The sequence below is a fragment of the Natrix helvetica genome (assembly GCF_964273705.1).
Source record: "Natrix helvetica genome assembly, chromosome: 7".
Classification (NCBI taxonomy): domain Eukaryota; kingdom Metazoa; phylum Chordata; class Lepidosauria; order Squamata; family Natricidae; genus Natrix; species Natrix helvetica.
The window spans coordinates 24281026-24834407 of record NC_138558.1 but is presented as its reverse complement, the minus strand read 5'-3'; the positions used below and the strand labels follow the sequence as shown (position 1 = coordinate 24834407).

Genomic DNA, 553382 nt, shown 5'->3' with positions numbered 1-553382 from the left:
AGGGGATTCAATGAGCGAAAGGGCGAGGAACGCAACAGAGCTGTCAGTCTCTGGTAGCGCTAGGACATGTGTCTCGCTTCTCCCCCCCCCACCTCTCCCCCCTCACTAAAGGGACGGCAGGAGAGGGAACCAGCCAGGCTGCCTTTATCATTGGGGCGAGGTGGGCGGTGTTGGGCTGCGATGCGCACCTCTTTCCAGCTTCATCGCATTCCTCGCCCTTTCGCCCATTGAATCCCCTTGTAAAAAAAATCTCATTAGTTCAACTCGCGAGGTTTTCCTACAAGGGGATTCAATGGGCGAAAGGGCAAGGAACGTGACGAAGCTGGAAAGATAAGAGGTGTACCTCACAGCCCAACACCGCCCACCTCGCCCCAATGATAAAGGCAGCCTGGCTGGTTCCCTCTCCTGCCGTCCCTTTAGTGAGGTGGGAGAGGTGGGGGGGAGAAGCGAGTCGCATGTCCTAGCGCTACCAGAGACTGACAGCTCTGTTGCGTTCCTCGCCCTTTCGCTCATTGAATCCCCTTGTTAAAAAAACCTCGCGAGTTGAACTAATGAGATTTTGGAAGACTCTCTGTCCGGCAGCCAGCCCACCATAGAGAGCACTCCTAGAGCGGCCGATGCTGAAAGACTCAGCCCCGAGTTTTGAAGTTGCGCGGAGCGGGGCGGCGGTGGCCAGCAGCAGCCAGCGGCGGTGGCCTGGGAGAGCTGCGCAAGGGCTTGGTGAGGCTGCAGACGGAACAGGCGCTCGTGCAACCCACTTCTCCAGCCGGGCAGAGCTCCATGCACTGACCTAGGGGGTATCCCGAATGTGCCAAGCCGCAGGAGCTGGGGGGCGGGCAGAGCGCCACATGGCTTGGCACCTTAGGGATTACCCCCTAGGTCAGTGAATGGCGCTCTTCCCGGCTGGAGAGGGGATTTGCCGGGCGGCTGCTCGTGAGCATGGTTACTTCATGGCTGCTTCGCCGCTGAGGCTGTGCCCGGCTCTTCGGGAGCCAGTTCACAAGGGAGCAGCCGCCCGGCAGCCCCAAAACAATAAGCCCTCCCTGATAATAAACCCAAGGGCATATTTCGTGGGGCAAAAGAAAATAAGCCCCTGGCGTATTTTCGGGGAAACACGGTAGTCAACTGGTAGCTCAGTTCAACAAATATTAAGTACTTGATTTAACTATACAACAACAGTTCCTATACAATTTGAAATACTGTTTTGTTGTTTGTGCCATTGAGTTGGTCTTGACTCTTGGAAGCTGCCTGGTCCTTGCAATTTCGTTAAGATTTCAGAAATGATTTGCCATTCCCTCTTCATGATACACTATACTAAATTGGAAATGATAGAATTATTTGAAACATCTTCCTAAGTAGACATATTACTATATATAAAAGTAGAGTTTAAGCCTGTTAAAATCTCTAATACTTAAAAGCTTTTTTCAATATGGATTATTCCCAGAAGAGTTCTAGTGACTTATAAAATTGTACATTTATGGCTTTAAAACCTTGCTGACTTTTTAGAAAAATCTAGTCTATTTTTTATGTATTCTCTTTGTATATTCAAATAAAAAATGAAGTATGCAACAAGCAATAAGCTTGTCATTAGTTTTGTTTTCTATTAAGATCCACTAACTATGCATGTTAGTGATAAAACAATATTACAAATATAAATAAATACACCGTAGAACCATTTCTCCAGCCACGCGAGCTGTCGCCTGTTGTTCTTCTGGGTTCCGGTGCACCAGCCAGCTGATTTTCACATGCGCTGGAGTGCTGGAAACTGGAAGAGCAGATGCCCGGTGCGTATGCGCACGCTGGGAAAATGATCTTCCAGTTTCCGGCGCACGCATCCAGCTGCTCTTTAATTGCCTTTAGCCTGCGTGTGCCTTTCCATTGCCCGATCTGTAATTGCCTTTAGCCTGAGTGTGCCTTTCCATTGCCCGATCTAACACTGGCGACGAAGGTGGGATTGGAAGGCAACTAGGCGAACCAAAAAGAGCGTAGCAATCCAGCAAGTACATCCAGCCAAGCTCAGCGTGGCTTCGAGCAGCCATTTTTGAGCGGCAAACTCAAAACACCCTCAGAACATAAAATGGCCGTGCACGCCCAACTGACTCCGTATGACCTAGTCACCGAGCACTGGGACTTGCATATGCTGATGTTCTACTGCTTCCTCGAAGCCAACAACCTCATGGGCCTTTCTGAAGGCCGCAAGAAGAACATGTTCCTCGGTTACTGTGGACAGGAAGTGTTCAAAACTGCCAAAGACCTCTCTGAACCAACGCCGCTATAATCGGTCGCTTGGTCCGTGCTCCAGCAGACGCTGTGGACCCACTACAGTCCCAAGCCGTCTAAGCACATCCACCAGCACGAATTTAATATTAGCAACCAGAAGGAAGGCAAATCGATCAACGAATAAGTTGCGGCGCTACGAAAGGCCACAGCATACTGTGAGTTCCGAGACCTAGATGAACTTATTCTTGACCGCATCATATGCGGTGTGTGGGACATTAACTTACAGAGGAGGTTACTTGCCAAATCTAACCTCACTCTACAAATTGCTTTGGATGAAGCCAGGGCATCAGAACCGGCCGTCAAGTCTACAGAGACCCTGCAGCACCAAAGCACTCCACAAGACGCGCAAAAGAGCACATGCGTACATCGCAAGGCTGCAGAGGCCGAGAGCTCAGAAGGCGAAGAAGATGACCGTTGCTGCATTCACAGTAGCCACACCAAGCTGGCGCGCAAATTCGAACAGTGTTTCCCGCCTTGTGCAAGCTGCGGAGGAGACCATGCCAGATCGTCTTGCCAGCGCTGCGAGCGAAAGGGGCACATTACCAAGGTTTGCAGAAGCGAGCACCCCACAACGTCCTGGCAGCTAGGTAGCCGACCTAACCGCCAGCAGAGGCCCAACCAAGGGGCATGGCAGAAGCCACCACAGTGCTCAGAGGGTGACACCAGAGCCACCTACCACACCTCCCTATAAAAGGGCTGCTGTCAGACTCAACCTTCGCTGGATTGTTCTTACTTGTTGTGTTATAATAAAGAGCTGTTGTTGCCTTTAGCCTGAGTGTGCCTTTCCATTACTCGACCTAACATGATGTATATACATTTCTAAGGCAGCTGAATGTAATTGAACCACAAATGCAAAAAGACAAGCCAAACAGAAAACAAAAAGAAGCTTGACAGGTTTAAGGCATTTCTTCTTTCAGCAGTGGATGTGCTAATAACTACAAAGTTAATAGATATACAATGCTGAAGGCATTGTTGTGATCAGCAAAAGGTTCAGACAACTTCAAGAGAGATAAAACATTAGGAAAGAGCATTCATTTAAGAAACCTTTGTAGGGGAAGGGAAGATGCTCAGGCTTCGACTGAGGGGAGGTATCCGACAGCTGTCCAAAAGAACTACAGGCATATATTGGAGATGAGTGAGTCACTGCTGAAGGGAATGGAATTGGCAATCTGCAAACAAGACATGATACTAAGGAAAGTGTGTTCTTTCCCAGGTGCAAAGATGCAGGATGTGACAAAGAGATTGACCTCACTCATCAAACCCAAAATGTAATAATGTGGATAATCCACCACACAATGAATTCGTTCAATATATGGTGCTTAATGGAACTATGTCTACATGAAGGAAGGTATACAGTGGGATAGTTAAAGGTTCTGTCTTCAGCCCAGTTCTATCTTCGGCTGCACCAATGGAAGTATAATGTTAACATCATGGAAAGTTATTGTCTCTCTTAGTGCTGGTCAAGGGATATCATATCTGGTTTTGTTCTACACAACAAGGTGCTGAGAAAATGGGAAGAATGTAAAGAAGAGCAATAAGGATGATTAGGGCATGGAGGATGAATTCTATGAAGGATAGTAAAAGAACCACCTAAAGAAGAGAAAGCTAAAGAGAAACATGACACAGTCTTTCATTGGTAGTAGTCATCCGGAAGAAGGTGCAAATTTATTCTTTATAGTGCCTGAAGGTAGGACAAGAACTCCTATGTTGAAACTTAAATGAGATGCAAATTCAAAATAAGGAGTCATTTCCTGAGCACTATTAAGTAGTGAAATGTTTGGAGTTGTTAGTGCTCCATCACTGATGATTATTTTTTTTAAAGGCATGGTCTAAGGACATGTCCAAACAAGAAGTGATATCAAGGCAGTGAAAGGATTGGGAACCAAATCTTACAAGGAAAGGTGAAAAGACCTAGGCTCAGAAGACTGAAAGGGAACATGATGGCTGCCTTCACTGGCAGTCACATTGTAGAGCCGTGATGGCGAACCTATGGCGTGTGTGTCAGAGGTGGCACACAGAGCCCTCTCTGCAGGCACACCAGCCATTGCCCCGGCCCAACTCCACCGTGCATGCGCGCATGCTTCCCACCAGACAGCTGGTCTTCAGGTCTCTGCCACGCATTCGCAAGGGGTGGGGTGCGTGTGGGGGATACACATGTGCATGTGCAGGGGCTGATGCACATGCAGGGGGCACTCGCATTGCATTTTGGGGGCTTGCACAGTGCCCCCACGCCCCGTTTTGGTTTCCGGGTTGGTGTAGGCGGCTTTCCAGTCCCAAAATGGGGCACGGGGGAGCACTCACATTGCATTTTGGGGCCTCGTGCAGTGCCCCTGCAACCCGTTTTGGCTTCCAGGTTGGTGCAGGTTGGCCTAATCCAGGCCCAAAATGGAGCACAGGAGGGGACAGCAAGAGAATCAGTGCAGGGGATTGGCCTTGATCACCTGTTTGGTTCCTTCCATCTTCTATGATTCAATAATTCCTGCTTAGTTAGGGAATTGGTTCAAAAGACTTCAGAGATTCTTCCTGACCCTACCATGTTATGAAATAAGCACAGAACTAGCCAGATACACCAGTTGAATACTCAGTTTATTATTTCAAAAGATACCATTCCCTTTAATAAAATATGGTAACCATTCACAAATAGAAATATTTCATGAAAACAAAGTCCATGTATATTTTGTCATGGTGTGCTATAGTAGAACGTGAAATTATGTGTAGTTCCAGATAAACGATGTTTGACCATTTTGCTCTCTCCCCACCCATTATCTGTTCTTTAGTAATGATAAAACTTTTTTATTTCTTCCATTCAACCATGTTCGATTCTTGGATACTGCCTGGACAAGTTCCTGCAGTTTTCTTGACAAGATTTTTCATTCATACGACTGAGATAAAGTGACTGGCCCAAGGGCAAAGGTGGGTTGCTCCCGGTTAGGCCCGGTTCAGCAAAACCGGTAGTGGAATTCAGGCCTGGGTCGCAGAACCGGCAGCAACCCAGGCCTGCCACGGCCCTGAACCGGTTCCCTCGCCACTGCTAGGCCGCCGCCATTTTGGATTTTAGTGTCTGCATGTGTGCAGTTCACTGTAAATTGTCCTGCACATGCACGAAGAACAATTTACATTGAATAGTGGACACGCACCTGACGCACCTGAACTAGAAGGATGACCTTGGGCAGGGGGGGGTTGCGAACCGGTAGTAAAACCGGAAGCAACCCTCCCCTGCCCAAGGTCACCCTTCTAGTTCCACCTCAGGCACAAAGTCAGCTCGGGGACCCTGGGCTAGTCAGCCCTAGGAACCAGGCAGTGACAAATCACTTCAGAAAAACCTTGTCAAGAAAACTGCAGGGACTTTTCTGAGCCGTTTCAGAAAATTTGATATAATTGAATGGGGGGGGGGGAACTGACAGTAATAGGAAGGGATGGAAAAGTGGGGGGGGAGAAAAAAAAGCTAGCTGGAATCAATACTTTTGAACTGTTTTTGGAATTATAACTCCCAGAAATTCTAATCAACATGGCCAGAAGTTATCTAATTACACTTATCTATACAAGCCAGGTGATCTCAGCTCACCTGAACGTTTATGGATCAGTGTGTCAGGTGACCCCATGAGATTCAACAGGCCAACCGTGAGAAAGCATCACCTTTTAAAATTTAGCAAGCTAAGGAAAATGCAATTGAAAAGGAATAAAGCTTTTTAAAATGTGTGTTTTTTTTAAAAAAAATACCCTTCTCCAAATACCTTCCCTCCACTTTATGGTACAGGACCTCCTTTATCCACCAAAGGGGGGGGGAAAGTAGAGGGAGTTATTGACACAAGTGCAATGCTCCCTCAAGTGGAGATTGCAGGAGTTCCTTGTTAGTGTATGGTAGTTTTTTAAAAAAATGTTTGCAGCACACTCATGACTAGTAAATTGCATTAAAATGCTGTCTAAGCTTTTCACCAGCCATGCCTCACACTTCATCAACACATCTGATGCAATTTGCCAGTCAGGAAAGATGGTACATACTAAAATTTTGCCTTCAAGTGAAGGAGTGCTATGCCCAAAATTTCATTGAACAGAACAGAACAGAATAACAGATTTGGGACTTCAGAGATCTTCTAGTCCAACCCCCTGCTCAGGCAGGAAACCCTATGCCATGTCAGACAAGTGGTTGTCCAATCTCTTCTTAAAAACATCCAGGGTTGGAGCATTCACAACTTCTGGAGGCATGTAGTTCTACTGATCAATTTTTCTGTCAAGAAATTTCTCCTTAGTTTTAGGTTGCTTCTCTCCTTGATTAGTTCCCATCCATTACTTCCATTGAATCTATTGGGGACAGAGCAGAGGTGGGTTCCTGCCAGTTCTAACCTCTTCTATGGAAGAGGTTCCACAAATCTACACTGCCGTTTGGAATCGGTTCCAGCTCCCTCCCCCCCACCCATCCGCACATCATCAAGTTGAAGAGTGAGAGGAGGAATTCTGGGAGTTGAAGTCCACAAGTCTTAAAGCTGTCAAGTTTAAACACCTCTGGGTTTTTTTTCCCTAAAGGGTTAGGGGTGCAAGAGTCTTGTAACTTGACAGCTTTAAGACTTGCACACTTCAATGCCAGAGTTCTTGAGCCAACATGAGTAGAGGAGGAATTCTGGGAGTTGAAGTCCACAAGTTTTAAAGCTGTCAAGTTTGAACACCTCTGGGGTTTTTTTTTTTCCTAAAGGGTTAGGGGTACAAGGGTCTTGTAACTTGACAGCTTTAAGACTTGCGTGCTTCAAATGCCAGAGTTTCTGAGCCAACATTTTGGTTGCTAAGCAAGAGCGTTGTTAAGTGAGTTTCACCACATTTTACAAGTTGGCCACGCCCACTCAGTCACATGGCTGGCAAGCCACTCCCACCAGGTCACATGGTCAACAAGATACTCCCACCCGGTCACATGGCCGGCAAGCCACCCCCACAAAGCCGGCCACACCTACAGAAGAGGTTCTAAAAAAATTTGAAACCCACCACTGGGACAGAGGGTCTTCACGCAAGGGATCACCTGGCAGGAAGGGAGGCTTTGTAATGTGATTATAATAATATAATATGCTGTCCCTTCAAGTCAGTTTAGATTGTAAATTAAATTTAGAAAGCTTTGACTGCCAAAGAAAATTGCTTCTGTCTCTTTAAGTGAAGGATCAGATGAAATAATACATCTAAAGATGAGGCCCTGGGGGTCCGAGGAAGGGTCATAGGACCTAGGTGTGTGTATAATGGACATGAGCGTGAGGAGTATGAATTCTGAAAACTATTTACTCTTGTCTTCATTTCTTTGCCTATACAATTAAACGGATTTTATCCTTTTTGCTTTTCTACTGTAATAGGGGATTTTCAATACAGGCTTGCTAACAGTTGCCAATACTTGATAGTATTGAGGGTCCTGCTGTAGGAAGAGGGTAATGGTGGGATTCAATTTTTTTTACTACCTGTTCTGTGGGCATGGCTTGGTGGACGTGGCATCAGTGGTGGGTTGCTCGCAGTTTGGCCCAGTTCAGCTGAACCGGTAGTAACAGCGGTGGGAGGCCCTGCCCACCTACCAGAGTGCGCCCGCGCGTGAGCCTGAACCTGTAGTAAAAATATTTGCAACCCACCACTGCATGGCATGGCTTGGTGGGCGTGGCTTGGTGGGCGTGGCAGGGGAAGGATACTGCAAAATCCCCATTTCCTCCCAATCAGCTGGGACTCGGGAAGCAGAGAATATATCGGGGCCGGGGCCAGTGAGAGGTCCAGAGCTGGTCAGAACCTGCTGAATACCACCTCTGGAAGAGAAGGTACGCAGGGTCCATGAAGCAAGGCAGAAGTAAACACCTTTCCTGTCAGAAACCACTTAGCCAGGATGTTGGATGCTAATATCTTGCTTACAAGTAAACCCAAAACCGCATAGCTAGAACTGGAAACAAGCTTTGCACGATACCTGTGACCTGAGGTAGGCAACAGGTGGTGTGACATTTAGCTATTTTGCATAGCCAGCTTAAAAGTTCTGGAGGGCTGTAATCCAGGTAATCAATCAATATTATATGTTATGCATGCATTATTAGGGGGAGGAGGGCAAAGGGGTGTATGTAATTCACTTTTGACTATAAAAATTGCTGTGAAACTGTAATCAGGGCCTTGGCAGCTTTCAAAGCCAGGGTCCTTATATCTTGGTACCAAAAAGAAAATTATATTCTTGTTTCACATCTTGTGTTTGGTGATCAATTGGCTTCGACACTAAGCTAAGGCCCAGTTTTGGAGACAACATAAGGCCCTTGGAGGACAAACAATCGATACAAATTCAAAGTAAACCATTCCAAACTCGATTGCAGAAAATACCGACTTCAGCAACTGAGCGGTCAACGCCTGGAATGCTCTACCTTTACACTTTCTAACCCTCACAGCTTCAACCTTAAACTGTCTACCATGGACCTCACCCCATTCCTAAGAAGGGGTAAAAGGGGTATGCATAAGCGCATCAGCATGCCTACCGTCCTTGTCCTACTGTCCCCATTTACTTGTATTCCTTTCCGTCGTTCATGCCCATGTTTATGTTTATACCTGCTGTCTTGTACATGCTTATTTATTTATTTAGTTTGTCACCCATGTACAAGATAACAGGAATAGGAATAAACATGAATAAGAACACAGGAAATGGGGACAAATAAATGGGGACAGTAAGATGGGGACGTTAGGCATGCTGGTGTGCTTATGCCTGCCCTTACTGAGCTCTTAGGCATGGGGTGAGGTCAACAATAGGCAGTTTAAGGTTAAAGTTATGGGGGTTTGAGTATGTAACAACAGTCAGGTAGTGCATTCCAGGCCTTAACCACTCTGTTGCTGAAGCCATATTTTCTGCAATCAAGTTTGGAGCGGTTTACCTTGAGTTTGTATCTATTGTGTGCTCGTGTGTTATTGCGGTTGAAGCTGAAGTAGTATGACGTTGTAGCACATACTTTTGGGTACAAACTGTTATAATTTTGTGTTTGTTTGACAAACTAATAAATGCAAACAGGTGAGGATAAAAAAAAAACCTGTGCCAAACCACGGCTCGGAGCGCCCGCTCGGCCCGACTCTTTGCGCCACGACTTCTTCCTTGCTTTTCCAAAACATTGGCAACGCTCCTCCCCCCCCCCATTTCCCCCCACCCTTCCGCCCAGGCGTCCGTGGGGTTGGGGGCGGCGCCACCTGGCTGTGTTGCGGAAGCAGGTACCGAAAGCTTTTTGCGGCATGGTGGACATTTTCCGGCCACGGCTGACTACAGGTGTGAGGATTCCGAGGGACCGCTACCCGCGTGGGCGAGGAGAAGCTACCGGGGCGCCGCGCCCGTAATGACCTGCCCGTTAGCATTTGGAGAGATCCAGCCTCCGCGTCTCCCGGGACTTTTCGAACGCTGCTGTGGCCAAAGTTCCAGGACCCACGGCTTTCATGCGTGGGCGTTCTAGAACTCCGGCCCGCGGGCGTTCGGCGATGCCAGTAAGGCGAGCGATCTTGTTGCCGCTGCTCGTGACCGGGGCCTTCCTCGCCGCGCTGCTGGAGCCGAGCCGGTGCCAGGAGCCTGAAACTCCGGATTGGAAGATGACATTGAAGACTATCAGAAACGGCGTTCATAAGATCGACACGTACATAAATGCCGCTCTGGATCTCCTGGGAGGAGAAGATGGACTCTGTCACTATAAATGCAGCGATGGTAATAATCATACTATATTAGAAGAAATGTATGTATGTTCGACTATTTGTTATAAAGCGTGTTTAATGAAGTTTATTTTTTCCCCTATTCAAAGGTATGTTAAGTGAATGTCATAAAAAATAAATAACCAAAACACTTGAATTGCTTTTGCTAAAGTCAGGAAAATCTCAGATTCCCAGCCAGCATCGTAACAGGAAAAAACAGGTTATAAATATTATATAGTTATTCAAATCAGACAATGTCTTTAGGTTGCAGATGACAGATGTAAACATTAATGACGATAAAATGGAGATAGAACAGCATATTCCTATATTTGACTGTTGTAGAAATAGTCGTAGTAAATTTAGTGGAACTTAATTCCAGGTAAATGGTTCTAGGATTGAAGTCTCCTATTTGTATTTTCAAGGGATGCCTAAACTATTTGTTTAAAATACTAGCAATAACATTATTTTGGCTCCTTACTGCATACAATATAGCTATTGTTATAGCTTATCATGATCTTAAGCATATTCAGTTCATGTTATTGTGTGAAAATGTGAAGGATTATATTGCAGAGGAGATTTCTGCTCTGCACAAAGGATTAGAAAATTTGGAAATGGATGTGAAACATAATCCCTCCTCCTTTCAACAGTATTTAAAAGGTTAGGTTAACTCATTGAAACCCAGTTTCCACATATTTATTGCTTTAATTCTTTGAATTTACTGTGGTTTCACAACCTTAATCTTATGCCTAGGGGAGGTTTGGCAAGTGGATAGAGATAAATCTCTACATAGTAAGGCTAAAGTAAATTAATGGGACTTTATAATATGCCCAGATTGAATAGATATTAAAAAACAACAATATCCAATGACTGGCATTTTAATTTCATAATGGGTATCCAATATAGCACTTCAAACACTTAACAGAAGATAACTCCAAAAACAGTAGTGATTCATTTGGTCACAATTTGGGAATTGTATTGTAGTTTTATATTCATTCATTTGGTAAATTCATTCAGTTCAAGGAGCATGATTACTGAATAGACATATATAGTACTGTGAGATTAAGTTGTTTAGCGTATCATTTTTGCATAATTAATTATACAATTATTATCTTGTTAAATTCAGACACTCAAGACAATAGAAAAGTGGTATGGATACGGAACCAGGGACTTTAGTTCAAATCCAGGCTCTGTGGAAATTCAGGGAATAATAATAATAATAATAATAATAATAATAATAATAATAATAATAATAATAATAATAATAATAATAATAATAATAATAATAATAATAATTAATGCTTCTAGACCGCCCCCTCTCCCGCAAGGGACTCGGGGCGGTGTACAGTTCATACAAAATATAACAGGATACAATAAAATTAAAATAAATATGTACAGTTGACAATTGACATGGAGGAGGTTAAAATGTAGTTAAAAGAACTGTACAAAGCAGATATAAAATAAATTCAAACCCCTAAAAACAAATACAGTAAATTAAAAAACCCCTAAAATAACCAGATATAATACATTTGCCAGGGGGGACAGTTGAATTATGCCAGGCCTGCCAGTCGGAACAGGTGGGTCTTCAGTTTTTGCCGGAAGGAGCGGAGGTCAGAAGTAGTTCTAATGTCGGGGGGGAGGTCATTCCAGAGGGTTGGGCCCATCACAGAAAAGGCCCTACTCCTCGGTGTCGCCCACTGGCATTGCCTAGTGGACGGCACCAGGAGAAGTCCCTCCCTGTGTGAGCGTATTGGCCGCAGGGATGTATGTGGGAATGACCTGGTAGCTGTATTTCATCTCATCCCAAGTACTTCACCAGGTTATTGTTAAGAAGAAAAGCTTGGAGGAGAAAGTACTATGTACAATACCTTAAGTACCTGAAAGTTGTGATGTATAACTAATGAATAAATGTTCATATATCTATAACAATAGATTAATAATTTATTAACTTTGTCTTGAATCAGTCAAGAAGCAGAAGCATTTTACATATTCTAATGTAAGCACTTAATGTTTTACAGGATACAAACCTTTACCTCGCTATGGCTATAAACCTTCACCACCCAACGGATGTGGTTCTCCACTTTTTGGAGTTCATGTAAGTTGCTAACAGATATGCACAGAATACTCCATGTATGAACTGATCCTTTCACAGAACCCGTGGACTTGGTCCAGACACATTTTGGATGTTTGGGCCTGTGCACAGGACAAAATGAATTTGTTTTTTTGTTTTTTTAGGTAGAAGTGGCAGTTGGGGGTACAGGAAAAGTCAAATGTACTAGCAATAGCACTTAGACTTATGTACCACTTTACAGTGCTTTACAGCCTTCTCTAAGTGGTTTACAGAGTCAGCATATTACCCCCAACAATCTCCTCATTTTACTCACCTCAGAAGGATGGAAGGTTGCATCAACCTTGAACCTGGTGAGATTTGAACTGCCAAATTGCAGGCAGTCAGCAGAAGTAGCTGGTAGTACTGCACTCTAACCACTGCACCACTATGGCTCACCAGCAGCTGAAGTGAGGGAAGGAAGGCAATGGGAATATTTGGGGTGGCTGAGGAAATGGGATATGCCATTCTGGGATTTCAGCAATGGCAGAGCGGGAGGAAAAGAACTGGGAAGATGGAGAATGGATGAGTGATGAGATGTGCTGTTATGTGCAGAACAAGAGAGAAGGGCGAAAGTGTATCACCCTTGTCCTACACATCCTGTCCAGAGCCAGAATAATCAAAGCTTCCTGAGTTTTGGTTCTACTGAACTGTGGCTTACCCAGAGTGGTTCAGTAGAATATGTGGAATATAATTGTTTTTGCATGTTCCATTTTGTGCACCCCATCAGTGCCTCATTAAAGACTGGCTCCTGAATGTACATTTTGAAGAAAGCAGTAGTGCTAAAACAACGTTAAATCTTAATAAGTGTATAGAGAGTAGGTTGTTTTTTTTTGGCATCCAAGCATTTCATTTCTGCAGTGTTTAAAAAACTACCATCGTTCCCCAAAAATAAAACATCCTTCTGAGATGAGTAAAGTGAGGAGATTGTTAGAGGTAATATGCTGACTCTGTAAACCACTTAGAGAGGGCTGTAAAGCACTGTAAAGTCTTATTTTCTTTTGAGCCCCGAAATAAGCACTTGGCATTATTTTTGGGGTGGTCTTATTATTTTTGAGGTGCAGGAGGCGGCGAGCGTGGTCACCTCATGGCTGCTGCTGTGTTGCAATATTTTGGGGGAGGGCTTATTTCAGCGCATGCACTCCAAAGCCTGATTGGGCTTATCTGGGAGGTCTTGTTTTGGGGGAAACAGGGTAATGATCAGCCTCTTACTGTCAATTTTCACAACTCGAGAACAGACAGATTCTCTTTGTATGACTCATTTATCCAAGGTTTTCTGAGCACACCAAATCATAAATGATGAATCATGTTATCTCCTAGTCTCATATTTCTTGGTGTCTTGTGAAAATATTCTTTATCTACCATGGCATATTAAATTTCTTTAAGCTCTGAATAGGCTCTTTTCTACTTTTGATAATAAAAGAGTTGGAGCATGAGAGGATAACTTATAGGGATAATACATAAATCAAGGAGGTATAATATAGTAAGTGAACGTAATTCTGTTACAGTACAATTTATGGGGGCTCATTCAGTGAAAGTTTAAAAGACCAATTTGATGTGGGGTGGGTTTTATTCTTGAGTGGCCTTTGGACTAGATAACATTATGTAAACTATTTCATAATGTATCATTTGTATTCTATCACTTTCATAATGACTTTGCATCATCTGCATAATTGTATCTTTACAGCTAGAAATGATATAAATTCAATGAAAATTTTAACTTTATGTATGAAGTCCATTGCTAAATCAGACTTTCATTGTTCTGTAGTATAGTTGCTCTGATAAATCTATTAAGATTTCATCCAACTTTGATTTTCACTTCTTATTCACTTGGTTTTGTTACTAATTTTTTTAATGGCTCTCACAGCTAAGAAATCTATTATCAATATTTGGTATCAGATTGCAAAATATCGATGATATAATTTCCTGCTAATGGAAGAGATCAAAGAAATTGGGTGGAAAGGTTTAAATCAAGTTGGTGCATTTTAATCTGCCATCCCTTTTCCTATCTCTTCAAATCAGCACAAAAGCCTGAAAAACCTACCAGTTGTTTGACTCATTGCACTATTGTCACTTCCTTGTAGTTCCAACTTTCAAAAAGTACAGTTAAAAAGTCTTCCTTATCATATTGCCCTCTTCTCCTTACTTATTTTTTGGAAGAGGTTTTCTTATTCTTTGATCAATGCATTGCAGCCAGGGGTGAATTGCTACCATTTCGGATGGTTCGCTCGAACCAGTAGTAAAAAAATACTACCAGTTCGCCTGAACCAGTATTTCTGACAATCAGCTGTGACACACGATTTATATTAGCTAGAAAGTAGGATTTCCTGCTTTCTAGCTAATCTAAATCGCGTGGCACAGCAGATCCCCCCACCCGCTGTTCTACTTACCTTTGCAGGAGTGCTTGGTAGCAGGCTCTGCTCACCCGCCCGAATGGCATCACGTCCATTTTTGATGCTCTGCGCATGCGCGGAAGGTCTTGGGCATGCGCGGAGGTAACATTTAATTTAATTTAATTTAATTTAATTAGCACTTCTAGACCGCCCCCTCTCCCAAAAGGGACTCGGGGCGGTGTACAGTCCATATCAAAAACATCATAAATAAAATTTAAACAATTAAAATTATTAAATGGATAAATACATAAATAAGAGGAGGATAAAAATAGACAGAACTGTAATTGCTAAATGAATAATTTAAAATATACAAAATTTAAAACCCCAGTGTCCTATAAAATTAAGTCCCCTAAAAAACCAGTAGGAAATATATATGCCAGGAGGTAGACGTTAAAAATTATGCCAGGCCAGGCAGTAGGAACAGGTGTGTCTTCAGTTTCTGCCGGAAGGAGCGGAAGTCAGTGGTGGTTCTAATGTCGGGGGGGGGAGGTCATTCCAGAGGGTTGGGCCCATCACAGAGAAGGCCCTACTCCTTAGTGTCGCCTGTTGGCATTGCCTAGTGGACGGCACCAGGAGAAGCCCCTCCCTGTGAGAGCGAATTGGCCGCAGGGATGTGTGTGGGAGGATGCGATCCCGCAGGTAACTAGGCCCTATGCCATTTGCAAAACGTTAGTGAAGATAAGTTGATTTCACCCCTGATTGCATTCCTATCACCATTCATCCATTCTTGGAGCTCCTTCAGAAGAGATAATTTCTTAATTTCATGGGTTTGAAGCATTTAACTCTCAAGATGCTAATCACAAGAACTTGTTTTTCAGTTTGACATTGGCATTCCTTCAATGACAAAATGTTGCAATCAACATGACAGATGTTACGACACCTGTGGGAGCAAAAAATATGATTGTGATGAGCAGTTTCAATATTGCCTTTCAAAGATCTGCAGAGATGTGCAGAAGACATTAGGAATACCTGAGTCTGTGCAAGGTAAGCCACTCTTGAGAAATATGATGTGATAGAGATTTATCAAGATTATATAAACTGAGCCCAACTAAACAGAAATTTAAACCAGAAGATCTGGTTAATGTGATTGCATTATCTACCACTTGGTTCTTCTACATGTTCAAATGGATAGGTACTTATTTTTGTCCAGTTGTTTAAAGGAAACCATGTTTGAATAATGTATCAGACTCACCCCTTAAGTTTTAATTAAAACTCTTCAGATTAAACCAAGCATCCACTTAGTTTTCAGGTTTAAATTAAATTACTTGTAGGATAAGTTAATTGCTTCTCTAATTTTTTTTCTTTACTTCCTTGAAATGTGGATTTAAAACATGTTTTGCAAGGAAGAGGATGGGGATTTAAGACTAAATATTAAGGAGAGAATAAAATGTCCAAGTTTTGCTAGTTAAAAAAATCATTGTATAGCTTCATAAACATTTGTGATTATAATTTATTTATATTGGAGTAATTATATACTTACAGTTTTGCATACAAATATCCATTATTATTGTGATTAATATTTAACAGTTTTGATTTGTTGATTAATATAGAACTGTTTCAGGAGGAAATCAGGGAATTTGGCTATTTGCATCGCTTTTCAAATTGCATATCTATACTGTTTGAATTATTAATTTCTCCTATCTTAGCTATCTGGATGAAATCTACCAAGAAAGCAGTAATAGGAGATGATACTGCATTTTTGTTTTTATATTAAAGTAATATAGAAGACATTGTACCTTATTTAGCTGCTCCAAAATAATTCCCCAAATCATACCAATAAAATAATAAGATATATATCTTATTTCCGTTTTTGTGAAAAATGGGACGCACGGGGCGGGGTTTCAACAGGCCAGAAATGGCTGTATTCAGTGTATAAGACGCACCAACATTTCCACCATCTTTTAGGGGAGGAAAAAGTGTGTCTTATAATCCGAAAAATACGGTAATTGTAATTTGAATCATCTATTGCCCAAAGCTATAATTGTACTATGCTTTATTTATCTTTTCTCCTCAAGCAGGTAATGACAGCTTTTCTTTATTGTACTATTAAAGATATTTCCCTGTCTTACAGCTTGTGAATCTACAGTACAACTAGTGTTTGATACAGTCATACATCTCGGATGCAAGCCATATCTTGACAGTCAGAGAGCTGCATGTGTATGCCAGTATGAAGTCAACAGAGACCTGTAACAAGATTTTTCTGAAGTGATAGAGCCCTTTATTGTTACAAAGCTGTCCTAAGGATACAGTAAGCATGCAAATGGACTCACCAGAAGACATGAATATGTATATTTTTATGTAGCACTTGTTTCGCCAGCTATGTATGCATTCTTAAACTATAAGGGTCTAGGGCACCTCTTTTAGAGATGAAAAGGATATTTTGGCAACTGCCTTAGGTAGATAGTATTGTCAATGAATGCTGCTCTAAACTGAAGGAAGTGAATCATGAAGTAGGTCAATCCTTGGGGTCACAATGAATCAATGTCTCTTTTGGTTGATTTGTCTTGTAGAAGAAAAGTACCCAAAAAGGCAAAAACCAAATATTTGAAAGACTTTAAAAAATATGACTGACAACATTCAGTTATTTGTTATTTGTGTGATGTATATAATATTTGTCCCTACCACAAAATAGCTGTTTTACAGCTGTCCAAGGGTATTGTAATTCTGTGAAAACAATATATAGATTGTTAACTATTTAAAAAATGTCCATTGAAGAGAAATATCCTATCATGAATTGAAAAACTAGAAAATGTTTGATACAAAGATCTTTGTCCTTTATTGTGAATACTGTTTAAATATTACATCCCTTTTATTCTAGAATATCTCAAAATTTAATTTTAAGCTAATTTATCATTCTTTCCTATGGTTATGAATCGCTTTAACTATGCAAGGATTCTTTATGGGTTGCCATAATCTCATTATTTTTTTACATCAAAGTTTTATATAGTTCTCATTCCCAGCGTTTCTATAAATAATCTCTACTGAAGCAAATTCTGCCTCAATATAAAAACTGCTGAATTACTTCATATTACTTGAAAAGTGGTATTTGATGCAATTTCATCTAGTGCCTTTATTAATGAAATGGACATTTAAAAAGTGAATAGGTATGAAATAACATTATCTGTTTAGAAAGGGAAAAATTAAACATGCTAAATTGAATATATGTCATGTATTTTTTTCATCAACAAAATTTTAGAAAACAACGGCTAGAAGAACAACTTGCAGGATTCACTTTTATTTTATTATCTTCCACCATTTTGTATTTGTTAGCCTTTGCATCCAGTTTCTTGATAACTACCTAAGATTTTATGAGAGAAGTTTGACAATTCCTTTGTACTGTGCTAGAAATCTAGCCTGCTATTACTTTATCTCACGGATATTTATATACAAGAAGAAAGGATTGGAAGTTGTTCTCCATTGATTAGGCACATTGCAAGTTTGCTTACATTATATACCGTATATTGCTTACGTTATATACCAGTAGAGTCATTAAAGCATGTAACTCAGGGTTCTATGAATCCAAAGCAATGGCTTGCTTATGTAAAGTAAGTTACTCCGGTAAAACAATATAAGATGGCAGTGTATAATAGTGAAAATCTAAAGTTGATCTTAAGTGAACATTCTGGCAACTATGAACTACCGTGTTTCCCCGAAAATATGACCTACTCAGAAAGTAGCTTGATTTTTACATGTGCACCCAATATAAGCCCTACCCCCAAAATAAGCCCTAATTAAGAACCCACCTACTCCAGGGTGCACAGATAAAAATTAAGATGGGGGTGGGGGGTGGAGCTGCCCTACTACTTAACTTCAGATAGTTGCAGCCACCTCGGCACATTTCATCTGGCAAGGCTTTCCTGAAGGCCTCTGAAGCCAATAACAGAGCTTCGGATCAGAGCCATGTTATTGGCTACAGAGGCCTTCAGGAAGGCCTTGCCGGCAGAAGCCTTGCTCGCCTTGCTCAACGAAGAAGTTCCTGAAGGACTCTGGTAACGAAAAAGATGCCGGGGGGGGATACATGCAAGTGAGGTGAGACAACATCCTCCCTCCCCGAAAATAAGACCTGGTGCCTTTTTCGGTGGCAAAAAAAATATAAGACTGGGAAACACGGTACTTGTCAGGGCTTATCCAGATCACACATTTTTTTAAAATTCTTCTCTTTCTTTTTTGTTCTGCTATAGTTGGAGCAAAAAGCTAGTGAAGTAGTGCATATGAAATACCCTAAGATGTATTTAAAAATAAAAAGACATTCATTTGAAAGGCATACTTAATTGAAACATGCATTAGCCTTTATGAGATAAGAATAAGGAATAACTGCAGTCGACCATTTTTCTTAGTATTTTTTCCTTAGTACTATACATGTGTGTTTTTAAATTGTATTTATGTATTTGGGAAATATAAAGGCTCGCCTAATCAGTCATGACTGTGGGTTGCTTGCAAAATGCATAGTGAGGGAATTAAAAGCAAAGAAGATTTTTTTGTTAAATTAAAAGTCCAGCAAACGTGAAATAGCCACTCAAAAGATTATTTTCACTTTCAGGTGGAAATTTGCATATTCAATAGTAATAGTTCAGTGGTTATTTAAAATATGTGACTGCCCTTGAAAGCTATTTGTAGCTTTTTTTGATTATAATAAAAATAACAAAATGTACAAATAATTACTTTTATCGCTCAGTTTTATCCTATTTTTCTCCTTTAGTTTCATAGCAAACTCTATAAAATTGTTCAGTCGAGAAGATCCTTAATGGCAAAGTTCTAGCCAAGCAGGAATTGATTCACATTCTTAAATCTTTATTAAACCTGATTCATAAAGTACTTACAGTATATTAATCAATACAGAATGCTTTATACAGGTAGTCCTCGACTTGCAACAGTTCATTTAGTGATCGTTCAAAGTTGCAACAGCACTGAAAAAAGTGGCATGACTATTTTTCACTCTTACGATCTTTGCAGCATCCCAATGACCATGTGATCAAAATTCAAATGCTTGGCACTTGGTTCCCACTTATTGTCATTGCTGTGTCCCAAGGTCCTGGGTCACCTATTGACAAGCGAAGCCAATGGGGGAGCCAGATTCACTTAACCACCGGGTTACTAACTTATCAGCTGCAGTGATTCACTTAACAACTGTGGCAAGAAAAATTAACAAACAGAAATTTTGGGCTCAATTGTGGTCGTAAGTTAAGGATTACCTGTATTGCATAAAAACTGTCCTGCTCTAAAAAAAACAACTACATGTCACATTCATAAAGATATAGGACTGGGCTCCATAATATGGGACCATCCTATCTGATGGATCACCTGTTCCCAGTTACCATCCCGTTAGATATGATAGAGAAGGCATACTGCGGGTACATCAGTGAAGAACATAACATTTCAGACTGGAAGGCAGGAGACATGCCTTCTCTACTATGGTGCTTGCTTTATTGAACATTCTTTCTCCCCCTCCCCTTTCTCGAAATTAGATTAGGTCCATGCCTTTAATATTCTGGAAGACCCTCAAAACTTGGTTATGTAATCAGATCTGGGTCTCCTAGAGAACTAGAAGTATGTTTGGAAGGGTTCAGTGGTGGGATTCAAATTTTTTTACAACCGGTTCTGTAGGCGTGGCTTTGTGGGCGTGGCAGAGGAAGGATACTGCAAAATCCCCATTCCCTCCCCACCTCACTAACCTGCTTTCCAGCTCCGTTCTCCTGTTCAGGGCAACAAAAGAAGATCAGCTGGGAGGCAGGGAGGCAGCAGTGGGGGCGGGGGGCAGACTATTTGCCGGTTCTCTGAACTACTCAAAATTTCCGCTACCGTTTCTCCAGAACTTGTCAGAACTGGCTGAATACCACCTCTGGAAGAGTCCATTGCTGAGGTGACTATTCATATTCTCTCTCTTTGCCTAGAACAGTGGTTCTCAACCTGTGAGTCGGGACCCTTTTGGGGGTCGAATGACCCTTTCACAGGTGTCGCCTAAGACCATCGGAAAACACATATATTTGGGAAAAATACGGAAAACATAAAATAATTTTATGGTTGGGGGGGTCACCACAACATGACAAACTGTATTAAAGGGTCGCAGCATTAGGAAGGTTGAGACCCACTGGCCTAGAGTTTGTTTATGTTTTTATAATATTTTAATGTGGATTTTTACATTATTATAACTATTCTTCAACCAATTCTTGTGTGCCTCCCAGAGTCCTTTTTTTAGTGAGATGGGAGGCTATACAAATTTGATTAATAAATAAATGCAACAAATGTTAAGAAGAGAAGTCAGATACAGTATCTGTCTTAATATCATATAGTTACATACCTAAATAGAATGTTATCATTATTCTTTTCATATTTCAAGTAAAAAAATTACATGTGTCTTCAGAATAATATCTGTTTATTAGTTACTGGGTGAAATTTAATATTCATTTGACTTTTGGGGAGTGTAAGTTACAGAGCATGGTGTTCATGATCCAGTAGCTTGAAAGCTTCCTGACTCAGCACATTTCTATAAAGCCTCTGGAGCTTGGGGAGGGTGAAAAAAATGGTTTTTAAAAACAGTGATCTCAGCTGGCCAGCGTGCGCATGCGCGCTGGCCAGCTGACAGCGCAGCACCTCGCGTGCCCTGACAAATGGCTCCCCGTGCCACGCGTGCCATAGGTTTGCCATCACTGCCCTAGAGTCTGAACAGCTTTTTGGCTTGCAACCAACTTTCCTTGTAACATGACTCAAAGCCAGGAATTTATATGGATTATCTTGTGTAGGTCCAAAGTACAGTACAAATAATCTGAAGCACAAATTAAAAGAAAAAGAGGAAAAGAAGAGTAAAGGAAACTGTTATGTATTATAGTTTTCCCTCTGGTCCGTTCCACCAGAGGGCGCTGTGCTCGATGCTGATTGGTTCCCGGTCTGATAGCCTGGCATATATAAAGGCTGTCAGAGCAGGGCACAGCTGTTGCCTGTTAGCTAAGTGCGCGCAATGACAGCCACGCTGGCAACCTTTGTTATTCAATAAAGCTGTTAGCTGCTTTTGAAGTCCTGGCTCGCCTCTATCTGTCACCCGAGTTCTACCAAGCTAGAACATTGGCGACGAAGGTGGGATACACAGAAGAGGAGCCCAGGCAGAGCTGTTGAAAGTCACTAAGCTGAGCTAAGTCACAGAGCTGAATTTTTCCCTCAGGGGAAATCACTCGTGGTGATTGAGTCACTGATTGAAACGGGCTGCAGATTATCCCCCACAGGAAGAAGATTCACCTCAGAATGGCTTCGATGAACACTCTGGCTGTGTTTAATGGGGCCACGGAGACTTGGGACTCTTTTATCTCCCGATTTGAATGTTTTTTAGAAGCCAACGACTATACTGATTTAACTGAATAACGGAAAAAGTCGTGCTTCCTAAATTTATGTGGAACTGAAATGTTCAATTTGGCAGGAAATTTAGTGGCCCCTCACTCGGTTCATACAGTGTCCTGGGATGAGCTAATGGAAAAATTAAGAAGCCATTACGCTCCCACTCCATCTCGCACAACGAGGAGATTTGCCTTCTACAGGCGTTTTCAACGTGAGGGAGAGTCTATAAATGACTACGTGGCTGCCTTAAGGGCTGCGGCTCTCCACTGTAAGTTTAAGGATTTGGATGAGGCACTGACAGACCAAATTATGTGTTTGTGGGGGGGGTTAGAGACCTCCGCATCCAGCGTCGCCTGTTAGCCTAACCTGAGCTGGACTTGCAGATGGCTCTGGATGAAGCTCGGGCAGTGGAGCTGTCAAATAAATCCACTGGCGAGATTCAGGATTTCTCTAAGCTCCCTACACCCGATAAACACTCAGAGGTTCATCATGAAGACATTTTCGACAACGACGGAGCCGATGGGAACGATGACATCCATCGTTTGAAAACGGAGCAAGCCAGAGGTCGGCAGGGTAAGAGTATTCCCCAAATTAACTGCCCCGGGTGTGCAGGTAGGCATGATAGAGCGGAGTGCCGTTTTAAAAACGCTACCTGCCTCCGCTGTGGGAAAAGAGGTCATTTGGCTAGAGTCTGCAGGGCTGCAGCCCCTTGAGCAAGCGCGTTTGAAGGCAGCTCGCAAAATAGTAGCCAAAATATTAAAAAACCTTTCAGATCAGAGAAGCCTCAGAATTACAGGAAAAAGGATTCCTGTTTCTCAGTGCAAGATGACAGGGAGGAAGCTGAAGTGGACATGATTGTCCATAGCCCACGGGGTAAGATTTTCCTGACAGTGAGACTGGAAGGCAGCCCCTGTAAAATAGAGATTGACACGGGGTCAGCCGTCTCCATTGTTTCTTGGGCCACCATCAAACGACTGGTGCCCTCTATTTGTAAAGCCAGCCTTAAGCCCTGTCAGTTGAGGTTAAGGGATTTCCAAGGGAAATCCATCCCAGTCCCGGGAAAATACAATTGTCAGGTCTCCTTTAAGCAGTACTGTAAGCAGCTGCCTCTCATAGTGGTCAATTGGCCACGGCCGAGCTTGCTGGGCTTGGAATGGTTTGAAGCCCTTGGATTAGCCATTACTGGCATAAATCAGATCCAGAGCAATCCTCATCTGGATATGCTCATCAAGGAGTTCCCTGATGTATTCGGTGAGGGTCTGGGGAAGTACACTGGTACCCCCATTTCATTTAATTTAGACCCCCAGGTTCCTCCACGACGGCTGAAGCCGCGTAGAGTGCCTTTCGCATTAAAACCAAAGGTAGATGCGGAGATAGATAAGTTGCTGGCCCAAGGGGTATTAGAGCCCATAGACCCGTGATGGCGAACCTATGGCACGCGTGCCACAAGTGGCACGCGGAGCCATTTCTCAGGGCACGCGAGGTGCTGCCCTGTCAGCTGGCCAGCGCGCATGCGCGTGCTGGCCACCTGAGTTCACCTTTTTAAAAGCTATTTTTTGCCTTCCCCAGGCTCCAGAGGCTTCATAGGAGCCTGGGGAGGGCGAAAAGAGCCTCCCCGCCCCCCCCCCGGGAGGCTTCAGGGACCGTCCGGAGGCTTCCCTGAAGCCTTCGGAGCGCTTAAAACGACCCTCCGAGCAACCCGGAAGTCACTTCCGGTTTGCTCGGAGGGTGGTTTTAAGCACTCCGAAGGCTTCAGGGAAGCCTCTGGACAGTCCCTGAAGCCTCCGGAGGGCCTCCGGGGGGTCGGGGGAGGCTCTTTTCGCCCTCCCCAGGCTCCTATAAAGCCTCTGGAGCAGGGGGGGCAAAAAAAAACATGTAAAAATGGGGGGGGTCGCGCGTTTTACGTGCATGCACACTGGGGGGGCGCGTTGCATTATGGGTGCAGCACGCCCGCACTCGACCCCCCTGCGCTCCCCCCACTTGTGGCACGCGAGCCAAAAAAGGTTCGCCATCACTGCCATAGACCATGCTAAGTGGGAGACCCCAATAGTCATCCCAGTTAAGGGGGACGGGTCTGTGAGAATCTGTGGGGACTTTAAGTGTACCCTCAATCGCGCCCTGCAGCAGAGCGCGTACCCCGTGCCCGTGGTGCAGCACCTGCTGCATTCTTTGGGCCAGGGCACCATTTTTGCGAAATTAGACCTTGCCCAAGCTTATCAGTAGTTGCCTGTGGATGAGGCAACTGCTGAAGCCCTAACAATTGTCACGCATAGAGGGGCATTTAAGTGCAACCGACTCCAATTTGGAGTCAGTGTGGCACCGGGGCTCTTCCAAAATTTGATGGAAAGGCTATTGCAGGGCATACCAGGCGTCATGCCATATTTTGACGACGTCCTGGTCTCTGCCCGTTCCCTGACCAACCTCCTGGCCCGTTTACGCACCGTGCTTCGTCGTTTCCGAAGCGTAGGGTTAAAGCTAAAAACCACAAAATGCAGAATTGCAGTGCCCCAAGTAGAATTTCTGGGTTTCCTAATTGACGGCAAAGGAATTCATCCAGCCCCAGAAAAGGTGATGGCCATTAAACAGGCTCCCACACCAACATCAAAAGCCGAATTGCAAGCTTTTCTTGGACTTTTAAATTTTTATAACATCTTTCTGCCGCACAAAGCGTCCGTTGTGGAGCCTCTCCACAGGTTACTTGACCGCTCAGCCAAATGGATCTGGGGCAAAAGGGAAGCCTCTGCTTTTGAGACTGTTAAGAAATTGCTAACCTCTGACAGAGTCCTCCACCAATTCAACGAGGCACTTCCTGTAGTCTTAACTTGCGACGCCTCTCCCTACGGAGTCGGGGCTGTTTTGAGCCACCGGCTGCCCTCTGGTAGGGAGGCCCCCGTTGCTTTCTTTTCCCGCACGTTGTCCTCTCCCGAGAGGAACTATAACCAGCTTGATCGGGAAGCGTTGGCTATAGTGGCTGGGGTGAAGTGTTTTCATGCCTATCTTTATGGCCGCCACTTCCACATAGTGACTGACCACAAGCCCCTGCTGGGAATCATCGCTGGGGATAGGCAGACTCCCCAGATTCTTTCCCCAAGGTTTACTCGATGGACTGTGTTCCTGGCTGCGTACAACTACACCTTGCTCCACCAGCCAGGAAAGCACATTTGCCACGCCGACGCCTTAAGCTGATGTCCCCTGCCCATCACGCTGACCGACCCTGCTCCTGCTGCCGAGGTCCTGCTCACCGACAAGATGAACCTGCCGATCACAGCAGCTGATGTGGCCGCTCACACGCATCGGGACAAGCTCCTCTCCACGGTGCTGAACTGGACTATGCAAGAATGGCCACCTAAGCCAGTGGGCACTGAGTGGCAACCTTTCTCCACGCGACAACACGAACTCTCTGCACTTCAAGGCTGCCTACTGTGGGGCAGCCGAGTTGTCATCCCCGCGTCCTTAAGAGAAGCGGTGCTCACCACCCTCCACGATGGCCACCCAGGCATAGTTCGAATGAAGTCACTGGGCCGGAGCTATGCTTGGTGGCTGGGAATGGACCAGGACATTGTGCGATGGGTCTCTGGCTGCTCACGATGCCAGGAGTCCTGTCCAGCAGGGCCCAGAGCGCCCATCCAGAACTGGGAGCAACCAAAGGCTCCATGGTCCAGAATACATATGGACGTGGCTGGCCCAGTGAAGGGCCAAATTTTTACTGTTATTGTAGATGCATATTCAAAATGGGTTGATATTGCATTATTGTCTTCCACTACTGCTAATGCTATTGTAAAAGTGTTAAGAGGGTTGTTTGCCACCCATGGGATACCTGATCTTGTCATCTCTAACAATGGGCCCCAATTCACATCAGCCGTCCTGAGCTCATTCTTCACTCAGCTAGGGGTCCGACACGCATTTGTTGCCCCCTTCAACCCCGCGGCCAATGGTCTGGCAGAACGCGCGGTGAGGACGGCTAAGGATGCCTTAGCTAGGTTTGGCCCCCAAAACTGGCAGGAGGACATTGACAAGTTCCTCCTATGGCAGCATGCCACTCCATGCTCCACCACAAACAAGAGCCCGGCGGATCTATTAATGGGATGGCGTATCAGGACCACCTTAGACCGGCTGCACCCTGATTATGCCCCAGGGCGTCCCTTAGACTCCCACAGCACGCTCAAGGGTTTTGATGTTAGCGCTGCTGTATATGCCAGGAACTACGCAGGCCACCCCCTTTGGGTTCCAGGGGTAGTCAAACAGATCACGGGCCCCTGCTCATACGTAGTAGAGCTGGAGGATGGCCGGGTGTGGAAACGGTATTTGAACCAACTGAGAAGCCGGCAAGAAACTGCAACAGACGCAAGCCATAGGCAGGGCCTACCCCTGCAAACAGCAGACTACGAGGAGCCTAGGCCCCGGTCTACCTCCCCTGCTCGATCAACAAGTGGTAATAACTTAAACCCAAGGTCCTTACCTGTTCTTCCCCAAGAGTCTCCAGCGATGTCAAGGAGGGAGGAGGAAAGGTCTGGGCCCAGAAGGTCAGTAGTTCCAGAGGCTGGGGCAGAAGTTCTCCCCAGAAGGTCCAGGCGCTTTCGGCACCGCCCAAGGTACTTAAATGACTACGCATGCGCGTTCTAAGTGTGAAGGAGTGTTATGTATTATAGTTTTCCCTCTGGTCCATTCCACCAGAGGGTGCTGTGCTCGATGCTGATTGGTTCCCGGTCTGACAGCCCGGCATATATAAAGGCTGTCAGAGCAGGGCACAGCTGTTGCCTGTTAGCTAAGTGCGCGCAATGACAGCCACGCTGGCAACCTTTGTTATTCAATAAAGCTGTTAGCTGCTTTTGAAGTCCTGGCTCGCCTCTATCTGTCACCTGAGTTCTACCAAGCTAGAACAGAAACTTTCTTTAACTTGTTTTAAAAAGTAATTTAAAGAGGAAAGAATTTCAACTGAAATAATCTAGAAGGAGAGTGCACTTGCAATTCTATGTTCAAATCCTGTGCTATTTTATTTTTATTATTTAATGAGGCTTCTTATATGAATTAATAAAATGCATCGCTCTTATCATAAAGATTTCATTATGCAATATATAGGAATGGACTATGAGACATATATAAAATGGGCATAAAGTAGAACACAGATATATTGTATGGAAGCTGTTGCAGTTTAGGTAATGAATGTATATTTCTAGTTACTCAACGTGACATTCTTCGATGAATCTTGTATGTTATGGCCAGAAAAATAACCATTTTGAGAGGTATTCTGCATGCACTCATAGAATTCAACAAAATCATCAATAATTTACAGGTAGATTAAACTTTAATGCAAGGAAGTAACCCCTTCCTATCTTAGAATTACAACATTTTAATATTTAACTTACAAAATATGTTGAAAACTAAAGTATTTATGTAAGATTGGTGTGGTCGAGTACCTGTGCAAAATAAAGGTGTAAAACATTTCATGGACAGGGTGTGGAATAATAGAAATGCGCATACTCTAAAAGTCACAGGCAAGAGCCTTAAAATGAAGTATTTCCATAAACTGTGAAAGAGTTTAAATGTGTGTCATTTAAATGGGCAAACCACGATTTGTCAAGCTCAGGTTGGATTTGCCAAACATGATGAGTTAATATATGATTGTCTTATTAATGATTCAGCATGTTGGGTTAATGAAGCCTGTTAGATTTTTTATTTTATTTAGTGTATTGTGCAAATGTAGGCAGTTCACTTAATTTGATTAAATGGGTCTTCATGTTACAAAAACAGCCTCATAATTGCATTTCTTAATGAACCTCAGTTTTCACTGATGCTATTTATTATCTGATGAGTACAATGTAAAATTAACTGCAAATATTGATCAGAGCCAAATAGGTTTAGTATTAAAACCTATTTCAGATTAGACTAGAAACTGGGAAACTATGAGTTCTAGACCTACCTTAGGCACAAAGCCAGATGGCTGATCTTGAGCCAGTCACTTTCTCATAAATTTCATATGTATAAAGCAGGATGTCAAACTCAAGGCACATGGGCTGGATCCGGCCCTTGGGGTGCTTAGATCTGGCCTGCGGGGCCACCCTTGAAACAACGAAACGCCAGCCTTTGGTGCCTCTGCCAGCGAAAACAAGCTCCCAAATCTCCATTTTTGGCTGGAATGGCATCCTGCAACCCTTTGCGCCAGTGAAAACGGAGCTCAATTACTATGTAAAAATAAAAAGTTGATGTTTGATGTGAATGCCTTATTCTATTTCACCAAAGGGAATCAGAAATCAATGCCTTTTCTTTCCTCCACTTTTCCCTTCCCCATTTCCCCCAATTATTTACTTTACTGTATTTTCCTTGTTTGTGATAAGATTCTGTGGATGGTTTTCAAATTTTAAAATTGAAAGAAAAAATTAAAATTGAATCTGCTGTGTAGTGGAAACTTCGCGGGTAAAAATCAGCAGTATTTTCAGAGGAAAGGAAAAACAAAAGAAGCATAGAAGCTGTAAAAACAGCTGCCAGAGGAATTGGCTAGCCAGGGAAAGGTAACTGAATGGGATAGCAGGAAAGGCAAATTGAATTGAAAAACAGGAAATAACCTATTGTTATAAGGAGCCATAAATTATCCCCAGAACCGAAAACTGAGCACGCCTAATAGTTAATATTAACTGACACACCGTATATAGATTATCTCCTAATTTTAACAAGGCCTTCAGCGTGTCTTGGCTCATTATTGGTAGGAAGCAAGCTTGCCTCCTGTCACAAAGGAAAATAGCCAAAGCACATAACCTGCTTACCTTATCAACTAATAAAATTGTTATCTATGTATAAAACGAAAGTACTTTTACAGCCCGAATTAGATCAATACGCCTAAATATTGGAAACCAGCTCAAGATTACAGAAATGGGTCGTAAATCCTAAATGAGTCTTTACTGATTAGCCCCTTTTTGGCCTTATCAAAGTGCAAAGTTCCGGAAACAAATTGATAAAAGCAATATAAAATGGAATTTGATAAAATACAATTTAAAATAAAATTGGAATAAAGCACAAGTCTAAAATGGAATTGGAATAGAATAGAATACAATAATTTAAGATGTAGATAAAATATGATAAAATCATATTTCGGTGTCACTCCTGCAATCTACCCCAACCAGTCCCATGCAAATCCTGAATGGATTTGTGAAAATCCTTCACTTTGCCAGCTTTAAAACCACAAGGAGGTACTTATGGAAAGCCAGCTAGCTCTTTGGGGACCTTGAGTCGGTGTCCTCAGACGGATAACTTTCTCCCTTCAGGCTATCCCAGCCTCCTTTGCTTCTTTATTATAGGAAGCGGCAAGGCGTGTTTATTACTCTCCGCAAACCTCCGGCTTCGCTGAGTTTCTCCCACTCCTCCCAGACCAAGCAGAGGGCCGGGCCTGTCCTTGGAGGACTGAAACCAGCGCTCAGCCCGGCCAGCCGTGATAAGAGCAAGCGAGAGTTGAGAAGGAGGCGCCCTGTGGGAATGAGAGGTAAGGCTTACATAAAGACATGCGTAGAAATTACCATGATCTCAGTGGCTGTTTATCTTGGAAACCTACAATCTCACCTAATTAGCAGAACCAAATGCAGGAATAAAGGAAAGGTGATGCACAGCCATTATCTATTAGCTCATTAATTCACCAGAGCAAAGGCATGAGGTAACCTTGGCCTGAATAGTATTCTTGATTCTCTAGGGAAAATTTGGGGGAGTGAACCTGTTATTGCAATGTGTTGTTGCTCTGTGCTTTGCTTGTAAAAACTTTATAAAAGCCAAATAAACTCTGCGAGAGGCAGACGGATATTTTGGACATAAACTGCGTGATGGATTTCTGAAACCTACAGTGCCCCTTTCGCAAGCGTAGACTCAGGGGGGTTTTAACAAAATGTTTTTTATCTGTTTTAGGGGGCTCCAGGGTGGGTGGGAGGGTGAATCAGGCCAGGAGGGGGACCAGTGCCAGGCGAAAAGGTGAGGTCAGGAGGGGAGTGAGCGGAGTGGGGGGGGAAGGGAGAATGATATTCCAATAGAGGGTTGTCCTATTCCAACGGTCGTGGGGAGGGGTGGGTGCAAGGATGGAAGAAAATCTCGTAGTCGGTTGGGAGACCGTGGCTGTTGGACACGCCCGGTCGCTTGTACCAACCCCCGCAGTCTAGGTGGCCAGGACCTACAGAGCCAGGGCCTGAGACTGATGCTTTGCAATGCAAGGTCCGTTGTCAACAAGGCCCCCCTCATTAATGAGTTGATCTCGGAGGGGGAGCTGGACCTTGCAGGGATAACGGAGACCTGGTTGGGCCACGAGGGTGGTTTACCCCTCGTGGAAATGTGCCCACCGGGCTACCATGCATTTCATCAGCCGCGGGCCCTGGGTAAGGGTGGTGGGGTGGCGGTAATTATATGGGAGAGTCTGGAACCGAGGGAGTTCACTGTGCCACAGATATCCGGGTGTGAGTCCCTTGGCGTGAAATGGGGCCCAGGGAGGCAGTTGGGCTTGCTGATTGTATACTTGGCTCCTCGCTATGCATCAGCGGCCCTGCCTGAGCTCCCCGAGCTGATCGCAGAGATGGCGGTTGAGACCCCCAAACTTCTGGTTATGGGGGATTTCAATCTGCCGTCGACGGGTGAAGCATCCGAGGTGGCTCGGGAGTTCATGGCTTCCATGACAGCCATGGACCTGACCCAATTAATTCAGGGCCCCACACACGAGGGTGGCCACACGCTGGACCTTGTTTTTGTCTCTGGACAGTGGACGAGTGATCTGGGAATAGGGGATTTGGTTATTACACCCCTGTCATGGTCAGATCACTCATCTCTCCGGCTCGACTTCCCTGGTGCTACCCCCCGCCGCGGGGAGGCGGAACCAGATTGTCCTAGATGGTTCCGCCCCAGGCGCCTGATGGAACCGGATAAGTTCCAGACGGAGCTTGGGCCACTTCCTGTAGCCCTGACCCGCTCCCGGACGGAGGACCTAGTGGCCGCATGGAATAGGGTGGCTGCCGGGGCCTTGGACCGGGTTGCGCCTTTGCGGCCTCTCCTGCGGCAACGAACCACCCTGGCTCCTTGGTTTACCGAGGAGCTAAGGGTGATGAAACGCCACAAGAGACGCCTAGAGAGCAGGTGGAGGTCCTCACGCTCCGAATCTGACCGAACACAGGTAAGAGCCTATTTACGGACCTACCTTGTGGCACTAAGAGCGGCCAAACATAGACATTGTGCCGCCCCTTATTGCGTCCGCAGACAACCGCACTGCCGCCCTGTTTCGGGTGACCCGCTCCCTCCTATCACAGAGGCTGCGGGAAGCCCCTTTGCAGGGTAGAGCAGAGGAGTTTGGGGAATATCTGCAGGACAAAATCGCTCGGATCCGGAGTGGATGGGCCCCCTTCAGTGGACCAGGGGAGACGTCAGAAGCAAATCTTGAGGGACCACGCTGGGAGGAGTTTGACTCTGTTGCCCCCGAGGATTTAGACAGGTTATGTGGGCGACTGCGAGCCACCACATGTTTATTAGACCCGTGTCCCTCCTGGCTTGTACTGGCATCCTGGGAGGTTACACGAGGCTGGCTCCTGGGTCTAGTGAACGCTTCACTGGGTGAGGGGTCCTTACCGGCCGCCTTGAAGGAGGCGGTGGTGAGGCCCTTACTCAAGAAGCCTTCCCTGGACCCGGTGGAGCTAGCTAATTATCGTCCCGTCTCCAACCTTCCCTTCTTAGCGAAGGTTGTAGAGAGTGTGGTGGCACAACAGTTCCCACATCACCTGGAGGAAACCGACCATCTAGACCTGCGCCAGTCCGGCTTCCGGCCCGGTCACAGCACAGAGATGGCCTTGGTCGCGTTGGTGGATGATCTCTGGAGGGCCAGAGATAGGGGTTGTTCCTCTATCCTGGTCCTATTAGATCTATCAGCGGCTTTTGATACCATTGACCATGGTATCCTATTGCGCCGGCTGGAGGGGGTGGGAGTAGGGGGCACCGTCTTGCGGTGGTTCTGCTCCTACCTCTCCGACCGGATGCAATGTGTGTTGGCAGGGGAGCAGAGGTCGACCCTGAGGCCGCTCACTTGTGGGGTGCCGCAGGGGTCGGTCCTCTCGCCCCTCCTGTTCAACACATATGTGAAGCCGCTAGGTGAGATCATCCATGGTTTTGGGGTCGGATACCACCTGTACACTGATGATACGCAGCTGTACATCACCCCAAACCACCCCAACGAGGCCATCAAAATGATGTCCCGGTGCTTGGAAGCCGTTCGGGTCTGGATGGGGGACAACAGACTCAGGCTCAACCCCTCCAAGACGGAGTGGCTGTTGATGGATGACCATGTGGCAGCCGTGGCGAGGGGGGCGTTCCACCAGGTCCGCCTGGTGCGCCAATTGCGCCCCCTATTGGACCGGGATGCCCTACGCACAGTCACTCATGCGCTGGTGACGTCTCGTCTGGACTACTGCAATGCTCTCTACATGGGGCTCCCCTTGAGATGCACCCGAAGACTACAGCTAGTTCAGAATGCGGCCGCGCGGGCTATCATGGGGAGTACCAGGTACTCCCACATAACACCTCTCTTGCGCGAGCTGCACTGGCTGCCTGTGGTTTTTCGGGTGCGTTTCAAGGTGTTGATTACCATCTTTAAAGCACTCCATGGCACAGGACCTAGTTACCTGCGGGATTGCATTTTACCTCATACATCCCTGCGACCAATTCGCTCCCACAGGAAGGGACTCCTCCGGGTGCCGTCCACTAAGTAATGCCAACGGGCGGCGCCCAGGAGTAGAGCCTTCTCTGTGATGGGCCCAACCCTCTGGAATGACCTCCCCCCGATATCAGAACCACTACCGACCTCCGCTCCTTCCGACAGAAACTCAAGACCCACCTGTTCCAATTAGCTGGCCTAGCCGATTTATAGTCCCATTTTAACCTCCTGGCAAACATTCTATTCTGGGGTAGTTTTTTAGGGGTAGTTTTTAATGTATCTTTAATTTTAATTATTACTGTTCAGTCTATATGTTACCTCCTCCATCTACATCTATATCTATATTTATCTATATTTATGTATTTATATTGTTGTTTTAATATGACTGTACACCGCCCCGAGTCCCTTCTGGGAGAGGGCGCGGTTTATAAATTAAATAAAAGTAAAGTAAAGTAAAGTAAATTATCTCCTAATTTTAACAAGGCCTTCAGCATGTCTTGGCTCATTATTGGTAGGAAGCAAGCTTGCCTCCTGTCACAAAGGAAAATAGCCAAAGCACATAACCTGCTTACCTTATAAACTAATAAAATCGTTATCTATGTATAAAAAGAAAGTACTTTTACAGCCCGTATTAGATCAGTACGCCTAAATATTGGAAACCAGCTCAAGATTACAGAAATGGGTCATAAATCCTAAATGAGTCTTTACTGATTAGCCCTTTTTGGCCTTATCAAAGTGCAAAGTTCTGGAAACAAATTGATAAAAGCAATATAAAATGGAATTTGATAAAATACAATTTAAAATAAAATTGGAATAAAATACAGTCTAAAATGGAATTGGAATAAAATACAATCTAAAATAGAATTGGAATGAAACACAAGTCTAAAATGAAATTGGAATAGAATAGAATACAATAATTTAAGATGTAGATAAAATATGATAAAATCATATTTCGGTGTCACCCTTGCAATCTACCCCAACCAGTCCCATGCAAATCCTGAATGGATTTGTGAAAACCCTTCACTTTGCCAGCTTTAAAAGCACAAGGAGGTTCTTATGGAAAGTCTGCTAGCTCTTTGGGGACCTTGAGTCGATGTCCTCAGACGGATCACTTTCTCCCTTCAGGCTATCCCAGCCTCCTTTGCTTCTTTATTATAGGAAGCGGCAAGGCGTGTTTATTACTCTCCGCAAACCTCCTGCCTCGTTGAGTTTCTCCTACTCCTCCCAGACTAAAGCAGAGGGCCGGGCCTGTCCTTGGAGAACTGAAACCAGCGCTCAGCCCGGCCAGCCCTGATAAGAGCAAGCAGGAAGAGTTGAGGAGGAGGAGGCGCCCCTTTCGCAGGGGAGGAGAAGAGGGCGGGCGGAGGCGGGCGGCTGTCTTCCATTTAGGCAACTGGAGGAGTTGGGGGAGGACTGTGGGTGATAACACCGTCGGGAGACGGTCTGGAGGCAGTGCGGGAGCCGAAGCGCAGCCATGGCACACGCTAAGAAGCTGAAAAGTGGCAACAAGTCCTCAGGTAGGCGCAGAAAAGGGCTGCAGCAGCCGCTCCGAGCGAAACGAATTTTGAACCGAAGGGGCTGGAGGCTTCGGCGGCAGGAAGGCTCATCTGCGGCTTGATCTTGGTAGAGCTTAGGGGCCACTCTCGCTCCGGCTGAGCACCCTAAAACGGCTTGCCGGCGGCGACAGACGGGTTCTCCCAGCCACGCGTGGGTGGATGCCTTCGGTTGAAACGGCGCCCCAGGCCAAAAAGCTGGGTAGACGGAGCCCGACCCAAGGCATCTCAACACGCGGCTTTCCTTTCAGGGAAGCAATAAGGGCACGCAAGGTTTGCATTCACACAGCACGCTTAACCTGGCGACTGAGCCACTCCGTGGCACAAGTCCTTGAACCCTTCGTGGTCTGAGCTGGGTTTGCTCAGGGTGCCACGCAACCCCCGAACCGAAATTGAAAGGAATGAAGTGCAGGTCAGGCAAGGGCAGCTGCTAGGTCCTTACTCCAACTTGGTGGAAAGAGTTGTACGAAGACAGACAGACAGACAGACAGCCACGGAGTAAGTACTTTACGAGAGATCGGGATGAAGGGAGCCTTAGTTCCAAAGCGCCTCCCGTAGCTGGTGTACAGCTGAAATGCAGGGAGAAAAAACAACCCAGCCCCTGGGGACCGGCGTTCTCCATCTTTGCTTGGAATAAAAGATCCAGTTTTGTGATTTCAAGCGCACCCGCAGGCAGCTTTTTGGTTCTGCTCTTCTTTGTCTCCTCCGGCTTCTGGTCGCTGAAGGTGCGCGGCTCCGACTGGCTTGCTGTCCGCGGGCTGCTTTTATGGCAGGCCACCTTTCCTTTGTTCTCGCTCCTCTTCCTGCCTTTCCTTTGTTCCGCCTCATTAACTTACTTGGAGCGTGGCTGCCGCGTCGCAGCGCTTACTACTCGAGCGTACAGTAGCTGCGTGCCTTGTACTATAACTTGTCACTCCCGAGGACAGGCAGCGGAGTATTTGAGAATGGAGGCTTGGTCGGAAGAGATCCCCCTCCCTCCCCATTTTAAATCCGAAATTAAATGCTATAATTTGATTGCAGTGCCAACTCAAATCATCTCAATGCTAAGAGGAAGGAATTGCCTTTTTAAACAGGAGCAAATCAACTGTTGGCACTAGAAAAGCATTCATTCATTACCCCATATTGACAATAACACTTGTCTAACAAGTGCAAAATCTATCATTATATTTCTGCTTGTACATTGTCCAAGCAGAATATTGGTCTAGATCAGGCAACCTGTAGCCCACACATTTAATTATATATTTTATACGGCCCAAGATGATTCCTTTTTCTCTCAGGCAAACCAAAAGGTTGGAGAGCCATGCTCTAGAACTGGGGTGTCCAAACTTGGGAACTTTAAGACTTGTGGACTTCAACTCCCAGAATTCCCCAGCCAGCCATGCTGGCTGGGGATGCTGGCTGGGGAATTCTGGGAGTTGAAGTCCACAAGTCTTAAAGTTCTCAAGTTTGGACACCCCTGCTCTAGAATTATGAAATGGGTGGATATTGTACCACAATCTAGACTCTCGATTGTGGTACAGTATCCACCCATTTCATAATATAAAACACATTGAGTGTTATCAGGGCACCTTGAAATTTTGTCTCTCCCTCTCTGAACTTCTGAGTCAGTATAGCAGTTCTAATTCATCCTGCTGTAACACAGTTCTCTTTTCCTGGGAATAGGGAGGGATATTTCCCAAAATGCTACATAGAAAACACAAACACACCTCTCTTTCCTATCTGCTGAGTAGGGAGCAAATTCCTCTTGAGTCAAGTGACAGAAAAAGTATCAAAGCTGTCAAAGAGGCCACCTTAATGTACTTAGTGATGAATTCATACTCCTATCCACTTTCTAGGATTCAGTAAATCAGCCCCCTTTTCCTGCCAATAAACTGGCTAATGAGGCATCAGTCACACAGTTGCTTGCTGTGTTCTCTCCTAAAGCCAGCAGGAAATTACACTGCCCTAAATCATGCTGTAGTCTCCATAATGCACTTCTACTGTTCTCAAGAAACAGGGCTGGGTTACTGTTGCGGCCCAGTAGGAGCCGTTGGAGCTGCCACCAGACTCCGACAGCGAGAGTCCCTATGAGTCAGCTCTGGAGGATGTGGAAGACCCTGGACAGGGTTCCGACTCTGAGCAGGACGCAGAGAGGCTGGTTGGCCACCAGGAGGCACCTGAGCCTTGGGCCAGTGGGGAGGAGACAAGGGAATGTGCTCCTGATGTCATGCCTTGGAGCAGTGGGGAGGAAACGGAATGGTTTCTAGATGCTCGGCAACGGAGAGCTGATAGACGTAGAAACCAGCTACGCACTTACAAGAGATGATTGGATGCAGGTGATCGTAATCAGGCTCCTCTCAAGGCTATTTAAGGTTTAAGATTGCTGCCCAAAGTGTTATCTGGATCTTGGCAGATTGGATTGCTGCCAAAGTGTTCGCTGTACCTGGATTGCTACCAATTTGTTATCTGGACCTTGGCAGGCTGGATTGCTGTCAAGGTTGAAACTGTATGTAATAAAACATCTTGCAGAAACTTTGTTTCGGAGTGACTTGGTATACGAGAGGGGGGGGGGGAGGGTCAGAACAGGTTACTATCCAAACAACTTTCACATGCAAATTCTAAGGTTGTGGTTTTCTTGGCCGAAATTCCAGTCCCACCCAACATCCACCATGAGACAAATTTATTATGTTAGCATTCTGGTAACTATGCACTGTCATGTTTTATTTTCTGTCATTATATGTTGTATAGTTTATATGTAAGTGTGTTAAATACCTGTGTGTTTATATATCTATATGTACATACATATATCTATAAGTATGTATGTATATATGTATGTGTGTATGTATGTGTGTATGTGTATGTATGTATGTATGTATGTATGTGTATATATATATACACACACACACACACACACACATAATGTATATATGTACATAAAGCATGTATGTATGTATAACACAACTATACAACAAGTAATCTGCTCAGAATTGAAACCCTTATTGTTTATCTCATACTTTTCTGATGCAATCTGAGTTGTTTTTTCTAATGTTATGTTCAATTTTGGATGAAAAGGTCAAATACAGGTAATCCTCGACAGTTGTTAAGTGAATCAGTGCAATTACTCAGTTAGTAACATGGTTGTTAAATGAATTTGACTTCCCCATAAACTTTGATTGTCAGAAGGTCACATGATCCTGGGACACTGCAACTATCATAAGTATGAGTCAGTTGCCAAGTATCTGAATTTTTACCATATGACCATAGGGATCCTGCAATGGTCGTAAGTGTGAGAAGAGCAGTCTTAAATCACTTTTTTAGCGCTATTATAACTTTGAACTGTCACTAAATGAACTGTTGTAAGTCGAGGACTACCTGTAACTTATGCTTGTAATAACATCTTAAATTGTAATTAATATTGACAGAATATTTATTTCTCCTTATTTCCAATGCATTACGTTACACAAACAATAGACTATCAATAGTTACATAATATTGCATAAATATCATTGTATCTGAACAATACACAGTAATGTTTCAAGATTTGTAATAATACATTTACAACCATATAATATTTAGAATAAATGTACAATTTATATTACAATCATACACTTAGCCCTCGGCTTTATGACCAGTCAGTATAGATTTACTATAACTTTCTAGTTCTGATTTGAAATGCCATGATTCATGTTCATAATTAAGAATGCACGTGTAAGAATGTACAAAAGCAGCAATGCTGTTCTTTTTTGCTTGTCAATCTTCATAAGAACATTGAGAAGACTGAAAAACCTTTGGAGAAAAAGCTTTAAGTGATTAACTTGTGTTGCTGATTAACTCGTGTTGCTGATTATATTGTAATGTATTGCAATATGCCTCAGTTATGAAATACATTTGGTATATTGCTGTAAATATTGAGTCCTGCCTTTTTTTCTTTTGCAATTGAGTTTGAACATGGTTTATAAGAGAGATGCTCATTGTATTGTTTTCTACTGTAGAAATCCATGTGGACAGCAAGAACATACTGCAATGCAAAGGTAAGATACCCAGCATTTTTTTTAAAAAATATAATTGACAATTAAAACTTTCTAAATTGCAAAATAATAGAAAAAAAAGCAAAAGATTGAAACCAGCCCAAAATTATGACGAATGTTTATGTTTACATGGCACGGTCATGGTGATCCTCTGAATTCAGTAACTGTTGCGGCCCAATAGCACACAAAAATTAGCATCTGGAAAGATTCGTTCACCACTGATGTTTTGGATTGTCACAGATACTCACAAATGAGACTTCCTAAGCTGAAATTTCTCTCTGAAATTTCTGCTTTTAATTTATTTTCTCCTTAAAGTAGGGATTTCAAACTCGATTTCATTGAGGGCTGCATCAAAGTTGTGTTTGACCTCGGGGGCGGGGTTGTCGGGGCGGGGCCTGGCCAGCTATACATCACTTGTGCTGGGCTCCTGTGGCAGCTCAAGTGCTCTGCCAGTGAAAACGGGCTCCCAATCTCCGTTTTCGGCTGCGATGGTCTCCTGCAACCTCCTGTACAGCGGGCCGGTCCTTTGCTGTTTCCAGGGTGGCGACGCGGGTCAGATCTAAGTTTGTGTCCTTATTTTTTTGATCATTTACATTTTTTATTTTATGGATTTCCTAAAATAAGTTTCCCTAAGAAAAAATGCATTTTCAATGAAAACATACCGTTTCCCTGAAAATAATGGAAGACCTCCCCGGATAATAAGCCCAATTGGGCTTTTGAGCGCATGTGCTAAAATAAGCTCTCCCCCTAAAAAATAAGCCCTCCCTGAAAATATTGCAACATAGCAGCAGCCATGAGGTGACCACGCTCACCGCCTCCCGCACCTCAAAAATAATAAGACCTCCCTGAAAATAAGCCAAGTGCTTATTTCAGGGGTCAAAAGAAAATAAGACCCCGTCTTATTTTCAGAAAAACATGGGTATTTAAAGTATATTTTAAAAATAGAGTTAACAAGTAAATGTATTACCTACACTTGCACATTTTTTATCATGTGGAAGTTAAATTATTTTGATTTATTTATGATTGAATTGTTTTCTATTTACAGATGAACAGCACAACGTCACTGAAAAAGACGCCCTTGGTGAAAGGTAATCTTTTCTGAGTCAGAGTTTGCAGTGTTTTTTGTCTTACAACCATCATAATTATTTGTGGATCTTGTATGGCTCTTCTCCAAGAAGCTTACAATGAAAATAACCATTTTAGCTAATCTAGATAGATAATTGATTTTGTAACCAAATCAGATTCCTTTTAAAATTACAGCTATCCATCGAAGTTTCACTTCCCCCCCCATTGGATACAAGTATTTTGATTTTTGAGTGCTTGAAATTGATTTGCTAATGCATGACCTTCTTTTTCAAATGCAACTTCCAAAGTGAGACTTTATAAAAACTTTGAAATCAAATCTTGCTTCAAATCAGATGTCTGAAGCCAAACAGAAAAGGTGTTTTACCTGTATTCTTAATTTCTTTTCCGTTTCCTTCACGTGTGCTTTGTTCTTGAATTATTCCTAAATTTATTTGAAAAAAAAAATAATCATAACCAGAAATTTCCGAGTTAAATTGTACACTTGGCACTAGCTTGTTGATTGAAAAAAAATGTGTCACCTTAAGGCTATGGTTCTTGCAGTGTTATTTACATATTAAATACAACTGAAGAATAGTGATAAATACCAGTGAGCAATAAACAAGTCAGAGAAAATAGAATTTGTACATTATTCAATAAAGATAATAATAAAAAACCATGTAAATCTTCAGAGTAAGAAAACTGTCTGTAATTCATTGCCAAATAAGGACAGGGAAAGAGTCAATATGAGGTACTGGTTAAGGTATTGGACCAAGATCATAGAGACTAATATTCAAATCCATCCTTAACCATCTTAAATTTGATGGATACCTTTGGGCCACAGACTCAATGAATGAATGTGGATAGAATACAAAACTGAATGCCTTTATGAAAGTGTATTTAAATTATTTGAACACATAAAGAGAATGAACCAAAATCAAATCACTAAACAAATACATGAAGGAAATCATAAAAAGTCTAAGAAAACCATGGTTGCATGGAGTTACGATCCTAAAAAGAGGCAATTGGCAAAGTTAAAGAGCAAAAGGCTACATGTGAAACAAAGTAAGAATATGGTAGAAAGAAGCATAGTTTCCAAGGACAGAAAGGTATGAAAAGGTATAATGAATTGTGTGGATATGATGTAGTTTTAGCTGTAGTACTTTTCGTTTTCTTTAATTTCTTTGGCTTAATATTCCATTTGCCTTTTTATACTCTGTATAATGCTGCTTATCCTAAATGGGAATAATATGATTGGTAGGTAGGTAGACAGGTACCAAAAATGTACCTATAATGGTAAAGGATATCCTTCTTGTAATCAAATTAAATTATATAAGATATGCACTAATTGTACAGTTCTTTGACTCCTAACCCTTGACTTGCTTAAACATACAGATGTGTTTATATGAACGAGAAAGACCTAAGTTTATAAAACTGGGCTACCTTTTTTTTTTTTTGCAGGATCAGCCAGCTCTTTGATCCATCTGTGGAATACAAAATGAAACACAAGAGAAGAGGACTTGCTTTGGTCTTCAATCATGAGAGGTTTTTCTGGCACTTAATGTTACCAGACAGACGTGGTACTTATGCTGACCGAGATAATCTGAACCGCAGGTAAAGAAATCATTATTGTTTGGTGTATTTTCTTTTACACTGAAGAAGACCAATCCAATAACTTTTCAAAAACGGCTTCCATTTTTAAAGAAATTGTGTGTGTGAAGGGAGAAAATATTCCATGTGTGCTGAGGTAGCGCAGACTTTCAGTTCTTTATGATATAGGTAAAGAATTTTGCAATTTTTATAACAGGAATGGCTTTGACATCAATCAGGATAGTTGTTCTTTGGCTGATTTGCAACAGATTTCTGATTCTCGGTTATTCAATAAATTAAGTCCCATCCCTTTAATTACCAGCAAAATAACTTCTGTTGCTTCAATTAATATACTTACTGAAATAAATGGCAATCCTAAACTGAAGTTGACATTTTCCATCACAAAGCAAGATCAGACAGAAAACCCTCATCTGTAGATAGTCCTCGATTTACAACCATTCATTTAGTGACCATTTGAAGTTACAACAGCACTGAAAAAAGTTACATGACAATTTTTCACATTTAGGAGCATTGTCGCATCCCCATGGTCATGTGATCAAAATTTTGATGTTTGGCATATTTATGACAGTTGAATTGTTCCCGCGGCCACCTGTTGCGACCTTCTGACAAACAAAGTCAGTAGGGAAGCCAGACTCACTTAACAACCGTCTTACTAACTTAACAGTGCAGCAATTCATTTAACAACTGTGACAAGAAAGTTCATAAAACTTGGGGCAAAACGTGCTTAATGACTATTTTGCTTAGCCATGAAAATTTTGGGCTCGATATTGGTTGTAAATTGAGAACTATTTGTATTCTTTACTACAATTTTTCTCAAATTTGTTAACATTAAAATGTGTGAATTTCAACACTCAGAATTCCCCCGATACCAGATTGGCTGGGGAATTCTGGAAGTTGAAATCCAGATTTTAAAGTTAGCACCATTTAAAAAATACTATTTTAGTATATCCTCTTTCATTCATACACTGTTTGGGAGAAAGTTCTCAGGAAAATGGTCCCCAGAATGGAACAACTTTGAGCTCAGGTCAGTTCTGGTACTCAGGATGGTTAGAGTTTGTTTCAGACTTTACATCTGCAGAATCAACCCTATGTTCGCATGTCTGGCACAACCCAGCTGTGGGTTTTTTTTTAACTTGGACTCTATTGTTCATGGCTATATATCTCTCTATAAAAACAGCTGTGTGTGTGTGTGTGTATGTTCCAGCATAACTCTGGAATGCCTCGAGCAATTTCAACCAAAATTGGTACACAGATGACTTACCCTCTGGAGAAAAACACTGGGGCTTAGACACCCCTAATACCCCTCAGGATGTGTACTCTGTTAAGATACAGACTGTTGTGCCATACTGGCTTCTACTGTACAGTGCAGTGGAATTGCCATGGTAACGACTTCACAGTACTCCACAAGGGGGCTCCCTCTGGTAAGGAGGAAAATCCAACATTAGAAATTACATTTGGTCCCGACATTTCCCCCCAATAAATAAGTACCTGGACAATGCCCGGTTATCAGCTAATCTTAAATAGATTAAAAATGGCCTATGGAACACACCCAACTTCTCTTTCTGTGACTTCACATTCTAAAGATAATGGAGCAATGGAGGAGAAATGAAGCAGAAACCGTATGTCTTTATGATAAAGAATGGCTTTTGCAATGTAGGATTACTAGAAAATGTTGAAGGAATCTCAAACATACCTCTGATTTACAGTATTATAGGCTGATGCTAAATATCTATATGAATGCTATTTATTTTATTAGAACAGTGTGAATAGTTGTGCAATTTCATTATAAATCAGGACATGAGCACAGGTTGTGTGAAATATCACGTCTTTAAATATTCCTGGTCAATGTTTCAGAAGCTCACTTGCTGAGATATTAAGCGGGTGAATAAGGCAATGAAAGACACAACTTGTAGAATTCTTTTCACAAAATATTATTCTAATCCTAACTGTACTAACTATGTCAAGAAGTACAGATTTTAAAAGTTAGGTTTTTTTTAAAGGTTACAGATAGAATATTACTGATATTAAGTATTGTATCTTCTTAATATAGTTGTGTGTTTTAGTTGCATTTATATTTTAATTTGAAACCCAATCTGATTCTGTGGACTGAAAAGGTAGATTCTTCTTTTTTCTGGACTACTACTAGTGTAAGAATGTGGAAAGTGATGTTTCGGTAAATTTCTAAAGCTGACTGGTTAGATAATGTTGCATCCTCTCAGAGATCTAAATATTAATTTGTGAGTTATTAAGAATATATTAATATGATCCTAGAGTGAAATATTGTTCTTTTTAAAATAGCTTGACTGAACTTGGATTTGAAGTGAGATGTTTTGATGACCTTAAAGCAGAAGAAGTATTGGAAAACATTTATAATGGTAGGTAAAGCAAGTTTATTTGCTGTAGATGCTTGGCTAGTAGTTATATTTTATTGGTAAAATTTTTAATATTAATGTTCCTAGTGAAGAAAATAATTCTCGTTAAGATTTAATTTATTGAACTGTGGGAGAGCCAACCAGATAGAAAGATCTGCCTACTTGCTATGTTTTTTTTTCTTCCCAGACCTGGTCTGTTAAAGCTATTCACATTCCTCTGATCATGTTTGTTATTAACTATTTTTTTTTAACAAATTTTTTTATTGGTTTTACAAAAAATTTCAGGAAAGGGGATAGTGGATAAGGTTACAAATTTTGACAGCTACATTATGCAGGAAATGGCACTCCCCCCAATTCTCATAACTTTCACTTATTAATACATTAAGTAATTACTACTTAGCAATATTTTGACAGCATATTTTTACCTTATATCTTCAAGTAATTTCAATCTATTTTATATCAAACAGAAAAAAATCTCTGTATTAGCAATTGCATTATTTTTCTAATTCACTTTTGTGATCTAAGTTTTCTCGGTGTTGCCTCTTCTCCCCCCACCAGCAAGGCTCCGGCACCTCCCGTGTCCTGTGTATCCCGTGTGGTATCATCAGTTTTATCTAGGAGCACTTTATTTTTTTCCATGAAGGCCTCAGCCTCCATAGTTGTGTTAATTCTAACTCTAGTGTCCTCCCAGAATATCAGCATACCTTCTGGCAGAAGCCACCGAAACCAAACCCCTTTCTGGTATAATTTCTTCGCTAAAAGCGAATATTTTTTTCTTTTATCTCTAACTTTCTTTGGGATTTGTTTCAGGATGACTATCTCTCTATCCTTGTATTTTAACACTTGCCCCCTTTGTGCACTCAGAATCTCATCTCTTGTAGTCTTTCTAAGAAATTTAATGTGAACCTCCCTTGGAACATTATGTGTTCTAGCATAAGCTGAATTGACTCTATAGACCAGGTCAATATCCCATCTCAGCTGTTGTCTGTCTTTTTTAATATATTCAGCCAATAACTTTGTCATAATTTCCCTCAAATCTTCATCATCAGCCTCAATTACATTTTGAAATCTAAGGAAAAAAGACATCCTTTCAAACTCCATTTTTATCTGATGGTTCTCAAGTTCTTGATTTCCTCTCTGGACCCCCCTCACCTTCCCCCTCATCTCAGTCATCCCCTCCTCCAAAACTTCCAGTCTTTGCATATTTTGAGCCGTTCGGTTTTGACTTTCTCTGAGCTGTTTGTTCATTTCTTTTAGTTGATTCTTCAATTCCTCCTGCCCCTTTAAGATCTTTTGGAGCATCTGTTGGGTTAGGTCCTCCTCCGGGGGCTTTGGCTGAAGCAGAGATGTTAGTGTCTGTTGCCCGCTGGGGCTGGACGTTGAAGATGCTGGGGCAGAACCAGCAAAGCCTGGTTTCCCAGGTGGTGGTCTTTTCGGTGCCATTTTGGTAAAGAGAGCTCAGAGATGTCTGTGTCAATACAGTAAGAAGGCAACTGTAAAAGTGGATAGCCAAGAGAGATCACGAGGCAGGCAGTCCAGGCAAATAAAGACCTTTTCTATAGTTCAAATCCAGGCAATAAAATCCATTGTTCCAAGTCCAGAGTATAGTATATCAAGAGATATCTCTGAGTGTTACGGAGACAAAGACAAAATGCCAGCAGTTTCTGTGGGTGGAGTCAAGTTTCAGAGTACATGAGGACAGCGGAGGTGTGCCATCTTGCCTTGCCAGCACCGGGATCAGAAGGCAACAAACCAAAAGTTTTCAAAGTTTTCAAAAAAGTCAGATCATCGCCTCATTTTCACAATTGCAGCAGAGTATTCATCTGCTGCTTGCTATGAGTGTGATTTCATTCCAGAGCTCCTGGTGCCTAGGGCAATGCAGGGAGCCCCCCCGCGGTCGCTGCTGACGCAGAGGACCCCCAGCTAGCCGCCCCCTCAGCAGGGACCCCTACGAGGCACCCTGTGCCCCCCCAATCAGGGGGAGCCCACCAAGAGCGCGTGGGGCTAGTGAAGCACACCCGACGCATCCTACAACCGGAACCGGAACCATGTTTGTTATTAACTATTGAATTACCTTATTTTTCAGAGTGTAAGTCGCACCTTTTTCCCTCAAAAGAGTGTGAAAATCTGGGTACATCTTATACACAGAATACAGCATTTTTGGCTTCTGAAACCCTGCCCCCTTTGCAAAAACGGCCGTGCATAGCCTTTAGGAGGCTTCCAGAGTACTCTGGGGGCTGGGGAGGGCAACAAATAGTGAAAACCAGCCATTTTTTGCTTGCTTTTGGGGCCCCCACCCCTCAGGAGCACTCTATAAGCCTCCTGAAGGCTATGCATTCCCGTTTTGACAAAAAGGGCCCATTTTCGAGAGGTCTGCAGTGTGCAAAAACTTTTTTTTTTAATTTGCCTTTTCAAAATCTTGGTGCATCTTATACTCCGAAAAATACAGTATATGTTTATGCTGATAAGTCAGTGTTGACATTTTAAGTTTTTATAAAAACTATTTTATTTTTACATTGTGATTTTTTCATTTTTAAAACTAAAAATTAACAAACAATTTTATAGCTAATTTAGTTTAGAGGTAGATATGCAAAATTCACCAGTTGAGAAACAGAATGTTCTGGAAAATTCGAGAGCATTCTGTTGGTCTTCCAAATCATCTTGAATCTTCTCCAGATTATGCTATTCCAATAATTCAGTGGTTTATGGAAGTAAATTATGTTTAAACTGGAAATAATTTAAACTGTTTCAGTCACATTGCAATCGAAATAGGCCTGTTTCGCTTGGAATGACATGACTGGATCACTCTAGATCACCACCAGTTCAGAGAATTTACTTCGGGAAACTGGCCCGGAACAAGGTGGTTAGGGGGAAAATCAGCATATTTGTTTTCTGAAAGGTTTCATTTCCCATTTTCACATCTCTAATTTTTAGAAAATAAGGTGGGAGAACTGGATTGGTTTGATTTATGTCGAAAGCTAGCTAAAGGAATTTCTCACTGCTTTAATAGCCACCAATATAAAAATAACTTCTCTGTGTAGATAAATTGCATCGTTATTTTTGTAGTGTCCAAAGAGCAGCATGAAGATGCCGATTGCTTTATGTGCATTTTCCTGAGCCATGGAGAAGATAACCATATTTACGCTTATGATGCTAAAATACAGATGCAGGACCTGACCAATATGTTCAGAGGTGATAAATGCCGTAGCCTGATAGGAAAGCCAAAAATATTCATAATTCAGGTGAGATGGGTTCATAATATAGGATTAAAGTCAATCATCTTGAAAGAGAGAAATTAAGACTGCCATATATTAAAAGCATCACTTTAAAATGCAAACATAAAGTGTAACATTTGGTGCATTTAGTCAAAGCATGATATACTTCCATATATTTACACCTATATAACCTAAGGAACTTCCCTAAGGATTTACCATCAGTGTGCAAAAATTTGTGTCTATAACTGGCAATTTGTAGTGGGGAAAATGGTGGGTGGCAGAAGTGCCAGAATCACCTTAAATTTTGTTTGTGTTACACAAGGGTCCTTGTGTAAGACTTCACCTTAAAAAAAGAAAATCCAGTATCTATAGCAGGGCATAAAGGCATTATATATTCAATCATTTAAGTGAACTTTTCTGTATCTGCAATGGAGGGTTGATATTTCAGATGTGATTCCAGATGCGGGATTTCATTTCTAGCAGTTCTTTTATCTCCAATTTTAGGCATGCAGAGGAGATAAACATGATGATCCGGTCTTTCCTAAGGATGCGGTGGATAGCGTTACAGACCGCTCACTTGTCAATGAAACCGAAGTTGACGCTGCTGCAGTTTATTCTTTACCTGCTAGTGCTGATTTCCTCATGTGTTATTCTGTGGCAGAAGGTAAAAAAAAAAAATGTTATCCTAGATCAGGGCTGTCAAATTCAGCGGCCCATGGGCCGGATGCGTCACGTGCTGGCCACGCCCACCCTTTTAGGAAAAGGGAAAAGTCGCGATACGTCACATAATGTGATGACACGCGTTTCACACCCGTCCTAGAAGAAAAAAATGTTTATCCTCAAGCAACTAATAGTTTCTTAAAGAAAAGCTGTTTTGATGTATTATTTATTGGTTATTCATGCTATATGTTGAATAGCTACTGACAATCAAGTCCTTTTGTATTTTAAAAAAAGCTAATATGAATAAATCTCCCTAAAACTAATCAGTAAATAAAAAATGGCATAGAAATTGAATCTGCAAGAAGTGGTAGCGCACTTACCATTCTGTAAATCACAACTGGAACTTCTTTCCCATCAGGGTGGTGTCAGCTTTCCATATAATACAATACAATACAATACAATACAATAGTAGAGTTGGAAGGGACCTTGGAGGTCTTCTAGTCCAACCCCCTGCCTAGGCAGGAAACCCTATACCGTTTCAGACAAATAGCTATCCAACATCTTCTTAAAAACTTCCAGTGTTGGGGCATTCACAACTTCTGGAGACAAGCTGTTCCACTGATTAATTATTCTCACTGTCAGGAAATTTCTCCTCATTTCTAAGTTGCTTCTCTCCTTGATTAGTTTCCACCCATTGCTTCTTGTTCTACCCTCAGGTGCTTTGGAGAATAGTTTGACTCCCTCTTCTTTGTGGCAACCTCTGAGATATTGGAATAATGCTATCATGTCTCCCCTAGTCCTTCTTTCTCTTAAGCTAAACATACCCAGTTCCTGCAACCGTTCTTCATATGTTTTAGTCTCCAGTCCCCTAATCATCTTTGTTGCTCTTCTCTGCACTCTTTCTAGAGTCTCCACATCTTTTTTACATCGTGGCGACCAGAACTGAATGCAGTATTCCAAGTGTGGCCTTACCAAGGCATTATAAAGTGGTATTAACACTTCACGTGATCTTGATTCTATCCCTCTGTTGATGCAGCCTAGAACTGTGTTGGCTTTTTTGGCAGCTGCTGCACACTGCTGGCTCATATTTAAATGGTTGTCCACTAGGACTCCAAGATCCCTTTCACAGTTACTACTACTGAGTAAGGTATCACCTATACTGTACCTGTGCATTCCGTTTTTGTTGCCTAAATGTAGAACCTTACTCTTTTCACCATTGAATTTCATTTTATTAGATAGTGCCCAATGTTCAAGTTTGTCAAGATCCTTCTGTATCTTAAGCCTATCTTCTGGAGTGTTGGCTATTCCTGCCAGCTTGGTATCATCTGCAAATTTGATGAGTTCCCCATTTATTCCCTCATCCAAATCATTGATGAAGATGTTGAAGAGTACTGGGCCTAAAACAGAGCCTTGGGGTACTCCACTGCATACTTCCCTCCATGTAGATGCAGTTCCATTGAGAACTACACGTTGAGTGCGGTTGGTCAGCCAGTTACCAATCCATCTGGTGGTGATGCTGTCTAACCCACATTCTTCTACTTTATCTAGTAGTAGGTTATGGTCTACCTTATCAAAAGCCTTACTGAAATCCAAGTAAACTATATCAACGGCATTCCTCTGGTCCACTAATTTTGTCACATTATCAAAGAATGCAATAAGATTAGTCTGGCATGATCTGTTTTTGACAAATCCATGTTGGCTTTTGGCTATTACTTTGTTTGCTTCTAGGTGTTCGCAAATTCGTTGCTTGATTATTTTTTCCAGAATCTTTCCTGGTATTGAGGTTAGGCTGATAGGTCTGTAGTTTCCTGGATCTAATTTTTTCCCTTTTTTGAAGATGGGAACCACATCAGCTCTTTTCCAGTCCTCTGGTAGTTCCCCGGTGTTCCAGGATCTCTGAAAGATATAATTCAGTGGTTCTGAGATCTCGTCTGCTAGTTCCTTCAGAACTCTGGGGTGTAATCCATCCGGTCCTGGTGATTTGAACTCGTCTAGGGTAGACAGGTGCTCACTTACCATTTTCTTCCCTATTTCAATTTGTGTTCCTAATTTTGTGGTGCTGCTTTTGATAGGTTGGACTGTTTTATCCCTTTGTGTAAAGACAGATGCAAAACATGAGTTAAATAGTTCTGCTTTCTCCCTGTTGCTTGTCACCTTCTTGCCACTTTCTCCTAGCAATGGACCAATTGTTTCCTTAACTTTTTTCTTGTTTTTAACATGTTGGAAGAAGCTTTTTTTGTTAATTTTTACTTTTGTGGCAAGCCTTTCTTCATTGTGAGCCTTAGCTTTCCTCACTTCATCTTTACAGGCTCGGGCTATTTGCTGATATTCTGCCTTAGTTATGTCCCCCTCCTTCCACTTTTTATACTTACTTTTTTTGTCTTTCAGTTTGTCAGATAGTTGTTTATGCAGCCATGCTGGTTTCTTTTGGGAGCTGTTGTTTTTCTTCTTCATTGGTATTGTGTTAGACTGGGCTTTCTAATCTCATTTTTCAAAATTTCCCAAGCTTCTTGAGTTGTTTTCCCCTCGAGGATTCTCATCCATGGAATTTTTCCCAAGCTCTCTCTAAGTTTATTGAAATTAGCTTTCTTAAAGTCCAAGACTCTAGTTTGACTTTGTTCTACTACTTGTGTTTGGATAATGTTGAATTCCAATATTGCATGGTCACTTGCCCCCAGGGTTCCTATGGCTTCAACACCTTCTATCATTTCCTCTCTGTTAGTGAGAATTAAGTCCAGTATGGCTGACCCCCTTGTTTCCTTCTCTACTTTTTGGAAAACAAAGTTGTCTGCTAGGTTTGTTAGGAACCTGTTGGATCTTCCACTTGGTGCAGAGTTTGTTTCCCAGTTGATGTCAGGGTAGTTAAAATCTCCCATTACTATTGTGGTGTGCTTCCTACATACCTTAGTTAGCTGACTAGCAAAAAGTTCATCTTCTTCCTCTGCTTGGTTGGGTGGCCTGTAGTATAGACCTATGGCAATGTCATTTCCCCCACAACCTTTAATATTGACCCAAATGCATTCAAGATAGTTCTCATTATTGTTGTGCTCTATTTCTGTAGAGACGTAGTTATTTCTTATATATAGTGCAACTCCACCTCCTCTTTTATTTGGTCTATTTCTTTTAAATAATTTAAATCCTTCTAGCTGTATGTTCCATTTGTCAGTTTCATCCCACCAAGTTTCTGTAATGGCAATAATATCATATCTGCCCTCTTTTACTTGAATTTCTAATTCTCCCTGTTTATTCCTCATACTCTGTGCATTGGTATATAGACATTTGAGTCCATTTTGATTGACCTTGTGTTTACTGTCTACATAACCTGTATTATTCCTGACTGCCCCTATTTTCTTGCCACTTGTGTGATTCATGCACATGGTATGACAATCACTATTACATGCTTGGTTTTTCCATCACAGCAGAGCAAATATTAACTATCCTTGTCTACATAGCAAACTAAATACCTACAAGACATAAATCTTTATAGGGATTTATTTTTATTAAATATGCCCGCCTGTTCTACCTAGACACAACTCTAGGGGGCAAACAACCAAATAATGTAATATAGCTGTAATGTAAGGTTTCCAGGCAATGCAAAAAGCCAGCTTCCTAATACTTCCTTGTTGCAGATGCTTGCAATGAGTGTAAGTAATGTGATTATTTGGCCCATACTCTCTTTATGAATGCAACTTTGATGATAATATTTAAATGACAAATTCATGAATGACTTATACCAGTTAGGATCGCACATCAAAATAGGCTAAAATGGTGTTATTAATTTGTAGATTGGCACGCCCAAATGAATCCAGCTATAGTAAGGATTCTTCAACTCCGAGTCTTTTTTAACTTCACTTTAGAGAATGCCATTGGGAACACTTTTTCTTATGGCCGTTTATCAGCTTCCCTGTTCAGTGTGACAAAGGCCACCATGAAAACAATTGGACTTCACTAGATACAGTATTTATTAGTAAAATAGAGCAGAACTGGGTCAGCTAGTACTACTTATATAAACATAGTTAACAAAAGGGGAACGTTAGATGTTTGGGACAGGTAAAAAAAATCCTCAAATTATTTTTGCCAAGCAAAAATACTAGAAATGTAACAAAAATGTCAAGGCTACTGGCACATTGAAAAAAGCTTTAAAAATTACAAACTTTTCCCCAACATTTTTTTTTTGGTTACTTAGTACATACAGATTGAAAACTAAAGCTAATTTCTTGACACAGTAATGTAATTCTTTCTCCCCCCCCTTTCCAATAGGTTTCTATTCCCACCGGGAGACTGTATATGGTTCTTGGTATATTCAAGATCTGTGTGAGATGATACAAAAGCATGGTGCTTCCCTGGAATTCACAGAATTACTGATGCTTGTTAACAGGAAGGTATCACATCGCAGTGTAGATATATGCAAAGATATTAATGCTATAGGGAAAAAGCAGATCCCTTGCTTTGCTTCAATGTTAACTAAAAAACTGTACTTTTACCCCAAATCATAGTAGCATGGTGGAGTAATTATTATTTTTGGCTACATAGGTGGTGGGAAGCGGTGGTGTGCTTTGCAGGAATCAAAGCCAAAATAATACAGTACTGTTAAAATAGATCAATTGCATTAAACTCAATGAGAGTTGATTCTGAATAGACATATAGAATTGTACTGATAATTTAAAATGTGTGTTTAATTAGTATATAGTGTTATTAGTAATTAGTGTTATTACTTAACACTTAAACTCAGATCTTCAGGAAATGGTGAATTAAAATCATTAGATGAGCAGATCTATGCAATAAAAATCACAGACAACAATCCGAATTCTAAATGGCAAACAGAAATACAAATTCTGCATTAAAAATTGAAAAAACTGTGAAGTGTAACAACTCAGTCAGAAATACTTTTTATACAGCCTTTGAAATAGTTAGCTATTCTGCTATGCTCAGGGAGTTTTAAAAATCGGCTCAGGTTTGACATTGGGATAATAAAGGAACAGTTAATCAAAATGTAGCTGTCTTTAGGTTTTACATTTCATAATGGATGTTATAATGGATATTTTGTACTAATGGCTAAATTTTTATACTTTTGTTTCAACATAGATAGTAATTGTCTTGTGAGAATCATTTTCTTAATCTGTTTGTACTGCGTAAATGTTCTCCGCCCACTTTAACATTTTGGAAAAATGAATTATGCCACCAATATGATATTGTGATTCTTTCAGTTTCAGCAGCTCCTGCTAACTTGTGGATTACTGCAACTTAACTGAAACATTTACATTATTTTCCATGCAAACCAGATTTATTTTGTTATTTGAGAAAGGTTAATTTGTGCCTGTGAAACCTGTTTTCATAAATCTTTCAGGTGCTATGTATGCTACATATGTAATTACAGCATTGAGATATTTTGTGCAAGTGTGAAAGGAACATTTTTTAAATATCCTAAACTAAACAGAATACTCAGAAGACATCCAAAACTACTATCTGTTTTTATTTAGCTCATTATGAAAATTACATTCAAATATAAGAATCCCAGAATAAAACCATCCTTTAAAAACATTGTTTTGTTTTATTGAGAACGGATTGGCCATCCAAGATTAAGATGATTATTCTTTCTAAACTGGAATATTGGGGAGAAATGATATATACAAAAAGTATGATTTGTTTTTTTTTGGTAAAGTCTTGTACATTCAGCTTTAATATAGTGGTTCAAAATGTCCAGGTTTTTGTTTTAGGGAACTCAACAGGCTGAAACTTAAAATTAATGTTTGTCACTAATTTCTTGCACTGGAAGCTGTAATTGTAAAGGATTCCTCAGTCGTTTCAAGGATTCTTCCACCTGATAGTGTTAAAGGAAAAAAAATGTGATGAGTTTAATTAGTTGTAAATAGTTTTCATCAAATTCTACATTACTCAGTTATGTATTTTGTTAACCAAGGCACCTTAATAACCTGAATTTAGATCTTAAATGTAATTCAATTACACTTAATTTTAAAATTAGGAAACTAATTTAGCTAGCAGATAGCAAGACACTCTGAAATAAACTTTTCTATACATTTTATTTTGTATCTATGTATGCATAGATACTTAGCCAGAATACATATCCAATGAACTATTCTTCACTAAAGGAGAAACATCGGAAAGAATTAACTGAATTGTAATCAATTGCAAATGCTGAATTGGGTTTACAATATGCAATATTAGTTACACATGATTATAGACTACCTCTGCAGGATCTAGACCATAATTTTGCAGTGTGTTTCAAAATATTTTAAAAAGTGAATAAAAGGTAACAAAGAAAATGATTATACAAAAGTGTATACATTGAATGAATGTGCTGAGGAAGCAAGAGAACCTGTTCATTTGTAATCATTTTGCATTAAATGTACAGTTGTTTGCCAGGTCCTGGCACAGAGTAAATGTGCTATGTGGCATGGGATAGCATTTTCTCTGCCTGAAAAGGGTACCTTGACTGCAGTTATTAGCAGCTGAATTAGTCTGTGCAAGACAGACTTAATTAACACTTTGGCTAGATTACCATTTCTGGGCTTAGTGACTGATTTTTGTGAACAGATGTTGTAACTGGATCGTCTCCAAGCCATCCTTCATCAACTGGAAGATCTCAGTAAATTGGCAGGTTCATCTTACAATCTACTAAAGCTAACCTATTCGCTTTTGCAGGCAGCAAAGCAGATAATTTATAAGATTTCAAATTTTCATCCCTAATACACTAATTGCAGCTGCTATAACAGATAGATCTAGAAGGATTCCCACAACCTAGCAAGATTCCTTTCCTTTCTTCTGGAGGACTGGGAACATGCATTTAAAAACTTACTTTTCAGAAGATGCTTTCTGTATACAAGAAAAGGGAATAAAACTGCCAGTAGCAGTTGCAAATAATTGACTTTCAAAACATACTGAAGCTCAGGTAGACAGACCAATCTATGCAATTAATTACCTCTTCCAGGTCCTCTTTTAACTTGTTATACAGAATCATATTGAAGTTCTGGCTTTTAGCTTTCCGGTGAAAATAGTGAAGGAATTGCCTGTCTCGAGCATCTGGGTAAATATAATCCTTAAAATGACAAGTAAAAAAAAAACACAAGAAAAAATTAATTCAATATGATTTCCTGTATGGTTGACTATTGATAAACCATACAGGAAATTTCCCCGGCTCACACATAGAAGTGTGCAGAATACAAAATCTCTTTCAAACTCAGTCCTGGATTTAAAATGAAACATGTGAGGCGTTAGGTGGATCTGTATATTTCATTAAACCAGGTTTTAATCATGATACGTAATAAACAAAATTCTAATTGCGTTCAAGAAGGCTATAAACTTGGTTACACAAAGTGTTTTGTAACAAATGTTATTTTGTGGGCTTCCACTTCAACTATATCTCAAATACTAATACCTCAAAATTTTAGAAAGGGTTTCTTAGGATATACTAAGGATTGATTTGCATGATCGGGTTTCTGTAGAAATAACCCTCATTTCCAATTAACGTATCTTGAATAATACTAGAAAACGTTGTTTTCAAGATATGGCAATATGTAATGGCAATGTGTGAAGGACCTTGGGAGACAGAACGAAGAGAAGCTGCCTAGGGAATGGTCAGATAAGAGAGAGCAGAGCCCTCAACTCTATAATATGCATTACAAGAGGCTCAGAAGATGCCCTCCCTAGTTTATTAGGTTGTAAAGGAGCCAGGAAATTTTACTTGCAGGTTTGCAAGGTTCTATTAATATTGCTTTATAATGTAGAATTAATTTACCTGGTTTTGTTTCCTCTCTGATCTACGTGGTAAGGCTGACACAGCCAGTGGTGGGATCCTACTAGTTTAACAACCAGTTCGGTGATCGCACGCTTCACGCATGCACTTGGCATGCGCTGCGCACACAGTTTTAGATAGGTGCTACATTATAATAAACAGCAGGTGATTTTTCAGGCTTGCAGAATCTGAAGCATTGGTGTCTTTACTGATCAACTGAACTCTGAACAATTTGCAGAACTTTTGAAACAAATACCCTACAACTGCTTTCAAAGGAAAAGTTAAGGATACTTAGCATAACACTTCAAAGCCTTGTGCATTTATGTTTCAAATTTCAAGCAGTCGCAACCGATTTTTGTTTGTATGTATCACTTTAAGAAGATCCTTACCTGCTTAGTAAGTACAAAGTATGCATAGAATGCCATGGCACTTCCGTAAGTGATAAAGTAAGTAACAGGTTCCATAATGTCCCAGGAATAGACCCACCAGGTGAGCCAAGCCAGGGCTCCACCCTGAGTAGACATTAAGGCTAAACCAATCCAAAGAAGGCGAGAAGTCTTTCCATCAATATCTGCTGCAATTCTAGCCTTCATCTAGGAACAAAAAAAAGCTACGTTACATTCCACAGTGTTCAATTATGCTCCTCTCAAATGATGTATTTAGAACTTCTGTATTCAAACTGAAGGTCAGTGTTCCAAATATCATCCAGAATTAAATCAGAATTCAAGGCTTAGCTTTCATCAAAGTTCCAACTTAATAAGATAGACATGTTGGTACAAACTGTGGAAACCCGAATCTGAAAGCTTCCTGGGTTTCCACCCAGTTGAAAGTTCAAAACCTTCCCTCACACCCACAAGTCCATCACATGGTCCAACCCTCCTCTACCATGCTGGCATTTCCACCCATCTAGTTACGGTCAGGTGCAGCGGTGCGGTAACAAAAGAGAACCTTGGGCTTCTAGAAAGGAATGTTTTATTATGACAACACCACATTCTATTTAGAACTTCTGTATTCAAACTGATACTCCGAACTGGAATTTGAAGTTCATCCAAATACATTCTAATGGTTTCTTAAGCATAAAGCTTCACATATAAATTCAATTCTAATACCAATAGCAACTACTTTCAAGGAAGACACTTCAGAACATGACCTGTGATGCAACTTTGTTTTTTCTAGATACTCTTGGATAGACATCCGAGCACTGTTTTAGAATAATGCTATTCTCTGTAGACCTCAATTAGAAAAATGCAGCTATTAGTTAAGATAGATAACTGTTGTTATTTTTTTTTAATTGTGGGCACACTGGCACACATTAAAAATGAAACACTGTTGCGAGAAACAGAGAAAGCGAAACTTAAAACACCAAGGCGACGTGGCACAGTGAGAACTGCTAGGGAGGGGTTGTTTGCACAGGCTGTTTGGCTTTGTCCCTCTGTAACTGTGGAAGAAAAGGAGAATTTTCTTTTTTGTTGGAGCGGAACTGGAACAGCCAAACTGGACTAAAACTGATATATAAGAAGAAATAGTGGATTTTAAATTGTAACGAACTAAGATATAAATTTGAAGGGGGAAAACTACAAATCGTTAATTGGGAATTATGGAACATTGGGAACTGGAAGGAATATGTGAGATGAGAAATATGTGGGAATCATTAAAGCTGAAAAGACAGAAAAACTATTAGTAGGGAAAACAAACAAAACATATAAATAATCATGGGGCTTGGTAGTATAACAGGAAAAATGGAAAAGGAAGAGCATGTCCTAACAAAGAAAGGAAAGGGGAGTAAGAAAGAAAGGAAGAAAGAAAGAAAGGGAAACAATCAGAAAGATATAGAGAAGAAAGAAGAAAGGAAACACACCACAGGGAAAAAGCATAATAAAAAAGGGAAACGGTGAAGAGACAAAACAAAAGTTTGATGAGGGCACATCTATGCTATGATGGCATAGCAAAAAGGGATAAAGATTTGGAAGGGAGGATACAGAAAGGGTAAGAAGAAAAAGAAGAAGTTTAGAGACTGGGATAAAAGGCTCACTAGAAAGAAGTGGAAAGGATAAGGAAATAAAGAGTTGATAGGAGAGAGGAAGAAGGGAATTATATATATATATAGATAACAGTAATGATATTTACAGGAAATAAGTGTAGTTAACAGAACTGGTAGGTTTTTTCCTCTTAAGTGGAGAAGATATGTTAGACGCAGGGATTGTTATTTTAGATAACAGTTAAAAAATTAGCAAATAAGGTTGTAATAAATAAAGATGGCAATAAAAAGATAACCAAATACAAATTAACATATTTGAGATGGTTGGTATTTATGTGTAGAATATAAGGGAGAGGTACATTACCTGTTCTATTTTATGCAGTGACTGAATTGAATTGAATAATAGGTATGACGCAGTAAAGATTTCAACCAAAAGAAAATTAAATGCAGCCTGATACATTTGCTATATTGCATGTTATGCAGTAACAGAGGAATAAGAAATGACTATTTGGTTATAGATAAGTAATAAGTATGTAATATTCACAGGAGCAAGTGTGATTAATTGAACAGGTAGACCTTCCCACCCCCTTTCTTCTCTTTTTAAGTGGAGAAGAATTTTGAGATGTTAACTGAATGATAATTGAATATAAATTAATAGATCAGGGAAGATTGGTAGAATTTATTAAAATGCAACGGAGATGTACATTATTTCAATCAAAAAGGAAATTAAAGGCAATCTGATACATTTGCTATACTACATGATATGCAGTAACAGAAATAAAAAATGATTATTTGGGTATAGATAAATAATATGTATATAATTTAATACAATGTTATCATATAAGGATGCTTATAGGAATTTTTTTTAACTTTTTTATTAAGTATAAATATTAAATAAGGAAATATTGGAAAAATGGAGATAGAATAGAAAATATGCCCAAGGAGAATAATTAACTGAAGCACTAATGAGAGAGTTAACAATTCGGGGTGCTTAATATAACTATGTAAAATTAGAACAAGTTTAGCGGGAAACTTGAATCCGCCTCACACTTTGTGCAAAAATAGGCTTTTTATTGGGGGGGGGGGGAGATCAAATAATGGAATTTTGAAATACGTACACCACTAAAAAGAGGATGTAGGTAAAATTATAAATATGAAAGATGTTTATTGGAATGTAATTATCAATACCAGCAAATATTAAATGAAGTGTGCTCAGATGCTGGAATACACCATGCAAATTAATTGGAGTGAGTGGAAAGGAGAAAGGTAGAGGCAAGAAGGAAGAGAGGAGATAGGAGAGAGGGAAATAGAAGGGAGAGGAGAAGTAGAAGAGAAAGAAGGAGTGGAAAGAGGAGAGAGGAGAAGGAGAGAGGAAGGGGAAGTAGAGAAGAGAGGGATGGTAGAGGGAAGAAAGGAGGTAGGGAGGAGGAGAGAGGAAGAGAAGATAGGATGGCGGTGAAATAGGGTACAATATAATGTATTGAAAGCAGAAGAGCAAATGATAGTTGTTCTGGGTCGAGGGAATGATATAATAATGGACAATACAAAATAATTTCTGTTCAGATGTAATGGTATACTTGCGGTTATATGTATGAAATTAAAATAAAATAAACAACTTTTTTTTTAAAAAAAATGAAATTCTGTTGCCTGCTCTCTAATGAAAGTATATGTCTACCCATGCTCCTACACAACACATGCACATGCTATGCTACATACATACATACTGTCCGTTAATCACTGTCCATTTTAAATACATATTGGAAAGAGGAAGCTTGAGAACAAGGTTGAGACGAGAGCAGAGGTGGCGCAGTGGTTAGAGTGCAGTATTGCAGGCTACTTCAGCTGACTGCTAGCTGTAGTTCGGCTGTTCAAATCTCACTGGCTCACAGCCTTCCACCCTTCCGAGGTGGGTAAAATGAGGACCCAGATTGTTGCGGGCAATATGGTGACTCTGTAAACTGCTTAGAGAGGATTGTAAAAGCACGATGAAGCGGTATATAAGTCTAAGTGCTTGCTAGAAAGAACAAAACTGACTGAATCTAGATGTTCTGCTTTGGATACCACGAAACCTCCTCCCAGAAGAGAACAAGGAAAACAGGTTGTGAAGAGGATGTGTAGCATCCTAGACAATACTATGGACCCTGCTCAAGCATCGCTTATATGCTATGTCCCAATTAGAAGGAAGTGAACTACCAATAATCAACATTCAGATTTAGGTTTTCATGAAACAGGACAGGCTCAAGATTTAACTTGCTGGTTTATCAATTTCCACAGGACTGAATTTATTAAGAATTTTCCAAACCTCTTCTAAAGGGAGCAGTTTTTCCTTCAGAAGTTCCATTTTTTGCATTAGCTCTTTCTCTTTTCTTGTCTGGTGCTCCTCTAAGTGAAGGGCTACAAATAACTTATGGACTGTTGACTTGATGTCATCTATCTCTGTGGCATGCTCTTTGCTCATTTTATCTGAAAGAAGAGTGAAGCTTGTGTCATTACAATTACTATAAGCATCCATACACTCAGAAAATGTGCAGGGAACTTTCTCTCTGCATATCCTACACAATTTCTCTTTCAAGTGAGGTCCCAGTAAATAAAGTGGAATTAATTTCTGAGTAGATTCTTAGCTTTCACTGGATTTTAATTTTAAATAGTCTGATAACCATTAAAGCTTCCATTTACGGATGGTCATGAAGTTATGTACCTTTCAGTGGTGGATGTACACTATATTCTGCATTATTGACAATGAGTTTAAAATCATTCATTAGCAGAACTTCCATCGACACCGCATTTGAAATCCTGCTGCCATCTGCAGGAGAGAAAAGGCATTTCAGTCAAAGTAATAAAAGGCTACATAGATTTGTTTTAAATTATCTTACCGTGCTCATTGGAGTCAGTGCTGTAAGCTAGCGGTACCCAATCTTTCCAGCTTCATGGCCTGGCAGTGGTGGCAGTGGGTGGGAGACTATGGTTTTGGCCTCACGCGCCCCCCACTTGCGCAACTGGAAGTTTGCACACTCATCTGTCACTTGTGCAACCTGGTTCCCAATGGTCTGCGGATCGGTACCAGACTGTGGACCAGGGTTTGGGGATCCCCGCTCTTAAGTAATCTTCCCTATGGCATTGTTTACTGGATTAATTGGCTTTTATGCCAGCCATATGAAATCCATAATATGAAATTAATGAAATCCATAATATGATGGATTTCACTAATGGCGCCTTTCTTCCAAGACCAATAGACTTTCTGATAGTATATACATATGCATTGGCTTCACAGAATAAGAGGAATGAGTTCAACTTTAGGTCCTTTATGCTATCACCCATATTGGTTTCTCTGCTCCAGGCTACTGAAGGAAAACCCAACTTTTTCCTTGTGGTATAATTAAGAAGAATTATTTATGCGGTTTGAGTAAAACTTGGGACTTTCAACTTCTAAGCCAACTTGAAAGTTGGCGTATTCTAATCAACTGTTAATGTTCTTTTAAAATGCTATTTAATTTAGGTGTTTAATATTGCTTCTATGAAGGAATCTCATCAGTCTGTTCTCACCAATTCCTTGCGGCTACCACAGTTAAAAGAGTTATGAAACTGAAGCCGAAGGAAAATGTGCCCAACTGTATTGCACATCCATGTTGGAAAGATTACCTTGAGTGGATGTTACAGAACAGAAAATTGGTTAAGGGGAGGAAGCCCAACAATTGAGGGTTTTTTTCCAGACAATCTTGAAGGATAAGAAAGTAATATTTGGAAAAGCAAAGAAAAACAATTGTGTGCAGAATTATTTTATGCATTCAGATCTTTCTTGCCAACCAGTGTCATAAGAGGAATCTTGAAAATGGATATAGACACTGAACTTTACGCAACATTTTAAATATAGGAAACTTAAATAGACTAATTGTCCAGTTTTTTTTTATTTTTTAGTTTCTCGGTGCAAGTGACCGTCTATTAGGAGTCTTTTCCTGACCACTTGCCATTTAATCTTTTAATTGGCGATATCTAGCATTGCATAAGAGACACATGCAAAATAATTCATGAGTAGGCATAATATCTAAAAAGCTTGGGATAAAAGTCCCTCACTTGACATGTCGTGTATTGATGATATCCCATTCGCATAAAACTTGAATCTTCCTCCAATGGGCCTCTGGTCTGCTGCCTAGAACTGCTTTCATGTAGAGAATGCAGCATGTGATGTCTGTAATCCAAGAACCATCAGAGTGAGACTACAGAGGAAGTTGTATTCCACTGTGACGCAAGTGGTACAGTCGTGGGTGCTCCAATCCCCATCATTCAAATGATGTGAGCTAATGAATCAACCCAGCGTGGTTCAGGTGAGTCAGTGATTCTGCTTCTACCCAAGCAGATAATCTTAGAGGTCTTGCCTTTCATTAGTTATATGTGAGTAATGGGTGCCAGTGATATGGAAGGTGAGATAAGAGGCTAGCCTTCTAATACAAGTTAGGGGATTGCATCAAGGGAAGCCCTTCTTTGAAGAAGATAAATTGCTCTATAAAATCCAAGCATGCACAAGGCTTATCAACATGCCACCTACCCTGGAGAACACTTTCTTGTTCAGGTTGATGAACACTTTCTTGTTCAATGCAGATGGAACAAGATGGGCAAGAGAGATAATATGGGGAAATCCCAACAAGTTTAGTTAGCCTAAATATCAGCTGCTTAAAATAGGAGATCCGCATTCTCATTTTCTTCTGGCTATTATTACATTCATGTAGAAAGCACCTACCAAGGCGCTTCCAGCTCCTTTCATGAATATTTCAGAGTTTATCATCTAGAATTCTCTCTACCAAGAAACTGCAATTGGTAATGATGTTCTGCTTCACTCTGGACAATACAGGATAGCAAGCACAAAGGTTTGCTTGCCACCAATTGGTTTCAGTGCACAAATGTCAATGTGAAGTTGGTCTGCCAAATATCTACTATCTTCAGAATCTAAGTTCTTCTGGAGTTTTTTCAAGGACTTTTCTAAAGAGAGAGAATCCGATTTAGCATAGCCTTTTTTTCTGCTCAAAAAGATGTTTTGCAGAGAAAAAGTGCAGTTATGTTTTCAGCCATGTGTCCCTAGATCCAGCTATCCAAAAGACACACATTTAATGGTTTTGGATGATTAACTAATGACTAACTGCTATTCAAGTAGCCAGTAAGTAGGTGGATTGAGTCTATGGAGGAGCTAAACAACTGAAGAACCTTGAACAGCCTGCAGTACAGAAGTCTGCCTACACTGGAATTTGTCTTTTGATCTTGGACAAGCCACACTAGTGTGTTCTTAGGGACAAAACATCTCTGCTTCATTTGAAGTATAAACAAATGGAAGAGAGTTATTTTGGTTTTTTTGCTTGCAACTTTTTGCACGCTTCCATAAAATATGCACTCTGCTACAGAGTTAGATTTGCATCCCTAAAAATTAAATATAAGTGCCCTGCTTTTATTTAGTGATCGCTTGAAGTTACAACAATGCTGTGAAAGTGACTTACGACTGGTCCTCACATTTATGACTTTGGTAGCGTCTCAAAGTCATATGATTGTGAACTGAGTGCTTAGTAACCTGTTCACATTTATGATGGTTACAGTGTCCTGGGGTTACACGATTGTTGTTTGCCATCCTTACAGGCAGGAAGCAAAACCAATGGGGAAGGAATCAGAGAAGGTCGAAAGTTATGGTCATGTGATGTCTTATTTAATGATTGCACCATTTAACAAATTTTCCTATCCCAGTTGTGATTGTAAGTTGAAGACTACCAGTATTGATTTGAAAATTGCCTGTTCTCTTTACCTATCTGTACCTGCAAATGTGCAAATGTTATGAGCATTTTCTGCCTGGAAATTTGGGCTCAAGTTAGGAACTTGAAGACTGAAGTCGTAGACCTGTTTTTAGCTAATCTCTACTCTACCCACTGTACAGTGGATGAAACTTGAGTGAACCTATTTGAAAAAGAGATAAAAACTAAATATGCAGGGTCCTAAATTTTTTATCTTTGTTTTGACAGCAAGCATCTGTCTCATTTAATCACAAAAGAAAAATGAAACAAAGTTAAATAAATAATAACTGCATACAAATTGTTTAAGTTCTTCAGGATAAATTGCTAATATTCTTATTTAATATATTTTCCTGCCTAACAACTGTTCTGGAACAAACACTATAATAAGTGGTCTATTATTATATCTATAACATACAAAGTTAAGAAGTTAAATTTCATCCAACATTAACTGCACACGTTTCTGAGTGAGGTTTTTTTGCCACTTGTAGATTTCCTTCCACTGTCTTATTCAGAGCTCCCATTTATTTCATGCACTCCCTTTTTTCTCCTAGTGGTGAGTCAGTGAAAGGGTGAAAAATGGAAAGAAAGTGAAGAAAAAGCTAGCAACAGTGAGGGTTGAAGCAGATATATTTTAGTGGGTGCCCTGCCAGGATGTAACCTTGGGAGATTTCAAACATTCATAGTCTCCTAGATTTTGCAATACCTGGGAAAAGTTGGAACAGCCTTGATTTTCAAAGTGATATCAGCCTTAGTACCTGTTGTGAAGACTTCTACCTTTTCAATTGCATTATCTTCTCTCTTTATGTCCTTTAAGAAGGTGCCCACAGTTGTTAGCATTGGTTTGACAGTAAACTGGCAACGTTCTTTTCTTGACGGCAATGTAAGGGTTATCACAGGCAGACCATATTTATAATGAACACTTACTTCTGCAAAGATAAAAAAGAAAGGAAAAGATTTAGGCATATGTATATGGGTGGGGCATACACTAGCTTACATATAAACACTCACTGTATAATCAGGTATTTTTAAAAAAAAGCTAGTCAAGAGTTGAAGTATATTTTAGGGAAATTATTTCTTGGTGCCATTGATAAATTATCTATGAGCTGTTCAGTGAAGAGAAACATTCAATAATTTAAAGACTCAAACTGAGCTCAGCTCCAGCTGACTCTATGATGCCTCACGTAGGTTTCTTGGCAACAATATGGAAATATTTTGCTAGTACTTTTTTCCACAGTAATTTTTCAACTTCCTCGTCTATCATACTGTCTGGTAGTCTTCCATCCAAGTACTAAACAAATCTAATTTTTAGCTTGACTTTCTTCTGGCTAATGACGTGGGTGCAAGTAATGGTATCATTCTGGAAGCATATAGATGTAAATAGATCTAATTTCCAAGGATATGGAATGTGAACATTCAAGCTATAGTAGTGCTTGCAGGAAAGAGATGCCTTTGAATAGAGAGGAAATTGAATTTTACCCTAGCTAGAGTTTGTCGGAGTTAGGCCTTCATGCTAGGGTATAATGCAGTGATGGGTTCTGGATCCTGTCGCAACCGGTATGCTGTGACGGGACCGGGCGTTCACCACCGGCACATGCTCTGCAAACACATGCGCACCCACCACCCTGTTCAGTGGAGGTCGGGCAGGCGCCATACTCTGCGTGTGTGTGCACAAATGGCCTGGTTAGCTCAAATAGAGGTAAGAAATGAGGGCAGGTGGGTGGGCCCTCCAAAGCACCATTCTGGTACAGTGGGTCAGCTGCGTACCGCCCGGAACCCAGCACTGGTATAATGGACTCTAAACAGACCTATGATTTAATGGAGGCAGAACTGCCAGACATTAAACTATTAGTCTCAAGGCAGCATTAATTTTTTCCCCTGCAAGCTTCCACATCTCCAATTACAGCACCATAAACTATTCATTTTAATCAAGAGATATTCATACCTGTGGTATAAAAAGGTATAAGCCTCTCATGAAAGATGAGGGGGGGCACAAGAATGTTATTCCAGAAAGCAGTGAATATTTCAGAGCCAACATAAACTCTGCAGGATTCAAACTGCCTAAAATAAAATAGGAATATGTGGGGATACGCACCTTAAAATTGGTACTATTGGAATATTGGATATGAAGATAGCAATTAGTTAGAAACCATACCATCAGATGGCACTAGAGTGCTATAGAGGGCTCTTCTGTGGTGCCTCAAATTTCCAGTTCGTCTCACCCACAGCATCTGGCAAAGAAGATTGATTCAGATAAAATTGTGTTCAACCAACTACCTTCCCAATTATTTGGTTTTCTCCCATGGAATCGCCTCTGTGGTTCAGAAGACCAGATATCTTTGGAGGATTCCCATTTTATAGCTAGGTTTCATTAGCAGGAGTGTCAAACTGGCAGCCTGCGAGCCGGATGCGTCACAAGAAGGCCACGCCCACCCCAGTTCCATGAAGGGAAAAAATGTCATGATACGCCACGTGACGGCAACCTGACGCTGCAAGTTTGACACCCATGCATTAAAAAATGGTGGTTATTGTGTTATTGTTGTAATCAGCCATGCTACAAATCTCGTGAAAGCCAAACCTCTGGTGCCACCTTAACCCATTAAATTACAAAGATTCCTGAAAAGTAAAATAAAAGAAAGCATTCTAGGAAGTGATGTGCAAAATCTGACATTAAATTAATACAGGCAATTTTTTTCAGATCTTATTTAGCAATAAAGTGCAATGTGTATATGTATGTATGTATGTATGTATGTATGTATGTATGTATGATGTATATATGTATGTATATATATATACACACACACACACACACATATATATATATATGTATATATATTAATTTTCAAAACAGACACAACACAAAGAATCCTCCTTCTTTACATACTGTCAAAAGTGTATCAGTTGGTTACAAAAGACTCTCGTGCAACTCTTCCAAAGTCATCAACCATAATTCATATTAACTCAAGTATTTTAACTCAGATATATTTATACATATTACCATCATCATACCTCCATTTTCATTTGACTATAATTGTTTAAATGTTTTTCATCATAAAATATACCAAGATTTAAAACATAACCACATACTGGCATTTCATTTGGTATTTCTAATATGCTCCAATAACACTGAATCCTTATGGCCTATTCTGGCTAAACATCCGTAATATTTAGTAACAAAAATTTCTAATCCTCCTTTTCAAATCACTGTTTACAATTTACATCCACTTTCCTTATGTTATACCCCTGCATATATATACGTTGTAATCATTATCCCTCCTTTATTTGACTGTATCCTTTATCATAACATTTCCCCCCTAATAATCAAAACTTAACTAAATTTAACTTAGTTCTTTTTTATTAACCTTTATATATAACCAAAAAATTCTAATCTTCCTTTCATAGGTACTATTCATATCCAATTATTACTTATCATAGCAATACATATGTATACATTATTATCATTATCAATTATTTATTTAACTATATCTATTGTCACTAAATCTCACTAAGTTTAACTAGTTTTAGATTATACACTTTCATCTATCTACCTGTTATCTTTCCAGTAGCAAAACAATCTCATGTCTTCTGCCATTTGTGGTATCAGTCCTCTAATCATCTCCTTAATCAAATTTGTATGGACTCCTCTTTGCAACTCATTGCTTATTAAGTCTCTCATGTAATGTCGATGCCCTTCTTCTGTTTCCTTGATCAGCTTATCTTTAATTGACAGTGGTGTTTTCAATGATGTTGCTAATAAAATTTCTCTCTTTAAATCCATAAATTCTTTTATTTTTTCTTCTTCTGTATCTTGCCATCTGGGGTAGAGTTCCCCTCCATTTAATTCCTCTTTCCGTATTCCACTCTTTCCATTTCCAGACACAAACCAATCACCATAGATATCAGCGGCTTTAATTTCTTTGTGGTCATTTTTCTCTTCAGTTTTTAGTACTTTAACCTCCACTTTTTTCACTTGATAAACAACTCCAACTTCTTCATCATATTTTACTGTTAGATGCTCTAGATTTTCCAACTTCTCCGTCCTCTCAAATGTGTTTGATAATTTCTGAATTTCTAACAATATATTTTGCAAACTTAACGTTTCTTTCTGCTGTTGAGATTGTGCCATTATCTCCAGCTGACAAACACTGCTGCTCTGGCTTGAAAGGTTTTTACAAGATTAAGCATAAATTCACAATAAGGTCTTATTTTCACTTTTCTCTGGTTAAATATATACTTCAAAGGAACATCTGTATACTTTTCTTCTTATCACTCTATAGACAAAACAGTGAGACCTTGAAGTGTCAAGCCAGAATAATCAGTGAGGAAAGTGTTTTGTTTCCAATACACAAACCTCCAGTCTCCGAGTAGCAGTGTCGTCTTTTCCTCTGTTGTTACAATTTTCTTTGTTGCTTTTTGTATCTTTTTTATTCCAAGTTAAGCTTGCATAAATTCCATTCATGAAAATAGCATTTAAAAAGTAAGATAACCCACTGTCCAAAACCATTCAAAGCTTAATTCCGCCGCTTATTTCTTCTGTTCTCAAATTTAAATTAACTTTAAGTTTTTTATAGGCAGTCTCTTTTAAAACAGTAAAAATTCCTCACCAACTGAAAACACTTTTTCTTTCCGTATCCTTCCGTTTCAGAGCCACCCCGATTTCATCAGCCTAGGAGCTGTGCTTTTGTTGCCAGCTAGAAGAACTTCTCCTGGATTAATCAGGGACTTTGCGATGTCCCTGAGATCAGCAGGACATATTCTTCCTGTTCACCATTTCTGCGGGACGGTTTAGATCCGTTTGGACCACCCAGCGGCAAAAGTATCGACGGCGATCTCAGAGCATTGAGATCACACATAGTCTCATCACAACATTGGCTCCTCCTTCAGATTTTTCTCCATTATTCTAAACTGTCAAATTAGATACAGATAATCTTCACTTAACAACAGTTCAAACTTATAGCAGACCTGCCGAGCTATTTACAACCCAGTTCTGAAGTTCCAAAGACTGTATCTCCTGCAGTCATGTGACTGGGGACTTGACAACTGACTCATACTTATGGCCATGGTCAATTGATTGCAATTTTCAGCATTTTTGATGGTTCTGACATTTCCTTCCAGTTTCTGGAAAAAAGCTCCATTGAAGAAAACAGGTTTGTTTAACAACCACACCGTAAAGTGTAAACCACAACCACCAAATAAAAGGTAAAATCAGGTGTGGTCATGTGGTGATTTGTTTAATGACAGCCACGACTTACGACCATAATTCCAGGCTCAATTACTGTCTTAAGTCTAGGACAACCTGTATAGCAAATTTTAGGCATCACAAATATATATATGTCAAGACCTATGAAAAAATTACTTTTCAAGTTGGGTCATTATAACTGTATTGGATTTCCGGGCCAATGCTCAAAAGGCCAATGAGTGTTGTAGACCAACCCCTCTTGAGTACTAAGGTAGGAAAGATTGCTGCATGCTTGGAATATTCAAATTAATCCGGTAAAAATCTGAAATAAGCTTCTGGAAAACAATTGTACTAGAACAGAACCCCCATATTCACAGATAATTACAGTAATTTTTTTTCCAGAAAATTGCTTTGGAAGGAACTCATTTGGGTGTAAGAAGTCAAATGACTTGAATGCTCCTAAGCAATTTTTCTTCTCATTGAATGCATATTCACAGCATCATAGGTTGGAAAGAATCTCGAAGGTCATCTAGCTCAACTCTCTGCTCAGTGAAAGAATAGAGTGCCTCTGATAGATGACCTCTTCTATCTGTAAAACAAAAAGGCCCTGAAGGATCTATTGTATGAGTCTGAGGAGAAGGACAACAACAGGAGACTGCATAATGAAAGGACGAAGTTCAACATAATTTGAAATTGAAAATTACTACAGAGGTTGTTTTTTTTTAACAGCTAAACTCTCCACAGCAATATAAACTAAGCACCTTTTTCTGATAGATATTCTTAATAGAAACAAACCAGGAGCCTGGCAGTACATTTAACAACTATTTTTTATGAAGTATAAATTCTCAAGGATTGCAATTCATTTCATCTTGACACACACTTATGGCTTTTAATATTTTTTTTTAATCAGAAAAGGTACTACCAGACTCCTGATTTTTTCCCACCATAGACTAACAAGCCTTTTCTCCTACAATGTTTTTAGTGGAAACTCAGTGTCTGCTTTTTGAGTCAATAGCCAATTTCCTAGGTTTATAGTATCTTGGTGTCAAATTCTAATATAGGGTTTTTTCATTTTATGTTCAGGTTTTAGCATCTTTTCAAGTAATAACCCATTTTTCTAATTAAGGAATGTAGTAATAAATTCATTTGCTTTATGTAATTCCCATTTGTTTTATACAATTAACCAGAGATATAGTGCCTACAATGGTTGAGATTATTTACTGCTTGTGAATTGTGCATAAACATACACATCACAATTCAACATTTGAATCTGATTTATAATCTGCAGTCTCAAAGAAAAAGCATAGCATTTCCAAGGTCTTATTTTCTTTTGACCCCCGAAATAAGTGCTTGGCCTTATTTTCGGAGAGGTCTTATTAGTTTTGATATGCAGGAAGCCACTTAACTGTGGCCTGCGGCCCGTGGATCAGTTTATCCAGAAAGGGTTGGAAGTTCTGTCTCTGTTCCTGGCACATTCTTGCCAGACTAGCGTCGCTGGGCCTGCTGCTTTTTGCAGGCGCAGTAAGAGAAGGGGCGCAGTAGCTAGGGTTTGCGGGAATGGCCTCTACAAGGCCATTCCGCATGGATGACAGATGCATGTGGGGTGCATGGTGCATGTTTCCCCCTCCCCCCAGGAAATGGTGGGGACCGGCTGCACATGTGTTTAAATATTTTAGGGGAGGGCTTATTTTCAGGAGTGGGCTTATTTTAGCGCATGCGCTCAAAAGCCCGATTGGGCTTTTTATCCGGGGAGATCTTATTTTCGGGGAAACAGGGTTAAAATATTACTTCGAATGCCAGCATAGAATCCAAAGAAGAAACTGTATATTATCAATGTAGGTAGTACCACCTCAACTACAGTTAATGGAAAATGCTATTTGGAATACAGGAGACCTGCAGCTGTGTAGAAGATTGGAATAATCACAGCCATTTCGCCACAGGTAACATGCTACATGCTATAACTCAACATAATAACTGTTATCTGCCATTGTTTTTTCAACAGTTTCCACTAACAAAAAATAGTAATAATGTAGAAGAAACAGTGGTGGATTTACTGTGTTGCGTTATCACATGTGGATTGCCTTTGGCAAGTTGTCCTGCAGCGAGTTGGCCACAACAAGATGATTGTGGTGAAATGGCCATTGTAGGTTGGCTGCCAGGAGATGGCCCCGGTGAGATAGCCATAGTGAGTTGGCCCTGGCAAGATGGCTGTGGCGAATTGTCCTAGATCCCTCTTTCTTTGTATACAAAGGCAGGCAGGTGCAAGATTGGGAAAAGGTTGATGAGAATGACCGTTGGCTTACCTGAATGATTGTTCTCTAGGTGCTGTGGGAGTGTCCAAGCATGGGTTAACCTCAGCTTGCTGCCCAAGGACCGAGTTCAAAGTTTGTGTAGCCATGTCTCCTGCTCCCTTTAGAGGCTGAGTTTAAAAAACGAAGGTATGAGACCCAGAAGGATGCTGTACGGAGAAATATCTATGCCATGGAGGTGATATGTCACGCACCCGCAGATGACCCCAGGGCGGGGTTGGAAATTCCCGCAGCATCTAGAGAACAACCATTCAGATAAGCCAACGGTCATTCTCCTAGGCGCTTCAGACACACTATTGCTGGCCATGGTCCACTCCCAGCCTTAACACAATCTGGTTGAAGACTGAGAGAAGATGATAGATGGCTCCCCTAAATCAGTCAATGTCCTGAGGAACTGGGGCCAGCCAGGGAACAAACAGCTCTCACAAGATTTGGCGCCAAATTGGTGACTCCCAGAGCGCCTGCAGATCCGTGCTATTTTAAACCAGGGAATGGCCTGGTCAGTGGCCAAACTCCCTGCAGCCACTTGAAAACAGTCTTCCTGGGGAGGGGGGGACCTGCCTGGAGACCCAGAGCGAGCTCCCAATGTTAAAACCCCTCTCAGCAGTGATCTGCTGTGGAATCAGGCCGCGGCTCTTCTAACGGCTGAGGAATAAAGCGCACCATTTTTTCCTTTTAAAATGGCTCCCGCGAACTTTGGTGCGGCACCGGGGATCTGTCGGCAATCTGGAGAGCTCAGTAGAGTCTCCGGGGCTAGAAACAATCCTCTGACAGTTTTTCAGGGTTCCCTATCTTCCTATCTGCCCCCAGAGCTTGCCAGCAGCCGCTGCCAAGCCTCCAGTGGTGCCTCAACCGCGGTGGTCGCAGAAGGCAGCTACGCTCTAAGCTGCCTGTTCCGCGCGTCAAGAAGCTGAGAGAACGAAGTTGTACTTGCAGGAACAAAAACAACAAAGACTAAGGCTTCCTAATCTACACTACTAATACAAAAATAATAAAGAGGCTACACTATGCTAGTTTGGAGAGTCCAACTTGCTGTCCAAGAACTGGAGCTCCCCAACTGCGTCCTTTTAGGGCAACTGAAATTTTTTAAACTGGGACTCTTACGGGAGCAGGAGACGTAGCTACACAAACTTTGAACTCAGTCCTTGGGCAGCAAGCTGAGGTTAACCCATGCTTGGACACTCCAAGCAGCACCTAGGAGAAGGGAAGAACTGGGCAGAGATGGGAAGAAAAATGGGAAGATCTGTTTATGGATTACAAAAAAAGTTACATTTACCAGGTAATCAGTCTCTCCTAATCACAGCTAATCTTCAAAGCAATCTTCAGAGGTACCCCACTTTTTGCAGCAGCGAGATTTCCACTCCTTTGTACCTCTTGAAAATCCTTTGTTTTTAACAGCTACTATTCTTACCTACAAATTAAATCTCTCAATTCTCTGGTAATTATAGCAGATCATAATCCCAGACCCAAGGTCTGCTTATCCCCTATAGAGTTGAGGATGGAGATTTAAACAAAATTGGCTGGATTATATGCTTGGAGTGAATTAGACCTCCAATTTCATTGTAGTTGTCTATGCTGCACAGGAAGAGTTTTACTTCTAATCACAAAGAGCCACTGTTGGTGGATAAACCTCTAATTAAATAAACATTTTGCAAAAAAAGCATGGCAAGTTTGCTGGGTAAGCAACTCTCTCTCACTCAACCTTAATTCTACACCAAACATCTAAAGTTGATTGATTTAACCCCACTATATTTCATTTGGTCCATGCTCTGCAACCAATAACTAGCATTCTACATTTCGTGTTGAGATTATTAGCACAAGCCTTTTATGACTTAGGAAATGAAAACAACCATTACTACTTAATTAAATTTTTACAGCCACTGACTTACCTTCAGTATTGCAAATTCAATACCTTGTAAAAACCAACCACTTGATCTTGCAGGAACAGCACAAATACAAGATTATATCAACAATAAATTTATCAGCAGAATAAAAAGGCAAGCATAATGCCGGGGTAAAGGTTCCTACAAATATTTGGATAATATGATTTAATTATAACAGAACTGTGACTTCAATGCTACCTTTTAGTGGTTCGTTGCCCCCTACTTTACTGATTCACTGGGATACACTTATACCCAAATTTGATTTTGAACATAAAAATTGGAATTGTCTCCCAGGGGGGAAAAGGATGAATATTGCATGAATATTGTAATAATGGGAGATGAACATCTTTGCACTAAATATCAGCCCCCCTCAGAGATTTATTATTAATTAAACATATTTTTATGGCTGTCCAACTGAGGGGAGCAGTGGCCTAGAGATGGAGCTCTTGCCTCACAATCAGGCCGTAAATTCAATCTTAGGTGGTGGCAGATATTTTCTTTTTCTGGGCATAATTGTTCGCTGCAAACTCCCTGTAGGCACCAGGAAGGACATCCAATCAATAATACTCAAGCTTCGTTCAATCACCCTGACGCAAGGAATTACAGGGTTGTTTTAAAAAAAAAGAAAAAAAAAGGCTGCTCAATTCATATATAGTGACTCTGGGAGGTTTACAAAATTAAAGAGAACACAAGAACGTAGATCACTTCCAACTGCTGAGGCTCCTAACCATAAAAAAACTAAAAATAACATATGCAAACCTGAGCTAGTCGAAAATGTAATTTTAAGAAACAAACTAATGCCTATATCTGAAGCCTCCTTTAAAATCAGCATTCGACCAAAACATCTGTTCAGTGCTCCAGCCTTTGAAACAGTGCAGATGACTACTAGGTGCCTTATTTTAATAAGGAATCCAATTAATATAACAATGAAAGATACAGAAAGAACCACATCTGTGCACCACTTGCCCTATTTCAAATGCATGTTCTTGGCTGACAAATACAAGTCTGCCCTAACATAGAGATCGTGCAATTATATGTATCAGGAGTTACTTATAAAATGCATAGAATAGCTAGAATGATGAAGCTGCAGCTCAATACTTGTTTCAATAAAATTTATTAGTCACAAAAGGGAGGCCTCCTGTTTTTTTTCCCATTATACCTGAAATGTCAAGCATATATAGAGGTATTTTTCACAGCATGAAACTCTTTGCATTGATATGCTTTGGATAGTATGGGTGCCAACATATTATTATCCAAATCTGAGGAGGGACACTTCTGCTGATGAACGTTGTTCATCAGTGCTTTGAGTAGATCAAAATACAAGCTTCTTCTCTTGTCTGGATTGACTTGTTGAAGTCTGTAATTGGTGCTATATTGTATTTCTGCAAATTGAAACAATCGTGTTACTTTCTACCCCTTGAAGTTTCATAGAAAATGGATTTAACATTTTTTTAAATATTTTTTTTATTTTCAAACACTAACACACAAAACATATAACATGAAGACCTCTTCAACCGCATATATGTTGTGCCCACTCCCTCTCTCAGCTCTTCCCTCCACCTGCCTGTGACCATTGCCATGTCCACTGTCCCCAGTCCTGGAGTTTAGCGCAGCAGCACCATGCACTCCCCCCTCACTCATATACCCCACCACTCTACCCACTTGCTCACCGCACCCACTGAGTTCTGCCCACTCGTGCTCTTGCCCACCCACCCAGCTCTCTCTCTGGCCGCCCGTGGTGAGTTGCCCTCAGAATGAGCTGGCTGTGTTGAGTTGTTCTGCGGCAATCCTGCATCAAATTGGTGGCGACGATCTGACGGTGGTGAGTTTTCCCATTGCCCTCTCTGAGATTTCTTCTTTCCCCTTCTGTTAATGGCCAGCATGTAGAATATTTGCCCCTTTTCACATAATGCTTTGCTGTGCTTCTAAACGTCTTTTACCTGTGGACCATCCACTCTCTTTGAAGGAACACCACCTAATTTTACTCAGCTGCTAGTTGCAGAGCTTCCAAAACACACCTCTCTCCCTGTCTCCTCTCACATCTGTTTCAAGGTTGCAGCTTCATTAGCAAATCTGTTGTGCTGACTCAGGGGAACAGGCTCACATGCAAGGGGAAGAATGCAGCACAGGTGCCTGCATTTTTCTAAGCAGCTGCTCTTCTACATTTGCTATTTCTTTAAGCTAAGAAAGTCCCATGTATCCAGTTTAGAGAGATTCTTTTGGAATCCTTCATTAACATTTCTGTTTTAATTTTCATAAATAATTACATACTCTTAAGCAGACATGATTGTACCACCCTGCTCACCCCCTCATTTCATTTCACTTATGAACAAATTAAAAAGAGCAGTGCAATTAAACCATCACCCCACTTAACCTGGCTATAATGTTAACCATGTTTCATTATTAAGTAAAAGGTTACTAAGTGATTTGATTTCACATGTAATTACATAGCTTCCAAAAAAAGGGCTAGCAATTTAAAAAAGCAATGCAATAGGCTGGTTAGCTTTCAAAAGTCAGCACTGTCAATGCACATACATAAAAAGTTATCTTAATAACTCAAACTATCAACAGCACTGAAAAATGGTTTTGTCAATTTTCATTTATCATCTGACTTCAATTTTTAAGACTAACTGCTGTAAACAGGTGCCTGTCCTCGTCCTCATCCTCTTAATAAGAAAAAAAAAGAATCTTTAGCTTCTAGTTAAATGAAACTGGCAAGGAATCTAATAACAAAATTAAATCCTGATGTCATTTACACTCTCTCTTAGATTTCTAATAGCATTTATCCGCACTAAAGGACCCAGCTGTACAGAACCATGCTGTGGACAGATTCCATGGGCTGCACTACACAAAAAGATCGAATCAAAAGATATATGTGTTTTATCACTAGCCACTTTCCTACACACAGCAACTGCCAGTCCCTGAATGCTTGGAATAAATACGAATGGAATAAGCAGCAAAATTTGGCAAAAGGCGCAAAAGGTAGATTAGCTTTCCAAGTGGGTGTCAAAGACAATAACACCTGCTCTTTCTGCCTGCATGCACACCAGAAACCAGAAGACCAGGGCGCTGGTGCGCATACACACGCTGGAAATCGGAAGATCATCTTCCGGGCACACTCATGTGCACTGGGTGGCTGATTTTTCGGTTTCTGGCACGCATGCACACGCATGCCCGTTTTGGCACTCAGGGCCAAAAAGGTTCACCCTAGAATATAAACATAGAGCACTACTATATATACTGATATACATATCATTTAAATCCAGAATACGCTGAGATGAAACATATCAAACTGCACATATTTCTTACAAAAATGCATAGCACATTATAGACAGTTTTTCACATTCTGGAAACGTGGAATGGCCACTTACGGCACAGACTGAAAAATATGTTTGCCATTATTTAGAAATAAGCAGAATAAGCCATCGCAATTTGGTAGTATGCTGAAAAATATTAAGAGCCCTGGACAGGTAGCTACAGGTAAAAACAGCTTATTTGCTTGCAAGACAGTAAAGACAATGTTTCTCTCTTCTCTTTCTTATTTAAAATAGCAAAGAACCTAAAGTGATTTATATACATTTCTAAGGCAGCTGAATGTAATTGAACCACAAATGCAAAAAGACAAGCCAAACAGAAAACAAAAAGAAGCTTGACAGGATTAAGGCATTTCTTTCAGCAGTGGATGCGCTAATAACTACAAAGTTAATAGATATACAATGCTGGAGGCGTTGCTGTGATCAGCAAAAGGTTCAGACAACTTCAAGAGAGATAAAACATTAGGAAAGAGCATTCATTTAAGAAACCTTTGTAGGGGAAGGGAAGGGATGAGATGCTCAGGCTTTGACTGAGGGGAGGTATTAGACAGCTGTCCAAAAGAACTACAGGCATATACTGGAGATGAGTGAGTCACTGCTGAAGGGAATGGAATTGGCAATCTGCAAACAAGACATGATACCAAGGAAAGTGTGTTCTTTCCCAGATGGAAAAATGTAGGATGTGAAAAAGAGATTGACCTCACTCATCAAACCTAAAATGTAATAATGTGGATAATCCACCATACAATGAATTTGTTCAATATATGGTACTTAATGGAACTATGTCTACATGAAGGAAGGTGTACAGTGGCATAGTAAAGGGTTCTATCTTCAGCCCAGTTCTATCTTCGGCTGCACCAATGGAAGTATAATGTTAACATCATGGAAAGCTATTGTCTCTCTAAGTACTGGTCAAGGGATATATCTACACAACAAGGTGCTGAGAAAATGGGAAGAGTGTAAAGAAGAGCAATAAGGATGATTAGGGCATGGAGGATGAATTCTATGAAGGATAGTAAAAGAAGAACCTAAAGAAGAGAAAGCTAAAGAGAAACTTGACACAGCCTTTCATTGCTAGTAGTCATCAGGAAGAAGGTGCAAATTTATTCTTTATAGTGCCTGAAGGTCGGACCAGAACTATCTTGAAATGTAAATGAGATCCAAGTGAGTGTCAAAGATAATAACAAACAGCTGAAAATCACTTGAGGATTTCTGCTTCCACAAGCCATATTCAGATTCCCAGGGTGACACATACTAGCAGATGAAAAATGACTTTTCTGTTTTGTTCAAAATGAATGAGAGAAGGTTGCTGAATGCATGCACCACAGCAAACATAAATTAGCAGGCAATAAATAAAAGAATACTAAAACTAACCTGTGTATGAAGAAAGAAATATCGCATTTCACAACACAATAAATAAATATTTAATTCTGTAAATAGGTTTTCAACGGTTCATGGTTGAAATACACAATTTCAATATGGCTAAGACGCTGAGCTTGTCGATCAAGAAGGTCGGCAGTTCGGCGGTTCGAATTCCTAGTGCCATGGAAAGGAGTGAGCTCCCGTTACTTGTCCCAGCTTCTGCCAATCTAGCAGTTCAAAAGCATGTAAAAATGCAAGTAGAAAAATAGGGACCATCTTTGGTGGGAAGGTCACAGAGTTCTGTGTGCCTTTGGTGTTTAAATCATGCCGACCACATGACCAAGGAGACATCTTTGGACAGCACTGGCTCTTTGTCTTTGAAACAGAAATGAGCACCACCCCCTAGTCAGGAGGGGAACCTTTACCTTTAGACAGTGCTCATATTTATCAAATAAAGTTCTGTGTGATCCTCTCTTCTGAATACAGCTCAACAGCTATAAAGAGTAACTGTAAATGCACTTTAGATTCTCAACAGATGAAGAACAAGATCTGAATTTGCTAAGTTACTAAATTGGGGTGCACAATTTTGGTGACCAAATGCTACACTCAATCTTTATAGCTCACAATAGCTTCCTCTGAAATAGCTGTTCATCATCAACAACACTAGACATAACCTGGAGTCATTAAGAGATGGTGGTAGAAGACAACATAGCTTGATACCACCTTCTAGCAGACATAAGGAAGGGTAAGCAAACATCTCAAATTCAAAACAACCATTTCAAATACCAAACATCTACTACAAATATGAAATGAGTTGACTCCATCATCTGGGATATAATGATTGACCCAAGGTAATCCAAAACTGTGGCCTTTTTAGCTCCAGTCTGTACTAGGCATTTCAGTACATCAGCTTCTCAGTATAATATGCATCTGTCTTTACACAAAGGGATAAAACAGTCCAACCTATCAAAAGCAGCACCACAAAATTAGGAACACAAATTGAAATAGGGAAGAAAATGGTAAGTGAGCACCTGTCTACCCTAGATGAGTTCAAATCACCAGGACCGGATGGATTACACCCCAGAGTTCTGAAGGAACTAGCAGACGAGATCTCAGAACCACTGAATTATATCTTTCAGAGATCCTGGAACACCGGGGAACTACCAGAGGACTGGAAAAGAGCTGATGTGGTTCCCATCTTCAAAAAAGGGAAAAAATTAGATCCAGGAAACTACAGACCTATCAGCCTAACCTCAATACCAGGAAAGATTCTGGAAAAAATAATCAAGCAACGAATTTGCGAACACCTAGAAGCAAACAAAGTAATAGCCAAAAGCCAACATGGATTTGTCAAAAACAGATCATGCCAGACTAATCTTATTGCATTCTTTGATAATGTGACAAAATTAGTGGACCAGAGGAATGCCGTTGATATAGTTTACTTGGACTTCAGTAAGGCTTTTGATAAGGTAGACCATAACCTACTACTAGATAAAGTAGAAGAATGTGGGTTAGACAGCATCACCACCAGATGGATTGGTAACTGGCTGACCAACCGCACTCAACGTGTAGTTCTCAATGGAACTGCATCTACATGGAGGGAAGTATGCAGTGGAGTACCCCAAGGCTCTGTTTTAGGCCCAGTACTCTTCAACATCTTCATCAATGATTTGGATGAGGGAATAAATGGGGAACTCATCAAATTTGCAGATGATACCAAGCTGGCAGGAATAGCCAACACTCCAGAAGATAGGCTTAAGATACAGAAGGATCTTGACAAACTTGAACATTGGGCACTATCTAATAAAATGAAATTCAATGGTGAAAAGAGTAAGGTTCTACATTTAGGCAACAAAAACGGAATGCACAGGTACAGTATAGGTGATACCATACTCAGTAGTAGTAACTGTGAAAGGGATCTTGGAGTCCTAGTGGACAACCATTTAAATATGAGCCAGCAGTGTGCAGCAGCTGCCAAAAAAGCCAACACAGTTCTAGGCTGCATCAACAGAGGGATAGAATCAAGATCACGTGAAGTGTTAATACCACTTTATAATGCCTTGGTAAGGCCACACTTGGAATACTGCATTCAGTTCTGGTCGCCACGATGTAAAAAAGATGTGGAGACTCTAGAAAGAGTGCAGAGAAGAGCAACAAAGATGATTAGGGGACTGGAGACTAAAACATATGAAGAACGGTTGCAGGAACTGGGTATGTTTAGCTTAAGAGAAAGAAGGACTAGGGGAGACATGATAGCATTATTCCAATATCTCAGGGGCTGCCACAAAGAAGAGGGAGTCAAACTATTCTCCAAAGCACCTGAGGGTAGAACAAGAAGCAATGGGTGGAAACTAATCAAGGAGAGAAGCAATTTAGAACTGAGGAGGAATTTCCTGACAGTGAGAACAATTAATCAGTGGAACAGCTTGCCTCCAGAAGTTGTGAATGCCCCAACACTGGAAGTCTTTAAGAAGATGTTGGATAGCTATTTGTCTGAAACGGTATAGGGTTTCCTGCCTAGGCAGGGGGTTGGACTAGAAGACCTCCAAGGTCCCTTCCAACTCTACTATTGTATTGTATTATTGTATAATATTAATTGTACTACACTTAATTTTTAGTGTTTCTAATAGGGCCTTTTAAATAAGTTTTCCCATCCTGCATTGAGCACAAATTGCCCAAAATAATTAGAATGGAATGGGAGGGGAGGGGAAGAGAAGGGAAGAGAATAGCAAAGACCTTCACTATGATTCTGCAGCAGGAATTTGAAGGAAGGTTGGCTGCCATGTGAGAATGTGTGGATTATGTGGATTATGCAGTCCGCCTCAAAGAGCCAAAAATGTAAAGCCGAACAGTCCTCTATCAAATAAATAAAAGTAAGCAATATGAAGTAAGTTTCATGGGTTTTTTTTCTGATCTTAGTTACAAAAATTCTTATTGTTTGAACTTTTAAAAAATCCTTATGGAAATCCATATGGATTTTGATGCAAATTTCTCCTACAAGTATATTTTTAAAACACATTTAGAAGAATTTGGTATGTTGCTTTCATTGATATACAGGTAATCCTCAACTTACAACAATTCATTTAGTGACTATTTGAAGTTACAACAGCACTGAAAACAGTGACTTATGACCGTTTTCACACTTACAACCATTGCAGCATCACTATGGTCATGTGATCAAAATTCAGATGTTTGGCAACTGACTCATATTTTAATGGTTGCATGGGTCATATGATCCTTTTGAGACCTTTTGACCAGTGAAGTCAATGAGGAAGCCAGATTCACAATTGCAGTGATTCACTTACCAATGGTGGCATGAAAGATATATTGGACAAAATTCACTCAATAACGATCTTGCTTAGCAACATAAATTTGGAACTCAATTATGGTTGTGACTCTATGTATATTTTATGCAGAGTTGTCCTTCTAACACACCTCTTTTTGTATGCATCCTTTACTCAAATGGGGCACAAACAAATTTCCAGTTTGTATTAAAATGGTAAGGAAATTAAAATATTCCTAATTTTACACTTGTATTCTACCAGTCTTCCCTCAAACATTTTCAAAGAACTATACTTATATGATGAGTTGATGTTCTTGCTGTATACTGAGATGGATAAAAGATGCAACAAGCATGTTGTATATTGATCTATTAAAACATGAGTTAATAGATGGTAGTTGAGAGCTACAGACAAAACAATCCAAATTAATTAAATAACTCAAAGAGCTATGCTTATTTAAACTGTGGCTTGGCTAAATAATAAGTAAACCAATCATTGTTGATTATTACGGCAATTGAAAACAAGGGCTAATGAGGAGACAAAATTATATGGCTGCTCCCTCCCAACATTTTGCAGTATTATTACTTTTTCTGCCAACTCTTGTTTCTGCTCCACTTAAAAGCATTGCAATAGAGCTTGCAGAAGAAAACACAGAATCAGCACTTGGTGTCTTAAGGACAACAAAAGACCAGCATGACCCATTTCCTTCACATTTCCACAAGGGACACCTGCAAGCAACTCTGTTCAGTGCAACCATTCTTAAAATCATACCTGTGCTACTTGCATGGAATATTTATAGAGAAACTATTAGAGAAACAAATAATGGTCTAATTTTATTCTAAAAAATGTCTACTGGTAGTCCTCATTTAAGGACCACTCTTTCAGTAATTGTTCAAAGTTACGATGACACCAAAGGATGAGACTTATGACTGATTCTCAAAGGTCCAACTGTTGGAACCTTTTCAGTCACATGATCATAATTCAGGCACTTGGTAACCAGCTTGCACTTACAACATTTGCAATGGTCATGTAATCATCATTTCTAACCTTCCTTACCACCTCCTCCCAAGCAAAATCAATGGGGAAGGTTGCAAGTTGCTCCCCTAAGTTGCTCCTGTTGCTTTTCTTCCTGAAGACCCTGCTAAGAGGAATTTGGATTCCCAGGGATTTGTACTCAGTAGTGTGTGCCCACCCACAGAATCCCCACACCTGTCTCCGGTGTGCCCCTTCACATATCTACTTGCAATCACGTGGCACCACGGGCTACACTCTGCAGCAGTCACCTACTCACTAGCCTGCTTGTAAAATTCTCTGGATTTACAACTTCCTGCTGGTTTTGCAATTGACTATTTGTTTAATATTTCCTATCGCTAAACCGCCCATCTCCCTCAGAAAAGGGCAGTGCTTTGCTTGTGGGAAGCTGAAAAGACCTCACAAGTCATGTGAGTTCCTTGCTTAATAAGCCACAATTCTTGCTTAATAGCCCAGTTCTATCTTCGGCTGCACCAATGGAAGTATAATGTTAACATCATGGAAAGCTATTGTCTCTCTAAGTACTGGTCAAGGGATATATCTACACAACAAGGTGCTGAGAAAATGGGAAGAGTGTAAAGAAGAGCAATAAGGATGATTAGGGCATGGAGGATGAATTCTATGAAGGATAGTAAAAGAAGAACCTAAAGAAGAGAAAGCTAAAGAGAAACTTGACACAGCCTTTCATTGCTAGTAGTCATCAGGAAGAAGGTGCAAATTTATTCTTTATAGTGCCTGAAGGTCGGACCAGAACTATCTTGAAATGTAAATGAGATCCAAGTGAGTGTCAAAGATAATAACAAACAGCTGAAAATCACTTGAGGATTTCTGCTTCCACAAGCCATATTCAGATTCCCAGGGTGACACATACTAGCAGATGAAAAATGACTTTTCTGTTTTGTTCAAAATGAATGAGAGAAGGTTGCTGAATGCATGCACCACAGCAAACATAAATTAGCAGGCAATAAATAAAAGAATACTAAAACTAACCTGTGTATGAAGAAAGAAATATCGCATTTCACAACACAATAAATAAATATTTAATTCTGTAAATAGGTTTTCAACGGTTCATGGTTGAAATACACAATTTCAATATGGCTAAGACGCTGAGCTTGTCGATCAAGAAGGTCGGCAGTTCGGCGGTTCGAATTCCTAGTGCCATGGAAAGGAGTGAGCTCCCGTTACTTGTCCCAGCTTCTGCCAATCTAGCAGTTCAAAAGCATGTAAAAATGCAAGTAGAAAAATAGGGACCATCTTTGGTGGGAAGGTCACAGAGTTCTGTGTGCCTTTGGTGTTTAAATCATGCCGACCACATGACCAAGGAGACATCTTTGGACAGCACTGGCTCTTTGTCTTTGAAACAGAAATGAGCACCACCCCCTAGTCAGGAGGGGAACCTTTACCTTTAGACAGTGCTCATATTTATCAAATAAAGTTCTGTGTGATCCTCTCTTCTGAATACAGCTCAACAGCTATAAAGAGTAACTGTAAATGCACTTTAGATTCTCAACAGATGAAGAACAAGATCTGAATTTGCTAAGTTACTAAATTGGGGTGCACAATTTTGGTGACCAAATGCTACACTCAATCTTTATAGCTCACAATAGCTTCCTCTGAAATAGCTGTTCATCATCAACAACACTAGACATAACCTGGAGTCATTAAGAGATGGTGGTAGAAGACAACATAGCTTGATACCACCTTCTAGCAGACATAAGGAAGGGTAAGCAAACATCTCAAATTCAAAACAACCATTTCAAATACCAAACATCTACTACAAATATGAAATGAGTTGACTCCATCATCTGGGATATAATGATTGACCCAAGGTAATCCAAAACTGTGGCCTTTTTAGCTCCAGTCTGTACTAGGCATTTCAGTACATCAGCTTCTCAGTATAATATGCATCTGTCTTTACACAAAGGGATAAAACAGTCCAACCTATCAAAAGCAGCACCACAAAATTAGGAACACAAATTGAAATAGGGAAGAAAATGGTAAGTGAGCACCTGTCTACCCTAGATGAGTTCAAATCACCAGGACCGGATGGATTACACCCCAGAGTTCTGAAGGAACTAGCAGACGAGATCTCAGAACCACTGAATTATATCTTTCAGAGATCCTGGAACACCGGGGAACTACCAGAGGACTGGAAAAGAGCTGATGTGGTTCCCATCTTCAAAAAAGGGAAAAAATTAGATCCAGGAAACTACAGACCTATCAGCCTAACCTCAATACCAGGAAAGATTCTGGAAAAAATAATCAAGCAACGAATTTGCGAACACCTAGAAGCAAACAAAGTAATAGCCAAAAGCCAACATGGATTTGTCAAAAACAGATCATGCCAGACTAATCTTATTGCATTCTTTGATAATGTGACAAAATTAGTGGACCAGAGGAATGCCGTTGATATAGTTTACTTGGACTTCAGTAAGGCTTTTGATAAGGTAGACCATAACCTACTACTAGATAAAGTAGAAGAATGTGGGTTAGACAGCATCACCACCAGATGGATTGGTAACTGGCTGACCAACCGCACTCAACGTGTAGTTCTCAATGGAACTGCATCTACATGGAGGGAAGTATGCAGTGGAGTACCCCAAGGCTCTGTTTTAGGCCCAGTACTCTTCAACATCTTCATCAATGATTTGGATGAGGGAATAAATGGGGAACTCATCAAATTTGCAGATGATACCAAGCTGGCAGGAATAGCCAACACTCCAGAAGATAGGCTTAAGATACAGAAGGATCTTGACAAACTTGAACATTGGGCACTATCTAATAAAATGAAATTCAATGGTGAAAAGAGTAAGGTTCTACATTTAGGCAACAAAAACGGAATGCACAGGTACAGTATAGGTGATACCATACTCAGTAGTAGTAACTGTGAAAGGGATCTTGGAGTCCTAGTGGACAACCATTTAAATATGAGCCAGCAGTGTGCAGCAGCTGCCAAAAAAGCCAACACAGTTCTAGGCTGCATCAACAGAGGGATAGAATCAAGATCACGTGAAGTGTTAATACCACTTTATAATGCCTTGGTAAGGCCACACTTGGAATACTGCATTCAGTTCTGGTCGCCACGATGTAAAAAAGATGTGGAGACTCTAGAAAGAGTGCAGAGAAGAGCAACAAAGATGATTAGGGGACTGGAGACTAAAACATATGAAGAACGGTTGCAGGAACTGGGTATGTTTAGCTTAAGAGAAAGAAGGACTAGGGGAGACATGATAGCATTATTCCAATATCTCAGGGGCTGCCACAAAGAAGAGGGAGTCAAACTATTCTCCAAAGCACCTGAGGGTAGAACAAGAAGCAATGGGTGGAAACTAATCAAGGAGAGAAGCAATTTAGAACTGAGGAGGAATTTCCTGACAGTGAGAACAATTAATCAGTGGAACAGCTTGCCTCCAGAAGTTGTGAATGCCCCAACACTGGAAGTCTTTAAGAAGATGTTGGATAGCTATTTGTCTGAAACGGTATAGGGTTTCCTGCCTAGGCAGGGGGTTGGACTAGAAGACCTCCAAGGTCCCTTCCAACTCTACTATTGTATTGTATTATTGTATAATATTAATTGTACTACACTTAATTTTTAGTGTTTCTAATAGGGCCTTTTAAATAAGTTTTCCCATCCTGCATTGAGCACAAATTGCCCAAAATAATTAGAATGGAATGGGAGGGGAGGGGAAGAGAAGGGAAGAGAATAGCAAAGACCTTCACTATGATTCTGCAGCAGGAATTTGAAGGAAGGTTGGCTGCCATGTGAGAATGTGTGGATTATGTGGATTATGCAGTCCGCCTCAAAGAGCCAAAAATGTAAAGCCGAACAGTCCTCTATCAAATAAATAAAAGTAAGCAATATGAAGTAAGTTTCATGGGTTTTTTTTCTGATCTTAGTTACAAAAATTCTTATTGTTTGAACTTTTAAAAAATCCTTATGGAAATCCATATGGATTTTGATGCAAATTTCTCCTACAAGTATATTTTTAAAACACATTTAGAAGAATTTGGTATGTTGCTTTCATTGATATACAGGTAATCCTCAACTTACAACAATTCATTTAGTGACTATTTGAAGTTACAACAGCACTGAAAACAGTGACTTATGACCGTTTTCACACTTACAACCATTGCAGCATCACTATGGTCATGTGATCAAAATTCAGATGTTTGGCAACTGACTCATATTTTAATGGTTGCATGGGTCATATGATCCTTTTGAGACCTTTTGACCAGTGAAGTCAATGAGGAAGCCAGATTCACAATTGCAGTGATTCACTTACCAATGGTGGCATGAAAGATATATTGGACAAAATTCACTCAATAACGATCTTGCTTAGCAACATAAATTTGGAACTCAATTATGGTTGTGACTCTATGTATATTTTATGCAGAGTTGTCCTTCTAACACACCTCTTTTTGTATGCATCCTTTACTCAAATGGGGCACAAACAAATTTCCAGTTTGTATTAAAATGGTAAGGAAATTAAAATATTCCTAATTTTACACTTGTATTCTACCAGTCTTCCCTCAAACATTTTCAAAGAACTATACTTATATGATGAGTTGATGTTCTTGCTGTATACTGAGATGGATAAAAGATGCAACAAGCATGTTGTATATTGATCTATTAAAACATGAGTTAATAGATGGTAGTTGAGAGCTACAGACAAAACAATCCAAATTAATTAAATAACTCAAAGAGCTATGCTTATTTAAACTGTGGCTTGGCTAAATAATAAGTAAACCAATCATTGTTGATTATTACGGCAATTGAAAACAAGGGCTAATGAGGAGACAAAATTATATGGCTGCTCCCTCCCAACATTTTGCAGTATTATTACTTTTTCTGCCAACTCTTGTTTCTGCTCCACTTAAAAGCATTGCAATAGAGCTTGCAGAAGAAAACACAGAATCAGCACTTGGTGTCTTAAGGACAACAAAAGACCAGCATGACCCATTTCCTTCACATTTCCACAAGGGACACCTGCAAGCAACTCTGTTCAGTGCAACCATTCTTAAAATCATACCTGTGCTACTTGCATGGAATATTTATAGAGAAACTATTAGAGAAACAAATAATGGTCTAATTTTATTCTAAAAAATGTCTACTGGTAGTCCTCACTTAAGGACCACTCTTTCAGTAATTGTTCAAAGTTACGATGACACCAAAGGATGAGACTTATGACTGATTCTCAAAGGTCCAACTGTTGGAACCTTTTCAGTCACATGATCATAATTCAGGCACTTGGTAACCAGCTTGCACTTACAACATTTGCAATGGTCATGTAATCATCATTTCTAACCTTCCTTACCACCTCCTCCCAAGCAAAATCAATGGGGAAGGTTGCAAGTTGCTCCCCTAAGTTGCTCCTGTTGCTTTTCTTCCTGAAGACCCTGCTAAGAGGAATTTGGATTCCCAGGGATTTGTACTCAGTAGTGTGTGCCCACCCACAGAATCCCCACACCTGTCTCCGGTGTGCCCCTTCACATATCTACTTGCAATCACGTGGCACCACGGGCTACACTCTGCAGCAGTCACCTACTCACTAGCCTGCTTGTAAAATTCTCTGGATTTACAACTTCCTGCTGGTTTTGCAATTGACTATTTGTTTAATATTTCCTATCGCTAAACCGCCCATCTCCCTCAGAAAAGGGCAGTGCTTTGCTTGTGGGAAGCTGAAAAGACCTCACAAGTCATGTGAGTTCCTTGCTTAATAAGCCACAATTCTTGCTTAATAGCATCAATGGGACTGCCACCACTAAGTGATGTGGTCAAGTGTCATTTCACTTTATGACTGCACTGCTTAGCAACAGAAATTCCAGTCACATTTACTGTCGTTAAGCATAGATTGCCTATATTATGCATATCTGTATCGATGCCCATATTTAAGTTACGAGGAAGAGTCTGAATTTAAGTACTACCAGTCCATGCCAGGTACATAAATCTGATTAAGTGGAATTTAAAAGCCATAAAAAGACCAGACAGAGAAGCGTTCCTCATGAAATAAGTATAATTTAGGCTTGAAAATTTAGAATTACCAGTATGTGGTTTTTTTTTAAGAGCACAGCCAAGCTAGCTCACAGATGCAATCAACTGCCACCACTAAATTATCTTTGTTTGCATACTTTCCTTATAAACAACTATCTGTATCTGTCAGTTTGACAATGTTTTGGCAGTACAAAGACTAATTCAACTCATTCAGTACATACTTTCTTTTCAGTTTTCAGAACAATTGCTTTATGAATTATTCCAGAATGTTCCTATCAATCAAAGTCAGTCAGTCTATTCCGTATTTGGTATCATTAGTTCATTCTAAACTTTAGTTTTCTTCATATCAATTCTATATTTCTGTCTGTTACTTTTCCTTTGTATCTCATCCTCTTTCTATTTAATGTGCTATTTTTTTTCATTTTTAGCAACTCTCTAAGCTTTTTGTGTAATCAAATGGTTTTCGTTTTTTCTGCTGCTCTCCATTTTTTCAAACTATTGTTACTGTTTACAATTATAGTACCTCTTTGTTTAGGAACTTTTACCTATCTTGAGTTATTCTTGTCATGGGATCCTACTTACCACTGTCGTGATTAAAATTTTAATAATTAAAATATACTTTTTTGAAAAACCAGATAAATGTTTGGATATTGTACGCTGTTTTAACTGTACACCACTCTAGCTTTGTGACTTTCTGCCAGTATTTCTGGTCGTTATGTCCTCTCTACTGATAAAATCAAGAACAACTAATCTATTTGAGGTCTTCCCTACCGTCTGAAAGAGGATGCTGCCAGGAAGTCAGGCATTTCCTGGAAGGACTGGGCTTGGCAGAATCTATTCCCCAAGAGTCATTAGGAGAAAAAGTTGTCCATCATTATTAGTATCTGCCTCCTTCAATCAGATGCATGACTGATGCTAGCCAAATGTTAAAATGTATGATTCAATATAATAAAAATATATATAAATATGAAAAATAATCCAAGACATTCTATATAGTTTCACCAGTTTTGCATTTTGGAATGATTCAGTAATAACTTTAGTTAATACCTGTGAATTTATCTCCCACTGATTTCATTTATTAATTCATATCAACGGAGTTAAATTTATCAGTGGAGCTGGAAAGTCTTTGCATATAGTTCTTTCCAGTCAGCAGTTGAAGTCAACTCAGCTTTTCCGCTTAAGAATACTTAAGAATTTTATTTTACTTTTTTTTTAAAGGATATGCTGGGATCCATTCAGATGTCTAATGATAGTTCTCCCATTAGCCAACCCCCCCTTCAAATTCTAAAAACAGGAACTTAAATAGAAATGGTGATGTCACAAGTATTGATTCATCATTCCATTCTTTCTTAAAGAATTTTTTATTTTTAAAAAATCCTATCAAGCAGTGGATTTATATGGGACATACCACCTAAAACGAACATGTGCATTTCTCCTGTTAGGCAAAATCTCAACAAAAAATCTTAGATTTGCCCGCATTCAACATGATTTCTAAGTTTATGCCTACTATATAATAATCTCTCAAATACATGGCATAGCTCATGTGGATAAAGATCTATAAAACAATTATTGTCCTTTTTCAGACAGAGGATGAAACTTCTATCTCAATCTGTAGGGCATGACAATCTTCTTGCATGTCTCCCTATTAGGTTTCAGCAGATATTTTGCTGTATAATTTCATGACTCTAAGTTGAGTGGCTGTTGATTATATAGCTCCATCTCTGCATTGGGAATTGCTGGCTCTTGATGTATTTCTCAAACTCCCTTTTACTAGAAATAATTCAGAATCAAGTAATTTTGGATGGGATGGCTGGATGTAGAGATGAAGCAGAAATCAGGATCCAAGTCCAGCCCAACCCAACCAAAAAGTTGGAAAAAACTTGATACTAACTTAGAGGGAACCATTTTAGATAATATTTATGATATTTATTTCATCCAACATGCTTGACTAACTTATTCTTAGAGAAGTACAAGTGGAGGTATTTATCAAAAAAAGACTGTCTTTATTTAGGCCAATAATATAGCTATAATCACATAACTGTCCTTAAATTCCAGGGAGCACTAAATCTGGGCATGCTTTAATGCCCTCCCTACAGCAATTCTTGACAGCAGTTTCCAAAAACTTCCATCTATATGCTGCTAAAATTCTCCTATACCCTTCAATTGAGCAAAATGGTGCATCATAGGGCAACAATTTTTGAACCAAGGTATCTCAAATGGACTAATGTACAGAATGTGTTCTAAATAAGGAACCCTTTACTCCCAGGAGATTAACACTTGAAAATGTTGTCGCTACTTCAGCAATCAACTACGGTCAAGTGATTATTACAACACTCCCTGCCAACTTCCCATAGGGAAATTCAGTGCGGAAACCAGTAGGAAGTTGAAAGTCACTCCTGTTCCTACTGCTTTTTTGCCTATGATCATTCTATTTTTCTGTTTAGGTAAGTGGCTGTTGCTGGGTTGGGGAGAAAGCAAGGGTATGTTGAGAAATGCAGAAGGAGCCACGGTGGTGCAGTGGTAAGAGTGCAAGCTACTTCTGCTGATCACTGGCTGCCAGCAATTTGGCAGTTCAAATCTCATCAGGCTCAAGGTTGACTCAGCCTTCCATCCTTCCGAGGTCGGTAAAATGAGGACACAGATTGTTGGAGGCAAAATGCTGACTCTGTAAACCACTTAGAGAGGACTCTAAAGCTCTATGAAGTGGTATATAAGTCTAAGTGCTATTGCTAATGAGTCAATAGACAGTATATTTGATACAATAAAGAAATCACATCACCTGGTTATCTTGATTTCAGTCAAATGAAAAAGCCAACCCCTTTGAAATTTCTAATCACAAATAATTCCATGAAACCCTTTATTTATAAGATATTTATATGCACAACCAATAAAAAAGCAAATGCTTCTACAACAAATAAAAATGTTCTTCAATACAACAAACTTAAACTTGCATAAAAGATAATTGTTTTGTTTTGCGGGCCAACAAAGTGTTTTAGAAATTATTAAAAGAAGTCTGTTCACTACTAATTAAGGAAGGAGACAGCTATTGTATTTAACTGCAGAATTATTTAATTCTTGTACTCAATTGTCCCATTTTCATGTTCAGCTCAGTGTTTCCTCAGGAGATCCACAATAAGCAGGGCCTGATTATAATCTGGCCCTATTTTAATTCTCTCACTGCAATTCTGAACATTTACTGCTTGATTCATAGCTTGACTAACAGAAAAGCAAGATTTTCTGAAATATGAACCAGAGCAGGCAATTCTAGCCCCTGGTCATAAACACATTCCTGTCTTTGTTTTCAGTTCTTCTGACAAGCTCCACAGGGGAAAAGGGAAGATTATTCAATGCATGACCAAATACCACATGACCTAATGCCAAATATTATGACTAACAGGACTGTAAGGCACTGCATGAGACACCAGTATTTTCAACTGACATACATATTGTGCAATGTTTGCAGGCTTTTTGCATTATTTGAAAATATCTGAAGTGACATCGGAAATGATATATTACATTTTACCATTCTTGGCAATGTACAGTTAAGAGATACCATAAAGCAATAATTCAACACACACAGATCTGTTATTACTAACTGAACATCACCCTCCTTAGATTTACCACTGCTCATTCTTCACAGTGAGCATCTATACAATGAATAATTATGCTGCAAACTTTTCAATATACGGAAAACTATTTTCAAGTCATGAGTTTCATATTTATAATATTGCTTCATTGGACATACTGTACCTTCCTAATCCTCTGTGCTAGTATGTCATAGGTTTTGTCTGAAATGTCCTTCCCTTCTGATAAAAATGTATAATATCTACTGAGAAGCTTTACCGTGTTTCCCCGAAAATAAGATAGGGTCTTATTTTCTTTTGACCCCTGAAATAAGCACTTGGGCTTATTTTCAGGGAGGTCTTATTATTTTTGAGGTGCAGGAGACGGCGAGCATGGTCACCTCATGGCTTCTGCTGTGTTGCAATATTTTCAGGGAGGCTTATTTTCGGGGAAGGGCTTATTATCCAGGGAGATCTTATTTTCGGGGAAACAGGATATTACCATGAATTTACCTTTGTTCTTTCTTTGCCTATGTTTAGTTCTGAGAAGAGGGAAATTTTCTCCATTATCAATCTGCAGTGGGGATTATGGCTATAGGACTGGGTCAGGTATTGTTAAAGTACCAAATATATATATTTATGATAAAATCATTTACATAGTTTTCCGTTGATCCCTCTTAGCTGCTCCTTTCTCTTTAAAATCTCTCCTCCAGGTCATTCCATTCCTGGAATGCAGTAGGAATAAGTATCAAATATCTGATATTACCAAAGACAAAACAAGCCTTGATTCTGTATAGATGATAGTTGTTCTCTTTGCATGATACCTCTATCCAAATTTAGAAAGGATTACTTTTTACTGTTGGACGTTCCTTGGTCTCTCAGCCCAACCAAGCACATTTAAAATCTATTTAGTTGTTAGCTGTGACTGAGTTAGCAGTCACAAAATAATAGCAAAAACCTGGGAATTTGTACTTGGAACATTTCAACATGCAGATAAATGCTACTTTCTCCATGTCACACTCTCCCACATTATCTGTCTCAATTTAGGAGTATTAAAGAAGACAATTACTTCCTTAATTTTGATGAAGTCTCCAGTCTGCTTTTGTAAGAACCCATCAGAAAAGTAAGGAGGCTGTTAATAGAACTATTTCAAATATTACGGATCATTATGTTATGAAACAATCACTTGTTGGTACACTTTGCTGTATGTTCTGAAGAGAAGAATGAAAAATAAACAAATCAATACAAATCCCAGCTATTCTAAAACTTATATATATAAAACTCTTAAGCAATAAAAATGAGGAAATATTAAACATTAAAAGCCCACTAAAATAAAAAGTTAAGTAAATTCTAATAGAATAACAACAATAGGTTTCATTATTGAAGATCCATAATATCATCACAGAAGAAACCAACTCCAGAAATGTTTCTGGTATTGATTAATTTAAAACAGATGATATAAGAGAAATATTCCTTCCAAACCATTTGCTATCTCAAAAAATATGTCCAGCATATTTAACTGAGCATAAAAATAAACAGGAACCCAACTAAACTGAGTTAAGATAAAACTCATACAATGTGCCTAAGAATATCCTTTTGCCTTTTGATATTATGTTGGTTTTTAATGGACTTCCAAATTAAATGGACCATTGACAGACCAATCTAAAATCAATGTGCATCTAAAGAGAATATTTCCAATCCTTGTTGATTTGAATTCTGTCATGCTTTAGATACAGTGTGGAAGAAGTGTCTTGGAACAAAGAACCCATCTACAATCCACTAAAGCAGTTGCATGACTGCTACAGTGAGGCTTCCATGAAAGTCACTGAATCTTGGGAAAAAGCGCAACTGCTTTAATGAGCCAGAAAGAGATGCTAAATTCATAGCAGCATATTGCATAGCCTCTTTTCTCAATCAAATCTAAATCTGGGACAGCTGTCTGGGCAAACCCAGTCAAATGAAAAACCTAGATATATTTTTTTCATTATGCCATAGAATTAGGGCACTGCAGCAAATCCATCTCCGTTTTAATACTGCACTTGCATTGTTCCACTTTTGCATAGAACTGAAGCTTGAGGTAGCCTCAAAATGCTCTGTAATGCAGCTACTCCAAGTCAGTTGTTGTAAGGTTTTGTTCATAGCATATAAGCAGTCCAGTAGCAGCACCTGCAATCATTATATCATTATGCTGAGAAAAATTAAGAAGTGTTATTCCTTCTTGGAAACAATAAATATTACTGAAAAAAGATATTTTATGGCAACATAAATATTTGGAAAACAATAAAAAAATTTCAGAGTGGAAAATGCCCATCCCAAATTGTTACTAGCCAGAACTTTCAACAGGAATATTTATTATTGGTATTGAATAATAAGAGAGTCGGTTTTGTCTAGTGCGTAAGGTGCTGACTTAGACATGAGAAGACGATGAGTTCTAGTCCTGCCTAAGGCATGAAAGCCAACTGGATGACATTAGGTCAGCCATTCTGTCTCAGCCCAACCTACTTCATAGGGCTGTTGTGAGGAAAATAGGAGGAGGAAGGAGTATTAGCATATTCACTGTCTTGAGTTACTTATAAAGTAATAAAGGTGTGATTAAAATCTAATAATAAAATAAATATTTATTTGGTTGGCAACAAACACATGGTTTTTATTTTTATATCATTTTGCTTTTGTAAATTATTTTCAAATGGTGGGCTTCTGCAGTTAATTCCAAGAAAAGTTGAGATGGTTATAATGCTATATAACTAAAGTTACAAATAAGCAAATATTTTTCATTTGAAAGTAGCAGCATTCCTCCCTTCCAGCCAAACACGGTGATGGCAGCATGCCACTTTCAATTCCATTATGCTGAAGAGAGAAAAAAAAGCAAAAGATGGATAAATTGTGTTGTTAGAAGTGCTGAAGGAGGCAAATCTCTTGTAACTGAAATAAGATGATCTGATAGCTTTCTTCAAATGCTGAAATATCCTGGAAAAAGGGGATAATTCTGTATGTTAACACACAAATGTGTTTAATTTGCTTTGAGGTGTTTTTATATATATCAACATCTGGCATTTAACATGCTCAGCATGTATATGAATCAGATGAAAAGTATAATATATGCATCACTGATGGAAGTGAAAGCCTCCATTACTTTTTGTGAAAAGAACAGGGCAAACCTGAAGTCACAACAATTGTGAAACCAGATGACAAATATCTATTTTTATCCCACACTTAACCCATCCTTTTACTCCACTGCAGGTGAAAATGGTTCAAATGTCACTTCTACCAGCAAGACATTAGGGAAAATGAATTGTTCATTGACAGATCTACCAAACCAAGAAACGTTGTACATTAAGTCAAACTACTTTGTGACTGGGTAATTATGAGTAACAAGATCTGTCACCTGTGAAAATGTGTTAAGACAATCTGAGCACTTCCAAGCAATTAAAATGTTGTTTTTAAAGGAGAGTGGGTAATGAAGCATATAGTTGATTTCATGCCTTGATTAGATATGCCTTTCTATTTACTAAAAAAATAAAATCTATTAGAAAATGAACTCAGTCGGGTAACAGCAAATTAATAAGATACTAACTACTGTATTTTTTGGAGTATAAGACACACCTTTTTTCCTCAAAAAAGAGGCTGAAAATCTGGGTGAGTCTTATACATCGAATACAGCATTTTTTGCCTCCTGCCCCTTCACAAAAATGGCTGTGCATATCCTTATGGAGGCTTTCAGAGAGCTTCTGGGGGCTGGGGAGGGCAGAAATGAGTGAAAAATGGGCCGTTTTTTGCCTCCCAGAAAGCTCTCTATAAGTCTCCATAAGGCTATGCATGCAATTTTTTTGACAAAAAAGGGCCCGTTTTCGTCTCCCCCCCCAGGAGCACTCTGCAAGCCCCCCAAGGCTATTCATGCCTTTTATTTGAAAAAAAAAGCGGGCCCATTTTTGCGAAGTTTGCAGAGTGCAAAAACTTTTTTTTTCCTTTCGGAAAGCTCTTTAGTTAGAGTGATTGGTGAGAATTACATTGATCAAGTGCTGTGCCAGCAGAAACAAGTCTTAGGTGCTGCAGGTTGTCAGTGATTTCCTTCTCCAGCACATGGATAAATACACCTGGAAACATCTACCTCCCTACCTACCTACTCTCTCTCTCTCCCTATCTACCTACTGTATTTCTCTCTCTCTCTATTGCTCTGCCTACTCACTCTCTCCCCCTACCTACCTACTGTATTTCTCTCCCCCCCCCCCCGGTCTCGTCCTCTACCTACCTACTTTTTAAAAATCTGCCTCTTCAAAACATTGGTGCGTCTTATACTCCAAAAAATATGGTATATAGGCATACAATAATGGGCTTAGCAAATAGTAGTCACATAAAGGACTGTGTAAAGCAGCCAGCAATATCCTAAGATGTGATCATGATACTGTACAATTATATGTACATTAGACACTTTTGAGAAATGGAAAAAACTACACTACTATACACCAGGGCGTGAGAAGATGCCACCTGAAGGGAAATACCAGGCTTTGTTTTCCAAATGCATTATTATCCAGCATTAGGAAGCTGGGAAAATAAAATGTCAGTTGGCACGTTGGCAGGAGTAATTTTTCCTCTCCCCCTCTTTCAAGCCTCATGAATGGCAAAGCAAAACCTCAAAATACAAGTAGCTCTTGACTTACAACAGTTCATTTAGTAGCTGTTCAAAGTCAGTGTTGTGTCCGAACCATGGCAACTGCGAGGTGTCAATCACCACCAGCGGGTGCCAGGATTGGCTAGAATGCGCAGGTGTTGTCAGCAGGAGCTGGCGTCGTTCTAATTGGTTGCCGGTTTGACAGCTTCACTATAAATAGCTGTCAAACCAGAGTTCTTTGTTCTGTTCTGACCAGTGAGTTGTTGTTAACTAATAAAGTTGCTGTTCTTGAATAGATTGCCTCAGTTTGATCTTCCTTCAGCTGAGTATTTAAAACTGGTGTCGAGGAGTAGAGGAAGTCTCCAAGCACTGTTATTCAGTCTAAAGATTAGCCTCCTGATACAAAATGTCTGCTATTCCCATTTTTTCTCCGCTCACAAGGAGTCATGGGAAGCCTTTTTAGAGCGGTTTGAATGTTTTTTGCTTGCCCACAATTTCACTAAGGTGACAGAAGATAGAAAGAGAGGATTTTTCCTCAGTGCCTGTGGACCCGAAATGTTCAGTATGGCCAGGGCACTATCGGCTCCAATGCCTGTGAATATCGTCCCTTGGGACATCCTAATGACTAAATTAAAAAACCATTACTCCCCTGCACCATCTAAAATAGCTCGCAGACATGCTTTCAGGCAATGTACGCAACGCGAAGATGAGTCTGTTTGCCAATATATGGCTGCACTTCGTCAGGAGGCAATTCATTGCGATTTCAAAGAATTGGATGAAGCCCTTTTAGAACAATTTGTTTGCGGGGTTAGAGATGTTAGATTATAGCGCTGGCTCTTGGCTACGCCAGAGTTGACACTACAAGCCACTGTTGATGAGGCTGGAGCCGCCGAAATGGCTGAAAAGTCTACCACCCAGATTCAGACTAGAATTAATGGCGCTAGTCCTCAATTTGCTTCTCCCTCAGTCACCCAACAAAAAGGGCAGGAGAATGAGGACTGAGACGACTATGAGCAAATTGACCATGTCAACTCGAAGTTTTACCTCAAGACTGAGCTGCCAAAATGCAAGGCGATGGCTGCCTGAGTTGCGGAGGCAAACACTTCAGTTCTACTTGCCGTTTTAAACAGGCTGTTTGCAGGCGTTGTGGTCACATAGCTGCTGTTTGCTGTGCAAAATTGTCAGATCAGACTCGCCAGGGCGACCGGGTCCTACACCCCCTATTTTATCTCCAAGAATGCTGAGATGGTCTGAATTTTTGGCTGCATATTCCTAATCGGAGTCCTGCTTAGCTTTTGATGGGCAGGAAACTCCGGATCACACTTGACAGGCTTCATCCACAATACAATAGCATCTCTACGCCACCTGGGGCTTACCAGACAAGGGAATTCAAAAGGGGTGACAGGGTTTCTGCACATAATTTCGGGGGGGCAACAAAAGTGGTTACCAGCCGCCGTAATTGAAGTAACAGGGCCCTGTTCTTAGAGTCCTTCTGGACGACGGGCGGCAATGGTGGCGTCATGTTGATCATCTGCGCCGCCGCGAGGCCCCGAGGGAGCAGCTTACTGATGTGCTCCAACCCAACAACGAAAGACTGTACATTGCCTGCCGGCCTAGCCAAGCTACAACACATGTTCCCAGCACACCTCCAACTACTGATCCGCCACTGGTCAACTTACCTGTGGAACCACGACCATCTTCCAGGGAGGAGTCATCACAGCTACCTGATGAACGTCATGTTCCGGAAGGCAAAGAATTGCCAGCTCCTCCTCCGCAGGCACCGACACAAGGACTGCATTGTTCTGAACGAATCTGGCTACGGCCGGCCTACCTATCTGACTACGCCTGTGCAATCTTGGGGGAAAGAGGTGTTGTGTCTGAACCATGGCACCCACGAGGTGTCAATCATCACCAGTGGGTGCCAGGATTGGCTAGAACGCGCAGGTGTTGTCAGCAGGAGCTGGCGTCGTTCTAATTGGTTGCCGGTTTGACAGCTTCACTATAAATAGCTGTCAAACTGGAGTTCTTTGTTCTATTCTGACTAGTGAGTTGTTGTTAACTAATAAAGTTACTGTTCCTGAATAGATCGCCTCAGTTTGATCTTCCTTCAGCTGAGTACTTAAAAGTCAGCAATGAAAAAAATGGCTCATGGGCATTTTTCACACTTACGACTGTTGCAGCATTTCCATGGTCATGCGATCAAAATTCAGATGCTTGGCAATTGACTCATATTTATGATGGTTGCAGTGCCCCGGGGGTCATGTGATTTACCTTTTGCAACCTTCTGACAAAGTCAATGGGGAAGCTAGATTCACTTACTTAACAATGGTGTTACTAACTTAATAACTGCAGTCATTCACTCAACAATGGTGGTAAGGAAGTTTATAAAATGGGGCACAACTCATTTAACAACTGTGTCACTTAGCAACAGAAATTTTGGCCTCAATTTTGACCATAAGTTAAGGAATACCAAGCTAATAGCTTTTACAAGAGGTCTAGAATGCAAAACATTTGTTTCTGCACACTACCAAAACTTTGATTCTGAACCTTTAACTAGATAAAATGGTTCACCATGGGGCAAAACATCTTGAACCAAGGTACTTCAAATGAGCTACCTTACAGAATGCATCCAAAATCTGGGATCCATGATTACCATGGGACTTAAATTTGACAAATTTTATAAAATATTTTATAACATTAAAATCACCACAAAGCGGTTTATGGCGTAATACAGAATACCTTAAAACATTTCCTGAACATTTCCTAAAGTTCAAACTAATCTATTTTCAACAGACAGCGTCCCTGAATAATCACAGGTTTTCCAGTAAAGGTGGCATATTAAAAATTCAGTCATTGTTAAAGGCATTGAGGAATCTAGTAAGGAAATACCAATGAAAGGCTAACCCAAAGAGCCACAAGTTGACTAGTGGACATTTAAATAGCAAGAAAAGAACTTAGTCCACATTTTCTTATAGCCTTTCTTCCTATTGTTTGTTAATGTAACAGACTATAGAGATTCTTAATGTAACATTGTCCTGATGTAAGTTTTAATTAGCATTTAGATGGTTACATTCAATGATATTTTTTTCCTGTTGAAAGCTTGGCACTATTAAGGGAGCTACTGTAGAAGAAAAGGGAGTTCTGTTCAGATACCAAATTATCATTTCCTTTCTTGGGCACATATGGATTTCACAGAAGTACTGAAATGTACCTAATTACTTCCATAATAAGCCCAGGCCATAGCATAACACTAGAATACAAATTGAACACTCTTCGAATGGTGTGGGAGTATGAATGGATTTTCAGAAAAATTGCAGACTACAGGAAGCATTTTGCACTTCAGTTTGAGATACAAACAATACAGACTCATCTCCAACACATCCTGCGCCTGTCTTCAACTGTGAAGAGACACAGGATAGAAAACATCCTGTAGCCAAGAAGGCCCCATGCCCATGTTCAACACTCAGTTGACCCCGAAGGTACAGATAAACCTTCAAGTGGCATCAAAGACTCTCTAAAAGAATGCAAATGATCAGCTATCTGCAAGGAATACAAATACTCCCATTCCCCACCAATCAATCAGACCTAAAGAAGCTTCATGGCTGAGAAGCAATACGTCTTCAAGGAAAAAAACAAGAACATCCAGTTGCCAAAGGACCTTTGAGATGGTCATGACCTGGAAGACTAAGAATCTCCATAGACTAGAGTACAAAATGGCCTAGTCCGTGCACAATACATGGTTTGTTTATCCATCACCTGGATAAACCAGCATGTCAAGTCACAAGCCACAATCCGCAAACATAAAGACCGGGTTAATATATGAGCATCTAATCCCGCTTTATTAACTGGTTCTGGATGGCTAGGATCACAGAAGGTTAGTTGGAATATGCAAGTATAACTTCACTCTGTTTTAAACTAGTTTCTGAACTGATGCAGTAACATCCCAATAACCATTAAGATTATTTTTAATACATAAGCATAATGTACCAGATGCCCTAAACAGATTTTGTTATGACCACTATTCTAATATTACAAGAATCAGGAACAGACATGAACTATAATAGAAGCTTCTTACAAATTACTTTAAAAGGCTCACTTGCAGTTAAACCAATGTTAACTCATTAAATAAGACATTTTAAAGATGATTAACCAACAATAACGTTTGGTATTTCTACCTTTAATTGCCATATAGATGGTAAAAGTATAAGGGAAAAAATGAACATTATCTCAGACTGTAACCTACTATGGGTTTGATCCATGCAATCTTTTCTACCAGAAGCAGCAGCAAAATAGACCCATTTTATGAACAGATTTGGGATAGAAATCTGGTAGAGAATTTGCAGTTGGGTGCAGAGATGGGTTGCTGTCGGTTCGGCTGAACCGGTAGTGGAATTCGGGCCTGGGTCACAGTGACTTAGGCTTGATACGCCCCCAAACTGGTTCCCTCACCGCCAATGTCGCTGCCATGTTGGATTTTAGAGCCTGTGCGTGCGCAGTTCACTGTAAATTGTCCATTGAACAGTGTATGCACACGCAGAGCACAGGTTGCAAACTGGTAGTAAAACCGGCAACTCACCCCTGGTTGGGTGGGGTTATTATACTGATATACATGACATAGTCAAAATAAACATGCCTGCAAATTTGCATCTGGTTTCATAGTATGCACCCAATACACCATGGAACAAATTCCTTCCCTTGTTAGGCTTGATCAAGTATAAATGCCATTAAATTATTAACCCAAGAATTTGATAACATGGTTTGAAGTCGGATACCTTGGATTGAGGTACCTTCAATTAACCTTCAAAAAGAGAAATAGAACAGGAAAGGGAATTTCTCCATGAATCTAAGAGGTAACTGGCCTCCAGTTTTTTTAATCAGTAAAGAAGCTTTACATTTTATGTCAATAAAATATTACCACAGCAGTTATGGAACAAAAACAAACGGAAATAATGTGGGATTCTTGTTAATGTGGTACACAATCCAGTGGGTTTATATAGATGTATTAATCTCTATATCAGTTTACATAATTCTGAGCTGTTTCGATCTCTGAAGTTAAAGAGAATACAGTACTGTGCAAGAATTATTTAACCCATATCTTGTTTCCACTAAAATGTGAAAAGGATTAAGAAAAGGCTATTATGTCAAAATATTGATTCTGAGCTCAACTGCACTTATAAAAATCGTTCAGAACTAAAGATAAAATTTCTGCCATTTTTGCATTGCATTTAATATAATATACCTTTGCTTCCTAATTTAACACTTTTTTCTTCTGAAATATCTTTTAGGCAACACTGCCTTCATCATCATAAAGCAAAGTTTTCAAACATGTTGTGGTAAGTCCCCATAAATCAATTTGTTTGAATATACTCCTTCAGTTTTCTTTCTTATAACAAGAGTCTAGAAGGGGAGGAACCAGCTTCAACTCAACCCTGGCATCTTTCTCTATTTTTCCATTTATAACATCTGTCTTACTTTTCAAAACTTCCATTTTGTCACTGCTTTAAGTCTACTGTCAGTTGCTGTATAGATTCTTCAATTTTCTTAACTTTTTCTTCTATGTATTTTTTTTATTCTTGCAACTCTATCTTCCATTTCCTTTTTAACCATTGCAGTCATCTTTTTGTAAAATTCTTTAAACATTTTCTGTATTTATCTGGTGAAATGTCCTTATTTGTATTGTTCTAGTGAGCCACTACATACCCCTTCTTCTAATTTAGCAGCTTTTCTTGTGATTACCATTGTGAGATGAAAGTATGTCAATTATTTTTGAAAAAGTAAAAGGCAGGTTTCTCTTTGTCTTTCTGGGTTTAAAAAAAACACTTTTCTATATATTTAACTCTTTAGTCCAACAGTTTAGCTCACATCCTTTCCTTGTTTTGTAAAATTCAGCAATTCTTTACTATTCTTAATAGTAGAAAATCAGCATTCCCACAAAGGTCTGTTTTGCTAGTCTATTTACTATGGCTAATGTCAAAGGCCCTTTCTAGTTTTTTTAAAAAAAATCAGTCCCCTTTATACATTTCTTGAATCACAATCTTGTTAAGCCTTTTGCGTTTAAATTAAAAACCTTTAAAATGGTCCTTTCCCCGCCCATCTTAAATTAAAAAAATGTACTCACTAAAAGTCTTTGATCTTCACTGCCATTTAAAATATCCCTTTCAAGTTATAAAGTAATTAAATCCTAAAGTGTTTAAGAAAGTAAAGCTTTTGTCCCTCAAATGTCCATTAAGGCTGCATAGCAGTTAATGATCTTTTGGCTCCCATGCTGATCAACTCATGATCAAACCAGAAGAGACTCAATTCTTGTAGTCTCCTTGTGAGGAGTAGCTCTCCCAGAGTGCAAATGGGCAATCCCAACAATCTCTCCTTGACCGATTCTCAGGCCCAATCCCAGAGACAAGACAGTGAGATACAATAGAGTCCAATTCTTTATTTGCTTACACCAAAAAGAATCTTCCCAAACTAAAGCTATCACTTTCTTAGCTACTAGATATATCTGAAAGATTCAAGTTATTCTGAACCTCTTCCCTTTCCTTTCCATCCAGCTCAGAATCGTTCAGCCTCTTTAATTCTGGTCTCTTTCTAGCAAAAAGATGGGTAACTCTTCTCCTCTGCTGCTGCAGATGTATATTCCATAACACCAATGATTCCACTGCAGGATGTCCCCACACGCAGAGCTGCTCACAGGGAATATAACCTGCCATCAGTCCTTACCCGGAAGACAAAATGAGCAGCAGTTGTGAAAACTGTTCAATGTGCTTTGCTATCTGATCATTGGGAATTGAGTTTGATTCTGAAAGGAAAATTCGACACACCTTGTTTGGTATTGTTAGAAACATTTTCATTTAATCCTTATTTAAACGTGGCAAAGAATATTTACAAATTACCAAAACCTGCTTAACTGCATTTCCCTTCAAACTGAAGCAAGAGTATTAATAAACAGAAGAGGTGATATGTAATAACCTACTAAGTAGAAAAGAAAAATTAAAGGAATTTCACAAAATAGTAGCATATATACATTTTCATAATTCCAAGAAAGGAATTCAGTTGCCTCTTCATAAATCTAATTATCTAAGTTTTACAGATTTATGCTTATATTGGTTCCAGAATGCTTGAAGCTGTAGTATTCTTGTAAATGTAATGTTCTAAATACACTTGTACACACACTTAGTTTCAAAAGCAACATGAAAATGCATGTTTATATAAGTATTTGTGAAAAAAATGTTTAAAAAAACCCAGGTCTGATGGCTTATTTCCAATTCAGTATCTGCATACTGAATCCTAGCAAAATTTGAAAAAGTGATGCTAAATATGCATCAGACTAGAACAGTATATTGTTGACGTTATTATAAGAAGTATTTCAGAAGTTTTTCCATAGCCCAACAGGGTATCTTTATTTTTATAGGGTTTTTGAAGCTGTTGTGGATATTTGCTAGTGATTTAAGAATTTACAACGACAAGTTTATGTTTCAATAAAAAATAAGCATAATTTTTTCACACGTTGCACATATTATATCGGCACAATATAACCAATATAAAATGCCTGGATGCAGCCCAACTTACTGTAAAAAAAATCTATTTTACAAGACAATAGTCATCTCAGTATCAACTCTCAAAACAACTTTAGCTTGAACATTGGGCACTATCTAATAAAATGAAATTCAATGTGAAAAGAGTAAGGTTCTACATTTAGGCAAGAAAAACGAAATGCACAGGTACAGTATAGGTGGTACCTTCTTCAATAGTAGTAACTGTGAGAGGGATCTTGGAGTCCTAGTGGACAACCACTTAAATATGAGCCAGCCGTGTGCAGCAGCTGCCAAAAAAGTCAACACGGTTCTAGGCTACATAAACAGAGGGATAGAATCAAGATCACGTGAAGTGTTAATACCACTTTATAATGTCTTGGTAAGGCCACACTTGGAATACTGCATTCAGTTTTGGTCGCCACGATGTAGAAAAGATGTTGAGACTCTAGAAAGAGTGCAGAGAAGAGCAACAAATATGATTAGGGGACTGGAGACTAAAACATATGAAGAACGGTTGCAGGAACTAGGTATGTCTAGTTTAATGAAAAGAAGGATTAGGGGAGACATGATAGCAGTATTCCAATATCTCAGGGGTTGAGACAAAGAAGAGGGAGTCAAACTATTCTCCAAGGCACCTGAGGGTAGAACAAGAAGCAATGGGTGGAAACTAATCAAGGAGAGAAGCAACTTAGAACTGAGGAGAAATTTCATGACAGTTAGAACAATTAATCAGTGGAACAGCTTGCCTCCAGAAGTTGTGAATGCCCCAACACTGGGAGTTTTTAAGAAGATGTTGGATAGCCATTTGTCTGAAACGGTATAGGGTTTCCTGCCTAGACAGGGGGTTGGACTAGAAGACCTCCAAGGTCCCTTCCAACTCTGCTATTGTATTGTATTGTTTCATATTCCTTTTACTTCCGTTCCTAGTTGCTATACATATGGGGGGAGGGGGAACTATGGGACAATAAGGCTGGTGGGAATCAAGGCCATCTCAACAAGAGCTCATAACAGCTGGAGGGAGTAGCTGACCAGCCTGCCATCCACCTGCTTGGCTAACATGACCAATGACACTAGTAGGGTGCGTGATATCTATTCTTTTTATTATAGCAAAATGTGGGAAATATTTAGAGTTGGTTTCACATTTGAACGTGCCAATATAATGTACCCAATAAAATGGATCTTTGAGAAAAGCCACAGCCTCAGAATCCTGAAATGATTGGGCCATTACTCACAACCTTGAGAAAACCCAGTCTCTGTGGTTTTATAGATGACCAAGTTGAGCTCAAGGGAGGAGTCAAATGCACTAACCATGAGCCCACAAGAGATCTAAGTCCAGTCCATCTTGAATGCCTTCTACTCTTCTCAATCGCCAATTTCCTTTGGCTGTCAGTAGTTCAGATTCTTTCCATCAAATATTACATGAGCTCACATAAGAATATAATAGTAATTTTGGGGATCTGTCAATAGAAGTGCTATATTATTGATCACTGACCTATAAGCATTAACTCAGGAACGAGCAGAAATTAATTATCAGAATTATCTGCTGTAGACTATCATGCATGCATATCATTTAACTGAGATAACAAATAACTTCCCTTCCTAAATACTTTCTATAACAGGGGTCTCCAACCCCTGGACTGCAGCCCAGTATTGGACCATGGCCTGTTTGGAAGCAGGCCATGCAAGTGGCAGGTGAGCGTGTGTGCAGCTCCATCTGAATATGCAGCGGGTGAGCACAAACCTCTATTTGTGAGAGTGGCAGATGTGCGTGTCCGCTGCTCACGCAAATGGAACCACGCTCACGCAGAATCATTCCTTCCCTCTCCTGGCAGTCTAGAAAGCAGGAAAGGTTGGGGACTGCTGATATAAAAGACAATGATAACTGGAAAATCTGATTTATGTGCAAAAGTGCTTTGACTCCCATTTAGTTGTCCCAAATAGTTTTTTTTTCAAGAGACAGCTTCTTCAGCTCTCTGGAGCTTCTTGGATGAGAAGTGAAATGTCTTCAAAGAAAAACCAGAAAGTCCAGTTGCCTCTTGAAAAAGCACCTTTGGGACAACTATGACCTGGATGACTGAGAATCTATATATATATTTAGTTCTGATATTCAAAACAAATTCTCACAGATTTTCCATCTCAAACTGGGAGGAAATTCTGTTATTTTCAGCAATTGTAGTCAAAGGGAATTTAAAGGGTTACAAAAAAGTAGGCCTGGAGCCTTGGGACTGCAAGATGCTCATCCCAGGAATAAAACTGTAAGCAAATATGACCATCGTATGGCTTGCCCTTCCAATTCTACTCTTGACTAATGAACTACTCAATACTAAGAGAAAATCAAGTAGAAACCTACAGATAATAAACTGTTATGACAGGTTCCACCTTGTGTTACATAATGCTGCATCCCAAAAATGCTGGATATATAAAATCTTGGATTAATGTTAACAAGATTAACCTTTTTAACATTAGCTAAAAGCCTGCTGTAATAGCAAGGAGACTCACCAGGAACCTCACATGTAAGATCTTATTTAGAGGATTCATTTTCATGCATAATTGTTTATATTTCAAAAGTGGTTGATATAGTGGATAGATATTTTGAGCCAAAAAGGTTCAAAGATTATTTTCACGCCTATGTTCCCCAAACAATTCAATAACCTCTGCCAAATACATTTGTTCCTAAAATGTCTAGAGGCTCAGAGAGAATTCCTATTAGACTGTATGAAGATTTTAGCAAAATGTATCTATAAAATTGTTGACGGGGAAACTTCTGTTGGTCAGTTTGGAATCATTGGGTTTCAAAAGCACGTAACATTATGATGGAAAAATGTATTAATTTGAATAGTGGTTCATTGGTACCCTTAATATTGCAGCATCTTTTTCTAAATTTCCTTTTTTCTTTTGATCATAATGTTCTTCAGCTGAAGTGATTAGTCCCTTCAAGTAACTGTCATAGAATTTCTAAGTGTTCTGGAGCCTAATTAATGAGGAGATCCTTCAAAAATAGGCAGAGCTTCAGATTAAAATGTTAGTCAAATATAATACATTCTATATTTCTTCGTTATTCAGTCTGTTGCAAAAGGATTGCAATTGTAAGTACATTAATAGAAAGAAGTTGGGCTAAAATTATGAATTATTTTAGTTTTAGCAGAAAGCAGACTACAGTCTAAAACAGGGGTCCTCAAACAATGGCCTGTGGGCTGGCTATGGCCCGCTGAAGCCATTAATCTGGCTCCTGTGGGACAAGGCTGCCCCACCCACATTGCCCTACCTACCCACTGGCCCGCACCCACCTTCTGGAGGCTGAGGCCAAAAACGGGATGCACGGAGGTCTCGGGAGGCCAAATGTGCCTGTTTTGGGGTGGCAGAGTGGTTCTGGAGGCCAAGGATGCCAAAATGGGCCCTTTTTTGGCCTCCCCAGCCTCCAGAGAGAAAGAGGGAGGGACACACACACGCAATACCTAAGACAGCCACATCCCTTCACTAACCTGCTTTCCACCCCCAGGAGCATAACAAATTAAAGTTTAATTTGTGTGTATTGCTTAAGGGACTGCTACATTGGCCACACCCACTCAGTCACATGACCACCTAGCCATGCCCCTCCCAGCCTGTCTGGCCCCCTCAACAGTCTGAGGGACCGTGAATTGGCCCCCTATTTAAAAAGTTTGAGGACCCCTGGTCTAAAACTACAGTTTCTAAGCACCGAAGAAAACAATACGGGCTGGCGTACATACGTATCCATTTTTAATCAGCAATGAAGAAAATCTTCTAGGGCTTAGCTCTGTACAACACACCAACCACCAGTTAACAAACCATGGTTTATTGAATTAATCTAGTTTTCTGAGTTTACCACCCACACCAGCTGAATTCACAACAGCCTAGATTAAACAACGCCTGCCTATGTTGCAATTCAGAGCAGTGGGAGAATAAAGCTGAGCTCTTCATTATTTTCATGAGCTATGCCAACTAAAGCGCATCATCCCTTGGGCACCATTGAGGCTGTCGTTATTTCCCCCTAGCTCAACACAAGACGGTTTGAATTATTTTAAAAATGGACTACAAACCACGAGCGAAGCCATGATTGAAGGCTCTCTAAACAGGATGTTTTTTCTGATCAGATTCTGTGGAAAATGTACCAGTAGACGCGTCTTGTGTTTGAATGCCAGCGGATCAACTTTTTTTTTTTAAAAAGGAAAACTTTGAACAGGGACTCTGTTTTTCCTGAACATCCATCAGCGAAAGAACCCAAAATGTTTGCAAGGAGAGAGAAGCCGCCGCCAAGGGGCCGTTCCTCCTCCTCCTCCCTTCGCGCCAAGAGGACCCGCCGGGCTTCTCCTCCCGGGAGAAACCAGGGTTGCATTCGCCAAATCTTGGGGGGAGGACGGGGGGACTGGAGCGGAGAAAGCGAAAGGAGGCTCATTTTACCCCACATCGTCCCTCCCCAAGCCAAACTCCAACTTTCGCCTCCTTCTCGCCCAGCGTCTCCAGAAGGGCGGCTGAAGTTCCAGGCTTTCCTTGAAGCGACGCCAGAAGAAGTTAACGCCGCCTGCCAGCTTCCCCTCCCTCGTCCAACTCTCGCCTTGCCCGGCGGGGAAGCGTTCCAATCCAAAAACTCTTCCCTAAGGCCTGAAAACCCCAAAGGGAAGGAGAGCAACGAAGTCCGCCGCCGCCGCTCTCGAGAGGGCGAGTTTCTTAAGCCTCACCTGCAACCGGACCCTTGGGAGGAGAAGGCAGCCGCCCGGACTTCGCCCTCCCTCGGCAAAAGGAGGGCCCGGAAGCATCGGAATCCGAGGCGGCGCTCGCCATCTCCCACGGCAGCTTCGGAGCAACCGGTGAGCCGCCGCAGAGAGCATCTCTCGCCTTTTCTCCCTTCGTCTAGCTAGGCTGCTAAAGAGGGAAGAGGCATCGGGGCGCGAGCGCGCACCCGCGGAGAAGGCGATGCGAGCTCGGGCGCGAGACTCTGCCGGCGCGAGCTCGGCTCTCCCGGAACGTCGCCGCCGCCAAAGACAAGGGGGCGGGCTTTTAAAGGAAAGGGCGTGGTTTCCTCGCGTTGGACTCCATATCGGCGAAAGGCACGCACCGGGCGGGGCTGAAGGAAAGTGGGGGGGGGGGGAGAGAAAGTGTGTGTGTGTGTGTGTGTGTGTGTGTGTGTCCCGTTTCGAAGCGGAGGTTGTAACTCAGTGGTTGCCAACCTTTTTTTTTGGCCATGTCCCACCTAAGCATGACTAAAATCCTGATCTCCCCTCCCCCCCAACATATAATTCTTACTTTACTCAAAAAGTGAACTCCACTCATGCGGAGGAAGCCTAAAAGGCCATTAATTCGGTTTAAACAAGGTTCCAATTGCCCCCATTAAAAATCAAATCCCCCCCCACCCCCAGGGGCATGGGCCCCACGTTGGGAACCGCTGTTCGAACTTCTTCCTGCTTCTCCCACCTTCCGAAGGCAGCCTTTTTGTCTTTTGGAAAAGGCTTTTGTTAAACTGGGTTTGTTGAAAATCGCAAGGCGTGACGCGAGAGACGTGACAAAACGTGTCTGGCTGTCCCCGTCAAGTAACCCGGCGGTCACCCCGAAAAGTTTAAAAAAAAGATTTGTCGATTTAGCTGTAAGGGGGAAATTTTTTTTTTTCGAAAAAAGGAATTGCCTTGATTAGAACCACGAAGCAAAGTTAACGAAGCGCGCGCTTTTCTGCTCCTCAAAGCGGCAGAAAGGCTTCGCTTTCTAACGATCTCCCCATTCGGCTGCCTCAGGGCAGACTTTGTGAACAACTGACTCAAATAGTGAATAATAGTCAGATCCGGCGGCTGCCAACAGTTATACATTCAGGGCGGTACAATATTAAGAGGAAGCCTGCAGCAGCCTCTGTAGGTTAGCATATTAACTGGCAGGAAATTAAAAGAAAAATGGCACGCCCATTATATTTACAATCTTGCAACAGGAAATAAATACGGATGTCTCGAGTTTAAAAGTGCTAGTTATCGAGCCCTAAACCAGTGGTCAACAACTGGTGGTTCGTGGAGCACTAGCGGTCCCTGAGAAAATTTTGGTGATCTGCAGAAAAACGGGCCTGGAGAACCAAGTTAATTGATTGTTGTTGCTAGGAGGATGGGGATTACTGTTTTTTTAGTCTTTTATATTGGGTTTTTTATTGGTTGTAAGCCAATAAGTTGGTCATAAAAATCTTCTAAATAAATAAATTCTGCCACTTGGGCTTGGAGGAGAGAAGCTGGGCCATGGTTCTCTAAACTTTTGATGTGGTGATTCACTCAAGATGGGAAAACTGACAGAAGAGCTGCATCCTCCTTTTACTCCACCAGTGTTTGGGGTTTTTTTTGTAATTTTTTTATTGGTTTTAAAATATTTATGGGGAAAAGGTAATAGGGTACATAGAAAATTTTGGTAGCTCCCATGTTAGTAGTAGAAATCCCCCCCAAATATCACGCTTCTACAATTTTAAAAATAACATATAAAGGATAGCATAAACAGAATTCTTACTTTATATCAGCCATGTGTTCAATCATCTTTCTTTGTCACTTTCTAGTATATCAACAATTACAATAATATTTCAGATACATTTATTTTTGTGACCTGAGCCTTTTCGATATTGCTCCCTCCTCCCTGTCCCCAGGTGGAGTCATAATCCCCATATCTTGTACATTGCTGCCTTTTTCCCCACCTCCGCTATCTTCGTTCTCTGGGAGAGAAAAATGTTTTTTAATAAAGGCACTCTACCAGTGTTTTTCAGCATGGGTGGCTGAAGAGGTTAGGAAGAGGGAAAAAGTGGCAGAGAATGCCATGCAATTCCAGGGCATTAAATGCCATTAAAATGGCTGTGTAGGATTCGAGAATTGGCACCAAAGCAGCCATGCCTCTCAAATTGCAGTACAGACAAAATGCCTACTCAGCAATGTTGCTGTTTAAAAGGATTCTTTAATAATCAGAGTGAAATAACGGTTGGGGATATTGAAGTTGGTCTGGAGGAATCTCCAGTTTAAATTCATATTCAGCCACGGAAGCTTCCAGTGACTTTGGACCCTCCGGAGTCAAGAGAAATGATCTCCCCAGACAGATCTGGCATGCATTTTGGGGATCTTCTTGGACTCAGAGTTCCTGCTGGAAGAATGGGTGGCAGAGAAGTCTTTAAACAAATGCATCTTATGTGCCAATGAGAGTTATCTGACGGGATCTTTAAAGTATGCCTTCTCCTTAAGAAGAAACCTCCCTCTTGATATTCAGTCTCCCAGAATGCTGCAAAGACTTGGTTATTCTTCCACATATTGGGCTAAGACAGTGATGGCTAACCTTTTTCTAAAGGTGTGCCAAAACTGTGTGCGCGCGCTATCAGGCATATACCCATCTCCGCAAGCAACCCCCACCTGCACATGCACAAGTGACCTGCCCACCGTGCATGTGTGAGCGAACCCCGCACGGTGAAGAGGAATTTTCGGCCTCTGGAGGCTTTCCTGAAGCCTGGGGAGGGCAAAAAAGGTGTAGGCTAGCCTCCTGGAAGGGTGAAAATCAGCTAGCTGGTGCACGCATGCGCACCTGAGCTGAGGGCTGCAGTGCTGCCTCCACGTGCCACCTGTGGCATACGTGCTATAGGTTTGCTATCACGGGGATAAGATAAGGGTTGAACTGGGATGACATTTGGTCTCATGGGGGAGGAGGGAGAATGCCATGCATGTTTTTAGCCATATTTTTATGGATTGTTGTGAGGTAGGCAGTCATATAAACTTTAAAATTAAATAAATAAATGCTGGAAAAGTTACACTGGAAATAGGAGTATCTTTAAAAAAAAACAATTACAGGTACTCCTCAACTGACCATTTGAAGTTACAACAGCACTGAAAAAAGTGATTTATGGCTGTTTTTTACACACACGATTGTTACAGAATCCCAATGTGATGATCAAAATTCAGATGGTTGGCAACCGGCATATATTTATGAAGGTTGCGGTGTCCCAGGATCCTGAGATCCCTTTTGGTGATCTTCCGACAAGCAAAGTCAGTGGGGAAGCCAGACACTTAACGAGCATGTTATGAACTTAATGATGGCAATGACTCATTCTACAGCCTTGTGGAAAGGTCATAAATATGAGGCAACACTCACTTTACAACTGTCTTACTTAGCAATGAAAATTTAGGGCTGAATTGTGGTTGTAATTGAGGATCTATCCTGTAGCTTTTCAGAGAGACCAGTTATATGTTAAAAAGATGCCTTTGAGGTTCCAAATTATAGCAATAGGAGAACCTACACCAAGCTGAAATATCTTCCCCTGGACTTTCTCATTACAACGTACTATAAAGGTATAAATGGCTACATTAAGAAGCATGTAATGTCACGTAGTTCTTGAGCTTTTGAGTTGGAAATTTGAGAAGGTAATCTCACAGAATGGAACTTGTCCGTCCACAAAGTAGCTATCTGATGCAAACACTGTCCAGACTGTATCCAAGCATTTCTTTCAGCTCCATATCTACTTTATCTTTCCTGAGTAACTGCTCTACAGTTGCACATCATTTTGATTTATAAAGGAAGCTTTCAAAACGTAATGGAAATAAAAAAATGATGCTGGAGAATAGAGATATACTTTAGAGCATGCCAGCTTCCCAAATGCAGAAAAGTAATGGGCGCCTTGCTCTCCAGGACGCTGGCAATTGAAGCATCAAGATTTAATAAACTAGCAATCTGTTTCCATAGTAACTGGTATTAAATGGGAACATTTCAACCTATGTGTGAAGAGGTTTAACACATTCCCCTAAACAGAGACCTTTGATGCCTATCTACATCACTGACTAATATTGGCTATTATACAGAGATTATACTTTAAATCAGATAATATATGTAACTATTTGAAAATGTAAAATATTTCATCTATTAATATAATCTATATATTAATACGGCATCCTCCCGTATTATTGAACTGAGCCCCCACATTCTTTATATTTTCATAAAACCTCTAGAAATCATGGAAAGCATTTTTCGCTTCATAAGACACACTCCCATTTTTGGCCTCTGCACACTCCGTTTTCGGCCTCTGCATGCCCCCACGACAGAGGCCAAAAATGGGATGCGTGGCGGCTGAAAACAGGGTGTGTAGAGGCCAAAAATGGCCGAAGTGTGGAGGCTGGCAGGTGAGGGGGGGGTAGGCTTTGGCAATATTCGCTCCATAAGACACGCAGACATTTCCACCCACTTTTGGAGACAAAAAAGTATGTCTTGTGGAGCGAAAAATACAGTGTATATGTGTGTGTATGTGTATGTGTGTGTGTGTGTGTATATATATATAAAACACAGACACACACACACACCGTATTTTTTGCTCCATAAGACATATAAGACATATAAATAGGTTAAACCAAAATCAGGCTCCATAGAAATTTATTATATAAAATACTTTAAATATTGAACTGGTTGCAATTTTTTTTCTAAACTATTCTTTGTTTGGCGCATTTCTTTTGAACATTTCTAAGTTCGACAATTTTCTCTAAGCAAACAAAACAAAAACATTTTGTGTTTGACCTCTGGGAACTGACTTGATACATCTTGTATAATTCTTCTCTTCCAAATAATTTGCTTTGAATATACAAACTAAATTTAGGCAAGTCACTTTAACTCAGTTTCAACATATATTCTTTCCCAACTAATATACACAATTTGGGAAATGTTCTAAATATGTACATAAAATGCTATAAATAGTGCTATTATGTGTGCAATACATTATTTTGTACAATTCTATATCTAAAAATGATCAAAATAAAAGTCCCATGCCTAGTACAATTATAGATTCAGCAGGCACTATGCATTCTTAAACCTATTTTATATCCACAAGTCCTAGACATTTTTTAAAGCACCCTTTACACTCAGAACATAGTAGTAATGTAAGTAATTTCTCAAACTTCAGACTCTGACTTTAAACAAATCTGTTTAGGTACTGTCACATTTGCATGCAGTTTTCCATTTGGGAATTAATTCTCTAGGATTCACCATCAACCAATCAGTGTAAAGGGATTGTCCACATACTGTTCCAGGGCATTTATATGCCAATATATGCTGAGTCCTACTTGCAACAAAATAGAAACTTGCCAATGATTTGATAATACAAATGAAATCTGTACATTTTGGGGGATGGGTGCGCTCAAACTATTTTTCCTGACATTTTGAGTAGTATCAATGATCATACACAGGTAATTCTCAATTTACAACAGTTCATTTATTCACTGTTAGAATGCACTGAAAAATGTGACTTATGACTGTTTTTCAGTTACGACCTTTGCAGTATCCACATGATCATGTGATCAACATTCAGATGGTTGGCAACTGTTTCATACTTATGACCACTGCTGTGTCCCAAGATCATATGATCACCTTTTGCAACCTTTTGATAAGCAAAATCAATGGGAAAACCAGATTTACTTAACCACCAGATTACTAACTTAATGTCTCACTTAACAACACAAATTTTGGGCTCAATTGTGGTTGTAAGTCAAGGACTATCTGTACATTTTGGGCAATAGCCTAAAAAAAGATATATTAACAGAACTTCCAAAACAGCTAACTATATAATGTATGAAGGACATCACCCCACCCCCATACACAAATTTTAAATATTCTATTGAACTAGTGTGTGATAATTGTACTGTATTTTCAGCCACTCTGATCAATTCACATTCTAAGATGCATCCACTGGATTCACTTGTCATCAATTATGTTTATCTACATGAAACATCTCAGATCAAAATGTAGATACATATAGTCTATAGTCTGCCTTCCAATAATCAAACATACCCACAAAATTCCAAATATGTGTACTAACTCCAAAAAGATTATGGAGATAGTTTGGTGTTATATTTTTGGCTGGAATTATTAACTGAACAACACATCAGAGGAACAGAATCGCACCTAGGGTTCCACTCATTATTATATATCTATGTTCTCAATCCGCTAGAATCTGCACTAGTTAGAACTGGACCAGGAAAACCAAAAGATAGATTACCCATTTAATTATACAACACGTTGCTGACTTTGGGTCAGGCATTTTCGACTTAAAACATGCATACTTCACATTCTTGGAAAAAGACAACAATAAATAAGCGGCATTTAAGATTCTCTTTAATATGCAAGCCTAACCCTTCTACTTGTCTCAATACAGAGAATAAAGTCAGTAGCTCAGATCAGCCTGAATATCTATACTTGTATCTCCATTTTGAGACTTGCAAAAGCTTCACACATGGATACGTACTTTTCAAACACACACAAAAAAAGAGATTTTACCATTAACATACAGTTATTACTAGAAACTCCTTTACTTCTAAATAAGCACATGTAATGTGATAATGACAGCCCTCCATTTTGCCAGCCATACATCAGTAAAACCAATACATTTGGATTTAAGCAAAATTTTCAACCTTCTTTCAATGAGCGTAAACTAGCTTGAGCTTAATTAACTTCAGCTAAGAATTCTTTCAAATACTGCTTATGTAATTTCTATAAATACACAAAACCTATTCAGTTAACAAGCTAAAAAGCCCCTGCTTTCCTGCCCTATGTGAATGCATTCACTGCATGCCACTACAAAGCATAAAACCTCACCACCTCAGTCACAATGATTCAGAGGCAATAGAACTGATGACTCTTATGGCAGCTAGCAGGATAAACTACCTTCCTGGCTCATCTATGCATTGATTCACATTTACAATTTTAGCAGAAAATACCGTGCTAGCATGAAGATTATACATACGAAATGATCTGAACAGTCAACATGCTTATTATCAATACTAAATTCAAATCAAGCAGGAATCCATCAAGTGCAGAACCTTTAAAAAAAAAGGTTAACTTTCAAAATTGTGTTTAAGGCAGTGGCTATGTCCACATACACACATGAAATTAGCCCATAACTAACCATTAACCATAAATCAACCATACAGGTTGGGTTTGCAGTCTACTGGGCAACCAGATTTTAGTCCATGATATGCTTCAAAATGGAAACCAAAGAGTTGATATTCACTCATCATTCTCCATTTTCATCAACCTGTGGAGTATTTTATTCAAATATTTAGTTTAGCACAGCGGTCCCTAACCTTTCCAACTTGGCAACCCAGCCCAGGACGGAGGGGGGGTGTATGAGTGGCAGGCGCACACGCACACAACTGCAAATATACAAACAGTGGCTGTGTGCGCCCTCCACTCGTGCAAATGGAGCTTTGCACATGAGCAGAGGATGCTTGCACTCATGCATGAAGCTCCACTCACGCAAGTGGAGGGTGCTTGTGCTCGTATATGAAATACCATTCACATGAGTGGAGGGCATTTGCGCGCAAAGCTCCATTCACACAAATGCAGCTTCACACACACCCTCCATTTGTGCAATGGAGCTTCATGGGCACATGTGTGCCCATTTCTCCCACTGCTGGGTTTTGAACAGGCTGCAACCCAGTAGAGGGCCAGGGCCCATGGGTTGGGGACCCCTAGTTTAGCAGTTATGGAGAAAGTTAAAAACATTGACTTGAGATACTTACAAAACTATCACAAACTTTTCATCTTTTTTGCATAACTCCCTAAGAACCAGTAAAAGTGGTAAAAGAAATTGCATAAGCAGAATTGAGACAAAAAGTCTGTAGAATTAAATGAGGAGCTACTATTGAATTCAATGGAGCATTTTTTTTCCTGAGTAGAATATGGTGTAAGATATAGGACTGCACCATAAATAAAACTAAAACATTCTATCATTTTTCTCTTTTTTTAATGTTTAATCACAAGGCATTGACCGACCTTTATTTGCAAAAACTCTTACAATTTATGATGCTGAATTTCAGCTAGTAACTGTATATAGCACTTACCTGAACTCACCCATCTTTATGGTTTTGGTTATACTGAACTATACGGAAGGATTACAAGTGCTAAATATTTTCCATCTAAGAGGCAGCAAATACCTTACCCAAAGCAAAATACTGCTCAAGTGTACTTTTCATGACAATTTTTATATATAAAATATAGAAGAATAAAACTTTAAGAATTGTTTTACAGGTTGATCTACCATACATCATGGCTTTGGATATTTCTGAATATTAAGTACTAAGTTCCACAAGAATTTTTTTTCAAAAAATAATTGTTAAAATCACACTTAATGCATCTGACACATTTATGGTTCCATATAACATACATTTTCAGTCAATATGTTTACCAAAATATTTGAGGCATTATATCTCTTCAAAACATGAATTATTTAAGTTTAAAGTATTAGGTGAATGCTTCTTATTCTGATGCAACATACTTTGATACCAAAAATATGCCACAAATAGAAGCAGTTGATTTTTTTTTCTGAGAAATCCTTTGGCATGCTTTAGTAAAAGTTACTGAAAATGTAGTATCCCGATTGCGTATTCATAAAACCAAAACTGAAAAGTAATTGAACAACTTTGTTGCATAAGCATATTGTTACAAGTAGAAACATACTAGGACATAGATATTTCTCAGAATATATTAGTGCTTGTTAGCTGTTTTTTTAAAAAAAGAAGTCATTTTAAAAATAAAATTTCATTCTATAGCTGTACTTGTGTTTAAGAAATAAAATGCAAATGTGCAATCAATAGCCCTATTTAGACTTTATGCGCACAAAAGTTTTAACTTTAAAAAAGAAAAGAAAAATGCAGGCAAATATTTGGATCACCTGCTGAAGAAACATCCATTTTAAAATTCAATTGGTTTTTCTTTAACATCCTATGGTGATGGGATGACAAAACAGAGAATCAAGGATCCTAAAATGTTGCAAAAATACCTAAAGTAATCTAAGGCTAAAAGACACTAGCTGCCACTAGTTAGTGTCACAAGCCAATATATCTCTAATCAAAATCCCAACCTGAATTCAATATTCGCACTAGCCTCTTTTCAAGAGGCCTATAAAGTAATAAACCTTTAATACAGCAAGACATCTGGTATTGGTGTTTAAAATGCAGTAATCACATAGAGATAAAAACACATGATCAAGCAAATACTTTTAATTAGCTGATCATAAATAAATCCACATAAGGGACCAATTAAATGAGTTACAAAGTTGCATTTTTCCTATGTGGATTCAGATCTGTTTTAATATGTGCTAGCCAACTCTTATTGTTTAACCGAGATAAGTGGTTTGTAACTGACCTATCAGCACCACGGCCATCAAGCAATTCATACCCCTTTAAAAAAAATTTTTTTTTTTACAAATGTTAACACTTCTGTACATTATACATATTTCTACAATTTTGTAAGTTGTATTAAAATTGTATATATTCTTCACAGAGAAAATGGTTAAGCTTTCAAAAGTGAATTATCTCTTTTACAAACTGATATAAACAACATGGAGCACTGCCTTTTGCCATCTCTGCTGGAGATCATCGGGAAAGGCTGTTAAATGTTGAGATGCTGAGAAAGAGACTCTCTGGTTTTAGATTTCATTAATAAATACTATTCCACACTGCCACATATGACCACCAGCTTGAAATAAGGAGAAACACCATAGTGTTGCACTACTGGAAATGCATATAAAACTAACTGAAAACATACTACTACTATTGTGTCATGTCCATCGTTTTTATAACAAAGCAGAATTGTAAAATTCATCTGGCAATGTGTATTTTGTCCTTTCACAACTGAACGTCTTTGTATATGGATACTAAAGAATCTATGCTTGGTTTTAATCACTTCCAGTGTGGTTCGCTGACAAGGTGACATTTGGATTAAAAAAGTCCATACAGGGATTTTTTTCCTCCTTCTGTTTGTTTCCTCTCACTTACAAATTTGTTGTTGAATGTGAAGCAAAAATTCATAGTAAGAAAATGCAGCCTCTGTCTTGTCTTCAATTAATTGCTGAAGAAAGTCTGTCTTCACTGGGCTTTCATCCCTGAAACATGGAGGAAAAAAAATAAAAATTATCTGCAGGAGTCGATAATTGATAGAAATCAGTTGGGTAAATATTCTGAAACATCCCAGTGCCATTTCAGTCATGCCCACCAACACTTCTCAATTCCTCCCTACTGTTCTCAAGCCCTCATAACAGATGCCTTTCAAATGTACCAACTCAGGAAATATTTGGCCAATAAGCTAATTGATAAACATGCCAAGTCATTACAGATTTAAACAGGGACAGCATTCCTGAATACATTCTTTAAAAAAACCTATTCAAAGGACAGTTTGCCAGAAAACTCCTATTTCATATAAGTGATGTTGCCTTTTGTATGCCATATATGAATACTTACTTAATAACTTGAAGTACTGGGTTTAAAGATTTACTATCCTTCAGCCAAGTTATAAAGGACCTGGTTCGCTCTGAAGAAACATTATCTAATTCTGGAAGCTGTGTCTAGAAAAATACAATGTGATAAAATTAAACACTTATAATATGCTGTTGTATTAGATATTCAAGACAGCATCACATTTTTATTACACTTTCAGAATGTTGTGATAAAAATATAATTTATATTTATTATTTTCATCTTATTTAAATGCTGTCTTTTTATAAACAAAGTTCTGAAAGAACTGTCTATATCATAAATAAGAAAATAAATTATGAAGAGGGGAATCAAAACCAGGCAAGCTCTAATAAGAACTGAGAACTACTTCATTTTCATGCCTGTATGATTCATCTATAGCCTCATCTTGGGAAGTATTAGCTGGATTTAAAATAGGTTCTTACCAGTTTTTGAGGTACTGACAAATAATTTGGATAGCCAAGCACATCTTTAATGAAGTTATTATCACAACTTCTTCCAAGCCAAATGTAGAGGATCTAGAATGTGTTAGAAACAAAGTAATTAAAATATACATTTTTCTTTGATAACATATGAAATCATCAAGATTTTATTGGGATAAAATAATGCTTAAATGTGATTTAAAGACATAATACTATGAGGAGACAAGCACAGGAAACTGCTGTATCAAACAGATGAAACATAATGTTTTAAATGGGCAACTCACCAAGCCACAATCCATAAGAAAAGCTCCTTCCCGTGTCAATTTCTCAGCAGACAATCGCTGAAGAGGGGGCTGGGGTACAACTTTGTCGTTGACGTGTATTGCACCCTAAAATAGGATAATGCAATTAAACTCACAATATAATTCAGTCCCATTGTAATAATTCAGTACTGGGGCAATGAGTGCTCATCCAACGCCCCCCCCCCCCCCAAAGCACAAAATGTTACTTTTTAACCCATGCTGAGCTTTTGTATGGTTGATATTTTTTGTTTTGTGTTTTGCATTGACCAACCTCAGAATACGTTTTAGCTTTGTTTGGCCAATTTCCCACAGGATGAAAGGCTAGTAGCAACAAATGTTTACTTACTTTTGGGGCCCTCAAATAAACAAAAAAAGAAAAAGAGGTAACTTGTTTTGTTTTGTTTGTAACCAATGGTTTGAGTTGTGGTACAAAACACACTAAGTGTCAATGCAAGTCTTTCAAGACTAGGTGAAAAATTACCTAGTTTATTAGTGATACAGTGGAACACAAGAGGTGTATGCAGCTGTCCAAGATGCTCCTAGAATAGGAAGTAGGAAGACCACCTCTATTTAACAGAGATAACAATTATACATTATATATACCCGTATACACGCACACATGCAAATATACCTCATCAGTAAGCTTGTCTATCCTATATAAACCGGGGTAGATTATCTTCATCAAATGAACCAGAGGCTGACTTTTTATTTGGCACATAGCATATATGCGATCATCCAGACGTGTACTTGTACCTGTTCTAAAAGCTTTCTGTAAAAAAAATGAGAAAAGAAAAATATTTGCCTTTTATTGTAGATAGGCTAAGAACATCTAAATGAATAACTACCTGGCAGAAAATTTTTCCACTTAATGGAATATATATATCACAAAAATTTAAATATCTCTTAGCTACTATTATAAAACAGTGTAAACACTGGTTACAAGTACAATATTGATGAGTAGCAATAGTATTTTTATATTTCTTTAGAGATTATGAAAGCTAAGCAAATTGATGCATGTTATTCGTTCTACGTTACAATAAAGCCCACTAAAATTACAAAGATACGGTATTCAACCTATTCATCTGTATAAGTCATCACATTTCTGTAATCAAAACAGATTTTAACATTTACTTTTTTTGAATTGCTGTTTATCAGAGGTTATACCTGTTTAAAAAGAGCCAAAATATACAGTGGGAACAGCCTGAGAGAATATGGAGCAATCAAAGCAGATTGTTGGAGGTTTGATGCTGTTGACATATATGCAGACAGCGAATCTACGACTGCATTGGCTAAAGCATCTCTAGCATCTGACAAACTTGATGAAACAGATCGATCCACAGCTGTAGAAAATGAAGTAGTAGCAAATAATTGTGAAGGAACCATAAAGAGGCAATGAAAGTATACCAATACAATGCATTACTATTCTGCTAGCACATTTTCATTTTTCTAGATAGCTTTGAAGATATTAAACATGCAGTTGATCCAGAATACACTGAACAAGACTAAATTATATTGCGTTAAAGGAAACACACCTCATATCTCATAATTGTCTAAAACTCTTTTAGAGAGAAGATAAAGGACATCTACAATTGATAAATTGTAATTTATTTTTTATCTTAGTAGCTATAAAATAAAATTTGAAGCTATAAGCTCTATATCAACTGAGTATGTTGCCATTAATAATCAGTATGTTGTACTCACGGGATCTGTTTTCTGCATGCATTTATAGTAACAGTGTTATTTACCACACACATCCAAGGTGATAACCATTAATAGCTACTAACTGCAAACTAAATATTAATAGTTATTTTATAATTTAAAGCAGTGGCATTTATTTATTTGTATAATCTATAGCTGCCCACATCAACAAATTTCCATCCCCAGGAATCCCTCTGGAATCCCTGGGTGGTGGAATAAGTTGTACGCACGACTAAGGAATGAAATGAGTTCTATAACTATGCTGGATGTTTACGTCATTTATACTAAATGTTTATCCCATGGCAGGGCAGAAGAAGGGTGCCTTCCCATTGCCTACCCATCTAAATGTATGTATTTTACACTGCAAAAAAAATGTGATATTTGAACATTTATTTGCAACTTACCCATATTAGCTAGGAGGCATATAATTGCCTGTACATCTGCTCCAGCATAAACATCCATCAAGGAAGTCACTACAGGCAAACATAGTGTATGCACCCTAATTCTCCGTTCACCTGTATTAGGATCCAATCACACAGTGATGAATATGCAGTGTTTATTTTTGATCCAATTTTTTAAATATACATTTACTAGTCACATAAAGGCAACATGCCAGCTACTTCAAATCAAAGGGAACATTTTTTCTATGCCATCAGCCTTTAGTTTTGTCTTTTTCTATAGAAAAGATATTAGAAACAATTATGATGCTTCTCTAAGATTACCTTTGCTGGAAGTATACAAAAGTGCTGTTTGAAAACAAACTAGTGATGTATCTGTGAGATTTTCTTCAATGGACATCTGCACTGCAAATCCCGCATCAGGATTTACGTTTGCAAGTGACAACAAATCAGTAGATCGCACAAAAAAGTTACCATGAAAAGTATGAATCGAAAGCCCTAGAAGAAAAAAAGCAAAGTTTCAGTTAATATTCCAGTAACAAAGACTGATGATAAATACACCTACTAGCCTTGGTATATTAACGGAGTTTAATGGTGCTTTCTCTCTCTAGAAAGTATACTGCAGGCTACAACAGCCACATTTGAAGACAGAATATGTACTGGTGGTAGAAAACATTTGGGCCACTTAACACATTTGTTTCCTCTGGCCCTCCCCCCCAACCCACCCCAGGCATGAGAGAAAATAATCTACAAGTTACAGAGACTTGGAACAACAGTGGGGAAAATGGTGCAAAACAGTAAGTGTGGGATTCATCCCCACCCCCAAAAAAATCTCCCTGCAAACTTCATAAACTTTTGCCTTGATTCAAACAACTAAAAATGAAGAAACGTGCTACTTGAAAAAAATAGATAAAATAATGCATGTATTATTTTAAGTCTGAGAAAAATACTATCCCAAATAGTTCATTTAGTAGAAAAACCATCATAATCAAGACAAGGATGCACCAATCTTCATAAGACTTCTTTTGCAGAAGTGATGGAATAACTCTAAACTCTCACAAAAGCATTTGGTTCCAGGTTATGGAATTTATTTGTCTGAGTGACTCCGATTCATTTTTTTAATACACACTCTGAATGATATTTGCATATTCAAACTACCCATTTCCCCCCCAAAATAAGACCGGGTCTTACATTAATTATTCCAAAAGACATTTTAGGGCTTGTTTTCCAGTTAGGCCTTATTTTTTTTGGAAATATGGCATGAAATGCATCTGTCCGGCTGATAATCTCAACTGGGGCTTATTTATGGGGTGGGCTTATATTATGAGCATCCTGAAAAATCATGCTAGGGCTTATTTTTCCAGTTGGGTCTTATTTTTGGGGAAAGACGGTAAATTTATTTCAAAATCCAGATGATACCTTTTGTACATCTTATTCGCATTACAGCTTCAAATCCAATCTTTCGTGTAAAGTATCTTTTAAGATCCTTTTGCAGTTTTTCTGTTTGAACAGGGTTGTGGATATGATGGAAAGATGGATAATAATAGACGCATCCAGCAGAATATTTGGAAATGCAAGCTTTAGGGGAGGATGAAAAAATGGTTAATATCCAGTCAATACAGGCAGGACATATTCTTATTTTTAAAACAAATATTCATCATCTGGAAAATGGAAAATAATAATTTTTAAATATTTATAGGAAGCGCTCCAGCATCTGATGCTGCTCTTAACACTGCAAGCCTTTATCCGAATCAACCCTGGTGATCAATGGAGTGACAGATGTTGCAGCCAGTTCGCCCTCACATCCAGGCTTTAACTGAAGAAAGCCAGGTGAAGATTTTTGATTCAACATATGAAACCACAGATAAGAACTTTTGCAAGGAACAAAATGTATATCAATGGGTCCCATTTTTGTACCATCTCTTAGAGATTTCATAATGCATTTTCCCTGCATAATGCAAATCTGAATTATTGCCATACACATTAGATACCAGCCGTGTGCAGTCTTTGGATCTAAGTGAGGAAGCTGTTCCAAAACTGGAATGGGCTGATTTTATCTACTGCAGGTCCTGAAAGAACCCCAGTTCCAAAGAAAGTTAATCTTTTAAGACACCACTGCGCCAGGTATATAAAGCATGCTCAGTCCAGATCCAAAGTAATCCTTTAATCAATACCTGCTTAACCTGATAGTTGTATCTACATAAAGGAACAATTGTAAAGTACAGTAACAGCTTCGTTTTCTATGTTAGGTGTTTTTCTTCATTCCAATTATTTATGATACTCACTCATACACTGCCTTTTTTCCTAGGAACCCAAAATAGTTTACACAGTAGGGCTTCCTTTATGCATTTCACAACAAGTTTGCAGAATTATTGTATGAGACATATCAGGCATGTGAGACAATCTACCGACACAGTAATCATATAGAAAAAAAACTAATTTAAAAATGAGACAGCATCCCTTTACAGTATTTCAAATGTTTGTGTGAAGTATTAACCACCTTCTTTCAATGCAAACATCTGAGCAAACACGTTTTGGAACTTTATAATTTTTTTTTACAAATTAACACTGAGGGTTCCTCAAAGCGGTAAACTATGAAGTAATGCAAGTTAATAATCCTTACCGAGAGAAGCCAAATCAGAATACTGTGAACTTAAAAGGAACAAATCCACAGCAGTCTGCTGTCCTGAACAATCAAGTGCCAATTTTTTATAAAAATCTGTTGCAGGTCCAAGATGTTGAACAACCTAATGCAACAAAAAAAGTAAGATCATTGATGCAATAGAAAAAAAATTGTTTGTCTAAGCTGTCTGCAAATTAAATGCACTGTTAACAACTGATCATTATGAATATATTTATTAAATTTTAAGGCATGCAACAGCTGAAGCTACATATAAATCTACAGTAATATAACATTATATATAAATAAAATATAACTTGTTATATTTCCTGATTAAAAATTTTACTTTCATCTTTTAATAACTAGAACTTATTAGCGAGATGAGTCCTTCACCGAGTAAATTTCTTTGCGCTTAGGTCTAGCAAAGCAACAATGGAAATTCTTACTAAGGGCTTATTCTTCCCCTGTAATTATCCCAGGTATTAAATACATTACTTATATTACATGATAGTTATTTTAAAAATAAGCTGAAAATTAATAGTTTAGATATTCAACCTACAGCAACAATTGAAGAAGGGAAGATATAGAAACATAAATTATTGTTTTGCTCTCTTATCTGTATTTCTCAAGTTCATATTGCCGCTTATCTCACAGAAAGCGACTATGAGAGGCGAATAATGAAACCTACAATTAAAATATATTACAAAGCCAACTAAAAATAATAAACATGGATAAAACAAGGCTACAAGAAGGGAGAGATTGCATATAATGCAGCTAACAGGTGGACTATTAGCAGGCATCCCTAAACTTGCTGAAAAAAAAATAAGTTTCAAGGGTTTTCCAGATGGCTATAAAGATCAGGGATAACTTCACATTGGGAGGAATTATGTTCCAGAGAGCACGTGTCATGGCAGAAAACAGTCAAATGGAACTCTATGGCAGATGGGACCGACAACATGCCTTTCCATGCCTTTCCTGATGGGATGGGTAGATGCAATCGGGAAGAGGCATTCCCTCAGATAACCTGGCCCATGCCATAAAAAAAGTTTTAAACGTCAAAAGCAGCACTTTGAACTAGACCTGGAAGGAAGCTGGTAACCAGTACAGGAAGTGTAGCATGTGTCCTTCCAGAGGCATTCTTAAATCATCTCTACAGCTGCAGTTTTGCACCAGCTGACTCTTCCCAATGCTCTTCATGGGTAGTCCATATAAAGCGCTTTGCAAAGAAACCAATAGAATTTTCCAGTTCTATATTGAAACCATTCATATACTTTCTGAAAACTTACTTCACCTTCAAAAACCTATGAACACTACGTAACAGCTTCCTCCATGACTTTTTTAAATCTGTTCAAAAGATGTGATTAAATAAATGATGTTATCAGTTTAGACTGGGCTGTATTCCACTAAAATAAGAAGGCAGGGACCACGTTCATAGATTCCAGTGTTTCATCACACATCACATACAGTTTGAACACTCAACATTTGGCTCATTAGAATGAATATGGAGATTCTTAGAATAGAATAGAATAGAATAGAATAACAGAGTTGGAAGGGACCTTTGAGATCTTCTAGTCCAATCCCTGCTTAGGCAGGAAATCCAACATCACCTCAGACAGAATGAGCCTGCCAGCTAATGTTTCTACCAAGCATTTCCAGCCTGTCTAATTAATTCCTTATCTGAAACAAATACCTTGGTGCTTGATCTTTGATTAGGATCTTCCCGAGAGTGTAGGTATCCTGTGCCCACAGAAGGTAACTGTGTTTGAAACACAGATACACGTCCACCAGTTGGAGACATCAGTTTAAAGGCAGCTTGAAGAGCTGGGCCTAATGCACTGTGTGTTTCCCTTGTGTAGGTAAACATATTTGGTAGCGCATTCAGCAAGTCTTGAATTAGCTGGAAAATAAAATGAGCAAGAACGCTGAAATCTTAGCAATACTTTTAAAATTCAATACAAGTCTACATTTCTAAAAAGTCCATTTTCAGCGATGAATCTGATTTTTCTAAATTAAATCCAAGATTCCCAAGAGCATAACACAAACTCAAATGCACACACACGGCCCTGTGGTGCCCCCTCCAGGGTACACTGACCTATCTGTTTAAATTTCATCTGTGCTACACCAGCAACTCTTCCCTTTTCTCTTGCAGCAAAATTATTTTAAATCAAGTTCTGAATTTAGTGTACATCTTGTTTTATTTGATCAAATCTCTTCTGATTCTCTAAACTATACAGAATCATAGAAAACAAAGGAAAAGTGTATATTCTAAGATGAAGATTATAACATGGTTGGAAAGATGCAGTCCTTTTAAGATACCACCTTAGTATCAACACTATATGCTAAATTAATGTAATCAAAAGCAAAGAAGCTACCATGAATATTTTTAGTTTAATAATTATTGTTGTAAATGCTATTGTATTTCTCTTACCTCTTTACTTTCATGTAGATTGACAAGTAGACTATCAGGCATAGGCAGGAAAATATCTATGGAAAAGACATGTTTCACCTTTGATTTCTTACGTTAATATAATATAATTTTAAAAGTATAGTAAAATAGCAAAAATGGTCAGATGCAAATGTAATGCACTTCTGCAACTGAATTACATTTCTCAATGTGCAAAAGAGAACAAATATGTTAATCCTAAACTATCCTAGTCTGTCTTGACCGTTTTTCAAATTAAGTTGCAAACATGAATTGGGAAAAGAAAACACCACTCAATTCCAGTATGATCAAACTAGTATAACTGAAGTAACATTTCCCCCCATAGTTGTAATATTCTGTAACCTTAAAGTGAGCTAACTCATACTGAATTCTGTGTTGCTTTTTCTAACTTTTATTCTTCCAACTGTTCAAATAATCTTACCGTCAATTTCTGAAACAATGAGCATCTGAGGCTGTGATAATCCTTCCTGCAAATTGTAGAACTGAACAGTGCTATCAAATGTTATGAAGCCAATTTTTGTTCTTGTATCTCCAGGCAACCTTTAGTATGAAAATAAAACAAAAGCAAGTATGTTCCTGCAGTACAGAGGTATATTCTAGAGGTTATAACGCTAGTAAATGATTATTGATTTATCTTAGAAAAGAATATGCTCCTAATGAACTATCTAGCACCTTATTAACTATTTTCTGTCATGGACCCAGAATTTATGAATGAAACCTGAACATAGTTGGTTCATAGTTGGTTCTCTCCCCTACCCCCCACCGCTTCTGCTTATTTGGCAATTAGAAAACTAGCTATGTCAAATTGCAGCTAATTGTGGTGGGGTGAAATATGGAAAAAGAAAAGGAGAAGTTTAAGCCTAGTTTTTCATTAAACTTTGGACTGAGCATGCTGCTAAAGAGAGGGGCTGTTTTCTATAGCACAGTCTGACCAAGAGGTCGTTTCACAACCACTGTTCCCTCTAAGGTGCGCGGCTGCGCGGCCGCACAGGTGGCAACAAAACACCGTGCAGCAGTTTCCAACTGCCGCGCAGTGTTTTGTACTGTCACAGGCGCCGGAGGCTGGGGAGGTCCTTTGCAGACGGCTAGAACTGGCCGCCCGCAAAGGACCTCCCCGGACTTGTTTTGGTGAGCGCGGGATAAACCCTCAAAGCCCCTGCCGCTACTGGAATATCTGCTGCCGCCTCGTCCTCCTCTAACAGCACCACATTTGCTGCCCGACGCTGCAGCAGATTTCGTGACAGTGAAAGGTGAAGCCGCCAAAGCTCCCGCTGGCGCCCCCGCCCATGGCAGCGGCGCCTCCCCCTCTGTTTGGAGCACCTGAGCTGAGCCCCACGTTCTGCCCCCCCTCCTCTGCTGTGCTTTTGAGGAGCCATGAGGCCGCGGGAGCCAGTAGGAAGGCGGCGGAGGGCAGCAGGGGAAAAAAAAGCCTCATGGCTTCTCAAAAGCACGGCGGAGGAGAGGGGGGCAGCAGAGGTAATGCGGTGCCAAGCTCAGGTGCTCCGAGTGGAGGGGGATGCGCCGCCGCCACGGGCGGGGGCACCAGCAGGAGCTTTGGCGGCTTCACTCTAAATGTGGTGGTGGAGGAGGAGGAGGCAGCTCTTATTCTGGCAGGGGCTCGTCGTCGGCATCTTCAGCGGCAGCCCTGCCCCCTGTGAAAAAAACCGAAGATGGAGCAGATCCACGCAGATGACATCGCCGCAACGTGACTGGAGGAGGAATTCTGGGAGTTGAAGTCCACAAGTCTTCAAGCTGTCAGGTTTGAGGACCCTGGGTTTTTTTTTTCCTAAAGGGTTAGGGATGCAAGGATCTTGTAACTTGACAGCTTTAAGACTTGCGTGCTTCAAATGCCAGAGTTTCTGACCCAACATTTTGGTTGCTAAGCAGGAGCGTTGCTAAGTGATACTATATAACACTTTTAATTAAGCGGGTACCTTGAATAAACATAACTTTTGAGTTTCAAATAATACTGATTTTGTTGTTGTCTTAGGTGACACCTGTGAAAAAAATTCAGGCATAAAAATGTGCCGCTCAAACACTATACTTTTCTGCTCACGCTGAAAAAAAATTAGAGGGAACATTGTTCACAACTACATGGAAGTCACATTATCATTAGCAATGGCAATAGCACTTGAACTTATATACCGCTTCTTAGTGCTTTACAGCTCTCCCTAAGCAATTTACAGAGTCAGCATATTGCCCCCAACAATCTGGGTCTTCATTTTACTGACCTCCGTAAGATGGAAGGCTGAGTCAACCTTGAGCTGGTCAGAACCGAACTCCTGGCAGTGACCAATGAGTTACCCTGCAATACTGCATTCTAATCACTGCAACACCGTGACTTTTTAGACACTTCAGTGTTGTTAGACATTTCATTTCAAGTGGAAAAAAACCACAAGTTCCATCCAATCTTCCTTATGCTTTAAAAAGTAAGTACTGTTGTGTCCAATAAATACAGAAAGTTCTTACTTGTCTAAGTTTTCCATCAAAGACTGACACACAACTTCTAAGTATCCAGCTTCTATTGCATTATGGGACACATCAAACACAAATAAATATACTGCAGGTTGCGGAGGACGAAGCTGTAAGATAAGATTGATTTTTACTAATGTGCTTATTACATCAGTTCTAGCCTAAACAGGTTTGCCATTTATGTAACCCCACCCCACCCCCCATTTTTACACATATAAAGGTAAAGGTTCCCCTCGCACATATGTGCTAGTTGTTCCCGACTCTAGGGGTCAGTGCTCATCTCCGGCTCATCTTCAAAGCTGAAGAGCCAGCGCTGTGCGAAGATGTCTCTGTGGTCATGTGGCCGGCATGACTAAACACCAAAGGCACATGGAACGCTATTACCTTCCCACCAAAGGTGGTTCCTATTTTTCTACTTGCATATTTTACAAGCTTTCAAACTGCCAGTTTGGCAGAAGCTGGGACAATAATGGGAGCTCATTCCGTTACAGGGTGCTAGGGATTTGAACTGCCGATCTTTCTGATCGACAAGCTCAGTGTCTTAGCCGCTGAGCCACCGTGTCCCTATATCTGGACCTATAAAATATAAACTTACCATGTAGTCTGAAGAAGCAATGAACTCCACGGTAGAATTTTGGACCTCTGGACGCTTATGAGGCTCTCCATATGATCTTGTTAGAGGATTGTACATAAATTCTTCAGGAACTAAATAATACAATAAATGTATTGCATTTAAGTCATTTAAATAAGTTAAACAATGAAGAAATCAGCATAATAAAACCAAATAGAAAAATCAGCACCTACAATTATTTCAATTAGCAATACAACAATGTGTATCTCAAAAAACATAGATGTTACGATACCTAGAAAAAGATTCTTTGATACTGAATTCAGAAAGTTGGAACTCTGGAGGTACTGGGCATATTGGAGAAGGATCAATACTTACCATCATTAACTCTGTAGCACAGATTACATTTCCATCTCCTTTGGTCAATAAAAGACACAAAAGGATTGATGTAGGTTCTGCATGATCTACACCTCACAATGGTGCTTGATGTTATCACAGGCAATTGCTAAAAAAGCAACACAATTCTAGAATTAATCTGAGAGAAATTGTTTTCACAACTCTTTTATCCTAAACTGCCAGCAGCAAATGTTAAATTGACTGTGCACTGTTCAGAGATTAAGTACTAGAAACAACTATTCTTCTATAGTAAGGTAACAAGTAGCAAGCTGGAGAGCCCAGCCACAGAAGGCAATACTACACAAGCAACACTGTGAATTAATTTTTCAAGGTTTACCGAAAACCACTGAATTCAAGTAAATGCATTTAAATCGGTAAATGTCAATATTATCTTGAAAATATTTTACCCGTTTTCAGTGGTATATTTTTGTTTAGAATATCTGACCCATTAACAGCCCACACAATTTACAGCTTCCATCACTTAAAAGCTATTACTGTACTACACAAAATGTATATACTTCTATAATATATAAACCAAAATACATAATCACCTTATTTAAATTTATCTAACAAAAAACTTGTGGCAATAATACAATAATGCAATACAATAGTAGAGTTGGAAGGGACCTTGGAGGTTGTCTTACCGTTAGATCTCTGAAAGGATGTAGAAGCAACCCCAAGGGAAGTTTTGCTTTGTTTAAAAGTGCCTGAGTCTGAGGAATATTTGTCAAAGTGCATCGAAATGAGCTACAGAAAAATCACAAACACATGTCAATTATTTTGAACAATAGTACTGATTGTTTTATAGAAAAAAAAATCTTAAATGTTCAAGAGCCACATTACAGAGCTTGCCAAAAATCCTAGACAGGCCAGAATCTTGTATGTTCATTGCTCTTGTGGCCTGGAAACTCCAGAGACATTGAACATATTGGAGAAGGCCTACTGAGATTAAACTGGCAATTTATTAGGAGAGCAAATGTTTTAAAATACAAAAATAAATTATGACATACACAAGAAATGTGGAATAGAAAGCTATATATCTTCTCTTGCCCAATCGGTGACTTCAGGCTTTAAGGAAAGTCAAATATGTCTATCCAAAGCTGGGCAGAGGGTACTCTGGCCATAGCATCCAATTGCTGCTTGAGAAGGGGCCGAATGTCCAGAACGACCAAGTTAGAACTACTGCCTTCATTCACGAGAGGATGGCTGTATAAGAATGTGGGAACAATCTTAGGGAAAGAGGGGGAGATGCTTCCTAGAAAACAATCAGACAAGAGAGGAAGGTGCCCCCAGTAGCTTAATGGTTAGAGAAAAAAAAACTTAGAAAGGACAGCCCCCCCCCCCCCCCCCCCCGGGAGGCCGCCAAGTGTTCAAGCAGTTACAGGTGGCAGTGGGCAGTTTTGTACTTTCATCCAATCAAAATATAAGCACAACCAAAATATATGTATTAAATTCTTCTTTGCTCAGATTTATGTATCTTTAAAATTAAACCCAGTAACAGATTGGACCTGATAAGGTAAGTATTGATATCAATATTTGACTGAGAAATAGATAACAATGAGAATTGTTTTTCCCGTTTCCCTTCACATGTAATAGCGTCATATTTGACTTCACTATTTGTCATTCTATAGCAGCGGTCCCCAACCCTTATGGCTGGTAGGGGAGAAGGGAACCAGCCCGCTGCTCACTTAAGTCAAGCTACGCATGTGTGCCAGATCACCGTTCGCACAAGTCAAGCTGTGTGCGCCAGCCAGCTGACAATACAGCCCAGTTCTGAACAGGCCACGGCCCAGTAGTGGGCTGCGGCCCGAGGGTTGCGGACCCCTGTTCTACAAGATTCAGAATAAAATGTGGAAAGACTAAAAAGAAGTATTCTTAATTCCCTTTAGTCAAATGTTTTTAGAATAGCTTTCAAAGTGACTTCTATCAGTGGCAAACACGGAAAACCATGACAAAGTGAAAATGACACCACTTGTGCAGTGATATTATTATGCAAATACTACCCTTCTGGAGTTGTGTCCTGACATCCAATGCAACCTGTGGTATTTGATTATATAGTCATACAAATGTCATCCTTTGCCTCCCTGCAAATTTCTCTTGTTGAAAAATGGAACCAGGCACATCCTAAGACCAATTTTTCAGAGAAATTAAAACTGCAAGCATTCAAAAATTGTCATGTTATACCTACTCTGGGCTGCAGTTCAATTTTTTCAGATCAGAGTTCAGATTAGGCAAAGGAGGTGAAACTGGAGCAATAGGTAGAATATTTCTTTCTTGAATAAGATTCAAGGGTCTCAGACTTTCTGGCTGCTGTATCCCAAGTCCTCCCAAACTGGCTGATAGTTGATTCATGGTGGGATATACCTGAAAAAAGACATTTTAAAAAAGTATTAAAAGAAACATTCAACCCTTTTCCTCACATCAATAATATTTTCCAGAACTTTAACTCCTATTTCTATGCCACAGTACTTAATTTGCCATCCTGGTATGGGTTGGATTCAGAAGACCACTTTAAGTGGAAGCTCATTTCCCTCTTCCCTGTCTCCTTTAAGGCAAAATGCCCTCTTCATAACAGCTGTTCATCATCTGCTAAAATAAAAACTGAGAGGGAGCAAAAGCAATCCTGTATTCAAAAGTCAGAAGGATAAACATTTTCTCCCATCCCTGCCCAATTTTCAAATCAAAATGAAAACCTAGTGGTAATAGTGGTGGTAGTGGGATTATGAGACGACTACGGTAGAGAAGGTCAGCTACCTACCATTTACCAACTTCCACAGGCATCTCTCCCTCAGCCTACAAGTCATTTTTCCCTACCTCCTTTCAAACTCATACACATGTAAATTAGATGTACACAGATCTACTGACAAGCATTTTCATCTTCGCAATCCGTATACATTTGTGTTTTTAATATTTAGAGGAATTTGACATCTCCTACCCTTTCTTAGATCACCTAAAACACAACTTGAAAAAAATGCTTTATATTAACAAATTATAAACTTGCCTATCTTGTGGATAATTAAATATTACAGAATATAACAAAACATGCAATATGAATTTAAGGCTGCTGCAGATGGAATTGTGCCTTATATTTTTTGCTCCCCAAAGCATTTGATTCCAAGACATTTTCAATGGGTCTCCTAAGCTTAAAGTGCAGTATTTAAGAGAAATGTGACAAAAATATTTTATATGCAATATAGATGTTCTATATGAATTGCAATAAAGTTTATCTGAAGTACTTAAGCATATAATTTTCATTTAACCAAAAGAGAAGAATTAAGTGTATTCTCAATTCAGACACCATATACAAGATACCTCTGACAAAAGACAATGAAGTCTTTAAACTGAAGTCTAATGTGCAGTTTAGGCTCATTAAGGATCCAAATTATCTTATTCATTAGCTCCCACTAACTTTCCCCCATAAAACAGCAGAGCTAGAAAACAAGTGGAGCCATTCTATCAATTTTGTTGAAAAATCAACTCCTCCCCATTTTTAAGTGTTCAATTGTCCATTATAAAAATGACCAAATCCCTTTAAGAAATAACTCGTGTTCATCTCTTCCATTCTTACACAGTCCTTTTAGATTGTAAATTGGTGGATTAGGACTGCTTCATTTTTTAATTGATCCTACGTTAATCAGTGAACCATTTAAGTGAGCCGTGGTGGCACAGTGGTTAGAATGCAGTACTGCAGGCTACTTCGCTGCCTGCAATTTTGCAGTTCAAATCTCACCAGGCTCAAGGTTGACTCAGCCTTCCATCCTTTTGAGGTCTGTAAAATGAGGACCCAGATTATTGGGGCAATATGTTGACTCTGTAAAACCGCTTAGAGAGGGTTGTAAAGCGGTATATAAGTCTTATTGCTATTAAGGGAAAGAGTTCTAAGAAAAGTAATTAGAGGGGACTACTGTTAAACATGATTATGCTGAGCACTTCAAACTAACTATCCAGCTAAAGATACAGTAATAAACATTCTTACAAATCACAGTCAGGCTTCTAAGAAAACCAAACCATTTTTTTCCTATATGAGATGATAAAGGAAATGTAGAAGCAGGTAACTTCTGAATTTTCTAGTTTCAGTTAAGATTTTCTTTGCTATAAACATTTTAAATCTTCCCTTTTGCTAGGGAAACAAAATCATGTATTTATGTACTCATTTACTTCTTTAAATTTATAAATTAAATTATAGCTAGCTGCTTCAGTAGATGTTGGGAAGATTACGATGTCCAAATAAACATGTAAGACTTTAAAACATAAAGCATACATTTAATATGAATAAACTTTTTCTTTAACCGAACTATAGAAAGTAATTTTCTAATCCAAAGCATTCACATTCTAAGTCTAGTCATGCATAATGAAACATTCTTTCTTATTCAATTTATTTGACCCAAGTTTCATCATGGATATAAGGTTTTCAGGATTCCTAACCTGTGGATACTGCGAAAATCCAGAATTATATCCAGAGTTATTTGGTTGCATGGCAGGAGATGGCAAAGATGATGTCACATTCTGGTATCCTGGCTGAAGAGGAGGATACCCACAACCAAATGACTTGGAGACTTTAGACATCTGAGGAACAGAGGAAATAGGAGGTGGACTACTTGCTGCAGAACATGTTTCTAGACAGGGAAAAAAAGGTTAAAATTTCTTTCTTATAAAACACAAGCATCAAAATACACTGAGCCAAATATAGAAGCATAATACATTTATTATTAGCAAAGCTGTAGACTTACACATGCTATATACCATTTAATGAAAATTTTTTTTTTAAAAAAAATGAATTTGATTAAAAATCAATGAAACAAATGATGTACATCTTTTTTTCCAAATGCACACATTTGAAACAATAATTTTAACACATTTTAAATGTTTTCAAGCCAAAGAATTGAACAAATTCTTTTTTATATTTAATGGATGTTGACTTTACAAAACTACCTTTTTATCTTTAAAGGAAAAGGTAAAAGGTTCCTCTCGCACATACATGCTAGTCGTTCCCGACTCTAGGGGGCGGTGCTCAGCTCCGGTTCTAAGCCGAAGAGCCAGCGCTGTCCGAAGACTCTGTGGTTATGTGGCCAGCATGACTTAACGCCAAAGGCTCACAGAATGCTGTTACCTTTTCACCAAGGTGGTCCCTATTTTTGTACTTGCATTTTAATGTGCTAGGTTGGCAGAAGCTAGGGCAAGTAACAGGAGCTCACTCCGTTATGCGGCGCAAGGGAGTCAAACCTCCGAACTGCTGATTTTTCTGATTGACAGTTTCAGCGTCTTACCCACTGAGCCACCGCGTCCTTTTACTTACTTAACTTTATATTTACTCTTCATTTACTCTTCATTTAATTGTAGTCTTAAAACAAAGATATCTTAAGCTGCATGGGATAAAAGTAAGGGTATAACTGGAATATAACATTAGATTTGAGGGTTTTTTTGGCAATATAATAAATAAGCATCGACATCGGCCATTAAAGAGATACCCCCCCCCTCTCTTGTACGCGTAGCTGATAAGCAGAGAGTGAGAAAATTAGGAAATATGACTCTATTTCTGATGCCTGTTCATCTGCCATGACAAAGTTACATAAATATCTTATGCCTAGAGCTAGTATCATTATACTTACGTGACAAAGTCTTTATGACATGCTTAGTTCCTTCAAGAATTTGCTCTTTCGTGGAGGCTTCTATTTATACAACTTGGCAAAGCTTTTTTTGCTACAGTCTTCTTCTAGGCAGTTTTTAACTTCCTAGTTTAGCTTACAGCCCTAGACCTTCTTAGTGATCTTCCACCCAAATATTAACAAACTTTATTCCGAATTAATTTTTTGAGTCTCGGAAAGGTTGGTCAGATACAGCTATGTGGCTGGCTTTATTACTGTAAGTTGATTTTTTAAAAAGCGGTATTGATGCTATTAATTATTAAACAGAAGACAATTCACCTGGATAGCCATCACCTTCGAGGGTGTCATAATTGTTGAGAACAGGAGATGCACTGCTAGTAGTGGAAGAGCTGTCAATAGCTAGAGAGAAAATACAGACATTCAACTGATAATAAGTGCATGCTAATAGATGCATAATACTATCTGCTACAAAAACTGTAAAGATCTTACCGGGAATTGCAATCTATGGGTAATTTCACAAGTTACTAGAAAACCTACTTGTAAAGAACAGCTGAAGTCAACTGAACAAGTACATTAGCATCTATTCAAATACCCTAAAAAGGTAACATGGGAAAAAGCCAATTAAAAAAGCAATAATCTGAAAAGTTAGCCATGTTTATTCTTGTTTGTAAGTTTTAAGATAGTATCTATATATTATGTCTCTCCATTCAGAAACTTCTGAGTTAGAGAATTACTTGCAAAAATGAACAAGGGCAATAAAACCTATTATGCTTTGGAAGCACTTGAAAATGCATAACTATGAGAAAAACGATAATCAAGGACTTTTTTCAAAGGATTTCCTTAGTGCAGAAGAAATAAGTTCTTACGTCCTTATTCATATTCAAATAACCTTTTATGAAGAGACATTTCATGGTCATAATCATGAAATACAAACACAAACATTCTTTGATATTAAGTAACTATAAACCAAAGACACAATGGTGTTAATCCATGCAGGAGTTCTCTTGCAATAAATGTGCAGCAAACAACGCACACACAGAGGGGCTCCAAAATTTTCTTTCACCCAATGAAATGTTTTTCTGTTGAAGGAAAAAATTGGGCAGAGGAGGGGGGGGGGCTTATGACTATTGCAAACCATACTGTGCCCTTTGCCGAGTGTTGTTAAAAGTGCAAAAGATGAGGGATGATTATGTTCAAAACATTAATCTGAACTGTTCATGTTCTTCCAGCCATTAGGTCCACAAAACATGCAGAGAAAATTGGACACAAACACATGCCTGAAGAGGTTGGTAGGCTGTATACCTCAAAAGATTATGCTAAAAATCACCATTTACAGGTGTTACTTGACTAATTATGACAGAAGCATTCAACTCAAAGGGTGCTTTCTTATAAAGACTTACCAGGAAGTAAGTCCTATTGAACTCAAATGACCTTTACTACTTCCTAGAAATTTACAAAGATTCCAGTGTCAATGTCCAATGTATAACAATTGTTTATTATACTGGGATATTACACATCTGCTGTGTAGAAGGTGAGGCAATACTACCTGCCATTTGCCAGATGGGTTTCAGGAAAAAGATAAAACTGAAAACCAAATTAAAAATTAGGTTTCAGTATCAACATTCCATTATTTATATCACTTTTGTATTTCAGAAGATTCCCAAAATTAAAAAAAAAAAATCTCCAATACATTTCTAGTACTGTAGAAAAATTCTCACACTGCATTGAATTCTCCAACTTTGCAAGCGAATGGATAAAATGTTTGAGGTAGGACAATTTTATAGCTGTCCCACCTCAATTATGAATACATTTTCTAATTCATTTGTGCTTTTAATTCAGTCTTTCAATAATCAGAATAATAGAAGATGGAACACTATCCCATTACTATACCAATTTTTAAGAAATATGGTGACCAAAGCAGCTGGAACAGAAATTTCACAGTAATCTTTTGGATTTGTAAATAACTTGACTCTCTTAGCATCTACTATGTACATGGGATTGAGTATATTAAACAAGCTGGTCAGTAAATAATATAGATTTTTAATTCTTTTAAATAGATTGTGGAAATTAATTGCACTGTATAACTTTGTAAAAGTGTCCCTACATATTAGCATCTGGCATGGGTGATTCACAGCATTTTATATGTCATAAAACAAGGAAACTGACAGTGCCGAAACTTTTACATTCTATTATGAAAAAGAATAAACCTGTGTGTAAGTGAAAACAGAACAATTTTAGCTTGAGAACTGCACTTAAATTTTGAAATCTTTAGGATATTATTGAAAGCACATTTTTACATGCTAAGTTAGCAATATTGCCATACGTATTGGGGCAATCTATACAAAACATTTACACATAGGTGTACATGATTTAATAATACTCTTCCTTTTTAAAAAAAAAAGTTTGTTTTAATTTTTCTTTACTTTTTTTTTTAAAAAGCTTGTTTTCTTATTTTAAATTATGTTAAATTACACTTTTTAAAGATAAAGCTTTAGTCAATCATCTTTTGATTTCAAGCATCTTCCAAGTTCATTTTTCTCAGATGCTTGCCTAAATTTATTAAAACTGAAATAATCTACACATGATAGGCACTGTCTCCCTTTCAGGAAAGGCAGAATGTAATGTATTGGCAATGGTTAACAATTTATCACATTGCAATGTTTGCTTTGGCAGTAAGATGGAAAGTCTGTTTCCATAATGGGAAAGCAAGGTGTATGTAGTATTTACAGTGATGCTAAAGAAAGAAAGAAAGGATATTTTTTAAAAACACCTCCAAACTACACATATTATATCAAATACTGTAAACCTATTTCTAATAAAGGAGATGCTCATTTTTATAGCCACTTATATTGCAGTAAGCTCCTTTCAATTACATGTGACTAACCTCTATCTAAACATGTAAAATAATTCAATAATGAAACCCTGGCTTCTTTTGTACAAATCTTTTCAACTCTTAAATGAATATTATTTAGGCTCCAAAATGATAGTTTGTTTGAATTACTTGCACTGAAGAAATGGAATAATGCCATCAAAAGTGAAAAGTTAGAAATACTGGTGCAAAGCTAAAGCAGACCTGCTTCCTCATCCTCATCCTCCTCTTCCTCATCATCTGAACTTGATGACAAGGGAGTTGCTGAAGAGCTAGCTTGGTTATTAACATATCCACCATACTGCATGCCTGTAAAAGTGGAAAGCACAAATACCAGAGTCAAACACACAGGAAAGGCAAGAAATTGAAAGCACGAATAAAAGCATTGAAGTAACACCAATCCAAGCACAACAAAGGACACTAACATGAAGAGCAACCTAGTTAACCCCGAAGAAGTTCTCTTTATAGAAGTTAACCACCAGTTCTGGATGCTGTGGTGTTAGTAACAGGCAGAGAAACTTAGTAGTAGAACAGAACACTATTTACCCATCATTAGAGATTTTAAGAAGTCAAAATTGTTTCTTAATTATCGAGTTACATTGAGAAATCATTGCTCTTGATGTAGAAGTATCGAACAGTGTTTCTCATCCTTGACAATTTTTAAGATATGTAGACGTCAACTCCCAGCATTGAATACTGGCTGGGAAATTCTGGGGGTTGAAGTCCACAGAACTTAAAAGTTGCCAACGTTGAGAAACACTGATCTAACCCACCACCAGTTCTACAATTTTTATTGTTTCTGGTTTATGTTGAATAGTACAGTGACTTTTAAACTATACTGTGCTTTGTTTTATGACTGAAAACCATTGGGAAGTAATAATATATAAATGAAAGGAATAACAAATAATAAAAGATTAGCCAGCAATGTCAATCCATCACTCTTGGCACAGAGAACAGGATATTTTTTTCAAGTCCAATTATCCATTGTCTTGGAAGTACCAAAGCCCATCTAGATAGTAAAAGACTTTTTACAAGAGATCCTAGGTAATCCTTAACATCAAAATCTATTCCACAGCTTCTGAAGACTGAGGTTTCTTCTCACTTTCCTTCATTCCCCCATCCCCACCCCAAAATGATACTTTAAATGGTGATTTTATTTTACATTTATATTTATTTACAAAGAAAAGTAAAGCACTTCAGCAAAGCTTCAGAGGTGATTTCTTGATCAAGATAACTGAGAAAGTCTTCTTTGAAAAATTCTTAAAGAATTTAGATGGATAGCCATGGATCACTGAACAGATCTGAATAAGCCTTAAAGTTACATCAACTCAATAAATTCCAGTTAAGAGCAAAAGAATCTGTATCAGGCTGATAACAAAAGTTTGGGGTACAATATGAGGTGACATGGAAAAACCTGTATATAACTGGCCTTAGAGAGGACCCTGGGCTATAATTTGCAAGCAACAACTTATAGCAATTGACAGTTTGGGAAACAAACAATAATATTAATTCATGCACATCTGTGCATGAAAGTGGAAGCTAGCAAGGAACAGCCTGAAGAGCAAGCCTGAGAATTTAAGAAAACAAACAAACAAAACCCAAGAATACACCAAAATCTGTTTCAGGAAGTATTTTAAATTATTTTTTCCTAATTGGAAATCAGTAGTAATCAACTATTAGATAGAACACTTTGATATAATAAAAAATTATTTTTAATTGATTATTTTTAAATGTGATTATTTTTAAATCCTTGTATTTTCCTTAATCTCTCATTTTGTGCCCTCATTTTCACATAACATTACATTGGAAATTTACAACTTTCATTATATAGAAACAATCATTTACTGTAAATTCAAACTATGATGTAGGAAAGGAGAGAAAATGGGGTTGTCAGCAATGGAAATGAAAATTATTTTGATAAATCTTCTAATTATAGCAACTAGAATGCATAAAGTGTACCTGACTTTTTATGAAAGAAGGCTCCACTTATACATTTAAAACAGATATATGTTTTGAAACATGTTTCAAGATATGACTAACATTCAAATTATTTTTTTCCAAATACCCTTGGCTATTAGTTACCAGCCATTTGTAGCGAAAAATTTAGGCAAAATGTAACCCCTGAGACATCATGCTAATAATAAAAGTAAATACTGTCAATTTCATGGTTCTCCCACTTGTAACATGTGGCTGTGAAATGTAGACCATAAAAAAGCTAAATAAAATTGTTGAGAATAACTTGGACCAGAACAACAAATCATTCAATACTCCATGATACAAACTCAGACTGCTCAATGGAAACTCAATGAAATAAGATTTAAATATTTTAGATATGTAAAGAAATGGCAAATATAAATGAAAAATCCCTAATGTACAGAAATCATTTGAAAGCAATAATAAGAAGTCATTAGAAAATAAGTTGACAAATGGATGACACAAGTCAAAGCTTACAAGACTTTAAAAAATATGTCATCAAGAGACAATCTTGGCAAGCAGTTCATCTAATCTCAGAGTCAGATGTGACCGGATAACTGAACAATTGAGAATTTTAATTAACTTACAATAGCTATTACTAAAGTTATTTATTTGTTAAGTGTAATACCAACATCTAGGCCAGGGGTGGCGAACAAGTTCGACAAAAAGAGCCAAAATTTTAAACTGTGAGAGTCAGAGAGCCACACCACGCAGTGACCTGCCAAAACAGACAAACACTCACACAAAAGCATATAATTTTAACAATAATATATTAAACACATAATATAACATGCTCAGTCAGGTGTTTTTTGTTATAAATTTTTATAAACCCATTAGAGCTGCTGTATAACTTTTAAATCCATAAATAAGTGGAATCTCTGTCCACCTAACAACCTACAAGATTACTTGATGACCACAACCAGGAATGCCACACTTGCAGTCATTAAACAAAGCAGTCACATATCTCGCTTAATGACTGCTTTGCTCAGTGATGAGATTGTGATTGTAAATCGAGTACAACCTATACATGGGTAAAGCCTGGTCCTAATATTATCTTCCTTTAACCTAATATATGTATTATAATATATATATGAGTTTGGATTATCTTTGACATCTATTACAATTACAGGCTGTGAGAAAAACACTCATAGAATTTTGGGAAATATACTAACCATGGAAATTCAATTAAATGTTTTCTCCTATTTAAAACTCTGCTGCTCCTGAACCCAGAGCTTCAATATGCAACCATTATTATTAATTTGAGCAATCATTAGAACCTCACGGAATCCTGCAGCAACTGTGCTAGACTTTTTTTTTTTCTTAAAAGAGTTTTGTACAAACACATTTTCCCCCTTTTCACCCCCCCTCCACACAATATAAATCTCATACAAATGCTATACCCCCCCAACCCCCCCCGCAAAAATTCACATTCAAATATTATACCAAACATTTTGCCCCCTCCCCTCCCCCCATCTTAAAATAGATTACTCATAACCCCTCTCCTCCCAGCAAACACTATATAAATTTCTCTTAGATTAATAATAACACACTGATCCCATTTTCTAAGCTAATTTAACATCTATAACTCTTAATATAAATTTCTCCTAGCCTAACAATGTTTCAATAGTCCCTGTGCTAGACTTTGAAGCATTATTTTTTTGGGCGCAGCAGAGGGCGCTGTTGAGCTAAACCCGGAAGTACGAGCTGGTGGAGCGGAGGCAAGCGTCGTCGACCGTACTTCCGGGTTTAGCGCGCGATCCGAGCCACAGTATACTAAATAATGGTAAGAGGCAAAGAGCCTCATTTATTTTGGCCGCGAGCCGCATGCGGCTTGCGAGCCGCGTGTTCGCCACCCCTGATCTAGGCCATCTAATCATTGAAGTGCAGAATCGTTTATATGAAAAAAATTCAGATACCGGATCGATGGATGCCTTCAGATTATGTAAAGTGCAAAACCTATTCAGGATTGTCCATTGCTGAGGTGGTAGTTCAAAGCTTGGCTCCTTTTTGTGGGGTCATTTATATGTCTACCTATGTCTGGGCATTCAGCGACCCATTTGGCTTTCCATTGGGAATAGAACTTAAAATTGTTGGGCATATTATTAAACATATTACTAAAGTATAAACAATCAGATAACAATCAGAATGATTCTCATCATACAACTTCCTTCCACGTTTCTTCAATATACTGTACACCTTAAAACCAAAACAAAAAACTGAAATATGGAAGTTCTGCCCTTCTGTGAGGCTAGTGGCACTTTTGCAAAAACAAAAGCTAAAATGATATGCCTGTTATGTTTCAACAGGATCTAAACTCAGAATAGCTATGTATGTTTTACCCATGAAAAGTAAAAGCCACTTGGGTCGCAAAAATTTGGACAATCACAAGAAAGCAGCAAGAGATGCAGGAAAACTAATCCTGTGCTTACTATTTATTGGCTTCTGCATCTGGAGGCCTGATGTAGTAGCCTCAACCCAACCCTCTCTTCCTGGCATCTGTCTCTGAAGTCCTCTCAAACAAATGCACAGAACACAGTGATGAATGAATAACAAAGTCAAAAATTCTAAATCAAGTAACCAAACTAACGTAACTTATTAGCATAGAATCTTGGAGTGAAAAAAAGACAATAGATGGATGAGTTTATTGAGTCTTAAGTCTGCGTATAAACTCAGGACATGTTCTTTTTCTCCCACCAATTGAGGAACTTTGGGTTCCTTTGGAGGTGTTACTCACTACACATATACAAAGGCTTCCTGACTCTTCCTGATTTGTGGATGTTCTGAGGCATTAGATGTTGAGATATGTAAACCTTAATTAGTCAGTGATCTCTTCATCTCTCCACATTTTAACAGAAATCTTGCAGCACTGGTTCATAAGAGTTTCGGTTGCCAACTGGATGTAAGCTCCAGTCCAGCACTGAATCTAATGGCCCCCACAGCAATTTCTTTCTCTCTAAGATTTTGTCCAATGACATATTAATTCTCTCTGTGCTATGCAGTCCTTGAAATCCTCTTGTTTTACTTCCAAATTCAAACATTGTATACCACTTCTTGCCAAAGCTAAACAGCAATAGGGACATGACTGATCTCATCTGTTACTATGGCCAAAACAGGAGAATTAAAAACAAACAATGGCAACAAGAACAAAAGACATTTTCCAACTACAGCAATTAAAGGAGAGTAAAATATTCAGAACACTCAACAGATATTGGCTTCCACTTGAAATAAAACCAACCCATCTGGGTTGATCTGGGTCCAAAAACAGACATTTTGGGTTTGAGCGTGGGCCACCTGAAAACTTCTGTACTGCCTTGCCCAGAACATTTTGTACATACATGAAAATAAATTTAATTTTTGTAATTTAATCTGCTTTTATACTTACAATTGTCAAAGGTTTGTATGTTTTATCTTGGTCTAAACTGCTCAAAGTCACTTTAAACTGTGAGATGGGCAGCAAATAAATTTGATAAATAAATGTGTACATCCTCCTAAAAATATATCATGCATTATGACAATATTTAAACAAAAGATCACCATTGGGATAACTTGATTCTGACTCTATAACTTGCAATTCTGAGAAGACAAATGCTGTCAGGCATTAATTGCAGGCTCTTATATGTTAATTAAATAGGTAGTATTTATTAATTAAATTTATATGCTGCCCGTCTCACTGTCCCAAGTGATTCTGGGCAGCTTACAATAGAATAAGTTACATACATTATATATGCATTATAAAACATGGACTATATTTAAATTAGAACTAAAGCCTTACAAATATTAAAATTACAGGCCTATACACTGTTTTCAGGATTACCCATACCAACCAATAGCTGTTTTATTAAAATATAATTTGGAGCACATATTTTTTTTTCTTTTAAGCCAATTTATATACCTTCATGAGGAAAGGAATCTGATGACTGTGTAAGACAAGATGAAGTGATGGGCTTTCCTGTCTTCTCTACAATAGATGTTTTAACTGAAGAAGCTGCAGCTGAAGCCACTCCTTGGTTAGGTTTTACTGACTGGATATTCTGATTTACATAATGTGGTGACCCTGAAAAATCAAACATGGGGAGTATACATTAGAAGGGATGGATTACTTATGCTAATTTACAAATAATTTTCAAAGTGACAGCAATTGGACATTTAAAAACAGATAAAGAATGAAATTTTTGAAAATGGCAGGAACAGAAGCATGCAGATAACAGATTCAAAGGTTTGTAATAAAATTAGGGTCATTTACAATACGCCTATTAATATAGTTTGATAAGTTTGTCTAAGTCTTAAATGATACAAGAAAAGCAAGCAAAGATGACAAATCCCATATTTACAATGTAATTTTTATTCTCATGAAAGAGAAGATTGAGGAACCTTCGTCTTAATGACTGAACCTACTGATTACACCCAGTGTCTAATTCTTGATGCCTGTTATATCACAATAGATCAGGGCTGTCAAACTCCTGGCCCATGGCCTGGCCACGCCCACATCATTTAGCAAAGGGGGGGAGAAAGTCACAATACATCACATGATGCCGCCATGACATTGCAAGTTTCACACCCCTGCAATAAATGAATATAATAAAAAATGAAGAATTTTTCAAAGAGTTGAAAAATGTGTGTGGGACTTCTATGAATCTTTTTATTACTAATTTGCTTCATTACACATATTTGCTTTCTATTCAGGTAGTCCTTGATTTACAAACGTGAGAGTTCAAAGTTACAATTGAGGTGGGAAAAATGACTTATGACCATTTTTCACACTTATGACCATTGCAACATCACTTCAGTCAAGTGATCAAAATTGAGTCGCTTGGCAACTGACTCATGTATGACAGTTGCAGGTTCCCAGGGTCATGTGATCACATTTTGCAACTTTCTGTTAAGTAAAGTCAATGAAGAAGCCAGATACACTAACTGTGTTAGTAACTTAACAACTGCAAGGTCATAAAATGGGACAAAACTGACTTAACAATATCTCATTTGCAATAGACATTTTGGGCTCAATTGTCAACTTTACTCAGTACTACCTACACATTTATTTGTTTACAGACACCCAAACACTGAATGGATGTTTGGAATCAAACTTGAAAAACAAATTAGCCTATTGAGGATCGTTAATATCAGCAAGAAAATGAATAATCAGCTTCCAGTTTTAAAAAAAAGCAATAAAATGAAAGTAGTCTGAGAATAATGCACAAATCAGCATTGCCTGCTATAGGTAACATATTGCTTATTAAAATCCTGTAAATAATTTTTATTATTTTAAAGATTTGGGTGATTTAAATAGAGCAAACAATCTTGCACATAAGACAATAATTTATTTTAATAGCACCAAGTTACTTGGTTTATATTATAGTTCAGAAAGAAAAAGCAACCTGGAGAGAGGAAAAAATATTGAAAATATGAAGCATTTTTGTAAAAACATTTAGCTTCCTTAGCTTGCACACATTATGTACAACAGTCAATTTATTTTAAGCATATTTGTATTTTATGTCACATATAATTTCTCTGTGCAATACCTGTACTCATTGTGTTGTTTGCTTCAGGAAGAGCTCCTGTAAAGCTGCCATGATTCCCCTGAGCCAACTGGAGCTCTGGAGCACTCCATGATGCAGAAGTGTAGCCCAAAGGAACTCTGGGTTGTCCTATAGGTGGGGCACTAGTTTGATTACAATAAGCACCTGCTGCATTCAAATGGCCATGTGCCATCACAGGCTGGGTACTAGGCATCTGCCCATATGGATTGTCAGTGGACATGGGAGGATATACAATATTAGGGTATGCAGCACTAGACACAGGAGGCATGGGATAATGGCTAGAGGAAGCAACAAATCCCTGAGATGGAACAGAAGAGCTGGCAGAATACAAGACGGAATTGTTGTAGGGACCAGTAAATGAAGAATATGACTGTGAAATGCTGGTATGCAACTGGGATGCAGGAGGTACTGTTCCTTGGAAAAGTCCTGGTGGTTCTGCATTATGAGGTGCTCTATTGTACAAGTGTTGTGATCCCTGTGAATTTAACATCTTCGGTGTCACAGACGAGACATTAGCATTTTGTGCTGGTACAGAACATTGGGGAGAATAGTAATCTGCACCATAATAGTTTTCCAGCTGTGAAGGAATCGCTTTACTGGGCACTTGTGAGAAGTTTCCTGAGGGAGCTTTATAGTTTTGAGGATGTGATCCATATCCAGGGGAGAACTGCATCAGATTACGTGATAGTCCTGAAAGAGAGATTACAGCAATTAAAAGCGCTTACACTTTAAATGAAGAGTATGAACTCAAACATTAGTAGGACATATAAAAAAAGGTGGGAAGCCACAAATTAAGTTTCAGGATGTTTTTGCTGGAGAAAGTCTATCAATATAACCACTAAGAGCTGACACTAATTTGGTGACATATAATCACTCAATCAGTATAGAGAATGAATAATTTTGAAGAAACCTGCACAATGATAATTCAGTGCAGCCACTGAACCAGTTCATGTAAAAAATGTATAGCAGAAATGAGTGGAAAATATCATCTATATAATTTTACAATTACAGAAGACAGTACAAGCTCACTTAATATATTTCACTTCTTTTCAATGGGAACGAGATATTTACACGATATATATCACAAAAACCAAAATTTAAAGATGCTAACAAGAAATATTTAAACTATAACAAATACAGGCAACTCGTGTTTCAGCCTAAGATTGAGTCTTATCCGATATACTGTGTTTTAGGTTCATAGACACACAGACATAGATATATAGATATAAGACATGATGATATTTCAATTTACTTTGAGGTAAATTTGAGGTCCGTGCTGCATCTTTCCTAATGTTCTAGATCTCAGGGATAATCCATTCTCTCGGGGCTTCAGTCCAGTTCAATGTCCCTGTACTTACCCGAGGGAAACAAGTCAGTCGGCCACGATCAAAATTTTTGTTGAGCAGCCTATTCGTTTCTCCTAATGATGTATCCGACCCGTCTTGCCCCGCTTGTCCGCTCTTCCTTGCCGGGCCACAGTGTTTATTTACAGCTCTTCTTCCCAACACCACTTGCTGGAGTCGGCGACGATAATGGTTGAGGCCCGTACGGGACTTCCTTATATGCCCTTTTGGCCGACCAGAAGGAAACCACTACCTCTTAATCGTGACCCCGGAAGTTCCGCCTCAGAAAGCCAATGGGCAGCGCCTATTGGTCTAAAATGTCTCCCAGATTGCGCTGCGAATAGGTGGTTTTGCCGGGACTTCCTCTCCACCCAAAGATAAACAGTCCCGTGGCTGGTAGAAAAAATATTTATAGTGGTGAGCGCGAAATTGGAGTAATGTTAGTGTTTTCATAATAGTTGGTTTAATATTGGTTTATTGAATAAGTTATGGATGGATGACAGATAAAAGCCAGAGTTTAGAAACGGAAATGGCTGGGTTAATTAATATATCGTTGCTAAGCTGTAGCTTAACTACAACATAATGTGAAAGCAATGGTTTCTTTGTGTTGTGCTTGGCTCCTGGGGCTGATTATTGTATGGGTATGTAGTTTTCTTGGCAATATTATAGAAGCAATTCACTGCTGCCTTCTAAGGTTGTGCGCGCGCGCGAGGTTATGTGTTTTACATGTATAACTTACGGCGAGGATATTGGCTAACGATCTTCTACACTAGGCTAGTCAGGTCTGATTTTGAGCCAAGGTTGCTAGATGCTGCTACCTAAGAGATCCTGGTATTTTGAATAAACAACAATTGGTTGAGTTCACACAGCATGCTAAGTCATAATGTACTTTGTTTGCTTAGTATGATTGATAAAGACAGTGTTTTTGGTTACCTAGCTATGCTGATATTCAATTACAATACCAACAATCGTTTTTAAAATTTCAGTTTTGAGTCAAATCAGAAAAAAAACTTTATTGGACAAAGATATTCTATACGAACAAAGAAGGGACAAATAGGTTTGTATTTTTTAATCACAGAATGGACATGTCTTCTTAGATGTGTTATATATGCTTTACATATGTGCTAAACATGTTTAAAGATCAAAAAGGGTCTTCCTCATTTTGGCATCTGTGAGGTACTGAGATTGTCTTTTAATAATTGTATGTGTGTGTGTGTGTGTATTTTCATAGATTTTCACGGGTGTAGGTATGCTGGTCTTGTTGTATTCAGGTCTTTTCCCATGTAAGACAATCTAGACTACAGGGCATTGATTGTCTTTTATTTTGTCCAGTGAATACCATCATTAGAATTACTATTTCTATTTGTGTTTGATTACACTTTCAGAAGTATCTTTCAAAAATTATTTGAAGCAGATAATTCTAGAAGAAAATATCAATTAGTTAAATAAATTAAAAGTTATTTAATAATTGCTCAATATAACAAAAGTTAAGTATTCCAGACAAACTACATTGGATTATTTTGTGCAGATCTGTCTGTCTTTCTGTCTGTCTGTCTGCATAAATATTTGAATTTAGTGACAAATCCCCTCTAAATTAGTAAATACTAAAAATAATGAAAAGATAAGTAATTTCCAACCCCTTTTTATTTCAGTTACAACATTTATTAACATAGCTCTAAAAACTATATAATATAAAATATAAACATTTAATCCCCCCACCCTCTCTCTCTGTATTCTTGTTTAAATTTAGAGAAGCTTCTGTACATACTCTTAGTTTCATCATTGCTGCGTATTTTTCAAGTTCCCAATCAAATATTGTCACTATATTTTTTTTTCAGTGTTGTTCAATGCAACTTGACTCCCTGTGAAATCAAATATTAGATCTTATGTTTTTGTTAAACTATTCTGGCTGAAATACACTATTGTAGTATTAAAGAATTTAAAGTACAGCAGGCAAAATAAATTCAGCAATTCAAACAAAAATGGAACATTCTTTAAAAGAGTATTAAAGTATTATTTTTAAATCCTTTTAAAGGGAGCTTTAGACTTTTAATGGAATGTTTCATTTGAAACATTTTAAGCTCTTATTTTGCAATGCAATGTTACCCTGAAATACTTACAAGACCCTAAATGCACGAAAGTACAATTGTAGCAGCTGCTTTCTTTGTTAATGTTGGCCTGTGGATTTGAGTGGCTTGGCATGGCTGCTGCTGAGTGAGTAAAAGGAGAATAACACCCCCCTCTATTCTGGCCTTCAAGGGCAGCTGCTCTATTAAGAGGCTTGATGAGCTGTCCCGGCTGCTAGCCATGGCTGGTGTGGGGAGATTTTATGACAGGTGTCCCATATAACAAAGTTCACAGGTGTTAGGTACTCAAGTAGAGAGGGGCATCCACCTTTTAAGTTACTGTAGAATATACTGTTAGTATAACAAAAAATTGGACAAAGAGGAGTGAAGAGAAGTGGAGATAAAAGACAGCAATTGGAGTAAACAGAATAGCTGGAAAGAGAGAAGTTGGACCAAGAATTGAAGCATGCTGAACATTTGTTGGTTTCTGATTAGAGTGAAAAGAACAGTCCAGAATGACTTACTTGGAAGAAGGGAAGTAAAGACATAGTGGCATGAAAGCTCCACACAAGTCTCAAGGATGGATTTGGTTGACTGCAGGTGTCAACTACATCAAAGATCCTGGAGGGAGCAGAGGGTATCAGCTGTCAATAGAGAAGCCTTAGTTCCTGGGGTGGGTGCGGACGACAACTCAGCAGAAGACCCTGAGAGAGATTCATCCTTCAATGGAGAAATGATAAATGTTTTGGCTGTGAGGAGAATATTCAAGCAACACTGAACACCCTATGTAAAGTCCAGTCCTTTTTTTTTAAGACAACACACATCAAGCCAGAAACTAGAGGGAGATATAAAGAAAGGAGGAAGCAGAAAAAAGAGAGGTAAAAGTCACTGGGAAGGAGACCTAGAAGGAAATCTAACATCAGAATTGTGTGGCTTAGCCCTGCTGTAAATATGTCATACAAATAACTAGTAGAAACAATAATATCCAGTATCATGTGTTACTGTGTCCATTTCCACCTTTGCAATAAATATACCACCAGCAATTTTTTTAAAAAATTCCCCTCTCATACTATGACATTCAGGTAGAGCACAGTTTAATCAAATGCAGACAGGCTGCTTTCCAAGGCAGCTCATAAAATATTGGTATTTCATGGCAATTATTAGACATGACGAAGTCAGACTAGGCAATTTTTAGACTAGGCAAGCAGGTACATTTTGAATCAGGTCTACTTCAGGTATCAGCATGGTGCTCAAGAAACAACTTATATCTAAATACTAGTAAGACAGAGGAGATGGTGCTAGATTTCCGGAAGCACAGAGAGGAGCGAGCCCCACTGTATATCGAGGGGGGCTGTGTGGAGAGGGTTTCCTCTTTTAAATTCTTGGGAGTGCTTATGAGTCAAGATCTCACCTGGAAAAATAACATGTCTCTGGTGGTTGGAAAGGCCCAACAGAGACTTCATTTCCTAAGAGTCCTGCAAAAAAATCAGATGAAACAACGGCTGATGACCTCTTTCAATCGGTCCACCATAGAAAGTGTCCTCACATATTGCATTACAGTATGGTATGCTGGTTTAACAGCTGCGGACAGGAAGGCACTACAAAGAGTGAGCAATTCGGCACAAGAAACCATTGGTTGCCCCTGACACCACTGGATGACATCGCCAGATCTTGCTGCTTTAGCAGAGTAAGGAAGATACTCAGAGATGATTGACACCATGGTCAGTGTCTCTTTGCACTTCTATCATCGGGCAGAAGACATCAAAGTATAGCCAGCCGAACAAATAGGTTTAAAGATAGTTTCTATCCTTGGGCTGTCAGACTTAAATACAACCACAATCACTCCATGCACACGCTAGTTTTTTTTCCTTTCTTTTTTCGTTTCTGCTATAATTTTGCACGAGTGAGGTTAAAACCAATTTCGTTGTGTTTAAGTACAATGACAATAAAGATTATACTTATACTTTTTGAATAGTCCTCAAGGACAAGCGCCACGTAGAGCCAACTACAGCAGTTACAAGATGAGAAAAACATAAGTGACCATCAATAAAGTCTCACATTTTAGAAACCGCTGCAATGGCACACTAGCCAAAGTTGGACAAAGGATAACATGGCATGACTTCTAATGTAGCAGAAGCTATACATTCAGGGAAAATCTTTGTGCCACACACTTTCTGTAGTATAGCTCCATTTCGAGTTGGAGTCTTGTTAGGAATAAACCTGAACGTGTTTCTTCCCATTTACTTCCTGAAAGCTTTCAGGGACCAGGTCAGGATTACTTCATTATCTTCTTCATATATATAAAAGATATATCTTCATGTATGTATGTATGTATATCTTTGTGGGTATATATGTGTAAATGTCTATTCTGGGCCAAAGAAGATAATGAAGTAATCCTGGTACCTGAAAGCTTTCAGGAAATAAATGGGAAGAAACAAGTTCAGGTTTATTCCTAACATATATATGTCAATCTCAAAATACTTGAAATGCTATAAGTCACGGGTATCAAACTCATCACGTAACGATGTCATGTGATGTATCGCAATGTTTTTTGCCTTCACGGAGCTGGGATGGGCATGGCCTGTGCATGACAACCCTGATATAGTGACCAAAGTGACAGCAGCACTGAAAAAAGTGACTTACGGTCCTCTCACGACCATCACAGTATCCCCATGTCAGGTTATCAAAATTCAGGTGCTTGGTAACCAGCATATTTTTACAACATGGCAGATCCTGGTTGCCATTTGTGGTCTTCCCAGCCATCATACAATGTTAATGGAGAAAGCTGGATTCACTTATCTGTGGCAATAAAGGTCATAAAATTGCATACAATTCACCTAACTGCCTTGCTTAGAAAAGGAAATTCTGCTCCTAATTGCTATAACTCAAGGACTGTATCGCTAGTATTCAGGAATCATCACCATGATAATTTTACAGTACTCCAATTACCCCCAAAAAGAAGTTGGGTGTTAAACTTGTTAGTTGCGAAGTCGTGTCCGACTCATTGCGACCCCATGGGCAACATTCCTCCAGGCCTTCCTGTTCTCTTCTGTCCCACATAGAGCAGCGTTGCAAACTGGCGGCCCGCAAGCCGGATGCATCATGCACAGGCCACACCCACCCTGGCTCCGCAAAGGCAAAAAATGTCGCAATATACATAGAGTGACATAGAGGAAATGTCGCAATATACATAGAGTGACATAGAGGATCCACTTTCATGTATGGTCCCCCCCCCACTGAATTTTGTCAAAGTCACGGCTAAATATTTTCTCAGTGTTGCAAATTTTTGAGAACTTGAGGAATGCTATTGTCTTTGCACACAGAAGCTCCAATTCTATTCTTAGTATAGCCAAGTAAGGGTGATATCCCTGTCTGGAATTCTAAAGTACCATCATTGATCAGGTCTGGTAATCTGAGTTAATGGAACCAGGGTGGATTTGATCTAATGAATCACTAGTAAAAAGTCTTGATTTAAATCGACTTGATTTAAATCATAATTTTAAAAGAGCAACTGTCATTTCTGTCCTGCAGCGGCTCCTCCTTTCACCCGCTGTTGACTCACCGACAGTCCCATGCACTTTAATGGGACGGCTGCTGATGCGGCAGTGACTCAATAAGGTGAGGGGCTTGGCAGGCAGCAGGTGAGTGGATGCCCATTAACAGGCTGCCATGATGGGTCGGAAATGACAGGTGCTCTTTAATATTACATTTATAATATGCTTAGAAGGTTTCACTTTCATTTTTACTGCTTGCCCTTTCTCCTCACACTTAGAGCCTGGTGGGACAGATGCATTTCTCTTCAAACAATCATATTGTACCTAGATTTGCAAAATAACGGGATAAAGGAATATTCCTGAACTTTGTTTTATGATTTATCTCGTGGTTACTGTGAATGCATCAACACAGTGCATGTTACCTCAGCTTGCAGCACTTGGATTCATTGAATGAGTTTACCAAAAATGTAAATATTGCAGAATCTACAGCCTTGTGCAAATAACTAAGCTCCATTTCATGCTGAATAAACTAAATTATTGATGTATCTTAAATAGAAAACTATTTTGGATAGCTTTTTACTCAAAAAGCATTTATTAAAATAAATTAGATAAAAATTTAAAAAATCTATTGAAATAAAAAATATCTGACTATTTTTTTAAAAAAAAAATCACCTATTTTTATCCACCCTGAATGGAACAAAAGCCTGACTGTGAGATAAAAATCTCTTTATTTGTAACTTTTTATGTTCTGTTCCCAAAAATTTATGTACTAGTCGAAAATACAGTTTTAAATAAAGACGCTGAGAATATATGAGAAATCAGTCTTAATTTTCAATCTGCAAGGTAGCCTAAAAATTATGTCCACTAGGAGATGCTGGTGTACATCAAGAAGGCAAGCATATGTCTGGAGAAAACAGTTCCATAGTACAATATTAAAGAGAAAGAAATGCAAAGGAGCATGGAGTGAGTACGGGTAGCCCTTGACTTATGACCACAATTGAGCCCAAAATTTATGTTGTTAAGTGAAACATTTGTTAATTGAGTTTTGCCCCGTTTTATGACATTTCTTGCCACAGTAGTTAAGTCAGGGGTGTCCAAACTTGGGAACTTTAAGACTTGTGGACTTCAACTCCCAGAATTCCCCAGCCAGACATGCTGGCTGGGGAATTCTGGGAGTTGAAGTCCACAAGTCTTAAAGTTCCCAGGTTTGGATACCCCTGAGTTAAGTGAATCATTGCAGCTGATAAGTTAGTAACCTGGTTGTTAAGTGAATCTGGCTTCCCCATTGACTTTGAAGGTCGCAAAAGGAGATCACATGACCCTGGGACCTTACAACGATCGTAAGTATGAACCAAGATCTCCAAGCATCTTAACTTTGATCCCATGATCATGGGGGATGCTGCAAAGGTCGTAACTGTGAAAAACGGTCATAAGTCATTTTTTTCAGTGCCATTGTAACTTTGAATGGTCATTAAGCAGACTGTTCTAAGTCGAGGACTACTTGTAGTTGAATTTTTATTCAGTTTAAAAAAAACATGTTTCATTATACAAATAATGCTGAAAAAATGTGATTGCTGTATTTCCTTGGAAAATAATAATAAATAATACATGATAGCCATTATCACTATATAGAAGTAAATGCCATTAAGCATACAAGCCTCCAACACAGATAGATTTCCACAGTAAACAGGATATAAGGGACACTTTTGGGGAGCCTAGACATTCTGCTTAGCTAACTGATATATCTCTGATCTTTCCCACCCATATTAAATCCTATTTGTAATTATCACAGATAACAGAAACTCCAAGAAAGATACCATAGATAGATCTCAATTGAGAGAGTGAATGAATCCCCATAAATGGTTACATTATTTGAACTTGCATTATTTGAAGTGATAAAAAGGTAAAGGCTCCCCTCGCACATATGTGCTTGTCGTTCCCAACTCTAGGGGGCAATGCCCATCTCTGTTTCAAAGCCAAAGATGTCTCCGTGGTCATGTGGCTGGCATAACTAAATGCTGAAGGTACACGGAATGCTGTTACCTTCCCACCAAAGGTGGTTCCTATTTTTCTACTTGCATTTTTACATGCTTTTGAACTGCTAGTTTGGCAGAAGCTGGGACAAGTAACGGGAGCTCACTCCGTTAGGCGGCACTAGGGATTCGAACTGCCGACTTTTCTGATCGACAAGCTCAACATCTTAGCCACTGAGCCATCGCGTCCCAATATTTGAAGTGATACTTCTATGGAAAACGTAATTGTTCCAGCTTGAAAGAAATAAGCAATGGAAAAAAATAAGCATAATGTTTAGTATGCATATTAATGAAATATTTCAATACATATTTTTATGGTTAACATAATCATAGTGTGGTTATAAAAAGCAAAATAACAATTATTGTATGTTTAGGCAGTTTATTCACACATTCCAACATCATCTCCTATTGTAGCATTGCTATGAGCATATTTATATTGTTCAATGACATCACATTTTTGTTCTAATGTAATCTTCTTCTTTTTTACTTATACTATTTTCTCTGGTGAAATCTTCTTTCTCTCCATTTTGCATACACAAAGATTAGCAGTGTCTAAAACCGTAGTCATACCTGTGCACGCATAAGAGTCAATTGTGCATATACTAGCTTCGGATTTATTAAATTTTTGATCACAAGCACAACCAAGCATCAATTTACAATTCATATTAACTTGAGTATTGCAGTATTCAAACTTGCACTAACCCAGCCTAGTTGCGTTGAAATTTAAGCATGGAAAGAATTGAATTTTGTTTCATGGTTAATATGTTCAGTTTCGTTCTTTAACATAAATGGTATTAATAAAACGGATTTTCAAAACTGTTAGAGAGGTGGATAGTAGAATATTTACATGATTCCACTTTGTTTTGAAGATATCTGCAAGGAGACTGATAGAACTACCAGTTATATTGCAGAGAGTAGAAAGAAACTGCATGAAGTTATGTGTACAGTGCGCTTAACATTTAAGGCAGTCCGTCTTTATAACTGCCTGGTAAAATGCAATCTGAAAATAAGAAAAGCAGTTTATGCAGCCCTGTAAAAATACGGGTGAATGCAGATCCTTTTCTTTGGTTTTCCTTCGTTTTCGCGGGCAATTCCTGTCTGCTCATCCATCACAAAGTAGAGACAGATGCAGTTTGCTAGGAGAGCTGCTCTGGAAAGCTTTGAAAGGAAATATATTTAAGAAGGGATTAGAAGAAGGAAATGAAGGAGGCTTGGCATGTGAGGAGCTCTGATGAAGTATTTCAGTTAGATCCATAAATGACTAGACAGCATACAGAACAGCTTCATCAAAGGAGTTATCAGATACTTGATCTGCAAGTGTCAAACTTGGAAAGTCCCATTGCTGGTTGTCGGTGACATGCGGATACAGTGGCGCAGACATCTGAAGGAGACTTCCAGATCCCTACACTTTCTGGAAGTGCAAAACAGAGATTGCATTTACCTTGAAAGGAACACATTATTTATTTAGGAGGTTTACTGTATATGGTCACCCAATTAACTCAAGGTGATTGTGGGTTGTCGGCAACAGCATTCAGACAATGGGTTCTATATCAGCCTGGGATCCCCAGACCTGCTCACAAAACCATGTCTTCAGAACCTTTTGAAAGAGTATGGGAGCCAGCCTTACCTTTGCAAGGATGATGTCCCCACAGGGAAGAAACCACCACAGAAAAGGTCCTTGTACTTGGTCCCACTAGAGGGTCAAACTTGCGGCATCATGTGACATTGGGACTTCCCCCCCCTTCGCTAAACCAGGCATGGGCGTGGTCAGTGCATGATGCATCCGGTCCACGGGCCACCAGTTTCACACTAGATCCCTGATGGGGGAGGGACCATGTTTTCATGCTCAGAGAGCCCCGCCATCACTTTCCTGTTCCTCTCAATAACCTTGCAAATCACAAGAAATTACCAGTGATTTGGAAGACCTTAGACAATCAGACAATTAGCATTATTTCAAGGAAATTAATGAGGCCAATGTGAGCCTGTTACATTTAAAAATCTCTAGCAAGACTTTAGGGAAGCTGCAGTAAAGAACTGCCAAGCTATCAAACAAGAACAGGTTGGGTGGGTACACTTGGTGGGAACATGGCAAAGTTCAATTTAAACACTATACATCAAAAACAAGTCTGTATCCCATAGAATCTAAATGTAGACTTTTTACCAGGCTTCTCAAGCAGAAATGCTGAACCATTATGGAGCTAAAGGGGCCATCAAACCTATTGGATTAATGAGCATACTGTTGTGGCTCACCAGCGGCCAGTGGAGCTGGCAGCAGATTCGGACAGTGAGGAGGTTGGGGAGGAACATGGGCCAGTCCTGGAGTCTGGGAAGACTTTGATGAGGGCTCTGTGTCGGAGGCAGAGAGGGGGCCAGAGCTGTATGCCAGTTAGCAGCTGCCTTCAGAGTCAGACATCAATGAGGCAGATGAACAGCTGGAGCCTGTTCCCAGTGTGTGCATGCGCAGAGTTGCCAGACAAAGGGAGCAGCCAAAGAACAGGTATTAACTTGGGAGTAAGGCCACAGGTTGATGATGAATGGCCTCTCCCAGAGGAATTAAAAGAGGAGTGAAAGGAGAGTAGAGTTTGCAGGAGACAATTAGTTCACTTAATTGGTTTGTGACTTTTCAAGACTGCTTGCCAAGTTTTGCAGATATCGGGCTGTCAGCTCTCCAAATCCGATAAGGTCTGTGATTGTAAATTCTTCCTTGAAAGACTGCTGGATGTGAATGAGCAGAATTCACAGTAAATTAATAAAAGGGATTTTTGTCGGGACAAGGAGTTTGCTCCATGCTTTTGGGAAGCCTAGGTCAGAACACATACTTTGAATTTTCACAGCATTTCATGAGTCTTCACATAAAATAGTTTCCAAAGTGATGATAAGGTATCACAAGCAACCTATTAATCAAAATACAAATTAATACTATTGCTTCCTGTAAGTTCCTTCCCTTAGGAGTGTTCCTATTGCTGTGCTTGTGGACACAATGCAACTTCTAATCTTACAACAATGACAATTTTAATTTCGAAGTAAATGGAAGAGGTTCAGATGAATGCCAAGGGCATTCTTGAAAATAAAAACTGCAATTGAAACGGGGGCAGCTTCCCATTTATTTATTTTTATGATTAAACACAACACTGCCCTATACTAATATGACCTCAGCTCTTTTCTCTTTCCCCTTCTGCCAATAGTATCCTGCAGGCATATACTAATATTGCAAATTGACACTGTGCTGAGAATGCTACACATGCAGAAATAGAATATGTTACAGCAACTTTTTTTTCCTTACCAAAGCAAAACAATGGTCCTAAATCCACAGAGCAAACCAGCTTTGAAATAGGACTGTGCTACTGAAAAAGGATTTTAAACACATTTAAAGCTAAAGGTTCCCCTTGCACATATGTGATAGTCATTCCCAACTCTAGGGGGCAGTGCTCATCTCCGTTTCAAAGCCGAAGAGCCAACGCTGTCTGAAGACATCTCTGCGGTCATGTGGTCAGCATGATTAAATGCCAAAGGCACACGGAACGCTGTTACCTTCCCACCAAAGTGGTTCCTATTTTTCTACTTGCATTTTTATGCGCTTTTGAATTGCTAGGTTGGCAGAATGTTGGGACAAGTATCTAGAGCTCCTTCTGTTACACGGTGCTAGGGCTTCAAACCATCAAACTGCAAACCTTTCTAATTGACAAACTCCGCATCTCAGCCACTGAGCTATCGCGTCCCACTTAAGCATATTTACTTAAACACATTTACTCAAGCATAAGTTTGCAGCTTCCAAGACACTTCTTAGAAGTCTTTTCACAGACTTTTACAAGGTAAATTTGAGAAATAAATATCTGTCCATGCTTCATATAATATAATGTGTCCAGGAGCCAGAATTTTATCCAAGCTCTGTCATGTATTTTTGCATGTTAAGTAATCCTAAGGAATTATAGTATGTCACGTTTTCTCTTTCAGAAAAAAAAGCAGGCATGCCTATAAAACATTAAATTGGTGACCTTCCAGAAGGCAGATAAATAATTATCTTTTTGCTAAATAATGCTATGTGCTATAAAGTATTATTACCCTAGTAAAATCAGCAGATGTTCTAAAAATATTGAAGGGCTTTCTTGTGTTTGTCTTCTTTTTCTTTAGCCAGTTCTTCTGGTGGACAAATAATTGCACCGATGTCAGTTGGCTAGCACATTTGGAGCTCACTTATAGCACAAATCAGATGAGAACTAAAATTCTTAATGACACAAACCTATTCTACAGTAATGAAAGAAACACTGCAATTTCTGCATTCTCCTGTTCACATGGTGCAAGTGCATCATCCAGAATTAGTAATAAATACGCAGTTCAGCATACACATAGATTTCAGACATGGAGAAGACTCACTATTCATTAAATCTTTTCCTTTCCTTTCTTTCCCTTCCTTCCATCTCCTCCATTTTTGAGACAAAGATCAGATAATGATGTTTTTTTAATCTTCTAATAGTTGATAACCCGACATTGCCCGGGTAATTTATTTATAGGGGACAAATGTTCAGACCAAACATAATTTCTAATGTTGGATTAGAGCCCCCTTGTGGAGTACTGTGAAGCCATTACCATGGCAACTCCACTGTGCTGTACAGTAGCATCCATTTTACAGCAGTATAGTAGAAGCCACTGAAAGGCACAACAGGCTGCATCTTAACAGAACACACACCCTGAGGGATGTTAGGGGTGTCTTACCTCCACAGTATTTGTTTCCAGAGAGTAAGTCATCTGTGTACCAAGTTTGGTTGAAATTGCTCAAGGCGTTCCAGAGTTATGCTGGAACATACACACACACCCAGCCATTTTAATATATATACATATATATTTCATCATTTCTTTCATCACTGTAGTTTGTATTCAATGTCTGGGCTTGTAAACTATACTCTGGTTCGCAATTTATTCCTAAATATTGGGTACCTATATATATATAGGTACCCAATATTTAGGAATAAATTGCGAACCAGAGTATAGTTTACAAGCCCAGACATTGAATACAAACTACAGTGATGAAAGAAATGATGAAATGTGTTTGCAACATCAGAACACAAGTCCCAACCTTTCAGATTTACATTCCAATGCCTAACACAAATATGTAAGTCATATGTTTTGCATCACCGTGTTGTTGCAGATTTAAACATTTCCTGTGCCTATAGTATTTAGAACCCAACAGAACAGACTCTTTATTGTGGTCAATGACCAGTTCACAAAACACTTGAATACATATTTGGTGTCCCTCCCCAAAGATGTATTTTAGGGAGCCCTCCTGTCCCCTGTAGACCTATAGTCCTAAATCTGGCATGGTTTAGTGCATTTCTATCAGTGGGATTTTAGAGAGGAAATACAAAGAGATTCTGTTCAAATCCAGACTCTGCCATTGCATGAAGAATTCATAGAAACCATCAAACATGTTTTACTGTACTATGCATTTTGTGCTGACACTTGCTGGGAGCTGTTAATTCTATATCTAATTAAATTTCCCAGTCACTCTGATCACTTCCATTTAAATATATTATTGTCAGATTCAAACGACTAATTTCTTTTAAGGTGGCCAAATTCTGTCGCTTATATAAGATGTGCAGCTATCTGTTAAATCTGTTCACCTAACTCAGGGGTCAGAAATCTGTGGCTCTGGAGCTGCATGTGGCTTTTTTATCCCTCTGCTGCGGCTCCTTGTCACCAGCCGGCACCACAATTTTGAGAGGAGCTTCCGGTTTTTTGGGAGGGGGAAGCAGGGCATGCCAGGAGGACACTCTATAGCAAGGGGCGGGTTTTCCGGTCAGTTTCACAATTGATGGGGCTTTAGGTTAGGACAGGTAGAGGAAAAAGGATGCCGTGTTAGGAGGAGACTCTATGGTGAGGAAACCGGACTTCTGGTCGGCTCCAGAATTGAACGGGGGGCTTCCAGTTAGGACCTTTGTGGCTCTTTGAGTGTTTAAAGTTGCCAATCCCTGACCTAACTAATCAAAATTCATTGTATGTATCCCAGGGGTTTTATAGACTGGTCATGGATGGCAATAAAAAATTATGTACCTATAGCTTTCCACAAGGGAGACAACTGAAAACATGTGCATGATGAAATAACTATGGTATGATGCAATGTTGTGATCCTAAATGGTGAGGGAAGCAATAAATTGTAGCATTGGAGGGATGCTATCATTCTACACATCATTTTTACATCATTGTGGTTTTCTGCAAATGTCACTGTTAGGATCTCGGGGCAACTCAAAACACTGTGGGTTGTAAACCATCCTTTATTACATTGAACCTTGTATAAGTCAGTCAATAGCTTATTCAAACAAATTTTAGTACAGAGTAGAAATCTATTTTCTGTGCAGTGATATTGACTTGAATAAGTCAACAACGAGTACACATTTAATAGAGAGGTATTGTACTGACTTTCATACAACATTTTTAAAAAGGTTATTAAAGATAATGTAAGGTCTGAATGCCTGACATATACTGTAAATATTGTTATTTAGTAAACTCGCTTTTAACTTCATTTGTTTCTTCTGTACAAAACAAAAACATTCAAAAATCAATTAAAAAGTAAGCAATTACTTGCATTTATATTTTTTTAAAAAAAACTAATTCTAAATTTATGGTTTTCCTCACTAAAAGCCACTTCCAGAATAAACTTTGTTCCCTAGCTGAAGACATTAATGGTGCATTACAAAAGATGTACAAAATGAGGCTTTTAATGGAAACACAATGAAACCCGTGTACCATTAGTGCTGCAATTGCTGTATTTTATAGAAAATGTCCTACTGCCTAAGTGAACTATTTACTATGTCATGTAGAAGGAATCTCTACTTTTGTATTCCCATCCCCAACTTGAAAAGAAATCAACAGGCTGACAGAGTAAGAAAGAGCAAGAGTAAGAATTGTTAGCAAACTGAATGCTTTATTATGATTTGTGATTGGAAATTATAGAAGAATATTTAGCATGCATTTTCAAGTAGCAATCATATGGTAAAACAAGCCCTTTTTTCTGAGTAAAAAAAGATGATGCCATAACTACATTCATAAAATGGAACAGATGTTCCCATCAGAGTTGCAAAGAAGGGGCTAGCAACCAAATCATCTTCCGTTTTAAAAATATGTGGCAAATTACAGTATGTGACACAAATGAAATCTAACAAGGTGGACCCAAGTATAGGTCACTTGTGCAGAGCACACCAATCAGATAGTTCCAGACAGACCAGGTGCATAATTTGGGAGTTCTTCTGGACTCGCAACTCCTGCTTGAGGAGCAGGTGGCAGTTGTGGTCAGGAGGGCCCTTGCACAACTTGTGCATGGATTATGCCCTTTCCTGGACCAACAAGCTCTTCTCATAGTCACCCACACCCTACTTACCTCTCGCCAGTGGTGCGTTCTGGATCCCATTGCAACCGGCACCTGCGACGGGGCCGGGTGTCCGCCTCGGGCATGCACGCTGTGCACACATTCACACCCACTGCCCTGTGACACTCCAGCTGCTCACCGGAGGTCACGCAGGTGCCCTACACTGTGCCCATGTGCGCAAATGGCCCAGTTGGCTTAAATACAGGTAAGGAACGCGGGCAGGTGAGTTGGCCCTCCAAAACTCTGTTCCGGTATGATGGCCGCTGCTCCCAGCTGCCACCGGTATGCCTGTACCGGGGCATACCTCCCGGAACCCACCACTGCCTCTCTCCCTGCGTTATACTTGGAACTGCTCTTGAAAAGTATCCCAAACCATCAGTTGGTTCAAAATGCAGGGGCCCACATGGTTTTGTGCCAGTCTAGATTAGCATACATTACTTGTCTTGCAGGAGCTCCATTGGTTGCCAATTTGCTTAGGGATGCATTCAAAGTTCTGTTGTCATCTTTAAAGCCAACATGGCTCGGCCCCAGATTATTTGAAGGACCATCTTTTCCCAATTATATACACGTGACCTGACACACCAGGACAGGAAGGCAGACTTTGTTATGAACCTTCTCTATTAAGAAGGTCCAGGAAGAAGAGCCTTCCCCATAATGGCTCCCTCCCTGTGGAACCTCATCCCCATAGAGATACCATTGGCTCAGGGGTGGGTTCGAGCAGAGACTACTGCCAGTTCGCTCAGGGACGGGCCACATGCGTGCACGCTTTGTGCACTTGATGCATGCTGTGGGCGCATGCATAATACAACTAAAATTCCTCTCTGCATGTGCAGAAGCAAAAAACAAGATGGCGGCACCCATGGCACCACCGGGAGAACCAGTTCAGGGACGTTACAGGCCTGGGTCACTGCTGGTTCCAGCGACCCAGGCTGCCAAGGCTGCCAAGCTACTACCAGTTTGGCCAAACCAATCCGAACCAGTAGGAACCCACCTCTGCATTGGCCCCTACTTTATATTCTTTGAAAAGGCCCTTAAGACATGGTTTTGCAATGGACTGGGTGATATGGAGCCCACCAGGTGGTTTGTTTGATTGTTGTTACCAGGAAGGTGTGGGTTTGTTGGATTTTGTATTTGGCAGTTGTATTTCTGTAACACACCTGGAGTCAGTCACTGTGAGTGAATTGGAGGGCTATATAAACTTAACAGCATTCATCTTGGTCAGTGGCTGGGAGCAGAGGTTTTGTCTTCTGAACTTTCGGAGTCATGTTGGAGCCCATGCTCAGGGAACTTCTCTCGCACCAGAATGTGTGCTTTGGGCTATATGTAGTATTTGGCTGACCCAGATTGGATCTCAACGTCATTCTGGGACATGTATATTTCCCTTCATTTGCATATACATTTAATGCAAATAGTACATAGATGTGATTTGGCTGCTATCATCTTCAAGCATTCTAAGAAATATCTGGGATTCACACATTGATTTTTTTTTAAACATCACTTTGCACTGTTTATTCTGACCCTTCTGTCCTGTGAGACACAAGAATATATGGAAGTGCATGTCATGCCCATTCACTCAAATGCTGGTATACTGTAGTGCTTCACACAGTCACAAACCCTGCTTTATCAGCATCCATGGTTGCGTCCAGCCATTCCACTTTTGTCCATAAATACTTGGCATAACTTGGGAAAAGAAGTAATACAGGCAGTCCTCACTTACTGACTGCAATTGGAAATATAGTAAACAAACAATTATCTTGCTTTGTTAAATTTTAATGGGAACTAAAAGAAATAGATCCAGCCTTAATCCAACATATACCCTACAGAATAAAACTATTGTCTTAAAGCAATGGTCAGCAAAGGAATGGTAATATTTATAATTCTCCAGGACAACCAGAGAATGCCTTACAGCAAATAAAGGCAACACACACACAAAAAGATTAGGTATCTTGATAGTGAGGTCTCTGTATTTATGGAAAATCTATACACAAAAAAGGTGGCAGAGAATTAGATGCAGACAAGAGACATATTGATATCAAACTCAATTTCATTGAGGGCCGCATCAGGGTTGTGTTTGACCTCTGGGGGCCAGGGTGAGTGTGGCCAGCTTGACATCACTTGTGTCAGGGGTACCTATGGTGGCCCAAGTGCTCTGCCAGCAAAAACGGGCTCCCGAGCTCCGTTTTCAGCTATGACAGCCTCCTGCAACACTGTCAGCAAAACCGGAGCTCAGGAGATATGCACGAAGCCCTTCCGAGCTCCGTTTTCTCTGGCAGAGGCACCGGGGGGCCAGTCCTTCGCTGTTTCCAGGGCATCTCCGCAGGCCAGATCTAAGCACGCCATGGGTCCGATCCGGCCCCCAGGCCTTGAGTTTTGACACCCCTGGAATATAGTATCACTATCTGCTAATTGTGAAACAGCAGGTTTCTGGTATTCTATTAGTATATTTGTAAATAAAAAAAAACACATGGCATCTCACACCCATAATGGCCTTTGTTCTAAGACGGCTTACACAATACAGTTTCCAGAATGTTTCCTTTAAATGGAAACCAAGCTAGTGCACTTCTGCCTTTGGAATTGATCCTGATTTACAAAAGTAACATTTATATGTGCTATAAGAGTTATTGATATAATATTTCAAAGGTTTCGAATATTTCAGGAAAATCATTTATTATTAAGCTATTCTGCAAGCTCAGTTAAATCTTTTCATTTTTAAAAAAATACATCTGAATAAAATAAGTTATTAAATCTTAGCCTCAAAATCAAGGCGCTATTGATATTCAACATTATTCATAACATCTTTATTATCTCTGTTGGTTGCATTTCTGTGGAGTCTTTGGTGCTGGCTGAGTGTGATGGTTTGAAATGCAGATTTTCATTACTAGCTAGGTAACACTAGGTAGCACTACCCCAAACAGATCCTGTGCATAATCTGGGGGTTCTCCTGGATTCACGGCTCCTGCTCAAAGAGGAGGTGGTGGTTGTGGCCAGGAGGGCCTTTGCGCAACTGCGGGTTGTGTGCCAATTACGCCCTTTCCTGGACCAACAATCCCTACTCATAGTCACTTATGCCTTAGTCATTTCCTGTCTTGACTATTGCAACACACTCTACATGGGGCTGCGCTTGAAGAGTATCTGGAAGCTCCAGTTGGTGCAAAATGCAGCAGCCCGCATGATTTTGTGCAGACCCAGGAGTGCACATATATCACCTCTCCAGTGGGAGCTGCATTGGCTGCGGATTTGCTTTCTGGTGCAATTCAAGGTTCTGATTGTCACCTTTAAAGCCCTTCATGGCTTGGGACCAGGTAATCTGAGGAACCGTCTCTTGCTGGTCACATCTATCCAACCCATAAGAGTTGGGAGGCAGGGAATGCTATGGGTCCCATCCCCTAGAGAGATACACCTGGTGAGACGCAGAAGAAGGGCCTTCTCCGTGGTGGCTCCCTCTCTCTGGAACATCATTCCCCCAGAGATTAGAATGGCCCCACTCTAACACTCTTTCGAAGGTGCTGAAGACCTGGTTCGCCAGCGGGCCTGGGGAATCCAGAGCAGGATGGATCCCAGTAAATGGCTCATGTGATCTGCTGTCACTGGGACAGGAGGTGGGGGGTGGGGTGATTTTTATTATATTATATTAATTTACTTGATTCTTTTTTTTTTATTAGCTTTATTGTTTTAAATGAGGTTTTATGTTCTGTAAGCCATCTTGAGTTGCCATGTGTGAATAGGCGGTGACATAAATTCAGTAAATGAATACATAAACAAACAAACAAACAAACATCTTCTGTGCTAGTGAGTGTAGAGTTTGTTCCTTTATATACAGCAACTTGTCCAGCTAGTGCTGGCAGGAATGTGGGTACTGTAGTTCTGCTTGGTTGTTTGTCTGGTGTTAAACTCTGCTTATCTGGGTATTGCTGCTGGAGAGAATGCCTTCCGTCTTTTGTTTGTTTGTTTGTTTGTTTGTTTTCTTCTTAGATTTTTAAATTGTCTCTTGAATGGACTTTCAATTATATTTCTAGCCTTGCTACTTCGACATTTCACTTTGAAATGTCTACAATTACAGTTCTAGCCTTGGTTTCTAATGTGAATATAGCTCGTTCCTACAGATCATTAAAAAAAAAATTCTGTCGTTTGCTAAGTGCTTAGTAAATACCCCGTTTCTCTATTTCTGAGTTATTGTCAATATTTTCATTTAATCAAATTTCATTCTGGTGCTCAAATAGTAGGGTCTTTGTATTCTGCCACAAATCTATTCAGAGGGTAGTGGAAATAATTACTGGTGAAGGTGATGCTTCAGTCACAGCCTAATCTTGTGTCATGAATTCCATAGTAATTTTTCAGGAAAGTACAGAAACAAAAACTGTTAACATGCATGGATCGTGCAATGTATGCCTGAATGTCTGCCTTCGCTAATGTTTTAGAGTTTGCTTTTCAAAGTTGTCCAGAAAGTAAACCCAACAATAGCATCTCTGTATCCTTTCTAATCTGTTTTCCTTCCATCTAGCTAAAGAGAAACAGAAGCTATATAGAAGGGATTACTGCATGCCCGGGCACTGAATCATCATGTGATTAGAGAATCTCTCCCCTTTTCTTTATCAGACGGCAAGGAACACATATTAAGTTTTTAAAAGAGAAAACAAATTCATGAGCATTGTGCCATAGGATCTTCTACGATGATCGTGAATCTTGACACCAGAAATTGTTTCTCCACTTCATTCTTTCATTTCTTTTGCATGCAACAGAAAGCTTGTGCTGGTGTTGTGTCATTTCTAGGCCAGTCCAGCCAGTGCATACACACCCTCCTTTATCAATGCAGGCATCATTAGGAACAATTGCTTATTGTTAAGTAAAGTGTTGATGCTTCACTTTTTATCCCCTAGAATTCTTCTCTTAGTCCCTACAATTAAGATGTTCCCTCAGGGATCTTTGCTGTATATCTGTGTTAATGAACGCAGTTGGTGTCAGTGCTTATATGTTCAGAAAATATTTCTAACTCCTGTTCAGAATATACTTCTAACAGGCAGACAACCTACAGTTCACTTGTCCTCTCATACTTTGGAGAACTTCAGTTCCCTCTCCCCTAAATATACCCTTGGCCAATAGTGCAATTGCCACAACTTCCACCTCGTGATTCATTTGATGATGTCCCACATCACTTTTATAGAGGGTGTAGAGTGATTAATGTAAGTGTGAAATCCTTTTTAATATCCTTTCTTGAAAACCTTAATAGGCGTAGGGTTTCCACACTGAATTTTCTGTAATTCAAACTGAGTTGTAACTTTGTTATAGCGAGTATGTAATAAATAATGGATTTTACTGGGACTGACAATCTGAGCAAGACAGATTTTATGCTTTAGAAGCTAGACACCTCCTTTTTTGGTTGAAAAGCTTTACAAAGGCATATTGGAGCTTTTAAACTTGGTAGATTAGATTACATTTCTTTAACCCCAAACACACTTTTTTTTTGGCTGCTGATGCCAGAATTAGAAATGAATGCAATTTAGCTGTTCTGCTGCGAATTTAGGGTGAAAAAAAGTTATACATGATAACAAAATTCCATGGTACATGGACCTCTCTGCTGTTAGGCCGGGATCTCAGGGTACTTATTTATTTTAAGCAGAACACTTCAGTCTCCAAACAGAAAGAAAGCAGAGAGTTTTCTTAATGAAGCTGTTAGTTTACTGACCCCAAAGGTGCATATTTTCACTCCTATTCTTGGCAAATCATAAGCTGAAGGGGAAACGAGTCTTGGTATTCACAGGCCAAGCGACATTCATACTTACATTCGTGGCGTGCACATGACTTAATAAGGATCTGGAAATCTCTTCTGAGATTCAGGGGAGAAACCACATGCATGCATATTCTCAAGATCTTGAAAACCTATCCATTGTCAGGCACTTAGCTCAGAAGGGTTGGTGCAGATGTTATTTCTTATGTGTCAATCCGGAGCATGTGTCAGCGCATTGAAGATGAAAGAAGGTGCTGTGTGAAAAGGAAAGCCTTAGGAAGTGGAAGTTGCTGACTGTCTCTCAAGAGACGGTCCATGACTAGTTTGTGTGGGGAAAGGAACAGAACAAATTTATCCTAGCTCTTAGACGTGTCAAGCAAAGGTTAGGGCAAAGACAGGTACCCATTCAGATGCCCTCCACAGAACTCCCACAACTCCTCATCAGTCTTCTGGCATGCTGATGGCATATCCAATTTTCGGCTCCTTCTCAATATGCTTAAGTATGTTGTTCTGATTATGATTGAGATCCTGGATGGGGAAGCTTAAACTTTTCTCTCAACTTGTTTGTGTGGAAGATCATACATAGGTGTTTTGGGTAGACGCAGAGATGAAAGAAAGAAAAAAACCAATTAACATAAAAGAATTTTTATAGTTTTATTAGATTATATTATAATATACAAAGATAATTCAAAAGCAAATATTAGGGAAATTAGGGAAGGAAAGGGGGAAGTGAATAGTGGGAGAAGGAAAGGGAAAAAGAAAAAAAAAGGCATTGACTTCTGACTCCTTTAATAAGGCATTAAGATCTACGTTAAACTTTTTACTTTTTCATAATAATAGAAACTAGCCATTTCTGTAATAATAAATCTGTCTAATCGGTAAAACCCAAGATCAAAGTTTCATCTTTTCCCACCTCAAGCAGAAAGTCCAGAAGTGGTTTCCAGTCAGGAGGGGGGGGGGAACATATAAGAATTAAAAGAAAAACATGGCATACCTGAGAAAGAAATGTGTGGATGTTTTTCCTAAGCAAGATGTAAAAAGTGGGAGGACTTCTCAAACAGAATACAAGAATTTCAGCTTGGATTAAGACTTAGAATAGAGCTAAATCAAGGTGGAGAGGGCAGCTGAGTAGTATGCATTTTATATGTCATGCAGTTTATCCCTCGATTATCTCAGCATTATGACTGGCAAGTACTGCTGTGGTCAAGATATGTGCTGAATCAGGTGCCGCAGACACAAAAAGGCAGTTGCATCTGCTAATATTCTTGCTTCTGTTTGATGATTTATGGTGATGTTTCTCATCAAGGTTTTCTCTTTGATTCAGAGAACACAAATGGCTGGATAATCTCCAGTTTGTTTAAAAAAAACAACCACCCCACCATCCTCTAATGTTTTGCCTGACCACCTTCTCAGAATTAATGGGAGGCCGCCAGTGTCTTTCCACAGCTGTTGTCTTGTTTACAAATTGTAACACAGAAGGACATTCCCATTGTCGGACATATGGAGCATATACAGTATGTTAGGCTAACATTCTGCAATGCATTGTTACAACTTAATTTTATGACCATACCTTTTAAGTCCCTTTTCAGACAAGAGAGACAGGTGTGTCATGGATTCTACTTGGTGACAAGTTTCCCAATTCATCCACATTCTTAAAACCACAAAGCAAAGGAGCAGCTGGTGGTTCGTGAGCCTCTGGGATTCTACTGGAATTTTTTTACATCAGAAAGAATGAGCTAGTCTGCACCATCTGTGGCCACCACCAGACACGGTTCTGTAGAGATGGGACTTGTGTTTGATCTTGTCAGGTGGACCATCTATAAACTAGCGCTCTGGCTTAACTCTAGTCTCTGGGTCTGGTGGAGGGGGGGAAATGGGGAGGTATTGAATAATCCCAGCTCCTGTTAAGATCAAAGCCATTCGAAAACGATAACTAAGTTTGAAGATAGAGGCCTCATTACTTACCATGAAAAATATAATGTGAAAAGAGAAGCAGATCACAGACTATTATACTACACAGATAAAGTCCTTTTATGACTGCAGTTTTATCACAATTGCTTTCCATGTAAAATGTATACTGCTTTATTTGAGGAAGAAAAAGAATGTAAAGGGCAGGAATTGATGGGAGAACAATGGGTGTCTTCTAAAATAGATGAATAAGGACCCAAAGATGTAAGATGGTCCAAAACAGGCCTGGTGTCCAGATTTTGCAGCAAGTATATAATATGTGCGTGTGTGTGCGTGTGTGTTCGTGTGTGTATGTATATGTATATATATAATTTTTTACTCTATCTCTCACAACGCTAGACTTCATGATCATCCTTTGAAAATAAATGTGTTGTATTCAGCGATGATAAATGGACATACCAATCGACATAGTTTACAGTTAAAACTGCAATTTGCTGCCCTTATTTGTGACAATGGCTACCAGTTTGGACAGTTCTAAATGAGGACTGGGGAATTTCATGGAGACAAATGGCTGATTAGAGTTGATGGAATCTTTATTGCCTCCTGAATTATAGGAAACTTAACTTAAATACCAACTGCTAGGGAGCAACTATGGAAGAAGGTTTCGATCTTCTACCAATATTGGTGAAATTCCAAATGGATATGTTTGGCTAGTCCTTCAACTTTGAATAGATCCAGTAGAGCTGTTTTTAAGTTTTTACATTTTCTTATTTATACTCTAATTTAAACGTCATGATAGAGAATCTGGTAGTTCTTAAATAGTCTGATTTCATTATAAACTAGCTGGATACCTGCGCTTCACAGTGAAACTATGTGATCGGGCAAAGTAGAAGAAATCCGGTTCACTCTGGTTCAATTCATTGGCTCAGTGGTGGTTGGTGATTGAAACACATAAGAGAATATCACTCTTGCTGCCTTGACTCCGGAAACATTTCCATAGGTGGACGGCATAGACATTTTGGTGAGGTACCGACATTTAGTACTGTAAGGAACCCCAGACCGCTCCTGAGTGAAGGAGTGGAACGTCTGCCAGTTTGAACTGAGGTAACGGAATGTGAGGCAACTGGCAGTTGGAACAGAGTTCTTTTCAGGTGGGGAGGGGGAGTAGCGTCAGAACTAGCATAAGGCAACTGGCAATTGGAACAGATATGGTGATCATTTTGAAAAATCCTTTCTTAGCAAGCACCTAGAAGCCAAGAGGAATATACGTGCCAAATTTCAAGTTTGTAGGCTTTACAGTTCTGAAGATTTCATGATGAGTGAGTGGTATTTGCAGTGGTGGACACCTACCAGTTTGGACCGGTTTGGCCGAACCAGTAGTGGTTTGGCAGCCTGGATCGCTGGAACCAGCATGGACCCAGGCCTGCCACGCTCCCGAGCTGGTTTTCCGGGCCGCCAAACCGCCGAACTGCCAACCTTTCTGGTTGACAAGCTCAGTGTCTTAGCCACTGACCAATCGCGTCCCTATTTGAGATACATTAGTTCAAACATTGTTGCTCTATGATGTACTGTTTTGCTCAGATAAAGGTTACACAAAGAGAAACAGGAGAGGTTTAGTATTATGTAGATAATACTTGGTTTGCTGAGGAATCAGAGTATTGAAGGCACAAAAATAAGGATGGGAGGCTGACAGCAAGAGACACAGACTTTAAATTACAGCTAGCAATATAAATTGTTGACACTAAGTATTCTATAATGTCACACAACCAGTGATATGAAAATGTTTGTAAGAAAATACAATGTATTTCTGTAAATCCAATGATTCCTGTCTATCAATAGAAATAATAGGTTATGGAAGGATATACTTTTTATATTGTTCAGATGCATGGATATAGCTGCATGGATGCATACAGTATATACAAAAAGTGCTTCCATTAGGAAGAAAAATCAAACTTTGCTTAACTTCAGCAAGGATGAATTGCCATTTTTAAATCTTGGAATCATATATGTGACTCTGGCATTCAAATCTGGCTATAGAAGGGCAAAATATTTACCAGTGCTCTAGGTGCTATTATACATTTTCCACTCAATTATTGGCTGATTGGCCTGGGAGGAGATGGGATTACCTATGGAGAAATAATATTTCTTTTATCTCCTCTCCAAATGATTCCAATCAAGATCCCAGTCCCCACTTTGCATTCACCTGCCAGGTTAATCGAAGACCCCCCAAGGCCCCATGCAACTCTGTTATTCTATTCGTGGTTTAAGCCATGATTTACTGAAGTCTAACAACATGGCCCAAAGATTCAGTAGCATCAGAGCTCACAACAAATTGAACCAATTGCATTTTGAATGTTGAATAATTTAACCTGATTACCTCATTATTTTCCTTGGCTCTGCCAAGTTTCCTGCTGCTGAGTAACCACATAAACATACAAAGAACTAACATTTGCAAGGAACCCTTGAGTTATGATCCTAAAACATGTTTAGAAACAGACCAAGCTCTTCCAGCAAAATTACCCAGCTACAATAAATGACCATGAAATAAAAAATACTCTTCAACATGAAAAACCCTTCGGTGTTATACATGGAGATAGATGATAGATGGTAAGTGATAGGTGATGGATAGATGGATAGATGGATAGATGGATAGATGGATAGATGGATAGATGGATAGATGGATAGATGGATAGATGGATAGATGGATAGATGGATAGATGGATAGATGGATAGATGGATGATATTCAAGTGAGAGGGAAAGTAATATCAGGATGGCAATTGAAATACTACTATTTAAAATAATACTTTATTGACATACTGTAGGCATTCTTGCCATCTTCTAATGATTAATTTAATCATAAGCCAACACAATATTTTTACTGTATGGAATTACAGGAAGGGTGTTTCTCCCCCCATGGCAGAGTAAGCCCATTGATGCACAATTTCAATCCATCTGTGGTAATTTAGCAAGGGATTTTTTATATCTAACCCGCTGTTTAGATACAATGAATCTAAATAATTGGGTGTGTGTGTGTGTTAATCTTCCAATGTTTACGTGTTAACAAGTTCCCACCTGAACATAAAAGGTGTTGGATATGAAAAGAAACAATACAAATACTCTGGATGAAAAGCACTGTTTTCTATTCAGTGACAGGAAACAAGGTTGAATAATCACTCCATCTCATTTCCAGGGAGTAGAGGCTGACAAAAGAATCATTTACTCTAGATTAGGGGTATCAAACTGGCGGCCCACAGGCCGGATGCATCACATGCAGGCCAACCCACCCCAGCTCCACGAAGGGGAAAAACGTCACAAAATGTCATGTGATGGCACAACGTGATGCCACGAGTTTGACAACCTCGTCCTAGATAGACAATGAGATAGAAGGAGTTAGAGGGAGAGTCCACTTTGCTGTCTACTGTCTCTCTCTCTCTCTCTCTCTCTCTCTCTCTCTCTCTCTCTCTCTCTCTCTCTCTCTCTCTCATTCATTCATTCAATATCTCAGGGGCTGCCACAAAGAAGAGGGAGTCAAGCTATTCTCCAAGGCACCTGAGGGCAGGACAAGAAGTAACGAGTGGAAACTAATCAAGGAGAGAAGCAACTTAGAACTAAGGAGAAATTTCCTGACAGTTAATCAGTGGAACAACTTGTCTCCAGAAGTTGTGAATGCTCCAACACTGGAAGTTTTTAAGAAGGGATTGGACAACCATTTGTCGGAAGTGGTGTACGGTTTCCTGCCTAAGCAGGGGGTTGGACTACAAGACCTCTGATGTCCCTTCCAACTCTGTTATTCCATTCATTTTCTATAACCACCAATCCGTCAGTGAATCTGTACAGCTTACAATTTTTTAAAAATATTACAATTAAAAATACTAAAACATTTTAAAGGGATAAATAAAACTATAAAAATTGATGCATGGTTTCTGTCCAAGCATTCCATCTTCTTGTCCATGTGCCTCCTCACTGGATTGTGTAATTAACACATTCTGTTGCAGCAGTTGTCTGCTTTGGAGTGGCATGCTGACTACCAACCAAGTAACTCCACCGAGGGCTGTCTTAAAGGTAGAAGAATTTTTGAACATGTGTAGATGGGGACCCAGAGGAATTTTTAACTTCCATCTGGAAAACGGAATAGGTGTGGAATAGAAAATGACCTGGGAGTGAACACTGAAATAGTAATTGGCAGGGGAATAAATACGAGAGAATTGTAGAAGCAGAAAGGGTTAGCAGGCAGTAGACTTCCTTCCTATCAGTTTGCAGCCTAACTGGGAAAATTAAGGTGGCAGTAATAGTGATCTCTCCAGCACAAATATTTTGCTTTTCAGTGCTGGTAAAATATTAATTCTAGATGAAAATTCTGACTTGAAAGTTCTGACATGCTTGACAGAAGTGGGGGGGAATTCACCCCTGCCAGCGCTACAGGCGATGACTTGGGGTGGTGGGAGATGGAATGGCTGTCATCTCTAGTGATGCTCTCTCTCATTGTCCAGATGCTTCACACGGCAGCGTGCCAATATTCAGCGCATGCTGTTGTATTTGGGACACTATTCCTGTAATATCCACCATGCTGCATAGTAATCTTCCTCCCTGAGCTAGCCAAAATCATCTCAGGTGTTAGATTACTTAGATTCCTTGTTTTCTCGGTGTTCATGCTGGGATTTTTCCATCAAGAGTGGCTCTGGATTTGGGGCTTCCCATTATGGCCATAGGCCTGTCACAACTAGCATCTGTCTCCATGGATAGGATAGAAAACATGTTTTATTTGGTTTTCTGTTCAGGTGGGTAATAGTCTCACTGTGTTGACTCAAGGCAAGTCACAGAAGCAACACAGTCAGAGAACAGTTGTAACTCCCCTTTATTGCTCCAACTCCCCCCCCCCAACATCCCCAAGTTTACTGCAAATCCTGGAGCAAAGCTCTCACATGCACCTCTGACAGCCTCTGGCTGAAAGTATTCCAGGAAGCAAAGTTAGCAAAGCAGCAACCAAGGCAAGAAGTCCAGCGAGGTAGGCAACTGGGCAAGGCACAGGAGACAAAGCACACCAAAATCCAGACATCGGTAATGGCATGCAAGGCTCCAAGGATTCAGCATTTGTTCCCAAACAAACGCCCCTTCCAACAGCGCCTCTTTAAATCTCATTTCCCTAGGTGAGCTTTGTGAAGAGGGGCTCTCCTCCTGAGTTGTCAGGTTGTCCTGCACTGATCCAGCCTCCTCTCCATTCTTTGTGCTTGCATTTCAGGGGGTAATTGCTTGTTGCCAGAGCTCTGTTGCTCCTCTGCTCCACTATCTGCCCTGTTTTTCCCCCTTGCCTGGTCCTTCTGCGTCCCCTCTCCCTTGCTGATGATCCTTCCCAGGGACGAGGGACCTAGGACTGCCTCATCCTGCCCCTCCAGTCATTCCTCTGTTGGCCCTAGCTCTGTCTCCTCCTCCTCCTCCTCCTCCTCCTCCTCCTCCTCCTCCTCCTCCTCCTCCTCCTCCTCCTCCTCCTCCTCCTCCTCCTCCTCCTCCTCCAACTCAGGCTCTGACGGGGCCATGACACTCACAATGAAAGAAACCTCTGTCATGGCAGATCACTCCCTGGTTAGTTTTAGATCACTATAAACTTTTTCAGAGTTTGAGAACAGGCTAAAATGATCTGAGTCATCTGATAGATCTAGATTGTTTCTTGAGTGCATTCAGCTAATTTTCCAGTTTGCTGGAGATACATGGCTTCCAGTGGCCACTATTGTTCCTAAATGTCTCTTTTCCTTTTAAAACAAATAGATCATTCCCTCGATTATTTTTTAGAGTTCAGAGCATCAAAGCCCATGGAATGTGAATTAGAACAGATGTGAAGAAAATCTGGGACATATGACATCTATTATTGAGTAAAACTCACTGCAACCAAGGCGGAAAAATAAGCCTGCTTCTCTGTGTCCAGTGAATCTGTATAAAACTGGCTGGTGCTACATCTTTGCATTGCCCTTTAAATAAAAACGATAATAAATATGTTGGCGTTATTATTCCACACTTCTGTTTTGATGAGTACTCAAGGCAGCTATGACAATGATAGAATGCACGCAGTTAAAAACCAATTAGAACTATCAATAAAGTAAGCATTAAAATTACTTAACAATAAAACGTGCCTTTATAGATTTTCCGAAAGCAGAAACGGTGGGGGGCAGGCTCAGCTTTCAAGGGAGTTACGTAGTTTTTGCAGTGAGTCATTCCATTGCTCTGAGGGTTGATGGAATTCCTGGGGCAATGTAGTCAACAGAGAAGATGCTAAGCTTGGTCATTGCTCTAGGTACTTAGGTACTGGAGGCATCTCCAGTTGCTTACCCTCAGCCCTACAGAATCTAATTAGTAGTGTGGAGTAAGGCATTCTTTTGAATTGAGTCAGAGTAATTCCACAGATGCAAATTACACATAGTTATTTGGAAATGAGCCACCACTAAACATGGATTGGATCTCCATGTACAATAGAATTCCACACATCACTTTTGCATGGGTCATGGTTCATTTTTTTAAAAAAGCCATATAAAGTGCTCTGTCTGCAAAGAATGTTTAATGCAGTAGAGCATAGACAACAAATTGTTTCCACTCGTAGTCTAAGTGGTGTAGTTCATTCTGTTGCCGCCAGCAGCTCATTTAGCTCCATGCAACACCTGTTCCTTCTAGCTTCAGAGACCACAGCATGTGACTAGTTTCCAGCTGTTATAGGACAATAACGGAAGAGACCAATTGCCTTCCTACCCTGCTTTTGGGCTTTTCAACAGTATCTAGCAACCCCTGTGGGATAAAAGATGCTGATTTAGATCAATTATTAGTCTAAACCAGCAGGACACATTACTTTATTTATGAAATCTCTAACTCACTGTTCATTGACTAAAATCATGCTAAAGGAGTTACAACGCATTAAAACAATTTGCAGTAAAATGGTATTATGCATCAGAAAATCATAAAGAAAATATAATCTCAGCAAGAAAATTAACAACAAAATGCAGACCCAGGCCTGCCATGCCTCCAAACCGGTTCTCTGGTTAGGGCAGCATGTGTTTCCCCCCCCCCTTTAAAGGTTCTGCGCATGTGCAGATCTATTTTTGGGCAACTGCGCATACGTGCAGAGCACACGTCTGGCACACATGCAAAATTGCGCATGTATCGAAGTGGCAGTAATGCCGGCAGCAACCCACCTCTGCCCTCGCACATGTGTGCTAATAGTTCCCAACTCTAGGAGGCGGTGCTCATCTCTGTTTGAAAGCCGAAGAGCCAGTGCTGTCTGAAGACGTCTCCGTGGTCATGTGGCCAGCATGACTAAATGGCGAAGGTGCACGGAACGCTGCTACCTTCCCACCAAAGGGGATTCCTATTTTTCTACTTGCATTTTTACATGCTTTCAAACTGCTAGGTTGGCAAAAGCTGGGACAAGTAATGGGAGCTCACTCCATTACGCGGTGCTAGGGATTCGAACCACCAAACTGCCGACTTTTCTGATCGACAAGCTCAGTATCTTAGCCACTGAGCCACCACATCCCTTTTTTTGTACATACATAGTACAAAACATTAAAAACAATTAAAAAGCGTAAAATATAATCAACAGGCGATTACAGTCATTGAAGGACGGTACAGCCATTTTATTACTTAATGTCTCTTCCCCGGTATTAGTAGGACCATTTTTTTTAAAACAAAAGGTGTAGCAAAATCCTTGCAACTATCATTCCCAAGTATCTCAGTCAAAACAATCCAATCACAAGAGGTGTAGCAGCATCTGGTCACGGGTTCTCCACTCTTGCAATACAGAAAAGTATGGGGTAGCAGTTCTGAACAGACCTTCTAATCGTGTAGGAGAGACAGCTGCAGATGTTGCAGATCTGCTTAATCTAATTGGATATATTTAGCACCATGTCAGGAACAAGCAGCACATATGCAGAATCAGGCCCCTTTTGCACATGGAAATAATGCAAAGCTAGAGAGAAAAGGGGTTTTATTATAAACCCAAGTAGAACAATAGGGACCCAAAAGAAAAGAAATTCTGCACTGAATACTAATTATAGTTATGCGGCAGTTTTCTGCAAAACCAACAAAGGGACTGAAACACTTGGAATCCAAACCAAAACAGTGCACATGTAATGTGTCAAACTGGATTTTTACAATGCCATAATAAAGAGTTGGGAGGGCTCATCTTTCTATTTTATGCACAGGTATCAAACTCAATTTCATTGAGGGCTGTGTTTGATCTTGGGGGGACAGAGTGGGGGTGGCCAGCGTGGGTATGGTCAGCTTGACATCACCTGTGGTGGACCAAGCACTCTGCCAGAGAAAAGGGGCTCCCAAGCTCGGTTTTTGGCTGCAACGGTCTCCTGCAACCCTCTGCCAGCAAAAATGGAGCTCAGGAGGGCCACACACGGGAGCTCAGGAGGGCTGTTTTCACTGGCAGAGGCACCATGGGGACCAGTCTGTCATTCTTTCCAGGGCAGCCCCGTGGGTCAGATCTAAGCAACTTGTGGGCCAGATCTGGCCCCCAGACCTTCAGTTTGACTCCCCTTATTTTATGCATGTATACATTGGTGATTTCCAAACTCCTCTCTGGCTCTGAGGAAGTGAATAGAAAATGCTTCATCAAATGGCCTTATGTGCAATATTATAAAAAAATAGGATGAAGACCTTTGGGCCTCATCTTATAATGACTGGAAGAAATGGTCCTTATGGAGTCCATATGGTCCTTCATCGCTTCCAAATGTAAACAGTTTTATCATGGCCCTGTGAATAATTTCTTCCTACTAGATCTGTTCAAATACTACCTTCTCTTCTAGACTTTTCTCTTTTGCTCCTTAAAAGCAGCAGCTGTGATTAATACAGCCAACAAGTTGATGAAAAAATAAAATTCTGAAGCCACAATGTTGCTTGGTAACACCGACAGTCTCCTGGAGACTGTGAGGGCATCACATCTCATAAACATCTGGATGCTTTACAGTTGGCCTGAGGATGAAGAGTGGTGAACATGGATAATTCCTCTACAGCAGCTTTACTCTGTATGCTCTGAACACAGCAGCATCTAGTATCTATTGTAAATCCACCGGAATTGTTCCATGAATGATGCTATTCATCCCTGTTTCAATAGCAGGAATTATTTGAACAATAACAGAACAGAAAAAAGTTAAGAAAAACATCTAAGAAGTTTCAGATCAATAACTCAAATCAACACTTAATTCAAGAAGTGAAAACTAGAATCCCCAACATGGAGGGGATGGGAATATGGTACAGCATGCCTGCAATCATCTTCCTTTCTATATATAAGGTTCCTGGCCTGACTTTTTACACTGAATTATTTTAATTAAAAATGAGAAGCTGCCATGCTCAAAAACAAAAGCTCAATCTTTCAACATTAATCCTTATTTCAAGAATATCTTTGGCACTCAAATAGATCCCAAATGTTATTTGGAAGTGAGTCCACCTACCCTGAAAAAGAACAACTATAAGCACTAGTAAAATGGCTTCATGTGTTGGGGAAAAATATCTTGATGGGTTGAGTAGGGTAAATATTTCACAATTGATGCTTCATAATCTAATGGCAGTCACTTTCTGATAGGCAAGCATGCTGGACAGTTGTCCCAAAAGTGCTTTTTCTAGAGGCAACTGGATCTTCTGGAAAGTCCAGAAAGTCCAGTTGCCTCTTGAAAAAGCACCTTTGGGACAACCATGACCTGGATGACTGAGAATCTCCATAGACATGCTGGACAGTTGCTAAACAATTCAGTGCTTGGCAAATTTCTAATTAACCCCTAATGGGAACTTAAGGACAACAGGAAGTGTTTGTCTATGGAGATTCTCAGTCATTCTAGATCATGGTTGTCTCAAAGGTGTTTCTTCAAAAGGCAATTTGACTTTTTTTGTTTTGGCTTGAAAACATTTCACTTCTCATCCAGGAAGCTTCTTCAGTTCAGAACTTGGATGAGAAGCTAAACATCTTCAAGCAAAAACAACGTAAGTTCAGTTGCCTTTTGAAAAGGCACCTTTGGCACATGAAATGGTTGTTGACTTTGCAGCCTATTTGGCTAGGCTTCCCAAGGCATCTGCTGGACCACTGCAGAACACAACTTGCTACGTTAGCTGGATCTACAAATCTAATTATGTTCCTAGATGGATTAATGGATAGACTTATTTACATTGAGATTCAATCAAATGGAGAAGAATTAATTTGTGCCAGTAATTTTTATTTTAGTATATTATGGAAATTAGAAACATCCCACTCGCTGTTCATTCTAGGATAACTTTGTCATATCTTGTAAAAATACAGAAAAAATATCTATAATTGGAAAACACAAAATAATTGAAAATACATTGTTTAGCCAAGTGCTCTTCTTTATGCAATGTTAAAATAGTTAATTTTGGCTCAATTTTAATCATGAGAATAGGTTGCGTTATTTACAATCAATAAAATCTGGGGAAACAGATCTCTATCAAAATTTGGACTGAATTCGTTAAAGGTTTATCCTCAAGATGAAAACAAGCCAGCATTCCAGGTTGAAATAGACTGAGTCTAGAGCAAGATTCTTTTGTCTTAGATATATCTTTACAAATGCTAACCATCTTGAATTACATCTCAACCATGTTGATGATATTCTAACCTGCTTTTCAGTTGGTTCTTTCCAACTCAGAATAAACTTTTAATTCAAACTGTACAGCTAGGATGAATTCTAATATAATTATCTTTCATACCTTTATTTGATAAAAGACATTTGTGTAATTAACAGCTTTCATGGAATTAAGCATCTGCAAGGGCATAAGAAAAGTCAAAATGGCAGCTGTAATCTTGTGGTTAAAGCCCCGTGCAGTTTTTACATATATCACATTGCCACGCATATGAACAGGGCAGGGTTTCAAGCACACTAACATGGCTATTATCTTGACTTTTTAAACTCTTCTGTGTAGATGTCCCTGCATGGAACAGCTCCCCAGATACCATCACATTATTATATATTGATATCCATTTCCTGCTCTGCATTTTTAAATACACATTTTGTTTTCCAAACTTTTAGTTCTGTTCTCTCCAGTCCAATGACTTTCAAATATCATGGTCCTACATGACCTCCTGTCATACTGGTAATCACAGACATCAATATGTTGACCTCCTCCACAATTTTTGTTATCATATTCAATTATTCAGCTTCAAAAAAAATGAAGTTTCAGTGAATAGTTCCTGAAGTTGAGGCACTTCATGTGGGAAAAATGATAAAACAACTGTACAACTTTACAAAAGTTAGTCAAACAAGATTTTGTGGCTTTAGTACTTCAACAGTAGATATAGATCCTGAATTATCATCCATATCATCATCATTTAATCTAAATATGCATGTTCACAAACGGGCAACACTTTCCCCATTATGATGGCTTTTTAAAAGGATGCAAAGTAGTATATGATCTTTATTTTCTCAGTCAGGCAAAACCGATACAATGTACTGACAGGACAGTCATAATAATTCAGTAATTAACATTATTAATTCTTCTTCACTATGAAACATATTCAAATAACCTGATGTACTTTCTCATTCATAACTTAGTCAAAGCAAGAAAATGACCACAGCTGATCATTGCTGGTAGAGAAAAAGAACAATAAATCAGAGGTGTCAAACTCGTGTCGTCACGGCGGCGTCCTGTGACATATCGGGACTTTCCCCCTCTTTGCTAAACTGGGCATGGTTGTGTCCAGCATCTGGCCCATGGGCCAAGAGTTTGATAGCCCTGCAATAAATAGAAGAATTAAGAGCATAATTTATAACAGAGTTATATACCATATAAAGAACTATGAATTGTGAATAGACTATCTTGGAGTATTAATGAATTCAAAACTCAAATAATGTAAGATTTTTTAAAAAGTCCTTTTAGAAGGTAAGCTTTCAGAGTTAATTTAGGTGTGTAAGATTAGTAGTTTGATTTGATGTGTACACTATTTTTTAAAAATTTTTTACAGTAAATGTTAGTAATTTTTTATTATTTGATTCAACTTGTTGGTAGGTTTGCTTTTAGAGACATACTGACATACTGCTTCATCTGGGGCATTTGTAAACATTAGATGAGGACAAGCAGTTATAAATATAGCACATCTTCTGTACATTATTATAACCCTCATTGTTGTTTTGCTCCTTCATTACCAGGCAGCTTCCTTTGACGCCCATGGACAACATCTGAGCGAATGTCACAGGATTTTACCATCTTTTCTGTGCTTCCAATACTTATATAAGACTGCGAAAGGTTACCCGTTGGCCTCTGGTAAATATCATCACTTGTACTGAATATAACCAATTTTATATCACTATTTCAGGAAGAGATGAGGATGGTATGAAAATCTTGGCCAAGTATTTGAAAACTGTGTGGAGCTAGAAAGGTTAAAGAAAATCAGATTAAATCCAGATGGAAAGACTGTTTGCCAGTGATAAATTTGATTCTATTTCACTTTCAGAGTTAGCTTTTTTTGAAGACACACTCTCCCCATATGGAGTACTATAATCTGGGGATCTTCTTTGATCCTCTGCTTGGACAGTAGGTAGAAGCTGGGACCAGGTAGCATGTGTGACACATGTCCTTGATGTTGTGTGGTTAGGCTGTTACATTGTGTTCAACTTGGGTCTGCCTTTGAAAGCATCTGGAAGGCTTCAATCAGTTGGCCGTCTAACCAGAAGTAGTAGATTTAGCCATTTAACACATAGGCTTCAGTTGCAGCATTGATTCATGCTTTTTTGCTGGCTCAACTTCAGAATGCTTTTTAAAAAAGCTTTACGATTTGGCTCCTGGATACCTATTGAACTATTCTTCTTGACAAGATATGCCTTGCTTCGTGTGCTCCAATGGAGGCAGACCTAGAGGCTGTATTTGACAAGTGTTAACAGAGAATAATGCTGTGCAAGAATTGTACTTGACAAGAATGCCACTAACAGTGTCATTGTGTGAGGAAGGGCATCTTTGAATTGGGGGTTGCAATGTATATAGAAACAGGGCATATTTTAATCTGCTAAGTGAGAATTCTACAATAGAGACTTTAGAATAGAATAATAATAGAATAACAGAGTTGGAAGGAACCTTGTAGGTCATCTAGTCCAACCCCCTGCTCAAGCAGGAGACCCTATACCAGGGGTGTCACACTCACGTGGTTATAACAGCATCATGTGATGTATTGGGACTTTCCCCCACTTCGCTAAATCGGGCAGGGGTGGGGCCAGCACATGACACATCCAGTCCATGAACCACGAGTTTGACACCCCTGTCCTATACCATTTCTGACAGATAGCTGTCCAGTCTCTTCTTCAAAGCTTCAGTGATGAAGCACCCACAACTTCTGAAGGCAAGCTGTTCCATTGATTGATTGTTCTCAATGTCAGAAAATTTCTCTTTATTTCTAGATTGAATCTCTCCTTGGTCAGTTTTCATCCATTATTCCTTGTCTGGCCTTCAGGTGCTTTGGACAATAGATTGACCTTCCCTCGTCTCTGTGACAGCCCCTCAAATATAGGAAACTTTCATATAGTTTATTGTAATAAGACTGCAGCAAATAAAATCTGAAATTTTCTGAGATCCTAAACCAAAGATTAATTGGCTTATGCTTAAACAGAGCTCTGAAAGATATTTTACTGAAGGTCCTAATGTCATTTAAGTCAAGGATATGGGGATATGGAGACATGTCGACATGCTTTTTTTGTAGCTGTTCTCCTGGTGTGGGACACTCTGAATCTCATCACATTTCACAGATTCTTCTACTCTGGGTGTTTGGGAACTAATGGCATCTATGATGCCTGTTAAATAGATAGTTGGGTATTATATGGGATATCACATAATTATGATTATGTGCCTTCAAGTCATTTTCAATTCCTAGTGACCCATATAGATAGGATATTGTTTACTCCTAATTTTATTGCTTGTATTTTCTTCCTCTTTGTAAACTGCTTTCAGTCTTATGGAAAAGGGAGTACATAAAATCATTATTAAACAACTAGCAACATTTGCAAGATGAAAGCCAACATTGGAGAATCTAGATAGCAGCTACCAGTGGGAGCTCACAGTCACAATAAGAAGACCAAGTTTTAGATGGTTTCTTTTTCTGGGCTATGAAAAAAAAATAGGGAAGCCAAAGAAAATTTTGGAAGTTGCTTTCCTAGACACAGGAGTGTACTGAACTCTCAATAAACTGGAGGCACAACCAACCCTGAATTAACAATCTTAAGTTAATGACTATTGGCATCAGCAATTGTGACTCCCCTTTTGTCATCTTGATGTTGCCCTTCACACCTAGTTGTCTGATAATTATCTATTACCTAGCAATAATGTGTTTGGAAGTTCATACAGATGCTTTCCTCCAGGACGAAGAATAAGTGATTGAAAAAATACACCAAAGACAGGCTCTTGAAGAGATGTCTCCTAATTCACAGCAGCTGTGCATCTGATCTCTCTTTTGTGTTAAAGGGAAAAAATTATAATGGGGCAGGAATTGCAAGGTCAGCTACCCCAGCACTCTGCAAAGATGCCAGAAACTAATCATGCGCTGCCAAAAAGGTTTTCTACCTCTGTACGTTGTAAATCTGACATAGGAAAGTAGTATACACATTTGGGAGGCAAGGGATTGTCTTTTATGTCTCTCATTTAAAATGCTCCTCTGAATTGAGGATCAAATAATGGGACCAAAGCAGGCTCCAGAGTTAAATTAGTTCTGTCAAGCGATGACATCTGAGAAGCGGTCTTGCCATAAAGGGGCCAATTTTTCAGCCGGTTTAGGAATGAGCACGATTTGCAAGGTAGTAAAATTGTCTGGATTACACTGTGTAAGCCCGGATTTACATTGAATAAAGTTAGTTGGAGCAAAGGAGTTCGCCACATTCAAAAGAGCATGTTTCTCTTTAAATTGTATTAACTTAATTACAAATAGCAGTGTCATCAGATTGACTCTATGATTGTAAGCAGAACCTTTTTAAGATCCCAAGAGGTAGAGGAGAAAAGCTTCCACTTTTCTCTCTCTCCTTGAATCCTATGCCAATACGTATATGTTTTTTCGTCATTTCTTTTCTCCACTGAAAAGAGTGAAGGAGGGATGTCCACAGGGTGTGGTCAAAAATGTTAAGATGGTGTTGGAAGAAATATCCACCTGGTTCAGTTCCAAGCCGGGAGAAAGACACTGGAAACATGGAGGCTGGTTGGAAAGATGAAGCAGAACACTGGTGGGTTGCAGGCGGTATGCCTCGGCGTACCGAAGCCTGCCTGGAGCACCCAGTACCGTTCTGATATGGTGCTCCGGAGGGGTCACCCACTTGAGCTCCTTACCTGTCCTTTAAGCCTTTGGTGCTTATGCACACACGCATGATGCGTACAGCGCCTGCGCGATGCTCCGCCAAGCAGCTGGAGCATTGCGGAGGCTTGCGGAAGCATCACAGGCAAATACGACGCATGCACGCACCGCACGCATGTGCATGCATGCCGCACGCATCCATGTGGATAATGCCAGGGCCGTTCCAACCATATCAGTTGGAACGGAATCCAGAACCCACCTTCTCTTGAACTTCCTATTCCTGTGCAAGAACATGTATTCTATTGACTGTTGTAGGGGAGTCATAGCTGGCTCTGTAGATTGTCTGAGCCAAGCTTGGTTTAAGCTTAGTCTGCTGACACAATGAAGGGGCTTGTTGGGCAATTCCTATTGTGGCTGAGGGCTAATCCTACCTTTGTTCAGACCTTGATGCAGGGAATTTGCTTGTGAATAGAACTACCCAGGTCTAAAGAATCTCTTTATCTCCTAAGTGCTGACATCTGCTGAGGGCCATCAAGAAAGGTGGGGACTGCTTTCTGGCTCCAAGAGCATGTTCCTCAATTTCTTATCCAGGGAAATATAATATTCTGCCTTTTTAATACTTCTCAGAATATTTCATTCTTCTAGGACAGGGGTGGGTGCTAACTTCCTAACTTCATGGTGCCATTGAAATTTGTCCATTAAGGTACTGGAATAAAAACTGGCAAACCACGAGTTCAGGAGCCAGAAAGGTGACTTTGGGTCAGTCACACTTTCACATCCCAACCAGTGGTGGGATTGAAATTTTTTTACTACCAGTTCTGTGGGCGTGGCTTGGTGGGCATGTCGGGGGAAGGATACTGTAAAATCTCCATTCCCATCCCACTCCAGGCCAAGGATACTAGAAAATTCCCATTCCCCCCCCCCAATCAGCTGAGACTCAGGAGGCAGAGAATAGATGGGGTGGGACCAGTCAGAGGTGGTATTTGCTGGTTCTACAAACTACTCAAAATTTCCACTATCAGTTCTCCAGAACTGGTCAGAACCTGCTGAATACCACCTCTGATCCCAACCCACTGCATGGGATTGTTGTGAGAAACCCATTAAAGTAGGCAGAAGCCTTATGTATGCTGCCTGGAGTTGTACAAAACATTACGACAGGATATAACTGATATATTCATCTCAGGTGATATAAATGTACTTAGATATAAACAAGCAATTGGAGCATCCAGTATCTTTGGAAACTAAATATTTCTTAATCACTTCCAGTCAATGCTATTTCACAGGTTACATATTAACAAAAATATTCAATCACATCTTTAACCTCCACCCCCACACAGATTGTTTCCCATCATAAAGACTGAATATTTATACATTTTTTCAACTGCTTGAAATCTTAAAAGATCCTAGGTAGTAGAAAGAGAGGAACAGAAATGAGACACTGCAGCAATGAAGCCATAGAAATATAGGACTATAAAAATTATATTAAATATTTTATTAACAATTAGAAAAACACCCCCGGTGCCTATGTTTCCTACCAATTAGGACTAAAAGGTTTCCAAAACAGCCATTTTCTGGAAAGTGATAAGAACACAGAGAAAGAGAGGAAGAGAGAGGAAGAGAAAGAGACCTTGCCTTGGGCAAAAGCTATTCCTTGGGGGGAACCCCCATAGACCAGGGGTGTCAAACTCAAGGCGGCATCACGTGACATATTGGGATTTCCCCTGACCCTTGCTAAAATGGGGTGGGTGTGGCCAGCGTGTGACGCACAGGCCGGCCGGGAGTTTGACAGCCCTGCCATAGAGAATGCTTTTTTTTCAACCCCTCTCCTTCTGTATTTCTCAGTATGTAGGAACCATCATCAGGTGTTCTTTAATTATTCAGACTGTAAGGGCAGAATCTGGCTTGGATAGGCAGCCCCACAGATGTTCAACATCCACTTTGTAGCCTCGCCTCCTAATTAAGACTTACAAAGCAAACCTTCTACTATTTTAGCTCCCACTGATCTATCGTTCTCCAAATCTGTTGGATTTCAAGTCCCTTCACCTCCACGATAAGGTTATTGCACTACTATCAGAAGGGCATCGGATTGAATCAGAGGCATTTGATCCTTAATTCTGGGTTTTTACAAAGTGTTCAGTTAAAGAACCTTTTCTGCATTTTATTAAGTTAAAAGTTATTTCTGACATATGTTCCTTCATTTGGTTTTTATGGAAGTTGTTATTGGATTTTAATTCTGTTAAGGATGTGGTATATTTTGCTGTATTTAATTGTATGCTGCCCAGAATGAGATGGGCAGTTTCTAAATTTCATATGTAAATAACGAAAAATAAATAAAAATTCGCAATCTGGTTGTGTTACTAGTGTTTTTTTTTTACAGGAAACCAGAGCCATCTGCAAGCGGGAGTAGAGTTTCAAATGTGATGTGCATTTGATCTACTTTTGTACCTTTGTTGTGATGTTGGAGGAATGTATGAAAAGAGTGAAACTTGCTTTATCACCATGCAACATTGCTTTCTCATTTTGATGAAAATCTCTGAATTCCTTTTTAGTAAAAATATGAAAGTACAGGTAGCCCTCGGTTTCCAACAGTTCAGTTAGTGATGTTCAAAGTTACAACCGCACTGAAAAAAGTGACTTATGACTGTTTTTCACACACTGTGACCTTTGTAACATCCCTAGGATCATGTGATCAAAATTCAGACACTTGGCAGCTGGTTCATACTTATGACCGTTGCTGTGTCCTGGGGTCATGCGATCACCTATTGCAACCTCTGACAAGCAAAATCAGTGGGGAAGCCAGATTCACTTAACTCAGGGGTGTCCAAACTTGACAACTTTAAGACTTGTGGACTTCAACTCCCAGAATTCCCCAGCTGGCTGGGGAATTCTGGGAGTTGAAGTCCACAAGTCTTAAAGTTGCCAAGTTTGGACACCCCTGACTTAACTAACTTAATCAACTGCAAAGGTTCATTTAACAACTGTAGCAAGAAAGATCCTACAATGGGGCAAAACTCACTAAACAAATGTCTCACTTAGCAACATAAATTCTGGGCTCAATTGTGGTCGTAAGTTTAGGACTACCTGTATATCGTGTTTTTAAAATCAGTAGTTCTAAACAGTGACCATACAACATTACCTGTCTTCCCAGTATGCTTTTGGGAAAGCCAATTTGTTTTTCAATTAACATATACATGGACTTATTCCTACAATATGTTACACATTTTAACTGTATCAGGAAAGAAGCCAATAAAATAGAATGGGAGTTAATCGTTTCCCCTTTCCTTGTGGAAGCAATCAGTTTTTCTCCAAAGATTTTTTTTTTAATGAAGTGATTGTGTGTGGTATCTTTTCAGCTCTCTCAGCTCTCTAGTGAGTTTATTAAAAGGAAGTAAAAGAGCTTCTTTTTTTTAAAAAAAAAAGCAGAATGTGTACAACAGCAAATCAACTGCAACAAATATTCCATTCCTGTTCCCCCTGTCTATGGTTCATTGGAGCTAAAAAGGAAACATAAGGGGCACAGATCCACAAAACTGGATTTCTATGTGGTAGGTTGCTATTTCACAGATGTGGAGTTTTATGGATTAAGGTGCAATTAACTCTAACAGATGGATTCACATTTCAGTTCCTTAGCAGTTTTCTACCAGTGTAAATAAAAAGTTAAGAGAAAGAAAATAAAATCCATGTTTTTTTTTGTCCAATTGACACTTTAAGGGACTTTTTGTCTCTTACATTTGGAAATCAGCGCATTTTAATATTCTAAAATTCAGTGGGTATGTCAGTTTAACAGATAAGATCAATGCCCATTCTGTACATTTGACTGGGATAAATGGAAAAGAAGGCCAACTTCATTCAGTCTATCCATGGCTTTCATAGCACATTGCGTTACATGAAGCAGAAGTATTATGTTATTGTCCTAGCAAATCTCCTTTGTCTATGCAACCTTCTATCAAAGTGCTTATTAAGATAGCAATAATGATACATTAATCCCTCAGATATTTTCGTCCTATTTTGTAGTAGAAAATTGAATCATAGCCAACATGCAAAAAAAAAAATACTTTCTATTACTGAACGTAAGAAAAAAACAAACAAACTCTCTAACGGCAAGTTGAAAAATCAGTTAACCACAGAGTCTGTCGTCTACACCTACACTGGATATATTCAAGCATGTTTTAAATAGCTATGGCTTGGGAATGCTTTACTTTAAGTTATTTCAATCAATAAGGGGTTGACATCTAAGTCTATGATTCCATAATTTTCTGTCCATTCTCCTAGATACTTTGGATAAATGTACAGTGCATTTCTGCAATGTGATTTACTTGCTGTTGTCTGGCAGTATTAAGATTTAATATTGGAAGTGATCTCAGTTTCTGGGCATTGCAATTTTTATTGTTTTCTCAATATTTTGGGAAGTACAAGTAGCACATTCAGCAAAAAATGAAATAATATAAAGTTTATTTCTGAAAGGCTATTTCTATTATTTTACAATGATTAATCAATTAATCTCTTCACAAACAAGACATAGCAAAATCTATACTCCAGATTTAATTATTCTAAGCAGTCCCGAAATGAGGGCAGTTTGTATGTGAGTGGCAGGTTGCTTTATGGATGCTAAAATTTGATACAGATGAGAAAAGAGAGGGAGGTAGGTAGGTAAATAGCCACAAAGATAAATGGTGAAAATACAAAATCATCTAAATCAGGGGTGTCAAACTCAAGGCCTGGGGGCCAAAACTGGCCTGCGGGGTGCTTAGATCTGGGCTGCCCTGGAAACAGAGAAGGACCGGCCCGCAGGCCCTCTGCCAGGAAAAATGGAGCTCAGGAGGGCCCTCCCGAGCTCCGTTTCCACTGGCAGAGGGTTGCAGGAAACCATCGCAGCCAAAAACGGAGCCTGGGGGGGCCACTTTCACTCTTAGAGTACTCTGGCCATCACAGGCGCCCCTGACATGACTGATGTCGAGCTGGCCACACCCACCCCGGCCCCCTGAAGTCAGACACAGACCTGATGCAGCCCTCAATGAAATTGAGTTTGACACCCCTGATCTAAATGATGCTCTTTAAAAAAAAAAAAGCTCATTCCTCAATGTGTATGTACTGGAAATAAGACAGGATTCATTAATGGAACTTTTTGCAACTTAATAACAAAAAAAAAACTCCCACCCATGTGTGTATAGAAATGTGTGTATAGAAAAGCTAGTTAACAAGCAAGATAAATCTCCTATAACTGATTCCATTTTTCCGCAGCAACTGAAATCCACAGAGGAACACAACATTTCTTATCATATACAAGTCAAATCTAGTATCCACAAGACCAACTCGAATTTCATTCTAAGCATATGGCCAGATATTCCAGGGGGTAAACTTCCTAAAAAATTAGTTCCAGAAGAGATTCTCAAAATCACATAGTACGATGAAACCTTGGCAGGGAAGCCTTTAAGTGTTGCCAGAGGCAAGAGCTCAGGCTTATAGGCAAATTTGACCCCTTGTTGGTCAGTGAATAATACTATTCTTGTACCTTCTCTTCAGTAAGTTTTTAACATTGGTAAAACTCTGCAGATCTAAGATCTGACTACATCACCAGTAACTTCTGTTTTCTTGCACTAACAACCACAGATCAGCTGGGTAACTGCTTTCAGATGATCATGGGAAGCCATTGCAAAGGACTGGGCTTTCTGCAGCAATCCCAAATGTCATTTCTCTGAACATTTGCAGATGCGTGCAAAAGCTAAGGGCTGCATATGGCAGCAGTTATAGATGATTGGAGAGCATCAGGCGGGTCATGAACATGCAAAAGAATTCCAAAAGCTACCCACTGGGCACATGAGCAGAACTTTCAATCAGCTAGGGTTAAGAATCCAAATGTTCTGGAACCATAAAGAATAAGGCAGCGCCATCTTGTAACTTGAGTTATACGTAGCCTACAGTCGCCAATTCACGTGGCACTTTAGTAAGGAAAGAAGTCAAATCCTTGTGCTAAAGGACTGAAATGCTGCTTAGCAAGGACTGTTCTTCTGTTGCAGAAATTTATATTTTATTAATTTGACCAGTGAGTTTTCATGCTTGATTAGGGCGAGGGTGCATGACTTCAGGAAGCAAAGGCCTACCCTTGATCTTTGAGAGGCATAGCAAAAGCTATTCCAAAATGTGGTTTAAAGATAATAACAAAAACAGATTTTCTTGCCCTCTCAAAGGGGGGCACTCATCAACAAGGTACGGTTCTTAGATGCCATGAGATGACAGTATTGAAAAGAAGGAATCAGGAGTATGTCCTCCTTATGGTAATGTGTTGGGGCAGTTAGATGTTCTTGGGACAAGACAGTCCTGCGAGCAACCTGATCCTATGTCATGGGTGACTTAAAGGTGATAACCAGCACAGTTGGAAGCCTATTGGGAGCCAGAGTAATGAGTGACAACTGCCTGCATCATTGCATTCTTGGCCAACGGAAGCTTCTGGATGGTCTTCAAGGATAGTCCTATGGAAAAAGCGTGTTGCAGTAGTCCAATTGGAAAGTGATTGAAGCATGAGTGACTATGAGCAAGGCCTCTCAGTTCAGGGGGGGCATAACTGGTGTCCAAGCCATAGTTATACAAAGACCCCCAGGTCAGAGGTGGGTTGCTCCTGGTTTGGCCCAGATTAGTCGAACTGGTAGTAGCGGCGGCGGGATGCTCTGCCCACCCACCCGGAGGCTTCTGCGCATGCACAGGAGTGTCACGCTTACGAGCGAGCACTCACATAAGCACCCCCAAACCTGTGGTAAAAAAATCGGCAACCCACCACGGCCCCAGGTGCAACCACTGACTGTTCTTCAAGAGAGGGCTAAGTCCAGCAGAACACACACACACACACACACACACACACACACACACACAAACACCACAATTGTGCACCACGTCTGAAAAGAGCAATGCTAAAAGAGAGATGTAAGGACACATTGGTACTTAAAGGTACCTGTTAGTGAATTCTGAAGCAGCATTCAAAATACTGAAATTCCTTTGCACTTTTGAGAATAGAGAGCATTCTGCCTAATAAAGAGGGGGCATGTTACATGACTTAGACTGAGCCAAGTAATATATGTGTCAGAATAATGATGTTGTTTGCTGAATTAATTTTACATCAGGGTTTTTCTTCATTCATAAGTATGGATGGAAAGCAGTGGTGGGTTCTGGATCCCGTCGCAACCGGTAAAGTGCAATGGGACCCGGCATCCCCCACATGCAAGCGTGCGCGCGCATGTGTTCTTACCTCCATGACTCCTCTGTGACGCCTCCGTGACCCTTCAGCTGTTTGGCGGAGCGTCACACAGGCGCCGTACACTCCGTGCACATGCACAGAAGAGTCAAAGAGCTGAAATCTAGGTAAGGAGTTCGGGCGGGCGGGCCCTCCGGAACACCGTACTGGAACGGTACCCGGTGCTCCTGGCAGGCACCGGTATGCCCGTACGGGGGCATACCACATGCAACCCACCACTGATGGAAAGCCAATTTGCTGAACTACTTAAGATAGCAGGTTAGAAACTGGAACACTGTGAGTTCTAATGCTGTCTTAGGCCAGTCACTTTGTCTCAGCCCTAGAAAGCAGGCAATGGCAAACCACTTCTGAGAAACCTTGCCAAAAATCTGCAGGGACTTTGTCATGGAAGAAAACAAATAACACAAATGGTTAATTTCTGGGATTTTACAATTAAAGTTGGAACATATTACCATTTTCTCTGTCTTTTTTTCTTTTTGAACAATATATTGCTTTTTTAAAAAAAAACAAAAAACAGTTGCTTAGTCCCATCATTGTAAACTGGTTGCTAGGGCAGCATTTTACGCAGATGGCATGCATTTATGTTTTGTACTTAAGCTTTAAGAGAAAGCAAAAGTTCTATCTTGCAACCATCAGCTAGGAATGATTTCTTTTCATACAGCATTTGCATTTTAAAGAGCCAAGGCAGAGGAAAAGGTATTGGCAAACAAATATATTAGTAAGTATATATTATAGCTGATTATAAAGGGATTTTTCTTTGAGCCTTTCTGTTAGTGTTGACTCCTGAAAACAGCCTGGACTGGTCCCTGTAGTTTTCTTGGCCAGGTGTTTTGGAAATGGTTTGCCATTGGCTTCTTCCTAAGGCTGAGAGAATGACTGGCCCAAGGTCATATACTTTTCTTTGTGCCTAAGACAGGACTAAAACTCATGGTCTCCTGGCTTCTAGCATGGTGCTTTCATTCCTGGACTGAACTGGCTCTATATGCAGCTACAGGTAGTCCCCAACTTACAGCTGTTCACTTAGTAACCGTTCAAAGTTACATGGGCAATGAAAAAAGGGTTTTATGACCATTTATTCTTGAAAAAAAGAATGACTTGGTTAAGACAAATATTCTTAAGAAGTCTTCTATTAAGCAATCCCAAAGTTCTACTTAGACAAGATCAGCTAGAGATCACATACACATCAAAGGCTCTATGCAAACCGTCAGTTAAGACTTTGATCCAAGCCATGTATTCCCTGTGATGCTCTGTGGAAGCCAAAGTTGGACTTTGAAGAAGTAAGACAAGAAGAGAACTGGTGCTTTTAAATTTTGGTGTTGGGAGAAAACTCCTGAGAACCCCACGGACTGCCAAGAAAACAACAATGGGATCACTGAGCAAATCTATCCAGAGTTTTCATTTGAGGCACACACAAAAAAATAACAGGCTCAAATTATCCTACTTTGGATACTTTATATGAAATCAAACTCTCTAGAGTAGACAATAATGCTGGGAAAGGTGGCTGGAAGTTGGACAGATTCAGTTATAGTAGCCATGGGTGCACTGTTAGAATTGCTGAAAGATCATGTTGGAGGAAATCAATGTCAATGATGTCTTGTGGCACCTAATCATCATGATCAAGAACAGTTTGTCCTCTTCTTACTTTGTTGCCTGGAGCTGAATAAAGCCAGTGTCAAATTGAGACGCAATGGATAGTTCTTCCACTATGGTCTTTGTCCAATCCCCCACTTGTTGTGGTCCTACTGATGATGTAAATCAGTCCTACTGATGATGTAAATCAGGGGTTGCCACAAATACATCCCTACGACCCATCCGCTCGCACAGAGAGGGACTTCTCCAGGTGCCGTCTACCAGACAGTGCCATGGGGCGGCGCCTAGGAGCAGAGCCTTCTCTGTGGCGGGCCCAGCCCTGTGGAATGACCTCCCCCCCGGATATTAGGACTACTACTGACCTCCGCTCCTTCCGTGTCAAGCTCAAGACCCACCTTTTCCAAATAGCTGGCCTGGCTCGACCATAACTTAGTAACGCTCCTGATGGGTTTTTTAATTTGGTAATTTTATTAGGGGATTTTAAATTGTATTTTTAACTGTCTTTCACTTAAGTCCATCCTCCTCCATGCACATATGTATATGTCTCTGTTTTTTGTATATATGTTTGTCTTATGTGTATTTTTTATCTGTTTGATTGTACGCCGCCCCGAGTCCTTCGGGAGAGGGTTGCGGCTAATCAAATAAAATTATTATTATTATTATTAAAGAAGAGGGAGTCAAACTGTTCTCCAAGGCACCTGAGGGTAGAACAAGAAGCAATGAGTGGAAACTAATCAATGAGAGAAGCAACTTAGAACTAAGGAGAAATTTCCTGACAGAACAATTAATCAGTGGAACAACTTGCCTTCAGAAGTTGTGAATGTTCCAACACTGGAAGTTTTTAAGAAGATGCTGGATAACCATTTGTCTGAAGTGGTGTAGGGTTTCCTGCCTAGGCAGAACCAGAAGACCTCCAAGGTTCCTTCCAACTGTTATTCTATTCTATATTTGCTTATTTATGTATCATATTTATATGGCAACCTATCTCACAAAAATGTGACTGTTTTTGATTTCCAACAAGCTGTCATTAAATAGAAGTCGGCTTTCAAATTAAAAAAGAGATGGTCATTCCCAATTCAAATTCTACCACACACAATTAGAATAGTTCTTAGATGAGAAATCTCCAGGGAATGTTCAGGCTGGATGTTTAAGAGTCAACTCAAAGGAGATTTTGTATATTTTTTTATGCATAAGGCATGCATAAATCTTGCTCAACATTTTTTCCCCTCCAAAAGCAGAATCAGGAGCCAAGGAAAGATGTGTTATTTTTAACCTTACAGGTTAATTTATTTGTCTACAGAAGCACTTCCACATTGTTCTTGCACACTTTTTTTTGAAAACAAATTGTTATAAATAAGCAAAATTGGTATTATCATGCCACAAATAGAAGTCTGTTAGAAACTTCTATTTTGGTGCTTATCCTCTCCTTTCCTGTCAAAATGATGTTAACCTGTTATATTTTGTTTCTCTTTACAGTCTTGCTGTAATAAATCTAGTTGCTGACTTACCAGATGCTGTCAACAAGAATAGCTGCAATGTGCCCAGGGTAGACAAATGGATATTGCAGTGTTAGCTGCAGTATTTAACCCCAGTGTCAAAAGATATTACAAATACTGGGTCATTATAGCTGAACTGTGGTGACCGCCAAATGTCTTTATAATGATGCATAGAGGAATTCCCACACTCCAGAATTCAGGAGTGGAGACTGCATGTATATAACCTCTGGAGGGCTCCATGAGCTACAACGGTGGTGGAATGTGGATCCTGAACATTCTTTTAGATGACATCTGATCTCCATCAATTGTCTATGAAACATAATATACTCTGAGTCCTCTGCTGGTTATAGGATGGCAAATGTCTATTTTAGCCCTTACCGTATCTTGATACATTTGCTGTCTGCCCAGTTCTCTGTATCTTGTGTATTCCTACGCTTTATAGGTATTACTACCCATGTTCCCCTGAAAATAACACAAGGTCTTATTTTCTTTTGAACCCTGAAATAAGCGCTTGGCCTTATTTTTGGCGAGGTCTTATTATTTTTGAGGTGCAAGAGGCGGAGAGCATGGTCACCTCATGGCTGCTGCTGTATTGCAATATTTTAGAGGAAGGCTTATTTCGGGGGAAGGGCTTATTTGAGTGCATATGCTCAAAAGCCCAATTGGGCTTATTATCTGGCGAGGTCTTATTTTCAGGGAAACAGGGTATAGATTATACATTATGATGGATTTCAACAAAGGCTCTCAGTTTTGAGACTACATTGTGGCTCTCAACATAAAATGACTGGTAGGAAGATATACGTTTTTATAAAGTGTGGATTTTCCAGAATGATATCTCTCTAATGCCATCTCCAAAATTCTCTCTGCAATCTTTCCTTACCATTTATCTTGCCTGATGCTTATGGGGCTGGTGGGCCAATTTGCAAAGATAGCACTGGAATATTGTTGCCTATCATTTCTACTTTCTAATCTGCTTTATAAGGATTATTTGGGACCCAAAGGCATCCTTAAAAAAGGATAAAGCTGGAGCATATTAGCTTGTTTTTCATGTAAAAAGTGAGGTGGGACAAGATATATAATTGTACTCTACACATGATTTATTAATTTTAATACACTATCATTTTCTTGCCCTTGTTAACAATGATTTCATAGTAGCTGGCTATAATCATCTTATTTAGCATCCCACATTTTTTCCCCAGGCATTACGTGATCACATCAACTCTATGAACAGGTGAATCAGTTTGATTTTGCAGAGTTTGCTAAGCACACGTATGATAAAATAGCACATTTGCCATCCGACTATGCTACACAGTACTGAGTGGGGAAGTAAGCTGCCTGTGGGGATTATTGTTAATGAATAAATAAATCACATTCCATCCCCATAGTTCCATATCAGGAAGAATTCTAATTTGGATCAGGATCAGCTACTGCAATATTTCAGTAGACAATTGCTGATATAAACACTCCTTCCTGCTCTCCTTTCATTTTAGCCGTTTAAAACACTGCTTTGATTAACCAAAAGATAATGTGTGGCTTGTTGAAATGGTACAATTTTTTTGTTTATTCCCCAAATTTGTACCCAGGCAGTTTTATCAAAGCCACCCTGCAGTGGTTAAAACTGGGGATGTGAAAAGGAAAGCAGAAAACACTTTAATTCTATCCCCCCTCTTTCTGTTTCAAACATATTTAGGAAATATCTTGCCCTTATTGTAATATTATATTTCATAACCCAATTCTCTCCACTGGGTTTACCAATAGCAATAGCACTTTGACTTATATACTGCTTTACAGCCCTAAGCAGTTTACAGAGTCAGTCTATGCCCCCAACAATCTGGGTCCTCTTCAGTAGTGGGGTTCTGTGGGCATGGCTTGTTGGGTGCGGCAGGGGAAGATTTCTGCAAAATCCCCATTCCTTCCCGATCAGCTGGGACTCGGGAGGCAAAGAATAGATGGGGGCGTGGCCAGTCAGAGGTGGTATTTACTGGTTCTCCAAACTACTCAAAATTTCCACTACCGGTTCTCCAGAACTGGCCAGAACCTGCTGAATACCACCTCTGGTCCTCATTTTACCAACCTTGGAAAGATGGAATCTTAAAAGTCAACCTTGAGCCTGGTGAGATTTGAACTGCCACATTGCAGGCACCTGGCAATCAGCAGAAGTAGCCTACAGTACTGCACTCTAACCACTGCACCACTGTGGCTAAAAGCTGCAGCAATGGCATTTTCTGTGGCAAAGATCAAATAGCAGGGCTGTCCGCAGAGAAACAAGGTCAGGAAAGTCAAGGTGGCAATCACAGCCATGTGATTAATGCGCAAAAAAGTGAGGTTTTGATCACGTGGTTGTGATCATACAGTATGTTGATCTTTTGGATCCTGCCCTGTGATATTTATGTATGTGACCTTTATCTTCAGACTTTGTCTGTCTAACTCCAGCTTCTCAAAGGTTCATGAAGAGAAGGTTGAGGGAACAAAGACCATATAAAATGCTCCAAAAAATTAGAAAAGCAGCAAGATAAAAATGGAATACTCATATTCAGTTTTTTGGCATACCTGAGAAAGGAATGCAGGTGTAGTTTCTCACTTACTGACCACTTGTTCTGTCCCCACTACACATTAGTCAGTGTGCAGCTTGACATGCAGCTAAACCAACCTATCCAATAAAACAGACCATGTGCATAGATCTGAATGCTTCATTCCTCCCAATGCAAATTTCCTGTCACATGGTAGACAAGACGTATCTGGGACATTATAGATCAGCAGCATAGGTGTCAGAGCAATAGTCCTTTAGTCCTGTCTTCTGATCTATTCCTACTGGAACCATTACAAGTTACCGAAGACCAACCCTTCTAAATAGTCCAGAAGGGATCATGGTTGGTGGCATCAAAAACCACCCAGAGATCCAAGGGAAGTAGCAGGAACACACGCACTTCAAGGATAGATCACCTACTAAATTACAGTAGGTAATCCCAATACCATCTTCATACATATATGTAAGAATATATGCATATGCATATACATACTCTTGTCCTATATATATCCTATATCCATAAGGTAAAGGTTCCCCTCGCACATATGTGCTAGTCGTTCCCCACTCTAGGGGTCAGTACTCATCTCCGTTTCAAAGCCAAAGAGCCAGCACTGTCCGAAGACGTCTCCGTGGTCATGTGGCCAACATGACTAAACGGCGAAGCCGCACGCAATACTGTTACCTTCCCACCAAAGGTGGTTCCTTTTTTTCTACTTGCATTTTACATGCTTTCGAACTGCTAGGTTGGCAGAAGCTGGGACAAGTAACGGGAGCTCACTTGGTTATGTGGCACTAAGGATTCGAACTGCCGAACTGCGGACCTTCCTGATCAACAAGCTCAGCGTCTTAGCCACTGAGTCCCTATCTTCATACAGATACATATGTGTATATACTCTGTGTGTGTGTGTGTGTGTGTGTGTGTGTATACACACACACACATACATATGTATATAAACAATATATATATTTATATATATATATATATATATATATATATATATATATATATATATATATATATATATATATATATATATATATATATATATATATATATATATCCTATATCCCTATCCCTATCCCTATCCCTATCCATCTATCCATCTATCCATCCATCTACCATCCATCCATCCATCATCTGTCTGTCTGTCTGTCTGTCTGTCTGTCTATCTATCTATCTATCTATCTATGCTGGTTTTGTTGTATTCGGGTCTTTTCCCGTGTAAGGTTGAGATTGTCTTTGCAACGTTTCGGCAGGATCTCACCTGCCATCTTCAAGCGTGGGCTCAAAATGTCTGTCTATCTATCTATCTATCTATCTATCTATCTATCTATCATCTATCTATCTATCTATCTATCTATCTATCATCTATCATCTATCTATCTATCTATCATCTATCTATCTATCTATCTATCTATCATCTATCATCTATCATCTATCATCTATCATCTATCATCTATCTATCTATCATCTATCTATCTATCTATCTATCATCTATCTATCTATCTATCTATCTATCTATCTATCATCTATCTATCTATCTATCTATCTATCTATCTATCTATCTCTAACTCTACATCATCTACCTACCATCTATCCATTATCTACCATCTATCTACTATCTATCCCTATCCCCATCCTTATCATCTATATTTTACTCCTCTTAAATATAAGTCCCTGCCTCCTTTAAGCCTGCAGGAACGCATCCCTTATTCAAGGAGAATTTCGGGGTCTCTCTTTACCAAGGAAATTCCAGCCTGGTCTGTTTAATCCTCCACGAAGGGCAAAGGCTGAGAAAGAAGAGGCAAGCGGCAAGCGCTCTCTCTCCGCACACCCCTGTCTCCAACCACCCGGACTTCTACCGAGCCAAACTACGCGACTGCAGCTCAGCCCGCCTTGCGTGCAATAGGATGGGTTTTCCGTGTCAGAGGGCTCCAAAAAACGCCGACTGACAGGAATCACCACGGGGGAAGTTATGAACGGGTCAAGGTGATGTGCAAAGACTGCCGCTGAGCTCAGTGGGACAAAGCCACGGAGGGGCAATCCAGGAGTTGGTCTTCTAAGGGACAACCGTCTTTTCCGCTGTCCTAAATCTGGTCGCGATACGAAGTCTCTCTCGCCCCGCCGTTGGAGTCCCGTTGCGCCAGGACGGCCCTCTTTCCTTCTTCCCCTGGGGTCCTCCTGGCCGGGCTAAGGAGACCTGACCCCTCCCCTCTCCCTCCGCAGTCCCCTCTTTCTCATAGTCACAGGCGGCTCGATCCCGCGGAGTCCAGGCAGGAGAGGAGCGTGGCGCAGCGGCGGATCGGCGCGGGTGGGTGGGCGCTTGGGTGGGCAGGGAGAGACTGGCTGGCCACCGCTTTGCATAAATTATGCTAAAAAGCCGAATCTCCAGCCTTCCCGGGTCAGGAGCGCGGGGAGGGGGACGACGACGACGACCCGCCCCCTCGGGTCTAGGTGAATAAATTATGCTAATAAGACTCCCGAGGTTCTGGCAGGCGCTCGGAGGCGGCGTGCGCGGCGGCGTTCAGCCCAGAGAACCAAGCGGGAGGCTCCGGAGACGCTCCTGCTGCTGCTTCTTGCCTGACAGCCGCTACTAGAGGCGCCTACGCAGACAGGCAGGCAAGGGGGCTGCAAACGGACTCCGGCGCAGGAGGTGGTGGACGCCTCTGCGCTCGCCCGCTCTCGACTCGGATTAAGGGGGTTTGATGCTGAAGTAAGTCCGAAGTTGTCCGGCTTCGCAGAGCGGCAGGAAAGCGCCAAGGAAAACCCGAGGGGAGCCGGAGAAGCAACAAGTCCGTCGGCGCCGTCGGGGAAAAGAGCCTGGAAAGCAGCACCTGACGAGGTTGCCAGGCGCCTCTGGGTCGGCAGATGCCATAAAAGGCAGCGGCTGGCGGAGGGGGAAGGCTGCCCTGCTTCTCGAGGGGCTTCCCGCGAGCCTCTTTTGGATGGCAGTTTGAGGGCTACCTTGGAAACCCAGGAAACCTGTCCTGCGCGCCGCTTTTCTTGGCATCGAAAGTGCCCTTTTCTCGGTTTTTGGAGGGACGCCTTTGAATTTTTGTCCCGTTCTTGTGGTTCCTGGTTTTTTTGTTTTTGGCGTGTGCGTGGCGGGGATCTTCGGGCAAAGCAACCGTCCACTGAGAAGGAGGAGGAGGAGGAAGAGGGATTTCCCTGCTGCTTCTTCCAGCCAAGCATGGTGGGGAAAAGAAACCCTGATGCCAAGGGGGAAGCCGGCTGTTTTGCCGGACAGGGCTTCTGCTCCCTCAGGTCTGCTCCGCCCTTCAACTCGCTGCTGGCTGCCTTCCTTCTCTCGGTGGGATCCATAGCCTCGTGTGTCTATCTGGGGATGAAGACCAACGACCTTCAGGCCAGGGTTTTTGCCATTGAGGCAGCGCAAGGGGACATGGGCGCTGCTGCTGCAGTCGCCGGTTCCTACCGGTCGCTGCCCAGCTATTCTTTGGATCAGCTGAATTCCCTGATGCAGGAGAAAGTGGAGCAACTTCTGGCTCAGGTGAGGCGGCCCTGAAAGTGGAGGGTGGGATTGGCTGTCCTAAGGACAAGAGGCTGTTAGCCAGCCAGTCAGCTGAGAGATACTTGTCCATTATGTGAAATGGATTGGTGGTCGTCTAGGTCAGTGTTTCTCAACCTTGGCGACTTTAAGTCCTGTGGACTTCAACTCCCAGAATCCCCCAGCCAGCATAGCTGGCTGGGGGATTCAGGGAGTTGAAGTCCACAGGGCTTAAAGTCGCCAAGGTTGAGAAACACTGGTCTAGGTCCCCTCTAGGAAAATAACAGGCAACCAGACATCAGTGAGCTCTAGCTTAGCTAGTGGTGAGGGATGATGGAAGTTGCAGCTCAGCAACATCTGTTAACTCCTGCCTTGGTCTTTAACCAAAGGCAACGTGTCAGACAGAGAGATGGTGTGCATCTTGGTGGTGGTGGGAGCTGGTATGATGGGGGGAAGTAGAAGAGCAAAATGCTTTTGTTAGGAATTGTCTGATTGAAGAAATAAGGCGGCAGTTAAATGTATTCACTTTGTAATAGTATGTGCTGCATTTACTTCTCCCCTTTTCTGCACCAGGACAGTATGTATAATACCCCAGTATCTTCCAATGTATGGATCCGGTGGCTCAGTGGCTAAGACGCTGAGCTTGTCGATCAGAAAGGTTGCCAGCTCGGTGGTTCGAATCCCTAGTGCCACGTTATGGAATGAGCTCCCGTTACTTGTCCCAGCTTCTGCAATTCGAAAGCATGTAAAAATGCAAGTAGAAAAATAGGGACCACCTTTGGTAATAGCGTTCTGTGCACCTTCGCCTTTTAGTCATGCCGGCCACATGACCACGGAGACATCCTCGGACAGCGCTGGCTCTTCGGTTTTGTAACGGAGATGAGCACCGCCCCCTAGAGTCAGGAACAACTAGCACATATGTGCAAAGGGAGCCTTGCCTTTACCTTTATCTTCCTTATGTGGCATTCAGTATTAAGTGAGAAAACCATGGCTGTCCCCATGTGACCCACTGATGTCACGGCTAACTGAAGATTGAAACCTGTGTTTTCCAAATCCTAGTTCAGCCCTCTAACCACTACCCTAAAATGATTTTATCTATATTAACTAATTTGAGGACAATGTAAGTTAGAATGCATTTTAATCTTTTTTTAAAATGCCAGAACAGGTTCTTCTCTCTGTTAGCATTCTTCTTTTGTAGAATAGCAGTTATAACAAAGAGTATCCTATGCTCATATGGACTTTTTCTTAAGATATCATTACCATCTACCACCCCCAGTCCCACAAAAATTTAGAAGAAAAAGAGGGCCATGAATCTATAAACAAGCATGCTGCCCGGAGTCTGGTCATGGGAATTGTGCTCTGTTGTATAAACTAAATAAACAAGTGGTAGCTATCAGTTGCCCCAACAAAATCCTTTAAAACAAGGGTTATCATAGTGTTCAGTGGACTGCTATGAACTAGAGGCAATATGGGGCATTTGTTGCATTCCAGGAATAGCTTGAAAAAAGAGGCAGCGGTAACATTAGCAGGGCTCTATGTTACATGTACAAAATGACATTCTTCCAACTGCATTTTGTTTTCTTATGATGTGTAGGAGATGACCAGGCTGACCCCTCCCTAGAGCTCATCTCTTACATGAGGGTTACTTGGTTAGCATTATGGCTGACGAGAGTGTCACACAGGCATGTGTTTGTAAAGTAGATATTTAAGTTTTGATGGGCAGCCAGGATCAGTCCAGGAGATTGCTTGGGAGCAGCAATTAGAATTCAACTGGCAGGAGCAATTTCTATAAATGTGGAAGCAGTTGACCTGCATATACAAAATATTCATTGCTTTTGATCTCTAATTTTCAGATATTTGCCAAAACAAAATCCTCTGAAAGATAAGCAATTGTTTTCATACATAAGAGACAGCACAAGGGGACATGGGTGCTGCTTTTTTTTTTTTTTGAGTTTATGTCTGATATTTAAATCAGGGACAGCAATAGGTGTGACTCCAGAAGTTGTTAAACTCTATTGCTCATCATATCCTCTGTCAGGATAGCCAATCATTACAGATGAGAGAGTGGGACTTTAAGAACATCTGGAAATATATCCTAGTTTCACTTCTGATTTAAGCTGTGGTTATGATTACAGTGAGCAAGTGATCAATTGATTAACATACAGAAACTAGAAATAATGAAAATTAAATGGGCTAATAAATATCAGTTCATTGTACATTTACTCCTTATAAATACTGTAGGATAGATTTGACACTAGTTCTCTCATTCTGCTTTTGCTGCAAAGGAATGTTTTTCAGATGTTCTTTTTCTTCCCTGTAGAAGACCTATGAACATATGGCAAAAATCAGAACCATAAGAGAAGCTTCTTCAGAATGCAACTGCCCACCAGGTAAATGAGAAGAGCATCCAAAAATAATTCTAAAACAATTTGACACTGCTTTCATGTAGTATGTATAGATGCATATTCAATATTGCCAGATATTGAACAATGTGTTCTCACTGTTCCTTTGATTATTCTATTGGTGAAACACTCAGGAATAAAATACTGTACAGACAAGTTAACATAATCGAAATATTAGGGTAAATATTCATTATGCTAGGTAATTTCTTACCTCCTGCTCCATTCCTGAAAAGGAAGTCCCTTTATTTCAGTGAGTTATTTCTGGATGGGCATGGATAAGATTGCACAATAATTGTTAAAGAGTATCATAAACAAAATACAGCAAAACAAATCTTATTGCCTGTAATGTGTGGTAAGGCCTTGAACATGTATGATCTTAATCTGTTCAATGTGAATTTAAACTTTCTTGTTTAAAGCGCAATACATTTTATAGGACTCATTCCCTAGGAAATCCTGTTGAAGGTTACAATCAGTCATTTTAATACTTATTTACCAGAGAGGAAGCCCTATGGAATTCAATGATTTCTTTTTTAGTAGAAATATATCTGATTCTACTGTGTGACTACAATCCCTTGGGTTTCTGTCTGTCATAAGCCAATGAGATGTTTTTAACATAGAAAATGATATAAAAATGACTTAAATAAATAATGAATAATTGAACCCAGTGGGATGCACTTTTAAGTAAATAAGCATTAGATGAAGGTTATAAAGCTAAAATCCTTTTCATATTTATTTAGCAATAAATCATATTGAATTAGGGCTTGCTTTAAGTAGATAAATGTTCAAAGGCTCATGCTGTTTTATTCATCTATTTTAAAGCATTTAGAAGCTTATTTCCAAATAAATGTATTTAAGAATGTTCAGTGAATGAACGCATAGTAAATGAAGCATTCCAGAAATGTTTGTGTTTCAGAGGTAGATTCACATACTCTGTTACTACACAGTAGAAGTCATTATCTGTGACTTGCCTTATTGAGAAAAGGGAGAAAGTCAAGTGTACAAGTTAAAGCTAAACAAAACTTTGTTAATTGTTAATTGTTAATAATTGTTTTTCAATTTGCACTGTAGAATACGTGCATTTGTGTTTCATTTGCATACTATGCGCGTGCGTATTTTTGAAATAGCAATTTTTAAATGTTTGAGTCTGTAAAAATTAGATCAGTAATGGTGGGAATGTATTACTTCCCTTTTTTAAAAAAAAGTTGCAGTACAGTACTACTTATGTGCATATATTTTTAACTATCTTCAGAAATTAGAATCTAAATACTGCTAATTTTGTTGGGTTTCTTGAAGTTAGAGTGGCAAATAGGCTATTACAGTTATTTATTTATGGTGTACTCTGTGCCAGGATGATGCCCACACAAAAAAGTGGATCCTATGAACTATTTCACCATCAAGACTTAAAGAGAAGAATTGACCATTTCAGGAATATATTAGGAATAAATTGGTAGTTAGGTCATTAAAGCAGCTTATATTTCATTCACACAAACATTATGAAATAAGTCTAAGCTTCTGCATGTATATAGCTTCTTTGCTGCAGATAAGGATATGTAAGGATATTGGAATTAGAGACAGAAAGTGTGCCTGGGATCAGAGCAGTGTTTTTTACTCTTGAAAATTCTAGCTGAGGAGTTTTGGGAAGTGAGGTCCATTACAGCTTACAGTTGCCAAGATTGAGAAACATTGGCGGAGAGCATGTCCAATCTACCATTATTGTATGATGGTCCATGGAGGAATGTGAAGGTTCTTTGGGGAATAAAATAACCTGAAAACCATTTCACTTATTACTCCAGTAATCAATTATCTGTATCTGGAAACACGTTTGCAGCTTGTAGAAGTTCCTCATACCATGACTGCTGAAAATTGATAGTAATTTAGGTGGAAAATACCTGAAAACTACAGATTTATGATAAAATAGCACAAATCAAGAAAAATCTCCCAAACCCAGCCTTGCCCATGTGTAATGTGTCTCCTTCCACTTTGTAGTTCTTAGCCCTTCCCCCAAGAAATGTTAATTATCCTGTTTAGAAACCAAAAGGGGCATATTGTAGAGAGCAACTCATTTGTTTTTGAGCATATTGTCAAAAGAAAAGACCCGAACACAACAAAACCAGCATATGTATGTATGTATGTATGTATGTATGTATGTATGTATGTATGTGTATATATATATATATATATATATATATATATATGTGTGTGTGTGTGTGTGTGTGTGTGTGTGTGTGTGTGTGTGTGTGTGTGTGTGTGTGTGTGTGTTCAAATGTATGTGTTATTTATAAAAAGAAACATAGTGGTTCAGTGACTAAGACACTGAACTTGTTGATCAGAAGGGTTGGCAGTTCGGCGGTTTGAATCCCTAGCGCCGTGTAATGGCGTGAATTCCCGTTACTCATCCCAGCTTCTGCCAACCTAGCAGTTTGAAAGCACATAAAAATGCAAGTAGAAAAATAGGGACCACCTTTGGTGGGAAGGTAACAGCGTTCTGTGTGCCTTTAGAGTTTAGTCATGCCGGCCACGTGACCACGGAGACGTCTTTGGACAGCGCTGGCTCTTTGGCTTTGAAATGGAGATGAGCACCCTCTAGAGTTGGGAACGACTAGCACATATGTGCGAGGGGAACCTTTACATTTACCTAAAATATCTTGAAATATATCCAAACATATTAATCACATAAATTTTATTGTGATATGTAGTGCCCAATTTGAACTTTGAAAGGTAGTAATATTTAACTAAAATTATGCTAAGGTACTAATATACCTTAGCATAATTTAGCAACATTTAGCAATATTAATATACCATAGTTATTAATATCAAGTAAAAATGCTAAATAAAATATGTTTGATAATTATGCTAATCCTACAGATCAAAAATAAATAGTAAAGAGGGTGATTCTTTTTATTGGCTCAATTAATTTTCAAAATGCTGGTAAGTGTAAAATTTGAATATATGTTTTTCAATTGCCGAGCCTTTATTCTGAATTGTTTTTCAGATATAGATATTGGAATACAAGCAAGCAAATGTTTAGTTGCAGATAATATTATGCTAGTATAAGAATCTTTAAATCATAATAAAAAAACAGGTGTGGTGTTTTAATTTAATTTTGCATGCTCTGAAAAATGAAAAAAAAAGTTAAGTATTTTTATTATTTCTATACCATATAAGGGATGTTCTGATTGGGCTGTAGATGCATATTATTGTGTATATACAGTAATGTATGTTCTGGATGAAGTGAATTTAATTAGAATACCCTGCTTCCTTTATAAATCCTATGATCTCATATGTGGAGCTGATATATGGCATGATGAACAGCTTGATCCTTGCAAACCTGTTCTACTTTTATTTTAATATAATTTCAATGTTTATCCTTTTTTTCATCTCTACCCAGAACCCAGCCTCTGAGTTAAACAAACAAGTGATCAGTAATAAGACTAATATTAAAGTACCATTCTCCTCCTTAAATTGACACTATCCCACCACAGCTTCAAGACACGTAAAATTCATAATACTTTGCTACCTGTTATTTTGGACTGAAGTGTGATCAAAGGTTCTTCTTTTTACTTCCTTCTGAGATACGTTGATATCATGCCCCTTTCCTGCTGGTCACTAGCTAGCTTCTTCCTCAACATTTTCTTCATTGGTACTTTGTTTCTTAAGTTCCTTTCATACCTGTCACCTTGACTCCCTCTTTTGATACCAAGTTTTCTCTAGGCTTTTGATCAAGAAAGGAGAACAGGCCACAGAATTTCCGAAAGTAAGAGAAGAGAGGTTTTATTAATTTAATTCTGCTTTACAGTGGTCTGAAATGACCAAAGTTCCATGATTTTATCTGAGGAAGATGAGGAGCCTTTTTGACAATACATTGAAACACACGTCTAACTTTAAATGCTGCAGGTTATTGTTCTCTATGCAGTGTCCAGAAAATAACCAGGATACTGAACTGGGCTTTGTTTATTTATTGGTAGTTTCTGTATATATTTGTCAAAATCAGTCACTCTCTCTTCCCACTTGAAATACAATAACAATCAATCTGAGTTTTAGTTCTTCTGTAAGATTTAAACAAACATGGGTGGGTCTGTCTCTGTGTTTTCTGGGACTATTTTTGCTATGATGTTGTATGCCAGTGTTCCTTTCCTTTCCTTTATTTTAATGGGGTGTTATCTAAGTAGGGCAGGGGTGTCCAAACTTAGGAACTTTAAGACTTGTGGACTTCAACTCCCAGAATTCCCCAGCCAGACATGCTGGCTGGGGAATTCTGGGAGTTGATGTCCACAAGTCTTAAAGTTCTCAAGTTTGGACACCCCTGAAGTAGGGTATGAGAGGGAGGGCAGAGAAATCTACTTGGTCTTGGAGCAGTGATTTCCAAATGTTGACAGATTACCCAGAATTCGATAAAAGTGGTTTTTTTGGGGTAGTCCAGGGATGAGTTCCTGCCAGCTCTAAACCTCTTCTATAGAAGAGGTTCCACAAATCTCCTGTGCCATTTAGAACCGGTTCCAGCTCCCTCCCCCTGCCCGTCCGCACCACGCTTGCCCCACCCGCTGCTCACTGATTGGCTGGCTCACAAATCACCCCGCCCACCTCTAAGAGTCCTATCTAAACCATAAAGACTTAAAACTGTCAAGTTTGAACATCCCTGGTTTTTTTTTTCTAAAGGGTTAGGGGTGCAAGGGTCTTGTAACTTGACAGCTTTAAGACTTGCGTGCTTCAAATGCCAGCGTTTCTGAGCCAACGTTTTGGTTGCTAAGTAAGAGCATTGTTAAGTGAATTTCACCATATTTTACAAGTTGGCTATGCCCACCCAGTCACATGACTGCCAAGCCACTCCCACTCGGTCACATGGCTGGCAAGCCACTCCCATTCAGTCACATGGCTGGCAAGCCACTCCTACAAATCAGGCCACACCTACAGAAGAGGTTCTAAAAAATTTTGAAGCCCACCACTGGGTTAGTCACACACAAACCCATTACTCATTACCAGAGGTGGTATTCAGCAGGTTCTGACCAGTTCTGGAGAACCAGTAGCAGAAATTTTGAGTAGTTCAGAGAACCGGTAAATACCACCTCTGACTGGCCCACCCCCATCTATTCTCTGTCTCCCTAGTCCCATCTGATCAGGAGGAAATGGGGATTTTGCAATACCCTTCCCCTGGAGTGAGAAGGGAATGAAGATTTTACAGTATCTTTCCTCTGCCATACCCACCAAGCCACACCCACCATGCCATGCCCACAGAATCTGTAGTACAATTTTTTGAATCCCACTACTGCCCATTACCCAATCACAACAGAGACAATAAATTGACTTAAAGTGATTTATCGGGATTGGATAAAAAGGACTTTCTATTAAGTAGTTTTGAGTAATGAGAGAAAAAGTGTGAGAAACACTGCCCTAGAGAATCCAAGCTAGACTTCTACAATTGGACCCACCTAATTTTTCCTCAAAAACCCTTATCTGTGGTTGTTTTAACCACATTTCACATAATGAATTGCACACACACAAACTATTAGAAATTGTTGTGTTAGCTGAAGAATAGCAATAGCACTTAGACTTATATACCGCTTTACTGTGCTTTACAGCCTTCTCTAAGTGGTTTACAGAGTCAGTATATTGCCCCCAACAATCTGGGTCCTCATTTTATCCATCTCGGAAGGATGGAAGGGTGAGTCAACCTTGAGCCTGGTGAGATTTGAACTGCCAAATTGCAGGCAGCTGGCAGTCAGCAGACGTAGTCTGCAGTACTGTATTTTAACCACTGCGCCACCACGGCTCAGAATGGATGGATATCCATTTAATTTAGAGGTGGGAGAGTCAAACTCAGACAGAGCCTCTTCATTATATGTGTTTTTGGGTCACCACAAGCATTCCATATCTTGTGACAAATACCTGAGCATCCTTTGCTGTATTTATTTGGGGAATTTGATGCTGTTTGAAATTTTCTGTTAACACTATTTTTGAAAAACGTACTTACAGAGACTGGTTAGTTAAATTTATCTGAACACAACTTTGATTCAAATTCAGTAGCCAAGGAAAATGTTCAGGTAAATAGAAATAGAACTGTAGGAACTCTGTATGTGATGGAGATCTGTTGCCTATTTGATGAATACTGTAATGTGCGGATTGTTTAATTTTATTTTATGCCTTCACTGTGGTTGTATACTTTAAAATTACATCTACTTTAGATTTATTTAAATAGAGTTTCCTGTAGCATTTTACTCTTGTCTTTTATAGAAGTATTCTGTAGTTCGCTATCATGTAATTTCTAACTTTCTGCTACTTTGCTATTTGATAGGGATTTCCCCCAGTATATTCTGTTTGAGAATAACAGTCTTTTTATATTGTAAGTCTACTTCAAGCTCTGGAAATGCCTGATAAAATATAATCATTGACTCATGGTGTTCCAAGATAGGGAAAATCCGTGGCTAGATAACTTTACTGTTTTTATTTTTTAAAAAATAAGACTTGAATCCAGGACTACAACAGAATTGTATCTTTCTGGCTTGCTTGTTGTTATCCATGTGAATCTTTTTATTAGCCTGAGTAAATAGTTTGTTCAGCCAAGATTACATATTTTGTTTCCATGACATACAAGGGAAAGCAATATTAAGATTACTTCTGTTTTGAACTAAAATTACATGAAGAAAGAAGTCAGTTGAAAAAAAAATACATAATCTTTGAATCCTTTGAATAGTTGCCTGAGTGTAAATACCAGATGCATTGCAACTGATTCATATTTATGACGGTTGCAGTAACCCAGGATCATATCATCCCCTTTTTCAGGGTTTTGACAAGCAAAGTCAATGGGAAAGCCAGATTCACTTAGCAACCATCTTATTAACTTAACAACTGCAGTGATTCACTTACCAACTGTGACAAGAAAGGTCACACAATGGGACAAAATTCACTTAACAATTATGCAATAGAGATTTTTTAAATTGTGGTTGTAAGTCAATGACTATCTTTATATGATTGTGTTGATGATAAGTATATCGTCTTTGTTACTTGCTAACTTACATTTGGGGAATTTCTGATAGTACTGTACATTATATTATTAAAGTGCTGTGGTGTTCACAGTGCAAATTGTGACTGTTGGTAATTTATGTATTTGGATTGTTGCTGTTGTCCTCCCCCCACCCACCCACCCCGGTAAGATTATTAGTACAAATCAGAGGTGGTATTCAGCAGGTTCTAACCAGTTCTGGAGAATCAGTAGTGGAAATTTTGAATAGTTCAGAGAACCGGTAAATACCACCCCTGACTGGCTCTGCCTCCCAAGTTTCAGCTGATCGGGAGGGAATGGGGATTTTGCAGTAACCTTCCCCTGCCACGCTCACCAAGCCACGCCCACCAAGCCATGCCCACAGAACCGGTAGTAAAAAAATTTGATATAAATGTAATCATGTTGGTTCTAATAGATGTTATAGAATTAAGAGTTATCATTGGACTTCATATTTAGAGGTGTTCCTAGGGTTGCAACTGTTAGCTTTTAGGCAAGCCCCCTTATTCCAAGGTGAGATTTATAGTAAATTTGTACATGATTGCAACACACATACTGAATCCATAACTATTCCAATCCAAGCAGAAGCTGTCAGGGAAACGTCTTTCTTTCTGATATGTAGATGTTAAGTACAGAATCTTTAGATTTAAAGAAGGAAAAAAATTCTCAGTTTGCTCATAATTTAGGAAGATACTACTTGAATTAAGATTATGGGTCATAATCTTATATTCTACATATATTTTCTAAGCAGGAAACCCCACTGACAAAAATGAAAGCAGGATTAGGTCTTAATGCCACAATTTGATGCATTATCATTTTACTAGCATTTACTCTGTACAAAATTTACTTAGGATCATATACTGAGCCTTAGATGAATTCATATTTTTTTAAAAAATAGAAACGTAATTTAAGGTAGAGTAATATCACAAATGTGAAAACACGTACTAGTTAATACCAGTGTACTAATCTTGCCGAAGTCAAGGCCTTGGACTCAACTCTCTCTTTTAAATGAAATTATTACATTCTAAGAACTAACAGTAACAGGGGGCCTTAGAGTTCATCTAGTCCAACACCCTGCTCACGCAGGAGACCTGTACTAGGGATTTGAACCACCGAACTACCGACCTTTCTGATTGACAAGCTCAGTGTCTTAGCCCTGAGTTCACCTACTCAACTATTTCTGATGGTACTGAACCTATTAACTGAACACTTCCCGATTTCTATTCAAACAGTTATGCAAATAGCTCATCTTGCATTTAATGAAATAATTATTCCTTTATATGGTCCAGAAGGCTGGGGCAGAAAATGTGCAGACTTCCAGGAGGAACTTTATGGTTTCTTGAGGTTTACAGACAATTTCAGAAGAAGATTTAAACCCTCAAATACAGAGTGAGTCATCCTGCAGCAAGTACTGAAGCTTATTATGTGACCACATAGTAGCTTTACAGACAGCTTTTCTAGACTGTCAAGAGTGGAATGTTATACAGTTATTCAAAGTTTCTGTAACTTTTTCTAAAATATTCATTTTAGAATTAAGGATAATATATTAAGTTCTTTAGAATGCTGGTGTTCAAAAAGCGATTTGTATAACCACTATAGCATTTTTAAAAACTTGTCATAAACTTTAATAAAATTCTATATTTACAATAGTTTCTGATTTTGGGACTAAAAAGAAAAGTGACAACACATGTATATTCATTTGTAGAATGCCATTCATAGAGAATGAAAGAGGAAATGAACAGGGTTGTAAATATAGAATAAAAGATGGAAAGGGATGTGTGTGTTAAAGGTAACTGGAGCGCTAGCGTTTAAGGTCCAATATGTTTTGATTCCAAACATCCTAAATCATGGTTTATTTTTACCATGGCTTTTTAAACAAGCCATCCTGGCCTGATTCATATTACACTAATATTACATGTATTTCAATTACAGTACAATTAACTCATTGTAAATTTTGCAATAGTTGGATTCATTAATTCCTCTAAGCATAAGCCTAACCAATCAGATAAAATATATTGGTCCTTTAAGGCCTTTATGGCGCAGGGGCTTGGGTATCTCCCAGACAGTGTGTTCCAAGTAAACATTTGGTGAAATTATAATACAATACAATACAATAGTAGAGTTGGAAGGGACCTTGGAAGTCTTCTAGTCCAACCCCCTGCCTAGGCAGGAAACCCTATATTGTTTCAGACAAATGGCTATCCAACATCTTCTTAAAGACTTCCAGTGTTGGGGCATTCACAACTTCTGGAGGCAAGCTGTTCCACTGAGAAGAAGGGTTTTCTGTGAATTTCAATTTCTAGAAAATGTCATCTTCAGCGATCCTGGAGGCAACTCTGCCTGATACCCTTATTTGGTGTAGCTGGTAATATGGTGAAGGCTCCTGCTCATTTTTAATGATATAATCGTTAACCCAGTGGTAACATTGCAGACTATATAAGCCACTCAGAGTAGATCTGATTTGAATAGGACAAAGTAAATAAAAATAAATCAATGCATGGCTTAGCATGGAGTAGAAACTCAGCCATGAAATATACCAGTAAGTGGCGGAAAGGGATCATGGAAGGGGAAAAAATCATAAATATCAATAGCACTTACCAGTAGACTTATATACCACTTGGTAGTGCTTTTACAGCCCTCTCTAAGCGGTTTACAGAGTCAGCATACTGCCCCCAACAATCTGGGTCCTCATTTTACCCACCTTGGAAGGATGGAAGGCTGAGTCAACCTTCAGCTGGTGAGATTTGAACTGCCGAACTGCAGCTAGCAATCAGCTGAAGTAGCCTGCAGTGCTGCACTCTAACCAAATGCATTATGCTTGATAGCGAGGTTGTAGTAGTAAGGGTAAGTTGCCATCAATAGTTTGGGAAAATAATTATTGCAAGCTTTATATATTGAAACTGAATCCTGGATTGATTTCTGGATAATACCTGATTTGCTGCCTGGATGGTTGCTTCATAAACTGATGTGAAGTGATGTCAATTAAAAATGGAAGCATCCTGGGTGGAAATCATATGCTTCTCTGAATTGGTTAAAAGGAAGTCTGGTTAGTGGACTCAGCTCTGGCAGCCCTTTTTAAATGTATACACAAAACAGACTGTGTTTCCAGAGTAGGACTTAGCTATTATTGTCCCTGTTCGCAGGAAGGGAGGGAGACTAACCCAACCAAACAGAAACCGCATGCTACCCTTATTAACTTAAAGCCAGCCTTTGACATAATCCTAACAGATAGAGTGAGGTATAAACTCAGCCTTTCAATCTTTTTTTTTTATTATTTTTTTAACAAATTTTTTTATTGGTTTTTCAACATTTATAGGGAAAAGGGTAAATGGACAGGTATACAAATTATGGCAGTTGCAAAGTGTGACAGGCGCCCCTCTCTCCATACTCATAGTATACATTTATATATAATGCATTGGTATATAATTAATTACAATCAGCATATTAGTTCTATTACTAAATTCAATCAGATTAGACATTACAGTATAAAATCCAGATATAATTCCATTATCACTTTCGGTCAGTTTATAATAATATGATTTTCTTGTTTATTTTTGTGATCTGAGTCTTCTTGCTATTGCCCCATCTCCCTCCACTGGCAGAGCTCTGGCCCCTCCCGTGTCCTGCGTGTCCGCTGTAGTGTCTCGTGTTTTTTCTAGGAGTGTTCTGTTTTTTTCCATAAAGGCCTGCGCCTCTATGGGTGAATTGATTCTAATTCTTGTCTCCTCCCAGAATATCAGCATACCTTCAGGCATCAACCATCTAAACCACACCCCTTTCTGGTATAATTTATTCGCTAATTGCGAATAATTCTTCCTTTTTTCTCTAATCTTCTTAGGGATCTGCTTCAGAATGGTTATCTCCATATCATGGTATGTCAATGCTTGCCCCCTTTGTACACCCAGAATTTCATCTCTTGTGCTTTTTCTAAGAAATTTAATGTGAACCTCCCTGGGTACATTGTGAGTTCTAGCATAAGCTGAGTTCACTCTATAAACCAGGTCTATATCCCACCCCATCTGTTGTTTTTCTTTGTGTGCATAGTCAGCCAGGATGTTTATCATGATGTCCCTTATGTTTTCCCCATCTTCTTCTATAACATTTTGAAATCTAAGGTAATAGGACATTCTCTCAAATTCTATTTTCATCTGTTGGATGTCAAGATCTTTGTTCCCTTTCTGCACAGCTTCTACCCCCCTCTCACCTCCTCCACCCTCCCTTCCACAAGATTCAGTCTTTGTGAGTTCTTATATATTTGGGCTTGATTTTCTTTAATTTCAGCTTTTCAATCTTGATAGAAGATCTACTTCTGCAAATCGGAATATTTTATACCAAAAACATACTGTCTAATAAAATAAAAATGTAAAAAGACCATGGGAAACTTGGAAGACTGTATATAAAAATAATACTAAACACAAAACAGGTATGGAATATACTTGGGAGGAACTGAAGAGGCTGCAGGAATGATAAATTATATAGAAAAGTGAGCTAAATGAGCAGTGGAAGACGAAACTGTTACAAAAGAAAACAGCAGTAGTTAAATGAGGAAAGGAAAGAGATGGTCAGGAAACTTGAAGATTACGAGCTAAAGGAATGGAGTGGAGCTAGCAGATATTTTTGGAGATGTACAAAACCTGCAGATTTGGGATACTGTTTTGGGTACAGGTGTACTTCATGCTTCCTTCCACAGATGAGCTTTATGGGGATGCTGACTTCATTTTCCAGCAGGACGTGGCACCTGCCTACACTGCCAAAAGCACCAAAACCTGGTTCAATGACCATGGGATTACTGTCCTTGATTGGCCAGCAAACTCGCCTGATCTGAGCCCCATAGTGAATCTATGGGGCATTGCCAAGAGAAAGATGAGAGACATAAGCCCGAACAATGCAGAAGAGCTGAAGGCCACTATTGAAGCATCCTGGTCTTCCATAACACCTCAGCAGTGCCACAGGCTGATAGCTTCCATGCCATGCCGCATTGAGTCAGTAATTGCTGCAAAAGGGGCCTAAACCAAGTACTGAGTACATATGCATGATTATACTTTTCAGAGATCCGATATCGTTCTATGTACAATCCTTGTTTTATTGATTGCATGTAATATTCTAATTTTCTGAGATTGTGGATTTGGGGTTTTCATGAACTGTAAGCCATAATCATCACAATTATGACAAATCATGGCTTGAACTATCTTGCTTTGCATGTAATGAGTCTATCTCATATATTAGTTTTACCCTTTAAGTTGCATTACTAAAATAAATGAACTTTTGCACAATATTCTAATTTTTCGAGTTTCGCCTGTAGTATGAGAAGTGGTGTGGCATGGTGTGAGGACCAAATGCAGTTTCTGGAGCACTCTAGGATGTTCACCTTCTGAATCAGTGAATTATTCCTAGAGGTTTATAAAGCTTAGAAAAAGAAGTAGTGGGTCTTATTAATTGGAGAAGATCAAGGTGGCATAATGTTCAGTTGAGGGAAAAAAAGCACAAGAGAAGGAAGAGAAATCCAAATAAAAAGGAACAAAGTCGACAAAACTTTCTAAATTCCTCCAAAGGCATTATGCCTTTAAGTACCACAACATTCATTTAATTGTTAAGTGATTAGGCAGGTTAGGGCACAGTATTTAACAGGAACAGATAAAGGGATATAATGTTGACAATTCAGTTCTATAGCAAGCTATTTCTAATTTCTCGTGTTTCATCAAGATTGCTTCCTAAGGCATTAATATTAAGAAAACAAAATCAATTTCAGGGATTAAAAGAGTCTAGAAATTGATATCAGCAGGATTTTGTATATCATGACTAAAGCCAGATAGAGATGCTGCAAAAGAGATGAATTAGGAGTTGACAGTATAATGAATGGAATGGGACGTTGCCACCTTGTTAGTAAGCAGAGCTGTTTCATTACTATTTCCCTGTTGTTATCTATTAAGGCATAATACTTTAAAAAATTGTGAGGGTTTTAGTCTGCCAGTATTTAAATACTTTATTAGTGCAGATGTCTGTTGATGTACAGCAGAGTAGTCTATAGCTAATGTTAATTTAAGGATACTGATTCTTTTATTCACAGTAGGAATACATTTATTTTATTGGTTAAGATAAAATCTTTTGCCATGTGTGAGAGGTAATCTTCGAAGAGCCTTAAAAGAAGATTTACTTGGAAGTTCCAGTTTTAATTTTTAACTCTGGTTCATCGTTGTCATTTACAGGGAATAATGATGGAAGTTGTTTGACTTGAATGGTTACAGTTCTGTAAAACTATCTATTTAAAATAGTATTTTCTATTTTTATCAGTCTCATACGACAAGAAACTTAATTTCTGATATCAGAAAATGTATAAACAGTTAAACAGTAGTGTATATGCTTGAAATTCATTTGTTGTTAATATTTTAAATCAGAATTACACGTCAGGTATAGTCTGCTAGAAATATATTTTTAAAATTGGTATAATATGAAAGATATTTTAATGTGTATTTGCTTGATCATTCAAAGTCCAGTTTTCAAAAATTGGATTTAGAAACTGAGTTCACATAATACGATAAGCCATAATGTAGTTTTCTATTTTGTTATAATGTGCTGTGTAAACAGAGCTGTAACTTTTAAATTCTCCCCTCTCTCAAATGAATAAAATGTGCTACTGGTTTTAAGTAATTTAAGCAGTTCAGAGCACTAATGGATGTCTTAACTTTTTCAAGACCATAGAACATCTGGGACTATTTTTTTTAATGAAGACAATAAACAGAGTATTGAAACAATATATATTTCATTAACAGACTTCCCCGTTCCTCCTTACTTTAATATATCAGTTGTAAATCTTAATGAGATTTGTGAGCTTGCTTCTGATGGCATATTTCAACGATGTCTGGAGTGAAATTTTTCTTGGTTATAGTGATGGTTGAAAAACCACTTTCTCAAAAATTTGCTGAAAGAAAAGACAACAGGACTTTTAGCGCCTTTTTATTTAAAAGCTTATACTCTATGAACTTTCATCCAGAAGACTTCTAGGAGTACCTCCTCCTCCTCACCCCCTCTGAATTGTTTCATGGTGACATCTGAAACAACCTTTCCCCTTCATTCATGTTTTATTTGGCTTGTGAAATTGAATAGATCCCAAACCCACAAAGAGGCTTCTCTTGAATCTTGGAACCAGCTGAATTGGATTCAAGCTAACAATGAAATAAATGGCATTGGAAACTTTTTGTTTGCTGCAGGGTGGATTTGATTTAAATCCAGTCGATTTAAATCACTAGTAAAAAGGCTTGATTTAAATCATAATTTTGAAAGAGCAACTGCCATCTCTGTCCTGCAACGGCTCCTCCTCTGACCCGCTGTTGACTCACCGACAGTCCCATTCACTTTAATGGGACAGCAGGTGACGTGACACAACAAGGTGAGGAATGTGGCAGGCAGCAGGTGAATGGATGCCCATTAACAGGCGCCGCCATGATGGATTTGAAATGACAGGTGCTCTTTAATATTATATTTATTAGCTGCTTTGAAGGTTTCACTTTCATTTTTACTGCTCGCCCTTCCTCCCCACACTTAGAGCCTGGTGGGACAGATGCATTTCTCTTCAAACAATCATAAAGTTTGTAGTGTACCTAGATTTGCAAAACAACGGGATAAAGGAATATTCCTGAACTTTGTTTTATGATTTATCGCATGGTTACTGTGAAATTGTGTGAATACATCAATTCAGTGCATGTTATTTCAGCTTGCAGAGCTTGGATTCATTGAATGAGTTTATCCAAAACGTAAATATTGCAGAATCTACTGCCTCATGCAACATAATTAAGCTCCATTTCATGCTGAGTAAACTAAATTATTAATGTATCTTAAATTGAAAACTATCTTTAGATAGATTTTAATTCCAAAAGCATTTTATCAAAATAAATTTGCTAAACATAAGAAAAAATCCGATTTAAATTTTAAAAATCCTTTTTTTTAATTTTAATTTTTAAAAATCAATGGAGTTTGCTGACACAACTTGTCAGTTATACCGTTTATCTGATTTTTATTAACATAAAAGGGGAGATGCAATAACTGATAATACTGTGATGCAATTCAGATATGTTAAATGATAACTTTCAAAAATCATGTTATCCATGCTGCTTGGGAAATCAGGTAACTCTAATACATTTGGAAAATGTTATATTGGATAACTGCCTATAGGCCAAATGTGTTTGAACCAGTATCAATTTTACTGCATTTTAGGATTGTTTTCCTACATATTCCTCAATGCAAATTGTTATGTTTGAACAAACAGTTAATGGATGTTTGAAAATTCAAAATAACGCAGAGAGCCAAAGTGCTAACATGATTGAAATGTTGGACTTTAGACATCAGAGTTTAAAGGCTGTTTGGTAATGAACCTTATTGGAAAACATCAGGCCAGTCATTGTACCCCTACCTGACTAACTAAAAATTAAATTTGTTCTGTGTATTGTACATAGAAAGTCTTACATAAAGTCATCCAACTGATGAATGCACATGTCACTTCACAAAGTTATAAAGTGGTTATTAGCTTTAATTTTCCACAATAAACAAATCCAGACATGATGGTTCATAAAAAACATAACTAAATATATGTCTTGATCCTAGTCAATTTTGATTTGTTTAGTAAGCCATGGATAGTAAACCATGGACAAAAAAATCCAGCCTTTTCATGATTCAATATGATGTATGAACTAAACCAATGTGAAAATTAAATTTTTCATAAGTCTGTTAGTATAGTTTACACACAAGCAAGGTTTCCTTAAAAAAACACTATGTGAAATGTTACTTCTAGAACAAAATTTCCAACAGTGATAGTTTTCAAGGGAAATGTTAATATGCATTTAGAAACAATTAAAGACCACTGATAGATCACCTGGATAAGTTGCTCTAAAGCCTTACTGGGCCCCAGTAGGAGTTCCCCTTGAAATGCAAATATGAACTTCAGAGAGATGGTTTATGTGCTGGCTATGCTAGGCTGAGAATGACTTAAGCACCTCCTCCAACCTCTGCAATTCCAAGGCTGATTTGGTTTCCCTTCAGCTGTCAATTAAATGCACAAAAAATATTCATCAACTGCATTTGTAAAATTAATGTCATTTCTAGCTTTGCACTGACTGGCAAATATACAACTAGAATATGCTGTGAAAACATCAAGCATACACCCTTTTTTCCTTCATATTAAATGAAATGGTTTTGATGATGCTCTGAATGTATAGTGCATATTAAGAGACAATTTGTGTCTTAGTGCCTACAGTATATAGCTACTGACTGGCTATCCCAGAAGGACATTAGGGTGGCTAGGGATTATTTACTATTTTGGGGACAGGGACAAAGTCACTACAAGTGTATTCTGGGAAAACCTGCTGTGGTACTCATCCATTTGTTGTGTCATCTGATTAATGGATCTCAACCTATCATACTTTAAGCTGCATCTGGAGAAACCCAGTCCTGATATTAGAGGATATGGTCAGGTGGCATCAGTGATGGGTTCCGGATCCCATTGCAACTGGTACGGTGCAACGGGGCCTTACGTCCACCACATGAACTTACTGCCCGTGATGCTCCGTGATGCCTCTGTGACGCTCCAGCTGCTTGGCGGAGCGTCGCGCAGGTGCTGTACTATCCGTGCGCGGAAGCCCCGAAAACCTCAAATACCGGTAAGGAGTGCGTGCGCGTGGGTGGGCCCTCCGGAGCACTGTACCGGAAGGGTACCTGGTGCTCCCGGCAGGGACCGTTAAGCCTGTACTGGAGCGTGCCAGTCATAACCCACCACTGGGTGGCATCAGATAATAGATTTGTAGAATGATACTGTTTATCTGCCTCCAACCTCCATTTCTGTTTATATTATAAAACCAAACAATTAAAATAGCAGTATTAGTTTCATTTTTTAAATATTTTGATGAATATTATGTTCAGAGGCATGCCTTATAACTATATATCTACAGGGGCTCAGAAACAGATACAAAATAAGGTAAATTAAAAATATGTATTTATGCTTTTTATATAAGCATTTAATGCTTGTATACACAGACACACAGACACATACATACACAATACATACACATGTCTCTATGTGTTTGGGTGTTAGTCCATAGAATATGAGAGAACAAAATAATTGTATGTTGCTACATTCTTACAAACCGTAACTGCCCAGTCATAGTGTTGCAGGAATCTTTCCATTTTTTAAAATTATCTTGCTGAATCTTTTAAAAAGTAAAATTCCTAATTAGGTCTTTGGAGCAGTGTAAGTGTTTTGCAACTCAGGCACTTTTAAGTAAGGAAGGAGATATATTTAATATTAAAGAGTTTACAGAGGGCTGAGCCTACAACCTAATTGCTTTGTTGCTTCCTAACTATTTCATCACTTGTTGCAGTCTCTGTTTCCTCATATTTTGGTTGGAGGCAGTAAGTAAGGTGCATCTGTGAGCCTGCCTTTTCTCTAGTGTGAAAAATTGTGGGACCTCCATTTTAATAGCTAATTTTTCACTTGAGAATATTTGGAATATTGACATTAATATACAAGATCATATTAACTCATTATACATTAGCAAATTCTTAGGTATATAAATTAATATGGACGGTGCAGCTTAATATTCAGAATAAAATCATTAATTAGTACAGATGATCAGGACTATGTAAGTTTTGTGCTTTGTTTTGCACTGCTTAGTACAATCCATGTTTACACAAGTAACATTGAGTAACTTAGGAGCAAGAGACTGTGTCCTACATTCTATTGACAGGTCCATTGACTTTGTCATGGGATATACATACCCTGCTTTTCTTGAATCCACTGGTATGGGGTAACGTTCTCTGTTTCCACTTAATCCTCACATATCAGCATGACTTTCTTCCACCCCTTCCTAATTTATAACATTTGCAAGTTGTAGCTTTAATAACTCATGCACAGTCCTTCTCCTCTTTTTTGTTGCCAGATTTAGAGTATACATTGAACATCCAGTTAAATTTTGAATGCCTTGAATTTAAGTTACTAAAAGGCAAAATGATGTTTGGAATTGCTCCTAAGATTTGGAATAAGTAAGTCCAGTGAATGTCATAGAACCGTGATGGTACACCTATGGCATGTGTGCCACAAGTGCCGCATGTATGCGCCAGCCAGCTGATTTTATGTCCTTCTGGAGGGCCAGGGAAGGCTGTTTTCACCCTCCCCAGTCTTCAGGAAAGCTCGCATGCGTAGGTGGGAGGAGAGATTGAGTGGCACGCATGTGTGATAGCACGCGAACGTGCAAATTTGGCATGCCGTAAGAAGAGGTTCGCCATCACTGTCATAGAATGTTGCTAATTACATTTTGTTGTGGTTAAAAGGCAGGGGTGGGCTCCTGCCAGTTCTAACCTCTTCTATAGAAGAGGTTCCACAAATCTACAGTGCCATTTAGAACCAGTTCCAGCTCCCTCCCCCCGCCCGTCCGCACATCATCAAGATGCAGAGCGAGAGGAGGAATTCTGAAGTCCACAAGTCTTAAAGCTGTCAAGTTTTAACACCCCTGGGGTTTTTTCTAAAGGGTTAACGGTGCAAGGGCCTTGTAACTTGACAGCTTTAAGACTTGCACACTTCAATGTCAGAGTTCCTGAGCCAACATGACTGGAGGAGGAATTCTGGGAGTTGAAGTCCACAAGTCTTAAAAATGTCAAGTTTGAACACCTCTGGGGTTTTTTTCCCTAAAGGGTTAGGGGTGCAAGAGTCTTGTAACTTGACAGCTTTAAGACTTGCACAATTCAATGCCAGAGTTCTTGAGCCATCATGAGTAGAGGAGGAATTCTGGGAGTTGAAGTCCACAAATTTTAAAGCTGTCAAGTTTGAACACCCCTGGGTTTTTTTTCTAAAGGGTTAGGAGCGCAAAGGTCTTGTAACTTGACAGCTTTAAGACTTGCATGCTTTAAATACCAGAGTTTCTGAGCCAACATTTTGGTTGCTAAGCAAGAGCGTCGTTAAGTGTGTTTCATCACATTTTACAAGTTGGCCATGTCCACCCAGTCACATGGCTGGCAAGCCACTACAACAAAGCTGTGAGTTTAGTAGCTGGAGCAGTAAAGTATACAACAGGCCAGAATACGCAGTTATGGTTGTCCCAAAAGGTGCTTTTCCCAAGAGGCCACTGTACTTTCTTGTTTGCCTTTGAAGATGTTTCGCTTCTAATCCAAGAAGCTTCTTCAGCTTTGATGCTCCAGTGGGTGGTCAGAATCAAAATGTAAATATTGACCTGTGGGGGGGGGGGGGGGTTCTGTAAAACTTCAATGTTAAGGTTTCTGTCTTCCTTAATGTGTCCTGCACAGTCAGTGGCGGGTTGCCAATTTTTTTACTACCAGTTCGCGCATGCTAGCATGCGGGGTGGGTGGGTGGAGCCTCCTGCCACTGCTACTACTGGTTTGCTCGATTTGGGCTGAACCGGGAGCAACCCACTTCTGTGCAAACTCCACAAAGTCCCGACTATTTTACTTAACATCTTCCTACATACATTTGATGTATCTGTCCACAGAGTTGATATATTTGGTGAACATTTGCAATTCTTGTGTTTTGATCTTGACCCAAGTATTATCCACATACCAGTACCAATGGGTGGGTGGAATTCCTGTGAAGGAGTTTAGTGCTTTGGTTTCTACCTCTTCCATGTAGAGATTGGCCACCATGGGGGACACAGGTGAACCTATGGCACAGCTGTGTTCTTGTCTGTAGACAAAAAATGTTGTATTTAAAATAGATAGTGGTCAGGCAGAGGGCCAGCATGGCACATATGTGGTCAGAGTTTAAGAAGCTTCTTGGTTGAAAAGTGAAATGTCTTCAACCCCCCCCCCCCCAAAGGAAGTCCAGTTGCCTTTTGAGAAAAGCACCTTTGGGACAGACATGACCTGGATGACTAAGAATCATATTGCAAAAAATTACCTCATGATTTATTTATTTATTTATTTTATTGAACTTATTAGTCGCCCCCTCTCCCCACAGGGACTCGGGGCGACGTACAGAGCAATAATCAAAATAGCACCATATATCGTGCAGAGGAGGTAAAAATAAGTCCATAAATAAGCATACTTACAAAATTTAAAACCCCCAAAATATTAAACTCTAAAAACTTTAAAAAACAAAATTTCCCATTATAAAATGACCTGGGGTGGCAAGATTGTAACGTTATGCCAGGCCGGCTTGACAAAACAGGTAGGTCTTCAGCTTCATACGGAAGGAGCGAAGGTCGGTTGTTGTCCGGATGTCTGGGGGGAGGTCATTCCAAAGGGTAGGGCCCACCACAGAGAAGGCCCAACTCCTGGGCACCGCCCTCTGGCACTCTCTAGAGGACGGCACCCGGAGTAGCCCCTCTCTGTGTGAGCGAATGGGTCGCAGGGATGTATGGGGCAGGACGCGATCCCGCAGGTAACTGGGCCCTGTGCCATGGAGCGCTTTGAAGATGGTAACCAGTACCTTGAAGAGCACCCGGTAGGCCACAGGAAGCCAGTGCAGCTCGCGCAGGATAGGTGTTATATGGGAGAATCTCGATCTCCCCATAATAACCCGCGCGGCTGCATTCTGGACCAACTGCAGTCTCCGGGCGCACCTCAAGGGGAGCCCCATGTAGAGAGCGTTACAGTAGTCCAGGCGGGACGTCACCAGCGCGTGAGTGACTGTGCGCAAGGCCTCCCGGTCCAAAAGGGGCCGCAACTGGCGCACCAGGCGAACCTGGTGGAACGCCCCCCTTGCCACGGCCGCCACGTGATCTTCTAAGGTCAGCCGATCGTCAAGGAGGACGCCCAAGTTGCGCGCCCCTTCCACCGGGGCTAATTGCTCATCCCCGATGGTCAGCGATGGAATATGCTGATTGAATCGGGAAGCCGGGAACCACAGCCACTCTGTCTTGGAGGGGTTGAGCCTGAGCCTGTTGTCATCCATCCAGACCCGTACGGCTTCCAGACACCGGGCCATCACTTCGACAGCCTCGTTGGGGTGGTTTGGGGTGGAAATGTACAACTGAGTATCATCAGCGTACAGATGGTAACTCACCCCAAAACCACGGATGATCTCGCCCAGCGGCTTCATATATATGTTGAACAGGAGAGGCGAGAGGATCGACCCCTGTGGGACCCCACAAATAAGGGGCCTTGCGGTCGACCTCTGCTCCCCCGTCAACACACATTGCGTCCGGCCAGAGAGGTAGGAGCGGAACCACCGTAGCACGGTGCCTCCAACCCCCAACCCCTCCAGCCGGCGCAATAGGATACCATGGTCGATGGTATGATGTTCTTGTGGTTCTGATTACCTTGTGTTCTTTCTTTCTGGATGATGACAAAGGCCACTGTAAATTCGAAAGTGCCAGGGTTCCGATGGATGCCCTAATTAAATCATGAGAAAGATTTTATAGATAGATTTAGATATAGATACAGATACAGATACAGATAGACAGACAGACAGATGATAGATATAGAAGACAACTTTGTTAGTGTCCTTAACACTTTTGGACAGCTGTCCTCAACATATGTTTTTCCTAATTTTAATCTAACATATAAATAAATTGTCAACATTTTTTTAACCATAATCCTATCCACAATATTTTCCTAGTGAGGTTAACCCAAAGCTGCTTTTTCAGGAGGCAATAGACTTTCTTGTTTTTTCTTCTGAAGATGAGCAGTTGCCTCTTGAAAAGGAGTTTTCGGACAACAATGAGCTAGATGACTGAGAATCTCCGTAGATTAGTCGGATTAAATTTATTCTTGAAAGAAAAAAAAACACTTTCTCTTATAAGTAGAGCTCAGTCACAGAAAAAATAGGGCCAAAACTGATTGTTGGTATAAAATGCACAGCTTAGCAAAAATTAAAATATTGAAATTTCTATCTACTCGATTAGGTTGCAATCATTTTTACTATCTTAAAGAATCTGGCATATTCCTAACAATTTCATGTGAAATGTAAAATATTCAATTGTATTAAATAATCAATAACAAAATTAATAATATTAAATAATAATAAAGAACATATTTCTATGAATTTAAGTTCCCCGGCTGAAAATAGTAAACTTACAAAATATCCAGGCTCCATTTGCTATACATGTTACATGTAATGCCTGTTTTTGTATTGCATTCCATGACTTGCTATTTTCACAGATAATCCAATATGCCAATTACCATCTCATCTCTGAACTTGATAAAGACTCTTCTCATTATTAGTATTCAGCATTCTATTATGGGTAATGTAAAAAAGGGAACTACATTTTCTATCCTGTCATCTTCTCTCCTCCTTTCTCTGTTTTTTTCTGGTAATAGATTTACATTTACTGAAAAAGATTATTTTGGGAAGGGAGAGTTGGAAATAGTCATCTGAAGAATTTGATGATTTTGAAAATGTATCTTATTTTCATCTTTCTATCCAAATCCTACATAAATCAGAATATTCTAAGCTCCTCTGCCTATCTTTTCTAAAGCATTACAAATGCTTCTAATATGCAAATTACCCATATCTTCCAAACAGCACAGTCTCTCATGTCAGGCGCAGACATAACATACTAGGCTGCCTGCCACTGATCATACTGAGAATTCAAGTGGATAGCCTATTCTGTTTAACCTAATGAAGTACTATAAATAGCTCTTGGACTGTGAATAATGGCCCATTGATTGTCAGTATCTTTGGGAAAATACATGTTAGTCTTAAAGAGCATTTCTTTTTAACTAAAGCCAGATTTCTCTTCCCCACCTCCGAAACAATGTTCTTTCTTGCTTGTGGAGTATCTAACTATATCCTTTCTCACTCCACACAGTGTTCTTTATAGGATGGTGAATTTAGGATTTACAATGAAGGTTATTACTACCAGTTCTGTGAGCATGGCTTGGTGGGCGTGGCAGGGGAAGGGTACTGTAAAATCTCCATTCCCACCCCACTCCAGGGGAAGGTTACTACAATCCCCATTTCCTCCCGATCAGCTGGGACTCAGGAGGCAGAGAATAGATGGGGGTGGGGCCAGTCAGAGGTGATATTTACTGGTTCTCCGAACTACTCAAACTTTCCGCCACCAGTTTCTCCAGAACTGGTCAGAACCTGTTGAATACCACCTCTGGCATAAATACTAACTTATTTGTTAGAGCTATGATGGGTCACCTCGTTTGTAAACCTTATGAAGCTCCTTATGAAGTGCTTTATTTGGCATGGAGACTTCAATTCAAACTCTGGTAAGATATTATGGCATTCACTGAGAAAGAGCTTGAGCTTGGCCAAGAGGCTTTTTATATGCAGAAGTACACTGGCGATAATACTTGAAACCTAACAATATGGATTTGGAGGTTTGTGCATGACAGGATTATACATTTTTTATATGCATAACAATAGGAGTTCTGATTTTGTTGCTTTTTTATAGTAAGGTTAGCAGTTTACTTTTTATGTAATTAAATTAAGAAAACATTAACTTACTATCAGTTAAGTATAAATATAAAGAGAGAGAGTTGACGAGAGAGAGAAATATATAAATGTACCTTTTTAAACAATAAAGATAATTTCTTGAAATGCAGTAAAAAGAACTATGATAAGAACTGAATTATCATTATTATATTTTGCAGTGCTGTAATTCATTATTTAAACTGTGCCAGAAAATAATCGGAAGGAATAATTGGATTTTTTTTAAATCAGAAACATTTACTATGTTTGTATTCTGGAAACATAAACCTATAGCCACCATAACCTAGCAATGTCAAAAAATTAGTAACTATCCACAGAAATTGGAGAGGTTTTTTCCCCCTTTTGGTTATAGAGTTTAAATACAATTATTTTATAAGTTCATTCCCACACAACCACTTTTCTGTTCAGCAATTTACAATGTTTTAAAAGTAAAAACTGGTTCTTCATGTCTTGTGAAATAAAATCAGCTTGAAGTTATTTTTGATTTAATAACAATAAATTTACTTTCCAACATTTCTTAAGATGACTTGAAAATAATAAAAAACATTAATATAAACAACCAAAAGAGAGAAATACAGTAGCAATAACAAAACAGAGGAAGTAGAACATATGAATTAAAATAAATAGTTTATGAAAAGAAAGGGTAGTCTGTTGACTTCAAAATAGGCAGGAGTAGTCAAGATATTTCTATCAAGAACATCAGTTTGAGGAGACTCTCTCATTTCATCTTGATTGGCAGAGGGGTTCCTGTATATTGGTATCCCCTAAAGATATTGTAGTATAAAAATATTATGGAGAGATGCAATAGTTCTGACAATTTCCCAAAGTATCAATTAATTTATTATATAATAATTAATTATTGAAAAAATCTAAAAAAGGAAGCAAGGTGTTACATTTCTTTTTCACCTTCTTACAACTCCTTGTTTGTCATATTCGTAAACATAGCAAGAGAGGGGGAGAGCACTAGTTATAATTTAATTCGTTAATTTTTCAATTCATTGCACATCTCTGAACATTGCTAATTTAAAGCTCATAAAGAGGAATAGTGAATCCTGGTGGATATCGGGTGATTAGTTTACCAAGGAAGTTATTAGCTTCTTTGGTAACCTTTTCAAACATTTTTAACTCCATAATGTAGTAATTACTTTTAACCTGGTAGAAATAAATTAGCAAAGTGTGTTTGCTTTTGAGTCATCAGTTTATTAATAAAATAAATTGCCAGGATACATGCATGGGCAGAAACATTCATTTCTGAATTTAAGAATGAACACATCTTAATAGGAATATAATAAAAATATGATTCAAAAATATAGTGCTTTATTTTTATTTATTTATTTATTAAATTTGATGCTGCCCATCTCACTCTACAAAGCAACTCTGGGCAGTTTACGATTAAAATCCTGACAGAAATGGTTGAAATACTTTTGAAGATGCTTCATTTGGTTTCTTTTTGAAAAATACCAAAATAGCATCGAGATAATCATATTTAAATTGTGCTGTCAGTTTTTGAGGTAGAGATAATTAAGGGAAGGTAGAATACTTAGTAAGGGTGGAGACCTTGAGTATAGGCAAGAACTGTTATATAAGCAAAAAAGGTAAAACATTATGTTAGTCCTGGGTGAAAGTTAGTCTTTGGAAGACTTGTAATAAACTGGGATATAAGAGGGAAGGCATGTAAAGCACAGTCTTGCAAGATTCTATACGTACAGCAGTGGTGGTTCCGGATCCCATCGCAACTGGTACGCTGCAACGGGGCCCGGTGTCCAACCACGTGAACGCGAGCAGCATGCGCACAGCGCGTGCATGTGTACTTACCGCCTGCAACGCTGCAGCTGCTCAGTGGAGTGTTGCGCAGGCACCATACACTCCGTGCACATGCACGAAAGCCCTGATCGACTCAAATAGCAGTAAGGAGAGCGGGCGTGCGGGTGGGCCCTCCGGAGCACCGTACCGGAACAGTACCTGGTGCTCCCAGCAGGCACCGGTTCGCCCGTTCCGGGGCAGACCGGTCGTATCCCACCACTGATGTACAGCCTATATTAACTAAGATTAGGTCTTTCCTGATTTTGTCTACCCTGAAGGGCAAAAGGTTCATAGTGTAATCTTGCATTTGCCTATGTTGGAGGTGAAATAGGATACATATTTGTTTTTAAAATCCCATCTAAATAGCCTCCTGTGTTCAACTATGTTATACATAGTTCTCCAGTTTTCTAAGTTCTCCAGACGGAACTGCAAGGATTATATTGTTCTCTGATGTATGGATATATGTTTCTCTGCCTAAAAAAATCTTAATAATGTATTGTATTCTTCTGATATTCTCTTGATAATGTACTACAGTAGAATTGATCAGACTATTATCTTATCATTTTATTCACTGTCCAAGTATAGAAGCTAGAAGAGAGCAATCTTGGACTTAATCCCTTATTTCAATATGATCATTTTTCACTTCTGCCTTCCCCTTTACAGTTACGAAAATCATATGGCGTCTAATAACAATACGTTTTTAATTTTCATTACTGCACTTTCTTCAATTCTGTCTAATTGTTCCAGTATTTGAGGGGCTGCCACAAAGAAGAGGAGGCGGTCAACCTGTTTTCCAAAGCACCAGAAGGCAAGAAAAGAAACGATGGATGGAAACTTAATCAAGGAGAGAAGCAACCTAGAACTAAGGAGAAATTTCCTGACAAAGAACAATTAATCAGTGGAATGGTTTGCCTCCAGAAGTTGTGAATGCCCCCAAACTGGAAGTCTTTAAGGAGAGACTGGGCAGCCATTTGTCCAAAATGGTGTAGGGCAGTGAGGACGAACCTTTTCGGCACCAAGTGCGGAAAAGGGAGCACGTGCATGTGTATGCGACACCAGGTGCGGAAAAGGGAGCTCTTTGCACACTATGTGCATGCGTTATATGTACACCCGCTCATCTGGGCCACGACCAGGAAGAGGACTGCCCGGGGGGAAAGTGCCTGCTGGAAAATGATTTTTTGGTTTCAGGCACTCTCACATGCGCGCTGGCCAGCAAGTCTTCCAGTTACTGGCGTGCATGCACACTTGCTGATCGGTTGGCTGGCGTGCATGCTCATGCTGGAAAACGGAAGACCAGCTCTTCCGGTTTCGGGCACTGCCACACGCACAAAGGCCAGCTAACTGTCACGTGCGCATTTGTGCCAGAAATCTGGAAGAGGAACGGGCAATGCCACACATGCCAGGTGACATGGCTCCACAGGTGCGTAGGTTTGTCATCGCGGTATAGAGTGTCCTGCTAGAAGTCCTCCAACGTCCTTTCCAACTCAGTTATTCTGTGTTCTCAGGATGAGAACTTGAAGCCTCAAAGAAATGTGTGGCCTTTGATACCTTTTTCTGTGCCTCTGTTGATCTCTCATTCCTTTTTTGCCAAAAAGTGGTGGCATTGTTTCCTATCTTTCAGACCGAAGACGTACCAAAATCGTGCTGGAAGTGATTCAGGAAAAGAGAAAATCCGGCCATTCTTCTTAAGGGATATGGCCCTGTCATTTGCAGCCTCTGAAATGTTATGGTTGGTCCTCAGCCATCAAAATATGGCCTATTTTTGTATCAGCACAATAATATGCAATACATTGGAAAACATTCTTTGATTTATTATCTTTGGTGTCTGCCAGTGCAAAGGGACTACATAGCAAACCTATTCTAGTTTAGTATATCATTTAGGGAGAGGATTGCATTGGAAAAACTTTTGATGAGGGCAGATGTTTATGTTTCTCTCTTATTATCAAACCTCATTTAAATGTAAACCACTAAGACATATTATGTGCAAAACCTATTTTCTTCTTCTTTTTTATTGTCTCATTTATAGCTTTAAAAGGCCTTTCCATTTTTTTCCTCTCAGACAATTATTTTCTCATACCAATGTGAAAACAGTTTCTTCCCTCCCTGAAGCCTCATTTATGGAGTGAATGGTGCATGAATTATATGTTGTTTATTGCTGATGTTCAGCAAGATTCTATTTTCCATAAGTAAATTATCAGATCAAACAGATCTGCCCTTCCTTCTCCCATTAGTCATCTTAAATGTCTCATAAATAGGAATGTACATAAATTTACATTAACTTAAATAATATAAATATATATTTGTCTTGGAGTGCAAGAACAAGCAAAAATTGAAGTGTGAATAGCATGTTTCCCTTTGTATTAAATCTTTGTAATTTCTAGCAGATGACAGCATTCAACAAATAGTCTGCTTATGTTTTATTGTGGAAATGGGCACCCATAGGCTGTGTTCCAAGGTTGGAAAAGTCTTAATCTTGATTAAATCACAAATGACTAGGATTACACATTAAACTTAAATCATGGCATTGTGTCTGAATATGCACATTATTCCAGGATACAAGTAAGGAAGCCCCACCATAACTTAGTTATATTTGTGCAACTAACCATAGTTTTTACTTTTCTTCATCCAAGGAATATTATATAATCACACAATTATTAAGATGTTTTAATGCTGGGTACTCAATTGCTTTTTATTAGAAGTGCTTTGATTGCCAAGTGTCAGACAATGGCCAAGTGCCAGGCAATTGATCCTTAGAGGATCCAGAGATAATAAACCACCAGTATATAAGGAGTTTTTAAACTTTTAACTTTAGCATAGAGATTTAAACAGAAACACACAAGCATAACATACCAAGCAAATGATAACAAATCTCCCTTCAGCTATTGAGAGCCCCAGTGGAGAGACAACAAAACAGCCCACTCACCCAACACCAGGTCTATGTTGAAACTTCACAGTATCAGGATTTTTTATCCCTATCTTGCACGAGACCATATGATTGTTATACAAGTAATCCTTCAGTTACGACCACAATTGAACTCAAAATTTATGTTGCTAAGTAAAACATTTGTTAAATGAGTTTGCCCCATTTTGTGACTTTTCTTGCCAGAATTGTTAAATGAATCATTGCATTTGTTAAATTAGTCACACGGTTGTTAAGTGAATCTGGATTGCCCATTGACTTTGCTTGTCAGAAGGTTGCAAAAGCTGATCACATGATCCAGGGACACTGCAACTGTCATAAATATGAACCAATTGCCAAGTATCTGAATTTGCTTGTCAGAAGATTGCAAAAGCTGATCACATGATCCAGGGACATTGCAACTGTCATAAATATGAACCAATTGCCAAGTATCTGAATTTGGATCATGTGACTATGGGGATGCTGCAAGGGTTGTGTGAAAAACAGTCATAAGTCACATTTTTCAGTGCCATTGTAACTTTGAACGGTCCTTAAATGAACTGTTGTAAGTTGAGGACTACTTGTATCTGGTTCCTAAATGTTATGCCCTTGTTTACATGACACAATTGCCTGACTTTAATTAGATTGTTTCCAGTGGTGGGATTCAAAATATTTTACTACCGGTTCTGTGGGCGCGGCTTTGTGGGAATGGCTTTGTGCGTGTGGCAGGGGCAGGATACTGCAAAATCTCCATTCCCTCCCCACTCCTAGGGGAAGGTTACTGCAAAATTCCTATTCACTTCCCACCCCAGTAACCTGCTTTCCAGCTCTGTTCTCCTGTTCAGGGCAACAAAAGAAGATCGACTGGGAGGCAGGGAGGCAGTGCGGGTGGGGCCAGCCAATTTGCCAGTTTTCTGAACTACTCAAAATTTCCACTACTGGTTCTCCAGAACCTGTCAGAACCTCTGATCATATCCCTGTTCATCATACAAATTGACAGGACTTGCGGTGCAAACTATGAGTCTGATCACTGTATAAAAAAATAGGTGCTAACTGAAGTAACTTTGGGGTCTCCCCTAATTTATTACAGCAGTATTAAGATTTCTTTCTTGGCAGGGGTAAGAAAAAGAAATATAGACACCATTATAACTTAAACTGAACTCTAAACTTTAAAAATCTTCTTAATATGAAGGAGAAATTCACTACACTCTCAAAATTCAGTGTTTTTCTACATTGCCATCACAGTGCTACTAAGAAAAAAAATCTTTAATCCAATGGGAACATTAGATCTATTGCTCTAATGATAGTGATAAAGCTACTAGTGGTTATTCTTCATGATAGCTTTACAAGATACCTAGAATCAGAGGAATTGTGCTTTTGAAAGTCAGTTGTTGATGAATAGTTGAAAATGACTTTATAAATATTAGAATATTGAACTGGCAATACATTCAGTTGGCTACTATAGAAAACTTGAAGAATGTTCAGAAGCTATTGTTATTTTGTAATGTGCCAGAATCTGATGGTGCTTGACTTTATAATCCTGTGTTTAAATTTAAATTTAAATTACTAGATTACTTAGATTGAGATCATCATGTAGATTCCTTTTTCCAAATGACACTTGCTTGTCTACTGCCATCATTCGAGAATTTTATCATATATAAATATATATAACCAAGGATCCCTCATTGTGAAATGCATTGTGTTGTACATGATAATTACGCAACTAGGCATTTCATCGTAAACAATAAAATGTTTCCCTTCCTTGAAAAATTAGATCAAACAGTTTTGACTATAAAAATGGGGCTATAATATACCAAGATTATCTCCAGAATACTGTGAATTTCAAAACATGGTGCTTTCTACATTTTAAAGAATTTTATGTTTTAATGATTAGTATTGTTAACACATAGATTTTTTTCCCCTGAATTTAAGTTTTTTTAATTTTACATACCTTCTGCTAGGACCTAAGGATCCGAAGAATGTGTATGCCTGTTGTAGAAAATTGAATTGTATATATTAATATAAATAAAAGTTGTAAACCTTTTCTGTACATTTTTTTAAAAAAATCATTCTTTTTATTTTTTCCAATTCCTTTAAAAACATAATTAACATTTAAACAGACTTTTCTTTGGCTTCATTAAACATACCTTTTGGCCTTTCTCCCCCATGGTGATGAGAAGCTATAACTGCTCTGCGGTGTGTGAAAGGTTTTTATGGTGATTAATGAAGGAAAACAGAAATATTCTCTCTCTCTCCATATTTGAGAGAGAATATTTGAATACACACATGCAAACCTACACACACACGCACGCGCACACACACACACATACTGCACAGCTCCAGTGACTAGATAAAACACATGAAAGTTTAAATTAAATGTTTCCAGCTTCTGGCAAAAAAACCTAGGAAAATGTCTTATCAGAAAGAGATGTAGCACATGCTGTTTCTACTGGGATTAGGCTCAGAGGTGGGTTCCTACCAGTTCAGCCAAGTAAATAGTAACTCGGCTAGACACATACCCGAACCGGTTCTATCCTCGGGGCCGCCATCTTGATTTTCTGTTCTGTAGATGAGTAGAACAATCTTCATTGAAAAAATGTAATTCTTTTTCATTTTCTAATGTGCGCATGCGCAGACCTTTTTAGGTGCAAATGCGTATACGTGTGGAGTGCGCGTCTGGCTTGTGCGCAAGCGAATAGAGCATGTGTTTATGGGCAAAAAAATTTGCACAACGAACTGGTAGTAATGCCAGCAGGAACCCAACCTTGGTTAGGATTACATATCCCTAAAATTTATTAATTCATTGAATAAACTAAAATTGCTTGACTATGTGCAATGGTCTAAGTCAGATAGTTGACATACTGTGGTGTGCTGTGACAATACAAGGGCTTTGGTGTACATGTACTTGCTCATCTCTCTTGAAGTGTTGAAGCAATTTTGGGTGTGTCCATTGGAAAGTTGGCAGACACCAAATCCTTTGAATGTTTCACCCAGCTGACTGGCTGCCTATGTGTGTGCATGAAAAACTGTTAGCTAATCAAATTGAAGTTTTGTCTTGTGTCGCTCGGCAAGTCTTACAAAAGGTGTGGCTGCTTCACTGCTTTACTCAAACTAACTTAGTTCTTGCAACAACTCTTTACTTTAACATTGCATAGCTATAAGGTCTATGTAGCTTTGGTTTAATGTGTTGTGTGAATCCAGTCCAATGAAGTAATTAACCATAATTAAACCAGAAAATTAACTAAGCATGGTTAAATAAGACTTAGTGCAAAGTGTGAATTCTGTTATTAACAATCCAAAGAAATCACAATGTATTGAAATCTTGATTTAGGATTCTACTTGGTAGCTATCTCATGCAACAGTCAAAATCTGACTTTGCCTCAAAATAATGGAAAAGTTCATTGCTTTTGCAAATTAATCTGTGTGATTTATGTGAACTTTAAATAAATTACATATTTGGATTTAACAGATATATATCCTCTACTTCCATGTATCTGTTAAATTTATGTTTTACAGTACAGCTTACTGCATTATGTTTTTATTCTATTTATTTTCAATTAATGAACTGAACCTGGCAATTGGATTCTCCCTTCAATTGTAGAGCTTAATTGTGTTTAAAAGGAATGGAAAAACCATCCCAGCTAAAGTAACCTTCCTGTATATATATAATTCTAGGTATGGCATGTTTATTCAAATTTATCACTTGTTCCCGTACCATTGTAGGAGTCTTCAATTAGGTTATATTGGCAGCATTCATTTTTATCTTTTAATTTTGGAAGCATAGTTTACTACACAAAGAACATCCCTAGTGAAATTGCCAAAGTTTATTTTCATTTCAAGTAGATCTGGCTAAGATCAGTATTGTTTAATGTATTTAATATTTTCCAAAACACAGATAAATTGTGTTGTAAAAATGATCAGACATTGATCTGATAAACATTTTCCTTTCAAACAATTTTTAAAATAAATGCTGTTTATTACATATAATATTATTACTGTGCAGATTACATTAATTTATTTATAATATCAAGTGACTTGATTATCATTTATGCTGAATATAATTACAGTTTTTGAGGTGCTATATTTAAAATTCATTTTATATATTCACTCTGTAAAAGCAACATATGAGAAATTTATTCCAGTGATTTGAAATAACTTAAAATAAATAACTACAAGTAAACTTGGAAGAAATATGTTATCTTCTTTCTTGTATCATATATATAACACAGTGTTCCACAAATTTGGGACTTTGTAGGCAATATTTACATAAATAAGATATCAAATATAGCAATGCAACTGTGACCAATGATTAATTCTGAACTAGGTCTGAAAGTTATACTAAGAGAAATGGCTTGTAACGTTAGCCAAATCCTATTAACCCTATACATCCAGATCTCTAAATCCTACGATCCTTATATATGTTGACTTTGCTGCTCCATCTATAACCTAGTTGGGCTGAAACCAAGTATAGCCCCCTGATTCATTTGAAATATTTAAGGTATAGCAGATATACCTCAATTAGCCGGCCTGGCTCAACCATAGTTCCATTTTAATCCTCCTGGCAATTTTTAAACCTGTAATTTTATATTGGGGTATTTTAATTTTTAACCGTATTATTACTATTTCTATGTAATGTAACGATTGTTGTGTGATTTTTTACCTCCTCCGTGTAATGTTTAATTGTAATGTTTAATTGTATAATATGTGCTTTTTTATTTATTGTACGCCGTCCCGAGTCCCTTCGTGGAGAGGGAGCGGCTAACAAATCTAATAAATCTAAATCTAAATCTAATATATTCTTATCAGTTGTCTATCATCCATTAAAATCTCCAAATTTTAGTGTGTCCAGTCACATATCCATTTAAATACACCAAGCTGGTGAGTTCACAACCAGCTTATTTTAACATTATTTTCTGGACAGATAAGCACACTGACAAATGATCAAGGGGCTTCAGCCCTCCACAATTTTAGTTTGCCAACAGTATTTCTGAATCCTGTATGGGCTTGTTATTTGGAGATTGAACATGACCTGGTACCCCCTTAAGTGTTTGTGCTAGTTGAATGGAATTAAATTTAGATTAAATGTTTATCACAGGGCTGAATGTTTCTTTCTTCTTGTATACTCCCTTCACCTCTAAATGGGAGGAATTGAGAGGGTTAAAATCTTTATCTATTCCAGATTTCAAAATTGCTTGGCATAAAACTGGAAAAGTAGCCAGGTTATCATTTTGCATGTTATATCAGACATTATTGACCCTGCCATTTCTGTGTTATAATCTTGATTCATACTTTGATGGTTTCACAAAGTATGGTTATTGTTACCGAAAGAATACATGACTAGAGTGGTAACTATTAGAGAGGGTTGCAATTGAAAGTCTGCCTGACAATTAAAAAAAAAGATTCTATTAACAATAAATTAAAATAAACCATTAAAAAAATGTCTATACACAATAAATAAAATATTCTTTAAAAAGAACCTTAAATAGCATAAAAGAAAAAAAAGCCCCGGGTCACTAACCAGCAGGTAGAATCAGCAGCTCTCTGATGCGATGGATGCAGCAGGGAGCAGGCAGGCGACGAGGCAGCAGGTAAGCTGGGCTGAAGGGACAAGGGAGAACCAGGTCAGCTAGGCCCGCCTTGCTGATTGGGTCCTCCCTTCGCTTTCGCGAGGGGGTGGCAGTGGTGGCAGCGGGAGGCTAGTGTAAGCCTTCAGGCCTTCCCTCGTGAAAGCCGCGGGCTGGCATATGCCGCGTGGCCAACAGGGGCACGGCAGCGAGCTGGCGTACACTAGCCGCAAGCTGCATACACTTAGTTGCTTACCTGAGGGAAGCAGCAAGCTGCTGGAAGGCGAAGCAAAGCGAAGGGAGGACCCAATCAGCAAGCGCGATGTGACAGCTACTTGGAAATGAGAAAGACTCTTTTCAAAAGAGAAAGACTATTTTCAAAAGAATAATGTTGGCCATTGGTGCCGCGCTTTTAAACGGGTGTTAGAGGCGGGTGGGTTGACTCCAGCCCTCTCACTGATTGGCTGGATTCCAGCCAATCTGTGAGCGGCAGGCTGGGCTAGTTTAGTGCGGACGGGTGAGGGAGCGAGCAAGCTGCAATGGAACGGGCAGGGTGAGCAAGTGACAGGGCCGGGGCAGGCATTCCGGAACTTGCTTCTGGGTCCACCAGTGGAACCTCTTCTAAGCGGTATGGTAGATTTGACGAACCTCTTCTACTGAACCGGTTAGAACTGGCAGGAACCCACCCCTGTTTTAACTTCATGTATATAAAAAACTTACTCTTATCACTAATGAACCCATACAAACAACTATACTTGATGCTCACATTTATATAATTGTTTTACATATGAGCATCTCCCATTTTGTGGGAAATGGACGGTTCAAAAATTTGAATTATTGTAAAAAAATGTTGGCAATTTTTCTGAGCTTTGATGTAAGAACTGTATACTGCACCTCTCAATTCTTCCTGGAGCCTTAGGTAATAGAGGTATCAAAATATACAGTAATAACATAAAAGGTATGGAACATTCTCAACAGTATCATATGGGCAAGTATGTCTAAGTATGATATATTTTGGAATGTACTGTTGAAGAGGCTGCTGCAAATTCATTAAAATATGCTCTTCTCTGGATAATTACAGTATGAAGATATAGTGCCTTGCTGCCATAAAGGTCTCCTTAGAGCCATTAGCCTTATTTTGATGAGGTGCCATACTCCTATTAAACTGAAGGCCAGCATTCCTTATGTGCCAATTAAGCATTTTGTCAATACCTAAAGTCTTTTATAGACACACAGTATAATGTTATATGTGCTTAAATCTTCATTTTGATTCTTGGTGCTATTACAGTTGTCTGTATGGTTATAATATGGTTATAATATACATTTATCAACCATTTTTAAGTTCATTGGTTGACTCTCTTATGTTTCTTTGATACGAGAAAGTTTGCTTGATATGTGACTCTCTTCTGATTCTACGATGGTCTAGTTCAGTGGTTCTCAACCTGTGGGTCGCGATCCCTTTGGGGGTCAAATGACCCTTTCACAGGGGTCGCCTAAGACCAGCGGAAAACATAATGGTCTTTCTAGGGCCTAGAGGATTAAGTAGACCTCATGAGGAATAGGCACGTACTGAACACACAAATGCGGTTGGCAACATGGAAGGAGCCGCATGGCTTTTAGGAACCCGGCGCTGTTCCTGCGGGTTTAATCTTTTTACAACTCCCACTGTCTTTTCCCCGAGGCACTGAGGACAAATTAGCCACAGGAGCTAAATCGAGAATAGAAAGCCCAGCACCTTAAGCTGGGAGAAAGGAGCAGGGAGCGAGAGAGAGGGAGGGAGGGAGGGAGGGAGGGAGGAGAGACTCGCCGCGATCTCTCCGGCAGCTGCTAGGTGTAATAAGTGAGTTAGAAACTCCCACCGGATTTCAAGCTCTCTTTGCTCATGAAGTTTTCTCAGCAGCGCTTTCACACAAACAAAAACCAACCGGGGTCCCTTGTTAATTCTCCCCCCAGTTAGCCCTTTCAAAAACATGGGCTGGCCAATACCTGTGAAACCTTATTAGGAAATGCATGTTGGAGTTTTGAGCCCAGGTGGGAAGTCGGGTTTTGTATAGGTGGCCCGGGGTGGGGGTGGGGGCAGGCAGCCACCGCCTCCGGAGTGGACCGCTTGCAGTTTTGACAACAAACGCTGGTGACCTGCCGCCAGCCAGAGGGGAAGAGTCAGCCTCCTGGAGGCAGGAACTGATGGGCTGGCTGTGCCGAGAGGGGAGGGCGACCAGTGTGATGGCCTGGGGATGGGGAAAGAGAAGGAAGAAAACAGCCACAGTTGCTGCGATAAACAACCCTCTGCAGTTATACAGCTGTCAGGGGTGGTCGCTTTAGACGTTGGAGATTCCAGAGTCCATGGGGACACAGGTTCCCTGGGCTAATCAGTTTTTATCCCAAAGGTGCTTTTTCTGGAGGCAACTGGACTTTGTTTTTCCTTTGAAGACGTTTGGCTTCTCATCCAAGAAGCTTCTTCAGCTCTGACAGGACAGTGAGGAATGGAAGGATATATATTCCTTGGAGACTGGAATGCTTCCATTCCCCACTATCCTGTCAGAGCTGAAGAAGCTTCTTGGATGAGAAGTTATGAAGTAGCAATGAAAAATTTATGGTTGGGGGTCACCACAACATGATGAACTGTATTAAAGGGTCGCAGCATTGGGAAGGTTGAGAATCACTGGTCTAGTTACATAAGAAAAGGTGACTGCTCTAGTCATAGAAATAAATTTGGATTCATATAATATTATATATTAATGATAGCTTCAGTAATTAATCATAGTTTCAAACTACCTTTGGCATTTATGAAATTGCAGAACATACATTGCTTATGCAACAGTAGATGACTAATGTTTGGTATCTCTTTGAGATTATCTTGTCATCAACAGTTATATACAAATTCTTCATACTTAGCTTTATAATCAGGGTTATGGTTATTTTAAATCAGACTAAAAGTATTTGTCTAAAACTCTAGGATATTGGAGTGATTAATTTTCATAAATATATCAGTGTAAAATAAAGTCATTCAACAATAGTTTAGGTTTGAAGTTCTGATTTTCCAGCTGAAAATGAAAATGTCACTAGTTCCTTTTGAAATTACTGAATTGTAGGCTTCTCCATCTCAGCAACATTGTTAAAATTGAATATGTCAAAAATGTCAAACTATGAACATGATGCATGGGTACATGCCTTAGTTTTATTACACTTTTTAAAATCCTTTTGCAAATGATCAGAAAACTTTAAATTATGATGAATTAACTGCACATGTTTACATTCTATAATTTATTTGCTTTGAATGTCCATGTATCTCATATATTAGACCTTGGGAGTTGCATTAAAATATTATTTACTTTTCACTGCAGAACATTTTGGATAAAATTGTGAATCTGCAAAAGAAAAAACCTTATATACTTAGGCAACAATTATATATGTACCTACTTGTAGGGCAGAAATCACATTTAGCCTCAGTAGAATTTATATAAGATTGACTTCCCAAATTGAAGTAAAAAATGCCTTTTGTGTACAAAGCATATAACCTATTTCATTTAAATGCACTGGAGATAGCACAATGGTTTCAGAATTAATTCTCTTAGTTCACAAATTCACAAATTACAGTCTAATGACATACAAAGCCATATTGTTGTTTGTCTTCCAAATCTGGGAATTTTATCGCTTTGTGTTTGGTGAGATGCTGTTAATCACAATCTAAAATTATTGTGGCTGTTTGCACACTCAATACATTCCCCAAATTGTATTTGGCACTTTTGTTTACCTATTGTGCCCTTCCCAAGGACCTGGGGAATGTTGTTTAAGGCTGTTAAAGGTACTGTTGCAAGATATACATTCTCACAAACAAAGCTTATTTTTGCAATTGACAGATGTTGATTTTCTCAGTGCTGTTGATGTTCTAGCAGTACTCTAGCTTTTTTGGGATTACACCCAAAGTGCCTATTATTATTGACATTATTTTTGCTTTACTTTTTATTATATGGTTAGTTGCACAGTCATCCAGATGTTTAGACTGGATTTGACTTTTTGTCCACGTATCAAGTCCTTCCCAAGAGGTTAGGTTTTTGAACCATGGTTTAGTATGTCATACATACAAATGGTTAGCTCTAACTAAGCAGCAATTATTTTCTGAATATAAAATGTGGTACAAGAGAGCCAGTGTGGTATAATGGTTAAGGCATCAGGCTAGAAACCAGGAGGCCATGAGTTCTATGCCCACTTTAGGCACAAAGCCATGTGGGCAACCTGGCACTAGTCCATTTCAACCTTAGGAAGAAGAGGGCAATGGCAAACTACTTCTGAAAAACTATGCCAAGAAACATCTATTCTATGTAATTGTTAGGAATGAAAAACTTATTAAATGGGTATGGAACAAAAAAACCCAAAATAGGGATATTGCTAAATTGTATAAGACACATTTTTATGGATTTTTAATTTTTTTTCCTTTTATCAGAAACAGTTGGTGGACTTTTTCAGTGTAATTATTTCAAAGGTGTAAAATGGCACACTTGGTATCAAGTGTCACAGGAAAAGTCAATTATGCCAGAAAGGAACCAACTTCAGTCTGAAATTTAAAAAGACAAGCTATAAATCAAGTGGCCAAAATTGATTCCTTTGTACTGTATGATGAATATATCCCCAAGGTTAATATGAGCTTACTGAATGGAAAAATGAATGTTTTTCTTTCTAGTGTATATTCTCTTTATGAAAGTATAATTTTCTGCTGGTAACAGAGTTTACAATGGAAGTGTCTTTAAATAAGAGATAATAAAATCATCTGACTTTTAGGATGGGCAAATTATAAAGCTCGCTTTCCAAGATATCTGAGGGATACATTAATATTACTCTGAGATATGCATATTTTAATATTATGTATTGGATTATAAAATATTTCATTTTAGGGTTAAGTAGGAATCTTTCTGGACAAGGCTTTTTGGTTCAAAAATATTGTTTTTGTACATATGACAAAAATTAAACCTTGTTTGTTCTGAGACCTGGCTTTTAATAGATATATTTATATTTTTTAACAGCAATTTAAAGTATATTTTCAACATGTGGTTGAAACAGAAAAGTACTTAACCTGATTTGTTGACAGTTGAGAGATATAAAGATGTAGAATATAAATTAAGGGGTAGACTGTATTAGAACAAAGCAGGGGTGAAATCAACTTACCTTCCCTACCGGTTCGCAAATGTTATAACCTTCCACGCATGCACAGAGCAGGGGTGAGTTTCAACCGGTACGGACCGGTACAGCTGTACCAGATGGTGAAATTTAGCGTGCCTTCCCGTACCTGTTGGTCAGGAGGCCCCGTATTGGAACGCTCCCACTTCTCGTTCACTCTTTCACTCGCCCCGCCCATCCCCACCATATTGCCAAAAAGTTATCAGAAGAAGAACCAGAAGAAGAAAGAACTGGTGAGTGGCTGGGGTGTGGGGGAGAGGATGTTGGGGAAAAGGGAAGAGGCAGAGGAACTGCTAGAAGAGTGTGTGCGTGTGCACAAGCTGTGAGTTTTAAAAATGTCTGAGTGAATCCAGGAAGAGGGAAGAGGCAGAGGGCTGGAAGTGTGTTTGTAAGGTGGTCAATAATGTTGAAGACAGGCAAGGACAGCCATATTTCCTCTGTAAGTAGCTGTTTTATTGTTTTGTGTACTTATTTTATTATTATTTAAGTAGTAAGTGCACAAAATAATAAATTTCCTTTTTTTATATCTACTTTTTGTAAGTCATTCTTTGGGGCAAAGAATTCAGTGACATCGACCTCACCACTCCCACCCAGTCACATGACTGCCAAGCTACTCCCACCTGGTCAAATAACTGCCAAGTTACTCCCACCTTGTCACATAACTGCCAAGCTACTCCTACCTGGTCACATAACTGCCAAGCCACTCCCACTCAGTCACATGACTGCCAAGCAACTCCCACCCAATCACATGATCACCAAGCCACTCCCACCCAGTCACATGACCACCAAGCCACTCCCACAAAACAGGCCACACCTACATAATAGGTTCTAAATTTTTTTGAAACCCACCACTGGCACAGAGCGTCAAAAATGGGATTTGATAATGTCGGGGGCGGGGGGCACAGTGCCATGCTGCCAGCACTACCAATTTGCTCGAACTGGATAGAACCGATTGAATTTCACCCCTGGAACAAAGGAATATGAGCAACTATTTAAATCTGTTGCTTTTTCCTCAGGACCTAGTGCTTTCTTATGCAATTGCAACTTGATTTTATAAAAAGACACAGCTGCTTTAAAATGTTATAGGCAGGCATTACATTTCTATTCCTAAGAACTCCACAGCATATTTTGGAATCAAATACGAAATACCGCACAGTCCTAGTACATATAACTAAACCCTGAATACTATGCAGTGTTTTGCCAAGCTGATTTTATGTTGGTCCATTGGACAAATATGACCAGAGAGTCTTCATTAAACCAATAATTCCTTCTTGTTATATTTCAGTTCCATTAAATTCATGAGCTGTGCTGAGTGGTTATCACCTCTCAGTCCAAATGATATAGGCCATGCAATTCTATATGCTTAATTCCATTTCAGACTTGATTGAGATTCAAGCTGTATTCAATATTGTATTAAGCCACAAAAACACTTTCTATATTTTTTCCCTCAGCATCTTAAATGATCTCATATATCATAGTTTGTAAATCACAGTTTATGGTTTAATCATTTTAGTGAATCAGCTTTTGTAGTTTTTCTACAATTAGAACTGAGTTGTACTGAAGCCACTACTGACTCACCGCCTATGTCCAATAAAGATTTTTATTTGTGAATATAATTCTTTTCATTTTCTTTCTTTCCTCATGTGTAATTTTTTTAAAATTTTCTTATCTCTTCCATCAGTAATTTTTTTCTTATTGCATGAATCAATTGTTTTTTTTTAATTGTTCTTCAGTTAAATTTTCAGTAACACCATTAAACTGATTTTGCTCTGGTTTGAGTCTAACAAGGTCCTTCTCCCATCATCCTTAGTGCCTGGTCATTGATCGATTTACCCATTTATGTTGTTGTGAGTTTCTCAGCATTCAGCTCTTGAGTCACTCACTGCAGACTCAGTCCTGTGTCATCTACACAGCCCTTTGAGGGCTAAAATGATGGGAAGTCAGAAATGGAAATGTATTTACATCAGAGGTGGCTTTCTGCTGGTTCAGCCCAGATCAGGCGAACCGGTAGTGGTGGCGCTGGAAGGCTCTGCGCCCCCCTCTATGTGCAAACCAGTAGTAAAAAAATGGAAGCCCACCATTGATTCACACATATATGCTTTAGGCGGAGAACCCTTTATAAGAGTTTTATCTATTTATCAAATGTATACAGCCGCTAAGCTACCCAAGGAGGTCTTGGTGGTAAATAGAAATAAAAAATATACTGCACAGATCCATTAAAAAGAAACTGGATCAAGTCAGCCACATCATTTGAATGTATCAATTCAAAGTTCCATTCAAATTCATACTCCTGTGTCACAGGAAATAGCAGGTCTTTGGGGCTTGTCAGAATGGCAACATGGCTGGGACTGTCCACATCTAAGGAACAAGATGGTTCTACAGACAGACTGTAACAGAGAGGCCATGCTTCCTAGGATCCATCAATGGAGCTGAATAGGCAGAAACCATTGAAAATAGGAGGTCCTGCAACTAACCTGGCTCTGTCCAGGTAGAGCTTTAGGCAACCAGTACCTTCAATTGCACCCAGAAGCCCCTTGGAAGCCATTTCAGCTCATGTAGCAGGAATGTTACATGGGTGTATTGTGGACATGCTATTCATGCCACTATATTCTGGATCAGCTGAAGCTTTTGAATGTCCTTCAGAGCCCCATGTATAATGTATTATAATAATCAATTGGGGCATTTATTTTATCTATCATCTACCTACCTATCCACCCACTCACCCATCCATCCATTATATTTTTATATTGCCCATCTCCCCTCTTAAGGGGTCTTTGTCCAGCAAAACCTTTAGGTTGCATAACAATGCTGGCAGGGAGAGCTTTACGTCATCCAGAATTAATTATGGAAAATCACTATATAAATGGGACCATAAAGTCCATAGCCACTCAGTCTCGTCACAGTTGAACCAAAACCAGTTCTTCCCCATCAACACCTACACAATATCCAGGCACTGAGAAAACATCCCAATGGCATCACTTGGAAGGCCAAGGCAGAGGTATATAACTGACCATCATCAACATACAAATGATACTTAATCCATTTAACTGATTATCTCACTTAGCAGTTTCAAGTAGGTGTTAAATAGAAGTGGGGGAAAATTTAAGCCCCATGGCACTCCATAAACAGAACCCCTTCTGGACCCTACCTAGAGGGAAGGTGGAGAAATATTGAAGAATCATGGCCTCTACTTCAATATATTTAGCTGGTACAGAAATTGATTATGACGGGGTGGGTTCCAGCAGTCATTACTGCCGGTTTGCTCGTGGGTGCTTTGTGGGCGGGCGCATGCACAGATCAATAAAAATAGCTTTGCACATGTGCAGAAGCAAAAAACAAGATGGTGGCGCCTATGGCACCACCGGGAGAAATGATTTGGGGTGTGGCAGGCCTGGGTTGCTGCTGGTTCCAGTAACCCAGGCCACCAAACTACTACCGGTTCAACTGAACCGGTCTGAACTGGTAGGAACCCACCACTGATTATGGCTGATGATTTTGAAAGTCATTGAAGTATTAAGAATGACCAGGAGTTTATACTAACCCTTTTCCAGACTGCCAGAAGTCATTCAAAAGTGCTATCAATGTTAGCTCCATACTGTAACTTAGCTTGAAACCTGACTGAAATAGGTCCAGATCATAAGATCTGATCACTCTTGCAATGGAAACCCTCTTCCTGCCCCTCAACTAGCTGTGTAGTAGACTGGGCTGCTTTTCAGTGAGAAGAATAAGTGTACTTTTTCATAGTTCAGATTCTTCAACAGTCAGGTTTTGCTAATGTATGGTGATCAAGAGTTGGTGCTTTATCAAAAATAGCATCAGATAGAATATGGATGAAATCATACTATCAATACTGTTTGTCTTGCAGTCTAAAGATTGATTTGACTGTCTTTGGGAAGGACTTGAAAGGTAGGCAAAATGACCAAGATTTGGATGACTGTGCAACCAGCCATAATACACAAATTTATGGCTAGGTGAATTTTTGAGCTTATAACTTATTTAGCTGTTACAACTTGCGAATGCTGTATATTCATCTATACCCGGTGAAGGAATTGGGATTTTTCCCCTCTCAATGTTGAATTATAGCACTCTTTCAAATTTCTGGCAAATGGCTTAATGATTTCAACAGCTGCAGGATGCTGTGAAATCAGAGCAAAGCTGAAGAGGTATGATAGCAGACAGAAGAGATCTAAGAAAATCCTATCTCTGAAAGAAATATGGCTGTAAATAGGATGCTATTTTCCCCCCCATTACATTACTGCAAAGCTCTTTTGAGCAAATGATCTGATATTCTAAGGGAATAGATGATAAGCATAAACTGCTATTCATTCACACATTTAGACTTACCTGTGGATGTTTTTTTCCTCTTTATATTAATAAAAAGCCTGAAGGCAAGATAGCTCTAGCGTCCATTGATATAAATTGCTTCTATGAATGCTTCAGAGGCTTAGTTCACTTACAAGATCAACTTGAATCAATGCAATTATTCCTATTTCTTATATTTAAAGGATCATCATTTACCTTATTCACTAATTCCAGTCGCTTATCTACTTTGCCAGCTTGTGTCTTAAAAGGCACATTTCATGGAACACCTGTTGTTTTAAATATATCACAATGAAATGTATTTTTAACATTGCATAAGTGATTTTGATCAGGGTGAAGAAGACCAAAGCCAAATTGTAAAATTATAACTCACACTTTTATGGTGCTTGCACAGCATTGAATTCTTCTTGTAGCTACATAATCATCACAAGCACACACAGATATACGTTTAATTAAAGGAAATCCAGGGCTGCATAACCGATGAAATATGGAACTTTTTGCCTAACATATAATTTATCTTATTATGAGCTACTCTAAGTGCTGTTTATAAAGACTTTTATTTCAGTCTATTTTTCCTCTTTTTGATGTATAATTTTAATGTATGTCAGCCTACATATTTATAATTACCTTTTAATGCATAGACAAGAATTGCCTTTATCATTACAATAAATCCATTGACACACTAGACAATAGCTAAAGCTCCCCCCACTCTTTCTTCCTACTGGATGTTGGATAAAAAGAAAATCATGAAAGAAAGATTGCAAAAGCCTAGCAATATGACCTTTTCCGTTTCTCAGGACCTTTTCAGTTAGTTTTAAAAAACAACTATGGTTCCCTTTACTGTATGAGCACAAAATTTAGTTGAGCTATGACTTATTCTAAAACATCTGTCATAACGTAGGCCATATTTCGTGCATTATGCCGAGCTAGGCTGCAATTTAATAAGAATAACTATTTATATAGGAACCTGAACAGTCACTGATTATTGAGTGTCACTGATTTGTGTGTTTTCTTCTGCAATACAACTAAATCTTTTCAATACAGAGAAGTCAAAACAAACAGACCATGAAATTTAAAGAATTTTCTAACATATTCTAAAAGTACCTAGTAAAATCTAATTTCATTCCTTCAGTCATTTTAACTCTAGACTTTGCTTCTACATAGTATATACACCATGCATGAACCTCACTGAGCTTTTTTGCTGATACTGGACCAAACATATAAAATTACCATTACAAAGCTGAATGTGAAATAGAAATATGCACATGTATGCTGTATGAAGTAGCAGATTATTTCTTTTTCTGGAAATAATGTTTGTGGAAGCCTGGTTCAATATTTAAACTCTAATATTAAAGGGCAGTTAAAGCACTCTTCGTATGCTCACGCTCTAAATATATGTGGAGAGCAAACATGGTGTAAAGCTAAGGAAACACAGGGGACTTTCTCAGCTGTTTTGGAAGTTGTTTGGAGGAGCAGCCTTGGGAAAAACATGGAAATCTAGTGCAAAAAAACCCCACCCATTTTATGGAGAAGCTTGATTATGTCATAGTAATAGAATGTGGAGTAGATGGGAACAAAGGAAAAGAAGGAAGAAGAAAAACAGATTTATATTTATATTTCTGAACTGGGTCTTTTTGTTTAATTTCTGCCATGAAAATTTAAGAAATCAAGGAAATCAAAAAGCAAGATGACATGTTATAAAAGTAAAGTAATTAATTAATTATGATTCAGGTAGTGGGCAGACAGTATTAAAACTGGGGCAATTAAAAATAAATTTTCAACACAGATTTTGAAAGAAATTTCCAAAGTAGGAGGAAATCATGGTTTTCACTGATTCTGTTGTATCAACAAATTAAATCATTTGCAGTGCTGCAAATATGAATTATACTCCAATTAATGTCTTTAGGAATGCTAAAGGGATGGCAATTTAAGAGTAGAGTAAAAGTAAAAATAAGCTGTATAACTGCATAGTTCTTTTAGCAAAAAATTCCACTTCTGTAGAAGAATGGCAGAATCTGGGGCTGAAGTAAAAAGGGAAAACAGACTAGAATCCCTATGTAACCATGGGAAAACTAAGTGCCCTTAAATCTTATCTAATTCTAAGAAGGTGCTGACCATTAATTGAGAAGATTCCTGTGAATAGGCTTCTAGCAACAAATAATTTAATTGAATCTTCATGTGTAGACCAGGTCTGACAACTTCATGGCAATCATGGATATCATTCTAGCAGAGGGAGAATAATTTGGACTGATTTAGGATTCAGGGACCATGCTTGATGTTTTCAAAGGCAAAGCCCCATGCAAGAAAAGAATTTATTTATAGGAATAGAGAAAAAGGATTTTGTATTATGTTATGCCTTGTGATCTCTCTGGACTACTGCAATGCCCTCTACATGAAGCCTTTGGAAACTTCAGATGATGCAGAATGTGGCTGCATGGGTAGTGTTGGATATTCAACACATGTAGCACCATTGCTTTGTGAGCTGCATTGGTTGCTTGTGTGTTTCTGGATGCAATTCAAGGGGCTGGTTGTCATCTTAAAGGCTTTCATGGCATGGAGCTGAATTACCTTAGGGTTACCTTCTCCCAGCTGTTTCTCTCTGTCCATTCAATGGCCAATGGTCCTGTCAACCAAGGAATAGAAATCAAATAAATCAGCTAAAGAAATAAGATAAAATAAATGTAAAATGGATGAATTATCAATCTTTATCTACATACTGTATCTTACACCCAAGATATTTATTGCTTGAGAGATAATTTTCAACCTTTTGAAGTGTATCTGAAAAAGGTAAAGAATCTGTGCAAATAATGCTGGATGTGTATTGTATGTGTATAGTATGGTGGTAGGTTATTTATGTTCATTGTGTTTGGAATCAAAGTATCAAATATTTGTCCCAGACTGTGTGTGGTGCAAAAGCTTAATCTATATAACTAAGTCATGTATTAGTTAGTACCACTGTCTTCATAGGACACCTGTTGTATCAAGTTAAGCTATGTTGATGCTTTCTTGGCTACCACCACCATTTGAGCATTTTAGTACAAATAGAGTAACTGGGTGTGTGTGTGTGTGTGGAGAGAGGGTGTTTCACTCTGGTGGGTTTAAATTTATTTTACTACTGGTTTGCTTGTGCACGTGCATGTGCAAAAGCATCCGGGAGGGTGGGAGGAGCCTCCCACCGCCTTCATTACTGGTTCGCCCGATCCGGAGCAAACCGGCAGAAACTCACCTCTGGTTCCACTGTTTTTAATGTTGTAAGCTATCCCCTTGTGTTGAGGTAAACATCAAATAAATGAATGAATGAATGAATGAACGAACAAACAAATAAATACAAAGTACTCATTTTTAATTCAAAAATGAAAATCTATGCAAGACTTGGCCTTTTCCTTTGCTCTTTTGCTACCATCAACTTTACTAGGATAGCCAAATTAAGTAAAAGATACTTAATGTTCTAAAAGCATTTATACAGAAAAGTATGGATTACCTATGATGTGCCAAAACAAATATATTGTTATATGTCTGAAGATAATTTTAAGCATCACGAATAAATCATACGCTGTAAATTCTACAGTCTTTAAATGATTAATCTCATCATACTATATTCAAGTTTGTATCAGAGTCATGTTGTCATTCTGTTTCAGAAGTCTTAAGTCATATGACAAAACTTTAACATAGTTTATTTATCAAGTACTGAGAAGGGTTTGAAACAATAGTGCTTTAGTTTTCTTGTCAATGAAAATAGCTATTGGAAAGTTGCAATTATTTTAAAATCCATTTTTTTGTGGCAAAGTAGAAATAATCACACATCACAGAAGCAATTATGTTTGATGCAGGATGGACAAATTAGGCACCTGATTTTCTCCCTAGTTGATATTTGTTCAGTAGAATCAATGTGATAGATCATCAAATATTTGCCAACTGCAGAAAACCTAATTGCTGAAACTGTGATAGAATCAATATAGGTATGTCTTCATATAGTACAACTGTACCTTAAGATCTGTCGATGAAGATCAGGGAAAATTTCTCAACATTTGTGCTTATGTTGAAGTTTCCACTTGACCATGTGTTGATTTGGTATCGCCACTTTCTCTGTGGCTTTCTCTATTTTACAAGATTATTATGGGAAGAACATAATTAGTAGAATATATCCTGCCACCATGTATGCAACTGCAAATTCATGGATAAAATATATAATATAAATGCAATCATAATAAATTTGCAATAATGCATAGTTATATAACTAAAATGGTCATCTGTTATCAGTCTCATCTCTTGCAAAGGATTATTATGGAATTGTATAGCCACATGCATTTGTAGGATACCTATAATGTAATGAAGTATAAAGGTAGAAGGTTAGAATGATGGCCATTATGCTTTGTTTTTAGGTTTCCCAGAGATGTCAGGCTGATCCTTGATTCATAGATGGTACTCGGCTAACTGTGTCTTTTTGTATGACCTAAAACAGGGGTGTAAAACTTGATTTCATTGAGGGCCACATCAGGGTTATGTTTGACCTTGGGGGTGATGGTATGGCCAGGATGGGCGTGACCAGCTTGATGTCACTCATGTCAGGGGCATCTGTGGTGGCCCAAGTGCTCTGCCAGCGAGAACGGGCAGCTGTTTCAGCTGTGATGGCATCTTGCAACCCTCTGCCAGTGAAAATGGAGCTCAGGAGGGCCACCCACAGCCCTCCCAAGCTCCGTTTTTGCTGGCAGAGGCCCTGCGGGCCGGTCCCTCACTGTTTCCAGGGCAGCCTGACAGGCCAGATCTAAGCACCCCACGGACCGGATCTGGGCCTTGAGTTTGACACCCCCGACCTAAAAGGATTTTTCTTAGGGTTCTACAGGCTTCAACCTAACTTCATGAAAAATATTTACTTAAAAATAAAGATTGCCTGAGTTTTGAATGAAAATAAATTGACAATATACACGAATAATTACATGGTTTCATGAACTAAAATGAAAGCCTGGCACCTCAGTTATATAACTATAGAATTTTTTTTAAAAAAAATACCAGGTAGAATTGAGTGAATATGAAATATAGTGCAATTTTCATAATAAAATGGGAAGAAATAACAATACCTGTATTATGTTGAAAAGAAGGACTAGGGGAGGCATGATAGCAGTCTTCCGATATCTCAGGGGTTGCCACAAGGAAGAAGGAGTCAAGCTATTCCCCAAAGCACCTGAGGATAGGACAAGAAGCAATGGGTGGAAACTAATCAAGGAGAGAAGCAACTTAGAACTGAGGAGAAATTTCCTGACAGTTAGAACAATTAATCAGTGGAACAGCTTGCCTCCAGAAGTTGTGAAAGCCCCAACACTGGAAGTCTTTAAGAAGATGTTGGATAGCTATTTGTCTGAAACGGTATAGGGTTTCCTGCCTAGGCAGGGGGTTGGACTAGAAGACCTCCAAGGTCCCTTCCAACTCTGTTATTCTATTCTATTCTATTCTATTCTATTCTATTCTATTCTATTCTATTCTATTCGTATTTTTTCCAAACAGAATGAATATTTAATTTTTATGGAATGCTGTTGACATAAAAAGATATAGAACCTTATCTCTCTTATATTAAGTTTAATGACTCTTAGAACAAAGCTGTGATGTTAGAATCACAGCCAGATGACTCAAGTATCTTCTCTAATTCTACCTACTGTATAGTGGACTTCCTCTTTCTCAGAAAAGTAATTAGCACTTTCTTAAAACACTTTGAAATCTTAGAAGGAAAGACATGATGGATATCACTGAACATGCTTGAACTTTTGAGGGGAGCATTCTTTTACACATACCATTATTACCAGCTGCTCCTTCAGTTCTGACCAAATTCAGTTTCTGCTGCTTCAAAGAATGCACCTGTTGAACTGAGAGTAGGACATGTATTGGCAGTTTAAGCAATACCATAAGAGTGTACTTTGCAATTTGTTTATCTTTCTATAAGTATTCTCTGAATTTTTGCCTTGTTTCTACCACAAATCATAATCAAACTGTTATTTGTTTTTCATTTATTAATTCGTATACATTTATTTCTTTATAAAATATATTAATTTTAATTATAAATAATTCCAAGGTGGAATTGTAGAAGGGTTTAAAATATAAAATAAAAACAAATTAATAGGGACATATTAAAATATGTGGTACACTTTCCTCTAAAAACTGGATAAACAAGTCAAGTTTTATTAAATAATTACAAGTACCCTTGCAAATTGAAAACATTAAGGGGGAAAAAATGACAGAACTGGGGTAATATTCTTGGAATAAAATCAATGAATCCCTGGCAGATATGACACCACAAAGAAATAACATTTAGTAAATCTTCGTATATTAGTGAATACTCAGCGGAGAAATCAATTGATTAAATAACCAATGACCAAAATGTAATGGTTAGATACAGTATTACAGGTTAACTCTGCTGACTGCCAGCAGTTTTATCTTGACCAACTCAAGATTGACTCAGCCTTCCATGCTTCCAAGGTCAGTAAAACGAGGACGCAGATTGTTTGGGACAATATGGTGACTCTGTAAATCACTTAGAGCTGTAAAGCACTATGAAGTGGTATATAAGTCTAAGTCAGTGGTTCTCAACCTGTGGGTCAGGACCCCTTTGGGGGTTGAATGACCCTTTCACAGGAGTCACCTAAGACCATCAGAAAACACATATTTTTGAAAAAAATACGGAAAACATAAAATAATTTTATGGTTGGGGGTCACCACAACATGAGGAACTGTATTAAAGGGTTGTGGCGTTAGGAAGGTTGAGAACCACTGGTCTAAGTGCTATTGCTATTGCTATCTCAACAGATTATCTCAGTTTAGAATCTATATTTCTAATTTAATATCATGATTGCAATTGGTTCAATGATACTTACAGCTTTAAATCATTCATGTAATGAAGACTGACCATCAAAAGAAAAGAAAACTCCCTAATAGCATCTGTTTCTCAATAGTGCTGATTTACAACACTGCTGTCACCTTCTATTTCTCTTCCTTTTAGGTACACATGTATGTAAAAATAATTTGTGAAAAATGTTTTAAACTGGATCTTTCTAAAGTTAAAACATTATGTTTGAAGACAAAAGTAGCAGTTTTGAATGTGAAACTCCTGTTTTTTATGTGAAACAGCTTTTCAAGTATCAATTGGGTTAGTTCAAGCACTTCAGAAATATGAACAAACAATCATGACCAAACAGCAGTTTCATATTCAATGCAGGGTATATTTGAAACATATTGAAATAATGGTTTAATTGTATTTACCTTTCTCAGACCCCATTTGAAGTATTGTGTTCATTTCTGGCCACCACAGATTAGGGCAACTTCAGGGGAGGGCTACCAAAATGACGACAGATATGGTAACTAAGCCTTAAGAGGTGTCATTAAATGATCTCTGTAAGTTTAGCCTATAGAAATGAAGTCTTAAGAGGTGATATGATTGCAGTCTTCAAATATCTGGTTATTTGATGTGGACTTGCTTTCTATTGCTCCAGGGGAATCAATGGGTTAAAATTACAGGGAAGAAGGATCAAGCTAGACATCAGAAGTAACTTTCTGATTGTATGAGCTGTTAGCCATTGGAACAGATTCCTGTATGATATGGGGGTTTTCTCCTCTATTAGTGGTCATCAAACAAAGGCTACATAGTCATCTGTTAGAGATGTTCTAGAATATTCTGCACTGAGCAGGAGATTGGCGTATATAACCGCTAAAATGCCTTCCAGCTCTATCTTTCTATGATCCACTTTGTCTACCTCCTAGCCGATGGAGTGGTTTTACTTTATCCTACTATCTTCTGTTCACCTTTTTTTCTAGAGGAAGGAAACCAAGTATTCTGTATATAAAAACATGACAACTGCTAGTTGAGTTATCAAGGGATCCATCCCTTAATAATTGCAGTCTAAAATGATAGATGTATTCTGATACAGGTAGTCCACAAGGGGTCTAGGTTATAGGTGGGAGAATCAATACAAATTGCTTCTGCAAATGTTTTAGAATGACTTACATAAATCTTCCACTGAATGCAACACTCATTTTTCTTGCTTGTACTATAGATTTGTCAAATTTAATAGAAAGGCACAAAGGGAGATCTTTCAATTAAAGTAAAGTAAGTCTTTCAATTAAAATAAAATGGGCTGTATACTATCCATTAGAGTCAAAGTGTTTCTATTAATGCCAACACATTTTAATATAGACCAAACAATCATATTTAGTATTTGAAATAATACTGTTTTTCTTTGGGTAGTATCAAAGATGACAAAGTACAATTTGTCATACTTTGCAGTTAAAATTAACTTCAGATGTTTTTCTATTTCTTCAAATCCAGACAGTTAAAGGGCACTGAACATTTTCCCAAATGTTATTACAATCAATGACTTATATGGGTATAATTTCTACCACTCATCCAGTAGTTGTATTCAAAATGTTCCTAGAGCAAAAACATTCCATGGCTTTGGACCAATAATGACAAACAGCATGAGTCCTCCATGGCTTTGGTACAGCTTTATGACTGCACAAATTTGCCTGGTAGGCAATACCCCATTAATCTTGATGGACTCCTTTCTCTTTTCTTCCTCTTCTTGGATGCTTGACATAACTTGTATTCATCCAAGGGCTGGAAGAAGAGAAGGTTTGACAATATGTAATGGGAATCTATTCACTCCTGCATGGATTATACTAACCTGGTATAATATTTCTACCATTTGTCTCTTTTCTGTATTTTCCCCCAAAAGCTGCTTTCAGAATACAGAATGCAATTGTACAAATAAATAAGCAAAACATTTCAAGACATATCTGTATACTTTCTGATCATATCTACTTATCATTCACTGCAGCTGACACATAACTTTTAGTTTTTAAACAGTAACATTGGGGACAGAATCTGAGTGACTTTTTTCAGAACTATAGTGTTTTTTTTTTAATAATTCAGAAAAAGTAGGGACTAAAAGTGCAGGTAAGTTCACAAGACATGCACAGAGGGCTAGGGTTATATTTTTCTAATATACACATGTATTTTGTACAGATCTTTCAACAATATATGCAAAGTTTGAGTGGTGTAGGAAGAGCCTGAAGGCAGGGTCAAATGTGACATTAATTTGGAACCTTACCCAGCCACAAGACACCTAAGTCCAGCTCCACCAACTTGTGAATTCCATTGACTCTTATCTAGCACCAATTTGTCATAATCATTGGTTCATTCGTTTCTTCTATACAAGTAGCAGGTTTAGATTTAGTGATTTGAACTCATCTCCTGTTCCTGGTTATTTGCACCTGACAAGTGATGATGTATGGAATCTTTTTGATCTGCAATTTGGTTGAAAGACTATCCAAATTTTGTAGACATCCTAAACACAGAAAAGCTTGAATATTATATTAGAGTTTCAAAACCAGATCTGTCCTTGGAATATTATCTTGGCAAAAAAGACCAGTCAAAGTTTAGATGTCTGTTCATCTAATGAAAAAATAATACCTTGTTACTTTCTAAAGGGAGAAATTATTTGAAGTAAGGGATTGATAGTACATTTCATCAAAGTATATTAGGTCGCACCAAAATAATAGTCAATCAGCTAAGGTAGGGCCAAAATGACTTCACAAAAATACAAGCAAAATGAAGAAAGGAATGTTATTTTCAACAGAATAGGCAATGGATTGCCTACACATATATCATATTTAAATTATATGTTGCATAAACCCTTTGTCCCAGATTATTAAACAGCAGAAAAAAGAAAAACTGTAAAACCTTGCGTCTTCTCAGCTCTTTCTCAGGAGAAAACTCAGCAATGAGACTCAATGCATCAGTTTGGAATAAAAGCTTAGTTAAACATAGCATTTTAGCTACTTGAAGGACAGCTATTAACATGAACCCAATAGCCTGATTCAGCTTGTTCAATTGGTTTAGTGTCATTAAGATTCTGTGGTTTTAAAAAATCTTTTCATTCCAAAAGTCATTGTGAATGCCCTTTGCACAGGATCAGATTGTCTCAATTGATAAGTTTTGTTTAAAAAAAAGATGTTTTCACTGTCATTTCTGAATGTCTCTTCAGTGCGAGATCTATGACTAATAAAGTACCTAATGGGAACTAGAAGCCTGTTTATTCTCAAGGAGTCTTAAACTTTGTGAAGAAGGATCTCTGGGGGCTCAAGCCAGTCAGCTTTTTTTCCCTCCATGCAACCAAATAAAGAAACCATAGTTCACAGAGCTGAGATCATACTATAATATCTCAGACAACTCAAGATCTCTCACAATACATGCTTGATGCTTTCTCATGCTTTCTAACTCATTTCTCTCTCTGCCTCTCCCCTTTTCTATCTTGTTAAGCAAACAAAGATTTCATTTGATAAAAGCAATTCAGACATCTTGATGATGCTTTGTACAGAATGAAGTTATCCAGGGGAGGGTTCATGCCAGTTTTAACCTCTTCTATAGAAGAGGTTCCACAAATCTACAGTGCCGTTTAGAACCGGTTCCAGCTCCCACCTCCCGCACCTCCGCACATCATCAAGATGAAGAGCAAGTGGAGGAATTCTGGGAGTTGAAGTCCACAAGTCTTAAAGCTGTCAAGTTTGAATACCCCTGGGGTTTTTTTTCTAAAGGGTTAGGGGTGCAAGGGTCTTGTAACTTGACAGCTTTAAGACTTGTGACCTAGTTTATTTTTCTACTAGATTTCTGTGAGAGATTAGAACTGATGTTCTGTACCACCATTCCTTGATACTTATCTTTCCCCCAAAATAAGAGCCAGCCTTATAATATTTTTAATCTCCAAAATATGCATTAGGGCTTATTTTCGTGGAAACACAATATCAGGGTGATCAGCCTAGCTGGGCGACCCACCCCCTGGTGCACAAGAGGCAGTGACCACATGGGGGGCGATGCTGTCTGGCAGCAGCAGCAGCCTGCCAGCCCCTTGGTTGGTGGATTTGGTGGCTGAGCAGCCCGCTCAATGCAAGTGAGTTGATTACCTGTCCAAGCAGTAGAGGAAGGCAGAGCTGCGGGGAGGAGGCACATGATCCAGAAGTGCTGCATGGGCCAGGGGGTTGGAGTGACTGGCCAGCTACGGGAGGCTTGTTATATCAAGAGTAATATAAATCATAATTCAACATTTCACATTTTCAAGAAAATTCCTGCTAAACCTATAAAAATTAGGGACAACTGCTTCTGTTGCTTTGCAAATAATGCTGCATTATCATCAATTAAGTGTTTTAGTTATTTCCCTTTTCTCTCTCTCTGTTTTACAAATATCCCTCCACATCAATCTAGTTTTTAATTTTCTTCCTTAAATAGAGTGTCCCTCTTAATGCAGTACAATTATTTACAGTGCTAAAAAACATCCTTAATGGGGAAACAAAATTAAAAATGGAGGAGATAGGCTTACCTGCAGAGAGTTCACACTATGATGGTTAAATCCGAGATTTAGAAGTCATAAAGATTATAGGTTCTAGAGGACCTATCTTCTTTGACCTCTTTCCATGGGCTGGACAGTTGGTGAAGAATATTATAGAGAATATTAAAGAAGTAGATGGGATAACGGCAACAATGTATATAAAAAAGTTTTTGATTGAAATTGATGGTTTCCAGGATGAAGTCTGAAAACAAAAGACAAATTAGATTTAGTTTTTAATGAATGGTAGCTGGATTGATACACTTGCATTGATTGGACAACTTCAAAGTAGAGTTGAAAAGGATTTACATAATCTAATTTCTATTTATTTCCTCCTCAAACAATAATGAAATCTCCTTAAATAAATAAACACAGAGGCTGATAAATGAAGTATTAAACTTGGACATAAAATCACATACACAAAAGTCCAATAAAAAAATATGACATGGCCCCTTATACAAACAGCAGTTCAAGTTAAGGAGTTTCTCCGTAACTTGATATCACTTCTATTTATGTTATATTTATAACTGTGTTTTCATAAAAAAGGCACATTCCTCTTGAGTCTGCAGAACTGTGGAAAGGAGAAATGGTATGCATTATCAGAGACTAGAGTCCCATTCTGTCTTTGATACTAGGAAGTGTATGATTTTTTTTCATCATAAAGAGCCGCTTCTTAAAGGGTGGGGGTTGCCTGTCTACAGTGCATTATTCATAGCAGGATGCAAATCAAACTACTTTCTGTTGAAAGCAATGCAATGCAGGGAAATCTATGGATCCCAGATGTATATTTTGATGTATATCTAATTCAGCTTTAGAGTTTCAATGATACATGAAGTTAAATGGCAATAGAAAAAAGAAGGAAACTTCTTTCTTTTTCTCTTTTTTAAATTTGAGCTATACTAAAAACAAATCCAATATATCGAAGCTGTGAAAGAAAATGAACGAGTTTAAGTAGCATTTCTTTTACTGACTTCACTAATGGCGTATATAATGCTGCATTTTCAAGAACAAAATGTGGGAAGCTAACAAAGTATACCTCTTCAGGCATTTGAAAGGCTTTGAAATGACAGTAAAATATCTAAGTGTCACATCTAATGATAAACAATCTCACCAAAACAACGATGGCACTGATAAAAATGTAAGAATATGATAAAGAGTTTGACCCCAGTAATTTAATAATGAGTTACACCAATAATTAAATGACCTACTTTATTATTATGTAAATATGCAAAAATACAAAAGATTCATATCTACATGTAGGAAAAGGAAATGTTTGTCTCTGTACAACAAACCTATCAATTGTTAAGATAACTATCAATTAATGAATTATTCCTGTTTTCTCAGTTCATGTGGAACCGTAAACTAACATCATAGGCCTGGTTAACACAATACAATAGGCTAAAATATGGTTAATTGGTTTGTGGGTTCAACATGTCTTAACAACAAAGCCATTGGAATTCATCTATATTAAAAATAAAGAAATTAAAAGATTATAAGTAAGTGGATTCTCTCAGAGGTGGGCTGCACATGTGAGCAGTTAATACATATTTATGTATTATGGTCTATGAAAAATACAATACAATACAATACAATAGTAGAGTTGGAAGGTCTTCTAGTCCAACCCCATGCCTAGGCAGGAAACCCTATACTGTTTCAGACAAATGGCTATCCAACATCTTCTTAAAGACTTCCAGTGTTGGGGCATTCACAACTTCTGGAGGCAAGCTGTTCCACCAATTAATTGTTCTAACTGTCAGAAAATTTCTCCTCAGTTTTAAGTTGCTTCTCTCCTTGATTAGTTTCCACCCATTGCTTCTTGTTCTACCCTCAGGGGCCTTAGAAAATAGTTTGACTCCCTCTTCTTTGTGGCAACCCCTGAGATATTGGAACACTGCTATCATGTCTCCCCTAGTCCTTCTTTCTATTAATCTAGACATACCAAGTTCCTGCAACAGTTCTTCATATGTTTTAGTCTCCAGTTCCCTAATCATCTTTTTTGCTCTTCTCTGCACTCTTTCTAGAGTCTCCACATCTTTTCTACATCGTGGTGACCAAAACTGAATGCAGTATTCCAAGTGGGTCTTACCAAGGCATTATAAAATGGTATTAACACTTCTATCCCTCTGTTTATGCAGCCTAGAACTGTGTTGGCTTTTTGGGCAGCTGCTGCACACTGCTGGCTCATATTTAAATGATTGTCCACTAGGACTCCAAGATCCCTTTCACAGTTACTACTGTTGAGCAAGGTACCACCTATACTGTACCTGTGCATTTTGTTTTTCTTGCCTAAATGTAGAGCCTTACTTTTTTAACAATTGTATTTCATTTTGTTAGATAGTGCCCAGTGTTCAAGTTTGTCAAGATTCTTCTGTATCTTAAGCCTATCTTCACTGCCTATTATGCAGTATTTCGCAGAATAGAAAGTCAAAATAAATGAGAGAAGAGAAAAAGCATGGACATATAGATCATTTCCCAGTGATGACATATAGTAACTGGTGGAATCATGCATCAATTGTTGTCAAAGTAACTGTCATGTGGACAGGCTTTCTATCACGTCAACAATAATTGAATGATTCTGTGAATATACTATAACTTTCTAGAGGAGATGTAGCCGTACTCATTTCACGGGATTGGAGTGAAAATGTAGACATATTTCCTGGGAAGCAGACATGTTCCATGAAGCTAGAACTGCTGATTCAAACATTTATGATCTGCTGTTCTTTATCTAGGAGTTTCTTAAGAGGATGATGGACCAGTCTGCAGAATATCTAATAAATGGAACTAGTCTGAATTTTGGCTGCAAAATATTAAAAAGGATTCAAACAGGAATTAAAATGTTCTGGGATCCGTTTTCCTGTCCCATCTTAGCTAGGACTTCATTATTACAATGTTCCTTTTAGTATATCAACTTTTCTATGTTTATTGAACATTAAAACACTTGTAGAACTCTTGTTGTACATGTGTGTATGTGTTTGGCGGGCAGGACAGGGCTGCACAGTATGATAGGTAAATATATGACCATGTCACTTTGGGACATAGTGGTTGGAAATCTGGGCAAGATGCCAAATGCCTGGTTCACAATCACATGACTTCAGGGATGTGTTGGTTGGAACGTTAAGAACGGCTTGTTTGTGCTGTTGCAAGTTCAAACAGTCACTGAATAAATGGTTGTTACACAAGGATCACCTGCATAGTTTTATCTGAGGAAGCACGAAAATGTGTTGTCACTCTATAGAAGCTTGTCTCATAGGGAATATCAATTATTTGAATAAAGCAGCATTTATTCCACCTCATTACACATACTACCTCTAGCTTATACTCTCTTTGGATTTCTTTGGAAAGATTGGGACAATAGAGGGCAGAGTTTGAGGTATGAGGGTCATTCATTTTTGCTTTGCTAAAAAAAGTGAATGCCAAATTTCTGATCTTGGAAATCTCAGTTACAGAACTGGAAACAAAGGCCAAAGCTAATATTAATTGGCTTTATCTTATCAAAGTAGACATGCTTTACATTGTAGGATTTAAAGGTGGAATACAAAAAAATACGTAACAGGAGCAGTGACAACAACAATATTGTTAATATAATTATTGTCCAGTCTATTTAATTTTCTCTTTAGGTTTTATCTCTAGAAATAATCTCTCCCTCTCCTTCCCCCCTCTTTCTCAACCCCTCCCCCAATGCTTTATTACATTATGTTAATGATGTTCAATTAGTTTGGTTTTTTTTAACAGCCAGTTTTTGGAAGAGAAAATAATGAAGATAAACATTCAACAGATAAAGGAAGATATATACTGAGTAGAGGGAATGTAATTTGCCTGCTGTATTACAATACCATATGTTCTTCCTCCTTCCCCAGAATTGTTCAAGTTTGATATTGAGAATATGCTTCATTGCTTAGGGGACCCAGCATTTTATTTTCATGGGACTTTTAAGTGTTAAAAGGAAAAGTTTATCATAGGATCCCATGTTCTGTAGTCTCTTCAGGTTTCATGTGTAAATGTATTATCTAGAGCAGATGTATAATTTTGCTCAAATTCTATGGCTCAAACAAGGCATTTATGTTAAAAATATAACACTATAGAAACCATTATTCGGTAATATTTCTCTAACTTTTACCTACTCAGATTGCTCAGATTGTGCAGATTAATTGCTGGATGCTGTAATTGCTAAACTCCTTTTTCCATTTGTTTGTTACATAATTTAATCAGTAAAATATATATCAATCTCTTTTATAACTACAAATGTGCATCCTATTTTGTCCTATGATATATATGGAAGTGATATCATATCTTGCTGACTAAACTGACTAGTGTATATAGAATTGCTAAATTTGTTACAATTTGTCTGAGAGTCCTGGAATTTTTACAATTAAAACACATCCTGAGCCATTTTTAATCTCATCTACCTTCTGTAACCACCAGTCTCTTTAACAATATATTTTCCTGAGGTTGAACATCAGAACAAAAGATAATAGCAAATATATTATAGAGGTGAGACCCAATTAACTCCAGAGAAAAGAGTACAGAGTATAATTAACGATTATAGCACACCTTAGTTGAGGATAATCTGTATTTGATTTGTTCATTTTTAATTGGAAAGAAAGTTGATTTTTCTCATACCACTAATACATTGGTGTCAATGTATAGTTTAAATAACAAAGTGAACTCTTTGCTTTATGTGTTATTATCTGTAACACATTAAATCTAAAGATGTGTATAGGTAGTCCCTGATTTACAACTATAATTGAGCCCAGAATTATTGTAGTAAATTACGGCAGTCATTCAATGATCACCCACATGATCATTTAATGACCACAATTCAGTGGTGGGATTCAAATTTTTTTACTACTGGTTCTGTGGGCGTGGCTTGGTGGGCATAGCTTGGTGGGCGTGACTTGGTGGACCTGGCAGGGGAACGATACTCTAAAATCTCCATTACCACCCCACTCCAGGGGAAGAATACTGTAAAATCCCCATTCCATCCCCACTCCAGAGGAAGGTTACTGCAAAATCCCCATTTCCTCCTGATCAGCTGGGACTCGGGAGGCAGAGAATAGATGGAGGCGGGTCAGAGGTGGTATTTACCAGTTGTCCAAACTACTCAAAATTCCCGCTACCAGTTCTTCAGAACTGATCAGGACCTGCTGAACACCACCCCTGCCACAATCACTGAGTGCATGCTCTCCCTCTCTCTCTCCCTCTCTTGTAATTGTGGCCACTCTCAAAACAACACCTGGTTCCAAGATGGAACCACACATCCTCTGTATAAGAAGGCTGTGGAGTAGATCAGTTGGTCCTTCTTTTTTGAAGGTGGTCTTTAGAAAAAATAAGTGAAGCAAGGCATGCAGAGGGTGAGGAGGCTCAAGGGTGTGAGAAATGGGAAGCAGGTGAGGAGCAGCCTGAGGCCTGTGGGAATGGGATGGGGAGGAGATAGGTAGTGGTTCTAAAGGTGAGCAGATTTCCAAGCACCGAAATTTGTTTATGTAATGTGGGGTGCTGCAGCAGCCATAACTTCAGATTTGTAAGTATTTTTGTTCAATAATACAATAATACAATACAATAGTAGAGTTGGAAGGGACCTTGGAGGTCTTCTAGTCCAACCCCCTGCCTAGGCAGGAAACCCTATACTGTTTCAGACAAATGGCTATCCAACATCTTCTTAAAGACTTCCAGTGTTTGGGGCATTCACAACTTCTGGAGGGAAGCTGTTCCACTGATTAATTGTTCTAACTGTCAGGAAATTTCTCCTCAGTTCTAAGTTGCTTCTCTCCTTGATTAGTTTCCACCCATTGCTTCTTGTTCTACCCTCAGGTGCCTTGGAGAATAGTTTGACTCCCTCTTCTTTGTGGCAACCCCTGAGATATTGGAACACTGCTATCATGTCTCCATTAGTCCTTTTCATTAAACTAGACATACCCAGTTCCTGCAACCGTTCTTCATATGTTTTAGTCTCCAGTCCCCTAATCGTCTTTGTTGCTCTTCTCTGCACTCTTTCAAGAGTCTCCACATCTTTTTTACATCGTGGCAACCAGAACTGAATGCAGTATTCCAAGTGTGGCCTCACCAAGGCATTATAAAGTGGTATTAACACTTCACGTGATCTTGATTCTATCCCTCTATTTATGCAGCCTAGAACTGTGTTGGCTTTTTTGGCAGCTGCTGCACACTGCTGGCTCGTATTTAAATGGTTGCCATTGTGCCATTGTAATTTCAAATGGCCGCTGAATGAATGGTCATATGTTAAGGATTAGCTATATTTGTTGGAATAATTAAAACGTAGAATCACAATCAGGTACTGAAGTAATTGACATCCAAGACTTCTAATTCCACCTGGGGAAATGCTTGCCAGTTGCAATATTCTTCTCCTTATTGGCTACGAAGTAATCTAGTCTTTACTGCATTGTAACTCTTTATTGCATTGTTGAGTACAGAATGCAAATCAGCTGAAAACGCTGTCTGGTAATATGTTGTTAGAGTTCTTTTTAACATGTGGGCTCTCTGCTTGCATAATGTATATTGTTATGTAAATGATGTCAAAGACGCTCTCCACATGATAGAAATGGGGTGACCTCCAAGCCCTAATGGTCGCAGTTTCAAAGTCCTAAAGAGATTTTGTCTTCCTCTTTACCTTTTCCTGATCTCTGCTTCTACTCCATGTGGTTCCTAATTTTTCCAGCTCTTAAAGAAAAGCTGATTTAAACAACCCATCCATCATTTGTGTGTGATATATAAACAGACTTCCTCTGTTTTAACACATGTATATTTTTGACCAGAACATTTAAATCCAGAAAATTGTGTCCTCTGAGTTTGGTGTCCCCCCCTTCCCCCCCCTATTACATAGGAATTGTAAGGTAGTTGAGATAGAAAGAGACTATGCTGAATACATGAGATGCCTTGGGAAGGGAAAAGTTGGAAGTTTACAACATGTGAACCAAACATATCTTATGCCATATTCACTGCCCCTATAGACTTCAGCTAGATGAAAAACACATGGAATGACTTGTTGAGTCATAACACCATTCTTGTTATGGATTTGTTTGCTGAATCCAGAATTTTGAGGGTTTCATGCTGATGTTAGTAGGGTTGGAAATATCACAGCATGTGGGACCCAGTAAAACATGAACTTCATTTATTTTCCTTGGCTTCTGTGTGTCATGATGTATTCAGGATTACAATTTCTGCAGAACTCCACATTTTAGTTAGGTCTCAGTTGAATCTTGAACTTTGTCCTATGCAGCTTAGAGTGCCAGATACCTTGTAAGTGGTCAATTTGATATCCAGCTTCCTCCCTGAGGATGCATTTAATTCAACATGGAAGCATATGAGATCATAAGCCTAACAGACCTTAAGCTCAAATAATAATTTGGGTTATAGACTTTATCATATTTAAAAAATGACAGGTTTATAATTTATTTTGATTGTTACATTCTGAAAGTATTTTTTTTCAAGGTCAGGCTTGATTGACAACAAGCAAGGGTCACTTTGTAGCCTTTCAATGGCCAGGAATTGTTCTGGGAAGGGCAATGAAACAAGATGGATAGGGCAGTGATATAAATAGGTATAGCTACGTATATTAAATTTCATTTTCCCTCCAGTTTTAAACATATTCTGAGCAGAAGTGGTATTCAGCAGGTTCTGACCACTTCTGGAGAACCGGTAGGGGAAATTTTGAGTAGTTCAGAGAACTGGTAAATACCACCTCAGACTGGCCCTGCCCCCATCTATTCTCTGCCTCCTGAGTCCCACCTGATCGGGAGGGAATGGGGATTTGCAGTAACCTTCCCCTGGAGTAGGGTGGGAATGAGATTTTACACTATTCTTCTCCTGCCACACCCACTAAGCCACGGCCAAAATGCTACTGGTTCGGACCAGTTTGCCTGAACCAGTAGTAAAAATGCTACCGGTTCGAGCAAACCAGTATTTCCAACAATCAGCTGTGACGTGCGATTTATATTAGCTAGAATAGCCAGATTTCCTGCTTTCTAGCTAATTTAAATTTCTGATCATCACAAATAGAAGGTCCTGTGCATACACAGAGGTGGTCACATTTGTGAACTGGTAGCGAAGGTACCGTATTTTTCGGAGTATAAGATGCACCTTTTTCCCTCAAAAAAGAGAGTGAAAATCTGAGTGCATCTTATACACTGAATACAGCATTTTGGGCCTCCCAAAACCCTGCCCCCTTTGCAAAAATGGCCATGCATAGCCTTTAGGAGGCTCCCATAGTGCTCCTGGGGTTGGGGGGGCGGGGGATGACCAAAAAACAAGCCATTTTTGCTTGTTTTTGCCCCCCAGCCCTCAGGAGCACTTTACAAGCCTTTTAAAGGCTATGCATGCCCCTTTTTTGATGAAAAATGGGCCCCTTTTGGTGAAAAACGGGCTGTTTTGGGGAGGTCTGCAGAGTGCAAAAACTTTTTTTACCTCTTCAAAATCTTGGTGCATCTTGTACTCCAGTGTGTCTTATACTCTGAAAAATAGGATAAGTTTATTTCATCCCTGGTCTGGATATTGATGTGAATATTTTAAAAACAACTTATGTGAAAGGCAAAATATAAGTAAATGTTATATATTTTGAAAACAAAAGAAATTCTTGAGTTGTACAAGGGAAGAGCCATTTCAATCAGCTGGCATTGTTCCTTCCAAGTTTCCTCCTAGGCCAGCTGGGAATTTCTCTCTCTATTATCTTATTTCAGGAAGAGAAATATTGTTTGATTAGAATCTATTTTGGGAGAGTTTTTAGCTTAGTTTCTTTTTCATGTTTTGTGTTTATCACAGATCCCCTAGAGTAACTCTGCAGCCCTGCCTCCAGAGGATCATAATGCAGATTAGGAAGCACTGATTCAGTTTATAATAAAAATCATTGCATGAAGTGCTGGAGTAAAATAACTGAGTTCCATGTAATTTAAATTAGGAATACATGATGTAAATATTTTAAGAGTATTTTTTTTACTCCCAATCACAAAATTATGATTAAAAAGAAAGAATATGCATTTTTCACCTGGTGTTTCAGAAACATCTATAAGAACCATTTTTATAGACAAAACAAATATTTGAATTCATTGCAACATAGTTCTCAGAAGAATTAAGTGAACTAAATTATATCTACAGGCATATCTTCAGTTTTCATATTCAGATGCTTATGTTTTTAAGGTCAGGATAACACAACAGAGCTCATATAACTGCAGTGAAATCAGGTTGAAACTAATGTGCATAATTTAACCGTAAAGGGTTTGGAAACTCTGAGGCTGATTGGAGCTGTCCAAATAGTTGTGTCCGGTGCTACAAAGTCTAGTTAAACAAAATTGTCTGGAAGGCCAGCTATGATGTGATGGAGGATGTGCTGCTCTTGCCAGCTTGGAGAAATTCCAAGCTCAGATGCCCAAGACATCAATCTAGCAAGATGCAGTTGGCATCACCTTTGGTGATCATGATGTACTCAGAGCAAAGTTGGAGTCTTTGGCACATGCTGAGAAGGATTTGAGGATATGAGTCTCTGCATTCCTAGGCCAGGATGGAAAAAGACAATCTGAGAATGTCAACTGTCATTCTTCTTTTTATAAATGATTTTAAAAAGTGACATTAGTCATGTTGCGGGTAATAAAAGCTGGAGATTATCAGGAACTGGGCTGGAACTTCCTTGATTTGGATTCCCTGAATGGTTTGGGTGAGCTCCAAATCTGGCACTAGCTGCTACTAAAAATGTAACACGTTGAATTGAAGCGGGAACAAATGAAATCTTTTTGCTGAACCAACAATTTTTTATTGTAGCAGCTGCTATCAGAACAGCATATAACCAATAAACATGGCGGAAGTATGAGTTTCACTTACACAACCAGTTCGTCTATATGTGGTAGTTATATAATCCTTGAGAATTGCTTGCTTCTGTCTACCAAAGTATGTCATAAAATATCTGAGCTTGCCACGTCAGAGTAACGGGAATATAAAAGGTCAGGCCAATAGCTTTCTATTTTAGCAAACTGCTGCTTATTAACCCATGTGTCTATACTACTGCAAGAAGTTTTATTTACTTACTCATGTGCTGCTTGAGTATTTGTTTTCAAAGTAAACAAGGAGGAAGAACATCTTTTGATACTTTGAACAGCTAAGCATATATTGGTTGTATGTAAATGTGAGAAATACATAAAAATGTAAGCTTATGTAGCCATACTATGCTTACTGCAGTGGTGGGATACTAACAGTACGCCCCGGTATGGGAGTACCGGTGCCTGTTGGGAGCACCAGGTACCGTTCCGGTTTAATGCTGAGGAGGGCCCACCTGCCCGCTCTACCGCCTTACCTGTGTTTGAGCCGATCAGGGCTTTTGCGCACGCGCATGGAGCGTACGGTGCCTGTGTGACGCTCTGCCAAGCAGCTGGAGCATCGCGGACGATAAGTACGCATGTGCGCGCTATGCTCATGCTGCGCGCATGCACCTGTTGGACACCTGGCCCCGTTGCAGTGTACCAGTTGCAACGGGATCCGGAACCCACCACTGGCTTACTGGCTTTTGCTCAATAATATACCACTAAATCTGTTGTCATTTCCTACAACCTTAATTTTCATTTTTTTAAAAATGAAATCTAAGATGAAAAGTAAGAATCCTGGTTCTTCTTAAAGCACTTCTAGTATCAGATTGAATCCCAGAAACAATAAAATTTCCTTGGTTTTTGCGTGAATCAACTCACTGAGGTTAATCAACTATGATATAGAGTTTAACTTGTTGACAAAGTAAAATAGTTGTCAATAGAACATAATTAAGCAATCCACAACAAAGAATGGTCTTTGAAACCGTTTGCAAAGCCAAAGGGCAAATCCCTTATTGCAGTGTTCCTCAGTAATAGAATGCACTAAATAAGAAGGCTGGTTTAATTTGACTGTAAATTACAGGAACGATGTAAAATAAATCTGAGCAAAGTTTCCAGTATTAATTCAATGGCTGAAATATAAAAGGGGAAGTTTCTTAAAGTCAACCTCAACCTCTGGTGACTTTATAGACATCTTCATGTACCGTAATTTTCTTGGCAGTCGTATAAAAAAGTATTTACCTTTGCCTTTTTCTAGGATTATTTTCCAGTAGTTAAAAGAAAAAGAAGCATTGTTTAAAAATAATCCAAGCATTGTTTTAATGTGGGCATGTCAGTTGTATGAGATCCCTGAGTGTGAAATATCATTGTCAGCTAGCAAAACCTGTGAAAACACATTTATTTATTTTCTTTATTTAGAAAACTTATATAGCTGCCTACTCACTCACAGCAACTCTCGTGTGAAAACTTGCCAGCTACTCCAGTGTGAAATTTTGCGCTCTAACTTTTTGACATTTATATGAAGCTTCTAGGAAGGGTCATCTATCAGTTTGGGGAGAGGTATCATCAATACTGTGATTTTGTATTGTCATAAACACTGCTAGATAGGCAGCTAGAAGCTGTGGCTAAATTAGCTTTTGCTGAGCTGCAGTAAGTGGAAAAATTATAATCTCTCATGGAGAAGGAGGCTTGAAAACAGTATGCACTTATTACTTGTTTTATGGATTACTAGATTACTGCAATGCAGGCTACATGGAGCTGCCTTTAAAGATTATGTGAAAACTGCAGTTAGTGCAAAATGTGTCATTCTAGTTGCTGGTGAGTGAGAGTGACTAATCACACATAACTGCAGTGCCCCAGGCTCTGCATTGATTAACAATACGAATCTAAAAACAATTCAAAATTCTACAAAGTCTCATATGACTTGGTGACAAGATACCTGCAGGTATCTGTATAGCATCCCCTCTCTATTAAATTCTTCTGCATGGCATCCTCTCTATATTAAATTGTTACAGGATATAATAAAACAATTTTGAAAGCCTGACAGTTTCCCTTTGTCTTTCTCGTGTAAAAAATAAAAATAAAAAATCAAGGGGAAATTGTCTTGAGCTTCTTTCTCACTGTCAATGCTTCAGGGTAGACCAAACTAGGAAACCAAAGTCATTGATGCTAATATTACTTGACTATAAAGTTATTAAGTAGTAACAAAATCTTGAAAATTGGAAAGTACACCTCCCTCTGTTCCTTTTTCTTCCTGAAGCTCTTGCCTGAGATGCTTTCTTGGGGTTCAGGCCAGGATTACTTTTATCTGGTTGTTATCTTAGTTGTGAATTTTCTTCCTGTTCCTCAAAGTTACTTCTTCTTCACATTACATGCACACCATCTCCCTTCCCGGAGCAATGCTGATGTTTCATTCCTCAAGTTTATCTCCATACTCTTATACATCATTAGAATTTTAGCTTTATTTTATTTCAAATTAAATAATTTCGTTGTGCTATTTTATGTTGTAAATCACCATTATCTTCCAGGAATTATAAATAAATAATTTACAATGTAGTAACCTAATCAAGGGTTAGGCAATTACTTTTATCTTTAACCATTTATCAATATATATATTTTTGGAACTAGGGAAGCTTTGTTAGACTGATTTTTATTTTCTAATTGATTAGATAACATTTTTTAAAAAAGCTATCAAGAATATCTGTGACAGAGCACTGGTACAGGAGTAACATTTTGTGCTTATATCTTTCCAACAAATTTGCTTTAACCAAACTTTGATATATTTTTTAAGAATCTGAAAATCATTAAAGCTAAATATGACTTACTCTATTTTAATGAACAGAATATGATGTGTCTAGATTTTGGAATATGATATAAATGTGTCCTCACTATTCAAAAGACCATGAGGAATCCAGAGTCAATTTCTAGCTCATCATATAGGAAAATGCAGTGGTTTGGATTATTCCTTTTCACTGTTTCTCTTCACTGAATTTGGCAATTCAGTGTTTCTTGGCAGCAGGATATTAAATGAAGATTTAACTGCCTAGCTACTGACATTTTCACATCAAAGATATGTTTTTCTACTCTGGCGTAATAAGAAGAAATGGAAATGCATTACTCTTTTTCACACAGTTACAATAATGTTTTTTTTAACTACATTGAAAATGTGCATACATTTCCTTGCCAATCTCGAATTTCATTGGACCAGCCTTTCTGAAATTGAGTACTCTCTAGATGTGTGCATGGAGTCCCAGAATTCCACAGTTCCACAATTTTGAATCACTGTCATATAGCAGCATTCCGGATGGCTTAAAATTTATTTTGTTCAATCTGCATGACTTATTCACAGGAAGCCTGAGCATACATCATATTCAAGAAAAGAAAAGAAAATATTTGAAAGAATTGATATTTATTTTATTAATCTAATTTATATGCCGCACCCTCTCCACCAAGGGACTCGGGGCGGCGTACAATTTATTACACAACAAATAAATAACAAGGAGGAGATATAAAAAGCAATGTACAACACATAATAAGTAAATAATCGATTAGTTAAAAACAGCAAAATGCAATTAAAAAGAATTTAAATACCCAGAGTTAAACTTAATTTAGAATTTTATCCAGAGGGATTAGAAAATAGCTATAATTCAGGCCAGGCTGGCTAGTTGGAACAGGTGGGTCTTGAGTTTCGTGCGGAAGGAGCGGAGATCGGTTGCTGTCCTAATGTCGGGGGGGAGGTCATTCCAGAGGGCTGGGCCCATCACAGAGAAGGCCCTGCCCCTCGGCGCCGCCCTCTGGCATTGCTTGGTGGACGGCACCCGGAGAAGTCCCTCCCTGTGAGAGCGAATTAGTCGCAGGGATGTATGGGGCAGGATACGATCCCGCAAGTAGCTATGTCCTATGCCATGGAGCGCTTTAAAGATAGTGATCAACACCTTGAAACGCACCCGAAAGACTACAGGGAGCCAGTACAGCTCGCGCAGGAGATTATCATTGTGTAGATAGTAAGCATTACATCTCCCTTTTCCGAGGAGATGGGCAGTTAAGAGATGAAATATAAATATAAATAAAGTAAATAAACATGACAGTGTGTTTATATTTGGAAGTGCAACTGTTTTGTTTTAATTGCATTTTGTTTATTATTCTCTTAATTTTGGAAGAGTCACATATTCCAGGTACAATTCAGCTTTATTGAATTGGTTTCTTATAGCGAGGAAGGCAAACATTGGCTTTTTTTCTAATACAGCCTTAATAGATTTCCTCTTTTTGCATTATTTATGAAATTAATTTTGACAGCAGGCAGGTTTTTTTAAAAAAAAATACTATTAAATAATTATTGTTGGGGATGCATGGAAGCATAATAGCTGTGTGTTTGGCAATTAAACAATGAATCACATTATCTGCCACATCAAGCTCTGAAGTTTTCAATTATTCAAAAAATGTTTTTTGTTAGGAGCTGTCACATCCTTATTAGTATGGATCTGTTCTGAATCAATCATGCAGAGACAATTCATTGACTGCCAGGTTTGTCAGCTCCTGTTAGCTCATAAGATAAAGTTAGACTAAAACAGAGAATGAAGAAAGCAAACGGCACCTACAATATTTGCCTGGTTTAGATATAATAGAAAACCATTGTTTTCCTTTATAAAAGCAGATACAATTCCAAACATCTCTAGTGGAGAAAGATAAATTTAAAAAATATATATATTTTAAACTCGCAAGTAAAACATTAAACACCTATATGGCACTTACATTTTGTGCATGCATATGTATCTTTATTTATTTGCAGGGTGTGAATGGCTGCCTCATATAATGACTCTAGGTGGCTCAATCTCTAAAACATAATTAAGAACAAAATTCCACCCCCCCAAAGGGACGTGGGGGCTCAGTGGCTAAGACGCTGAGCTTGTCAATCAGAAAGGTCGGCAGTTCAGCAGTTCAAATCCCTAGTGCCACGTAACAGAATGAGCTCCCATTACTTGTCCCAGCTTCTGCCAACCTACCAGTTTGAAAGCATGTAAAAAATGCAAGGGGCCACTTTGATGGGAAGGTAAGAGTGTTCCATGCGCCTGAGGTGTTTAATCATGCCGCCAAATGACCACGGAGACGTCTTTGGACAGCGCTGGCTCTTCGACTTTGAAACAAAGATGAGCACCGCACCCTAGAGTCGGGAACAACTAGCACATATTGCGAGGGGAATCTTTACCTTTACCATTTTTACCCTTCCTCTCAGGTACCAGACCAATAACCCTCGCAGCTCAACTTCCATTTTAGCCCAATGAGGGATAGGGCAGGTCTTCAGAGACTTCCAGAAGTAAAATGCACTCCTGCTACTAATAGGATGTACCATGACCAAATCTTGCTTCCTATTAGTGAAAAATGTTCAGTAATAAAACATGGCTAGAAGCCAATTCCTGAATAGGCACTGATAAAGCAAAATGGAATTTCAGTTTAAAAAAAAAAAACCACTACGATCACACTTTCCATTAAATTTAGGGCCAATTTAATGCTATGGGTAAGAGTCTAGTTTTTCCATGGAGGCATAAGATCCCTATGTAAATAGTATACAGGTAATCCTCGGCTTACAAAAGTTCCTTTAGTGACCATTCAAAGTCACGACAACACTGAAAAAAGTGACTTACAACCATTTTTCCTACTCTTAACAACCATTGCATCATCCTCATGGTCATCTGATCAGAATTTAGACGCTTGGCAAATGGATGATTGCAATGTCCTGGGTGTGTGTGTCATGTGATCACTTTTTGCAGGCTTCTGACAAGCAAAATCAGTTGGGAGGCCAGATTCATTTAACAACCTGGTTACTAACTTAATAACTTCAATGATTCACTTAACAAGAGTGGCAAGAAACATCATAAAATTTCTACTTAGCGGTAGAAATTTTTGCACTCAATTTTGGTCATAGGCCGAGGCTTACCTGTATTCATTTTTTTAAAACTGTCAAGAAAAAGGACCCAAGGTACTACAGGCCTGACAGCTTGACATCTCTATTGGACATGGTCCTCAAACAATTTATCCAGTAGGTAATCTAATGAGAGTCCGCAATATTAACATCCTGCTTTAATCGGCTCCAATACCATCTTGAGCGCCTCCTTAGATAAATCTAGCTAGTTGGCTAGCCCACCAACTTACCCTTTCCATCTAGGGTAAGGACAATTTCACGACAAACTATGATTCCATCTTCAGCACTTGAAATAATCTTGCCCCGTGATATAATTGTATGATTTTTGTATGATTCTCACGTACACAAGGTCTGACCTACTGCCACTGCGAGAGTCCCCCCTCTCGCAGGTATGGCCTCCTGCCCTTTCGAGGGCCCACCTTGAGGACGGGTTCATTAACCCAGAGAGGTGGCGGAAGCGCACATTGAGGGTTTTTTTAATTAATAGCTTTTTAAAAATTATAAGGGGTTCCAGGGATGGGGGGGGGAACAGGTCAGGAGGGATGGGAGAGCCAGGCATCTAGGTGTGGTCGAAGGAGGAGGGAGCGGAGTGGGGGAGGAGAGGGAAGATAGCATTCCTGTGCAGGGCTCTTTGATACCAACGGTCGTGGGGAGGGGCAGGTGCGAGGACAGATCAAGAGCGCGTAGTCGGTTGGGAGACCGGGGTTTTTGGTCATTCCCGGTCGTTTGTACCAACCCCTGCATACTAGGTGGTCAGGATCTACAGACCCAAGGCCTGAGACTGCTGTTATGCAACGCGAGGTCCGTTGTCAATAAGGCCCCCCTCATCCACGATCTAATTTTGGAGGGGGAGCCGGACCTCGCAGGAATAACCGAGACCTGGTTGGGCCACGAGGGAGGTCTACCCCTCGTGGAAATGTGCCCGCCAGGTTATCGAGCATTTCACCAGCCTCGGGCCCAGGGAAGGGGCGGCGGGGTAGCAGTGATTATCCGGGAAGACTTAGAGCCGAGAGAGTTCACCGTGCCACAGACATCCGGGTGTGAGTCCCTTGTCGTGAGATGGGGCCCAGGGAGGCAGTTGGGCCTGCTGATAGTATACCTGGCTCCTCGCTATACGTCAGCGGCCCTGCCTGAACTCCTCGAGCTGATCTCATCGGTGGCGGTTGAGACCCCCAAACTTTTAGTGATGGGGGATTTTAATCTGCCGTCGTTGGGAGAAGCGTCTGAGGGGGTTCGGGAGTTCATGGCTTCCATGACAGCCATGGACCTGACCCAGTTAATTCAGGGCCCTACTCACGAGGGAGGCCACACGCTGGACCTTGTCTTTGTCTCTGGCCAGTGGATGAGTGATCTGGGAATAGGGGATCCTACCATTATTCCCCTGTCATGGTCGGATCACTCACTTCTCCGGCTGGACTTCCCTGGTGCTACCCCCCGCCGCGAGGAGGCGGAACTGGAAGGTATTAGATGGTTCCGCCCCAAGCGCCTGATGGAACCAGATAGGTTCCAGACGGAGCTTGGGCCACCTCCTGTGGACCTGACCCGCCCCCGAGTGGAGGACCTGGTAGACGCATGGAATAGTGCGACTACCGGGGCCCTAGACCGGGTGGCGCCTTTGCGGCCTCTCTCGCGGCGACGAACCACCCTGGCCCCTTGGTTTACCGAGGAGCTAAGGGTGATGAAACGCCACAAGAGACGCCTAGAGAGTCGTTGGAGATCCTCCCGTTCCGAATTCGACCGAGCACAGGCACGAGCCTATTTGAGGACGTACCTCGTGGCATTAAGAGCGGCCAAACGTCAACATTGCGCCGCTCTTATTGCGTCCGCAGATAACCGCCCTGCCGCCCTGTTTCGGGTGACTCGCTCCCTCTTGTTTGAGAGACCGTGGGAAGCCCCTTTACAGGGCAGAGCAGAGGAGTTTGGGAAATATCTACAGGACAAAGTCGCTCAAATCCGGATGGGCTGGGCCCCTTTCAGTAGTTCAGTAGAGACACCCGTGGCGAGTCTTGAGGGACCGCTTTGGGAGGAGTTTGACTCGGTTGCCATCGAGGATTTGGACAGGTTGCGTGGACGTCTGCGACCCACCACATGTTTATTGGACCCGTGTCCCTCCTGGCTTGTACTGGCATCCTGGGAGGTTACGCGCGACTGGCTCCTGGGCCTAGTGAACGCCTCGTTGGGTGAGGGGTCTCTACCGGCCGCCTTGAAAGAGGCGGTGGTGAGGCCCCTGCTCAAGAAGCCTTCCCTGGACCCAATGGACCTAGTCAATTATCGTCCAGTCTCCAACCTTCCTTTCTTAGCGAAGGTTGTAGAGAGTGTGGTGGTACAGCAGTTCCCACGTCACCTGGAGGAAAATGATTATCTAGACCCGCGCCAGTCCGGCTTCCGTCCCGGGCACAGCACCGAGACGGCCTTGGTCGCATTGGTTGATGATCTCTGGAGGGCCAGAGATAGGGGTTGTTCCTCTATCCTGGTCCTATTAGATCTCTCGGCGGCGTTCGATACCATCGACCATGGTATCCTGTTGCACCGGCTAGAGGGGTTGGGAGTCAGGGGCACCGTTTTGCGGTGGTTTGGCTCCTACCTCTCTGACCGGACGCAACGTGTGTTGGCAGGGGAACAGAGATCGACCCGGAGGCCACTCACATGTGGAGTGCCACAGGGATCGGTGCTCTCGCCTCTCCTGTTCAACACATACATGAAACCGCTGGGCGAGATCATCCGTGGTTTTGGGGTGGGATATCATCTGTATGCTGATGATACTCAGCTATACATTTCCACCCCGAACCACCCCAATGAGGCTGTCGAAATGATGTCCCGGTGTTTGGAGGCCGTACGGGTCTGGATGGATGGCAACCGACTAAAACTCAACCCTTCCAAGACGGAGTGGCTGTGGCTTCCGGCCTCCCGGTTCAACCAGGTGCTTCCATCTCTGGCCATCGGGGGCGTGCAACTAGCCCCCATGGAACAGGTGCGCAATTTGGGCGTCCTCCTAGATGCCCGGCTGTCCATGGATGACCATGTAACAGCCGTGGCAAGGGGGGCGTTCCATCAGGTCCGCCTGATGCGCCAATTGCGCCCCTTATTGGACCGGGATGCCCTACGCACAGTCACCCATGCGCTAGTGACGTCTCGCCTGGACTACTGCAATGCTCTCTACATGGGGCTTCCCTTGAGATGCACTCGGAGACTGCAGTTGGTCCAGAACGCGGCCGCGCGGGTGATTATGGGGAGGACCAGATACTCCCCTGTAACACCTCTCCTGCGCGAGCTGCACTGGCTTCCTGTAGTCTACCGAGTGCGTTTCAAGGTTTTGATTATGATCTTTAAAGCGCTTCATGGCACAGGGCCTAGTTACATGCAGGATCGCATCCTGCCCCACACATCCCTGCGACCAATTCGCTCACACAGAGAGGGACTTCTCCGGGTGCCGTCCGCCAAACAGTGTCGGGGGGCGACACCCAGGAGCAGAGCCTTCTCTGTGATGGGCCCAGCCCTGTGGAATGACCTCCCCCGTGACATCAGGATTACTTCCGACCTCCGCTCCTTCCGTGTACAGCTGAAGACCCACCTCTTTCAATTATCTGGCCTGGCTCAACCGTAATTTTTCTCACTCCTCCTGACTGTCTTTTTAAATTTTAAATTTTAATTGTACATTGGGTCTTTTACAATTGGGGTATTTTAATGGGGATTTTAACTGTCTAAATGTTGTAATTGGTTACCTCCTCCGTGCATGTGTGTCTCTGTATTTTTGTATGTTTATGTGTTTGTACACATGTTTCTATGTTCTATATGCCCATTGTACGCCGCCCCGAGTCCTGCCTGGAAAGGGAGCGGCTAATAAATTCAAATTTATTATTATTATTATTATATCACTGACTAGACAAAGCACCACTTCAAGGAAAGATGGTGTGCTGCAACGATGATAACTCCAGAATTGTTCTTTGACTCATAGTTCTTCAACTTCAGGTACTAAATCTCTTAAGCTAGCTATGGCACTAATAGTTCTCGCCAGGGATGGGTTCCGGCAGTCACTACTGCCAGTTCGCTCATGGGTGCGCCTGCACGCTTGATGGGCACTGCGCATATATATGCACAGTGCAATAAACATTGTTCTGCACATGTGCAGAAGCAAAAAATAAGAAGGCAGCACCTATGGCGCCGCTGGTTCAGGGGCGTGGCAGGCCTGGGTCACTGCAACCCAGGGTTCCAGCGACCTAGGCTGCCAAACCACTACCGGTTCAGATGAACCGGTCCGAACCGGTAGGAACCCACCACTGGTTCTCTCCACCCTGAATATGTGGGATACCACATGCGTGGTATTTTAATTTAAGGCTATCTAAAATCTCAAGCTTTACTACAGTTTGCGGAAGTAAAATCCATAAATTAAATATACGTTGAAAGAAAGATCACCTTTTAAAATATATTGTATTCTCATCTATTGTTGCTTTCAGCTTGTTAGATACTTCCCTGATGCTATTTGTGGCACCGGGAGACACAATGTGGAATTGATTATTTTACCTATTTGGAGAGACATTTGTCTGGGTACAGACTTTGTGTTAAGCCATAATGTAGCTTCAGTGCTTTCAATTGTGTATTCATTTCAGACTGGTTTCAAACTGATGCTGTAGCTTTAAGATATTGGTCAGTTTTCTGTGTTCCCAGTCAAGCTTAAATTTCAAAAGTATTCACCAAATAATTGTCACCCATTTTAGGAAAGCCATTATATTCTCTTGAGAAAAATCAGGACTTTGGTAAGGAGAAAAACAAACAAACTTAGATCTCTATTGATATTTGTATTTTTTTAAAAAAAAAGTTCTGTGTCTCTGACTGACCTAAAAGAATTTCACGGCCAGTGTCATGTTACAAAGCATGGAACAGCTGTTTAAGGCATGACATGAAAATGTACCACAAGTACATGAAACAATACATTTTGGTACTGTTTGAAAGATGAAATACTTACTTCAATCTGTATTAAATCTGTACTATGCAATTTTTGGGATTAATGCCATTTTCATAATAAAAGATTGCACGAATAAAACTGTTCACAATTGGTCATTTGCATTGATTCATTAGGTGCAAGAATTGTTAAACATTTTACAAATATCTGCAACACGATATTGATGAATTAGCTTCCGTTGGTGCAGATTAGGAATCAGTTTTGGGGACCAATAGTGTCCTTAAAAATCATCGATACACACAAACATGAATGTGCGAGATTATCAAATCTGTTAAAATTATATATTTTCAATAGCTGCTGTCTTTATTTGTAGGAATATTTTTTTGAAAACATGTTTGGAAATAGACTGAACGTGCTTATTGTAATGTTGAAACAAATGATCTGCTATATTTTGTAGGCCTGGGACTCACTGCAAATTTTAGTTTAACCATTGTTCTCTATCATAGACAGATGAAAAGATAAACTCTTAGGCTAGAAGAAGTGAAAACGAAATGGAGGAGAGAGAAAGTTTTGTATAGTATAGTTGTGTGAACTGGTCAACTTATACTTCTTCCTGCTCAAGTTTATGATGGAAAATTGAAATGGGCATGCTGGAAACTCTATAGAACCATGATGGTGAACCTATGGCATGGGTGCCCGAAACGGCACGCAGAGCCATGTCGCTTGTCACACCCAGCATTGCCCATTCCTCTTACGGGTTTCTGACATGCATGCATATGCAACGATCAGCTGGCCTTCATGCGTGTGGTAGTGCCGGAAACTGGAAGAGCTGGTCTTCCATTTTCCGGCATGAGCATGCACACCGGCCAGCTGATCGTCGTGTGCACATGCGCACCAGTTACCAGAAGAGTAGCTGGCCAGCGTGCATGCACACAGCAGAAACTGAAAGTTCATTTTCTGGTGCGCACATACCCCCTGGGCACCTCTTCTTGTGGGTTTCAGCCCAGATGAACATGTACGCTCCCTTTTTGACACTCAGTGCCGAAAGGTTCGGCATCACTGCTATAGCACATTTCGGCCATGCTTTCTAAAGCAGAACTTCCAGTGTAAAATCTGGAGAAAAAAAGAAAAGAAAACCAAGACATAAAGCAGGAGAAGAAAGCTCCTGCCTACAGCCACATCACCCCAATGTGATATTACAAACCTGATCTGGTTTTCTTGTTGGAGCAATGTCAACGTACTCTGGAATTAGGGGAGATCTCTGTGGCTTCTCTGTCAAATCACACCTGTTAATTATGGGATTTTTCAATGCTACCACACACCTCAGGGAGGCAGGAACCATTTGAACACTCTGCCCCTAATGATTGATTGATCCTGAGGAGATTCAAAGAGAGTTGGGGTTCTTCCTGAGGGTCTGTTGGGTGATCTGAACTGAGGTCCTGGTTATTACTTAAACTAGGAAGGCAGCCAAAGCTTGGGTTGGATTGAACCTGGGAGGCTTACCTCATTTTCATGAATCCTCCAACTTGCCGTACATGAAATGGATTAAGGGATGCTTAGTGTGCTGCTGCTGGGGAACATAGGTGTCCAAAGTTAGGAGAGCCACTATTAATGTCTACTTGTGGCAGTAAGGATGGTGAAACATTGGCACCTTGTCTCATTGTGTCCACATGTAGTGAATGGTGGAGTGATCAGAGCTCTCTTAGATAGTGGGAACTCTGGGATACATCTTCAGTCACCTGAGGAGAGCATCTGTTGGACAAAATCATTTGACTTTGTTCTCATCTGGATGCCAGTCTTGATATAGGTCCTCTGGAGATACTTGGGGCACAATCTTGCCATGTTATCTGGGAGGAGTTTGAATTCGATAGTCCCAAGCAAGTAGATGGGGTCCTTATAAGCTCAGCCACTTTTCTTGGTTGGCAGAAGCTTCAGTGGTGGGTTTCAAATTTTTTTAGAACCTCTTCTGTAGGTGTGGCCTGCTTTGTGGGAGTGGCTTGCCAGCCATATGACTGGGTGGGAGTGGCTTGTAAGCCATGTGACCGAGTGGGAGTGGCTTGGAAGTCATGTGACTCAGTGGGCATGGCCAACTTGTAAAATGTGGTGAAACTCACTTAACAATGCTCTTGCTTAGCAACCAAAATGTTGGCTCAGAAACTCTGGCAAGTCTTAAAGCTGTCAAGTTACAAGACCCTTGCACCCCTAACCCTTTAGGAAAAAAAACCCCAGGGGTGTTTAAACCTGACAGCTTTAAGACTTGTGGACTTAAAGTCCCAGAATTCCTTCTCCAGTCATGTTGGCTCAGGAACTCTGGCATTGAAGTGTGCAAGTCTTAAAGCTGACAAGTTACAAGACCCTTGCACCCCTAACCCTTTAGAAAAAAAAAACCCAGGGATGTTCAAACTTGACAGCTTTAAGACTTTAAGGTTTAGATAGGACTCTTAGAGGCGGGCGGGGTGAATGGTGAGCCAGCCAATCAGTGAGCGGCGGCAGGGGCAAGCATGGTGTGGACGGGCGGGGTGGGGGAGCTGGAACCGGTTCTAAACAGCACAGTAGATTTGTGGAACCTCTTCTATAGAAGAGGTTAGAACTGGCAGGAACCCACCCCTGAAAAGCTTCCATGGAGATGACATTCGGTTGGATTTCACTGATACTGAATTCTTCTTTGAGAAGAGTGAGTGGACTTAGCACCTATTAAAAAGGTGTTAGTTTGTTATCTGCACAAGAAGCTATTACATGACCCAACCATTCTGGACAATTTTTATCCAGTATACAATTTTCCTTTTTTAGAAAAAAAAATATTGAAAAAGTGGTTGTGCAACAGCTTCAGTGGGTCCTGGATGAAGTCCATTATTGGACCCCTTTTACTCAGGGTTCAGGCTTAGATATTGGACACAAACAGCATTGGTTCTATTTTTTTGATGATCTCTGGCAAAAGCAGTGGGGCTAATACATGCACACTTCTTGTTCTTGACTTTTCAAAATCCTTCTTTCCTATCCACCATGATATCCTTCTGGACTAGCTGGGGATGGTCAGTGGATGGCCCCTCTATTCAGTTGGTTCTCTTACTTTCTTAGTGGCCAGTTTCTTTCCTTTTGTTTTTGATAATTATTTTATTTTTATTTCCAAAGGTAAAGCCAATAACAAAACTTCAAAGCCCCCTGACAACAATCTAATATATTTCACATGCAGAAATTCCACAAAAGTTTCTAATCTACCATAAACCACTACAGTCATTATCTCTGATCTGTCCAGGATCAAATATCTTTGATTGATTCTTAATAATAAAACTTTTTCTTAATTTTCTAAGGGGATCTTTCCAAACAAATCGTGTCTCATTCCCCAAAATCATATCTCTGCAGGACTTCTTGTTCAGAACTTTTTCATACAAGTTGAATCACGACATCTCTTAATAATTGACTTCTGATCAGGAGTGGCCAGTTTCAATTGGTATTGATTGGGGGCAAAAGATCGTGCCCTCAGACCTTAAATTGTGGAGTGCCATATGGTTAAATTGTCTTCCAGATGATCTGGGGATCAGAGTGTGATCTGACATTTGCCATTTGGCCTGGGGATCTGAATGTGGTACGGAGCCCCTAAAATTGCTGTGTTCTTCTTGAACGAATGTACTCTCTCAGTTATTGTACTTTATGGTCTTCAATTGTTTAACTGTTGTGAATGTATGACTGTTTTAGTTTTTGAATCTTTGATACTATTTTTGCTTTAGTTGTGAGTTACCAAGAGTCACGAATGTGAGATAGATGGCTATATAAATTGAACAAATAAATTAATATCTGGAGAAAATAATATATAAGATTGTAAAATAAAATTTAGGGCTACATTCATACTGGGACTTTGGGTTGCCAACCTCTAATGTTATATTTGAACAACGACTCTCCAAACTTGATCAGAGGCTGTTAGTGAAATAAACAGGGGAGAAAAGCATGAGAAAACACCTGTGCAAATATAGTGAAAATCTTTAGAACACTGCTGAGAACTAGACTCTGCAGCTGGAACATATAATGGACTGGCAAATCAAAAGAAAAGGAAAGGGAAAAAATATCCATTCTAAGTATGGGAATCTTGTCGAATCAAAAAAAATATCTCAATGGATTCTACACTACCTGCCATCCTCTTCAAGATTCCAGCCGATCAGCATTGAGACAGCATGAAACAGTGGTGGGGTTCAGTCAGTTCACACTTATTTGGGAGAACCAGTTGTTAACTTTCTAAGCAGTTCGGAGAATCAGTTGTTGGAAGAAATCTCATTTTGTTTTTTTCCATTTTACAGAGCTAATCCTGTAAGGAAGGCAGGAAGGAAACATTTTCCTGTTGTTTCTAGCCTAATCTTTATTGTCCTGCTTACAGAAATTGCCTCTCCGGTTAACCCTTATTACATTTTAACAGCTAAGGTGAAGTGCCCATTGACGTGAGTGATGTTGTGTTGGCCATGCCCACCAAGTCACATGACCACTGAGCCACGCCTACCCAGCTGGTCATTAGGGCAAAGAACTGGTTGTTAAATTATTTGAATCCCACCACTGGCTGGAAGGGAAGGGGACAGGACAAAGGGCAAAGAGGAAAGGAAAGGAAAGGAAAGATTTCCACAGAATCAGTATAAAGATAGAAAAAAAGAGTCTGTAAAAGTCTGGGCTAGAAATACAAACTACTCATCTCTCCATCCTTCTAGATATTTACAATCATCTTGCAAGAACTGATTCAAAGCTTGGATATTTTTCTATCTATCGTCTCCCTGGGGAAGGTGGCAATTTATCTGTCCTCTCAAGCGTATTAAAGCAGAGAGGGGAGCTACTTTGGGTATTTCTTACAGGCTTTTTATTTATATTCTTTAAACTTTACCTGAGAAAAAAAGGGTGCCTTCCAAAGATTTTTCTAATATCAAAAGTCTTCCATATGATATAAAATATACATTTATTTACTATGGAGACTTACAAGCCTTCCTAAATAAGTATGCTCTGTTAGGCATGATATTTTATATTATTAAGAAACACAGGGTTTGAAACTAAAATCACCACTGCCGTATTATTTTCTAAAATAAATGCCAATATAATTAGATATGTCTGCATATGTTTGTGCTTAATTGAAGATGCCTAATTTCAAAATATTTTGATAGTGGTTCCTCCTAATGTTATACATTTTAATATTGGAATGAATGTCTCTTTGCATATGAAAAATGTTTGATCAGCCTCTGGTTTTTTTTTATCCCCATCATCGTCATCCCCCTCCCAAGATATTTCCTTGACATTTATCTTCTGTAGATGAGGCTGTGGCTTTTAAACAGTTGCTTTGGAAACTCTTGCAAAATGAAAATTAGAATTCAGATTGGAGGATAGAAACTTAAACGTGGTTAAACCAACAATGAGAATACACAATTTCAATTCTTTTCCTTACCTTTGCTGAAAGCACATTATCTGCTCTAAACATAAACTACTTGAAATGATCATAATTACATAATGGAAACTTATTTTAATACAGTAATTGTGATTTCTAATGCAACAGCCTTCCAGTCTGCTAAAGGAACTAAGTGTAATTTAAATCCCATGATGAGAAAAACATCAGGGAAAAGTGTAGAAGAATATTTGCTTAATTTCCTCCTAGCCAGTTGAAACATTAAGGATTGTCTGGGAAAACTATTAATCATAATGACCATAGTAAGTGTTCTCTCAACTCATTCAGAGGGCAAGACACCAATTCATGGATAACCATTTGGGTCAATAAATAGGTCACATACAACTTCTTGACTATTGGCTCACTATGTTCATTCTCATTGGATTAACAACAGTGGCTCTTTTACAAGAATGGGCTATAGAACAAAAATCAGGCATGAAAGAAACTTGTAATGTATGAAATTGAACTTCCGTGATAAAATCCCAAAATAAATTGCTTTAAATTAACATTCATCAAAACAGAAATTCTATATTTATCCTATAGCTTAGGCCAATGATTTCTTTGTATTCTTTTTTAACAAAGATTTCTAAGTTCCTTTTTGTAAAATATAGTTTTTATTAAAACTTTTAAAGATTAAAAACTAATGCAAACTAATACTCTGTTTTCCCAAAAATAAGACCTCCCTGGATAATAAGCCCAATCGGGATTTTGAGGGCATGAGCTAAAATAAGCCCTCCCTGAAAACATTGCAACACAGCAGCAGCCATGAGGTGACCACACTTGCCTCCTCCTACACCTCAAAAATAATAAGACTTCCCTTTTAATAAGGCAAAGTGCTTATTTGGGGGAGGGGAGAGAAAATAAGACTCTGTCCTATTTTTGGAGAAACATGGTATAAAGGAAGGAAGAAAAAAAGAAAAGGAAAGAAATAAAAAAGCAAAAAGTGCAAGAAAAGAAAAGAAACAAGACAAAATTAGAAAAGAAAGAAAAATGATAAAAAGAAGTGGCTTCTGATAGTCTTCACAGCAATTATAAGCACAAACGTGTAGTTTTCTGTATTGTGTCAAACAGACTACAAAATCTTATCATAAGCATCCTGGAAGCAGGTCACTATTTTCCTCAAGTATTACAGCTGTACTCCTCAGATCAGGGGATTTGATTTCATTGTTTTTCCTTTAACCACCCACCAAGAGGCAAGTCTTAACAATTCTGTAGCCAAGCCAAGGCTAATAGGCTTTTTTGAGGGAAAAGTCAGTAGGATGGTTTGCTGTGCTCTAGGAAATAGCTTATTTAGTTTTGTGGGCATACACACTTCTGGGACACTAAGGCACGAGCATTTTATAGCTTTCAAAAATGTTGTGCGGTTTGGGCCCTTTAAGGCTGAAAAGTGTTTGTCTTTGTACAGCTATGCAGTGAAAGGTGGTCTCACAAGAAAACGATGTTGCATAGGTTTTTTTTTTCAGTCCAACAGGTGGCTGGTCAACATACCATAAGTGTAATTTTATATGGAGATATTTAAAAGCTTTAGTCTACAGGCTACAGCATTTCAATTATGTCCATGCCTTTGATACTACAGTGCAGTGTTGGGAATGGAATAGCATTATTTGCTCATGGCGTACGTATGTCACTGTTTGCTACATGAGCTTTGCTTAGTGCCAGATACTTTCTCATATCGAATGCCTACCAACAATGAAGAGTTGTATTGCAAAAAATAAAAATAAAAGGCAGATTTATATTGATTTTTGAATAACTTTTGGAGAATAGTTGTAACAATAAATTTTGGATAATAAGTAAATTAATAAATTAATTTGGATAATAATTTAAAATTGACTAAAATTAATTAAATAAATGCAGTGAAATTATCCTCAATTATAAAAATATTTTAGCAATTGGAAATGTAATCTATGCTTAATCTACTACTACTATAAACAAACAACATCAGGATTCTTTGCTTTCTAAAATAAATATATATATATAAGTGTTGAGTGACAGCAAGTTGGTACCACCAGAAAGAAAAAAATCGGGCATCTCCAAAACTGCATCTGCATAAAAACTTAAATTACTGTATTTAAAATTTATTTTAATTTTGTCCAAAATTTTAAAAGATCGCCTAATGCAAGGGTGTCCAAACTTGGGAACTTTAAGACTTGTGGACTTCAACTCCCAGAATTCCCCTGGGGAATTCTGGGAGTTGAAGTCCACAAGTCTTAAAGTTCCCAAGTTTGGACACCCCTGGCCTAATGGTTTCCTGCTTGTAAAGAAGTTGACAACACTTGCTAAACTGCATTTTGATGAATGGGGGACACTAATCAATCATTTCTCTATGTTGATAAACAGAACCTTATTTGCTTAGACTTAGAATCATGTGATTTTGAAGGTCATTTTTTTCACCTCTCTACAATTGTCTAAAACTCTTTTACCGATCATTGTAATCCAGGATGGACAGGCTTCAAGCTTATTTGATTGTGATGGATGGAGGCATGCATGCATGCATGGATAGATAGATAGATAGATGGATGGATGAATGATACATACATAGATCTTTATTATGGTAGATCTTCAAACTCATAAAATGGCAGCATTATTGGTAACCTAGAAATGTTTGTCATGTAATAAAAAAAACCTCAATCGCTACTGGCATATTGTTGCAAGAAAGCAGAGGATTAAATTTTGACATAAACTCAAGTTAATGTTGCTGTGTAGTTGCACATGTATAATCGTTTCAACTTTTTCTATGCTGCATGGGCACAGATGGCAAACTAGGAGAATATTATTGTATCTCACTTGTAATAATGCAGAGGGAAGTACACTGGACTAATGCTTTATTCCTGTACAAGGCAGTATCTTGTCAGTAGGCATTCCAGTTTTTTTAGAGGTTCTTGGATTCTATTCTCTTATTTTTCATTCTTTTTATCATTTCTCAATTTCTAAAGTTCTCATTTAGATGAACTGAGTAAGATTGATTTATAGAGAACTTTTAAAAATGGTATATATGGAATTAATAACACTTTTTAATTGAAGGTACTACTGAAAGTTTGATTATGTATGGTTGGTGAATACACCAAATGGCTTATCAACAAAATAGAAAACATTTATTTGCTCGAAACCAAGTTAATCTTCCCTTACTTTTGCTGTCAAAATCCTAATCAAATAAGATATTGCTGCACCTATTGTGGAACAGATTAATAGGTCATAGGATGTCAGATTCCTATGTAAGTATGTATATATGTACAGTATGTATGTATGTATGTAGGTAGGTATTTAATTAAACAAAACTTATTTAAAAGAAGGAAGAGGGAGCTTAGGAAGCAGATAATGGGCTCCCATTCAGTGTATATGAGCAGGCTGGAACTCACAGGTATCCTATCCTTGAATTATTAAACTGGTTTGAATTTCTTAGGTTAAGGAAAGATAATGTAAAAATAGATTCATTGTGATCTTACTTAATATATGGCAGCTTTCTCTCATCCTCTTACTTGAAAATAATCATGATTGATAGGGTGCAGTTGGTTTCTTCCTCTGAAAATGTTAAAACACAAATCTGCAATATACATTAGCTCTTTTTCATAAAATCAAAAAAAGATATTGCTTACTAAGTAGAGGTATTGCTGGATGGATACATTAGTGAAATATGTACCTTTTGCTAGTGAGCATTCCTATATACTATACATCGGCAAATAAGTAATCTGGATACTTCTGACTGGAAAAAGAATTATGGGCTTCATCTGATCATTCAAGTGGTAAATCCTATTTGTGGGATGTACTTTTAAGTAAATTGCTATAGGATTGCAGTTGTGATCTACAGCATGATCATATTGCATTCCCAGTGTAAGAACACTTAATTGTTTTTCAGTGTGGGGAAAGGGAATAGAAGGTTGGAAGTAATTGATCCCCCAAATAATAGAACAAACAATCAGCCAGAATATATCTAGTTGCCAGTGGGCAAAACATTTTGACAATTCATCTAGTTGCCTGATAGGAAGTAAAAGTAATATGGAAAGAACTATTGGATTTCTAGTTTATAAGTAGGGTGGTTCAGTTTTTTCTTCAAGTCAGGTTTTATTGATTTAACACTTAGCACTTAGACTTCTATGCCATTTCATAGTGCTTTACAGCCATCTCTGGGCAGTTTGCAGAGTCAGCATATTGCCCCAACAATCTGGGTCCTCATTCATTTTACTGACCTTGAAAGGAGGAAGGCTGAGTGAACCTTGAGTAGTCAGGATTGAACTTCTGGCAGTGGTCAGAGTTAGTCTGCAAAACCGCATTCTAACCACTGTACCACCATGGCTATCTATCTATCTATCTATCTATCTATCTATCTATCTATCTATCTATCATCTATCTATCATCTATCTATCTATCTATCTATCTATCTATCTATCTATCTAGCTATCTATCATATTTATATAACCATCCATCTTACAAAATGGTGTTTTAGAATAAGAAACAAATCACAAAATAAATAATCTAAAAACATTCAACATTTAAAACCATCCATCAATGCTAATATTGACACCCATCAATGTTATTATTGACAAAATAGCAGAGAAGATTTCATATTGCAAGCAATGCAGCCATCTCACTAATTCATCACTTCCTTGACACCTCAAGCCTGTTCATACAACCATATTTTTAGGAAACTTCTAAAAGGTTATCAAGGGACACCAATCACATCTCAAGGTGGTATGAGATTGCCTTTGACTTCTGGCAACTTTCTGGACAAGTCCCTTTAGTTTTCTTGGCAAGGTTCTTCAGAAGTAGTTGGCATTGCCTTAGCTCATAGGGTCAAGAAACAGTGACTATACCAAGGTCATACTGCTGGCTTTGTGCCTAACGCAAGGCTACAACTCATAGTGTCCTGTTTTCTAGCCTGAGGTTTAACTACTACACTAAATGGGTTAGTAGACTACTGATTACTTGTTATGTTTTGTTGAAATTTTGGTTTTTTGGGAGGTAGGGAGTATCCGGTACTTTTTCCTCCCAAAATAGATAAGCCATGTATCGAGCTATTTTATGGATGCAACTTAAAATGTGCAGCTATTTAAAGAATCAGCTGATGTTTCACTGTGTCCTCCAGTTCTTCTACTATGACAACTATAGCAGTCTTAATCTGGTACTTTGAATATACTATCTGGAGGGATTATAGAGAAATCCCAAGAGATCTTTCATTTGAGAGACAATGCTATAAGGCTAGTATGCATTTGAGAGACTACTCAAGCCGTAATAATGAGGAACAATGAGGAACGAGCCGCGCCGTTACAACATCACAGGCAAAACAACAAACGAATCTGGTGGATATATCAGATTTGTCTGTGAGCTGGAGATGGGGGGATGTGTGGGGAGGGGGCCAGAGAGAATGCCGTTAAAGCAACATTGGTCAGCTCAGAGTTATTCCTTGGGGGTGAGCAGCCCAAACTGTGTGTGATATGGAAGGAAGCAACAGGAGCTAAGCCTCCATTGATTAACATGTCTGAAGTAAAAACAACAGAGCTAATTACAGGTGGGAGGCGAGTGAATGGGCCTATCACACATGCAGTGGCCAAATTGATCAATGATGTATAAAGGCAAACATCTCTCCAATGGTAGTTTTTACACTCTGATGATGTTAGCAGAGCCTAATGAAATCTAAGTGGGTAATATATTTTAAGTTCCGGAGATTGCAATGTCTGTCTCTTCTTTTATAGCTACACCTGGAACTGACCATTTTAGGTCAATTTCTAAGATATACAATACTATTGAGTATATTATTGAGCTCAGATTTGTTTTAGAAAATATATTTCAAAATCTGAGTTCCAAAAGGTCTTTAGTTTTTGTCCTGAAGAGACAAAGATTTTCAGAAATTTTTCCAATTTTTATATTCACTTGACACATACTTGGTTTATGTCCTAGAAAATTATTTCTAAATTACTCCTTTTACCTATATGTTGGCTTGGCTTACTTTCAGAGAGAGTAAACTTGAAACCTACACTCTGAAGTCAATAATTTTTGGGGGGGGGGGCTTTTAAAATAGAAATTTAATAAATCCTTTCCTAGTTGCAGATACTTTGAATTCCAATAAACTTGTTTGTCCCCCAGTTGAAAACAAAGAGAGTAAACACACAATTTCACATAACTTTAAATCTCTAGAAACTCTGGAAATAGATTTCTTAACAGGTTGTAGACAACTGCCTGAAAGGAAGTAAATCTTTTTCCAAAGAATGAATCTTACAGAGTTTTCACTAGAAAGGTTGGTATAGTGGGAATATTACTAGAATTCCAGAAAATGAAATACTGTATTTTCTTTTCAGAATGAAAATGTATCTTTGTGGACTGTGGACTTTCTCATTCCTTTTCCCATAGTCTTAAAGTGCAATAACAGAAAGCAGGGCCTTTATATGATAACAGCAGACTCAAGAATTTGCCATTTTTATTGTATTTATGTTAATACAGGTTTTATGATAGATTGGTTGTTATAAATATCTGCCTTCACTTCAGTGCAATTTTTGAACAATCCCAATGGCTCATGTACTTATTTCTTTGTTTTGTTAGGTTTGTCATTTATTAGATTTATATCCTATCTTTCAATCAGGAAATCAAAATGATACAAACAGAAATCACTTTTCCTTTTCTCTTCGCAACAGCAACCCAAAAGGATAGCTTTGTCTAATAGAGACAAACCTAGCTAACTAACAAAGACAAATCTAACTAACTCCAAATTGTCTGCTGTGTCTCAGGGCAGACTTAAAACTGTATCAATCTATCCAATGTTAGTCCAATACCTTTTCTACTACAGAACCAGTTTTGTAAAAATGTCCCATGAAAATTGTGTTCAAACTCATGAGACCAATAGAAATATCACTCGTCAAAAGTGCATACTTTGTATAATCCCCAATTCTATGGTGATGTTGCTGTACAAATACTTATAGCTGGAAGCATCCTCAGTGAAGAAAGCTTTCTGAAATTATACTTATATTGGCTGTTGGGTAAGCAAAGATATTGGATTATTGCTTTAAAAAGCAAAGCTATGCCTCCAAAGAGTGACAATAGCAGAGGTGGTAGTTTAAGCTGAGCATTCTATATTTATAATCTTGACCTTGTATTCGGGCAGATTTTAAAATAATTAAGTTGATAAATAAAAAAAGAAATTATTTTATAGCACTTCTTGTTTATATTTCAATATTTTTAGTAGCTAGCTTCAGAAGATGAAGCTTCGAGTTATTTGCTTTATTTTATTAATGTTCCAATAATTTGCAGAACATTTCTTTTATATTGTGTAGAATGGCATGATATTGTCAAGTGGGAATGCGTTTTGTCCTTTCTTTGTGGATTGATAGCTGTGAAAGTTGTTTAACCCTTATTTTGTTGTAGAAAGTTGTAGAGCCCTTATTTTGACCATTAATTATATAGCGAGAATGCTGTCTTAATTTTAAAAAGTTTGTTTTTATTGTGTTCTATAAGTTTTGCACGCATTTTTTTATCTGCACTAACATTGCTTTCACTCTTTCTACATCTCTTTCTACATCTCTTGAGATCTTAGCAGGTTGAAATCCAACTCCACTAACTTGACTAGGTTATGGATTAAACTGTCACTTAACTTCCTCAGAAAGTTTAAATGTTACTAGCATAAATTTATATAAGTGCTCCTCTGTTTTCCCAGAGTGACACTTTGAGGTTGGAAGTTCATAGATTAGTGTCATTGAATGTCAGCTTTTCTGTCTAAGTTAGGGACATGACTGTCATGGTTGATGAAACATGTTCTGTGGGGTGATCACATCACTTTTTCTCTCTTTGGTCTACTGCATCTGGGGAATGGCAGATGAAACAAGTGAAGATAGAAGACAGTATCACATAAAATTACATAGACACACAATACTAAAAAGAAAAGACATAAAGATTTGGTAGTTATAATTATTCTTGATTTCCAAAATATTTAGGATAATAACTCTATAAAAAAAGATTAGTTGGGAAAAAACTTGTTTTTTTTATAGTTGACCTTCCTATTTTAACTATAGTCTTCAATTGAAAAAATACCAATATGGACATGAATGAACTAATTTAACGTGGTATTTGTACATGTTTATGTTTTTGGGGAATGTCTTCATTATTTTGAAGATATCAAAATAAAATGAAACAGCTGCACACTATTGTGACAAGGAGGATATATGGCTACCCAGAATTTGTGTTACTCCAAAGAGAATTCAGGAGTATTGTAGTACAGGTAATCTTCAATTTACAACCACAATTGAGCCCAAAATTTTGGTTGCTAAGTGAAACATTTGTTGTGAGTTTTGCCCTATTTTACAACTTTTCTTTCCACAGTTATTAAGTAAATCACTGCAATTGTTAAGTCAGTAACACGGTTGTGAAGTGAATCTGGCTTCCCCATTGACTTTGCTTGCTTTGAGTCAGTTGCCAAGCATCTGAATTTTGATCATGTGACCTTGGGGATGCTGCAATGGTCGTAAGTGTGAAAAATGGTCATAAGTCAATTTTTTCCAGTATTGTTGTAACTTTAAATGGCTACTAAATGAATTGTTGAGGACTACTTGTATGTGCATCTTCTCTGTAATCTGCACTTGATTTTGATGATCTCCCTTTTCAACTGTTTCTCCAGCTATCTCATCTTCAGTCTTTGCATATTGTCTCTATCTTACTTGTTTTTATTATATTTTAAGTACACATTTATTTTATTTTTTTATTTTTTTATGAAAAGAGATTGGCTGGTAGATATTGATTGTGTACACCAATGCCATTCTTCTCTCATCAGTTAGCTACTTTACATCAGGAATATTATTTATACTATAAATATAATATTAATACATGGGTAAGAAAATGATTAGCTGTGTTTCGGATTCCAAATTATTTAACAGTAGCAGCACCAAACATTTTATTATACAACTTAGACTGTTAAAATATTTTGGACTTTTGTGTATAAAGTGAGTAAGATCAGGTGATTCTGGTTCTGAATATAAATGGCTTTCCTTCCTTCCTTCCTTCCTTCCTTCCTTCCTTCCTTCCTTCCTTCCTTCTTTCTTTCTTTCTTTCTTTCTTTCTTTCTTTCTTCTTTCTTTCTCTTTCCTTCCTTCCTTCCTTCTTTCCTTCTTTCCTTCCTTCCTTCCTGCCTTTATTTTTTACAAATAACTCAATGAAGTGAACGTATACAACACACGTTCCTCCTCTTATTTTCCGCATAGCAACAAACCAATAATAATAATAACAACAACAACAACAACAACAATAATCCAGAAAGTCATGTGAACATAAAGTGGAAAAAGTTATCGAAAATGAGAGGGTGAAGATCTTGTGGGACTTTTGAATACAAACGGATCGTCATTTGGAGCACAACACACCAGATATCACGGTTGTAGAAGGCCGAAGTGTACAGTTTATTGATATCGCTGTTCCTGGAGATGCCAGAGTCGAAGAAAAAGAACTAGAAAACATAATGAAATATCGCGACCTAGCCATCGAAACTACACAACTATGGATGAAGCATGTAACAGTGGTACCCATTGTCATCGGGGCACTTGGCACCATGTCCAAGAATTTTACAAGATACATCAACAAATTGCAGCTTCCTGCAATAACACCAGCAGAACTGCAAAAAACTGTGCTACTCGGAACATCTTATATTTTAAGAAAGTACTTGGTTGATACCTAGGACACTGGCAGCAAACCGTATCAACCATTAGCACTAGTCACTGGTATTTGTCATGCATTTTTGAATGTTCAGTTGGCTGAGTTTTATGTTTAATGAATAAAGTATATAATAATAATAATAATAATAATAATAATAATAATAATAATAATAATAATGTGTTCCATTAGTATTTTAATGCACATAATGCAAAGTTGCACAACATTCTGCAGATGAAAATATATAGTTTTCTGAACTTTACTACAAAAATTCTTACAAACATGTTCATTAGGAGAGAGTTTATACAAAGAATAATATATTGATAATGAGAAAAATGTATTACAGTGGAAAAAATATGTTAAATGTATGAAAATGTATCTGAATTTATGTAAGTGTTTAATATCTACAAACTGAATTGGAAGCAGAATAATAATAATAATAAAAACCAGACATAGAAAATTTAAAAAACGGAGTTAAATTGCATTTTAACCTATTTGCCTATTCAAAACGTTATGGGAAAACAAGTTTAGAAACATTTTGTGTCAACACAATTATATAGTAACCTGCAATCACATTCTGCAAGGAATGGCACTAGGGCTGATGTTAATTTATCTTCTTTAGCACTTATGTCTACATAGCGTTCCAGACAACAAACTGCTTATTATGATGAGTTGAGAGTTTTCTGGTTATCACGTGGAGCCTTGTTTGAATTGAAGCCAAGTCTGTCAATTTATTGGACTGACTTGAAGCAACAGAGAAGAAACTGCAAATGTATGAGTGTATTTTAAACAACTGTCCCTTATAATTAATTTTTCCAGTGGAAAGTTTTAATAGGCACAGTCATAACATTTATTATTGGCACGTTTTATAAAAATTATAGCCAGTAGCTTGGCACAGTGTGACAGGGAGATCCCTGTTGGTAAGTGATTTTGCTTGTAAAACATGCAGCCAAATAATTTTTGGTAGCTGGAATGTGAAGGGTGATGAAAGGGCATTTGTACTACCGGAATTTCTGTTCACTGCAAAGTAATTGTTTCATTCATCTAGCTGGTTGCTTTTTTCAGTTCTGAAACTCAGTTAAGGGACCCAGAGACAGCAACAGTGGTTTTGAAGAGGGTGGGAAGTATGTGATAAAGTGTCTGTCTCTTTTTCCTTGGTTGATTTCAAAGATTTGCAAAGGACAATATCACATTCCTAACCAGGATTATATAATTTATACTTCATATTTTCATTTATGCTCTGGTTTTGTGAGACAAGTTGCCTAGTTGCACAGATGGTGTGCTAAAGAGATAATTTATTACACTTGAAAGCCTTCTCATGAACTGGAACACTTTTGAATGTTTCATTCTTTCTTTCTTGCTCATCTGTCTGTCTGTCCGTCCGTCCATCCATCCATCCTTCCTGTCAGGGTTCCAAATAGCATCCAAACGTAAATCAGAGTCTAAGGCAAAGTATTGCTCAAAGTTCCAATTTATTAAGAGAGCCATGTTGGCACGTCTGGGAAAACCAGAATCTGAAAACTTCCCGGTTTTCCCCACCCAGTTGAAAGTTCAAGATCTTGCCCCCACACCCACAAGCCCATCACATGGTCCAGCCTTCTATTGCCATGCTAGCAATTCCATCTATCCAGTTTTGGTCAGGTGCAGAGGTGCAAAGACAAAGGATGACCTTGGCTTTCTAGAAAGAATTTTGTTATAGCTACATAGCATCTAACTGTACAATCTCCCCTCCAATTTTCCCACAATAGAAAATGCATAGTAGAATAATAGAAAGTGTGGCAGGCCAAAAATCCCAAAGAAAAGATGGCTGCAGACCTGACACATCCATCCATCCATCCATCTAACAAATTTATTTGCCTCTGGGTGGCTTACAGCATTTTTTTAAAAAAAATCAGTTGCTTCCTTACCTTGTGTGTTTTATTGTGCAAACTGATGCACACTCAGCTATTTAGTTTGTTGTTAGATGGGATTATTTAGCCCTGATGTGCTTGTAAAAGAAAGCACAGTAATGACACTTATGCAAATAAAATAAAATTAATGAATATTGTACCAGTTCCAACATTGTATCTCTTAAATAATCCTCAACTTACAACAGTTCATTTAGTGACCGTTCGAAGTTACAACGGTACTGAAAAAAGAGACCTATGACTATTTTTCACACTTATGACCGTTGCAGAATTCCCATGGTCATCTGATTTACATTCGGATGCTTGACAACTGGTTCATATTTATGATTGTTGCGGTATCCCGGGGTCATGTGATCACCTTTTGAGAGCTTCTGATAAGCAAAGTCAGTGGTAAAGCTGACCCAGGCTTCCTTAACAAGCAAGTGGAGCCTTGGTCCTGACAAAACCCCTTTTATTTACACAACTGTGAATTCCTTTCATTCACAGTCTACAAGGCTCCAAACAGTCTTTCAAATGGTTGTTTATCAAATACGAACCTTATCTCATTTGGCCAGCTGCCAAATAACTCGTTCCAAATGCAGGACAAGGCAAAATGTGGCACAGAATCTCTTATAGTTACAAACAGAACTTTTCTCTCTTGACACGTTTTATTTATAGTTTCCCGCAGAAGCCCACTCCCTGTTCATTCATCCTTTGTTTCTTATGGGAGGGGCCAATCACCTCCAAGGTGTGGCTTTACTCTTAAGTTGACCTTGCTTTCTTAGTTGTTCTTGTCTTCTGGCAGCTTTGCGCATGCGCACACCGGGAACAGGCTCCAGCTGTTCCTCTGACTTGCTGCTGTTTAACTCCCTCTCTGCCTCCGATGCAGAGGCCTCGTCTGAGCTTTCCTCAGCCCTCAGGACTGGTCCATGTTCCTCCCCAACCTCCTCGCTGTCTGACTCTGTTGCCAGCTGCTGGCTGCCGGCGAACCACATCAGCCAGATTCACTTAACAACTATGTTACTAATTTAACAACAGGAGTGATTCACTTAACAAATGTGGCAAGAAAAGTTGTAAAAAGGGGCAAAAATCACTTAACAAATTTCTCTTAGCAGCATAAATTCTGACCTCAATTGTGGTCGTAAGTGGAGGACTACTTGTATAAGCTAACATTTAGTAGGGGTAGATACAACTTTGTATTACTGTAGTCTTGCAAAACTCAAACAGCTGAAGAACATTTTATCAATAATAAGCAATATGTCCATATGAGACTACTGAGAAAATATTTTGCAGTTAACAGTATGACTCCTTGGAAGCATGTGTTCTGAGTTCTGTAGTCATTACAATAATTAATTACACTTACTGGGTTTGTAAATAATGAATGTTCATTTGGATTCTGCACTACTAATGTAGATTATTTGACATTTGGCAAGTACTTTAATGAAGTAATTTATTAAAGGTTATATACAATTGTATATTATTCTTATACAAAAATATAATTTTACATAATTTATAAGACATTATTCTTATATATTACAAAACTGAAAAAAATGAAATAATGCACCTTAATGAATAGTATATTATAGACAAAATAATACAGATAATTTTTCTATTATGCATGAGATAATTTTATGCGTAAAATATGAATATTTCACTAGATATATGCCAAAACTGAATTTTTTTAGCATGCGATGAACTTATTAGATCTTAGCTGTATTTTTATTCAAATATGAATGAAACTGTTATTTATTCATGATTACAATTCACATGGCTGTCCATCTCATATTCATGCCTCTGGATGGCTAACAATGATTTAAAACAGCAACGAACAACATGTCAACCTTAAGATAAGTGGACTTCAATTCTCAGAATCTCCAAGCCGTCATCTCTAAGGAGCTTCAGTATTGCTTGAATGCAAGCTTAACCTTTGTGAATTTCTGCCAATATGAAAATAGTCATCGGAAACTCAGCAGAGCTAGAACTTTGTAAAGAAAATATAATTTTTTGCTCGGATACCTCAGATACAGGTTTCAAATAGCCTGTATATGATTCAGAAAATAATCGACTCAATCAGCCAATTTACAAGGTCCAGAACTGTTGCCGAACATCTCAGCTGATTGACTTGGCTACTTTGGAAAGAGATGGACCAGTCACGCAGAATTTTATAATATCCTCTGTATTTTTTTTTAATGAATGTGAATTTTATTTTTTTTAAATATTGGTACAGTAAGTTAACAGCTTCCACCCACATTTTTTCTGAGATCAATAGCATAATTTATACTATAGCATACAATCTACAATATAGGCATTAAAATTTTTTTTATTACAGTCAATGAGCAGTCATAATAAATTTTAGGAATGTAAACATATCAATCAGTCAACTGACTATTTTGCATATGATATGACAGATATTGGTTGTACTTAGAACAACCAAATTGCATACCTCCAATAGTAAAAATTGCATATAGAATAAGTCGGAATGTCCATGAAATTTGTTTAGATGTGTAGCTATCAACTCTGAATATGTACCAGCCTAAATAAAAAATAAAATGTAATATATCATTTATAATATATACTTAATATTATATATTGGTATAAAATAAAAGTAAAACGGGCTATATGATTTCCAATAGCTTCACTGCATTAGCAAATGTAATCTCTGCTGTAGAAAGAACACTAAACCAAGCATGAAGAATGCCTGTATATGTTTAAGGAAAATGCTTGACTACTGTACCGGTAGTAGTTGGGAGGTGCGGCCACCGTACTGGTACGGTGGCTCGTTTGGCCCACCCGCCCGCCCGTGTTCCTCGCCTGTTTTTAAGGCAACCGGGCCAATTGCGCACACGCGCACAGTGACACCTCCAACGAGCAGATGGGCATCATAGGGGGGGTGGACAGTGCGTGCACAAATGGACCACGAGCAGCGTACCGGTAGCAAAGGTAAGAGCAACCCACCATTGACTTAGATATACTGTATGGCAAGACTAAATGAAAAAGGATGAAGGAAGGAGCCAGTTGGAAACATACCTTTGAGTTATAATATAGGCTTCCACAAGTGATGCAAAATGATCCTCTTTTAAGCCTAAAGGTGCTTTTTCAAGAGGCAACTGGACTTTCTGGTTTTTCTTTGAAGACGTTTCACTTCTCATCCAAGAAGCTTCTTCAGAGCTGAGAAAGCACCTTTGGGTCAACCATGACCTGGATGACTGACTATCTCCATCAAATGCCCTCTTTTAAGCACAATTCCAAGTGTTATGTAAACATAAAGGCAACATTTATTTATTTATTTATTTTATTTTATTTCTAGACCGCCCGCTCTCCCCGAAGGGACTTGGGACGGTGTACAGGTACCAAATTAAAAACCTTACAAATAATCATAAATAGTTAAAATCGAATTAAACTTTAAACCCCTGTACAAATTTATAAAAATTAAAAACTTAGCCTAAGACCAAAATTTAAAAATACAGGCTGAGGTGGGAGAGCTGGAATTAGGCCAAGCCGGCTAGATTAAACAGGTGGGTTTTAAGCTTCTTACGGAAGGAGCGGAGGTCCATGGTTGTTCTAATATCAGGGGGAAGGTCATTCCAGAGGGTCGGGCCCATCACAGAGAAGGCCCTTCCCCTGGGCGTCGCCCGCTGGCACAGCCTAGTGGACGGCACCCGGAGGAGTCCCTCTCTGTGTGAGCGAATCGGCCGAAGGGATGTGTGGGGCAGGATATGATCCCGCAAATAACTAGGCCCTGTGCCGTGGAGCGCTTTGAAGATGATAATCAGCACCTTGAAACGCACCCGAAAGGTAGCCAGTGCAGCCCGTGCAGGAGAGGTGTTATGTGGGAGTATCTAGCGACTCCCGAGACTGCCCGCGCGGCCGCATTCTGAACCAACTGCAGTCTTCGGGTGCATCTCAAGGGGAGCCCCATGTAGAGAGCGTTACATAAAGCACTTGTAACATTTATTTGCCAATTTCAATTTTTCTCTTATTTTAGTTTTAATTTCTGATTTACAGAGCCATATGAAAACATCTTAAAAGAACGCCAACAGTTTACTAAATATCATTTCTATCTTTCTAGTGCAGTGTTTCTCAACCTTGGCAACTTGAAGACGTCTGGACTTCAACTCCCAGAATTCCCCAGCCAGCTGGCTGGGGAATTCTGGGAGTTGAAGTCCAGACGTCTTCAAGTTGCCAAAGTTAAGAAACACTGTTCTAGTGGAATGTATTTTATTTTAATGTTTGAGATTAATTTCACTTACAGAATTTCTAATGGGATTTTTGTTTTTGGATGCCAGAAATTACTGATGCGCATGGGAGAAATGTTTTACCTCAGATGTACTCTGCCACTATTCAGTCCCAGATGGTAGCAGAAAGATGGGAATTGAGAAAAGGAAATTCAGGATATTGCAATTGTATACATATCTGTGTATTTAAGGGAAATTGTCTGGACGTGGAATGTATCACTGTTTGTCTCTTGACAGGGTCACTGTGGAAAGACATGCATTAAATCTTTCAGTTGAAGTTTTGAAACTAAGAATGTTTGACTTATTTGGGCTCTGAATGGTGTTTAAGGAATAAAGAGAAAAGAGAAGGAAGTTCTAATTGGCAAATTACTCCTGGTTATTTAGCTTGGCTTCCAAGTTGGAAATTACAATAATGAGGACTTTGTGGAACATGCCCTTGAGCAAATCCAGGAGGCTTTTCCTTTAATTACCATTTAATATGAAGATAGTCTGGCCACATATTGTAACATTTAAGCTATCACTTTCTATTAAGGAAATATTTTAATGTAATGATTTTAAAATTCCCTCTCGTGATTTTATGATTTATGAAGGATTTCAAATGAACGATAAACAAAAAGACTGAAATTATTTTTCCCCAACTAGAATTCATTAAGTTTCATTTAATTAATGGTCTTGCATAATATTCTTAAGAAGAATATCATGTGAACTAGTAGTGAGTACATTTAGGTTATTGTAACAGTAAGAACCACAACAGCAAACAACAAGTTTTGCTGGTTAAACTTCAGTGTTTTTGCCCTCCGCATGCTTCTATTTATGGTAATTTCTATCAGACTATCCAGTTTCCATTTAATAACGAATAGAATAAAAACAAGCTAAACAAATCATTTTCTTATTTTAAAAGCCACTTGTTTCCTTATCAATACATAGATTCAGAGAAGCAAAATCCATACTTTTCTTTCTGTTATAGAAATGTTATTAATAGGATGTTATTCCTTGGTAATATTGACATCTTTCTTATTGTATTTGTATTTTCAGAACTAGGAAAACATTAGACACAAGTATACCTGCCCCCCATACTATGTGTAACTTGCTATCAATAATAACTTTCAGTAACAACTATATCTACTGTACTACCACCCTTCTGAAATTGTAATTTATCTATTATGCTTGTATACAGTTATATCTGAAGTGACTTACAACCTGGTCCTGCTCTTATTCCCCTGTCATCTTTTATTGTCGTTCAAACATTGTTACGGTCAAAGATCAGCATAAGAAAGGAAGGCTACAATCAATTGAAATGTATGTTAGCCAATCCTCCTGTTTGGAAAATGCTTCTAGTAGAAGGTGGTGATTTTACACTGATAGTCCGCCTTTCCCCTTTTCCCCACAGCTTAATTTAGTAATGCTTCTGTGATTCTGAGAAACTGATTAATTGGGTCATATCAAGATTTTATCTAAATTTGCTTGGTAGGCATCCAAGCCAATGTTTGTGTAGTCTTAAGATAGAATTATCTCCAAGTAAAAACACCCTCGACTAGTCCTTACCGGCAAATTGTCATTATTTTATATTTTGTAATATTATCTGAACATTTTGTAGTGTGTGTAGTGTGTATAATGTACCTGTAATAACTATGGATTTTTGACAGGTCATTAGGTATTTATGTGGACATCTACATACAATTTTTATAAGTCATCCTGATAAGGAGTGTAGATAAAATTATGTTTTCATAACAGAAGAAGCAGAGATGAGATGGTTTTAAAAAAGAAACCTTCAGGAAAGTCCGTGTCCCCCCCCCCCCCCGAATATTTACTGAAGCCTAGAAAAGAAGGAAGGGACAGAGGAGGGAAGGAGGAATGCAAAACAGATAATGGGTGGCCTCCGTAATAGAATGTATTCTCTGGCTGTTGAGATGTATGGTTTTACTGTAGAATATTGCAAGCTGGTAACACTGAGTTGGATTGCAGAGGATTTAAACTGTTAATAGTTTTGTTAGCCCAAGGGTAAACCCTTAGAGACCACTGAAGAGAGCTGTTGGGCATGATCCAGAGAAAAGTGCTGAAGACATAAAAAGGAGGATGGTCTACTGCATGGATGATTCTCCAGGGATCATAGAGGATGGAAGTTCAGCTGTTTTATCACCAAAAGGCCAGCTACCAGCCTAACTTACAGAGAAAATTAATATCACTACATGCATTTTCTTAATTCTAAATTAGGAAACAGATTTAGGAATAGAAGAACACATAAATATATTAAGCTTAATTATTGTCTGCAATATCAGCTTAGAGTTGCTTTAGGCTAAAGTATTGGACAGAGAAAAACTATTTGGGTCTTGGCTATGTTGTCAAAGCTGCAGAGGAGAAAAGAATGCACAATGGATTGCAATCCAATTAGTTAGGAAGGCAAGGGAAATGAAACTATTTCTGCTGTCTACTTTGTTAATAAACAATTTTAAAAAGGAGTTTTCACTGAATTTTCTATTGGATCCTGACTATTCACAGGGTGTACTGTTATACTGTACCATTTGATTCACATGTTCCAATAGTATTCATTTTAGAAATGTAATTAAAGAAACTATAAATTGTAAAGTTTGAAGTATCAATATTAACAAAATAAGATATATTTATTTATATTCCTCTAGCAAGATCTTTAACCTCGAAAGAAAAGAACATCTCCCATCAGTCAAGAATTAAAATAAAATCACTGCTTATGGTGTGATGTTTATTTCTTTATTGCTTCATTTGTTGGATTCTTTATATCTCTTTGTTTTTACTCCAGGAAACAACGGGATACACATAGCATTCCCTCCTCCATTTTCTCTAGAATCCAGATCATAACTGAACCAAAAGAGATCCTGAGTTTTGTTTTCATCCTATACCTAAACCATTACTAAACTTGTTAGCACATTTAAAAGTGGTAAGAATGGTAACATTTTCTTTCAAGTACAGATAGTCCTCAACTTATAACAGTTCATTTACTGACTGTTCAAAATTACAACGGCACTGGAAAAGTGACTTACAATTGTTGCAGCATCCCCTTGGTCAGTGGTGGGATTCAGCCAGTTTGCCCTACTTCAGGAGAACTGGTTGTTAACTTTCTGAGCAGTTTGGTGAACTGGTTTTTAGAAGAAATCATTAGGGCAGAGAACCGGTTGTTAAATTATTTGAATTCCACCACTGCCCTTGGTCACATAATCAAAGTTTGGATGCTTGGCAATTGGTTCATATTTATGACAGTTGCAGTGTCATGTGATCAGCTTTTGTGACCTTCTGACAAGCAAAGCCAATGGGGAAGCCAGCTTCACTTAGCAGCATTCTTAATAATTTAGCACCTGCAATGATTCCCTCTAGAACTGTAGCAAGAAAGATTGTAAAATGGGGCAAAACTCCCTCAACAAATGTTTCATTTAGCAACATAAATTTTGGGCTCAGTTGTGTTTGTAAGTCAAGAACTGTAAAAGTACATTGTTTACATTATAATAATTCCTTGATCAGTAATTTGGAAGATTCCCTCTTCTTCTCCAAGACGATAATGCTGTGCAAGGGCATATTGTCAACCACCTATTTCATATCCTTTTTTTTTTAATTAAGAAGATTCTACGAGACCTTACTTCCTGGACTAATGGAATTCTCTTACCAAAGGAAAAAGGATCCACATTAAGTAGATTACAGAGTTTGCTATACAGAAATTTATTGTTGTTGTTTTATGCATTATTAATGGTATATCAGAGTATTTTTCCTATTGGACAATTGTCTAGTCTACACTGGAGTCAATGAAGATAACTTTTCCTCAACCACGATTGTATGTTAAATTTGGGGAATATATTTTCTCCTTGCATATATACACAGTATATATGTCATGTTTTCACCATAACTACTATAAAGAATATATTGAATTTTCACCTTCTGGGACCAATTATAGATTCAAGGAGGCTTTCCATATTCTGTTTGTCTTATTTCTAGGTCAATTAGCCTTGCACAATTAGTCAAGGAATCTATAGATTAACTGGATTGGCCCAATATTACCCAGTAAATTTCAGCAGGAGTGGGAATTGACTCCATGCCTCTCAGTCTTAATCTACTTAGAGTATACATTAGAATGAAAATTATATATCTCTATACAAATATTTTAATTTGGCTTTAAGGACCAGTATTACAATTGTTTAAAATAAAGGGAATTTATTTGTGATGGAAAAAAAATCCATAATTTTTCTTTCTTTGTATTGGCATTTAATTTGCCTGCAATAAAATAAGTATTCCAAGTCAATGAATGGGTAACTGTATTGATATTATCTGGTGTTAAAAGAAATTACTGTCAAATATGTATGTACTTTTTCAACAGACAATTAGCATAATTAGCACATATCAGCAATATGTATAGTTATTACGGAGTGATTTTTTTGTGGGATCATAGAAGTCAAAGAAAATAAAGTTGGACATTTCTGAGGTGGTTTATGTTTTATCCACATAGATATTGCTCCACATAGTTGAGTAATGTCTACATGGTATGACAGCAGCTTTTAAGAGAGCCTTGCAGGCATAAGCTCGCTACTTCTTTTTACTGAAGACAATAGGATTAACTCTGCGTGCAAGGCATGCAATCTATATATAGTTTATTCTCCAGTATTGCTTTCAGTGACATTTTGAGCATGCAGATGTTCCATATACAATTCTTATTTTGTTTACTGTGTCTCACCGAAAACAGTTTTTGAATTGTAATAGGGTAAGATGAGCTAAGTTTGTTCGTGAATTAAAATAGGAATTAATGAGAACACACAGATAACAATATTAAATGAATGATAATCAGTGCTGTTATCATCAAGTATTTAGAATGTTTAGTGTTAGAATTTCTATATTATTTCAAGAAATAATTATGTTCTTTACTAGAGCTTCTCAGCAATAATGTTTTCCAGATACTAAAAGACTAAGTCTGGCTCCCCTCTGCTGGTACTTTGAAAGGCATTAAAGTTTTGGCGTTTTACCCAGACCTTTGACAAGGATGGTTTAAGCCACCTTGGGTTTGATAGGTCTGCTCCAGAGGTGGTGGTATTCAGCAGGTTCTGACCAGTTCTGGAGAACTGGGAGCGGAAATTTCAAGTAGTTCGGAGAACTGGCAAATACCACCTCTGATTGGCCACGCCCCCATGTAGTCTCTGCCTCCCGAGTCCCAGCTGATCAGGAGGAAATGGGGATTTTACACCATCCTTCCCCTGCCACGCCCACAGAACTGGTAGTTAAAAATTTTGAATCCCACCACTAGTCTGCTCACTTATTTGTTATCTTGCCATCTTTTATTCGTGTGTGTGTGTGTGTGTGTGTGTATCACCCAGAATGGTATATATTTAGTAAATCCGTACAAAAGTGACATGAAGACATAAAAAGAGACTAGATCTTATTCGACAAGTTATGTAATGAAAAACCATATGCCTGTTGAAAGACATGATAACAAGAGTTGTCTTCCATTGTTATTTTTTCTAACAAACATCATATGAACCTAGATAAACCACATGCCAGGCCTACAAACCATCTTTTCTTTTTGGACTTCAGGCCTGCCACACTTTCTACTATTCATTTTCTATTGTGGGAAAAGGGGAGGGGGGATTATATGGAGTTCGGTGATATGTAGCCATAATAACATTTTTTTCTAGAAAATCAATGTCATCCTTTGTCTCTGCACCTGACTGGAACTGGATGGGTGGAAGTTTCCAGTGTGGAAGTGGAAGATTGGACCATGTGGTGGACTTGTGATTGTGGGGGCAGGATCTTGAACTTTCAACTGGGTGGGAAAACCTGGAAGCTTTCAGATTCGGGGTTTCCCAGATGTGCCAACATGGCTCTCTTAATAAATTGGAATTTTGAGGAATTATTTTCTTCAGACTCTGATTTATTTTTGGATGCTATTTGGAACCCTGACACCATATAGCTATGAATCATATTAACCATTGATGTTCTTATTTCCAGTGGGAATTATATATGACATGTTGACCCCTATCTTGCAATATTACTTTTGAATCTCGGGAATTAACCCTGTTTTAATAATAGTGAACTCTTATGTGTATCTGTCTAGGTCAATTAATATTTTAGCTGCTTGGGATACATCCGTCAAGGATGCAAAATATCAGGCCGCAACTCTAGCTTCCATTTAAATTTTAAAATGACAAATGTGCTCCAGTTGAACTTTATGCATAGTTGCCTCCAGTTAATGTATTACAAGATATCCACAATATCAAGTTTTCAGACCCGTGTCTTCCTTAGTGTGACTATTGCCATTAAGAAAAACAGTAGAAACTTGACTTGTTATAAAGGAAGTCAACATTTTATGTTATGTACCCCTAATACATGTACCATTAAAACCATTAAAAGTGTGACTCATACAGACATCAAATTTCATTACAGACAGTCTTTCATTTGCTCCTAACTGCTTCATTTAATTCAATTACTATGGAAATTTTAGAAAAAAATATTATTCATTGTTCTTTATCAGTCTATAAATACTCTATAATAGTGATGACAGCTTTAGAAACAAATGCATTGTTTTTCATGCAATTTTGAAATTTGATAAACTTTAAGTAAGGATAAGGATAGCTTACATTACATTACATTCCTACAGTTTATTTTACCAAGGGAACTGGCAAGGAGACAGGAAGTAACCAAGAATGGCTTCTTTTAAATTTAGATTTACAGTACACTTAGCTCCAGTAGTGGGTGTACCATACTCCAAATTATACTGAATGGTTGCCACCATCATACCCTGCAGCAGTTAGCTTAATATAATCATAGCTTTGTGGGGGGAAATGTGGTTTTTTTCTGTGTCTTAATCCAGTATATGAATAGAAGAAGGCCTTAAATTATCATTTTTGGTAGCAGGCTATATTATATGTAAGAATAAACATAATCTTCTTGAGTTTTTGTGACTGAAGAAAAGTTTCTTTCAGCATGCACTCTCTCTTCATTATTAATTTGATTAAAATAGTAATCTCAGTTCCAATGTATGAAGAAATATAGAGAAAAAGATTAGTGGGATAATAGAACAGTATGGAGTTTAAGTTTCTGGCAGAATATGAGAATAAGTTCATTAAAAAAAAAAGGATATGAAAAATGTTAAGTACTTTTAAAATATCCAGGCAGGAAGATACAAAACATATGACACTTTAGTTAAACTTTGACTTGCATAAGCTTTAGAAAATGCTTCTGGGGAAATGTTCAGTGGAAGGTATTGAATGGTTTCAAGGTAATTACAAAACCATAGAAGTGATATACTGAAGAAGTGTCAACAAAAAAATGATGTGGAGTCCTAATATGTATATAATACATATGATTATGCATGAATGGTCAAAATAATAATATTAACATTATAATATATTATATTATTCCTTAGAATTAAATGAAATCACTTCTATAAATATATAACTATAATTTATATCATATTAGGATTTAGGCTGGATTGTGGGCTAGAAGATTTCTACTGACAAACTAGTTTTTCCCATGCTGGGGACGGGATATATCTGTGACCTTGAATATCATTGGATTTATAGATTCAAAGCTGCTTTTTTTAAAAAAAAGACTTTTTTCAGTATCAAATATCAGATAATTAGTATTTGCAAATGATCTCTGCCACATTTTAATTACAGTTATTATATTAAAATATAAATATCGTGTTTCCCCGAAAATATAACATGTCCTGAAAATAAGGCCATGCCAGATTTTTGGGGTGGGTAAAAATATAAGCACTTGGACAACCCCCCCATCCCACCAGGGGGAGTGCCACTCACCAATTTAGCAGTATTCCAAAGGAGCCAAGCCATAGGAGTCAGGGGGGATGGGGGTGACAGGCCATCACACGGCTTGGTACCTTCAGGATACTGCTAGGTCAGTGACTGGCGCTCTGCCCGGCTGAGAGAGGAGTTGCCGGGCGGCTCCTCTCTTGCGAGTGGCCTCCTGAAGAGCCTGGTGCAGGGATGGGAAGATGCGGGCACAGCCTCAAGGCGAATGGCTGTGTTGCGCTGTTACAACAGTGCAACACATCAGCCATGAGGTGACCATACTCACGAAAACAATAAGCCCCCCCCAAAAAAATAAGGCAAGGCCATATTTTTTGGGGGGGGGGGGTTCAAAAGAAAATAAGACCTTGTCTTATTTTCTGGGAAACATGATATTAGCTTAATAATAAATATTGTGGTTATTATAATAGTATTTAATTCTAAGTGTAATATAATGTTAATAATAAATTACATACAATGAAATAGAAAACATGAGATTTGGAGAGAAGTATATATTAAATTCTAACACTATTAAAATATATTTGTGGAGTTCATTCAAAATATATGTGATAGCAATTTTTGGTATGTGCCCTGAACATTGTTATATACTGTGCACATTTTAATTTAGGCTATGCATCCAATAATGTCCTAATTAATATGAGTTTCAATTATGAATTGTTTAGAACAGAAATTTTCAAATTTTGTGACACCTTGGTTCTAAAGTGATGAATAGATTTCTGTGACCCACCATAGGATAAAAGTAATTATTTCATTAGAATGGAGATATGCTTTCAGATTTATGTATTCAAATGTTATATTAAACTGCTTAAGGTTGTAGCTTTGGCAGATTAAGCTTTGATAAATGGTACCATTCATTCATTCAGTCAAATTTGACTATAGAAAAATAAATGTTCAGTGATTTTCAAATCAAGACAATTGTGTCATAGATTACATAAATATTTTGACTTAAGCTGTTAAATGTATTGCATGTTTCCTTACAGAAAATCTCCATTAACCAACCAATGAACATGGGATGGCTTAAGTCAATATATAAAACTATTGACACTCATCTTAAGTACTTCCCACTGTCCTTCCCACAGTCACATTTTTAAATATTCAATTAAGCATTAGTAAATGTTGTTAATAAAAGTGTAAGAGACTTAACATTTGTTAATATTAACTTTGTGTCTTTGTGTGGGTGGATGTGTACATGTGCACCTTCAAATCAGTGTTGATAAATATAATATGTATCTCTATATCTTCTATAGCGGTGACTTAGTGGCTAAGACACTGAGCTTGTCAATCAGAAAGGTCGGCAGTTCAGCAGTTTGAATCCCTAGCACCACGTAACGGAGTGAGCTCCCATTACTTGTCCCAGCTTCTGCCAACCTAGCAGTTCTAAAGCATGTAAAAATGCAAGTAGAAAAATAGAATCCACTTTTGTTTGGAAGGTAACAGCATTCTGTGCGCCTTTGGTATTTAGTCATGCTGGCCACATGACCACGGATACATTTTCGGACAGCGCTGGCTCTTTGGCTTTGTAACAGAGATGAGCCCCACCCTCTAGAGTCGGTAACAACTAGCACATACGTGCGAGGGGCACCTTTACCTTATATCTTCTATAAGTACACACCGTACTGTTGTTATAAAGACAACTGCTACTAAAAGGCTTTTAATAAGTGAAGTACTGCCTTCTATTCACAGTCACTTCAGGCCTGTGAAGTATATAAAAAAGTAAATAGAAACCAGGGTGTGCAGTTTCCATGGATTCAATGATGGATTCAATCCCCTTGAGGACTGAAAGATGGTGGGACATTTTTTAATGTTTTTAAATTTTGTTTCATTTATTAATGTTTCATATTATCTGAAATGCATTATTCATGTTGCTTCAATATGTTTTAAAAGGGACTGAAAGTGGCTCTCTACTTTGAAAGAAAGCTGCAACATTTCTGTTTTTCTTTTGAAATGAAGACAAAAAGCTTCCACCTTTAACCTTGGGACTGGGGCGGAAGGGGGGAAAACACTGAGAGGCAGGAAGAGGACAGCTGAGCTAGGAGAGAAAGAACAAAAACTGAACTGTTTGGCTACAGCCACACAAGATGCATTTGGAGAAAAAAAAGAAGTGAAATATTTGAAGGAAAGAACACCTTGCAAACCATTAAGCTCTCTATTGTTCCTTGTAGTTGTGTGGAGGACCTTGAGAAATATTGTGCAGATGTAAGAAGCATGGATTCAACTAAATAGCAACATATTCTAGAGGATAATGTCTCACAGTCAGTTGAGAAACTGAAGCTGGACACATATCTACAAATCAACACTGAAGTACTTAAGGAAAGAAAGATAATGGACATTTTGGAATAGTATTCACAGATCCCAGACATAAATATTATTGAAAAATCTATGGGGAGATCTCAAATGCAAAGTGCATGTGGGGAAATTTAAGACGCATTCTGCAAGGAAGAAATGGGGGGGGGATTCAAATGCAAGAATACAAAGGTACTTAACTGTCTACAGGAAATATTTGGAACTTGTTATGAATGCTTAAGGGAATATTACAAAGTACAGTCTGCAAGAGTGTCCAAAATGTTGCAATGCCATATCCACCATGTTCTTATTTTAACTCTGTAAACAGCTGCACCTAAACAGTAAATACGGATTCCGATTTTCAGAAAAAATTTGACTATGTACCATGCAAAGACTCTGCCAGCTTTTCTTAATCTCAGATTCAATGAAACGTACAATTAAATCAGAGGTGCCTAACTTTTATATAGCCCTCGGATTTGAATCTCAGTGGGAGAGAGATTTAATATTAAATGTTTTGCATGATGCATCACTCTATGAAAATAACAGCTTCATACTTTATCAATCTAATTTATTACTCATAAGAAATATATGTCTGAGATTTTATTTACTGCCACACATTTTCCATTGGAGCATTCTGTTATGCATCACTTATAGCTTTTCCTGACTTTAGGGAATTTTGAATGTTGGTTTATATATTTTGCTTGACGCAAAGTATCTTCTGGTGGTCAGCATCAATTAAATATGCTTTTAAGTAATCACAGTTTGTTTTCCAGAAGAACTTTTGCCTGATTTTTTTCATTAAAGAGATGACGGTGAAATAGAGAAAACAGAAATTTATCTTTTAATATAGTAACAAGGCTCAAACATTGTGTGCGTGTGTTCCAAACATTCAATCTCTAAGCAGGAATGCTAAGGAATATATTCTCCAAGGCAGCGGTGGGTCCCTACTGGTTTGGCCGAACCGGTAGTGGTATGGCGGCTTGGGTCACTGGAACCGGCAGCGACCCAGGCCTGCCACACCCCTGAACTGGTTTCCTGGTCACCGCCATCGGTGCCCCATCTTGTTTTTCAGTTATCCACATGCACAGAACAATTTTAATTGAACTGTGCATGCATACACAGTACGCATTCAACGTATGCATGAGTGCAAAGCATGCACACCAGAGAACTGGCAGTAAAGCCGTCCAGAACCCACCCCTGCTCCAAGGTGATATTCAACCAGAATTCTATCCCAAAAGAAAGTTGCTCTTCTATTCCTGAAAGATTGGTAAACCCTGCCAAACAAAAGAAACAATGGATATCAAAGGTTTACTGTGGATTGGAGTAGACATTTGCCAGTATTCTAGCTGAATTTAATAGCAATGGATTTCATTTTGGCTGTTTCTTATTCATACGCTCTGAAATAATATTTATGCACAAAAGAAAAAATATTATTCGAAGATTTTTGTTTTCAGAAGACTTTTCTATCACTGTGTCGTGCTTGATTGTAACAGGTAAACAGAGTTGGAAGGGGCCTTGGAAGTCTTCTAATCCAACCCAAGCAGAAAACCTTATACCCTTGATGGCCAACCTGTGGCATACGTGCCAGAGATGGCACGCTGAACCCTCTCTATGGGCACACATGCCTTCGCCAGCTGCTCTTCTGGTTTCTGGCATGCATCTTTTCCGGGCTGTTTTCCAGACCAAAATCAACCCGAAGAACACCTTGAAACCGTCCTGAAAAGAGCCAAAAAACAGGCTGTTTTCCGGGTCATCAATGGCCTGAAAAATGGCCTGAAAACAGCCCCCCAAACGATAAATAAAAACCCCAGGCATGTGCATGCCAGCCAGCTGGTCTTTGGGTTTCCGGTGCTCCGACAAATGCACATGGACGCACATGCGCAGACGTTCCAGTTTGGGCACTCAGTGCCAAAAAGGTTCACCATCACTTCCCTATACATTTCAGACAAATGGTTATCCAATCGTTTCTTAAACCCTCCCCCCAGTGTTGGAGCACCTACAACTTCTGAAGGTGCTCCAGAGGCAAGTCGTTCTACTGATTAAGAATTAATTAATTGTTCTAACTGTCAGGAAATTTCTCCTTTGTTCTAGATTGCTTCCCTCCTCTCCATTAGTTTCCATCCATTGGTTCTTGTCCTGGCTTCAGGTGCCCCCCTCTTCTTTATGGCAGTCCCTTAGATATTACAACATTGCTATCATATCACCCCTAGTCCTTCTTTTCATTTAACTAGACTAATTCCTGCAACCGTTCTTTATATGTTTTAGCGTTCATTCCCCTAATCATCTTTGTTGCTCTTCTCTGCACTCTGGTAATTTCCTTGGCTTCCAATTAGCTAAACGAATTTTATTTACCCTGATTCAAGTTTATTTGACCTTAAGGAAGGCAGCCTCATATTCATAACTGGATGATAGACATGAGATTTAACACCTGTAATTAACTTCATTTCTCTTTTAGTAAGCAATGGTGGATTGCTAGATAGCTCCCCTCCCTACAACTTCTCTCCATATGCCATGGTTCCTGAATGCATCATTTTATAGGTTCATCCTCTGTATTGCACTAAACATTTTCTATTATTCTTTTACCAGACACCGAGAGACAATAACAAAATTGCAAGTGACAGCTTAATAATACAGTAATTATTTCACTTCCCCTGCTAATCATTTCTAGCCCCATAAATTTTGTTAGGTCTGAAAATATACCGTAATTTCCTCCTAATTTTAAAGTCCAAGAATACATTATGTTGATAATCATTACTGTGAAATATTATTTATTTACTTACTTTATTTATATACCACCCCATTCCATATGGACTCTTGGCAATATAATGTAGTCTGAACTGTGGTTGTTAATCATTGTTATTTATTGAAAGTGCTAACAGCAAGTTGGAAGGAATTAGTTTAGAACTGGGGAAAGGAAATGCACATTCTTCATTAAAAAAGATTTAGTACCATATGAAAGTGCATGTGACTTTTTCATGAAAACCAAATGGTTGAATATATTTATAGCTCTTTTATTATACTAATATGGACCCATACGGCACCATTTTCTGGTGCTCTGTGGTTCAAAAAACAGCTAGACTATAAAGCAGATAACTATTAACCCCAAATCTTCTTTTAAGTTCATCACTTTTGAATTAAAAAATAATGGAACCTAAAATATCCTTTGATGATATTATCTATTTGAAGCTTGTAGATAGTGGAAAAGCTACAGCTTTAACTTCATGCTTTGAATGACTAATAAGCCAGATGCCTATCTTAATTTTGTAGAATACATTTTTCTTTGGTGTATATAAAACAATGAACGTTGAAAATATTACATGTTTTTTTCCCTTACCACCTGATCATTACGGTAATAATTTGAGAGTCTGATAGACAACAATCAGGAATGATGGCTTTTATGCTTGTAGATTACATAATCATAATCAGGATGTTGCCTATCCGTAGGCCAATAATTCGTAAAATTATAAAATTTTCAACTGAGGAAAGTTTTATCATTTGCATAGATTTTCTAGTTGTCTTTGAAAATCTTAGCACAGCATAAACCAATACTGTCCAATTCAATTATTAGTATCATTATATCAAAGTTGTAATTACTCTTAATAGCATGTTAGTTACCACATTTGATATTGCTTTTAAATGTATTTTATAGAAGCTTACATTACTGTATAATTGTAATGAATTGGCTTATTTGTGGTGCTTAAATTATGGTATATCAGAAGAGATTATATGTCAATATTAGTTTATGAATCTGAAACTTTCTGTCTTTATGGGAAAATATTTCAAGTAATTACCAGGAATGTTAAAGTTATATTTTGGGTAGCATCAAATGTCCATTGCCCCAAAACTTATCAAATCTAGTTTATTTCATTAGAATAAACTAATGTTGCATTCTGAGGCAGCAAGAATCTAATTCCCTTTGATGTGATATTGTGCAATAAATGTCCATATTGTTCACCAATTGAGATTGAATCTATAGTATCTCCATGCTGGACATAAAAGGTAAAGGTAAAGCTTCCCCTTGCACATATGTGCTAGTCATTCCTGACTCTAGGGGCAATGCTCATCTCCGTTTCAAAGCTGAAGAGCCATTGCTGTCCGAAGACATCTCCGTGGTCATGTAGCCGGCATGACTAAATGCTGAAGGCGCATAGAACACTGTTACCTTCCCAACAAAGGTGGTCTCTATTTTTCTACTTGTATTTTTTTTACGTGCTTTCGAAGTGCTAGGTTGGCAAAAGCTGGAACAAGTAATGGGAGCTCACTCCATTACGCAGTGCTAGGAATTCGAACCACCAAACTGCCGACCTTTCTGATCGATAAGCTCAGCATTTTAGCCACTGAGCCACTGTGTCCCTTATGCTAGACATATGTCAGTAAAAGTAATGATCCGCCTGTTTTTCTGAAGTATGTGTACATTTGAGAAATGTCTCTAGCAATATTTTAAGTTTACTTAATATGTAGACTCTTAAAGAAAATCTGGTTTGGGGCGACAACAGCCTTAAAACAACTTCCTACTGGAGGACAGAAATATTTATCTTGGCTTTTCAGTCAAGAAAATATCTACTCATATTCGTTTTACTTAGTATAATAACTTTTGGTATTGTCATTAACTTTCTTAGAGTACTGCTAATATTTCAATATGTGCAAACAAGACCACTAAACATGAACACTGAAATGTGTAGATGCTACAAATAGCAAAAAATTAAGTGTTTTTTTGGCTATGGTAGATTGGCCAGAGTCCACAATTAAACACGACCAATTTCCCACAAATTACTTGCACTGCTGTTCATGTTGGATAAAACAATAGTACCACTGTTTGAAAGCTTGCATGTCCAAGAATCTCCAGTTATTGTCTATGCAGGCAAGATTTACAAGAAATGCCATACCTCTATAACATTTTATCTCAAGGACTGTTGATTTCAAAATACTACTGTGTTTCCCTGAAAATAAGACAGGGTCTTATTTTCTTTTGACCCCCCCCCCAAATAAGCACTTTGCCTTATTTTGGGGGAGATCTTATTATTTTTGAGGTGCAGGACGTGGCAAGAGTGGTCACCTCATGGGTGCTGCTGTTTTGCAGTACTTTCAGAGGAGAGCTTATTTTCGGAGAAACAGGATATATGCAAGTTTTTATTTTATTCTTAGACCTGTCAGTCTGTACCATTCAGGTAATTGAACGCCAATTCTCACTAACATTTTCTGAAATTGTGGCTGCCAGAACTGAATAATTTCTGTTCCTAAATTCTCCAGTCATCAGTGTAATATATTAATTGCGACGAAAGTGCAGACCAATTTATTGTTCAGAATATGCTGTGCAAAACATCTAATTACTGAATTAAATTTCAAAAAACTAAGGACTTACAAACATATTCTGTGAGATGTGTTACAAGTTTCTGCTTAATGATGTTTCAGGCTTATTTCAGTCCTCTGTGTTTTTTTAGAGTGAAATGTAGTGAACTGTTGGTTCACTGTTTCTCACTAGAGACAAAAAAGAAAAACTTCAGTGGCAGCTTACATAGCTTAGTGAATGTGGGGGGAACAACAGAGCGTCTAAGTTTTTATGGGAGACAGCCAGATGTCAGCCTGACGAGAAATTTGTGTCTGTTTCTGTGCAAAGGAGAATAAACAGATGGAATGTGTTACTGGAAAAGACTATTGAAGCAAGGTATACAAATGTCTCTTAAGAAAAACCAAGATTCATTTCTGAAGGATGTTGAGATTTTATAAATAGTCAGCCAAGTCAAGCAGCTACTATATATGCAGAAGCAAAATATTACACTTTTTTATAATACACTTCTTCAATTTTTTAAACATCTCTACAATTTTTTAAAATTAATTAAAGATCAGAGGATCAGTTTTAGGCTAAGGCCAAGTTGTAGGCACTAATTTAGTTCAGATTAGTTTAGTAGGCACAAGTAAAGATTAGTGAATACCAACACCATCTTTCCTTCTCATCCATCCTAAAATGTCAATTTTTGCATTAGAGGAGGTGGACTATAGGTACCACATACTCTTGAGCACTGACTGAATCTGTTGAAATCTGTCTTGGACAGCAAAGTGGGGAATTATATTTATAACGGAGAAGAGAGTGCTGATCATTCAAGAAAACCAAATAGTTTCATGTTTTCTTCTTCTTTGATATGGGTCTCCCCCCTTTTACACTTCCTCCTTTGTAATTTCTTCTCTTTGAATAATGTCTTCATCAACAAGATGAATAGTGTATCCTACATGCTGCTTATATAACAAAATATCTATACCTGATTTCCTTCCTTGTTCAATTGTCTTCTCCCTGTTTTATCCTGGTCTTCCCAGGACAAATTATTGTCCAGACATTATTGTCCAGGACAACACAGTACTGCAATGGACAAGTTTAAAATCACCTCAATTTCAGCAAAGATAGCCCCAGCGTTCATTTTTGAACATGCAGCAAATCTCACTGTCTGTCCATTGCCTCATCATGAGGCCTAATTTTGAGCTTCTGCATGCTTGAATTGTAGCACTATATTTTTTCTGCTCTCTGTCTGTATGTAATGGGAAAGATGATTCAAAAATACAATTATAGAGGGGCTATCTTAATGATGGTAGGATAGAACACGGTAACTGGGCTTGGAAGCCTGTATTTTTCAACTGAAACTAGATAAAGGTAAAGCTTTCCCTTGCACATATGTGCTAGTCGTTCCTGACTCTAGGGGGTGGGCTTATCTCTGTTTCAAAGCTGAATAGCCAGCACTGTCTGAATACATCTTCATGGTCATGTGGCCGGCATGACTAAATGCCGAAGGTGCACAGAATGCTGTTATCTTCCCACCAAAATGGTCCCTATTTTTCTACTTGCATTTTTACATGCCTTCGAACTGATAGGTTGGCGGAAGTTGGGACAAGTAATGGGAGCTCACTCCATTACTCGGCGCTAGGGATTTGAACTATCAAACTGCTGACCTTTCTGATCAACAAGCTCAGCATCTTAGCCACTGAGCCACCACGTCCCTGATTGAAACTACCTTATTTTTCAGAGTATAAGACATACCTTTTTCCCTCAAAAAAGGGGCTGAAAATCTGAGTGCATCTTATACACTGAATACAACATTTTTTGCCTCCTGAAACCCCTTCACCAAAATGGTAGTGCATAGCCTTTAGGGGGCTTGCAGAGTGCTCCTGGGGACTGGGGAGGACAGAAATGAGCAAAAAATGGCCTATTTTTTGCTCACTTTTGCCCCCCCGGGCCCCAGGAGTATTCTGCAAGCCTCCTAAAGGCTATTCATGCCTTTTTTTTGACAAAAAACTGGCGCGTTTTTGTGAAAAGCAGGCCATTTTTTGCTCGTCCCCCCCCCCCCCGGAGCACTCTACAAGCCTCCTAAAGGCTATTTATGCCCTTTTTTGGGGAAAAAAAAACTGGGCTCGTTTTCACAAAAAATGGGCCATTTGGGGGAGGTCTACAGAGTGCAAAAACTTTTTTTAAAATTTGCCTCTTCAAAATCTTGGTGCATCTTATACTCCGGTGTGTCTTATGCTCCGAAAAATACGGTAGGTATATAGCACAATTGCAGAATTCAAAGGTTTTTTTTTAAAAAAAATACAAACAACAACAAAGAGAAAATAAAGAATTCTATTACATTTCTGGCTTTCAATTCACATTGTTCAAGATTTTTTTAAAAATGCTGCTATTTTAAACAGAGGCATTTTCACTGAGGCTTGTGAAAACTTTTAGAAAAGTCATTATTTCTGTTAATTTTTTCACATGTAAAATTATATATCTATATCTATATCTATATCTATATCATCTATCTGTGTGTGTGTGTGTATGTATTTCAAAAGTATTTATTTATTTATTTAGAAAATATATCTTAATTATTGGTAGGTAAACACAAACTAAAAATACATTAAAAAGATCCTTCAAAACCCATTTACATTCCATCAAAACTCATGCACAAAAATAGTGATAAAATACAATAAAGAACAACCATAATATATTAACCACAGCAGCAGAGCAAATTTCAAAGCCAACAAAATCTATCATATGCAGTTATACTTGCACATTTTGCAAATTTGTTAAGCATATGATTGAAGGTCAAAAAATAATTGTTAGTGGAAATGTTTTTAATGGAAGAGGAGAACAGAAATGTTAGCCATAGGACCAATTCAGACTAAAAATGGAAAAGGATAGTTAATCCTTGATTTATCACCATAATACAGGCAGTTCTAGGAACTGAATGTCTTTGGCTAAGCAAGGCAATTGTTAGGTGAGTCATGTCTAGTTTTATGACCTTTTTGCCACAATTGTTAAACAAATTGCTGCAGTTATTAATTGAATCATGCGGTCATTAAGCAAATCCAGCGTTTCCCATTGACTTTGCTTGTTGGAGCCAGCTTGCAAATGGTACTGACATGATGCTGGGATGCTGCAATCATCAGGAATACATGCCAGTTGCTAAGCATTTGGATTTTAATCGTGTGACTGAAATGTGCTATGAAAGCTATAAATGTGCGTTCAGTTATAAGTCACTTTTTGCAGTGCTATTTTAACTTTCAGTGGTTGCTAAATGAATACCTATAACCAATAAAGGAAAATATTTGTAGGTTAGGGTTGAAATGAGGGATCCTTGGTTCTCTCTGAGCTTTTTTGCTTTCTTGCACATGTTTCATTATCCATAACATCATCAGAGTGCTGTTTGCTGTCAGTTTATATTCTGATGTCTGGCTGGTCTGTGGGTGGATAGGTGGATGGGTGCGGTCTTAAGAGATTCTTTTGGTTGGGCTGTTTACTAATGATTCTTTTTGTGTCTTGATTGGGGTATTGCTTTCTTGACTGTTGGTATAAAATTGACCTTGCAGTTAATCTATGCTGATCTGAGTACTGATTACTGGTGGAGAGGTGCTGGAATCTTTTTCTGTTATAGTATATAATATAATAGCCTGTTTTCCCAAAAAATAAGAGCTTCCCACATAATAAGCCCAATCGGGCTTTTGAGCGCATGTGCGAAAATAAGCCCTTCCCCGAAAATAAGCCCTCCCCGAAAATATTTAAAGACATGCACAGCAGGTCTCCGCCATTTCCTCTGGTTGCTTGCCGCACAAACAACATGAGGTGAGGTGGCGGGGCTGGAGGAGGAAAGGGGGCAAACTTGCTCCATGTACCTCACACTCCCTTACATAACGGCCACTCCTGCACCCTATCCACTATGCCCCTTCTGTCACGTTACTGGCCACTGCAAAAATAGCGGCAGGCCCAGCAATGCACAACACAGCAGCAGTGATGAGGTGACCACACTCGCCACCTCCTGCACCTCAAAAATAATAAGACCTCCCCGAAAATAAGGTCAAGCGCTTATTTCAGGGGTCAAAGGAAAATAAGACCCTGCCTTATTTTTGGGGAAACACAATATTTATAAATCAAGAACTGCCTATATAATGAATCACCTATTTGCTCTTTGTGATCGGAGCTTATGTAAGGCTATAAGTTCTCAGTAATTCTTTCACCTCGGTTCCGTTTCTGAATGTAATGCTGTGTGATTTCTTAGTCATGGTGTTTCCAAGTGTAAATGGATTTTCCAGCAGGACTGAAATAAATAATGGTTTGTTTTACACTTTTTCTCAGCCAGAAACAAATATTGTTAGCATAGAAGAAAATTTGATTTTTTTAGCAACTCAGAGCAGTTAATACATTTGAATAATTCCACATAATTAATGTACAGATATCTATTTTACCCCTGCTGGATACAATATTTATCCACCTTTATTTGGGACAGAAGAAATGGCATTTTCATTTAGTACTTATTCACATTATATGGCTGCTCCTAGTGGAAATTCAAACCAGAGTAAATGCTCCCTCTTTCCCTCTCCAATAAATTCATAATAACCCTATAAAGAGAATTAGAATGAGATACTGTCACATAACTGCCTTTGTAAGAGAAGGGGGATTTGAACCAGGGACTTCTGGCTTTATTCCAATGCTCCAGCAATGAAGTGGTAAGAAGGATCTAGTGTCAAGGAATGTCATTTGGCTTGCATAAAAGATGCAATTTTCTATAAAAGAAACCAGTGCTAGAATTAGAGGCTTGAGCCAGTGTCATCAAATACCTCTGGGTACCTATTGTGTTTCTCAAGAACAGGTGCTGGTGACAGAGGTAGATGGGAAGTAGCATTCCAATTCAGTTCAGCTGAGTTCTGAAATAACAGAAATTCTTTCAAGTGATGATAATGAAAGCTGATATAAAGAAAGGATCGGGACTTACCCACTGCTTTAAAAAGTTAATTATTATTATGGATAAAACGATTGAAAATTAGATTATAGATTATAATCTATAATTAGATTATATTTGAGAAATTCCCTGGCATGTTAAGCAGGTTGCTATCACTAAGTAACTGCCTTACTCTACTTGTAACTCTTATCAACAAGGTTGTTTGCTGGTCCATGGCCAAAGGCAAGAGTTGAAGCTTTTTTTTAAAAAAAATATTTAGCTTCTCTTTCTATTCTTCTAGACATTTTCTCTTTGTTCCTACATCAGCCACTTTCCACTTTCATACTTTGTATTGTGAAAGAAACACTTTCTTTGTGTTTCTCTGTTCCCTACAAAGACATTTTGGATATTAGAAAAATCATAGTAGTTGACTCAAATAATTTGCTAATAAAGCACATGATTATGATCAAAGACTGAAAAAATACTGTCCAAAGAGGAAGGAAAATAACCCCTCAATGGAGTATTATTGCTTACTCCACTGAAGAATCATAAAATTCTGTTGCTGCTGAGCAATTCTGCTGAAAACCTATAGACCATCTTGGCAGACTTGAACGATGGACCTATAAAAAAAATTAGTGTAGAGAAAAGCAAGGTTTTACATTTGGGTAGGAAAAACCAAAATACAAGTAGAGATTAGCTGCAAAACCTGGCTCAAAAGCAGTAACTCTGAGAGGGACCTTGGACTCCTTGTGGACTGTCACTTAAACGTGAGCATGTGTGCAACAACAGGCAAAAAAGCTAATATAAGCCTTGGTTGTGTAAACAAAGGCATAGAAACAAACTCTGCTGAAGTATTAGTACCACTTTATAAAACTTAGTAAGACCACACCTGGAATACTGCAATCAGTTTGGTCACCACATTACAAAAAAAAATGTTGAGGCTTTGGAAAAAGTGCAGAGAAGAGCAACTAAGATAATTAAAGACCTGGAGACTAAAACATATGAAGAACACTTGCAGCAATTGGGTATATCTTGTCTACAGAAAAGGGGTGGCATGATAGCAATATTCCAGTATTTGAGGGGCTGCCACAAAGAAAAGTCTGTCAACTTGTTTTCCAAATCACCAGAAAGCAATACAAGAAACAAAGGATGGAAACTAATCAAAGAGAAAAGCAACCTGGAATTAGGGAGAATGCTCCTAACGGTGAGAATAATTAGTCAGTGGAACAGCTTGTTTTCCGAAATTATGTGTCCTCATTCACTGAGGTTTTTAAGAAGAGACTGGACAGCCACTTTCCTGAAGTGGTATAGAGTCTCTTGCTTAAGTTGAGGTTGGACAAGAAGACCTCTAAGATTTCTTCCAGGTCTATTCTGATTGATCTGTGTTTATTTGGATATTGTGTCTCATCATTTCCAATGAAGGTTATTTACAGTCTTGGGAATCAAATTTACTTCCCCTGCTCCCAAGGAGAGATTTCACTTAAGAAACATATAGCTAGAATAGACTGATAAATTAAAATAAAGACAATAATAGGGTAGTAAGGCTGTTTACTACATTACACATGTTGTATTTACATTACTGTAGGACTTTTCAGGTACTTTTAAAACAAAATATTTTGTTCCTGGCAAAAATATAATTTGCATTTTATTCTTCAGATTCATAGTGATAGAGAGATGGTATAGCATGAATGGTGAGTAATCTCACATGAAAATCCATGTGTAGCACTATTTTACTCCTTGGCAACTTGAAGATATGTGGACTTCAGTTCCATAACTCTACAGTCTACTGTTTGAGGAATTATGGGAGTTGAAGTCCATACTTCTTGAAGTTGCTAAACACTGAGAAATACTGATATATAGCAACGTACATACTATGATTTGTGTAGCAATCATATGCAGAATCCCCTATCATTTTCAAAATTGGAAATATCTCCACTTATAAATGTTATAGATTTAATACATTCTGAAATAGTTTTCTGCAATAGTATGTTTACATGTGGGTATTTTTAAACTGAAACCAGTAAATTATATCAAACATTATAGTTATAAAATATACTAAATCAGATTTGGAAGCAGTAAGATGAAAGTTTTTTAAAATGTTTGTTTCTTTGTATTGATTCTGACATTTTAAATACATTTTTATTCTTGTTTGTACTTGTAGTCCAAAACAAATTTAATAAGATTAAACTGCAAACATATGCTTCAACTTGGAGCACAGTTGTATTATCCCTAAATTAAGTATATTACCTATAAGATTTATGGATTGCAAACTTAAAATGTGTTGTTTTAATCTTTGTGTTAGTTTTCAAACATCTGAACCCAGGAAACTACAATGAAGTTTCACTGAAAACCAAGATGATGCTGTGCAAATATTAATTTGCTCCATGGGAATCCCTTTTTTTCTCATAAGGAAAGAGAAAAATATTTGATCAAGATTATACCTTTGTGGAGTTCATCTTTGTTCACTTTGAAATGGCATTCTATTGCACCAAGTAGGGGTGTTTTGCTGTATGTTTATTGCTATTAGAAGGTTCTGGAAAAAAGTAAGTGTCTGAGTGAAAGGAATTAAGTGGGAAGGTTGATAACCTTTTGATAATTATTTAAGAAAACAACATAATGTGTAACCCCAGTATGCATTGAGGTTTATTGTGGCAATCATCCATTATTGATTGGAATGGTTTTATTGGGCTTCCTAAGCAGTCTTCAAACAAGATACAATATCAATAAAATATCAAAAAAGAGAGGAGGTAGAGTTGCACTATATATAAGAAATAACTATATCTTTACAGAAATAGAGCACAATGATGAGAACTATCTTGAATGCATTTGAGTCAATATTAAAGGGGGGGTGGGGCGACCTTGCCATAAGTCTATACTACAGGTCACCCAACCAAGCAAAGGAAGTAGATGAAGTTTTTGCTAGTCAGCTAACTAAGGTATGTAGGAAGAACACCACAATAGTAATGGGTGATTTTAACTACCCTGACATCAACTGGGAAACAAACTCTGCACCAAGTGGAAGATCCAACAGGTCCCTAACAAACCTAGCAGACAATTTTGTTTCCCAAAAGGTAGAGAAGGGAACAAGGGGATCAGCCATATTCGACATTTCCTCACTAACAGAGAGGAAATGATAGAAGGTGTTGAAGCTACAGGAACCTTGGGGGCAAGTGATCATGCAATACTGGAATTCAACATTATGCAAACACAAGTAGTAGAACAAAGTCAAACTAGAGAATTGGACTTTAAGAGAGCTAATTTCAACAAACTTAGAGAGCGCTTAGGAAGGATTCCATGGATGAGAATCTTCAAGGAGAAAACAACTCAAGAAGCTTGGGAAATTTTGAAAAATGAGATTATAAAATCCCAGTCTAGCACAATACCAATGAAGAAGAAAAATAACAGCTCCCAAAAGAAACCAGCATGGCTGCATAAAGAACTCTCTGACAACATGAAAGACAAAAAGGATAAATATAAAAAGTGGAAAGAGGGGGACTTATGTAAGGCAGAATATCAGCAAATAGCCCGGGCCTGAATGAAGTGAGGAAAGCTAAGGCTCACAATGAAGAAAGGCTTGCCACAAAAGTAAAAAAATAACAAAAAAAGCTTGTTCCAACATGTTAAAAACAAGAAAAAGGTTAAGGAAACAATTGGTCCATTGCTGGGAGAAAATGGCAAGAAAGTGACAAGCAACAGGGAGAAAGCAGAACTATTTAACTCATTTTTTGCATCTGTCTTTACACAAAGGAAAAAACAGTCCCACCTACCAAAAACAGCACCACAAAAATCAGATTAGGAACACAAATTGAAATAGGGAAGAAAATAGGTAAGTGAGCACCTGTCTATCCTAAACCAGTTCAAATCACCAGGACCGGATGGATTACACCCCAGGGTTCTGAAGGAACTGGCAGACAAGATCTCAGAACCACTGAACTATATCTTTCAGAGATCCTGGGGAACTGCCCGAGGACTAGAAAAGAGCTGATATGATTCCCATCTTCAAAAAAGGAAAAAAAAATAGATCCAAGAAACTATAGACCTACCAGCCTGACCTCAATACCAGGGAAGATTCTGGAAAAGATAATCAAGTAACGAATTAGCAAACACCTAGAAGTAAACAAAGTAATAGCTAAAAGCCAACATGGGTTTTTCAAAAACAGATCATGCCAGACTAATCTTATTGCATTCTTCGACAAAGTGACAAAATTAGTGGATTAGAGGAATGACGTTGATATAATTTACTTGGACTTTAGCAAGGCATTTGATAAAGTTGACCATAACCTACCACTAGATAAAGTAGAAAAATGTGGGTTAGACAGCATCACCACCAGATGGATTCAGTTGGCTGACCAACCATACTCAATGGAACTGCATTTACATGGAGGAAGGTATGCAGTGGAGTACCCCAAGGCTCTGTTTTAGGCCCAGTACTTTTCAACATCTTCATCAATGAACTGGATGAGGGGATAAAGGGGGAACTCATCAAATTTGAAGATGACACCAAGATGGCAGGAATAGCCAACACTCCAGAAGATAGTCTTAAGATACAGAAGAATCTTGACAAACGTGAACATTGGGCACTATCTAACAAAATGAAATACAATTGTTAAAAAAGTAAGGTTCTACCTTTAGACAAGAAAAACAAAATGCACAGGCATAGTATAGGTGGTACCTTGCTCAATAGTAGTAACTGTGAGAGGGATCTTGGAATCCTAGTGGACAATATGAGCCAGCAGTGTGCAGCAGCTGCCAAAAAACCCACCACAGTTCTAGGTTGCATAAACAGAGGGATAGAATCAAGATCACGTGAAGTGTTAATACCACTTTATAATGCCTTGGTAAGGCCACACTTGGAATACTGCATTCAGTTTTGGTCGCCATGATGTAAAAAAGATGTGGAGATTCTAGAAAGAGTGTAGAGAAGTGCAACAAAGATGGTTAGGGGACTGGAGGCTAAAACATATGAGCAACAGTTGCAGGAACTGGGTATGTCTGGTTTAATGAAAAGAAGGACTAGGGGAGACATGAGAGCAATGTTCCAATATCTCAGGGGTTGCCACAAAAAAGAGGGAGTCAAACTATTCTCCAAAGCACCTGAGGGCAGAACAAGAAGCAATAGGTGGAAACTAATCAAGAAGAGAAGCAACTTAAAATTGAGGAGAAATTTCCTGACAGTTAGAGGAATTAATCAGTGGAACAGCTTGCCTCCAGAAGTTGTGAATGCCCCAACACTGGAAGTCTTTAAGAAGATGTTGGATAGCCATTTGTCTGAAACGGTATAGGAAACCTTTTTTGGCTTGCGTGCCATAAGTGGGGGAGCGCAGGGGGGTAGTGTGTGGGCATCCCGCACCCATAATGCAATGTGCGACCCACCAGTGCACATGCACGCACTACAGGTGCTCCCCCGCCATTTTTTGCATGCTTTTTTTGCCCTCCCCAGGCTCCAGACGCTTTGTAGGAGCCTGGGGAGGGCGAAAACAGCCTCTTCCCCAAAAGCCCTCCAGAGGCTTGCGGGACCTTTACGACACTTCCCTGAAGCCTCCGGAGCAGTCAAAACAAACCTCCAAGCAAACCGGAAGTGACTTCCGGTTTGCTCGGAGGATCGTTTTGAGTGCTCCGAAGGCTTGAGGGACCTTCAGGACGCTTCCCTGAAGCCTCCGGAGCAGTTAAAACGACCCTCCGAGCAAACCAGAAGTCTAATTGGGGGTCGAACGACCCTTTCACAGGGGTCGCCTAAGTCCATCGGAAAAAACGTATTTTCGATGGTCTTAGGAACCGAGACACCAATTTTATGGTTGGGGGTCACCACAACATGAGGAACTGTATTAAAGGGTCACAGCCTTGGGAAGGTTGAGAACCACTGTTCTAGGTAATGGTATCATTATCCTTGGCTATGTTAAATTAAATTAAGGAAATGTTTGTTTGGAAAGCAAAAGTGACTTTTTCAGCTTCTGTTAGGAATGAATAATAATTTTGTTTGTTTTTTTATGAACCTTTGAGTCATATGTAAACTATAAATATTCAGCTGGGTTTCCTAAGTATCACATTTATGTTTGAAATTCAACGAGCAAAATAGTGTTTTTATAGGACTTAAGAATAAATAATATATAATAAAATACTCGAAAAGAATAAGCTATTTTTAAAGAAGGTACATAGTTACTTTTTAGCAGTTTAGCATGTTGTATATTTGCTATTTATTCAATTTAATAGGCAGGCATACTCAAAGTAAACAGTCCTGAATTATTTTCCCAATAGCTTTGCCTTATTAGAGGCAAGTTCTTACGGGTACATAATTTTCTTTCATATACAAGCTCCACACTTATTTTTTATTTATTTTATTTATTTTGGTTTGTCAAGCATGTATGAGAAAACATAAGTATAAGTATGAATATAACATATAAACATATAAGTATAATCAGGTATGCTATATACATAAGAAATGAGCACAAATAAAGGGGAACAGTAGGACAGGGACGGTAGGCACGCCGGTGCGCTGGTGCTTGGCCCCTTACAGACATCTTAGGAATGGGGTGAGGTCAACAGCAGACAGTTTAAGGTTGAAGTTTTGGGGGTTTGAAGGTGTAACAACAGAGTCAGGTAGTGCATTCCAGGCATTGACCACTCTGTTCCTCTAAATTGGACTGGTTCAGGAATACCTTCTTGCTGAATAAATAAATATAGCATATCACATGTGTGATGAAGAGACATTAATAGAAAGGCAGAAGGTGGAAAGAAGAATGAAGCAAATCTATAGGTAAAGAAACACTCTACAGCTGAAGCATTCTAATGCATCATAGACTTATACAATGTTATGAAAAGTTCTGAGTTCTGGAAAAGCAGGGAGACTCTTGGATAATTTTGTCTAGTAAACCCTGAAATACTTTTTCCTTCCACATACCAAAATCAACGTGTGTGTTTTGTTGTTCAAGTATGACAATATTTTTCAGTTTGCAACAGACACTTACAAAATAAATGCAAATGTAACCTGTTCATTAGCACTATCAGTCCTCAAGTGTCTCTTGTCTACATATATTTGAAAAAAAACAACAAAGAGTGATTGCTCAGGGAAGACCCAGTCATCTAATGCTGTCTAATTGAAATGTTTACCTTTATATAAGTACTTGAAAATAGTAATTGCACCTTGTGTTTTAAATCAGATTGAGGCTGTGATTAAAGTGTGTAACATACGAAACATGCCCAATGGGGATTAGATTGGAATCCAATGCATGCTTCCTAGGGAGCAGGCCACTTGAACTTAGTTATCCCCTCCCTGAACTCGTGTCTATTTCCTGCTTTAAACTTGCTAGAAAAAACAATGGAGTACAAATTGAATGAGCAACTGATTTATACTTACTTACTTGCTTGCTTACTATAACAAGAGAAATTAAGATCAAGTAATATATTACTCTTCATTCTATTTTAAGGTGCATAGAATTATAAAGTATAGAACTTTGACCATGTACAGTATAAAGGTAGAGGTTCCCCTTGCACATATGTGCTAGTCATTCTCGACTCGAGGGGGTGGTGCTCATCTCCATTTCAAAGCCGAAGAGCTAGCTTTATCTGAAGAGTATCCTTGGTCATGTGGCCAGCATGACTAAATGCCAAAAGAGCATGGAATGCTGTTACTTTCCCACCAAAGGTGGTTACTATTTTTCTACTTGAATTTTTATATGCTTTTGAACTGCTAGGTTGGCAGAAGCTGGGACAGTACAGGAGCTCACTCCGTTACACAATGCTAGGGATTCAAACCGCCAAACTGCCGACCTTTCTGATCAACAAGCTCAGCGTCTTAGCCACTGAGCCACCACGTCCCTCTTATGTACATACAGTATAGTGAAGAATATAAAAACCGAACCACATAATGATTGAAAGTATCAATGCACTAGTTGCTCCTCTGGTTACACACAACCTGTGGAAAGATGCAACAGGATGAATGTTGGGCCATGTGAGCATAAGTTCATTGGTTAATTATCATATCACTGAGAATCAGGTTTTTGTTTACTATTTTGATGTCTTGGTGACAAATGCATTTTGTTAAAACTTCATTTCTTGACAAGTGAAAGATAATAATGTGGCTGCATCCCACTTACTAAGGAAGAGTGAAATCCTTTTATTTATAGAATAAAATAAAAGCACAGAATAAAATGCAGAAATTTCTAAATATAGGAAATATTTGTTTCTTTTATAATAAATTCCTAAGTCACCCTCTAAACAAAATTAACAAAACCATAACTTCATATCACTCCTGATGGGTTTTTTAATTTAGTAATTTTATTTAAGGGGATTTTAAATTTATCGCTGGCCATAGGGGGCGAACAATTGTCCCCTGTGGAGCGGGCGCGCAATTTGGGCGTCCTCCTTGATGCCCGGCTGTCAATGGAGGACCATGTGGCAGCCGTGGCAAGGGGGGCGTTCCACCAGGTTCGCCTGGTGCGCCAATTGCGCCCCCTACTGGACCGGAGTGCCCTGCGCACGGTCACTCATGCGCTGGTGACGTCTCGCCTGGACTACTGCAATGCTCTCTACATGGGGCTTCCCTTGGGACGCGTCCGGAGACTGCAGCTAGTTCAGAACGCAGCCGCGCGGGTTATTATGGGAAGTACACGTTACTCCCACGTAACACCTCTCCTGCGCGAGCTGCACTGGCTACCTGTGGCCTTTCGGGTGCGTTTCAAGGTATTGATCACCATCTTTAAAGCGCTCCATGGCAGTGGACCTAGTTACCTGCAGGATCGCATCCTACCACACACGTCCCTGCGACCTATCCGCTCACACAGAGAGGGGCTCCTCCTGGTGCCGTCTGCTAGTCAATGCCAGCGGGCGACACCTAGGAGTAGATCCTTCTCTGTGATGGGCCCAACCCTCTGGAATGACCTCCCCCCTGACATTCGAACTACCACCGACCTCCGTTCCTTCCGGCAAAAGTTAAAGACTCACCTATTTCAATCAGCTGGCCTGGCACTTTCTTAGTTCTACCTCCCGGGGATTTATTCATTTTAATTGGGTTTGGGGTTTTAAAAAGTTTTTAATACACTATATACTATATTTAATATTTATTATTCTATGTACAGTCTTGCAACCTCCTCCACCTACGTATTTAATTATTTAACTGTTTTGTATGTATTTTATAACCTATTTTAGTGACTGTACACCGCCCCGAGTCCCTTTCGGGAGAGGGGGCGGTCTATAAATATGAATAATAAATAAAATAATAAATAAATTGTGTTTTTAATTGTCTTTCACTTATAAGTCAACTCTCCTCCATGCACATATGTATATGTCTCTGTTCTTTTTGTATATATGTTTGTCTTATGTGTATTTTTATTTGTTTTGATTGTATGCCGCCCCGAGTCCTTCGGGAGAGGGTTGCGGCTAATCAAATAAATATTATTATTATTATTATTAAAATTACATTGTCTAAAGAACAATTATAATCACGTGGTCAAAATCCTTGGTTTTCAAGGATAGATAGAAAGTGGTAATTGGGAACTGACCAGAGAGTAATTGCATATATGCTGTGATAGAAGGCATGCCCAGGTTGTAAATAAGAGCTGTACGTTTGTATTCTGTGTGTTCTTGGATACTGTAGTAGAGGTTTTAGCTGAATCTGTCAGGATAAATAGAGAAAGCAAAGGCATTTCTCAAAATGAAATAATCCTCCTGGGGCGGATAGATCAGAAGAGCTTCTATTGTTTCTCCTGGGATTGTGAAAAAACCCACCAGAGACCTCACACCTGTGCAAGCTATTATCTATGTAGGTGGACAGTAACTAGTACAGTGGGTCAGAGTGTGGCAGCTGATCATGCTGGTATTAGTGGGGTGGGGTACTGTCTAGATGCCTTGCAGCACTTTTATCTGCCCTCATGGCTTGGATTTCAGCATCAGGGTCTTAGTTTCATGCCTGCAATAAATTCAGTTGAGCAGGACGGAGGAGGGATGTATAATATGAAGAGCCATCTTGGCTCAGTGTCTGTGGCATTATTATAATGTAAAGTATCCATAAAAATATGAATAATACAATAGCATGGACTGCTAAAATCACAGCTTAGGGAGGAGGCATTTCTTCCCTACCTTCTATCCCTTTTGCCTTTCCTTCCCTCTCCCTGTCTCCCTCTTCCTTTCCTTTCCTTTCCCTCCCTCTCCCTCCTCTCCTTTTCCCTCTCCCTCTCCCTTCCCTTCATAGGGTTGTTAACTACATGAATATTTTATTAAAGAACTGGATGGTTGATAGACAAGCCCATATTTGGCCTCCAAGCATTACTTACATCCCAGTGCTATGAATGGTGAAATTGTATAGCAGGGATTGAGGAAAAACTATAGGTGGCAGCAGTTGTTCCATTACTCACTGTCTGATAAGCCTATTCTTGAGCCTCTTTTCCCCGCGGCCCAGGACAAAGCACCAAACTCTGCCAGCAGACCCTGTTATGGAATATATTTTGGGCATTAGAATAATGCTGTGGCAGTTCTCATGGACTTTTTAAGTAACTCGTTGAGAATGTGTATTAAGAGATGTTGCTTTAAAATTTACAGTTGCGTGCATAGCATTATTTTAAGGCACAAAGGCAAACAAACAAAAATATATTCCGCACTGCATTGTTGTAATTGTCTCCATTCTTTCACTTACATTTAGGGGTTGTGGTTTTGTTTCATTGACATCCAGGAATACCGTTGTCAATACAATGAAGGGAAGATTGGAATTATATTAACAAACTTTTCATAATCAGTATTTGCTCCTGTGATCAAAATGTAGGTCTAAGTGTGATCTAGTTGAGTGTTTCTCAGCCTTGGCAATTTTAAGATGCTTGGACTTTCACTCTCAGAATTTCCCAGGCAGCATGTTAAACACACATAAAGTTGCTAAGGTTGAGGAACACAGATTTAGCTAAATCAGAATGAGGGACAATGTATATTTTATTAGAATCTGATTCAGGGTATTGTGTAGCCGTTTCATTTAAGCTCTTTGAAACTTACCCTATCTAGATGCATCAGCTTCAACTCATTTATCCTCCAGCTATTCTGGCAATAAATGATCTCTTTAAATCTCTAAAGTTGTGGCTTATAATTTCTTTAAAATACTCATATTTGGGGGAGGGGTTCCTAAATGATGATATCACAATAATACGGACACCTTATTTCTTTCATTCTACTTTACTCATTAGAGTATCTTAAGGATAGCATTTCAAACTTTTTTGCATTGCACGTATCTGTTTTACGTTCTTATTTTCTTAATTTACTTCGTATCTTTTAATTTTAACATTTAATTGCAACATTTGTCAAAATAAACCAGAACTGTAACTAGACCAAAGGCTGAAAGTTGTCCTCTTGATTACCAAAGATAAGAGGAGGCTTTTGAACAATTTTTGTAGTCTGGGAAAAAAAGATAATTTAGTTTCAATTTTTAAAAGATGAAAGTACAGTATATCTAAAGAAGGGTTAGATGAAAGATTTCTTTTATGTACCAGATGCAGACTGTTTGTCTCTTCAAGTAAAAGCTTGATACACATTGTAAAGTACATGCTGTGCAGCTAGAATAGGTTGCTAGTACTAATTAGGACCAGGACTCACCTTCATTCTTTAGGAGCTTGTAGAATAGCTTCATTAATCACCTGCTGGTGCTGCAATACAAAATCAGCAGTAAGCAATTGTTGCAATGGATAGAACTGATGAGATCTTTGGATAGCATGCGTTGGTTCCTTTCTCCAAAATACCAAAACAATTTTATAGAGTTAATAGCAGAGCTGAAGAAGAAATAAATGCATAATTTGCATAGCCTCATCTATAGTAAACAATTTTGTGTTAGTTAGAAATAAATTTTTAAAGAAATATTAACAGGATCAAGAAATTAATAGAAATATAGGGATTTCTGGAGCGGTTCACATATCATGCTAAGCCTTTAAATGGTTGTTTTGATTTTTGTGTGTTATACAGCCCAGCCAATCATGGCATATTGAACATAAATTGTGGTAAAACAAACTTTAGCTCAAACAATGTGTAAATTCACTATTGATATAGAAGAGGACATGTAAAGTAAAATCATCATATATCAGAGGAGGTTATTCTATCAAATATTTCTTATCTAGGGCTTCTGTTATGGAGGCTGAAAAACTCTAAGAGATCATGGCACTAGATGGCAACAAACAATAGCAAAAGTTCACATTCTTTGCCGACACCTAGTGGTTGATTGGATTTTTGTAGCTGAGGTATAGCACATCTACTTAATCAAACCTGCTTTTTTAACGATTTGCCTAGGATGGCTCAGATCAGCAAGAAAAACATAAAATCTTATACCTTCCTTCCAAATTATATCTATAAATGGGGCAATCTAAAACTCAAATGCTTTAGCATCGGATGGTAAAGTCTCAATCAGCATTTTTTTTTCCAGAAGAGAAGAAAAATCTTGGAGCTCATAACCCAGGGCAAACAGTAATGAGAATTTTGTGTGAATCTTCAGCCTGAAAATATATCTCAACTACTCAAAGGTGCTTTTTTTCAAAAGGCAACTGGACTGTTCCCCCTCTCCCCTCAAGAAGCTCCATCAGTTCTGGCAGGATGATGAGGACCATGGACCCCCAAGTGGCCTCAAGAGCTCTCAGAGAGAGTGCTAATGAACTGCAAAGAAATATGATCCTTCTATAACACCCCCCACCCCATCCTGTCAGAACTAATCCTTCTATCATCCCCACCATCCTGCCAAAACTGATAAAGTTTTGGGGATAAGAAGAGAAAGGGCTTCCTCTTCCATGGAAAAACAGTCCAGTTGCCTTTTGAAAAAAAGCACCCTTGAGACAACTATGACCTGGAAGACTGAAAATCTCCACAGATATATACTCCAACTACTTACAGTTATTAAACAAATCATCAACTATCTGTTAACTCAAAGTGGTTAAAGAAAGTTGAAATGCTGGAACATGAGCATATAAAAGTTCCAATTTTTTTTGGTTCTTCAGTAAGCAGCTGTTATTTTAATTTGTCATTATTGATTTAAAAAGCATTACAAATTAGCTAGATAATAACTTGGAGCCTTCAGCCAAGGTTAGTGAGAGCTGATCTAAAGGTTATATGTTTGGGATAACTGTGGTTTACTGAAGAGTTGAGTGATATTTGTCAAGAATTATCTCTTCGGTCAAGTGGTTCTTAAATGCTGAACTGGGGTTGTTTAGATAGCTAGAGAGTGTGTGTAGATGAGATCTTCTGTGGAATGTGATACCTTCGTGATATCTTCTGGAAAGTGATACCTTTTCCCTATCAAGATAACTGTAGACTTAGCTTTAAGTGTTACAGTAGTAGGATCTGGTGCAAAATGGAACTACTGTTTTATGAAACCATCGAGAAAACTATTTATATTTAGCTGCCCTTATTTGCTTTTGAGTCAGTGGTTGTCTGGACAGGTTTTCTTGGCATGCTTTTCAGAAATGGTTTGCCATTGCTTTCTCCCTAGGATGGAGGGAAAATGACTGGCCTGCTAAATCGACTATCTACGTTTAGTGCATACAACTGGGAAGTTACTAGCAGGATCCAACAGAAAAATCATATTTGGCAATAAAAGGGGAAACTTCTAAAAATTGGTAAATCAGAGATTGCAAAGGACAATCTAATTTCTATGTAATGTCTGTGGGTTATTTAAAATCATTTTTTTAAAAATAATTCAACTTGTCAAACAACATTAAAAAAAATCAATTTTTTAAAAAGACTGAAATACTTTTAAAAAGGTAAGATAAGTAGGAAAGCACAAGTATCCTTTCTAGTAGTGTCCAGCAACCTGTAAAAGTTAGGGAGACTTTCTCCAAAAAATGTAAGGTTCTTCTAATGAGAACAAAAAGAAGCACAAACTATGGGTTAAAAAAAACCCACCAACATAAGGAGTACAAAAGAAAAGAAAAAAATGATTTTTCTTTAAATATATTTGAAGAAAAAAGAAAAGCATGGAATTAATTGGGCTATTGGACAAAAATGAGCACAAGAATTCCTGAAGGAGAATATGGATAATGAATGGATAAATGATTAGCATCTGTTTCTACTATAGAACATGAGGACAGATACTTCTCTCTATTCCAGAGAGGGAACAGGAACAAGTAAGGTAAGAAGAGAAAGTGTTCTAGGACATCTTGGAAGCCTACACTGTAACAAATCATTGGTCATGATGGCATCCATCCAAGAATTCTGAACAAATATGAAATTTGACCTCTTAGTAAAAATAAGCACCTTGTCAGTGAAATCTGGCTTACTGCCGGACAACTCAAAGGTAGTTACTATGACACTGATTTTTGAAAAGGAGCAAGGGTTGATTATGAAATTATAGGCCAATCAGTATAACGTCTGCTCTACATAAATTGGTAGAAAATGTAGTCAAAGAAAAACAATTAAACAGAACAATCTCTGGTAAACATTAATCAGTATGGATTCCACAAAAATAAATCCTGCTTCATTAATGTTTTAAAATTGTTTAAGAGAGTCATCATACATATTGCTAGATGGAACCTGTCAACATCTATATACTGTAACTGAATTGACACTGCTCCTCATCACAAGCTCTCAAGGAATTAGCCTTGGACTAAAAGGACCTGGCCTTTGGATTCCTAGTGGGTTAAAAAACGGAAAGTAAAAACTAGGAATAAATGGGAAGGGAAATGAGAATGGGTGTCAAACCTTTATAGCTCCTTACTCCCAAAAAGGCTAGAGTCCAACAATCTTAAAGCAGGTTTACTAAAAGGGAAAAAAAGTGGTCAAGTTACAGAACATTGTTAACTTGGGATGTGTACAAATTACCCAGGTTCAAGGATTATTTTTCCTGATAGAATCTAGTAATATAAGGCCTAAGAATTCTCCACCATATTTTCAGCACAGCGGATTGATTGATTGATTTAATATCCCACCTTTAAAGAAGCTCAAGGTAGCATATGTAGTGCTCTTTCCTCTTATCGTCCAATATCTATTAAGGTTCCCCCATTCCTTGTCCAATATCTTAACCACAGTGATGTTAATGATTTTTAATTTTTTTTTCAATTAAAATTATTCCTATTAAATAATGTTGAAATTACTTTTTAACAATATTTTAGCAGGCACAAGCTCTATGGATATATGTCATATCTCTAAGTGGTGCGGATAAGAATACAAAAAAACTTCTCTGATATTGTATGGTGATTTTTTTTGTTGTTATAAAAACTTAGCAGTATCCAGAGCATTAGAAATATCTGTGGAATACTGACATTATATAGTGGGCATATTCAACTAAATGGGTGTCAGAAAATTTGTAGTGGTGGGCACAATTTTGATGTTCATAAATGTATGTATTAAGTTATGCTTGTGTTTGTGGATGTGAGTGTCATTTTAAAAAAGGAATAGAAAGCTGTTTTGCTGAAAATCAAATCTTGAGTTACATGTGTCTTTTCTGATACAACATTTTGTGCTTCTACATTTTTAAGTTTCTTCTGAATTCATGTACTAGGCCAGGGGTGGCAAACACGCGGCTCGCGAGCCGCATGCAGCTCCCGGCCAAAATAAATGAGGCTCTTTGCCTCTTATCATTATTTAGTATACTGTGGCTCGGATCGCGCGCTCCCTTTCGGAAGCTGGGGAGGTCCTTTGCAGGCAGCTAGAACGGGCCGCTTGCAAAGGACTTCCCCAGATTTGCTTTGAGGAGCACGGGGCAACTGAGGCTAGTTGTGAAGCCCCAAAGCCCCCACCGCCACCGGAAGAACTGCTGCCACCTCCTCCTCCTCCTCCTCTAACAGGCAGCACTGCCGGATTTGCCGCCCGGCGCTGCGGCTGAGTTAAAGCCACCAAAGCTCCAGCCGGCATCTCCGCGCGTGGCAGCGGTGCCTCCCCTCTGCTCGGAGCACCTGAGCTCAGCGCTGGGTTACCCCTGCCTGCCCCCTCCTCCTCCTCCGCCGTGCTTTTGAAGAGCCATGAAGCTGCGGGGGGGGGGAGCAAGGGGAAAAAAAGCCTCATGGCTCTTCAAAGGCACGGAGGAGGAGGAGCGGGCACGGGTTACCCAGCGCTGAGCTCAGGAGCAAATCTGGTGGTGCTGTTGGAGGAGGAGGAGGTAGCAGCAGTTATTCTGGTGGCAACTCGTACTCGTCGGCATCTTCAGCAGAAGCCCTGCCCACAATGAAGAAAGCAAAGATGGAGCAGATCCACGCAGATGACGTCGCTGCAACATGACTGGAGGAGGAATTCTGGGAGTTGAAGTCCACAAGTGTTAAAGCTGTCAGGTTTGAAGACCCCTGGGGGTTTTTTTCCCTAAAGGGTTAGGGGTGCAAGGGTCTTGTAACTTGACAGCTTTAAGAGTTGCGTGCTTCAAATGCCAGAGTTTATGAGCCAACATTTTGGTTGCTAAGCAGGAGCGTTGTTAAGTGATACTGATATTATATAACACTTTGAATTAAGCGGGTACCTTGAAGAAACATAACTGAGTTTCAAATAATACTGATTTCGTTGTTGTCTTAGGTGACATCTGTGAAAAAAATTCGGGTGCTCAGGCATGAAAATGTGCCGCTCAAACACTATACTTTTCTGCTCACATCGAAAAAAAATTAGAGGGAACATTGCTTCCGGGTCTGTTTTGGCAGGTCACTGCGTGGTGTGGCTCTCTGACTCTCACAGTTTAAAATTTTGGCTCTTTTTGTCGAACTTGTTTGCCACCCCTGTACTAGGCAATTCTTGTACAAGATTACATTAAAATAGTTTGGATTTTCAGAGGGAATGCTACTAGTGTTTCACAAATTAAATAGATATTATTACAGAAGCATTTCAGTGGAGGCAGATATCTTCTGCTGGTATGAAAAATAAAGAGGGAAAGTGAATGGCTTTTATTTACTTTTATTGAGGCCTTTAGATAATTTTTGGTTAGTTATTTTTATACTGAAATGATCATTGGCATTTGAAAATAGTGTTGGATTTATCTGATTTGATGCATAAAATTATCAAAAAAATATCCTGCAGTAAATAATAGTAGTTTATATGAATACTTGATATTCTATATTATAGAATGCTTTCTCCATTCCCTTCATATTTCCTTTCCTGCAGTTAAATTATTTTATACAAGTTGTCAGCCACTTACCAGCTTACTAATAATATTTTTATTAGAATAATGATACGGAATTCCTTCACAAGGCAATCTATTCCTAGCATCAAAAACATTTCATTCATGCCCTTGGGGGAGGGGAGTACATTTTACATTGGGGGTATATGTTTGGGTGTTATCACAAAATGTCTCTTGTGTTCAGAAAGGCTGAACCTTTCACTTACTGTCTGTCATGTGTCATGCAGTACTATTTTAGACTAAAACATTAATTTAGAAGAATGCTACTTTTCTCTTCTTCCCAAATACTCCTTAATTGCCAATGCAGGGTTTTTAAAAAAATTCCTTCTCACCCCGATGGGTGTATGTGTCTTCCTCAATCTTGGGTCCTCTACCAGAGGCCTGGGAGTTTAAAGGTTTTAAAGTTTAAGTTTAAAAGGTTTAAGTTTAAACGGTTGCAGGAACTGGGTATGTCTACTTTAATGAAAAGAAGGACTAGGGGAGACATGATAGCAGTGTTCCAATATCTCAGGGGTTGCTACAAAGAAGAGGGAGTCAAACTATTTTCCAAAGCACCTGAGGGCAGAACAAGAAGCAATGGGTGGAAACTAATCAAAGAAAGAAGCAACTTAGAACTGAGGAGAAATTTCCTAACAGTTAGAACAATTAATCAGTGGAACAGCTTCCCTCCAGAAGTTGTGAATGCCCCAACACTGGAAGTCTTTTAAAAGATGTTGGATAACCATTTGTCTGAAATGGTAGGGTTTCCTGCCTAGGCAGGGCATTGGACTAGAAGACTTCCAAGGTCCCTTCCAACTCTGCTATTGTATTATTTATTTTATATAGTATCTTACCTGTTTCCTAGTGCTGCACTCTTTTGGACAGAGATGTTGTTCCTAAAATCTGTTGAAGCCACTCTCCCAGCATAGGATTTACAACCCCGAGTGCTTCTACCACCACTGGGGCCACTTTGCTTTTACATTCCAGAATTTCTCCTTCAGGTCCTTGTGCTTCCAGCTTCTTATACTCCTTCCTGATCTTACTATCTCTTGACAGCATTGTATATATTACCACTGCTGTCTACTCCTCGTCTACTACCATGATGCCTGGTTGATCGGCTGTCTGTCTGGATATGGAAGACCCACAGAATATTAGTCTGTTTATTTCCACTACTTTCTGTGAAATCTCCCATCTTGTCTTGGGAGCATCTAGCCCACATAACTCTGCAGATGTTCCTGTATAACATGCCATCAACTTTTCTTGCCATTCAGTGTATCCTGTTCCTGCCTGCATCTTACACCCTGTCTCTAAATGTTAGACTGTCCCTGAATATTCTCTGCACAGTATGCACTTCATGTCCTGTCTAGTGTGGTATACCCTTTCTTCTGTGGATCTGGTGCTTAGTGCCTGTTCTTGTGCTATGATCTGTGCCCCCCTGTTTTTTAGTCCAACTGTTTCCAGCTCCTGGTAGGATTTCCCAACATCTGTGGTCTCATTTATCTATCAGTGATACATCCCATCATCCCAAGATGATGCAGGATCTTGTTTTGCCATGCATTCCTTTGTTTGTTCTTTCACCCATGTCTACAGTTGCATCAAACATTCTCTCATCATCTCATCTTTTGGTGCCATCTTACTGATGTACAGCAGATGCTTTGCCTTATCCTTGGATGGTACTTGGATGTTGGTATCCCCCTTGCTTCCTCATCAAGGTTTCTATGTGACTATGGAATATCAAAATAATTGTATAGCTATTGTGTAGCTGGTCTGTATGTCTACTTTGTCCTCTGATTGTATCTCCACTCCATCAGTTTTAACTTCCTTCCTTCTCTTTTTAAACTATCATTTGACCACAGTTCTCCAGTCCAATGTCTTCACCATAGATCCATGTTAGATGGATAAGAAAGATGATGATTGATCCACTCTTAATATGGATATCATCCATGTAAAGGGAGTGGCTAATGGTAGTTCCACACAAATATTGGGATGGCATGTGGAACTCATGGTAGGAAACTTGCATTCATGCCGGTAGACTTGGAAGGGTCTAGGGTCCCATTGAAACAAACACCTAAGGTGCACCTAAGGGGAGAAGAGATGTCAAGTGAGGGAATCTACAGTGCAGTCTTAATAAAAAGCAGGTGAACAAGCTGTGATAGAGAAGAAAAGCAGGTTTAATTGTGGTTCTGTTATGGCTATCATTTTCTCCTCATTTTTATTATGTGTCCTTTTTAATTATTGCTTTATTCTTATACTCTGCTACAGTTTATCACCAATATTGTCTAGATGTATTCAAAATTAATTAAATGCATGACAGCATTCCTGTGTTTTTTTGTTGCTAACAAATTGAATGTCTTTGCTAAAGCCTATTTGCTTTAAGAACAAAAGCTATCTTGAGCAGGAAAAACAGTTTCTCTTCTAAGCCAAACAACTTCAATTTGTATTAGTAGTTTTTTTTCCCAACAGTACGCCCGAGGCAAATTGGACCTACTATGTTCCTGTTAGATACTTGCTTTAACTACAGTGGTTTCCACCAAGGTCCTCTGTTCCGGCGGGAACAGAGGTTTAATCCTATTGGTCGAAGGGTCTGACAGCTCCCTATAAAAGGGCTGCTGTCAGACTCAACCCTCACTGGATTGTTCTCACTTGTACTTAATAAAGAGCTGTTGTTACCGTTAGCCTGTGTGTGCCTATCCATTACCCAATCTAACATTTCCCACCCCCTTTTTTTGCATTGATTTATTTTGACTCACTAATGTAGCTCTTAAGTTCCCTTTTATTACCTTAAAATATGTATTACACTTATCATGCAATTTGTTGATAACAGGCTTTGGGACACTCCTTTGTACCTTACATATTTGTTTCTTACAAATCCATACCAATTAATACATACCTTGTCTGTATTTGTGGGTGTGCACGTTTAAAATTCTGGTACAATTCTGCAGCTGTTACTAAGCTCTTCTACAAATGATGTACACATTATGAACAGGGGAATACTTGTATAAAACTTTGAAAGCCATCTGCCTGGCTCGGCTTTGGTAGTCTTTTATGTATAAATGGGTGGCCTACATATATACTTTGGTTGAGATTATGCTAGTGCCTGCATGCCTGACACCAAGTGCCATATTTAATATTAAAGTATTGGATTTCACAGTCAATGAAATAAGAAACTCCTGAGTTTGGTGGCCACTTTACATTGTTACTGTCATCACAAAGGTCTTGTCAATCTTGGCTTAAAAATAAAGTGGAATATCAAATGTACTGCAAGAGCGTTCCTTTCAGCTTTACCAGTCAGGGATTAAAAGGATGTTAATTAATACATACTAACCTCACAGAATAAAGTGATATAAATTTTGGCTTTGGATCACTTGCTTCCTGAAATCCAGTAGGCCATTCTCCTCTTTCTCCTTCTCAATATGCAGATACGTTTTTATCATCCACTCAAAACAAAAGTACAGTACATGAAGAAACAATTTCATATACTACTAGTTAATAACCTAACGTTGCCCGGATATTTATTTATCCTAATCCTGTATTAGACAGGAAAAGCCCTGATTTCAGCAACAATTAAATTAGTTACAAACATTTTCCCTGTGACCCCAGAAGCATCAAGGAAAGTGATAGCACCTTCTTGTTTTGCTAGCTGATCCATGATCATTTGGTATGCTTTTTTCAGATTTTGATCTAGAAGTGGCTTCTTGTCCATGATATTTGCGCTAAGCTGTTCGACATTGTAGTTCTTTTCTTGTATGTAATCTGTCTGAAGTATGTCATGCCGGTCTCTTAGTGGTGTAGGCAGGCCGAGTTGCAGTAATGTTTTCACTTGTTGAAAATGTGTGGACCAAACGTAACTTCTAATGTTGAATTTTCCCCTTTACCAGAGAGAGCCCCCTTGTGGAGTACTGTGAAGCTGTTACCATGGCAACTCCATGCGCTGTACAGTAGCATTTTACGGCAGTATGGTAGAAGCTGTTTTAAGGCACAACAGGCTGTATCTTAACAAAACACACCCCATGATGGATGTTAGGGGTGTCTTACCCCCACAGTATTTGTTTCCAGAGAGTAAGTCATCTATGTACCAAGTTTAGTTGAAATTGCTCAAGGCATTCTAGAGTTATGCTGGAACACACACACACACACACACACACACACACACACACACACACAGCCATATTAATATATATAGAAGAAGAAAATTGATTCCAAGTATATTGTTGCTAGATTTACTATGTCTTCTAAAACTAATAGTAACATCTCTTGAGTCAAAGTTGATTATGAAAACTTAATGGAATATTTACATAGACTTCTTGGTAACAGAATGAAAGTGATTTGGTGCTGCCTTCTTCCGGGATGTTTTCTATTTTCTAATCTAGCTTGCACTTCTGATATTTATCATGATTTTTCTTTTAAGTACCAACCAAGATTGCGTGGCCAAGGTTTGTTAGATGTTGCTATAATGTACATGTGGTATTTCACATACTGAAGGCAACAGATTACAATTACTTCAACACAGTACAATTTTTTTCAGACCCGAATACATTTAATATAATTTAGGCAGGTCTATGACTTCTAAGATTTCCTTATACGATTCTATAAACACAGTGACCTTGAATTAAGTTCAGTTCTCTTTATTGAAACTTATTACTAGCTAGCTGCACTTGGAACTCTATTAGAACTTCTAAGCTATTTATTTTGCAAGGCAATTGTCTGAGTACAATTACCACAAAAGTCATCTGGCAACTGACTTATAACAGAATTTGCAATACAAATCAATTGTCAGTACTTGAAGAAGCATGAATGAGACAGTTCTTTTCCTAAGAATGTTTTTATATCTCCATAAGGAAATGACTTGCTATGACACAGTAGTATCACAAGGGAATGGCAAACTGAAACTATGAGAAGGCTTTCATTTCATGCTGGTGTAGAATAACTATGCCGACTTACTCCAGCTGTCTTTCAGCCCTGTCTATCAAACACAAGGCACTGGCTACTTCTGTGTTTGCCAAGATGACTATGTAAACGTGTAAACAATGTAAGCTATGTAAGATGTTTTTTTTTTAAAGACAGATGTACAAAATTTCTTAAAAACAGTTGAGAATAACCTCATAATACCTATTCCAGTGAATAGGTTCTGCTGATTTTTCCTTTTGCTCACTTTAGAGTAGAATTGCTGGTTTCTCTAGCCCAGGGGTGTCAAACTCATGTCGTCACGGCAGTGTCACATGATGTATTGGGACTCTCCCACCCCCCTTGCTAAACCGGATGTGGGCATAGCCAGCACATGACACATCTGGCCCATGGGCTGGAAGTTTGAAGCTCTGCTCCAGCCCTTATCCTGAGTCATTAAAGTTAACAAATTCTCTTAATTTGTTAAAATTGTTGGCTGCTTTCCAGGAGTTGAAATTGATTTATGTAGACCTCCAATTTCTCCCCAAAAAAATCCTGTCAATTACATGAATTTGAAATATTTGTTGTTGTTCGTTGCAAAGACGTGTCCAACCCATCGCAACCTCATGGACAACGTTCCTCCAGGCCTCCACCATCCTCTACCATCCTCTGGAGTCCATTTAAGCTCATGCTGACTGCTTCGGTGACTCCATCCAGCCATCTTATTCTCTCTTGTCCCCTTCTTCTTTTTCTCTCAATCTTTCCAAGCATTAGGCTCTTCTCCAGTGAGTCCTTCCTTTCCATTAGGTGGCCAAAGATAGCGATTGACCCAAAGTCATTTAATAAACTCTATGATGAAGGTAGCCTTGGTCTCTGCTATGCTGAGTTTTCTTTAGAGAAATCAGTAATCAGCTCTTTAATCTCAGTGATTCAGGAATCCAGTCTAGACTATAAAGCTGATATAATTTTTAAAAAATATGCAACTATTTTACCTTTCACTTTTTCCTCAACCTGGTTTACCCCAAACTTTCAACAAGTGTTTCTGAAGCCTCTGAGAAAGCTCTTGTTTTAAGCTGGAATGGAAAAGAATTGTCAGCTAGGATTGCCTTTTTCTTATAACAGACTAACAATTGACTGGCAGAATGGAGCCAGAATATATTTATTTAGATCTTATATTATGATTAATTACATTTATTTTACTTAATACATACCACCCACAACCCCCAAAGGACTCTCAGTGTCTTGCAATTAAAATCAAACTTAAATAAAAATGCAACAGAGCAGATAAGCACATTACAAAATTAAAAACAAAACAAAGCAAAACTGAAAAGAAAGCTCTACAGCTCCTCTGGCTGCAAGGCCTGAGAGAACAACCACATCTTCGAAAGTTTCCTGAGTGGAGGAGCCGCACAAATCTCTGGAAGGGAGAACATCCCACAGGTCAGGAATTGGAACAAAGGAGATGTATTTCTAACAGGGTGGCTAAGATGCTGAGCTTGTCAATCAGAAAGGTCGGCAGTTCGGCAGTTAGAATCCCTAGTGCTGCATAGCGGAGTGAGTTCCCGTTACTTGTCCCAACTTCTTCCAACCTAGCAGTTCAAAAGCACATAAAAATGTAAGTAGAAAAACAGAGACCCCTTTGGTGGGAAGATAACAGCATTTCGTGCGCCTTCGGCATTTAGTCATGCCGGTCACATGATCAAGGAGATGTCTTTGGACAGCACTGGCTCTTCGGCTTTGAAACAGAGATGAGCACCACCCCCTAGAGTTGGGAACGACTAGCACATATGTGTGAGGGCAACTTTTATTTTTACCTAGATGTATTTCTGGGTCCTGCAATGTGAAATTCTTTAGTTTATGGGATCCAGAATACAGCTTCCTAACTGATTGGACCTGGGACTGGGGAGTAGAGGCAACAGGAGCATCTGATGGTGATAACTTGATGTATAAGATTTGAAAATGGCATAATTTGAACGAAGGACATTTCCTTTATTTCATTCTTATTTTTACATCTAAGAAATCACTCATAAAATGTTCAGTCAGCTGTGTACTTTTTTCACCAAAACCGTTTATTAGCACGGTCTCTTTCAAAAATAAAATGCTGCATTTCTGGTTTTTATTGCTGACTTTTTCGATATGTGGACTGACATTGTTAAAATGATAAACTAATACAGAAAAACTATAGAAGCTTGAGGATGTTCTCAAGCTTTATAAATAAAAGAGCATTACATAAATCTCCTGTTTAATCACATCATTCACATCACATACTGTACATCTGGCTGAAAAACTGTAGTTTAGAATTAGGACTTTCTGCTTTAGAAGTATTTATTAGTTAATATATATTTTGTTCTTCCAGGTACTGGTGAACATTTGTCATCTAATAAAGATTAACTACATTACTTTCAATATGATATGCATATACAATATTTTTATCTATCTATCTATCTATCATCTATCTATCTATCTATCTATCTATCTATCTATCTATCTATCTATCTATCTATCATCTATCTATCTATCTATCTATCTATCTATCTATCATCTATTTATCATAACTGTAGCATACATCAAATAATTTGGAATTCACCCTGGATATGGGGCTACATGGGGCTACATGGCTTGGGGGCTCATGTTTTGTTTACCTGATAAACATTACGGTTAAAACTGACATAAAATTACTTTTTCAATGGCAATTTTATAACCGTGAAAAGAAGCCCATTAATCTTATGGAAAAGTTTTTAAATTATTTTTGGCATCACTTTACTGTGTGCTATTAGACTGACAGTAAGTGGCTTATTATGCTGTAATGTGTTATAATAAAGAGCCTACTTTAGAAAGCAATATATGCATCAGACAATTAAATATTGTGACTTTAGGATATCTATTTTTAAAAACATTCCTATTTAAAAGACTAAATAATTTTAGGGATGATGGGGGGGGGGAGAAATATTGCTTGCAAAAGGGACAGATAAGACAGGACCTAGCCCACAACTGTATAATGGGCAAAGCAAGATACACAGGAAAAAACTGCACAAGCTGTAATAAGACAATGGGAGATTTATACTGTAAGACATGCAAAATTTTGTTAATGTAGCCTTAACTACTTAACTACATAGTAGAGATAGAATTATCTCATTTGGTCATGTTTTCTGTCTGGTCTATCTGACAAAGATTGACAAAAAGTGACTTTAAATCAGTGACGTGCAGTCAGGTGAGGCAGGTGAGGCACAGCCTCACCACTCTCATCATGAAAAAAAAAAGTAAAAGGAAAAAGCTGAGCTAGTTGCTGCCTCACCGTGGATGACTCTGCTTAACCTCACTGGTGCTCTCCCTCCCCAAGTGTAGTGACTTCCTCCCCAGGCCCCCATTCATTTCTCTCTCTCACACACACAGCTGGATAAAACTATATAAAAATCTAGCCCAGCTTCACTGATTACAAGTTTGAAAAGGCAACGTGGCTCCACCTGCAATCAAACTACACTTGGGGAGGGAGAGCACAAGCGAGCACTGAGGAGACCACAGGAGTAGGCAGGAAGCCAGGCAAAGAGCCATGCTGTAGTACACACACTTCCCCCCCAGCCTCTTTCTTTTGGAAGGCTCGGCTCGGCTCGGCTCCCCTCCAGCTTCTCTGCCTCTCCTCTCACCCCAGCCTGCCAGCAGCAGGTGGTGGGTGGGCTTTATTGTGTTCCAGGCATTTCCCACCCAGACAGCAGGCTGCATTTGCAATGGTGGAGGTGTTTGGGAAAGGCAGCAGGGGAATGGGGGGGGATGGCAGAGGAGCTGCTTTCAAGCCACTGGAAAAGATATCCAATCCACCTTTTGTGTGTGGGGGGGTTTATTTGAGAGTGAGTGAGAGAGGGAAGGGGTAGGAGAGATAGTCCAATTCAACTTCTGTGTGTGTGTGTGTGTGTGTGTGTGTGTGTGTGTTTGAGAGAGGGGGAGGAAGGGAGAGAGGGAGGAAGGAGGGGAAGGAGAAGAAAAAGAAAAAGAAAGAAGGAGCAAAGGAGAAAAACAAATGCTGTCACTTTAAATTGGAACTGAGCATGCCTGGCTGTGGAATTCTGGGAGTTGAAGTCCACAAGTCTAAAAATATTTCAAACCCAGCACTGTGTCAGTGCCTCACCAGTCATAAACCTCACCGCACGTCACTGCTTTAAATGTAGTAGGTGAGATCCAGATATTCAGTTCCTTCATCATAATGGCTTTTGATAGAAAGGTCTATAAGGCTAGTTCTTTATATAACTTGCCCAAATCCTCCCACACTCTTTCAGGGGACCCTCCAGCTCTTCTTAATATATGATAAAGAAATACAGGATGCATATTATTTAAAAACTAGCCGATAACCCAGCATTGCCTGGGTATTTATTTATAGGGGGAAAATGTCCAGACCAAACGTAATTTCTAATGTTGGATTTCCCCCCTTATCAGAGGGAGCCCCCTTGTGGAGCACTGTGAAGCCATTACCATGGCAACTTCTGTACAGTAGAATCCATTTTATGGCCGTACAGAAGCCATTTAAAGGCACAACAGGCTGCATCTTAACAGAACCCCCCCCCCAAAGGGTGTTAGGGGTTACCCCTACAGTATTTTTCTCCAGAGAGAAAGTCCTAGACAGTGCTGATTTAGCTTCAAATAGACTACTATTCCACAGAAGTGGAAAAACGGCCCCAGTAGCCCCAGCCTCCTTTCCCTTATAAAATGGGGAGCCCCTTGAAGGTTTTCCTGAGATGAATCTACTGATAGAAATAATTCTGATAGGAAAAGATAGGTACCAAGGTACATAGCTATAAAGGTTTTGTAGATTAAAACCAACACATTGAATTGCAGCTAGAAATCTACTTGTAAGTTAATGCAGGACGATGACACAGGTATAATGTGCTTATGGAAATAAATGTCACCCCTGGGATTCTACTACATTTTAATAAAGAGCCTATCTCGAGTTGTCCTCAGGCAAGCTGATAACTAGAGCATATTGATAGGAACATTATTAAAAGTGAAAATGTCACATTTTGTGGAATGATAGAGTTGCCCATATAAAGAAAATGGCTTATGCAAAAGAATTTCAGTTATTTTCAAGCCAATTAATCTTGATTTAACTGAAGAATCAGAAACTGTAAAATTTCATGGTAATTCAGACATAGATGATATATGTTTATGAAGAATTATAGTATATTTGCTACATATAAATTTACTTTATATTTTTATTGGCTGTCCTGGCATGCATTAATTATTTCAGGACAAAATCAAGTAAGTCAGGAAGGAGACAACAGTAAATTAGAATTGGCCAGTTTCCTCATTTGAGAGTAATCTATAGAGCAATATATGCCAGTGACAGGTGGAAGTATGTTGGATTTCAACAACCCCCTCCCAAAATACTTCTAGAAACCTCAGTCTTTTTTGCCCTTATCCCACTGCTTATTTAATTAGTCACTATTCCAGGCTAAATAGATGGATCAGTGGTGGGATTCAAAAATGTTAACTACCGGTTCTGTGGGCATGCCTTGGTGGGCATGGTGTGGCTTGAAAGGGTGGCTTGTGGGCATGGCAGGGGAAGGATACTGTAAAATCTCCATTCCCACACCACTCCAGGGGAAGGATAATGTAAAATCTCCATTCCCTCTCATTCCAGGGGAAGGTTACTGCAAAATCCCCATTCTGTCCCGATCAGGGGCCAGTCAGAGGTAGTATTTACCGGTTCTCTGAATTACTCAAAATGTTCACTACCGGTCCTCCAGAACTGGTCAGAACCTGCTGAATACCACCTCTGAGATGGATGTATCTGATCAGAAGGCCGGAATACAGATATTATAAACAGGCAATTATAATCAATGAACACTTTGAAAGTTAAAGATAATGGGAAATTGATATCTCCTCTTCAAAGAAAAGTAATGCAAGAGGATATGAGAGGTTTAAGAATTGACTTATCATTCTGAACTGTAATTCCTGATTATTCAGAAACTTGCTGAATAGATATTTGCTATGACTATTATTTCATTCTGTAAGTATAAATCAAATTAGTGTGCTTTTAATTGTAATCTACTGTCTAATTGTTAAAATTTATCTGAACAAAAGTTCAGATAAGTTTTTTTCCCCACGGAAAACAAGGTAAAATCACTCTTCAAATTTATCTGGACCCTTCGTACATTTGTAACTTTAAAAAATAAACATTTTTTAAACTACTCCTTTTCTATTTATTCTCAATTATTTTTAAAGTCATAAACTTGTAGTTAACATTTTCTTTTGCTAAGGATTGAAAGAAACTCACCCTATGTGTCAAACATGTCGATCCAAATAGCTGAAGAACAGTTAACAAGCAGTTTCTGAAAGAGACTAGAAAACTGAATTCCAATATTACCAATTATGTAATATTTCTTTTCAGGTCCTCCTGGTAAACGAGGTAAGCGAGGAAGAAGAGGAGAGACCGGTAAGTTTTTAAACAAAAAAGTAATGCATTTTCTTTGGATGATATAAAAATATTATTTCTGGCCTTTTTTCTAGTAGATTAAGTTAACAATGTTTATTGGCTGCCTTTATTAACAACTGTACTGAATGAGAGATGAGAGATTACGAGAGAACCAAAAAGGGATTACCACCCAGGACTGCCTTGAACAACTTCTGCCCTATAGATAATTGAGGCTGTAGCTTTTCAATCTTTTGCCACTTACAGTGGTAACTGATGTGCTTGAGAATGAAATTTCCAAGTGCCTGGAAAAGGGTCTAAGTCAACTTGCCATGGCCAACTCGCTCAGAGACAACTTGCTGCAAGACAAGATATCGAAGGAAAGAAAGAATGCAAAAGGAAGGATAAAATGAAATGTGAATGACAAAAATTAAAATATTTTAAAAAATATTTTAAATAATTGAATTGTTGAATTGTTCTTTGGCGAGTTGTTCATCAGTGAGTGAATGAAAGTCTGTGATTAAATGTATTGACCATGTAATAACATGGCATTGTTATGCTCCTGAAAAAAAATATTTCAGGAGAAAGGAAAATTCAACTTATGCCAATCTTACTCCTTAGTTCTATTTGCATAAAATGCTATGTAGTTTAACACTAAGAGGATCAGCTGAGTCTCCTGCATGATTCAGGATAACTATGATTATTTTGGGATTAACACTACCTTATGTTCCAATTAATTAACTAGTTAATTAAAAAAAATAACTTTAATAATCAATAAAAGAAGGAATAAAGCACAACTTAGAACATTAATTTATTCCTAATCATTGGACCAGAGGTGAAAGAGCAGGAGAATATCATGCTTGTTATATATCACATTATGAATTTTGGGATTTTAATAAGAGATTTCAATAAGATGTCTTATGTGTTTAATGAGATGACATTATTAAAGGGAACTAAATTGTTTTCTGTTAGGAAAAAGATCCTGTGTATTAAATATATCTTTAGATTTAGACCTTTAAAATCAAGAAATTACTTTAGCTGATTAGCATCACATTATTAGCAAAAGTCTGGCTACATTTAAGTAAATTTCAATACCAGCTGTTCCAGATACTTTTTTGCAACATGAAGTCAAGAGAAAAAAGAAAGATGAATAAAAAAATAATTGATCTGATGGTTACCACTACCCCTTTTAATAGAGCTAATATAAATATTTGAAGTTTGACAGTCTCAAGATTGGTGTATAAAAAAATTAGGAAAATGTGCCAATATTGCTTCACAAAATGTGATATTTTAAGAGGGATCTTGCATAAAAGAAATAAAAAAGGAGAAGACATTTAAGAAGCAATTTTTGGTTCTATGATTAGTGGACTTGTCTATCTTGGCAAAAGTAAATGGTAAAATATAGATCCAACCAACTCTACTTTTATTCTAAAATTAAATACTATGGGGAGAAATTAATATGTTTACTTGGAGGTGGATGGTAGAATATAAGGTTAGGGTTACCTGAGCAGAATATAAATATTAAGAGTATACCAGTTCAAAATGAGTTAAAGTGGTTTAGACCTTGCCTGTTTTTTTTTTCAGCCCTGTAAGTAGGATGCAGCTGCTTTAATGAATTAAATCATTAATATTAATGTATCTGTTAAAGCAGCTATACTGTTTTAATGAATAATGGAAAGGTACTGCATTTATATAAAATCTGAAGCACTATTTTCAATGCTGTACTGATGCTGTAAAATAATTTTAATAACTAATAGTGATGTTGTTTGGCTATGAATAATACTAATCTTCAAATAATATTAGTGTTTTAAAAACTCATGTGTCTATATGTATTTCTTCTTTTCTTCTGTTTTCTTTTCACAGGACCTCCTGTAAGTACAACTGTTGTACTATTGGATCTTCTGTTTATCAAGATTAGGAAAAAGGTGTTTTCAATAATGGGTAAAAGTGAGCCATATGTTAAAAGTGCCAATTTCTTTTCAAAAAGCAGTCAGTTTTATTATTAGCAATTTTTAATCTTGAATTTTGGAAGGGGGAGTAAGGGGGAAAACACTATTTTTAAACTTAATCTCAAAACTCATGTGCATTAATATTTAATATAGTATGCTAGGCAGAAAAATCAATACTTTAATTTTATTTCATAACAGCATATTATAATGTTATAAGAATGTTTTCCCTCAATTTATTTTTTAAAAATCAATGGAAGTACTCAGCTAAAGCCTCATCCATCCAAAAGTCTGCATGATGGTTTAATTTGTCTGATTGAAAGATGTAAATGTATATACTAATCAGGATGTGCTAAGTTTGTATATTAAGTAAAAATGACATATTGATCCTTTATTCTGGAAAAGGAATTGTTGCAATGGTATCAGAGATAAACCTTATAATTTCTTTCATACCATGCAGTCTATGTATTATCCACCCATTTCATTCCTTCTTCAGACTGAATCAATAGTAAAACTATAAAAAATACACTTGCTAATTTTCTACAGCCTTTACTCTACAATAAAATCTCAATTTTAGGTGACCATTTGTGGGGTGTTTTCAAATTCTGAATTCATGTTATTTGTCTGTCTATATCACTGACCATTGTTTAACAAACAAACCATAGATTTAAAGACCATTAGTCCATTAATAAGAAATCAAGATGTAAAGGTCATTAGTCCATTAAATAGAGATGAAAACCAAAATCCATTTCACAATTGTTTTACTAATAAGCAGAATTTACATATATTACAGAATGTAATCTTTTGCTAAATTATGGCTGGTATTACCCAAGTAAAATCTTGGTCTTTTTTAATTTTGTGTTAACTATGGTTGAGTAGGATGTAGTGCATTCAGTAAATTTGTCCTGTTTTGTTTTGCTGAACATTTTTATTTCATTTAGCAGACTTGTACATAGAATCATGCAAGTAAGCCTAATTTCATATAGCAACATATGTCTTGGAGACAAAATAGCCATTGTATGAATTATGTTTATTGAGCTTAAACATTCTTAAAAGACATCATAATTGAAAACATTACTTAAAGGATATTAATCTTGCATATCACTTTTCTTTACTCAAACATTATTTTGGGGGGGAATTTATATCTGTTATTCCTCCAGCAGGCTTCTATTCTAATAGAGTTAAACTTTACTCATAAGTAACAGGTGGTTTTTTTAAAAATAAAAATAAAGCTTGCTAGAACTGCATTTTTCTAAGTAGTACCAGAGGTGAAATTGAGTTTGTCGACTGCTGTAAAAACAACAAGGATCCTATAGCACCTTCTAGACTAATTGATTTATAATTGCATACTTTTGTGGTCCACAATCTATTTCATCTGTGGTCTACAAAAGCTAATAACATCATAATGTGAAGTCTTTTAGATCCCAGAAGATAATTTGTTAACTTTTAACAAAATGCGTAATAGACTTCCAAAAATTACTTTGGACCAAGTGTAAGTACTACTTCTTTGTGCTAATTATTTAAATAGCCTTACAAATAGCGATACCCAAGAAAAGATGGCACTACATTAAGAGTGTCATTAACTGTAAGATTCATCAACTAAGTGGCATCTTTTTAATCAGGGTTATGTTCAAGCCCAAATAATGTCAGACTTCAGTGTATTGTAAAGAGGCACTGCCATCAATTATGAAATAATGTATTCTGGATAGGATTGAGAATGTACTAATCTGAGATTTAAAAAAATCCTTTGAAATACTATTTTCATTCATATATAAATACGTTATTCCAGCACATAGCAGAACATAAATATAAATGGCCATGGTAGTTCAATATTTGATTTCTCATTGTGATCAACTATATGCCTTTGGGTACTCATAAGCATGTGATAGAGATAGAATTCATTCTTTCCCCCTGCAATCTATAGATATCTATGGATCTTGCCATTCTTTTATTTAGCATGTATATTTAAAAAAACAATAATGTCATACCAATCTCTCACTTAACATTAAAAAATCTAGAAAAAAATCTAGAAAGAGAATACAATACATAAATACAGATGCTTGGCAAATGACTCATATTTATGACCTTTGTTGTGTCCCGGTCAATGGGGAAGCCAGATTCACTTAGCAACCAGGTTACTAACCTATCAACTGCATATGATTCACTTAACAACTATGGTAAGAAAAGTCATAAAATGGGGACAAACTCACTTAATACATATTTTGCTTAACAACAGAAATTATGGGCTCAATTGTGGTCATAAGTTGAGGACTACCTGTATTCCCTCCATCTGAAAGAAAAAATGAAAATAATAGCAATTAAGAATAACAGAAATAACAGGAAATGTGGCTGCCTATTGATGTATTGATTCAAATCAACAGGTCTATGGTAAAAATCAACTGAGTAATAATCAGAATGCTTATAGTATATTCACAAGCACACACATTTCTTGAACTTTTATTTTTTAATCACAATGCTCAATTCAGTTTTAGACTTCCTTGCAATCCCTGATTTAATCTAGCACTTACTTACAGGCTCTTCATTCCATTCTGCTTTCATAGAGATACATTAAAGGAACATCCCCTGAAATCCAAGTTGCTGATACCTTTAAACCAGGGGTGTCAAACTGGTGGCCCGTGTGCCGGATGCGTCATGCGCAAGCCATGCCCACCCCAGTTCCATGAAGGGAAAAAACATCGCAATACGTCACATGATAGCAATGTGACGCCCTGAGTGTGACACCTGTGCTTTAAACAGAACACTCTTTCCTTTCACACAAATTTCATATTTTTTTAATAATATGATTTTCTCTTTCTCCCTGAAAGCAGACCTTACATACATTTTGTCTGGACTGAGATATAACATTGTTTTTCTTCATATACATGAATGACTTTTTTTTTAAAGGAGCTCCCTCTTGAGTCACATAAATGGTTCATTCTGTTTACTGCCATTTTTGTTGTGCTTCTTGGAATAAATAGAGATTATCCTCTTTTTGTCCGAAGATACTTGACTTACAGTGAAATAGGCCTACAGTATATTATTATAGTTGCTTGCATAGTCAGCCAGATGTTTAAACTGGATTTGGCATTCTACCACTTCCTTCCCAAAGACCTAGGATAGGCAGATGCTTAATAAGTGCTCCAGTCATTTTGGGATTGCCCCCAAGGGCACCTATTATTACTATTGCCTACTCTATTTCTACTTGTGGGACTTTGTGTTTTGTGATTTTCTCCAGTTCTTTCTCTTCTTTGCTCTGTCCAGGTACTGCCACATACATTATCCAGACTTTTTTTGTTTCATTTACAGTTGTTAAGTCTGGGGTGTTATGTGCTAGTTGCTTGTCTGCTTGAATCCTAAAGTCTTTAACTTCTTCGTTTCCTATTACTTAGTTTGTGTTGTGGTCCCACCAGTTCTTGCTTACAGCAAATTGTATTTCTTGCAGATGTTCCAATGCACCATTGTTGCTACTTTGGTATGCAGTGGTCTGTAGTCAATCTGTACAACTTTCATGCAGCAGCTAACAAGGTGGTCAGCTGTTTCTTTAGCTTAGTTGCAGAGACGGCATTTGCTGTGTGTTGCTGTCTTCTCTGTTTGACTTTGCAAACATTTGTTCTTAAGGCCTCTCAGTCTCTTTTTTTCTATTTTCCTGTTGTTGTCACATCTTTTATCTGCGTTGTCTGCTATTTTTTTTAAATTATTGGCCATGTAATATTTTGCCTTGCCATCAGGGGTGGGTTTCGGCTGCTGATACTGCCGGTTCTCTCAAGGATGTGCCCCACACGCTTGCTTGATGCATGCTATGTGCACATGTGCAGTGCTTTAAAAAATCTTCTGCCCATGTGCAGAAGCAAAAATCAAGATGGCGGTGCCTACGGCACTGCAGAGAGAACCGGTTTGGGGGCGTGGCAGGCTGAGTTACTACCTACTCAGCTGAACCGGTCCAAACCGGTAGGAACCGTCCTCTGCTTGCCATGTGTATTTTCTACTCTTCATTTGGCCTTTCTTATAGGCCAGTTTGGTCTTTCCATGAAATTTTATTATTTATAATGTTCTATGGCCATTTATCTCATACAATGACTTTAGTTGATTCACAACAATCCATAAAACATGGTTAAAAACATACTTTTCCCCAAGGTGCCCAACCATACATCCTCATAGTTCAACCCCCCACATTCTATCCTAATGCTTGAGACAAGGGCCAGATCGTCACAGCCCTCTGGAGAATTAAAAGGGTACTATTTAGACTGCAAATATCCATATTACCAATAGATGGCAACTCACCTCAGTTCTGTACTGCACTTTGTGTGTGCGATTCTGGATGGCCACGAGGTGGCAGCAAAGTCGTACAGAAATATGTATCATTTAGTGATCATCTGAATTGTGGCAGCCACAATTGTGCAGAACAATCAAGGCAGGCCTAGCACTCACATCTTGCTAAACAGCGATAGTGTTCTCATTCAGTAGTATGTTTTTATTTCAGACAAGTATTCTGACTTCTGATTGGCAGTAGTCTTGATTGTTTGAGCTTTCAGCTTCCACTAAAATTAATAATTCCAAAAGACTGGTGTGAAGAAATGGATTAGAGTAGGCTTCACACAGCTGTGATTATTTATATGTTTAATATACTTCACCAGCATAGCTTCGGTTTATATGCCTAATCAGTGCTATAATGCCAGACCAAAATTTCAAAATAAATTATTTGAAAGATCAGTTTTGAATCAAACTAATTGGCTGTGGTTTCCTCAAATGGTGCAATTCATTAACCAGTCTTCAGTATATCCCTAAGTAGGAAATTACTTAAACATTTCCATTTCCAACTATATGGATCATTTATCTAGAATGTTCCTCCCCCGTATTCAGCATGACAGAATATAACCTATTTTGGCTTTTTGTCCTTCAAGTGTGCAAAGTGTGATTTAATATTACCATCAAGCATACGCATATCAAGTATTCCTTTCTGTATATGATTAAAAGCACCTGTTGCTTTAAATTTCTTCTGTCAATCTAAATAAGTTTAGAAAAGAGTCAGTTAGTTAGTAAGTTGCTGGTATTAGGGTGGATTTGGTATAGGGGCTTCCAATAAGCAACATTTTTAAAAAAACGGGATATACTGAAATGTGTAATTTGCTCTTTCTCAAAAAAATTATCTCCTACATTTATATTTACCGTAGATAATAATGATAATAGACTTATTGGTTAAACTTCCCCAACATTATGTTATTTATCAATTCTCATTCAAATAAACTTTGCTATCCTACTATGGCAAGTAGATATATGCAAAACATTTCTTACTGCAAAAAGAATAGGCAAAGCAATATTTTTGTATTATATACAGAATCAGAGCAGTGTGACATAGTAGTGAAGGTGTTGAAATAGAGACAACCAAGTTCAAATCTACTCTAAGCCACAGAAACCCATTGAAGAACATGTTGGGCTAGTCATTCTTGGTCAGCCCAACCAAATTCCTATTCATCTCCAGGAAAATCTTGAAATGGTGGAAGAAAGTGTGATATAAACATATGTCAGTCTTCTGAAGTTGTTCAGAGCAGGAAACGGATTCCTCAATAAGGTAGAACAAAGCTTTATTGGATAAACGATATTAACACATCTTGGAAATCTGATTGTGTTATCTGATTTCTGGGGTTCAAGTAATGCTTTTGTCCTTTTGTTTTTGGAAGACCTTCTGAATACTGCTCTTAAGGCCATCTCCATGACTGTCTATAATCTACCAAATTATTATCATCTAGAAATTATATTAAACTATCTTGGGTTGTACATACTGTATTCAACCATGTTCTTTGACTAGTTAGTAGATCAAGTAGTTCTTAAATTATAGAGTGATGCAAAAACTACTTTAGAAACATTTGCACAGTTTTCCTAACGCCACATATTTTAAATAAATGAATTTAATAGTTTACATTCAATCAATGTTTGATGTTCAGTTTGTGTGGCTCTTGAAAACATCTATTCAGTGGCTAAGCTAAAACTTTGGGAACTGCAACTGAAGCAAAGTTTCAGCTAGCTTTCTAACTTTCAGTCGTCAATTTGCTTACAAAATGGGTTTGCTTTCTTACTGTATTGTTTTAGTTGAAAATATTTTTTTATCTGAGATCTGCTTTAATATTCTTTTCTGAGTCTTAAATAACTATAAATTATGTTATGTTAATTATATTGCTCCTAGCTGGCTATTTTTAATAGAAAGTCATGGAAAAATTGTTATGTAACAAATGAATAAAATATGAATTTTAACCATTATGGGTCTCAAGTACTATTCCATTATAGCTCAGAGAATCTAGCTATATAAGGAAAGATATTCATTACAGTTAACAATGAGATTTCAGATCTGGAAAACAGGCAATAAAAACCAAACCACCTCCCTAAAAGGAGAGAATATAGCATTATTTTGAGGAAAGAAAGAAAGGCAGATTAGAACAGATATAATAACCCTGTATAATATATATTTTGTAAAATGTGGATAGAGCAATGTTTCCACCTCATCAACGTTTTATGAAAAACAGGGAGATCTAGGACTGATAATAAGGAAGTTCAATTTACACTAAACATAAATAAATTATGGAATTTGTTGCCATCAAATATGGTGATGATCAGTCATTTAAATGGCTTGAAATGAATTCACCTGGTTTCCATAACTGTTGACAATTTGTTTCCTGAATGGGATTACCAAGATCAATATCTCAAACTTCCTTTAATACATATGGCAGATTTCCTCTTTCTAATTGCAGTGATAACCTATATATATATTTAAATGTTCCTTTTGGTTTTCCTAAATAATGAAGTATTAAAGTCTCTAAATTAGTGTAAGATCATATTGCTGAAGCTCTAATATTTCTATCGCTCAGAACAGATTTAAGTTGAAACTAAAAAAGGCATTCTACCTTATCGCTTATTTGTTGTTCTGCCTCATCTCCATTGAGAAGTTCATCTTTGAGGTGAAAGTCTTTTCGCTATAAAGATTATATGCTCTCCTATCCCCTATTTTAGCCAAACCATAACAATTATTCTGATCAAAATATGTTATTAAAGGAATTAAAGGAGAAATGCCCTTTATCAAAGCTATGTTTTTATTATTCCAAATTCGAAGCACTGTTTTGGTAAAATATTTTTCCATCTGTTTCATTTTAGAAACATGTTTTGGATGAAAAAAAACCACTGATTTATAAACTTATTTGGCTCTGACATAATTTGAATTTGAACCCATTGTTTAGAAGAGTCTTCCATAGTAAATGGAATCATATGCCCTAACTATGCTGCTTGATAATATGTTGAAAAATTGGACATGTCCCAGCCTCTCTTTTTCTGAAGTCTATATAGACTTATTTTCTTTATTCTCAATTTTTTTTTGCTTGAAAGCAGATACTTTCTGTTCTTTTATAGTTGCCACTATTATTTGAAGGCTGTTCTGTAATTGCCACTATGAACCATTGAAATAAAAAGTTTACCATATTAATTTTACTATGTTGTATAATATTTAATGATTCACTGATAGGGAAATGATTTGCAATCAAGATTGATCCATATGATTATTTTTACCAGATTGATCCATGATTAATTTTACCCATTAATCACTTAACTAGCTAACAGTTTAATATAAAGTTTATAGTCTGTATTAAAAAGTTAAATGGTCCTATATTTATTTATTATTTATTTATTATTAGCGTTTATATACCGCCCCCTCTCCCGAAAGGGACTCGGGGCGGTGTACAGTCTGTATTAAAATACAACAGATTAAAACATAGAAATAACTATATAAATACATGTATAAGAGGAGGGTAAAATATGCCAAACTGTACAGCTAATAAATAAATCAATACAAAAGTTTAAATAAAATGCCAGATTCTGAGAATCTTTCCCAATTTAAGAATCAACTTATCTTGATTGTTTCCCAGACTCTCGTAAAGGATCTCATTGGATCCCTTATGCAAAGTATTGCTTAAAAATAAAAAAAAACATATGGTATTAAAATCTCTTTAAACTCTTGGTAAAAATCCCTTGACAACCCATCAAGATCAGGAGACTTTTCATTCTGAATAGTACTGAAAACTTCAGAAAGTTCTGAAATGAGATTCCACATACCGGTATTGGACATCTTTTATGGAATCAGTTATGGAAATGTTAACCTATTTAAAAATTGGTTAATTTTTATTGGTGATGGGTTATTTGTAGAATATAATTGTTGGAAAAGAATTTAAATTGTTCACTTATGCTTTTGGTTTTGTCCCAATTTGGCATGCGAAGAAGAGACTTCTTAAGGGTTTTTTACAGGGGCTTTTAAACCAAATTTTAAGGGGGGGGGGTTGATTCGAATGGCTCAGTCAGGCTTGGGGGGGAGTCTGCCAGGGCACAGGCCAGCGCTAACTAATGGGCGCGGGTTGGGAGGGCTAGGAAGGGCTGGGATTCCGGGAGAGACATTAAGCCATTCCATTGGGGAGTTCACCATCTCTACTGTTTGTGGGAGAGGCAGATATGGTGGGGGCCGAGGGCCAAATGATGTTCGGAGGACGCAGGTTTGCTGTTTGAGAGCAATCGCGCGTTCCGACCCTCATCGCCCTTCTTGCACCCCCGGGTGCTCGGGATTACAGGACCCTGGTCTCCGGCTGGTGTCGCTTAATGCCAGGTCTGTGGTACATAAGGCTCCCCTCATTTACGACCTCATACAGGAGGGTAGAGCGGACCTGGCGTGCATTACAGAGACCTGGTTGGGCCATGAGGGGGGAGTGCCCCTTAGCGAACTATGCCCACCAGGTTTCCGGGCGTTTCACCAGCCGAGAGCCCAGGGCAGGGGCGGGGGGGGGGTAGCGGTGGTTATTAGGGAAAGTCTCAGACCTCATGAGGTCACTGTGCCTCAGATAGATGGGTGTGAGTCCCTCTTTGTGAAGTGGGGCCTTGGAGCTCAGGTGAGCCTTTTTGTTACATACCTGTTTCCCTGCTATGTTTCATCGGCCCTGCTGGAGCTGCTGTATGTATTAGCTGGATTGGCGGTTGATTTCCCCAGGCTCATGGTCCTGGGGGATTTCAATCTGCCCTCCATTGGCGAGACATCCGAGTCAGCTCGGGAGTTCATGGCTTCCATGACAGCTATGGACCTAACTCAGTTAATTCAAGACCCCACCCATAATGGGGGACACACGCTCGACCTGATTTTTGTCTCTGGGCAGTGGATGAATGATCTAGATTTAGGGGATATTTCTATTCAACCCTTGTCATGGTCTGATCATTTCCTCATCAGGCTTGACTTCCATACCGCTACCCCTCGCCGCAGGGAGGGGGAACTGACTAGATGGTTCCGCCCCAGGCACCTGATGGACCCCAAAAGGTTCCTGATGGAGCTTGGGACTTTTCCTGAATCCCTTGCTCACAACTCGACCGAAGCCCTAGTTGGAGCAAGGGATAGGGCTGCCGCTGGGGCTTTGGATCATGTTGTGCCTTTGCGGCCTCTGACCCGGTGTCGATCCCGGATGGCTCCCTGGTTTACCGGGGAGCTCCGGGAGATGAAACGCTGGAAAAGACGCCTAGAGAGTGGCTGGAGGGCCAGCCGGTCCGAATCTGATCGAACACTAGTAAGAATTTATATTAAATCCTACTTAGTGGCAATAGAAGCAGCAAAACGGCAATATTTTTCCGCTCTTATCGCGTCCGCAGATAACCGCCCAGCCGCCCTGTTTAGGGTGACCCGCTCCTTACTTAACCAAGGAACTGGGGAAGACCCCTTGCAGGGTAGGGCTGAAGAATTTGTTCAGTATCTGCAGGATAAAATCGCTCTGATCCGGACAGGCTTGGACTCTGACTGAGTAGATTCGGGCGAGCCGACGGGGATGATTCTTAAGGAGACTATCTGGGATGGGTTTGACCCTGTGACCCCCGAAGGCATGGACAGGATTATGGGGGGACTCAGTGCTACCACTTGTGTGCTGGACCCGTGTCCCTCTTGGTTAGTTTCGGCTTCCCGGGAGGTGACACGAGGCTGGTTCCAGGCGATTACTAACGCTTCATTGAGAGAGGGGTTCTTTCCCACCGCCTTGAAGGAGGCGGTGGTGAGGCCCCTCCTCAAGAAGCCTTCCCTGGACTCAGCTTCTTTAGCCAACTATTGTCCGGTCTCCAACCTTCGCTTTGTAGCGAAGGTTGTCGAGAGTGTGGTAGCACGTCAGCTTCCCCAGTACCTGGATGAAGCTGTCTACCTGGATCCGTTTCAGTCAGGTTTCAGGCCCGGGTACAGCACGGAGATGGCACTGGTCGCGTTGGTTGATGATCTCTGGCGGGCCCGGGACAGGGGCTGTTCCTCTGTCCTGGTCCTATTAGACCTCTCGGCGGCTTTCGATACCATTGACCATGGTATCCTACTGCGATGACTCGGGGGGTTGGGAGTGAGGGGCACCGTTTTACGGTGGTTCTCCTCCTACCTGTCGGATCGGTCGCAGTTTGTGTTGACTGGAGGGCAGAGATCGACCCCCAGGTGCATCACTTGTGGGGTGCCCCAAGGGTCAGTTCTCTCACCCCTCCTGTTCAACATATACATGAAACCGCTGGGCGAGATCATCTGTGGTTTTGGGGTACAGTATCATCAATATGCTGATGATACCCAACTTTTCATCTCTACCCCAAACCACCCAAACGATGCCCTCGATGTGATGTCCCAATGCCTGGAGGCTGTGCGGATCTGGATGGGGAGGAACAGACTCAAGCTCAATCCCTCCAAGACTGAGTGGCTGTGGTTCCCGGCATCCCGATAAACTTTTGTGATGTGTGTTTTTAATGTTGTACGCCACCCTGAGTCCTTTGGAGAAGGGCGGCATATAAATCCAAATAAACCTAAACCTAAACCAATTTGACCATTACTGTTTTTAATCGCACTAATATATTTTTCAATATTGGGATTAAAAAAAATTAAATATTTTTATTATGCATTCTGTGTGTTTATATATTGTTATGTATAATGTTAAATTCAGTACAGGAAAAGAAAAGAGAAATGAATCCCCATCACTAATTTTAATATCACACAAAGCATTAAGAGGAATGCAATATAAGAGAAATTATAAAATATATTACTGAAGCCAAATATCAACAGAGAGCAGAATTATTCCATTGTTTAGTTCACCATTCTGTAAAGAGAAAAAAGCTTTATTTAGGCTTATCTGCAACTGTATGCAGGAGTGAACATACCTCCGGTGCAAAGAGGTTGATGGGTAAGCAGAAGTTGCAGGTAGTTGCAGACAGAGCAATACGCAATGCCCCCCCTTCAAATCTTAACTATGCATTGGGTGGAGATGCACATCCTGCAAGCTTATTGATTTATCTGGCTCCTGTTGAGAGGTGGAAGAAGGCAAGGCACATTCAAACAACGTTAACATTCACAGAAGTATAAATGCAAATGTTTCTTGAACAACAGATGCAAATATTGTGGCCCGCCAGCAGAGCTGGCAGCAGATTTAGACAGTGAAGAGGTTGGAGAGGAACATGGGCCAGTCCTGGAGTCTGGGGAAGGCTCTGTGTCGGAGGCAGAGATGGGGTCAGAACTGTATGCCAGTTATCAGCTGCCTTCAGAGTCAGACATCAATGAGGCAGGTGAAGAGCTGGAGCCTGTTCCCAGTGTGCGCATGCGCAGAGTTGCCAGACGAAGGGAGCAGCTAAAGAACAGGGGTCAACTTGGGAGTAAGGCCACAGGTGGATGATGAATGGCCTCTCCCAGAGGAAATAAAAGAGGAGCAAAGGGAGAATGGAGTTTGCAGGAGATAATTAATTTGTTTAATTGGTTTGTGATTCTCCGAGACTTTTTACCAAGTTTTGCAGATATTGGCCTGGCAGCTCTCCAAAGCAGATACGGTCTGTGGCTGTAAATCCTCCCTTGAAAGGCTTTGCTGGTTGGGAATGAGTAGAATTCACAGTAAATTAATAAAAGGGTTTTTTGTCGGAACAAGTTTGCTTCATGCTCTTGGGAAGCCTAGGTCAGAATAGCATACATTCCCTGATGTGTAGTGACGTATGAGTCTAACCAAATCTTTAATTTGCACCTTATTATTTAATACAAATTTGAAAAACTTTCAAAGTTGGCATTCCATATTGAATGCTTATCATGTAATTGTTCTCTGTTTTTTAAATTGTTCATTACTTCTTCAATATTGAAGGTGTAGAGTTAATTTAAGCTAATTCAAAATATTTAGTCATCACAGCATAACATATAACTTCTTGCAAATTGATATACCGGTAATTTGTTTTGCTACACTCATTAACCATTTACCCTAAAACGAATCTGTTGAATTAGTTAAAATGAATGAGACAAGTTGTTTTGTTTTCTGGAGAAAAGACGACTTGTTCGGCATTGGAGCACCAGGAATTTTTAAAAACATGAAATAGTTTAGTGTTGAAGGTATAAGTACTATATAAATTTGCATATATACATCTATATGCATGCATGCAAACTTAAATAATATCTCCTGGCTACCAATTTTTATTTATCCATAGTTCAACAGTTCAATATTTTCTGTAACAAAGATGTGGTTAAAAAAAAAAGATTTGTCTCCAGAGTTGCTATATTTTTATATTTTTTATTATTTTTATTAGCTTCCAGATTTGTTATGAGACTGATAATTCAGGGTTCTGAATTTCATAGGAGCCCATGCATGTTCAGCAATATAAGTAAAGGCTTTGGAGCTGCAGCCATTTGTGCTTAATGCAAGATTGCCTAGAGCAGCTAATGTCATTAACTCGATGCAGGCAGAAAGATGATTTAGAGCAGGGGTGTCCAAACTTGGGAACTTTAAGACTTGTGGACTTCAACTCCCAGAATTCCCCAGCCAGCATGGCTGGCTGGGGAATTCTGGGAGTTGAAGTCCACAAGTCTTAAAGTTCCCAAGTTTGGACACCCCTGATTTAGAGTATCCTCAATGGATGTGACACACATCTGGATAACAAATGCCTGAATGGGATATAACTTTGGACCATTCACTCGTTGCTAGGCAAATTCTTCATTTCCAGTTGGAGACCATTGGGCATGCCTTGACTGGTGAAAAGAAGGACTAGGGCTGATATTATAGCAGTATTCCGATTTTTGAGGGGCTGCCACAAAGATGAGGGGGTCAAACTATTTTCCAAAGCACCAGAAGATAAGACAGGAAACAATGGAGGGAAACTAATCAAGGAGAGAATCAACTTAGAACTAAGGAGAAATTTCCTAACAGTGAGAACAATTAACCAGTTTTCAAGAAGGGACTGCACAGACATTTGTCTGAAATGGTATAAGGTCTCCTGCTTATTTATTTATTTATTTATTTATTTGGATTTATAAACCGCCCCCTCTCCCAAAAAGGGACTCGGGGCAGTGTACAATCAATGAAACACAGATAAAATACATAAATAACAATATAAATAATATATAAACAATTAAATACTTGAGCATTTGAGTGGAGGAGGTGAGACTGTACAAAGAAATAAATATAGTATAAAAGCCCTAAAACATCCCAATTAAAATACCCCAACCCAATTAAAATATATCCCCGGGAGGTAAGACTAAGAGTGTGCCAGGCCAGCTAATTGAAACAGGTGAGTCTTTAGTTTTTGACGGAAGGAACGGAGGTCAGTGGTGGTTCTGATGTCGGGGGGGAGGTCATTCCAGAGGGTTGGGCCCATCACAGAGAAGGACCTACTCCTAGGTGTCGCCCGCTGGCATTGCCTTGTGGACGGCACCAGGAGGAGTCCCTCCCTGTGAGAGCGGATTGGTCGTAGGGACGTGTGTGGTAGGATGCAATCCTGCAGATAACTAGGTCCTATGCCATGGAGCGCTTTAAAGATGGTAATCAATACCTTGAAACGCACCCGAAAGGCCACAGGCAGCCAGTGCAGCTCGCGCAGGAGGGGTGTTACGCGGGAGTATCGTGCACTCCCCATGATGGCCCGCGCGGCTGCGTTCTGGACTAGCTGTAGTCTCCGGATGCATCCCAAGGGGAGCCCCATGTAGAGGGCATTGCAGTAGTCCAGGCGAGACGTCACCAGCGAGTGAGTGACCGTGCGTAGGGCACTCCGGTCCAGTAGGGGGCGCAATTGGCGCACCAGGCAAACCTGGTGGAACGCCCCCCTTGCCACGGCTGCCACATGGTCATCCATTGACAGCCGGGCATCAAGGAGGACGCCCAAATTGCACGCCCATTCCACAGGGGACAGTTGTTCGCCCCCTATGGCCAGCGATGGTATCAGCTGGCTGAACCGAGGTGCCGGTAGCCACAGCCACTCAGTCTTGGAGGGGTTGAGTTTGAGTCTGTTGTCCCCCATCCAGACCCTGACGGCTTCCAAACACCGGGACATCACTTCAACAGCCTTGTTGGGGTGGTTTGGGGTTGAAATGTACAGCTGAGTATCATCAGCGTACAGATGGTACTCAACCCCAAAGCCACGGATGATCTCACCCAGCAGCTTCACATATGCATTGAACAGGAGAGGTGAGAGGACCGACCCCTGTGGCACCCCACAAGTGAGTGGCCTTAGGGTCGACCTCTGCCCCCCTGTCAACACACATTGCTTCCGGTCGGAGAGGTAGGAGCCGAACCACCGCAAGACGGTACCTCCGACTCCCATCCCCTCCAACCGGCGCAATAGGATACCATGGTCGATGGTATCAAAAGCCGCCGAGAGGTCTAATAGGACCAGGATAGAGGAACAACCTCTATCTCTGGCCCTCCAGAGATCATCGACCAACGCGACCAAGGCTGTCTCTGTGCTGTGCCCGGGTCGGAAGCCGGACTGGTGTGAGTCTAGATAATCGGATTCGTCCAGGTGTCGCGGAAACTGCTGCGCCACCACATTCTCAACAACCTTCGCCAAAAAGGGAAGGTTGGAGACTGGACGATAATTAGCTAGCTCCGTTGGGTCGAGCGAAGGCCTCTTGAGCAAGGGTCTCACCACCGCCTCTTTCAAGGCAGTTGGTAAGTATCCCTCACCCAATGAGGCGTTCACCAGGCCCAGAAGCCAGCCTCGTGTCACCTCCCAGGCTGCCAGTACCAGCCAGTAGGGACACGGGTCCATTGAACATGTAGTGGGTCGCAGCCTTCCACGCAACCTGTCCAAATCCTCGGGGGCAACAGAGTCAAACTCCTCCCAGAATGGTCTCTCAAGATTCGCTGCTGACGGCCCGTCCGGTCCACTGACGAAGGTCCATCCACTCCGGATCTGAGCGATTTTGTCCTGCAGATATTCCCCAAACTCCTCTGCTCTTCCCTGTAAGGGTGCCCCCCGCGTCCCCTGCGATAAAAGGGAGCGGGTCACCCGAAACGGCGGCAGGGCGGTTATCCGCGGACGCAATAAGGGCGGCACAATATCTACGCTTGGCCACTCTCATTGCCACAAGGTAAGTCCGCAAATAGGCTCTTACCTGTGTTCGGTCAGATTCGGAGCGTGAGGACCTCCACCTGCTCTCTAGACGTCTCCTGTGGCGTTTCATCACCCTTAGCTCCTCAGTGAACCAAGGAGCCCGGGTGGATCGATGCCACCGGAGAGGTCGCAAAGGCGCAACCCGGTCCAAGGCCCCAGTCGTCGCCCTATTCCAGGCAGTCACTAGGTCCTCTGACCGGGAGCGGGACAGGGCTACAGGTATTGGCCCAAGCTCCGTCTGGAATCTATCCGGTTCCATCAGGAGCCTGGGGCGGTACCAGCTTGGAGAGTCTGGTTCCGCCTCCTCGCGGTGGGAGATAGCGCCAGGGAAGTCCAGCCGGAGGGATGAGTGATCTGACCATGACAGGGGCGTGATGACTAAGTCCCCTATTCCCAGATCACTCGTCCACTGTTCAGATACAAAAATAAGGTCCAGTGTGTGGCCCCCTTCGTGAGTGGGGCCCTGAACTAATTGGGTCAGGTCCATGGCCGTCATGGAAGCCATGAACTCCCGAGCCGCCTCAGAGGCCGCTCCCGTTGACGGCAAGTTGAAGTCCCCCATGACCAAGAGTCTGGGGGTCTCAACTGCCGTCTCTGAGATTAGCTCGAGGAGCTCGGGCAGGGCTGCTGATGCATAGCGAGGAGCCAAGTATACAATCAGCAAGCCCCACTGCCTCCCTGGGCCCCAGTTCACACCAAGGGACTCACACCCGGGTATCTGAGGGACAGTGAACTCCCTCGGCTCTAAACATTCCCGAATAACCACCGCCACCCCACCACCCTTGCCCAGGGCCCGGGGCTGATGGAATGCCCGGAAACCTGGTGGGCACATTTCCACGAGGGGTAAACCACCCTCGTGGCCCAACCAGGTCTCCGTTATCCCTGCAAGGTCTAGCTCCCCCTCTGAGATCAACTCATTGATGAGGGGGGCCTTGTTAGTAACAGACCTTGCATTGCAAAGCATCAGCCGCAGGCCCTGGCTCTGTAGTTCCTGTCCACCTAGACTGCAGGGGTTGGTACAAGCGACCGGGCGTAACCAACAGCCACGGTCTCCCAACCGACCTTGAGATCTTCTCCTGTCCTCGCATCCCCCCCTCCCCACGACCGTTGTAATAAAACAACCCTCTGTTGAAGTGACCTTTGCTTCCCCCCCCTCCACTTCACTTGAGCTAGGGGTTGGATCAAATGACCTCCAAGGTCCCTTCCGACTCTGTTACTCTATGAGATCATTTCTATGAGACCTGCTATCACCTGTTATCATGGGTTGAAAAACTATTATCATGGTAGATTTAGAATGAAAGATTGGAACTATCAAGGAACTGTCATCAGTATTTCTTGAACACCTAATTCCTTCAGGTGCTCTCCCTTTATTAATATAACTTTCTCCCAATCAGCTTTACAAACTTCATTTTCTTTCTCTTCATGGTGGCATCTGAAGGAATTTCACATTTCAATACATCTTCATTATCACTGTATATTTTATACTTAGCTTTACTCCTTTACCATAAAGATTGGTGACGATGCAGACAATTACAGTCTATTCGGGGTTAATTTATTTTGTTATTACTTCTGCTTAGTTAGCTACTTAATTTTTTAAAATAAGTGTTTCCTATCTTGAACTCTATTGCTTTTTAAAAATCAGGATAACCAATATTACATAAAATATAAAAAATAGGTTGTGAAACTTCTAACTAGGTAAGTGGGCAAGTGTGTATTGCACCATACAATTTTTTTGTGTTTTAAATATTTATATAAAATATTCCTTTTTTCCCCATCCAAGAACCCAGAGTGTATCTTCCATTTTTTCTTCTATGGTTGCCCATACTGATAAACATACTACATTCAAATCATCTACATAGCCTCGTTTGTTTTCCTTTGAATGTATTTCCTACTAAATAAACTTAAAATTGCAGCCAAGGTTTCATTATTGTATTTGTGTACATGGGACAGATTTTCTAAATTCCCTCTGGCCTGATTTTCAAGTGTTCGACATCCAAATTTAGATGTTTTGAAAGGAGTCTAGTCTCAGTTCAAGGTCAGATTTAATAGAAAGGCTCGGAGCACATTTCTTTTGTGTCATCTCTGCCCATGTTGTCAGAAATGCTTTGTGAGTCTTGGAGTGCTTTTGAATTCCAGTCCCAGTTGTAGAGGAAAATCTGAATATAATTATCAAGAGTTGTTAATACTTATACCCACTCAAAAAAAGGAGGCAATTATGCCATTAGACATGTATTATGTACATAGACACAATTCCCTAGGTACCTTTGGTTAATAGACAGTTTGTAATGAGAAATGCTCTGAACGTTAATGATAAATATTTCAACATTATTTGCCCTTAAAGGTCTTCTCTTTGAAAAGTCACTGGTGCATTAAAATAACCGGGTAGCCCTGTGTGGCAGTGATGGTGAAAGTATAGCAGTATTTTCGTTTATGGAATTAATGAAATGAGAAAAACACTTCCCCCAATTGACCAAACTCCTCATGTATAAGAACGCTTCTGAGTAAAACAAAGGTACATAGAAACATTTGATATTAGACAGATTAAAAACTGCAACTAAAAAATAATTACCACAGTGGTCGGTTTCCAATTTTTTTACTACCGGTTCTCTCGTGCGCAGTACGCATGCGCAGAAGCGCCCAGGCAGGTGGGCGGAGCCTCCCGTCACCACCACTACGGTTTGCAAAAACCAGAAGCAACCCACCTCTGAATTACCACCACTATCACACTTTCAACTTTGGGAAGGCAAGAGAAGAAATACTACAGCCCATAATTTAATTTAATTTATTTAATTTATAGACTGCCCCCTCTCCCCAAAGGGACTCGGGGCGGTGTACAGACCACAATAAAACAATATACAAACTTAAATAATTATAAATACCCATTAAACGCACCCGAAAAGCCACAGGTAGCCAGTGCATCCCGCGCAGGAGAGGTGTTACATGGGAGTATCTGGTACCTCCCATAATTGCCCACGCGGCCGCGTTCTGGACCAACTGCAGCCTTCGGGTGCATCTCAAGGGAAGCCCCATGTAGAGAGCTATGGTAAGCCCCATGTAGAGATAACTATGGTAAAAGAAAGGATTAAATAGTTGTTTAGATAAACATGCATACCTGCCACTTTTCCTCTCCTTCCCGTTATCCCTCTTCATTGAATTGTCTTTCTCTTGGAGTTCCAATGCTATGGATAGCATTCTTTGTTGACTGATCTTGGGAAAAGAGGGCTATTTTACATCCCCACTCAATCTTTCCACTAATATTATATGTCTTGCTATGGTTTAGAGGAGACTCCAACTCGGTTAACATGATTACTCTTGCCTTGAAAAAAGTATTTCCCTATAACTGCATATCAAAGTATCTCAGAAGATAAACTTTTTGATCTCATCATAGTCTTTACAGTCAGGAAATACACCCACTATTGATGTACCATATGTCTCTAATGCCACATGACAATGTACACATCCTAATGGTAGATCTTCACTATACATGGTAGTAAATGTTTAAATATCACTTAGCACATTCAATGCATTCTGAATTGAGATAGAATTTTATATTAATTCTTTATGTATTATAACCTAGGGATTACATTTTCTGGGGTCTTTTGGGGTCACTAAAACAGTTTCATAGCAGTTTTCACCTCTCAGTAAGAGATTTTCTGGAGCTTTAAGTGAACTCTTAAACATTATCATGAAAATCCTATTGTTTTACGGTCTCAACACTTTCCCAAGGATTTTAAACTTTTCTGTTTTCTCATTGTTAATTGACTGTGGTAACAAAAATCCAGCTTATCTTCTCCAAGTAACACTGGGTATTTTCCATTTCCCTCTTAGCTTACACTAACTATATTTTTCCTTTGTGTATTTGTGGGAGATATATTACAACGAAAGGAACGATAGAGCTCAAAATAATTCTCCTATCAGAGGTATGAAAACAACCTCTGTCAATTGAAGAAAAGTGATTCTGGCTGTACTCTAATGGAAACAAACCTCAGTGCACACATAGCATTATGATTTTTAAAAACTGAAACATATCCCAGGAACACTTATTTAAAAAACCTTTAATAAGAAGCTTTGGGCTGATCAATGTTAAGTGAAATGATGACTGTTTGAAAGAAAGTACTGGTAATTATGTAAGATTTTAAAGAAACTATGAATAGGAAAATGGATTAATAGATATGGCTGTATGCATTCTTGAGAAATTGTGTCTCTTATCCAGTTTTTATTAAACTATTTATCTCCAAATGTCTTTGGAGATTCTGAGTCATCCAAGTCACAGTTATCCTATTTGTTAAGGTTTAAGGTTTAAGGTTTATTGAATTTATAGACCGCCCCCTCTCCCCGTAGGGACTCGGGGCGGTGTACAGACCGTTCATGTTCAAGACAACAAAACATAACATAAGACATCAAACAAAACAACGCACACATACCGTCTGTGTATAAAACCCAAAACCAATTTAAATAATTAAAACAATTTTAAAACCCGTTTAAAACCCCAATTTAAAACCCCAATTTAAAATTTAAAAAGCCACCCAGGAAGGTTAGTAGTAGATGTTCCCTGTAAATACAATTACGATTACAATTAGGCCAGGCCGGCTAATCGAAACAGGTGGGTCTTGAGTTTCTTGCAGAAGGAGCGGAGATCCGAGGTGGTTCTAATATCGGGGGGGAGGTCATTCCAGAGGGTTGGGCCCATCACAGAGAAGGCCCTACTCCTAGGCACCGCCCGCCCGCACTGTTTAGCGGAAGGTACCCGGAGGAGACCCTCTCTGTGAGAGCGGATTGGTCTCAGGGATGTATGGGGTAGAATGCGATCCCGCAGGTAACTAGGTCCCGAACCATGGAGCGCTTTGAAGATGACGATCAACACCTTGAAACGCACCCGAAAAGCCACAGGCAGCCAGTGCAGCTCACGCAGGAAAGGTGTTACATGGGGGTACCTAGTACTCCCCATAATAACCCGCGCGGCTGCATTCTGAACCAGCTGAAGCCTTCGGGTGCATCTCAAGAGGAGCCCCATGTAGAGAGCGTTACAGTAATCAAGACGGGAAGTCACTAGGGCATGGGTGACTGTGCACTACTCCTGTTCCTGGTCTGGCTAAACCCTCCCCCCACCCTGGATCCCCTTAAAACATTTAAAAAACATTTACACAAAAACCCCCGGAGCCTCCTCTTCTTCCACCTCTCTGGATTAATGCATCCGTCATTAAGGTGGGCCCTCGAAAGGGCAGAGGGCCATATTTGCGAGAGGGGGGACTCCCGCAATAAAATCAGGTCTACCCTTGAGTAAAAATAAACCATGGTTCAGCAGGGCCTCAGATCGATTGAGGGTGCTACAGATGTTAAAATCACTTTAAAAAGATGTTAAAATAGGTGCTGCTTACAGCACTGAGTCCATGAGAAAGGAAAATGCAGAGAGATGTAGAAAGCCAGGGCCTGGGTACCGATGATAAAAGCCAAAAGTCCTGGGTGGGGATAATGGGTATAGCAGACCAGTCAATCAGTCTGTAGATGGTCAAAGGATAGATGGGCAGTAGAAGAACAGTAGGAGGACAATAAGAAGCAGATGGTCGATGGATGGTAAACCGGGGATAGTAACAGGGCAGATGGTCAATGATGGAAGATAAAGGGCTGCTACCTTCGCTCCTCCCCTCTCCTTCGCTCCAGCAGCCGCCATTGCCTCTCCCTGTATATCCCCAATGTGTCCAGCACCTCAAATCGCCATGTCGCGATTTGTTTGGAGCTGAACAATCATAACCAAGAATACATCAAAGTTAAAAAATCCTAATACAAGTTCCTAATAACATATTAATGTAAATGATTTTAAATAATGTACTACAGGGCAATATCTACTCTCTGGAGCTTTTTGGAATAATTTTGATTTAGCAGCTTTTCAAGAGTAACCAGAATGTATTTATTCCAATCTGGTCTCCAAAGGAAGATTATTCTGTAAAATAGGGTCACCAGAAGAAAATATAGTCCTTGTTAACAACCATAATTGAGAATGGGGGCTCAATCGTTAAGCAAAGTGGTCACTAAATGAAACTGTATCTGGGCTTATAAACAGTGGAAGCAGTAAATGCAAGGCTTGATGGTAAAGTTACTTTTTTATATCACCATCATAATTGCAAAAAGGTCACTCGACAAGGCAATTCCTAAATGAGGATAACCTCAACCACTTCGAAGCCCCCATATACCTCAAGTCAAAAACCCTTAAGATATTCAATTGAAACAAGCAAACTACATCAGCTATTTCTATGTCAGGAATCAGTTCAGCAAATACCTAGGAAACTCCTACCTAGGGTACTTTGAATTGGACCTGAAAACCTATTGGAAGTCAGCGAGGTGCTTCCAATTTGGGTGACACATGACTGGAGTGCTCTCATTTGCTAGCATACAGGAAGCTTCCTTTTTATCAATTGCAGTCTCTGAGGGGTTTTCAAAGATAAGCCAGTGTAGAACATATTTTGAATGTGGCAGAAGAAATATTCATGAAAAGAAGTAAATGCATATCCTGACTCCACAAAATTGTTTTTAAAGAATGTCAGTGAGGTCTTTGATGCAAAACAACTACATGAATTTCTTGGCCTGAAAAGTTCCTCTAATGCAATGGTTCTCAACCTGTGGGTCGGGACCCCTTTGGGGTTCGAACAACTCTTTCACAGGGGTCGCCTAAGACCATCGGAAAACACATATTTTCGATGGTCTTAGGAACTGAGACACCAATTTTATGGTTGGGGGTCACCACAACATGTGAAACTGTATTAAAGGGTCATGGCATTGGGAAGGTTGAGAACCACTGCTCTAATGCATTGATGTTGCCATGTTTGGGAAATTATACAGCTAGTTTCCAGCTACTGCCTGAGCACTATGTAGTAGTGTAGTAGTAGCACTATGTAGTAGTGCAATAGTAGCACTATGTAGTAGTATACAGCTACTACCTGAGCACTATGCTTAAAATCAAGGTAGAAATGGGCGTCCATAGGGGGTAAAAGATGTTCTTCACGATGCAAAATGTATGTCACTCTGCTCCTTACATACTTTCATAGAGCATTGCTAGAGGGCAGGGCTTCCTCATAACACACATTTCATCATTTTAGTGTCTTGGCAGTTAGAAATATTTGCTTATGCCTAGAAAGTGAGGTAGTTTTTTTTCTTTTTTCAAAATAGTAATACATTTCAATTGCCGTGCTCTATATACTCCAAATCAGAAGTAGTTTGCTCCCAGTTCGGCCCTGTTCAGCCGAACCAGTAGTGGCAGTGGCGGGAGGCTTAACCCACCTGCCCGGATGCTTCTGTGTAGTAAACCAGATAGCAAACCGCCACTGCTCCAAACATAGTCAACAATGCTTATTGCTGATCTGAGGGGAAAAAAATGAAAGAAACTAAGTAATGGAATCACTTGGAATCGTAAGCCCATTTTGAAGAATGAGGAAAAATGTGCAGAATTAAACATCATTTTCAGACCTGAACTAATTTGAACATTTCAGTCTCTTTTGCTTTTTCCTCCTGCTTTTGATAATTTCAAAGAAATGTATGATTGTCATAATATGTTTGTATGCCCCTTAGATTGGAGCAGCCTATAAGTAACATAAATTAAATAAAAGTAACAGTATAGGATTCAAATTCAACAACATACTGTATGTAGTCATATTTTTAAAATTGCAATATGAACTAATATGGAAAGACAATTTTGAAAGCAATGTACTTTGGATGGACAAAAATATTAACTGAAGAATGGAATAGCAATTTAAAAAAACTTGTAAGATCTGCAGATGCTCTCCCCCCCCCCCCCCCAAGGGCTGGAATTTCTTTGAAGTTTAATTATTGTATTGTATTTGCAGTTAAGGACTTGGTGGTGGCTTTTTTTGGATTTGGGATAAGGTTTATAGAGATTACTTCGAAGCTGGTTTACTGAAATCTAATTATCAAACAATAATGCTACTTTATTAATATGCTTTTATATAGATCATTAGCAGCGCATTGTGAAAATAACATGACCTTGTTCCTTCACGCAGAACATTCCTAACTTGCATTATTTTGTTGAAATAATTTTGTCATTATGGTTGGGAATATTTTACCTTTGATTAAATTTGCAATTGGAATTTCAACCAAATGTTTTTGAATAGAGTCTTTGAATGCATTGTTGTCTTGTTAGAAAGCTAAAATTCTTATGCTTTTTCTAAAAAAATGGGGGTTTGGTATTTAAAATTGTTTTTTCTTTTTCTCTCTCTTTTCTATACAGGGTCAACCTGGTCCTCAAGTAAGTATCATCTTGTGTTATTATTGTTAATGGAAGAGAATGAGAAACAAAAGCACGCAGTGTAGAAAACTCGTACAAAGGTGTCAAACTTGCTGTGTCACGTTGCCGTCACGTGATGTATCATGATGTTTTTTCCCTTCGCGGAGCTGGATGGGCATGGCCTACGTGTGACGCATCCAGCCCGTTGGCTACCAGTTTGACACCCCTGCAATTTCAAACTCTTTTTGAAAGATCTCATATCATGATTTTCTTCCTCCAATGTATACACAGTAGTATGTGTGTACATTGGAGTGTACTGAAATTCCATCTTCTCAACCATTTCCCCTAATTTATAGAAATTTAGGATTACCTACAGCTGCTTTTGTCTTTCTATTGTTTCCAATCATAAAATCCAATGAGGATAATTATTACAAAGCCATGGCGCAGACAAAATAAATTCAATTGGTCAAGTTGGGCTAGATTCAGATTGCTGTTAACTAGCACAATAATAACACGACACAGCAAGCCATATTTATTTTCCAGGAGAAACAAATGGGCTCCCATATGTTTTGAATTCTATCAACTGCTTGATGAGATAATGCTTTTATGAATGTATTGCTAAATGACAAATGCCTCTGAACTATGGTTTAAAACAATGTTACCTAACTTTGAACTAAGATAAATTATCTCAATGAATGTATTACTGGAGCTGGTTTTCATTAACTGCTTATTAATCATATGTTAATAATGGTGCCATAAACCAGGAAACTTTTTAGCCATTTAAAATAAAATTGGCCACTTTGATTAATTATTTGCAAACCTGAGAGTAAAATCTGCTTTATTTAAGAGTAGCACAAGCCTAGGTCTTAATTAAATAAATGTGATTTCATCTGAAAGAGAACATATTTGAGGACATTCAAGAAAGGTGTTGAGAAATAATTGTGCAGAATTTGTAAAGGTTTTAGTAGAAAAACAGAACAGGGGAAGAAGTGGTCAAACCATACTGTTAAAAAAATATTCATATAAAGTGTGACTTGTGATGATAGTGCCCTTGAAACATGGCTACAGCTACTTCAGCTGCTTCACCAGCCTTGAGAATAAAATCATATTTGAACATTTATTATGACATGTTAGTTCCATTGTACTCAGTAACAAAGCTTAGTTGGCAGCAAAGAAAGAAAGGTCTGTACAGAATCTGTTGTCTAGCAAAGGATCCTGAATTCAGTCTTTTTTAATGTTTATATTTAAATCTCTGACCTTTTCTGATTTTTTAGCAATATGTTTTCTATTAAATATCTTTCTTTGTATAAAAAAGATTACTTCTTCAGTATATTCTAAGGGTTAAGCCATTTCACATTATTAGTGCAGAAAAGTTTATGTTCTCTGGCTTATATTATGAGGTAGTTGAATGGAGAAACTTTATATAAACAACAACAAAAAGGAACTACAGTGTGCTAAATTAGTGCCAGAGCAAGTAATTCTGCAATTTTTTTCTTCCAGTTTTATGAAAGATAATTATCTTTTAAAACATTTCCAATATCTGATAAGCACTTATATAGTCTGAACCAGCTGATACCACTAATATCAATCCCTTCCAACCAATCCTTCTCTTATTAGAGCTTCCCTATAAGAAGCTAAATTGAACTGTGCTCTTAGCTCCTTATCATCAAAGCAAATATTAACTGTTATCTTTGGTGCTTACGTGGATATATAAAGACCTAGCAAAATATAATTGGCTCATTTTAGAATACTAAAGCTTTTATTCTAATACTAAGGAAGTTCTGATTTATCAAATCCCTTTCTGATTTGCAATCATTTTGTCTCTTATATACGTGATTCTGCTGTTATTCTCAGTACCTTTTTTGAGATAGGTTAAGGTGACAAATATTGATTGCTGCAAGATGTTCCAATAACAACCATGATTAAAATGGCTGTAAACTTGGTTATCCAATCATATTTTGACACTAATCGCTACGCTAAATCAGACATTATATGTTGCTCAATATTTATCTGAATATATTTGTGTATGCATTGACACTATGACAATTCTATATTTTTTATATACAAAGAAGGAGACAGTTAATATAGCTAGATGAAAGATATATTTGCTGTTGTTAGTTGCGAAGTCATGTACGACCCATTGCGACCCCATGGACAACATTCCTCCAAAGATATATTAGAATTATAATAAATTAAAATTATGTCTAATATAGTCTAACAATTCAAAATTATAATAAAGGTTGGGTTCTGTAAATAAACCTTTTTGGAGCCAACATAACTTTCTTCAAGAACTTAAGAAGACTGCATTAAGGTGTTAAACTCTACATTTACATCATGAAGGAACTATAGTTGCTAAAGTTAAGTGTTGTTGCTTAAGGACTTTCCAGATCTTTTGGATTTCTGTATTCTGGTATTTTTATGAATGCTTGGTCTTGGAAATCACTTCTGCCTAAAACTGGAGAACTGCTGGTGGGCATTGCAACTAACATAGCAATAACCTAGCTTGGACTAAGAACATTTCATAAGATGTGATACTTTTTGAAAGTATCACTTTCAACTGGTTGACATTGCAAAAATATTACATTGAAAGACGGATGGGCAAAGTCTTTTGTTAATGGCAGAAACTTTTTCTCTAATCTTGTTTCTTTTTTTAATGAACCTGTCACATATCACTAAATTAATTAAAATAAGAGAAAGAAATAAAACAAAGGACAACAAAATTTGGAAAAACTAGGGCATGGATATGTATAAATTTTTAAAGAGGAATACATCAAGATTTCTAAACATCAATATTCAGTATTTTCAGTCCCAAATCTCTCTTTATAAACTAAGATGGGAAAAGTTTATGAAAGATTTAAGACCAGATCTGAATAAAACAATCCTTAATTTAAGTGTTTTTCAATTCTCTTTTTTGGTCACATTAATTTTTCAGCCACACTTCTAAATAATTTTGAGCCAAAGACAAATATAGATAAGCTTTATAGTATTTTGCTATGGTAAATCCAACAGAATCTACATTGAAGTTTTAACCAGTTTTTTTGCAAACTACTGTATATTGACCTAGATTTATTTCACTGATAAAATCACTGATCCTAAAAAATCTTCTATCTTTCAAGTCCTCTCTAGTCCCATTATTAGTTGTCTTTACTTGCATATTCAAGTAATTTGGACCAGTAATTGTTTCCTCATTTTCCAAATATTTCAATGTAATTTTAGTTGTGAAATTATAATGGCAGATATTTATTGATTGACAACAAAATTGATTTAATTTTTTCTGTTGCATTTGTGGATAAGACTTGGGAAATGCAGAAAATATATCTGCAGTAGGATTTATTCTAAAAAGCATTCCTTGAACAATTTGCCAAAAAAAATGATTAAATTGAACAGCTAGCAGTCATTGCTTATGACGGTTGTCATACTGATGACAACAATCTTGTCCGCAGCTCTGAGAAATCTTGGTGATCTTGATTCAAGTCCTAACCAGACATTATCCTTGTAGCATTTTGGGATTAGTTTGGGTAAGCTAGGTGTCAACTCTGAAGTGAACCCGACTGAAGTCATCTTGTGCTACCTCATAGTTGCCACGAAGCCTGAGAGAAGTAGGAGGGAAATAGATAGCCCAGCTTACAATCAAAATAGAAAGTTTATCCTCTGGGAACCAAGGTCATTGTAACAGGTGGCTGGGGAAGGAGGAGAGGAGCCTGCCATTTTTATTCATTGGACAATGTGACTGATAATACTGGGAAGGGGGAAAGTGTTCCTTTTTTAATTAGGTGAGAACCATGGGGATTTTTAGAGTTGGTTTTCACTTGCTGTGATGACATGATGTATCCAATAAAGATATTTTTTGAAGAATCTACCTACCTTGGAGTTCTGCTTTCAGTGGTATGTTATTCGGAGTGCTGATACTAGGCTTTATAGATGGTAATTTGATTTACCATCTCTAAAAGTGTCTGCTCCTAAAAAGTCTTCTATGTTCCCATTATTGGCTACATTTAACTATATATTCAAAAATGTGATAAAAGGGCATGAATTTGCACCTTTCCAAATATTTTAATGTAATATGTAGTTATGAAATTATAATAGATGTTCATTTATTCATTCAATCATTCAATCATTCAATCATTCAATCATTCAATCATTCAATCATTCAATCATTCAATCATTCAATCAATCAATCAATCATTCATTCATTCATTCATTCATTCATTCATTCATTCATTCATTCATTCATTTGGAATAAATAGTACTCCCCTAACTAATGAAGAAGATTAAATTTTACAATTATAGTGTCATCCTCTATGATTTGTTTAGTGCTAGGTTTAATTGTTTCTGTGTAAACGAAGAGAGAATTCTATTCTATGAGAGAACCAAGTGCTAACAACAGGATTCAAAATGTTTTCAATGGAGATTGAATTTAAGAAATAATATTTTTCCCCAAAGCAGCTTTTCTACCAAACAGTAATAAAGGGAGATATTGCATTGCTCATAAATGTTTTACTGTGCACAAGAGAGGCTGTATGATTTTTATAAAGTATTTTCTGTATCTCTGATACATTAAATGTACTGAAAATAATGAACTATGACTTCCATTTGATTCTTTTTATTATACAGATTTTCTTACAAGTGGTTTTAAAGAAAACCAGTATTAACAATAAAGTGAATATATAGATTATTCTAGACTTGCTGGGTCTTTTAATTACCTTTTTGCTTCAGTGAAAATGACTTTTGTTTTTCAAATTATAGTCTTTTCAATAATCCAGTTAAATTGCTGGAATTGTGAAGCAGAACAATACTATAGAAATTCTGCCAAAGTGTTCAAATAATGTAATATATTATTGTATGCTATGACAGTAATAAAGATTGAGTTTTATTTGTCATTTTGAAAGGATTTACTTTTGGTTCTTTTGGAATGTTTTGTAAATGTAAAGATTTTCCCCGTTAATATGAAGCCAAGGCAAAATATTCCATATAGCATATGAGATCACAAAATTGCATGTCAAAATAATTCTGATTCTAATTCAAACCACTCTATGCTGCATACACAGACCCATTCCAAATATATTTGGCTGTGTCAAGTAGCTGGAAAAAACAATTGAACAGCACATATTAATTTAAAAATAGGCACAAATTGATTTTTTAAATTCAGATTAACACTACATTGCAGCAGTAAAATCAGAAAGAAACAACAACAAAACCTTTCACATGAGTTCAGAGTAAGTTGTACATGATAACACATTTATCTGCATTACATTCAACAGCTAGAACTGAAAAATGCTCTTATGATTTGTACAAACAAAAATAACCAGCCAATCATCAGTAGGAAAAAAAATTAACAGCAGCTTTTTATAATGATGATAGTTTTATTGATTATCTTATAGCCCATATCAAAGCACAAGGTTCAAACACATATCACCAATAAAATCTTATGCAAACAATTTAAAATAAGAGTAAGGTAAAATACAATAGTTGTAGGATAATATACAATATAATTTAACACATAAATATATAAAATAGAATAAAATGACATAAAATTATATTTCGGTGTCACCCTTATAATCTACCCCAATCGGTCCCATGTATACAGATCTCAAGCGAACCATTTTGTTTAAGTACTGTGCTGTGTTAAATGTTATTTTCAGGTATTGGATGCACATAAAGTAAATTGTTTTGATATAGGGATCCCAGTGGGTCATTCATTTGGTATATGGACCAAGGTACCTGTTTCTCACCCCCTTATACAAGCAACAATCAATTAGGATGTGAACCAGCTTTTTCTAATCTTTAGTTATTCTATCTTCTTTGGACAGAAACCTTGTCATTAATTATACAAAGGTTCATTTCAGTAAAAAGGCTACATGAATTACCCCCCACCCCAGCCCCATCCATTGGCTGGCAAGACATAATTAACAGGCAAGGAGATTCTTGTTTCAGTATGTGAAACTCCTCTTTATCCAACACTCTATAATTCAAAGAAAACGGATAAGTATTGGATGCGTATAAATGTTCTGGCTCCAGATCACTACTATTGGCAGTCTTACAATTAAAGGGTCAATATAAACTAATTAAAGGGCCTTCCTTTACAAAATAAGTCAACTTATGTCACCATGTACAATGCAGTTTACAGAAAGGCACCATATGCTTATGAAGTTAATGGGAAGCAAAAGAATTGCTCTCCTTTCTCCCTGTTGCTATTTCTATCACTCATGTTTCTTCCTCCTTGCGGAGAAGAAGTAGGGCACACGACAAAAGCAACAGGATCTGAAGATAGATTTCTACAGCAATACCCTTTGTTGTACAGGTAAGCAAAGGCTGAGACACAGTGTTATTTCTCTGCAAAGCAAATGCTTCTATGGGGGACTGTCAATTTGAGATGGAAAGTTAGCCTGAACAGGCAGAATGGAAGAAAAGCTAAATCAACCTTTCCCCATTGTTCGGTATCACAGATCCAACCTAGGAACGCTTACTTGCTGACCTTTGGCAATGACCGCGCGTTCGTGTGGTTTTAAGTGACTAGACTTAACATTTTGGAGCATAGTCTGTGTAGAGAATTTGAGAACTTGATGTGGAATTTCATTGTTATGAAATTCCCATATGCTTTTAACTGGCAGACAGTTAAAGCGAAAGGAAGTCAATAACAGCTGGAAAAGCAGAAAAGTGAAAGGCTTCTCATATAGGGAAGAAAACTTTTTAAAAAGAAACGGTAATGGCATTATTCTGGGACTTATGCTTTGGGATTCAAATTCTGCAGAAACGTCTCATACTTAATACAGCAAGTCTACATAAGGATTCTTATTGGAATAAAACTGCTATTAGGAGTTGGTTGCCTATATCAATAAAGACAGTATAGTTTTCTGTTAAAACGCACTACAATTTAAATGCAGTGCTTATTTTTCCTGATTTCCCCCCCTGGCTTAATACAATTTTAATAGAAGAGTGTATTTGTAGCTGAGGGTTGATCTATGAAGTCCTTGATAGTCTCTGAGTTTGGTTAAATGTCTATGAAGATTCCCAATCTTCCAGATCATGGCCCAAAGGGGGGGGGGGATGTTGGTTCTTTTTCTTGCAAATTTATTTATTTAGTTAGTCACTCATGTGCAAGATAACAGAAATAAGAATAAACATGAATAAGAACACAGGAAATGTGTATAAATAAATGGGGATAGTAGGACAGGGACGTTAGGCACGCTGGTGCGCTTATGCACGCCCCTACTGAGCTCTTAGGCATGGGGTGAGGTCAACAGTAGACAGTCTAAGGTTAAAGTTATGGGGGTTTGGGGATGTAACAACAGAGTTGGGTAGTGCATTCCAGGCATTGACCACTCTGTTGCTGAAGTCGTATTTTCTGCAATCGAGTTTGCAGCGGTTTTACCTTGAGTTTGTATCTATTGTGTGCTCATGTATTATTGCGGTTGAAGCTGAAGTAGTCATTCACAGGTAGGACATTGTAGCAGATGTTTCATTGCCAAGTATTATCAGTGGTAGAACAGAGTAGGGTTTAAAATGTTTAACTTTGAGTTTCTTTGCCATGAATTATTGTTCATGTTGTATTGCTGTTAATACAACATCTGCTTCTTCTGCTGTAAGTAACTTTGGCTCTCAATACAACTCTTGGACCTCTTTGGGGGAATTATTCATTGAGAGCCTGACAATTGAAACTATGATGCCACACAACACCATCATTAGGTGTTAAAAAACTCCTTGGCTGGAGCAGAAAAAGAAAAATCCAATAGAATGGTAATTTAAAAAAAAAAATCGTCAAGCATGAATTAGATAACAGATATAACTATAGACATGATTATCAATACATGAAATGAATATGAATACAAGAGAATATTGGGACAGGGATGGTACACATACTGGTGCGCTTATGCACGCCCCTTACAGACCTCTTAGGAATGAGGTGACGTCAACAGTAGACAGTCTAAGGTTAAAGTTTTGGGGGTTTGGGGAAGAAACCACAGAGTCAGGTAGTGCATTCCAGGCATTGACAACTCTGTTACTGAAGTTGTATTTTCTGCAATTGAGTTTGGAGCGGTTTACCTAAGTTTGTATGTATTGTGAGCTCTTGTGTTGTTGTGGTTGAATCTGAAGTATTCATTGACAGGTAGGACATTGTAGCAGCTAATTTTATGTACTACGCTTAGGTCGGATCGAAGATGGTGAAGTTCTAAATTGTCTAAGGCCAAAATTTCAAGTCTGGTGGCATAAGATGTTCTGTTGCGAGCAGTGGAGTGGAGGAATCTTCTCGTAAAATATCTCATGAAATATCTCTGGTAATATTTAACTGGGTAGCCATTGAAAAGTAATGTGTTATATAATTTTGACTCGGCACAGGTGGCTATTGACTCTGATATTGGACAGATGGAGCCCAGCCTTCCCTGTGCATAGCCCTAAGGCAGATATCCGTTAAAAAACAGCAATGAATTGTATAATTCTTGTAGAAGAGGAGGTTCTGCTTCATTAATCAGTCAAATCTAAAGGCTCTGGGTATAAAGAGAGATCTCTCAGGCTTCTATCTTTGTTGGAGATGGTTTCTTGCCATACACAATACCAAGCTTCCTTTGGTTTTCTATTCTGTAAACTATTGGAATAGTTCCTATGAATTCCACTACCTGGATTTATTTGCCCAATAATTCATGATACAGGTTTTCTTTTCTTGGCTGATACCATAAGCCATCTTGCTGAGATTCCCATTTAAAGCTTTTGAAAACATCATGAGCCATCTTCTGAGACTTTCAGTTGTTTACATATTATAGCAAAATATGATTTACAATCTACAGTGTGAGTGTTATCTCTGTGCTGTTATATTGATTTATGGGCAAGACAATAACCTCCAAGACTTCCAATTACTGTTTAACTTTGTTGTTGTTAGTTGTGAAGTCGTGTCTGACCCATCATGACCCCATAGACAACATTCCTCCAGGACTGGAGACTAAAATATATGAAGAACGGTTGCAGGAACTGGGTATGTCTAGTGTAATAGAAAGAAGGACTAGGGGAGACATGATAGCAGTGCTCCAATATCTCAGGGGTTGCCACAAAGAAGAGGGAGTCAAGCTATTCTCCAAAGCACCTGAGGGTAGAACAAGAAGCAATGGGTGGAAACTAATCAAGGAGAGAAGCAACTTAGAACTGAAGAGAAATTTCCTGACAGTTAGAACAATTAATCAGTGGAACAGCTTGCCTCCAGGAGTTGTGAATGCTCCAACACTGCAAGTTTTTAGGAAGATGTTGGATAACCATTTGTCTGAAACGGTGTAGGATTTCCTGCCTAGGCAGGGGGTTGGACTAGAAGACCTCCAAGGTCCCTTCCAACTCTGCCATTGTATTGTATTGTGTATAAACTTCCCATCGTCTACCGTCCTCTGGAGTTCATTTCAGCTCATGCCTACTGCTTCAGTGACTCCATGCAGCCACCTCTGTCCTCCCCTTCTTCTTTTGCCCTCAATCTTTCCCAGCATTATACTCTTCTCCAGTGAGTCCTTCCTTCTCATAAAGTGGCCAAAGTATTTGAGTTTCATCTTCAGGATCTGGCCTTCTAAAGAGCAGTCAGGGTTGATCTCCTCTAGGACTGACCAGTTTGATCGCCTTGCAGTCCAAGGGACTCTCAGGAGTCTTCTCCAGCACCATAAAGTTAAACAGTCATTTGTAATCATTTGTACCTTGAAACACTAGACTTTTTTGGTTCCATCTAGCAATAAACCGTAATAAACCCCTTTATGAAAAGGGCAGATTATTATTGTATTGGAAAGGGAACTCCCCATCAGCAGAATATAAGAATGTTTAATATCAAGGAACCCTCAAAATCTAAATTGCTTTATTGAAAATTTTAAGTCATCCTCTTTCTAGCTTTTCCACTCACTCCGCATGCTGTGACATCATGCCATTCAAGTTAAATACTTTGCAGTACCTTCAGTCTCGAGGGGGTATATGTAAGCAACGCTTATCTGTCTCGTTGAAATTAACAGGATTTCAACATGTTTAACTTGGTTGAATTGAATTGTAGCCAGAATTTGTAAATGATTTGTAATTCATTTATATTGTGTTTGAGACCTCAACCCAAGAAGGTGATAATCTTACAGCTTGGAAATTTGCAAGATGAGAAAGAATATTGGATTCTCAGGAATAATTTAAAACATATCACATTGCCTTACAGACTCCTAAATTTTGCTTCTTTCCCCCTTCAAAATTCTGTAGGTGATATTTTGCGAACTAAAGCCCTTTATTAAATGTTTCCAAGGAAAACAAAACATAACCTATATTTTGGAGACAGAGCTTATGTTTTATATCACCACCTCAGTATTTTTTGTGCTCTTGGGGACATGCTTCACAAAACTATAGCTTTGTATCAACAGTTTACTACTACTTTTGTCTTGTAGACTATTTATCACTTTAGAGAAACAATTTATCACATCCTTTACAATACGATTTTATAGTGGCATTTGTAGATACAGAAAGGGGAAATATAATTATTTTTTAAAAAAAAGCTTTATAGCATATAGTGGAGTAATAAAAATAATAATAAATGGGAAAATGCTCTGAAGTAGGAAATTGCCCATAGGAAAATTATCCTGTTTGGTGTACATGCTTTCTATTTTAATATAGAGGCAACAAATCACAATACTAAAATTCAAGTAATTAATGAAAGTAATTAAAAACCTCAAGCCTGTTAGGGTAAAAACCAGAAAGGTTTTTTTTTTTAAAGGAAAAAAGAAAAGGACAACTCACGTGCTGTTGAAAAACAAAGCAAGACAAAAACCTTACCTGGCAATCCTTTTCGATTATTAAACACCAAGCTTGAAATGCAGGAGCCTTTATTTTTAATACAAAATAATAACAATATTTTATTTGGCATGCTCCAGTATTCAGAATACTTTCACACACTTGATGGAACCCAGTGTTGTGTGAATAGTTTTTCTCATACTTTCCTCCCTTACCAATGTAGTGACGACGTTTTCCTTGGCAGCCTGGATAAAACAATTCAGTTCTGTGCAGTTCATTTCCTGTGTCATTTCTCCTTATATTTAATTTATATATGAATTAGACGCCAAGCCTGAAAAAGAATGTCTTGAATCAGTGGGATATAGTAGCTACCTTGTTGGAATAAAACTGAGGAGAACCAGGTTCAAGTCCATGTTTAGATATGGAAATGTATGGAATGTTAAGGCTCGTTCAGCTAACATATTAGATAGATTTTGTAAGTGTAATATAAATGTAATAACTATATGGTGAATTCATCTATAAGTCAAATCCATGAACTGCGAACAATTGTTTGTGGCATACATGGTAGTAAGTTTTAGATGGTCGTGCAAATCCAACATAGACAGTCAGTAGCAAAGGCTAGAACCATGTCGGTGAACGTATGGCACATGTGCCAGAGGTGGCATGCAGAGCCCTTTCTGTGGGCACGTGCACTGTCGGCAGCTGCTTTTCTGGTGCACACATATGCACACCAGAAACTCAAAGACCAAATGACCAGCGCGTGCATGTGCACTGGCCAGCTGATCTTTGAGTTTTCGGGGTGCCGGCGCATGCAAAGTCCAATTAGCCAGTGCGCATGCATGTGCCGGAAACCAGAAGACTAGGTGGCTGGCACCCACATGTGCACTGGCCAGCTGGTCTTTGAGTTTCCGGGGCTCCAGCACACACCAAGACCAGCTGGCCAGGGCACATGGATGTGCCAGAAACCAGAAGACTATGCCAGCTCTGGCCAGCTAGTCTTTGAGTTTTCGGAGCTCCAATGCGCACATGTGCACGCACACACATTCCAGTTTGGACACTTAGTGCCAAAAAGGTTTGTTATCAGTGGGTTAGAATGTGACTGTTTCCAGAAATGTCAAGTTTGGGGACCCCTGATCTAAAGAGAAGTCATGTCAGTCATCAACTCAGAAAATGCTTAGAATGGGATAAAACAACAGGAATACACGTCTTCAGATACAAGAGTAAGGAAGTTATTAATCGTATCCTTCTGCCATTGAAATAGATTTGTGATCTTGGGCAAGCCCTGAGCATTTGTTGATGCAAGAACTGCTTTTCCACTTGAAGCGAAAATGATGAAAATTTCCCAGTGTGATCTTAAGTCTTACCCAAAATAAATAAATATAAGTCTATGACAATGAACAAAATGGTTTGATTGGCACCGGGGACTATTTTGTTATGCTTAACATCGCACTGCAAAGAATGTCAGTGTTTTGGCAATCTCATAACCTTCAAAATCTGTTTGATTTGATCAGCCCTCCTTTTACACTTCCTCCCCTTCTTCCTTCTTCTTTTTGCTTCAGACTTGGACTATTTTAATTATTTCCACATGGCTGAATCGTGGGATTATCATCAGACTCCCCATACTCAATATAGCCACATTTGTGTGGCTTATTGAAGGAAGCCCTCAGCAGTAAAGATACCATCAGAAGGTTTCTTCTAAAAAAGGAAAAAGGAAAGCAAACTTCTCCATGAGTCTGACCTTCTGTAAAAGAACTGAGAGATTTGGCATTTTTGTATTTTTTTCCCTCCCCTTCCCCCTTCTTCCATTGCTTCATGGACTTTTTAATCTTTAGTGCAAAATTAACAGCGTGAAGTTATGAATCTGTTTATAACTGTAACTCATTGCCTAAGCTTAGTAGATTTTGACATTGTAATAAACACTGCTGTCTTGGAATACTGCATTCAGTTTTGGTCGCCACTATGTAAAAAAGATGTGGAGACTCTAGAAAGAGTGCAGAGAAGAGCAACAAAGATGATTAAGTTACTGGAGGCTAAAACATATGAAGAACGGTTGCAGGAACTGGGTATGTCTAGTTTGATGAAAAGAAGGAGTAGGGGTGACATGATAGCAGTGTTCCAATATCTCAGGGGCTACCACAAAGAAGAGGGAGTCAAGCTATTATCCAAAGCACCTGAGGGCAGGACAAGAAGCAATGGGTGGAAACTAATCAAGGAGAGAAGCAACTTAGAACTGAGGAGAAATTTCCTGACAGAACAATTAATCAGTGGAACAACTTGCCTCCAGAAGTTATGAATGCTCCAACACTGGAAGTTTTTAGGAAGATGTTGGATAACCATTTGTCTGAAATGGTACAAGGTTTCCTGACTGAGCAGGGGGTTGGACTAGAAGTCCTCCAAGGTCACTTCCAACTTTTCTATTCTATTCTATTCTTGTAGAAATGTGGGACAGAAGAATCATTTCTAGCATCATCTCTAGTTCTCTATTGACTTCTAAGGAAGACAGTTCTTTTCTTCCTGCCTTAACATGGAAGGCTCAGCCTGTTCCACATCGTTTCTTCTTACCCTGCAACTTAGAGGCTGGCTGATTTATGGTTTTGCTTCCTGAATTTCAATTTCAATGTAGTCATTTCTAGTGACTGCTGTGAATATATATTAACAATAGTGCTATATCCAATTCAATTGCACTTCTTCCTGCTATTATATTGTATCAACATACTTTCTAGTATCTGACAAAGACAAATAAGTGCCATTTTTAGGATTAAGTGAGCTAAGAGTTTATATCTTAGCATTGAACAAGTTTAATATGTAAGTCACCTCATTGCTCTAGTTCAGTAATGGTGAACCTTTTTCACCTCGGGTGCCAAAAACACGTTCCACACGCTATCGCACACAAGTGCATGCCCACCCCCATAATTTAATGTCCCCTGCACTGTGACCCCTGTGCATGTGCATGTTACTCCTCCGCTGGCCCACGCATGTGTGCACGGAGCCTGGGGAGGGTGAAAACAGCATCCCCCACCCCCCAGAGGCCCTCCGGAGGCCGGAAATGGTCCGTTTTACAACTTCAGGTGGGAAAGTCCGTTTTTCATCCTCCCCAGGCTCCAGGGGCATTCTAGGAGCCTGGGGAGGATGAAAACGGCCTCCCCCGCACCCCGAAGACCCTCCGGAGGCCAGAAAAGGCCCATTTTCCTATTTACAGTTAGCCTGGTAGGTCTGTTTTTCACTGTCCCCAGGCTCCAGAGGCTTCCTAAGAGCCTGGGGAGGGCGAAAAACAGCCCAACACGCAAACCAGAAGTCCATTTCTGAATATCCAGTTTGCACGTTGGGTGGTTTTTCACCCTCCGGAGGTTTCAGGGAAGCCTCCATAGGTTAAAAAAACGGCTGAAAATCAAGGCCGAAAGTCAGCTGGCCAGTGTGCACATGCACGCTGGAGCTGACAGGGCAACGCCTTGCATGCCCTCAGAAACGGCTCTGTGTGCCACTTGTGGCACATGTGCCAGAAGTTCACCATCATGGCTCTAGTTAGTAGATGGCCTTGCCAAACATTTCACAAAGTATTATGAAGCTCATGCACATAGATTCAGTACTGAGTACTCAGCTATTCAATAGCACATTTACATGTACATATATGATAATAAACTAAAAATAGAAACTCTAAAATTATTTGCTGTCTTTCCAGAATTTTAAAAGATTCACCTGTATTTATTTATTTATTTATTTATTTATTTATTTATTTATTTATTTATTTATTTATATTTATATTTATTAGTTTGTCAAACATGTATAGGGTAGCAAGTATAAGTATGAACATGGACATGAACAAAGTTTGTGTCCTTGATTAGTTTCCAACAAGAAGCAATGGGTGGAAACTAATCAAGGAGAGAAGCAACTTAGAACTGAGGAGAAATTTCCTGACAGTTAGAACAATTAATCAGTGGAACAGCTTCCCTCCAGAAGTTGTGAATGCCCCAACACTGGAAGTCTTTAAGAATATGTTGGATAGCCATTTGTCTGAAACGGTATAGGGTTTCCTGCCTAGGCAGGGGGTTAGACTAGAAGACCTCCAAGGTCCCTTCCAACTCTACTATTGTATTAAAGGAAATGAATACAAGTAAATGGGGACAGTAGGAAAGGGACGGTAGGCACGCTGGTGTGCTTATGCACGCACCATGTATTATTTTATTTAAAATATTATTATATTCAGTTCAATTTCCTATACCATATTTACTTCCAATAATGTATCTTGGTTCCCTATTGGACTCAATATAGTTTACTGGGAAAAAAATCTTTTCCTTCACGTTGTCTGTGTCTGTGGGTTTCTGTGTGTGATTCCTTTTTAAAGAGTGTATGTGTATATCATTGCTGCATTGTGTGTTTCTAATGCTTGGATGTTTTCTCGGGTGTTTTTTGGGTAGGTTTGATACTCTAATTTTCCTGCTATTATTAAAATGAATAAATATTTTGACCTTGTATTTTTCTAATCAACTTTTTGCTTCCTCAGAGACTGGAGTTTTATGAGGCATATAGGTGAAGTGACATTTGGAATTTCCCCACTGGGTTTAATTATTTATTGATTTTATTAATTATTAAATAAACACACAAACAAATAAAAACAATTATTTATATATTTATTATTATTTATTTATTTATTTCTCACAGATCCCCCATGAAATCCTAGATAGCTCGCCACAATTAAATATTGGCCATGTTTTTTAAAATCACAACAAAACAACAGCTGAAACACAGCAGAAAAATGTTTGAAATATTAAAAACACCAAATAAAAGTATCTGAATTTTATAGGCATTTCTAAAAGAAAAGATTTTTCTACCTGCCATTAAGTTGCTGCTAAGGATGTGACTGCAATTTATCTTCAATTGAGTTGTTTTTACAGTCATTAGAAAGTCCCTATCCCTAATGAATCCCACCAATAGCTTAGCTAATAGATTAGCTTGGACATTATCTTCATCATTTTCTGAGATATTTTGAGAATTCTTACTTTTTTTGCCTATTTTATCATTATTATCTCATATTATGGGCTGCTAAAAATAGATGAAAAGCTTGCACGATTAATGTGTTCAAAAAATAAATAATGACCAAAATAGGCCATTTATGATATAAAGAAAATGGAAAGAAGTTGAGATTTCTCTAAAAATGCAATGCATAAAAATAATAAGTGATCCTTCCAGGAAATAAATTAAATTGGGAGCCCATCATTGTTTGTGGTTTGCAAAAGTTTTGGGTGCCACCCTCAGAGTTATTAGATTATGCATTGCTGTAACATTTAGTATGGTAGAATGCAGCAGTGGGTGTCACATTTGGTTACCCCCAGTTCGCCTTCTGCACCTATGCCTGGTCTTCCATTCATGCACTTTTTTCATGCGCGTGCCTTGTGCGCATGTACCCGGCCTCAAAAATGTGCCTAGGTAGAATGGCATAGAGCCAGAGCGGGTGGGCAGGCCCACCTGCGATTTCCGCTACCAGTTCAGGTGAACTGGTCCAAACCGGCTGAATACCACATTTGGTAGAATGTAGAAAACTATCAAGTATATGAAGAAATAATGAAATTTACTCAGTTTAATTAAAATAAATCCAAGTTTTGTCATCTCCCTACCAAGTTTCTTACTATGGTCTGAAAGCAGCGACTTTTCCTTTTTTATGGAGACCAGTCCACTGTTTTAAGAACTATCCAGTAGGAATGCAGAAGACATCCAAGAGGTATACCTTTTATTTCTTTACCAATATTGGATTACATTGGATTACACCAGAATGAACTCTAGAATGTTATAAATAGCACCAATGAAAAGATCCACTCCATAGATTTCCAAACTAAAAAAACTATTTATTGAAAAATTAATAATTCTGCTTTGGGGTCTTTGGTGCTAGCTGAACTTGGATGATGCTTGCAGATATTGGTGGCTTGCTGTTCAGTGCCCTGAAGGTTCTATCTAGTTTGGTAACAAAATGTTTTCAAGCAGACAACCAAGAGCAGCACGGACTCCACATTTAAACTCTGAGCTACATATATTCTTTTCTATTGAAATATTGTTTCATTTTTGGGTCAGATAAACAAACCAATGTTCAGAAAGACTGAAAAATTATTAGAGTACATTTGGGAAAGTTGCCAATTAGGGGTGGATTGAGGTAGAAGAAGCTAATATTTAATACATCATATATCAATTTATCTGCATAATGCAGATCTGCATAACGTACAGCTTACTGGCATTTAAAAAATAATAATAGTCTCGAATGAAGGCAACCTATTCCAGGTTAATGATGCGAGACTGAATTTGAGTCACTAACTGGGACCAGAGATTTACACTTCTGAGCTTTTTGGTCAACACGTATTCCAGTAGAGAGAAGTTCCCTGAAGATGGGCTCCAGCATGAGTCCAAAAGCTCGGGAAAAGTAAATATCTGGTCCCAGTAACCGACCCAAATTTGATCTCGCAATAACTAATCTGTTGCTGCCAAATGTTTCTGCCACCAGGAAAAGCTGGTGCCACCATCTAGATTTTTATGATCACTTCCGCCCTGAAAGACACGCTGGTGAGCATCTCCAATGCTTAAAGCTTCCCCAATACCACTGGCTCCATTAGCCCTGCTATACGGGAACCATCAAACAGCTGATTGGTGCACCAGCTATTTCCTTTCCCATTTACAAGTTGCAAAGCCCTGGCATTAAATGTATTGGGAAAAGTAAAAGGCCAAAAAAAAAATATTATTGGGAGTATTTACATATCAATATACTTCAAGATTATCCATAAAAGGTATACAGAAAACTACATTTTTGCAGAAATATCGCAGAAATTCATGTGATTACTGCCATGGGTTTTCTGACTTTCTAAAAGAGTTGTGGTGCAGAATGGAATAACAGTATGAATGTTTTGTCTTAAATCATAGCAGTTTTACACTAGAGGTAGTATTCAGCAGGTTCTGGCCAGTTCTGGAGAACCGGTAGCGGATATTTTGAGTAGTTCAGAGAACCGGTAAATACCACCTGTGACTGGCCCCGTCCCTACCTATTCTCTGCCTCCTGATTGGGAGGGAATGGGGATTTTGCAGTAACCTTCCCCTGCCATGCCCACCAAGCCACGCCACGCCCACAAAGCCACACCCACAGAACCAGTAGTAATTTTTTTGGAATCCTACCAATAATTTACACCCTGCTGCCCAATCCACGTTTCCTTCAACAGAAAGGATCATAATAAGCTGCTTGTTCATTGATAGCATTTAGGAATCAGATGAATAGGCATGCAAACCCTCCCTACTCTGAAGACAAGTTATTTTGTCATGAAACTGCACAGCAGCTGTTCAGATGAAAACTGAGGCACTAAACACAAACTTGCATATATAAATATATTTATTATTCCAGTTACAGCATTCTTTGTCTTCACCCAGAACAGGGATCGCCAATCTTGGCAATTTTAAGGCTTGTGGACTTCAACTCTCAGAATTCCTCAGCCAGCTTTGAAGTCCACAAGTCTTAAGGTTGCCAAGGTTGGTGATCCCTAATCCAGAAAGAAGCAACACAAGAAAGTCAAGAACACAGGAATATCATAAGATAATTTTTTACAGTGTACAGAACACACACTGAAGAAAAAGGATGGGAAAAGGAACACTCCTCCATTATAGTTACAGCAACCAATCATAGAGTAGGTTGCATCACGCATGAATCAGCTGCAACTGTGCATTCTGGCCTATTGTACACTTTACTGTTCCAAATATTAAATTCAATATCCTTAACATATTGTATTTCTATTTTTATTACAGTAACAATTTTATACATATGGTGTATATACTGGATATACATAATGCAAATTGTCACCTGCAATTTTTTTGCACATTTGCACTCTCTTGTTTGGTGTTAGGTTTCTTTTTGGAGGGGGATGCATCAGTGACTATCCTTTTTCTTTATCCAGCCTTTCTCCAATTTCTTTCTCATTCTTTCTAGTCCTAACTTTATTCCTTTGACAATAATCCATGACACAATTAAATTTAGGGTCAGAATACTACTCTGAACACAATTTAGAAATGAATTATTTGCTCCTGGGATTCAAGAAAAAAATATGTCTTTTTGAACGTATATAATGGAATTATTAGACTCACAGTTTTCTTGAGAATTTCAAGATCAAGAAATAATCAATGACTCTTCTAAAAGAACTTGAGCATGGGGATTTAAAACGCTAATTTTTCCATATTGTCCTTTAGGGGAAGGATTCTGAGGCCTCTTTCAGATTACCAAACAATGTTGAGCCATTATATGTTTTTCTCATCTTGAACTTCCTTAATATTACACTTTGGGGAAGATTTATTGAAGAAGATGTATTGTTCTTGGCAAACACATTCCTTTTAGTATTGATCTCTTGGTACCATTGGGCCTAGCTTACTATTTTGTAATTTAGAATTGCTTCTTGCAGAGTTAGCTGTTTAGCAAGAAAACACTGGGCAACATGGTGGAATGTGGTAGGTAAAATCAGATAGAATCTTCTTTATTAAAGAGATACCTTGGTTTGAATTCCACTAGTTCAGTTTCTTCCTATAGCAGCTCTGCTGTTTCCTTCTGTTTTTTAACTTTCCCTGGCATTTCTCAACCAGCAGCAGAAGATTTGGGTAGACTGAGTTGCATTGAGATGAAAAGTTATAAAAGTATAAATGCCGCAATTCTGAGTCATACTTCTTCAGGCGCTACTTCTTCATATTGATGTCTACTTCTCCTTTGTAATGAAATTTTTAGGAAAGACTGCTGTCTGAAAAGAAGCTACATGCTGTTAGTTCTGAACAGAACTCTAATTTTATACCCCAATAGCTCAGTTGTCTCAGTCCAATAAGACTGAGAATTTTTATGTGGCTTACCTATGTGTTACCTTCTGCATGCACTGAAGCAGGGACTTCTAGCACTGGTTGAACTTACTAAGAGCAATAGCTCAGAAACATCTAGGGAGCCATAATCCACATGAGGTAATTGAGGGGAAAAAACTATTATACATGGTACTGCTGGATCTAAGATACAGTTGGCTGGTCAGTCCCCATCAGTCATGGCCAAATTTTCTTCTTTTCTCCTCTACCATAAAGTAATGGGGATTGTCACAAATGAAATTACCATCTGTTTTGTAAAAGCAGAGATCACTAAGTGCAGAACAGTAGATGCATAAACCACTTCTGCTCATGAGAATCCTTGGAGCCAGAAGACTTAAGTCCAGGGGTTTCGCATTTAATTGATTCCTTTGAGTAAAATGAAAAGATGGCTCGTGAAAATAGGATATGGATGAGTAGGACCATACAATGTTGTATGTTCTCTTAGTGAACTAAATGGAAGAGTATTTTTAAATGCATGGAGGTCAACAGGAATCAAAGCAGTTCAACTCCTATTTAAAATTATTTAATCTCAAAAGTAGCTCACTTCTACTTTTAAAACCTTATTCATGTTTGTATAATGATTAAATAGGCTTAGGTAGTAAAATATAAGATTGGGTCTGTGCATATGAACAAATGTGGATGTAAATACTGTAGATCCTGGGGGTCTTCATTCCTACGTGAAATATGTTCATCTAGTTCACCTTTGATCATTTAAAAGCTATCATATGAACCAGTTGGGTTTTATTCATAAAGTTTCTACATGCAATAAAGAATTTCATGTGTCTTAAGGGGAGGTCAAAGAAGCAACTTGAGTATCCTTACTGGAACTGATAGCTATGGTTGGGATTTCTTCCTTTCAGTTATAATACTTTTATTGTTTGTATTGTTTATTGCATCAAGAAGAATATTATTCTTTTATTATTCTTTTTTATTGTGACTTCTTAGAGATCGAGAGATGGCATTAAGGCAGACGGCCTTTTACTGGAAATTCAAAACAGAATCAGTCCTACATCAGATTTTCACTCTTAACAATTAATTGCATTCAATCCTGAAAGTTATTGTCTCCCTATGTAGTCCACTCACTCTTATATATACCATATTTTTTGGAGTATAAAACACACTTCCCACCCTCTAAAAGCAGGTGGAAATGTCTATGCATCTTGTACAGTGAATGTTGTCAAAGCCCGGCCCACCCGCTGATCCCCATCTTTTGGGCATTTTCAGCCTCTGCGCATTGCGTTTTTGGCTTCCACATACCCCATTTATGGCCCACTCCAGGTTGCGGGGATTGCCACAGCCCATTGCTGCCATTCCCTGCCTCAGCCTGTTGCGTTTTCAGCTTCCACATGCCCATTTTCGACCTCCGCACGACCCATATTTGGCCTTTGTGTGTCGCATTTTCGGCCGGTTCCAGGTGGCGGGGAGCGGCAGCATATCTTGCCTATGAGTCAAATCTAATATTCAGCCAATAAAGTTTCTCTCTCGGTCTCTTCTAAATATAACTCATATAGTTATTATAAATGTGAAGAGAGTATATGTGAGAGAAAATATATACATAAAAACATGATTTCATAATAACCAGAAAAGGTTGATGTGATCACCAAATTAGTCACATTGGATTTTAGCAAGTATGATTCAAAACTAAATTTCATGGTCACATGTTATGCAACTGATATCTAAGGTACATTTGAATAAATAAATAAATACAGCACATTTGAATAAATGTTCTGAAAAGCAACTTTAAATATGAGATGCACAAGAATTATAATAATGTCCAGAATTATAATGGAGCAAAGACTTTTTAAAATAATGTGCATGTATTTTCAAACCTTGATCTCTATCAGACTCTTGCTAATCTTAGTACATGAAATGAAGCTTGACACTAGTATCTTGCTATGTTCTTTTCCTTTATCTATTGTGGTTACATGAATTAAACTTAGCCAGGATATCATGATCTGAAATAAAAATTGAATCCCTGGGCAAAGCAAAACAGAGCAGGGGTGTCAAACTTGCAGCCTGTGGGCCAGATGTGTCACGTGCTGGCCCCGCCCAAGCAAAAAGCCCCAATACGTCACGTGACCCTGCTGTGACAACACGAGTTTGACATCCCTGCTCTAGAGAGAAAAACAACCTAGCCCCTTGTAAATGGGAATCAGTGGAAGTTTCATGGAAACCCCATGATTGTGTGATGACAGTGCATCTATAGACAGGATAACGAAGTGATGATTAGTATCTTGACTTTTGTATATGCAGATATAGCTTCACAAACATTACTGGTGGAACTGTTCTTTCTTTAGTGATGTGCACACTGAATATGACTATGACACTCACTATGGAAATCTTTTAGGATAAGATACTTAGAATTTCCTTTGTTATACTGTAGAAAAAGTGTCAGAAATCACTTCAAATTCATAAATTTGAATGTTTATTTGTTAAGACATGATATAGTTCAAGTATACACATCTATTGAAAACAGAATTTACTGTGGATACAGAACCAAAATGAAGTCAGCCATGGCTGTAAATCTTTACAGAATACTCTTGTTCTTATTATACTGGGATCTTGCTGTCCTGGTTACATCCTTGCCCATTTTTTTCTAGCTTTAGTCAGCAACAACAGATATTTCTTTTGGCTGTTTATGTTGCATTGTTTAACTTAACTAAAGTTGATTGCTTGTATCGCATTGTCTAAATTATATAATTGATCGTTATCTTGAAATAATAGCCAAGGTATGCTATGTAAAACCAAGCCTATAAATGATCAAATATTCATGTTTGGTATGGGCTAAAGTGCTGGTTAAGGAAGCTGTATTCCTAAAATAATGCTAGGTGAAACTCCCTTAGCATCTCACAGCAATGTCCATCATGACTGTTATAAAGCAATAATAAGTTGAAGTTATAATGCAATAATAGCAAGGGAGCCAAATTCTAAATGCTGACTTGTCTATAGACTTTTTAAAAAAAAAATCAATGTAGGCATTTTTAGCCTCTCAGAGAATCCACTTCAATGCTTATCCTACTATTTTAATCTTGCAATTTTGGAATCTAACCTGATGTCGCAAAAGTTCAGTTCAAAACATAAACCAAGATCTGGGATAGTGTTCCTAATATACTAGCTGCACATGCAAAGGATTATTATCTTTGTTAGACATAGAGATAAAAATGATGTGGAGACTCTAGAAAGAGTGCAGAGAAGAGAAATAAAGATGATTAGGTGCCTGGAGGCTAAAACATATGAAGAACGGTTACAGGACCTGGGTATGTCTAGTTTAATGAAAAGAAGGACTAGGGGAGACATGATAGCAGTGTTCCAATATCTCAAATACCACAAAGAAGAGGGAGTCAAGCTGTTCTCCAAAGCATCTGAGGGTAGAACAAGAAGCAATGGGTGGAAACTAATCAAGGAGAGAAGCAACTTAGAACTGAGGAGAAATGTCCTGACAGTTAGAACAATTAATCAGTGAAACAACCTGCCTTCAGAAGTTGTGAATGCTTCAACACTGGAAGTTTTTAGGAATATGTTGGATAACTATTTGTCTGAAATGGTATAGGGTTTCCTGCATAGGCAGGGGGTTGGACTAGAAGACCTCCAAGGTCCCTTCCAACTCTGTTATTGTATTATTTTCTATTATTCAATCAAGCACCCCCAAACTGCAATCCAAATAGGTTATTCAAATTAGATACCGCTTTTGCTGCTCGTAAGCATCTGGCTGGCTTATCAAGCATATTATGAAATGATTAATGAATATCCTTTCTATTCCTTTCAGGGTCCACCGGGTCCAAAAGGTGAGAAGGTGAGTCAGCCAATCTCTGCTACCTACCAACTCAGCGGAAGTCCTCCTGATAGTAACTGGTGGCTACTGAAGCAGTTATGAAATGAGATTATTTAAGAGAGCTGGGTTAGCACACACGCTGTGTTAAAACTATCATCTTTCCACTTTGCAGGGAGATCAAGGTGATCAGGGCCCTCGGGTAAGCATATTAACAAAAATGTTACACTCCCTCTCCCCTGACTAGGCAGTTAGTCCATAGCGCAAAACTAAATTTGAGCTGAGTGTCGAGCTAATTATGCTTTTTAGTTGCTTTTACCCTGCATGTTGTAGAAAGTGTCTGCAGGAGAGCCAAAGGCAAACACGATTTCACAGACCATTCAAATATACAAGTGAAAAGAGTTCACACTACACATTACTGCACACACCAAAATTCACAATCTCTGTGGTTCGATAGCCATATTCTAGAGAATGATTGTGATGGACTGCATTAGAAAACCATCTTGCCTAACTAAACTTCCAGCCTTCCCCACCTGTTTCTTTTGTCAGATCTGCATGAGCTTCTAATAAAGCAAATGACAGTTGGACATATATATATAGCAAATTGTACTTCTTTAGAAAGGAGTTTTGCATGCCTTTATAATTTGCTTTTTGGAAATAGCAATCTGTCTATCTAGAACATAGTTTAGAATTAGCTATATAGCAGAAAAAGCAGCTTTTGCCGGATTCGGTTGCGCTTTGCTTTTTTAAAAGCTAAGATAATGAAACAAGAAAAGATACTGTTGCTCTGAGAATGCCAGTTGTTTCTCTTTACATCTGTGCATGGTAGTAAAAATAGAACAAACACCAGTTGGTGCCAGCAAACAATTGTCAGCAGAGGGAGAAATGTGTCACTCCTTTAGCTTTCCCAATGGACCTGGCAGTGGTGGCTCCGTATTTTGAAAGAGACTTAGTTGCCTGCCTCTTTGGAGGATGCTCAGAAGGAAAAGACACAGGAAGGGCTCTTTCAATGGTCTGTAATCTTGGATAGATAAAATGAACATGCAACACCAGTAAGGAGAAAATGAAAGAATGAGAGCCAGCCGCCTGGGATGTCATCAGCGATTCTTGGTCAATTTGAGTCTTGACAACAAGACCAGTTCTAGATTCTGCCTAGCCCTACTCAAGTTACTTTTGTCATCTTGCTACAGTAGCCTGGTCTCTTCACACATCCTGGTGTGATGGTAGGAGACAAAAAGGAATGCCTAAACAGCAGCAGAGTCAGTAGAACACTTTTTTCTCTCTGAAAACATTTTTCTATTTTTGCAAAATATGTAGTCACAAGAACCAACAGCTAATCAGCTCAAGATTATCTATTAGCTATCCCAACTTTAAAATTCCAGCAAGCATTGACATCCATTTTGGGTACCTCTTGTACAAGGTGTTGGGCTCCGAATGATGGTGTCTTAAATTTTTCTGATAGTCTCACAGCAAGTCTTAAACAAAGATTGAAAAATACTATAGAAAATGTGCAGTATTTATTTCTTAGCAGCCTGCTGTCTCTGCCAATTGTGTTCTTAGACCAGGTTTCTAAACAGTCTTTGCAGAGAAGGACTGCGACCTATTTGCAAACTCGGTTTACTACCAACTATTTAAACATATACTCTTTGAACTCCTGCATAGCTGCCTGGTTAGTTCAACATATCTGGAGGTTGGAGAATCCTCGCCTGCCAAATTGTTAATTATTTGTGTAATTTTCTCTGAGCTTTATGCTTTTCATGTGGGATTCCAAATGTGTTTGCTATTTAGTATATATTTGTTTGCACAGCCGAGAGAACCAATAATGAGTAAGCCTATTTGCGAATTTACAGCTTGTTAAGTTTATTCCATATAGTAGTTTGATAGAAATCTGGTAACTATGCTGGGATGCACTGAATATAAGGATAGTTATCCTAATTGCTTTTCTCTCCTTCCAACTTTTCTACCAGGTACAGAGATGTTGAGCCAGATTCTTGCTGTGCATGTAGCTAGGAAACAATAATGGAAAAAAACTACTGCTAGGATATCTGTTATTCTGGGTAGTGAATAGAGAACAGTTCAAAATTATAGTTGTTTTGTACTTTTATAAGGCATGGTGATCCCGGGAGTAGAAGCAAACTTTTGTTAGCGTTGTATCAAGTCATAACATTCCAGAAAGCTGCTTGCTTTGAATCACCCAGAACTATTAAGTCATTCCTGTCTTATTCAAAACATTGTTATTTAATACACTTACCTCTGGATGAAACCTACATGTGTGGATTGTTAGACCCCGATGTACATATCTTTTCAAAAAGTGTGAATAATACTAATTTTAGTCTTGATACTGGATGATGCCAGAGGGCTTTTCTGTGCACTCTCCAATTATGAATTTAAAAACACACAATTACAATTAAAAACACAAAGTTCAGCAGGGATGTAAGATATGTGATCATTCAGGTTGCTCACATCAGATATTTCATTTCCATGATTTTAGGTCCTAAAATATGTAACATTTTTAATTTCCTTAAAATCAAACAAGAATGTCTTGATCCAACTAATGATCCAATGCCCATGTATTGGCAGAGTGATTCAGTCATCCATGCCCAGCCTATTCTACAAATGGAAACTTTGGGTAGGATTTAGTAGTGGTATAAATCAGAGGTGTTATTCAGCAGGTTCTGACCAGTTCTGAAGAACCGGTAGCGGAAATTTTGAGTAGTAGTAGAACTGGTAAATACCACCTATATCTATTCTCTGCCTCCCGAGTCCCAGCTGATCAGGAGGAAATGGGGATTTTGCAGTAACCTTCCCCTGTCATGCCCACCAAGCCATGCCCACAGAACCAGTAGTAAAAAATTTTGAATCCAATCACTGGTATAAATCCTTCATGAGTGTTATGTAGATAAGATACCATCCAATATATTGTGACTGATATATAAATAATTAGACTTCCCATCCAATGTCCCATTACATGGGTGATGAGAGTAGGTCTGTGCAAACCTTTTGAACAGGTCATCAACTTTGAATTAATCAATCCCAAAGTCATTTTACAAAACAAAACGAGATCTTGCTTCTAACAGCAAAATGATCATATTGCCTTATTTGGCCTGTTATTAAGTCCCTCCCAGCTTTTTCTTTTTTAGGGCTTGTACAACAGAGAGGAGACTTTGTACAATAGAGAAAGCTGGAAGGAGTTTGCACAATGGGAACAGGATTTGTACAATAGAAAGAGTTGTACAATGGAGAAAATGGAAAGGAGCCTTCTCGAAGGCTGGTGATTGATTGATTGATTGATTGATTGATTTGTTGGAACCCGGTTCCAGCAACCCAGACCTCTAAGTTACTATCGGTTCAGCTGAACTGATCCAAACCGGTAGGAACCCACCTCTGGAAGACAGGCTCCACAATTAACTGAAAAGTTATGATGCAATCTAATTTCAGAGCCTCAGTTAAGTTTCTGAGTAGATGAAAAGCATCAGTCAACAAAACAATGAATGTGGTCTTCATACTACCTTCCACATTGTTCAGAAGCAAATTTTGGAAGCATGGAGCTGCAGAGCAAAGAATAATTAAAAACTCTTTTAGCAATACTGCTGACAAATGCTAGATATATTTCTGCAGAGAATCAGCAGCTGGATATCTTTCCCAATGTGTTTTAGAAAGTATGACTTAGTATTAGGCTGTTAAAGTATGTCTTTATTTTAGCTATAAAATGTTGGATGGTACGGTACTAAAGGTTTTAATAATCTAGGAGTCTAATTTTCAATATCTTAATTGGAAGTGTGCCTCTTGATTTGATGGGCAAGAATCCAACATTCTAGCCATCAGCGACTCATAAAAGCATTTCGTCACTTTAAAAAAAAATGCACAACAACGCCTTTGCTAGAGATTTTTCCCTTTTTTGGATCTTGATCAGTATAACAGAAACTGGCAAATTATTACTGCATATTTATAATTTAGTAAATAGATTGAAATCTAAAGTACTCACTCTGTGAACATTAAAGATAGCTAAAAAAAGAGACTCATTGGAGTTTTCAGTTCTAACAACAACTAGAAAAAGGGTAGCCATTATCTTTCCTATTTCAATCTTTCATGCATTTTTATAAATGTACTAGATGGATATATGGAGGACTAGATTATGCTTTCCCTATATTACATCATAATCCATAGATAATTTCCCTTGCTATAAAATTAGTAATAGTTCATCTCTTGTCATATTGGAAAATGACATTGAAATTATCACAATACAACTTTATACAGGTGTGAGATTTAATATATTACTGTTTTTGTTAACCTATTTTTAAAAAGCACTTATGTCTGACGACAATTCCAGTACTTTTTCTAAGGAGACAAGAATTTTAAACCAAGTTTTTGCTTTTGCTTTCCTGAAACCATGGGGAGAAAAAAACGGAGCAGGCCTTTGAAGATTGCAGAGTAACTTCTGCTTAAAGAACATTGCCACCGGAGGATCATTCATGATTTATAGTCCAACTAGAACAGTAATTAATGAAAGAAGAAGTTGAGTGTGCATGAAATGGTTCTAATTGAGTATGCTAATCTATTTTCTATCTTCTTTCTATAAATGATTCATTCATTCCTAACACATGGAAGATTTATTGTTTATTAACCTTCACAATCATCACCCAGCAGTTGATTTTCGATTCGGTTTGTGGTCTAGGTAGAGCTCATAAAATTATTTTCTTCACATGGTGTTTTCTAAATATTTTTTTTAATTAGTTGGGTCTGCATGTAAATAAAAGCATCTTTCAGATGTGTTCAGTTGCAGAAAGTGAAGGCATCCAGAATTTTCCTTTATTATCTTCACCTGTCTTAATCTTGATGATTGAACACATTGTTTTGCTAGAGAAAAATTCAGATTAAGATTCTTATTATATTTTGTTCATCTTTTATAATAGCTCTAATACATAAATTGTGCAGTAGTAAAAAAAGGAAGCAAACAATGCTGTAGATGTCTTAGTAATAGGATGATATTAAGGTCACATTCATTTTCATTATAGACCTGGGCCTTTCTTTGTGGATGGATTGAGGTTGCAATGCCAATAATCTTAAATTGTATTAGAGTATTAAACAACATCTCTGATGAGAGCTGAACTCTGAGAATGTGGTTTGTACCACACAGGTTATTTTTGTGCTATGCCATTTCTTCTATAACACAACATCGTTTCAGAGAATAATGTCACTGGATTTGACTGGAAAGATGAGACACTAAAAAAAAATCAAATTAAAATTACTGTGAATTATCTGCCAGAGGGTCTGAGTTTATTGTGAAGCAGCATAGTAAATCAAACAATTAAGTTAATGGTTGAGATAGAGAAAGTTGAGCAGTGATTGTCAACACAAGCATTAAAAGTGTGTGGGTGTGTAAGATCTTTCAGGTGATGCTAAATGTGTACATTCCCAATTTCTAATGGTGAAAGTACCTATATCTTTCCAAAATTCAATCTCTCTAAAAGAATGCCACTCTAAACTGATGAGGTTTATGGAATTTAAACTTTATTTACACAAACTGAGCAGTTTTATCTTTTCAAACACACCTCTATTATATTTCTGTGCTAAAGAAGCTTCTTTAGAAGATCATAGAGTCAGCTACCATTTCAGATCTAGTTCCAGTGCAAACTAGTTAAAATGTCAGGCTAAGTTATCCCTCAGTATGACAATAGGTGTTAAGTCCTCGAGGCTATGACGCCATTGACTATCATTGCCGGCCCCTGATTGGTTGAGATGTGAGCAGCCAGCTGGCGGGAGAATGCAGCCATTCTATTGGTTCAGCGTCTGACAGCTCTAGTATAAAAAGGGCTGTCAGCTATCAAATGCTGCTGTTTTCCGGGTCGAGGTTTGCCTTACATTTTGCCGTGTTATACTGTTAATAAAGGTTGTGTTAGCTTCAACCTGTCTTGCCTCAGTTCCTGTCTGCCTCATTCTCCCTACAGAACAATAGGGGCATCCTCTGATATTCAGAAAATGCTTAGAAGAAATGTAAACAAAAATTGAGAAAACTCCAGAATTCAGAGAGCTTGAAACAAACACTCACTACTAAAATTTTAAGTCCCTTTTCATTTAGATAGCTGACATAAGATTCACATCTATCAATAATCTATAGCATAACTGTTACACTGAAGGTTTGAAATATTATTTTCTATAATAATGTATAAGAAGATTGCAAATATATTTTAGCAATATAATATCATAACTGAGGACAAATGTGGGCATTATTTACTAAAAGGCACTGCCTTCACTCGGAATTAAAATTATTTTCTTCAGTAATGTAAATGTTTCTGCAGGCAGAGTAGTCGAATAAAAGCAAGCCTGTAGAAATAATAGTACATAAATATACTATTTTTAAACAAAAATTGTAACATGTAGTTACTCAGTGAAATGAGAGGAAAACCATCTGAATGGCAGAACATCGGGACATAACCACTAGTCCCCAAACCACTGAATTCCCCAAAATGTGAATTTTTAGACACACCTTATTCCAAAACAGGTTACTTTTTAAATTCTTTGGTAAATCAGTTAGTAGATGTTGGAAAGTAACAAAATTATAAAATAAACATATTTATTAATTTATATTAATAACTTTCCATTATTGCATAATATATGCAATAATAGAAAGTATAAAAAACTGTTAAAAGCATTGTTTATCGTAGAAGACTTGAATGCTATGTCTGATTCAGTTTAATACTAGTATCAGAGTTCCATTATTCAAAATTAGTAATGATCAGATTATAAATTGTGTGAAATTGATAGAGATTATCAGGGCAGTGGATGCAAATGTGCTTAAGGATAAATTTGAGAGGGAAACATATCTGGAAAGCTTTTACAGAAAATATTACTACTCAATATTTATTAACTCCAAACTGATATGTTTGCAAAGTTTCTCTATTAAAATCAAAACTATGATTTGAATGAATGAAAACTTTGTGAAAAATACCCCTTTATTTTGTCAGCTTCTGAGTTGTGTCGTTGCTTAAATTTAGCTGCTGATGGAGGAAACAGAAATTGCAATAAAAATATTTAATATGAAGAAGTTCCTGTTGTGAATTTTTGAGGCTGTATAAAGAATGATGGAAAACAATCTTGAATTCAGGTAGAATAATAAGCATCCAGGCTGAGAGATTAATTGGAGCTTAAAGTATAGGATGGGAAGGCCAACATATAAGCTGTCAGGATCATTTTAGTTAACAGTTAGAGTGATTTGAAGTGAAATAGTAGCAGCTGGCTATGAATATATGAAGTGCAAATGGACAGCAGGTGGCAATTCTAGTTTTGTTCATTGAATCTTTGCAGTAATATGTGTATTTGTACAGCTAAGTCAAGGATAAACAAAAACTTCATTGCTCCTGCCAGGGAAGAAAAAAGGTTCCTGAAATCTTTGCACAAGCAGCTGCGTATTAGGGTTATTTAAGTAGGCAATATACAAATATGAAAACAAGTATGAATAAAAACAGCATGTTTCTGAACTTTAATCAGTAATTATATTGAAGTTGGGTATTGAATTGAACAGTGATTGTATGTATTATAACCAGACTATAGGGATAGATGCTTTCCTCACCAGGTGCTTTGGTATAAAGTTCGTTTGCTGGTGCCAATGCTCAATCAAACATAGAAAAAAAATGGAATCATAAATATTTTCTCCAAACTCACAGAAGACACCCAAAGGACAATGGACAGCGGATGACAAGATTATACAGCTCATTCCCCACAAAATCACTAAGCAGAAGAGTGGTCTATACTTAACCTTTAGGCCAAGAATAAGAAATAGAATCCTGTATCAAATAAAAACATGATGAAGGTACAGACGAGAATCAAGTAAGCAAGGCAAAATTATTGGTTCCAGCCATAGAATGTACGAGGGAATATTACAAAAGTTGTACCCAGTAATTAGTTGGTTTCTGAAGTAGCCTTGTAAGGTCTCTTCCAGACTCTTTAATGTCTCCACCTCTTGAGCTACAGTGCACAAATTATTTCCAGAAAGTTTGGCTGTAGATCCTGATATTGCTACACGATTCAATTCTGTGATCCTCAGTATGGAGATAATGGCTTTCTTTGGTGATTAAAGGGGTATGGAATTGGATCAGGATCAGACACTAGAGCTGCAGCATCTATAGACATGCATCTTCTCCAACCTTCTATCGCCAGGCTGAATTCAGGAAAAAAATGGCTTCACTTTCAGTGTTCTCCATACAGAGGTGGTTTTCTTCTGGTTTGGCCTGGATCGGGCGAACCGGTAATGACGGCGGTGGGAGACTCTGCCTACCCACCCGGACGCGCGCACACACACACAAGCAAAATGGTAGCAAAATAAATTGAAAGGCACCACTGTCTCCATGGCAGCTCACAGCATAAGCCAAGGAATAAAAAAAACTCAGGTTACTCCTGAACCTGAATGTTTTGCCTTCAATAGTAATGTAAACAATCTTTCCTATCCATGAAAGTCCAGTGGTCAGTCTTCACTGCTAAGAGTTTCATACTGCAGCTGCAATTGTTCACAATAATATAGGAAAGCAACAGAACTGAAAGTCTTCTGTATTCACTTCAGCTTCTCAATAGACCAGGAGAAAGTTGAGCAGAGGCAAGACAAGCAAAGTAGCTGTATTACAAAGGCAAGGTAGAAGGAAAATGTACATATTTAAGTCTTCTCATGTGGATTTCTCAATTATCAGGACATGTAAAGGGGAAACAATTGATAACTTATTGTTTATAGCTAAGTATTCAATACCCTTTAATTGTTTATCAGCATGATAGTCAACTCTATTTATTACATTACTTATTTAGAGATCATGTTAGTAAGTTATTTCCCCCTGCAGCTAAAATCTAGTGGCTCATATATATGTTAGATGAGTTGTGAGAGTCTTCTTTGACTGAAAGAGTGATTTATAGATTGGCCATGTAGCCCATTATTCTGTTTCCAATAAAAATTAACTAGAGGTTTCCATAAACCTGAAAATGAAGTTTACTATCTGCTTGATAAAGTTGTAATATTCAAGCAACACAGGAATGGAATGATAGGACTGAAGAATGTAACTTATTCAAAAGAAAAAAACTAAAAAAATAGAAGGAGTGATGTGAATAAAGAATACATATGGTTTGAAATGCAGGAGTTTGAACATAAGAATGAATAGGAATGTAAAGAAGGATAAAAAAGAAGGTTTTTATTATGAGGGTGTACTATACATCATGCCTAACCTAGGCAGAAGATAATGTCTTCCTGGACCAGATTACAAAACTTTCAGGAAGGAAAGATGTAGAATGGAAGACTTATAAGTACCCAAGTGTCTGTTTTAAAACCAACTTGATCAAAACTCCAAAATCCCCAAACATCTCAGTGTTGACTGTTTAATTTCTCAGAAGTTTGAAAGCAGAGAAGGAGATTGGCTCTTTTAGACATCATCCTAGGACAAGAAGCTTGTTGAACCAGGAAAAATGAAAACCTTGGGAACAATGACAGTATGCTCTTGAGATTCCGAATAATACAGAAAGAGAAATTGAAGCATTGACACAAAAATGGAGTTCAGGGCAGACAATTTCAGCAAAGAAGTTGCTAGGTGAAATCCCATGGACTGAAACCCAAGAGGTCAAAGAGAAGGCAGTAAATCTAAGAACTTCTCAGAAATAAGATATTGAAAGAAAAATGTCATATAATTCCCATGAGGAAAAATGAGAAATTTAGGAAATTATTGAGGATGATAAGGAGCTTTCAACTGAACTAGGTTTTAAAAAGGACATGTATAAGAAATGGAATATGCAGAAGAGAATAATATGCAGAACATTAACAAAAAGTTCTTTTTTAAAATAAAAAGAACAATAGTAAAATGAAAGCGAAAGAGCAATGGGCATGCTGCTAAGATAAAAACAGATGATATTGGGCAGATATCAGCCTGATTATAATGGGAATTGTACTTAAACTAATTTAAGCAGAACAGTTAACAAGGAAGTAGCAATCCAAGTTAAGAAAAGAGGCGATTTATTCACTAGCTACAGTGAATAAAGTTAAGATCATTTCAAGGATCTTGAATGAGTTGCAGATGTCACCTGGAAGCCTCTTTCTATGATTGAGAAATCATAGGAGATAGGAACAATGCCACATAATTGTAGACTGACAAATATTGTTCCAGCTATAAAAGATAACCCATTTAATTATAGACTGCTGAACTAATAACGAACAATACTCTGACATAGATTAAGAAACAGCTGGCTTGTGATTTTTTTAGAGAAGAATTTATTGCTTAGTAAGCTCATCATTGATTTATCAAGAAGAAATCATTCCAAAATCATCTGATTTCATTTTGTGGTATTTGCCATAAACATTCATCCCACTGTGTCTTGCCCAAATACAACCTGAGCTGGGAAGGCAGACTAAAAATCTACTCCTTATTTACACAAAGGACCTCACTCTATAGTGAGGAAAGGTGGAGAATGTACTTAATATACATATTGGTTATATACATATACGTTTTGGGATGAGTTATTTCATTGGTTAATATCATTTGACACATTTATGGCACAACACACATGATCAGAGGTTCTAGCATGTAGCATGTAACATTTTGTAATTTCTTAGTTGATTGTTAATATTCATCTAGCTATTCAGGACATGTGTTTCTCACATTATTAGGAGTTTGCCGGTTACTAAAGTTCAAGTCAATTAATCAGTGGAACAATTTGCCTCCGGAAGTTATGAATGCTCCAACACTCGAAGTTTTTAAGAAGATGTTGCATAACCACTTGTCTGAAGTGGTGTAAGGTTACCTGCCTAAGCAGGGGTTGGACTCCCAACTCTGTTATTCAGGGGTGGGTTCCTGCCAGTTCTAACCTCTTCTATAGAAGAGGTTCCACAAATCTACCATGCCGTTTAGAACCGGTTCCAGCTTCCTTCTCCCGCCCGTCCGCACCACACTTTCCCTGCCTGCTGCTCACTGATTGGCTGGCTCACCAATCACCCTGCCTGCCTCTAAGAGTCCTATCTAAACCTTAAAGTCTTAAAGCTGTCAAGTTTGAACACCCCTGGTTTTTTTCCTAAAGGGTTAGGGTTGCAAGGAACTTGTAACTTGATGGCTTTAAGACTTGAGTGCTTCAAATGTCAGAGTTTCTGAGCCAATATTTTGGTTGCTAAGCAAGAGCATTGTTAAGTGAATTTCACCATATTTTACAAGTTGGCCATGCCCACCCAGTCACATGACTGCCAAGCCACTCCCACCCAGTCACATGGCTGGCAAGCCACTCCCACCCAGTCACATGACTGGCAAGCCATTCCCACAAAGCAGGCTGCACCTATAGAAGAGGTTCTAAAACATTTTGAAACCCACCACTGCTGTTATTCTATATTCTATTTCTAAGTCAGTATCCTTGGCAGGCTTGAACCAGTTCCTATCAGATTCTACATTCCTCATGGAGAGTTTGCTTTGTACTTAAAAGACATCTAATCCACTAGAAATATTAATGAAAGAACCTCCTAGTTACTGAAAACTTTAATCAAAGATGCTCCCCTCTGCTCACGTCATGGGGGGTGGGGAGGTGGAATAAAGTGCCCAATTTAACTGAGGAGTGCAGGGATAGAGCGGCCTCTGCAATGTATTTGATAAACCATGAGAGTCTAGGAGAAAATACAAAAATATGATTAAAAACAGATGAATGCAGAGCTGGATAAGCAAATGTGAGTATAGATAATGATTTCAAATTAAGTTGCAGTCGTAGGCTACATTAATAGAAATATTATACTGAGACAGAAATTGTCTTTGTTCCTTTCTATTTTACATTAATCAACTTGTACTTAAATACTGAATCAAGCTGTGAACACTGCATTTTAGGACAAACGCTAAGAAACTGGAGTGTGTTCAGCAGGTACCAATCAAAATGATAAAAAGACTTGGGGGAGGGAAATCTATGAGAAATATTCAGATATAATTAGTATGTTTAGTCTGGAAAAGGGAAGGTTGTAGGAGGGCCTAACTGTTGGTTTCAAGGATCTGAAGGACTTCTGTGTAGAACATAAAGCAGAAGTACATGATAGCAGTGTTCCAATATCTCGGGGGCTGCCACAAAGAAGAGGGAGTCAAGCTATTCTCCAAAGCACCTGAGGGTAGAACAAGAAGCAATGGGTGGAAAGCAATCAAGGAGAGAAGCAGCTTAGAACTAAGGAGAAATTTCCTGACAGTTACAACAATTAATCAGTGGAACAATTTGCCTCCAGAAGTTATAAATGCTCCAACACTGGAAGTTTTTAAGAAGATGTTGAATAACCATTTTTTGGAAGTGGTGTAGGGTTTCCTGCCTAGGCAGGGGGTTGGACTAGAAGACCTCCAAGGTCACTTCCAATTCTGTTATTCTGTGTTCTGTGTACTCATAATTGTTCTAGAATACAGGAAAATAAGAATGGGTTTATTTTTTAAGGAAGTTGATATCATTTGGATGTTAGAAACTAAAAATCCTAATGCTAAAATCTATTCAATGTTGCTGTAGTCTGCTTCAAAAAATGGTGGGTTTTCCTTTGCTAGTTGTATTTCAACAGAGGCAGGATTGTCATCTGTCAGGAATCCTGTAATAGTCAAGTCCTGCATTTGGCAAATATTTGGAGTAATTCTGCAAAATTTGTTGTGTTCTGTGATTCTACAAGTGTCTGCTTAAATTTCTATTCCATAACATACAAATAGATAGAAGGTGTAGTAAAAGCCATCCAAACTGAGAACAAATTCCTAATCATTTGAAAGTACTACAATGTATTTGGAAGGACTAATACTTTTTAAAACTCCTATAACTATTTGCTTGGGTGTTAAATTCATACATTTCGTAGGAATTATTGCCACGCTGATATGCATGGGAGTTAATGTACTGTAAATGTACTGTATGTACACTTATTTGTTTGTTTTTCTCCTGAATGGTTGAATTGTTGGCTGTTTAAAAAAAGTATACTCAGCAAATAAGTGTGAAGTTTATCCCTTTTTAAAATCTATTTATCCTTCCCCACTATCTTCAAAAACAGAACTGGGAAGTTGGAAGAAATCAGATGTACATATCTTCTCTTGCATCTGATAATATTCTCTTAGTTTGTAAGGATATTAAAAAATTTAATTCTGATTAATGTGAAACATACACCTTTTAACTCTTTAGTTCCAACATAGTAAAATGTTCAATTTAATGTTCAGTATGTGTATGTTTGTGTGTCACTGATAGTTTATGTGCTTTGTGTTGCATGGTAACAAAATAAACCTATTAAACTTTAAAAGATACATCATTTCCAAGTTCTTGTTCACTTGTATATATAATTTAACAGTACTTAATCCCCAATATAACATTAAAGGTGGCCTATTACCATTGTGGATAATAAATAAGACACTGGTATTCAAATGCTTACCTTTTAATAGTGTATATTTCTAGGTGACCTGTTTAATACTGGCGGCCCTCCATATTTGTTCAAAAGAAAATGACATACATAAGATGCCACCATCTAAACAAATCTGATTATAAACCTAATTTTGTGTCTGTTGTTAAATTGCCATTCTGTGTGTGACGTTTTGTGTCGTGTTGTTTTGGTACTGTGTGTGTGTATGTTCCTAGGGCCTGCCAGGCTTCCCCACAGCTGCTGCCCTTCACAGTAATCAGATCCTCACCGTCAAGGTTTGTGGCCAACACGCGACAGCCAGTCAGTCTTTCCATATCCGCATAAAGATGTCATGGGCGATGAATTTGCTTTCAGAAGCCAGTCAGCCCAACCTTCCTTACGATCCTTATTTCTTCAATGTTGTTGCATTGCAGAGAGATCAGTCGGAACTGCATTAGATAAAACCCAAACTTATCTGTAAATAGTTGTAATGGCCAAAACAAATTCCTACTTATAAAGGGATCAGAAAGATTTTTTAAAATGTATAAAATTCTAGTAATAATATTCACAGGGATGTGGTGGCTCAGTGGCTAAGACGCTGAGCTTGCCGATCAGAAAGGTTGGCAGTTCGGTGGTTCAAATCCCTAGTGCTGCATAATGGAATGAGCTCCCATTACTTGTCCCAGCTTCTGCCAACCTAGCAGTTCGAAAGCATGTAAAACACACAAGTAGAAAAATAGGGACCACTTTTGGTGGGAAGGTAATAGCGTTTCGTGCACTTTTGGCATTCAGTCATGCTGGCCACATGACCATGGAGACGTCTTCGGACAGCGCTGGCTCTTCGGCTTTGAAATGGAGAAGAGCACTGCTCCCTAGAGTCAAGAACGACTAGCACATATGTGTGAGGGGAACTTTTACCTAATAATATTCACCACTTTTTTTGTCTTGGTGGTGTTACAGTGACCTGCCCTTGCATTCTTTAAAAATTAACCATCGTTTTAGCTACTTAGGGACCAGAAGGCAATTATGCCTCCAGTCTTTAAAGGACATTTTGCTCCTGGCATCCTATGCTATTTGGAAAGTCTGACTGAGCTTGAACTAGTGCTTTGTCTCTTGGAATCTTTGCTCATGATGTGAAATAGAAACATTCCATTTTGCTCTTCCAGATGCTGAAGAAATATTTTAAAATTGGAGTCTAATTAGGTGTTTCGAGAGCAAGTTTGTGTCACCATTTATTCCATAAAAGGACAACACCACGGAGGTTCTACCTCCCACCTTCTGCATCTTTGCAATAATCCTAAAACAAAGCATAGATTCTTCTGAAGACAGAAGCACCAGTTGGGAGTTATATTTGCTATTACAAGTCTAATGTATATCTTTCTATTTCTTCTTTGGTGCCTTCTGATGTTTGCTCTTCAACTCTTTCATCTCTGCACTTCAACCTTTGACCTCACCTGCCTGATCAGATGGTGTTTCCTAAAATCAATCATGGGTTTCTTTCTGCTGATCAGCAGCTCATTAAACGCCGCCTCATTAAGGTAGTGCTTCATCTCTCTCTGAACTTTTCCCATTCTCTTGCCTGCAGCTGATTGCTGGGTTATAAGTATTGACGAGGCTTTTTTTTGAACTGTATTACTATTAATGAATTGGAGGTTTGCTTTTTTAAAAAAAAACAACAACAGCCAAATAAAACTTATGGGGTTTCACTGCTCATTAATGTTATCAATTGTGAGGTTTTTTGGTAATTGAATAAAACAATATTGTTGAAGGAAGAGTAATTGTTAATTTAGAAGTTAATTACTCAACATGATGCATTGTGAAGTGGGTAGACTGAGGTACCTCAAGTAGTTGTTCTTAATTGTACTTATGAAAAGCCTGCTTAAAATAAATTAAATATTTAACTGTTAGATTTAAAGCTTGAAAAAAGTTGTTAATATTTCAGCAAGGGGTCACATTTCACTGACCCTTTAGATGTCAATCACTGCTCACTTGCTGAATCTCATGAACTAATTTTGAACCTATCATAAAAGCCTCCATCTAACTCTAATTGCTCAACTTTTAATACAATACCCAATGAAATGTCCCCCCCCCCTGGAGAAAACTGTGTGTGAAATTTGGGAGCAGTAAATCTGAGATAATCTTCTCTGTGTATTCTTCAAATGCAGAACTTTCACAAGATCATTCCAGTTTGTATCATGTACAAATGAAGCATTTTTTTTCCGTGAACATTCTCTGTTGGATTATTTACTTGCCTGTTAAAAGTGTGCTTACTTATAGTTTAAGAGTGCCTTGCCTTATTATGCCTGTACATTTTGTCACTTTCCAAGCAAGATGACTGATGCAGTTTGTAAAATAGCTTCAGAGGCCTCAAAGAACGAAGAGTCATAATCCAACAGAAATTTTAAAAAGAATAACTGAAGCCGTGTCCTTGCCTAAAAAGAGTAGCCATCAGCATAAAGTGATTATGCACAATTAATGGCAATAATTGTTTAGGAATTGCAGGCCTAAATCCAATTCCTTGTCTTCTCTGAGAAGTAACCAGTTTTTTGCTGTTAAAAATATGTTAGTGAAGGAAGGAAGAAAGGGGAAGGGAAGGGAGGGAGGGAGGGTTCAATGCTATCTGCCAGCTTCTCACAAGGAAAGTCAATGGAGAAGCCAACAGGAAATCAAAAGTCATTGCTGCTCCTGCATCAACTGATGATCCCTCTGTTTAGGTAAGGTAATACCCTTGAAATGATGACCAGAATGTCACAGGTTGTCCAGTATGTGATAAATATGAGCAATTGGTTATGAACATAGACTGACTTGTCAGTCAATTTCTGTATTTTGACCATTTTTTGTATGCACGACTTCTTCAACATTCTTTTTTTTTTGTTATACTGGATTGTTTGAATATATTAACATTGGTCTTATTGATGGGCATTCAGGGTGATCAAGGGCAAGCTGGACCCCTTGGACCCCCCGGGCCTCCAGGACCAAGAGGCCCTCCTGGAGATACTGGCAAAGATGGCCCGCGTGGAGTGCCCGGAGTGCCGGTGAGTTGTTCATCATAGATATTACACAACTTATGCATCACACGTTAACATCAGAGATGTAGATAGACAGGCAATTAACTGACTTATCTCATTTCAGAATATCAATCTGAAAAGCAAGTATTGGACTTAGCAGAGATGATGAAAACTTTTTTTTTTAACAAACCCTGTAGTGTTAAAAAGGAAGTAATGACACTTTAATATTATTTTTAATTTATCCAACAAAAAATATTATAGCACAGTGATACAATTATAGAAGCATATATTAATGGCAAGTTATGTTAACATCTTTACTTTTTATTTGTTTTCCTATTTTTTATCATGGTTAATGGATTTTTTTTTGGTTAATGAATAAGTAGCTCTACAAATGCATATACATCTAGAATAATAATTTAAAAACTATCCTGGTTACATTTTGTACAGATTGTAATACAAGAGCCTTGTATGCCAGAAGCAACCTCATACATTCATATTAAATGGATATAATTATAATTAATCTACATATTAAATTCATACATTAAATATATGTCTGGAAATATTTTTCGGTGAAAAGTTGCATTGAAAATTTTAATATATTTTACCAGTTAGTAGTCCGGGAAATTAGTGTTAAAGTAAATAGTATTCTGTTCTCCTGTTTTGTGAGAATAATATTTTAAGGAAATACATGAACTTAACTAGAACTAGGAGAAAGAACTTCTGAGAAACTATTCCTACCATATTTTTATTATAATTTTATGTATAAGTAATTTTATGATTAGTTGACCATATCAAGAATTAATGGGTCCCATGCACAATAAAATAAGACAGAATGTGATAAGACAAAATGAAATAAAATAAGATAAATAAACTGTGACAAGACAAAATAAATTAAGATTAAAAAAATTAAGCAAAGTAAACTAGGGGATGTACTCTAGAATGTCCCATTTGAATGAAAAACTGGTTGTTTAGCAAAACAGAAGCCAGACAATCAGGATGATTTTACTTAATTATTTAACACTTCATTAAAAATGTGGATGCAATTAGAACACAGCAAAATCCAATTAAATAGTATAAAAATTTGATTAAGCAATCTCATCTATGAGTACCCTGGAAGTGTGCCATTCCAAAGATCCATAATAATCTGGTTGTTATCCCAGGACTAGGACTAGGATTATTGGGGTCCCTTTCACTGGAGGTGAATTTTGGAGGGGGGGGGGGTAAGGGGTTGATTCCCTCCTCCTTCTCCATCTGGTTTTATTGTCTGTTTTTTTCTTATTTTATCTTAGTTGGCGTATTTTGAGGTATGCTGCTGCATGCAGATCACATCGAATAAATAAATAAAATCTGCCTTTATCAGGAATTTGTGTTATTTCTAGGCGCACTTGAATTTCCTAGAAAAATATAATAACTGATACTCCAAAAGGCATATGAATCATCATTTTTTTCTATATAATGAAGATGAAGTTGATGTTCAATACATTTTGGATTAGATTATTTGTTTAGTCCAATGTTCTGTAATATCTTTGGGCATATGTTTAGGATGCGTGCAAAGAAAGCATGAGTGCAGTAACTTCCCACTTCTGCCATGTAACATCCATGAAAGCACCACATGAAAACCATGAAATCCCTCACAGTTAATAGTCATTAATGGACCTATGAGGAGTATCATTTTTGTCTATTTGTCTCCTTATTAATTGTATTTATCATTATTTTGTGTTAATTGTATTTATCATTATTTTGTGTTTCTTGTGTTTGTAAGGGAGAACCTGGAAAACCAGGTGAACAAGGTTTGGTGGTAAGTATGTTTATATTTTCATTTTTCTGTTTGGTAGAATGCATATTCTTATTACTATGATCATTGTTCATTGAACATACTTGCTCTCAAATTATGTAGCTTCACAATGGCATGCAACAACATGAAGTGACATAAATATGGGAAACATCCATTAATAACACTAGCAATAATCTAATGATAAATTCATAACAAATTAAAATCAAAGTACTAGAGAGTATGATCCAAAATACAGTACTGAACAATGATAGGCCAGAAATCTTTGAAAACATTCATGCTTCATTACCTTTCAAAAGGCCATCTGAAATCAGGATACTTTCTAGAGCAGGAGTGTCAAACTAGTGTTCCAGATGCGTCACGCCCAGGCCACGCCTACCCCAGCCCGCGAATGGGAAAAAACATCGCAAAATGTAATGTGACACAGCAAGTTTGACCCTTGTGTTCTAGACTCTAGAATCTAGAGGGACCCTGTTCTAGAGCAAAGGTGCTATAACTGAAACCAGCAATTTCTTGCATCAAGGGGAAATGTTAAATGGTCAGGAGTGATCAGTTTTGCAAATTAATTTAAAAAGTGATAGAACTCTTGTTTCTGCTCATTTAAAAAGGTTAAACATTATTTATTCATATACCTATTTATTTATTTATCTATCTGTCTGTCTGTAAAATTTAGGTACCGCCCATCTCAGTCTCAGTCTCTGAGCAATCTTTCTGTTTTACATGAAATGTGAAACTCTAGTGAAGAATAAAGATTACAGATTCTTGCCCACTTTTGAAAAAGAATATTACTTTGATTTATTAGAAGTAAAAAAAAATAATTAACACTTTGGACCAGAACATGAATCCAAATGTGTTTATTAAATATATCAGATTTATAGTTTGGAATTCTGCACAAACTCCATATGTTATCAGACTTTTACTTGTGACTAAAAACATTTATAATCAGGTTCCTCCAGAAATCTTAGAATACAATTCCCAGAATTCATATGCTGCCTGGATTCCTGGAATTGGAGTTGTTGTCTAACATATTGTTAGGCACAAGAACCAGGCTTAGGAGTTGAGTTCAAAGCACTAAATGTTTATTACATGCAACCTATATACAAAAATCTGATCTACTAACAATCAAGCCGAATTGGTTCTAAATAAGGGCAATGGAATTCATGGGGGGTGGGGGGTGGGAGGCGGACTTGGATTTCTTGTGGGAGTGCAGCTATTCCAAACTTATAACGCATTTGGTTCCGCCCCTAGGCTTGGTCTACTCATCTCCTATACATATCAAGAGGATGTTAAATTGTGGAAGACATAATGTTAAATTTCAGCAGGCATACAAGAACTGCTTATGTTATATTGTTTTTAACCTTTTTCTATGAAAGAGGTATCTCTTCTGCTACTTGGTAAAAATGGAGAAAAATTGCTGAGTCCCAACAGAAAAGCAGACTTTTCAGTCATATGTTTATTAAGGGATATTTAAATAATAGGCACTTGAAATTTGATAACAGAGAGTTTTGTTTGATTGCATTATCCAACAAGCTTAAGATCTCACTTTTCACGGTGCTGAATTTGATACCTTCAGAAGGCCCAGAGCACTTACTTATAAAACAGAGAACAACTGTCCCTGTGTGTGAAACATTGGGTACCATTTCTTAACAGCATGTTAAATTGTTAGAACTACAGTATTATAAAATACTACAACCTCCCCCCCCCCCAATAAGCCAATAATAAAACAGAAACGCAAGAACAAATTATTTAAAATGCTAACATACATTCTTTTAAAATGTTCCTTCCACAAAAGCTGCAAGATGTCCATGCAGCATGCTTGCTAAAACTAGCATTGTACCCTCTGCTATTCAGCTAGCCAGTTAAGTCAGTTTGCACCAGAGGTGGGTTCCTATCAATTCGGCCCAGTTCGGCTGAATAGGTAGTAACTCAGCCTGCCATGCCCCTGACCCGGTTTTCTCAGCAACACCATAGGCGGCGCCATCTTGTTTTTGGCTTCTGCACATGCAGAGAAGTATTTTTTTAGTACTGCGCGTGCGGGCATAGCACACATCAAGAGCCCACGCGAAGCGCGTCCCTGAGCGAACCGGCATTAGCAGCAGCCAGAACTCACCCCTGCTTTGCATGTATGTTAATAACTTGCATTCCTTTGTTCTCTCTAAGAGTGTATAGAAAAATAGGCAGGAGAGAAAGTTATAAATAGATGAGTAGTGGGTTGCAGGCATTACGCCCCAGTATGGGTGTACCGGAGCCAGCCCGGAGCACTGGATACCGTTCTGGTATGGTGCTCCGGAGGGCTCGCCCGAGCTCCTTACGGGTCTTTTAAGTCTTCTGTGCTTTCGAGCACGCGCACGACGCGTACAGCAGCTGCACGATGCTCCGCTGAGCAGCTGGATTGTTGTGGAGGCGCTGAGATGCATGCACGCACACCGTGTGCGTCTATGTGGACGCCACCGGGCCCATTCCAACTGTACTGGTTGGAACGGGATCTGGAACCCACAACTGAAATAGATGATAAATAAAATAGTCTTCATGGCTTGAAATACCAAACTTCATCTATGGCCATCTAGAGAGTTTCCAGAATATAGCTAGTGTTTGACTCAACCCACTGAGCTTCAAGTTCACAGAGCAAGGCACACATGTCAGCATGAATAAACGGTGAAATGCATTCTGAGGGTGGTTTTAATTACAGTTGGCATATCCAGTCACAACTGCTGCAGGCAGCCTTTTAGGCTGAAGAAAGACTTTTTTTAGTGTATATGATTCATTTCCCTCTGGGAACAGAAAGAAAGAAAAATATGTCAACGTTATGTTATAATATTGTAATAAGAGAAAAGGGTTATTTTGGAGAGCCTACTGTATTCCAAACTCATACATCACAATGCATTATTTATTTATTTATTTATATATTTAATTAATACATTTTTTAAATCTGGCTCCTTTGCTAGAAGAGCAATTACAACAGCCTAAATAAATCCCATTTTAAGAGACAATTCTGATTTGCAGTTTTTCCAGAGCTAGAGGATGGTAATAGTTGATAGTAATGCTTAACACTACAAAGTTTCCCTCTCTAAGCCTTCAATTCTACACGCAATACTAAGATAAACGGGGTTCTAATTCTGTATTTAATTGACAAAACTTCCATTTTCTTCACCTTTATCACCTCCATTATCATTTAATTAACAAGAGGTAAAATTTCCCTCCTCACTTTCACTGCTCACGTTAATAGTTGAAATATCTGCACCAATCAAGTTTATAAATTGATTTTTGTTTCAACAGTGATTCTCTATAACAGTAATACAGAGAGTGGGTATAATATAGAAGATAACCAAAGAAGAAGAAAGGGATTTAGCAGACAATTAATATTCAGGAAGAGAAAAATACCTATTGTATTTTTACAGAACGCTTATGTTTTCCCTAATGTACAAAATGTCAATTGACTTTGACTCAAGATAGACAGTTGCACAATGGGGCATGCTTTTAATTAGTTATTTAAACTTAAACTGCCTACATTATTATGTTAATTCTATTGTTCTCCCTTTTAGGGACCTCAGGGGCCTCCAGGACAAAAGGTATAGTATACACTGTGATAAGAAAGATATTTTTTTCTGCCTAGTGCCAAGGTACAATCTACTGGCATGAAGGCTTTTATTACTGTACCCCATGCTATAGCAGCTGTTTAGTCTGTGAGTTCTATTTTCTCAAAATACACCACCTAAAGCAGGGCTTTCAAACTTTATTTCATTGAGGGCCGCTTCAGGGTTATGTTTGATGTCAGGGGGATGGGATGGGCATTGCCAGGGTGGGCATGGCCAGCTCAATATCACTCATATTGGGGGCGCCTGTGGTGGCCCGATCGCTCTGCCAGTGAAAACGGGCTCCCAAGCTCTGTTTTTGCCTGCAACAGCTTCTTGCAACCATCTGCCAGAGAAAACAGAGCAGCCCTCCCCAGCTCCATTTTTGCTGGCAGAGGCACCACAGGCTGGTCCTTCACTGTTTAATGGGCGGCCCCACAGGCCAGATCTAAGCACACCATGGGCCTTGAGTTTGACACCCCTGACCTAAAGGAAGAAGAAAAATCTCAACTCCTCACCAACGCAGCTTAGTTATAGAGATGAGGGCAATGTTTCTTTTCAGTCTGTTAGCTAAATTTACCGCTTAAAGAGTTATGATGTTCTGACATGAAGGCTGGTAAAATAATGAAACCAAACTCTAAACATAGTGGGAAATGCAGCTTGAATTTCATTTGGTCTTTGATTAGATTGCTGCCATATGATGTAAGAAAAAAAAGATTCTAGGTGTTGTTGAAATATGGATTTTTGATTGCTGGCCAATATAATTTGATTTCTATAGTAACCAGAGAACTGACTTCCTGTGAATGTTTTCAATATTATTTACATTCATCAGGATTGACAATGAAAGAGTGAATTCACAATTTATGGACTGTAGCAGTACCAAATACAGCAGGAATTTAAAAAAAAACATTTCAAATGAATTTTCTGAGGCAGCTGCCTAACAACTTAACCCCCTGTCTCTCCATCCTCAATTCAAGACAAATTGTTTTGAATACTGTTTCTTTAAAATAAAATGTTATACTGACATTTCATAAAATGTAGGGGTTAAAGAAGGAATTAAAGGAAACTAAAATAATTGTTACTTGTAAACTGTACAAAACTTCTGTTTAAAATTGGAAAGTGGTATTTTCTTTTTTAAAAAGATACAAAATAAAGTCATAAGCTACTATCACAATAGCATAATGCAATCAATGTGGTTTGTTTCTTTTTATTCTCTTTTCTTTCTTTAAGTTTATGTTGTATTAGATTCTATTTATAATAAAATATTGTATAATTTTAATATATTAATTATAATCATATAAAATTATAATTAAAAAAACTTAATAAAAATTATGCAGTAATGTGCCCACTTTTGGAGTGCAGGCTATATAGCTGTTCAATTGACAATTGTAATTAACCCTGGAATTATGGTTGTAAGTCATTGTGATTGTAAATTGAGGTGTTTTGACCCAATTTTTCAATATGCAGCAGTCGTTTAAGTAAACTCTGTGGGCATTGAGTAAAGGCTGTGGTAATTAAGTGAACACTTTTCATAGCTCATTTTCATTCATAGGGGTTTTTTTTATTTGTTTGTTTAAGGTCCTCAAAACTTTTCAACAAGTAGCTGGATACTGGATGGATCAAATAAACTTGATTTATTTTCTTTCATATTATTGTTTAAAAGGTCATATATGTTTCAGTTCAGTATTTTATTTTTTTCAAAAAAGGAAAGGACTATATTGATAACACCTAGATGATGGCCATATTCAAAATTAGCAGCCCTTGGGTAATTCTGTAAAAATAGAATATGGAATATATTCTAAAACTACGAGAAACTTTTAAATATTGAATTCATTTTTAGCACACAAACTTTGCTTCGTAATTCTGAAACAGTATACACAACAACAATAAGAAAAAAAAGAATAATTATTTATAGTTAATTTAAAGGACATTGCTATTGAAAGCTGAATGTATGAATAAAGTTGCATAATTTACAAGATATAAATATCTACAGTGAAGAATTGCATGATCTGTTTGATAATTTTGCTAAATTCAGATATATGATTCTCTTCAGGGCTCATTTGGTGCACCTGGTATCCCAGGAGCAGATGGACAACAGGTAAATTACTATTATTTTAGATGTAATCCTAATCCTGTGATGGCGAACCTATGGCACGCATGCCACAGGTGGCACGTGGAGCCATCTCTGAGGGCAAGCGAGCCGTTGCTCTAGGTCAGCTGCAGCGCGCATGTGCAAAGGAAGGTCGCCATTGCCTGGACTTCTGCTGTTTTTTCCATCATACCCTGGCTGCTCCCAACGCCCCTATGCCCCCCCCCAGGCCCTGTCAACGCCAGCAGGGTACACCAAACTCTAACTGTAAGTGTCTGTGGACCTCTAGGAAGGAACCACCCTGAACCAGCATGAATAATCTCCCACTTTTGGGTCACCCTGCCATGGAACATCCTGAACACCTTGAACAATCTCTTACCTTGTGGTCACCTTCGTCGTTTTATGCAATTTTATGTAACTAAGGGTATTCGATCATTCCCACCCCCTTCTTCTATATCTAAATATTTTAACATCTCCTTCCTCCCTCTAAGACCCCGACTCATTAGCCATCAACTTTTATGAACTTTTATCAACTTTCTATCAACCTTTATTAGCATCCTGATTCCATTGGACTTTTAACGAACTATTTATTCGAGGCTGGACCTGCTCCGCCTGCGGGAGGCCCCTCTCTCGCAGGTATGGCCCTTGGCTCTCTCAAGGGCCTGCCTTGATGACGGGTTTGTGAACCCCGAGAGGTGGAAGAATCGGAGGCTGAGGGGCTTTTTATCCAGAAGTTTTTTATTGTTATTAAGGGGTTCCAGGGAGGGGGGGTGTGATAACCAGGCCGGGAGAGGCGCCAGTGCCAGTGCCAGACGGACAGGTGAGTCCGGGAAGGAAGTGAGCGGAGCGGGGGGGGAGAGGGAACAAGTGATTCCAATAGAGGGTTGTTTGATTACAACGGTCGCGGGGAGGGGGGGATGCGAGGACAAGAGAAGATCACAAGGTCGGTTGGGAGACCGTGGTTGTTGGCTATGCCCGGTCGTTTGCACCAACCCCCGCAACCTAGGTGGCCAGGAACTACAGAGCCCGGGCCTACGGCTGATGCTTTGCAATGCAAGGTCCGTAACCAACAAGGCCCCCCTCATTAATGAGTTGATCTCTGAGGGGGAGCTAGACCTTGCAGGGATAACGGAAACCTGGTTGGGCCACGAGGGTGGTTTACCCCTCGTGGAAATGTGCCCACCAGGTTTTCGTGCATTCCATCAGCCTCGGGCCCTGGGTAAGGGTGGTGGGGTGGCGGTAGTTATACGGGAAGGTCTAGAGCCGAGGGAGTTCACTGTTCCTCAGATATCCGGGTGTGAGTCCCTTGGTGTGAAATGGGGCCCAGGGAGGCAGTTGGGTTTGCTGATTGTATACTTGGCTCCTCGCTATACATCAGCAGCCCTGCCCGAGCTCCTCGAGCTGATCTCGGAAACGGCGGTTGAGACCCCCAGGCTTGTGGTTATGGGGGATTTCAACCTGCCGTCGACGGGAGCAGCGTCTGAGGTAGCTCAGGAGTTCATGGCTTCCATGACAGCCATGGGCCTGACCCAGTTAATTCAGGGCCCCACACACGAAGGAGGCCACACATTGGACCTTGTTTTTGTATCTGAGCAGTGGACGAGTGATCTGGGTAGAGGGGGTTTTACTGTTACACCCCTGTCATGGTCAGATCACTCATGTCTCCGGCTTGACTTCCCTGGCGCTACCCCCCACCGCGAGGAGGCGGGACCAGATGGTCCACGCTGGTACCGCCCCAAGCACCTGATGGAGCTGGATAGGTTCCAGACAGAGCTTGGGCCATTACCTGTAGCCCTGACCCGCACTCGGTCGGAGGACCTAGCGGCCGCCTGGAATAGGGCGGCAGCTGGGGCCTTGGACCGGGTTGCGCCTTTGCGACCTCTCCTGCGGCAGCGACCCACCCGGGCTCCTTGGTATACCGAGGAGCTGAGGGTGATGAAGCGCCACAGGAGACGTCTAGAGAGCAGGTGGAGGTCCTCACGCTCCGAATCTGATCGAACACAGGTAAGATCCTACTTGCGGACCTACCTTGTGGCATTAAGGGCGGCCAAACGTAGATATTGTGCCACCCTTATTGCGTCCGTGGATAACCGCCCTGCCGCCCTGTTTAGGGTGACCCGCTCCCTCTTGTCACAGAGGACGCAGGGGGCACCCTTACAGGCGCACCAGGCGAACCTGGTGGAACGCCCCCCTTGTCACGGCTGCCACATGGTCATCCATTGACAGCCGGGCATCAAGGAGGACGCCCAAATTGCGCGCCCGTTCCACAGGGGGCAATTGGTCGCCCCCTATGGCCAGCGATGGGATCAGCTGGCTGAACCGAGGTGCCGGTAGCCACAGCCACTCAGTCTTGGAGGGGTTGAGTTTAAGTCTGTTGTCCCCCATCCAGACCCCGACGGCCTCCAAACACCGGGACATCACTTAGACAGCCTCGAAGGGCAGAGCAGAGGAATTTGGGGAATATCTGCAGGACAAAGTCACTCAGATCCGGAGCGGATGGGCCCCACTCAGTGGACCAGACGGGCCGCCAACAGCGAGACTTGTGAGACCATCCTGGGAGGAGTTTGATTCTGTTGCCCCCGAGGATTTAGATAGGTTGCGTGGACGGCTGCGACCCACCACATGTTTAATGGACCCGTGTCCCTCCTGGTTGGTACTGGCATCTTGGGAGGTGACCCAAGGCTGGCTTCTGGGCCTGGTGAATGCCTCATTGGGTGAGGGATCCTTACCAACCGCCTTGAAAGAGGCGGTGGTGAGGCCCTTACTTAAGAGGCCTTCACTCGACCCAATGGAGCTAGCTAACTATCGTCCAGTCTCCAACCTTCCGTTTCTAGCGAAGGTTGTTGAGAATGTGGTGGCCCAGCAGTTTCCACGACACCTTGACGAATCCGAGTATCTAGACTCACGCCAGTCCGGCTTCCGATCTGGGCACAGCACAGAGACAGCCTTGGTCGCGTTGGTTGATGATCTCTGGAGGGCCAGAGATAGAGGTTGTTCCTCTATCCTGGTCCTATTAGACCTCTCGGCGGCTTTTGATACCATCGACCATGGTATCCTATTGCGCCGGTTGGAGGGGATGGGAGTCGGAGGTACCGTTTTGTGGTGGTTCGGCTCCTACCTCTCCGACCGAAGGCAATGTGTGTTGACAGGGGGACAGAGGTCGACCCCGAGGCCACTCACTTGTGGAGTGCCACAGGGGTCGGTCCTCTCGCCTCTCCTGTTCAACACATATGTGAAGCCGCTGGGTGAGATCATCCGTGGTTTTGGGGTTGAGTATCACCTCTACGCTGATGATACTCAGCTGTATATTTCAACTCCAAACCACCCCAACGAGGCTGTCGAAGTGATGTCCCGGTGTTTGGAGGCCGTCGGGGTCTGGATGGGGGACAACAGACTTAAACTCAACCCCTCCAAGACTGAGTGGCTGTGGCTACCGGCACCTCAGTTCAGCCAGCTGATCCCATTGCTGGCCATAGGGGGTGAACAATTGCCCCCTGTGGAACGGGCGTGCAATTTGGGCGTCCTCCTTGATGCCCGGCTGTCAATGGATGACCATGTGGCAGCCGTGGCAAGGGGGGCGTTACACCAGGTTCGCCTGGTGCGCCAATTGCGCCCCCTACTGGACCAGGATGCCCTACACACGGTCACTCATGCGCTGGTGACGTCCCGCCTGGATTACTGCAACGCTCTCTACATGGGGCTGCCCTTGGGACGCGCCCGGAGACTGCAGTTAGTTCAGAATGCAGCCGCGCGGGCTGTGATGGGGAGTACGAGGTACTCCCACGTAACACCTCTCCTGCGCGAGCTGCACTGGCTACCTGTGGTTTTCCGGGTGCGTTTCAAGGTGCTGATTACCATCTTTAAAGCGCTCCATGGCACGGGACCTAGTTACTTGCGGGATCGCATCCTCCCACATACATTCCTGCGGCCAATACGCTCACACAGGGAGGGACTTCTCCTGGTGCCGTCCACTAGGCAATGCCAGCGGGCGACACCGAGGAGTAGGGCCTTCTCTGTGATGGGCCCAACCCTCTGGAATGACCTCCCCCCCCGACATTAGAACCACTTCTGACCTCCGCTCCTTCCGGCAAAAACTGAAGACTCACCTGTTCCGATTAGCAGGCCTGGCATAATTCAACTGTCCCTCCTGGCAAATGTATTATATCTGGTTATTTTAGGGGTTTTTTAATTTACTGTATTTGTTTTTAGGGGTTTGAATTTATTTTATATCTGCTTTGTACAGTTCTTTTAACGGCATTTTAACCTCCTCCATGTCAACTGTCAACTGTACATATTTAATTTTATTGTATCTTGTTATATTTTGTATGAACTGTACACCGCCCCGAGTTCCTTTCGGGAGAGGGGGCGGTCTAGAAGCATTAAATATTATTATTATTAATATTATGCCGACCAGCTGATTTTATGCCTTTGAAGGGCCTCCGAAGGACATTTTTGTCTTCCCTTGGCTTCAAGAAAGCTCCGAAGTTGGGGACAGTGAAAAACGGGCCTACCGGAAGTTCAGAAACGGACTCCGGATGTCCGAGGAAGATTGTTTTCACTTTCTCAGACTTCAGGGGGGTGGGGGAGGTCATGCACGCATGCACGGGGGGTAGCAGGGGGTCATGCATGAATGCACTGGGGGCGCACGGGGTGATTGAATTATGGGTATGGGCATGCGTACGTGCTATCACACACAGACGCATGCTTTTGGCACCAGAGCCAAAACAGCTTAGCAATCACTGTCCTAATCCATTTAGAAATTAATCTAACTAAATTCAATGGCTCCTACTCCCAGGATAGGATTGATATTTTAAAACCTTATTTTTGCAAACCCATGAAATTAAGACATTTTCTCTAATATAAAAGCAAAAAGTCGGTCAGATAGTTTGTCTTGGCCAGATAAATTTATACAAATTGTAAAAACAGTGTGGCATGAGAGACAATAAACAATGTACAAGTAGAATGGACTGCAATCCAACACAATGTTCCATGTGTATAAAACCAAATGAAATTAATGGAGCTTGGAAAATACAGTGTTGCTCTGTGGTTTAAACTTTTATTGATGACCGTAAGGTTAGAGAGCAAAGTAAGAAAGATGAAGAAAATCAAATTCCTCCTATGGGGATGGCAAGGAGGGGAGAGCAGAAATCAATGCATTTGGCAGAAAGCAAATCCAGAGATCAGTTAAAATATAGCTCCATGAGAAAATAAGTGAGGGGTGCTTGGTAATTCTCCTTTATCAAGAAAATAAGGGATATAGGCTTTGTGACAATTTTTTAATGTAGTAGTTCACATTAAATTTTGTTATCTCACAGCTCTTTGACTGGCAACCTGCATTAAATCTTTAACTAAACCAAGATAAATTTTTCAATACCATGCTATAAATGACTAGAAAATAATGTCCCTCCAGTATTTCTAGTAACTTTATGTTTCTTTAAATTTCCATAATAAAATTAACTTCCACAAGGACAATCTATCCCCAAGACCAATAGTTAAATCCCTTAAAACGTGTATTCGAATTTACAGCAACTGGTATGACATTCTTGGCAGATCAGGTTGGTATTTTAATAACTTGCATCTTAGATAAAATGATTTTTAAATCATGTGGCTCATAAAACTGTATTATTAAAGATTAACTTACCATGAAGAAAAACATTTGGCATAATAGAATTTATATAATGAATGCACAAACTGTTGTCTTCATAGATACTCTTTTTTCTTTTTTAATTATTCATCAGTTTACTATAAAATACATAAAGCAGCCTAAATTTTGTTTCTTCTACTTATTCTTCCCATGCAAAGACGTTTCACTGATTTAGCCTTAGAATAAATAAACCATGGGTGTTTCTACAAAGCTGTGTTCTGATGTTGGACATATTGCCTAAGAGGCATGTTTCATAAATGAGAATTTATTCAACTGTTCTTAACCATATTGCTTTGCAATATTGTGACACAATGTCATAATACATGTCTCCTTTAATGAATACCTGAAGATAAAAACATATATTATTTTCTTTGCTTATTTTGGGCATTGGCTGTTGGAGGAGATGCATTCTGATCTAGACAGTCTCAGTCACACTTTCAACTGGCAAACTCCAAATCCAAAAATGCTAGAGAAAACCAATCCAAAAATGCTAGGGAATTTCTGGAATCTTGGTATTCAGACAAATTAATGATCATCAGTTACACAGAAATATACCATATTTACAAACCATTCAAAAGAGATAACAAAAGACTAAGGAGGAAACAAAAAGACTATGACTTGTTTTCTCTTAAAGGGCATTTTTCAGTGTTAATTCTGCTTTCTGTGACCTATAACTGGATTCCTATAGAAAATCTGAAACTTTAACCTTTCTCAATTCAAATCTATTTTCCTCATGAGATCATATTTTAATATCGCTTACCATAGATGTTCAGAACAGTGGTGGGTTTCAAAAATTTATATTACCGGTTCTGTGGGTGTGTCAAAAAGAATAGTAATCCATTCAATGCAGGTGCTCTTTTCAAATGTTAGACTTCTGTGTTTCGCAGGCAGCTCTGCCTTTCTAAGACAGTACTTTGCTGTTATTTAATTATTTAATCTTTCAGATAGGAAGAAAAGTTAAAATTCTGCCAGTTTCATGACATATGTGACGTTATTATGCAAGGTGTAATGCCAGATGAAGGTAGACTACGTTGAGTTCCATTGTACATTATGGAGCCTTCTGTTGTGCATTCTCACATTAGAGCTAAGGCTTTTGGATAAATCAGTAGTTCTTTCAAAATAATATTCTGTAAAGCAAAACTGAACAAAGCTCAGGAATGCTTGGTTCTGTATTTCTAAATTATCTCCATGTATATTCACCCTAGACTAGAATGCACAGAAATCGCACTTGGAAGATTACATTAAAGAGCTCAGCATTTTTCAAGATTCTAGAGCATTCTTACGAAGTTTAACAAATTGATCTCTAATCAAGAACGGTTACTGAATTTATAACATAATTGAAACGATGCCTTTATGTCAGTTAACTGAATGTTCCAGAGTATGTCGATTAAAATATTTTAATACAGAAAAAGATATACTGAAAACAAAAATTACATTGCCTAATATAAAAAAATGCATTGTTTTACATTTCATAGATACATTTAAGTTTGATCCAACCGTAACGTGTTCTGTATGTAACATAAATTTTGACTTACTATTAAAATGATGCACATTAGCAAGGTAAATTCTAAAATTGATGCACTTCACAATAAATCATTATGCCGGTTAATGTAGCATGTCGAATTAATATGCTTTATTCAAATGAAGTTAGGCGAGTCTTTTTCTCTTTGTTTTGATTATCTCATAAAACTGTTGGGAGAGAAAGATAAACAAGTGCATCAATTAGTCATAAATAAACTCATACATATGAAAAATATGGTTGCTATTGGGTTCCATTTATAACCATAGTTACTGTGTTAATTTTATGCTCACATCCATTTGACAGTTGCCCAGGACAAGACTTTCTACAGTCTTGTTTTGCCCTATAATCATGGAACCGAATCCTATTAAGTCATATTGAAATCAGAGAGAGAGAGAAAGTCACAACTAGAAAACGTTTAGTAATTTTAGTCATTTAGACATCTTAATTAACTAAACTACCTCCAATGTATTGAATGAAATTCTCTGATATGAGAATTTCTCTGATATTCTCCGATATTAAATTAATAAATGGGATTGGGTCTTACTCCAGTGGAATTGGCCTGCCCCACTCATACCAGCCCAATGGGCATGCTGCGGACTTCATCGGCCAAAGAATTTCAGCTGTTGGGGTCCAGGAAAAGAGCCTTTTTTTGCCATGGCTCATGTCCTTTGGACCCTCCCCCCACACACATTCACGGACACAGGTGAGATTCACTCCTACCCTTCTGGTTTTCCATAAGGCCTTGAAAACAACTAGCTTAGGGCCCAAAGATGATGTAGTACTTCAGATGTAGTTAATGGAGTAGGTAGCTCCCCACCTCCCCCTATACATACCTTGTTCCCTCCCTCCCCATTGTTTAATTGAAAGTATGACTGTAGTTATATTAAATTTTTTATTGCTTAATTGGCTTTTATTGTTTGTAAGACACCCAGAGTCACCTTGAGGTTAGATGAGTGGCAAATAAGTCTAATAAATTAAATAAATAAATAAAAACCATGGCTATTTCCATTCTTTTGACTCTTAGATTTATAGGATTGTAGTTTTTAGATCTACGGATACTTTTCATTGTTTATTTCTTAATATTTTTGCAAATGCTGTGTTTTTCTTTATATGGTTCTTTTGCATTAGACATGATGTTTCTCTCCTTCCCTTCCCTTTTTTTTCTTTTAAATTTACATAAACTGGGTTCTTCGTAAATTTAGTTATTGAACTTTCAAATCCAAAGGTAGCAAACATCACTGCCTTTAGTTTGTACAGAAAGTTCCCAGGCAGGTTTTGTAAGCATTCAGAACATTGCTAAAAATATGCATTATTTACTTAACCTGCCAGATGGACAGGAAAGCGGTAGAAAAAATAATTTAAGATATCAGGGAGGTAATAAGGAAGAGGAAAATAATATTGAAAAGTTCTCATTCAGCTCTAGCTCGAAATGTTAGGAACATACCACTTTTCATTATCCCTGCCTTGGTCACAAATCTTAGGAGAAATCTGGTTTCTTTTTTTAAATTGTAATAAAATGCACAAATAAATTGGCATAAATTGGTTGAATTCCTTTTTTTTCATTTTCATGTTCCTTTTTTCATCACGAAACCTTCTACTTTCCTGGAAAATTGAACTAAGAAATATCTTCCAACTCTATTTGGAAACATGTTAAAATCCTGTTTTATCAAGTGAAGAAGGGAAATGTGTTTCAAATTGAGTTTGAAAGCTATGGACATATCACCTGTACTGTTATTTGTTGTTTATGGCGATAATACAGAGGTGGGTTGCCATCAATTGCTGTTGATATTTTCAAGGTCTATAGTTTACTTATTTTCTGGGGGTGGGATGGGGTAGTGGTAATTCTGTCACAAAATTAGTTTTTAGGCCCATTCTTGCTTAGTTTCTTTCTCCAGGCATGTTCCATCACATATGCCCATTACACAGTATTTTTCACAAGACTGATAAAAGCATATAATACAATACAATACAATAGTAGAGTTGGAAGGGACCTTGGAGGTCTTCTAGTCCAACCCCCTGCCTAGGCAGGAAACCTTATACCATTTCAGACAAATGGCTATCCAACATCTTCTTAAAGACTTCCAGTGTTGGGGCATTCACAACTTCTGGAGGCAAGCTGTTCCACTGATTAATTGTTCTAACTGTCAGGAAATTTCTCCTCAGTTCTAAGTTGCTTCTCTCCTTGATTAGTTTCCACCCATTGCTTCTTGTTCTACCCTCAGGTGCCTTGGAAAATAGTTTGACTCCCTCTTCTTTGTGGCAACCCCTGAGATATTGGAACACTGCTATCATGTCTCCCCTAGTCCTTCTTTCTCTTAAGCTAAACATACCCAGTTCCTGCAACCGTTCTTCATATGTTTTAGTCTCCAGTCCCCTAATCATCTTTGTTGCTCTTCTCTGCACTCTTTCTAGAGTCTCCACATCTTTTTTACATCGTGGCGACCAGAACTGAATGCAGTATTCCAAGTGTGGCCTCACCAAGGCATTATAAATAATATTATAATAATAATATATTATATTATATATAATAAATAATAATATATTATAAATATATAACAAGCTTTGGCCTGTTAGCCTTTTGATGATTCTTTTGATTCTGAGCCAATACATTTTGTAAGACAGCAGGATTGTCATCAATTCTGGTAGGAGAAGTATCTTCCACAAAGTCATTTGGGATAAGTCGGCCTGCTGTTCTTTGTGATATCTATAATCAACTTTGAACGTATATATTGTGACAAAAGAACTGCCACAAGAATTCACAATGTCTGTTTTTCAGAAGTGTAGTTTTCAGACATCAGCACCTTCATTCAGGTTTACAGGCTTGAAAAAAACCCTGTCCTGCCCAATAGGAGGACTTCAAATTAAAAAAAAGTTTTTTTTTTTTTAAAAAAGGTCTATGCTTCGGCAAAATGAAGTATTTTCAGAACCTTGGAAAGCTCCACACAGGAAGCTCGAAACTCGGTTAAATCTGAGATGATGACAGGACTACATTTTCACAGGGGAAATCATATTGAGGCAGGGGTGACATTCAGCAGGTTTGACAGGTTCTGGAGAACTGGTAGCGGAAATTTTGAGTATTCAGAGAACCGGCAAATGCCACCTCTGGCTGGCCCTACCCCCATCTATTCCTCCCTCCCAAGTCCCAGCTGATTGGGATGGAATGGAGATTTTGCAGTAACCTTTCCCTGGAATGGGGAGGGAATGGAATTTTGTTGTATCCTTCCCTTGGAATAGGGTGGGAATGGAGATTTTTCTGTATCCTTCCCCTGCCATGCCCACCAAGCCACGCCCAAAGAACCGGTAGTAAAAAAAATTGAATTTCATCAGTTTATTGAGAGTTTGCTTCAGTCAGGCTAAACTAGTTCATCATACTCTGAAACCCTTGTGGGAATATGACAACTGTGAGGGAATTTGGAAAATATTCGATTTGGGGAAGGCTGTTTACTTGTTTATCAAAAATATCTCAAAAGAGTAAACAATTTACATGTTGTTGCATGACATTTTGATAATCCTTATAAATATATTTTCCAACTATGTATTTTGTACTTTAAAATGGGTTATTTCAGCTCAGATACATTTAAGACTATGGCATCTAATAAGTTATATTAAAGTAAGCTCTTTTTTAAAAAAAATCTTGCTTAGTGCAATTATTGTCCATGCTCCTCCATAATCCTCCACTCTACTCTTAATGTAAAACAATTTGTTGAGATTTGTATATTTAATGCTGTTAGAAATGCCTTTACCCTTTCCATTTAAAAGAAGTAGTTCATGATAGAAATGAAGCAAATATTAATAAAATAATTACAGAACTTTACAAAAAGTAGTATTCATCTATGTGATAGTTTAATTTTTTATATTAATCAACCATTCTTTGAAAATAATAAAATAATAAAACATACATTTTCATTTCTGTTTTTATTGCAACACTTATAATACTTTTGAACTGATCACTTAGGGGTGAAAATTGCTGATCCAGTTCAATTCATTTTACCTTTTTATGTCATTATTTCAGGGAGAACCTGGTGTAATGGGAGAAAGAGGCTTCTCTGGACTTAAGGTTAGTAGATAAAAGTTTGGCTAGTTATTTTTCACACTCTATTTTTATACATGATCTTTTTTTGCAGTTCTTTTGAGAGACATTTTTTTGTAGCAGAATAGTTTGTGACATTACATTCATCAGTGGAGCTCATAGGGAGTAGAACAATAATCTTCAATAAACACACTCAGAGGTTTGTTGTTGGAAAATATATTTTACAGGAAGAAATGGGCCATATTACAATATTCCTTTGATTCTTCTGTACTACTATAGTCATGTTGGGAGCGCCACGGCACTTCTGGGTTGAAAGGATTGAATGGTAACATTACCATTGCCAGGGGATGCCCAGCTGGAAGCTCTTTCATGTCCCTGTTAAGTTGTCCATTGAAGTGGTACCCATTGATCTACTTGCAGCCGCTTGCTTTCAAACTGCTGGGTCGGCAGGAGTTAGAGCATGTGATGAGAGCTCACGGTAGCAACCGGGTATCAATCACCGCCTGCTGATCGTAAACACAGCATCCTAACCTTGTGAATGACCACACTCCCTAGATTCTTCTGTAGTCATGTATGAGTTAAATAATGAGCCTATAAAGATGTGTGTAGATGGTACACACATATTTATAGAAGGTTGACCTTTGATGATAAGGATTATTCATTTTCCTAGCTCTCCACCCAAAGATGTCTTTTGCAAAATTTAAGTATTTCCATATACATTAACTGGTTTTGTGATTATTGAGTGAAATATGGATAAATGAGATTTAAGTCAGTTCCTCACTCATTAAACATACAGGAGCAAAGTTTACAGAGCATCATGCATTCCTTAAGTATAGTGGTGAATCAATACAGTCTGATCAAATGAAAAAATGACACTAAATATCTCAGTTCTATCATGTAAATGCTCTTAAGTGTAGTCTACATTCTTTGATTACATTGGCCATGTTTTCAACATGCAATCCTAGATCACAACAGAATTTGAATCTCATATGAATGAGGCAAGATCCGGAAATCATCATCTATGTCCTTTATATATAATGAAAGAGCAGACGCCTTCGGGGAGTACTCATTTCTCACGTTAGAATTTCACTGATTACAGTTAATAGCTAATTAGTTTCTCTATTGTTACATTTTAGAAATGCAAGAAATCAATAATCAGATAAGTTTGAATGAACTATGTAGAGCCAAAGTTCAAACATAATCAGAGTATTTAAAGATGCTTTCCAATCTGTAAGCAGTCATTAATATAAGAGCAAATTCATTTTGATAAGAGTCTGAGAATACAACTGCAAAATACTAATAAGTCAAAACAAAGCCATTAGTTATTCAATATTATAGCTTCCCATCCTGTAGGAGAAGGAGTAGCAGAACAAGGGAGAGGAATTAAAAGAGCAATCAGTCTAGACTCTCTATCTCAGCAGTTCCCAACTTTTCAGGCTTGGTGGCCCAGTGGGGGGGAGAGGGGAGGGGATAGTTCCCTGAAAGTGGCAGGTGGGCGTGCACAGCTCTATTTGTGTGAGTAGCATGCGTGCATGCGTGTGTGCGTGCCTGCTGCTCACACAAAGGGAGATTCACCTGCAAGGGCAAGCAGCCGCTGCTCAGCAAGGAAAACTTCACACGCATGCACTCGACCACCAACTTGCAAGCTTCCAAACAGACTACGGCCTGGGGGTTGGGGACCCCTGCTCTATGTAGTCACAATAAGTCCTCTTTTCTTTGTATTTTTTAAAATACTAAGTAAGCTGCACATGAATAAAAAAATTATCTAACCAATTAAAAAGGATAACTTGCATAAAAATATATTACAATAATATAGCCCAAATATAAGTCAGTGTAACTTATTTCTATTAAATCAATGGCAACATTACTATTTTTATTCTTACCTTTACATTTATTAAATAGTGCAATGGTCATAGATAAAAATCTGACAGCTCCATGAATGTCCTTGGAGAACAATAAATGCATTATTTCTGTCCTGTTTCAATTAGGGTGATCCTGGACAACGGGGAGAAAAGGTAATATATATACTTATTTATTCATACAAACAAATAATTTCAAAATTGAATTGTGAAGCGTTTTTTTTACATTTCATTTTATGCCAGAACTTAGAAAATCAGCACCCAGATCAATGTTATGTATTCATTAAAATGCTGTAAAAACGATAGAAAATCAGATTTTTCATTTTGAAAGATTGTAGGTCACATTGTAAGTGGAAGAATTGAAACAAGGGATACAATTTGGGAAGAAAAGTGAACAAAAAAAGGAGCTTGAACTTTGCACAATTAAGCATTTAATTGTAATGGTCCAGCTCCATGATGGCAAACCGATGGCATGTGTGCCACAGGTGGCATGCAGAGCCCTCTCTGCAGGCATGCGAGCTGTCACCCCAGTTCAGCTCCACTGTGCTTGCTCACACCTCTCAATGGCCAGCTGGTTTTCAGGTCACTGCTGCACATGCACGGGGGGGAGTGAACGTGCAGGGGTTGCTCACACATCCATGGGGGCCATGGCACATGTGTTAGGGTGAGTTGGGCACATCTGTGGGGGGCAGGGAGCACACGGGGGGGTCGTGTGCACACGTGCAGGGATAGAGGACACGCAGGGGGGTCACAAGTGCATTCAAAGGGGGTTACGAATGCCTGCGCAGGGAGCGAGGCAGTGGGGGTTGCACGTGCATGGGGCACGTGAGGGGTCATGAACGTATGCGTGGGGACAGGCACATGGGGGGGAGTCACACGTGCATTGCGTTATGGGTGTGCACATGTGTGCTTTTGGCACTCGGCACCAAAAAGGTTAGCCGTCATGGTCTGGCTGATGCTATTGAGGCCTAAAGTTTCAGGAAATTGCCAGCTCAGCTTCTACATTCTTGGGAATTTATGAAATTCTGTAAAGTAAAATAATGTTGAAAAAATTTTTCATATTTTTTTTTCTGATAAAAAAACAAGGTTTTATTATTTGTCAATAGAAAAAAAGATGAGATGTGGGATGAATTTTTGGGAACATTAAAGAACATTCATTCATTCCTCCTTTCCCTTCCCATTCTTTCCCTTCCCATTCTTTCCCTTCCCATTCTTTCCCCTTTTTCACTCTCTATTTTTTTTCTTATTTATATTAGTCTTGGTTTGTATTCGTTTTTTATCTTTGTAATTTTAAATTTCAATAAATATTATTGTAAAAAAAATATGAAGCAAAAAATCAAGTTTGATGTGGCAGGAAGACAGGCGTTAGCCAGGAAAGACTTAGACCGAGATATTATTCATTTTTTCTAATATATCATTTCTTTTTTCCACTACTCTCACTCTTTTTGTTCATTTTCTTTGCCTAGTTTTATAGCTTTCTTCAAAACTCTCAATAGAAATAAATTGAGGATGTTTTTAATAGGAAGCAACTGATAAATGAAAAAAATGTAAAAGAACTTATTCTGATATTTAGGGTGATGCTGGAGAAAGTGGTCCCAAAGGCTATCCTGGAGAAAAGGTACAATTCATAGAGAAGGTCACTGAGTACATTTAAATTCAGGTTAAAAACAACAGAGATAAAATTATAACAATTTTATTACAATTTTAATGGTAAAATTTAATAAACTGTAATATATTCAAAATTATAATTTGTGGTTCCAATATATATTCATAAATGTTTATTTTTATAGTGTTTTCAAGGCGTAGTCCAGAAATCCTATTGTTTTGTCAATAGGAATCATTTGGTTTTGTTTTTAGTAGCTATAACCTTGGTATCATCGTATTGTTTGTGATAACTAATTAGACTGATGTCACCCATATAAATGTGGGTATTCATTATAATGTGGCTGAAAAGGGACAATTTATTAGGACTTTTTTCCAAATGAGCTTTAGTTTCACTCTTTATTACATAAAGCCTGATTCCTACTGTGAGAAGCTTTTATTTTTTTTTATATTTCTTCTGCAAAATGTCAGTAATTACCATGACATCTCCTGGCTTGTGGAATCTACTCTCCAGATTTCTTTGTATGTCTTGTTCTTATATTTAAATATTTCTTGTAAAATTAGTAAGTCTGCTCTGAGCTTCAGGCAACTGTTTCAAACCGAAATGGGACATTATGAGCTCAAAACAGTTTGAACACAAGACATTTCCCACATTTCTTTTTCACTTCTCCTTCAGTCAACAATATAAAAAATTGAGGGGGGAAAATCCCTTAGAATAGATCATATAGGATGGCTGAAGCCTGTTTTGTGTAACTAAGTCCAGAATTTTCTGCTTGGCTCCCCTGGTTTTGTTATTCTGTTTTAGAAGACATATATGTGGACAGACACCGCATATTACTCATGAATTCTAGTTGGACTTTGTATATCTTTGGCTTGCATTTATAAAGGTTTCCTTCCCACACTTGAAATACTCGGTTTTAACCAAATACACAGGAGAGTCAAAGGTGAAACTTAGTAGGAATACATTGCCAATTCTCACATTCTCACATAGGACATATTCCACCATGTGAACTGGTAAAGCTTTGTAAATGGTAGATGATTGAATAAGCTGTTCTTGCTCAACTAGAAACAGTTAAAGTAAGCATACATTGCCTCTATTCCTCCTTGACTTCATACCCATTAACTTTTATAAAACAATAGACCAAATTAAAGTGTTTTCTTGGTGTCTTATTGGCCAAGACTTTATCAGTTCATATTTGTATTTGGAAATACCACAATATTTCAACCTGCTTATTTTTTATTACTTTTTCAAATATATAGTATGTTCCCACCAATATTTTTTATTATTATTGGCACATCTTAATTTTTACATATGTTATTTTGGTGACTGTGTTATGTCGCTGTTCCTAATCAGTTTGTGCAATCTTTTTTGCACAAGTTCAGTATATGATCGATTACTCCTTCCGCTTTGCACAATTTGCACTTTGAATCATTGGATGGTTTTTTTTCAACTTTGGCCTTGATTCCATCAGCCAAAATCAAGCCTTCAGTTTCCAGTGTATAAGTCATTGCCAGGTTTTATCTTTATCCACTTTCCCTCAATCTTTTATAGAAATTGACCATGTAATACTTTTCCTTGCCTGCATTCTGTCCTGGTTTTTATTCTATTAGTTCAATATTCATGCTTTATTTCTTGCACATCCAGTAAGTTCCAGGTTTTAATGTCAGTGTTTGTTCTTGGCTGCCCTTTATTCAATCAGCCAGTGCATGCTTTTCTTCTTCATTAGGGTTTTTTTTTTTTTTTTTTTTTTTGGTACTTGAAGTAAACCTCTGCCTCCATTAATTACTATTATTATTATCCAGGGTGATCCTGGATCTTCTGCTGCTGGAATTAAGGTAATGTGAATAACAAGAACCTTTTCACATGTATGCCAACATTTAATTTTCTGTATTTTCTCTCTTATCTTGAAGTTGATACCATCCTTTAATTTTAATCTTCTGCTTTATCATTTGTTTCTTTGTTTTAGGGTGAACCTGGACAATCGGGTAGACCAGGACAAAAGGTAATGTGTTCAAATAAATAATTTTGGCATCCTAGATGTATTTGAACTCTGATTTTTCGGAAGTGTATTATATGAAAAATGACACTCTTCTTTTCAAGGAGCTGAAATTTTATTCAACTATATTAAATGGAAAGATGTTTTAAGTAGCAGATATAAAGTAAGGAGTAGCTTCAAAATACTGTACATACTTTGATTTGTGCAACATTTTCCTGCTATTAAAATAATGTAGCTTGAAAATACTGTACATACTTTGATTTGTGCAACATTTTCCTGCTATTAAAATAATGTAATATTCTATGGCAATGCGATATAATTGCAGGGTGAACCTGGACTTCCTGGACTTCCTGGGTTACCTGGAATTAAGGTAAATATACATATATTATCTATACCAGTGCTGGCCAGGGGATTCTAGGAGTTGCTGTCCACCCTTCTTAGAAGTTTCTAAGGTTGACAAACATTAATCCATACAGTGTTATTATAAAAAGAGCACATGTATAATTAATATGCAGTTTGGACCACTGTTAACATACCTGAAACCTTTTCTTCTGTAAATATGATCATCACTTCATATCAACCGTACTTGGAGAAGTGAAGGGGTAGTTAAGTTTCTTGTTTTGTGCAAACTATAGCCAGTCAGTTATATACAGCCCTTTCCCCCATTTTTTACAATCTATAGAGATTCGACCATTAAAATTTAGCAGTGCAATTTTATGTTTTTCAGTTGGAAAAAAAAATGGGTTGAAAAATTGTATGTTCTTCAATTGAAAAAAAATATCTTCACCCCTATAAACTTTTTAAAAGCACACTTTTACAAAAGGCAAACTATCTACAAAAAGGAGATAGCATCATAGCAAGTTTCGGGGGTGGGGGGGAGAGTAAGAAAAGCATGGTCTCCAGATGCAAAATGAACTGCTTACTATATACCACAGAAAACTTTTGCCAATACTAACAATAAAAGATTGTATTGATTGACATTCTTATCTCCCTTGTTTCCTGGTATTGATGACAGAAAGTACATCTACTAATTCTCCATAGCGCTGCTTGGAGAGTCCAAGGAAGGGTTAACACAGCCTGTTTGCCCATGGACTGAGTAGATTTTTCCCCTCTGGCCACGCCTCCTTTGCCTCTTCTGGCTCAGTTTTAAAAACTCAGTCCGCCCGATAGGAAGAGTTTTGGGGAACTCTCAGCTTTGAGCAAACAGACTGGGTTCTCCAATAGTATTTTTAGAGTATTTTATGTGTTAATATTAAGTTGTTACTAGGATTTTTCCCCAGATTTTATTATTTTGACTTTTTATTTTCCTTTTTCTATTTTTTTTTTTTACCAAGAAGAAGATTTCCAAAAGTAAGGCTGAGGCAGCGATCGGTTCCACAGCTGCTTAGTCGCAGCTGGGGGAACAAGCGAGGCCGCTTGTCCGGCGTCTGCTGGCGAGCACAGGGAAGGACGGCAATCCCCGTGTTTCCCTGGTCGCTTTGGAGAGGAGGCTTTTAAAAAAGCCCTTGCTTCTCCAAACGGCGTCTTTTGCCGATCGGGAGAGCGGCGGCCATTTTGAAAAGCGCTGCTTTGGCGCGCTTTTCGGCTGCAGCCAATAGGAAGCACCTGGACCTTAAGTGAGGCTTTTGGCGCGCAGAAGAGCCGGCGGCCATTTTTTTGGAGCATTTTACCCACCAGAAAGCAGCAGCAAGCAGCAGAGCCTCTCCGCCTCAATCAGACAGCCGCGGAGGATTGCGAGGGCTTGCCTGGGTCTCCAGCAAGCCTGAAGTTCCCCAGCCACCTAAGGGGAAGCGGCAAGGAGTGTCCTGGTGCCTGATCCAGCCTCCCATCTGAGTCTGCAGACGCTTCTGGAGCCGTCGGGTCAGCGTCCACTGCCCTTCCCTCAGCAGTGACCTCTTCGACTCAAGATCAACCAAGGATGGCTGATGAAGGTTTGGAGCGAAGGGAGGAGCTGGCAGGGCCATCTGCAAAGCGCAGTAGGCCAGATCCCTCAGGCCAAGGGAGAAAGGGAAACAAGGGCGCTGGGGGGAAAGCTTCCCACTCTTCAGCTGGGAGCAAGGCCCCCAAAAGTCAAGGGGACAAGGGGCAGGACTCCCTAAAGGACAAGTCTGCTAGGCCCCAGGTTCCCTCTGCACCCTTACCAAGTGAGGCTGGGCCAGTTCCTTCCCCACCCATTCAGAGGGAGATAGAGCAGGGGGAGGAAATGGGGGATAGATCTCCATCCTTCTGTGATAGGGATTCCATGTCAGGATCCCCTGCAGCCTCTCTGGGTTACCCAGGTTCTCCTAGCTCTTCAGTCAGGGAGGATATCCCCTCCTTTCAATGTTGTTTTCATGCAGAGGATCAGAGAGATCCTCCTAGGGGTGCCAGGGGACAGGCCTATGACCAATCCAGGCCTGTAGAGGACAAGGGCCCAGCTATGTCAGCAGAAATGAGGGATCGCATTACGCAGGCTATTTCCCAGGGTGTGGTAGAGGCCATGAGGCTACAGGAAGGCAGGGATGGCAAGGCCTCTAGGCCTGTTCGCCCCCTGGGGGAAAAGAGGGCCAGATTCCTCGATTCCCCGGGCACTTCTATCACCACAGAGGTGTCTACGTGGGAGGAGGAGACTGCTGAGGAATTTGCTCTCTCGGAGGATGAGGATATGCCTCCAGACAAGCCCTCCTTCACTGGTCTCTTTAAGCCATCCTTATTCAAGGCCATTTTACACAAGGCCAGAGCCTCTACTGAGCTTGGTGCCAAACCTAAGGACAAGGAAGTCCCCTCTACTTCCCAAGACCTCATGGCAGGGCTGTTCAGCGAAACAACCCCTGACCTAGAACTGATACCAGTCCCTGACATGTTCATGGAAGTTATCCAACGCCAATGGGCGCAGCCAGGTACCCTGGCCAACCCCAGTGGCGCAGACAAATCACTGTACCCCTTAGAACCTAGGCTGGAGGATGTATTGAAACCTCCAGAAGTGGATGCCCCTGTGGTCTCTCTGACCTCTAATTCTAATCTCCCGGCCGAGTTATTAGAAGGGTTAAAGGCAGAGGATAAGAGGGCAGAAAAGGCTTGTCTTAAAACGCACCAGGCGGCTGCCTGGGCGATCAAAACCTCCACTTCTGCCTCGTTCTTTACGAGGGCATCCCTATTATGGCTGCGCCAACTCAGATCTCAGCCCCCATCTGAAGCATCTCGTTGGCGACATGATCTTAACAAGATCATTACGGCTGTGGAATATGCCTCTGATGCATCCCTGCATGCAGCGAAATTCGCCTCAGGGCACTAGCGTCTAACATCACTTCTTGCCGCCTGCTTTGGCTCCGGCACTGGCAGGCGGACATGAAGGCGAAGTGGAAGCTGGCTGCAGCTCCATTCAAAGGGGTCAACCTCTTTGGGGATTCCCTAGAGAAATTCCTAATTGAGACTAAGGATAAGAGGAAGATTCTCCCTTCCACCTTCAGGAAGCATGACAGGAAAGGTCAGGGCTCGTTCAGGAAACAGGCCTTTCGGGCACAGGAAGGTGCCCAGGCCTCCACCTCTTCCTATTCCTCCCAGAGACAGTTTAACCAGTCCTCTGACAGGTCCCAGGAATGAAACAACTTTTCTTCCAGGGGCAGACAATCCAATCAAGGGTCCTTTCGGAAGCCCTTTCATGGGGGCTCCCACAACCGTCAGTTTAGACGTGGGAAGTGACCGTCTGGGGTCTCCTCCCATCGGGGGCCGCCTGCAATTCTATGCAGACCGTTGGGAGGAAACAACCTCGGACAAGTGGGTCTTAAACACCATCAGGAGGGGTCTAACCTTGGAGTTTCTATCCTTCCCTCCGCGAACCTTTGTTCGCTGCCCACTATCCAAGAACCCTGTAAAGAGGGCTCTCATGCAGGCAGAAATAGATCATCTTCTGCAGATCAACGCAATAGAGTCAGTTCCTCCAGAACAGGAAGGGAGGGGGTTCTACTCCATTCTCTTCCTGGTCCCCAAGAGTTCAGGGGGGTGGAGGGCCATTTTAGATCTGAAGCGCCTAAACAGACATCTGGCCTACAAGCGCTTCAAAATGCAGTCTCTTCAGTCGATCCTAAGTTGCATGCGACAAGGGGATCTGCTCACCTCCATTGATCTCAAGGAGGCGTATCTGCATGTGCCCATCCATCCCGCACACAGGAAGTTCCTGTGCTTGTGTTACAACGGAAAGCACGTCCAATACAGGGCGCTTCCGTTCGGACTTTCTTCTGCACCCAGAACGTTCACGAAGCTTCTTGCAGCTGTGGCGGCCCACCTGCGCAAGCTTCCAGTCCGCCTGGAGTGCTATCTGGATGACATCATCATCCACTCAAGGACTCATCAGCAAGCGGTGAGAGATGTAAACATCACAGTACACACCTTACAGGACCACGGTTTTTCCGTAAACATGGAAAAAAGCAACTTGACTCCTGCCACACGCATACAACACCTGGGCGCCATAATAGACTCAGTATCTTGCCAGGTGTCCCTGTCTCCGGAAAGAATCCGCAACCTCAGGAGCAGAATCCGGTTGTGTCGCAGGAACAGGTCCTGGCAGGTAGTGCAGCTATCCCAACTTTTAGGGATCATGATTTCTTGCCTCAACATAGTTCCCTGGGCACGGCTTCATGCAAGGGAACTGCAATGGTTCTTGCTTCCTATGCAAAGAGCAAAGATCAGCAACTCCACCAGGAAAGTTCGCATCCCACCAAGAGTAACTCGGTCTCTGAGTTGGTGGCAGTCTCGAGCAGTGGAGAAGGGTTGCCTATTCAGAGAACCCGACAGGATCGTGGTAACGACCGACGCCAGTCTCTACAGTTGGGGGGCGCATTGCCAAGGTCAGTTGGCGCAAGGCAGGTGGTCCAGCGCGGAGGCAGCCCGGAGCATCAATTGGCTAGAACTCAGGGTGGCCCGGCTTGCGCTGAGGAGATTTGCAGAACAGCTGAAGGGGCACCACGTCCTGCTACTGACCGACAATGTGGCCACAAAGGCTCACGTGAACCGGCAAGGAGGGACCCACTCCAAAAAACTCATGTCAGAGGCGGAGGCCATAGGACGATGGGCAGAGATCCACTTAGCGTCGCTGAGGGCGGATCACATCTCCGGAACCAGCAACGTGAGTGCGGATTGGTTGAGCCGTCAGACCATCGACAACTCGGAGTGGCAACTTCATCCGGACCTGTTCGCACAGGTGGTAAGGAGGTTCGGTCTCCCACAGGTCGACCTGTTTGCCACGGCGGCAAACACACAGCTCCAGCGGTTCTTCTCCCGCTACATGTCAGCACAAGCGGAGGGGACGGATGCCCTGAGGTCCAAATGGCCTCCAGGTCTTCTTTACGCGTTTCCGTCCCTCCCTCTGATCCCGCAGGTGATCTACAAGCTGCTGAAGGAGGGGGCGGAGCTCATTCTGGTGGCTCCACATTGGCCCAGGAGATCCTGGTTCGCGGACCTGATCGATCTGTCTGTGGAACAACCGTGGAAAATTCCTCCAGACCAGGTATCCTTGCGTCAGGGGGCCATCAACCATCCAGAGCCCCAATGGTTGCAGTTAGCCATCTGGCACTTGAGGGGCAGCTTCTGAAAGACCAGAGCCTCTCAGACAACGTCATTAAAACTATCCAAGCTTCCAGACGTCCGGCCACTACTCGCATTTACGACGCGACTTGGGCTGCCTTTTCTTCCTGGTGCAACCAACGGGACATTGACAGTGTGGAAGCGTCCATCCCTCAGTTGTTGGACTTCCTACAAGAGGGCTTGGACAAAGGACTGGCGCCAGCCACTCTCAGGCGCCAGGTTGCTGCATTATCCACCATCTTAGCCAGACACCAACTTCAATCCCTGAGTCACCATCCGCAGGTCAAGAGCTTTTTGAAGGGGGCCTACAACATTCGACCCCAGGTGGTGCACAGGTACCCGACCTGGAACCTACCCTTTGTCCTGCAGGCATTGACAGCGGCTCCCTTCGAACCCTTGAGGAAGGTCTCTCTTCGACATCTGACTCTTAAGACTGCCTTCCTCATAGCCATTACTTCAGCCAGAAGGGTATCTGAGATTGCGGCCTTCTCGGCCAAGGAAGAACTGTGCATCATTCACCCAGACAGGGTCATCCTACGGTTAGACCCCGCCTTCATGCCGAAGGTGAATTCTCATTTTCACAGGTCTCAGGAGGTTATCCTCCCGAATTTCTGTCCCAGCCCTCAACACTCCAAGGAGCGCAGGTGGCACAAATTGGACGTGCGAAGGGCAGTCCGCATTTACCTGAAACGAACTAAGGACATCAGGCACTCCGAGGCCTTCTTTGTGTCTTTTCAGCCAGGCTCGCTGGGTCGCAAGGTGTCATCCTCAACCATAGGTCGGTGGCTGCGGGCTTGCATTAAGATGACATATGACCTTCAGGGCAAGCCGGTTCCACCTCGTGTAACGGCACACTCCACCAGAAGTGCGGCCACGACCGCGGCCTGGGCAACTCAAGCATCTATTCTGGACATTTGCAGAGCGGCCACGTGGGCGTCTCCCACGGCTTTCATTAGAAACTACAAGATCGATTCCTTTGCCTCTGCCGAAGCCTCGTTTGGACGTAGAGTATTACAGAAAATTATTGAGGCTCCGGACAATGTCTCTTTTTCCCGCCCTGGGACACCATAGCTTGGGCATGTCCCTTCCTTGGACTCTCCAAGCAGCGCTATGGAGAATGACCGTTGTCTTACCTGAACGGTCGTTCTCATGGCGCTGCGGAGAGTCCAAGACCCACCCAGGGTAATTGTTTAGCTCCGAGATTGTATCTTTACACAGGTGTGAGCTGAGGACGTCTTCGTCGGACAAGACCTCGTTTTTAAAACTGAGCCAGAAGAGGCAAAGGAGGCGTGGCCAGAGGGGAAAAATCTACTCAGTCCATGGGCAAACAGGCTGTGTTAACCCTTCCTTGGACTCTCCGCAGCGCCATGAGAACGACCGTTCAGGTAAGACAACGGTCATTCTACAGCAGAGGTGGATTCCTCCTGGTTTGGTACGGTACGCCAGAAGAGGTAGTGAAAAATCTGGCGTACCGGACCAGACCGGTAGTAATGGTGGCTTGGCCACGCCCCCGAATCCTCATTAGACGCTTTTTTTAAAGCCCTTTTTCCCTGCCAGAGATGATCCCCCAATTCATTAAAAATATTTATCCCAGTAAATATGCCATACAGCTTACTCTGCACCAATATATATTCTGTCTTGAGTTGTTTAGGTTTGTTTTTGAGATAGACATGACACCTGGCAAGAACATGGACATTTCTAGGCAATATTTTTTGGGAAATGATTTGCATTTGCTTTCTTCCTAAGATTAAGAGGAGCAATTGGCCCAGTTGACTTCCATGCCTAAAACAGGACTAGAAATCAGGTTTATGTACTTCTGGTCCAGTGTTTTAATCAATGGACCAAACAAGCTCAGTTGGAAGTATCTATTTAGAATAGAATAGAATAGAATAGAATAGAATAGAATAGAATAGAATAGAATTCTTTATTGGCCAAGTCTGATTGGACATACAAGGAATTTGTCTTTGGTGCATATCCTCTCAGTGTACATAAAAGAAAAAAAATACATTCAACACGAATCATAAGGTACAACACTTAATGATAATCATAGGGTACAAATAAGCAATCAATTCATATTAGGAAATAATCAATATAAATCATAGGGATACAAGCAACAAAGTTACAGTCATAAAATCATAAGTGGGAGGAGATGGTTGATAGGAACGATGAGAAGATTAATAGTAATAGTAATGCAGACTTAGTAAATAGTTTGACAGTGTTCATGGAATTATTTGTTTAGTAGAGTGATGGCATTTGGGGAAAAAACTGTTCTTGTGTCTAGTTGTTCTGGCGTGCAGTGCTCAATAGTGTCATTTTGAGGGTAGGAGTTGAAACAATTTATGTCCAGGATGTCAGGGGTCTGTAGCAGTGGCGTAGCGTGGGTTATCAGCACCCGGGGCAAGGCAAGTAATTTGCGCCCCCTAACCCGTGGATTTTAGCACTCGAGTCTCTTCCACTAGATTAGTTAAAGAAACCCTTACCCCTAAGCACATGTATTGTTTGTTATGAAAATACTGATGTAATTAAAGTAAAATGCATCTAAATACAAGTTTATTTTCAAACACTTTATTGAGTTTAGTGATCCTGCCTATGCCCTGCTAAGTGTCCAGCGTGCCCCCTTTCAATGCGGAATGACCAGCGTGCCCCCTTTCAATGCGGAATGACCAGCATGCCCCCTTTCAATGCAGAGAGAGACCAGCGTGCCCCCTTTCAATGCAGAGAGACCAGCGTGCCCCCTTTCAATGCAGAATGACCAGCGTGCCTCCTTTCAATGCGGCCGGGGCCCCCTGCACCCCCCACGCTACGCCACTGCCACAGAAGCATCTTTGGACAATGATGGCTCGCTCGGCTAAGAAAGGGAGATGAGCACTGGCCCCTAGAATCAGACATAACCTTTACCTTTTATAAGTATTACAGATAGTCCTTGACTTACAACCACAATTGAGCCCAAAATTTATGTTGCTAAGTGAGACATTTGTTAAGTGAGTTTTGTCCTATGTTAAGAAATTGCGGCCAGTTTCTTGCCACAATTGTTAAGTGAATCACTGTAGCAGCACGGTTGTTAAGTGAATCTGGATTCCACATTGACTTTGCTTGTCAGAAGGTCGTAAAAGGGGATCACATGATCCCACAATACTGCAAGTCATAAACACGAGTCAGTTGCCAAGCATCTGAATTTTGATCATGTGACCGTGAGGATATTGCAACAGTCATAAGTGTGAAAAATGGTCATAAGTCACTTTTTAAAGTGATGTTGTAACGTCAAACAGTCACTAAATGAACTGTTGTAAGTCAAGGACTTCAGTCTGTCTCACTAGGTATAGATATTTGTTAATATTTTCATAATGACCTTTGAGGGAGTTCTGTATACAGTCACAATTAGCAGAGAGTGCTTAATTTGAATCTCTTTAGTCATTTCCTACATTCTACCTTGCACTTGGCTAGGAAGAATTTATTATTTAAGAGTATTGCATCTAATTAAGATGTCAGCCTCTGCTTTTTAGTCATCAAAGTTAGGTATTTTCTATTGCAATTATCTAGTATTTTGTATAATTACATAATTATATTCCTTGCTTGAATACTTTCTTCCTGAAAATAACGTAATGATATTTAACAGAATCAAATGCACATTTCTTCCCTTAGAAATCATAAATCAAATCTACAGGTATAGGATGGAGGACATGGTGATGTCTTGGTAATAGAACTTATGCAAGTATTTTGAAAAGATAAAATAATTGCATACAATATATGAGTGAATGTTGCAATGTGGCTGCAAAAAAGGCAAGCACAATTTGTATACTTTTCAAATCACAGGAAGGAAGTGTTCCCTTTCATTCTGTGTTGGCCAAATCACATGCTGAATTATTGTGTACAATTTAGAGCATCACACTAAGAAGGATTTAGACAGATTCAGAAAATAACAGCAGAAATAAATGCAAGGGAATTTAATATGCTCCAGTTATTGTGTCTGCAACTTTAGGATTATATTACTCAATGGCAGCTGTGTTTTATGTACTCCCAAACACAGAGACTTTCACAAGACCATCCTAATGTCCAAACACTTTATTTTGCTTACTATTGATTTAAATTCCCAAGAACAGAAACTGGATTGCCAAGATTGGTCAAACATGCCTGCTTGCAGAAGAATCATATTATGAGGGGTCTTTGGTGCTCTTTGAGCTTGCTTGTTTTCTTGCAGAGGTTTCATTACCCAAACTAGGTAACATCATCAGTGCTAGTAAGGAGTGTGGCGTCACTAGCACTGATGTTACCTAGCTTGGGTAATGAAACGCAAGCAACTTCAGGGAGCACCAAGGACCCCTCATATCAACCCTGAGGTACAAATATTTCTCTTTTATTAGAATCATACTGCTTTACTCCTGAATCCACAGATTGCACACGTCTTATTCTTTAATCAGGCATGAATTTGTATGAATGCAATTTAGTCAACAAACCACAGCTAAGCCAACTATGGCTTTTCATGGAAACAGATTTCAACCCACCCCCCCCAGGTAAATCCATAGTTTGCTTACTCCTAATTATTTCGCTAAGCCCGACCTGTCTCCGCTCACACATAACGTGTGACTTAAATGCACATCTTGATTTACAAGCCACAAGTAAGCAAACCACCACCTGTTTTACACAGCTGCATAAATATGTTCGCCCGCTTTGGTTTCTTCCAGATTACTTGAGGGATGCAAGAGACTTTTGATGTCCCACACAAACATTTAGCGGAACCCAAATTATGTTAGTATCAGAGAAAAAGGTCAGCTGGGACAGACATGTTTCACCCTGGCACGACTTCTATTCTTCGAAGAGCTGCATGAACGGGAGGGCAAAGCTCTACCGAGCGGATTTCAGCCCCCCCCCCCCAGCAGATCTAAGTTGGCCCCAAAAGTAGCAGCTCTGCAATCGCCTTAAAGGCGCAGGAGGTCCGTCGGGGGGGAGAGGGGGGAAGGCCAAGAGCGGCCACGAAGGACCGACAAGGGGCAAATGTCTGGCGTAGGGAGGCGCTGGCGGTGTCTTTAAGGCGCTGTCCCCGCCCCGTTTTCAGACTGCTGGACACCCCGCCTTCCTCCTGCCGAACCGGCGGAGGAGGAGCGGGCAGTACCGTGAGAGCTACGAGCCGCAGGTATAGGCAGGCGAGTGCGAGCGCGCCCCTCTCAGATGTTGCGCCCGGTGCGGCCGGCCCCCCCTGCACCCCCCACGCTACGCCACTGGTCTGTAGATATTTTCACAGCCCTTCATCATAAAAGTTGAATAAACATTGAATATTGATCCATCTGACTTTTGCTAATTTGAATAGTGAGAGGATCATTGGTTTCTTTGAGAAGGAAAGCAGAGATAATATTTAATTTGTGAATAATATGAGCTTCAAGACATTCTCTATTAAAAACTGAATCAGTAGGACACTTGAAGAATATCTTCACTGTATTTGCCTGAGAAGAGGGTGATTTCTTTGAAAAAATTTATACAATTACTCAGTAAAGAAATATAAAAATGCACCTGCCTGTATCCTTGGCTTTGGAAGATTAAGGCACCTTGGCCTCTGAATCCATAAAAGCACCTATCAAATCAGATTAAATATCTCTTTGTTTTCTCTTTCCTGCTGCATTGCAGACAAATGCCTTATTGAAATGGAATTACTCATTTACTTGCCTTCACACACCATTAAGAACACTAATCTAGATGGAATCTCATTTACTTTCTGTTTTCTCAGTGAAGTACCTGATGACGGCACACAACTCAAAAACAACCATTTTTTTGAGAATATGTTTTTTATGTTGTGCAAAAGAATGTAACAAGCTTGTACTGTTCTTTTTCAAAGAACAACCCAAAAGAGAGAGTAGACAGAATGGCCAACTCAATGTTACATGTTGAAGTTCTGCAAAATCGTTTGCATAGCTGCTTTAGTAAAATATCAGTACACTTTGAAACTATACTTATCCACTGTCATCTTTTATAATTAAATTATAATTAAATTTGGATGGGATAGTTGGAAAAAAGTGCAGACCGTAACTTTCTGATTCACAACAGCTCTGTCAAATAGTGCTGTATTTGATTAATATTATAGAACCAGTCAACCTGATGGGTAGATCCATGATAATCGCAAGATTCAGCTGAAGTAAGGAAGTAAAAAAATGTTCTTTATTGAAAAGAACACTTGGTATGTCTAGCTTACTACTAGCTTTACCTAGAGCTGCCAATAGGTAAATGCAAAACCTGCATCAAAAATTGTTTTCTTTGTTTTGCCTCCTCTGCTTCTAGGGTCCTTCTATCTTTAGTTTAGTGTTTATGGGGGGTTGTATGTGAGGCTAGTGTACAGTCAGTATCTTCTTGGAATTACAGCTCATATTTGAAGGACAAATGGAAATTGTGCACAAGTTCCTAGACTTGGAAGATCTTCTCACAGTCACTCATGTTTTGGTTACCTCTCAACTGGATTATGGAAATGTGCTCTAAGCGGGGTTGCTCTTGAAAGCACAGGCAGTGATGGGTATGTTGTGGCATTAGCATGTTTCCCCACTGCACTGGTTTCCATTTGGGCTCTGTGTGCAGTTCCAAGTTCTGTTAATCACTTACAGAAATATAATGCATAGGGCCTCATTATATTTCTCCATATATTTCCACCTGCCTGGTCTTATCAACTCAAGGGAACATGCTCCAGATCTCTCATTTTGGAAATGCCAGATTATAAAACATAAGAGCCATACTTAGAGTCACGTGCTCCTGGAGATTTGTATTCACTTTTCTAACCTTTTGTAAACTTTTCAAAACCTGGCTGTTTTTCATACTAGCCAGGGGTGGGTTCCTGCCAGTTCTAACGTCTATAGAAGTGGTTCCACAAATCTACCGTGCCGTTTAGAACCGGTTCCAGCTCCCTCCCCCTGCCCATCCACACCACGCTTGCCCCGCCCACCGCTCACTGATTGCTAGCTCAACAATCGCCCCGCCTGCCTCTAAGAGTCCTATCTAAACTTTAAAGTCTTAAAACTGTCAAGTTTGAACATGCCCTCGGCTTTTTTTTCTAAAGGGTTAGGGGTGCAAGGGTCTTGTAACTTGACAGCTTTAAGACTTGCACACTTCAATGCCAGAGTTCCTGAGCCAACATGACTGGAGGAGGAATTCTGGGAGTTGAAGTCCACAAGTCTTAAAGCTGTCAAGTTTGAAGACCCCTGGGGGTTTTTTTGTAAAAGGTTAGGTGTGCAAGGGTCTTGTAACTTGACAGCTTTATGACTTGCATGCTTCAAATGCCAGAGTTTCTGAGCCAACATTTTGGTTGCTAAGCAAGAGCGTTGTTAAGTGAGTTTCACCACATTTTACAAGTTAGCCACGCCCACCCAGTCACATTGCTGCCAAGCCACTCACACTCGGTCACATGGCCAGCAAGCCACTCCCACCCAGTCACATGGCCAGCAAGCCACTCCCACAATGCAGACCACACCTACAGAAGAGGTTCTAAAAAAATTTGAAACCCACTACTGATACTAGCCCTGATCAAGTATGGGGGTTGAGTCCCTTTGGCTGGTTATTGTATATTTGGCTCTTTTGGTTTGGGGTTTCTGATCATCTGTTTTCTTTTTCTTCTTGATATCTTTCATTTCCTCTTAATTTATTACATATACACTGCTCAGAATTGCTATGGTGCTAGGCAGCTTCCAAATTAAATAAATAAACAAACAAATAAGCAAGCAAACAAACAAACAAATAGGCAAACCAACAAGCAAATTTTGTCACTAGGGTGGAGGTATTGGTGGTTTCATAGTAATATGGTGATTCAGTGTGGCAACTTCAGTGTGGTTATTGCTCTTGTATCCCTTCCACTATGATGTTTTTGTGGTGTACTAGAATTTAAAAAAAGCAGAGACATCACCCTGCCAACAAAATGTGTATAGTCAAGGCTTTGGCATTTCCCCAATGCATGATTAAGTTTAAAATCAGATTTAGGCTAGCTGTATTTCAGCTAAACTCTATCCAAGCTCTAGCAGCAGATTTATACTGTTTTCCTGTTATCTAATGTATAATGAGTAAACTACGAATGAAGGCAAATATAGGTGTCCCGAGATAATGATGATATATTTTTAAAAACCCCAACTTCTTATCAAATGGACTAGACTAGAGTAATATGATTATCTGTCGTAATCTAGAAATGATGCCTAAGAACAGGCCCTCTGAATAGTTTACTTATTGTGAAAATGAATTTGGGTCGATCACAGGATCAGAGATTTACTTTCCCAAGCTTTCAGACTCATGTTGGAGACCATCTTCAGGGAACTTCTCTCTCTACTGGATTACAGTGTGTGCTTTGTGCTGTTCTGTTAGTCATGTTTATGTGGTGCCATCCTATTGGCTGATGGTGTGGCAATTTCTAGCCATCAACGCACCAGCCTTGTACTGCCAAGCCCTCAGCTCCTAAGAATCTGATAAGCTGATAGTAAATCAGCATTCCTGTTAATTTATAAAGGGGTTATTTCCCAGACTTTAATCATTTCCCCGGCTATCTTTGTACCTGCATGGCCAATTATCTTAGCAGCTTTGAATTTAATGAGTGTCCTTGTGAATTGCAATGTGAGGCTACCAATGAGTTTGGGTCTCCTTGTCTGACCGCTCGCTTGTGCTCTTGCAATCTGGTGGTTAGCTTCCTCCCTGTTTGACCTACGTAGTTATAGGAACAATCCATGCAGGGGATCCGGTACATTGCAAGTATCTCCCATCTCCAAATTATCTTTACAATGCATAGTTTGTCCTCATATGGTAGACTCTGGGCAGTGTGCGATGCCTACTTGCAGATCTCGAAAGCTGCATTCTACTGCTTCCAGAATATTTTTGAAGTATGGCAGGGTGTACCATATAGTTGGTCTTTTACCTTCTTTTTTCTCCTTTGCTTTTGGCAAGGCATCTTGTAATAAATGCTTGTGAGTGTTCATGTACCTTTTATCCAGTTGTTTAGCTTTTTGAGAACCACACTGAGTTCTTAGTCTTCCATATAGTGTTCTGGTGCAGCTCTTTTTCTATAACAGTGAATGGTTAACTGTAAACCATTCAGAGGACCTGTTCTTTGGGGTCATTTCTAGATTAACAGAGATAATCATATTACTCTAGTCCAAGGGTGTCAATATTGATTTCATTGAGGGCCACATCAGGGTTATATTTGACCTCAGGGGGCCGGGGGGGAGGGGGGCCCATGGTGGGCATGGCTAGCTCGACATCACTCATGTTGGGATCACCTGTGGTGGCCCGGGCGGGTCTAGAGGGACCTACTTTTGCTAGTAATTTGTTTTGCTAGCACTCTGCCAGTGAAAACGGAGCTCAGGCTGGGGGATGTGGCCCTCCTTGACTCCATTTTCAGCTGTGACGACCTCCTGCAGCCCTCCTCTAGTGTGCAGCTCTCCCAAGCTCCATTTTTGCTGGCAGAGGCACTGTGGGCCCGTCCTTCTCTGTTTCCAGTGTGGCCCCACGGGCCAGATCTAAGCACCCCGCAGGTCAGATCTGGCCCCTGGACCTTGAGTTTGACACCCCTGCTCTGGTCCATTTGATAAGAAGTTAAGGATTTTAAAACTATCATAGTAACCCGAAGAAGGATATTGATAGCTTGAATTGTACTTTTTGGTTAAAAAAGAGAGCAACAGTTTCAATAGACTAAGGAATGAGGAGAGATGTTTGTTTATAGGTTTATTTATAAGTTTGTATTTATAGGCTTACATAAACATAAATAGTATTTTATGGAAAGTTGGCATCAATGAGTATGGACCGCAGCAGAAGTTGAGATATGGAGAATGAATGAAAGTGGAACATGGGTGTGAGTTTTGATGTGCTGGTATTTTGAGTGTGCATATTATGTTTCTAAGGTATTGACTGGCTCATGGTACTCTGAAATGGAAGATATTTTCAAAGGCTCATAGTACAAAGTAGTTTTGATCACACAATCCATTTTTATTTCTGATCCTTGAAATCATGATTAAACAGATTAGAGAACAAAGTAACCACTGAGTTGACTTTATGGTAGATTAAGTCTGTGAGTACTCAAGAAGTTTGAACCTATCAAATAAATTGCTGAAGGCTTCATTATTCCTTCCATAAAAATGATTGTTGTTTCCATTAATGATTAAAAAACATTACATGGATACATTTGAAATCCTTTCACAGTTTCATATGTAATTTGCAGTGTATACCATAATTTCTTCCCCCCCCCTTTTTTTTTTTTGCAGTTTTATCTTTTTCAGGGATATGCCTCTATACCATGTCTTAATGCAGTTTTTTTTATTTCTAGCTGTTGAAAAGCTTCCATTATAGTCATGCAGAGGAAATCCTTTTCATACTCATTTTATTTATGCAATGCTGTGAACAGCAAGAGGACAGGTTTAATTTGTCATTATGTAGTTTAATATAAATGATGAAATCTCTTTTCTTAATAATGTCAATGATTACATACAGTATATTACCAAACATTTATTTTAATTGAAAGGGAAATCTTCTTAAAACATAAGTGGCAATGATTGTTTATTTTAACTTATCAGATATACTATAGGCAAATGAAATTTCTAATTGCCTGGTATTTACATTAAAAAAATAAAATAAAACTAGGGCACTAATTAATTCAACAGTTTTGATGAGAACGTGCACCAGACAGTACTAATATCTGAAGAAGACAATCAGGATAAGCAGAAAAGGTCTTAGGGATGCAAGAAAATCTAAAAGCTACAAAAAGTGGATTGGGGTTATGACGTAGTAAAAATAAGATAAAAGACAAACCTCCTGGGGGGACAAAATGGTAAGTGAGTAACAGGGATGGGACTCCTAAACTTCTACTTTGGTTTAGTCTTCTCTCTAAGTGGGGATTCTTGAATGAACTTAATCAAAACAATTGAGAAAAACGAGGGAAGGGCAATTTGAATTAAGAAAAAAAAATTACAAGGACTACTTGGCTGCTCTGAAGCTTTGAATGATGTACTAGTAAGAAACTCAGTTGGACCAGGAAGCTTTGGGGACAGTCATGTATGGTCTGTGTAGCAATATACAACAACTAACCATTGTTTGCTTCAGACAAGCAAGTTCATGAATAAAGTGTGTGCGGGAGAGCAGATAATAAACAAACATTTCTAATAGGCAGAAATATTGTTACATGAAACAACCAGGTGGTTGTACTTGGAAGAGAAAGTTTTGGAGAAGAATAAATGATGGATTAGGAACCACAATGGATTCTACGCAACTTGAACTACTGAAAGCATCTGGCTGGAGTACAGACAAGATCAATGAAACAGTAAACTTATGAGAGAATATCTGCTCAGCCCAGAGGGGCTTGGGGAAAGCTTTAGAAAGATAGCCACTCCCGACAACCTGAGAGAGAATGGAAACCGTTATAATTAACATTGATGATCACTTTCAAGTGGAAAGAGGGTGGTAGAAAAAGGTACACATCTAAATGTCCACAAACCTAGCTATATGGGCACAAGTAATCATATATTACTGCCATATTTCTATTCCTTCACACCTGTGAAGTCCTATATAGTAAATTCCCATATACATTAGAAATCCTTGTCCAAATATGTTGTTGTTATGTGATTGTTGTACCTGTCCATAGTCTTATCAATGGAATACTATCAAATACTGTAAACTGAAAGTGTGTTTTTAATATTTTGTAATTTGTGAATAATGTCTAAGGAGAATTATATTTCTTTTTCAATAGTATTGATTTAATCAGGTTTTTTCCTACCATAAACTAACTTAATATTATGTATGTAAGTATGTATGTATATATGTATGCATCAGTGGTGGGTTGCAGATGGTACGCTCATACCGGGAGCACCGGGTACCGTTCCGGTATGGTGCTTCAGAGGACTCGCCCGCCTGCCTGAGCTCCTTACCTGTATTTCAGCTCTTTGGCGCTTCTGCGCACGAGCATGGAGTGTACGGTGCCTGCGCAATGCTCCACTGAGCAGCTGGAGTGTCGCGGAGGCATCAGGGAGGTAAGGACATATGTGTGCACTGCGCACATGTGTGTGTGCTGCACATGTGTCCACGTGTGCTATGTGCATGCATGTGGGGGGTGCTGGGCCCCGTTGCACCATACCAGGTATGTATGTATGTATGTATGTATGTATGTATGTATGTATGTATGTATGTATCAGAGGTGAGTTGCTGCTGGTTTGGCCCAATTCGGCTGAACCGGTAGTGGCGGTGGTGGGAGGCTCCGCCCACCCGCCCAGATGCTTCTGTGCACCGGTTAACAACCCACCACTGGAATGTATGGATGTATGGATGTATGGATGTATGGATGTATGGATGTATGTATATATGTATATCAGGTTTTCATTTCATAAAGTCTTGTGCTATAAAAGCTTCTGGTTCACTTGCTTTTCTTAACTTAGGTGGGGGTTTCCTCGAAGAATTCCTTACTGATGGAAATCAAATGTGATTAATTGTAGCTGTCCCTAGCTATTAGGTTACAGCTAGAAACGTGACTAGGGAAAACGTATTTGCAAGAAAATCCATGTTTTCTATAATTATTCACAGTTAAATTAACAAAGTTTTAATATGCTCATTTATTAAAAGGGTGAACCCGGTTTCCTAGGTCCACAGGGAGAACCTGGATTGCCAGGATTGCCAGGGACAAAGGTATGATTTACATTTTTTCCTTATTGCACACAATTTGCTCTACATCAGATCAGTTGGAGCCTAATCGTTAGAATAGACATTTCCCTCCACAGCCATTAAAGTCTTACTAAATGGAAAGTTTATCAGACTGAGATCACAACTCAACCCATTACAAAATGTGTAATTTGCGTAAAATAAATTAATTTAATTAAACTGCTATCAACTCTATAGGAAATGATGCAATGGTGATTATTTTATATACGTTCTTAATTGTACAGCTGAGACTTCATCTCATTCTTCTTTTTATTAAGAGGGTCAGCGTTGCCTAAAGCTGCTTTTATTCTGTGGAAACAATTTGAGCCATCAACACCTAATAAATGGACAATTAGTTATGGGGAAAAGTGTCTGTTTTGCCTCTTTTTCCCACCTGTAATTATTCCTATTTTATCCATAAGTGGTCAGGGATTATTTACTTCTGAAAAATCAAGAGGAAAAAAAGCATATACAATGGTACTATACTCTATTGACACTCCCCTCTCCTTAACAGGTTTGGTACTAATGTATGTGTGGATCAATTGCCAATTTATCATACTCTTTGATATTCCTTCTCTTTGATGTTTCAATAGCAACTCTCATCAATACCAAAAGTTCCTGATGCTCTATGATGTTTCTGTGTGTATCTGCTATGATTTTTAACAGGGTGAAAGAGGAGAAATCGGACCTCCTGGGAAAGGTGAACGAGGTGAGCCTGGAGTTCCAGGGCCAAAGGTCAGTTTGGTTTCACTTTGAAATATTTAATGTGTCTTTGAGAACTCAGTGGTTAGAATTTTCTTTAAAGGCATCCTTTGTTCCGGGATGTTAAACAGAACCAGAAAAATCGATTTCATTGTGATTGAACATGTATTCCAAGTGATTTAGATGCGTGCCATTTACTTTTACTGCATAGTCCAATCAAAGTTAATTAAACAAACAGAGAAGTTTCATATTAATATTCAAAAACTGCCACTATGTGAATATTACTTATATAGTCCTAGTCAGTGGCGATTAAAGTGCTTTGGGTATAACAAAAACAATAAAAGTATAACAAAATTCTGATTTCTGACTATATGGGTGGAGAGGCAACTTTAAACAGATTTCATTATTTAAAGTAGAAATTTCAAAATTCTATATGGTTAGTAATTGTGTCTAAGACAGACAAAGAAGGAAGGAAGGTCCTTCAAAATCAGACTTTGCAGTGCAACTCAATTGATTTTCTATAATTTTATTAGCAAATTAAAAACCTGTGCTTAATAATATCCTGCTTATATGATATGGTCATACATATAGATAAGACCTAAGAGTTGATAATAAAATGGGTGGCTATATACATATTTTAAATAAATAAAAATAAATAAATAAATAAGATGTTTTGGCATTATATTAAGAACAAAACTGTAGTGAATTTTTTTTTGTTAATTGTGCTAGTAGCTTCTATTGCTGCATGGATACTTCCATGCAATCTTCTTGACAACAATATGGAAGTGGTCTGTAATTACTTTCTTCCAGGATGATTTCCAATTCCCAATTCATCTGATAGACTTGGAATTAATGGCGATCTCCTATCTAACTACTAAACAAATCCAACCCTGTCTAGGTGTTTTGTTGCTGTTATAATTGTTGTTGTTAAGATTAGCCAAAGTAAATCTTTGGGGATGTAATAGGTACAGGGCTTTCTGAAGGATTTCCCCCTTTCATCAGAATGGCACGAGTTCCTCTCGTTTTGTACATGAATATGATGTCACAACCTGTGAACGCAAGGAACAGAGCTTGCATTGTATCAACACAATGCTGTTTTCAGCATTTGTTCCCTTTGACCCCATCAAGCCAAATGCTTTTGACTAGGTATCAAATTCTGTGGGTTTCAATGAATTATCCCCAGTGTTTTACCAAGAAAATCAGATTGAAGGATTATTTAAATTTTAAAGGGAATATGAACAGAAAATGGAGACTTAACAAATACGATTTCATACAGCACAGCTAAACATTTTACAAATACTTCACAGTGTCTTTTTATTTGATTTCTACAATTTGTGACATTTGTTTCTATAATTGTGGATAACTGTGTATATAAGTTTCTTGATTCGAGTACATTCAGTAATTCTATTGATATTTTTATTAAATCTTTTGCATGATCTGGAAGAAGGCCACTCTTGTTTAAGAACATAATTTAGTGATAAGAAAGAGCACTAAATTATTGGTTTGGAAATTGCCAGAGGTGAATTCTCATTTATAAGGCACTGTAGGAAGGAAAATGATTGAATCAAACAAATATTTTCAGGTTACAAGTTGAATATCTGACACTTTCACTTAGAAGTCATAGGATGTTTTTCAGGGAGTTGAGGAAATAATATTCTCTGGAACATGCACAAAGGACATTTAGATTTTCTTCTACTAATCCTCTTGTGTTAAATCATCATAACATGCATGATTACTTAACTCTTATATATACATTTGTCTCTGTAGTGTAACTTTATAATAGCAACTGTTTTAATATGCATAGTTTCTACTACATATTTACTTCGTGTAGACAAAACTAATTCTTCATATTTCTCTTTTTTACTTTTTCTGTCTCGACTCCATTTTGTATGTGTTCCCACATGCAGGGGAGGTCAGGTGAATCTGGAACTAGAGGCCCTAAAGGGTCAAAGGTCAGTTATTAGCAACATCTGGTTTTATTGGTTAACTACACTAAACCAACACAGTTATTTGTTTACTGCCATTTTTACATGTGTGAATTCTATATGTGGATGGGGTAGTAGGTATGGTAAGCACACGTCATTATCTGTTTCTTTTAGTAGAATGTTCAAAGACTATCAATTTAAAAAGTAGTAAAATTGTTTTCAGTAACTGAAAAGATGAGATGTATATAGTCCTTAGCTTTTCCTAGTAAAAGTTTTCATTCCCAGGCTAATCCCTCCCTTTCTGTTCTTTGCTATATAAGGTCCTCTTTTTTCCCCCAATTTGTTGATTAGTACCACATTTTAGTGTAGTATTTAGGTTCACACTAAAATTAAATAAGACATTACATACTATTTGACATTAGACATTAAGGCTAGCAGTTAGAAGTCTTCTAGTCCAAGCCCCTGCCTAGGCAGGAAGCCCTATACCATTTCAGACAAATGACTATCCAACATCTTCTTAAAGACTTCCAGTGTTGGGGCATTCACAACTTCTGGAGGCAAGCTGTTCCACTGATTAATTGTTCTAACTGTCAGGAAGTTTCTCCTCAGTTCTAAGTTGCTTCTCTCCTTGATTAGTTTCCACCCATTGCTTCTTGTTCTACCCTCAATGACTTTTAAATGACTTGGATGTGAGGTTAGAAAATGCAATTAACAAATAGCATATGAAACAAAGATAGTTGTTTCTATCTTTGAAACATCTTAGAGGGTACCATCATGGTTGAGAAGAATCTGCTGGAAAAATCAGCAACATGAATCCTAGTAGGGACAAATGTAGGTTCTGCACTTGGATAGGAATAATCAAAGGCATGAGTGCATGACAAGATGGACCATGATAGAGACAGTACTTGCCAAAAAGATCGAGGTGCCTACAGCATCAAAAATGAACAGGAACCAACAGTGTGCAATGGCAGCAGAAGAGAAAACAAATTCAACTGTAGGTGCATCAAGAAAGAATTGTATTTAAGATCCAGAAAATGGTGTATTCTACTCCTCTCAATTCTGCATTGGTCAAGCCATATTCACAATATTGCAAACTGTTCTGAGTATCATAGTTTAGGAAAGACACTGATAAATTGAAATATGTTCAGAGTACACCAATCCAAATCATAAGAAATCTGGAAGGAAAAGCCGATGAAAATGTTTGAAGTTGTTTGGAAAAGAGAAAATTGTACGAATATATGATTGATATATTACTGTGTAAAATACTGTAATGTAGAAACAGAGCAGAATTGTTCAGATTTTCCAAAAGATAAGAACATTTTTATTTATTGGTCAAATTTTGAAACTTCCCATCTCTCTCACAAAGGAGCTCTCTGTGGTGTACAAATAAAATGTTTTTAATAGAACATTAGGGGGAAAATTAGTAATTAGTATACATCATTGGAAAAGTCTAAATGGAGAAATGGTATACTCACAGATGTTAAAACAAAGGCTTTTTGGTTATCAGTCAAGGATACGATTGTAAACCTCCTCCTTCCATATAGAATACTTCAGAGAAGCAAAAATTGAAAATGCAGAAAGAAATAGATCTAAGGATATTGTGTTCTGTCCTGAGAATCAATATTCACTGGGGAGTTGGCTGGCAAGCACAGGGAAAAGTAGGTGATTGTGTTCATTGGGACACACTAGAAATCATTTTATTCCCCAGCTACAGGTAAGGAAATCATTTTCCCCACCTTTGAAATGGGAAACAAATTTCAAATACATAAAGATAACTTCAGCCAAATTATGTTAGTATTTTAAACAAATAATAATAGAACAAATTAATTAATTAATTGTAATAGCAAAAATATTTCAGTATTTTGCATTTGCACAGACACTCCTATCTGCAAAGGCACTGACTTCAATAGACATAAAAGATGAAGAATTAAATTACCCCTGCTATAGGATATAGACTAGAGTACTGTAAAATAAAAAGTTACTAAATCATTACCATACTTTGTATTCTTTATTGATTAAGCTGTTGCAGGGACATATTCCCAGCCTTTTCTCAGTGCTTTCATCTTAGAAAGAATGAAGATAATTGTGGCACCCACTTCAAAATTCTGTGGAGGAATTGGAAGGTTTTGGTGACTTCAGTTTTCTACTGTAAGAACAAACTTAAAATATTGATGCTTATTCTTTTTTCCCCCTAGGGTGATCCAGGAAATAACGGTGATTTGGGAGCAATGGGACCAAGGGTAAGTGAGTTAAGATATGTTCCTTAATTGACAGTATACAAAATGGCTGCCTTGAGGCAAAGGGATACAATTATTATTTTAAGGTTTGATTATATAATCTATATCAGTGTTTCTCAATGTTAGCAATGTGTGCATTTCAGCTCCCAGAATTCCTCAGCCTTTATACTTTTCTTTATACAATGCTGGCTGGGGAATTCTGGGAGTTAAAGTCTGCCAACATGGAGAAACACGAGAAATGATCTAAAATTATAATATCCACTTCAACAATGTATTGAAAAAAGTGAGTACCTATAAAATGCCTTCTAACAGCACTGAGGTATTAATGTTCATCCTTGAATAGGCAATTCTTTTTCACACAATATATAATCAATCATTCATTAACATATAGCACATAGATATACCAATATAGCATTCATTCATTAACATATGGCACATAAATATATGTGCTATATATATATACTGATTCTCACAAATTGTTGTCTACTATTATTAATAATTTATTAAATGAATGTTGTCTGACTCTAAATGATTTAGTGTATGTTTTCAAACACAGCACCTACTACAATTTACACATCTACAACCTTGTGCATTAAATAACTGATATATGAAACTAAGTCACATAAGCATACTCACAACCATAAATGGATTGAAGATTTTTCTCTCTCTCAAAAAACAAGAAAAAAAAAGAAATGCTGAATAGATATAACTGAAGTTGCATTATAGAGTTTGAAAAAGTAATATTGATATAATTGGGTTTAGGAAGTGCTAATAATCCAATAAATATCAATCATCTGCGCTTTGCTAATGCCATTACACTGTATCTGTGAGAGTACACAGCAGTTGAGACTATCCACTTTGTTACTGGTGATCCTCTTTTTCTCTCCTTTCCCAGCATTATCTCAAGAAAGCTAGGTAATTGCATAATGCATTCAAAGTATACAATACAAATTACAAAGAAACTGGTTGTAAATATAGATCAGACTAAGCCAGAGGTGGGTTTCTGCTGATTCGGCCCAGAACGGGCGAACTGGTAGTGGCAGCGGTGGGAGGCTCTGCCCACCTGCCCGAACGCTTCTGCGCATGGGCAGAAACCTCTACGCATGTGCACAAGTGTGCACGCCCGCACGAAAGAACCAGTAGTAAAATAAATTGAAACCCATCACTGGACTAAGCCAATGACAACAGATACAGCAACCATATTTAGAGACATTGAAGTAGTTCAATGTCAATAACTTCTACTGTTTTGGATAGACTACCAACAAAAATGAAATCAGTTGTCAAATGTTTGAACACATTGTGCAAAGACCCAATCTCTGCTGGGTGAAAGAAAATTTTCTCCAATCTCTGTGAGCCTTTCCTTAACTCTAAATTAGGAAATAGGTAGAATTAAGAATATATTAATGTTCACATATACTAGTGGAACAACGTGTAATGTAAGTAGTTATACTTGCAAAACAAGCCTAGGAAAATGAAATTGTTTTTATTGCGTTCATTAACACAATTTGTAATGTGGGCTTGTGACAAATGCAACATGTTTGTACATTTCCAGTGCTTTTTTTATAGGGTCCACCTGGAGAAAAAGGTGACCAAGGTGCTACAGAAATCATTGACTTCAATGGAAATATCCATGAAGCATTACAGGTTTGTGATCAATAATATAGCTATATAGCTAGCTATCAACTAGACTGGGAAGTTGAAAAAGAAATAAAATAGCTCACAAAAATATATATTTCAAATGAAGTTATTTTAATATAGGATAAATGGCTACGTGGGACAATTAGTTGTAAAGAATTTTATTCTAGCTGCTTATTGTTACCTTTACCCATAGTTAGGTAAGGGACAGGAAAGTCTTGTGTAAATTACATATCTTGTAAATCTTTTCTGAAAATATATTGCCGTTAATTTATGCCCAAAGTTGTCTTCTTTTTTAAAGTCAATTTGACGTAACTGAAATCACTTTAGCCACCTGGAATTTAGTTCATAACAGTGACTTGTTTGCTTATATGAAGACTTGAGAGTCAGCTAAGGTGTAATGTTTGTAGAAAAAAACAGATGCTAAATATGAGAAATGATTAGAATACTCCATATATATAAGTGTCCAGTCCAGTTACTAGTACCTCAGAATAATCAAAGATTCTTCATGAAATGAAGCTTTTTAATCTAGGTATCACTTAAGGGATTTTGGATATGAAATAACGATGATTCTTACAATTTAGTCATATATCTATCTATTCAGAAAACTGTCTTATTATGTAGATATATGTTTGCAAACTTAGTTGCTTTTGCCAATATAAGATTCAGCCTTATCCCTTTTCAAGGACTTTTTCAAAGAACTTTTCAAGCTATATAGAATTTAATTTTGATGCCTGTGGTGGTTGCTTAGCACAGTAAACAAAAGACTCACTATAGAGATCAATCACTAACTTTCCTTTCTGAAGATGAAGGTTATAAGTTATAGCAAGATTTTGTTGCATGAAAGCTACATTCCATAATCTTTACGGAATAGAAAACTTTCATCATTGAAAAGCGGTAACCGTTTAATGTCTACATACAAAATATGAGATAAATGTATAAACAGCAATCAAAATACTGAAGGAATAAACATTTAAAAACCATGTCCTTACTGGATTCTCCAATAACTTTCAAAATAGTGAAAAAGTAAACATTTCAAAAATAAATCCTTTTATTGGTGATAAAATATATAACTATAGATAGGATTTTCATCCAAAATATAGGAATTAATGTAATCAATCTATATAAGGGAAATAATGTTTTATTCGTGTTAACTGTTTAGACAAAGTTATAAATGATTAAATCTAAGCATTTAATCTACTTTAAATTTAAAGTAAATTTAAAGTTAGCTTTTGCTAAATGCTAAAATCAGTTTGTGACACAAGTTATTTTATTTGGAAAATATATGTTGTAGTCAAATATAAATAAATATTTCTTTTTAGTTACATTTTGTTCATAATTCTTGTATTTATTTGTATTTTATTTGATCTTGCTCTATTCAGATCATTATTATTTTATATATTTCAGCACTGTACAGTTTATTCATATTAATTAATTTCATCCCGTTTAAGTCACGCATAGTTAAATATAGATAATTATAGTCGCCTAATGATTTATAATTCCACTGGTGCATGTACTTGATCTTAAAATCATTATAATGCAATAGGAAATTGACAGTACTGTTTCTTTTTGAAAGCAAAGGAAGTAATTCATAGTAAATACTTCAATAAATACATGGATTGTTACGTGTAGATACTTAGATGTAAAGATATAAGTGTGGTACTTTTGGGCAGCTAGTCAAATGCTTCTTTCAAACTTTCCCCAATTCTGTGAAATCTGTTCTTAAATAAGCAAAGTATTTGGTTTCAAACTGAACATCTGGTAACATTATTTTCTGCTAATATATTTTGCCAACAGAGGATTACCACCTTAACTGTCACGGTAATTCCTATTGCATGACGGTGTTTTGTAGCTGTTTTCTTGTGTGATGTTGCATGTTTACACTTATTCTGATTTACAAATGTCTCTGTCCATCAGATGTTAACTGTGCATTAACACCACTTCTATTTTCTACATCAGGTATATCAGTGGATGCATTGTGGAAAGCTAGGACTCTAGTTTTAGTACTTATAGTAATTAATAACAGCAGTATGCCATTTCAGCAAAAAAAAAAAAGTATAGATTTAAGTTTTCATTAGCAATATAAGATCTGTTTAACCATGTTGATTCAAACTAGGCATTAGTGCAATTTTCAGTGGAAATTTTAAAGCGCAATAGCTTAAAGGGGGGCTGATTTTTCCTATAACTTACTTTTCTAAATTAATTTTTTTTAAAAATCATATTGGTTGTGTTAGAAGATACAGCACATGATTGCTTCAAAATTGTATTTATTTCATTCAGTATAATTGATATGAATTTAATTGCCATTAATAATCATTTTTTTGAACAGAGTTGCTTGAAATTTCAATGAAATCACTGTCCATTAAAAATATTCCTTTTCTATTCAGAATCAATAATGACTAAAATGGAATATTTGTATTATATAAAAATGTGTAAAATAACATTAACAGAAATTGCAAGAAACTAATTGAAAACATCATTGAGCCTCAATTTTTGTACTTTCCTATTGGCTTTTTTCACCTCTACTTTTATTGCCTTACAGATAAAACAAATTAACAATGAAGTCAGCCAAATATAGATAAACAATTACATTTCCAGGAAATATAGAGCCAGTTTAGTATACTGACTAAGGTGCTGAACTAGAAAACTGGGAAATCATGAATTTTAGTTATCCTTAGGTATGAAAGTCATTTGAGTGACTTCTGGATCCTCTCAGCTCAATTCCCCTCAAAGAATTGTAATGAAATAGAAAGTGGGAGTATTATCTACAACACCTAGAGTTGTACAAAATAAATGCAGATTATTGTTATTATGATGATAATGATAATATTTAAGTGGGTTTTTGGCTTTTATAATCCATGTAAGTTAATTAAGTATTAGTAGTATTTCAATGAAACTTTTGCTTTATTTTATTTGTTATAAACCACTTTTTTATATATAAATAGGTTTTTCTTTATTATTTCATTGCTGTATGACACTCAGCATGAAATGCCTATATGCCAAATTAATATTGGAAGAAAAAAAGAAAGCTAAATGACAGCTTCTATTATTGATTTACTGTTATGTCCTGGCAGCCAGCAACAGCCAAGCTGTGCCTGATTGGCTAGGATGCGGCTTGGCTGAGCGCGGGCTGACAGGAGCTTCTGATTGGTTGTCCTGCCTGACAGCTCCGTATAAATAGCTGTCAGGCAGGAAAGTGCTGAATTCTTTTGCTGTATATAGTTGATGCCTTGTTGTTAATAAAGTTGGCTGTTAGTTGCCTCAGACCGCGTCCTGCCTCATGCTTCGGCCAATCTTTTACATTTACAGAATATTTACATTGAACTACGTGGCATAATGTCTCAAGAGCAATTCTTATTCTTTTGGTCTTTTCTGCTTATCGCATACCAGAGTAGAGAATATCTCTGACTAAAATCATGTAGAGCACAGACTGGCAGCATCATAGTATCTGCATACCCCAACTTGGCCCCAAATATCTTAATCATTGCAATCAGACCTCCATAAAAAAACAAGCTAGATCTTGTCCTTTCCTTCCTATTTTGGGGAGTTTAGCTCCCTGGCGATGCCACTCATTCCAGATCTTGGCAGGAAATTGAGGTGTGTGACTTTAAAAATAAAAATAAATAAACGTTAAGGATGGCCCTTTTGAATAGATGCTATTAAAACTCTGTAAAGACTGGGCTATTTATGTTGTAGTTATTATACCCTGGATTTTGGAAAGTAGTTATGATCCTAACACTAACAGCCAACTACACCATATTTTATTCTGCTAAAAGACTTAACTTTTTCTAATGGAACTCCATACGGATTTGTTTATCCAAGACTTATTTACAAGATTTACAGTTACACAAGTTTACTAATTAGAAGAGAGAGGAGGACAATAGTCTTGTAATTTTGCTCTCTCAGTACTTTCTGGATAATTTTCTGGTACTAGGGAGTCAGTCATCTTTGAAATGAGATTATAGTCTTCTCAACTGGGATTCCATGAGTCCCTAAAATCTACAAAAGGTCTGCAAGAGATCATGATTGAAAAAAGATATTTTTTTAACATTGCATGCCTTGTAATTCTAGTGCTCTTAGTGATTGGAATTTTTATGTGCCAGGATTCAGCTGCTGGCCTGTTGCTTTGCTAGTGTTGTACATGTTGTAAAGCATTGTATAGGTGTCATATTTTTTGTGGATTTTTATGCAGGGGCAATCTGAAGCTTGAATATTATTTCAAGGATTCCTCCAGGGCAAAAGGTTGAGAAAGGCTGTTTTAATCTGAGTCAGGCATGATTTGTCATACATATCCTAACCCTCATTAATGTTTTTTTTTGTCCTTTGATCATGTCAGCTGCTTATTTAATCCATAGAATTGATAAATTCCTAATAATTCTTAGATATTGTAATATAGACTGTATCAGACTTAACCCCATCCTTGTCTTGATGTCCTTGGCAAGGTTGTAAATGAAAATTAATGTACATTTTTAAAAATCTAGCTAAGAGTCAGATTTTCCTATTCTATAATCCTATAATCCAAAAAGCAAAAATCCAAAAAAACAATGTACAAACAAAATCCTGGAAGCCTTGAAAATCAATTCTAATTAATTTTTCCTGTACGCATTATGTTAATGGCTAGTCTTTAGTTGGGAATAGATAGCCTTTTAAATATCTAGGGATTATGTAAATTGGCTATTATTCTACAATTAGATTGCTTATCTGTCTTTGTCTGCCAAAAACTGTTTAGTTTATTAGAATCAGATTTCATCATTGCTGTTTAATACTGATATTTAACACATTTTATCTGTTTATCTGTATACGTTCATCGTTTGTCATTGATGTTGTTAGTCCTTGACTGTTTTTAATGCAGTTTTCTTGTTGTGATGCATATTTTGCATCACATATTAGAATGTTTCAGAAAAAAAAAGTTTGATGAATATATGGGTAGTATATACTGCAATAAAGTGAATTAATTTTATATTTAGGGTCCTCCAGGCCCACCTGGACCCCAAGGATTGCAAGGATCAAAGGTGAGCATATCAATTGTATTTGTGTGATTATCAGTACATTATGTATTTGGTATAATTAATAATGACATGTGAAGTCTGTACCACTGTGTGCTTTGAAGATCTTACAAGACACTAGGATGATTTAAAAAAAAATTAGTTCAACAATAACAAATTATTGCATACCTGCTAAGTTTGTTCAACAAATTTGAATGATCATTTAATTTTCTTATGCTATTCTTGAAGTGCTTTAAAATAATTTAAATACCAAGCATTTGTAAAGCAAGATTATCTAGTCAATTATTCACAGGAATATTATTTATGAAAGAATTTCATGGTTTTCCAAAGATTATAGACCTGTCCATTTCTTCTTGGTCTTTTGTGAAGCATTAGATAGAGAAACTTTGTTGAACCACATCAAGATCCACTAATAGGTTGCTGTTGTTGTTATTACTTGTTTCAAAAAAGCATATTTTGGAAGTGAATCAGAATTTCTAGTTCAAACAAAGCGACAAACACTGGTTAGTTCAAAAATTGAAGTAGGTGCCTTTGATTTCTTCCTTGTAGAAAGAAGCAGGAAGGAGAAAGCACACTGATCAAGCAGACTTATTTATTTAGTATTAAATTGCATTATATTCCAGATAATAATACCACCGTGGAATTAAGTTGGAGTTGGATTTTATTTTGCAGGGTGAACCTGGATCACCAGGATTACCTGGTGCCGATGGGGAGCAGGTACTTGAACATCATTATGATATTACTATTGATAAAGGAATATGATATGATAATGGTTCAGTAAAAACTGAATATAAAGGAAGAGAGGGAGGGAAGAAGAGAGAAGGAAGAAAATATTTTGCTGCAGAATATTTTTCATTATCCTTGAAGAATAAAAGATACTTCCAGTTATTAATGTAATTACATTTTCTACTACTGAAGTTAATACAGTTCAAATTGATTTACATTGTTAGTATAATGCACAGTTCATTGTCATAAATATGCCATTTCAGGGATTCAAAGGTTCAAAAGGTGATCTGGGTGACCCTGGAATATCAGGAGAAAAAGGAGGTATTGGGCTTCCAGGTTTGCCAGTAAGTATTTGATAGCATCATTTCTCACTACTGCTACGGTGTCATTTTCTCAAAGACAATTATTCATATTGTTTTATTAAGGAACATGTTACTTGGTACTATGCAAAAAGATTTACATAAAGGAAGGACAACAATGGAAGACGGGGGATAAAAGAGTGGTAGTTTTAATTAATTTCAGATTAGTGAAATCAAAGAAATGACAGCTTTGAAGAAAGCTTTGAAAGAACAGAAGAAAAAGTATTTTTTGTGGAAGGAATACCAAGTGTATGGGTAGTGTAAATGCACTGAACATACGTGTGTTTGTTTATGCGTAAATTAAAATCAAAAAGGTATAGAAATAATAAATCATTATTGATTTATCTTACTTTGGCAACATTTAAATCAACTGCTTTGATGGTAAACCAATTAATTGTGTTTTAACTCCAAGATGTGACAAAGCTAAGTAGCAAAATTGCAAATAAATCTGTTAATTTTTCATCTCTACCCCAAACCACCCAAACGATGCCCTCGACGTGATGTCCCAATGCCTGGAGGCTGTGCGGATCTGGATGGGGAGGAACAGGCTCAAGGTCAATCCCTCCAAGACTGAGTGGCTGTGGTTTCCGTCATCCCGATTTGTGCAACTTGTTCCATCTTTGATAATAGGGGGAGAAATTTTAGCCCCCTCAGAGAGGGCCCACCATCTGGGAGTCCTCCTGGACACACGGCTTAGTTTAGAAGAACACCTGACGGCCATGACCAGAGGGGCCTTTTACCAGGTTCGCCTGGTACGTCAGTTATACCCCTTCCTGGATCGGGATGCACAGTCACTCATGCCCTCGTCCTTTCTCGCCTGGACTACTGCAACTCTCTCTACATGGGGCTGCCCTTGAAGAGCACCCGGAGGCTTCAGCTGGTCCAGAATGCGACCGCACGGGTTATCACGGGAGTACTTAAGTGCTCCCATGTTACACCCCTTTTAAGCGGCCTGCACTGGTTGCTGGTTGTTTTCCGGGTGCAATTCAAGGTACTAATTATGACCTTTAAAACACTCCATGGCTTAGGCCCAGGGTACCTACGAGACCACCTACTGCCACCAGTAGCCTCCCACTGTCCAGTGCGATCCCACAGAGTTGGCTTTCTCAGGGTGCCGTCGGCCAGACAGTGTCGGCTACCGACCCCCAGGGGGAGAGCCTTCTCTCTGGGAGCGACTTCCCTCTGGAATGAGCTGCCCCCCGGAGCTTTGCATAACCCCCAACCTCCAGTCCTACCAACGCGCCCTAAAAAGTTGGCTTTTCCAGCAAGCCACCCTGGCCTGTTAATTTTATCTAATTTTTAAAATGTTAGTGTTATATTAATTCGGTTTGTTTCTTGGATTGTTTCTAATTTTCTTTTAAGTTTTGTAATATGTGTTTTTTAATGCTGTATGCCGCCCTGAGTCCTTTGGGAGAAGGGCGGCATATAAATCCAATAAAACAAACAAAACAAACAAACAATAATTAAACTTAGTGGAAGGTGAACTGTTTATAAGATAAAGCAGTATATACTGTGTAACAGTATTTAAAGTGCACTCTCTTTCTCCCCCTCCCCTCCCTACCCCTCCCTTATCCTTCTTACTTATAATGTAATATTTATTGCCTGACCAGGTCTCCTGCATTACAGGAGATAGCATTCCTGTGAAAACATTTCCATATTATCAGACATCTTTAGACTCTTACTGTATATGTAAAATGAAAGCAGCTGTATATAGAATCCCACTGAGAAGATAAAGAACTGAAAACACTGCTGGTTTGTTGGGGCACTTATTCTTCTTCTCAAGTGCACTGCTCTCACAAGGGCGATGATACATTTCATAAATTTAAAGTTCATAAGTCAAGCACAGGAAATCAGCAATCAAGGTTCAATGGAACATTGATTTATTTCATGCTTACATTCTTTATAAGAATCTGAACTACTAATGGCAAAAACAAGTTGGCAGTAGATAAGAGTCAATAGAATTCAAGCTGGGATGGATTTATATCTCTTGTGGGTGTGAAGGGATTCAAAACTAATGACACACTTGACCCCTTCCTTGGTCAGCTTGGTCATCTCCTACAGTTCAGTGTTAAACTCAATTCAAACTCAAACAAAAAAAAATTTGAATAAGTCTATAATATTTTTCTTGTAATTAATCTTCTTTAACGTAATATGTGTGTTTCAAGTTTCCACAAGTTAGATTGCAATAATACAGCAGAATAGAATATAAGGATTGCATTCAAATAAGTCCACATTCAGTTCCTGCTATCTCCAAAGGGTATGGAGGGACCCAGTCTAAGATTCTGGACAAACATTATTGGTCACTATAGAATCATTTCCCCAACCTGATGCCTTCGTTGACAGAGATCCTACATTAAACGGCATTTTCTGAATATCAGAATTCCTTTGAACATCAAAATATAAGGGTCTGCCTAATCACAAATCTGACGATGTGCTAAATACACAGACATACTCAAAGTGGCATATTGAAGAAAGTTGTAACTAATTTCCAGCACATCAAATCTAAGCATCTAAAAAAAGTTTCTGATTACATCACTTAAATTGCACCCGACATCTTGAAATAACTGAAGCTGGTACCCAACACAGATTCAGCCAGCCAAATGATGCTTCAGTGGCTTTGGACTGAATTTACTTGTATGGAGCATGAAGCTATGTCTTATAATTAAATAGTAAGGTGCAACATGGTAAGTCATGTTTTATTGGAGTAAAGTTAATCAGCTGATAAGATGACAGTATGTATGATAATTCCATAACCTTTTTTTAGGGAGCCAATGGAATGAAAGGAGAAAAAGGAGATATTGGATTACTGGGTCCTCAAGGTCCCTCTGTGAGTCTTGCTATGTTCTTTCAGTGTTGCTGTAAATATAATCTTTTGGTTTTCTAATTACAGGTAGCCGTTGCTTAATGACTGCCCTGTTATTGACCATTGGAAGTTATGACCATGCTGAAAAAAGCCAATTTTTGCATTTATGATCATTGCAGAATTCCCCACTGTCATGTGATCTAGATTTGGCTGCTTCATAACCAGCAGGCACTTACAGCCATGGCATAAGTCTACAATCAATATGATTTGTTTATTATTGATTATTCACTTAAAACATTTAAATAGACACCTGTTTTTTAACCAGCACTGAGCAGCTCCCAATCAAAAATTAAAAACAACATAATACGGTATCATATTAAAAGTATGAAGCTAAACATATCAAAACATTAAAAACCACACAATTGCCATTTATGGGCTTCACAGCCAACTCACAGAAGCAATGGAGAAAGGTGAAGTAAAAATGAGAAATCATGGCTACATGAAGTCTTGCTTAATGACCATGAGAAATTCGCTTCATGATTGTGGTGCAAGGGACATAGGTTTTGCTTAATGGTTTTAATTTTAATTCGCTAACTGTCCTGTGCTTTAGGAAGGGTAATACAGAAGTGAAATAAAAAACAACCAGAACATGCTCTAACAAAGGGTAGCACCACTAGCACATCCAAGACTTTACAGATAATTGCATGGTCCCAGCAGATCAATGAACCCCTCTCTGTTAAAATGATACACTTATTTGCTAAATATATATATGTGTGTGTGTATGTGTGTATATAAATATACATATATTCTATGCAGATCGTAGGACCTCCAGGTTCTCCTGGTCCACATGGTCCACCAGGACCTATGGTAAGCATTTTTAGCCATTTATCTATTGCGTAATTCATGAATTAAAGCAATCCATCAGCATCACCACCATTTCCTGTCCTTGAAAATCTAGATGTCCACATAATGAATACTAATAAAAACCAATTGCAAGGGTTCCTAGTAGTAGAAGAGATTTGGGGGGAGGGGGGAGAAAAGTGGTATAAAATGCTTGTTAATGAATTGTAATATATATAAGATATATAAAAGGAGTAATTTTGCAAAGATGCTTTTGACTAAATAAATGCAAGCAGCAAGATCCTATTGATTCTGCTTCTGATAATTGTTTTTCACATATTTCCAACATCTTTAGAAAACATTTGGGAGCTGAAAATTAATAGAGGTTTTTAATTTGTTAGACTTGACTTGGCTTTTATTAAATCATTTAGAGAGTATTATTTAATGCAGTTTTGCTCCGCCATCCCTTCATAAGTTGTACACATGGACATATCCACATGCATACACACAGAGAGCCCACCCAATATAAATATATGGAAATAATATAGAAGTGTATCCTTTAAGCTGTTATTTTTTATTTATTTTTAGGGACCTCATGGACTCCCAGGGCCAAAGGTAAAGAATTTAATCCACTACTACAATCATTTTTCCAATTTGTTATGCTGTCATTCTCATTAATCATGTTGAGGCATGCACTTAACATTTTTGTCCTTGTCTCATTTTTCTGTGAATTTTTTAAAATATTCGTAAACCTTTAAGCAGCTGCTTAAAATAAAATGTCAAAACATATGTAAGGATTTATGGCAATTTCCTGTGTCTGTTCCACATCAATGTAACCTAAATTAGCTTTCTATAATGTTAATTATGGAGAGCCAGAATTAATATTTAGTTGTATGGTGATAGTTTCAAACTATGACATTTGGAGCTACTTTACAGAAAAGTTTAGGAAAACAGAGGACGAGTGTTTTTGTACTTAAGAATTTTTTTAAAAAATATATTTTATTCTTCACTATTGTCTTTCAGTCTTCTAATCAAACTCATTTCTTCTCTTAACTTAATATGTTCATTTGAATTATTTTTCCCATATCTTTGTATTTGAAAATCCATTGTTCCTAACAATACCAGTCAAAAATTCACCCTTGCAGTTCAAAATACTATTTAAAATATATGGGAATTAAATGTGCATGCAAACACATCGTTCAATATTTAGTCACTTCAAAAAGAATAATTAAAGCCCTAGTACACTTTAATGCTATTTGCATTTATTCCATATTTCAAAGTCTTTTTTGAGAATACAATTTTGTAATTACAATATTTTTTATTTAAAAAATTATACTTTATTTTAAAAAGAATTAAATATGCTATGGTTTATTCACATTGGTTCTAAGTTATCTTCTTTCTTCTTAATGAAATCAGGCGTAACTTTCTGGAAATCATAAAATTCTACGGTCAAAGGCTATAAATTAAACAAAAATAAATGTACACATGGTTTCTCTGTAGAAATGCATTGAAATTCTATTTAGCAGAGGTAGTGAATTATTTTTACATATCAATTCTTGTAAATTGGGAAAATTCACTGGTAATTATCCTGAGTTTTTTAAATTATAAATGTTGATTCCATTAGAAATATCTAGATTTTTTTTCCAGAGCAAATAGTTCCCTTATCAGAGAATTTCAGAAACTTCAAGTTTTAATAACTTTGGTTGTCAGTAAGCATTTAATTACTTTTGGGGTAACTGTTACATTGTGGTAATTAGAAAGGATAAGCCAATGTATCACAGTCTTCCTCTGTTTAACTGATAATAGCCATGCTTAAAGGTTTGGAATATATTTTCATGAAATAATGCATATTTTAGTTTGCTATCTGAAGAAATAGCCAGTTAAGGCAATGTAGAAAAAAAATATGTTGTAATTCTGATGGATCAAATCATTTTCTTCTGGCTTTATTAATTTTGTTGAAAGTCTGCAAGATTATGAACGGGAATACATTTTGCCATAAGCAAGATGACAGTACAACCATATCCAAATTATTCAGAAACATTCCAAGATGTACTGTATGATTCAAACATGCAAATTTATGTAGATAATTTCATGCCATCTACTTTAATAGGAGTCATGACTATTGCAGTACAAAAAAACGTTATGATCTAGCAGTGAGTGATCTATTTTGATAAACATAAGCACTTGTGTTAAAAAAAACTGGATTTATATTCATGTCCTTCACTGGCTTTCTTCTGTCCCAGCTTGAGTATCCCTGTCAGCATCTTCACAAAATAGCATTTATACTTTTATATTTAGGGTGAACCAGGGTTAAATGGTCTTAAAGGATTGAAGGGTGAACCAGGTCACAAGGGTGACAGAGGGCCCCTTGGTCTCCCAGTAAGTAAAATACTTCCATTTCAGTGCAAATTACAAGCTTCTCATTCAACTCTCAGCCCAAAACTCTGGTTTACTCAATAGCAAATATAAAGCTATCTCATGCTGAAGTGGTGTCTTATTTTAATCAAGCCTAATCTTGTATCATCCCATAGTATATGGTTTTGTTATTTGTTGCTTTTATATTGTTATTTGTCAGTTGGCAACATTTTAAAGTCTTCTGCCATTAATTATACCATTACATAAATGTTGTGTAATGTTTTGTTTAAATATTAACCACTGTCCACATGAAGATTGTCCATATGCTAACTGTAGATTTTTGTTTAAGCAGAGTGGCTGTAATTATAATATAGATATTTTATGAGGCAATTATGGTTAGTATCCTAATTAACAAGTTTATGTAACAAAGTTATTTTTCATTTGCTTGTAGAAGTGTATCTTCTATGATTTAACATTTTTTGGAACTGCTCTCCTTTGTATGGTGCTAATTCATAGGTAGTCCAGTCAAGTTGATAATAAAATCCTTATTTTGCTTTCTGGAAGTGTTAAGATTTTCTAAACACAAACAAAGTAAGTCATATCAGTGCAAAGTTCACTTCCTGAAATGAAAAACATACAAAAGTAAAATAACTGAGAAAATCTATTCCAAAGGGACATTTATCCAAAGTCAAGTCCTTTTAAAAACATTGTAGAAATTCAGTAAGAGCTTAACTCTGTTCTAATAAAATTAATGGAAATATAATACATAACTTTGCTTGATCAAGGTGTGAAAATTCTCAAGGGTCACCATATACGTACATAAAGTCTACCAAATAAAGCTATCTGGCATCTTTAATTCACTTTGGTATGTGTCTGACAGCATTGCATTGATCTTGTTCATATAATATCCACAGGGATCATATAACTCTCAGCAATACCAAATTGAGGGTTGCAAATTTGACAGATATTTCAGACACGATGGCTAAACCTATTGAAATAATTGGCAAAATAGCTCTAATTTTAATATTCTTCCTATACTAAGCCTAACCACAAGTCATCATTATTCCAAAGCACTGAACTACCTTCTCTAGGAATTTATTACAGATGGTCATTCAGTAAAAAACATAAATATTTTATGGTTTTAAATCTGTTATTGTGGGACCATATATTTAATTTTTACTGCACTACTGCTTTCTTAGTGTTTTAGTTATGGTATGAAAATATACTTATATCTCTGTTTTGCTTGAGCATTTCTTACTAACTTTTAAATAAAGATGTGTTTATTAAAGATCAACAAACACTATAGCACGTGGACTTTGTAGCACTAACACATCTAAGGACTAATTCTGATCTCAAGCAATTCCATTACCGTTATATAGCCTCTAGTAAAATCATAAACTTGTTTTGTGTATAAATTTATAACTTATCTAATGCAGTAGTGTCATACTTATTCCTGTACACTGTTTAAGTTGTATATAAAAAAGAAGTTGTACATGTTTTTCACCACAGTTACTAATCTAATGTTCTTGTCATTTGTGCTATCCCTGTCATCTGTGCGTCCACTTAACTATACAGGGAGCATCTGGCTTAGATGGAAAGCCAGGAGCCCGGGTGAGTCCTTCCTGTTCCTATGTCCTTCTGCACTCCCAAATTGTTTCCCAGTGAACATATCAGCTGATTTACCACGTAGTGTTGTCTGCTTATGTTGCAGTAGAACTGACTAGGTTATTTATATACTGATATTTAGTGGGGGAGTTCTTGATAATGATACACTAGCAACCTTTGTAGTGATTACTTAGCAATATTGTATCCTAATTTCCCCCCAGAGGAAAATGCTGGATTCAACTAAATTTATAAACTTATATATATAACAGGTTATAGATTGATAGCCCATATGCTCATGTCCATGGCAAATGACGTGACATAACATCAAGCTACAATATAATTGTAGAAGTCACAGTTTAAAGAAGTCCACCTTTCTCTTTGTTCATTGATGTTAATCCAGCCACTGTAGCTTGGTTTAAAGAAAGACAAAACCCATGTTGGAAAATTGTTATTTGTTTTGGTGTTTGATATGGCTCCCCCCAACACCCATGAATTAGTATTCTCCCTATAGTTTCAGCAAAAAAAACCTTTCTAAAATTTGCAATGCCTGGGATAAGCAGCTTATTCATAAAGTTGGAAGATACTACATTTACCTCTTGAATTTTTCTGTCGTTTAAAACAAATTACTCCGTTTTCCAAGAGAGTGACAGAATAGTTTAGTTGCTCATAGAAAATGTCCTTTTTCAGTGTGTCACCTGTTCCAACTATCTTTGTGAGTCTTTTTTGTGAATTCAGCATGGGATTTTCTTGTGTTATCTCCCTTTGTTTAACCTTTTAACTCTTCCTAGAAAAAGATCCCTCTCCGTTTTAAATCTTACATAAATCTAAACAAGCACGTAAACATTCAAGAGATAGAAAGAAGCACCAGAGATCTTTAAGGGATACAAGCGGGATTTCTGAGTCTGCAAAAGCAACCAAGAGATTTGAAATTTCAACATCTAAACCATCATTCTAATCCATGTCCTCAATTGTTGACATCAAGCTTGATTCTGTATGAGTTCATTCAATATAAAGCTTAATTTAGGTATTCTCAAACTTTTTCAGATCATGTTTTATTACTCTTCTAGGGTATGGATGGTCCCGTTGGTCCACATGGCCCTGCAGGTCCAAAGGGAGACAGAGTGAGTCCATGTCTGAGATGTTCAAATATACCTTAATAATATTGTATATTTTTGTGTTCTGTTCAGATTATTTATTGAAATATGCAGTGGTTGCATTAATACAAAATAACCTGATTATTGAATTTTCCCATACTTTAGGGTTACACAATACTTACAGCGATAAACCAGCTAAAAACACTAGATTTTTACAACTTATCAAGACATACAAAGATGATTATCACGGTCATGATGGTGACAATGGTTACAAAAATCTACATTCCACCTAATATTATAATTCTTACACAAATGCAAAAACACCAGACTGTTTCCAAAGATGTTAATAGGAAACTGTTTTATTTGCTGCACAATTCAAGGCTGCATTTTTTTTTGTTTCAACGGAGAAAATGTTATTGTCGTTTTGGTGCTAAGAGCTCCCTCATCAGAAAGAGTTGTAGGCTAATAAAACATGTTTTGAATAATGTAAATACTTGAGGTTTTTATGATATTCATACAAAATCATACAAAAAGCAGCTTTGCCTTTAGAGATGAATAACAGGAAGTGAGCATAGACCTATCACTATCTATCTCTCGACTTACCTAAGGCTTCTTTTTAATAGCAATTTTATTAAAAATTACAGCCACAATAATAAAAAAACCTAATACAAACTAAAAAAGAAAAAAAAAGAAAAATAGGTGTAAAGAAGAAAAATAGATACAGAAGAGAAAGCAAAAATAAGAATATTGTAAAGAAAAAAGAAAAGAAATATATAGAGAAATGACTTTCCCTTCATCACAAGTATAAACAATTTTAATACCTTATCACCTTCTCTTAAAATACAATAAATGATTTCTTCTTCCAAAGAAATCCTTAAATGTCTTCTGAAAGCAAACATGGAGCTATTGTGAAGGGTAGAAATGAGTGAAACATATTGCATAATAAATTCTCTTTACTATATATGAGCAGCATTGACATTATTATATTTTAGGGTGAAAAAGGAATTGCAGGAGATCCTGGGCCCAGAGGACCATATGGTTTGCCTGTAAGTTATATGATTTTTCAGAAGTACAATATTTGTAAAACCCTTCATTAAATCTTGGTACATTTAATAACTGTTCATCACAAAGAAATGCAATTAGTTTAAATAGCACGTCATGCCTCATGAGACTACCCCCTTATTTCAGGTTTAGACAGATTCATCCTCTCAGCACACTTTGCAAAAACAATAAAGTAGGTTTGACATAAACAAAATAAGAAAAAACAATATTGAATATCAACTCTTTTGTATTGCTCCTGCTATTTTTATAATTTTATGAAGGTGTCCTTAGGCATCAAATTATACTAGTATGAATTTGTGTCCATAAAAGATTAGATTATTTTTTTAAAACCTTACACATCTCTCCAGAGGAAAGAGCAATCAGGTCTTAATTATGCAAACCATTTTATGCTGTTATGTTTTAATTTGCATTTGAAGCAAATTTGATAAGAGTTGTTTTGTTTTTTTAAATGTTACATAATTATGTTATTGTCTTGTTTCATTAAATGTCTTAGGAAAAGTATCTTTGCTCATCAAAGATTGCTATAAGTAACTGCCTTGAATATTGCAATATATTGGAAACAATTATTAAACTTTTCTAGCATTGCGGGTATTTATAATGTGCAGATATTAAATTGTATTTGATGTATATTTTATAAGAGGCATATTTATATGTAGTTATGTATAAATTGAGGAGACATCTCCATATCAGTATAATTTTAGGATAAATATTTTGACGTAGAAATATTTTCCTATAGGTTGAATACTAAAGAATCATGTATAATTTGAATTTGATGTTATTTATTTGAAAACATTAGAATGTTTGAAAGTAATTATTTTTGTGGGAAGTTTTAAAGATTGAAATGTACTTAATTCTTCTTTGTGCCATGCACAATATCATTTATTTAAACTGCAAATGAAACAATTTGTGTATAAACACACAAAGAGACTTAAGTAAAAAAATCATGCAATTTTTAGATGTGAAAACTGTGATATATAAAAAAGAATTGTATAAATTTATTTAACACATATTATTTTTAAAAAAATATCTAGTTTGACAGTATCAGATTAGAATAAATCAGTCTTATCCATTCCTCCATCAGATTTATTTATTTATTTCTATCTATCTATCTATCGTATTTTTGAACCACCCATCTTAGATAAATAGCTTTATTTAATATCATATCAATATATTTTTTGCAAATGGAAGAGCGTGAAATAAGTGCATATCCATTGACAGTGTCTGTCAACTAAGTACTGTATTCATTCAAAAGTAACCCAAACATGGTAGTAGTGGCTTACTGAAAATCACTATATGTTACGGAGGAATTTACTAAATTGAAGAATGGCCGTAGTTCCTTGGTAAAGCATGCAGCCAATTGAGGCAAAAAGATTTGTCTAAAAACCTGAAGAACGGCTGCCAAGCATTTTAGCCACTCAGATTAATATTAAGACTGCTAGCAGTGCTCTGGAAACATCTGTCTCAGATTTCAAACCACACTCCATTGCAATGACAATGGAAACATCTGTTCTTCTGCCAGCTTGCTTTGTGATTTCATAGTATTTTTTCAGCAATTCAGGTGACTGTTTCAGTAGAAATGTTTCAGTAAAAATATTTATTGAAAATAGTCATGAAGGATAATTCCCAACTTTTGAGCATTCTCTATCTCTCCATGTGTCATATAGGTAAATATTCATTCCTGCTAACTATTTTTTAAGTCAGGATACTCAGAAAATGTCCATCCTAACAGATCCTACAAGATGAGAAGACATGACTGAATAAAAGTGATCCTATTCATAATCAGCTCCCTCAGTTCATATTCTCCAGAAAACTAGACATTGCAGGAAGAGGGCTGTGTTAGCCTCTGGTAACAAAAAAAATCAGAATCAGATGGCACCTTTTAATAAATGTTATTAAAAGGTATAAGCTTTTGTGACCCTCTTAATAGCATTTGTTAGTTAGGAAAGGTTCTAACAGATTCCCAATTTATACAAAATTAGAGATCCTTGATTTGTACCTGAAGTCAAAGAATATTGTGAATTGTAAAAGAATGTTGATTAACATTATTTTAGACACTTCTGAGCTGTCTTGCAGTGGTTCTATTGCTACTAAAATGACTTGACCCAATAGTAGACATATTCAGAGGTTTCCCAGTGTTCTTTTTATGTGCGGTGATTGTTAGCAGATGCCCTTTAATTCTAAAGAGTTCTAGTATCCTAAGGATTAATAAGACAGATTCTACTCAAATGACATTTTGCCTCATTGAAACCTATTCTTGCAAAGTAACCTGAGTAGGAGTTCTAATGTAATAATCAACATACATATATTACATTCCCCGACATTTAAATTGCTTGATATTAATTGGTCATTGAATATGTTCAGTGCCATGGATTTTCACTCGTTTCCTTTCCTGTGCTCCATCAGAACTTGGAATAAGAGTTTGGAAGATTTTATTTTCATGTTTTGCTTTCCATGTTGTCTAAACTAACAAGCTGTTAACCTTGATTTGCCGAAATCTATCATAACTCACTATTTCATGCTATTTTGATTCAACAGAAGCATAATTAACAATAACAATAATAACCTAGGTGATACCTAAATATGTTCTCATGTTTAAGAGAGTAATCAGTATAAAAAGGGTAAATGCACTGTGTGTGATTGTTCTTCATTCAGAGAGCTTGTTCTTAAATCAGTTTTGGATTCAGAATTGTATTTTGTACACAGTGCATACCTGAATAATCCAGGCAAATATTTAAGCCCACTTAAGTTTTATTAGAGCCTGAAAGCTTAACAAAACTATTATGGTTATTTAATAGGGCAAAGATGGTGAACCGGGCCTTGATGTAAGTAATAATTGATCACCTATTTGTCTTTGTGGTAGGTAAACATTTGTTTCTAGTAAATAGTCGCATGCTTACAGCATGTTGAAGATTATCCCATTTCCTATGCACGACAATCATGCAGAGATTATACTCAACATTGTACTGCCGTTTGTCTTAAAATAATACTAGAGAAAATAATAATAATACCGCCATAAATAGTACCCCTAATGGTTTTGCAGCAATTGATGCTAACTAGAGCACGGATAAATGACCACGGAATGACAAATGTTCGTGCAATTCTGTATTGCTATAAGCATAATACTAAGTGCATCAAACCTTACAAATGCAGTCAGTGGTGCTCGAAAATGCAGCCACGTCAAAACATCAACACAAGGCAACTCCTATTTGCAGCAGCAGTTCTTCCAAGATTTGGGGTGTTTTAATCATGCTATCATAAACCACACAGTAAAAAAAAAAAAAAAAAAGCCTGCCACTGCATTCTAAAACAGCGAAAACATCATGGGAAGTTGTTCCCACAGGGAACTAGTTTTTCCAGGTTGCTACAGCATCTTTGATTGCACATGCTGACTGCAATTGAGTTATATCTTATCAGAATTAAATTAGAAGCTGCGGTTAGGTGTTCCAGTTTGTGCAAATTCTTTGGAACGGAGAGAAGTTAATTAGAATGCTGTTGCCCATTTGTTCAGTGCCACTAAACCTCTATGAAGCATTTGTCCTTGAACATTGCCACCACTAATTTGCATGTAGGAAAACAAGGGTAATTTTCTATCAATTCTTTTTTTAGTTTAAAACTATTCAATGCAGTATTCTTGGGAGTGGGGCTGCCGGGGTGCATCTCATATAGCTCTTCAGTTAAAAACAAAAAAACAAAAACCCCACATATCAATACACAGAAGCCAATAGAGATATTTGTGTTCATTTTTTATAGGGATTCCCTGGTCCACGTGGAGAAAAGGGTGATGTGGGAGAAAAGGGAGAAAAGGTGACCTCAATGCTATTCAACTGTTGTTTGATTACTTAGCTTAGTCAGTTGCTCTCTCGCTCTCTCTCCCAGACTTACAATTTGTCCCGTTAAGCTTTCTGCCTTTCTGCCTTCTGTGTGCCAAAAGGCCTATCGCTGCTTTGCTAGACAAAGTCATTTGTCAGAATGTGAAACTAAGCTTCCACCCACATCTAAAAAGATGTGCATATTCCACAGTGGGACAAAGGTTTTCTCCCCTCTAAGACTCCTTGCAGTCTGTGTTTGTTTATACTCTAGTTACTGCCAAGAGACATTGGAGTAGCCATAGGACAGGAGACCCTGGGCCAGAGTGACGGCTTTTGTAAATCGATATACTGGTAGGGCTACAAACTTCAATTAAATGTGCTCTGTATTTATACTTTGTAAGCACCTGGCTTTATTGCTGAGAAGATGAAAACCAAGCTAGGAGCACTTTGGACTAATTCCGGGCAAGTTAATTGCATCAGATTCCTACTGCAAGTGATAGCTAAACATTTAATTAAAGCACTTAGTCCTATTGAGACAGCTTCAATATGCTCGTCATTGGATTGTACTCACATGCAATCATTGAATTTTTACTAGAATATGCAGTGGAAGCTCTGAAATACATACACATATCCGGCCCATGCATGGACCGCTCTCTCCAGTTCTTTAGGTTTATTTTCACTGCGAGGCAAACTATGCACTGATACATACATACCAGTGGTGGGTTCCGCTCCGCTGAGGAAACATCTCCGTTCCCAGCCGAGCTGGTGGAGCGCAGGTAGGCGTCGTCGCTTCGCCAGGGGCGGGGCAAGACTGTACTTCCGGTTTTAGTGCCAGAAGGGAGCGCGCGAGCCAGGTGTAGCGCTGAAAGGGAGCGCGCGAGCCAGGTGGAGCGCTGAAAGGGAGCGCGCGAGCCAGGTGGAGCGCTGAAAGGGAGCGCGCGAGCCAGGTGGAGCGCTGAAAGGGAGCGCGCGAGCCAGGTGGAGCGCTGAAAGGGAGCGCGCGCGATCCGGTGCGATCCGGCAGGAACCCACCACTGATACATACCCAAACATTTATACATGTAAACGTCTTCATTTTTAGTTCAGTGGGTGATATTGAAGACATCCCAGCAGTTGAAAGATTTCCAATGTATTCTCCTTAGGTTTCTGGAAAATTCAAATGACTTTTGATTCTGAAATATCAAAAACAAGAAATGACAGGAATTCACATCAAACTGCTCAAAACAGGAGTCCAAATTGTCTGTAGGCTGGCTGTATCAGATTGCTAATAAGCAAAGAAAGAAGCTTGCAATAATACTTATTTCCCACGTTATAAAGATGAAAGACTGTCTTTATTATGGCAGGATATTACACTGCAGTCTATGCCCTTGAAGTGGCAGCTTCTTCTAGTCCCAATTGTAATGACCATGCATTAGGCATGATTTTTTTGCTGAAGAAAGCCTATATATTTGTATATTCCTCCTCACCAACCAGAATGGAAATCCATGTTCATAGAGCCTACATATATTCAATCTTATCGTGAGCCTTTCTTCCTTGACTCATCTGTTCCCAAAGCCTAGCCACAGAAGATGAAAGTCATCTTCTACTAGCCATAGAAGATAGAAGTCATACAACTTTGGATGTGATGTAAGCAGCATAACTGTTCCTTTTCAGTTGTGTAATTCATAAAAGAGTTGAAAGATCGAACAGAAGTCATTTTGTAAACAATAGTGTAATATTTCATTGGGCTTGGGCAGAAAATGAAACCTAAATTGGGAGATCTACTTTGAAATAGCCTGATGAGCGTCATACTAAATAAGCTTTGCTTAGGCTTATTTTGCTTATTCCCTCCTTTAGCTCATTTTCCAACGTTTTCGTGTTTTCCCTGTTGACTATGTTGGGGAAATCAATTCCCTGGAACAATTTCTAATTAACAGAATTGGGTGAAATATAACAGGGCTGCAGCACCACCTTCTGCAACAATGAAGTATAGCATGGAGAGCAGGGATTAAACTATGTCTGAATGGAAAAACTAAATTAGCCATGGTCAGTACCAGTCTCTGTCACTTTCTAGAAACTATTTGGTCCAACCTTAGCTTGGAAATGTACCTGTTCAATTTTTTTAAATTGTGCTTGCCAAACTGGTTTAGGACAAAGCAGTAATGCTTCCAAAGTATAGTATTTTTAGGAATAAAGAGAGTACAGCAGGGACATTCAGAGGGAAAAAATTAAGCGCGGTCAATTTTAATAATAATGGTAACCTGCATTCAGCTATTTTGTGAGTTTCTTCCAATTTACTTTGATATACAAATGTATGTTTCTATGAAAAATCATAAACATAACTGCATAAACATAACTCTATCAAACATACTAGATTTAGATGTGAATAAGAAGTGAATGAAAAAAGACACTTCTTATAATAACTAATGGGCTATTCACACTTTACTTGTACTGTGTCACAGATTAGACCAGTGTTTTTCAAACTTTTTCCTTCATTAGCCAAAACCGCTTATCAAAAAGTCCTTGTTACTTTTTATCTGAAAAACCTTATTTAAATGTTCCTGTCATGATTGGGTAATGCTTCATCAGTCATTTCCAGATTTGGAAAGCACTAGAGTAGACACTAAACCCCAGACTGCTGTGTGCCTCCTACCTGTGTGGTTAATTATCGATTCAGTGTAATGTGCAAATATTAAGGCAATTTAGGCAGCCAGAATTTTAACTTAAATGTCAGTAAGCATAGTATGCGATCATAACCGCAGAGTCACTTGCTTCAGAGATAATTGGAAGATCTCCAAAATCAGCTTGAGAAAAATAAGATGCAGCCCTTAGACTAACAAAATGTTTCTTTGAAGGCTAAACTAAATGCTTACATGTTTAAAGAACATGAACAGCAGTTTGAGTTTTGAGAACTAGGATATCAATCCTGAAAGAATAGTATTGCATCATAGTACACAACATCATTGCTTGGTGTTTGTTTTTCCAGGACATCATTTATTTGCTGGATGAGTTAATTGTAAAAGAACGCCGGGCTGGCTCAGTCAGTTCAAAATTTGTCTTGTGGAATCAATTGTGCCAAAGTGCAAAATGAAATTGCTTACGGAACTAAATAATTACCCCTAGATATTCTAGATGCAAACAGGGAACTAATGTTTAAACTAATTTTTTCCCTTAAAATGTATGAATATGGTAATTTAGTATACTATTTAAAACTTATAAACATTAGGTCTAATTCTAAATCTTGTATCAATAAAAATGTTCCACATAATTATTCTCTGTCAAATTCAAAAAGCCCGGGAAGCCATATTTTTGCATAAGCAAGATTAAAAGGCCCAATTTATTTTCCATGTATTGTTCTCTCAAGTTACTCTAATCTATTTTTGTTGGCTCTTTTGATTCATGGTTTGATCAGAATCTGCAATAAGGGTTTGTTTATTTTCCTGAAATAAACTTTTGTTTCTATTTGCTGATACATCTTTATTCATCCATGCCTCCTCTCCAGCTCAAAGTGGCATACAAAGCACTCTTTTGTCTGATTTTTCCCTGGGTTCATTTGTAACTCATATGTGGAGAAATGACTTTTTAATGTAGAATTTAAATTATCAATATTAAAGATAAAGTCTGTCAGGTTGATCTAAATGGAAATGCAGTGTTTCATAGTTAATTTCTTTGACTTATAGTTTCTGAGATATCTTCAATTGTTCAGTTACTACTAAGAGGTCCCCTCACCATTTTAAAGTTCATTATATTTTGGCCTACTCCTGAAACTGATGAATAAATATTAGTTGTAGGATATAATACAGTATATCTCTCCATGAAACTGTGTTTGACACTCATTAGATGTTTTGTCTTATGCCATAGTACATTGTGCATTTTGTGCAATTTCACTTTTTAAAGATGTTAGCATAATAATTGTATATGTTAATTTAAAGTGAGGTTCTAATTTTGGAGGGGGGATTCATTGACTGACTTTAAGAATGCACTGTTTTAGGCACTGAAGTGTTAAATATTACATCATGACAAAGCAATTGTTCTAAATATTTATTTTCTGCTGTAAATGGATGCATATTTTTGTTTTGAAAATGAGTGATTGTTTATTCCTTATACACCATCCTAATCTTCTCTGCCTTTCCAGAGGTGCATTTCTCCCTTCTCCTCTTACCTTGTTTCCTTAAAATTCATCTGGTCTTTTTTACCCTTTTCCTTGCAAATTAAATCCTTCCTTCAGCTTAGACCTTGACAATCATTCCTTAGTTCTGCGGTACTAACTGTCTTTCTGCTGTATCTCCATTACACTAATATTCTTAATTTGTGTGTGTCTATGTGTTTAAATAGAGTCACTTTTGGTTTCATTAAGAACTGTGAGCCTGAAACTCATTTACCATTGTAACTGATCAGGTGTGGAAACAATTCTAAATTAGTTGTCAAAAGTGTCCTCCATTGCCTTCTGATAAAGTCATTTTTCTCAGGTAGCTGTACTTGTCTCCAGGTATTGCATTTGCGTAGTGAAATCTGTTTACAGAAATCTCTCAAGTTAAGTCTCAAACTAAACATGGCATATTTTCTTTGAAAGAATGCCTATTTTCAGACCAAAAAAGTTTCTAATTTAGGGACATGAACATTTTAATCCAGGAAGGATGCCAATAAATGTACATTAGAATATAGACCTCTAATGTGAAAACGCATCAGAATACTAGATTGAGATACCTGGGTGTTCAGAATCCTTTTGCAGGTTTGGACAAGGAATTTGAACTTTATCACTTAATTTTCTTCATTGGCTTCTCCAACCCAATGCCTTTCAGTTGTGTTAAACAGTTGTGTTTATTTTCTATTATGGTTCTATTTGCAGGGCTGTCAAACTCATGGCCCGTGGGCCGGATCGTCATGCCCTGGGCACACCCATGCCCACGTGACGCCAAGAGTTTGACACCCCTGTATTAGTGGAAAGCAGATCCCTAACACAAGCCCTTTACCTGAATATTTTAAAAAGGAATTATCCGAACATCTTAACATTCTGTTAAGATCTTAATAGAATTCCTAAAGAAAAATCAAGTGGCACAACTTGCAACAAACTGAATACATTCAAATTTGACCCTTTAAGTCCAACTTTTTTTCTTATTGTGAACCCAACTCTGAGATTCTAACAGTGCATCCAGCTTAGAACACTGAAAATGATGTAACTTTTTTGCAATCTTACCGGGCTATCTGTCTTCCGCGAAATAAACCTCATCACCAGATTGGAAAAAGCTGATCTAGCTCTAAAACTGATGCCTTCGGTGTACTGTATATTGAGATTATTCTGAACTGGGATTGTGCCCAGGTGCACAGATGTTTCAGGGATATTGAGAGACACTTGTGTTTTTAATGTTGTACGCCGCCCTGAGTCCTTTTGGAGAAGGGCGGCATATAAATCCAAATAAACCTAAACCTAAAAAGATAATTGTGCAAATAATAAGTAGAAGGTTCTTCCCCAATGAGATGTAAATCTATCTGAGGAAAACAGTGATCTCCTTACAAAAAAATCAAGCCCAGGAAAGCAGACCCAACACAACTTTTAGGAAAAGTATCACAAACCCTTGTTTTTTAATTGACTGGCAAGTTTAGTTCATCCCCTTAGGATGAAAAAATTCAACCTAATTCACAATTCCAAGTCCTGCTTTAGGATTCAAACTACCCGTCGTCATTGCATTAACGTAGAAGAGCAATATAACCAAACCGATGCAGTTAATGCTTCTGATCATCAAATAACTTATTTTTCTACCTAATGCATCCTGCAAACTAGCACACAGTGGTAAGTGTCCTTTCAGCCCTCCATTGGCTAACAAACAAAAACTTTTAAAAGAGATCTTTTTGATTCCCTGAAAAAGAATAAAACATGTGTTTTATCCAAACCATTGTGTCCACAGGGGGAAAAGGGAAAGAAAGGCAAAAAGGGGCCTAAAGGGGAGAAAGGAGAACAGGGTGCCCCTGGATTAGATGCACCTTGTCCATTGGTACGTCTCACTCATCTCTTGGAAATGTCTCCTCTTACAGTAGATAATATCGCAAAATGTCATACTGCAGAGAGGAGCAAGCTACAGTTTGAGCAAAGTTGTTCTTCATTTAAAGACTTAATGCACTTTAAACATGATCATGATCTGGCCTGTTTCCATGTAAAATATCCGTTGAAGTTTTTCAAATTGTGATTAATGGAAGAGTCTTCCATAATTTGTGGTGCAATGGCTCATGTGCAACCTCATGTTTGCCATGTAGATCATGTGTTCAACTACAGATCTAAGAAGGGAAGGACCCACATTCTTCTGTGGTCCTCCTCTGGTCAGCTTGCTCCTCTTTTTTTCTATTTGCTTGTTCCAGCAAAGTTGATGTAAAAGACATTTCTTAGTAACGTTGCAAGTTAATCTTTACAAACAGGGATTCCGTGGAATTAAGGGGGAAAAAGGGGAGCCAGGCCAGCCTGGTCTGGATGGGCTGGATGCCCCTTGCCAATTGGTACAGTATTGTTCTTTCCTTCCAACCCTGCATGTGAATCCTATATTTCTAATCAGCTGTTTCCAATGTAAAGTTCACAGTAACCAGACTTTACATTATATGTGCCCATACATGCATGTGCATGATCAAAGTGGCCTGCCTTGGTGATGATAACGTATCCAGAGATCACTCCACCTCTCAACATCAGCAGTATAATACTGGCAACTCATATTTACATTGCACAGTGGCTCTGAAGTTATTGTACTCCAACATCTTCAGTGAAATGCAATTTTCTGTTTAAGATAGTTGTCTTTCTCACTATCCTTCCCATCACCAATAAAACATGTTCTGCCATACTTAATATGAATGAAAATGCCCTCTTTGCTGATACAGAATAGATCCACAGTATCCCATGACCGAACTACTGACATCACACATCGCATTAATACTTGCCCCTCCCATAAGTGTGGATTTCATCTGACCTCACTCATAAATGGGTTTTATGATTTTTAATCATAGCTATATTTGCATGTTCTTTATTTTCAAAAAGATGGCACTGGAGTAATGAAGTATATACTTCCAATAGAAGAGAACTTCCTCAGGGTTAAACTGTGGAGCCTTTAGTGCTCCCTGAGTTTGGTTGTTTACTTGCAGACATTTTATTATCCAACTAGATAACATAAGCATGCTAGTAAGTGTAGGGTTTGTTCTCATTTCCCACCATCAGTGAGAAGCTAAGCTATTGAATATAAACAAGGAAGAATCCGTTCACTTACTATCACTGATTATGTAATGAAATGTCTGCAAGCAAACATCCAAGCTCAGGAACCACCAAGGACTCCAGAGTATACGTACCTAAGAAAAGAAGGGAAATTCTCATTCAAAGCACATAACTGTATAACCAGGGATACTTTTCTGGGTATGGCTTCACTGGGAATCCATACATCTCAAGCAAAACAATCTCTCTTATGTATCTATTCCTATTAGCTTTTTACAGGATGGGCACGAACAGCCAACCTAGGCAAGGAACTCTTAATTGCCCACACGCTAATCCTTTGACAACCTCTGGGGTTCCTGTTCCTGATATTCCATTTATTTGCTTTGACTATCATCTATTCTCATTAAGCCAATGAGGAAATTGAGAACTTGGTTTGCTATTTGCTTTTGGGCAAGTGTATAGAAGGAAGCCAAAAGAGTGAGTGAACAAGTGGAAGGTATGACCTGGAGTTAGCATTATCTCCATGCTTGACCTTCTGCTGATCTAATAGATAGATGACAGGGAGACAGGCCCACTGTGTGTTTAAGGATCAATGCAAACAGTTCCAAAGAGTGCAGAATTTATCTACAGCAATGGAGGGGAATGATATAATGCATTACAATAGGCAGTTTAACTGGAATGCTCAATTTAGCTTTTGTTCTGCAATTTCTGGATTAGGTTTATACTTAGTTATGGGACACACCAACTAAAGGATACATTGAGCACAAAATTGTTCAGATTAGGTTATAAATTCTCTTACATAGAATTATATAGTTATGTAGGTTATTTTAATAGGGGAATGTTCTTGAATAGATTTATCTGTCTGCTATTCCCATGATCATGCCTACTAGAGATTGCAATGTTACGTTCACTTCAAAATAAGCTTTATAAATCCTTCATAAGGAATTAATGGCCTGCAGCCCAAAGCACTTATTGTCTGTTTCTTAAATGTTTCCAGCATAACAGTCTTTCCTTTGGATCTTAATTTCCCACAATACATACAACAGTCCCCTACTCTTTGTTAGCATGACTTCAAGCACCTACCTATACTAAAATTCTACTTGTTGATCCTTTTCCCTTGTACCAATCTGGCAAACATTTCAATATTATGAAAATATGTTTTTTTTAAAAAATCATCATCTACACATTTCTAGAAAATGCCAAAAACATTTAAAAAGGGTAGCTATATTTGATCTGCATGTTTTGATACTGTGTGTATAGTTTAAGCACGATTCTCTAAAAATGAATGGAAAGATTTAGTGGATTTTTAAAAGCATATCTATAATCTAAATTGTCAGGAAAGCCTTTAAGTATAAAGTCCATGTTTTATTTTGTTTATCATTGTTTAACAATAACTTATTGTTATATAGTTGATTGCAAATAAATAAAGCATGCCTTCATAATTCTTAAACGTATATTTGACAGTATAGTATTGGTTCTGTCTGGAAATCAGTGAAAACTGTCCTCAGTCTAAGGCACCTGTTAGCAACCTTTTGCTTAGCTGTTTTTGATGTTTATTCAAGGTTTCCCCCCTCTTCTACTCAGTCATGTCCAATTTTTGAAGATTGCCTGGACAAATCTCTGCAAGATTTGCAAAGGTTTTTCAGAAGTGGTTTACCATTGCCTCCTTCTTAGGGCTGAGAGAAAGTAACTGGTCTAAGGTCATACACCTGACTCTGTGCCTGAGGCAGCACTAGAACTTACTCTCTCCTCACTAGAACTCACAACTCTCCTAGTTTCTAACCTGATGCCATAACCACTACTCCAAACTGTCTCTCTTTATTCACATTATCAAATGATAAACTAAGGAGGTGAAATTTATCCTAACATTAAACTAAATGTTCTACTAGACATTACAAGTATGTTTCATTTTCTTATAATTTTCAAGCAAATACTGTAACATAAAGCCTCTCCCTATATTCAGACAGTGATCCTAAGTAATCTAATAACCTTACCCACAACCTTACCAATGAGAAATACATAATTATCAGAATCGAAATTCTTAGATTTAATAGTACCTGATAACATACTACAGTATCTTATAATTGGGATAACATTTGGCCTCTTATCCTTCAGAACAAAGATATGTTATTGTTTGCAATTATTGCACAAATACCTTATGTTGACTCAGCCTGATATAATTGATCTGAAGTTAATAGGAATAAAGTCTATCTATTTAAAATCAGAATACAGTTAAGACAATAGAACTAAACTTATTTGAACAAAATTTCTGATTCTAGTCAAAGATAACCATAGATTTAACTGATAGCAACTTAAAATTAAGGTATTAATCTTAATTATTAACAATATCCAGTGTTGTTAAAACAACAAAGAAACAAAGTAGTCCACAGGCCCCTTCTTACCTACTAGCAAACTTTGTAGAATAGTTTCCCAAGTAGGAAATAGATGGCTTTTAGCATTCATAAGAACCTAAACATTTACTTTATAAATGTAAATCCAATCAAGTTAACCAGATACAATAGATTAATGCTTCTATATTAGCTTAATAATGTATATCAGCATCAGTTATGGACATTACCTTTTCATAATTTCTGAGAAGTTATATTTATTTTGTTTTCTTTCATATACTTTTAATTTCAAACATTGCACATTGAAAATGTGCCGTCATGTTTGAGTGTAGCTAAATTATATTATTTTGGGAAAGTAATTCCAGTGCATTCCAGACAGAAACGATACTTGCTTATGAAATGTTGTTTCGGTTATTTTATATTTTCCCAAGTCTATCTAATTTTCTTGAGAAGGACTAACTAATCCTACTCAAAACCAAAAGATCTATAACATGCTTGGGGTTATAAATGTCATCCATTATCACTATTATATATGGATCAAAGCCATAAATATGTTTGCATGGAATAAGGCATTTGTTAACGTATGGTGTTCCTCTGAATTGATTTCAACTATTTGTACAGTCGTATGGTTGCAGTTAATTGTTCTTCTGCAAGCATGGGGAAGTTATTATTATATGATTATATACATAAGAATTTCAAAAATTGCCATGTACTACATCTGTTATATTGTTTGAATTTTGCTCATTTTCCTAAATACAATTGAGGCATGAAATGATGTTAGCACTGGTGCAGTGTATTATCAAACTTAACAGTATGCTTTAATTTTCCTTATTCGAACAGGGGCCAGATGGGTTACCAATGCCTGGTTGCTGGCAAAAGGTGAGATCACTCAAATACTTTTCTGCTTACCATTTTAATCTCTCAATATTATACACCATCAAGCATCAGTAGGCAAAATGACATCTGTCAACCCAAGGAAAGAATATAAACAAATGAAGAAAAAAGAAGTGCTAATATCCCTTTACTAACCAGTTTTCAGTACTGCGGCAGGAAGAAGGGGAAAACAACCTCTCTCCCTTCTTCCACTCCTATAAGCTGAGAGTATTTTACTCTGTGGGAAGAACTCCACTTTATCCAGCTTAGTATTATTTGTACAGTTGAAACATATATTTGAATACTACTAATATTGCTAAAATGTTTTTCTTTGTTTCTTTGCAGTGATGAATCTAACTTTGCAAGCATGAAGTTGTGTATATAATACATCACCTCCAGTATTTATAATTGAAAATGGAAGCATTGGTTTTACAAGTTTGAAATATGTTTACATAGCACTGCTTCTATTTGTTTGTAGTAGTCATGTGTATATATGGCTGCAATCTGGCAAATATAAACTGTGCAATAAATGTACAGAATCCAAATATTCTGTCTACAGAGCTAATCCCAATAGAGTGATCATTCATAGACATTTGAATTGTTTCTGTAGTTTTCCTTTTTTACATTTTGGGATTTTTTTTTTTTACTTTTATTTTTTTGGTTGCAATCTTATTTTATTTGGCTTGTGGATAAGCGTGGAGAAGAAGTGCCATGAATGAGGTTACATTAATTTGTGACCACAAGTGAACTTGATAATAGATTGCCATTGGAATATAATGATTCTGTTGCTGTGTTCACCTTCATAAACTCTATCACTTTCCATTTCCCCAAACTTGCTTGAGCAAAAGCATGATTTGTGTGCTAAAACAGCTTGTTGTGCTACAATGGTTGCTTGCTGTCATATGCTACAATGGCTGCTTGCTGCCAATTTCACCTGACACGTTGAATTGTTCTTTCTATCATCTCAAGGGAGTCACACCATGGCTTATTGCAAAAAAATGATACAAGGAGGTTAAGACAAAGCTCTTGAATTTGGAGGGAACTTCAGTTCCTTCTGGTGAATGGCCTTCAGTCTTCTGGGTTATGAAACCATCTTTGGGAAAAAGAAGGATGATACCTGTTCATCAGCCTCTGTTTGCTTGCATTGCTCACAGTCAAGAAGCATGGATTTCCACACATGTTGGATAGTTTTACCAAGAATGAAAGAAGATGAAGATCATGCTTTATGAGTAAGATGATAGAGTTGCAGAGACATCAAATGGAACATTCAATGATAGGTCTTAGTATCAACTGGTGGACAATGTAATATTAAAAGACTGCTACAATATGTGTTTCACATGTTGTATTTTCAAGATGATAGAGGAAGTGCTTTGACAAAGATCACCATAAAATGCCTTCCTCTCATATAATGAAATGCAGTTGACTTTTCATGGTTTGCCATTTGGATTTTAGAAATTCCTATGCAATGGCATATGCGCGTTCGGGCTTGGAGAATATATTTAATTATAATTGATCAATGGTTAAGCAAATAGCCTCTTTGCTTTCATGCTTATAGACATTCACGTTTTGAAGAACATATTTGTGTTTAATTTTTTTCAGCATTTTTTTAGACATATATAAGGTCTTCTCCAAAAGTAAAGTTCTTTTTTTTAAACTTGTTCACCTATTCATTTTTTAAAAAATTATACTACATCACTGCTGGGGTTCCAGGACCCAAATAGTATGGAATTGGTAGGAGCTACAGTGTAGGCTACTTTGTATCTCAAATATATTGCTATTTTCATCTTAATTTTTTAAAAATATTTCATGTTTCTGTTTTGAATCCTTCTATTTAATATGTTTATATTTAAGCTTATATTCTAATGTATGCTTGAAGGCATTCTAAGAAACTAATTAATGTTGCTAATTATTTTGCTGGGGGAGGAAGAAATACTGTTATTGTTCATATGGTCATTACATTTAATGAATGTTCTGTAACTTTTTAAAGGTCTGACCAAATAAGAAATTCCATACACTTTCAAAAAAAGTCAGTGGGATATTTTAAAACTAGATTAACAAATAAACATCAATTGCTGAAAAAAGTCATTGTTATCAGCTGGTAATTGGAATTATATTTATCACCGTACCAAATATTAGTTAAATCTCAGTACTATTTTTTACCCTTAATATATCCCTTACTTCCTTTTTTAAATTTAATTTTTCATTTACAGATCATTTGTGCACTACCCAGAATCTACTGGCGATGAGTGGCCAATAAATATAAATAATAATTAATAAAACAATATATGTATAGCATTTTCTATTGGTTTTTTTAAAACTAAGGATTTTTTCCTCAATATTGAAGCTTTCATGTTAATATTTTAGCAAGTGTTTCAGTGTTTCAGTCATAACCTCTCAACAGTAAAGGAAAAAAGATTTAGTGCTCAGGAAATTCAGAGAAATGAATGCCTGCTTTTAATAAATATTTTCTTGTAGTTTTATTATATTTTTTATCAAAAGTTGTCCTGTCTGCATGGAAAGGTAGAATTGAAAATTTTGAAATGCAAAAATAGGAAAAATTAGTCTGTGTATGCATGTATAATTGCGTACACACACATAAATACACGCATTTCAGTATACATTAACAGATACTTTCTCCATGTAATGTAGATCATTTGTTTGAAAGATAGAAACTCTTTTCTCTTTTTGCATAGAATATTCCTTCTCAAACATTTTCCCAAATCTACTCTAAAGTCGTCCAATTATCCAAGAAAAAAAGTATGTCTGTGGAGCTAATGGTAGTGAGAGAAACAATTACCTCCATTTTTTCTGGTTGATGGATAATGTTGAATTCCATGCATAGACTTCCTGTATATTAATCTTTGTTAGGTGTGTAACATCAGGACCATACATAAAGTTCCAATTAAACTGATTTATTACTGCTCATTCCTATTGCACAGGAGCTCAACAAATGGTTAGTATTATTTTGTCATTAGAGTCAACTGAATTCAAGAGAGATTGGATTTACCATAGTTTGTATGTGGATACATAGAAACTATAAGCTTGTTCTTCTTTTGGCTCTGCCACTCCTTTTCCTACAATCTTTTATGCATTTCTCTGTAATGTAAACTATTTCTTACTCTATCTTCTCAAACTATTCATTTAAGTTCAGATCTATTCATTTAAGTTTAGATCTATTCATTTAAGTTTAGATCTGATCAGATATTACTCATATGTAAGCATAATACACAAACCCTGGACTGTACATTCCCAACAAATTATTTATGAGGATCATTACAGTCTGAATGGCCACAGTAAAAATAAACTTAGGTGCCATTTACAAATTATTTTTTAAGTTCTTTTTCCTCCACTTCATAGGAGTTTACATATAAAATAAAATGCCTGGGACTGTGAGTGTTCCTTATATTCTTCTCATTAAACATTACCTTTCTTTTTATGTTTGTAAAGCTGGTAATACTAGCTCTATGAATACAAGATGAGGAAGCAGAATAGTTGGGCTACATGGAAATATCAAACCTGTGGCTTTACCCTATGGCTAAGCATACTAATCAAAAATAGAAAATGGTTGTGGAGATCCCTTCAGAAAATCAGGCCTTTGACCCTGGTTTGTTTGTTAGTTTATTTTTCAGTTGATATTTAAATGAGTTAATGATAGGATATCAATCACTAAGTTTAGAGTGAAATTGTACACTTACAAATGTTTATCAATCTGTGTGCAGGTTGATGGAAAAGAAACTAGTCTGTACCGAAATTAACAATATATGGACTGAGAATATAAGCATGTAGCCATAAATTAACAGAAGCAGCAATTTGTCTTATAACTGCTGTAATTTTCCAGCTATAGCAATCATTGCAAATGCTTGCTGATTTAAAAAAAAACACTTGCTGTTTCAGGCTATTCATAGATTAATTTTTACTTATATTGTTAAAATCAGTTCCATTATATTGATACCATTGTGCTAACTCTACATGCTAATCTGACTAGTTAGATTTTGAAGAGAAGTAAAAGGAGATAACACAATGGTGCCTGGTTCCTAAAAATGCCTGTTAAAAACAAAAATGTGCTTAGTCTGGCTGTGTAGTTGTTTTCTGAAGATTTGTAGTGCCTTTATGTTGATATTTAAGAATTAGTTTGGTGCTAAAATGTTTTCTATTCTTTTTGCAAAGCTCCTCCAAATCAATCACTTATGCTAATATATTACAGTTTAAATTGCATTTTTTCTCTTTTGTTTTTTAACTTGCAAAATTTTGTCTTACAATGATACAGATTTTTGTTGCCTATTTTTGTTTTTATATCCTGACTGGAGACAATATATATTTGTTTACTTCCCATTTCTAATTTTCCTAATTACTTTATTTTTGGAAGTTTTCCCTCCCAGCAACATTTATTGGGTAGTGTTTTTCAGAGGTACAAAGAAATAACATATTTTTGATTAATCTTTCCTGAAATCCCGTAAGGTGTTTTGTTTCATTTTCAGGTCCACAAAACGAAGTATTATGTGTAGAAGATATAATAGTAAGGATAAAGTGTCAACCATAGCTCATAATATCCAAAGCTAAATATTTCCTTTCCTGATTTTATCTCATTGCTAATTTAGAAAAACAGACTAATATATTGCTCTCCACTATATAAATAAAAAACATAGCAATATAAATATCAATCTTACCAAGTATACCAAAATCTCTACCAGCAACTTGTTTAATGTATTCAGTTAAATAGGATGATAAGAAGAGAAGTATATGTAATGTAGTGGACTTGCAGAGATATTCTCTTGTGATGAGGTTAATCACCTCAAGGAAACTTGGCCTATGTTCTGAAGTGATAGTATGTACTCTAATCTTTAATATTTATAAACTATTTAAAAGAGAAGCACTGAAAAAGGTAACTATCTGTTTACCTTTATCTGTGTCATTAAAAACTTGAATAATGTCCTCTCCAGACAGTATTACGTAGAGTGCTGAAAATCTGTTTGAATGCTTCACTTTTGCTGAAATAAAAAGTGCCAAAATATTTAAGACACTTTAAGAAATAGGCCAGAGACAATCTAGGAATGAAATTGGACATCCCTGGTGGCCAGTTGGAATGCCTGGATGGAAGCCTTGTTTTTATAGGATATTGGTAGCCATAAGAATATGTTATTCGATGTGTTTGTATAACAGAACTGTTTTGTATCATAATTTTAAGTGGAAATGGAATAACGGACATCTTCAGATATGTAAGGTTAAGATTATACATTTTTTGCAAGCCTCCTAATTATCATTACTATTTTATTATGTGATTTTAGCTGTACATCTGTATCTTTTGTCTATTAATGATTTACAATTTTCATACAATAAGCTATACTGTACCTTAGAAAAAATACAGATTATGAGAAGTTAGCAGGCATTCTTTGTTCTGGAATGTCAGCTATTAATATTGTTATTAAGTTATTATTTTTCTTACCCTATATGGTAAGAGTCATATAGCAAAAACCCACCAAAACCTTTTGGATCATGGTGGCTTAAAACAACAACAACAACTAATAAATAAATGGTTCATTCATATTGATTTGAATGGTAAATTTGAAATGGTTTTTTTTTTCAGCCTATCTGAAGGCTGGCTAGATATAGAGAAATGTTTTCTCGGTACAGCCGTCTGAACATTAGACAAAGTTTTCAAAACAATTAAACAATGGACAGGCCGGAAAATTTATTTTTTAAATAATTACTGTTGAAAGGCATCTTTCTTTTTCTTCAGAGAATAGGGGCCTTATTCAGATCTTACTATATATGTTTAAATGAAAATTCAGCAGTTTCCATAAGTTATATTTGGTACTGGTGATATTTTAAAAACATTTCATTTGGGGTTGAATGTATGTTTTTTTTTAACATATTCTTAACGTTGTCCAAGTTTGTCCTGGACCACAATCTTGAAGAAGTGAAATGGAACAAATGGTCATCTCTAATGTTCATACAGGTCAATGGGCTTGTTCATTGCGGATATTATCCCGTTGTACATGTTGGGAAACTATAATAATTTACAACCTATTTTTAAAGGTGTATGTATCTGGTTTGGGGTTGGGTTGTTTTTGTTTATTTGTCTGCTTGTTTTGGAAAATATTGTATTTTATTTGCTTTTTTTACTTTTTTATAATGTATCTGTATGTGCAGGTATTTCCATATTTCATAATGATATCTGTTAAAAGCAGAAATCTGCCATTTGGGGGAAATTATTCCTACTAGGAAGAAATCATTAATACTGTAAGCCATTTCCATATCCCATTCTAGGTATAATATCATGGTTGAAAACAATATGTTTGTGCAAATAGTTTTAAGATTTAAGCCACCATTTTTATCTGATATGAATTTTCGTATTGTTGTAGCCTCTGGTTAAGAATTAAAGCAAGACTGAGCTTCATCAAATAGGATGGTTCATTTTCTTTTTTAAAAAAAATCTGGTTCTTTTTATGCTTATAAATGTTTTAATTGCTCCTGTTTTAGTTTTGTATTTGGTTTTTGTCCCAACTTTGTGAGAAGTTGAACTTCAGAATTATTTTTACACTATTTATGACTTATTTTCATAATGTAAAAAGTGTGTAATTATTAAACTCTTATCTCTGAGATTGGTTATCCATGTTGTAAACATTATTTGCTTGTCTTTGGTTGTAAAAATATGCAATACTTTAAAAAAAGTTTTCCTGAACTAGATTTCTTTGGTAGTCTCCTATGAAATGTATTAATCTGAAAGGTTTTTGACTTAAAACCCATTATGTTTCAAAATTCTCTTGTATAGACCTGACTGTTTTGCCACTTTCAGTATGCAATGTAAAGAATGATTTGCAGTAGGTAATGAAGACATAATTCCTATAACATTGGGATGATTTTATAAAAGGGCGAATTCACAATGGTTTTAATCATTCAACTCCATTGTGAGGTAATGGCAGGAGAAATAACTACTAAAAGAATGTCCTACGAAGTCCTACCAGAATTGATCTTAGAGTTGGAGAACATTCCATGCATGTTGCAAGAAATTCTTAGCAGCCAGGCAGGTGCTAAATGTACTTCTGTTGTATAAATAGCATCCTCTTACTCCAGGAAATATTAGTTCATACATTACTGATGCATTGCACAAGTTATTAAATAAATAACACTGTCCTCTTTTCATCCAAATAAAAATCACATTTCTGACATTTTACAAGATCATAGGAAATGCTATCTTTTAAATGCATCCAGTGTTCAATATACAGCTCAATATTTCCATAATAATTCACCACAATAAAGTTCTTTATTTTCCACAATCAGGACAAATAAGCAATTTATAACATATCACATGAAGTCTTTGGGAAACTAATGGCTACCTCAAGTAAGGCAGTCCATGACAGTATGGGTAGAAAAAGTTATGATAGTGGCCATAGCTATATGTTTGAATCCTGCTTTTTTGAAAAGGGGAAACAATTATTTGAAATGATGATGTCTGTTCCAGCTGATCCATATCCTGTCACTGAAATGTGCCTTGAGAAAATAGCATTTCATTATCTTTTCTATCCAGGAATATTATGCTACTTTGCCTCAGATAAACAAGAATGGCTCAGAAATAAAATATTTTAAATATTGGCAGTTAATGCTTTCCATAATTTAGATCCAGTCCTTTCAAATATCTTGCTTGCCTATCTGATTTACAATTGGTAGGATTTGAATTGAAATTTGATGTTCTATTTCATTTAAAGATATGAAAGCATTTAATATTTCATAAAATAACCCATATATTTTAGATAAATAGATGGGAACAGGAGAATCTGAATCCACATATCTCTTAGTCCTATCCTAATCCAAATACAACTTGAATATAGAAAAGAAATATGGATAATTGAACCACCCATTCTCCCTTCAGGATGCATATATTGTCTCATAATGTACATATTCTGGATATTACACATAATGCATATATTGATGCAGAAGTGCTGACTTAACATGAAGAGGAAAACAAAACAAAAATCATTTTATAAGCTTTACAGAATAGAATATTCCAGTTATTCCTGGATATTAGAACTTTATTCTCAATAGCATTTTCATTATATTGTCTTGTGTTGATGAATGACACACGGGGAGGGACATGGAGAAAAGGAGAAAGAAAGACAAGGAGAATGTGCAGTCTTATTCTACTTCATTACTTACAACTACAATTGAACCCAACATTTCTGTTGCTAAGTGGGATATTTGTTAAGTAAGTTTTGCCCCATTTTATGACCTTTCTTGCCACAATTGTTAATTGAATCACTGCAGCTGTTAAGTTAGTAGCCCGGTTGTTAAATGGATCTGGATTCCTCTTTGACTTGGTTTGTCGGAAGGTCACCAAATGTGATCACATGACCTTGGCACACTGCAACCATCATAAATATGAGTCAGTTGCCAAGCATCTGAATTTTGATCACATGACTGTGAAGATGCTGCAATGGTCGTAAGTGAAAAATAGTCATGTCACTTTTTTCAGTGCTGATGTAACTTTGAACAGTCCTTAAACAAACTTCTGTAAGTGAAAGACTACCTGTATATAACACAAAGCAGAAACGTAGAGATCCTGCCTGCTCTTCACATCCAGAAAGGCTTAAGATATACTCGATCATCATGCATACAACTTTCTTAGCTCAGCAGATATGTAGATTGATCTTCTCTATAAATGAATTGCTTCCTTAGAAACTGAATTGAATTTTAAATAACATAGGACTTACGATAAAATCTCAGCTAAGCATACTAACAAATAGACTATCACATGTATGTTGTAGCTGTTTGCAAGAATATTGGCTGTAGATGAAAAATGTGCATGTGGGAGGTCTTATGAGTCGTCTAAATTAAAATTTTCCTTTTCCAGCCTTACTAGCTGCTTATTGTGCTTTATGAATCACATGGGTTATATCTCACCAACAGGTGGCAGATGTCGACAAGGAGCCATATAACACTTGTTTATTTTCTGATAAATGAAAAAAGTACTTGAACTTTGTTGCTTTTTATTTATATTAGGATCAGTATCCAGTATCCATATTTGGGAATTAGATCCTGGGAACTGGCAGTAAGGAGAGGAGCCCAGTAATTTGCCTGAAATTTTCAGAAAGTGGAAAATTATAAACAGAAAAACAATATGCTTGTCTGTTAGAAAGTAAGTGTGTGTGTGAGAGTGAGTGAGAGGGAGAGAGGGAGAGGGAAACGGAGGGAGGGAGAGAACCTATGAATCAATTTTTGATTCTGGGAAACCATCTAGTCAACTCTGCTGTTTTTGTGGCAAGATTTCAGAAGTGTTTTACCATTCTCTCTTTCCCAGGCTGAAAGACAATCATTGGCCTAAGGTCATCTAGCTGGCTTTGTACCTTGGATGGAACTAGAACATGATCATTTGGTTTCTAGCCTCGTGCCTTAACCATTACACAATAGTGACTCTCTTTTGAGTGATTTAATGAAATTAAAACTGACTCATTTTAAGTGATATGAATATTCTTTAAAATAATCAGTGATACCCTTCTTCTGTAAAAAAGACAAAAGGTATCTAGCATATACAGGTACCTGTTCCCATGCCAGAGTCAACCAACTTAACCCAACTTCCAAGGAGTCCATTGGCAGGGATGGGTATTTTTGTATCTAGAAAGTTTTGAACCCTGATATAACTAAGACAAGGCGATGTGTGGTGTGCCGAAAAGTCATTTCAATTACTGTAAGCTACTAGAAAAACAGGAATGACTTGGAAACAGAAAGAACTTAGTTTTGTGAGGTTTTAGTGTGCTAACCAAAATATTATCATCATGCTAAGCAGTCCTATCCTTCCAGGTGTTGAATAAATCCATAGATATAAGTAGGAGAATAACAAGAAATAGGCTCAGTGTTATATTATCAGCATAATGTCTTATTAACAAATGTCTGTGATCTTTGATGTTTGATTTCCTAACATTCAAATATAATATGGAAAACTTTCACATGCTCTCTAAGACTCTCTTCATATAAGATTGGTTAGTGTTCTGAAGAACCAATATTCTTTTGATTCGGGACAGTGATTAATGGAATGGTTTAGAAGGGAAGTCATGGATCCAAACTCAACTTGAAGTTCTTAGGAGAGTAAGATGGAATTTAAATAATTAATTAGTAAGATATCATTTTACAAATAAATAAAATAAAAGTTATAAAAGCAATTCTCATCAGATATTTATAGGTTTTATCAATACATCTCCATTGGGATTGGATTCTTCTTTCTCTGAATGAGACACTTTTATTCTTTTGATCAGGCTTCTTCTCTTTTTATATTACTGGCACACTTTGCTGGGCCTCTTGCCCTCAGTTTATTTACTTACAGTATGTATGCTCTGTACTTGAATCAGGTTGATAAGGACACTTAACAAATCAGTGAGAGCAAGATATAAATCTGAAGGCAAATTAAACATCTTTCTTATAGCCTTTGACCTGCCTTTGCAGTGGGAAAACAGAAATTGTTTGGTACAGCAAATCATTATCGGGGGTGGGGGGGGACAATAAGACAATAAGATAACATATCTAATTAAATGTTGCACAACTGTATGGCTTTATGAAAATACCTGAATGTAGATTTTGCATCCCTTAAAAAGAAATAAACGTACAAGGTCTCAGGATGCCCCTCAAATTTAGAGATGATTGGGAACGTCAAAGCATGTTTTGAGGACACCTAAAAAAGAACACTTTATGAGGACATGGGCAAAATGATCCCTGGATCCACAAGAATCAATTCTTTGTAAATAAGGAGTCCCTTGAAATCTTCCCACCAGCAGTGCTGAAGGGAGGACAGCGATGCCAAGATTGCAAAGTTCTTCCACACGGGTGCAGTACCAGTAGGTCTCTGACAACAGCAGAGGTATCCAACTTGAAGGGTCAAATGCAATACTGAGCCCTGAAATTAGAATTCTGGCCCAGGACTGAGCCTTAAGAATACTTGGTACCAGAGATGGTGTTCTGCCAGTTCAGACTGGATCACCCAAAGTGGTAGCGGAAATCGCGGGTAGCTTTGCCCACCCGCGCCTGACTCTATGACATCCCATTTAGGCCCCCTTTTTTGTCGAAAGCGCATGTGCAGAAGGATCTGCGCATGCGCGGAAGTGGTGGCGCACATGCTCACATTTGCGAACCAGTAGGAAAGGTAAGTGTATATTACCTCTGCTTGGTATCCTTAGTTCAATGTAGCAGGCACTGATTAATAATCATTAGGAGCTAAAATATATTTGCTGCAGTGATATATTTGCTTAACCTGATATTCGATTTATGCAATTCAGTATATCGATTCAAAGACTGTTGAAGGCTAATTTGGGGGCGATATGCTAGGCTGTAAAAATACCTGTCTGAAGGATTTAGCTGTGAAATCATGGGTGCTTGTATTAGTCTACCTTATTAACTGTAAGTCTGAGCTATTACGTCATGAGTTAAAGTTAATTAAGTTATCAATGTGTTAAGGAGATGTAAAGTTATTTGTGTTATTAAAAACATATTACAATAATATCTGTGAGTAGCCACTAATCCCTTTTAATTAAGTGGGGAGGGGTGGGGAAATGCATAAATATATTTCATTAGAGAACATAAATAAATATGAATCACTGGTCACTGACCTACTAACAGTAGTAATTACTGTCATCAGCATATCCTTGTTTTAATCAGAACTCACTGAGTTCCTCCCATCACAAGGTCACAGACAATCTGTACAGACAACCTACAAGCTCCAGTTAGTTGGAAATTTTACACTGTAAAATCAGACCATGATTGAATACATGGATAATTAAATTCTAGCTGATTTGATTAAGACAATTGTTGTGTGGTTGGCTGTGCATTATTAGTCAAGTGCATAAATTGGAAGGTTGAGGTCAATTTGTAAGAAGAAACAGTATATACACAGAACACGGCTGTAGAACATGTTCCACTATGCCCAAAACTGGATGAATAACGGGGGGTTGAAAAATAGTATGATATCCCAAAGTAGCACCATTTCTTTCTTATAATCTTATATAATTGCTAGGAATCTGTCACTCTTTTGTCCTCAAAAGAACCTTAAGGACCGGTGTTCAGTACATATAGGGTTATAGTACATATAACGGTATAGGATTTCCTGCCTAAGCAGGGGGTTGGACTAGAAGACCTCCAAGGTCCCTTCCAACTCTGGTATTGTATTGTATTGTAAAACAGTACTGTAGTAATAATAATATTTTTATTAATTATCAAAGAAAAAAGGTTGCTGTTTTGCCAAAAGATCCAAGATATATAATCCTCCAGTGATACATTGTTAAGCGGATTAAATATGTGGGCATAGAATTTCTGCCTCAGCAAGCCACAACATATTAATGTTGGGTTTTTTTGTTTTTGCCTGCTGCCCTCAAACAACCTGATGTGAAGACATTGGCTGAGCTCTTATATGAAGCTCAGTTAAGTTAATAGCTCAGGGGTGTCAAACCTGATTTCATTGAGGGCCGCATCAGGTTTTTTTTTTACCTCGGGGTAGGGAGGAGGCGTGACCAGGGTGGGTGTGGCCAGTTCAATGTCACTCATGTCTCTAGCGGCCCAAGTGCTCTCCCGGCGATAACAGGCTCCTGAGCTTCATTTTCAGCTTCCTGCAACCGTCTGCCAGCGAAAACGGGGCTCTATTTTTAATGGCAGAGGCACTGTGGGCCGGTCCTTTGCTGTTTCTAGGACGGCCCTGTGGGCCAGATCTAAGCACCCCCCCAGGCCGGATCTGGCTGTGGGCCTTGAGTTTGACACCCCTGCAATAACTCAATTGTTTCTTTCGGAACAATTCAATCCAAAGACAAGTCCTTGGGGCAGTCATTCAAACTGCATATTCATAAGACCTTGAGGCTGAAGCTTCGTTTACTCAATTAGGTGACTCGTGTTTGGCTGGTGATCTTTCATCTTTTACTATAGTTTGACTCCTCTCCAGTGGGCAAACTTCCTTTAATAATTCCTGAGCCTAGAAAAGACAATCGCTGAATTCTATCAATTGTATCAGTTCACATTCATGGTCAATGAATGGACATTTTGTGTTGGAGGAAAGAATCTGAAATATTGCTTCAGTTGAATTCATATCAATATCATTTCCAGCACAGGTATTTTCATAAAAAATACAATCAGATTAAATATGTATAGGGTGAAGAATGTCTATGGAGATTCTAAGTCATCCAGGTCATGGTTGACCCAAAGGTGCTTTTTCAAGAGGCAATTGGACTGCCTTGTTTTTCCATGAAGACGTTTTGCTTCTCATCCAAGAAGCTTGTTTAGCCCTGACTGGATACTGGGGAAGTCAGAATTGAAGAATCTTCTTGGATGAGAAGCGTAATATCTTCAAAGAAAAACAAGAAAGTCCAGTTGCCTCTTGAAAAAGCACTTTTGGGACATAGGCTGAAGAAATAGATAAAAGCTATTACTATTTCATATCTGAGAACAAGCCACTGGTGTTGCTTCAGAAGATAAATAAATACCAACTGGTTTAAAAGTACATCCACTTGATATATAGGATTTTTGGTGCCTTGTAAATCAATGATTTCCAAAACCTTTTCAGGGTTTTTTAAAGAAACAAGTAGATGACCATCAGGGATGCCAAGGTAGGGGGTTAAATGAGTGGATTTGGAAGTCTATTGGACATACCTGACTCTTGCACAACTAGCATTCTGGCATCCCTTCAAAGGAATCATAAGGAGGAATAGATGTGTGTGATTACCACAAATGGAACACACACACATACAAAAGTGAGGTATGTATGATTATCACAAATGAAACACACATGAAAATAAGAGTTGGTCAAACACAATAGAGCTAATCAAAACAAGATCTGTTGTGATACTATTTTCAGTCTACTGAACAATGTTAAGTCTGCATCAGAATTCCAACTCAACAGCTACAGGTCGGTTGTATCTCCTGAAACCTTTAACGTTCCTCTGGTGTCTTAGAAGATCATTTTTCGAAGAATTAAACATGAAGAAGGTGGAATGAACAAAATGTTCCTTTCTTCCTACTGAATGCTCCATCAATGTGATCACCCCCCCCCCACTTATCTCCCTTGATTTTGGTCCCTTGAAATTAATAGGAGTATGTGGAATAATTGAAGACTGAAAAAAAATGTAGGTAAATTAGAATAGAATAGCTTTTATTGTCATTTTGAATGTACACTAATCAGCATACATTAAAATGAAATTTTGTTGCATACAGGTCTCAAAGGGTCAGCACCTCTAATATACACTACATCATGACAAAATAAATAAATACATAAATACATAAATGTTAAATGTTCATGTTAAAATTAAATATGTATATTGAAAAGGAATTATAAATACTATCAACATAAAATGGAGCTTGCTCAGAGGCTGGAATACACCAAGTAAATGAGAGGAAGTGTGTGGAGGACAGAGGTAAGGGAAAAAGAGAGGGATAGGGGAGAGGGGGGGAAGAGAAGGAGAGAAAGAAGGAGTGGAAAGGGGAGAGAGGAGAAGGAGAGAGGAAGGGATAGTAGAGAAGAGAAGGACGACAGAGGGAAGAAAGGAGGTAGGGAGAAGAAAGTGATGGATAGGGTACAAATATGAAGAGCAGAAGAGCCAATAATTGTTTTTGGGGGTTGATGGTAAGACAAATTGATGTAAACGTTTAACAATATAATATGATGTTGGTTATGTAATAGTATACATGTGGGGTATTAGTTATGAAAATGGGGAAAAAAAACTATACAGAAAAAAATGAAATTTCGTTGCATACAGCTCTCAAAGGGTCACCACCTCCAATATACACTACATAATCATGGCAGAATAAATAAATAAATAAATAAATAAATAAATAAATAATAGATAATAATAAATAAATAATAATAATAACTAAATAAATAAATAAATAAATAACTAAATAAATAAATTTAAAATTATGCATATACCCACATATATGACACAGAGAAACAACACAGTCTAGTTCAGATAGTTCGGTGTACACGTGAACTGAATATTTTTACGCCCGGAATTTAAAAAAAAAAATCTACTTCATCGTTACTGGAAGGGTCCCCTGAAGCTTCGACGAGCTGCCCCTTGGCAAGCGTGGACCATCCGTGCCAGACCGTCGCCGGCAAAGAGGCCCTTACTGGAGGGACGGAGGGATAAAGAGCTTGGAAGGCGGCGGATGGAAAAAAAATCATTCGCTCTGCACGTGACCGCCGGAGCGAAAACAGCCGCCCTCGCGCTGCCCCTTGGCCCGGCTATGCGGCTGGCCTGGCCTGGCCTGGGGCGAAGGTGGGAGGATCGGGGATAGGCAAGGAAGGTTGGCAGAGGACTGCGGAGGCGGAGTCCGACGCCCAGGCTGCGAGGGATATAAGGAAGATGTCTCTGGGCGGCAGGGCTGGCACCGAGCGAATCCCCGACGGCTGCGGAGAGCAGGAGAGCTTTCGGGAGCGGCCAGGAGAATGGAGATGTACAGCAAAGCGGAGACCCTCGAACTGCGGAAGAAACACATCGGGTGAGCGGAGAGGGCAAACTAGCCCAGGAGCTGGGGAGATGGAGCGGGACAAGGGCGGTGGTGGCATTGCCCCATGCAGAGTCGTCGTAGGGTCGCCCCTCTCCGCCCTTCAGTCCGCGGCCGCCCTTTTCCCCCGACGGAAAGCCCACCTCCATCTGAAGGTGCACTCCCCGATAGAAAGCCAGTCGGGCCCGTCCAAAATGGGATTAGGGCTTCCCACCAATGCCGGGGTGTCCAAACTTGGGAACTTTAAGACTTGTGGACTTCAACTCCCAGAATTCCCCAGCCAGCATGAGTTAAAGTCCACAAGTCTTAAAAGTTCCCAAATTTGGACACCCCTGCACTAAACGGTGTAGGGTTGCGAGAGCGGCGAGACCCTTAGGAAGGCAGGGGTTTAGTCCATTCTTGTCAGGTCAACCCAGGAGTTGCAGGAGAAGCCATTCAAAGCAGAGCCGCTACTCAAACCTCAGCCTTCTGCTCTACTGATACCCCAGGACGGATTGGAATAAAGAAGTGCTGGGATGGAAATGAAAAGATAAGCAAAAAATACAGGAAGATTATTGGAAAGACTGAAAATTGAGGCTTCCTTACTGGGAGGGGCACATTTCCACTTCCTTACTGGGAGGGGTATATTTACGGTACCAAAATGACATCTTTTCTGAACCGTTCCGAACCTGTTACTTTCAGAAAGTATTTACAATGGAAAAGGCATATACTGTACAGCTACTCTTGGTTTATAAGCTCCAGTGATTCTTCATTTTATTAGTTTAAAATTTCCCTATAAAAGCCTACAAAACTTGGATGGAGATTTCCCTGAGCTCAGCAGGGCTCCTGTTGCAGCTGCATACATTTTAAACAGATCTTACATAAACTAGCCAATTGCTTATTGCTGCTTTATTTTGCATTAAAGGCTGCATTTTAGAAACACTTCACTTTGATTGTTTCTACATTTACTAACTTTCAGTGACATTACACTTCCAGTATATTTACTTTTATTTTGTAATGTGTGGAAGTCCTATGAATAATGAAAGTACACCTTTTCATTTAAAAGCACGTGTTGAACTATAAAAGTCTATCTTCTACAGTCTATCTTCTATTCTAAATTCATTCTTGCTTTCATATCTTGGTTTCCAAAGATTTCACTTCTGTAAAAATGGTCACATTAACACCTAAAAGACTAGAGCAATATTGAATTCCCTAAAGGATATGCGACAAATATAGTCAGCACACTAAGATGCATGTATCTTGAATTGGATTAGATGAGCCAAAGGTAATGCAAATGTTGGCATGCTGACATATAACCATCGGTTTATATAACAGTCAGCAAGTATACTCGTAATTATTGCATAAGGAGCCTGCTGATGTTATGCAAAACCAAAGTTGCTTTCCAAGACAAAAAAATCTGTACAAACAGATAAGGATTGTTTCTTCAGGGTTGTTGCAAAACACTATTGCAAATATGTGTGTGGGGGTGTGGGGTGTGGGAAGGTGTGTGATTGTATATATGCTGGTCTTGCTGTATTCGGGTCTTTTCCCGTGTAAGATTGATTAAGTAAGGAACGAGTCACCCTAAATGGCGGCTGGGCAGTTACCTGCGGACGTGATAAGAGCGGAAAAATGTTTCCGTTTTGCCGCTTTTATCACCACTAAGTAGGACTTAATATGAGTTCTTACTAGTGTTCAGTCTGATTCGGATCAGCTGGCCCTCCAACCACTCTCTAAGCGTCTGCTCCGGTGCTTCATCTCCCAGAGCTCCTTGGTAAACCAAGGAGCTACCCAGGATCGGCACCAAGTCAGAGGCCACAAAGGCACAACGCGGTCCAAGGCCCCAGTGGCCGCCCTATCCCAGGCTTCCACTGGGGCCTCAGTCAAGCCGTGAGCAAGGGATTCAGGAAAAGTCCCAAGCTCCATCAGGAACCTTTCAGGGTCCATCAGGCGCCTGGGGCAGAACCATCTAATTGGTTCCGCCTCCCTACGGCAGGAGGTAGCAAGCAGTATGGAAGTCAAGCCTGAGGAGGAAATGATCAGACCATGAAAAAAATTGATTTAGGTTCTTAGGAACAGAGGAACCTGTTCACATGGTTTTCAAAATAGATTGTAGGAAGAAAGTTCTCAGCAGATTACAGTAGAACTTAGATTCCAATTCAGACACCCAACTCTATTAGTGTATCAACACTTGCTGTCATCACTAAGTGTCTTGCAGATTAATGACTGAATTGGCTAAACTGAATTGTCATGTTAGCTGTTTTGACCTGGCACGGCCTTTCCTCAAATTCCTCACACTGAACAATGAATGTGCATGCATCATGAACTTCAGCTCTGTTTAATGTATCGCCAAGCACATTAATAGGTCTCAGTGCTAAAGGCCCACTGAAAGTAAAGAATGCAAAGCATTTTTGTGTTTGTGTACATGTAGGCTTAGCAACGCTGTTGAGCTGATCCAAACTAAAACAATTTGATATCATCTCTTGCAGGCCATCATGCAAAGTTTTCTTTGCTAAAGATCCCATTAAGATTGTGCTGGCTCATGGACAATACATGTTCGATGAGAATGGAGAAAAATACTTGGATTGCATTAACAATGTAGCACATGGTAAGAATTAAGGAGTCTGCTATTGCCCCAACGTCAACTACAATCAAATTACCAAATTGACACATTCAGTAGCCATGGCATGAAGCTCACCCATTCTACCAGAAATGTTTCCATTAATAGATATAATAGACATAAATTTTGGTCATCCTTCTTGTCAAGTTTAGAAAAGAAAGCCTAAGTAAGGGGGGAAAAGGATTTCCTCACAAAGGTGCGTGTACAGAGTAGCATGGTCCACCATCTGTATCTTTCTAGACCAGGAGTGTCAAACTTGATTTTACTGAGGGCCGCATCAGGGTTGAGTTTGACCTCAGGGGCTGGTGTGTTTGTGTGGCCGGGGGTGGTGGCAGAGGGAGTATGGCAAGCTTGACATCACTCATCGAGATTACGTTTTTGGCCACGATGGCCTCCTACAGCCCTCTGCCAGTGAAAATGGAGCCCGGAGGAGGCAACCTGCAGTTTTTGCTGGTAGAGTGCTGCAGGAGGCCATTGTGGCCAAAAACGAAGGCCAGGCGGGCTGCATGCAGCCCTCCTGAGCTCCGTTTTTGCTGGCAGAGGCACCTCAGGCCAGTTCTTTGCGGTTTCCAGGACGGCTCTGTGGGCCAGGTCTAAGTATGCCACAGGCCGGATCCAGCCCACGGACCTTGAGTTTGACACCCCTATTCTAGATCCCCAGGGACAGCTATCCTGAGCAAAAGAAAAAATGTGATATGTTGCAGGATCCAATCTGAGTCGGTCACCAGGACCAAAGGTTTCGTTTTCCAAGCTTTTGTGCTGGACCTCATTCTCAGTGAACTTCTCTGTCTCCAGAATCTGTGCGTTGAGCTGTTTTATGTGTTGTATTTATATGGTCAGTTACAGAGTTGGGTTGCAGCCGGTTTGGCCTGGTTCGGCCAAACCGGTAGTCTGGGTTACAGACCCAGCAGCGACCCAGGCCTGCCACGCCCTCAAACCAGTCTGCTCACTGCTGCTTAGCCAGCTCTATTTTGGATTTTAGTGATTGAGCATGCGTAGTTCACTGTAAATTGTTCTGCGCATGTGCGAAGAACAATTTACAGTGAATGACACAGACAGGAGCAGCGCGCGTCTTGTGCACAGGTTACGAACCGGCAGTAATGCCGGCAGCAACCCACCCGTGGTCAGTTAGGGTGTTGGGGGTCAACATCCTAATTAACAACCCAAAGCCACACAAAATCAGGCAATAATTGCCTTCATTTGATACGTGTCTACAGTAATGTTGAAAGCAAACCATTAAGCCAGGGCAGAATTAAGAACCTTACACTGTGTTGCTAAAGAGATCTGTGGACTAAGAGCTTTCCTATACTTGATCCTTTTTAGTTGGACACAGCCATCCTGATGTAGTCAAGGCTGCAGTGAAACAAATGGAGCTTCTTAATACCAATTCTCGGTTCCTGCACGACAATCTGGTCCAGTATGCCAAACGCCTCACAGCAACGCTACCAGAGAAGCTTTCTGTTTGCTACTTTGTGAACTCTGGGTATGTCAGAAGGTCTTTTCTGCCAGTTCTCTGGATCCTAGGAAGAAAAGAATACCTCTCCTTCCTTTCTCCTTCATGTAGTGGAGGGCATGTTGGTTTTGAATGACAAATAGTTGCTGCTGTTTATTTAACACCAGTCTGATTTTCTGGATAAATCCTGCTTAAGAAACTCTGTGAGAATCGTGTTTGGAAATAATTAAATTTATTTTTTGGCAACTGCCAAAGAGCCTTACGCAAAGATTTGGTGAGGTTATCTATTCTACAGCTGTGTGCAAACATGTATGGGCAACGTTTTGGTTTTAATGCCCAAGGAGAATCCTGTTACGTGATGCAACTTTGATTGCAATTCAGGCAGTTGCCCTGCTTTTATCTGATTGAATCGGATGTAACATAACCAGCAATATTAATGTTTTAATATTGTGTTTATGCCATAAACACATTTCTGGTACCCACCCACCCCCATCCCAATTGCTATGTTTTGGGCTATAGCCCCTGAATTGCTTTTCTGATACTCTTTTACAGCTCTGAAGCAAATGACCTTGCTTTGCGCCTGGCTCGGCAGTATAGTGGCCACTATGATGTGATAACCCTTGACCAGTAAGTATGCAGAGTGTATAGATGAGGTCAGCTCTTTGCAGCATAAAATAATAAGTGCTACAACAGCTGGTTCTCTGTTGCCTTGAATCTCACAAATGCAGGCATAGATTTTGATTAATTTTTATTCATATAGAAATTCAATTTGAGCTGTATACTACCTCAGTCATTTATATGAAAGGTGGGAAGACGAATTGGTTGATCTGTAATTATTCAGTAGAACAATTTTATTTACTTATTAGCATTTAACATTAGCATTTGAACTTATATACTGTCCCATAGTGCTTTACATCACTCTCCGGCTGGTTTATAATGTCAACATTATTTGCATATTGTCCCCAACAATCTGGGTCCTCATTTTCCCGACATCGGAAAGATGAAAAGCTGAGTCAACCTTGACCTAATCAGGATCAAACTTTAGACTATGGTCAGAGTTTGCCTATAATGCTGTACTTAACCACTGCTCTACCAGTGGTTTATTTACTTATTATTATACTGATGATAGTCTGCTTTTCCTCTTGGTGCTGAAACAGTTAGATAGATGATAGATAGATAGATAGATAGATGATGATAGATAGATAGATAGATAGATAGATAGATAGATAGATAGATAGATGATGGATGGATGGATGGATGGATAGATGATAGATAGATAGATAGATGATAGATAGATAGATAGATAGATAGATAGATAGATAGATAGATAGATAGATGATGATAGATGATGATAGATAGATGATAGATAGATAGATAGATAGATAGATAGATAGATAGATAGATAGATAGATAGATGATAGATGGATGGATGGATGGATGGATGGATGGATGGATGGATGGATGGATGGATGATAGGTAGGTAGGTAGGTAGGTAAGTAGGTAGATAGATAGATGATAGATAGATAGATGATAGATAGATAGATAGATAGATAGATAGATAGATAGATAGATAGATAGATAGATGATAGGTAGGTAGGTAGGTAGATAGATAGATGATAGGTAGGTAGGTAGGTAGGTAGATAGATGATAGATGATAGATAGATAGATAGATAGATAGATAGATAGATAGATAGATAGATGATAGATAGATAGAAAAATTATTTGCATTTTTATATTGCACTAAAATACTATTTATCTTTTTTTAAAATTCATATTAGCTGTCTGCAGGATTGAACATTATGAATTTAGTGATCCCTGCAGACCGAAAGGTTGGCGATCCCTGCTCTAGTCAAATGCATGTTCATATAGAGACGTGAATCTTAGATTGACTGTTCCCAATCCAAGTCCAAAACCTTAATCATTGTTCCTGTATTTTGAATCACACCGTACTCATATATTTTTTCAGCGCCTATCATGGTCATGTGACATCCTTGATTGATATCAGTCCATATAAATTTAATCAGCTGGGAAAAGAGGCCCAAAAGGAATTTATACATGTGGTGAGTATTTATTACATTTCAAGTTTTCTAAGTTCTCCCTACCAACAGATTCTTACTGTCGATTCTTGCACATGCCAATATAGAAGTTGGATCTACTGAGCTACAATGGGGCAGGCTTCATGCAATCTGTTGTTATTTTCATGTTAAAAAGCCTTAAAAATAAAAAAATCAATATGTACTTTGCATATACTCACATGCGCAGAGAGAAAGATTACTGGTTTTTTAAGTATAGCTTTGCTATGTCTTTTGGAAGGGAACTTGCATTGAAATGAATATTTCAAAGATTTCCCTTGCCTTTTAGGCACCTTCCCCAGATATTTACAGAGGAAAGTATAGAGAAGACCATGAAGATCCAGCCGGTGCTTATGCTGATGATGTGAGAAATATTATTGAAACAGCTCAAAAGAATGGCCGTAAGGTACATCAGCTCTTGAAACTTTTTTTAAAAAAAAGATTTTTCTTGCCTCTTCCCCATCCAACAATGTTCGTCCTGATTAAGACCACTTAACTATCTTATATAATTGAAATGTCTTTTGGTTTTTTTAACAGATTCTGGATTTTAAGGTGTTCCCTAGCCCCTTTAATTCATATTTGTGAGTTTTACAAGCACTGTTTTAAATGAGGACTGACGTGGGTTTAAGAAATCTGGATTTCCCCTCCTTCTCTTTACCTGCTTGATATCTTTTGTGGCTATGAATAGGAAACATCTTAGCAAAAGTCTGTTTTCTCTAACTGTGCTGGGCACCAGGGATCTCATTTTTCAAACTAATGTAATAATAGCTGAAGATCCACAAAGCTTCCATCTGTGAATTGTAAGCAGTGTTTGAATGGATATCATTTCTTTGAATTGGAATGCATAGGGTGTGCAACTGTTTTTATATCTGAATATTTTACGGACACTACCCAGAGTTGTATTTCAAATTTCTTCACTAAGGATTGAAGAAAAAAAACCTCACCTGCTGTTTTCAGACTTGTGGGATCCAAAGGTTCCTAACTGCTGAAAAGAAGTTAAGCAATTTTCAAAACTGATTAGAAAAGGAAACATCTGAATCTTGTTTCCTTTAAAGGTCCCAACATTTTTTTCAAATCCCAAAATTTAATTTAATTTAAGAGGGACTCCACAGAGAATAAATGAAGAAAATCAAAATATTGTTCCGTACTACAAGAAGATTATGCTAAAAGCCCAACAATTTCACTACATGCCTTCTTTAAGATAATACTGAATGCAGAAAATCACTATAGTTCCATGGATGCCCCAGAAATATGTTTTACACTCCAGTTTACTTCTGATCTTAGAAAAGGGTTTCCAGTAAGTCATCATCTGTCTCACTGCATTTCCAGCAAGTTACATAATAATACATTAACTTTGTTTTAATGCCTAAAGGAAAACTGAATAGTATATAATAAAGCTGCCTTCCCTAACCTAGCACTTGCCAAAATTGTTAGATTAAAATTCTTGGGATTCTCAATCATAATTAAAACTGTTTAGCATTTTGGCTGAAAAAAAGGTGAAATAGAATTTAGAATTAGAAACCACAAAACTGTATCCACCGAACTCAACCAAAATAAACACAAAAGGATAAAAGGATAACAAAACACAATGTGGTGTGGTTGGGTTTAAAATAAAACAACTATAGTTAACTAAAAGTCCAAGTAAGAAAAGCTGGATATCAGAGCAAATACCAAAGGATCTGATAATACACATGAGCAAAAGCTGCTATTTAAAATCAGCAATTATAAATAAAGGGATTTTAAAAAAGGGATTTCAGAATAGACTTTGTTTATTAACAGGTAATTAATTACGGTACAAAAATCACCATCCCAAAAGGATCAACAAAACTGAAATTGCAACCATCAGCTGATCAGTGAGTTTTAGACTTGAAAATGACGACAGTGCTGGTTGAATTTCATTTTTGTTTCCTAATAATTATTGATATTTTTTTTGGGTGGGGATCCAATAAGTAGTATACTTACAGTGTTTAAATAAAAAGCAAAACAGGAAAACAAGGTGAAAATTAAACCAGCTAATAATTTAAACTAAGCTAAATGTATAGAATTAAGGATATGCACTGCTTCACATTTATTTGGTAAGAAGCATTTTAGAACATAGTGTACTACCAATCTAACACTTATCTGCAGGTGTGATTAAGGATTGCCTTAATAATTCACAAGAAGCTACTACATTTCTATACCTTATTCTTCCCAATCAGATCTGAAGCACTGCCCAGCTCTAACAAAACAAGCTGATAAATAATCATAATAATACAGTTTTCAGGGATGTTTAAAGTCCTAAAAAGTGCTGCATCATTTTTTTAAACTTATTTTCTCCAACTACGTACCTTAAAGTCCAGAAATCTATCAGTCTTTAATTCCTTAACCAGGTTGTTTTTTTTTTTGAAAAAAAAACACAAAATCTAACAGGTAGTTTCTATTTTCTTCCCTTTGTCTGTTTCTCTCCCTTTTCATATATATCTTTGTAGGTTTTGGTGCCGTAGACCTGTGATAACGTTTTACAGACAATGGGGAATCTTCTACTGCCTGGCTGCAGTGTACCTCTTCAAGTCTATGTGCGCTTCTTTACACGTTACCAAATGAGCTTCTTTCCAGGAAGACCCTCCTGCCCAGCTACCATGGAACCCACAGATTCTCAGGGAGGGTTGCGCAAAGTGTGGGAGGCAGTCAGTTAAATAGCAAACGTGCTCTGCAGGCAGTTTTGGGGGACAGCAGTGACTTAATGCTGAGGGCAAAAAAAAATAAAGACAAAGAAGTAAGCTTCATATTCTGGTCTACCAAAGTGGTGATACTGGCTCTTGATTTGACATAATATCTGTGTGATTGTTTGCATTGTTTTTATTCCCAGCAATTGGAATAACTTTTACCTGTGGGCTTCTTTTTGTCAAGTGGCTCCTTTTTGTGAACGTTCTCTTTAAGTTTTTCCTAAAGGAGGGATGTCCAAAATTTCACTCTGTGGAATGTTTAACCCCAAACAATATGTTTAGGTATCTTAGCTGAGAAAAAGGAGATGTAACTGACTGTTCCAGCGTGCCATATGTAATAAAAGAATGTGTCAAATATTCTTTTGATATTTGGGGGATTTGGAATAATGAATGATTAATCAAAATAGGGAACCTCATCATTTATCAGATAACCTGGAAGTAAAATCTCTCTGGGTATTCCATCTAAAATAGATACTTAAATGTGTTGGTACACTTTCAAGATCAGTCCAACACTTTCTCAATAAATATTTTGTGGTAATTCAATAATTCAATTGGATGCCTGACCTGGCATTGAAAAATTGGGCATCCCTTACTCATAGTTATCTATACAACTGCCCAAACTCTTTGTTCATTTACTTCCCTTGTTTTGATAGCCTACATTTAATTGTTGGGTCATTTGCAAAAGACTAGGTTGAGGACCATTCTTCTGTAACACCTTCTTCTACAACATCTTCTTTGACTTAGATTGCTGCCTTTATTGCTGAATCCATGCAGAGTTGTGGAGGCCAAATAATTCCACCTGCAGGCTATTTCCAGAAAGTGGCACAGTATGTATAGTGCGTGGAATGGCTCAATTGTAGCAAGACAATTAGTAGGAGTTGTCCAATCTACTATCGTGCCTTCCTACAGTTTTCAATATAGCAATATAGCCAGCATCTAAGAGTCCCAATATGTATTGATGAATAGTAGATTGGTGAATAGTCATTTAATGCCCATTTCCCCCAAAATACAGCCTTCTCAGAAAGTTAGTCCTAGCTTGATTTTTACATGTACACCCAAGATAAGCCCTACCCCCCCAAAAATAAGCCCCAATTAAGACCTCACACACTCCAGGGTGCACAGGTAAAAATTAAGCAGGTGGGGATGAGGGGTGGAGCTGCCCTACTACTTACCTTCAAATAGTTGCAGCCAGGCCTTGCACACCTCGGCCCATTTCTTCTGCCGGCAATGCTTTCCTGAAGGCCTCTGTAGCCAATAAAAGAGCTCTGGATCAATCCAGAACTCTCTTATTGACTGCAGAAGCCTTCAGGAAAGCCTTGCTGGCTTTGACAGATGAAGACGTTCCTGAAGGTCTCTTGATAGTGAAAAAGAGGTCAGGGGTGACGCATGCAAGTGAGGCGAGTCAGAGGATGACATCCAACCCCCCAAAAATAAGACCTGGTGCCTTTTTTGTGGCAAAAATATATATAAAACAAGGTCTTATTTCTGGGGAAACACGGTACCTATTAAGAAATAGTAGCTTGTGGCTGTAATTTTTTTTCCCTGAAGTAGCAGACAACTTGTAACAAGAAGGTTTTGGCAAGTAATTCAGCCCAATAGCAATGATGGTGATTCCACCCACCCACCCACTGTAATATCTTATTATGCACTGTTCCCAATAATGTATACATTTAGGGAAATTATGTTTGAGAAGAGTTATCGTGCTACTAAATATTTCCCTTGTTTTATTTTTAGCATGTACATAACAAGCTAATAATTTGAAATGAATGTCAGAATAAACGTGTCGAGTAAATAATGCAAAGAGTGGTTTAGAAAAGCATTCAGACCTGGCACCCGTCTGGATATATTGAGGGAATAGTTTTTGAATGGTAGACCTGATGGTTTTTCTGATCAAAGGTAGCAATTTCAAATTTTTAAATTGGATTTGGCCTTTCAGTAACTGAAAACCAACCGTGTGTTGGGCCCCAAGCAATGTTTCAAAGTCCGCTTAGTTCCTTTCAGGCTCTGATGAATCAGTCTAATAAAGAGGGGAGCATGGATTTTATAACAATAGCAGTATTTGTTAATTCTCAGATCTGAAAGGAGATTTTTAGGAGCTATGTTTAGAGTTCCTATAATTAATCATTTTATTATGTGGGGAAGGTTACCAATCAATAGTTAGAAATTATCTAAGGTCATAATGAGACTTCTGAACTTTTTTCTTTTCTTTTTTCTTTTCCAGATTTGTCCACAAAGCAGGAGGAGTTTTCATAGCAGATGAAGTCCAAGTTGGATTTGGTCGGGTTGGGAAGAATTTCTGGGCATTCCAGCTACAAGGTGAAGACTTTGTGCCTGACATTGTCACTATGGGGAAGCCGATTGGCAATGGCCACCCAATGTCTTGTGTTGTTACAACAAGAGAAATTGCAGAAGCCTTTGGTGCCTCGGGGTTAGAGTACTTCAATACTGTGAGTATCACTTTTAGTGTTATAATAAGACAGTTAAATTATAAGTTCTGATCATCAGAATACAAATCAAGTGTGTAGTGATATACAGCGTTCCAATATGGAAACAATAGTACTTACGCTACTAAAATATAAATCAGCCAGCCTGATTTAAAAGGAAGTGGAATATTTAAAAAGGTAATTGAGAAGACTGATCAGGTAATTCCAGTCTGTTATTGAGATGCTGCAGGTTAGCTTTGTACTGTTTCATTCTTACCATCTCTAAATTGGACCACACAATCTTTCAAATAGAGAAGTTTGTCAAAAATTCCTCTCCTCTCACAGCCCTTCAAATAGAGAGTTGCCCTCGGTGAAATAAGGTCACATTTAGGGGAAAGAGATATTGGAAATTGCTGTCCTACCTTCTCAACTATTCTTGCTTTCAGTTTGGTGGCAACCCAGTATCTTGTGCAATTGGCCTGGCTGTCTTGGATATAATAGAACAGGAAGATCTACAAGGTAATGCCACACACGTTGGAAACTACCTCTGTGGACTACTCAAGGAACAACAGAAAAAACACTCCTTGGTGGGAGATGTCAGGTAAGGTAAAATGTACTTTTAGGTTATTACCAACAACCAGAATGGAATAAAGGAAAACTTATGCATTGGTCAAATAAACTTTACTGTTACATATTGCCCTCAGATCTCTAATACAACTAGGGCTGACAAAGTAATGCAAGACTAAACATTGGCTTTGGAAGACTCTGAAGAAAAGATAGTTCAAGATACAGTTGCTGGGCTATTTACTGGTTATAGTGAAGATAAAAGATATCTAGCCTATGCTGAAAGATTTTTACAATTTCTAGATATAGTTTAGAATGATGATGCTTCTAAAGGTCAACATAGATTAGAAGCCGTGTTTCTGAAGAAGTTACAGATAGCAGTTGGGACTTTTACTTTATATGGTAAACAAGGAAAACTTTTTCATGTTAACATTTTTGAGTTAGATAAGTTATAAAGTTAGATAAAATACAAAGTTAATAGGAAAGCAGTGGGGAGGGAAAGGGGAAGGAGAAGTGAAGAAAGTTTAGAAAGAGAGAGACGGCGAGAGAGAGAGAGAGAGAGAGAGAGAGAAGTGTTGACTTTCGACTCTCTCTGTTACAGTAAAATAAGGCATTAACATCGAATCACTCCTTTTTCCTGAAAGTATAAAAAAAAGCCATTTCTATAAATCTAATCGGTAAATCCCAAAGTCATAGCTTCATTCTTCTCCACATCAAGCACGAAGTTCAGAAGTGGAAACAAAAGTACTTGTGTTCTTTTCTTTAATCAAAATGGTCAGTTTTGCCATTTCAGCCAACTCCCATCAATTTCTGCATAATAGGAATAGAAGTATCCTTCCATGTTTGTTAATTGCAATAGTCTTACAATGGAAAAACTTTTTCACTGCCATTTTTTTTCCTGTTGGTTAAGGCTAGTGTATATTTAGTTAATGTTTGATCACTCTCCAGATGTTACATAAGCTGTTCTGGCATTCTTTCCTGTTGCCACATCTCTGCTGCATGCAGACAAGAAATAGCCCTGCCTGTGCTCCAAATTCAAAGGAAAGCAGAGATGTCCACTTCGAGGAAGGGGTCAGAAAAGTTAATATGCTCTGTGCAGTATGTGTGAAAGAGGTGGGGGTTCAGTTGCATGGAAGTGATTGCCATCTTGACTTTTTTTGACACCTCTCCCCATGGACACCTTTGTAGAAAAGTCTCTCCTAGCACTCAGCAGTTTTGCCTGCACAAGCACAGAAAGACAGGCACATATAAGCACACCCAGCTATCATGGAGTGACCTATTGTTGAATAGTGAAATGTGATTTTCGTACTGTTACATTTCTCTGTTACATGTCCTTCTTTATGTTTTTAGAGGTGCTGGCTTGTTTATTGGTGTGGACCTTGTGAAAGATCAAATAAGGAGAACACCAGCTACGGCTGAAGCTCAGCATATCATTTACAAGTAAATATCTTACCTACATCTATATCTTATCTATATCTACATCAAAATGTAAAGTTAAATTGAAGTAAATGAATCTGTATCAAGGAGGAGCTCATTTTTATCTACTGGTATTTATTTACTTTCCCAAGAAATTAGCCCCACCAAAACATATAATGCATTATGTACTTTAGACAATTGAGGCACCATGGAAGGAAAATTGCTGAATATATTATTGCTGTAAGATGTCGTCTTATCCTTAAGATCCTGTGTCTTCCTAAAAATTTATGAAAGTCACATGAATTCTCCCCCTATTATGCTCCCAGTAGTATGTATGTATGAATGAATGTACAGTCGGCAGTTCAGCGGTTAGAATCCCTAACACCACGTAACAGAGTGAGCTCCTGGTACTTGTCCCAGCTTCTGCCAACCTAGCAGTTCGAAAGCATTTAAAAATGCAAGTAGAAAAATAGGAGCCACCTTTGGTGGGAAGGTAAGTGTTCCGTGCGCCTTTGGCGTTTAGTCATGCCAGCCACATGACCATGGAGACATCTTCGGATAATGCTGGCTCTTCGGCTTTGAAACGGAGATGAGCACCACCCCCTACCCTTGGGAATGACTAGCACATATGCGTGAGGGAAACCTTTACCTGTATGTATGTATGTATTCTCAAACTGTGCCACCACCAAAATGTTACTAAATTCACCCAGATTAAATGTAGTTTTAAAGTAATTTCTTAAAATTAAACACCACATATTTTTCTTTGTGTTCAGGAGTAACTTTTTTGCTTCTACCTAATTAGGCTGAAAGAAAGGAAGATCCTTCTGAGTGCAGATGGGCCTTACAGAAATGTCTTGAAGTTTAAGCCACCCATGTGCTTCAGCATGGAAGATGCAAAGTTTGTAGTTGATCAAATTGATGAGCTCCTTACAGGTAACATATTTTGGTAGAACACCGACTTTATCTAGGTGTATTTAAAAAGCCACCCTCTAATAATATGCCACTTTATAATAGGAGGAGATCTGTATGTAATCATTGGCCCATACAGGAGAAGGAGTGGAGGTGGATACAGGCAGTGGCCATAGCTTTGCTCATTGTAAAAAGGAAACCCAAGGCTATTTATCGATGGTTAGAGAAGAGAAACAGGAGTTAGAACTTCTAAAATTAGAAGAGAAAGAATAATTTTATTATTAAAGTTGATTACTGTAACATTAATTTTGATTAATTTTGATTAGTATTAACAATATGTATTAATATTATGAGGGAAAAACACCGTTGTGAGATTACTATTAGAGAATACTATTATTATTACTATGATAAATATTACTGAAAAGAATTGTAACTAGGCAACAAACTGTCTATATGGATTTTGAACATGTTGCTCTTTCTATTTATATTAATAAAAAAGAAGGGGGGAAAAGGGAAATCCATAGCTCGAATTCCATGGAGAATCTGGCTAGTCCAAACTAGGGGAAAAATAAGGCTTGATCCTTAAGACAAAAACATGTAAATAATTTCATAACTATTTGCATGATCATTGTAGATAGGGTCTTAGATTGTATATAGCCATTGTATATAGCCATTATATATAGCCATATGTATATAGTCATTGTAGATAGTCATTGTAGATAGTCATTGTAGATAGGATCTTAGATTGTATATAGCCATGATGGCGAACATGTGGCATGTAATTTAGATAACTATTGTTGCAATGTATTCTTTGAACAGAATCCAAAGGGGAATAAAACAACTTTGCTGCTTTACAGCTTTGATAAGCTAGGAAGTAGTACTGGTTATGGATCTATAAACTCCAATAATTTAATACATTTAATAAAAAAAATTGAAAAAGAGCAAATTTAAAGAAGGATTGCATGGATTTGATTTGTCCAACCTGCTGCTTCCAGATACATTGGACTTCAAGCTTAAAATCCTTATACTAAGTGGAAGTGAATTAGGTGATCTTCAAGATTCATGTGTGGAATTGTGTAATAGATTATTTGTATTTCTTTATACTCAAACAGGTTATTCATAAGATAATAAATTTATTTTGTGTTCTAGATTTAGAAGAAGCAACGCAAATCAGGGCTAAAAACAGCCTACCTACAAATACTCAGTCTAAAAGAAAAGTAAGTTTAGAAAAAACAAATTTTGTACTATTACATTGCTTTGTTTTCTACATAATTACAGTAATACATGTAAAGTCACTAATATTGGATCAAATAATTCCAGTCTGTTGTCACTTTTTCTTATATATTTTCATTAGTCATTCGAACACATTAGTCCATCAGTTCACAAATAAAAATCTACAAAAATATCTCAAAATACTGGATATGTTTTCTTGCTTTTTTTGTCTCTTCTCAAAAACTCCCATTTTATAAATATATTTTCTATGTAATGAATTCTGATATATGTTTGTGTGTGGGTTTGTGTCTATACACCCATACATACTGTATATGCACACAGATACAATAACTACCCTGCAAAATGGGAAGAAAAACAAATTCTGAATATCAATATTTTGATCAGCTCATTCATCCAATCAATCAGGCCAAATTGCATTCCTCCCTTGGAACTACATGAGTGAAAAATAGGAATGAAAAATAGTTCTGGCTGTTCTCAATAAATCAAATATTTGTTGAAGTCAGTTTCTGCTTGTTTCTCATTTCTTTCAGTTGCCTACTTGTGGGAGTTCCCAGTTAGAATCCAACAACGAAAACATCAGTCCAATTAATGGAAACATCTGCAGACATGAAAATGGGTTTTCTGGTGAAAGCCATGCAGTGCCTTGTAAAAGAATTAGGACGTGAAACGAAAGGATTTTCTGTGTAGCTGATGGTGTTTAAAGAAAAATGGCTTCCGTCTACTATTTCTTATAATTCATTATATATGATAGAGAAATACCCATTTTTACCTATGGTCAACATTTGGAGCATCAGGTTTTGCAATACTATTTTCTTAGACAAAATTAGTATTGCCTTCTTTGCTTGAGATGCCATGGATACATTTTGACTGTTTTGTTTGACATTTCAGTGAGCAAATTTAAATATTAATGATGCCTCACATTTTAATGATGAAAGTATAGCCTTATGCCTTACAAAGATATAACTTGTGCATCTCAAAAGTAGTCGAACAAAAGGACACATGGAAGAATCTATGAGGCTGGGTACATTTTTAAGACTTTTGAAATTCCCATCAAAAAGCCTTCTTCTGATTTGTGAATCAGATGATAGGTTTTGTTGTGTTTGTATTTGTGTATATATGAGAGAGAAAATAAATTGCAATTCCTTATGTATACAACATGGAAAATAACATGACTTATATTCAACCTTGGATTTGTATTAGTATCATGTAGCATTACAAAACCTCATTAAACTTGACTAAACATTTTGATATGACATTTATTGTATTCATTTTACCAGACGTTTATCAATTGTTTCTTTAATGTTATCAGTATTCTTTATCACTCTAATGGATCATTAGTTTTTTATTTGTTTATTTCAAAGAATAAAATTATTTAACCATGGAATCCTTGTGTATTTAAATGAATAATTTGTCATCAATGTGTAAAAAATACTTGGTAATGTTATTTTCTTTTTTGGGTTGATCTTTACTCCCATCTCAAACTCGCATAGCTATAAATTAACATGGTTAATGCCTACGGACAGCAGCTGCTTGGAATGGATGCATTATTATTCAAAGTTCAAACCCATATTGCTGTGAATTGCAAATATTCAAGCTACAGCAACTAGCTCGATTTGCACTCATAGCCCAAAATAGAAAGAACAAAGTTTAAATTTAACAGGTTCATGAAATTATTTGTATTCCTTTTTTTTCTGAGAAAGGAAGTGAGCTCTTTTATATTTCCTTCTGGCTTCACTTGTAATCTATTTTAGTCATTCTGCCTCTTGCAGACTCATACATTGTGAAGAGTTTCAACCCAATAAAAGCTTTGTTGTTTTAGTTTCTGATAAACTGTCTACAAACAGGGCTGGCACATTTGTTTTTAAATCTTTGTCAGAAGGTTGAGTAAATGGAATAAAACAATGTTCTCTTCCTTTATGAGATTCTTGTTGTAATCAGGAAATAGGGGGTGTCGGATCCTCCCCGCCCCTCTGTTGAAGGAAGGCTGTGTTCTGAAAAATCCTCAAACTCCTTTTATTTGTTCCAAGAAGGTTCCACACCCATTGCAGTTCCAAGAAGGTTCCACATCTATTTGCACTCTGACACAGGTGACTTTGAGGACACTGATAAACCCCCAACTGGCCTCAAGAGTTCTCAGGGAGAGTCCTAACACAAAGGAAGGTGAACATAGGTGGTCCAGAATAACGTTGCAGGATCCAATCTGGTTGGGTCACCGGGACCAGAAGTTTTATCTTGAGCTTTTGGACTCATCCTGGAGCCCATCTTCAAGGAACTTGTCTCTAGCAGAAGTGTGTGAGAACAGTGCTAACAACCAGATGACTGCAAAGAAATATGATTCTTCCACCCTCCCTCCCCTTGCCGTCCTGTTGGAACTAATCCTTCCATAACTCCCTCCATCCCACCATGGAGCTTCTTGGATAAGAAGCAAAATGTTTTCTTCTGCAAGGAAAGAAACAGGCCAGTTGCCTTTGAAAAAAGCACCTTGGAGACAAGTAAAAGGATGATATTTTTTTCCCTCAGGAAGAGAAATCTTACATCAGTCCAACTACTCCATGCATCCAATAAAGTGATTGCAATTTGCAAAAACATGCCTTTTAATGAAGGGTGTTACAGAAAAAATGCTACTGTGTTCCTTCTGACTCCCTTTCTTTTACGTTCTTTGCTGGATTTTAACTTCTTACCCATAATAGCTATTCTTTCACATCTGTACCACAAGGCAAACCTCATGAGGTTCATTATAACCATCTGTGTAAATATTACAACATGCTGTCTGGTATTACTTAAGCCCTTTACAACGAGCAGTTGTCCCCTGTCCTGCCATGATTTGTCACAGCAACTTTCTGTCAACCTGTATTTCTCTGAGGCAGAAGGTAATCCGCTTTGCCCAAGAAATCAATGCCGGTCATAACTGAAATGAACCTAAATACTTTCCCTATTAAACCAGTCGATCAATTTCTGACAAGGCACTGTAAAGAAGTACCTACTCGCTTGCAGTTTATAGTGTAAAAACTCATCTGCAACAACAATACATGTATCATTGTACATTATATAATAGGAAGGGATCCTGTTATTCCCATTATTGTATAAAAGGAAAAGGATTGTAGAATGTTGATTGTACTGCAAGCTGTTTATTGACTTTCATCTAACTTCAGGACAGAACAGGTTATTTTGTCTGGCAAGAACCAACCCAGAAAAAAATTGAATGCTCTTGAACTGGAGCTTCATATTTTCAGACATATATTGTTCCAGCTCTGCTACATGGATTTTATACCATCCAATAGTTCTTGCTTTTGTAAATGTCTTGCTAAGAAGAATGAAAAGATTAATATTCCAATGGAGCTCAACTTGAGCCCCTATTCTCTAGTTTCCTACAATAATTATGTAACTGAAGTGCGGTCCCTGATGAGCATGGAATAGTCTAATAAGAATTTATAGGTGAATGTATTTCTGAACCTGTTGCCAAGCCAAGTATCTGCTAACTGCTGAAACCAATATATGAAACAAAACTAAAAGGCATGCATAAAGGTACTGTCATCAGAATCCAAGAAAGGACTTTGGAAGATGTGCAGAGTACAAAACAGAAAATGGTTTGGTGAAGAAAAAAAACAAGTCAATTATTAATGTAGAAAATATTCCTTGACTAGATAGAAGGGCTGAGAAACGTAAGCAGCAATTATGTAGGCAGGCTGATAGAAGATAATTCAGCTGAGGTGGTTGTGGATCGGCCCCTCCCAAGAGATCTCATAGGTGAGGCGTTGGGAGGGGGCATTTGCAGGAAACAACCGGTCGAAATTAGCAGTGAAGAAAGTCTATGTCTTAGAGCCGTGTTTGAACATCTGGTTTGTTTTTCTTATACGTGAGTTATCTGGGCCCTCAGCCAAAGGTTTGTTATCTTGCAATTAAACAGTGGCAAACAGCCACGCCTGTGTTCTAGCTTGTTCACAGGCGTGGAGAAAGGGGGGTCAGAACAGACAAGCAAACACATAAAGGATTCCAAGAAAACCTCTACAGATGAGACACCAATGCAATTGGTGCTTCTTAGAATGTCAGTGCAGGCGGTGTGGACAAATGTACAATACAGTCTCTTAGTCAATATATAGGAAAGAATCATGTTCCACATAAATCTATATAATTTTCTATTTACACAAATGTTATATACCCATACTCCATTCAGTACAATTAACAAGCGGAAAGTTTTTTATTTTTTTTATTTCATCAAGCATGTATTAGATAACATATGTAAGTATAAACATGATTATGAATACAGGAAAGGGATACGAATAAGTGGGGACAGTAGGACAGGGAGAGTAGCACGTTGGTGTGCTTATGCACGCCCCTTACAGACCTCTTAGGAATGGGGGGAGGTCAACAGTAGACAGTCTAAGGTTAAAGTTTTGGGGGTTTGGGGAAGAAGGTTTGTTTGGTCATTCAGCTCATATTATTGCTAAAGCAAATAAGAGTATTAAAAGAACCCCCAATTTTAAACATTTCTGTCAAAACTCTTTAGGCTCTCAGAATGAGTTGCATATTACCGCATTTTTTGGAGTATAAGAAGCACCTTTCCTCCCCCCAAAAAAGACCGTGGAAATGTCAGTGCATCTTATACACTGAATACAGTCATTTTTGCCCTCCCAAAGCCCCGCCCCTGCATCCCATTTTTGCAAAAAACAGGCTGTTTTTCACAAAACGGAGCCTTTTTTTGCCTTCCAGCAGCCCTCTGCAGGCTTCAGCAAGGCTGGGGCAAGGCAAAAATGCCCCCATGTTTGCAAACTACGAGTGACAAATGGGCCGTTTTACACGAAAACTGAGGCTTTTTTGCCTTCCCTCAGCCCCCAGCAGCAGTCTGCAGGCTTCAGCAGGGCTGGGGCAAGGCCCCAGCCCTGCTGAAGCCTGCAGACTGCTGCTGGGGGCTGAGGGAAGGCAAAAACTTTTTTTTCTTACTTACCTGTTCGAAATCTTTGTGCGTCTTATACACAGGTGCGTCTTATAGTCCGAAAAATACAGTATATGATGCCCCTATGGACAGTTAGTCCTACATTATCAACAATGTGTTTTGCAACTGTTCAATGTTACAATGGTGCTTAACAGGTGGCACTTACAACCAGTCCTCAAAGCTCTCACCATCCCAACACAACCACAGTCATGAGACCATGACTCAGGTACTTGGCAACCAGCTCACACTTACAACAGCCACTGCCCTGTGGCCCCATGGTCATTATTTGAGACTTCCCTATCAGTTTTCCCCAAGCAAGTTCAATGGAGAGAGCTGGCAGGGAAGATCCTAAATCACTCTGGCAAGTCATTCTATGCTGTCCAGCAGCAGTCCTGCCGTGCTCTTAGCATACGCTGCACGTTGGTTGAAGAAAGATATTTTTTAAGCATTGCCTCTATGAGCCTGCCTGTTTTCTATGTCTACTTTTATGTGGCATGCAAATCCAAAACAGGTTGTAGCATGACACACTAACTCCCGTTTTGTCATTCTGAGGGGAAAAAAACCCCAAAGAAAGCAGTCATTATTGCAGTTGCCACTGTTACTAAACCTGGTATTTGGTAGCCTTGAAATATGTGCAGTTTAACTAAATTCCAAGATTCAAGTACAGCAGGCACATTGTTGAAGGCAAAAAGGCCACAAAATTCTTCAAACCCATCCAAGTTTGACAATGGTAGAACCCATCCGACCTGCTTGTCCTTTGTAGGTACTCGATAGCAGGTAAAAGTAAGTTACATAGCAGCTTCTTATTTCTTTCCCACAAAAGAGAGGGGAGCTTCTCCAAGTCACCATCTATTTTAGCAGCTCGATGAAGTGCTTTGTGCTTCTCTTCCACTGTAATTTTGTAATGTGAGCTGCTCCTGGTAGTATTGAGTGTTCAGTCTTTGACCTTTTGGCTGCTTCTCGGAAAAGCACCAGTTGTTTTTTTTTCCTGTATGTGATCATCTCAGGTTCAGTCACACCGATACATTTTCAGCAGCCTAATCGTAAGAGGGGCTGCCTTTTAAGGTGCTTTCCAATATGGGTAATGGTGAAGGATACCGGACTTTAAAGAACAAAACCAAGAGGACCGCAGGTTCCTACCTGCCATCTATCAGAAATGGTATAGGACCTTCTGCTTGGGCGGGGGGGGGGGGTTAGGACTAGATGACCTACAGAGTCCCTTCCAACTCTGTTAATCTATTAAAATATCATGCCACTATAGGCCAAAGCAGGGCAAATGAGACAGAATAGTTCAGGTTTAGAAAAGGTAAATAATATGTGGCAAAAAGGCAAAAGGCCTTTAGTTGCCAAGGATTATGTTTAAACTTGTGATCTACAACATGCTTACTCATTATTAATGTGTTATTCAAGTACTCCAGTTTCATGGGCCACATAGCCTGGAACACAAAGGCTGCATTCACACAAGATATTACAATATAATTTTGTGATTCATGAGATTATGCAAGCACAACCAGTATGTAGCAGTATTTCTGACTTATGGGCCCTATATTGCTCAAAATATATTTAAAATGAAAAGAGACTTTTTCTTCAGGTTATTTGATTCTGAAATATACTTTGTATTTTTCTACTTTGTTTTATTTTATGTTTTCATAAAAAACATTTGGCCACCCAGAGTTACTAGATTGAAATGAGTGACCTTATAAATTCAATCAATCCATTCATTTTCAGGAATTAAAATACGACACTCTCTGTCTCTAAAGACTAGAATAACAGTATCAAACACTGCTAAATGAATAGTACTTCATTAGGGAACTTCCAATAGTTTCTTCAACACTGAGAAATCTTCCTTTTCCTCCTTTGGATCTTGGAAAAAAAGATTTTTTTATTCTTGCCCGAATTAAGCAGGAGGATTCTTCTATCACAATCAATTCATTTGTAGCCTGCTTGATGCTCCCTTTGCAGATGAGTTAATCTCCCTTCCCACACTAAGGCTTATCCTTAATTGCCACTAAATTACTCAATGTAAAAAAAACATGAGCTAATTTGACCTACCGATGCTCATTTGATCAACAACATGGACTGGGCACGCCCTTCGCATGCTAAGCAAGGAGTAAAAAAAATTGCACAAAGTTCTGTAGAAATAGAAAGGTCACCTCAGGACAAAGCACAAACATGTGGCATCATCATCAGTGGATTGGATGTTGGTAGGGTGTGTCTATGCATTCTTTATTGGTTCCTAGGCAAAAAAGAGCTCAAAGCCACAACAGAGAAATGATTAACAGTTTTCTTAAAAGAAAGACTCCCCAGAGGGCTAACTAGCTTTTTGCTAGTCAGCTAACTATCTTTTGGGAAACAAAGTTGTCTGCTAGGTTTGTTAGGAACCTGTTGGATCTTCCACTTGGTGCAGAGTTTGTTTCCCAGTTGATGTCAGGGTAGTTAAAAATATGTAAGTGGAACACCACAATAGTAATGGGTGATTTTTAACTACCCTGACATCAACTGGGAAACAAACTCTGCACCAAGTGGAAGATCCAACAGGTTCCTAACAAACCTAGCAGACAACTTTGTTTCCCAAAAGGTAGAGAAGGGAGCAAGGGGATCAGCCATATTGGACTTAATTCTCACTAACAGAGAGGAAATGATAGAAGGTGTTGAACCTACAGGAACCTCGGGGGCAAGCAATCATGCAATACTGGAATTCAACATTATGCAAACACAAGTAGTAGAACAAAGTGAAACTAGAGTCTTGGACTTTAAGAGAGCTAATTTCAATAAACTTAGAGAGAGCTTGGGAAAAATTCCATGGATGAGAATACTCAAGGGGAAAACAACTCAAGAAGCTTGGGAAATTTTGAAAAATGAGATTATAAAAACCCAGTCTACCACAATACCAATGAAGAAGAAAAATAACAGCTCCCAAAAGAAACCAGCATGGCTGCATAAAGAATTCTCTGACAAATTGAAAGACAAAAAAAATAAGTATAAAAAGTGGAAGGGAGGGGGGGGGGACATAACTAAGGCAGAATATCAGCAAATAGCGTGAGCCTGTAAAGTTGAAGTGAGGAAAGCTAAGGCTCACAATGAAGAAAGGCTTGCCACAAAAGTAAAAAATAACAAAAAAAAGCTTCTTCCAACATGTTCAAAACAAGAAAAAAGTTAAGGAAACAATTGGCCCATTGCTGGGAGAAAGTGGCAAGAAGATGACAAGCAACAGGGAGAAAGCAGAACTATTTAACTTATGTTTTGCATCTTTCTTTACACAAAGGGATAAAACAGTCCAATTTATCAAAAACAGCACCACAAAAATCAGATTAGGAACACAAGTCGAAATAGGGAAGAAAATGGTAAGTGAGCACCTGTCTACCCTAGACAAGTTCAAATAACCAGGACCGGATGGATTACACCCCAGGGTTCTGAAGGAACTGGCAGACGAGATCTCAGAACCACTGAACTATATCTTTCAGAGATCCTGGAGCACCGGGGAACTACCAGAGGACTGGAAAAGAGCTGATGTGGTTCCCATCCTCAAAAAAGGGAAAAAAACAGATCCAGGAAACTACAGACCTATCAGCCTGACTTCAATACCAGGAAAGATTCAGGAAAAGATAATCAAGCAACAAATTAACGAAACCTAGAAGCAAACAAAGTAATAGCCAAAAGCTAACATGGGTTTGTCAAAAACAGATCATGCCAGACTAATATTATTGCATTCTTAGATAATGTGACAAAATTAGTAGACCAGAGGAATGCTGTCGATATAGTTTACTTGGACTTCAGTAAGACTTTTGATAAGGTAGACCATAACCTACTACTAGATAAAGTAGAAAAATGTGGGTTAGACAGCATCACCACCAAATGGATTCGTAACTGGCTGACCAACCGCACTCAACAGTACCCCAAGGCTCTGTTTTGGGCCCAGTATTCTTCAACATCTTCATCAATGATTTGGGTGAGAGAATAAATGGGGAACTCATCAAATTTGCAGATGACACCAAACTGGCAGGAATAGCCAACACTCCAGAAGATAAGCTAAAGGTACAGAAGGATCTTGACAAACTTGAACATTGGGCACTATCTAATAAAATGAAATTCAATGGTGAAAAGAATAAGGTTCTACATTTAGGCAACAAAAACGAAATGTAAAGGTATAGTATAGGTGGTACCTTGCTCAACAGTAGTAACTGTGAGAGGGATCTTGGAGTCCTAGTAGACAACCATTTACATATGAGCCAGCAGTGTGCAGCAGCTGCCAAAAAAGCCAACACGATTCAAGGTTGCATAAACAGAGGGATAGAATCAAGATCACGTGAAGTGTTAATACCACTTTATAATGCCTTGGTAAGGCCACACTTGGAATACTGCATTCAGTTTTGGACACCACAATGTAGAAAAGATGTGGAGACTCTAGAAAGAGTGCAGAGAAGAACAACAAAGATGATTAGGGGACTGGAGACTAAAACATATGAAGAACGGTTGCAGGAACTGGGTATGTCTAGTTTAATGAAAAGAAGGACTAGGGGAGATATGATAGCAGTGTTCCAATATCTCAGGAGTTGCTACAAAGAAGAGTGAGTCAAACTATTCTCCAAGGAACCTGAGGGTAGAACAAGAAGCAATGGGTGGAAACTAATCAAGGAGAGAAGCAATTTAGAACTGAGGAGAAATTTCCTGACAGTTAGAACAATTAATCCGTGGAACAGCTTGCCTCCAGAAATTGTGAATGCCCCAACACTGGAAGTCTTTAAGATGTTGGATAGCCATTTGTCTGAAACGTTATAGGGTTTCCTGGCTAGGCAGGGGGTTGGACTAGAAGGCCTCCAAGGTCCCTTCCAACTCTGCTATTGTATTGTATTGTACATGCACTACATAACTTTTAAAAAATGGATAAGATTCCTCTTTTTTATGATAATATAGAAGAAGGAATTTCAGTATTTATAAGTTCTCCGAAAAAATCTCCTGTTTTACATTTCAAGATACAAACCTTTTGCATTTTTTTTGCTGCTAAGAGGATGTTCATAAATAATCTAGCTGTAATAGCCTGTAGCCTGCATGAGATCCATACAACTTTACTGTTTAAAAGGTCAAGTATTTTGAAGCCCCACATGAAATGGCAAGTCATGTAATCAGCTTGAGACAGACATTTATGAAAGCTGATACTTATAACTGACAACTTGTAAGAACATTTTGACATAACTAGATATAAAAACTATGTTAAAATATATGCATCACGTGGAAAATGTTTTCCCCATTAAGTGGACTGTTAGTTACCTTGGTAATGGCATGAAATTTGCTGTTCCAATTACTGAATCTATCTAATGCTTCTCATCCCAGTTATTGCAGTAGCTTGACATCGCTACAAACTAAACATTAAAGATTTTACATGAACTAAATGCTGCCTTTGTATTAAATAGAAAATGAAATAGAAAAGATCACTCCATATAAGAGATTTTACACAAATGTTGAGGATTTATCTCTTTGTTTACAGGAATAAATTTCACTACTCATTAATTGTTCTAAGTACTTAATATTCATTGGACATTTTAACAAATGAAACAACGGAGTGTGAAGAGCAGTAATTAGATACTAGCTTCTCTAAGCATTTTTGTGATGCAATGGAATGGTCAAAATTACTAGTCAGCATAGAATTTCAAAGGACACTAGATTGGGGAAAGCAATCTTACCCATGTATTTTCTCCCATTATCAGCTCCATCATGCTGTACGCAATTACTAAGTTCTCCTTCATTTGACTCTGAAAGTTACAAAAATTTCAAACCATACAATATACCTCAGAGAGGCAAATGTCAAAAAAATAGAGATTATAGATTAATAAAGCTATTTATAGTTCTAGTTGGTAATTTTATGCCTGTAATTGCTTATCAGGGAATGATTTCTGAATTTCAGGTAACACTTGTTATTACTAGTTGGATATTTAGGAATAATTGCACATAAAATCTGTCTGCTTACACGAGAAAACATCAAACATGTAGATTGAGACCTACTTCATACATGTATCAGCCATGCTTATTGAACTAACCAGTTGATTGGATTCATGTATAATCTATTTAAAATAAGATAAGCCATATAAGGATTGTACAATACACCATGACTGCTCACTCCATTGAAAAGAAATGATGCCGAGAAGCAATGTAAACCATTTCTAACAATTTTAGATGAAATCTGCTTGACTGGTTGTAGTTTGAAGACTGGTTTCTGAAACCATCTAGGTGCAAAAGACTATTGTTATCCATTAAAATTAGATGTGTGAATTGATACAAAAATAAAATCCATAAATTGTAAAATGTGGGTTAATTTCACAAAAAATTCAAAACCTGGACAGTGTTCATAAGATATTAAAATTGAAAGGATTAATTCATGACTTCATGAACGAACAAATGAATTGCTGCTAAGTTTCTGCCATTTGTTGACTCATGGGTTGCTGTTAGAAAAGGAGATGGAAGCTGTGGCCTGGAGCAGAAGGATCTAGTTACTGTGAGTTATGTCTTCGTAATGACTTGGTAAGATTACAGTAACTGGACCCATTGCAGTTGACCTATTGCAATACCCTCTAGATGGGATGGTCTTTGAAGATCACTTGGAAACTGCAGAGTTAAATGTAGCAGCGTTCACCACTGGGCACACATCACACAGTGCTGCAGGCCACCCAGTGGTGCTAACAGGCTTCTACATGCAATTTCTAATTTTGAGGTTAATATCAGTAGATATTAACCTCTAAATTTCTACATGGCTTCTCCCAGCTTCAATGATTTTCTTGGGAAAAATAATTTGCAGCACCTCACTTCAGGGAAGAGGGCTAAAGTTTGACATGACTGTTTTGAGTGGATGCACTGGTTCTTTTGAATGGTTGGAGCCTTGGGGGGGGGGGGGAGGCTGTTTTCGCCCTCCCCAGGCTCCTATAAAACCTCTGGAGCCTGGGGAGGGCGAAAAATGGCCTCAAAAGAAGGCCGAAGTCAGCTGCGCATGCTGGCCAGCTGACAGGGCAATACCTCGCGTGCCCTGACAAATGGCTCCGCATGCGACCTGTAGCACGCGTGCCATAGGTTTGCCATCCCGAGTCTAGACAGTCACTTATTTAAATTGGTATAGGTCCATGATGGCGAACCTATGGCATGCGTGCCCAAAGTAGCACACAGAGCCATGTCACCTGGCACACACGGTGTCACCTGTTCCTCTTCCAGGTTTCTGGCATGCAGGCACATGTAATGATCATCTGGTCTTTGTGCCAGAAGCTGGAACAGCTGGTCTTGTTTTCCAGCGTGAGCATGCGTGCCGGCCAGCTGATCGTCAAGTGCAAGTAACTGGAAGACTAGCTGGCCAGGGTACATGCTCACACCAGAAACTGGAAGTTCATTTTCCAGCACGCGCATGACGCCTGGGCAGCTCCTCTTCTGGGTTGCATCGCAGATGAGCGCTTGCACATGTACAATATTACATCTGAAATAATGCAAACGTTTATGGAACTACCTAAAGCCACAGATTCACTACATGGCCTTTATAAACACTTATCCCCTTCTATAAAAATGAGATGACTAAAAACCACACCTGTACTACGAAATGTAAAGAAAACTTAGGAAAGCACAAGACTATTAGGAATGTAAAAGAGCACTAAATATATACAATAGACAAACAGTGTTTTAATAGAAAAATGTTTTAATGTTTTCAAAAAATTTAAAGAAACAATTACTATCATACAATTCAGGGTTTTATTTTGCATATGTTTAGATTCATCTACTAACATGAATGTCAGTGTAATCTTTTCTTCCTAACACAACACAGATACAAATCCATGTGCAGAAACAGTTATTTTTCAGTGCCTTTGCAAATGGCTAGAAGACTGTATTACCTGGAATATTTTAAAGCACCAATTGCCAGTAATGCTAGAGGGAGGTGGCACCCTCACTCGTACAGGCATTCTCCACAATCCACCAACTCTCTTCTCTTTCATATCTTGTAAGTACATGATCTGCTCTGATCTCTGGGTTGGCTTATCCAAAGATGAGCACAAAACTAGTTGCTTCTCTGTTTTCTTGATCAAACTCCTAAACATACAATGGCAATCACTGACCAGGAGTTGTTATTCATAAATATGGAAAAAGTTAATGTTTCTTTCACATTTTCTAAAGAGATTCTCTCACAAGGAGATAGACCAAGCTAAGGTATTACAAGAAAGTATAGAATTATTACTCTGAGAAGGATAGGGAACAGGATTGTAGGGTTGGGGTGCTATTGTACCGACATAATACACTTAGGCCTGATAACACTTAGGCCTGAAAAGCAACAAGAATGTTGCTTTTTTAAATACTGAAGAAAAATAGGGACACATTCGTTAAAGTAACTGCCTGCAACAAATCCTGTTTATATAGGAGAAAATGAGGAAACAATCCTTTAGCAAGTCTACTCATTCTCTCTCTCTCTTGCGTTTTTAGATAGGAATGATGGGGCTATGTATTTTTGCTATCCATTCTTCTTCCTAATGAGAAGGAAATACAATCTTCAATCTGCAGCAATCAGAAAAGGCACTAACCCATCAAGTAGCCCCTAAAAGACAAAGAAAACATTTTGAATGGAAATGTGAAATAAAAGTAATGCAGTTCACAGTTGAGTCCATTAGATAATGCTAATTTCTTATTCTGTCAGTACCAGTAATCAGAGGTGGAACTGATGTGAAGGGCCACAAAGTCATTCTTAATCTAGACCAGTGGTTCCCAAAGTGGGGGCAATTTGAACCTTGTTTAAACCAAGTTGATGGCCTTTTAGGCTTCCTCCACATGAGTAGAGTTCACTTTTTGAGTAAAGTAAGAATTATACAGTATGTCACAAAGGGGCATCAGGATTTTAGAGATGCTTAGGTGGGGCATGGCCAAAAAAAGATTGGAAACCACTGATCTAGACAGAAATAATTTAGAAGGATAAAAAAGGTCAAATGCAAGATGTATTTCTGTTAAAGGAACTTGGTATAATGACTACATCGTCATGCAGGTCATTTTTAAATGTATTTAACTCTTTTTAAAATGTATTGTTCTATAAATTTGATTTGTTTTTTTTTGGATATATATTTAATTTCTTTTTAACTTTTTGGGATGTGTGTTTTTTAATGTTGTACGCCGCCCTGAGTCCTTTGGGAGAAGGGCGGCATATAAATCCAATAAAAACAAAACAAAACAAACAAACAAACATGTATTGCAGTTAGTATGAAGTAGGCTAGAATGCAAATTAACCACCAACTGCAGGTGTTTTGTTGGCTGTTACTTCGATTATTAGATTGAAACCCTTTACCAACTATCTTATTCTTAATTTGAAAGTTTCTAATCCAGGAGTAACACTGAATTATCTTAAAGTACTATGAAAATGTAGTACTAGATAGCATTTCAAAATATTTAAGCCCTTTACCCCAGATATTAATAGTTGATTTCTCCAACTGATTGCTACATTTTCATAAATGTAATAATCTTTGGTCCTACCCAATAAATGTACACAATTAGACTTGTGTTTGCTTGTTTCTCCAAATAATATGTCTTTAGAAAATAATCTGAAATAATTTATGTTCAGTTTTATTCTTTTTATGTATTAATTTAAATTTTGTTTTAATCAAATATTAAGAATGAGGAAGAAAAGGATCTGAGAAAAGAAGAATTACTTACGGTAGTTTCATTCGCATAAAGACTCTTGCCATGAAGAAACTCAACAAGACGCTCACAAATCCAATAAAAAGTAGCAGAAATCTATTCAGCTTTGGGATATTTGGTGCATTGGAACGATCCAGTATTATGAAACCAAGTCCACCCATTGTGAAGAGAAAACTTGATGCGAGCCCTTCCATAATGTATTGTCCATTTACTCTGCATATAAAATCAGTAAATGATCAACATTAGAGTGGTCCAGAAATTTATGTGGGATTTGTACATGCAGGTATTTTATACCTATAGACCCCACAATCATCTAACTCAGGGTAGGCAAAAGAACAATGCTCACAAGTTCACTTGTAGGGATACATGCCTTTTGCCATGACCTATTAGGGAATTCATGGTATTAAAACTAGGTGAGAAATCTGCTGAAAGAACTGGGATAGATGTCAGTTCCAAAAGTTTATTATTTAGAGAGAACCAATTCCACCCACTTGAAGTGGACCACAAAATTAAGAGTCCAAATTTACTTTTCAACATTTTAGGAAGCTGCTATCGCACACTTTAGTCACCATATTCCACTGGCTGCTACCCCCATCTTCTTTAGTCATTCCAAAAAAATGATAAAACCAGGAAAAAGAAAAAAAGGAACTAAGGTAAAACTAGAAAGAGGAGCAAAAACAATCCATGCACCATAAATCCAAATAAAAAGAGCAGTAAAACAAACCAGAGGAAACAAAGAATGTAATAAGCAGTTAACCAAGACTTTACAGTGCACTGGGAAGGGGAGGAAAAGGTCTCCAGACAGACTAAAAACGGAATGCACAAAATTGTTCAGTCTTGGCTGGACTGTCTTGGAAATTCTGGATTTTTCTGCTTTGTTGTGCTGCTTTTCTTTGGACCATGCTGTTCCAGGGAAGGAGACTTAGAATTTTTTTGAAGTAAATCATCCAGAAGTGGCTCAAAGTGTTCCGAATACGATATTTTACACAAAAGGTCAGATCACCCCTGGAACACCTTGACCTGCTTCTACTTCGAGAATTTACGTCAAAACTGCCGACTCCCCCTTCCCCCGAAAAATATGATCTGAAAGAAATACAGAAGGAAATGAAATCTGCCAGAACACACTAGAACAATATCCTCTCAGATTAATTTTGCACATCCGTACCAAATTAATAACAACAACATCATTTGTGGTATTTTTAAATGTGAGTTGACTGATTTTCATGTTGAATGAGTAAGTTTATAATAATAATAACAATTAATGAAAATATGCTACTAAAAATCCTTCTTTCTTGTAGACAATAGATTGAATACAATAGCATTTTAATATTTTGATATACTTTTAATATTAATTATATTTTACCTATATGCCAAGAATGCCACAGGCCGTTGATGTCCGTGTTCATCAGTCATTGAACCAACACTAGGAGGTTCTACAATCACATCATAAATTATTCCTATAAAGTAAAAAAATATTTATAAAGAAAAAAATAATTCTTTATAAAAGAATTCTTCCAAAAAGGAAGGCAAAGTTCACAAGTCTGTTGTTCTCTTGCTAATAGTTACAAACACAGTAGTTCTTAAGGTTCAAAACCACCACTTTGCCTGTCCTCAGGTTCTAATGCTGCAATGTATATATAGAAACAAACCCTCCGCCAAGGTTTTATTAGTTAGCCACTTTTCAAATTTCCTTCAGCCTACTTTTAGCAGGAAAATTTACTTTTCTCTAGAAAGTCCATGGATTTACATCATAGACACAGGGAGTTTGAAACTTTCTTTGTCCAAGATCAGCTAGAAGTGGGTGATACCCCCCTTTAGTAGGTCCACCTTCTGGACTAAAAGAGTTTGGGATCGCTAAATAATTTTCAAATACATTTTACTATATTTTTAACACAGAGAACAGAAGCACTTAGATATATGTATTTAAACATTTTAAGAATGCAACAAAATCCAAGGTGGCAAAATTAAGCAAACACATAAATGAAAACATGGAATCTTGCAATTAATTTTCTTTTAGGCTTATAATGACCCTTTTACACCTGCCTATTCCCTGCTCCATCCATCAGCAAATCTGATTATATAGAGTAGACTTGTTCAGACTTGGGCTGCAAAAATATAGGAAAATACGAGAATGCAACTAAGAGGTAAAAAGTTTCTTGTATCTCTTTCCTGACATGTCTAGTTGTTTGCAGTTCTGTAGCACAGACATGCCAGCCCAAATGCAAAGCCTCAATTTATTCTCTCCAAGGTATGGAGGGTTTGTAAGGATAGAAAGTTATGGATAAGTAAACAATACAGTAAGTAAAGAACAAAACAGTAGCTAAAATTTAGCAGTATCTCCTTTTGTTATAGGGAATTCCTCTGCCTCAACCACCTTGACTCCTTTTATGAGCTGTGCCTTCTAGCCAGACTAGACTCTAGCAATTGCCTCCAAGTGGCCTCAAGAACTGTCTAAAAAGAATGCAAATGACCAGCTGTCTGCAAGAAATATAAATCTTTCCATTCCGCACTATCCAGTCAGAGCTGAAGAAACTTCTTGGATGACAAGTGAAATGTCTTCGAAGAAAAACAAGGAAGTCCAGTTACCTCCTGAGAAAACCACCTTTGGGACAACCATGATCCGGATGACTGAAGATCTCCCACAGACAAAAGTTCCCTAAAGTTTTCTTGGCAAGATTTCTTAGGATTGAGAGTATCTGATCCCAAAGTCACCAAGGTCTCATGGCTCTCCTGCAAACTTTTAGGTACCGCAAAAAAGGGAAAGGATGACGACAGAGAGGAAGAGAGTGAGCAAATCATAAGGGATGCTAAAGACCCTTCTAGTTACAGACCGGGTTTTTTGCAGCCTGGATGCCACAAGCTTAAGAAACTGGAAATCCCAAAGTTGCTTTTTCACAAGGCAACTGGACTTCCTTGCTTTTTTCTTTGAAGATGTTTCGCTTCTCATCCAAGAAGCTTCTTCAGCTCTGACTGGATGGTGGGGAATGGAAGGATTTATATTCCTTGCAGACATGGCCTTGCAAATGGTCATTTGCATTTTTTATAGGGACTTTTAAGCACTCAGTGGTTTTTCTGTTTCCTCAGGGTCAGCTGAGTAGTACTCCTGGTTCCTGTAGTCTGCAATTTTTTCCTCTGGCAATCCATTCCTACTCCCACACCATTCAAAGGTACTCATCCCAAATTGCCTAGCTAAGAGACTGTATAGATTCTCAGTCATCCTGGTCATGGTTGTCCCCAAGGTGCTTTTTCAGGAGGCAACTGGACTTTCTGGTTTTTTCTTTGAAGATGTTTCATTTCTCATCCAAGAAGCTTCTTCAGCTCTGGCGGTGGGGAATGGAAGGATTTATATTCCTTCTTACAGACAGCTGGTCATCTGCATCCTTTTAGAGAGTTTTGATGCCACTTGAAGGTTTATCTGTATTGTCACCTTCGGAACAACCATGACCTGGACGACTGAGAATCTCTACAGACTCGTCACCTGGAAAAGCTTTTCAAAGGAACAACAGAGTGCTTCCAGCATGCAGAATTACATTAGGAGCGGGCAGGGGCAGAAGGGGTTTCTAAGGGTCGAGCGGGGGGGGGGGGGGAGAGGGAAGACAGAAATAATAGAATAGAATCACAGAGTTGGAAGGGACCTTGGAGGTCTTCTAGTCCAACCCCCTGCTTAGGCAGAAAACCCTACACAACTTCAGGCAAATGGTTATCCAACATCTTCTTAAAAAGTGTTGGAGCATTCACAACTTCTGGAGGCAAGCTGTTCCACTGATTAATTGTTCTAATTGTCAGGAAAGTTCTTCTCAGTTCTAGGTTGCTTCTCTCCTTGATTAGTTTCCACCCATTGCTTCTTGTTCTACCCTCAGGTACCTTGGAGAATAGTTTGACTCCCTCTTTTTTGTGGCAGCCCCCGAGATATTGGAACACTGCTATCATGTCTCCCCTAGTCCTCCTTTTCATTTTTCAAAGGGGGTCCTCAGGTTGTCTTAAGACGGCGGGCGGCGTCCCCCCCCCCCGTGGGTATTCAGGCGTCGCCCTCGCCATCCCTTTCTCCCATCTCCCCCGATGGTCCAGCCTAGTTGGGGGGGGGGCTCCTGAACCACTTCACGGGGGGGACGACCCTCTGCGCCCTATCCCGGCGGCTTCAGCCCTTTGCGGTCTCCGGCATTACCTCCCGTGATGAGGAAGTAAGAAACCACCACTAGCGCATAGACCGTCATGGCCGAGGGCATGTGTATCCAACTCGGCCGCTTCAGTTTAATGTTGGGGCATTCCAGCACCAAAAACGGCACTCGGTAGAGGGTCTCCATAGCGATCCCAGCTCCAGGCTCGTCTGCTCTCGTAGCCTTTGCCTTCCTGCCCACCGAGTTCGGTTACTGGGCTGACCTATCGCGGCCACCGTACATACTGTAACGGAACTGCCGAAAAGTATACGTCCTGGAAGGGAACGAACACAAACGCTTGTAGCGGGGACTATTAAAGAAGAGAAACGAGGCGAATAAAATGATGGGCGAAAAAGAGTTTTTAATGACAGGTTACTGGTAGAAAGGTTTTACCAGGTGGTATTCTGTCGTGAAGAAGGCTTTTTAATCCGATATTAATCTTCCAGGACCTTAACATGCTCGACGTGGTCATTTAATGAATAAACGTGGCCCTGGCAGTAATGACGTAGAAGCCGCGCCCACAATCAAAATGGGATCAGCCAATGGTAAAGCTTGGAGTTTAATACGTGTATTGATCCTGGAAGGTGGTTTGAAAAGATCCCGCCCCGGACAGAGACTGCAATTCTGCGCGAGCGACAATGATGTTTATTTCAATTAGACAACTGTAGTTGTAATTCCTCACAGAAATTGGGCTTATGCTCAACTATACTTTGGTTAGCCATTTTTATTTTATTTTATCTATTTTGCTTCTGCAGAATATGCTAAGCCTTAATTAAATAAATCATATGGAGAGGTAACTTTCTTTAAGCCTGAGATGAGATTCTCAATGTATGTAGATTTTGTAGTCCCAACATTAACTCAGCTCTTTTCTCACCCGATTTTCCTTGGCCCTCCTCTACCCTCTCAGCCGAGAATTATGAATCTCTTAAAACCCTGCTATTATTATTTTGTATCACTTCCCTAATGATTGACTGGAAGGATTTGGAATTTATTTGCTGAATAATTGTCCAGCAGCTAAAAATTTAGTAGTTTTGCTTTATTTTAGATCCCTTATTTTGCAGCCCTTGATTTTGAAAGAATTTTAAGTTTTGGTTTTCATTAGCAGTTAGCTACCATTTTGGCATTACTCCCCATTTCATTCATGCCACTTAGCCTAATCATTTACACACATAAAATGAAATGGTAGTTATGAGAATTTATATGTCCTATTTTTATTCTAAATTTACCTTTCATAGATACTGTTACAAGACTAGTTTCACACATAGTGACATTTTCATTTGTTTGATTCTGATTTTGTATGTGTAAACCAGTGGTGGGTTTCAAATTTTTAGAACCTCTTCTGTAGGTGTGGCCTGCTTTGTGGGAGTGGCTTGCTGGCCATGTGACCAGGTGGGAGTGGCTTGCCAACCATGTGACTAAGTGGGAGTGACTTGGGTAGGCATGACCAACTTGTAAAATGTGAAACTCACTTAGCAAAGCTCTTGCTTAGCAACCAAAATGTTGGCTCAGAAACTCTGGCATTTGAAGCACGCAAGTCTTAAAGCTGTCAAGTTACAAGACCCTTGCACCCAGAATTCCTCCTCCAGTCATGTTGGCTCAGGAACTCTGGCATTGAAGTGTGCAAGTCTTAAAGCTGTCAAGTTACAAGACCCTTGCACCCCTAACCCTTTACAAAGAAAAAAACCTAGGGCTGTTCAAACTTGACAGCTTTAAGACTTGTGGACTTCAACTCCCAGAATTCCTCCTCCAGTCATGTTGGCTCAGGAACTCTAGCATTGAAGCGTGCAAGTCTTAAAGCTATCAGTTACAAGACCTTTGCACCCCTAAACCTTTAGAAATAAAACCCCAAGGATGTTAAAACTTGACAACTTTAAGACTTTTAAGGTTTAGATTGGACTCTTAAGAGGCGGACGGGGCGATTGGTGAGCCAGCCAATGAGTGAGTGGCACGCGGGGCAAGCGTGGTGCGGACGGGCAGGGGCAGGGAGCTGGAACCAGATTTAAACGACATGGTAGATTTGTGGAATCTCTTCTATAGAAGAGGTTAGAACTGGCAGGAACCCACCCCTGGTGTAAACTGAGCCACTGTGGTTTGTTAACACAACAAATAGCACAACATATGAACTCAAAAATCTACGGCTACAACACTGTAATCCCAACATAAGACACTGTGCATGTTTGAGTTCAGTATATTAGTCTATTATGCAAACACTAATAGCTCAGACCAGCTAAGAAAAAAATCAGTTCAAACTAAAGCTATCAAAGTAGTGTGCCATTCATTCTCTGAAATATACAAATGAGTGTTGGATCTGAAACATGTTTTTCCAATGCAGCTTTCTTCAGCTGGTTTGGAGAATTCCCATAAACTTGAATCAACAAAGCCAATTGTCAAGAATGCTGAGTAATGTAGTTCAAAATATTTCAAGGCTACAATATTGAGGGTGTTTATCCACAAGTTAAACACTTAGCCCTTAAAACCGATTCAAAAAAGTAATTTCCTTATTATTATAACACTTTCTCAGTTTGATAAGCCATTTAGTCCCATCAAAAATAATGAAACATTTAGGTTGCTCTCTTCAGAAAATCAAACAAAATTAGAAACAGTAATTGAAGATCATAGAAATGATCAGCATTGTTCTTTGCGTCTTTGATTCAAATCCTTTTGACAACTTTAGATGCTTTGTCAAATGCATCTGACACATCATTGCAGCAATTTATCTCAAAACATACGGAATGAATAATCAAGATGTTTTGAAAGATATTAATTTTCCAATGTTTTAAAAAGTACAGGTTATTCTAACTTTATAGTTAATACACTTTTGAATCTCATTTTGATTTTTAAAAATGTTTCTACTTCCCAGTTGTACACTAGTTGGCATGTTATGCTAAGGAAACATGACTTCTATAAAAACTACATTGACAACTATGTGGGTTTGGTACAGGAGGAACAAAAACAAATTTATAGTTCTATTGTATATCACAACTAATGATTATTTCCAAGGCATCCAAGAAATCAGGAGACTGGGTAATTAAATGAAAACATTATTTTATCTGACAGGATTTACTTACCTGAAATTTGAAGGGTTACCTAACACTCATTCTCAATACATACATTTGAAAATTAATTCACTTTTCATCAACAAGTCTTCTACAGTTAATAAATACTTGGAAAGGCATTCTAACAAATCAAGTTCTGAATATTTAACTAGGTAATTAGTTATACTTAACACTGTTCAGTGGTTGTGCTGAACTGCCATCAAGGAGACCATCAATTATAGCATTTACTGGCTGATTTGATAAGTCATTGTCCATCCACTCTTCACAAGATTATTGTGGGGTAAAATAAATACTACACTTAAGATAGTTAATTCAATATTGGTTCCAGTTGTTTGATAAATTAATTTATGATAAACTTAACAGCAGGTAAATATGATTCCAATATTTTTTTATTCGCACATTACCCAGTCATAATTATTTAACTGGACAATTGCCTTTTAGAAGTAGTTCTTTTTCTAATTATCAGTACAGCATTCTAAATGCTTTTAACTTTACACACCACTCACCTTAAACATATACCTGAAAAATCAGGCACCATTATTGATACTCAGGCTTTCAATCACCTACAATGTTTTCTCTTCCTGATTTCTTTTGACAGGTTTTTTTGTACACCAATGGCTCTTTCATGTCTGATTTTTAATTGTAAATTATTCTGACTTTATAAATACCATTATTAGCACAATACTAAAATAAAAATGTTTTGCAGACTAACTGTAAATTGGTTTGGAAGCAGTACTACCAAAAATGAATGCAAAAGGATCTCATTTTAGGATCTCATATCTTTGCTCTTGCCAATAGTTTAATATTCAGAAAAAATCATCTCATAGGTTATTTAAATCTCATTTATTAGGTGAGAATACAAATAATCACTTTGATTTTTGACTTTGTGCTTGTGCCTTCAGTACTTTGACAACAATCTTCTGTTCTTCAATAAGGAATGCTCTCTTGATTCTAAAAAAAATCAAAGCATTGTTATAATTCAGCAACAAAGCCATATCACAATCATAACAAGCATCACTTGAAAATTTAGTATTTGTTAGTAGATCCAATCTACATGTCATATTAAAATAAAGCCTTTATGAAGAAGTAGGAAGAAACAGTAGCTCTTTTTCCAATTCTAATTCTGTTACATTTACAAAGGACATTTTTTTTTATAAAACAGACTCTTTAGCATCAAGTTGCTTCCACGAATTACAAATATATGCATCCCCCCTTTACAATGGATCGGTAAGCTTACAGTTGCAAGATATTCCAACTGTTAATGGAAAGGTAAAATAAAGCAAGATAGATGGATAGAGCTCTATAGGTTATTTTGAACATTTCAATTAACTTTACATCAACATGTCTTAAAACTATTCTAAACTATGTTCTCATTTATAGTTTTGTGGATAACTGACAGAACAATCTATAGAATATATAATTTGAATACATTCAAATGAACCTATATATTTCAGCAAAATTGTACTCAAAGTATCATTTACCTGTCACGAACACATTTAGCACACATAGAACCTCCGTAGGCTCTACTAACGTGTTTCTTTGTTTTGGAAAGTCTCATAAGAACTTTTGGACGAACAGCGCGGACCTGTAGAAAATAAAATACATCTTTTTGTAACTCACCTCTGAAATTTACTGGATTAAAAAGAAAGTAGCCCTTATAATTTTTGTGCTTATATAAATCACCCATTCATAATGATATGACAATAGATTTCTGAATAAGTATTATAAATGCATAAGCTTGTTTTAATTTCAAAGATTATATTGTTTTAATACCAAAAAGAAAATATATTCAGAATAGATTCACTAAAATGGGAGATTTAAGGTAGGCATGATATATTTTGCTATGTAGTTCATTAAAATATTAAGTTGGCTCCTAACAATATTCTTGCAACAGATAAACCCCACTTCCTGAAATTATGTCAAATATAATAGTTTCATACATATGAAATACTACATCAGCTTGTCCCATTTCATCTGACAGAGAAGATATGCCGAGGATCATCTGTCAGGGATGATCATTTGGTAGATCCCAGGAAGTGGGCCTTTTCTGTCCTAGTCCTGTTTCATGGGACATTTTCTCCCACACCAGAGGTTGGGTTGGATCCACCCCTCATGATGTTCCCTATCCCCTGAAGATCTGCTTGTTACTATGGCTGGACAGGTAGCAGGAACCAGAGACATATTTGGATAGCTCCATTACTGAGATAGATATATTCACTCTCTTTCATGCCTAGGATTTGCATAATTTTAGTAATCTTTAATGTTTGATGCTTTTTAATATTTTTATGTGTTGCTTTATTAGATTATTTTATAGCACCCACATTCATCTTTAGTGAGATAGCTGGCCATATAACATATGATTAATTAAGAAATGTGACAGAACAAATAGGTATCTGTGCAGCTGGAATATATCACTGCATTTACCACATCACTTCAAAAGTTAATGTTCTCTCTAAAGAACTTTTAAAGAGATTGGAGAGAAGAAAAATGCTGCCTTAAAAGAGGAAATTCTAGCAAGCCAAGTATTTTTAGCTCCCCAACAATTATGTTATGGTCTAGCATTTTCTGAAAGTTAAAACTGCTACTAAATTTAAAGTTATATTATACCTATTTAAATACAAATCAATAGAAAGGGACATAAAAGTAGTCATGTGAATAGTAAGTTATCAGAGTAAGTGAATTTACTAAACACTTATTAGTAATATATATTACTATATGTTTATAGTACACAAACAACACACTAAGCAATGTAAAGCATCACCCACTAATGATATGAAATATAGATGTTCACAATGAAAAACCTAAATTATTTCTTTAGAGTCATACAAATTTGATTTTCTCATATAAATTGTCTTATGTCCTACAGCTTGGTCTTTGTACAAAGCTAGTTTATTAAAAAAAAACTTACACCACGAAGTCTTCCTGGGCATATACCGCATGCAGACTTTGGTGCCTTGCCAACTTTCTTAGTATAAAGATATACAATCCTATTACCAGGTGTCCTGGACCTGTATGAACCAGATAACAAATACTTAGTATGGTCACAAACTCAAAACAAAAGACATTCAATTAGAGAATAGCAAGAATTCTAGATTAGACTTACAGCCTGGTTTTGTTAGAGGCTGTATTGTAGGACAGCCTACGCCGGTATGTCAGACGTTGGACCATTTTCAGTGCCTAAAATAAGAGAAAATGAATGAAGTGTGAGAAGGATCATTGCTGGACTGCAACTGTTTAGACTTAGCCATTTACCAACCATCTCCAATGTCCCATTGGCTTGGATTACAGTATCCATAATCTTTGGATAATTACAGTGTGGGAATTCTAAGAGTTAGAATTCATCACATTGAATGCTACTTTTGCACTCTTGATTACAAAAGTCATGCTGCTGACATTAAGCACAATTAACACTTTTGTATTCCTGTGGACAGAAACTATGTCATAAGGTCAAAATATTTTATACCAATACTATTAAGCATGTCTGCCACAGTTGGTAAAAACGCTGACGCTCTTAACTCTCAAAGCCTTCGCCCTTACACGAAAAGCAAAGATTTGCACCCAGATCCTGCTAATCCAAACCAACATCCAAACATACCACTATCTCCAAAACAGTCCTCCCAAGGTATTACATGGGGAGATAAGGACGAGGTCATGAACAATAACTATCGCACAAGGGTGTTAGAAATAAAACTGAAAATTGGGGGGGGGGGGGTAAAAAAAACCCGATGCAAATATTTCCCTTCTCCCTGCCCCAAAAAACGTCCCTAACAAACTTGGTTTTGGGAAAATATTTCTGAGGGGTCCTTAGTGTTTTCTGAGCTTGCTTGTTTTTTTCGTTTCATTACCCAAACTAGTTAACATCATCAAAAAATATCTCTGGGTAGGTAGCAAATGTATCTGCATGATGTCACAATCCTAAAAGGTTTAAATTTAGTGCAGAAATGCTGCAAACTGCTCAGCGCTGTGCGCATGAAACAAGCAGCGTAGCTGAGCCGCTGGAGACTCAAAATCATGTATAACTCCGGGCAGGTTTCGAGAAGGCCTTATTAGTCCAAGGCCAGGCCGAGAGGCCTCCTTCCTGCGATCGCCATCGCGGCTTCCTTCTCGCCCATGTCTTCCATTTATCGCAACCCACACGCCCTCCATTCTTCCCACCAGGCTCCCAACCGCGTCACGGCAAACCTTTAAGTTCACCCAATTTTTCTACACAACGGATGGAAACCGATTAAAATTAACCCACTACCCCGAGAAAGAGAACCAACCTGAAGCCGAAGCTTGCGCCGGAAGAGAAAGAAGGCGGCAGCGGGGAAAGGTTAAAGTTGAAACGTGGAACGTAAGAAACCGGAAGTGGGGTTACGTCGCTTCGTTCAGCTCCCAGGGAGAGGAAAGGCGAGCGCTGCCATTTTTCCTCCGGAGGAGGGAAAAGGCTTTCCCTTCAAATATAAAGTCGGATGTCGAGAGTTAACGGCCGCTTTCTTACTGCGTCAGGGGTTTACAGCCGTGATATTACAGCAGGGGTCCCAAACTTGGCAACTTTAAGACTTGTGGACTTCAACTCCCAGAATTCTCCAGCGGAGAATTCTGGGAGTTGAAGTCCACAAGTCTTAAAAGTTGCCAAGTTTGAAGACATCTGTATTGCACTATAACTATAAAAAAAGTGCTGTATAGTACTTTTAAATAAAAACCTTCCCTCTTTGGCCAAAGCAACCCACAAGACTTTTAGGTAATTTTATTGTTCAGCTTATCGGAATAGGAGGGATTTCTATTAAAACGCAGCGTGTGTTACGTTTTAGAATAGTATTAAAGCGATAATAACCATCCGCATTACCTAAGCCTGCATGTTTCCATGTAATTTCTGCTTTCTCTTAATAAAACGTCTGCATTTGCAGGGTGAATGTCTCGTCATCCGATTTACCAAAGTAACTTGCAGCCCGAGGATTTCCTGGAAACCCCCTTTCCCAGTACTTTGCGGGATCGCATCCTGCCCCATACATCCCTTCGGCCGATCCGCTCTCACAGAGAGGGACTCCTCCGGGTGCCGTCCACTAGGCAGTGCCAGCGGGCGACGCCCAGGAGCAGGGCCTTCTCTGTGATGGGCCCGACCCTCTGGAATGACCTCCCCCCCCCCATATCAGAATAACCACCGATCTCTGCTCCTTCCGTAAGAAGCTTAAAACCCACCTGTTCAATTTAGCTGGCCTGGCCTAATCCCAGTTTAGTCCCTCAAGTCTGTATTTAAAATTTTTAGGGGTGTGTTTTTAGGTTGTTTTTAATTTTTATCACTTTGTACAGCCTATTGTTTAATTCGATTTTACGGGAATTTAAGGGTATTTATTGTTGTATACGGTTTTTTATTGAGATGTCTGTACACCGCCCCGAGTCCCTTCGGGGAGAGGGGGCGGTCTATAAATCTAATAAAACTTAAACTTAAACTAATCAGGTTGTAACCTTGCTTAGGTTTTAGGAAACACAAACTGCACTGGAAATAATGTGCAAATGAAGACTTTTTAAAACCGTAGCTATAAATAGTTGGTAGTGCTTCACAAGCTAGGTTTTAGTCATTTTAATTATCATTTCTTGTTTTATTGGGACCAGTATATTGATTTTTTATTGAAAAGGGGAGGAGGTTGAGCACTATGTTCCATGCTATTTTTAAAAATATCTTTAGAAACAGTAAAGGTAAAAAGTTCCCCTCACACATATGTGCTAGTCATTCCCAACTCTAGGGGGCGGTTCTCATCTCTATTTCAAAGTCAAATAGCCAGTGCTGTCCGAAGACATCTCCGTGGTCATGTGGCCGGCATGATTAAACGCATGGAACACTGTTTCTTTCCCACCAAAGTGGTCCCTATTTCTTTACTTGCATTTTTACATGCTTTCGAACTGCTAGGTTGGCAGAAGCTGGGACAAGTAATGGGGATCCGAACTGCCGATCATTCTGATCGACAAGCTCAGCGTCTTAGCCAATGAACAACCACTACGTACTCAATACTTATTGAGAAGGTCATCCTTGAGTTCAGTTGGCCTGTCTTAAATAAAGAGCTGCATTTTACTGATATTTATTAAATATATTTTTGCTAAAGATCCAGTTTGGTGTAGTAGTGGTTAAGAGATGCTAGGTCCCACCTTAGGGACAAAGCCAGCAGGGTGACCTTGGGCCAGTTGCTCTCTCAGTCCTAGAAAAGAGGAATGGCAAACCATGTCCCCCCAAAACCTTGCCAAAACAGCTGCAGTCATCAGGTATTAACACTGACCTAAGGCACAAATATATTCATTATTTTGATTAACTGATTAACTCCAACCTATTGAACCTACAATTATCTAATTATTATGGTATCTGCAACACATCAAGAGGTGTTTTTTTCAGATTCCAAAGCTTTATAGTTTTCCCACGAATAATGTCCAGGTTAGGTACATCCTTCCTAAAATTCTCTTTCCCAAAGTATTCTATATATGGTCTGAATAACACAGAAATAGAGAAGAACAAAGGGGGGAGGAGGATTATATATAAAGGTTAATAAAAAAAAACTGTTAGATACAGGTAAGTCTTGAATATTAGGGGGGAAATGTTATACATGATATAGTTAAATAAAGAGGGATACTGATAACATATATATAGATATGGGTACAACATAAGGAAATTGGATGTAAATTGTAAACTGATTTGGAAAGAAGGATTAGAAAACTTTGTTACTAAATATTATGGATGTTTAGCTAGAATAGGACATAAGGATTCAGTGTTATTGGAGGATTTTAGAAATAGTAAATGAAATGCCTGTATGTGGTTATGTATTAAATTTTGGTATATTTTATGATGAAGGACGTTTAAACAATTATAGTCAAATAAAAATGGAGGTATGATGATGGTAACATGTATAAATATCTGAGTTAAAATATTTGAGTTAATATGGATTATGTTTGTTGACTGTGGAAGAGATGCACGTAAGCCTTTTTGTAACCAACTGATACACTTTCTACAGTATGTAAAGAAGGAGCATTCTTTGTGTTGTGTCTGTTTTGAAAATAAAAAATAAAAAAAAACTTTCTAAAAAAAAAAGAAATAGAGAAGAACAATGACTTCCCTTGATCTTGATACTGGTTTTTTTGTTTATGTAAGCTGGGATTGTATTTTGTATAGCCCTATTGCATTGATGGCTCACGATCAGCTTGTGATCCACCAAGATGCTTTTGATTTTTTTTCCCTAGCTAAATAGACGCTACACTTGTAGTGAAATTAATGTAATTGTTTTCTGTCCTTTGAATTTGTCAAAAGCCCATGGAATAGTGATACTTTCCTTTAAGGCAGGGCTATCAAACTTGCGGGCCACGGGCCACATGCATCACGCACTGGCCATGGCCACCCCTGGTTTAGTGAAGGGGGAAAAAGTCGCAATATACCAGGTGATGACAATGTGACACCACGAGTTTGACACCCCTGCTCTAAGGAATTTACTGTGTTCCCCTCGCCCTGCCATTTCTATATCATACATAAATCTGATAATCTTTTTCTTACTGCTCATCCAAATACAAGGAAGAATACAAGACCTATAATAGGATCATGATCAAAATCACTTGGCATCTTTGTTCTGCTTGACCTGGAGCCTAGATAGATATACTGGACACAATTGTTCAACAAGTTCGATATTCGATATTAGTCTAGCCCACATTTTAGATCTTGTTTACTAGGATTTCATAGGCCCGTGATGGGGTACCTATGGCACATGTGCCACAGGTGGCACACAGAGCCCTTTCTGCGGGCATGGCAGCCTTTACCACAGCCTAGCTCCACAGCGCATGTGTATGCACCTCCCAGCGGCCAGCTGGTCTTTGGGTCTCGGAGCGGGGTGCATGCGTGGGAGGCACTCCCATTGCATTTTGGGGGTGCACAGGCGGGCACCCTCTGCATCCCATTTTGGGCCTGGAAGGTTTGTATCGACTTGGATGCCAAAAATGGGTGAGGGGGGCGGGTTGCATGCACAAGGGGCGTGCATGTATATGCAGGGGCGGGTTCCATGTGTGGGAGAAGGATGCATGCGCAGGGGCTCCTCACATTGTATTTTGGAGTTATGTGCACAGGAGGATGCTTTGGGCACTCAGCACCAAAAAGGTTAGCCATCACTGTCATAGGCAATTCTATTTTGCTGAAATTCAGGTATACTATGCTTAATGCGTTACACTGATAAGCTAAACTTATGCTCTAAAAAGAGATGGTTTCTTTTATGTAATTTTGTGTGATTAGTTCTTAATAAATTCCTGTTGGTTTCTATGAATATCCAGGGCAAAGTAATTGAAGCCTTGCCAGAAGTACCTCAAGAGACAGATCAGGAGGAATTGGTTGTAGAAGTAGCTAGCCTTGCTATTTAATTATTATTATTTCTAAATCAAGCACCCACCTCTTAGCCTTATCCTCTCAAGAGGTACTGAAAGAGTAACTGAGCATTTAGAACAGCATAGAAACAACAGAATAATGTTGCACTAGGTCAGGGGTGTCCAAACTTGGGAACTTTAAGACTTGTGGACTGGGGAATTCTGGGAGTTGCCAAGTTTGGACACCCCTGCACTAGGTATAAAGCTGGAATAGTGGACTGGGCTCAACCTGAAGTAAAAGGCCTGGACAGGAAGAGCGGAAAAATAATGACAATGAATCATGCCTTCTTCCATGCATTGATGTTGACAGACTATTTATCAAGGAGCATAGGTGGACCTCAGTGGTGGGATTCAAAATTTTTGCTACCAGTTCTGTAGGTGTGGCTTGGTGGGCGTGGCTTGGTGGGCGTGGCAGGGGAAGGATACTGTAAAATCCCCATTTCCTCCCAATCAGCTGGGACTCTGGAGGCAGAGAATGGGGCAAAACTCACTTAACAACAGAAATGTTGGGCTCAATCGTGGTTGTAAGTCAAAAGCTACA

At 38.7% G+C, this 553382-nt stretch overlaps 8 protein-coding genes and 1 long non-coding RNA gene across 10 annotated transcripts; 5 read left to right on the top strand and 4 right to left on the bottom strand.

The window, feature by feature from the left end:
• Positions 1-9431: 9431 nt before the first annotated feature.
• PLA2G12A (phospholipase A2 group XIIA) lies at positions 9432-17589 on the top strand. Its single transcript, XM_081959325.1, has 4 exons — positions 9432-9949; positions 11949-12025; positions 15249-15414; positions 16502-17589. Exons 1-4 carry the CDS (start codon positions 9688-9690, stop codon positions 16618-16620), a joined length of 624 nt encoding a protein of 207 aa, XP_081815451.1. The 5' UTR covers positions 9432-9687; the 3' UTR covers positions 16621-17589.
• Positions 17590-33775: 16186 nt separating this feature from the next.
• On the top strand, positions 33776-52437 carry CASP6 (caspase 6). The gene is made up of 8 exons (XM_081959602.1): positions 33776-33933; positions 37941-37979; positions 39022-39064; positions 40500-40652; positions 42948-43024; positions 46088-46263; positions 46741-46900; positions 51157-52437. The coding sequence occupies exons 1-8, from the start codon at positions 33891-33893 to the stop codon at positions 51390-51392; spliced, it is 927 nt and encodes a 308-aa protein (XP_081815728.1). The 5' UTR covers positions 33776-33890; the 3' UTR covers positions 51393-52437.
• Positions 52349-107449, bottom strand: MCUB (mitochondrial calcium uniporter dominant negative subunit beta). The gene is made up of 8 exons (XM_081959601.1): positions 107143-107449; positions 64548-64623; positions 63151-63321; positions 59326-59430; positions 58930-59090; positions 55039-55242; positions 53837-53953; positions 52349-52717 (listed from the first exon to the last, which is right to left on the bottom strand). Exons 1-8 carry the CDS (start codon positions 107290-107292, stop codon positions 52640-52642), a joined length of 1062 nt encoding a protein of 353 aa, XP_081815727.1. The 5' UTR covers positions 107293-107449; the 3' UTR covers positions 52349-52639.
• On the top strand, positions 55250-56330 carry LOC309395406. The gene is made up of 2 exons (XR_014175901.1): positions 55250-56016; positions 56048-56330. It is a non-coding gene; the product is annotated as an uncharacterized lncRNA (long non-coding RNA).
• An 8969-nt stretch (positions 107450-116418) lies between the features above and the next one.
• Positions 116419-146607, bottom strand: SEC24B (SEC24 homolog B, COPII coat complex component). 2 transcript variants are annotated; one of them, XM_081959688.1, is made up of 24 exons: positions 146348-146607; positions 144972-145679; positions 143345-143506; positions 137683-137787; positions 134928-135008; positions 133429-133619; positions 131192-131367; positions 129648-129750; positions 128986-129112; positions 128635-128744; positions 128037-128149; positions 125989-126107; positions 125553-125608; positions 124815-125021; positions 123128-123251; positions 121924-122082; positions 120829-121002; positions 120511-120621; positions 119573-119748; positions 119040-119177; positions 118391-118495; positions 118110-118202; positions 117673-117776; positions 116419-117317 (listed from the first exon to the last, which is right to left on the bottom strand). In XM_081959688.1, the coding sequence occupies exons 2-24, from the start codon at positions 145660-145662 to the stop codon at positions 117203-117205; spliced, it is 3540 nt and encodes a 1179-aa protein (XP_081815814.1). In that variant the 5' UTR covers positions 145663-145679; positions 146348-146607; the 3' UTR covers positions 116419-117202. The 2 variants fall into 2 exon arrangements, with proteins under 2 accessions (XP_081815814.1, XP_081815815.1); XM_081959689.1 differs by lacking the exon at positions 137683-137787 and having other exon boundaries at positions 146348-146605.
• A 53615-nt stretch (positions 146608-200222) lies between these two features.
• COL25A1 (collagen type XXV alpha 1 chain) lies at positions 200223-498265 on the top strand (the record flags this gene model as incomplete). The annotated part of the gene is made up of 40 exons (XM_081960325.1): positions 200223-200540; positions 202858-202927; positions 347733-347781; positions 358490-358512; positions 365865-365896; positions 373314-373331; positions 396658-396684; positions 396836-396862; positions 411463-411534; positions 412924-413031; positions 414767-414802; positions 418339-418365; positions 420422-420466; positions 431636-431680; positions 433642-433668; positions 435086-435130; positions 436918-436950; positions 437082-437117; positions 437437-437481; positions 455226-455288; positions 455967-456035; positions 457910-457954; positions 460123-460167; positions 461731-461808; positions 463597-463620; positions 466767-466811; positions 467478-467522; positions 467795-467875; positions 470655-470717; positions 471510-471560; positions 472122-472148; positions 473832-473912; positions 475464-475499; positions 476561-476614; positions 477580-477633; positions 480445-480471; positions 481400-481453; positions 487344-487430; positions 491812-491850; positions 492814-498265. 40 exons carry the CDS (start codon positions 200223-200225, stop codon positions 492844-492846), a joined length of 2184 nt encoding a protein of 727 aa, XP_081816451.1. The 3' UTR covers positions 492847-498265.
• Positions 498266-507145: 8880 nt separating this feature from the next.
• On the top strand, positions 507146-524067 carry ETNPPL (ethanolamine-phosphate phospho-lyase). Its single transcript, XM_081960012.1, has 13 exons — positions 507146-507303; positions 509778-509896; positions 511232-511391; positions 511914-511988; positions 513328-513421; positions 513723-513839; positions 516883-516965; positions 518360-518585; positions 519008-519162; positions 520476-520565; positions 521344-521474; positions 522600-522667; positions 523214-524067. Exons 1-13 carry the CDS (start codon positions 507251-507253, stop codon positions 523346-523348), a joined length of 1506 nt encoding a protein of 501 aa, XP_081816138.1. The 5' UTR covers positions 507146-507250; the 3' UTR covers positions 523349-524067.
• An 11197-nt stretch (positions 524068-535264) lies between these two features.
• Positions 535265-541860, bottom strand: OSTC (oligosaccharyltransferase complex non-catalytic subunit). The gene is made up of 4 exons (XM_081959821.1): positions 541427-541860; positions 538625-538718; positions 537277-537474; positions 535265-536173 (listed from the first exon to the last, which is right to left on the bottom strand). The coding sequence occupies exons 1-4, from the start codon at positions 541563-541565 to the stop codon at positions 536155-536157; spliced, it is 450 nt and encodes a 149-aa protein (XP_081815947.1). The 5' UTR covers positions 541566-541860; the 3' UTR covers positions 535265-536154.
• A 3445-nt stretch (positions 541861-545305) lies between these two features.
• Positions 545306-548817, bottom strand: RPL34 (ribosomal protein L34). The gene is made up of 5 exons (XM_081959686.1): positions 548737-548817; positions 547578-547651; positions 547383-547482; positions 545956-546059; positions 545306-545425 (listed from the first exon to the last, which is right to left on the bottom strand). The coding sequence occupies exons 2-5, from the start codon at positions 547640-547642 to the stop codon at positions 545341-545343; spliced, it is 354 nt and encodes a 117-aa protein (XP_081815812.1). The 5' UTR covers positions 547643-547651; positions 548737-548817; the 3' UTR covers positions 545306-545340.
• Between the last annotated feature and the right edge of the window lie 4565 nt (positions 548818-553382).

Coding starts and splice junctions, on each gene's coding strand:
- RPL34 (XM_081959686.1), bottom strand. CDS start 547,642: ATGGTCCAACGTCTGACATACCGGCGTAGGCTGTCCTACAATACAGCC. Junction 547,483..547,577: donor GCCTCTAACAAAACCAGGCT/GTAAGTCTAATC, acceptor TGGTTCATACAG/GTCCAGGACACCTGGTAATA. Junction 546,060..547,382: donor GCCCAGGAAGACTTCGTGGT/GTAAGTTTTTTT, acceptor TATTTTCTACAG/GTCCGCGCTGTTCGTCCAAA.
- CASP6 (XM_081959602.1), top strand. CDS start 33,891: ATGGCACACGCTAAGAAGCTGAAAAGTGGCAACAAGTCCTCAG. Junction 37,980..39,021: donor GAACATACTGCAATGCAAAG/GTAAGATACCCA, acceptor TTCTATTTACAG/ATGAACAGCACAACGTCACT. Junction 43,025..46,087: donor ATTGGAAAACATTTATAATG/GTAGGTAAAGCA, acceptor TTATTTTTGTAG/TGTCCAAAGAGCAGCATGAA.
- ETNPPL (XM_081960012.1), top strand. CDS start 507,251: ATGGAGATGTACAGCAAAGCGGAGACCCTCGAACTGCGGAAGAAACAC. Junction 511,392..511,913: donor TGCTACTTTGTGAACTCTGG/GTATGTCAGAAG, acceptor ACTCTTTTACAG/CTCTGAAGCAAATGACCTTG. Junction 520,566..521,343: donor GCTCAGCATATCATTTACAA/GTAAATATCTTA, acceptor CTACCTAATTAG/GCTGAAAGAAAGGAAGATCC.
- MCUB (XM_081959601.1), bottom strand. CDS start 107,292: ATGCTCTCTGCGGCGGCTCACCGGTTGCTCCGAAGCTGCCGTGGGAGA. Junction 63,322..64,547: donor CACTCTAGTGCCATCTGATG/GTATGGTTTCTA, acceptor TTATCTTTGCAG/AAGTAAGTGTTCATTATAAA. Junction 59,091..59,325: donor TGTACATCCACCACTGAAAG/GTACATAACTTC, acceptor CTCTTCTTTCAG/ATAAAATGAGCAAAGAGCAT.
- SEC24B (XM_081959688.1), bottom strand. CDS start 145,662: ATGCAGTTCTCCCCTGGATATGGATCACATCCTCAAAACTATAAAGCT. Junction 129,113..129,647: donor ATCCTTTCAGAGATCTAACG/GTAAGACAACCT, acceptor TTGCTTTTTTAG/CAATTGCCTGTGATAACATC. Junction 128,745..128,985: donor GTGCTACAGAGTTAATGATG/GTAAGTATTGAT, acceptor TGTATTATTTAG/TTCCTGAAGAATTTATGTAC.
- OSTC (XM_081959821.1), bottom strand. CDS start 541,565: ATGGAGACCCTCTACCGAGTGCCGTTTTTGGTGCTGGAATGCCCCAAC. Junction 538,719..541,426: donor TTACTTCCTCATCACGGGAG/GTAATGCCGGAG, acceptor TTTACTTTATAG/GAATAATTTATGATGTGATT. Junction 537,475..538,624: donor GTGGCATTCTTGGCATATAG/GTAAAATATAAT, acceptor TTTTATATGCAG/AGTAAATGGACAATACATTA.
- PLA2G12A (XM_081959325.1), top strand. CDS start 9,688: ATGCGTGGGCGTTCTAGAACTCCGGCCCGCGGGCGTTCGGCGATGCCA. Junction 9,950..11,948: donor TCACTATAAATGCAGCGATG/GTAATAATCATA, acceptor AATGTTTTACAG/GATACAAACCTTTACCTCGC. Junction 15,415..16,501: donor AATACCTGAGTCTGTGCAAG/GTAAGCCACTCT, acceptor CCTGTCTTACAG/CTTGTGAATCTACAGTACAA.